General features: G+C 39.1%; 3 protein-coding genes and 2 long non-coding RNA genes across 13 annotated transcripts; 4 read left to right on the forward strand and 1 right to left on the reverse strand.

The window, feature by feature from the left end:
* Nucleotides 1–20,562: 20,562 nt before the first annotated feature.
* Nucleotides 20,563–24,674, forward strand: CUNH15orf61 (chromosome unknown C15orf61 homolog). The gene is made up of 2 exons (XM_020982700.2): nucleotides 20,563–21,037; nucleotides 24,453–24,674. The coding sequence occupies exons 1-2, from the start codon at nucleotides 20,698–20,700 to the stop codon at nucleotides 24,578–24,580; spliced, it is 468 nt and encodes a 155-aa protein (XP_020838359.1). The 5' UTR covers nucleotides 20,563–20,697; the 3' UTR covers nucleotides 24,581–24,674.
* Nucleotides 24,675–38,270: 13,596 nt separating this feature from the next.
* Nucleotides 38,271–321,088, forward strand: MAP2K5 (mitogen-activated protein kinase kinase 5). Of its 8 annotated transcripts, XM_078151216.1 has the most exons (23): nucleotides 38,271–39,251; nucleotides 48,298–48,346; nucleotides 69,777–69,844; nucleotides 84,237–84,306; nucleotides 88,358–88,398; nucleotides 89,325–89,392; nucleotides 91,541–91,589; nucleotides 98,991–99,055; nucleotides 147,107–147,146; nucleotides 155,549–155,617; nucleotides 155,716–155,797; nucleotides 166,202–166,263; nucleotides 172,220–172,268; nucleotides 199,410–199,483; nucleotides 200,448–200,498; nucleotides 210,132–210,203; nucleotides 231,799–231,828; nucleotides 253,346–253,372; nucleotides 253,682–253,714; nucleotides 276,861–276,922; nucleotides 280,043–280,088; nucleotides 306,882–306,921; nucleotides 320,462–321,088. In XM_078151216.1, exons 1-23 carry the CDS (start codon nucleotides 39,117–39,119, stop codon nucleotides 320,500–320,502), a joined length of 1,323 nt encoding a protein of 440 aa, XP_078007342.1. In that variant the 5' UTR covers nucleotides 38,271–39,116; the 3' UTR covers nucleotides 320,503–321,088. The 8 variants fall into 8 exon arrangements, with proteins under 8 accessions (XP_078007342.1, XP_020838339.1, XP_078007344.1 ...); XM_020982668.2 differs by lacking the exon at nucleotides 306,882–306,921 and having other exon boundaries at nucleotides 38,273–39,251; XM_078151218.1 differs by lacking the exons at nucleotides 210,132–210,203; nucleotides 306,882–306,921 and having other exon boundaries at nucleotides 38,272–39,251.
* Nucleotides 321,089–332,364: 11,276 nt separating this feature from the next.
* On the reverse strand, nucleotides 332,365–345,296 carry LOC110205805 (uncharacterized). The gene is made up of 3 exons (XR_002323704.2): nucleotides 344,934–345,296; nucleotides 336,854–337,006; nucleotides 332,365–334,328 (listed from the first exon to the last, which is right to left on the reverse strand). It is a non-coding gene; the product is annotated as an uncharacterized LOC110205805 (long non-coding RNA).
* A 122-nt stretch (nucleotides 345,297–345,418) lies between these two features.
* Nucleotides 345,419–359,274, forward strand: SKOR1 (SKI family transcriptional corepressor 1). Of its 2 annotated transcripts, XM_020982625.2 has the most exons (9): nucleotides 345,419–346,116; nucleotides 348,398–350,699; nucleotides 352,427–352,523; nucleotides 354,098–354,205; nucleotides 355,014–355,085; nucleotides 356,674–356,748; nucleotides 357,302–357,376; nucleotides 357,911–357,976; nucleotides 358,361–359,274. In XM_020982625.2, exons 2-9 carry the CDS (start codon nucleotides 348,408–348,410, stop codon nucleotides 358,453–358,455), a joined length of 2,880 nt encoding a protein of 959 aa, XP_020838284.1. In that variant the 5' UTR covers nucleotides 345,419–346,116; nucleotides 348,398–348,407; the 3' UTR covers nucleotides 358,456–359,274. The 2 variants fall into 2 exon arrangements, with proteins under 2 accessions (XP_020838284.1, XP_020838292.1); XM_020982633.2 differs by lacking the exon at nucleotides 345,419–346,116 and having other exon boundaries at nucleotides 347,603–350,699.
* Nucleotides 359,275–418,737: 59,463 nt separating this feature from the next.
* Nucleotides 418,738–429,864, forward strand: LOC110208683 (uncharacterized). Its single transcript, XR_002324606.2, has 3 exons — nucleotides 418,738–419,120; nucleotides 426,108–427,949; nucleotides 429,274–429,864. It is a non-coding gene; the product is annotated as an uncharacterized LOC110208683 (long non-coding RNA).
* Nucleotides 429,865–562,397: the final 132,533 nt, after the last annotated feature.

Genomic DNA, 562,397 nt, shown 5'->3' on the forward strand with positions numbered 1-562,397 from the left:
ATGTCTTATTGCTAAAATTAAGCTATGGATGATAGCATATTTCTCTCTGTATCTTGTACAGCACTGGCTCTAATTTAAATTGTGAACTAGTTTTTACCCTTGATTGGCCATGGCTTCCCTGACTTAGCTTTCTGGTCATCTAAGGACACAAAAAGGCCCAGCCGTGCAGTATCTAATTTTTTTTATTTAAGTGGATATTTTTAATTTGAGGCAAAAACAAGTATAATGCATGGATTTAAAACAATTATAGTACAGACACACATACTGGTATTTAATTTAAGAAAATTCAACTATGCCTATTAGTGGGAGTGAGATCTCCCCTGGTCAATGACCTACCAGCTCTGTGGCCATTCCCTCCTTTTTCCCTCCTCTGTTGCTAAGCAGAAAGAGCAGATCTCTGGAGTTTGCACCTGGAATCCACCTATCAGTGAAAGTTCCTTGGGTTTTCTATGTTCTGGGTCCTTGGTCTATGTTCTGGCCTTTCTTTTCTTAACTATCAGCCCAGATCTCTGGTGGAGCTCAGAGCCCCGGCCACATCCCTAGGAACGGTCTGTAATTTTGCCTGGTGAACAAAGAGACTGTGAGTGTTCCCTGTTACTGTAACCTTGGCTAGAACCTTTGTGATTAGAGGGATGGGAACTTGGGGAGGTGCAGCCTAACCTGGGCACCGGAAAACCAAGTCCTCCTCTTAAGGAAGGAACCAACCTGCCACTTCCTTCCTTGCTGCTGGTTCATAAAAAAGGTGAGGGGTAGGGAGGCAGCTATAGTTTGTTTTGAACATCAGCCTTGTAAAGAAAATCTTTCCCACAGCTGAAGCTCTTTCTCAGCTCTTCAGTTTCCTCAATTTGACCTTTCGGATGGTAGGGACAGTAATTTCCCCTTTAAGTTAGATTCCATCAGAATAAAAAAGTAACGGCAGTCCTGGCTAATTACAAATAGTCAACACTAAAAGGCATTAAACTTATGGCTGGAAGACTAAATGTGTGCCTATCAGTAGCAACAGGTTACAAGAAATGGCTTTGCAATCAATCCACAAGCATTTATTATATACCTAGCATGTGCCAGAAACCGTGCTAGGAATAAGGGATGCAAAGACAAAAACGGAAGTCTGCTCTCAAAAAGGTTGTATTCTTTTGGGGAAGACAGGATATGCATTTACCAAATACATAACGCCAAAATGCAAAGTAATTTGTGTGAGAGGCACTAACAGCTAGAGGAAGGAATGGATCGGGAAAGGGCAAGCTGCGAGAGCTTTAAACAGCTTGTCAGAAGAGTATTGCATTTGAGCTACTAGAGTTTCCTGAGCAAGGGGATGACACGGTCTGTCCTGTCCTGTATTTTAGCAATATCCCTGTGGCAGCTGTATGGAAGATGAATAATAGGGGGGAGGAACTTGAGGCAGGGAAACCAATTAGGTGGCAATTGTAAATCCAATTGAGAGGTGATACAGACCTGAACTAGGACGAGGACCATGTGTATATAGAGAAAGTAGAATCAACAAAACTTAGAAACTGTTTCAAAATATGAGGTGGGGGAGAATCAGAAGTCAAAGATGACTCCAAGGTTGAAAAACTGTGTGACTAGAAATATGATGGCACCCTCAATAGTAATAGGGAAGCTCAGAAGTGCAGTGGGTTTGATGAGAAAGACTGTGAGTTCTGTTTTGGAAATACTGAGTTCAAGATGCTTGAAAGACATCGAGACAAGATCCTTTTAGCTTCTATTGTTTGTCCTTTGTTTTTGAATGTTCATGAATTGGATTTAAGTGAGGCAGAGTCATGCAGTCTTCCAGAGTCTTCTGGCATGACAAAAGTTAGGATGACTGGCAATGGCCTGGAATACAGGGTGTAACTGTGGCATCTGTGAATTGGTCAAACTTTCCATCTTCTGAACCAGGGAATTTAAAGGATTTTTTTTTTAGGCAATTGGAGTTAAGTGACTTGCCCAGGGTCACACAGCTAGTAAGTGTGAAGTGTTTGGTCTGAGGTCGCATTTGAACTCAGATCCTCCTGACTTCAGGGCCGGTGCTCTATCCACTGCGCTACCTAGCTGCCCCCAATTTAAAGGATTTTTAAGGGAAATTCTGATTAGATTTTTGCCTTAACCATTGACTTTAGAACCTAACCTCTGTGTTAAGATGCATCTCCGTGCTGAACACACAATTGATTTTACGATGCAAAGGTTTCAAACTTCTCTATCCTGCATTCTTTCTTTCAAATAACCCCCCCTTAGGATGAAGGGTATAGAGGAAAAAGTAAATTAATTCTTATTGTACAGTAAATGATAAATCTGCATCTACTGAAACTATAGGTATACTTCCCCTATACAGACACACACACACATACACACACACACTCTCTCTCTCTCTCTCTCTCTCTCTCTCTCTCTCTCTCTCTCTCTCTCTCTCTCTCTCTTTTGGAAAACTTGGTCTTACAAAATAACCATTTGAAGGAGACTATTTTCATTACAAAACGATTCAAGGTCCCTCTAATAGAGAGCTCCTTTAGGGCATTTAAATGTTTGTTTATCAATCATTAATTACCTGACAAAGTGGCTGGAGAAGGGGCAGAGACTTAAAGCTAAAGTATTGGCATTGAAGATCAACAAGAAAGCTAAGGGAACTTGGAAATTCAACAGGACAACATGATTTCTTAAGCAAAAATTTTATTTACACATGCTTTTTTTGCAAACATATTTCTTGGGTAACTTATAATTACTGTACCCCTAAAAATTCTTATATCTCTGGCTGTGAAGCCCCTTGCTGCTTTTAACAGATTCAGCATGTGTGGTTTGGGATATAATTCTGCCCATCACAGCCTGAGTTCCCACCAATGCAATACTCTTTATTTACAGACCACGTCAACCATATATGCAATAGCAAAAGCATTTAATTAACACATAAAACTTTGAAAGTATCAAGAAGTAGAGTCATCGTTTTCCTCCATCCACAAATGAGTGCAAACCTTTCACAGGCTCCAGAGGATAACTAAGATCTAACCCTATCTTAATGCCCATTAATTCCATGGCAAAATTGCTTTAGAACGCATGGCCCAGGAGTAAAAGCTTAGTACTCAGTGCCCCGTGCCCCATGAAGTTCTCTGTAACTCTCTTGGGTCAGCTGGGATCTACTGAAACTTCCCTGCTCAGGTCTGGTGCCTTCAGGATTGCACCAGCACTCCCAAATTCAGGGAATCCATGACAGTTATACTCAACGTGCTCCCCCTGCTGTCTTGCTATTTTGACCACAGCTTACAACTTGCCTCTGCTCACTCCTATGGACCCCTTTGGCAGCCCTGATTTTTTAGTTTTCCATGTGATGCTCACTCTTTATTTTTCCTTTTCTAAGTTTATTTCTCATGAAGCAAACCTTGTATCCAAGCAGAAGGACCCACAGGAATCTGACTTCCTGGAGCTTTCTCCAGTAAACAGAAGATCCTTTGTCTCATCACTATGCATATTTGAAGCTACATCAGAAAGCTTCCCTTAAGGACAAGGTAACCCCTGGTTCTATTATATCTCCCTCAAGTCAAAAACAAATTGGAGTCTCTGCAAATCACAACAGGTGCATAGGAATACCCCAAATCATCTATCATAAATATCCATTAATTTGAAAATGGCATGGTTATGGGGATTTATTCCAAATATATAAGCCATATGCAGGTACATAGATCCTAACATTCACGTTAAGGTTTCATGCCATAGACTGGATTCAATAGTGATATGTAATACACAATGTTCATCTATCCTGGATATCTGAGAACATACTGTTGCCCAGCCATTGCCCCCTACTACTCACCTGAAATAGTAGCATCTTTTGGCCCAGAAACCATGTTATCCTCCCTGGATGAGTTAACCCACTCAGCTTTGGAATTCTTCTCTGGGGCTGAGCTTGATTAATTACTGATTAAGTATCAATTCATTTAACTAACTACATATCTAGTTATCATCAATGTTTCACATTCCCCCATCATAGACATCTTGCCATTCTCTCTGCTATGGGTTAATCCCACTTTTGACCTCCTAGCCTAGGAACAGTAATCAAATCAAATCAATTATCATTGCTTCTGGAAAGTATAGGACAATTGAGTGCCCTATGGCTCAATTCACTATCATTCCTGTGACTCCATTGACAGAACTCCCTTCCCTCAGGGAAGGAGCACACTCCACTAGATGTGGTTCACATGACATTCATATCAGAATGCGAGCTCCTTGACCTAGGAATTGTCTCATATTTGACCCTGGGCAAATCACTAAACTTTTCTCAGTGTCAGTTGTTGCATGTACAAAATGGAGAAAATAACAGCACCTACCTCAGAGGACTGCTGAAAAGATCAAATATGTCACATGTAAAGCAGAGAAGGGAACAGGCTCTACTGCCTGTTATGTACCAGATGCCTCATAATATCTCATTTGATCCTCACTTCAACCCTAGGAGGTAGGTACTGTTATTATTCCCATTTTACACTTGAGAAAACAGAGGCAGAGGTTGAGGGCCTTGTCCAGGGTCGCACATCCAGTAAGTGTATGAGGCTGGATTTGACCTCAGGTTGTCCTGATTCTAGGCTGAATACTCGATCCATTTAGATGCCCCAAAGCACTCTGTCAAACTTAAAGCACTCTATGTTAGCTATTATGATATCTCCTATGCCTAATATGGTACCTGACATATAGTAGGTGATTAACAAATATTGTTCATTCATTGACCTCATGTTAAAGTCATCTATAAAGCATACGTGATATTAATTCTGTCAAAGAGGCCTTTCCCTTCACTGTCCCAGTAGGCCAAGGGGTGGCCCAAGGGTTCCACATCAGCAGCCACCAGCAGAGAGCCCAGGATCTTCCCCTACCCCACCCCAGAGCTCCCCTTGGAACAGCAGGAACAGGCCTCAGGGAATCTTTCATCTACCATTCTGAAATCACACTGCCTACTTCCCATCAGGTGCTGGATGCTCACTCTTATCTGGAAATGTCCATCTCAGAGTATCTTTTTGATTCTCCTCTCTTCTGGAGGTAATCTAGAGCCCTACTCTACTCAGAACCTTAGGCCCACTAGCCCATTTCCAACAGTCATCTGCTCTGCCATTATTCTCCAAGGTCCACAGGGCTTTATATACTATCTATGACTTTGCCTACCAGACCTTAAGTGCCACCTGGCCTTGCAATTTGCCATAAAGTGGAACCCTCCTTTATACATTGTCTCCCCTAATTAGAACTCCTTGAAAGCAGACAGTCTCATTTTTCTATTTATATATCCAGCATTGAGCACAGGACTTATTACAAAATAAGTGCTTAATAAATTCTTTTATTTCATTCCACTCAATGGACATTATTGGGATACATGCACAACCTCCTTCTATATTACCCCTAAAGCATCATATATTGGTCTGATAACTGGTTGGATAGTTTAGGCATTTTTATGGTATCCCACTGACAATTCCATGCCCTCAGTTATCCTCATAGCCATCGGCCTTCAGTTTCAACCTTGAACTCATGAAAGGCCCAGCCCAACAAATGTCACTATCCCCTAATAATCGAGGTTATCTAGGTAGCTTCCTTTCCCATCTGTAATACTTGGTGGGAAATAAAGTAGCCTTTGAATTCAGCATTCCACCATGTTTGGGCAGAGATTTCTCTAAGACTATGGCAGTGCTGCTAAGTTTCCCTTACCCTCAAAAAAGTACCAATATGCAATTTCATCTTCATCTGGATCCTGACCCAGATCATGAACATATCACCACCATCTGGCGACAACCGTCCATCTGTTGGATGAGTCTTTCCCTATTTGTAGTAGGTGACAGTGATGTACCACTTTTGCAAGGCTCCATTCTTTCTCTGGGGCTTTTTTTTACAGACAGGCAGATTGCCTAATTAGGTACAGGATGGCTCTTCACACTATCTTGTGTTTTCCCTGGACACTGAGATTTCGTAGCAGAATTCTAACCCTTACTAGATTTGCTGACAGTGAACTTGGGCATCATAATATTGTTTGGTCCTCATAACTAAGTCATAGGCCTCTTTCAACAGATCTCACAACAGAGATGCACTGGCAGTGACTCTACATGTTCTCTCTATCTTCTGAGGTTCCAGAGCTCAGAGCCACAAGCAAACATAGCTCTCACCCAAATATTAGCTGGTACAGAGGAGAGCCAGTGGGGCCTTTCTTAGTGGTTTTATAAGAGCGTACTACAAAAGCCACCTGCTGGCTCCACTGTATCTTTGGTTCAAGCCTCATCGACCTCAGCATATTCTATAAGGTGTAGTTACTTGTTTTGACTTTGGGGCTCCTTGAGGATGACAACCTATAGTTCTTGACTGCTGCCAAAGCTGGTGCCTCTTTGAGTAGATTACTTCCAAAATCACTCCGTAAAGCAGATGTGCAATAACTGGTCATCATCTTCATTCTCAACCTTATTCCACTCATCCATTCGTTAGTGTATGACATTCCTTTGATGGATTATGCTAGGTGATAGGGATCAATACTTGCTCTCAAGAAGCTTATATTCTATGTGGGGAACAACATGTAAATACAAACAAAAACCCAAAGTAATAGGGAGGAGAGCGCCATGACAACTGGGGAAAATCAGGAAAGGTCTCAGGTAGGACGTGGCAGTTGAGCTGAGCCTTGAAAATTCTAGGAAGCAGAGGCAAAGACAGAGGACATTCCAGGCTCGAGGGACAGATTGCATGAAAGTATGGAGAGAGAAAAGATAGCATACAGGGAGGAGCTAGTAGGCTGGTTTGGCTGCAATGTCATCATCTCTACCACCACCATCACTGTCATCATCACAACATTCAGTACTATGGTGGGGGGGAAGAAGACGGGGAAGAGTAGATGACACTTGAACCTCACTTTCACCTGAACTGGTCAAAGGAGGGTAGACTACACATTCACAAAGTCTGAAAAGAAAATACATTTCATTCAATAGGAAACAGGAAGGAATGAGGAAAAGGAAGAGAGGGGAATAAGAGGAAGGATAGATCTAAGGAAGTATTAGTCATAAGCAAAACAAACTAACCTCAGAGAACGGATAAGGAAGAGTTTAAAGGAAAGAAAGAAAAGGTAAGAACCCATTCCCTGGGGTCAAGAGAAAGACAAGAGGGGCAGGCAAGGGGAGCAGAAGCAAATCACAGCAAGCATAGAGGGCTGGTGGTAAGGACACTCCTCATTCACCACCTTCTTCTTTGTAAAGTGAGGGCTGGACGCAAAGAAAGGACAAAGTATAAGAGAAAATGATAGAGGAAAATACACAAGTAATAATCATAACTGTGAGTATGGAGGGGATGAAATCACTCATAAAATAGAAAAAGATAGCAAATTGATTTAAAAAGCAGGAACATTACATTGCTTACAAAGAAACACTATTAAAGAATAATAGTTAAAGAGCTAGAGCGAAATCTATTGTACTTAAGCTGAAGTTAAAAAGGCAGGAGAAGCTATCATAATCTTAGAGAAGACAATAGAAAAAAAAGAAATTTGATTAAAACAGATAAACAAGAAAACTACATTATGCTGAAATGTACCACAGAAAATAAATTAACATCAGTCTATAACATATTCACCAAGTGGCATAGCATCTAAATATTGAAAGGAAAATCTAAATGACTTATAAAGAGAAACAGTAAAAATAAAACAATGGGGGACAGCTAGGTGGCACAGTGGATACAGCACTGGGCCTGAAGTCAAGAGGACCTGAGTTCCAATCTGACCTCAGACACATAACACTTACTAACTGTGTGACCCTGGGCAAGTCACTTAACCCCAGCTGCCTCACCAAAAAAAATAAAATAAAATAAAACAAAAAATAAAACAATGGGAGATACTGTTGTACCCTTCTCAAGCCTAGACAAATGTAACCAAGAAGTATGCAAGAAAGAAGTCAAGGACTGAAGTAGAATTTTAGAAAAGTTAGATATGATAGACTTCTGGTTATTACTGGATGGGAAAATAAATAAATCTTCATATTTCTCAGCTGTGCATGATACTTTTACAAAAATCAACCATGAATTAGGGCATAAAAACTTTACAAATACAAAAAACAGTGATACGAAACACTTCCTTTATATTATGGTCACATGATGAAATAAAAATTAGATTTAATAAAGGGTCATTGAAGAAAGGATAAAAAAATTAACTAGAGAGTAAATAATTTAATCCTAAAGAACTGGTGGGTCAAACAGCAAATCACAGAAATAATAATTTCATTAAAGATAATGACAACAATGAAAACAATATACCAAAATTTGTGGGATGCAGCCAAAGCAGTACCAGAGGAAAATTTATAGCTCTAAACACTTTCATCAATAAAAGAAAGAATAAGCTAAAAAACTGGGCATACCTCTAAAACAAAAAAACCTAGAAAAACAGCAAGTTTAAAACCCCAATTAAACAACAAAATAGAAATTTTTAAATCAAAAAAGATTAATAAACCATTAGCTAATTTGATTTTTAAAAAGAGGAAAGGCAGATGACCAATATCAATAATGAAAAAGGAGAATTCATAACAAATTGAGAAAAAATAAAGGAAATTATTTTAAAAAACCTATTTTGCCAAATTTTATGTCAATAAAACTAACCTAAACAATATGAATATCTAAGAAAAATTTAAATGCCCCCGTTGCCAGAACAACAAATAGAGAATTAAAATAATCTAATCTCAGAAAAAGAAATTGTACAAGCGATAAATGAAAAACCCAAGATGACTTGGATCTATAAGTGAATTCTATTAGACATTCAGAGAATAATTTACACCAATATTATAGTTTTTTAAAAGAAAAAAAGGGTCCTACCAAATTCTTTCTATGTTCTGATACCTTAACCAGGGAGAATCAAAACAGAGAAATAAAACTATTGGTCAATATCCTTATCAAACATTGATGTAAAATTTTTAAACAAAATATAAGAGACTGACTATAGCAACATATCACAAAGATTATATGCTATGACTAGGTTGGATTAATATAAGGAATGAAGGGCTGCTGATTCAATATTAGGAAAACCATCAACATAATAGACTATATTAATAACAGAAACAAAAATTATATGATTATATCAATAGAGTCAGAAAAAAGCTTTGGACAAATACAAGACTCATTCCTGTTAAAAATACTAGAAGATAAAGGAATATACAGACTTTTCCTTAATATGATAAGTAGGGTCTCTCTAAAACCAAGAGCCAGTAATACATGTAATGGTGATAACCTAGAGACCAAGGGAAAAGCACAGATACCCTTTTTACCAATATTATTTTGATATAGTGCTGGAAAACCTAGCTATAGCAATAAACAAGAAAAAGAAATTAAAGAGAATAGCATAGGCACAGAAGAAACAAAATTATTATTTTTTGCAAATGATTTTTTTGAGAACCAGTAAGTTAAATAAAAAACTAATTGACATAATTTCATCAGAGTTATTAAATATAAATATGCATACATCATCAGCATTTCTATATATTGCCAATAAAACCCAGCAGAAAGATACAGAAAGAGAAATTCCATTTAAAATAACTACAAAATGTGTAATAGCTAGTATTTATATATGTAGTATTTATAGTACGCATATATTTATATAGCAGTTTAAGGTTTGAAAAGTAATTTACATGTGTTGTCTCTTTTGATTATCACAACATCTCCGGTGCTCTTATCATCCCCATTTGACAGATGTGGAAACTGAGACTCAAACAGGTTAAGTGACTTTCCCAGGGTCACACAGCTACTAAATGTCTCAGTCAGGATTTGAATTCAGCTCCTCCTGACTCCAAGTCCAGCACTTTATGCAATTTGCCACCTAGCTACCTCCACAAATATTTATAAAATACTTGGCAGTCTACTTCCCAACACACAGTCAGTAACAAATAAATACATTTATGAAATACGCTTAACAGAAATAAATTCAAACATAAGTAATTGGATAAATATTACTTGCTTATGAGTAGGCTGGGCCAATATAATAAACATTACAATACTGTCTAAATTAATTTACTTATTCAGTTCCATACCAATCAAACTCCTAAAGCTCTACTTTATAGAGCTGGAAAAAATAATAATGAAATTCATCTGGGCGGGGGAAAGGTAGAGAATCTCAAGGTAAATAATGAAAAAAGTGGGAAAGAAGAAAGCCTAGTAACATGAAGCTATATTACAAAATAGTAATCATCAAAGAGATTTGGTACTGGTTAAGAAACACAAAGTTTGACTTCCGCTTCCAGAAGCCGAAATGTCGGAGTAAAAAGGTAGTCGCTCTCATTCTCCCCTATCAAACTCTGAAAACCCAGAAAATATATCCCCCAGAAAAACCCTGGAACAACTGAACTAGAAGAAAGACAGGTAGCAGCAGTACAGCAGCCCAGCAAACGGGTCTCCCAGTGCCTCAGCAAAAATAAGGGAGGCAGAACTACAAGGGGCCCCAGGCAGATAAGTACCCAGTGGCATTCATCTGAAAGGAGCTGAAGAAAGCAACCTAGTCTTCCTAAAGACCTGGCCTTGCTGGTTCCAGCCCAACACCAGGTGAGCTGTCAGTAGCCCTGCAGCCTCCAATTGTCAACCAAGAAGAGATCCTGAAGCCCAGGTGGTAGAGCAGGCAAACACCAACACCTGGACTTCCAAGTGCTTCGGTGAGGGTGGGGGAACCGGGTGGAGGCCAGCTCAGAAAACCATCAGGTGCTTTGGCACTCTACCAAAAAGGAATCTCCCAGTGCATTAGCAGAAACGAGGGAGACAACACTGCAGGGGGCCCCAGGCAGATAAACACCCTGCAGCACCCATCTAAAAGGAGCTGAAGAAAGCTAAAGGAAAGGAAAAGCAGGCAACCTAGAATTGCCTGAAAGTTCCAGCCTTGCTGATTCCAGCCCAACAGGAGGTAAGCTGCCAGAAACCTACAGCCTCCAATTGCCAACATAAGAGGCCCCAGCACACAAAGCCAGTGACCAAGACCTAGGCTCCCAACACAGAAGCTTGGGTCAGTGCCCTCTGTTCCCAGCAGGAGAGCTCAATCTCTTTAAAGGCCAGGGAATAAAGAAACACCATGAGTAAAAAGAAACGTACCATAGATTCATATTATGAGAAGAGTGAAGATCAAGACAGAAATTCTGAAGAGGACAACATTGTCAACAAACCCACATCTGCAACACAAAAGGGAATATGAACTGGTCTGAAGCCCAAAAAGCCTTCTTAGAAGAGCTCAAGAAGGATTTTAAAGTCAAATGAGAGAGGTAGAAGAGTCCTTCAAAAATACAATTGGCCAATTGGAAAAAAATACACTGAAGAAAACAAGTCCCTAAAAAACACAATTGGCCAATTGAAGAAGGAAGTACAAAAACTAACAGAAGAAAACAATCTGTTAAAAACTAGAATTGGACAAATGGAAACTAATGTCTCTATGAGAGAGCAAGAATCAGTCAAACAGAAACAAAAAATGAAAAAATAGATGAAAAGTAAAATACCTCATCAGTAAAACAACCACCTGGAAAATCATTCAGGAGAGACAATTTAAAAATTATTGGACTACCTGAAAATCATGATGAAAAAAGAGCCTGGACAGTATCTTTCAGGAAATCATAAAGGAAAACTGCCCTGAAGTCCTAGAACCAGAAGGGAAAATAACCATAGAAAGAATCCACCACACCTGAAAGAGATCCCAAATTGACAATGCCAAGGAATATAATAGCAAAATTCCAAAATTACCAGATGAAAGAGAAGGTGCTGCAAGCAGCCAGAAAGAAACAATTTAAATATCATGGAACCACAGTCAGGATTACACAGGACCTTGCAGCTTCTACATTAAAAGACCGCAGGGCATGGAACATGATATTCCATAAGGCAAAGGAGCTTGGAATGCAGCCAAGGATCAACCAGCAAAAATGAGCATCATTTTTCAAGGGAGGAGATGGATATTCAATGAAATAGGAGACTTCCAAACTTTCCTGATAAAAAGACCAGAGCTCAACAAAAAATTTGATCTTCAAGTACAGGACTGAAGAAGGACTAAAAAGGTAAATGGGACAGAAAGATACAATATGTTGTTAATAAGGGGGTGTTTAATCCCTACAAGGGAATATGACACTTGCAACTCTTGAGAACTGTATTGTTATTACACCATGTTAAAGGAGTATACATAAAGAGGGTGGATATTAGTTGACTTTGATGTAATGATAAAAAAAATCTAATCAAGTGGGTTAAATGGATCCAAATAAGTGGATTAGTCTGATCTTAGAAAATGTACTGAGAAAGGAGGAGGCAGACAAGGGTAAATTACATTACAGGAAAAGACACAAAATCCTATTACAGCAGAGGGAAAGAAGGGGGGGGAGCATTGTTTGAACCTTACTCTCATCAGATTTGGCTCAAGAAGGGCATAACATAATCAGTTAGGTATAGAAATCTAACTTGCCCTATAGGCAGTAGGAGGGAAAAGGGGGGGGAAAAAGAAAAGGGAGGGGGAAGAAGGGAGGGAAAAGCAGTAAGGTAAAGGGGAAGAAAAAGGGAAAGGGATAATAAAAGGGAGGAGGGACTGAAGGAGGTGGTCAAAAGCAAAACACTAGTGGGGGGAAAGGAAAAGGAGAAAGAAAAGCATAAAGGGGGAAAAAGGATGGAGAAAAAGACACAGATAGTAATCATAACTGTGAATGTGAATGGGATGAACTCTCCATAAAACGGAAATGGATTGCAGAATGGATTAAAAACCATAATCCTACAATATGTTGTTTACAGGAAACACATTTGAAAAAGAGTGACACATACAGGGTAAAGGTAAAAGGCTGGAGCAGAATATATTATGCTTCAGCTGAAGTAAAAAAAGCAGGGTAGCAATCCTGATCTCAGACAAAGTAAAAGCAAAAATAGATCTAATCAAAAGAGATAAGGAAGGAAACTACATCCTGCTAAAAGGCACCATAGACAATGAAGTAATATCATTAGTAAACATATGCATCAAATGGTATAGCATCCAAATTCTTAGAGGAGAAAGAAGTTCAGGGAGTTACAGGAAGAAATAGACAGCAAAACTATACTAGTGGGGGACCTGAACCTCCCCTCTCTGCACTAGATAAATCTAACCACAAAATAAACAAGAAAGAAGTTAAGGAGGTGAATAGAACATTAGAAAAGTTAGGTATGATAGACCTCTGGAGAAAACTGAATGGGGATAGAAAGGAATATACTTTTTTCTCGCAGTACATGGCACATACACAAAAATTGACCATGTACTAGGGCATAAAAACCTCACAATCCAATGCAGAAAGGCAGAAATATTAAATGCATCCTTTTCAGATCATGATGCAATAAAAATTATATGTAATAAAGGGCCATGGAAAGATAGACTAAAAAATAATTGGAAACTAAATAATCTAATCCTAAAAAATGATTGGGTCAAACAACAAATCATAGAAACAATCAATTTCATTCAAAACAATGACAATAATGAGACAACATACCAAAACTTATGGGATGCAGCAAAGCAGTTCTTAGGGAAGTTTTATATCTCTAAATGCTTACATAAATAAAATAGAAAAAGAGGAGATTAATGAATTGGGCATACAACTAAAAAAACTAGAAAAAGAACAAATTAAAAATCCTCAACTAAACACCAAATTAGAAATATTGAAAACCAAAGGAAAAATTAATAAAATTGAAATTAAGAAAACTATTGAACTAATAAATAAAACTAAGAGCTGGTTTTATGAAAAAACCAATAAAAGAAATAAACCTTTGGTTAATTTAATTAAAAAAAGAAAGAAGAAAACCAAATTACTAGTATCAAGAATGAAAAGGGCAAAGCTACCACCAAGGAAGAGAAATTAAAACAATAACTAGGAATTATTTTGCCCAACCATAAGCCAACAAGAAATTTGACAATCTTAGTGAAATGGATACATATTTACAAAAATATAAATTGCCCAGATTAACGAAAGAGGAAGTAAAATACTTAAATAACCCCATCTCAGAAAAAGAAATTGAACAAGCCATTGATGAACTCCCTAGGAAAAAATCTCCAGGGCCAGATGGATTTACATGTGAATTCTATCAAACATTTAAAGAACAATTAATTCCAATACTATATAGACTATTTGGGAAAATAGGTGAAGAAGGAGTCTTACCAAATTCTTTTTATGATACAAATATGGTGTTGATACCTAAACCAGGAAGAGTCAAAATAGAGAAAGAAAATTATAGACCAATTTCTCTAATGAATATAGATGCAAAAATTTTAAACAAAATACTAGCAAATAGATTGCAGCAACTTATCACAAGAATAATACACTATGACCAGGTAGGATTTATACCAGGAATGCAGGGTTGGTTCAATATTAGGAAAACTATCAGCATCATTGAGCATATCAACACCAAAACCAACAGAAACCACATGATCATCTCAATAGATGCAGAAAAAGCTTTTGATAAAATACAACACCCATTCCTATTAAAAACACTAGAAAGCATAGGTATAAATGGAGTCTTCCTTAAAATAATAAATAGCATCTATCTAAAACCTTCAGCAAGCATTATATGTAATGGGGACAGGCTAGAAGCATTTCCAATAAGATCGGGTGAAACAAGGATGTCCATTATCACCACTGTTATTCAATATTGTACTGGAAACTTAGCTTTAGCAATAAGAGAAGAAAAAGAAATTGAAGGCATTAGAATAGGCAAAGAAGAAACAAAGCTATCACTCTTTGCAGATGACATGATGATATACTTAGAGAATCCTAGAGAATCAAGTAAAAAACTACTTGAAATAATAAATAACTTTAGCAAAGTTGCAGGCTATAAAATAAACCCACATAAATCATCGGCATTTCTATATATTACCAACAAAGCCCAACAGCAAGAGATAAGAGAAAATCCATTTAAACTTACTGTAGACATTATAAAATATTTAGGAGTCTACCTCCTGAAACAAACCCAGGAACTCTATGAACACAATTACAAAACACTTTTCACACAAATAAAATCAGATCTAAATAATTGGAAAAACATCAGTTGCTCATGGGTAGGCCGAGCTAATATAATAAAAATGACAATCCTACCTAAGCTAATTTACTTATTCAGTGCCATACCAATCAAACTACCAAAAAATTATTTTATAGAGTTAAAAAAATAATAACAAGATTCATTTGGAAGAACAAAAGGTCCAGAATATCAAAGGAACTAATGAAAAGAAATGCAGGGGAAGGTGGCCTAGCAATTCCAGATCTTAAATTGTATTATAAAGCAGCAATCATCAAAACTGCTTGGTACTGGCTAAGAAATAGAGTGGTGGATCAGTGGAATAGGTTAAATATGCAAGACACAGTAGTCAATGACTATAGTAATCTATTATTTGATAAACCCAAAGACCCCAGCTTCTGGGACAAGACTCTTTGAAAAAAACTACTGGGAAAACTGGAAAAGAGTATGGCAGAAACTAGGCATAGACCCAAATTTCACACCATATACCAAAATAAAGTCAAAATGGGTTCATTTAGATATAAAGGCTGATACTATAAGCAAACTGGGAGAACAAGGAATAGTTTACCTATCAGATCTATGGAGAACAGAAGAATTCATGACCAAACAGGAGATAGAGAACATTATGAAAAGCAAAAGATAATTTTGATTACATTAAATTGAAAAGTTTTTGCACAAACAAAGCCAATGCAACTAAGATTAGAAGGAAGGTAGAAAATTGGGAAAGAATTTTTACAACCAGTCTCTCTGATAAGGGCCTCATTTCTAAAATATATAGAGAATTAAGACAAATTTATAAGACTACAAGCCATTGCCCAATTGATAAATGGTCAAAGGATATGAACAGACAGTTCTCAGATGAAGAAATTAAAGCCATCTATAGTCATATGAAAAAATGCTCTAAATCATTATTGATTAGAGAAATGCAAATCAAAACAACTCTGAGGTACCACATCACACCTATCAGATTGGCCAACATGACAAAACAGGAAAATGATAAATGTTGGAAAAGATGTGAGAAAATTGGAACACTAATGCACTGTTGGTGGAGTTGTGAAATGATCCAACCATTTTGGAGAACAATTTGGAACTATGCCCAAAGGCTATAAAAATGTGCATACCCTTTGACCCACCAATAGCACTTCTAGGGCTATACCCCAAAGAGACCATACAAATGGGAAAAGGACCCACATGTACAAAAATATTCATAGCAGCTCTTTTTGTGGTGGCAAAGAATTGGAAATTGAGAGGATGCCCATCAATTGGGGAATGGCTGAGCAAGTTGTGGTATATGAATGTAATGGAATAATACTATTACGCTATAAGAAATGATGAACAGGCTGACTTCAGAAAAAGCTGGAAACACTTGTATGGTCTGAGGCTGAGTGAAGTGAGCAGAACCAAGAGAACATTGTACACAATAACAGCCACATTGTACAATGTCTAATACTGATAAACTTAACCCTTCTCAGCAATACAAGGACTGAAGACATCTCCAGAGGCCTCGTGATGGAAAATGCTATCCACATCCAAAGAAAGAACTATGGAAGTTGAATCGCTATGATTTTTCTTCTCTTCTGTTGAGTTTTGTTTCCTCTTTCTAATAGTTCCTCCTATTGGTTTGAATTTTTACTTACATATTCACTAATGTGAAAATATGTTTAATAAGAATGTAAATGTATAGCCTATATGAGATTGTGTGCTGTCTTGGGGAGGGTGTTAGGGAGGAAGGGGGACAAAAATTTTAAACGTTTTTTAAAATTTAAAGCATATGGAAGTGATTGTTGATAAATCAAAATAAATTAATAAAATAAAAATTTTTTTAAAAAAGAAACAGAAAGGTTAAGAATATAAAGTAGAACATATTAGGTACACAACATACAGAAGCAAATGAAACACTAGCCTAGTGTTTGATAACCCAAAGACCCTACCTATTGGAATAAGACTATACATTCAACAAAAAAGTATTTGGGAAATTATAAAGCAACCTGGCAAAAACTAGGTAAAGATCAACATCTCATCCTATGTACCAAGATAAACTCCAAATGGGCACTTGACTTAAACATATGACATCATAAACAAATGGAAGGAACAAGGAAGAAATGCCTTTCACATCTATGGATGGGGAAAGAACTCATGACCAATCAAAGGAGATCACTGAAGATAAAATGGACCACTTTATTAACATGAAACTAAAAACATGTTGCACAAATAAAATCGATATAGCTAAAATTAGAAAACAGACAATTGAGAAAAATATTTGCAGCAAGTTTCTCTGACAATCTCATTTCCAAGATGCATTAGGAACTGCTTCAAATTGGTAAGAATAAGGGTAACTCCCCAACTAATAAATGGTCAGAAGACATAAACAGGCAATTTTCTAAGAAGAAACCCAAGCTGTCAATAGCCATATGAATACTAATCACTAAGGATTAGATAAATGCATTTAAAATAACTCTGAGGTTCCACCCCACACCAGTCAGATTGGCAAAACTGACAATATGGGAAAATGACCCATGGAGGAGCAGTGGGGAAACAGGCACGCTGATGGCACTGTTGGTAAAGCTGCAAGTTGGTCTACCCATTCTGGAAAGCAATATGGAGCTATGACTCAAATGTCATTAAACTATGCTTACCTTTAGACCTACTACTAGGCCTATACTACCAAAGAAATCAAAGAAAGAGTAAAGGATCCTGTATGTACATAGATATTTACAGCAGCTCTTTCTGTGGTCACAAAGAACTGGAAACTAAGGAGGTGCTCATCAACTGGGGAATGACCGAACAAAGTATGGAATATGAATGTAATGGAATACTATTGTGCTGTAAGACACAATAAAGAGGATAGTTTTAGAGAAACTTAAGAAGACTTAGATGATCTGATGTGGTATGACATAGACAAAACCAGAATAATTGGTAAGCTCGTTGATGTCAGGCAGACAAAGCTAGAACAATCTGAAAGCTCACTGCTGTCAGGAACTATCTTTTGCCTCTTTTTGTATATATAAAAAGAGATTGCCCTTGTAAATTGTCAAATACTGTATGAATGTAAATTATTAGCAATTTGTTGTTGCTGCTCAGTCATTTCAATTGTGTCTGACGCTTCATGACCTGATTTTGGGATTTTCTTGACATTAAAGTAGCTTGCCATTTTCTTCTCTGGTTCATTTTACTGATGAGGAAACTGAGGTAAAGAGGGGTAAGTCACTAGCCCAGGTTCACACAGCTAGTAAGTGAGATCACATTTGAACTCAATTCTTCTTGACTCCAGGCCTGGTGCTTTATCCATTGTGCCACCTAGGGGCCCATTATTAGCAATAGTAATTAATAAATCCTCAGCCATATTTTCCCCTCCAAGTTAACCTTCTTTTTAATGTTCCTTTTCAACTGTGGAAGACAGAAGTCAGTCTGGTACAGTAGAAGGTACAGCACCCCTGGACTCAGGATGGTTGGTTTCAAATTGTGCCTCTTCCATTTGTTACCTGTGTTACTTGAGCAAGTCCCTTTATTTCTTTGGATCTCAGTTCCCTCAAATATAAAATGAGGGGATTGGCCTAGATGGCCTCTAAGAAACTTTTCTAGCTATCATCCTACTAACCTATTAGAAAGGAGATGACCACTGAGCCAAAGGAAAAGAAAAGTGAATAACAGGAAGCAATGTTATACATTTTCCTCCCTGCCTACTTTTTCTGCATTGATAAAAGGTGAAAAAGGATTTTAGCAGCACAAACAGGGTGAATGTATAGACTTAATACGAAATCTCCAAATGTAAAAACCTATCTCTTCCCCCCCCCCAGCCCCTTGGAGACTTGAACTAGGCAGTTTTAGGGCAAAGCTAGGGAAACATTCCATTACCAAATAGATATGTTATCTCAAAAGGCTCATATAAAGTGTATCTCAGAAGACAGTAACATAAAATATAAACAGAACAAGATAGGGCTGTTGTTTTTCTTAACTAATAGGTAGATCCACAATGGATTTTTAAGTTTCAGGGATAAACTGTCACTTGATATCAATCAGATCCTGAGTGGAATTCATCTTATGAGGATAGATTTGCTATCTTGAAGATGGGGAAGTAGGAAAAGAGTCCCAAAACAGTTATGATCAAAGAAGGCACAACAAATAAAGACACACTTGGCTTTGTATCTTCTTTGGATTTCATCAGAGTAGTATCTCTGAGGACACCTTTTTATTCACCTTATATTTATTACGTGCTTATGGTACCAAGAACTGTTATCTTCTAAGGAAGATATAATGACAATTGACTTTAAAGGTTGCAGAGCTCTTTACAAACATCTCATATGATCAAGTACCAACCAGTAATAGGATCACAGATGCAGAGAGGGATGAGACCCCGAAGGCCATCTAGTCCAATCTCCTTCATTTTACCCATTAAGAAATCTGCGGGCCACCGAGTTTAAATAAACTCTCCTACCACACAGGAAGAATTTAAAACTAGGTCCTCAGACTAGAAATAAATTTTTTTCCCCATTGTGTCACATTGCCTCAATAAAAAACAAAAACTACTACCCTCAAGGAGCTTACATTCTACTAGGGGTGATTATAAAAAAACACACAAAAAAAGTAATGCATATTGGAATATGATATACACATGAGCAGTACACAGAAAATGTTGTGTTTAGATGGAGTGATTGAGGGAGGAGCAGGGTCAAGATACCATTTGGGTTGGATCTAGAAGAATGGATAAGGAGAGCAATAGGCAGATATGGGGGATGATGTCCTCCAGCGGGATTAGGGAATCTGTGGCCTCCAAGCTATAGGTGCCCTTCTAGGTCCTTGTGTGCTGCCTTTTGACCGAATCCAAGTTTTAAAGAACTTACTTTTAGTAAGGGGGATTTGTTCTTTGAAGTTTGGATTCAGTCAAAGGGCTGAGGACCTAGAGGGCCACATGAGGCCTCGAGGCCACAGACTTCTCACTCTTGTTTTACAGTCTGAATCTAGACACTGGGAACTATGCAAACAAAGAGGCAGAGACAGAGGTAGAAACGGTACGGTATCCATGGTGTCCTTATTTTCTAATAAATTTCTACATGGCTTTTGGTCCAACAGAACAACGACAAGGGTTTTCTTTTTGTCTTTGTATCTCTAACCTGGTACAGTATCCCTAGCCTGGCACATAATTGTTACTTAATTACATAATTGTTAACGCTTGTTGGTTGAGGCTGGGAGGAAGGTAGGATGAAGCCAGATTTGGAGGGCCTAGGAGTTTGCTGTCTATGTAACAGGCTGCTGGTAGCCACTTAAAGGCGTCGAGGTGATGGCCGAAGTGTGAACAATGGCAGAGAGATCAGGTAAGAGGCCATTCAAAGGTCGAAGAGGAGGGCCTGCTCCTCCTAACCTCTTAGCAAATCCCCTCCCTCTCTTTCCCCTTCCCTTTGTCGCGGTTGAGAAGAGGTCTTCCCACACAGGCTTTGCTCTTTCCTCTTGGTTGTAAGAGTCCTCTGATTCTCCTGAACTTCCCATCTCTTCCCCCTTAATCCAAGGAGAGTGTGCGTAACTATGCCCATGCCGGCACATGCAAGGGTTAACTTGAGACTGCGGTCAGGTCTCACGTGCACAGAGCACCTAGGCAGTTGCGGACCTTTGCGCATGCGCTAAGCCTTCCCTACAGAGAGACAGGCGGGGACGGGGGCAAGAACGGGAGCACGCTCGCTAGCTGCGCGCACGCGCAATCCTGAGCTTCGCCCCCTCCCCGGAGGCGGGGGAGGGGCGGCTCCCGGGGGAGGGACGCCCATGGAGTTATTGAGGCAGGTTCACGAGGCCGCCCTGCGGCTGGTGCTGCTGCTGAGCCCTCGGGGCGCCGCCTCGGCCAAGCCCCGCGCCTCGGAGGTGCTCACCCAGCACCTGCTGCAGCGGCGCCTGCCTCACTGGACCTCATTCTGCGTCCCCTACAGCGCCGTGCATAACGACCAGTTCGGCCTCTCCCACTTCAACTGGGCGGTGCAGGGGGCCAACTACCACGTTCTGCGCACCGGCTGCTTCCCCTTCATCAAGTATCACTGTTCCAAGGCGCCCTGGCAGGACCTGGACCGGCAGGACCAGTTCTTCACAGCGCTGAAAGTCATCAACCTCGGTGAGGGAGGTGTGGGGAGGAGTAGGAGGAAGAAGAGCAGGGAGAAGGGTCAAGGGTCGGTCTGCTGGCGAAGGGCTTGTGAATCGCCCTGCCCCCTCCGCAACAAGCCCCGCCCTCTGCGCGAGTCGCCCGGCTTCGCCCCTGCTTGTCACGGGCGGGCTCTTACTTCCCCCTCCCTTTTCGTAGAGGCGTGGGTCACTTTGCGGGAATGGAGAGTGGGTAGTGAGGGGGAATGGAGGCCTTCCCCAGGAAAAAGTGGATTTGAAATAAAGGAGTTTTTTCCCTGGCCGGAGGCGTTCATAATCCACCTGTATGGATTATGCCTGTAAAAACTGGCACCCCAGTGTAAGCCGTAAGAAGGCTTAAACCGTGTGCGTCTCTATCAGAGGGATTTGAACATGGGGTCCGTGAACCTGGTTCTTTTGTTGTTGTTGTTCTTTTTACATTTTGATAACCAGCGTGTCAACAAGCAAGTATTAAGTGTCTGCTGTGTTCCAGGCATTATGCTAAACACTGGGGATCCAAATAAGGGCAAAATAGTATCTGCCCTCAAGAATCTTACAGTCAGTATAACTAGATTCCTTTATTTCCTACGAATTTTATTCTGTGCGTTTAAAAACATCTTGAGGGAGGGTCAGTAGACTTCCTCGGATTGTTAAAGGGGATCCATGACACACAAAAAAGGATAAAAACGCTTTAGGTAATAAAGGTTGATATAAAATCCCAGCAGTTTGTTTCTTGAGTCAAAAGCAGGAAACAGATTTTCATTTTTCACTGGATAGTTTTGTTCTAACAAAATCTATTACTTAAAAGGAATCTAGTACGTTGTGCTTTGTATTCTGTTTCGGTGAGGTTTTCATTTATTGGGGCATTCAGAGAGTGGCTTGATACTCATCAGTCAGGTATTTATTAAGAACCTATTTGTGTGTCGGGGCAACTTTGCTAGGGGCTGGAGTTACAATGAAAAAGAATAAAAAAATCCTCATCAGTAAGGAGTTTACATTCTTGGATTAGGTGGAGTGTGGCACTGATTAGTGTCTAGACAGATTTTATCAGTCGGTGACAAGTTTATAAACCTAAATTTGTTTTTGAGCCAGTCAGCAAGGATCATATTCAGGTATAGGTGTCAGCTCATTCACAGTTGAGGCTTTTGGAGCCAGAAAAATGTTATCCAACTAATTGTGATATTTTTAAGGGCAAACTGTAGCACATCTATCTGATTAGCTATACTGTGCTAATATTGCTCTAGCCTGATAGCTAATTAAATTTAAATATTGCATATGTATGTTTATGATAACTGTATAAGTTGACTATAGAATTTATGAAATAATGTTCCACAAACTCTGCCCTAGGTTCTGTCAGGTATTAATGAAGATAATTTGCTAAGTATAGTTTGCAGATGAAGAACTTTTTTTTTTATTACTTATTTGGATGACAGAGTGTTGGGGGGTGGTACAGTCTTCAAGGATTGAATTCAAGGAGAGCTGGCTAAAAGAAATTTGAATATAGGATTAAGTTTACCAAGAAAAAAAATACATTGGAGAGTTTGACTTCAGTACTTCAAAGATCCATGATTTTGTCAATATAGCTATTTTCTCCACTGATGAAGGTTGCAGCCATTCTAGATCCTAATAGTAATCATCAAGGTCTTCTAAAAGTAAAAGTTGCAGTAGCTAAAAAAAGAAAAATCATCACTTGGTGGCCAATGGTCTTTTGTTGGTCCTAGCTACAGATATATTAATCTGTTGGGAGGACATTGTGAAGGGAATTGTGAAGGGTTTCTGGCTTGATAGGCCCTGCTGGAGTTTGTGGGTCATTTGTATGGTTGTTCAGATTCCAAGACTGTCTCTCTGGGTCATCATGGTAACAGGATGAAGCGTGGGCCTAGGACTCTTGTAGAAATAGAGATTTTGCTGATTTGCCCAACATTTAAGTACCTATGTGCTTGACTGTGGTGGACTCTGAGATTCAAAGACAAAAATAAAACATCCTCTGCCTTCTAGGAGTTTACTTTCTGTTGGAGAAAAAAAAATCCTTCCACCCCTATGTAAGTAAGAAAGAATAGTTTAGGACATATGGCCAAAGATTTGGGGTTAGTTTAGACCTCAAGCTGAATATAATTTTTGAAAGGTACTATTATAAATCTGATATCAGTTGGAATGGGAAGAGGCCAAACCTGTTAACAGGAATTTAGCATTCAAGAGACCTCCTTCTATCAAGGCATAAGCCAGGCTGGCTGATTGTGGCTTCTTAGGGTAAGGCTATGGACCTGATCTGTGATTGTGGTAGAGGGAGGTAGCTCCTTATGAGGAACTTCTCCACCAGTGCAGGTATCGAAACAGTTATACAACTTGGAGAGTTGTCTCCTGCTAACTCAGGAGCACACATGGCCAGTGTGCCTTATAGAAAAGGAGGAAAACTGCCTCTGTGAATTTGTTGATTTTACTACTAACTAGATGCAAAAAGTGGTTTTCTAGATTGACAGTTCATGGTTTGTTTATGCTTTATTTCCCTCTCCAGAAGTGCCTATATATGATAATGTGTAAAATCATTTTAATAATATTTAGTATATAAAAGGTTAAATATAAAAATTAAATCTAATTTGAATAAATTTAAATTAGACATTTACGTACCTATATCTTGTGTTTTTCCGTGTTAATTATTTTAGATTGTAAACTCAAGAGAGAGTAATAATTGTGACTTTAACTTAATGAGTTTATTATCATTGCCATTTGCATAGGAATACTTAATAATTGTCTCTGGATAATATGTTTATTTTCCTGTATCCCAAATGGGAAATAATCTCACTAATAATTTTCAAATTTTGACCAAAGATATTTATGTTCGATCTATAGAATTTATTTCTGTTTCAAATCAATTGAAATAGAAGATTGTTTTCTATTTACAATTATAAAATACTTAAGTATTTTTTCTCAAAAATATAGAATTCTCAGAATTGTTTTGACTTAAATTTAAAAGGCACATTCAAAAACTTCCATTGTCTGTGTTAAAGAGCTAAAGAGCCTTGATAATTTAAGTGTCAAGACTAATAAATAATAAGAGATCTCATCTAGCATAATTAAATGTACCACTCTATATAGTAAAATATAATTACTTGCTAGGGGATTGTGAGGAAATGGATTAGTGTTAACTACTTTGAGCTTTTCAGATAGGTAGAAAAAAAGATTTTTAGGCCTGCAAAGTTTTCACCAACATTGCTTATTCAAAGAGATGGTACATGCATTGACATCCTGAACATTACTTTAGATATCTTAGCACATTGGTTGGTTAATAATGTTAAAATTTTCAGTTGAAGTTGCTAGATGGTTAGGACTATCTTACATATTCTACTCTGTACAGAATATTATATACATGTTTAGCAAATGTCAATGATATTTGTTCATTTCTCTTCTAGGCCTTCCAACTTTGTTATATGGACTTGGCTCCTGGTTATTTGCCAGAGTCACAGAGACTGTTCATACCAGTTATGGACCCATAACAGTTTATTTTCTAAATAAAGAAGATGAAGGTGCCATGTACTAAAACTGTGCATTGAAGAGCACAACAGCTAGTGGGTTGTCTCATGTGTTTAAAAGTAATATTTATTTTTGTTCCTTTAAAATAAAACTTTTAAAAACACTTTTTTCTTTTTATTTCTTACTTTAAGATAAAGCATTGCCCTTAAGAGGCTTAGCTTTTGATAGGTTGATATATATGTTGCTTACTTTATTCAGCCAGTGGGAACTTCAAACACCTGGATGTTCACATTGCTATTTTTTCCTAAAGGTAGATAAATTTCAGATAAAAAAATTTATAATGAATACAGATTCCTATTATTAGATGTTATCAATTTAAATAAACTCTTTAAAGGTAAAGGCCTAAACCTAGTAGGAGAACGACTTGAAGACTGGAAGTAACATAGAAAGCTGAAGTATGATTTGGAAACCATTCCTAAGTCATTAGCTACAGGAAAAGTGAGAGTGAATTCTTAGTATAAAATCCAGACCACCCAAGTGTTCGATTCAAGATGGAACATTTTAAAGGCCTTGAACTGTATTATGCAATGATAGTGATGTCTTTTTATTACTTATGGATTCAAGTACTACATTAAGCATATTTAAAATGTAATGATAAAAACTGGCATTTTTACAGCAGTAGGTTTACAAAACACTTTGTTGTATTGCTGGCTGCATGCATTGCCAGTTGATCTTTGAAACAAACCTGTGAAGTAGGTACTATAGTTATTGTCCCCAATAGAAGGGAAAACTAAGTCTTAAAGGGGTCCTGGTCATATAGTTAGTTTCAAAGGTAGTATTCAAATTTAAGTCTTTCCCAAGAATGTCCAGTATTTTTAAAATTATAATTGCTGTAAAATTAATGAAACTATACTCCAATTATAAGGATAAAATAGTCTAATGTTAAAATTGGGGGAGGGGAGATTATTTCTAGAAAAATATATTTTATAACGAAAAATTGTTGAGGGAGGGCTTCATATACCTTTCATGCCGTGTTTATCTTGAGTTTGTTCGGCCAATCTTGTGTTAATGAGCCTCTGTGAACGTAGCCGGGCTGGTCCTTGAATATCAGAAAAAGTCCATCACCAGGCCCCTACTTGAATCTCTTCCAGGTTGATAGAATCTGCTAAAACTAGTGCTTTGTTAAACAGCTTCCAAAACCCCATGGTCATCTTAGTACTGGTGGAGTAACTTAATGATTATAAGCCTTTTAACAGTCATTTTAAAGATGGGGAAATAGTTTCGGTTCTGAGCTTATTAAATAAAATTTCATTGTGGTTTTGAAAGCCCTATAATTTTTAAAAAATCATTCTGCTTAGCAGTTGTGAAATACTCAAGCCGAATGGTAAATTTCAGAAATGGGGAGGCAATTTTGGGAGAACTAAGAACTATTTAATTTCTAAACTAATCTGTATTTAAGATCAATAATCTATAATTAACCACTCATTTGTATGCAAAACAAGATTCCCCCCTCCCCCAACTATTTGCTGCTTGGAAAGAAAGTGAAAGTGACTGAGATTAAATCACAAAGATCACATATACAATTAATAATACAAACAAGTTCTGCTAGAAGTAATCCTATTGCAAATGATCTACATATTGTGAATGGGTCTTCCAACTACATAAGTATTGTGTTCACTTGTCTTAAAGGAGTACTAAACAAAACTTTAATCAAAGAAGTATTTATGCCAATATATTTAGTACTGAAGAATATACTTGACACAAGTTAAGTGAATGGCTTGCACCGTAGAGATAGTGTTACATTAAGCTTCATTAATAATAAAACTCAGTATTAGCATTTTGCTGGAAAGGCTAGAACTGATTTCCTGTGTAACGGGCAAAGTTAAATAACTAGAACTCATAAGTTTAAAGTCCAATATTGCTCATTCACTGCTGCTGGTCTTGTCAATACTTTCCTGTAAAGGTTTGGTCCCAACACAAGGCTGATAAAATGGTTTTTAATTACCAGACTATAATACAGCTTTTCAGTGGGATTGTACCTCCTCTCACACTGGCCTGTTTGATTTCTGATAATTTGTACTGCTGACTTTGCTTACCTGTTTTTCAATAACTATGGCCAAAGTGACTTCTTGTCCATATAGTGATGGGCACGTCTCCTTAGAGAACATCTTTGACAAACTACCCTATTGATCCCAGTGATTCTGTGCTGCTTGCAGCATTAAATAGTGACTTGATTTCTTGTCTAATGTTCTCACTGTGTAACAATTAAGCAAATGTAATATTTTCTTGTATTACATGAAAATCAATAGACCTCTTGCTCTTACAGAGTTGATCATGAAGAGGGATGAACTGGAAGATAGCTAAGGACAGAATTCAAGTATTATAATAAATGGACTTTACAAAATGCTTTTATCTTTTAAAAATTGCTATATATAGTACAGTAGTGGTTTAACTTTCTTTTGGGGATATTAGGTAAGAGGCATTATGACCTAAGGAATAAAGTGTGAGGTCCAATCAAAATATTAGTTCTATTTTTAGCATCAATCCTATAGCTCTTCCAATCTATAATAAGAGAGAAATAATACTGGTAACTTTTATTCTTTCAGGTATATAGTGAATTCAAGTGTATTTATAAATATAGCATCAGTTTTATTTTTGTCTCCTTAAAAAGGTTTTTAATGCCTTCTGCCAGCCCTTATTTTAAAAAATCAGATGTCATAAATGGAGAAAGCCAAGTAAATTTTTTTCCTATTTTGGAAACCAAAGGAAAAAAAATAGACCCAATATGGAAATTTTTTCTTTGATAAGGCAAGTAGGGGTAGACTTCCTGCATTCAAATTTGTTTAGCAGTATTATGTGTTTCTTAAAATATAAACAACTTTTTTGATTGGTTGGCTTTTAAAAGGTTTGGTTTTTGGTCCAGAAATAACCCTGCTTCTTTGCTATAATTATTTCTCTATATGTCAAGTAGCAAATAATCAAGGAAATTTCTGATCAGAATAATTTGTTGCTCATGAGACACATTAAAAAAGATGCAAAACAAGGGGTGATGATACACATGATATAAAAAATGCTTCTTAGTGCCTACTGGTGTCTTCACTTAGCATCATCTGCATAATAGCTATAATTATTTACCTTTTCTATCATAAACACATTTAGTCTCTAATTAGAATCTTGCTATTTGTAATTTTTGGTAAGGCTGTGTCCTTTTTTCATTTTCTAAAATCATCTATACTCACTGGGGGAAAAGTTTGAAATACAAAATGACCTTTTTAGCTGACTTCTAGTCCAATCTCATTGGAATCCATAAATACAGAACATCTTATAGCTTACTTTAATTATCTCTTCACTGTATACAAGAATGATATTTAAATGAATGGGGTGACATAAAAAGGTAAGGATCTTGATTTCACCTCACTTAACAGTTAATGCTAAGAACGGAAACCTTACCCTAAACCTAGTGGATCACGTAGCTACTTTTTTCACCACTCACCTTTTAAGCAATAATGGCTACTGGGGGCATCTTAACCTGAACAAGTGCTTAGTGTTACATCTTACCTGGGTCAACAGTCTAAGGTATCCAAGTTAAACTGTGTTACTATAAATTAATGGAAAATGTAACTGCACTTTGCTGAAAGATCAATGTCCAGTAAAGGCTGCATAATCAAATCTTGCTGCAATGATTGAGGTCTTTAATTGCCTTTCAAAGATAAGGTAGTAATCAACCTAGCTTTAACTGATCCTTTTTACCAGTTCAATTACATGCTAATGACTAGTGCCAAGTCAGAGTGTTTAACTACTTATACTTATTAAATCTTATGTTAGTAATGAAAAATTACTTAAACTACACAATCAATAGAACAGAGACCTTAATTGCTATATTTCACTTTTATACCTTTTTATGTTCCTGACAAATTTATTTCACAGGAGCTTTCTTGACAATAAAAGGTATTATTAACAGTGACCATATTCTACAGAGCATTATTTTCCAATATAAATTTGTGGCAGAAGAACTTTTTCCTTTTAATGAATATATAGCTAAACTGATATCCACCAATATAGACATCAAACTGCTTGTCAGAAATCAGTTTATTTTGCTAATTGAGAATTCTTATATAATTGGGATGAAAGTAAGCCAAGTAATTTGTAGTATGTTTCTAAAAGTTTTCTCAGCTTTCTAGTAGAATGGATCCGAATACACTGTGTAAAATCTCTTTTGTTTCGAGGTAGATGAGGTTAGTAAATGCTTTTTGTTCTAATAAACTGAGTGTGATTGAGTGATGCCTACTGAAATCAGCCAAGTTGAGAAAAATGAGTTATCAAATTAATACAAATATACATTGAGTTAACATTGTTTTATATAAGCTCCTGTATTTGAATGTGATAATTTGAGTTAGGTGCCTGTGTTTATTTTAATGAAGAATTGTTTGAAGGCAAAGCCCATCTGTTGCAAAAGACCAGACAAAGGTGCCTGGGCCCTTATTCTTTGTTTAAATACTCCTTTTTGGTTCTGAGTCGCTATCTAAACAACATTGATTAGTAGTGATATTGAGTGTCTACCATGAATGATACTTATAGCTATTTTAGTTGGATTTGGATGATTTCAAACAGTTTTTAATACTGTGCCACTATTACAATATGTGACTAGCTTATTTTCACCGATAGTAATAGTAGCAATACAAAAAACTATATAAAACTTTATGAACAGTAGCTCAAATATGAGGTTTCTGTTCAGTAACAGATTTTGCTTCTAAAAAGCGAAGCATACAAACAGTACTTTCTAAAGAAGACTTGAAGTTTTTTTGTTGATAGAATTATGAACCTTATAAACTCAGTATTTTTTAGTTAACCTAAATACATAAATCTATTTGAATTCATCTTATGAGAACAAATATGTCATTAGATATATGATCATTATATGCTTTAGTGATTCATGGACCTTGTTACATACATGCTTTGTAATGTATGAATTATTTAGTAAGAAAAATCACAATAATTTTGTTGTTACTCAAAAATTTATGGGTTGGCAGAAACAATTATGCAGCCCCTGAAGCTGGTATGTTAAGGTAACATCATTAACACTCCGTAGTCTGATTTTTTTAGTTGTTCAACATAACCTTTACTGCTTTTGCTAGAATATTTCAATAATTTTATAACAAAAACTATTTGTAAATTGAGCATTGAATTTATTAAGCATAGTGTAATTCATTTTTCTTTACTTTCAAAGAAGTGCATAATTTAGAATCAGATCTAAAAAGTTTTCTTTCCTACCACTTAAGCAAGAATATAAAATTGCCAGTATACATTACAAAAATAGCAATTACAACTATGCCAATAAACAGATAATAGATTTTAAACTTCACTTAATAAAAGCAGTTTCTATTTACATTTCTAGAAAGGTAGGTACTTTAAAAGAATAACTAAAAATGTATTAAAATAAGCCATCAGGGTAAGATACTATCATGCTATCTTTATTCCTTTGTATTTCACATCCAGATCTTTACCCTTAAAAGATTAAACCTCAAATTAAGTGATAACATAATTATTGATTTCTACTTTTCCAAATTTATAAAAATAAAGCTATGATGGAGGAACCAAGAGTTTGGAAATTTTAATCCAAATCTAAATATAGTATCTGAAGTTAGTGTCACAAGTTACTTTTTGATTAAAATATAAATTTTGAAGTTTCCAATAACTTTTAGTTGGGAAGGAAACTTTTTAATAGCTTAAGCCACTTGGCCAACATTAACACAAAACTTATAAATCATTTATAAAGTACATTTATCCTGTTTGGATAATATGGAGATATTAAATGACTCTTCTGGTCTGCCAACATAAACCTCGCATGTTTTGTATCCTCTTCCAACCTTTATGCAATAATAGATTTATTGACAGGATACAGAGGATAAGGAGACATCTACATAACCCTAAACCTAATTTCATGCCTTATAAGGACTCTGGGCCCCATTTTTCTGAAATAGGCTATTCCAACTAAGAGAAACTCCATGTCATTAATTAAATACAAGACAATTCAATGTTTTTCAATTCAAAAAATATTTATAATGTGTCTATGATGTGTCAAGTGGCAGCTAGGTAGTGCAGTGGATAGAGTGGCTAGGCCTGGAGTCAGGAAGACCTGAATTCAAATGTGACCTTTGACATTTACTAGCTATGTAACCCTGGGCAAGTCACTGAACCCTGTTTGCCTCAGTTTCCTCTTCTGTAAAATGAGCTGGAGAATGAAATAGCAATCTGCTGCAGTGTCTTTGCCAAGAAAACCCCAAATGGGGTTACGAAGAGTCAGGCACAACTAAAATGACTGAACAACAACATTATGTGTCAAGCTCTGTTAGATGCTGGGGATACAAATACAAAAGTGAAATCATCATTGCCTTCCAGGAACTTACATGATAATGGGCAGTATAACATATAAGAGAATGGTGGCCAGGGAAGGAAATTTTGGTCTAGGAAGTTAGAGGGATTGTGACTGGAGCCCCAGAGCTTTACAGTGTGATGCCCTTTCCAGTAATAATGATAGTATTGGTTTGATCATTATTCCCAAAGTGAGCACGAGGTGGAAATGGATAGGTTGAGGTGGAGGGAAGGGCAAATGTACAGCAGCTAGATAGATTCCCAAGATGCCCACCTTTGATAGGCCCTGGTGTCCTGGTGGATGGCTGGAGGGGATGAATGACTTGCTGCCTTTCTTTGAGGCTGAAGGGTGTTATACTCAAAGGAGAGCTAGGTGGAAAAGTATCAGGAACTCCCCAACACCTCCCAAATATTACCATTTTAGGTATTACAAAATATTTTTAACACCTTGGTGCATGCCATTCCCTTCTACAATATCCTCTTCTCAACCCACTTCCAAACCCATTTACTAAAATCTTTCAAAGCGAGTTCAAATGCTTCTTTCACTATGATGACCTCCCTTATCCTCTCCAGGTGAACATGATTACTTCCCCTCTATTTACAACACTTTGTTTATATATTTTTTGTACTTGCCACACTCTATTTTTATATTTATATTTCATACTTATTTGTATACATGTCATCTTTCTGATTGGACTTTAATTTCCTTAAGGGCAGGAAGCATTTCTAATTCATCTATAGATCCCTTACAACCCCTAGCATTTTGTCGTACACATAGTAGGTGCTTAATAAATGTTGCTGAATCAATCAATTCCTTGGTTTCCGGTATCAAAAATTTGGATATCTATATGTTTCTATTCATGAGAGTTGACTACATACATATTCCTTTCATCACTGTAATCTTTTCATTCCTTAAAAATTATTTATCACTGTGGTAAATGCCAGAATCAGAAACTAAACAACATGATCTGGGTATGTAGATGCAATGACTAATCCTAGCAGTTTTTCAAGATCCACCCCACTATGTTTCTTTGAAGTTCTCTGAGTCATAGTTTCCAAAAGGTTTAATTCCTCTATTATTAAATATAAAATTATGAAACTTGGAATCATCTTTGACTCTTCCTTTTCACCCTCTATATCCAATCAGTTGTCAATCTCTGGAGGACAACATTAGATTAGAATCCTCTAGACCAGTTTGGTCAGACCCAATTCCTTTACCACCTCCATTATAAGTATATACCACTTTCCTTGTACTCCTTCCTTCATCCCAGAGATAGGGTAGGTATGCACCACTCTTCTGAGCTCCTGTGTCCCCGAGGAAGGTATTCCTCTGAACATATATCTCTATGTAAGACAATGGTAAGGGCAGTTCCAGCAGTACATCTGCTGTCCAAGCACCAACTTAGCTATAGAGAGGTTTATTGGTGAGTGACTGGTCAGGAGGTAATGGATCCTTTGCCCATGATGATTCCTAAAAGCTGTGGAAAAAAGAATTTTTTAAAACATTCTTTTCTTTTTGAATTTTGAGTTCCAAATTTTCTCTCTTCTTCCCATACTGTCCCCCACCCACTGAGAAGGCAAGCAATATGATATCAATTATACTTGTGGAAGCATGCAAAACATATTTCCATATTAGCCGTATTTTTTAAAAATAAAGAAAATGAGATAATTATACTTCAAGTTGCACTCAGAGTTCAGTTTTCTTTCTGGAGAAGATGGATAGCATTTTTTCACCATGAGCTCTCCAGAATTGTCTTGCATCAGTGTATTGATCAGAGTAACCAAGTCTTTTACAGTTGATTATCATTACAACATTGCTCTTGCTGTGCACAATCATCTCCTGGTTCTTCTCATTTCACTTTGCATCAGTTTATATAGGTCTTGTCATGTTTTTCTGCAATCCCCCCCATCATTTCTTATAGCACAATAGTACTCCATCACAAACTTATACCACAACTTGTTCAACCATGCCCCAATTGATGAGCATCCCCTGCTACTATAAATATTTTTGTACATATAGGTCCTTTTCCTTTTTCTCTGATGTCTTTGGGATACAGACCTAGTAGTGCTATTGCTGAGTCAAAAGGTATGCATAGTTTTATAGCTTAATTCCAAATTGTTCTCCAGAATGACTAGACCAGTTCATTACTCCACTAATAATTCATTAGTGTACCTATTTTCCCTCCTCCTTTCCAGCATTTGTCATTTCTGATAGGTATGAGGTGGTACCTCAGAGTTGCATTAATTTGCATTTCTTTAATCAATAGTGATTTAGAGCAATTTTTCATATGACTATAGATAGCTTTGATTTCTTCTTCTGAAAACTACCTGTTTATTATATCTTCTGACCATTTGCCAGTTGGGGAATGGCTCTTATTTTTATGACTCAGTTCTCCATATATTTGAGAAATGAGACCTTTATCAGAGAAACTTGCTGCAAAAAAAAAATTTATATTACTTCACTGATTATGGTACCTTTTAGAAAAATGTAGTTTCCCTGATTATCTCTTTTAATTAGGTCTCTTTTTGCTTTTGGTTTATCTGAGATCATTATTCCTATCCCACCTTTTTTACTTTAGCTGAAACAGATTCTGCTCCAGCCCTTTATTTTAACTCTATGTGTATCTTTCTGTTTCAACTGTGGCTCTTGTATACAACATATTGTTGGATTCTGGTTTCTAATCCATTCTTCTGTTCACTTCTGTTTTACAGGTGAGCTCATCCCCTTCACATTCACAGTCTTGATTACTAACAAAAGCAGCAGAGAATGAAAAAGTATAATCATTTGCTCTACACTAGTGGAAAGGGTGTCTACATAGATGAAATCATAGCCTTAGTAACAGAATCTCTGGCTAAGACAATGAGTGTCTCTACCACATCTGTTCTCTTCTTTTTACTTGCACAGCCACCACCTTAATTCAGGTCCTCTTCACCACTCTTCTGGACCATTGTAATAGCTTCCTAATTGATCTCCCTGATTCTAGTCTCTTCCTTCTTCAATATATTCTTCATAACTGCCAAAATAATTTTCCTAATGCACAATCTAATTATTACTCTCTTGCTTAAAAACCTTTAGAAGCCCTATTTACAATAGGATAAAGCACAAACTCCTTAGCCTAGTAGGAACTAGGTGGTACAGTGGATAGAGTGCTGCACTTGGAGTCAGGAAGACCTGAGTTCAAGTCTAGCCTTAGATACTTATTGGCTGTGTGACCCTGCACAAGTTATTTAATCTCTCTCTGCCTCAGTTTCCTCAACTGTAAAATGGGGATAATAATAACACCTACCTCTCAGGATCAAATGAGATAATATATGTAAGGCATTTAGCCCAGTGCCTGGCACATAGTAGGCATCTAACAAATGCTTGTTTCCTTCTTTTCTTCCTTCCTGGAATTCAAGAGTCTCCACAGTTTGGCTTCCTCCTATTTGTCTAGCCTTATTTTATGCTGTATTTTCTTTAACAAACTCTCTATTTCAGGCAAAATAGATTAGTTATTTCTTAAATTCTACATTCAATTTCTGTTATTTGTATTTACACAAATCATTCTACATGCTTGGAAGTCCTTCTATTCTCACCTGGGCCTCTCTCAGTCAATTATGTGCCTACTATATGCCAGGCACTGTGCTAAGTACTGGGGATAAAAAGAAAAGCAAAAGAAAGTCCTTACGCTTATGGAGTTCACAGTCTAAAGAGGGAGACAACATGCAAATAACCATGTACAAACAAGACATATACAGGAGAAATTGGAGCTAATCAAAAGAGGGAAAGCATTAGCATTAAGGAGATCTAGAAAGGCTTCTTATAGATGGTGGGATTTTAGCTGAGACCTGAAAGAAGCCGGGGAAGATGAGAGGTGATAATGATGAGGGACAATATTTCAGGCATAAGAGACAGCCCAGTGAAAATGCTGCAGTTGAGAGAGAGAGTTTCTTGTTCAAGGAACAACAGAGAGGCCAGTGTCACTGGAACACAGTGTATGTGTGTGTGTGTTTCGGGAGTTGGTGCCCTGGGGCACTCCACTAGTGGTGAGTTGTACCAAATGAAGCACAAAGAGTATCTTTGTGGCTCCAACCCCAAGATCCCCCCAAAAAGAGAATGACTTCAAAATATTTACAAGCAAAACCTTAAAGAAAAACACAGCTTGGACACAAGTTCAATTCGAATTCCTGGTAGAGCTGAAGTAGGAGTCAAAGAAAGAACTAAAGATAATTTTCAAAATGAAATGAGAGTACTAGAGGGAAAAATAAGAAATTAGAAGAAAGAATTAGAGAATGAAAGAACAGCTTTTAAGAAGTTTAAAATCTTACCTAATAATGGAGAATAGCTTGCTACCCTCCCTACTATTCCTTCTTTCCATCCATCTCGTCCCAAACACACATGTGATAGGGGTTATTTCCTAGAAGAGGGATTATACTTTTTTTTTCCTTTTTGGTGAGGCAATTGGGGTTAAGTGACTTGCCCATGGTCACACAGCTAGTAAGGGTCAAGTGTCATCTGAGGTCAGATTTAAACTCAGGTCCTCCTGACTCCAAGGCCGGTATTCTATCCACTGCACCACCTAGCTGCCCCAGGATTATACTTTTTTAGCTTATCCCAAGAAAGCATAAGTAGGAGCAGTAAGTTAAATGAGCAGAGGCAGATTTGGACTTTATGAATGGAAAAACTTTCTAACAATTATAATTCTCCACAAGTAGAAGGTACTGCCTAAGGAGGCTGGCTGTATGTTCAGTGTCATTAGAGGACTTCCATCATAGGCTGAATGGCCACTTGGGTATGTTTTAGAGGTGATTCTTAATTAGGTACAGGCTGTGAGGCTTTGTGGTGTAGCTGAAAAAGAAATGTCTCATAGTGTAAGGAGTTGGGTTCAAATCCCACCTCTATGACCTTGGGCAAGTTTCTTCATCTGTAAAATGAGGGAGTTGGACTAGATGCCTTCAGAGGTCCCTTCGAGCTCTCCCTCTGTTATCTAGAAGCTTCTGAAATCCCAAGTGAAATTTTGCTATTCTGCAAACATGATTGCACAGTTGTTTCTTTGTCTTTGTGCTTGGCTGTTTTTGTATCTCTCCATGAAACCCCTTGCTGTGAACAAACTCAAGCTAAAGCTAAATAACTGAGGCTGGAGACAGGCAGCAGATGCTCAGTGGAGTTTGTCCTTTCCTGCTCCACATGCCTTGCACTCTAATCAGTCGGTGCATATGGAAATAGCTGGAGATAGAGGAAGAGACCTCTGAAATTATACTAAGAAAAAATACTTCATCATAGGATGTTTGTTTCATAGCTAACTTTTCAGAAGCTGTATTTTGTGTAGAATACATCTGTAACAGCAGATCAGATTAGGAGTCTTGCCTCCTCCATTCCCTGGAATCCTTAACCAAGAATAAAGCCCCTCAAATTGAGATTACAAGCAAAATCTCTGCTATAATGAATCTATTTCATCTACCAAACTATCAGTCTATTTCAACCAAACCCAAAGTGACTTCACTATTTTATTATGAATCTTTAAAAAATGCCCTCAGTGCAAACATTTTAAGATTAATTTTAATTAACATTTAAATTAATTAAACATTTAATTTTGAAATAAAAATAACTCATTTTATCTAGCACTGAAAGTTCCTCACAACAATCCTCTGTGGTAGGTAGGTATGGCATTATCATCCCTATTTCACATATTAAGCCATTATCCAGAAAAAATGTATTCTAGCTTGATGAAGCTTTCAGAAGTTATGGCATTCTATCACCTAAGACTAAAACCGAACAGTCTTGCATTGCCTGTGCCCAGCACATTTCTTACGTCTAGTGTTGGAGGTTTCTTGGAAAAGTGCTTAATGCAGCTGTCAATACTAAGATGTTTTATGAGAAGTATGACAAGCTGAAGTTTGATTACAGCTGTGTCTGCAAATATTGGGAAAGAACGTTGAACATGCTATTAGTAAAGAAACTGCTTCAGAATAGTTATGCAAATTTGTCAAATTGAGTTGGTTTTACTCATAGTCCTGTGAATGAAAAACATATTTTAGCAAATCACTAGCTTATAGAAATTCTCTAGTTTTGTAGCCTATTCTTTAAGAGATTAAAAGGTACATGGGGACCTTAAGCAAAAGGTTTATTTTCATAGGATTGAGGTCCACGTGGAGAGTAGTAATTCCTAGAATGTTTGGGGGAATCTAAAACAAATCCTGCAGTAGTTACTAAATTATAGTTATTGAAAAGAGAAAATTTATCCCCAATAATAGCCATTCAAATATTAAGCATAACATAGCACAAGCAATGAAAAATAAGGGCACGTGATAGACTGTTTCAGGAATTACTGAATAAAATGAGCAGCTTTCTAATATTTTTTTTTGCATTAATCAAAAATCTAGCTGCTAAAAAAAGTGCTTTTGAAGTTCTTCCCTTCCATCCCCAGTCTATATGTGACTCAGAAACAGCAAAACTACTGACTGACATGCACTTTTTAATCGGAAAAGAAAGGAAAATTTTAAAGGCTACAGTTTGTAAGCAAGCTTGAGAGGAGGCCGTGGTCATCAATAAGACTTTGAAAGACATGAAAAGCGAAGAAATAAAGAAAATAATAACAGATTGTTATTGCCACACCTGTAACATTACTGATATAAATAAGTACTGCAATAGAATTGTTAATTTACGAACGCTACTGGTTATATTTGCAACAGTTAATAACAGAAAAAGATGGTCCCACCACCACCTAGCCTGTTAATCTGTTCTCTGCTTTAGCTTATGCTATTTCGGGGCATTCCAGAGGGGAAATAAGGTCGCCGAAAAACCCAAATAAGATTGCCTAATGCTGCAGGGAGGTGATGATCTTTTGGGTATATGACGTGGGTAAGGAGGAGGAAAAAAAAAAGCTCAGTCGGAGTCTTAGATCTGAGATCTGGTATTTACTGCTGGTTTGATCGGGGTGGGCTGGGAGAAGAGGGAGGACAAGGAGAATTTTTAGGGTGGAAATAAAGTAGCACAACAAAGAGCGGTGCCCGCAACCAGACACATAAAGCAGGCGCGTCCCTGGCTCAGTAAGAGCAAAGAGCCCGAACCATTCCTCAGCTCGCTTGTCCTCCCCTGTGGCAGCCCCAGAAGACGTCCGCCTTGCTTTGATCGCCGCTCCCAGCAGGGGACCGCGTGATTATCCTGGGCCCCGCAAACCCCTAGCCGGCTTTCTCACGTTCCGGGCCTCCCCAGGGCCCTTTCCACAGCCCCTTCCACTACGTCTCTTTTTCCCCAGGGGACCCCAGCCAGTCGGGGGCGACGGCCTGAGACCTTCGGGCGCATGTGGGCGGGGCCAGGACTGAGGGAAAGGGAAGGGTGTGGGCTAGTGCCCTCTTCCAACATGGCGCCAGGGGAGTCGTTCCTACAGCTCTCTCCCGCCCCCCGGGTTCCGGCTCCGCGAGTTTTGGTTCCGGAGTACAATTCCCTCTTCTCCCTCCACCTCCTCTCCTCCTTCTTCCTCCCTCCTCTTCTCCTCCTCCTCCTCTTTCTCCTCCTCCTCCTCCTCCTCCTCTTACTTCTACTCTCCCTCTTTCTCCTCCTCCTCCTAGTCTTGGGGCAGCCGCCGCCTGGGAACGCTCTGAGCTCGGAGCCGGCCACGGGCTGAGCCCACCAAGGGCCCCGCACAGGGCCGGGAGGGAGCAGCGGCTCGGCTCGCTCGTCCTAGTCTCCCTTTGGCTTCCTCTTCCTCAAGGGGCACGGAAGCCACTTCCCTTGAGTCGTCCCCCTTCTCTCCACACCAGGCTGACTCCCAGACCCCCTCAGCGGGGGCCCAGAGCGGGCTTCACCCCCTCCTTACACGCCCCCCCAACACAGGCAACAGCCAGCACCCCTTCTCTCCTCACCCCACTGCCCCACCTCTCCACACGTCCAGGGTGACTAGGCCCCCATTGCCCTGTTACCCAGACGGGGGCTCGAGGCAGGCTCTGCAGCCTAACCCCTCCCCGTCTAACAACTCGACATCACTCTCCCAACATCCCCCCCCTCGCCAACCCCCTCCTTCATCCTCTCAACGCCTTCCTTCTTTCATCCTCCTAACCAGCCCCACTATCCTCCCTCACTATTTTCTTCCTCCCCCTCCATCCTTCCCCTTCCATCTTCCCTCCCTACCTCCCTACATTCATCATCTTCCCCATTCTCTGGCTTTTCACCCCATGTTCACGCCCCCAAAAGGGGCAGTGAGTGCTTTCTTCCACCCCCTACCCCAAGGATGTGAGCCCAGTGGTCGGTAATGCTGTGGCTGGCCCTTGGCCCCTCTCATACCATGGAGAACCAGGTGCTGGTGATTCGAATCAAGATCCCAGATGGTGGAGCTGTGGACTGGACAGTGCACTCTGGGCCCCAGTTGCTTTTCCGGGATGTGCTGGTGAGTGGTCAGCCCCCAAAACCAAATCTCAGTCTGAAGCCTCTTTGGGGGTAGCATACGCTTCGTCCTTTTTAAAGACTAGATAGGGAACCTGCAGCCTCAAGGCCACATGTGGCCCTCTAGGTCCTCGAGTGCAGCCCCTTTGATTGAATCCAAACTTCACAGAACAAATCCCCTTACTAAAAGGATTTGTTCTGTAAAACTTGGACTAAGTCAAAAGGTCACACCTGAGGACCTAGAAAGCCACATGTGGCCTTGGAGGCCTCAGGTTCCCCAATCCAGGTGCTTGGGGGATTTCCTAACTCTAGCACATATCATTACACTGATTTCTTTTAATTGATGTGCCTTAGGGTAGAAAAGGGGATCTTTTTACTTCTTATATTGTCTGTTAAGATGCTCAGAATACTTTTCACTTTGAATCATAACTTTACAGGTAGAAAGGATCTTAGGAATTGTGTGTTTTAACTTCTGTATTTTACTTTTGAGTAAACTGAGGCCTAGGGAGGTTAAATGTCTTACATAAGGTTGGTCCCTGGAACATTGAAGTAAAGTCCAGGCTCAGAGAGCACTTTTAACTCAACTCAATGAAAAAAGGTAGAGGGTACAGTTTTCTAAGTCTTTTGAGGTTGGGACCAGGTTCATCTTCCTGCGTATTCTTCGTCCATACCTAGTCTGGAGCAATGCACACCTCTGGTTATCTAGAAATATTCACTGGCTGCCATTCCATTGATGAATTAGCTGGATAAATGACTATCATATGTCTTTGATGAGTGATACTTGTAAATTGAGCTAAAGGTGTCAAAGACTGGCAACATGCATAGTCAGATAAACCTTTTATGGTTCAGTCTTTTAACCCAATTTAACCCTGTGTTTGTGGCAGCAGCATTGAACTGGGAGTCTGGAGATCTAAATTCTAGCTAGTTGTGACACTTGGTGTGTGACTTTAGGCAAGTGACTTCACCACCTTGGGCTTCACTTTTCTCATCTGTAAAATAATTAGATTGGATTAGCTCTAACATTCTGTCATTCTGACTCCGTTTGGATAGGCCAGGAAGAGGCCCACCTGAACTTAAGTGGCTATGAAATGTCAAGATATTTGTCTCCATAGTTTTCTTGAACGTTGCCTTCTTAAGTTCATAGCCCCTAATCGTGGGAAATATTTCTGTGGGAGAGCTAGATCATTTAGAGGTTAAGTGAGAATGTGTACTTGGGGGCATGATGGGGAAGACCAGAGGAGTGCATCTTGGTGGGAAATGAAGAGATGCCTGGTCTGGGTGCCTTTCTTTCTTTCTTTCTTTCTTTCTTTCTTTCTTTCTTTCTTTCTTTCTTTCTTTCTTTCTTTCTTTCTTTCTTTCTTTCTCTCTCTCTCTCTTCTCTCTCTCTCTCTCTCTCTCTCTCTCTCTCTCTCTCTCTCTCTCTTTCCCTCTCTCTCTCTCTCTCTGCAGTCAGGGTTAAGTGACTTGCCCAGCTAATAGTGTCAAGTGTCTGAGGCAGCATTTGAACTCAGGTCCTCTTGACTTTAGGTCTGGTGCTCTATCCACTGCACCATCTAGCTGCCCCCTGCGTGCCTTTCATAAGTGGAGACTCTGGGAGGAGATATGATAACCAGTAGGAGAGGAATAATTAAATTATTACTTCAAAATTGCCTGGGAGGTAGTATGGTCTTTGGTGTTAGGGATGATAATCCTTATAACAAATTAATTGTAATATGGGAAGTTCATCCTTTGAAAACATATATAGAAAATGTAATTTCATTTCAGTAGTTCAATAAATATTATCTATTGTATGAAGAATATTGTGTGTAAAATTTAGGTAAGATACAGTCCCTGCCCTCATACTGGTGGGGAGTAAGACATGCCTTAGTACTTAGTGACTCCATGATCTCATCCAAATGGATAGCCTCCAGTGGTGGTCATAATTTAGTACACCTTTTTTCCAATCTTGTATAATTCTCGTCTGTGTCCTCCAGTAAATCCTAAATCCTTTACAGAGGACCGACCAATGTGCTGAAGCCTACTCTTGGATCTTTTTAGATTATGTAGGTATCACTGCAGCCTTCAGACTGTCTGTCAGCTATCCCTTGATCTCACTACATGACCAACAGTCCTTTTCTTATCATACAATTTCGTGATATCTCTTGTCACTTCCTGAATGAGAGGCATCATTGGCAATGTGCTGCAGTCTGTGCCTGCCATGTGTTCCATGGTTCATTAGGTCACCCACAATTTTGATTCATTGGAGATTGGTTCATAGCCACAGAGCATCACTGAAAGAAAGCTTGTGTTAAAAAAAAATGAATTTAGGGGTCAGACAACACCTGGGGCACTTGAAAGCACTATATAGTTATCCAAGTGTGACCTGGCCTGATCTCATCCTGTTCACTTCTGGGCTCAGCTTATTGTCCATCTACAGTGTCTCTCCAATAATGTACTAATGAATTAGCTCAAGGAGTTGTCATAGGTAGGACAATAACAATTCTTCATTTGTTTTTTCTTGTATAGATTGTTAGTGGTGATTAATCTCATTAAAGAAGCTCTGTAGTATTCTAGGACTTGATGCAGTGTGGCAAATAAAATTAATAAAGGTAAAATGGAGGTATGTGGCTCCAAGAAAAATCATCTTATTAACAGTAATCCCTGTGACTGTTAACAAAGCAGGTCAGACTAGAAATCTCAGTAAAGTCAAAGACCCCAGTGAAAAGGAGGGGACCTTCTTTGCTGCATACAACAAAGAAGGGGTCTTGTACAACTAGCTATACTAGGAAAGGTGGGCTGGCATTCAGGTGAGGCAAATCATGCCCCTCTGACAATTAAGGAATGTTAATTCTTTTATGGGACTCATCTGCATCTTTGCTAGGGGATCAAAACTACCAGACTTTCTTTCTCTTGGAAGAGATAAAAACTCCCCTAATTGCACAAGAACAAGCAAGGACTGATCACATATCGTTTGGAGGTGATACCAAGTTAATTTGTGGTGCTTAAAGATAACAGATGTTCTGGAAATATCTCAGGAGCTACCATTCTAAGAGATAACAACTTTTCTTTTAATTATAACTTTAAACTAATTCAGAGGGAAGGCTAAATTCCTGAGCTCAACTCAAGTATGTAGAAAGGTAGCTTTAAGCAGATACAGACTCAATTACAATATGAGATCATTACAATATAAAATCAATTATAAAGTAAAATTAATTTGAGTTTCTCACAGTAAAATTATATCCATAAATAGGAACATCTGTAAGGTTGTCTTCTGTATGCATTCCTATTCTTTCTGGATTCCTCATAGGACATTCTCCATGACAGCAGTAAGAGTGCTTTGGAGAGCTTACATGTATTTGTTTTGCATCTCATGTGAGATTAAGAATAAAAGAACCATTGAACAGTTATCACTATGTTGCATCTATCAAGGAATTTTGTATGATCTTAACTCAAGCCCAGGAAACACCTTGTAGAAGGAGAACCTTTAAGGCTATTTTCTGTTCTACTTAGTCAAGTGGTTTTTTTATAGTAAAAGAACAATTCGCAATAGGATTTTAAAAAATTCTCCACAACTTTTAAAGCAGTTGTGTGACTGTGACAGTCAGAATCACAGGATCCCAAAACTGGAAGGGACAGCAGAAGTTAGCTGGCCCAATTCATACCTGAAAAGGACAATAACATTCTCATCAAGTGGTCATTCGGCCTCTGCTTGAGGAGGGACCCTCTGACTCCTGAGGCAGCCTCTTCCACTTTGGGATAGTTCTAATTGTTAGCAATTTTTTCCTTGTATAAAGGTTGTCTGTCTCTTTTCAACTTCTACCTATTAAAGCTATGATATCTCCCCCAACAAATTTTCTTTTCTCCAGGGTAAATCCCCAGTTCCTTCGGATGATCCTCATATGGCATGATCTCAAGGCCATTCACTATCCTGGTTTCCTTTCTTTTGCCTTTCTTATTAATGTCCCACTTAAAATGTGGTACCCATACTGACCATAGAACTCCAGATGTTATCTGACTAAGCACTATCCCCTCCCTAGTTCTAGGCACTGTATCTTTCTTAATGCAGCCTCAGATTACATTAGCTTTCTTGGTCATTATATTATGCTATTGACTCTTACTGACTTTGCAGTGCATCAGAACTTCCAAATCTTTTACAGACAAACTGCTCTCCTTCATCATGTACTTATGAAGGTGTTTGTTTTGAACTTGAGTTCTTCTGTAGAAAATCATGGAAGAAATTCTTTTCTCATATTTTTGTCAAGGATACCCTCAACATTTGTGTAGCTCATTGTCATAAAGCTTTTATAGTGATGAGAAAATATAGATCAATTATTGCTATCCCCATCAATCAATCAAACGTTTTCCAAGTGCCTACTGTGTACCAAGCACTATGCTAAGTGCTGGGGATACAAAAAGAGGCAAAAGACAATCCCTGCCCCCCAAAGAGCTCATAATCTAATGGCGGAATATGACAAACATGTGCAAACAAGCTATAAATGGAATAAATAGGAAGTAATTTACAGAAGGAAGGCACTAGAATTAATGGAGCTCGGGAAAGGCTTCCTATAGAAGGTGGGGTCTTAGTTGGGATTTAAATAGGAAGCCAGGAGGCAGCCATCAGGAGGGAGATCATTCCAGGCATGGGGGACGGCAAGAGAAATTGCCCAAAGCCAAAAGATGAAGTGTCTTGTTTGAGGAAAAACCAGGAGGCCAGTGTCACTGCCTTGAAGAGTACATGTCAGGGAGTAAGGTAAAGAAGATTGCAAAGGTAGGAGGAGGCTAGGTTATGAAGGGCTTTGAATGCTAAGCAAACGATTTTATATTTGATGCTGAAAGCAATAGGGGGCTATTTATTGCATAGAGGAGGTGACATTATTAGACCTGCACTTTAGGAAAATCACTTTAGTGATTTAGTGGTTGAAATGGAGGACTGATTGCAGTGAAGAGAGACCTGATGAAGGAAGATCCACCAATGATTGTTTCATTTGAGTATGATATTATCTGTGATTTTCCCCAATTGTTTGGTATTTTCCCCCTCTTTTTGGCATTTTGAAAATCAACCATCAATGCTTTTTTTTTTCAGGATAACACTTTAAAAATCTAGTGTAGATTTTTTATATAGACTTGGCCAAGTAGATATCCTTTTTATACTTTTGTTATATTTAGTGCCATTTCCACTTTCTTAAGTAGCAAATTGGGGACCAGGGTTATTGAGAGCACAAATGTGGTTCCACCGACATCGTGATGAAAATAATTTGTTAGTCTTATTCATTCGTTCAGTTTTTCATGTTTGTTGCCCTTTTTTCAGTTTTACCTATAAATATTCTTGGATGATATGCCTTATTTGGGTATCATGCTGATTTTTCTGGAAAAAAAAATGTGTGTGTGTGTAGAGATAATTGTAATTTATGGTGAGTGAATTATAAGAGTTACGTGTAAAACAGAGTGCCCCCTGAGGTTTGGGGAGGAAAGCCTTTACTGACTTAGAAGATTCAGGAAAACTTATATAGGAAGTAATATTTGAATTGAGCTTTAAAGGCAGAGTGGGAATTTGGCAGGCAAATAGTGGAAGAGAGGAAATTCTGAACATAACGGCAGTGTTGAAAGAAATGGTGGTGGAAAGGCACACGACATATGTTTGGGACAGATTATAAGTCTGTGTAGTGTGTGTGGAAGGAGGTGGTATGAGGAAGGCCCTGAATGACAGGTAGAGGAGAACTCTGATTTCTCTGAAAAATCAATAGATCATAGGATTGTAGACCTCATAGGAACCTTAGAGATCATCTAGTCCAATCTTCTTATTTTAGTCCTAGAGAAGTTATATGACTTACCCAGTGTCACATAAGTTGTGTCAGCAGTGAAATTTGAACCTAGGACCACCTCCAACTCTAGAGTCACTGTGTTTCCACAGTACCACCCATCTTCTTAAATTTACCATAGTTTATGGATCATAAACTTTGATTTCTTTTTCAGACCACATTTTGTCACCCTTCAGCCCTGTTTTATGTAGGGATTAAAGACTGGACCTATGATTTCATTGGTATAGGGAACTCTTGAGCAAGGAAACTTTCTGTACCAGTATGGGCCAGCATCTTCTTTTCAGTTTAGAGAGTTTTCTAGAGCATAGATGTCAAACCCTTTCCCCATTGTGGCCTAAACAGATTAAAAAGTAATTGGAAAATATTTAGCAAAATAAAAATTCAGTACAACATAGATAGTATTAATTTGTGGTCTAAGTCAACATGCAGCTTTTAGGGATCCTGTTTCTGTTTGAGTTTGACACCACTGACCTAACACCTAGATGTTAAGAGTTGACCAGGCTCACACAGCCAATGTATATCAGATGCAGTGTCTTCCTAGCTTTGAAGCCAGCTTGTTATCTACCATTCCATGCTGTCTCATCTTATATGCTTTCAAATTATACTTTGGCCAGTTTGTTTCCATTTCATGTTTTTATTTTTCTCAACATCATATATCTGTTTTGTTTGGTGCTTATGCTAATGGACTCGATGTCCTGGAATCCTGTAGTCAAGCTATTTAAAATTTCTCTGTCTTGTCTGTTATTTACAAGTAAAAAGATGCAAAATTTCTTAGATAAGATACCATAGTAGTTATCTTTTACAACTGATGAATGATTGTATAAATAATAAGATTCCATTGCTTATCCCAGGGTCACTTTCATTCTCTATTGATGCACCACTGATTGTAGTTTCTTAGAAGTTAAGATCTCATTACAGAATGACTTTGGGTCAGTTAGACAGCTCCAGAATGTCCCAGTGTCCACTTACAGAACCTACATTGGCCTGACAGTACCTTTTATCCTACATATAAGGTGAAAGGATTTGATTCTTAATACCAGATCTGTTTTTTTTAATAGTATTTTATTTTTTCCAAGTACACATAAAGACAATTTTCCACATTCATTTTTTGAAAGATTTTGAGTTCCAGATTTGTCTCCCTGTCTCCCTTCCTCCTCCCCAAGATGGCAAGCAATCTGATATAGGTTATACATGTGCAATCATGTAAAACATTTCTACCTTAGTCTGGATCTGTTCTTGAGAAGTTAATCTTTTTCCTCTTAAGAGCAGATTGTGGCCTGAGAAGCAATGCTATTCTAGGCCTAAGGTGTCATGACAGATTAAGAAAATTTTCTTTTTTGTGTGTGTGGATTAATTTTTGAGAAAAAATTTAATGTTGTAGATATTGTTATGCAAATTTGACACTGCAGCAGAAGACTCTGTAGTATTAGCTTTAGAAGAAAGTTGCAGTCATTCTGTTAATTGCCCTATTGCTGAGAGATGCTGTAAACAGCCTTCAGTTCACCTGCTGGCTGGTGACAGTTCTGGATTTGCCAGAGAAGACTGTTTTAGCACTGTGAATTGCTTACACTATAACACTTCTCCAGTGAGTAAAGATTTGGGAGAGAGAGGAGGGGCAGAGATGAAAATAAGATGGACAATCTATTGTGTTGGACTTGCACACGATGGAATATCAAATTTTCCAAAGATCCTTCCCTCTGCTAGTTGTCACATAGGCTGTCTGCAAGCCATTCTTGGAGTGCTTACCTTGTTATGGATAAAGTTGAACAGCAGTATCAGATAATATGGACTTTAGAGTTCCTGTACAAAAAAGGTAAACTTGATTCACTGGCCATTAACATTTCTTTATTGTTCAATTAATCGGTTTCATTTTTCAGTTGCTCTATAGTAAAATAAAACAGTATCTTAGACTTCACCTAGTGCAAGCTCCAAGATTATATAGTCTTTTTCATTCTTTGTAGAATTTATTGGGACAGACTTTATATTTTCAGCACCACTGCTTTGTACCAGCTGTGTGACCTCAGACAAGTCACTTAATAGACATTAAGAGACTTAAGCCTGAGTTTCCTCCTTTGTAAAATGAGGATAATGACATATACAACACTTATTACATGACTTAACGTGTTTCTAGGCAGCTAGGTGGTGAAGTGGATAGAGTGCCAAGCCTGAAGTCAGGAAGACTCATCTTCCTGAGTTCAAATCTGGCCTCAGACACTTACCAGCTGTGTGACCCTGGGTAAGTCACTCACCCCTGTTTGCCTCAGTTTCCTCATCTGTAAAATGAGCTGGAGAAGGAAATGATAAACCACTCTATTATCTGTGCCAAGAAGACTTCAAATGGGGTCACGAAGAGTCAGACGTGACAGAAAAACGACTAAACAATGTGCCTACCTTACTGTACTGGAGTTCAAATGAGATGATGTATGTAGAGTACCTTGTAAACCATGAAGCACTACTTTATATAAATCTGTCACCATCACTGTCATCTTGAAAGCCCAATTTTTCAATGTTTATAAGGAATTGGGGAAGCCCTCTTAAAAGAGGGGGCACTTCATCTGATCTTTAAAGGGAATGAAGGCGAGCATGAAGGTAAGCATAAAGGCAGGAGATGGGTTGGGGCAGGGGGCAGAGGATAGAACGAATGGCTTTATGGAGAACAGCAAGTGGGGGAGTTTGACCAGGGCTTAGTAGAATGTCTAGTCAGCCTCAAAAGTTAGGCTTGAGCCAGATCATGAAGGTTTTCAAATATCAAATAGATCTTTGTGGTTTATCCTAGAATTAATGGGGAATCATTGGAGCTTCCTGGGCTGGAAAGTAACATGGTCATACCTGTGTTTTCAGAATGTCAGTGTGGCAGTTCAGAGGGTGATGGATTAGAGGAAGGAAGGAAAGGCTAGATTTGGGGAGACCAGTTAGGAAACTGGGCTATAACTGCCCAAGGAAAAGATGATGAGGAGTGGTTGTAGGGTGAATGGAGAGAAGGAGACAAATGGGAGAAATGAATGAAAAGACATGTTTTTCTTTTAGCATATCGAAGATTTTTTTTTAATAATTTTTTCTTCATGGGATAATTAGTGATTTAAATATTTGGATGTGAATAGATTGTGTTAAGCTGTGATTATGAGTTAACATTTTTACAGTTTAGGCAAACATTGACAATATCTTTCCTGGGCTTTCTTATTCATTGAGATCTTGCCACATGTTGACAGTTAAAAATATGTCTAATTGAATCCTTTCTCTGTCCTTGTTTAGGATGTAATAGGCCAGGTTTTGCCTGATGCAACAACTACAGCATTTGAATGTAAGTATTGCTTGTATACTTTTTTTTTTAATATTTCTGCAGTAATTCTTCAAAGGGTTTATAGCTTGTGTTACTTTTAAAACTGACAAATATAGAGTATTTATGATCATCATATGGTACATTTAAATATTTATAAATTAATGCAAGTTTAATGATGATACTGAACTGAGTAATATTTTCTTATTTAATCACATCTTGAGTGTGCATATTTCTACAATATAGCTTTAATTACCAGCATGACCTTTATCTGCTCTTGCTTCTCACTGGAATAATATTGCTGGAACAAAATGAAAAGTGTAAACTACCTGTAGGCTGATGAATATTGATTAAGAGATTTTAATCCATTGCAGCTTTTAAAAACTGCAACAAAGTGGAGCTTTTAAACAAATATTGAATAGACTAACAGTGCTGCAGCTGGCTTCTTCAGGGCCACTAGGTGGTGGCAGCAAACACATTGGATTTTGGGATTTGAGTCTGTAATTGTCCTGGTCGGGCAGCAAGAGGAAGAGAGTTTGGGCACCAAGCAGGTTACTAACTTAGAGAACCAAATTTAGGTACTAATTGAAATAAAAATCTCCCTAGGAATATATGGGGGCAAATGCAGACTAGAGCACGTCACAGATTCTAGACAGAGCAGGACTTCAATTAAGAAGTTCAGAGAGCCGTTGGTGACTGTCATTGAAAACTGGGATCCCACCTGCAGAGTGATCTTAAGCAAGTAGAAATGAAGGTTGCATTCACTCGGCACTTAATTTTTTCTATTGGCTTTTTGAACTTCCAAACCTAGCAAAGGTACATTTCATAAACATATGTTCAAGGCTTACTTGTTTTTCCAGTTTAAAAAAAAAATTTGGCATCTTTAAAAATATATATATCAACTATTTCTGAATATGACCCTCTTCTTCACTCAGTGAGTGTACCTTATGCCAGAGTAAAAAAAAAAAAGTTCAACAAAACTAAGTTTTTTATTTGTCTTAGCTTCAGATGGGTTACTTATACATAGATTGCATATGAAAAGCTTACATAAAGAGAAATTTGAGTCTTTCTTTTTCTGAGACTGCACTTGTAGTCAAAGAAAGAAAATAGGTGCATCCCTTCTCCCAACACAAGGCAAAGCCCACACTAAATATTGTAGGTACCTCTTAATTAGAAGCCTGGAGATTACATGTTTATAGATTTTCTGTGACAAAATTTTAATCCTTTTCTGATTTTTCTTTGCCATATGCCATACTCTTGAGTCACCTCCATTATGGCTTAGGGAATGAAGACTTTTTAAAAAAAATATAAATCTGCAAAGCAAATTTTCAGGGCAAAAAACAATCAAAGCCAAACATAATTAGCATAATGATGCCAGATCCTAGTCTACCCTCTTCATTTTCAGATGAGGAGACGGGCTCAGAGAAGTTAAAATGCCTTCCTAAATGTCACATATGTAGTGACAAGACTGAGACTATAAAGAGCCCTGACTGATATTCTAGTGATCTTGCAACTACCAGGAATTCTTAACCTAGAGTCTGTGAACTTGAGTTTTGGGTTGTTGTTGTTGGTGTTTTTTTTTTTTTTAACAGTTTGATAATTGGATTTCAGTATAGTTAGTTTGCTTTGTAATCCCATGTATTTTATTTTATGCAATTAAAAATATTACTCTGAGGAGGGATTCATAGATTTCACTAGATTATCTGAAGGGTTTGTGACATAAAAAAAGTATGGAACCTCTGCACTACATCATGTTGGCTCTCTGATTTTATCTGCCATTTTGAATAATACCGGCTCATCTTCATCAGTGATGAAGTCAATTCAAAAGTTGACCAAATGGTTGATTTATTTGTACTCTGCTTTTTGGAAGCAAATATGTAAGCTTTTACTCAGAGGTTTGAAACTAGAGGTATACTAGGGCAGAATTTATAGTTCCTTTTTGACATTTCACCTTTTGGCATTAGTTTTAGTGCTGAACCTGCATCCTAGCAGAATCTTGAAGGAGGTTTTAAGTCCCTGAGACACTTACTAGCCCTGGGCAAGTCACTTAACCTCTGTTTGCCTCAGTTTCCTCATCTGTAAAATGGGGATATAATAGCATCTGCCTCCTAGGGTTGTTGTCCTAGGGATCAAATGAGATAAAAACTGTAGAGTTCTTAAAGTGGTGCCTGGCACATGGTAAATGCTAAATAAATGTTAACTATTATTATTAATTATATTTGTTTGGCAACTAGAAAAGACTGCTTCATATTAATTAAGTGATCATTTATGTGGAACATGGCAACCAGGCAGAGGCACAGAAAGCAATTCGATTTACTCAGCTTTGTTATGTCTAGAGCCCATCTCAAAAGAGGACTCTACTTCCAGTTTAACATCTATGGCCCTTTCTTTTCCTCACTTTTAAAATGAGCAGTTGAACTAAAATCCTTGCAGTTCTAAAATTCAGTGATTATAAGATATTATTTATTGAGTGTTTCTACTCAGAAAGGGCGTTGGTTTGGGCATCAGGAGAACTAGGTTCTAGTCTTAGCTTTAATTATGTAGCAAATAATATAGGATCATAGGATAAAAGAAGTTACTTTCCTTCTCTGAGCCTCAGTTTTTTCATCTATAAAATGAAAAAGTTGAACTAAATTACCTTTGCAACATACCAGTTTTTGAGTCTCTGGCACAGTCCACTTGTAATGTGTTGAATTGGGTTGAATGAAATAGAGAATAATAGTTTAATAGAAAGGAACAGGATAAGAAACTTGAGTAGTTTGAAATTCTCCCAAATAGTCCTTAACAGTGTCCGTAGTGCCTGGCACATAGTAAATGGCTAATAAATGCTTATTGACTAACAGTGTGGCATTATGATTTGGTTTGATATATAGTGAAATTTCCAGAAGTTACACATCTGTATTCCTTTGTAAGCCTCTTCCCCCAAAGAATTTATGATAGCTTTTGAGCTTTTGAATCATCTTCTATTTTCAGAAGCTGTTGCTTCCCACAGTTTGTATTAGAAAATCAACAATTGACTGTAATTGGTAAAGTCTTCTGTCAAAGTCTCAAGTTCTTCAGTTTCTTTAGAGACTGTTCTTTTGGTTCCCATATACTTGGAAGAGTAAAGGGAACGTAACAGTTAACATTTGACCTTTTCCTCTTTGTGATGCTATTTCTAGGAGGAATAAGGTCAGAATGAGCCAGGCCTGTAACTGTCAGGCTTATTCTTTGTGCCTATAGTCCTGTTTCTCTACTCAGCCTCCCTTCTGGTTCTTCCAGGGAGGAATAGTGATCATGTTTCCAACTTGCTTCTAACTATCATAATCACTCAGCATTATGTGTGTAAAGTGTTTGCGTGTTGGCATCTACACTTGTAGTAAAAACTTATTTGCTTATGTAGTCACAGAAACCTTTTGTGATGTTTCCAGTTTCATTAGTAGATTAATGAGTGTTCAAGTGAATGGAGTGATAATCATCAGCAGTCTGCACTAATGAATTTCATGTGAGGATCTATTGCCTGGTGCTGGCCCGCTTTTCTCTAGGTTAAAAGTTTCTGTAAAATGACAGCTGAGTTTAGAATATGGAATTTCCAGACACTTTGAACTCCTGGAGTATTTGGCAGCTCCAGAGATATCTTAAATTTTTAGGAATTGCTGGCTTACTCTCTTCCTTCTTGAACTGTTACCATTCTGCACTCATTTCTTAATGTATTCTGTACTCAAAGCTCTGAAGCATTCTGGTTTTGATGTATATTTTTTAAAACCCAACTCAGATATTCACTTGTGTCCTGGAAATATGTGGTCGTTTTAAGTGTATTAAAAATTTTTCCTTTTTTTTTTTAATTTTTAGGCAGTTGGGGTTAAGTGAGGCAGAGAGAGGTTAGGTGACTTGCTCAGGGTCACACAGCTAGTAAGTGTCAAGTGGTTGGTCTGAGGCTGGCTTTGAAGTCAGGTCCTCCTGACTTCAGGGCCAGTGTTCTATCCACTATGCTACTAGCTGCCCCCCAAATTTTCTAAGTATTGTAAGTTCTTAAAGCTCACTAGAGAAAATCTTTATTAACTCAGAATAATATAATGGAGTAGAAAGACCAATCAGATGCAATAAAAGTCTGCATTTTAAAATAAAATTAAAAGAAATCCAGTAGTATAATTTTAGTTAACAGTATATATTAATGGCAGCTAGCATTTATTATTTAATATTAGAGATAGTTAGGTGACACAGTGGATAGAGTGCTAGACTTGGAGTCAGGAAGATCTGAATTAAATTCTTGCCTCAGCCACTTGCTAGCTGTGACCCTGAGCAAGTCACCTAACCTCTCTCTGCCTCAGTTTCCTCAATTTATAAAATGGATAAAATTAGCACCTTCCTCCCAGGGTTGTTGTGACAATCAAATGACATAATGTTTGTAATTGTTGTTGTTCATTTGTGTCAGTCGTGTCCCCACTTGGAGTTTTCCTGGCAAAAATACTGGAGGGGTTTGCCATTTCCTCCTCCAGCTTATTTTACAGATGAGGAAACTAAGGCAGACAGTTAAGTGACCTGTCCAGGGTCACACAGCTACTGAGTGTCTGAGGCTAGATTTGAACGCGGGTCTTCCTGACCCCAAGCCCGGTGTACTATCCATTGCGCCACTTAGTGCCCAATATACATAAAGCACTTTGTAAATCTTAAGGTGTTATACAGATGAATTTATTACAATTCATTATGATATTATGATTGTTACAAAATGAAATGGATATTAATAATGTAGATTAATGAACAAATTACAGTTAAGAATCTGCCATATTTTATATAATGAGGGGCAGTATGATGTTAGTGGATAGGCCTTGGAGTCAGGAAGACTTGGGTTCAAGTTGCACATCTGATGTGTCTTGGCTGTGTGACCCGAGCAAGTCATTCAGTGTTTCAGTGCCTGGTCAGCTTTCTTTTACACACACACACACACACACACGTACATCTTTTTTATTTTTTCCCCAATTACATGTTAAAATAATTTTTTAACATTTTTTTAAAGTTTCAAGTGCCAGATTCTATAATTTCCTCTCTTTACCCCTCCCTGACATGGTAAGTAGATATAGGTTATACACGTGCAATTGTGTAAAACATTTCCATATTAGTCATTTTATACACGAAGACTTGAATAAAAGAAAAAAGAATAAAAGAAAGTGAAAAATCGCATGCTTAAGTGTGTATTCAAGCAATATTAGTTCTTTCTCTAGAGACAGATAGTCTGCTTCATCATTAGTCCCTTGGGATTGTCTTGGATCATTGTAGTGCTGAGAATAGCCAAGTCAGGCACAGTTCCTCATCCTACAATATTACTATTGTTTGTCTTGGTTCTATTCACTTCAGTTTGCATCCGTTCGTGAAGTCTTTCCAAGTCTTTCTGAAGTCATCCTGCATTTCACTTCTTATAGCACAATAATATTTTAGCACAATCATATACCACCACTTGTTTAGCCATTCCCTAGCTGATGGGTATCTCTTTGATTTCCAATTCTTAGCCATGACAAAAAGAGCTGCTACAAATATTTTTGTGCAAATAGGTTCTTTCCTTTTTTTTTGGTTTGGTTTTTTGGGGGGTTTTTTGGATGTCTTTGGGATATAGACCTAGTAGTGGTATTACTGGATCAGAGGGCATGCGCAGTTTCTATCCCTTTGGGCATCATTTCAAGTTGCTCTCCAGAATGCTTGGATCAGCTTACAACTCCACCAACAGTGCATTAGTATCCAAGTTTTCCCACATTTCTCCAACATCCATCATTTTCCTTTTTTGTCACATTAGCCAATGTGATAAGGTGTGAGGTGGTACTTCATAGTTGTCTGATTTGTATTTCTCTAATCGATAGTGATTTAGAGCATTTCTTCATGACTATAGATAGCTTGGATTTCTTTGCCAGACAACTTTGTAAGACTATAAGCTGTAGAAAGTGGACTCTTCCTTTCATACAGACTTTCTTTCACCAATGAAAATCACAAATGTGCTTTAAATAATTATGTAACAATGTGTTACACCTATATAAGAATTCGTGGTGAGACCCAGAATTTGAAAGATAGAGATGAGGACTGAAATTTGCAATTTCAACTGCCCCTCCTCAGGTGAGGAAACTCCCTCTGCTAGTGAAAGTTAGCACCTTAGAATCTTAGAGAGTAGGCTAGGGCACAGAGAGGCTGAGCATCTTACTCAGGGTTACACAGCCAGTATGTGTCAGAGGTGGGGCTTGAACTAGACTTTGAGGCAGTCTCTCTATGTACTGTGCCACATTGCCTCTCTTAAGGGAGATACCAGATGTTGAAACTAGTCTTATTTCTTGAATCCTTGATTTAAAATAACTGATTATTTTAGACTAGATTCTCCTTATTTGTAAATATGACCTTGAAATTTCTAGAAAAAAATTATTTTGTGTTCAGTAAGATTCACATATAACTTGTGTGAATCGTCACAAATTTGGTTTTACTGAAGTGACTTAAGTGTTACAGTATTAGGGATGCATTTTTGAGGGAAGGTATCCAAAATAATTGTTGCTAAATCCTACAGAAGTAAGTTTAACACTGATTTCTTCTGGATTTGTTATTGGAAATTTCTGGAATTTAGAGATGCCCTGGATCAGGTGTTAACTGTCTGAAATGCAGCATGGTATGATTGGAAAGGGGACTGGACTTGATGTCAGCTTCTTAGATTCAATTCTGCTTCTCTGATTATGGGCTTTCCTGCTAATTTTTCTGAAGCTTGGCTTCACCATTTAAAACTGGGGAGACTAATTCTCATACTACTTTCTTGCAGAGCTGTTTTGCAGAAATCATGTGGGCTCTCTCTCTCTCATTCTCTGTCACTCTCACATGCACACAATACTATATAAATGGTGAGTTGCTATTTTTGGTTATGATAAGGAGAGTTCAAATGGGTTTCAGTGCTAAGGGGGAGAATTTTGTTATATTAGCTATTTTAATTTTTAGATGAATTTATTCTGGATCTTCTTTGTAAGGATCTTGTAGCTCCTCATTCAAACATTTTTGATTATCTAAATGCAAAACCAGGGGTTCAGAAGTTTTGTGGCTTGTCCAATTTGACACTGGAAATTGGAGGCTCCAATCATGACCGAATGATGATAAGCAACACCTGACATAGACTGTCAACTTGGGAACTTTGGCTTCCCTAACTTTTGTAATAGTATTTTCCTTTCTTTTCTCTTTTTGGAAAATGAGTTTTCTCTCATTTTCTTATTGATTCTCAATTGGCATTGAAGGTTTGTGACAAGGATGTTTAATAGATAGCCCTAATTTTCTATTTATTTTTGTATCTAGATTGCTTTTATATGAATCTCATGTGATTCACTGCCACTTTAGTAGGTGTGTGTTTTGCTGTTAGCCCCATAGCCTCTGCTGCTTTTTATATAGTTAGCATTATGTTTGCCATTTTTACCGCCCCTTTACCTGAGGCTGCATTTCTTCTACTATTGGGCCTTTATGTTCTTTTTGTTTCTCTTTTGGATTGCATGTTGCTCCAGATAAAATCACTGACAACATATGGCCTGTTATGATTCTCTTTTCCTAAACTCTGCCATTTTGTATATTTGTGACACACTGCAGATTTTGTGAAGATTGCTTCATAATATTTGTTTACCATCTGCTGCACTCTATTTGGTGTCTTGCTAGGATTTTTTCCTCCATTTTAAGTGACATTAACAAAATCCAGCCAGTACATAGACTCTCTGGTTCTACTTTTGCTTCCCTAATGTGCTGGAAAATCATATTACTGTGCTCCAGGCAACTAGAAAAGCCTGGAATTCTGGTTGTAAACCAGTGTATCAGATTATTCCCCTCCCCTCCATTTTTTTTTGGTCATATTCAGTTATGCTTTTTGGTCAGATGGTAAAGAACTTCTGTATATAAGGCAAAAATAGTTTAAAATAGATGATTTCCCTTTACTTTTCTTCATTTGATGCTATACTAGATCGTGTTGGATAATTGAAAGATTATGGAATGGGAGTTGAGAAACCTGGCTTCTAGTCTTAGTTCTGTCATATGTTAGCTAGGTGACCTTGTGGATGTCACTTCAACTCAGTTTCCCTCATTTATAAAATGAGAAGATTGGATTAGATGATCTCCAAGTCTCCTCTGTTTCTAACATTCTCTGATCATTCTGTTTTTTAGTAATTTAATACCACGCATATTGTACCTTAATATATTTTCGTGATTTTTTTGTGCGGTTGTTGTTGAGTTGTTTCAGTCGTATCCAACTCTGTGACCCCATTTGGAGTTTTCTTGGTAAAGATACTGGAGTGGTTTGGCCATTTCCTTCTCCGGCTCATTTTACAGATGAAGAAACTGAGACAAACAGGGTTAAGTGACTTGCCCAGGGTCACACAGCTAGTAAGTGTCAGAGGCCAGATTTGAACTCATAAAGATGAGTCTTCCTGACTCCAGGGCCAGCACTCTATCCACTGTACCACCTAGCTGCCCTTTTTTTGTAGTCTGGAAGCCTCTTATTTTATTTTTTCCAGAGCTGATCATTCCTGATATGTGAGAGGGTTTTTTTGGTTTGTTTTTACTAAATGTTCAATTTCTTTATTCAACAAAGTCCATTTTATTTTTTGTCACTAAATTGCTAGACATATGCTATTCTTCCTTTACAGTTGGCCTAGGTGTCTGCATTTTCCTCTCAAATCTGACTATTTATTCACCTTTTTGTCATATTTTTACTTCAGCTGAATAAACATAAGAAACCCCTAAAGTGTGTAAAATGTTGTCCAAGATATTGGAAGAGATAGAAAGTTTTGATAAGGCCCAGTCCTTCTACTCTTGTGCTTTAATGGCCTGCAGAGGGATATATCACACATTTGAAAAATTTAATTCAGTAAGCATTATTTAGTGCCTGTAATGTGTACAATACTGTGATAGGAACTGAGGATTTAAAGGCAAAAAAGAAAAAAATTCTTGTTCTTAAGGGAGCTTCCATTCTGAAAAATAATATATGATAACTATGTAAGAGTAGTAGAAGCAAACTGCTGTGTGAGTTCCAAAGTGGAAAGAATCAGTGTAGCATTGTGAAAGGTAGCTTGACTTCTGTAAGCCTCAGTTTTCTTTATCTGTAACAAGGAGCTAATAATACTTGTCTAGCTCTATACAGGGCTTGTGAAGAAAGTACTTTGTAAATCTTAAAAGTACTATATAATGTGAGTTATTATTATCACCAGCTAAGGGGATTAGGTAAGGCTTTACTTAGGAAGTGGTATCTGAATCAGACTTAAAAAGACTGTCTCGATAGGCAGAAACTGGCATTTCAAGCAAAGGGAACCATGTGTGCAAAGAAACTGAGGCAAGAAAGCCCAGGGCATGCGTAGAAATTGCCTGCAGTATGTGGGTGAGAATAGTTTGATAGATGGCTGTGAAGGACCTTGAAGGCCAGGCAGAAGAATTTAATCTTTACTCATTAGGCTGTAGGGAACCACTGAAAAGATTAGGTTAAGTTTTAAGTACCACATAGGAGGGCCTGATTATTTCCTCTTACTTTGCCTTTAATTGGTGCTGCCTTAGTTATAGTCTCATGGTCCAAACAACTGGGGTTTCTTATCAATGTAGGTTAAATGAGGAAGACAGTAGTTTATTTTTGCATTCATTTATGTGTTTTAAAAATTAAACTGCTTTTAAAATCTAGCAGAGCATTTAACATTAAAGACATAGTCTTAGAAAATTGCCTGAAATATTGAGAGGTTAAGTTACTTGCCCATGGCCACACAGCCAGTGTCACAGGTGAGACTAGAGACCAAGTCTTTCTGGCTTCAAGGCCAGGGCTTCATCCATTAAGCCATGCTGTTTCCTTCATCCCTATTGGTCATTAATCATCACAAGCTCTAATTTTGGTTTCATCTCCAAGCTTAAGAAGCATGCTTATTTCTGCTTATCCTAAGTCTTCATCTTGCTGTTAGTGTCCTCTTAGGATGGCTCTGAGACTTTTGAGGTTGACATTAAAAGTCCTTCTGACCATTTGTCTTGAAGTGTCTGCCTCTTCAGTATCAAAGTCTTGCAATATCTCACTTCAGCTCAAAGAACCTTTCTCTCCTTCCTCAAACCTTGCTACCTAAAGTATTCCTCATAGGTTACAACTCCCTTTTCTTTAAGGGCTTCTGTTTCCTCTGCTTTTTTGGTACAGAAGTATAGAAGGTGAGAAAGAAAAGTTACTTAATAGTATGAGCTGTTAATATGAAACTCATGACTTATTTATTCCAGATAGAAAAGGATTTCTCAGCTACTTTATTTATATTGAAAGTGACCTTCCTCCATTGCTTGGGTTTTTTATGAACTGAAGTTTGTATGGTTCCATTACTTAAGTAACTGACATTAGTGAAACTTCTGATATGCTATCATTTGTCATTACCAAAAGCTAAGCATATCATATATCATACACCATTTTGTGAAAAAAACCAAGATATCCTTCAGAACAAATAATTCTAAGTAGAAAACTTCGTGAAGTTTTCTGCCAGAGGCTTAACATAATACTCTTCATGCCGTATTTATTTTATCTTTTAGATCTGCCTGGTATTTTCACCAGGGTTAATGTTTTAGACTACATTTTTAGGGAAGTTCTTTAAGAAAGTTTCTTTTAGAAAATAATCCTCTTTGAAAACTAGCTTAGTTTATAACTTTAAAGAATAAAATAGGTAGTTCTAAAGAGCAAAATTTAAAAAAAAGATAAATCTATACAGTTAAGAACTTTATTCAATTATACTTTTATTTGAACAACACCTGTGATTTCATTGGTGCAAGGAACTCTCAGTGAGGAAGGTCCTTCTACCAAAATAGGGAGGCATCTTCTTTGAAATTTACAGTTGTCTAGAATACCTGGGAGTTGTTGCTTGCCCTGTGTCACACAGCAGAATATATCAAAGGTGGGACTTAAACCCAGGTTTTCCTGGCTTTGAGGCAAGCTGTCTGTTCACAACACCATGCTGCCTCAGCTTTTAAGTTTAATTATGACTAGAAAACAGACAGCTAAAAAGTATCAAAAGAATAGAGTTGGAGGGAACCTCAAGGCCATCTAGTTCAACATATGTAAGAGTCCCATTTGTAATATTCTCAAAACAAGTTGTCATCAGCATTTGCTTAAAAGGCCTCTAGAGCTGGGCATGGTGATTCCTGTTGTGGTCTCTGCTCCCAGAGGAGCTGGGGGTCTGGTTAATTGCTTGAGCCTCAGAGTTCTGAGCTGCTGCTTCTTGCTGAGCAAGAAGGGATGTGCGTCAAGTCTAACACCAACATGGTGACCCTGGAAGCAGGAGATGCTCAAATGGTGTAAGGACATTAGAAAAAGGGAGAGCCGTTGTATTTCCAGCTTGGGTAAGAGAGGCAGACCTACTTTCCCAAAGAGAGAGAGAGAGAGAGAGACAGACAGACACACACACACACACACACACACACACACACACACACACCCCTAGTGAGACCCTTATGCCTTACTTAATGGTGATAGTCAGGTAGTCATTCAATAAAGTTGTCTCTCTAGTTACATTTAGTAAAGAATCTTACATGATTTTAGCTTATACATTGTGCTACTGAAACTGTAATAGTCAGGTAGTCATTCAATAAAGTTGTCACTTTAGTTACATTTATTAAAGAATCTTACATGTGCTACTGAATCAAATGTGTGTTTTGTTAAAATCAACAAAAATAACACAATGAGATTTTGTATTCTGTATTCACTCTTCCCCTTTAGAGAACTCTTATTGCTAGAGAATTTTCCATTGAATCTAAATTTGACTCTACAGTTCTACTCTTTGCTCCTAGTTCTTCTCTTATACAAGCATAACAAATCTATTCCCCTTTATATGTGAGCCCTTTCAATATTTGTCACTCCTGGGTCCCTTTTTTCTCCAAGCTCTTTATCCCTAGTTCAGTCCTCATGTGGCATGGTCTTGAAGCTCTTCACAGTCTTGGTCACTCTCCTGTGTTCCATTTCCCACTTATTTCCTTCCTAAAGAGTAGCACCTAGAATTGGACACCAGTACTCAAAATGTGGTTTGATTAAAGGAAATTATGTTTTTGACCCTGTTTCTTTTAAATATTTGTCTTAAAAATCACAATTTTTTTTGGAGTCCATGTTACAAAATTTCCCACAGCTACTCCAATTAAATTCTATGCCTAACTAATTATTTTATCTGTTGTGCCTGTCCCAGATATATGTGCTAACTTAACAGACTAGCTAACTGAACTAAAAACTGCATGTCATAGTCTGGACAGTAGACATTTTTTTATCCATTTGGTTTTTGTTATATGGCTTATTAGGCCAATTTCTGCTGAGTAATCATGTATATTCAGGAGGTTCTCTAATATTCCAGGGTTTGATGAAGTCAGCACAATATCATCCATAAATAGGTGCATCTTGAAGGCTCTAAAGATTCATCTCCCCTCTTAGACTCTGTGAGAACATCGATGACGACAGTGGCTCTCATCTTATAAAAATTTCATCTCCTCCCTCCCCCCACAATTACATGTAAAAACAGTTTTTAACATTTGTTTTTTATCTCTCCCTTTCTTCCTCTCCCTCCTCCCTGAGGTGGTAAGCCATCTGATAGAGGTTCTACATGTGCAATCATGTTCCATATCAGTAATTTTGTAGAAGAAAACTCAAACCAAAAAAAAAGTGAAAAATAATATGCTTTGTTCTGTATTCAAACTCTTATCAGTTTTTTCTCTGAAGGCAGATATTTTTGATCTAGAGTCCTTTGGGATTATCTTGGATCACGGTATTGCTGAGAATAGCTAAGTCATTCACAGTTGTTCATCATACAATATTGCTGTTATTGTATATAATGTTCTCCTGGTTCTCCTCACTTAACTCTGCATCAGTTCCTGTAAGGCTTTTTAAAAAATAGCACAGTAATACTCCATTACAGTCATACCACAACTTGTGCACATTCCCCAATTGATGGACATTCCTTCAATTTCCACTTCTTAGAGTGGCAATCACTTTTAATGAATATACATTTCATTGCTTCATGCCTTTTTGATAGTAATAATCAGATGGTCATTGAATAAAATTATCTCTCTGGTTACATTTATTAAAGAATCTTGCATGATCTTAATTTACACATTGGGCTACTGAATCAACTGGTTTTTTTTGTTAAAATCAACAAAAATAGCACAATAATGTTTTGTATTCCTTATGCCTTTTAATCACTTTTGAGAGTGTAAAGGTGTGGTCTGCTGTAGAAAAGTATTTGTGAAAGGATCTGCATTTTTTTCCTTCTTTTCATCAATAATAATTTGCATACATCATTCTTGCAATTTTTAAAAATAAAGACTGATGTACTACTGTCCACATTGGTGGTTGCACTGTCATTGATTATTAAAATGGATTATTATAGAAATGTTTACAAACCAGTTCCATTTTCTGTTTTCCTACTGCCAGCCTCATGCTCTTGCGATGATATGGATCAGTTGGATCTCTGATTATTTGCTTTTAGCCTCCATTGCTTTTGAATGTTTTGTTAAATAGTGGAAAGAGCCCAGAGTTTGACTTTTGATTCTGTTGCTCATAGAATTTGCTTTTGTGATTGTGGACAAAATTACTTAACCTCTTAGGACTTTTGTTCCTCATCTGTGAAATGAGAAGGTTGGAAGAGTTGTTCTCCAGTGTGCTTTCTAGCTGTAAAGCTATGATACTATGATTTTTGATCCTGTGTTCCTCAGTAGTGTTTTTACAAATGGTTTATCTTGGGGCAGCTAGGTGGCGCAGTACGTAGAGCACGGTCCTGCATTCAGAAGGACATGAGTTCAAATGTGGCCTCAGACACATAACACTTACTAGCTGTGTGTCCCTGGGCAAGTCACTTAACCCCCATTGCCCAACCAAAAACCCCCCACAAAAACAAAACAAAGCAAAAAAAAACCAAATGGTTTATCTTTGTAACAGAGTTTTTGGGGTCAGTCACCTTCAGGTGTAGCCTACAATGGGGTAACTACGCCTCCACTTGCTGCCAGATTTGTATTTATTTCCATTATTGCCAATTCTAAGGCAGTCTAAGGGTATGTTAGAATATTTCTTTATTGATGACAGAAATTTCAGTCTGTTTAACATTAGTCTATTAGCTCAATCCCACCCCAGTTACTAAATATTATTATTAAATTGGGGAAATCTCTTTTGCTATCAGCGGTTGCTCATATTTCCTTGTATCTTTTTCTTATATCTATTTCCTTAATCTTCTAGGCTTAAATAAACATCAAAATCAGTGATTACATAATGTATTAACAGGGTAACAAATAACAAAACAAAGACATTTCAGTTATGAGAAAGATCACAGAGTCACCTCTAACCATCAATTTTAGCATTGACTTCTCATTTCCTAAACAGAGTCCTACTATCAGCTCTCAGTATTGCAGTCAAAACCTCTCAAGAATGCTTTTTGTTTCTTTCCCATGTAAGAGTTAAACTCGGTTCTCTTAAAAAATAAGTTCTTTCATCATTCTCTTTCTTTCTGTCTTCTCACATTTTCCCCCAAACCATCACTGTTAACAGTCTGCCCTGAATAACTGTTGAATATGGTTTCTTTATAGGTGACAGTTAAGGGGGGGGAGAGGAAGGGAATTTAAGGGAAGGGAAACATTTAAAGGGGGGGAGGAAGAGGAAGAGAAGAAGCTTTCATATAGCACCTACTATGTGCCAAGCCCTGTGCTTACCTTTACAAATACTATCTCATTTGATCCTCACAACCCTTTGAAGTAGGTGCTCTTATTATCCCCAATTTATATTTTAAAAAAATGAGGCAAATAAGAAGTTAAGTGATTTGCCCAGGGTCCCAGAGTTAATGTGTCTAAGGCCACATTGAAATCAGGTCTTACTGACACCAGGCCCTGTGCTCCTCGAATTTAAAATATCGTCTCCTTATAGACCAAAGTTAAAACTTACACTTCTCAAAGAATTACAGTTAAACTCATTGTTTAAGATTCCATAGCGTCTTAAAGATTCATTAACAATATCTGTAGTCTCTGAAGAAAAGGCTATTGAAGCTGCTATTACATTTCTCCCTGTAGCCAAAAATTTTTTTCAGTCTCCTGATGGGGGTACATCAAATCCACATTGATATTATGTGCAACAATTCTATCATATTGAAATGTATCCCTTGATAACTGCTTCAAGCAATGTAAAAATACAACACTACGAGTAACTGTAGTTCAGTAGAATAAAAATAGTACAGCACTTGCGAGTAACAATTATAACATGTAAATAGAATATTAATACATATATAATACTGTATTTATACTCATCAAAAGTAAAGTAACATTGGATATAATTCATGAACAGAAATTGTATCTGGCTGCATGAAGAACTGATCTTCCTGTTTCTCCTGCAAAATCACGTTAACCTCATCAGTGGTCAAATTGTTTTCATTCTTTTGTGACCTACTAATCTTTCTGTATATATACCTGAACTTGTTAATGGTTTGGATTATCCTTATCACTAAGCCACATAGGTCATCTTTTTTCCTCTAGAGGTTTGTAAAATGAGAAAGATATTATTTCTCAGTTCAGCTGCCCTTTCTTGTCTGAACTGGGGTCCCCTTCTAACCTAGGGTTTCTCTGTGAAGGGTCTGCTCACTGGAAGCCTCACTTTCTGGGCCTTTGTCTAACTTAGTTAATATGTAATTGTTGGAAATTTCTTCTCAAAGGCCTTTTTTCTTGTTTCTTAAGGTGTGTGTCCGAAACTAATTCTCTTGTGGACAGTATATTATTTTCATGAATTGTTTTATAGAACACCTACCACTTTCAGGCATTATTCTATATTCTAGCAAATTGCCTCCTCTCAGTAAGAATAAATTTTCATCTGTCCACTAATTTGTGAATTCCTTGAACTTCAAGGTTTTCAGCAAAACTGTGTTACCTGGCTGTAGTGCTTGACTGGACATTGTAACTTTGTTTATTTCTGTCAGAATCCTTCTGAGCTGAGGTCATGGCTAGTTAGTAAGATAACTTCAACCTCTCTCTCAAAAATGAAATATATCTGTTATGAGTAACTAGATCTTTTTCATCCTTCAAGACTCCAGAGCATATATTAATAGGTAGGCAAAATTCATGGTCATACTTAAGTGTGGTGTAAAAATACTTGTGGTTTGTCTTCTGATCTCATAGTTCAATTGAAATCTTTCCCTTCAAAGTTAGTATTGATTTCTTCATTGCCAAATCTAGTGGTCTTTTCTCAGTCCTCAATCTTCTTTACTTTTCTGCAGCTTTTGATACTGTCAGTCATTCTCTTCTCCTTGATACTCTCTTATCTCTAGGTTTTGATGACACTGTTTTCTCTTGGTTCTCCTACATATTTGACCACTCCACAGGATCCTTTGCCTGATCTTCATCCAGTTTATGTCTGCTAATCATAGGTGTTCCTCAAGGTCTGTCCTGGGCCCTCTTGTCTTCTTCCTCTATACTGTTGTGCTCACTGATCCCATTAGCTCCAGTGTATTCAACGATCATTTCTATGCAAATGATTGTTAGATCTATTTGACCATTACTAACCTCTCCTGACCTCCAGTGTCACATGTCCACCTCTCCATTGGACATTTAGAACTGGATGAATCACAGATATCTTAAACTCAGTATGTCCAAAACAAAACTCATTTTATTTCTCCGCAAACCCTCTCATTTTTCTAACTTCTTTCTTATTTTCAAGGGTTTCACCATCTTCCCAGTCATTCAGACTCACAACCTAGATGTCGTCCTTGATTCTTCATTCTCTCCCCCCACCCCACTCCGTATATTCAGTTAGTTGTGGTTCTCCTTGAAAGTGGTAAGATGTAGTTCTAAATTTTTTATTATCTGTCAAAGATAAGTTTGTAAAGTAACTTGTTTTCAAAATCTCTACCTTGATCGAAATAGAAAGTGACAAGAAAGCCAAATACTGAAAAATATTTCTTCCACAATTCTTTTAATAACTGTGGAAGCTTTATGATTTCTGATTGGGTATGTATTTGCGTATCTGGCAAAAAGGTCACTACTAAAATATGACTTAATGTTCTGTCTCGTAGTATAAAAAATTCAATGCAGAGAAATTCCAGATAGTACTTATACTCCTTATGTGTATTGCACAAGTTGATAGTACTTTTCTTCACAAACAGTAAGCATAAAATTTCACAATTCTTAATGACGTTTTGGGTTAATAAAATTTGATATATCTGAAGTCATTATGTAGAGTTTTCCGGGGCATATTGTGTGATTTGCTTTGGGTAGCACTGACTGCTTCTTGATATCATGCATGAAAACAATAATCTGACACACTACTCTTATCTTTTGTCATAGTCTCAGTAGTAGAATACTTTCTGAGAACTGGAATTTAAGGCGTTTAGAATCACTGTCTGTCTTCTCGTCTTGCATTACTTCTTGTAGTCCTTTATCATCCATTTACTATTTCCACCAAGCATCTACAAACTGAAGAAGGCAGAAAGGGTTGGTTTAATGACACCTAGGATAGCTAGATGGCTCAGTGGATACAGTGTTGGGCCTGGAGTCAGGAAGACCCGAGTTCAAATTTGGCTTCAGACACTTACTGGTAGTTTGACCTTGGGAAATCTTTTAACCTCTGTCTGCCTGAATTTCTTCATCTGTAAAATGGGGACAATAATAGCACCTACCTCACAGGGTTGTTGTGAAGATAAAATGAAATGTTTATAAAGTGTTAGCATAGTGCCTGGCATATAGTGGGCACTATATAAATGTTTATTCCCTTCCCTTCTTTCCCAAATGAAAGAGTTTACACATACATGGATGGTATGCTGTTTGGTGGAAATCCTAAACTTTCAGCTACACTTCATTTTGTTTTCGACTCTAGTCAGCGGGTATCACAGTAGTTTTCATTTCTTATTTAGGTATTATAGTTTTGGTGTCACTGCCTTTGAGATAGAACATCAGCATCCACATTAGTTTGTCTTGTCCAGTAGCATAAATACATAAAGTAGCGAATTCATAATTCGCTAATGCTACCTCTAGCAAACAGCATCTAATTTGGTACCAGGCAAATACGTCTACAGAGTATTGTCAGTCCACACTTGAAATTTAGTTCCATATAGGTAATATTTGAATTTCTTGGAGAAAGCCCACTTCAAAGCTGAGAACTCTGGTTTCTGTATGGAATAGCAAGTCTCACTGTCAATCATTTTTTGACAAAAGCAATAATTTCTGATGACCATCGTCCTTTTGATATAAGACTGCTTACTAAGTTTTCTAAGCTAGGATCCATGTGCAGAAAAATAGGACTATCAGGATTTGGCTAATTGTGGTGCATGTACAAAGCATTTGATCAAATTGTTGAAAGCCTGTTCACATTTGTCTGTCCAAAAATCTCCAAATGGCTTCAAAGTGTTCTTAGTATATTGACCTTTCATGCTCTTGTGTTTTTGGTTTTCTTCAATTTTACATCTGTAAGCAAGATCATTTTAGATTTTAACAATAGAAGCATAATTCTTTACAGATTTATGGTAGTAACTTTTCAGTTTTTGAAAAGTTATTCTGTCTCATTGATTTTGGATGTCACCATGTGAGGAGTGGTTCTGTTTTCTCTGGATCTGTCCAACTCTTTGCCGTAAGATAATATATAACAGAGGCTCTGGAAAACTGGCATATGTCAATTAACAGTTTCAGACCAGCCTTCTCTGCTTGAATCTGATGTCGTATTTCCTACCTATTAAAATACGGTGTTTGCTCACTAGGGCAGTTTCTGAACTCTTTTAGTCTTCTTGCAGTAATTAAACTTTTTCTGGGAATGATGATGATAAAGGTTACCAGTTTTTTTGCTTTTGTCCTTTTTCCTCATTTTTCAACATCGACAGCTCATTTGCGTAGATGAGTTTGAAGTTGTTGCAACTCTCTTACCTTTCCTTCTAATTTAATATTGATTTTGACTGTTGCTCTAAATAGGCCATGGTCTGATTTTGACAGCTGATTTTCATTTCACTATTGCATCAGTAACCAGTTATTTACTGTCTATTAAAATAGTTTTGCTTTTTTGTCAGTGCTTTGCAAATGTGGTATCCTCCAAATATATTCTTATCTAAAATATTTATGATATGTATATGTGATATTTCTCTGTAGCCCACAAATTTTTGGTCTTTTTCATTTCTTTTGTTAAAGAAAGTTAATGAACATATTAGAGTTTATACATCCTAATTAATAGTGTTGTGCTCAAAGTAGGCTCTTTGTGGACCTACATGTACAAAAATATTTATAGCAGTTCTTTTTGTGGTGTCAAAGAATTGGAAATTGAGGGGATGCCTTTCCATTGGGGAATGGCTGAACAAGTTGTGGTGTATAAATGTAATGGAATATTTTGTACTATAAGAAATGATAAGCAGGATACTTTCGGAAAAAACCTTGAAAGATTTACATGAACTGAAGCAAACTGAAGTGAGCAGAACTAGGAGAACATTGTACACAGTAACATCAAGATTGTGTAATGATGCATGACTTAACTCTTCTTGGTAATACAGTGATCCAAGACAATTCCAAGGGACTCATGATGGAAAATGCTATCCACATCCAGAGAAATAACTGATGGAGTTTAAATGCAGATTGAAGCATCCTATTTTCGATTTCTTTATTTTTTTTCATGTTTTTTTTTTCTTTTGGTCTGTTTCATCTTGTACAACGTGACTAATATGGAAATATGATTTACATGATTGCACATATATAGACTATATGAAATTGCTTACTGTTTTAGGGAGGGGAGAGGTAAGGGAGCGAGGGAGAAAATTTGGAACTCAAAATTTTAAAAAATGAATGCTAAAATTGTCTTTACATGTAATTGGAAAAAAACTAAATCTCTTTATGAGGCTATACTGTCATTGCACAAAATGTTTTAGAATTTATTTGGAATTGTCTTCAGAGCCTGTAGTAAGTTGTTTTGAATATCTTTGATGATAGGAGATAGTAATTATTTAAGAGTATTTTGAACTGGGAAAATTTTTTTATACCTTTTTCTGATAAAGGACTTATTTCTCAAATGTATGGGGAGCTGAGCCAGATTTATAAAAATAAGAGCTGTTCCCCAGTTGGTAAATGGTCAAAGGTTATGGACAGGCAGTTTTCTGAAGAAGAAATCAAATCTGTCACAATAGTTACATGAAAAAAGCTCAAAATCACTGTTGATTAAAGAAATGCAAATTAAAACAACTCCAAGACACCAGCTTACATCTATCAGAAATTACTGACATGACAGAAAAGGAAAATGACAAATGCTGAAGGGAATGTGGAAAAGTGGGACATCAGTGGACTGTTGGTGGACTTGTGAACTGGTCCAACTGTTCTGGAGAACATTTTGGAACTATGCCCAAAGGGCTATAAACCTGTGCATACTCTTTAAGCCAGCAATACCACTACTTATATCCCAAGCAGATCAAAGAAAAGGGGAAAGGACCTATTTCCATGAAAATATTTATAGTAGCTCTTTTTGTAGTGGCAAAGAATTGGAAATTGAGGGGATGCCTGTCAATTGGAGAATGTCTGCACAAATTGTGATATATGATTGTGGTGGAATAGTATTATGCTGATGATGAGCAGGATGGTTTCAGAAGAACTTAGGAAGTCTTATATTAACTGATGCAAATGGAAGTGAACAGAACCAGGAAAACATTGTACATAGTAATAACAATATTGTAGTGATAATCAAAAGTGAAATTCTTAGCTACTCTGATAGCATTTTTCATCACAGTTCCTTTGGAACTGTTTTGGATCACTGTCTCTATCTAACTCCTTCAAAAGAATGATGAACAACTTTTTTTACGTTTTGTTTTTCTTTTTTTGTATGTGTCTATATGTTTTGCATGACTTCATATGTATAATCGCTGTCATCTTACTTGCCTTCTCAAGAATTAGGGAAGGGTTGGGAAGGAGAGAATTTGGAACTCAAAATTTTAAAAAGTGAATGTTAAATTTTTTAAAAATGTAATTGGAAAATATTTAATGAAATATATTTATATGTATATATCTGCATCTATCTGTCTATCTAGAGTGTGTGTTTTCATTCTGGAAATGGCCAAAAGTCATCTGGAGCCAAATTTGACAAAGAAAGTAGGTGACTAAGATAAACTCTGCCATGTTTGGTACAAGGCCAGGTGAAACTTTAAAAGTTAGAAGGCTGCTTTTTTGTGTGTGGGTTATGAACTGATTCTGGATGGACTTAATTATAAAAGACTGTTGTAGGCAATGCAATATAATATTCCATATATCATTGTACAATCATTTATATGTATGAGTCCACCATATCTGGTATCCCCTTATCTATTGCTTGGATGACCCTATAATAGAACCTTAATTTTCTGTAGAGGTTCTGGTTCCACCTTGAACCAAAAAAACAGTGTTGAGGTTTTATTTGTTATCAGTTTAGAAGAGACTAGTTACAACGAAATATCACATGCTATTAATAGATATACTTGTTTTTCCCTAGCAGAAATGACACTTGAAATTTTATCATTATATTGCTTTTTTTAATCAGATGAAGATGAGGATGGTGATCGAATTACTGTAAGAAGTGATGAAGAAATGAAGGCCATGCTGTCATATGTAGGTATATTTTGCATAAGAAAAATTTTTTTAAATGTTAATATAATTGAGATCATTGTTCTTCTGGCCCACTAAGATATTAAATCTAGATAAAGTATGGCATTTATCACATTTCCCTATGTAATATGTAAGGTTTAAAATTTTTACATGAGAGTTAAGGGCATGCATAACACTTTTCAAAAGAGTTGTACATTTACTGATCATATCATGAACATTAAGAATAATGCATCTTAATGACTTTTGCATTAGGTATAGTGCAGACTAAATGGACTATCAATTTCCTGTGTTTTTTATGCAGTACTTAAAGTAACGGCTCATTAAAAATGAACCCCTGGGCTCTAAAAAATTTTTCAAAATCTACTTTCAACTGGGGATCTCTTTTACCCTTCCAGCAGACTACAGTCATATTGTAGCTGCAGACTTAATATAGATACATGATTTAAAGATGTACTGTCTGTTATTTTTATGCCTCACATGCCAGAGAGAATCTAAGGTTACTTATTGAATAAATGTGACTGATTATATCTAGAAATGACTTATACTTTTTGTTTTGAATGTCACTAAAAATTTGCGTTACCATTTGTATTTGATTGAAATGGATAAATAAGATGGATGGATACATTATTAAAGATCTAGGACTTAAAAACTTGAAAAATTCAGATTTTTTTGGAGCAGTGCCTGAGCCCTGATTTGAGATAACCATCAAAGTTTGCATAATGTGGTCTAGTAGAAAGTGTACAGAAATGAGAATTGTAAGACTTGAGTTGTACTTATGGCTCAGTTTTATCTTAGGCAATCCCTTAACCTTTGTGTCTGTTTCCTCATTTGTCAGTTGAGAATAATGATTTTATATTACCTACCTCATGGGGTTATTTTAAGGATAAGATGAATCATAGAATTTTAGAGCTTAAGGGACCTTAGAAATCATCTTGTCAAACCCCTCATTTTACAGTTAAGGAAACAAATGGCCAAATAATTACAGAGTTTGAACATTTAGTAGAGGAGATGAAACTACAACTCAAGTGTCCCGAGTCCTAGTCTTTGTTCTTTTTATGACACTAGTACATATGGATGCGCTGTGAAAAATTAAAAGCCTTGTACCAGTGTGAGGAGTGGTAATCCTGGTGACAACCAGGTGGTATTATTTTGGTGGAAGGTTAACCAAAACCACCAGATTGCTTTGCTGTAATACAAGTTTTCAGAGGAAAGGTTCCTCTGAAATGTTTGTTTTAGAGCAGGGAAAATGAGAACAAGACATGACATGATTAACAGAGCATTGGAAAAGTCAATTTTCCATTGACTTCCCATTAGCTTCAGTGGGAGTCTTTGTGTATTGAGAATTCAAGACTGAGTTCTTCAGTTTCTTGAAAGGCAGAGAGCAGGACTGACTGCTGAAGGTTCTAGCTCTGATTTTAATACACTGAGTTAACAGTTCCAAAAGTTTAACAGCTTCTAAAAGAATGAAGTACAAAGCAGCACAAAAGAGAAAGTTGTGATTTTCTCATAATCCATTGTTTATGTCACTGTTTATTATCTCTGGTAGAGCCACAGAGACATGTTTTCATAATGCAAAACTGGAAAGATTTGCTTACTTACATAATGGATATTGATTTATATGCTCATACTGATAATTTGTCAACATTAGTATTTACCTATAAACTATCTGTGTTTATCTAATGACCAGGCTGAGACGTCCCTATCATGTCTGTTTTGTTATCCCCATTAATGTTTCATTCTTTAGCTTCTTGACTTCAGGTTATAATTGTTTCCTTGTTCTAGAATAACATTAGACCCATGCAGTTATTTGTATTCCTGATGGTATCTGAACTCTAATGGAACTGGTTCTTACCTTTCCTAAAGAGAATACTCCATTTTAGGACAAGGAAAGAGAAATTTTTTTCCTTTTGTGATTCTTAATGAAAATGGAAAAGCGTAGCTTGACTCTTTTCCCTCTACTCATGTACCCTTCCTTTAATTTGAAGAAATATTTGAATATTTGAACAAAAGTAAGAAAACAAAAAATAATTTCCTTTCCTAGAGAATATAATCAACTTTTCATTTTGTTTAACCCTACGTTTGTTCAGGTGGTTGGATTTCCATTGAAAGATTCTAGCAGTAGTCATTTTGAACTCTAAACAGTGATGGATTAGGGAAAATAGTGGCTTGGCTATACAATAGCTGTACAATAAGTGGCACTGAGATGTGTTTTCTTAATGCTACGTATGTACACTGGTACGCTTTCATGACAAGAATCGGAATCATAAGATAAAGAAGTTCCTCACACTTTTTACAATTCTTTTCAGATTTGGTTTTTCATACAGGATATTTTCTTAATAAATTTATAGCCTTTCTATTTTTAAAAAACCCTCATAAAACTCCCTAGTTATTTTTAAATCCTTTGACCTTCATAGCCACCCTTAAGGAAGATCAATGAAAGAATCATAATAATAATCACTTATGTTTAAATCGTGCAGTAAGGATTACAAAAATTCTTTCCAAACAGAAAACCTGGAAAGTAGGTGGTACAAGTGTTATCATCCCCAGTCTACCATATTGGAAGTTAAAGAAATTGCCAGGCCTGGAGCCAGTCAAGAATTCCAGTCTTCTACTTCTAGGACTAGTGATCTTTCTACTCCATCCCATTACAAATAGTAGATTCCTTTCTTTGGTCAAGCTGTAGTTGAAGCCAGTAGTGAAGTGATATAGTGTATGGTGTATAGGACATGAACATAAAAGGTCTCCCATTCAGGACCCATTTCTCCTATTTATTGTGTGAGGCTATGGGCTATCAACCTCCTCGAGCTTCCATTTCCCCATCTATAAAATGAGGACAGTAATACTGGTATGACACAAATCACAAGTTTGTTGTGAGGAAGGACTTTATAAATTGAAGGTTGCTACATAGATGTGAGTCACTATTACTGACTCAAAAGATTAGGAATTGGTTTAGCCAGGACTTCACAGTGAAGAGGAAAATGTTTTACTTTTCTGGAGACTTTATAGTGAATGAGTTGAAACTTGGAACAGTATCCTACACTTGCTTAAATAAAACCATTTTCTGGCTGCAGGCCAGCGCAAACATACGTTTTTATCAGTAATGTAAACAGATTTTTGTATTGGAACTGAAAATGCTGCCTTTTTAATTGAAAACTTATCAATTATTTAAATTGCTAACAGCCTTCGGCTGTTAATTTTATGCATGCTATAATAATAGTGTACAGTGCTATTTGATCCATGTGACATACAGAATATTATATCGTCTAGGGTTTTGTCGTGAAAATGGGTTGTTGTATAATGTTAAATAATAACTAACATATTAAACCAAAGTCTGTTATCACAGATTAGTATCGTTTTATGTAAGTTATTTAGAATTTGTTTTGTTTTCTTCATTAGATATATTTTTAAGAGATAATGAGAAGAAAACAAAGCTATAATAAATTGTCTTTTAAGAAAATGTAAAGTAATTTTGTCTCCAAGGAGATATTTAATGTCTTGAAAGAATTCAGCAGCCAAGTGTTATTACAGCACTATTGTGATAGCTATGTGCGTTTTGTTATGAGTTTGTGTTAATCAACAATCTGTTTTTATAGCATAGTTTCTTGTAAGTTACTGTTGTTAGAATATTCCACTACTGGGATCATGGCTTTTCCTCTGACACTATTGCATCTTTTTAATTTCTCCATAAAGTATTTTTTAATTAGAATTTGAAATGCTTTATTAGAAAAAAAATTATATAGAACCTAAATATTCTGAAAACTAAATACCTGATCATTGCTAATTATTTAAGTAGCACAGTTAATTATTTCTTTAATGTAGTTTTTAATTTGTTTTTTTTTTCCCTTCTGGAAATCCTTAACAGCTTTTCTGCTTTCATCTTTTTTGTTTTTAACATTTGGACAACAGTGACCTTATTTTCATGGGGCCTACATGATTGTACCTTTGGCTCCTTTATTGGTTTATTATAAACATTGTCCATTATTTTGGTATAGGATTACAGAAGAGAAGATATTTTAGTGTTAACCTCTGCTTTTAGTTAACCTTCCATTATGAGTTGAGACACCTAACTATATATCTTTGTGTTTTGCGTATTGTTTCACATTCTGTTATCTTCAGTGTCATGTCAGATGAAGGATTTATTGTATTTGGTTTTGTTTTTGGGAAGTGTGTGGGAGTGGAGCAACAGAATTAGCAAAAGGAATCCAAGTATTGTCCACATTCTGCTTCCTGTTATGACCAGTGTAGTGTTTGAGAGGAAGGTGAAACTAGTTTCTTTAGTGTTCTTTGACCGGTGGTTTCCTTGGCATTTAAATCTGATTAGTTTTAATATGGTATTAACGTGCTAGGATATGTATGTATACATGAATATTCATATCTTTACATGCATATATGTGTAAAGTATTGTATACATATGAAGTATGTATGTGAAACTGATTTTTTTGGTTGTTTTTCAGTCATTTTTCAGTCCTCTCTTACTCTGTCACTACATTTGGAGTTTTCTTGGCGAAGATAATGGAGTGTTTTGTCATTTCTTTCTCCAGCTTACTTTACAGATGAGGAAACTGGGGCAAACAGGCTTAAGTGACTTGCCAGGGTCATACAGCTAGTAAGTGTCAGAGGTTAGAGTTGAACTAAGGAACATGAGTCTTTCCTAACTCCAGGCCTGTCTGCTCTATCCCCTGTGCCATATAGTTGCCCTGGATTAAAAATAGAAATATAGAATAAAAATGTTGGAGCTTAGAAAAGAACTTATTAAGATATTTCCTTTAATCTGTTTAAAAACCTTCTGTCAGCTTTTCCATTTCTATCATATTCTCTTGGTATGGGGAAAAGTTGAAAAAACAGTTCACAGCTGAGTTCCCCCTTGCCATTCTTTGAGCCTTTACAGTATTACCTGGTGATTCTCTGAGACTAAGTACCTGCAGTAAACTTAGTCTTCAGTGATTGGTTAGTTTTATTATTATTAATAATGATGATGATAACAATAAAGATGTTGCTTTTGTATAGCTCCTTAAGGGTTACATAGAGTTTCCCAAAACACTTCTGTGAGCGTATAATAGTGCATTTTTATTTTACAGATGAGGAAGCTGAGGTCAGGAGATTCAGAATTGTGAGCATGACAGCTAAGATTTAAGCCCAGGAATCCATAAACTGAGCCCCACTACATTTTCCACTGTGTCATTTTGACTTAACCTAAACCCAAATCCATTGATCCTTCCACTGTACTCATTGCCACTAGATAAGATGGTGGACAACATATTCCATTATGGTTTGTTTGTTTTAAAGGTAGAAGATGCCAATTCTATATGGTTTATTCTGGTAACATTAATCTTATAATAAAGACCCTCCTTTTTGCATCTCTGACAATAATAGAGATTTTTACAAGATGTGGAAAAGTGAAAATAGAGGAAATTAATAAACTGACTAGAAATTTGTCTTCCTTTATCAGCAACAATAACAATAGTGGCATTTATAAACAAAACTAGCTAACAACCTCACATACCCTTTTACACTTTACAAAGCACTTTATATGTGGCTCATTTGAGAGAAGAATAATCTGCTGCAAGACCCTGGTCATTATGGGTAGTCTTCATCTCAGGCAAGCAAAATTGTCTTTTTTTGTAAAAAAAAAAAAAGTATCTTTCTCTGTGTTAACTTGGCATCTGTATAAATATAAAGAATTATTATTATTCTGCTAGGAATCACCTCCAAAGGCATTAAACACAAGAGCCTTGCTATAGAGACCTCTTTTATGGAATTGCTTCAGGGGAACTCAAGAAGGTGCTAAGCATTCATTGGCAGCTTGTATGGGCATACCATGCTGCTGTTCAGGGCAAGTTTCACAGCAGATAACTGGGACATTTATGAGACATTACTGAAAAAATGATTGCAAATTATGGGAATTGTAGCAAAAGGGCTAGCACTCAGTAAATTAGTATCATAGGAGAAGTTAATGGATCTAGAAAAAAAGTGTAAATTAAGGGTAAATATACATTGTAATATAAGGCATTTTACTGTCTGATATTTTTTACTCATTTATACATAAATGCACTTGTTTTTAAATAGCTGCTGAGCAGTATCTTCATCAAGGCAATATTTGAACTGGTCAAATAAAGCAATCTGTTTGCAATGGAATGCTTCATTTGGTCAGCTGTCTGCATGGCTAGATATTCCTCTTTTCTCTTCTCTTCTCTTCTCTTCTCTTCTCTTCTCTTCTCTTCTCTTCTCTTCTCTTCTCTTCTCTTCTCTTCTCTTCTCTTCTCTTCTCTTCTCTTCTCTTCTCTTCTCTTCTCTTCTCTTCTCTTCTCTTCTCTTCTCTTCTCTTCTCTTCTCTTCTCTTCTCTTCTCTTCTCTTCTCTTCTCTTCTCTTCTCTTCTCTCTCCCACTTATTTAAGTGGCAGCTTCCCTGAAGCCTATTTTAAATAATGCAGTTTTTTTCCTCTGACTTCAGAAGTAAAGCAAAATTTCTATACTCCAGAAACCAGGTGAAAGGTCAGTGTAGACTTTCCCCCAAGCTAAATATGATGATTCTGTAGGCTGTGGCTGAGTGAATCCTATGAATTTTGAGTTTATCAGCAGATATGACAAGTTTAAAACTCTTCCTCATCAATATTTGAATTCCATTTGTTGTTGTGTTACCTAATCCTCCAACTGGAGTTTGCTAACTATAGTTTTGCCATTTAAAGCAAATAATGTCATCATTAAATTTTGCCAGTTTTTTTTTATTTTTTGCTTCCAAATAATTAATAAATATGTTTATTTGATAAGCTGTAAACAGACCCCATGAGAACACTTTTTGCCCTGGTTTCCTTTCTTATCACTGAATCAACTAATCAGTGATTATATTGTGGACCATTGCTCCATAATCATTTTAGGAAAAAAGGTATGTAAATTTTAGCAGGGGAGAAAGCCCCAGCTTGTTGACCAGCCAGTGAAATTTTAGGGCAGTTTTGTGGACAAGTATGTTAAGCATGAATTTCCATTGAGGCAGATTGGTTTTGTGTGTGTTTTATTGTTGTTGTTGTTGTTGTTGTTGTTGTTGTTGTTGTTGTTTTGATCTGCAGAGAGGCAGTTGTGTGCTTCCTAGCAGTTTAATTCAGCAAAGAAAATCCTGTTACTGAAAGATATAAGGGATAACTGAAGGGAGGTATAACTGATGACGCAATAAAGTAGTATTGTAATTGAGTTTGTCGGCATCTTTCAGTCTTATAATTGTTGGCTTCTTCAAAAGGAAATCTAATAAATTAACTATGGGCTACAAATAGTTGGTTAGTTTATTGATTATTGCTGTAATTACTGACTGAGCTACTTACAATGGAGTAGACTTGCTGTATTAGCAAAGAAGGAATTTTAAAATTTTGTCATTGGTGGAGGGAGAGAGTTAATAAATTTTTTTTTTCTTTATAACTTGGAATATTATACCAATTATGTTGTCCATTAGGTCAGATTAAAGACAGTGACTTATGGTAAAGTTAGGGAAACTAGTAAAATAAGCTTAATTTTTCTCTTGTCAATAAGTTAGAGATGTGGGACTAATAACAATACTTTTTATAATTCTTTATTGGCTCTACAAAGCACCTTTCTTCCAGAAATTAAATAATATTCCTCGTATTATAATTAGCTTGTTACATTTATGTGTATTACTGTGTTAATAAGTTGCCTGAAAAAAGTGCTACTTTCTCTGGACCAATCAAGTAAAACCTCTAACCATGTTAGTATCACCGGCCTTTGTGTAGAACTTATTGCATTGATGGTGGAGTATTTCTATGGCACTTCTAGTTTCTTTTAGTTCTTCTAGTTCTTCCAGTATTTCTAGTTTATCTTAGAAGACCAGAGAGGGAAAAAAAAGAGTTGAAGAATGTTTTTTTGTCCAAATTAGGATGTCCAAGTGGATGGTCAAACCGTAGAGCTTCCTCAATTTGTACATATATTTTAGATAAGCATTACAGTGGATGGCTAGGCCTAAAATGAAACAGTATGAATCTAGCAGGTCCAGTTGCTTTAGGGAAACAATGCTGTTCTTTTGATGATCCTAAAGTTCTTCCTGAAACAAATGCCCAATTTTTAAAACACCGGTATTCTTCTGGAGATGTCAGTATACATACATACATACATACGTACATACATACATATGTATATATAATTGCAGATCATGGAGTCCCACAGTCTCTAAAGAATTAAAGTTGAGAATCATAGATCACAAACTCTCTGAGTTGTGAAGGATCTCAGAAGCTCTGTAAGCCAACCTGAAACCCAACAATAATTCCTTTTTCTAAATCCTCAACAACTTGGTGATTTAGCCTTCATTTAAAAACCTCAAGTACAGGGGATTCCATTACCTCCTGAAGAAGCTTGTTCCATTCTTAGATGGTTCTCATTGTTAGATAGTTTTTTATTTATATGGAGCATATTTTTCTTTTTTAAGATTTAGGTTCAATGTAGGAAAAAGTTGACTAACAGTTGAGCCAATAGCTCTTTGATTTACTTATTCTATGGAGGATTTATGGGAGGAGGTGGATGAAAATTGCACAGAATGGAAAAGCGTGGACAGGTTGTGCTTTGGCGGGGAGGGGGGAACGCCAATAAAATAGCCATATAATGCATATGTAGGAAATGCAGGACCTAGTTATAAAAGATAAGTATTTAATGGAATAAAACCATAAAATGAATTAAAAGCTTAAGTTGTTCTTCATAAGACTTGTGATCATAAATTACATACTTCATCTACCTTTACCCCAGGAGTAGATAGAATTATAAATTTCCCCTGCACCATCCTTTAGCTTTTCTTAATATTTCCTAAAACTTTTCTTCTCTTCTTTCTTTTGCTGAAAATATCTTGGAACCAATACTCTCTTTAGTAGCTTATAAAATATAAAAATAAACTGGGTAGCACTCTAGAGTGTAAATCTTACTAAATCATTCATACCAAGCGTTCTCCCAAACTGTAGTATGTTTACTCTGGTATTGTTGCTATAACTTTTGCCATTAAAATACTGCATATTGTTCTTTAAAAATGACTTCTTATACACTAATATTAGGAAATTGTATGGATTGGAATTGATTATTTAGTGTACAGTCATTTCCAGGCTGGGCTACATCAGGAACTCTCTGAAATAAAACCTTTTCCCTAAAATTAGAATTCTTTTCCAGACCAAAAACTACCAAAAATTCTAAATAAGAAATGTAGTTGTGAAGTCATAGAGCCATGGTCATAGAAATCTAGAGTTAAAAGGAATCTTGGTGATCATATGAACAGGAGTTTTGACCTGGAATCTGTGAACTTAAAAAAAAATTGATAACTGCATATCAATAAAATTGTTTCCTTTTTAGTCTTATATATTTTATTTGATACATTTAAAATCATTGTCTTGAGAAGGGGTCCTTAGGCTTTATCAGACTGCCTACCCAAGGAGTCCAGGACACAAAAGAGCTTAAGAACCTCTGATCTAGAGGTAAATAGTCAATAAGGTGAGTGACCATGCTGAGTGATACTGATTTTGAACTCAAATGAGGCCTGAATGTGAACCATTAATACTTATTTTCTTGTGTAATTCAAACTTATCCTGCATGGAAAAACACATAGTAGGTATGAGTAGGCTACAACACATTACAGATGAGGATTTGCACAGGCATGGTATAAAGGATGTCATCAGACATATGTATGACTAGAAAAAGTTAGTGGGCCTGTCATGGAGAAAGATTGAGTGAGGAATAAGTAGCAGATAACCCACATTCTCTAAGGATCTCCATGAAATATTGGAAGATCTCAAGGAAGATCCACCAGTTTACTTCCCTCCTAAGCATGTTGGGTAGCACCTCAATCCCTTGTGAATTTAAGGAAGGACAGGAAAACACAAATTGTACAAGCACAGATGAGTGGTGGTCTGCATCACTGAAGAATGTCCATATTGATGAGATCACAGATCTCTCCAAGTGTGGTAGTTGTGTTCTGATGTACTGACCTTAGAAGAAATGTCACCTATTTTTACGTGGGAGGTGGGAAATATAGTATCATGAAATTAATATTTGTTCAGTTAGCAGACATATATGCCTTTCAGAAATTTACCCAAGAACACCCATTTAGTGAAACATCTTATAGGATGGGTATTGGTTGAACTGGATTGATCAGCATAGTTCTACTTCTGTTCTTGCAAAACTTTCTTTTTTTTAAATTTTTTTTTTAAATTTTTTTTCCATATGCTTTTGAGTTGAAAATTTTTCTCCCTTTTTCTCCCCCCCACCCTCCCCAAGACGGCGCACAATCTGACATAGGCTTTACATTTACATACCCATTAAACATATTTTCACATTAGTGAAGTTGTAAGTAAAAATTAAAACCAATAGGAGGAACCATCAGAAAGATGAAACAAAACTCAACAGAAGGTAAAAATAAGTGAGAGCGATTCGACTTCCATAGTTCTTTCTTTGGATGTGGACAGCATTTTCCATCCCGAGGCCTCTGGAGATGTCTTAGATCCTCGTAATGCTGAGAAGGGTTCAGTTTAACATTCTTAGTCATTGTATAACGTGGCTGCTATTGTGTACAAAGTCCTCTTGGTTCTGCTCACTTCACTCAGCATCAGACCATGTAAGTCTTCCCAGGTTTTTTTGAAGTCAGCCTGTTCATCATTTCTTATAGCACAGTAGTATTCCATTACATTCATATACCACAACTTCTTGCAAAACTTTCAACAGACTTAGTTAGAAGTCTTTAATATGGACATACCATGATTCAGTAAAAGTACTCCTATGGAATTTTTTCTTCCAGAATACTTACTTTGTGGAAAGTATTTTTTATTTGTTAAATACTTATGCTTTCTTAGTGTACTTGGCTGGTTAGTGTTGTGGTTCTTTTTTAGAATTTGTAACTTAACTTTTATGTTTCTTCATTAGAAAAAATGTACTTTTAGTATTATAGGACCCTTCTGAAATGGCAATTTTCCATGAAGAAAAAGCCATTGTAATTATTGATTGAACTTGCTATTAGAATTTGAATTAGGAAAGCTGTTAGATAACTCTCAAAACAAAACAAAGCCAAAGAAAACATGTGCTTCTTATCCCCTTGCTGAATGTGGCCCTCAGTCTCAAGTTAATTAGATTTTGGATAACTCTGCTAAACTTTGTGTCACATCCTTATTAAAATTATTTAAGAATTTTTTAAGAGCATCTCAGAGGGATGCTAAAATTAATCTGCAGCTGGTTCAGGAGGCTCCATTAACAAATAACAAAACTGATTAATCTTTGCCTGGTTAGCTTATTGATTATTGCCTCAGTTACTACATGAGAAAGAGAGTGCCACAAACAAATTTGATAATCATTAATAGTAACTTTGATCTAATAAAACATTTTTGCACTGGTGATTTTGTATGAGTAAATGCTGGGAAAAAACCTAGCAGGTAGATAAAATAAGTTGTATTTAAAATATAGTTTTATATATGATGCCTATGACTCACATGAGATTATAGATGCTCAAATAAGATTATAGATATAGATAGCAGATCTAGCTAGCCACTTTACTAATATTATTTTGATTGTTCTGGCTAGTATCTTGGCAGGATGAGCCTACCTTGTTTGAAATCCTTTTCAAGCCTAGTAATTTAGTATTTGGAATTATTGATGGATTTAATCCTGTTTAAAAAGAAATAGGGGCTATTCTTCCTCTCCCTTCCCCCCCCCCTTTAGAATGAAAGGTAGGAGAAAATGAAAATTTTGGAAGGAGGAGGGGAACACCAAGCAAGAAGAGGTTGACTTGATGCCAGAAAGAAGTAAGGGTAACCTTTTCAATTTTTTTTGTAGTTTTCAATATAGAAGAGGCAGCAATTGTGACTGAGCTCCTGGGAACTCTGCTTAGTTTTGTGGCAATTCAGAAATTGGCTCAGCCTTCTTCCTAAAGGTCATCCTAGCCTAGGGTTTGAAATGGAATTAAGGATGTATTGCTACAGCACTAAGAATTTAGTTTAGGGAGAACCTAGTTTATGACAGACCTTAATAATTTAGTTTAATTTATTCAGGTGCGTAAAACTTAGCTTTCCTTTGGTCTTAATTGGGAATACCCAGTAATACACAGACGTTGAAAACAAGATTTTAAGTGGGAGAAAATCTACTTCACATTTGAAAGGGCTCAGTTAAAAAAAATTTGCCTTTAGAAAAATTAATAAATTACCCATTTAACTTCATTAATGTTAACTGTGAGTATAGGTGCCTGTATAAAAAGAGATTTAAATTTCAAGAAATTTTCCAATGACGCCAGTGGCCTATATTTTATTAATCATATACCAAAGATCTAAAGTGAAAAGACAGAATTTTTATTTATTTGTGAGGCAAATAAAATAAGAAAACAGGCCAATTTCATGCATGCAAGGTTTTATAGTAGGAAAAAAATGCATTGCACCTGTTCTCACCCTTTACATTTGAGGGTATTTATTTTCAAACTTGACCCCAAGCACCATTTTCAGACACCTCTATAATTAATTTGTTATGTTAAGGCATAAGAAGATTTTGTTTGCTTTGGTTTCTAGGAATGTGTTGAATTGGTAACTGAAATTATTTACCTATTGTACATAGCAGTTAATTAAAGAAAAGCATTAAGTATGGGAGAGCAGCACTGCTGCTGTTGTCTTGTATCAGTATAAAAAGGCAGTAATTTTTTTGACAGCCACTGATTGGAAAGTTGCTTGCAGCCTTCCAGAAGCAAGGGGTACATGCTGTGGATCAATAACTGGCAAATTTTCCATTAAAAAGAATACCTGAGCAATGTTCCAAATAGCCACTGGCATCTTAATTTTCCATGGAAACCTCAAACACTCAAGTGCCGAGGACAAGTCATTTTCGGACAATTTTTCCAGACTACTTGTTAACAGTTATTGCTGTCCCAGAAGGTTGACAGCCTACATGATTGATATTTCATTTACTTGTCATCACTGTTTGAGTAATGGTGAATGCTGTATTTCTGTGGTTTTAAGGAGCATAGTCTCCTGAAAAACGTTTGCCTTAGTGTATATTCCAGAGAGGATGTAGTGCACATTTATACCGTATGTATATAAGTCTTTAATGTCCTGGAATGGGAGAACCGATTTCCTTTACAGTTTGAAGGTCTCTGGAGAGCAGGGCTCATTTTTGTAGCCCCCTAGCTATCAAAAATCTACCTTCACTTTATTTTTTATAAAGGTGAAGAGACTTTTAATGTATTACTTGTGATTTCCCAAGATAATGCAGAATTTTATGATCCTCTGTGTTTCTCTACAAAATTCACTTGATTCAATAATTCCACAGTACATAATAATTATTATTTAAGAATTACACTGTGCAGAAGAGTGCAGCAAAATTATATGTAGTGAGAACCTTTTTGGGAAGTCAGCAAAGGCTCACAAAGGAGATATTCCCCAAATGTTGCAACTAAATGGTAGTCATTTGTCTTTTAACGCCAAAGTATTAGAGTTTGGTTCAAGGAGAGTGCCCTTAGAAGGCACCCTCTCAAATGACTTCATCAGCAGTTTTTGTCTTTATTTTTCTGTCAAGAACATTTTGGGTCATCTGTTAGCAGGAGTGAAGGAACAAAAGCCATCTCTAAGTCTCCAGTCTCCATCTTCAGTTCACTTGGACTTTAATGATTCATGCTAGTACCCATAATTGCTGAGAGAAGAGGAATAAGCTAGTAAAAACTAATATTTATTTAATCACAATTTAATTTAGTTTAGTAAAATGTCATCTCTGTGAAGACTTCTGAAAGTGTTTTCATTTCCTAAGTTTCCTTGTTGTTACAAGTTTAATTGTGCATTGAAAGTCGTCCATAACAAAATGTCAGTAGGGATAAGGCTTCTTTGTTTTGTGCTGGATTGAAGCATGCTTAGAACTTGGCAGTGGTGCTTTTGTATCACTTTAATTCGACGTTCTTTGGAACTCTTCTGGTACTTCTTAGTGTAATAGGCTTTATAAAAGTTTCATTTTGGATTATGTTTTCATTGGATACATATATATGTATATATGTGTGTATATATGTAAGGAATATATGATATATGTCTCATTGGCTGGCATGTGGAACAAAGTCAGATATAAAACATTTACATCTTTATTTACCAGATTGGGGTAGGGGTGATATGGGGAAGAGGCAATAGAGTAACATTTTAAAATACTTTCAGAGATTATATAAAGTTTTAATCAACATTTTTACTTTCAAAAATAAATATCAGTTGTATCTGGGGGATTATATTATACTAAACTTTCAGGCCTAAGCATTCACTACAGGCATTTTGATGTTCAAATAGGAGGAAAGTATTCTCAAGGCTGATATGTATATTAGCAATTTTAAAAAACTACTATGAATTAAACAACCCATGAGTGTCCGTTCCAGTATTCATGCATTACTGAGTAATCTCTTTCTGTAATCTCTTTGCAGTATTATTCCACAGTAATGGAACAGCAAGTAAATGGACAGTTAATAGAACCTCTGCAGATATTTCCAAGAGGTAATGTTTAACAGATTCTAATCAACAATGATTATTTCAGTAAACTGTTTCATCAACAGTTATGTTTTCCAAAGGTTTAAGTGCACATAACATGATGTTTAGCTTTTAATTCGAAAAAACAAAAGAAGTATTCATTATTGTGGGGATTGCAAGCTATATTATAGTCATGGCAGATAAAATATCTAATTTGCTAGAGTAAATTAAACTAACTAGATTGTATTTTGTTTTCAAAGTGCACATTTATATACACTTAGAGAACTCTTTGGGATTTAAACATTTTCCAATCCAAGGGAAATGAATAACTTTAATTCTAGTTATTTGTAAATTGTGACTCATGATGATGGCCAGGGAGTGTTGTTATCGAGTGGAATATTTTCAGTCAAATGGGGGAAATAAAATTAGCTAACAGTTTTTAAGGGAGAAAAATTGGTAGAACACTTAGTGGTTGTTTTGTTATATAGAGGAATGTCTATAAACAATGAGAAGTTCACATGCACAGTCGTTTAATAGTTAACCTTTTAAAAATTATATAGGGGTTTAAGGGTGAACCAGTAGTGCATGGAACCAAGTTGTCTTTTTGCCTTCCATATTAGGCAATGTGGATCTTTTACCAGATGTGAGTATTTGAAATGTGGAAACTTTTCCTCAGAATTTGGATAATGTTGAAAAGGAAGAGTTTGCTTATGAAAATCCATTAATACTTTCCAGTTTATCTATTGCCTGTCTTGGAATCAGTGTTTCCTAATTGATGATACTGATAAATTTCAATTCTTTAAGTACATCTACTAGCATTAAATTGATTAAAATAATGAAAAATTAAACTCATCCTTGTTAATTTGCTTCTGTACAAATAATCACAGAATGAGTTTTCTCATTTCTCAATGTTCTAGACTTTCGTTACTTGTTACTCTGAAGTTTGAACTGGGCAATTAACCAGTAGAAATCTTATTCACAATTAGAAGGTCTTAAAAGAAAGTTTGCTGACTTGGGTCAGTGTTGTTACTCTGTATAGAGGTTTGGGAGCCATAGCAACTTTAGTCTTTTAGACAGGCCAGGTTTTTTTGTTTTTTGTTTTGCCAGCTTGAAATTTTCTATCAGCTCCTTTTCAAGATTATCAATATCCTTGTTATTTTGATGCAACAAACATTATTTGTACAATATTATAAAGAATTTGTTTAACCACTGCTTCTGATACATATTAGCTGTGTGACCCTGGGCAATTCACTTATCCTATCAGTGCCTACTACATTAAAACCACAAATTATTGAACAGTTCCAGATTTACATTGATAGGGAGAGGGAATTTTCTCACCAGGCATTGCTTATACCAATAAAATCATAACTGCAGACAAAAATAAAAGCAAATTTTAAAAACTTCCTCCATTTTGGTGGTCTTATTTTTTGTTTTTATTAAAAACTTTTCAAGTCCAGGTTGATTTCTCTCAGGCTTTGAGTTTTAAGGCATGTTAGTTTATTATGGTAATAATGCCCTAACAACTTTTGGTATCCTTACATATAGTGATAGAAAGTAACTGAAAAGATTATTTGATGTACCCTCTGAGCATTCTCTAACTCTGAAGGATTTTTTATTAGATTATTTAAAAATTACTGATTTGTTAATGGTAATATCAGTATATTATTGACGCTTGATGTTTATTTTGTATTTTAAGGTTTTATACATTATCTTAATTTATTAATCAGTGTTTCTGTCTTTTGAATGATATAAAAGTTAAAGTATAGATAAGGTCAGAAGAGTTTGGAGGATTGAGGAGAATAATTGCTGTAGGTAGGGAGAGGCTGCTCCAAAGTGCTAGAAATTATCAGTGTCAGAGCTAGCGTACATTCATTCACTCTGTTTTGCCCCATATAATCGCAGCATGTCAAAGCTAGAAAGGACCTTAAAGTTCATCTAGTCCGTTTTTCTCATTTTACAAATGGGGAGAGTAAGACTTAGGTTAAGTGACTCTTCCAAAGTGACCCAGCCAGTAAACGTGCAGAGCTGGGTATTGAACTTACTTCTCTGATTCCAAATCTAGGGTCTTCTCCTACATTATGAGCTCTCTGATTCCACTGTGTCATCTTTAAATACTCAGGCTATGGGAGCATGTCTCCCTGTTACTAAAATTCCTTTGGTTTTTGTGTGCATACATTTCTAGCAGTTTGTAATAATTTGTTGTTCTTTAAATATAAGTGAGATAGACGGGTAGGATTTGGAAATTTGCAAAATTGAGGTTCAGACATGTCTTCAAAACCTTTGACCCAAAAGGGAGAAAAAAATGATTCGATTCCAGCACATTCAAATGTACCCTATTTCCCAATATACATAGTTCCTTTACTTGAATAGTGATTTATATTTTATAATGAGGCCCCCTTTACAATTAAAATGTAGCTTTAACTATATAAGCAAGTATAAAAATGCACTAGATTTTCAATAACTTGGGTTTCTTTGATTATAAGAGGGAATGTTTCTAGAGAGCTGTCCTGGAATCAGTGTAAGTCCTGCGTCTGATGTTTCCAGTCTGTATGACCCTGGCCAAGTCATTTAAACTTTCAGTTTCCCTCAGCAGCTTTCTAAGACTAACAGTTGCAGAGCAGGTATTCATCTTCATTACTTGAGGAAATTCCTTGCTGGGAATTCCTTACCTGAGTGAAATTGTAAATCCATTTCAAAAACACAGGATGCTGTGACTTTTGGATTTTAAGGAATTTTTTTTTTTGCATTGTCTTTAAATTCTTGGTCATAGTGGTTTGAGAAGCCATATGAGGAGACATGAAAATCCAGTGATTGGAGATCAAGATTAAAGTCTGTTTATTATTCATGGTGAAGAACTCATTTATTAAAAGTAGCATTTATACAGGAAATATTTCAATGGAAGTACTCTTGAGTGTTCTTTAGCAGCTATTGATGGGCTATCAGGGACCTGGCATTGAGTACATGTGTCTACTCTTTTGTTCAGAAGGTTTCTTTACATGTTAAAAGTATATTTGAAACCCAGATTATAATTTATTCAAGAAAAATACTCATTCTCAAATGGACTTGTGATCACATTGATTTGAATGTTCTCTCTAAGAAAGAAACATTTACAAAAAAATTTTATCAGACTATCAAACTGCTGAGAGAATAACCTGGGACATTCACATGTCCTGGAAATGGGTAAAATGAAGAGAAAACCTGATGTGTTTAGTAATTGTTACTCATGACTTCTGATTAATAAATAGTTCTGTTTCTTACTGTCAGAACAGAAGTAAAATACATGTGCATCTAAGTGAGGAAAAAAATCAGATTCATCCTTCTTAAAACAATCAATCAAAATTGACAGGCCTTTGACATACAATTTGTAGGGCACTATAGTTTCAAATGGAAACAGTCCATAATGTGTAGCCAGGAGCTTTTGTATTTTTAGCATTTGATGGAGAAGCATTTGCTGAGTAGAAAAAGTGCTAACTTGTAAAACAGAATATAAAGAAATTACATTTCTCCCCTGGTACTCCATCTTCAGGCCTAAATATTAGTAGGTGTCAGTATTTATAAGTAACATGATGCAATGTTTGGTATTTTTGTGTTTCAGTATGACCCATCTGCTTATAGTTATACAATCTGGTCCCTAAACTTGAATAGTGCTTCTTGCAATCTGCACTAGTCTTTTTGGTATAAGTTAAAAAAAATGATATTGAAAGAAAGAAAAATTTATTTTTAAGATACTTTAAATGATAGAGGAAATTAAATGTAAGAGTGAAAAGATATTACAGAAATTTGAGTTATGAAAGGAATCTAATCACTTTAGCTCAGTTAACTTGATTTTGGTATGTTTTAAGCAGAAATTGGAATTTATATTAGGTAATGTCAGAAAGCTCTTTGCATTTATAAATGCTCACTCCTGCAAGTTAAAAACCCTGGTTCATAATTCCCACTTTGGGTCTAGGGAGCCACTTTTCAATCATTTCTCTCTGCTAATTTTGGTGTCACCCTCATTTCTTTTTAAACGATTCATTTTGAGCAAATTTGTAAATGGCCCTGATGTGTTCTACAATTTAGTCAATTACTGTTTCAGCCTGCAAGCCTCCTGGGAAACGGAACATACATGGCCTGAAGGTACGAATTTCAATAATTGTTTCGGTAAAGTTAGATGGATTTGTAATGCTGTGTTCCACTTATTGAAATGTCAAATAAAACTGCACTTTCTCAAGCTCTGACAAGCAGTTTTTTTTAAAGGGAGGTGGGGGAAAAATCATCTGTAGTATATGCTTAATATCTACATATGTTTGGACATGAGCTGTTTTTATTGAAATCTTTTTACTCTTTGAATCCTTTTATCTTTGTAAATGTGTTTAATATGATTCTAGGTATTAGTGCAGATAAAATTTGAGATGGAATATAGGATTTAATTAATTGAATAAGTTTGTAACCATATTGTATAAATATCCTCCTTTTGGTGTAGTTATGCCTGAAACCTGTATTCATTTGGTTCCTTTTTTGTTTCTTTTTAAGTTTTGAATTCTGCATCACAGAACAATGCTTCTACCTTTAAAAAGGACAAAAAAAGCTGTTTCTGAGTCTTGATCATTTTCTAACTAATTACTTAGATCCGTAAGGCTCATGTTATCCTATGTTCCTTTCAATGGCAATCTACCCCATATTCCTGATGATTCATGATACTTTATGATGCATATCTAACCTCTGGTTACATCCATTATGTTCCTTTTGTGACCAAATTGTCATGCCTGTGGTAGATCTTAAACAATTGATTGCCACTCTTCTTTTTTTTATTTCCTGTTCTCTCCTTTTTCAGTGCTGTTTAACTAAGCATTTAACATGTAACAAGGATCAGAACATTATGCAATATGCTGGTAATGTAGTTCCTTAACCTACATACTGAATAGACTCCAACCATGGGCATGCCTAGCAACAAGCTAATTAACCTTCATTACAAAATGAGAAATTTATGGCAAATTACAGGTTAATTAGAACCGTGTCCTCAGAACACAAATGACTGATAAAGATTCTTTCTTTGCCTGCAGGTGAATACACGGGCAGGGCCCTCTCATCATAGCAGCCCAGCAGTTTCAGATTCACTTCCAAGCAATAGGTGAGAACAGAATCCCAATTGTGTGTTCAGTTATGGAAAGGAGGGGCTTGTATGAAGACATCTCTTTCCTCTTATCCACCCAAAATCGGCACATGACTGTTAAGAAATTGAATAATTATGTAATATTAGTTATATATTGACTAAGCATAAAGGAGCACATATAGAAAAATAAATGTTAATCATTCATAATTTTGACTCTTCATCTAATATTTAACTGATAAAGTGATTTTCCTAAAAACATGTTATCTCACCCTACTCAAGTAAACTCTGGTGGATCCCTGTAGCTCCAGGATCAAATATGAAGTTCTTGATTTGCCCTTTAAAGCCCTTTGCAACCTGGCCCCTGCCTACCTTTCCAGACTTCTTATACTTTACTTCCTTCTATAATATCTGTTATCTAGTGATAATAGTTTACTTGCTTTACTTTACTTATATGTATATGTGTATTGTATTTGCCTCATTCTTTACATGTTGTGTCTCCTCTATCAAAATGTGTGCTTCTCAAGAGGAGGAAAAGTGTTACTTGCCTTTTGTTGTATTCCTGTGCTTAGTACAGTGCCTGGTACATAATAAGCCTTTAATAAATAACTTCTTTACTGACTGAATGGTATGAATTTAACCCTTCTGGGCAAGCTAATATTACTTTTGACTTATTTTTCCTCCTACAATAATAACACATTTTTTGCACTTTTCTAGAGCAGTTATAGTTCCTTATTATGCAGTGGCTAATGAACAGTTATATAGTTCCTTATTGCTGGTTAATGATAAGGTTTTGTGAGTTGAGTTCTGTATCTTTGTCCATCCCATACTTACCCATTTATGGGAAATTGTAGGGCTCATTAACCATTCTGACAGAGAGAGTGAAAGGGTAGGGATAGGTGGAAAAATCTAAATTTGTCAGTTTTTCTTTTCTTTAGTATTTCTAGACAAATGAGGGAGATGTTGGTTAGGAAGATTTGAGGTTCTCAATATATTTCATAAATCTAACTCACTTGGTTGTTATGATAAGCCAGAGTTGACTATCATTCATAATATCTTAACCAGGCAAACAAGTGTCTAATGTAAGGCAGTACAGTGTAAAAGGAAAGAATACTATATATCAAGTCAGTAGCACTCACATTCTGACTCTGCTACTTACTAGCTAAAAGTCGCTCCCTCTTGTGTGCCTCAGTTGGGTAGTATGGTATAGTGACTAGAGAACTGACCTGGGTTCTGGCCCCACTGCTTAAACATGCTACCTCTAATACCCTAGCCAGGTCACTGTACCCCTCAGTGACTCCGGTACTTCCCTGAGCCCTGAGGACACAGAGAAGATGCTGCTCTGTCTTGGAAGAACTTTCTCACAGGGAGCTCTGGAAGCAGGATTCCCTAAAACTATCTACACACACATATCCAGGAATGGGGATCTAGCTAGGGAAGACAATTCTGCAAAATCTAGCTGTGGCTCAGCGGGAAGCTGACTAGATCTGGAATCAGAGGTGTCCTGGGTGTCCTGTCACTTTCTACCTGTTTGACCTGGAAAAGTATCCTCATCTAGATGATCACTAAGGCTCCTTCTTGCTCTAAATCTTTGCTCTTCTGAGTACATGAGCCTTATAATCATCTTCTCCTTACAAGAAACTTCATTGCCTGCTGTATCTGGAACCTGTTTGCTTTTTGGAGGCATGATAATCCATGCTTGCTTAGAGCATTTTAAGATGTAGACAGTGCTTAATCTTTCTGGTTTGTGAATTGACAGTTCTCTGCATGTAATAAAAAAGTCTTACTGAAAAGTACCACAGTAATGGAGTTAGTTTCCTGATAGATACAGCCTTTGTAGAATTCTAATAGGCATTTGATCCCAGAATAGTCTGTTAAAATATCCTTGTTACATTTTGCATATAGCTCTCTTGCATTGCTTTAGCTTGTTCAAATTGATGAATGCCAAGTAGGTTATAGTAACACATTTTGAGGGTCTTTACAAATAGCTTTTGTTATGTGTACTGTCACAGCTTGGGATTTTAAAGTACATTGAGGGAGTAGAATTATTTTTAAAAGTGTCCTGTTTATCCATATGTGAAAGCAGTGGTACTCTGAGCCTAGTGTTTCTCAATGTGATGCTTAGTGCTGTCAGATCACCTTGTCACTAAACATATGTTGCTTTTTCAGCTTAAAGAAGTCTTCTGCAGAATTGAAAAAAATATTAGCCAATGGCCAGGTAGGTGTCATTACATATTAAGATGTAAACAGTGACTTGTTCAATTTTTCAGCCATTTTGTTTTTATAAACACAGAGTCCAAGAATATCTTCATGTCATAAACGAATTGCGTGGTTTAATTTGATTGGCAGAGCAATTTACAGCTCATTCTTCAAATAGTGCTAATGGATTTTCACTTCCAGTAGATTGAGGCACCATATCTACCCTACTGCCGCCTCCGTTCAAAAAAAAAAGTTAATCATTTCTGAATAACTGTGTTGACCCCTGGGTTGCTCAGATGACCTTTGCATTTCGAAGGTCAGCAGTTACTTTCTTCCTTGGCCTTTAGAAAAGGGAAAGACACCATCTCATTCCTAACTCCTCATTTTACTTTGAAGCTAACATTAGCTTTTTAGGGAAACAGAATTATAGCAGACCTTCTGGCATTTACGATTCCTCTGCTTTAGGTGACCTTGGTCTCCCCAGGAGGCCATCTGAAGTTGAATGACCCCAACTAGAAATTGATGGACAGGTAGAGCTTTAGGCCAGTCATTTCTCCCTATTTTTGATTCAGGTTGATGGAGAGATCTAAAGTAGTATAATGATTTTAAATGTATACTTGTAAATTAAGCCACCTACAGGATACTAGATTCTTCAATAGCAACATAAATAAGTTTTAATGTTTGTTATAGTGGGAGCCCTTTGATAGCCTTGGAGGCAGGCACCTGTCCATTGCGATCAAGCCTGCCTATTAGGCTCTATTGACTGAGACATCTGTGTCACTGCAAATAAAAGACTCTTATTGATTTTCTTAACTGCTGTTCACTTCCCCTCCATGTTTCGAAGGCTGAAATCTTAATTATCTCAGATGCGTATTCAGTGCCTTCCCACACTGACCTCTCCAGGCCTCATTGGCATTTCATGAATTGAGTACTTGTAGTGGAGCATGTCAGGAAGACAAAGCTGCCTCCTCACGCTTGTCCTTTACTATCACCTGTAACGTTGTGGCCTAATAGACATTTGCCCCTTTAGAAGATGACTATGGCAGCAGCAGAGCTGCTGGACACCTTGTTTGTTCAGCACAGAATCCTTTGAATGTAGTTAGAAAGGGTTGGTGAGATTTCTGTTGAGGATGGAAAGAGGGGTGCGGCGAAGATAGAAGTGAATTTGTCAGTGTTCTGGATAGTTATGAAGAATGTATCAATTAGACCTTCCATATTCTAAATGCAAATAAAGAACATTTGTTATATGTATATCGTTTTCATAAACTCATTAATTCTCTAATATATTTCAATTTAATCAACCAGAGGAATTGGCTGTATATAATGCACATGCTTGGCCCTGTCCTGTACACATTTCATTTACAACTGGTTTGAAACAAAATTTGCCTCAAAACAAATGTAAGAATAGGATGCACATTGTCTTCACCATGTTTTTATTCTCATGCTTATTTAATTCACTTATAAGACACACTTATAGCCTTTAAAGAACAAAATGTTTATTTCAAAATTGTCCCAAAGTGGAAACATTGGCATGAATTTGTTTTGCTTGGGTTGTGGCAGTTTAATTGTGATAGATTTCTTTTTAAAAAATGAAATACCATCAGTCTTTATCCACTATGGGGTAAAAAGAGAAGTTTATTGTGAATGTTCAATCATAGATCAGTCATGTTTGTTGCACTATAAATTCTAAGGGGAAATGTTTTGAAGGCATAGAGTATTAAAAATTTTAAGTTCAATTTTTGTTTGTCCCTTAGGGCTATGATATCTACACTAATAAAAAACAAAAGCTCTTAACTCTTTTTTTTAATATAGTCTTTAGCTTTTCAGTTTTTTATTAACTAAAGAAAAGAATATTATAAACTGACCAAATAGCTTCTTCAAGTGTACTTCCTCTAGTGAGTAAGGACATGTTGGAGTGAGTGAATGAGTACTGTTGGATAACCCCAAAGTGAGTGATGTTGCAGAGTCATGTAGCGTTGGGCAGTGAGATAAATTGTAGGTTTCTTCTGGCTTGAGTGCTGGCACTTCTTGGTGTGGGAGGTATGTGTCACACTTGGCGTTACTTTAACACTTGAGCGTAGTTTTTTTTTGTTTGTTTGTTTTTGGTGGTTTATGCTCTCAAGCATTAATAATGATTTGCCTTTCCACTAGTCTCCACTTAGGTTTAATAAGGAATTCATATTAATCATTAAAAGAAGGGGACATGATTCTTCAAGTTAATCAAATATTGACAGGTTAGAAATAGCTTTCTGCCTAGGTTCATTGATATAGGTTATGTGATATAAATATTTATTTCTTTTCTGTCACTCAGAGTAAATGCCACCAATTGATTCAGCATTGATATAGTGTCAGCAGTTCATAAGAAACATTTGACTGGCTTGTGTTTTCCGATTAGTCTCTGCTGTATAAAGTGGGATTTACTAAATCTCTCCAATTGTCTGCTCATAGAGTGTGACTGCTTTCTGAAACTGTTATTGCTTCGATTTGTGAAGCAAAGGTCCAGTGATTGGACTTAGTTTCTGTCAGAGCTTTACATATGAAATAAGGATTAATTGAGCATTTTGGTTTTAATGATTTCTAAGGGATGAGCACTGATTCTTCCAAAGACAGACAAACATAAACAAAGAATGTTTTGTTTGCTGATCCATAATTGAATTCTATTTCATTTTTCCCACTAATTCCATTAATTTTGTATCCAATCAAATTCATCTTTTAAAGTTTAGCATTTAGTCTTTGGTGATGGAATCATTATTTTTATATTATCAGTAAATGTTGGAAGGTTCCATTTTTCTAGTAAAAAAAAAAGGTAAAATGAGTTATTTTTTGCATATTTATTACACATTTTCAGTTATGCTATATCTCTTATGTGCTTTCTGGCATGTATTTATTTCCTTCCAGTCTAATACAGTATCATCTCTTCCATATTGTTCCTTGCTTTACAGCTGTAAATTAAGAATATCTCAGAAAGGTCAGATTGCAGCTTGTAGTTTTACTAAGGAATTCCTTCTTGAATCTTTTCTTCAATGTCTCTTCCATATTGTTCCTTGCTTTACAGCTGTAAATTAAGAATATCTCAGAAAGGTCAGATTGCAGCTTGTAGTTTTACTAAGGAATTCCTTCTTGAATCTTTTCTTCAATGTCTCTTCCCCTCATTACTTAGACTAATAGTTTAAGTTGGTAAGGGCATTGTTATTCCTGGTAAATCGAATATATAATAGTACTGAACATCACAGATGCAGCCTCATCCTATAACTTTGAGTTGTTCTGTGACATTCACCAACTTTATAAAAACTTTGTGCTATTAAATAAGTTAAAGATACATCCACATAAATAATCTGTTATAAGCTAGTTTTGTCACATTGAATGATAATAATTTGAATGGAACTATTCTTATCCAACTTAGAAGCCTAAAGTCATACTGTAATTAGTATTTCTACCTTCTGCTTTCACTGTGAACCCTTCTTTTCAAGCCAACTAGAAAAATCTTTTGTAACATTTTGCCTCATATTTTATTTTCTTACATATATTATTTTCTCTGTTACTCTTTCCATATCTAAATATTACTCCTTCTCTTCATATACATACATAAATATGTTATTCCTACTCTATTGGTCACTTCTTTTTTTCCTTCTCTTTTTTGACTGTCCGGTGAAAATTGTTTCTGCCAACTCTAGGGCTTCTCTATCTGGTTGCTGTCTTACATTTATACTTACCTGTGTGTATCTCTGATCTTACTCCTGTCTCTCTTCCTTTTCTTTCTTTTTTTCCTCTCTCTCCAATCAATATCTGTTATTCTTCATTAACCAGCCATATTGATGTGGAACTGAAATACATTGTTGTTCTTTATTGAGTAATTTTTTTTTCTTAGATGAAAATGTAGATAATTTTAAATATTTCTCAGTCTTTTAAAAACTATTTTTTCTACTTGTGAGGTAGCATTCAATGGATTCCTCTCTGTACCTTTAGTGAAAAAAAAACTTTTTCCACTCTGGCTTCTACTTGAGTTAAACTTTTTAAGAAATTACACGGCATTGGACGATGTGTCTGGGTTCACCTACTATTATGTAGCTTCAGATAAAACATTTAACCTCTCTTGGCCTCATCTATATGATGAGAAAGTTGTATCAGGTAATCTCCAAAGTCTACTCCAACTCCAAAATTCTGTGATTCATTTTTTTTTTAGAAACTAAACTGAGACCTGAATGTCTAGTGCACTTGACTGTAATGTTTTCATCTTTTACTGAATAGGCTTATGATATTTTAACCATAAGGAACATTTCTATGCTTACTTTTGGGAAGAATAATTATGTCCACATCAGTTGAAAATTTAGAGTTAATAATTTCCCTGGGATGTGATTCTTTTTGGTACCATTACCTTAAATGATTTTGTCATGGTTAAGGCATGTGAAAACTTGGCAAATTTTGATCATAAATATGAAATCCTCAGGATGTTTTCCAGTGTCTCTTCCTAAACCTGATTGTGACATTCCTTTATATAGAGAAATTTTTAGTAGATAACCCAAATAGGATAAAGATCATTCAGTTTATAGGCAAGTCAAGTCTGTAATATTTCCAGATAGTATAGAAGTGTATTGACCAATATTTATGCTGATTGCTGGTCAGCTTCCTTTTCTGACCCAACCTGATTTTCTGCCTCATGCCTGTTTCTTAGAGCTTGTTTCATTCTGTTTCTTTTCTGAACCAGATCTTTCAGGTTATCTGTGAAATACTAAATGTCTACTTTGGTTTTTACTCTGTGCGGATGAGATTCATGGTGCTCTCTAACTCCTGGCCATTCCCTCTGTATTGGCTATCTCTTTGAGGATTATAGGATCATAGATTAAAAGCTAGAAAGGTACCTTAGAGGACATCTAATACAGTGTACTTCCCTCTCCATTTGACTGAGCCTCAGAGAGGACTTGGGATTTAAACTCAGATTCTCTGACTTTAGAGCCAGTCTTCCTCTTAGTCTCTTTTTTACTGGATGTTTGCAACTCCAGATTAGTTAGGAATGCTGAGAGTATATCACTTCTTATTTATTCAGGTTGGGTATTAACTGAGAAAGGGCCAGGGCTTGGGACAAGCCAAAGGGTGAAAGAATTCCACTCCTTCCTCCCCTCACTCTCCCATCAGTGTTAAAGCTGTACATCTATTCACTTTTTCCTTGACTTGTCCTGATGATGCACTAGACCAAGGATTCCTGACCTTTTCTTGAGGGGGGATACTTTTGATTTCCTGAGATGTTATGCTATCCATGGTGTGTGTGTTAGAAGTGGGAAGAAATTGGGTTGCTAATCGTGAAGTTGCTAAGTTGGGAATAAAGGGAAGGCTAATGTTGGCTGCTTTTCCCTATTCCCGGAGAATCTCTAAAAACCTTGGGTTGTGGCCCATTTATCCTATTTGAAAACTTTTAATTCAGAATTTGTGGTATTTTAACATGAACTAGGGTGAAATTTACCTTTTCTAAAAGTGTGATTCTATATATGGGTTTGCTAAGCACATGAGTAGCATAAACTACATTGTTGGAGGCATATTTAACCTACTTAAGAAACCTTTTACAAGAATTTTAGGGTTGTTGATTTGCCCATAGATACTGTTAATTATAAATTCTTATCTTTTCATTGAAGAGATCCAGCAGAACCTTTGCTAAGAAGTTAACAATTTACTTCAAATTACTCTACTTTTAAAATATACTGTACTTGAAAGATAAGAATAGAATTTCTTTAAAGTGCTCTACAATTCATATTTGTCTTCTACCCAGTTAATCCTAACAGTAACCCTACCCAGATAACCCAACAGTTAATCCTAATCCTAACAATCCTAACTTCCTTCCCAACACATATGTGACCCAACACATGGGTTGTATAATGCATTTTTTTTTCTATATTCATCAATAATGTGAAGTTGGCAAACCACAGAAATTCCCCCAATAGGAAAAATACTAGCCATTTTCTCAGCTTTGTCTGATTTTTTTCTCCACTGAACTAACTGCAGCAATTAGCTGATTGTAAATAGCATCAATCAGTTTGTACTACAATTAATTTGGGTGTTGAACTGGCCTCTGCACATTAATCTGTCAATATGTTTTTTAGGATTGTTTGTAGAATGGCTTGGGAAGGAAGCTGTTTCTGTAACCTGTACTGTACTTCTAATTATCACAGCTCTCAGAAGCTTCAACCTCTGAAATGTGTAGAAGAAAATATTTCCCTTGATAAATGAAGCTCTGATTTATTCATTTGGTTGAAGTTTAGAACAGAGCAAAATATTTAAAGCATTACTATAGTGGTCTGAAAGCAAACTTTTTTTTTCTAGATGATATTGAATTAAAAACTTCATCCATTTTCTGCCCATGCAAGGTGGTACAATTCCCTGGAAATTGATTTTTTTTTTCAGGGCTTTACATGGCTTTTCCCTGGCTTTAGCTGTATGAGAAACAGGACTTTTATTGAATTTGTGTTAATGAATAGATAAAATTGGCAGTGAATTTTTAAATGACTGGACCAAGTTTGTAGAAAATTACTGACAGCATCAAATAGAATCTGATTGGTCTTAAATACGCGAACAGTAATAGTTTATTAAAACTCTGAATTATTTAGTGAGCACTAAAACGAAGTACTTTCTACTTATGACATAAATCTGGTTAATATTTGTGTTAGAAAAGATTGCTTGGAGTTGAAAAGTCAAATGAATATTTTCATGATGTATTGAATCAACAAAAATGACTTTAACTTGTTGGTGTTACATTTCTATACCATTTTCCCCCTCTATGCACTGTAACATCTGACAACATGTGCATTTTAAAATACATTTCTTGGACGTTTTCCATCAGCATAGTATGACTTCTACTTGGCATTATGCCATCATGGTTCTTGCTGAATACTAATAATGATTCACTATTTGCAAAGTGCAGCTACAGCTTGCATTTGGAAAATCACTGTAGGTTATCCAATTAGTTTGTTGTGTGTTAACTTATTGAGTACCTTGCGTGGGTTGCTTTATAGATCATTTATAAGATACCAGTATTATCTGTGGTATGTATATGTGTTTTCCTTTTCAACTTTGGCTTTGGCTGTGTTCATTGCTGTTTGGCTTTGGTTCTGTGCAGTGCTAGGGATCCTTTCCTATCAGTATCTCTGACCTGACCCTTTTGAGCTATGTTATATCATTCCATTTTGACACCTTTTATCAAACTTTAATGAAATGACCCAGGCAAACAAATTGTCATTAAACTTTCCATCACTTTGTCCCTTGGTATCGTCTTTTATAAATTGGACAGCAAATGTTGTATTGATCTTCTCGTTCTTGCAGCTGAACTTGAAATGACCCAGACTGCTTGTTGTTTATGGCCCAGAGTGGCTTTTCCTTGACATTTCCATCCACAGCATGACACCCCTTTTGTTTTTCTTTCTTTCTTGTGGAGATGAATGAACAAGACATACGGTATCGAGACACCCTCGGTCACGGCAATGGAGGCACAGTCTACAAGTGAGTAGTCCATTTTGTTTAAACTTTCTGGAATCAGTTTAACCAAAAGGTGATTCAGACTGTCTCTAACAAAGATGTTAAAATGACCATCAGCTCTTAGATTTTATTTTTATATTTGACTACTCCAGAATTCTGCAAGGCATCTATTTTTTCAGGAATGGTGGAATGGTGCATTTATATTGCCTTTTTAATATTTCTGAGGCTGAGTCTCTCCTGGGTGAACAGTTAATAGGCCACCTTTAGCAAGTGCGCCTTTAACTGGCCTGAAGTTTAATGCATTTTTCCTTCACTCTTTTTTAATACTATTATTCCTTTTAAACTTGCTAGCACCCTGTGCTAGTCCAGTATTTACATCAATGCCCAATGGAGGCAAAACCTTATAAAAACCATCGCTTTGCCCTATGTCAACACTCTTAAAGTTATTAAAAAGCCTTCTTCCTGTTGTATTTCCTTCTCTCCTCACTCTGCTCCCCTGAGAGATTTTCTACACATTGATAAATATGTTAAGTTATGAAGTTCTTCTAAATTTCGATTGCTATGCTCATACCCTGAAGGAGTGTTCATTTTAATATTTAAAAAATTCTAATAGTAAAGGAGTAGCTTTCTCGACAGGGAAGTCTTTCTTACACAGTAGTGAAAAGTTTAAACTACATAATGTAATATCTGGTACTTAATAGTCTTCAGTGGTGTATGAAAAATATTCCACTAGGAATTAAGAAATCCATACTCTGTAAGAAAGCCCTGAGGGAGTAATAAAGCTTTCCTCCAGAGAGCTGTTTACCATATATACAGTAACCTGGCATCCTATTATGATCTTGTTTATACCTTAGACATTTTAACTTTGATAGTAACATATATTTCCAAAGTTGTAAAATAACCCATTTATTTTCTAATTGGGTTAATAATGTCCTTAGATCCTTAAGTTCTGACTAACAGCATGAATACAGATGAAAATTGCTCTGTAACTACAAAAGGGGCATATCTTCAGATACCAAGAGAGGATGTCTCCACCTTGGTCACATCAAGCCAAGTGTTTCTCTGGAGGATCCAGGTGCTTAGCCTGAGTCCAGTCCTCTGAGCTCTCTTGAGGGTCACAGGTCTGGACTCCAGCTGCTTTTCTGTGTTCAGGATTTGTCAACACCCGTTCTGAAAGCAAAGTATTTCTGTTATGACATTCTAGAGAAGAGGAAAATATTGATCTTTTGTGGAAAACAAAATATTTACAACTAAGTTCCTCTGGACCTTTTTTTAATTAAAAATTTATGTTTTAAAACAGTAGAACAAAAATGCATGCTGTGTTTGAAGAGATTGAAGGCCGTAGTTTGGTTTCTCCATGACTGTCCTCCAGAGGTTCCTCTAGTTTTCCATAAGTGATTTTTCTTCATTTCTTTCTTCTCCTCCTTGTCATTACCTTTGACTTGAATTGTTTCCTTTTGTGCCACTGGTGGTCAAGGACAGAGCTTTGCTAGGAGTCATTTCCTATCATTCACTGTGGTATCACAGCAGCTAGGTGACATGGTAGATAAGAGTTCTAGGCCTGAAGTCAGGCAGACTCATCTTCCTGAGTTCAAATCTGGCCTCAAAAAACAATAAGTGTGGTATCATTGTCCATTTGCCATAAACCTGGGGCATGGTAGAAAACAGTATATGCATTTGAGTCCCCTGTACAAAGCAATAATCAAAGTTTCAATAGTCCTCCTTCCTTGGGCCCTCATTGCTGATAGCCAGAGCCAGAGAGCTTAGGGAGAGGGAATTAAGGATGTGTTGAAGATGTGCTTGAGTACTTACATCTCCTTCCTTTGATTATTCTTTGGAACATAGACCATAATAAGAGTATTTGAAGGTTGGAGAAATAAAATAGCCGAGGCAAGAAAGTTGGTCACTAGTGAAATGGTAGGAAATGTTTCCATCAGATCTTTTGAGTCCTGAATGAATTTAGTGATTCTTTCACCATTTTCAAATATTGTCTAGAATCATTTTTTCTTTATTAAACTTCACACTATGCTTCTCCCAGCTTTAAGTTTTATTTCACCGAAAATGGTAACATATAACTCTCAAAGTATTCTTACATTTTTATCAAAGGCTATATTATGCATTAATATATTCTAGGATGGAGACAAAGGAGCCCGAGTCTTCAAAATTGCATGCATTAAAAGTAACATACATATTCTTTAGTATTTGATCCATCTTAGTTGTGTGGAGTATGTGAGCAAAATCTGTGTGCTGTGAGTTTGGGGAAAATATCTCCCCCAGAGATGGTAGCCTTAGAGGTCAAAGAAATGTAGCCTGCAGGGTTATGTAATTAAAAAGACAGACTCTTAGTCTGACTCCTTCTCCAGTCCTCAATTCTGACCTAGCTATTCTGATGAGATTAACTGGAGACCTCCTACTCCACCTAGATGGTCTGATTAACTTCTGGGAAACACCCAAATAGACCTGATCTTGTGTGGAGAGTCGACCAGATCTTGGGTAACACCATGGTTACTCCAAAGCTCAAGTCTCTCTTCCATCCCCAACCCCCAAATCACCTGACATCCTGTCTCTATTACTCCAAAATAAAATTCCTCTGTTAACCTCCAAAATAAGAAAAGTGGCTGAGTAGCTTCACCTGATAGGTCCCTTTTGCCTCTTGCTCAAAAGCCATGTAAGAGATATGTATAAAGCTCTGTGTGTGTATGTTTATATACACATATGTATGTTGTGTGTATCTTTGTAGTGCAGAGTTGTTAGCCATCTGACAACTGCCCATCAACTGATGCTAATTAAATTTTTTATCTTCTGGCTTTACCTGTTGGTTTATTTGCCTCCAATCAAAAAGGACCTGTTGTTTTTCAATTCGTGTACTAAAATTAATATAATTTAATATAGTTTAATAAATGGCTGCTTAGCCATAGTGAATGATCATCATCGTCATCTTAGTACTTTAAAATTTTATAGTGAACTTCTTCTGAAGAATAAAAAAAGATAATTTCTTTTGCTTTACTGCCTGTATAGTCCTTGGGAAAGAGACAAGAAAATTCTTAGTATTTATTGTCTTTGCTGGCTTATTTTTTCATTATCATTGACCTTTATTCTCACTTGTAGCCCTTCAAATCCTTGGCCAGGTTTGATTGTTTTTAGCCATGAGTGAGTATTTAAGTTTGTGGCTCAGCATTCATGTGGTATGATTTGACAGTGACCAGGGAGCCACTATAGTATAATCTCTGAAAAATAACCATTTGGTGTTTTGTGTTTGACTTTCTTCCATACTGAGTTTATTTTTATGGAATCAACTACAAAAATGCGGCTTTTTAGATAAATTGATTATATTACAGGGTTCACTGAATAAGTGAGGTAAAGAAAAATATTTTAAAAGTCATGCATTAGTAACAAAACTTCTTAATGGCCTTTAATTTTTTTTTCTTGTGATATGGAGTAACTAGTAAATGCAAAGTAAAAGTTTAAAACTTTAGTCAGTACCTTCCCACCTTTTTGGGGAGGAGGTGTTTTGAGCATGTATGTTAGTCATAGGTTATGAGTTTTTGGGATTAAGTATTCTGTGAGGCTGCAAAGCATGTTATTAATGGTTAATAACATTTCCATCCTTTCTAAAGTTGGAGATATTCTTGCCCAGGAAAAGAAAGCATGGAGCAAACAACCCTTGCAATAAAAGAGACAAGAAAAGAAAGTCGCTACTTTTTATGTTTGTTGTCTGATAGTGGACAGATCTTTTAAAGAATTGATTCTCTTTCTTAGAGTTATTAATTTGGTTTGGGTAGATTATAGAGAAAGTATCATAAACTAAGAAATAGTTCAAGCATATTCTCTGTTCCTAAAAAAAAACTTTAGGAAAAGAAAAAATGAAACATAAAATAGAAGTTCTCTTTTTAGGTACTTTATCATTTCTATAACACTATAGTTTATAATGCGAATATGACGCACAAATGTTATTTTTCTAGTCATTTCATGTCTACTGATATCTTTTGGAAGGGATCCAGACCTGTAATTTCATTGGTGTAGGCAACTCCCAGTGTGGGAACCCTTTTTGCTGATTCAGGTCAGCAGCTTGTCTGGAATATAGTTTTAGAGAGTGTGGTGTAGGTAGTACAGACTAGGAACCAAATCCTGCTTCTGCCATTTATTAGCTGTGTGATCGTGGACAAGTTGCCTTGCTTTTCTGGGCCTGTTTCCTCATCTGCAGAATGAAGGAGTTAAACTAGAGGGCCTCTGAGGTCCCTTCCAGCTCAGTCTATAATCCTAAATTACCTGGGGCACTGAAAGACCTAGTGACTTTCTCTTGTTTACCTACTAGGTGTCAGAGGGAGGACTTCAACTCATGACTTTTGACTCCAAGGCAAGTGCTCTATCCATTAAACTGTAATACTTCTCAGTATCTTATGATAAAGACTTAAAGCCCTTCTCAAATCATTTTCACCTTATTGTTTGTGAGGGTGCTACTAGCCTCATGTTCTATGGATAAGGAATCAGAGTCACAGAGGAGTTATTTACCTAAGGGCATTGAGGCTCATAATCAGGACTAGAAACTGTGTTATTTCCTTCCATGCTAGATTGCACATTCCTTGACATCCTTCTTTTCCTTTGAAAGACATAGCATAGTCCAGGGGACAAAATTCTGTGAACAGGTATTTATATGAAAATGAAATTAAGTTTTTCTAGCCAGATCATATGATCATGGAGTTAGAACTAGAAGGTTTTGGTAAGGTTTTATTCTGATGGGTTAGACTGTTCATCTAAGAGAATGGACAGTTCTAATAAAGTATGTAGGGCCATGCAAGGAAATGGTCTCAGCAAAAGCTGTTGTCCGTAGAATTTTACACTATAAAAACTTTCTGTTTGTGAAAGTTTGCTTAACTTTACCCATTCACAACTAATACTGCAGGAGCTTTTAATTTCTTTAGTAATAAAAAAGTCTTAACTAAAAGAAAACATTAGTACAAAGTTTTGCCCTTTAAAAATCTTCTTTAAAAGAAATATAGGTGGTAAAACAAAGGTTCTTTCAAACTTCTTTCATCCAAGAGATTCTATTAAAAATTGCATTGCATTTATCTGTGAAGAAAGACAAGAAATTAGTCCGTTCGTTAAGGTCAGACTATTCAAGAGAAAAATTTTCCCTCACTTGTCCTTATTTGTCTGACTTTGCCAGTGCTCTTGTGTTTATAATACAGACTTGTAAGTGGACATGTAACTTCAGATTTTAAAACGTTGAATGTTAAAGGATCAGTGGTGTCATTATTTTGTTTCTCTCTGTTCTGTGATAGTTTCTGACACTGAAGTGGAAGTAAGTTGGTCCCATTTATTTTGAGAAGATAACAGGATAAACTTAAGGATTGGGTTATTTACTTTCTTGGTCTATGAATTGGCTTTTGTTTGGAAAAACAAGGACATATGGAATTCTAAGGGATGAAATAGCATTGAGGTGCTCATTCAATCAATAAGCATTCCAAATGATAGAATTTTTAAAGTAGGAAGGACTTTTGAGATCAAACACTTGTAACACCTTCATTTTATAGTGTACTGTTTTTGCGTTATTGTAATGCCAGTTATTTTTAGCAAGACTCAGAACGCCAGTTTCTAAGGAATGATGTATGGTAAAATGTAGAAGTTTTAAAAGTATAGGAGAAATATTAACAATGTATTTTCCTCATACTTTTCAAATACTCTATTCTCAGCTCAGTCTCTTAGAATTCTTAGCTTTTAACTCAGATATCTTGCCTAACACCACACTTTTCTGGATCCCTTAGCTATTAACATTATTTGCCTTCTCAAATTATCATATTTCTACTTATTTGTTTACATGCTGTATACTCTAGGAGAGTGTAAGTTCCTTGTGGGCAGAGATTTCTTCCATTTTGTCCTCATATTCCCAAAGTCTAGCATAATGCTATGAACAAATTATGTCCATAATAAGTATTGTTGAATTAAGAAAAAAAAATTCTGAATACCCAGAGATAGACCATCTAATTAATTACTGTGTCAATTTTCCAAGTACTGGCGAGGCTCATCAATGGTTGTCATGCAGGGTGATGAGTTTTTCTACCTAAATAACTTTTGAAGGCCTTCTTTTAAATTATGTAAGGGTTCCTATATGCATCAATGAAGGGAATGTCCACTTGAAGAAAATTTAGAATTCTTCAGCTATCTCAAGTGGATATCAAATTCTTGAAGATTAAAGATAGGTTAATTCATTCAAACTTAGGGCCAGTGATGATAAACAGTCTTAGAGGAGGGGGGCATCATTAAGTTATGATTTTCAGATAATAGAATTCCATCCCTTACACTCCTTATTCTGTTTTATTTTATGTGATGTGTATTGAACATATCATACCAGGAAAGATCTCATTCATATGTCTTATCCCTCAGCATGTTTAAGGATGCTAAATCAAAACAACATACCTAGTCTGAGATCATGCAAGATCTCACCCCTTCACCATACTTTTGAAGGACTTGGGGCATCATCACCCCATCTGCTGTCCTTTTTTTTGCCTAAAATGTGCCTTGCAAATAAGATATGATATTTTAAGTGCAGTTTTAATACTAGCCTAAGATCTAGGATAACTGTTTTATTTTAACTTTAACCTTCTGATCAAACGAGTAGTTTTTTCCTTGTGCTGAAGATCATTATGTTTTAAACTAGAAAACAAGACAACATCTGAATCCATTGGATTCAGATTGTACTAGAGTATATAGCTGGATTGTACTAAAGTACCACATGACAGGCAGATATTTATGTTTTCAGAAAATCAATAAGCATTTGTCAAATAAAATTAATTATGTATGTTTCACTTTCTCTCTTCTCTCAGTGTTCACAATTAGAGGTTTGTTTCAGAAGACAATGTATGTAGTATTGATTAGAATCTAAGGAATGAACCTGAGTTCATGTGATTGGATGTATCTTTTTCTTCTTTACTCCCTTTCCCCCTGCCTCACCACTTTGCTACAACTTTACACTTAGTCATATCCATTATGGCAATGATGTATTATCGGCGTTCAGCAAACATGACAGGATGTCACAGGTCACTGAACAGAAATTTTCAGACTCTGTTTCCACCTGAATTAACTATTATTGAAATAGTTTATTGAGATTGAAGTATTGATCACTTTCATGCTAACCTTGGCTTAAGGGAAGGGGGAGAAAGGGAATAGTGGCGTTCTTGAAAGACACTAAATTTCATTTTTAAAAATCTCATTTATATAGTCTTCCCCCCTCCCTTTGTTTTATAGCCTGTATAGTTTTATTGCTTGGAGAAGGGGTATGTTGGCTTTAGTTTTATGACATTATAATTATACTTCAGAAATTCACTTGATTACTATGGGTAACAAAATTGTTCCAGCATATTGGCTTGGCCAATATTGCTATACAAACAACTTTTCAGTCAATTGAGTCTGGTAAAAAAATCAATACTTTATAGCAATATTTCTAGTGAGAACTTGCTGAACCTTTGTTTTACCACCTACATTTCTTTTAAAGAAGATTTTTAAAGGGCAAAACTTTGTACTAATGTTTTCTTTTAGTTAAGACTTTTTTTATTAATAAAGAAATTAAATTAGTTAATTTATTAAAATTAAAAAGTAAATTAAATTGGCAGAATTAGTTGTGAATAGGTAAAGTTAAGCATACTTACACAAATATAAGCTAAGGGAGCCTTGGTCTAAATATATACTATATACGTGAGGAAAAAAATTTAGATTTCAATTACTCATAGATTTAATATGAGCCAACAAGGTGATACAGCAAAACAAAACCAAAAATAAATAAAAGCTTAACATGATGTAGGTAGGTTAGTAAATATATAATGGCATAGTGTCCTGATCATAGAAATTAAGTTCCATTGTGTTCAGCACTGGATAGACCACATTTATGGTATATTATCCAGTTATGAGTATTAAACTAAGATGAATATTGACAAACTTAAATGCATGTAGAGGAAGACAACCATATTAATGAGGGCTCAGGAAATTGCATCCTTCCTTCTTACTTCTCCTTCTTATATTTACTGTGCACAAGAATTTGTAATGTACAGTGGTATGGGGTAAGAGATATTTAAAATGTACTCCCTACCCTCGAGAGCTTACAGTCTAACAGGGTAGATAACACATGAACCTGAATTAAATGAAGCAATTTGTAGTAAAGTGCTGCAGAGAACAAAGGTCACATTAGAGAATGCAATTGAGCTATGAAAAACAGTTTTGAAAAGCTGAAATAAAGACTAGGGAAGACATGTCAGCTGTCTTAAAATAATTGAAGGGCTGGCGTGTAAAAGGGTGTTAGAATTTTTTGTATTCTAGAAACCTGGACTAGAATCCATTTGTAGAAGTTAAAAAGACAGATATGGCCTAGAAAAACTTTCATTGTACCTTGTACATAGTAGGCATGTAGTAAATAGTGGTCTTGTAGAATAGTGTATACTGGGACATAATGAGCTTCACTTTACTTAGAAATGTTTAAGCAAAATCTAGATAGATGACTGTCTGTAGAAGCAGTTCTTTATTTAATTGGAAGTTAGCTTGGATGACCTCTAAGGTTCCTTTTAAGTCTAAAATTCTGTGATTTTATTTCTTTTAAAATTTTTTTTCTTGTTTTTATGGACTGTTTTATTTTAATATAATCTCTTGGATGAAAGAAGTAAACCCAGCATAGTTTGTTGTTTGGGCTATCCTTTGGGTCTATTTATATCTATAAAAAACTTAAAATTTGGTAATTGAATTCACAGATTAATTACATGGTTACACTAGTGTATATGATGCATTTCTAGATTATAGCAAACTTTCTAATTTTTCTCAGCTCTCTTAGAGTGGTTGATATGTTGGGAAGTTGTAGGCTCTTGGTTGGCACATAGCAGAGGAAAATATTTGTATACTATGGCATCTAGGGTATTTACTTAAATTGCTTTTTTGAAAAATAATTCACTAGAAAGTCCAAAAGGCATTTACTGTATGTACCTTCCTGCCACTTTTTTTTTTTTAAGCTTTATCAGTTGATCACTTTGGTCCTCAAAGAACCACATTTTTTGTGAAATTGCTACCATATGAAATGTTTAAGGTCTGGCTTGTGGGGGAATATATCCATTTGACCTCTTAATCTAAGTTGCAAGTACACTGAAATTGGGAGAGGTATCAGTATGGATCTGAAACATGCGTAACAATCATGAGTATGTTGTTCCATCATTTCAAGTAGTGACCAACTCTTCATGACCCCATTTGGGGTTTTCTCGGCAAAGATACTGGAGTGGTTCGCCATTTCCTTCTCCAGCTCATTTTGTAGTTGAGGAACTGAATGGCTTGCCCAGGGTCACACAGCTAGTAAGTGTCTGAGGTCAGATTTGAACTCAGGTCTTCCTGACTCCAAGCCCAGTGCTCTGTCGACTGCACCATCTAGCTGCTCTATGTGCATGAATGTATTTAACATTAATTTTTAGTGAGATCTTTTCTAAAAACAATTACGTACTAAGCTGTCTTTGCTTAAGCTGTATCATAGCCTTTTTTTATATTTTGAAAAAATTTAAAAGATCATGACTTTATTGCCAAAAGCAGAGTTCATAGTTTTTTGTTTTGTGAAATCAAATAATGAAATGAAAAATGTTCAGACAAAATTAGAACTTGCTTTAGGGCGCAATCAATATAGCATTTTAACAACCTTAGTGCATTTGGAAAATATGGGTTGTGTAAGGTTCTCAAACATACTGATTCTATTATGTCTGCTTATTGTAGCAGCAAAATGTAACAATAAACTTACTCAATAAACATAAAGCCCAGATTAAACCATAATTAAATTTTCAAAAAAGTTAGCTGAAAACTAAGAAGAAAATGTATTTTTCCACTTGTCATATTAATTAAATGATATATAATGGAACTTTATAGTAGTAAAGATGTTATGTGGGATACATTTGAAGACATATGATACTCAGCTATTTTTTAAAAAATTTTATTAATTTTGGTTTATCGACAGTGACTTCCATATGCTTTTGAGTTTAAAATTTTTTTACCCCTTCCTCCCCACCATCCTCCCCAAGACGGTGCACAGTCTGATATAGGCTATACATTTACATTCCTGTTAAGCATATTTTCACATTAGTGAAGTTGTAAGTAAAATTAAAACTAATAGGAGGGGTTTTACCTGCTGTCTTCAAAGCCTGTATAAGCTGTTTCAATACTCTTCCTTCCCCAAGTGAAAAGAGGTACTTAGAATTATAATTATTACAATTCTGTGTCTTTGTAGCTTTATTGTACTTTGAAGATTTCATTGTCCTTTAACTTTTCAAAGTGTTCCATCATCTATTATCTCACTTTGTACTCATAACAACATTGTAAAGTAAGTAGGACAGGTTTTTGATAAATGAGGAGACTGAGGCACAGTACTGCTGAGTGGCTTTATCTAAATACTAACAGCAAACTAGTAAAAAAAAGTTTGGCTACAGTTGAAAAGTAAATTTAAATTGATTAGATTGTATCTGCATTTATAAGAATGTATGCAAACGTGCTATCCACATTTGTTGGTGAATTGTCACAGAAGTTCCTCCCTTACAAAGAATACGCGCGCGCACACACACACACACACACACACACACACACACACACGCACACAAGTGTGCAGGTACATACCTTTTTTTTTAATGTCTTTACCTCATTCTCTTTCTCTGTTGTTGTTAGAAACCTTATCATTAGAATCCCTGCTGCCAGGGGAGCTATTATGAAAAAAACTTGGGTCATTTTGATACCCTGTCAGGAAGAAGAGCAGTTATGAAAATGGAGTAGCATATTAGAACTGAACAAGGGCAAAAATTCTTTTGCAGGGCTGACCTTTCTATATCATGGATTCATTATTCTTCAAAATGTCTTCCTCCACACTTAAGGGATTTTAAAATATTTTTCTTATATAGCCTGAAATTCTACCTCTTCTTGGAAGGTTAAAAGACTATTAGTCACTTATATATTAGTATGATTTAGTTCAATTAGACTGATTTCCTCCTAATAATTAACTGAAATAGACCTGTAATACTTAGGAAATAATAGTTTTGATTGGGAATGTAAATAGTTTTGCCAGAACAGGGCATTTGAGGAAGTACCAGTACCTGGGTGATATGTTGCAGTAATAAACTTGGGGCATCACTTGGACACTTAGTGAGAGGTGCTCTAGTATATTGATAAAAGATTCAGAAAGGAAAATGTGAGGTACGAAAGAAAAACTTGACTGAAATTTTGCCTAAGATTGGTCCTGGGCCTTCTTCAGAAGGGAAACCTTCTTTACTTCTTCCTCCCACACCACATAGCTAGTACTAATATAAACAGTGCTTGGAACCAGCCTTGGGACCATCATGGTTTCATATTGGAAAATGCATTTTAGTTCCAAATAATTTTACCAACTTATGGGATACAACCTTTGTGTAAGTCAGGGACTGCATGCCCTCTGACATTTCAGTAGGACTTGTCTCTCCTATTAAGTATGCATAATTATAACAATGTTGATTGTCATGGTTACTGTCCTTAAATTACATATGAACCTGCTATCCTGTACTTTGTATAGTGACATACTAAATTAGGTTCAGCGAAGAATTGTTTCTGCATTCTTGATATAATTTTTAAAGTGTGTGTGTACATACGTACGTGCACATATGTATCTTCATTATCCAAGTGTCAGAAATGTTATTTCTGGTCACTAAGCCACACAGTTTTGGCTGTTCACTTGAGCATGTAGGTCAGTCTTTGTCTTTTTATTGCCATCATGCTGTGATGCTTTTCTTTTCATAATCTTTGCTGGTCCTGTTAGTGTTTTCTGCTTAACATATCTTTTATAAATGAAGCTAGTCTTTCTTTTTTTTTTCCTTTTTCCATCCCTATTTATCTTGTTTTTAAACATATTACAAACATTTAAAGAAGAATTGACTGGGTTTCCATAGCAGCCTCTCAGTTAACCTCAAAGGACTTTATAAAACCACAGTTAGTTTCTATATCAACTCATTATCAGAATGAAATACCATTATAAAACACCTTGCTAGTCTATAAATTGGCATGTGTATCTTTGTTTTGGTTTGGCTCAGTCCTGTGATTCCGTTGGTATAGAACAGTGGTGTCAAACTCAAATAGAAATGGTGGCTGCTAAATTGCACGTTTGTTTTGATGCCTCTAGTGTTGGGACCTCCTAGTGAAGGAACTGCCTCTCCCATTGCAGAATGGGTACGCTGTAAATCAAATCATATTCTTTGTGTACATGGAGAATACATATAGGTGAGGCAGCATGGCATAGTGGAGAAAGCATTGGAATTTGATTTAAATGCCATGTCTGACACTGCCTGGCTATATACCAGTCATTTAACCTCTCTGAGCCTCAGTCTCCACATCTGTAAAATGACAGTAATAATGAATACCTACAATACCAACCTAACAGGGCTATCATTGAAGTTCAAATGGGCATGTGATGTTTGTAAAAAATACTTCTAGATTTTAAAGTGCTAGATAAATGCAAGTTGTTATTATAATTGTTAATTGTTATTATGTGAATATTTTACCACAACGGGGGAGAATTGCATAGGTTGTTTTCCAATACTGGTGTTATAATAGTGGAATTCTGTGCTGCTAGAGTTCTTGTGTAAAGTCAGCAGATTATGACATGGGCAGTTAAATGAGTAAGTATTATTTGCATCTTCTTTTTCTTTTTTTTTTTTTAGTGTTGTTGACATGGGATGATTGTATTAAATTGAGAGTAAGAAACACCAGCAATGTGTGTATCTGCAGGCTTCCAAACCAAGAACCAGTTTCTTACATATGGCTCTCTACATATTACTTAAGATATGTTAGGAAGGCCTCTACTGCAGTTTGCACCAGTGCTTCATCATGGAGGGAAGATGACCCTCAGTTTCAGAGACCGTGCCAGACCGCTGTAAGCTCTAGTGAGTCTTACCAAGTTGGAAATGCTTCAAGTCCAGACTCAGTGACATTCTGTCATCTGAGGCCCAGCATAGATAGGTTGGAAAAGCTTATCACCAGAAATAAGAGTAGGTAGCATGCAGAGAGTGCCTTAAGGTTTGCAAAGCCTTTTCCGTATGTTGTTTTCTGGTTCTCAAGACAGCCTTGTGAGGCAAGTGCTATTATTTCTGTTTGATATATGAAGAAATAAAATTGGTCAACAGATGATGAATGTTTTTTGGCCATTGCAACTTATGAAGCCATCTACTAAGGTATAGAGTGGTTGTCATCTCTGTTGGTGGAGCAAGGACCCACACCAGGAAAGTCACAGCTCTTTTGAAGTCTCAGGTATCTCTCACAAAGGCAGTAGTCAGGTTGTATTTTGAATCCAAAGTGTCCAGAACTCGACTTTATAAACGCATTACTTTAGAGCATTAATCTCTGAATTCCTGCCATTGCTTACTCCTATCAGTATTTTGAGCATATATCCCCCAATATATGTAGGGTTAATTATTTATAAATTATATGTTTTACTGTACTAATTATATTATGTACATTATAAAATATACACTAAACAGATTTCAAAAGGATGAGATAAAGATAAATATTTTAAAAATTACTTTGATTAGGCCTTTTTGCTCTTATTAAATTTAATTAGTAATATTTTAAATAAAATCTTTTAATAATGATAATTTAACTCAAACAATGTGATTGGATGTGTTTCATTACTTGAAAATCTTGAGTGAACACCTTGTGATACAGTGATCCAAAGGTTTGATTCTTCATTTATATTATTCTGATACTTGATTTTAATGGCTGTCATTGCTGAAAATCATACTTCATACCAACACCTAGCTCCATTTGGAGGAAGTGCATCATTAGCTGTGCTTACTAAATCATGACACTCATTTTTTAGTCTCATCAACCGATAATTCAAAGGTTTTTGGTTGAACTTCAGCTAGTAAATTTCCATCTTACCTGATTCCCACAAACTAAATGCTGTTACTTTTTTTTTTTAACAAATGGGTTCAAACTCAATAAAATTCATTTGGAAGATTTTAAAACAGATTAGAAAGTTCTTTTTCCAGTTCTTTAAATTTTGCAGATATGAAAGTTTTTAATGGGTGACAAGCGTGATTTTTTGGGGGAAGGGAAAACTTAGTTTTGAAATGTCTTGCTAACTGATTGCTTCATATTGTCAATAGCTAATATGTTATAGTAGACTGTCATACTTAGAGTTAGGTTCATCATTAACAGTATTAGATATGAATCTATTTAATTTGACCTTGCTAATTTTGACTTTTTTGTCCTTACTATCAGATTTGATTTGATTTTCATTGTTCTTAACTTCATGATGTAGCTGAAGAATTGAAGTGTCAGTTTTGCCATTTCCTTGCTCGCTTATGTTCCCATTGATCTTATTTTCCGTTTGAGGAATCTTTTAAAGTCACGTGTCAATTTTGTAGGTTTTAGTTTAGTTAAAACTAAATAACGGAATCTGTGAATCCACTTAACTGGGCACACACGAACTTCAGTATGTCTCAGGATGCTGAAAGCCAACAAAGAGGTTGGGGGACCATTGTCAACATTTTTGTATTGTGGGGCTCCCATCCTTCAACACCGTATATGACAACATGACCAAGAGAGGGCACTCCTGCTAATCCATTAATAATTAGGAAAGCCTGATTTCTTTCATTTATGGATAGGAAAATAAATATAAACAGAAATTCTAATACTTTCTTCCTGTTCCCAGTGGATCCCCACGCTTTGGGGACCACTGCTTTAGAGTGTACTGTAGTCACATTGATTGTGCTGTGGAAGCCCCTCAGATTGCTTCATGGGGTCTTGTTTAAGAAAGAAGACTGTTTAGTGATTGTGTGGGGGATTGGTTGTTGCTATTTAAAAGAACAAACCCCTCCTGGTTTGTTTGACCCTGGCCATGACTTGCTTATTTTGTGAAATCTGTTATGCACAAAAGTGCATAAAATGAAGATAAAGTGCCCTCTCTCCAGCCTGACAAAAGCCATTCCTTTGCAGAATGGTAGCTGCAGTGAAAGTAAATAAATGAATGGACAGCAATCACAGCCTAGTTGATGAAACTGTTCAATTAAAGCACAGGCATTTACATGGTGTAATTTCCCTAAATTGCCAATGAGCCCCTTTAGACACAACCAGTGTTCAAATTGATTTCAGCATTGATTTTGGCTGAAGCTGATAAATTTCTGCTTGTTAGTTAAAGTAATTTTGCAGAAGACTTTGTACTGCAGTATTGAAGTGTTCATTTAGCTGATGGTTAAAAGAGGAGTTATTTACAGAGGCCTCTACTGTTGTTCTGAGATGGGACAATTCCCCAATCATCTTTTACTTTTAATTTTTTAGGCTTCAGTATACCAATCAATAGGTGATTGAAACTGATTAAAACTTATCCAACCAGCTGCCTATGGCAGTTTAATTAGAAAGTGGTTGATTCTTAAATTAAAGTTGTCTTGTTTTCATTGTGTAGCCATCTTCCAGAAGAGCAAGGGACTAATAGCACTAAAAACTTAGTTTGGTTTTGCAATGGCGTCTGCTAATTATATAATGTGAATTTCTCAGTGGCTACTCGTAAAACAACCTGAGTGGTTACCTATCTTTACAGAGGTTAAAAGCAACAGTCTCTTTATTAGAGAAGCCATTAGTTTTTTAGGCAAGACTATAAGGTATGCTGCACTGATAATGTAGCATAATTCTTATGGGACAACAGCCTTTTGAGGATTGACGTCTGATTTCGTAACTAAAATAAATACTTGAATTTAAAAAGTGTTAGTTCAAAACAAAGCTATAATTTGCTCACGTACTTTTTTTCCTGACAACTACCAGATTTGAAATTGTGTCTTATTCTAATTTTGAGGTCTTGGTTTCAATAAAAAAGAAACTCTAAGGATGGAAGAATGAGACACCCTCATGGCTATTTGTTGGCATTTCATCAACTTTCAGGGCAGAATCATAAAGGACAGTTAATCTGTTTTACATTTATTTAGGGAAGACAAGCTTACTCATACCCAAATTATTTCATCCAATATGGGACAATTCTTTCTTTTCTCTATGGAAATGTGTTTAATTTTTCAGTCACCAGGGACATATGGCATCTGGTACTGGAGAAAAGGGAACAAATGACTCACTTTGCAGAGGTGCATTTATTCTCTTGGCCCACTGGGGTACTATTGAGTGTGGTAGAAAAGGTAATTTAGTAAATAGTACCCCAGTGGCCTGAAAAAGTTAATGCGCTTTTGAAAAGTGAGTCATTTAATCGCTTTAAGCTATTACTTTCTTAAAAACTAACAACTGACCACATCCAAAGATCCTTAGAAGGAACTAGAATTAGAAGATTTAGAAACAAGCAGTTCACATGCGGATACTGCATAATAATAGCTCTCCTAAAAACAGATATTCTTAGACCTCTGATTTTACAAAGTTAGTTATCATTAGGTTAAACCAAAGAAAATGATTAAATTGTAAACCAACTATTTTGGCAGAGAAATTTGCTAGCTAATTACTATTCCTTTTGTCGTTTTAATTTTTTTTCCAGGCTTATTTGCCCGCCTACTCCATTTCTTTCTCTCATTCTCATGCTTGTGTGCTATTTCGTCCTGTCTTTCTGGTTTGCCCATCACAGTCTTTCAGACTCTTTGATCAAGATCATTCTGGCAGTAATATGGTGACTCTCAAAGGTATTTTGAAGATTACTAGAAGGAATTACTGTAGCTGCTGAGTCTAGTGATTGAGACTTGAGTGGAACTTCATCACATTAAGGAAGAAATATGGAAGTGATAATAACCATATTAACGTATTTGGCACATTTGGAAATGAAAGAGGTTGAGGTGGATCTGTAAACAAGGTAAATAACATAATTCCAAGTCATGGAAGAACTATGGACAGGAAAAAGAATGGAAAATGTGAGATTATAGCCTCTTTGCTTTGACTGAGCCTTTCCCCAATCTGACAGCTTTCCTAAGTCATACATCTAATGTTGATTTGTGAATTGATATGTATCTGGGAAGTATTTTGGAAGAGTCTTTTGATGGCTGTGTTCTAATACTGCAGTTGGTTTCACATTTAAACATTTTTTAGTGTTTTGCTACTTAACACCAAATCATTTTGCAATCAGTAATCAAGCATCTGTAATGAAATTTTAGGCAGAAGGAAGGTTGGCATAGATTGTTATTTGATCTAGTACAGTTTGCATAACAGCTTCTTTTTACAACTGCTTTTTACTTAGTATTTTCTATCTTAACAGTCAGAGTCAAGTTAATGTCTTTATTATAGGAGGCAACAACTGTCAGTGTTGATTTCCTAGAAACAATTTGAGTTTTTTTCTGTGGATGGACATTTTAGTGTGACAGCATGCCCATTAAAATTCTAAAGCCTCACCAATAACACTAAATGTAATGGTAAATCTAAAAACAAACAAACACCACCAACTAAATACTTTTTTAAAACACCCAGGTTATAAAACACATACTTGTTGGCTAAGTCGCAGTAAGGTTACTTTTGGTTACTGAAAACATATCATTGTACAACATGACATTTAGAGAATCTGCTAATCTCTTACAAAATGGCAATGAGGGAGATTTTTGTTTTGGTTAATTTTAATATGGTAAAGGACTCCCTTTATTTATGTATATCCAAATTAACACACATTTCTCTAACTTTAAACGGGAAACCCAAAGAGAACAGGTGGCTACACTTGAAGGGATCTTTTAGATCACATCTTCAGGTTTTCCTTCTTTCGGTTTTGTTTTCATACTCATTTTGGTCAAAGGCAGCGGCATCTTTGAAATGGGAAAACTTCAAAATTGGTGAAAGATTTTCCTTTAATTATGCAAAATTGGGTACAAAATGAGAGTTTCTTTCAACTATTTCTGTCAATAATTGAAATTCCATACAAAGGAGGGAAAAATCAAATGGGTAGATTAAAAAAAATGATAGTCTATATATCACATTTGTTTTGATAGTTACCTATTACATTTGATTTTGATTAGGAAATAGATTTAATAATTGAATCTGACTATAGCCAACTCAACTTTATTTGCTGCTAATGAATAGAGGTTGTATAAACAAGATAATTTTTAGCTAATTAAAAAAATAATTTATAGTTTTATCTCCTCCCTCTAAAACTTTTACCATGTGTGCTCAAAATTCAAAGGTCTCTGAGTTTCACCTTACTTTTGCCCTGTATATTTGATAAATATCCTAGTAATCTTTGGGATCATTAATTCTTAAAATAGTCAGAAAACAGGAAGCTAAGGACCTGAATAATACTCAAACTACAAAATTATTTTCTCTGCCCAGCACATTATCTTGAACATAGTAGGCGTTTAGTAAATGTTTGTTAGAGCCAATAATTGAAAATTGACTTTATGCTATGTTAGTAATCTGCTGCCATGGAAAATAAAAAACAAAAAGGAATATTCTATAGTTTTTAATGATTTAATTTTTTTTTTTTTGGCTAGGCAATGGGATTGACTTGCCCAGGGTCACACAGGTAGTAAGTGTCAAGTGTCTGAGTCTGGATTTGAACTCAGATCCTCTTGACTCCAAGGCCAGAGCTCTATCCACTGTGCCACCTAGCTGGCCCAATGATGTACTTTTTAAAAGAGCTTCTGTCCTATTTGGCCTGTTAAGAAATACCCATGGATGAAAATAAACATTCTTTGCTGCTTTCTTAGAATAGATCATTACCCACTCGTTAGTTGTTATTTCTGACGCTACATGCTAACCGTAACTTGAACTGTTTTAATGACTAGATCTTTTCCTTGGGTTTAGTATAAGCCATTGGCCGTCCACTTGGGAAAATTCCCAAGAATTGGTAGATCTCTATAAAGAATTCACAGAGTAGCTATATCTCTGTTTCACAGTATCCCTGTAGTATATTCTGTGGGAAGCAGAGTATAAATCAACAGCAATAGTTCTACTTGGTTTCTGAAGGGAAGGCTCTTCTGATTCACAGCACTGCCATATCACCATCACCACTTTGATAGCTCAATTCAAATTTTAATCATACATGTGATCATTCACGAGATCCTTGTTCAAGAGATGTGAAGGGAAAAGCTTTTGCCCACTCAAATCAGTGTCAGTTTTCCTAACAGATTGACATTTGTAGACTTATATTGTTTTGTCAGCTTTGCTGAAATCAAGCATGTTTACAGCCAAGTCAGGGACAAGTTGACCTAGCGGGGAAAAAAAGAAAATAAACTTGTATTCTATCTTATAGTCACTTGAAGAGGCACATGATACTCCCTGTTACAAATTGTTTCTGTTCATAATGTAAAAGGGTTTAATTAGAATGTGTTAAAATATTAATATGCAGGATAGTGCTATTGAAATATGATGCCTACATTAATTGTATGGAATTGGTACAACCATTATAAGAAAATGTATGATCAGCTGTAGGTTATTTATTTTGTGAATAGGAGTCAGCTGGGTCCATTTGTGTTTTTTGTTTTGTTTTGTTTTCCCTGAGTTTGCAACTCTAGGCATAACTCATTTTAGTAACAGCATGAAAATTCAGATGCATTTAATTTTATACATGATTCAGATTTGTTCCAGGGTCTAGATGTTTGGATATGATCACAGGTTGTTTCTTTCTTATGTCTATATAGATGTAGGACTTTCAACATTCCTAATTCAAATCTTGCTGCTCCTATTAAAAAAAAATTACTTTTTGTTATTTTGAACTTGCCAGACAAAAACAAACATGAACATTTTCATATATAAAGAACAACAACAACAACAAAAAGGATTGTGTGTAAAAACATGAATCTCTTTTATACAGCTTAGGTTTTGCTACATATATAGTAAATTCAGTGCAGTTTCAGAGCTGTCCTACTTGTCTGTCTCTCCCTCTGTACTTCCTTCTATTTGTTTCTATGCATTTTAAATGCTTCAGTAACATTCTTTTGTGAAATTGTTATTGATTGGGAACTGTATCTAATATTTGTATCTAATCAGAGTCAATATTTAGGAATTACATTTAGACTTAATTATATAGGCCCTATTAGTAAAATTTGTAATAAGCTTAACTTCTCTATTCTCATGGGCTGACGTTCAGCCACAAAAATTCTAATCTGTGAACTTTGCTGATCATGGGGCTTTCCAGAGGATGTTAGCCAACTCTGTGATAATTTTTTTTCCCTTGTTGCTCTGGGTTGTGGAGATCCCCACTATGAGTCAGGCCAAGCATAGCCCAGCTTCCACGTCTGGGTCAGACCAATCACAGTCCAGGATGTAATTTGCATCATTGGACTATTTTTATACCATATATAACCTTTTTTCAGTTGCCTAAAAGTGCTGCTCTGACTGCCAAATGCATCCTTGACTACTACTGAGTGGTCTTGGATCCCATTTATTCACTGTTGTTAGCTTAGTCTGGAGTTATGTGCCTCAAAGCTTTCCTTCTTATTGCATATTTTATTGAGTGATGGGTGAAACCTGAAATAACTGAGGAAACAGGTTGAAACTTCCGAGTATATTGCGTTATTAAGCAGTGCGTGCCAAGTTGGGACCAGGCTTCCTCAGCTTGGCACTGGATCCCAGATACAGGGAAAGACAGATTTTTATGCACTAAAACAATTAACAAGATATAAACCAAGATACAAAATTAAGTAATCTGATTTCTAATGGATTAGAGGCTTTCCAAGCTGGGCGGGGGAGAGTGAATAGGTGCAGTTCTCTGAAATCAGAACAGGAGGTGGCCAACTCCCCCCAGATTGTTTGTATTCAGTCAAAGGAACAGGGAGGCAGTAACTGATTGACCTGTACAGGCCTGGTTTTCAGATAAGACATATGTGTTGCTTGAGATGTATAGTTGTGAGAAAATTCCTTGCATCAATCTTTGGATCTGACTGGGTTTCTGGTCAGCATAACCTAGGTCCTTAGTTAAGGGTCTCTAAGCAACAGGTAGAGGTGGTCTAGCTTCCCAGCCTTACAGGGCTGGGTTCAAACAGTGCAACAAAATTGTCTCACAGTTTCTGTAATTGAATAACAGTTTTGCGCAGGACAGAAATTGGATAGAAAAGTAATAGAATTGAGTAAAAAGGGAACTGAGTGAGCTCCAGAATTGAGTCACAAGATGGAGTCAGTGTAGTTCCCTCAGTTCTCACAGTTCCCTCAGTTCTTCCTTTTGGTTCATGGTGAAGAGGCCAGCCCACTTCCTCCATGGATTACTTATCTACCAGCCAGATCTATAAGGTTCTTCATGTAGTCATAATCAGAATTACTTAAGTCAGGCTACAGATTAGACTACTTAGAGAGTTCACAGTGGACTAATTTTGAGAGGGGAAATTTATATGTCAGCAAGGTAACCAAGAAAACAGCATGAATACCATGAAACAAAAGACCAAACCAGTACAGTGATGATCATTATTATTAAATAGCATCATCTCCTTGTATGCTAGTAACCCACTCCCAATGTACATTTAATTATTTCATTTTGTCTTGAGTCCCAGATGTTCCATGTATTTGTCTGGTCATTGGAAATATCTTCTCTTGAATGTTCTGGAAAAGGTCTCATTCTTAGGGGCAGCTCTGAGGAGGGCTCTGCTTCTCTGGTTCCAAATCATTTGCAGTAATTCCTAGATAATTCTTCTAAAATATGCCAGTAAAAAGACAATACGATTTAGTGCAGTCTCTTAAATTTGGTTCTCCAAACCTGAAACTTCAGAGAATTTCAGTTTTTATATACTGCTTACTGTTTTTATCTTTACCTAAAGCCTATACCTGATATAAGAATCTAAAAAGAAATTCATGAGGTTGTGATTTGTAAAATGAATCCTTATCTTTTAAAATTATCAAACACTTTAAAATGGGGAAATAATTATAGTTTCTTTATAATCATCAACATAGTTTTATATGTCAAATCCTCAGTCCAATTTTGAGAACTTACTACTAAAACAAAACCAAAGCCTGCATTTCCCTACTAAGTATATTTGGAAGTCAGTCATATACGTATGTATAAATGCTAGAGAAAACAGTCTAATTATGTTGCTTTCTCAAATTTTATTAGTCCATTTAATTAGAAAACTTTTACGTTATATCTTTGTCTTATTACTTTGTCTAGTTCCCCATTTAGGAGGTTATCATCTCTATTTTTACAATTTGACTGCAAATACAGATTAAAATTGTAAGATTTTTCATATTTGTATTCTATTATACTAACACAGACATGTTCCAGTATCAGTCTATTAATTAATAGATTTAGTATGGTACTTATAAAACTTCTATTGCTCATCTGTCCTAATAATAGAAATTTGCTGTGAAAGAAAAAGGAGGTACATAGTTATAACCAGGTCAAGACTTATCCCCTCGAGAGCATAGACTGAACAGACATATACTGTAACAGGGGAAAAATTTTGTTATCTCTGTTTGATTCCAGGCATGAGTCATATTTGACAGCCAGTCATGTAGTAAAACTCTACATTCACAGGGTATCATAGCTAGGCTCAGAATTAGCCAGGTAGGGAAATTTCCTGTTCAGAAAGGAAGTAGCACAATAGGAAAACTGAGTCAAAAGGATCCTACCTTAGGTCACACCAAAGTTGTCCTCAGTTTTTCCAAGGACAGACATCCACCTATAGCAGTTCTTATACTGCAGCACATGCCATTTTTTACTATTGGCTTCATGACAATTCATACAGCTATCTGTGTAATCAAAACTCAAAACTGTAGTCCCAAGAGTTTTTGCCTCAGATAAAAATTTCACTAACCATAGCTTAGCCTCAGGGCTTAAATGTTAATTTTCTTATGTTTTCCTAACAATTGCATTTCATTTATTTTTTATTTATAAATTAAAATTAACAACATTCTGCAGTTTCAGATATACAGCAAATACCTGATAGTTAACTCATTTTAATGTGTTAATGTTACATCTTTATCAGTTCCAGGTTCTTAAACTTAAGTACTTTAGATTTGCAACATGTGATCAGTAGAGCTGATAAGATCTTATGACCCTGCCTGAATACAAAATCTCAAGGAACCTTTTAAAAGGTCTATGCAACTTTTTCCTTAAACAGTAAATTATTATTATTATTATTATTATTAATTTTGAAACAAAATATGCCCCATTAAACATTTAACAGTTTTCAAATATCTATTTTTAATCACATTCTTTTTATACCTCAATTCATAATCTAACAGCATCTAGATTAAAAAGGAAGTTATTTACCTAACAGCATTTCTGATACAATGGTTTCTCAGATTTTACAATATTAAAAAAAAATTTTTTAGTAACACAATAATAATATATACAGTATCATGTATTTAAAACACGAAACAAAACTTATCACCAGTCAGATGATCACAATTCAGCCTAATTCATTTCCAAATGATCTTACATGAAAATCACTCATTTTTATCACCTTTGGCACATTGTACTAATTACATATAAAACCTGGTGTGCAGTTACATTCAATTAAAGAAATAATAACAGTAGTCAGCATTTATATAGTGCTTACCATATGCTAGTCACTTTACAATCATGTCATTTAATCCTCACAGCAACCCCAGGAGGTGAGTATAATTATTATTTTCCTCTTTATAGATCAGGAAATGGAGATAAGTAAGATCACACTGCTGATGAGTTTCTGAGACCAGAGTGTAACTTGGCTTTCCCTGACCCATTCATTTTTCCAGCCTTATTATGATTATGATTATTTATTTAAGGCAATTGGGGTTAAATAACTTACCCAGGGTCACACAGCTAGTTAAGTGTCCAGTTGTTGGTCTGAGGCCGGATTTGATCTCAGGTCCTCCTAATGCCAGGGCCGGTGCTCTATCCACCACGCCACCTAGCTGCCCTCAACCTTTTATTATTATTTGCATTATAATTTAGTTGGAGGACAAATCTCAACTAGATCAAATCTGGATGTACAACCACAAAATCAAAATCTTAATCTTTCAGGGCTTTTAGACACCTGACCTTTAAAATTTGAGCCAAGAGTTAACAGCTCATTTTCAAAGGTTTGTAGTACTACTTTCACTTTTACATAAACTATTTTCTTTCAAAAATCATCCAAAGAGCCAAATCAATTCTTTTTATATTCACAACCTAGCCCTTATTCTCTCTTTCCCCGAGACTTTTCAGTTTTGACACTGGGTGAAAGATAGGGAGAGGTTCCGAGTGGCAGCCTCAAGTTCCTATCCCCTTGCTTTGAAGCTCATGAAATTCTAAAGACTGGGGAATATGTTCCTGGAATGGCCTTTCAGGGACAGAGTGCTGTATTTCCTAATCTTATCTGAAACTATCTAAATAACTGATCTTTACTTGTGTTTCTCTTTTGTAATGTAGCACAAAATTTTACACAATCCCAACTAATTACAATACTGTTACTTTTTTGGGTTCTTAAAAACTTACAAATACTTGATTTCTTTCTAATATCCTTTGGTGGCCTTGCTTTTAACTTACCCAAATATTTAAATTTGCTATATATCTGAAGTTCTTTAGCCTTCCCAAAAGACATTCCTAGTTCTTGGTCACACTCATCACTCTGTCATTGCTAATATCTATCCCCATTATCCACAACAATGGGGTCCCTTCGCATGGACTGTTCTTCAGTTTAAATCACCTTTCCATTCCTTGATTAAATTTTACTCATTTTTAAGTTGCTTTCTGACTTAAATAAGCTTTTCTTTTTCCATGGTCAAGGAGGATAAATAAGAGTCAAATTGCAGACCCTATACCTATGGGGGTTTTTTCCCACTCTGGGATTACTTTCAAATTAGCTGCCTTCCTTCGTTACACTAGAACAATAGCTCTGTCAATCTTGGAGGAGAGATGATTAAAAAATTAAATTAAAGAAATAAAAGTGTTATTTACCCCTAAAACTTTTATAGAACTTAATTCTTATTTTTCCTTTAAAAAAAATTCTTTAGAGTCGTATCTCAAAACTCACTATGACATTTCAGCATATGTTTCTAAGTGCCATATCAGATAGGACAAAGAGAGGGGAGTGAGTTCCTGGAATTACCCAAAATCCCAGGAGTTCTCCCCTACAATCTTAAAATGTTTAATCTTCAAACTCCTTAATGATTAATGTCCAATCTCCAAACCTCCAAAATCGAAAAACAAAAGTTTTTTTTTTTCAAGCAGTTACCACAATTTGGAATCTTGAATTCATTTATAATGCTGTAAATTCCTATGAACCAGGAAAAAGTTTTCCTTTCTTTGATTATCTGACCTCTGTAATTCAATGTGGTCATGACTGAAATAACAAAGAAAAAATATCTTGTGGGGTTTTTTTCCCTTTTTAACCTAATCTACCACTGAAAGCCTAAAGTGGCAGTTCATTAATCTTCCCCAGCATTCTAAACTCTTTGACTGCAGCTCTTTACAACAGTCTTTATGGCTGGCTGCATTTTCCTCTTAGAAATCTTTAATGGTAGCAGAATCTACAAACAACACTTAACACCACACAAGATAAAGTTTCTTTCTGAGCATTTTACAAAGACATAAAAACACAGACAAGCAGTAAGACAGTTACATACTTGGTAGCTACCTTATACTGAAAGTCTAATCTCAAAGCCTTGAATTTGCCACCAAATTTGGGAGACAGCTGGATTTTTACATATTTTAGCTAATTTCAGAATTCTGTCTTTTTAGTCACCTATTCTACTACCAGGTTAATAAGAATTTCCCTAAGGGGATTTCAAATTAATAGTGTTCTTCCCCTGCCCCTATTACAGTTTTTCCAAGAGGCAGATCCTTTGACATTTTACTATTACTGGAACACATCATTCCCTTAAAGGGAGCAGTTCTTTCCCAGCCTTTAGAGTGGGGTTAAATTTAACCTCAAAGTTCTCTTAAAGGGAGTAACCTTTCCCCAACATTAAGGGTGGAGTAAACCATCCCCAACATTAAGGGTGGAGTAAACCATCCCCAGCAGTATGGAGGTAAACCTTACCTTAGCTCAGAGGAATTGGAAATTGAGGAGAGTCTGAACTTTGGGGACAGTCTTCCAAAGAAAAAGTCCCTTGGTAAAAGATTGACCGTACTTAAGGGAGTTTTTCTGAGAAACTATCTTCCTGAAGGTTGGAGTCCTGACTCGAAGTAGCTTGGCTCACCAAGGGTGAAATCTGAATTAACTGAGGAAACAGAGCTTCTAAGCATATCAGTTTATTAAGCAGTGTATATCAATTCCATAACAAATCAAGACCAGGCCTCCTCAGCTTGTCGGTGGACCCAAAATATGGGGAAAGAAAGATTCTTATGCATTAAAACAATTAATAAGATATAAACCAGGATACAAAATTAGGTAACCTGATTAGAGGCTTTCCATGTTGGGACGGAGAGAGTAAACAGGTGTTATTTCCAGAAATCAGAAAAAGAGGTGTCCAACTCCCTCTCAAGTGTTTGTATTTGGGTCAAAGGGACAGTAACAGATTGACTAGTACAGGGCTGGTTTTCAGATAAGACATATGGGCTGCTTGAGATATATAATTGTGAGAGAACTTATGTCAATTTTTAGATCTGACTGGGTTTCTGGTCGGCATAAGCTAAGTCCTTAGTTAAGGGGCTCTAAGCAATAGGAAGAGGTGGTCCAGATTCCCAGCCTCACAGGGGTAGGTTCAAACAATGCAATAAAGTTTTTTCACAATTCCCATGATTGAATAAAATTTTCTCAACAAAATAGAAATTGAACTAGACCCATAATTGAAAAGAAACAGATGAACTCCAGAATTGAATTACAAGATGGAGTCAGTGTGGTTCATTCAATTCTCACAATTCCCTCAATCACAACAATGGGTGAGCCAGCCAGGGGACTAAGTGTTGGGACTGCAGCCACTGGGGCCACCTTCTCCAAAGAACCGAGGGACTTCTTCAAGGAGGATCACCTCAGGGATCAGACTCCCTCATGGTCTGAATCCAAATTTTCTTCAAGCCAAGGTTTGCTCCTAAATGGAAGAACCTTATCAATAGAACAAAAGTCTTATATGGAGCAGCTTCTGGTGCAGGAAGGAGAATCTTGTTGCAGATGGAACAATCTCTTACAAGGTGGGAAAAAATGGTTACTTCAATATATGAAGGGTTCTATTTTTCAGATAGAACAACATCTCCTACACCTAGGAAAATCTCTAGGGCACCTAGACAGTTATTATACAAGTAGAATTGAAATTGATTTTTTTAAAAAAGGCCTTGAAATTGCACACACTGCACTTTTAGCTAAACTTCTAAAGAGAAAGTAAAATGTCTTCAAGAAAAGAGTGAGATTTGAAGTAAAATTTGCAACACCGGTAACTTCCTGTTTATGATGGCAGCTGTCCAAAATGTAATAACTTTCCAGCTGTGACTCCCCCTTTCTTTTAAGTGTAAATAAGCCAAAGTGAAACAGTTTTTCAGCTGACAAATTCTTTGGGCTTAAATTTGTTATATTTCAAAATTGGGAATCTGTTTCCACATCCTACTTTGTACTGTTGGACCTTAGGCATAAACTGGCTACCTGACACTACAGTTAATAGCAGGCAGCCTGAGGCTGTCTAGAGCATGACTCTGTGATTGTAGTCTTGAAAGCAAAGGCAACTAAGTGAAATGCTGGGGACTACCAGGAGGGACCCCTGGTAGAGCTCCTGGGCTTCATCAGATCTATAAGCCATGGACCAGGCCTGTGACTAAACTCCCAAGGCAGCTGCAGCACCTTGGCCAGGTAAACTGAGCCATGGTAGAGATCAAGGGCCGCAGGATTCAGCTAGACCATGTAACTCCTTAGATAGGAATTCCCAGAGGAATAAACCCTAGCAGGAGGCTTTGTCCCTCAAACACAATTCTGGAAACAGTGTCTCTTTTTCTTTCATTCTTTTTTTTTGGCTAGGCGATGGGGTTAAGTGACTTGCTCAGGGTCACACAGCTAGTAAGTGTCAGGTGTCTGAGGCTGGATTTGAACTCAGGTCCTCCTGACTCCAGGGCTGGTGCTCTATCCACCGTGCCACCCAGCAGCCCTGAAACTGTGTCTCTCTGTAATTGGCTGTGCCAATCTTTTGATCAGATATTGGATTCGAGCAATCATCAAAAAAGAATCCTCACATTCCTTGTCTTGACTAGGATAAGTGGGGAACACTACACAGAAGTCCATTGACCCTCCTTTGACAAGGGCACCCCACTATAGAGTCAGTGGCAGCTGCAGCTGTTTTTTGGGGTTACTTGTGACTACTGCAGTTGGGTAACCCATTTAATATCCCTTTATGGGTAACAGTGGGAGCAAACCTTAGTGTCCCCATGGGCACCCTATTGGGAAAACTACTTAAATCCTGGAACCAAGGCAAGGTGCCAGTTCAGCCAGGAATGACAAAGGGGTGCATTATTAATTTAAGTGATCTTTTGTTTAAGGCTGTTAGAAATCCAGCTGATAAACTTTTGTTGCAATAAGGAAAAACTGAGGCACAACGTTCTGAGCACAGTTTATTATCACAGCTATCAATTGCCAATAAATGGGATCCAAGGCTCCAGTAGCCAAGAACGAAACTGACAGTCAAAGCAGTCCCTTTATGGCACTGAGGAGAATATGAAAATAAACCAATGTATAGTAGACATTGTGGTTGGCTGGATCAGGACAGGGATTCTGCTGTGATTGGTTGGTGCTGCTTACCTCAGTTCTTTAGCAGGTGGACCAACATCCTATGATTCATACACTGTGGTTGGCATTTTTAGGAGGAATGGGAGGCCTGGGGTTTGTGTGCTACTGATTTGCAATAGATTAGGAATCTTGTGACTGAATAAGTTCCGTAAAAAGGGGAGACTAAAAGAAGTGTCTGGAGTTGTTGTCTGTGTTGCCAGGGAGCTTGCAGGATGTGTGTGGCAAGCTACAGCTACAAGGATAGCATAGTCAACTGAAGGGTCAGCCTTAAGGAGTTTTCAACTCACACAATTTCTCCTGATTTGTTAGTGTTCAAGAACAAGATTGATTAATAATAGCACAGGCCCCTCCGTAGGCAGCAGTCAAAAGATCCAGTACTATGCAGTTCTGTAAAAACCATTTCTGCCATGGAATCTACTTCTATCTGAAGAAAGGAGATGACACTGCATGTTTCAGAGATGGCTTTGGGTGTGTCTTGAGCTAGCCTTTTAATATCAGTATATTCCTTATGGACTGAATCACTCTGTTTATGCCCAAATATAGATTTGCCCAATTTTGTATATTTCGGTTTGTTTCATGTATGTGTCTCTCTCCATCTGTGCCACCATGCCCCCACATTTCTAGTAGTTTCCTTTCAATTAAGCCTATAGAATGATTAAAGATATATACAGGAGGAATCAAATAGACAATCCCACATGTTCCATACCATCCTGGAGTAAAAAGAGGAAAAGGTTACTTTGGCTAGGCCATTTCACTAGGCTCTTTGACTAGGGCCACACTTGAGGACCTAGAAGGCTGCATGAGGCCTTGAGGCTGCAGGTTCCCCACACCTGCAAAAGAGAGCTGACTGAGAGTCACTAATTCCCATAGTAGTTCTGGGACAGTTTTATGACTTTCCCAGAGTATGTTGACCATTATATGTAAGGATTGTAAAAGAGAAGTTTCTAGGTTGACCTTCAGAGTTATTAAAGAGCAAAGTTTTAGCACAGATGAATGAGTTTTCCTTGTGAATAGAGGAATTGGAAGAGTGAGATTATAATTTACATTGTCTCCTACATTTATATAAGTAGCCTTACTTTTGCTCTTTTGAACATAGAGAGGAAACTTTGGCAATGACTTGTGAGTGGGGGAATCCTGGTTTTATAGGTCCCTGAGGTATCATTAACTTCTGATGTTAAATTTAATTTCGCTTGGATTTGCCTAAGGGTTGAATGGATAGCATTGGTCTGTACCAAGTTGATTGATTCCATTTGATCACGTTTGTCTTACAATTAGCAAAAACAGAAGGATCAAATGGCCCTGCCAAAGAGGAATTGCTTTCTTCAGCTGGTAGCTGTGGCATGGTTTTGGATGCCTGAATAGGAATAGGTATCCATGTGTCGGGATTGTTCTGGTAAATATGATGACCTAAGACCCATGAGGTCCAGTAGCTCCAGAGTAATGCAGATTATGTCTTGTGTAACTATGAAGGCCATTTGTTAATGGCATTATTATTTATCAGATCATCATGAGAGTAAACTTATTATGTGATCCTCAAAAGAATAAAAAAGTGGAAAGGATATGAGGCCTTGGGGGTGTGCCAACCAGGCATTTCTGGTGTGGTTATGGTTAGAAAGAGATATGGAAGACTGAGGATTATCAGTTGTGGTAGTAGATTTCTGAGTATCAGACCTTTTACTCTTCTCACTGGAATTACTACAACCTCTGGTAGAAGGGTCCATTCTACAAAGAAGGGAAAGATGGTGAAATTCATAATTATAATTACTACTCAGGGAGCAAGTGAGATGATTTTAGCTGAGTTGGCCCTTTGGATGTTTTCTGTAGAAAGAACAATGGATAATAATGCTAAGATTAAACCAGTATAGCAAGAGTTAAAATGTCAGGTTGTCCTGCTGTACAGGTCCTGCTTTTGCACGTGTCCATCAATTTGTTCTTCAGATGAACAAGGCCTGAGTTCTTTTGAGTCCTCATGAGCTACCACAAATGGTGGATAATACAAGTCAGATGATCTGCAATTCTCCAATTCAGATTCCTCTGTCTTGGAGAAGCCGTCGTCTACAGCTACAAGAATAAAGTTGGCAACTAAAGTGGCAACAGTAAGAGGTCTTAAACTCACAAAACATGGGAGAATAGGAACAATGATTAAACCTTAATAAAATAGAGTGGGATAAGCAATGAGATAATGAATTTGCATTTGCATTTTCACGCTATTTTGGTCTAAATATGGCACCTTTGATTATTGCACCTTGCAGAAACTAAGAATGTTTATTGAAGATTCTTACCCATACCAAATGAAATATTAGTCCTACCAGGCATCCTTGAGTGATGAACTATGCCCACAATACCAAAAAGGGCCTTCTTCTCTCTGTCCTGCTCCATCTTGTATCTCTTCTACTTCTATTCCTCCCCGTCTGCTTCTCCAACTTATTTGTCTGTTACTGGAGACTCAGTCTTCCCTGAAACTAGGGATGGCCTAGTAGCCTTTTTCATCTTTAGGAAAGACTGACTTGTGATCAAACTACAGGGAATCTGTTTCCTGTTAGGCATCATCAGCCTTTCAGTCCCTCTTACCTTTCTATGTAGAGGAGAGACACCCCTAAATTTGGTGAAGATCCAGTTGCCATTATAACGCAATTCCAGACTATTTTCAGAGGTTATAACCCAACTTGGGGAGATGTAATGGATTTAAAGAAGACTTTACTCTCCCCTGGAGAAAAGACTGCTGTAGTAGAAGCAGCAAACAGGCTGTCCCCAGAAGTAGCCCCTGCTGGTCTAGGAAGTTTCCCTGATTGGCCATTACCCACACTAGAATCCAACTACACTAGGCTGACAAGCCAGAGAAGCATTGCTTGGGGGAATGGAGGTATGTGCAGTATGTCCCAATCATTAGGGTAAATTTCAGGAAACCATTTAGGAGAGGGAGGGGGAGGAAAATGAAACCGCCAACCATTTTTTACATTAGGCTTTTGTCAAAGCTCCAAACACGATGCAAGATTAGACCCAATAAACTCAAAATTTTAAAATGAATGTTAAAAGTTGTTTTTACATGTAATTGGGGAAAATAAAATACTAGATAAAAACAAACAAAAAGATTAGACCCAATAAACCTAAGAGATGAAAGAATTCTTAATTCTGCCTTTGTTAACCAATCAGTGCCAAAATTCACAATTACTTCCATAACAATTGTCCTGGGTAGCATGAAAAGAGTGTAGATGAACTTAAAGCCATTGTCCAGTATACTTATGAAGGAAGAGGCAAAGTGGAGAAAAATCCTAAGGAAAAGCCTAAAAAGGAAACTCACACATAAAAGGGGGTGTCTTAAGAGAGAAGACATGGGAAGAAAACACAATTTACAAAATAATAAAGGAGGTTTTACAGGATCTCAGTTTCAAAACAGCAATGGTTTTAGAAGATCTCAAGGAGAGTCTTTGGCGTGAAGGTACAGGGGAGAGACAGGGACTGTGGACTCTGGGGAGAGTTTTTTTTTTTCCCCTGAATTACATGTCCTTGTGCCAAGTCATCCTGTTCTTTGCCTCTCCCCACAATGGTGAATCCCGTGTCACTCTCAAAATTGATGATACCTTTTATATAAGATACTGGTGACATCAACTCAGTTCTGAGAGAAAAACAAAATGAGTCCTAGATGTACCTCTCCTGGGTTTCAGAGGGTTGTTGGAATTGAAGGAGAACCCCAAGAAGTGCCCATTTTGTCTCCACAAGCAGTCACTGTAGACTCTCTTTTAGTACAATATTCTTTTTTGTTAATGCCTGAAGCACGGATTTTATGTAAATCAAGAGCTATCATTTCATTCCTTCCCGTCTTTCCATCTCCCAGATGACTCTTGTTCTTTGGTTCCTGCACTGATAAATCTTACTGATGAGGAGGAGGACATTCTCCCATTGTTCCATGAATTGTCTCATACTGTCCATAAGAAAGAAAACGAGGGTCTCAGTATTCCATTAGACATTCCTGACTCCCTTATGGGCCAGTTCATCTTCTGATGTGGTACTCTTAAAATCTGCTGTCCCTCTTATTATTACTACCAAAAGGAGGTCTCCACCATCCATACCTCAATACCCTTTGTCCTGGGAAGCTATGAAGGAGTTTCACCTGTCAGTGACTCTCTTAGAAAACAAGGTATTATCGTGCCTTGCAAGTCTTCTTGTAATAGTCCCATTTTGCCTGTTAAGAAGCCTGAGCCAGGCCCTGAGGACAAACTAGTTACTGCTTTGTGCAGGACCTGTGTGCTGTTAAATGCTGATTTTGTACCTAGACATCCAGTAGTGTCTAAACCCTGCCACTGTTTTTTCTTCTGTTCTTGTGGAGCTACCTGTTTTACAGTGATAGATTTGTGCTCAGCTTTCTTTAGACTCACAAAACCTGTTCGCCTTCACCTAAAAGAACACTCAGCGTACATGGACTACTCTGCCTCAAGTGTATGTAGAGAGCACTCCTTGTTTTCTCAGATGTTGCAACAGGATTTAGCTTCCATTACCTTGAAGGTTTCCACTTTGGTCCAGTATTTTGTGATCTGTTCGCAGTACTCACTGCTGCCATCTGCCAAGAAGATAGCTGCCATCTTCTTCTTTATCATAGAGGCCTCAAAGTCTTTAAATCAGATGTACGGTGGTGCTTCCCTCAGGTAAAATAGCTTAGTTTCATTTTGTCTGCTGGCATTTGTTCTGTTTCTCTGAGGCATGTACAGGCTCTCCCTGTACAGCTGTCTGTCCCAAAGATGAAGAAGTAGTTATAAGCTATCTTAAGAGCTGCTGAATACTGTAGGCAATGGATGCTGTCATTTGGTGAGATTATCAAACCTCTTACCTCTGTAACTAAAGACTCAGTTCCAGAACCTTTATAACCTGAGTCTGAGCACCTTACTGCCTTTGCTTACTTCAAGAAAGCCCTCCTATCAGCACCAGCACGCGGAGTTTTGGATTACAGTAAGCTTTCATGCTTTTTGTCCATAAATGAAGGAGGGTGGCCTCCAGAGTCCTGATCCAAGCATTTGGACCCACTTTGTATCCAGTACCTTATTACTCAGCTCAACTGGATTCTGTGGCTGCGGGGATCCTACCCCATCTAAGAGCCGTGGTCGCTACTGCCCTTCTGATAGAAAAGACTTGTGGTTTAGTTCTGGGTACCTCCTTAACAGTGCAACACCCCCATAAGGTTGAAGGCCTCTTGTTTTGCCATTGAATTCAGGCTTTTTCAGATCAAAGACTAGCAAGATATGCAGTGACATTACTAGGGCGGGAAAATGTGACTCTTAAGTGCTATACTATTCTTGGTTGTGCAGCTCTCTCTTTCCTGATCTTGCTGTCTCCAGTGACCCCTTGTATAACTGTGCTTCTGTAGTGGACTTGGCCAGTCCTCTCCATTATGACTTACCAGTACGTCCCTCCAGAATTTAAACTATGTTCTCTCTTACTGATGTTTCTTCTTTTATGAGAGATAGTATTCACTATACTGGTGCAGGTGTGGTCTCTGACCATGACACCCTTTGGGCAGCCTCATGAAATCTAATGCTTAAGCTGAATTGGTGGCTTTGACTTAGACATGCTGCCTTGCTGTCAGTAAAAGTGCAGTACTCCCAATACGCCTTTGGATCTGCCGTCCATCAGAATGCTCTGGCTACAACGAGGGTTTTCTCATCTTCTCCAGTAAGAATATTGCTAATACAGAACTCACCAAAGACCTTCTGTCTGCCATTCACCTGCCAGAGCCCCTTGCTATTGTCCACAGCTTTGCACACACTTGTGGCACTAATCCTGTTTCCCAAGACAACAGTAGAGTAGATGAAGCTGCAAAGTTGGCTGCTTTAGAGGGACTAGCTCTTGTGTTTCATTTGAAGGCCTCCTCAACTCCTGATGACCACCCTCCCACTGGGACTGAATAATGGCACTCTCTCCTGTACAGTGACTCCAGGGTCGAGAAATGGAGACAACAGTATCAGGCAAAACAGGTGTCTGGGGTCTGGGTGACTAAGGAAGGTAAGCCACTCCTCCCCTACAGTTTCTATCACCAGGTATGACCTTGTGTCACTTTTTTTTTTTTTGCCACTTTGGCTCACAAGGAATTGTAGATACAATTGAAAGGGGTTGGGTTGCTCCAGACATCACCTCAATTTCAGCATTAACTAATGTACTTTGCAAGCCACTGTTTTTAATGGTTGACCTTTAGTTTATGTATCCTTAATGAAGATTTGCAAATTGATTTCATTTGCATCTCTAATGCTGGTCATTATTGAGTTTGCCTTGTTATTGTTGATCAGCTTATTCACTTGTTTCCTGGCTCCAAAGCCATAGCTGCCTTTGTTGCCAAAATGTTCCTTAAAGAAATAATGCCTCAGAATGGTCCAACTGCCTGTATAAATTTAGATAGAAGTAGTCACTTTACTGATTCTGTGTTCTCTCAAATTTATTCCAACCTAGGAATAACTTCTAAATTCCATACTCCTTTTCACCTCCGAAGTTCAAGTCAGGTAGAATGCATGAATAAGGAATTTAAAACTCTTATTGGTAAAGTGTACTCTGAAACCCACCTGAAATGGCCACATGTTCTGTCCTTTGCTCTTTTTCCATCTGTGCAACAGACCAGGGAGGGAATTACATGTCTCTCCCTATGAAATGCTTTTTGGCTATCCTCCCATAAAAGCAAAACTTTTCACCATAGTATATACTTTATTACTGAGAGGAGACACTTCTGTTGCCTCTTATGTATGGGAACTGCAAAATAGACTGAGAGAGCTTCACAACAAAAGAGCTGCAGTAGAGACTGGGCCTTTCGACCTTCTCTGCATGACTTCCACCCTGGAGATGAAGCTTACATCAAGAATTTCCAGCGGACCAGAGGAACTCAAACCACTTGGGAAGGCCTGTTCCAAGTACTGCTGACTGCTCTGACTCCAATCAAGATTGGCGAAGAAGAGTCATGGATCCACTGCACATATGTGAAAACTGCCCCTTACATGATATACCTCTTACTTTGTCTAATCTTACTAATACTACCTGTTGCTTTCTCAAATCATAATAAGTTAGTCCCTCAGAAAGTGGAAAACCAAAAGAGCATATTGGAGTATGGATTGTCTATATCTTGTTATGTATAATAGGCCTTATGATCCTTGGTTTTATGATATGTAAAATGCACAGAGCAGTACCAGAACCCAGGATACCTCTTCCTCATATCCTTCTCTTAATTCTGAGGATGGTGCCCTTTGCTTGCTGTGGTCCATCCCTCTAATGCTGACCAGTATGGAAGGGTGCTTTGATCTACAATCCCAGCAATTGGTTGTACTGGCCAGGATCTGGACCAAAAGGTGACCTGGCCATGGACCTCCCTCCCTCAGGTCTACATCTCCGCCTTCTATCCTTACTGCAGGATTTCTAGATACCTCTAGTACTGACATCATTTTCTGGGAAAAGTTATACAAACCAATCCTACTTAGGATATGACAATACTAGTTCTTATGACCCCAACTTCTATAACATCAGGTAGGAAGAACTTCCACTGCCCAGTTTGTCCTTCCCAGGGGAAATAAATGAACAGTGTTTTTCCTCTGTGGGTCCCAGCACTATTATTGGCCATCATCATCAGTCTAATACTTTTAAAGATTTATAGTTGCTGTAAGAAGAGAACTAAGCAATGAGTCATCTATTCTGCAATTGGACTCCTACTCTCTGTACCCACTATGAATAGAATTACTTTGAGAAGGAAGCAGATGAGCACTTCTCTAAGGTAGTGGAGATAGATTTTAAGAAGGAGATAGATGACTGCCTCTCTAAAATAAATGAATTAAAGGATCCCAGACCATCTTCTAACCCTAATTATCCAACAATAATTACAACTGATGAGGACTCAGAGGAACTGCAAAGCACCTCCTTGTTTGATGAGCATAGGCTACCTCAAGGCCTATGTAGAACAACCATCTGGCATTTTAATCCTTATTATATTGGTTTGATCTTAGCGCTCTTGCCCTTAGTCCTCTCCTTTTCCTTCAGGAGTAGGCCAAAGAAATGACCAGGTGAAACTTGTCTCTACTACTACAATGGGTACACTTTTGAGAATCCTGCCCTGCTTTGTAGAACTAATCCCAGAGCTAGGAGTTGCCATCCCACAACTCACTGACCTACTGTTACATCAGCTAGTCCTGCCCCCAGATCTACCAGAGCTGGAAGTGTTTGGGGGCTTGACTTTCCTGCTTTTAGTGAGCCAACCACTTCCCCTAAGTTTTCTTTTTCTATACCTTCAGTAACTACTTCTAGCATTCTCTCATCTTCCACTTTTGCATCTCCTGTAATTTTAGCAGGAAGTAGCCTCCCTTGGGGGAATAGGCTTCTTTGGATGAAAATGGTTGCTTTCTGTGTTGATATTTATCTCAGTGATCTTGTTGTTTAGTACAGACTTCCTAGCCTCTATCTGATGATGATTCTAGTGTTATTGCCCATTGCCCTCTCTGCTCACACTAGTGATTAGATTAAATAAGAATTCTATCATTCACCTACCTAGCCAATTAGAACCCATATCCCCCTAGCTTTATTGTATCTCACAGGTGTTGGGTTTGTCATCATCTCCACCAGAGAGATCTTGTCCAAGTCTCTGAAATTATGCCTCAGCTGGCGCCTGAAGAAAGCAATCTCTCTTTTGGGGGACCATTTGCACTTTTCATCTTTGCAAATTGTAAGATTAACCAGACTGATTGGGATTGGTCAGAATGGAATGTTACAGTGCCCATGACATTCAAACCCCTTAAGGAGTCTCAGATTTCAGTTAAACTCAATGCAACATTGAAAACTAGTGAGATATTTGGAATTTATAAAAATAGGATTCCTCCACTCAATCTTATACAGCCATTACTAGTGTTTCCTCTTTGTATTAGGAGAAATGAGAGTGAGAATACCCCTTTTAATTTGGGAAACCAGATAAATTGTACCATCACTCTTCCTTTTCCTGACATTAATAAGGCAAATTCATTTATCTATGCTAAAACTTGTTCCTTTTATGGCGCTGGTGATTCACCCCCAGAATTTACTTTTATGACCCTTGCTTAAAATGGTCAGATCTCTCCAGTCAATCAAAAATATCCAGCAGTTAGCATAGGAACTAGTGAGTCAAGGCCAGTTCATCATTTGTTCTAGAATAGTCTTTGCTTCTGTTCCCCCAGGGTGGTTTGGGACATGCAGAATTGCTTATGTAGTCCTACATGTATCAGTTTTTAATCATTTCATAGGCTTAATAGAAGGGAAAGTTACTAGAAACTTAGGAGCCTGGTGGCATAAATGTGAGAAAAGGTCAGAAGAATACATACCCAAACTTTGTGGCTACCTCCAGTCATATCCAGAGGGTTGGGGTTTTTGTTTTTGGGGGGGTTTTTTGGTCTTTATTTCCCACCACTGGAATGGGGTATTTAATGAAAGGCATTAGAATCATTTCTTCTGAAATTGAAAACTTCTCCAGGACACAGTCCAAGCCATCTCTCAGATATTTAAAGCTATCTCTTTTCTTCAGGGAGAAGTTAATTCAATGACACAGATAGCTTTCCAAAACTGCATGGCATTAGACCTTTTGATTGCTGCCCAGGGAGGGGCCTGTGCTATTATTAACCAGTCCTGTTGCTCTTATATCAGTAAGTCAGGAGAGGTTGTTACAAATATTCATGAACTCCAACACATTATGGCTGACATTCAGTGGATTGCTAAAGAGACATATGTGTGTACAAGTTATAGAGCTTGGCGAGACCCCTCTTCCTGGTTTTCCTGGATCTTTTCTTGATTTCAGGAAAGAATTACATTCTACACCTTAATCAAGTGGGGACTTCTAATCTTATGCCTCATGACTGCAATCCCATTTTATTAATTGCTGCACTGGCTTATGTTCTAACCTGTGCTCGAATTTAGTCCCAAAGAAACTTACAGCAGTTCATCTAAATGAATTTATAAGAATCACATGTTGATCATTGTATTTGTATTTTGCTTTATGGTATTCCGCCATAAAAAATTGTAACCCAATTGTTCTTATGACATGGATTTTCCAATTTTCAAAGTCATACCTCTGTCTGAAAACTCATGCCAGCCTGATGACATCTCTCACCTGAAGAACAAAAGAGCTATTGAAAGACGCTTGTTTTCCAATACCCAGCTCCAGTCCATCCCCTACAAGAGAATGAAGCTATAGGTCATCATTATGGGGTCTTTTCTTGTGATAACTGCTAAGTCTTTAGAAGGGCTGCAAGAAAGAACATATTTCATACAGGAGTGAAAATGATCGTATCATCAATAGGCTCACTAGGAAAAGGTGCTTAGTGTTGCTGATAGACATGTAATGGGTTGGGCATGACTCTTAGAGGTCATAAATGCAAAAGGAGCAAGAGACCTGCCCACCTTTCACCTGTGAGCCATTTAACTGACCTGAAATTCCCTGACCATGAGTTGCAACCAACTGGGTCCTCTGCTAAAATACAAGCAATTGAAAATCTTCTTTTGGAAATTGGGAAACTGACTTTGGTGTAACTTGAGTCTATCAACTCCCTTCAGAATCAGGCCAGTTCTTTGGCACAACTAGTTATACAAACTTTAGAACATTGGAATGAGTTTGACGGATTGATTAGTGACTTATGAAATTACCATTGTCCCATCTGACTTTGTATTTGTAATCCATTTTAATAATACTTCTCTCTTCAAGATCTGTTAGTATATGTTTTCCTTGTGATCACCTTTAGCTATCTGAGTATACAGATGAAGATAACAATACCATCGACACCCCAGGACTGATGTCATCAATTTCCATCAGTATTTCCTCCTCCACCTCATTTGGTCTAAGAGGACTCCCACACCTCACAACTGTGCTGACAAAACCCCCACATCTGAGTGTAGAGCTGCTGCCTCAAAGAGTTTGTGTGATCCATGGGAATGAAGCTTCTTGCTATCATTATAGGGTTCTCACTTATGGGAACTATAGGACTTTCTTCTATAAAGCGAGGAAAAAATGATATTGTTTTTCATGTGCTACAAATAATGACTGTATAGTTACTAAAACTGGTGTGCCCAACTGCCCAGCTTGTCATCTAAAGAAATACCTAACCCTCGTGATTCCCAGCAAAAATAAAAGGATTAGTGATCTCAATAGATTTCAGACTTGGAAGGAACTTGGATCTGTTCCTTCTTGTGCTGAGAGAATCTTTACAAAGAGATAGTGGTACTAACACCTACCCAGCTAACCAAGATCTCTTTCCTCCTACACGCAGTTGATTCTAGCAACATCCTCACTACAAAGTCAGTTCAATTCCTTAATATATCATTAAATATGATACTGCTGAATACCTTCTCACTACTGTTTAGTTATTACTAATGTCTCTTAGTTTTAATAAGATATTATAAATGTACTTGAAATGAAATCATCTATGTTATAAGTTAGTGCCCATTTCTCTCCTTACCTCCCAATGTGGCATTTCCTCTGTGAGATCTCTTTACTGAAGGGGACTGCCCCCACCAGTTTTTGTCAACTCGCCAGTCATAAGAGAGCTCAGAGTTAATGATCCATGAAAGACAGGTCTTTCAAGGATCAAAGGGGGAGATTGTGAAATTGAAATTGTTATTGATTGGGAATTATATCTAATCATTGTATCTAATCGGAATCAATATTTGTGGATTAAATTTAGACTTGATTGTATAGGCCCTATTAATAAAGTTTGTAATAAGTTTAACGTACCTATTCTTATGGGCTGAAATTCAGCTACAAAAATGCTAATCTGTGAACCTTGCTGACTATAAAGTTTTCCAGGGGATGGTAACTTAACTGGTTTATTTTTCCTGTTGCCCTGGGTTATAGAAATCTCCTCTCTAAGTCAGGCTGAGCATAGCCCAACCTCCGTCTCTGGGTTGGACCAATCACAGTCTCAGATGTGATTTGCATCATTGGACTATTTTTGTACTCTATGTAACCTATATTTTCAGCTGCCTAAAAGAGCTGTTCTGAGTGCCAAATGCACCCTTGACTACTGAGCAGTCTTGGATCCCGTTTATTGACTTTTGCTAGCCTAGTTAATAAGTTGGGCACATGTAGATCTTTGTGCCTCAATTCCTTTTTATTGTGGATTTTATTGTGACACTATTTGACATTATTATAACTAACTGTCCTTTCTCCCAGTGCACCCTTCAAAATTATTTTAAGCCTCCCCTGTAACAGATAAGTATAGTCAAACAAAACATATCCACACATTGACCACGTCCAGAAATATCTCATTCTGTACCCCTAGTCCATCACCTCTCTGTCATGATAGTCATCATACTTCTTTATAGAGACATAGTTGATCATTGCATTTATCCAATCATTTTCAGATGAGAGTAGTTGCCTTCACGTCTTATTGATGGGCCTGGATGCTCTAAATAAAGGGTTCTTTTTTTTTCTTTTTTTTGGCTTTTAGGCAGTTGGGGTTAAGTGACTTGCCCAAGGTCACACAACTAGTAACTGTCAAGTGTTGGGTCTGAGGCTGGATTTGAACTCAGGTCCTCCTGACTTTAGGGCCAGTGCTTTATCCATTGCACCACCTAGATGCCCCTAAATAAAGGGTTCTTAACCTTTTTGTGTGTCATGGACTCTTTTGGCAACATTGTGAAACCTATGGGTCCCTTCTCAGAATTGTTTTTTTAAATAATTGAAGGAAATTCGAATTTCAGTTAGAGGTTAATGAAAATAAAGATGTAATATTTTTTCCCATCCAGTTTCATGGACCTAGTAGCCAGCTACCTAGTAATGAGCCATGCTTAAGTAGGCTGGTTGGTCATCGAATGAAAAGCATATAGTCCATCTTGGTAAAATATGCCTTCAAGAACCCAGGGCCCCTCCATGTTCTGATAAAACATTGGGGGAAGTAAAGGGATGTTATATACATTTCTTTCAAATATTTGGCATCATCATCAAGATACTATGATTTCCCTTAAGTTGTCAAATTTATTGATTACATCCAGCATTCTAGGTGGTCCCCTGCGTTTTTCAATACTTGCCATAAGACTTTCTGATTGTGTATTTTTAGTATCTTACTTCAGTAGGACTCCTTTTGCCCTATAAATCTCTATTCTACAACAGGTTGGATCTTGCATTGATAGAATGTTCCCAGAAGGCATGAGTTGTTTTATAGAAGAGTAAAATTAAGGTCATATCTCCTGGGTGATTAATCAGTGATGTTCTTAAAGCACAGATGAATTTTCATTGGCATTCTTGATTTTAGGTTCTGATTTTGGTTGAAAATGAAGAAAGTAGAGAGTCTGTTTTTAGTGTGTTGGAAATTAGCAGTTTATCAGTTTAATCTAGAAACTAATAGGAACTTCAGGAGTTTACTCAACAATCGTCTCATTTCTTTCACGTAGGACATCTGTTGTTGCACACTTTAAGGGAAAGTCTGTGTATACATTTCAGGAAATACCTTTTTTGACCATTGATACAAATAGAAGGAGAAATTAAATTTCTTCTGCTGTGATGATCATGGGATGTTTGTTTCTACTGAATTGAAGGCCTGGACAGTGTAAGTAAAGTAAAGTACAAATAGGGAGAATTTAGATAAAAATGAAAACTTGTAAGTCTACATTATTTTCATCTACATCAGAATGTTTTAAATTCCAATTTAAACTCCTCGTCTTCTAGGTTGACTCATCACAACATAATACTACCTGTTATTGTTTTTATTTATTGTCATTTTAAAAACATTATTTATTTTTAATTTTAATTTTAAAAGAGCGGCTGGTGTAAGGAAAGTGCCAATCTTCTTTGGTAGAGGGAATTTTCTCACTTGGGAGTTCCCCACTAAGCAGCTAGGTGGTATAGTGAGTAGAACCCCAGGCCTGGAGTTGGGAAGACATGATTCCAAATGCAGTCTCAGACACTTATTAGCTGTGTGACCCTGGGCAAGTCATTTAAAGTCTGTCTGCATCAATTTCCTCATTTGTAAAATGAAGATGATAATAATAATAGCACCTACCTTCCTGACTTATTGTGAGGATCAAATGTGCCTGACACATAGTAAATGCTTGTTTCCTTTTTTTCCAGTGAAATTACAGATCCAGTTACTCATCCAATATACCATGCTTGATTTTGAAAACTGGAAATTTTTTAAGATCTATGACATTTCTATCTTGTCAGTTGTCAGATCTTACCAACTCTGCCTCCATAACATTCACGTTTGTCTCTGTCACTACCTTCAGGTCCTCATCTCTTTCAACTCGATTGCAGTAATAGATGGTGTCCTAGTGCTTCCAATATTTCCTCTCTCCCGTCCAACCTCCACACAGCTACCGAAATGATCATCTTAAAACACCTTTCAATTTGTCACTCTCCTGCCTAAGACCACTTGAGTAACTTACAAGCTAACTTGAACCTATCTTTCTAGACTAATTTTATGTTATTTTCCCTTCATTCTAGCCAAACTGTATTATTTCCTATTCTCTATCCATGACATTGAATCTGCCTTTACACCAGGCATTCTTAACCTTTTTTTTGTGTTCTGAACCCCTTCGGCAATCTGATAGAGCTTGTGAACCCCTTCTCAGAATCATGTTTTTAAATGCACAAGATAAAATACATGGAATTACAAAGAAAACCAAAAATTAGTGAAAATCAAGATATAGTTAGTTATTCCTCTTCCCTCTATCCAGGTTCAAGTACTTTGTTAAATCAATCCATAGGCTATGCATCTCTGGATAAAAAACTCTGCTTTACACAGTTTGTCGCCTGTGCCTGAAATGTCCTCTCTCCTCACTTTTACCTTTTAGAATCTCCATCTCTCTTCAAAGCTAAACTCAAGAGCCATTTCCTTCTCTGATCCTCTTAGTTGTTAGTGTTCTCCCTACCAAGTACTTAGTACTTACTATGTGTATATGTGTGTGTGTGTGTGTGTATGTATATGTGAATACACACCCACACTTTAAGTTGAATTCTCTGTATGCGTATTATCAGTATAAGCTCCTCGTTTGCAGGGACTGTTTTGTCTTTATCTTTGGACCTTCTCTGTGAAACACTATGCTTGATATATGTAGTAAATGGTTAAATGTTTGTTCAGTTGAATTAATAAAGGAAATGAACTAGGCACTAAAAAAATCTTATAAAAAATGTTTCCCCCATACACTCATTGGAACAGGTAATTACTGTGGCAGCTACAGACTAATTTGAAGTGTTAGCTGTTAATTAAAACACTGAAGAGGTGTACAGTTGTCTTTTGGTGTAACCAAAGCTTCTATTCAAACTTCATTAATCACTTTACAGTTAATGTGTTGAGGAAGGTCAAGACAATTGAGATGCAGTATCAGTCTAAAGTAAACAAGTTCCTTATCTCCCAAGTAGCATGCCATTTGCAAAGGAGGGATATATTCTGCCCATCTGCCTAGCATCATCTTTGTGATCCAATTCTTCATGATAATTAAATGTTAAATTGGTACTGTCAATGCACTGTAAACCAAACCAGGGATCTCTCCATTGCTCGAAATCTAACCCAAACTTCCACGGATGAATTGGCGTGCGTCATAATTAAATCATCAAGTCTTTCCTTTTAATTCGCTTGGAAACATGAGATCTCTCTTTTGGAAAAGGGATCAGCTTTCTTAACAAGCTAATTAAGTTGCCAAACTGTCCAGTACAGTATATATTAGATTATCTTCTGATCATGTTCTTATCACTGCTGCTTATCTCAAAAGTCCAGATGTTTTGCACTCTTGTTACTCAGAGTAACGACACTGTTTTTAAAATTTTTTATTCTTGAATCTTGGTCTGTGTATTCAACTGTCTTACCTTCACATTACCATTCTCAGTTGGTGATTTTAACATTCAGACTTAGAGTACATTGGCATTAATTAATGGAATACAGAAGGAATGATATCATATTCTAACACGTGTTACCTGCATTTACATACAAGTACAGTAACTGTTCTTTTGAATTGCATTTCAGATGAACTCTTCTGCCAGATAATGAGCTGCTGAGCACAACAGAATCCTCTTATCTGTTTTGTTATTAAATGCAATTATACATACCATGGGTTAAATAATTTCCTTAAGGAAATGAATGTGTACAGTTACTATATTTGCCAAAATATTCATAGAACCATTTTTTGTAGTAGCTAAAAGCTAGAAGCAAAGTAGGAACCCATCATTTGGGTTGAATGAATGAACACATTGTTATATATAAATGGAATGGAATAGTTTTGCACTGTAAGGAATGACAGTATAAGGAATTCAAAAAAGTATGGGAAGACTCCACAGAGTAGAGAAATCAATACCAGAAGAAAACACGCAGTGACTAAATATAAATGAAAGAAAAACAAAACAGAACAGAACACTAAAAGGCAGCAAAATTTGTGTTCATTGCAATCGATATTGGTTCTAGATGACTGATGTTGGAACACATTCCTTTCCTCTCTGTAAAAAGGTATTACACTAAGGATGGATAGTGTTACTTACTCTGTCCTCAGTCATTGTATCTGTCAATTTTGTTTAACTTCTGTTAGGAGAAAAGATCACAACGGGAGATACACAATAGTATAAAGTTTGCAAAACACTTCACATATGTTATAGGTGAAATAAATGCTGCAGATAACTTTTAAATAGTCAGAAACTAAGGTTAAGTCTTTTGCCATGGGTGATACCATTAGTAAATATTAGAAGCAGGATTTGAACCCATATTTTCCAGCCTCCAAGTTCAATGTTCTGTCTACTGTGCTATATTGTTTCTCATAGGGTACCGTGGCAGGGATTATTGGGAAGTAAATATGGTTAAAATGCAGTAATAAAATGTTTTTTTTTTAAATTGTCATACCGTACATAATCTAAAATTCTGACACTGAAACAGCTGCCTGTTTCCATCCTCTTCAGAGAGGCAATGTGGCAGAGTAGATAACGTGCTGAACTTGGAGTTGGGAAATTCTGTGTTCAAATCTTGCCTGTAACGCTAATTTGCTGTGTGATCCTGGGCAAAGTCAGTCACCCTCTCTGAGATCAGTTTCCTCATCTGTAAAATGAAGGGGTTGGATTAAATAGCTGCTAAGGACCTTCTAGCTTTAAGTCGGTGATCATATGATCTGTTGAAATACCTTCTTACCTTGAAGGCTCAAAAGTGAGGATGACTTCCTCCAGGAAGTCTTCACTGACCCATTCTTCCTGCCTGTACCTTCTGGGGAAATGAATCTCTTCTTCCTTCAATTTTATTATAGAAATTTGCCTCCATCACTTTATTGTATTCCTCTTGATCTTCTTTGTACCATGGTTATTTGTAAATAATGGTTTTTCCCCTCTTAAGTGGTTGTCACTTCCTTGAAAACAGGGTCATCATCTTTGTGTAGAGCTCAGCACAGTGGCTTGCACATGATTGACATTCATTATTTGTTGAATTTGAATTTATTACCTAAGCTACAAGCCTGGAGTGTGTTCTGTTCCCCAAAACTAGCATTATAAAGTATGTAATGTAAGTTTCTGAAAAGTTGTATATCATTGAATCTTCGTAAATTGAATCATATTTCACATACCCTTGAGTTCACTATTTAGTAAAATGTTGCAATAAATCCTTTTATAACTCAAAAGAATACTTCAGAAGTGTGAGTAATCACTCCCAAATGCATTTGTTTTATAAGGATACTTTTTTTTTAGCTTATAATGTGAGGATACCTGTAATGAAGTCTAATTCTTAAAGAATCTATACAGTCATTGAATTAGAGGCTTAGTGGCATGTCCAGAGTTTTACAATTATATTGGTTACTTAAATAAGCAAAACCTTACAAGTAAGTCCTGATGTTAGCTGAATTTCAGTGATGTGGATATGTGATACCGTTGATGTAGACACTCTGCTGATACAGAGCACAACAAATTCATACTTGTCCATGTTGTGCCACTGTTATCCACATCCTCTCTTTAAGTCCACTATTAGGGTTCTATTGCATCTAATAGAGGCCTCTTTTATGTTCTTTTCATGTGGTGTGGATACCACTGAAGTTGGCAGGCTGACTTGCTATTGGTTTCCCCTTGCTTTGGCTACCTGACCATTCTATCTTTTTTCCAGTCATATATTTCTCTGTTTACAGCCTTTACGCTGTTTCTCCTGGAAAATTCCTGATTTGTAATTTCTGCAGCCAGTTCATGCCCACCATACTTTTTGCCATTGCTCTTTGGTGGCATATGCTTTCAAAATATTTATCTCTTCCTGATACTTAAAACAATATGGCAAGTTGTTTCCAGTTAAGTTTCATCACTAAAAGTTATGAACCTAACTTTTAAAAACACCTACCCATCAGAGAAATCTGACAAATCTTTCTGCCTGAAGTGGAAACTAACGTTAATGGTTTGTGTGTGCAGGTAATGTACATTGTTTTTAGAAGCAATCAGTAAATATTTATTAAATACTTACTGTGTGCTAGGGTCTATGCTAATTACTGGGATACAAAGAAAAAAAATTATCCTTGCCTTCAAAGAGCTTTAGTCTAATGGAGAAGACAACATATACATACATTAATGCATACTAGACATATGGAAAGAAGATGGAAGCTCCAGTTTGGTTGACGTGACAGTACCAATTGAAATGTTGAGAGTATAATAAAGTGATTTTGCAAATGCTTGTCAGTACAGATAGAGATTTTTTGTCAGTGATGGAATTAGGAATAGATAAACTGTCCTCCCTGGCCTTTGATATGCTCATCTCATACCAGTCATGGAGCCTTGAAGAACAGCCAACTCTGGATATATATAACTCTTATATGTGGCAAGATCTTGGGTCTAAGCAAACAGATTTGCTTCTTTTTCCTTTTAGTGACTTGGGATAACAGGATAACTTGGGATGACTTGCTTGATGAATTCAATGCTGTCTAGGTTCAAAAGGCCACATTATATTAAATGTAGAAGGTTTCAGTGTGATTTCTTAGCATTTAGTTTCTGGAAGCCCTACTTCCTAGCATTTCTTTAAACAATTTTTTTCTTACCTGTTATTTTACCATTCTCCAGCTCATCAGCCCATTATTTTGTTCCTGTGTATATAGCTTCTTTTCCTTTCCTTCTTATTGTTATTTTTTCTAGTACTTCCCCCCCCCCCCCGAATCAACTGATGGTTTTAATCAGGGTATGCCTATCATCAGATGTCATTTTGGCAGAAATTCAGAATTTCTGAGTATGTTACAGAATAAAACATTAAAAATTTGTGTGGATATGTGCAGTGTTTCACCAGAATGCTTCCTACCAGGTAATACCTTTTTTTCTTTTCTTTTTTTTGGCCATATCAACTGATGAGGACATCTACTATGGCATATAATACTTGTGTTCTACATCAGTAAAATCAATCACACTGATGAAGTCACATCTTGAAATCACAGTATTGAAGTTAAGAACATATATTAACAAATTTAGTATTTCTTCCAAATTGTTGAGGGTTCAGCACAGTTTCACACGATGGGTTCTCAATAAATGGTGTTTATCATTGTTAGTGTTACTTGAAAATCTGTCAGTGCACATTATTATAGATATGATGATTGAATTTATAGTGTGTCAGTAAGTTATTTTCAAAAGTTATTTAATTTTTTTCTTTCCCAGAGCATATCATGTCCCGAGTGGAAAAATATTAGCTGTAAAGGTAAGCTCTAATAAAGGTTTTATAATCTTTTTCTCCATTAAAAAAATATTATTCTTAATGCTAACTTTTGTCTTACTCTGCCTTATACTTGTTATTTTTAAATATACCTTTACATTCAAACTTCATTCTTAGTACAATGTCTGGCATCTGGTCAGTACTTAATAAATGTTTTGTGACTGACTGACTTTCTCCAAAAGTCATTGCAGAAATTTAGGGCATTAGGTAGTCATTGAAGAGAGGTTAAGATAGCTATCTACTTCAGGCAGTAGTTAGAAATAGCTGTGGCCCTCTTTTGTAATTCCAAGTACCTACTCATGTTTGTCTAAGGCTTTATCGTGGTAAATTAGGAAATATTTAATAGTCTCTTTCTTTATCATCACCAGCGATTTGTTGTGTTCCAGCAGTGTAATATATTTATATATAACGAAATAGCAACATTTACATTGCTAGAATTGTTCTTATATAAGAATCACCCCAAAATGAGTGAATGAAAAGGTTAGCCACTTTAGTCACTTTATCTATTCCTTTGATCATACAGTTGGTTCTAAAACTACATTCAGTGACGTTTTTCAGTCTAGTAGCTTTGAATAGTTTGTCTTTAGTAAGTTGTCCAAAGGTTCACAAAGCTCACTGTTGGAGATATTTGCCAAAAGATACACCCTATGATTTTGAGGGCTTCAAGAAAAATCAGGAGTCATCTAGCCCCAACCCTATCATTTTTCAGATAAGGAAAATTGAGGTGCAAAGAGGTTAAACGTCTGATTAGTAATAGAACCAGTTCTCTTTCTGAATTCACATTTCCATTCTCTATCTAGTCACTGTCTTGACATTTTTTAGAATATTATGTACAATTCTCTCCAAACACAATCTTTTCATTTCTCTGCATATGCTTCCCAAATCTTTTACCGTAGTCATTGTAACTTCATAAGTGATTTGGCTGTAGAGATTTATCAAGCAGTCACCAAGAGTTTCTTTAGATTTCTTTCCTTTATTTTTCATATTTGTCTCTTGTTTAATTCCTGTTAGAATATGAGCTTCTTGAGAGCAGAGATTTTCATTCTTTCTATTTATGTCTCTAACATGTAGAACAGTGCCTCATACAGAGTAGGCACTAAATAAATGTTTTTTGATTGACTCAAATCTGTGACATCCTGTGGATTCAGAGAAAGCTAGGTTGTTATTTAGGATGTTTTTGTTAAATGTAGTTAACTCTCAATTATTTACAAAAATAGAAGAGAGCAGTGAGACTTGTTAATGTCTGCTTTAGAGTATGTTACATTATATTTTTTAGCAGTAGATTTGCTTTATTGTGTTTTGCTTGGGCTAATAATAAATTTATTTTGTATTTTCTGAATAATGTTTTCAATTACAGCTATTAGAATAAGTAATTCTAAATGCATATATTGTTCTAGAATTGACAAATGTAAATAAATTATAAGGAAAGATTTATCATATTGTCACATACCTGGTTTTGTTTTGTTTTGCTTTGTTTTTTAAAGAAACAGACTGCATTTGTAAAACTCTTCACTAAATTGTATGATTCTGGTTACATGGGACCACTGTACTAATGGATTGGTGATTTGCCAGTGTAATGCTCATCCATAATAAAGGTTATAGAGTGAACTGCAGACCAGTGAAAGGGAAAATGAAGAGTAGGATTGCTGAAAACTTATGAAAGGATAACCTTTTGAGGGAAAGAAAACATGGCTTCTCTAAGGAGAAATCATGCCCTACTAATCTACTAGGCTTCTTTGAGAGATTGAGGGCTTAGAGAGGAGGGTAAGTAAAACATAAGGGCAGGAGCAGGTGGTCAGTGGTCATAATGGAATTAGCCTCCCAGAAGAGACAGGCGCCATACTAAACTGGATATTGGAGGAAAGCTTCTGTCATAAATAGGAACTTAGTTTAGAGAAGGGAATAAAGGCTTGGAATCAAATCATACATACATACATACATACATACATACATACATACATACATACATACACACATATATATCTGTGTGTATATATGTGTGTGTGTGTATGTATGTATGTGTGTATATAGATATAGATATAGATATAGATATATATAGAGAGAGTTGTGTCTGGATTTTTCAAAGGGAAGGGTCTTTTTTAACATTTTTATGAATGTGCTGAAAAGTATATGCTGTGAAATATACATGTTTGTAGATGACAGTAATCTTCTCTGGGGTAGTGAAACAACTATATAAATAGAAGTAAATTATGAAAAAAAAATTTGTGAATGGGCAAAAAAAGTAACACCACCCTCCCACCTTTGGCCATATGCCCATAAGGAACTTCGTTATTAGTAGGTGGACAATAAATTTAGGAAAAAATAATGCAAATAATACTTCTGAATTGATGAATTTTAAGCTGTTATGATCTAGGAAAGAGATTTAGAAATAATCCTTCTCTGTTTTTCTAGTACATCAATCCCACTTTTGATTTGGAATCCCTACCTAATCTGTACCCCAGAGTCAACAATTTTAATGATTCTAGGATCATAGATTTAGAGATGTGAGGGACCTAAACTTATCTATCACTCCCCATCTCCCTATACACAATTTGATGGATAAGGAAACTGAGTCCCAAAGAAAAGTCAAGTGACTCACCTAAGATCACACAAGTAGTAAGTGGCAGAGGTGGGATTTGAACACAGGTCCCCAAATACAGCACTTTTTTTTTTCTCTGCAATTCCTTCTTGACTCCTGTGGCTTCAGTTATCACTTCTGTTCAAATGATTTCTAAATCCTAATCTCTAACCTTGACCACTCCTGAGTGCTAACCTAGCATTTCTGACTTCATGTTATGACTTGGGAATCCTGCTAGCTAGCACCTCCAATTCATTATATCTAAAATCTGAGTCATTGTCTGCTTCAAAGTAACTTCTTCCCCTGACTTCCTTTATTTTAATGGTACCCCTAAACTCCCATTTATTCAGAGCTAAAGCTAGATGGTCATCTTTGACCCTTTCCTTTCCTACCACAACCAGTTACCAAATTCTATTGATTCTTCTCTTTTGGTGACTATTTCATGAATCTGTTCCATTCATACTGTTCTCATCACTGTCACCCAACTTCAGATCCACGTTAATTGTCTCCTGCATTATTCCAGTTGCCTCTTACTAGTTTGCCTGCCTCCTGCCTCTCTTCTTACTCCTGCTTTAAATTCATCCTATACACTGTTACCAGATTAATCTTCCTAAAACATAGCCCAGATCGTACCACTTTCTTGGTTAAAAACCTGAAATGATTCCCTCATTCCTTACCAAATAAAACCCCAGTCTCTCAGCTGGCCGTTTAAGGCCCTCTGAGATTTGACTCTGAAGCTGCTAGGTGGCAAACTGGATAAAGTGCAAGGCCTGAAGTCAGGAAGACTCATTTTCCTGAGTTTAAATCTGATCTCATATACTTCCTAGCTGTGTGGCCCTGGGCAAGTCACTTAACCCTGTTTGCTTCAGTTTCTTCATCTGTCAAATGAGCTGGAGAAGGAAATGGCAAATCACTCTAGTGTCTTTGCCAAAAAAACAACGAAAAGGCACCATGAAGAGTTGGACACAACTGAAAAGATTGAACAACAACAGAAGATTTTATTCCAACCTGCTTTTCCTGCCTTATCTCTTCCTGTTCTATATAACCTATCCTATGCTTTAGCCAAACTGGACTGTTTGCTATTAATTGAACCCAAACTGAATTGTGTTGCCTTTGTGCCTTTAACTCTTGCCCCTTGCTTGGAATCCTGGCCTCTTCCCCACCCCATCTCTGCCTATTCAAATCCCATCTTCACTTTGAGGTCTAGCTTATATACTGCCTCTTCATGAAACCTTTCCTATTCTTCTCAGATCTTTCTGTCCTCTGGGCACCTGTTGTACTTTGTACATCTCTTAGGACTTATCACATGTTGCTATGTGTTATAATTATTAGCGTATGTTTCTTAGCTCCCACAGTCTGCAAACCTTTAAGCATTACTTAAATAAGAGTTATTATTTTTAGGACACAAGCTCCTCAAAAGCATGTCTGTTTTCTATGCTCCACTGTAGTATCATTTTCATATTAGGTGCTCAATACATATTTGTGGAATGAATTTCTGGTCTTTAGAGGTGATATCATGGAAGCAATTCACACCCACTTCCAAAATGTGTCATGGTACTGCCATTGGCAGAGACAAAATATTGACCTTTATGATCCTCTGGTCTTCGCCAGCTGTCATTTCCTTATACTAGTGGGCGAAATGAAGTGAAGAGTTTGAAGTATACTTGTTTTCTCCTGGCTCTGCTTCTAACTTTTTGTATGATTTTAAGAATGGCATTTATACTTCTCAGTGACCTCAACTGTGAAATAAGAGTGTCATATGTCATAATGGTATATTGTGAACAGTAACAAATCAGTCTTTTTCTCAGAAAAATGAACTTATAGAACTTTGGTGACTCTCTAGAATGAGTGAAATTCATTTTCCCAAATCAGATGATAAGTTAGACCCTTGTCTGCCTGTGGGAGCAATTAGAGGAGAGCCCTAGAAAACTTTTTTTTTCTTTACAGTAAAAATACTTAGAAATATTGTACAGCAACTTCTTTAACATGCTCACTAGCTTAATGAAAGCTAAAGCCCTGGTTAGTGCTCTCCTTTCTGAACTAAACTTCTTAATTGGAGTCAGTAACCTGATATCCGATGCAACAGTAACTTTCTGTAGTTTTCGGTGCCTGGATTAAAAAAAAAAATCAGTGATGAAATGCCTAGTTTTCATCGGTGTAAGAAAAGGGATTGACAATGTAAAACGAATTAAATTTTTAGGAAAAAATAATGGTTCCATTTAATTTTAACTTTGCTGCCATAAAATTTAGAAATCTTTTCACCAAAGAAAACATACTGAAAGTAATACTAACTAATCACCAGTGCACTGCAGGGTAATTATTTGACAATGACTATAATTCATGAAATCTGTTAGTAACTACCATTTTTGTTATAGGTAGTCTTGAAAATTGCAAGTAAATAGAGCAAGAAAAACATATAAAATACCGTTATCCAACTTGCAAACTAAACCTTTTTACACCATTAAAGTATTCTATAAAAATCTTTCATCTAGGTAATGCTTGGAGGATTTAATGGATTCCCCAGTATTGCTTTTTTTTTCCTCCTAATTGGGAAAAATCCATCTACAAGAGAAACAAATCATAGCATAGTATGTAGCATGCGCTGATTATCATTCTTCAACTGCTTTGGGTTTCTGCTGCTCTTAAGCTAGCATTTAAATGGACCATTTGATTAATCATTTGTATACTGACTGTAATCCTCCCAAATTTCCTTTCTGAGTTGTACATACTGTAAAAGACAATTATGTCGCCATAGATTAAATAAGTGAATTAAAACAGAGTAGCAGCTTAATTTGACCTGTGATTTTGCTCTCCTTCCCTTCAGTGGAACGTATGCCACTCTAGCAAATAAATGAAGTCATCCATGACAGCTTGTGATGAATTGCCGTATTTATACTGTATATTTTAATAGCCTCACACTAATTTAAATTGAGCACAGAGTAAATTATAATTCAGTCACTTGACTGCTTGTATTTAACTTGACAACTCATCCTTATTTGTCCTGGAGGTGTAGTGGAGAGCAGAAGAAATGTACTCAGGTATTTCAGGCTTAGATTTAACCCTTTCTTCATGAAATACTTAATATTCAAATCCTCTTCTATTTCAACTGTTTAACCCTAGGTGGGGGGTAGGAGGGAAGGGTGAGGTGTAAAAACCACCTCAAGCTAGTCTCAAGCTGTCCATAGTTGTTGGGTTTTTTTTTCAAATACTTTAAACAGAAATTTAATATTTTGCTTATTTTATTGATGGTCCATATCAAATAAGAAATTGACTTTGCTTCTTAGCGTTTTAATGATTACTCATAAGAATACATAGGGGAATGAAAATTAACTTCTTCTATAGTAGTAAATCTCCCAGAAGCAGTATGGTTTAAGGATCAACTTTATTTTCCTGTTCAAGATCATCCAGATGACATTATCCTTACCCACTATGGAGCCAAGAATTTTTTTTTTAAGGCAATTGGAGTTAAGTGACTTGCCCAGGGTCACACAGTTAGTTAGTGTCAAGTGTCTGGTCAGAGGCCAGATTTGAACTCAGGTTCTCCTGACTCCACCATCCACTGTGCCACTTAGCTGCCCCACCCAGAATTCTTAATTCTGGAATACTGCAGATGAAAAATAAATAAATAAACATTTATATTTAGGAGGCTGGTACCATAATGTGAAACCAGCATATCAGAGTTAAATACTTTAAATTTATGGAATCTAAATGAGCAAAGTGGATTTGGTAGAATTAGAATTCTGGTTGATCTTTCCAATTTACCTCTTAGTTTTTGTGGCATTTGAAATATTGCTGGAAAAGTAAAGTACATCCATTTTCCCCATCCAAAAACATCTAACTGTGAAGATTAGAGTTGTAATGTGAATTTTGGTTTAATTCTGAGAAGCTGAACACAGCTGCATGATATTTGGTTGACAACTTGATAATACTATACTAGCTAGCAGTCATAGTAAGAATTAAATTAATGATTATTTTGAAAACCTTAAGGTTTAACCTAGTTTATTAGAGGAAAATATTCCTTGTATTTGAAATAGGGTTGTATAGTCCTAATATTATAATGGTTTAAGATTGATACAGTGCTAGAAGAATTTATTTTGCTGCTAAATTTTCTACAGTAAGAAAAAAATGTAAGTGAATATTGTTGGCAAGTGACTATTGATCGGAGGAAGCGTGTTAAATGTTTCTTGGCAGTCCTGTATTACACTTACAATCTAGTTTGGTGAGAGCTTTTATAAATAACCCTAAAGCAAACTCTTGATAGAAACTAGTTATGCTTTTTTGGTTTTTTTTCTACCTTTAGATGGATGTCAATACTCTATAAGATGTGTGTTTGGAAATTGCCCTTTTTTCCTCACTTAGTTCTATCAGCAGGATGAAGTCCATAATTTATGTTCTATTAATTCTCCAACATGATTACATTTACTCTCCTTTTCTAACATAAAGTGAAGTTTAACTGTTGGGTGGTGTATACCATTATGGCAGGACACTAAGTATATTTAGTGTTATTTGGAAATTCCAAGCTTGAAGTTCTTTTTTCCCCCCACATATTGCCTAAAGTAGAAACCTTGGCCACCTTTCTTAAAAAAAAATGCCTTTCTATAGTTTTCTTCTTATTAGCTGAATCTCTTTTTTATACAGAAGAGTAATCATTGCCCTTAACTGAAGAGCCAAGTAAAATTTAAATAACTGATAATCTTTTTAATATATAATAAATGCTTGAGAAGATATTTGCTTTCATCAGTGTATACTCTCTCTTACACATTTAACATTTAAAAGAAATTAAACATAGGTGTTTGTATAATAAAATATTTTATATTCATTTTATATTCACTTGGAAATACTTTTTAATATGTTCATACTTATAGCACCAGGGTATAGTGGAAAAAGCCCTGGAATGGAAGTCTTGGAGGGCTTGTAACTGACCTCTGTTCTGCCACTTAGTAGCTATGTGAACTGAGCATATCTCTTCACATCTCTGGGCCTCATTTTCTTTATCCATAAAATGAGAGTTGATGTAGCTCAAAGGTTCTTAATCTGAGGTCTGTGAACTTGTTTTTAATGATATTTTGATAACTTTATTTCAATACTGTTTCCTTGGTAATCTTATGTATTTTATATTGCACATTTAAAGACATCGTTCTGAGAAGGGATCCACAGACTTCAGCAGAGTGCTAGAGGGGTTCATTTTAGAAAAAGGTGAAGAACCTCTGGTCTAGATGATCTTTAACGTCTCTTCCAGTTCTAAAACTTATTTGGTACTCTTCTGTATTATAGTGTAAAGCTTTTTGATCAACATAAATATTTTAAAGCTTTATATTATGTTTACTATGCAAAAAAAAATAGATTTTGGTGACTTATTTGTTCTTATAAGCAAAAGACCAACTTTAAATGACATTTATATCTGTCATCCTGTGTGCTTATCTTCCAGTGTGTGAATCACAAGACATTCTCTTTTAATGGTTTGAGGGTTAATAGGTACAAGTCACTCCTATCTTCCTCCTCCGAAAATAACCAATGTGGCCAAAATAGGGTGTATAAATTAAGGGTGTGATGACTTAACTGACTTTTAAAGCCATTAATGCTGACCTTGAAGACCTGGCTTTTTCCCCTGCCCCATCAATCATTTCTGTACCACCTCCCCCAGTCCAAAGTGATAGACAGATGTGTATATGCAGTTTGTTATGAGGATGAGGTGTTGATGGTGGTAGAGAATCCTTTTTTTAATTCTTATATTACATAGCAGTTCTGCACAAGTTTTAATTTGGAACAGAACAAACAGGTAATAATTGGCTTTTTTTTTCTGTGCTAGGTGATATTGCTAGATATTACACTGGAACTTCAAAAACAAATTATGTCTGAATTGGAAATTCTTTATAAGGTAATCATTTTCCCAGTAACTACTTTTTAAACATGTTTTCAGTATTGTCTCCTCCTCTTTTTTTTAACCAAGCTACTTTTTTGTCTTATTTTTTATAGTGTGATTCATCATATATTATAGGATTTTATGGTGCATTTTTTGTAGAAAACAGGATTTCAATATGTACAGAATTCATGGATGGTGAGTTTTACATCTTGCATCATTCCTAAAATAGCTTTATCGACATTGCGATTTAAAATGTTCATTTGCTATAGGCGTTGAGTAGGGTGTTAAAAAATAATTAAAACATATTAATAGTTACCTCTTCTTATGCCCTAAAATCAACCTAGTGGTTTTGATTACTAGTGTTAAAATTTTTAGCAGTGCTATATTTTCCAGAATGTAATTTCCTTTACTTTTATTGAAAATTTAAGTAGAACAGATTAAATGCTAGTCTAATCTGTGGTTTGATATTTGATTCTTCTATACAATCTGTCTTTACTGACAAAACAGCTGTTCTGTTCTTTTAATGTTTCAATAGCCAAAACAGATTTTCTTTTAAAGAAATCTATTAACCCAATGTCCTGTGTCTTTCAGTGAGAAATCGGTTCTTAATTGCAAGATAAGAAATTGTTTTTCAACACAGCTGTTAGCCAAGCTGCATTCAGTTTTCTTTGGACCTTACCCCTATTCCTTTCCATCTGTATTTTTCACTCATAACCACTCTGAAGTGTTTTCTTCATCTGACTATCAAGGCATTATGCAGATTTCCCAGTACCTTACCAGTGAAATAAGGTAATCACTGTTTTCTTCCACCCACTTTAAGTTTGAGCATGTCTTTTAAGTGACACATTTAGTGTCTGACCCATTAAAGCTCACTATTTTTCATACATTATATCAAGTCTCCATTTTCAGATTCTCAGTATATTACTGGAGCAATAATCCATGACTTTCTAGAATTTTTCATGACCCAGCAATTGATGCCATGCCAACGTATACATTTTAGTTACCCACATATGTGATTTTCTAAGGTAAAATTCAGCCAAAATTATCAAAAATTGGATGTCTTAGGATCATATATATAATGTGTCTTGTACAAGTAAGCTACATAGAAGCAAGGCCACAAATCTGAGACATGCTTGGAACCTTGAAAGTCCAAATTCTTCAGTTCCAATTTTCATCTTTTAATGTTTTCTCCCTTCAAATAGTATACTTTTCAGTCAACATTTAACATACTCTTTCATGATTTTCTCCTTGCCTCTTTTTACAAATCTCTCCCACTTCATAAGGAAGCATGGTACAGTTGGTAGACAGTTGGCCTCAGAGGTCAGCAAGACCTGGGTATAGGTCCTGCCTCTGGCAGATCCTGGTTGTGTGAACCTGACTGAGCAAGACACATAAGCTCTCAGTGCCCTAGAGAGCTCTCAGATATTTTGAGTTGCAAAATAGGTGTTGAACTATATTAGTAAAAATAAATTCCTCATCAGAAGTTTCCTATGCCAATGAAATTACAGATTTGGACCAAGAAGAAAAAAAAATATTTTCTTACTCCTTAATATATCCCTTGTACTCCAGGCAAACAGTGTAATTTACCATTCCCTAAGAATATTCTGTTCTTTCATACTTTTGCTTTACACTATTCTCTCTGCCTCAGATATCCTTCTTCTCCCACCTCATTACCTGTTATTTAATATTTAATATTCAGGACCTCACCTGTGTGCCGTTTTGTCCATGAAGTCTTCTCTGAGATCCTCTAGTCAAAAGTGATTTCTTCCTTTTCTGAATTTCCGTAACATTTGTTTGTAACCTTCAAGTATTTATCATGCTCAACTTTGTGTTGTGTTTATTTTGTCTATATGTCGTATCTCCCCTACTATACTGAAAGCTTTTTAAGGGCAAAAGCCCAGTCTTAATCTCTCTTTTTATCACTATAGCCCATAGCATTTTCATTTACACGTAGCAGACATTAGATAAACATGCACATATTTAAATGATAACCATAGTCATAAAATAAACCTGATAAAATAATATGATTAGGGAACAAGTAGGCTTTAACAATTTTCTGTAGCTGACCACATTTATAAATACATAATTTCTTCAGAGAACATAAGATCTACTCTATTATTTATTGATATTTCAAAAGTACTTAACTCAGTAGAATGAAGTACAGCCTTGGAGGACCTCCTCAAAAAAATATCTCATATGCACATGTTAAAATTATACATGACTGATAGATATGATTACTAAGGAAATGTTCAACCATCTGCTGAGTTTTGACATTAAATAAAGTTTAAAAGAAGACATCTGCTTATATAAGGCAATTGCCAGTGTCTTGGTAAGTGTCCTGTTCATTCAAAACAGAAGGATTCCTATTGGTGGTGAGGTTCTCCAAAGTGCTTCTTTTCGCAGTTGATAATCAGTTGCATTGAGCTCTAGAACACTTCTAAGGTCTTTTTAGTGAATTCCAAAGCAATGTAAAGGAGATTGTTTTAACTATCCACACTTGAAAACCAAAATGGATGAAAAATGCATGTTGACTAGACTGTGATATGTAACCTATTAAGTTTAGTAGATAGATAGTTAGAGAGGCTCTGCAATGACAATGAGATTGGTACAGAATTTCATGGGAGAGGGAGACTTAGACTGGATCACATTTAGGAAATTGCCTGGTGCTTTCAGTTGTACCTAATGCTTGCTGTTGTGAAAGTCCATCTTTTTAATACTAATATCCTCCTGTTATTTGACTATAAATCATGGAACACCATGATCTTGAAAGAATCAGAATTGCAAGTAACCGGAAAGACAATCAAAGAGAGACGTGGTGGGTGAAAGGAGATTGCAGTATGTTATCAATGATGACATGCAGAAGTGATTTAGGAGATCTCATCATAGAAGTGTTTGACTGGAAAAGGAAGGTTATTAATCAAATAGAAAGAAGGAAAAGCAGCAGAATGGAAAGCAACCCGAACATTGGTACCTCTGAGTCATTAAAATAGTGAAAGGATAGATATAAAAACCTATTTGAAGGGATGTAAAGCAAAATCAGCTGAACCAGAACTGTCTACCCAGTGAATACAATTCTGTGTTCTAAAAAGAAAAGGCAAGTAAGGAGGGAAGAAAAACAGAACCAAAGGCAAACCTGGAAGGAACAAGAGACAAAAGTGCTTGTCTTCTTGTTTGTTATCATTTGATTCTTCCTTCTTAAATGTTAATGGTTAAGATTTTACCCTTTGTTTTATATGTTTATCATTATTTAATATTAAAAACAAAACCAGGCTGGATCTACTGTAGTGAATGTATGAGAAGAGTTGGAAAAGAATTTTGTATGATGCAGAAAAGCTTGGAGGGGTTGCCACTTGTTGAATTGAAGAGAGCCCCCACACCAAAAACTTCGCATAATAGAAGCCTTCTCTAAAAATTTTTACATGGAAGTACAAAATTTAAACTTGCAGTAAGATTATACCATAACAAATTGCTTTCATGTAAAATTAAATGATTTGTTTCACATAGCAACAAAAACAATAATAATAAAAGCAGTTAAATGGTATGGTAGATGGAGTGCTGGACCTGGAGTCAGGAAGACCTGAGTTCAAATTTGTCTTTAGATACTGTGTGACTCTGGGCAGATCACTTACCCTCTCTCTCTCTGCTTCAGTTTCCACAACTGTAAAATAGAGATTTTAATAGCACTTATCTCCCAGAGTTGTTGTGAGGATAAAATGAGAAGATATTTATTAAGTACTTTGCAAATTTTAAAGCATTGTATGAGTGGTTGATATTAATAATGTAGTCTTTTTATTAATTTAGAATGTTTATTTAGTACCTATCCTGTGTAATTCAATTAAATTCAGCATCTGTTTATTACGCACCTATTGTATGTAAAGTACTATAATAGGCACTAGAGATACAAAGACTTAAAAAGTAGGTTACATTTTATGAAAGTAACATAACATATACACACATCAGTATAAGACAGTTTGAGTAGGGGAGAGAGAGAGCTCTAAGAATTAGAGAAATCAAGAAAGGTTTGATAGAGGTCATAGCATCTCAGGTGAGCTTTAAAAGAAGCTTCTGAGAGCAGAGGGAAGGAGGGAAAGGATGCCAGGCATGGAAAAGCATAAAGTACTGTATATATAGTAGACACCATGGGGCTACAAAATTTAAGGTGATACTCTCATTATAGAAAGATGATGATACTTTAGCCAGTTTTCCAGTAGTGATGATCAGCATTTCAGATCCATCCACCTACTCCAGCTAGGTGCCTCTTGTCACCACTATCATGTGTCTGTAAGGTGACTGACTGGGGATGAACCTTTAAGGTGACTGAGTGAGGAGGAATTATGACCATGGAACAGACTGAAACCCACTGGCCCTTGGGGATCAAACCAGTGACTTTGGTCCTGTCAGCTTTGTGATCAGACAAGATGAGCTAATCATGCATTGGGTTTATAAATGCATTCAATACCCAGATTAAAAATTAGCCTTCTATATATATTTAAAAACAATATTGCATAGTAGTGGAATTTGTTGGGGGGAAAAACAACCTATAAAAATATGTTTTCACAGGGAAACAGGATGTTGTTAAAAGAGCACCAGGCTAAAATTAGAGAAATCTCTAGTCTACATTCTGGTACTGACTCGTTGGACCTTACGCAGGTCATTTCACTTCCTTAGGCCTCAGTTTCTTCATCTGAAAAATGAGAGTTGACCTCTAAGATTTGTTCCAACTTTAAGTTGGAACTTCTCCAGCACATCTTGTGATTCTAAGAATTTCATCCAGGAATAGAATATTCAGCTCTGTACAAAAGGGAGGAAGAAGAACGGGGAGCATGACCAGAGTGAATTGAAATCAGAAGCCCTTAAATAGTCCCAGTGTGAACTGACACTTCTAGTTCAAACTAGCATTCATTGAGATTTTCATTTCATGCTATTTGAAGTCTATAAGACTTTTGTGATTCATGTCCAATCTCCTTTTCCTTCAGGGTAGACTTAACATATTTGGTTGAAACTATTGGTTCATATTTCATTCTATATCCTTGAATAAATATGCTACATCCATTTAAATCATATTATCACTTCTGACCTCCTCGAAAGTCCTCCATTGTCGCATGATGATGACTGATTTCTTTAGGACTATGTCAATAGAGTGTAAGCTTTGGCAGGTCCTACCAAGCTACAAATGGATTATGTTTCTGTTGTCCAAAAACTACCCTAAGTTTAGACAGACTTGTTACCAGCATGCCCAAGATAATTTGGTTTTTTTGGACATACCTAGTCGTGAATTTGATATGCCAAGCAGTGGAAGCAGTACCCACACCAGTGAAATCATATCTCATTGAAGTAAGCATTGCCTCTGACTCTTTGTAATAATATATCAAAGATAGGGCAAATCCCAATATTGCACAGAGCACAGTATTTTATATAGATAACATCTGAAGAGTGGGAAATAATTAAGATTAGAGGAAATTTTATTTATTATTTGTTTATTGGTGAGGCAATTGGGGTTAAGTGACTTGCATAGGGTCACACAGCTAGTGAGTTTCAAGTGTCTGGGGCCAGAGTTGAACTCAGGTCCTCCTGACTCCAAGGCCAGAGTTCTATCTACTGCACCACCTAGCTGCCCCATAGAGGAAAATTTAAACACAACCATTCATCATCCCCCAAACATGATTCTTGTTTTCACAGTTCTTAATATGATGGTATGATCACAAGAGGGATGCAATGATGATGACACATGATATTTGACCAGTCTTACTAATTTGTTGTAGTTGTTAATTTATCTATCTTCCATCAAGTCCCCATTTTGCTTTCTTTTGAAATATTTGATTTCATAGCTTCCTTCCTAATGATTTCCAGAATGATGACATAAAAAGAAATCTCACCATAAATTATGGGTTCTCTGGTATAACTGGTTGGGTCTGCTCTTCTCATCAAGACTGTGATGTGTTAGCAGACGGAAGACCACTTTAGTTAATGAAAGGACTGGCTACCTCATCTATATTTGTTAGCATCTTTGGAAGGTACAGAAGTGGTACAAAAGCTTTTTCTTCTTTAGACATTTTATCTTTGCATCTGCCATTTTATCTAAAAGGTCAGCGAGGGTATAACTTGTTTTTCTGTCTTATTTTCGCTTTCTTATATCTGCAATACAAATAATATTTTAGTAAATAAATGTTGTTCAAGTTATCACAGAGTTGCCTTTTTCTTCTTACTGTCTTCCTTTTAGCATTTTTAGCCAGTGCAGTTTTAACCACAGTATGATTTTCTAGCTCTTTGTCAAAATTTACAGAAAACAAAAGTGAGCAAAAATATTGACATTGATATATTTTCCACCATCTGCTTTACACAGGAAAAATGCCTACCCAAGACTTTGATGTTTAAAGATCAATTTGGGAGAGGAGAGGCTAGAAAAAACTATTTTTGTTTTCACTTTTGTACTGGTTTTGAATTAAATGAAATTATTTCTGATGGATGAACCAAGTAAATATGTTCCTGGCTTTGAGAAAACTCAACATATGAAAATTTATACTTAAAAAGTAGTTACCTTTGTATTTAAGAAGTAATTTTAGTTGTACAGAAAAATTCAACTTAGGTTTTCTTTTGTTTCCAAATGAGGAGCCTCTGAAGATTCTTGAGTAAAGGAGTTAACATGACCATAAAAATGTGTTATGAAGATTACCCAGGCAGGAGTGTGATGAATGTATTGCTCTCATCATCAAAAAACCCTCAAAACCCCCAACTTGATCCATCCAGTCTCACTAGCTACATTGTACATCTCTACTCTGTTTTGTGGCTAAACTCCTTGAGAAGGTCCCTCTCAGTCACTCTCTCCACTTCTCTCCCTCTCTTCTAAATTCTTGGTCATTTGGTTTCTCACCTTATCACTCAACTGAAACTGCTGTCTCCAAAGTTGCCAGTGATCTTTTAGTTGTCAAATCCAATGACCCTTTCTTAGTCCTCATTCCTTTTGACCTCTCTGCAGCCTTTGACACTGCCTACCAACCTCTTCTCTTGGACACTCCTACCTTTATATTTTGTGATTTTAGTCTCTCCCAGTTCTCCTGCCTATCATATTGCTCCCTTCTCAGTCTTCTTTGTTGAATCTGCATCCAGGTCACACCTGCTAATCGTGGGTGGGCCCCAAAACTCTGTTCTGGATTCTTTTCTCTTTGTCCTCTTTTTTACTTGATGATCTCATCTACTCACATGGATTCAATTATCATCTCCCATACGTATGATTCTCAGATCAATTTATTCAGCCCTAACCTCTCCTGGCTTCCAGGCTTACATTTCCAACTGCCTGTTGGACGTCATAAGTTGGCTGTCCCACAGAAAACTTAAACTCAACCAATCCAAAACTCAACGCATTACTCTCTCCCTGACCCCTGTGCCAACCTTCACTTTCCTAACCTCCTGTTTTTATTGAGGGCACAACTCCTCACACACTCATGCCACATATCCAGTTTGTTACCAAGCCTACCTTTGCAATATCTCTTGCATATGTCCCTGTCTTTCCTAGAACACTGCCACAGATCTGGTGTAGGCTCTTGTTGCTTCAGATCTGGACTGTTATAATAGCATTCTGTTTGATCTCCTTTTCTCTTCTTTCCTCAGCCCAGCCCATCTTCCACTTAGCTATCAAATTGATTATCCTGAGGCACAAGTCTGACCATGTCACTTCCATATCAAATAAACTCTAATGGCTCCCCATTACCTCCAGAATCAAATATAAAGTCCTCTGTTTGGTCCTTCATAACTCAACCTCCTCTTTCCATTCCAGTCTATTTATACCTTTCTCCCCTCAACATACTCTGTGATCCATTATCATTGGCTTACTTGCGTTTCCTCACATAAGACACTCCATCTCCCGACTCATACATTTTCTCTGGCTGTTCCCCGTGCCTAAAATGCTGTCCTATCTCTTCTCTGCCACTTGACTTCCCTGGCTTCTTTCAGGTCCCAACTAAAATCCTACTGTCTACAAGAAGCCTTTCCTGGTCCCCCGATGCATCCAGTATATACCTTGTTTTTGCACAAATCTTTACATTTTGTCTCACATTAGATTGAGTTCCTTAAGGGTAGGGGCTTTTTTTGTCTTTGTATCTCCGGCACTTACCACAATACCTCAAAAATATTAAATACTTCATAATTGCTTATTGATTTGAATTGAAAGAGTATGTATTGGAAAGACTGGTTTCCTAGCCAGAATTAAGTATTTATGAGTAAGTCTAGGGCACCCAGCAACTTAACTTTTAAGCTTTGTGTTGCACCATCTACTACAGCAGTGATAGCTTATAATGGCTTAAATTTCTTTTCTGGGTGCTCTTTTTGGAAGGATTTTGATAGCAATAGTTAGGTCGTTTGGTGAAGGGTCTTGAAATCATGCTATATTAGTGTTGACTGAAGGAATTGGGGAGGTTTAGCCTGTAGAAGAGAAGCCCTGAGAACATGGGGGATGTGGGAGAGAGGAGACACATGGGAGAGAATATGAGAGCTATCTTCATTTATTGGAAGGGAATAAATCGTGTAGGAGAGGAACCAGACTTGTTTTGCTTTGCCCTAAGAGGCAGAACTAAGGAGCTTCAAGTGAAAGTTACAAAGAGGTGACTTGTAGTGAAAGATTTACCAAAAATTAGAACTGTCTGAAAGTAAAGTGGGTAGCCTAGGAGGTAATTGGCCTTCCAACAGGCTGGATGGCCTCTTGTCATGTATATTACAGAGAAGATTCTTGTTCAGGTATGGATTGGACTAGATGACTTCTGGTATTGCATCCAAATAAAAGATTCAGTGATTCTTTAAGGCAGTAAGTTACTGCAAGCCTCTAGGAGAAAAGACAACAGCGGGAGCTGTGGTGGTTGCAGTGGGATTAGAGAAGAAGAGCCAGATATGAAAGAGATTTTAGAGGTAGAAATAATAGGATTTGCCAACTTCCCTTTCCCTCATATCATACATCCAAAGATGATTCTAAGGTTAAGAGCCAGGGGACTGAGAAGATGGTTGTATGATTCATAGAAAAAGAGAATTTAGGAGGAGAGGATTCAAATTTTAGACATATTTAGTTTGAGGTTCCAGGTATAGAGAGAGCCAGGAAGAAATTGGAAATAATCTATTTCTTACATATGCAAGGAGCCAACTCTCTTATAGTGCCATATTTGACTACCAACAAATGTACTTGATTTTTTAATTTTTTCTATGTGTTAAAATATACCTGATAGATTATTAACAAGCGGGCACTATATTCCTCTCAAAGTTCTTACATCATAAATTATTCCTAACAGCAATAAAGTCTTGAGACTTTGGGGGGAAAACCCACAAATATACCAGAATGTATATCTCCAAAGTAGTCACCTGAGAAGACTACATATCTTCCAGTAATGTTACCATAATTCTAAACCTTTTTAAGTTTTAACTTTGAAATTGTCCTTAGAGATTGTCACTGTTTTTTTTTTTGAAAAGTTGTATTGATGCATTTTGTTTTTATACCATAGTCACTTGGTGATATATCACCATTTTCAATGACCCTTTATTACTAAAATCAAAACAAAAAAATAGGTGAATGAAATCAGTCAGTACAACATAATTAACACGCAATGTATGGAGTATTCCTTACCTAAAATCTCCACCTTTCCACAGAGTATCACACATTCTTTTGAATATAATCAGTAGTATCAAATATTTGGCCTTCGAGGAGTAGATTTAGACAAAATTTCATTCAGTCAAATAGAGGAGCATCATTTTGGGTCAGATAAATGGAATCCATATACCCAAATTTGTATGATATGAAAACAAGTTCTCAAGGCAGTCCAGAGAATAGTTGAAAACAAATTTTGAGCAGTGGCATTATCTGTGGAATCAGTGCACTGCTTCCAAAAATAACAAAGTCTTTAAGTTTTTAGTTGGGTCATTTGTGGCTTTAAATAAATCCCATTGCTTTATAGTCAGACACTGTGATTATTGTTCTTAGAACATTTTTGTATTTATGGTGCTCCTGGTAAACTTTTTTTTGTCATTATTGCAGACAGAGCACTTATTCTGGAGTCATAGGATCTGGGTTCAAATATAGCCTCTTACACTTCCTGTGTGACCTTAGGCAAGTCACTTAACTTCCTCAGGCCTCAGTTTCCTCATCTCTAAAATAAGAGTATTGGACTAAATGGCTTTTGAGGGCCCTTTCAGTTCTAGATCTGTGATCCTATAGGAATAAAAACTCTTATCATAGTTTGCGTTTGAGGAAACTGATATACAGTACTATATAGCCCTTGTTCTGTCATTTTTTAAATTTCTACAATGGCCATATTTTGAGCCCTGTCTTGACTAGGCTTCTCTTTTTCTTGACACAGTTTTAACAGACATATAATCGTACTCTTGGGAGTAAGGTGAAAGTGACTAATTGTGCTCTCAGATAGCTAAGTGCAAATGTGGGTCACTTAATTGCAGATGTAAAATTTATGCCCATCACAAAGCAAATTGGGCTAAAAACCAATTTGACCCTGGATATTTAGTGTGTAACATGGGGGAAGGGGGATGTACAAAAAAAGCTGCCCTAGTGCAATCTTTGCCATAGTGTTATTTATATTAAATAACCACATTTGTTTATCTCTACAGGAGGATCTTTGGATGTGTATAGGAAAATTCCAGAGCATGTCCTGGGAAGAATTGCAGTAGCAGTGAGTATTTGGCTTTCACCTTGTGATATTTGGGTGATGAACTCTTTGTAGTTAGCCTCCTGCCTTTTCTGCACTCTGGCCCTTAGCCTTCTTTTTCTATAAGTCTTGATAGGAGAGGAGGCCAGTGTGCTGCTTGGGATTTTCTTTATCCCTCCTCTGCTCTTGTACTTCTTGTACAAGATCACTTCTTCCTATGTACTAAAATTCATTGGATTTTCCAGATTTGCTAGAAAGGATAATGTTTCCTGGTTTTTGTTTGATTTATTTTAGAGATGGAAAATGTCTTTACAATTAGACAATTTGTAGCTACCAATTACAAAATGAGCCAGTTTGTGCATAAGTAACTACTTCATTCTGAAGGAATGAGGAAACTTTCATTCTGAAAGAAATAAACCTAGGTTCAAATGTCCACTTTAGTGATGTTGATATAATAACAGGCAAGTCCCTAAACCTCCTTGAGCTTCAGGCAAATCTTGTAGGATTATAAATTATAGATGGGGTTTGGTCTCCACTGATAGCAAGAGAATTCCTGCACTGATGAAATCATATGCTCTTGATATATTGGTATATACATGTATTATTATGATCATTATCATTGTTATGTATTTACCCTCTCTGAGCCTCAGTTTCCTCAGCGGGTTTTTTGGCTTTCTTTACCACAGTACCTGTCACATAATAAGCACTTAATGAATGTTGTTGACCTGACTTGATTAAATGACCCCTAAAGCTCCTTTCATCCCTAAATCTGTAGTCCTATGGTCTGGGGTGTGTGTGTGTGTGTGTGTTAATTTGTAGTAAGTCTTCAAACCATATCTAGAAATTTGGTCTTTGTGATCATAAACAATTTTCCTGTTCTGTTTTTATAAAGCTGTTTTAATTCCTAGCTATTTACTAATGGAATTTAGATGGATAAGCAAATATTGTATGAATTTTGGATTTCAGATTTGGAATAAATTTATTTTTTTGTTTTGTTTTGGGGTTTTTTTTCTAGATTTGGAATAAATTTAGATAAGAGTATCTCACATGGGGTGTGGTAATGTTAAACAATTGCTAGATAGAAGGTGCTCTCATAACTTAGGCAGTTTAAAGCATAACAAAGTGATTATACCATGTACCATTTAATTAAATGGCTGATTTTCGCATTCATTATACATCAAACTGACAACTTAAATCCTTTAATCCAACATGGACAGTTATTTCCTCTTAGTTCATTGTAATTCACAGCTTTACTTTTTTCTCTCTAATTATTGGTGTGAACTACCCAGGGTGAGGGGAACTTTCTTGCCTTAACAACCAGTGCTGTTAAGGAGCTCATAATCAACATATTTTGGTGGAGTATTTTTGCCATGGATTTGGAATTCTTTAAATCAAGATTTCAGGTGAAAATAAAATTGTTTCATTTCCTCTTCTAAGTGTGAGTGATATGATATTGCTTTTAGCAGTCCGTGGCTCAAAAATTTAATAGATCATTTAATAAAAGGCAGAAAAGGGAAAGTAAAGATCCACATTAAAAAAAATACACACAAAAAAAGGTGCACATTCTCCTCTTAAACTTCATATCAATAGGAACACACTTTCGCTAGTCTCCTCTGATTCCATAAGTCTCATTTTGTGCAGTGGGGCCACACAAGGTCCCTGTCTTGTTTACTCTGCTGTCCAGAGAAGGGATGGAGGCACCAGAAAAAATGGGCACACTCTGCAGCATACATCAACTAATTAAAAGCTTGTCAATTTTTAAAAAATCACACTACTCTTCACTTTTGCCCTGATCTTTTTATAGCTTTACCTTCTTTTTAAATGTGTGCTTTTCCCCTTGCCTTTGTGACTAACCTAGTTATAGAGAATAATTATAATAGCTCACACTTTATATAGTACCTTTCAGATTTGCAAATTATCTCATTTGATCCTCATACCAGCACTGTGATGCAAGTTCTATTATTTTCTCCATTTTGTGGATAAGGAAACTGAGGAATAGAGAGGTTATGTGACTTACTTAGGGTCTCAGAGTTGGTGAATGTCCAAGTGGAATTTGAGCCCAAATCTTCCTGACTTCAGGTGCAGAACCCTACATTTAGAATCATAAGACCTGAATTCAGTTCCCAGCCCTGACACTTATTTTTGTGTAACTTTTGGCAAGTCTTTTTATCTGGTCAGGGAAGATGAGAGCCTCAGTTTCCTCATCTGTCAAATTAGAGTATTATAGTTAAATACCCCCAGGTCCCTTCCAGCTCTATACTCTTATGTCAGGATTCTTAATTTGTCACTTTTTCTAATGTCTTCTAGATCCTAATCTTATAAAATGACTCTTCCCTGTCCCCTATTCCCCACCTCAAAGATCTTTCTTTTTAGGAAACATAAGTGGGTTAGCAAAGCCTTGTCTGTCTTCCCAAATTACTGCTGATGAATACCAAGCTGACAAAAAGTTGTGGTCAGCAAAAGAGGAGAAGAAAGAGGAAAGGATTTAGAAAACGCAGAGGACTGGGAAGTGATAGCATTCAAAACAAAATCAGCAAAAGATAGAACCACATTTGTTAAGCACCTGCTTTTTATAAGCAAATAGCCAGGCCCTGGAGATACAATAACAAAAGTGAAAATTCCTTTCCTCAAGAATTCTACTGCTTACTTATCACTTTCAATCTAATTATAAGTTGTAGCCTATAGTTGAATAGTATCTCAAAAAAAAAATCTTTAATGACATTGGTTTGGGTACTCCCTCCACTAATATAAATCACACCTCCTGCAGAGATGGACTTAAGGAATTACTGTGATTGAATAGGTAGGTAGGTAGATAGATAGATAGATAAAGTTTGGATTGACTTTTAGTTAATGAATATAGAGAGATTAGTTCGTATGACCAACCAGAACTTCCATTCCACTAACATAGCCTTCAAGAGCCCAGAGTCACCCACCCCCAGGCCACGATGAGGCATTGGAGTAGGACTTTATTGGAAGTAGTTTGATAAAGAGACAATTCAATAAATGTCCTTCCAGAATGATACCAGTTTCTAGTATCCATGATTACCTCCTTGGAGAGGCAGTCGTCTAGGACAGCATGAGTATTGTCCTAGAAGAGGGGTCAGCAACTGTTCCAACCTCAGGGCCAAGCAGTACCCAGGGTGCCATTGCCAGGGAAGAGGACATGAAAAAGTAGGAGCAGCATCAGGAGAAAAGGAGGGAGAAAGAGGAAAAAGGGAGAGGAAACTTTTAAAAGAAGAGAGAAAAAAGGAAGAGATAAAACTGGACAGTAATAGATCAAAACAAATAATTCTCTCAACGTCTGCCCCTTTTTACATGTAGAACCCTGTAGCCAAAGAATTATTCTTGGATCCAAGCACTGAAATGAAAGGCAGGGATCCAGAGAAAAGGAGGCAATAGTGGCTCTCCTAGTTGTTTCAGTAATATTTTACTCAGATCTTTGAGATAGGGGATGAATGATGGCAGATTGTATAATTGAAACATGATCTGGTTAGCTTCAGCTTTTTCTCTGGTGCAGTGTTTGCTTTCCTCCTCCCAGCTGGAGCCTCTAAGAAATGCTGCTTGCTGATCCTTCTTTGCCTGAACATTGTTTTTTCACTTCTGTTTCTGAACTGATGACATTGTGCCTTGTATTTTGAGTGCTAATGTTGATTGAAGTTGTCCCTGAAAGGATGTGCACTTGAACTGTCAGAGAGTGAGTGATTGACAATAGGCATGAGTACTTTGAGTGTCAAGGCTTTGTCAAGGCATTGTTGTAAAACTTAGTCTACTGAATACCAATAATGCCCCCTAGGTTTTCTATAAGCAGGTTTCTGGTTTTTTTGTAGAATGATACTTCTCCTGGACTCTTAGGAGGAAAATGTAGTGTATGTCAACCAAACTTTAAAATAACATGGGTATAGTTTAAAATTTTAGGAAACACTTGCTAAAACTTTTCCTTTGTCTTTTTTCCCTTTTCACAATTTGTGATAAATTGTATTTCACACAAGGAGTTTTCTGCCTATTTATTGGCTCTCAAAGATTTTCACTAGTGTATTGCCTTTAATGAACAAATTTTGTATAATTACATATATATTCAAGCCTAGAAATTAAACCTAACATCATTACAAGTACCCAAGGGATACTTGACTTCTTATTCCAAAAAGATGGCCCTTTCTATGACTTAGAGAGAAAATTGTTAGCTATTAGCTAGTATTATTGTAATGGAGTTTAAAAAAATTTGTCTCTACCTTCTGAACAGCTAGATGGTGTGGCAAATAAAGTACTGGGTCAGGAATCAGGAAGACCTGAGTTCAAATTTGGCCTCAGATACTAATTAGCTGTGTGACCCTGGCCAAGTCACTTTACTTCTCTTTGCCTCAGTTTCCTCAACTGTAAAGTGGGAGTAATAAGAATACCTGTATCCCTGGGTTGTTGTGAGGATTAAATGAAGTAATGTTTATAAAGTGTCTAGCACGTTGCCTGGCACATAGTAGGAGCTTAATGAATGCTTGTTCCATTCTCTCTTTCCCATCCCTTCTGTGACTAATAAATACATTCTTCTTTATACAGTGTGGTTTCTTATTTCACTTTCTGGGAAGTAGGTTCAACACCACACAAAAATTTCCTCTCCTAAAGCAGGAATTCATTTTATGTGAAATTTTCACTGGTAGATTATCTTTAGAAGCAATTATCTCTTCTTAGACTACTATACAAACACAGAGTGAAATTGATTACACCATGTTAGTGAACCTTTTGGAGTGCAGAACTGTACGTGTACAATTAAAATATGTTAACCTCTGTCCACCATTAATTGATAAATAAGATTTTGTCTTGCCCTAGATCTTTAGTGACATCTTTTGAAATTTTACTGACTTTACTTTCCATGTTTTCTTTCTTTTCTCATATTCTTAGGATTTCTGTTGAGATACTTACCCAATGAGTTTCCAGATCTAATTTCATTGTTTTCAAAATAAGTCAGTTCCATGACCACCTCTTATTTTGGAGGATTGTTTTGTGTATATCCTACTCTGTATCTTGAAGTTCTTATTTTTATATGATGTATATTTTTTATGTCTCACAAAATTCACATGAGGTATTTTAAGTAGATTTTGACAATCAGGGTTAATTAACTTGTGAATAGAAAACCTTGAAATTTGCAAATCCTGCTCTTGAGCAGTTCACTTGAGGAACTCTTTGAAATGCTGGGATAATTACCAAAGTGTGCCCTTATGCACATATGCTGATGGTTTGTGAAGAAAGCAGTCACTTGCACTTTGATAACTTATTAGTACAGATTCAAAACCTGGCTAGTACCAACTCTGGGTTGTCTCATTAGAAGGCATTATGCATTGGTAAACGAGGATAGGTGGACAGTCTCATGATTGTAGTTGACTCATGGTTGTTGACGTGGGTTGCTGAGAGTGGAAAATCGAATCACTCTGATTCCAGTGTTTATATTGTCTTATTGCACAGTCTCAACTTTTTTGATCTTTTCTGCTCCCCTGTGCAGGCTCTCTGCCAGACTAGATGACAGCACTCCTCCTAACACAGCTTTGCTCTTTTCTTTCCTGCTTCTAACTGGTCATTGTTCTCTTTTCTCCCTATTGAAAACCTACCTGTCCTTCGAGGCTTGAATAATCTCACCTCCTTTTTGAAGCTTTCCCTGACCAGGTTAATTGTTCTTCTCTGAACTTCTGTAGACTTACTGTTTGTACTACACATTTTACATTTACATTTGTTTATTACTTTGTACTATTGAAGTCTTATGTACGTATATCTTATCTTCATAATTAGATTGAAGGGGGATGGCAGAGAGACCAGACCATGTCTTATATTTCTTTGTGTGTCTCACAGCTTAGCATTGTGTCTTACACATATCTAATAGATGTTAAATAAATATTGATTGCTTTGAAATCTGATTTAATCATGGAGTTTTTTTATTTTAAAATTTGTAGTTTAAAACATTTTTGCCTTTTCTCTTTTTCTTTTCTAAATTTAGGTTGTTAAAGGCCTAACCTACCTGTGGAGTTTAAAGATATTACATAGAGGTATGTGTTGGACTTAAGTTTTCCCTTATTTGTAAAATTAACATTTGGCCTAGTGTTTAAGAGATAGTGACACATCTTTATGACTTTCAAAATAGGAGTTTTGGAAGGTTTGGGACATAAAAAGTTGTCATGGCATATGGTGTTTTTAAAAAAATTTATTGCCTCCATTCCTGTCATTGGAAATATATAGTTTCTTGTTGTACCATATTTGGAACATATATATGCTTAAGCAAAGCTGCATAAAAACTTTCTTGGAATTTGTAGATGACATTGCCCCATTCTGTTACTTAACTCTAATTAGTTAAAAATTTTCACTTTCAACAAATTTGCCTTCCTTTTATTCACTTAGTGGTTTCAGATGTTGTAATAGTATGCCTTAAGAGTACAGTTATCCCTTCCACATTGCAACTTTCCCCATTGTGGTTTCAGTATATTGGGGGTTGGCAATTAAATGGCAATTTGGGGGGAGTTTTGCAGAAGATGCCGATGACGTGAAGGCCAGCAGATGTCACAGAAAAAGTTTAGAGACTCAGAAATGCATAAAATATATGCATAGTATTGTATGATATCAACATATTTTATCTTTGAATACCTTAATAATTCAGAGTTCTTCTCTGGTAGGAAGGGAGGGCCAAAAAATTTTATGCAAATTTTCTAAATTACAGGGGCAGCATGCCCCTAACCCCACGATATGGAAGGGATAACTGTAGTTTCTTATACTTTTAATTTAAAACTTTAAATAAGAAATCAGTGAAATAGTCAGAAGTCTGCCTGGTCTATTTATAAAACAGATGAGAAGATAATCTGATAACTGTTGAATGTTACATAAGGAACCTCCCTCCTCTTGCTTGTTTTAATGTTCCCAAAATGTCTGGATTCATTTGGAGCAAATTATTAAGTAAGAAACAGACTATTACAAAGCAACTTCAGGGCCTAATGTTAGTAACAGTACTGTTTAATTTTACACATCTGCTCATTCTAGACTTATGCACAGTTGGGAAATGCAGTAGCACACACATTAGATGTGATTAAAGGAAACATTTTTTTAAAAAAGGTATAAACTATGAGAGAAAAAAACAACTCATGTTTTCAATTGTTGTATCACATCTGTTACTAAGGCTTTTGGTTTTTTTTTCTTTTTTAATCCTAGTGATTCCAGATTTCTTCCTAAACCTGTGCTTTGCAGACTGAAATGTCCACTCATTCTGTGTTCTGTAAGAATTGTACTGGTTAGATAAAACTTCAAACTAAATTTCTCCTTAAAACCATTACTACTGTCATGGGGACAGCTAAATGAATGGTGTGGTGGATAGCGTACTGACTGGGTCTGGAGTCAGGAATACCTAAGTTCAAATCTGGCCTCAGATATTTACTGGCTATGACCCTGGACAAGTTAGTTAACCTCTCTTTGCCTCAGCTTCCTCATCTGTAAAATGGGAATAATGATAGCACCTAAATCCCAGAGTTGTTGTGAGGGTCAAATGAGTAAATAATTGTAAAGCACCTTGCACAGGGCCTGGTACATAATAAGTGCTGTATAAATCTTAGCTATTATTATTATCATTATTGTTATTATTATCCCTTTTTTAGTGTGCAGTTGATATAAAAATAAACAATCAGGAACCTTGTCTGTGGTGACTCAAAAATAATTTTGCTCTGTGTGTGTGTGTGTGTGTACACATATCCAGTGACAATAGATGGGGGAAAAAATGAAAAGCTTGTATTAGCTTTATTTATAGATGATATTATGTACCTCCTATGAATTTCTTAAGGGTTATGCAATACTCATAGCCTCCTTCACTCCCCAAATAGATGTTATGGGCTTATTCTAATTAACCTAGTGGTCAATTCCTATTGTCATATTGACTTTAGAGGGAAAAAAATGGGATAAGGCAAAACAGCAATTGTCTGTAGAAAAGTCCTAACCCATAGTTCCATGAAAATTCTCTTTTCTTTAGAATGATCTTTAGCGTTAGTTTATACTTTATGCCAGCAGCATAATCCTTTGGTGGTAGAAGCTGCTTATCAGGTAGACCTTTTTTGCTGTGAAACCTGGGAATCTTCTGAAAATCCTTCTGAGAAATTCAGTAGCTATGAAGTTTTAGTAAACCTGCAATCATATTTAGTTTGTCTTTTTAAAATTAGAAGACCTATAGATAATTCCAGTCTTTTGAAGGTTTCTGAATGAGATCTTGTTAGCAGCAACACTTAGACATGCCATTCTTATTTCTTCTAGGAATGTCATACAAATTATCTGGGTTGTTAATCCAGGTGGGTTATTTGATTCTTTTTTTGTACTATTGATGTTAGGGAAATATCTATTTATTTTTCCCTTCTATTGAAATAGGCTGCTGAAGAAGTAGCTGTTTCAAATGGATTTACACGTTGCTATGTCGTTTTCTAAGTCAATTGATATGTGGTTTTATAAGTCAGTCACAGAGGGTCCCTCTTTATGTTTGAATTTGACACCCCTGGGCTAGACTAACACATTATCAGTCGAGAAGTCCTGCTTCTCCCTGCCTGTATTTGCTGACTAGTGGTCGCCCTAGCATGGAGGGTGACTGATGTATGTAGTCTTCAGGGCTATGGACAAGTATTATTTTGGTGCACCCACGACTCAGCTACCCAAGCTTTCTTTAGTGTGGCAGCAGTAGCATTTCAGTGCAATTGCCATGTATTCATCTGAATACACACACAAATCATAGAACTTATAGCCAAATCTATTTGAGAGACATATTACAGGAGTCTCTGAGAGGCATCATGGCATAATGAATGGTATGTTGGACTTAGGGTCGGGAAGTCCTGGGTTCAAATGCTGCCTTTGACATCTACTAATCATAGCATCACAGACCAGTCACTTAACCTCCTGACCTTCAGCCAGCTTGGAGGATCTGTTGAGTAGTGGAAGAAATTGCATTTTCCATGGTAGAGGGAGTTCTTTCCTTGATATACTGACATTTTGTATCATTGGCATGGATACTTCCACTTCATTGGATGGATTCAGATATTTTTGTGCAAGTAAGTACTCAGGACTCTTTTGCTAAGCCTCTTCCCCAGCCTTAGATGAGCTTCTACGGAGCAAAGTCTTTGCCAATTCACAGTCAATAAGAGGGAGTACCTTAGTGGTTTCTACATGGACCCTTCAAAAGAGAAATCCTTAGTTGACCTTTTTCTTCTCATTCTCTCCTCATTCCCCACTCCCTCCCAGCTTAGATCAGTTTCTTAGTTTACACAAAGTAAAAACTAGGCCATAAAGAATCATATGAGAGGGTAATAGTTAATATCTCATGGTCCAACAATGTTCCCTCAAGGGATTTCAGTTTTAAATAATTGCCATTGTATATATACATATCTGTATCTGTCTAGATAGATAGAATAATGAATTAGAATGCTGTTGCACAGTTATTTCCCACTGTTGAAGAGTGATAAACTATAGAAATAAATATGCCATGGTAATACAACTTATTAAATATGTCTGTGTGTTTAGCTTTGAGTTTCGTGGCTTATGCATTTAAACTTCACCTTCTAGATTTAAAAGCATATGTTTTTATTGAGAAGTAGAAGCTCTCAGACATCCCAGAAGATTTTGTTAAAGAATTTTAGACAGAAATTTACTCTATATTGAGAAGTTACTACCATGCCTATTGATATTTGTAGTTTCTATTGTTCATATTTAATAACTTGGAGTCTACAAAAAAAGATTAAAGATACCATTTTATTTACCAAAAAGCCCCTATTTAATTTTCTCCTTGATTTAAAAAGAAAAAAAATGTAGCTTTTAAGATAGTTCAATCAGGCAATTAAAGATCAGAGCTTTTAAGATCAGCTCAGGCAATTAAATAGGTAATGTAGTTGTTATATACACTTTTACTAGGCAGGCTCATAGCTGCACTTTCTTTAAAATGCAGCAACTCATTTTTATTTTCTTTAAGTGAATTGTGATCAAAATTCCAGCAGTATATTCACCAAATACCAAATTACAAAGGATTCTTCAAGACCAGGGCACTGTGCTTGAAATGGAAAATGCTATGGGGGAGATACTGTGAGGAGACAATGGAACAGAGACCTGGGTAGAATTAACAACAAACAATCATTGGTGTCAGCTTTTCTCAAAATGACTTGGCCATAGAACCCTTTGGGTTCTATAAAAGCATTTTCTTCCTAGGAAAATGAGGAAAAGAAGTATTTTGAGGCTAAATAAGGAAAATTAAAACTATATTCATACCCCTTCCAAGTTATCACATTGATGTGTTATATAATTTTATATTTAACATTTAAGAGGTAAAAATATAGTAGTATCATACTTTATTTTTTTAAATTTTTTTAAATGGTCCTCCTAGTCATTCATACCAGAGTTTCATGGAACATAGGTTGGGAAATGTTCTGAGCTTTTTCACCCAAAGTCTTAATTAAGTTTCCTTTAGTGTGAATTTTGCTTTTCTGTCAAATGCAAGGAATTTGTTGTGTGTTATTTGGAATACAGGAATCAAAGATGAAGAAATGTGTATGTGTTTGGTTACAGAATGAACAAAACTATTTTCCATGTTTAATGGCTTCCTTCTCCACAAAAAGGCCCAATATGATGCATCACTGTGACATGGAGATGACTCTGGGTTCTCAAAAGCTATACCAATGGGCCTCCGACTCTGCTAGGTCTTACCAAACTGGGAAGGCTTTGACTGCAAGCCTGGTGACAGTCTATATCTGTTGTCCAAGGACCAGCCCAGCTAAGTGAAGAGCAGATAGGTGATCAGCTGTTTGACCCTCCTGACCCATCAAAAGAAAATACACAGTGACCCTTTGTGCACTTCTATGGTGACATGACATAGAAGGCATGTTCTCCAAACATCTGCAAACAATAATATAATTGTTGATGTTCTTAATATGCAGTCTGCTATGGGGAACCTGAGCCATCTCTTTATTACCACTCCTGATATCAGTCAAAATCCAGTACATGGTAAGAGTGCTGGCTCTGGAGTCAGAATGCTGCCTCCTCATATTTATCACCTTTGTGACCTTGGGCAAGTCACTTAGTCTCCTTAGGACTCAGCTTCCTCATTTGAAAAGTGAGGGGATTGACTACTTGGCTCCTGAGGCTCCTTCCAGCTCTAGATCTGTGCACCAGCATTAAAACCAGCAGGTTCTTCTTGAAGAGGTGATCAGAGTAACAGAGTAGTTGTACATAGGCCAAAAGTCAACTAGAGACATAGCATAAAACACTAGGTTATCATACTTTGCCATGCTCAGAATGAGTGTAAGCGTACGACACTAAAAATACTTGTAGGTTTGTATCAACATCTGTTACGGAAGACAAGGAAATGGGGAAATTCTATATAGTTTTAATAAGATACTCAAAACTAAGTCAGCATATGTACCTTAATACTTAGTGACCAGGGTAAAGGTGGGCATAGGGAAGGATAGTGAAACTGCTGAAAAATATGATGCAATGTTAAGAAAGACAAGAAAAACCTCTGTATCATGCATGTTATCGTTAAGAAGAGAGTTGAGCACTAAACAGCCTCATTAAAAAAAAGAAATTTACTCTGTCTTAGCAGGAAAAGAAATGACTGGTTACCACTGTGGGGGCTATTTCACAGTCAGCCATGTGATCACATTAATGACTTATTAGAGCATAGGTCGTAGTTGACACCAAATAAGAGAGATAAAAATGACAAGAAGACAGTGCAGTTACAATAGCTTCATACTAACTTATTTAAGCAAGTTGTCTCCTGAAGTGGAGAGAGACAGGAACAGACCAGTTGTCACCAGAGGAGTTTAATGAATACAAAGAATCATTTTAACAGGGTGACCAGAAAAAACAAGAAATTACTTTAGCCAAGTAAAGACATGGCAAACAAGGACAACATGGTATTAGGATACAAGTTCATTTGCAAAATTATATAGAGGAGAATGACATTATAAGCAGTATCTCCTCACAAAATAGTAATAAGCATTTCAGGCAAATATTAGTCTGCAAGCAGGTTGATATGAGACCCGACCAAGCTAGATCATTCTAAAAGCATTTGTAAATAAAACTGGGAGAATAGTAAAGAAATATGAAATAGCACAAATGTGCCAGCATTTCAGTGGTGACCTATTTTCACTGGCAACAATGGTGGAACTACCATTTTTGGATTCTTGTCACCTTGGCATGTGATAAACTGTGAGAAAGTAGCAATGCTGCTTCAGAAGTTAGAAAGAAATGGGTGCCCCAGGTAATTTTAAAGTCTCAGGGATCGGTTTTCAGGTTATGTGAGAGAAGTAAAAATGACCAAAAAAAAGAAAAATATCATAAATGGTATTTCTTTTTTGTCACTTCCTCCCTAGTCCCCCAAAAGATCAAGAAGCCATCAACAGATACTGACCCATATGTTGACTTTCTCATCTCCAGATCATCTTTTTGAGAACAGTCTGTGTATGCATCAGGGGTATCTTTTACCAAGATGTGAAAAGGGAGCAAACAGGCTTTCACAGCTTGTTTTTTGTAGCAGACCACAATTTTAATTACATGATTTACTGGCAAGAATAGAGATGTTTTAATAAGATTCCACTACCTATTGTCTGTTCATTTTTAAAAATATACATTTAACTTAGGCAAAATACAGCCTTAAAGATTCTCTACAAATAAACTGTCACAGCCCCCCCAGTGAAAGTTGGAATACTGGTACTGGTGGACCCAATTTGTTGTTCAGTTATGTCTGACGCTTCATAACCCCATGGACCACAGCACACCAGGTCCTTCTGTTCACTGTCTTTCCAGGTTCATGTTCATTGTTTCCATGATAACACACCTTCTGAAACAGAAACTAGGAGGCAATCAGCAGCCCACAATTCAGATATACCATATTATACAGAATCTGATTTTAAGGACTTTCATCACAGCCTCACACCACATACGTTGCAGTGGGGAGGGTACTAGCAGCCAAGTCACAACCCTCCTTCCTTGTATACTCTCTATACTTATGCTCATTTTCAGGCTGCTCCCTCTGTTCTCATGCCAGCTTCCAAACTCCACACTGATTCCTCTCATGTTGTAATTTCATCTCTAGAACATGCTACTATTGGACTCCCTAATCGTAAGTGTCCACACCTAGAACACACGTGCATTAAATAACTCCCTACCTGCTACTGGACTCACAGCTCAGACTAGTCTCCTAGACTTCTTTCAACATATATTGTATTATCCCTGAGACTACTATCTGATGTTCCTAAATACCCCTGTGAAGAACTGTAGACAGTTGCTTCCTTCTTGCAGCCACCCCTCTCATGACAGGATACAAAGAAGGAATCTTCTACAGCAGGGGGTACCTATCTCTTCCTGTTCCCCCTTTCAGCCTGACAGCATCCCAAATATCTGACAGTAACTTCCTTCCAACTCCTGTTTTTCCCTTCTCTCCTTCCAAGGGTGAGAGTTACCCTGCCATAAAGCAGGGAAAACTGCCTAACTCCTGCTGGGCTCATGAGTCTGTACCGCAGAGCACTACTACTACCTTGTCTTCCTGGAGTTTCCTTGTCCAGAATCTTTGCAACATTCATTTTCTTGGTTCTTCCTTCTGCCTGTCTTTCGAAGAGCTGAGAAATGCTAAGGGCCACGTTGTTCCATGTGTCAGCCATTCTTTTCAGTATCTGAAAGTATCAGACCCAAAGAAAAGGTCTGAATTTAAAGGTCCACCACACTTCCTTACCCCCATATGTAAGGACCCTCCTCAGGGCTGGAAGGGTATTGATATTCCTTTTCTAACCCTTGTTTCTCATCATATGAATCATGGGAAATTTACCTTGGCTGTCCTCTGTGCACTTTCTGTCAAAGTGGCATTAGTCCAGGTATCATGATAAGGCTAGTACCACGTAGACAAAAACAAACAAAAAACTAGACCTGAAGACTCAGTATGGCTCTGTACTTGGGAAATGAGACTTCAGATATGGTTCTTTCCCTCAAGCTCCCTTGCCTCCTCACAGGCTCCCTATCTCCATCCTGAATCTTCAACCAGTAACAGTGGCAATCAGATGATCTGGAATTGTACTGAAAACACAGGCCATGATTTCCCCTGTACTGGCAGTTACAGGAAGCTGCCTGGGCCAAGTAGGTCTTAGCTACATGGCTTTGGTCTTCCTGTTGACCTCCCTATCCTGGCTAGCTTGAGATCCTATACTCACACCCTCTCCTGATGTTTATCTTTTCTCCAGTTGGATAAGAAGGTCCATCAGATATAGTAAGTTATCTCTGGCAAGGTACTTACTAGGCCACCTTAAAATGCATCTTTCAAACCCTTCTTTAAAACCACTTCTTAGGGCCGCTAGGTGGCACAGTAGATAGAGCACTGGCCCTGGAGTCAGGAGGACCTTTGTTCAAATCCAGCCTGAGACACCAGTTCTGTGACCCTGGGCAAATCACTTAACCCCAATTGCCTTGCAAAAAAAAAATTGCTTCTTCCCAGATTCATGTAGCGAAAATTCATGTAAGAGTCTCATCCCCTAAGTGATGCTTGAAGCTAAAGCATAATGTCTTTTGAGGATAACTAAACCTTACCTGAAACTCAGGCTTAAAGCTGGTAGTTCCCCAGTAGTGAGCTGTCTTCTATCAAGTAAAGTGCATTTCTGTCCAGATTCCCAGTTACAAAAGTCCCTTTGGTTGAAAGGGTGCAGAGCTGGCACTGCTCCCCCAAAAAGCTAGGACCCTGTCCAGCTTCCTCAGAGAAATAGGCAGGGGGTTATAGTTGTTTTCTCCTGTGGATTGGTAAAACAGTAAGGCATCATCTGACTGGGGCAATATTCTTGTTCCAGGAGCTTAGCTATAAAAGTCTGGAGCTCTCAAAGGTTTGTACCTCCTCACTAACACATCCAAAGTAACAGGATGAGGGGGCCCTGCTTTTGCCATGTTGCTGATGAATCGATCACATGCTCGTATCTCTTTTCCCCTCAACCATGACTTCTCCCCTATCCCCTCAGGCATGAGCTTCAGAAGTAAACCAGAAGGAGCTCAAAGGCCACACTGGACAAAATCTGTTCTCACAGGGTCTTCCAAGCTTATGTTAAAAATCATATAAGGTACCATGACAGATGCAGCCACAGGAATAACCATGTTCAATATCAAGCGAGGCATAAAACAGGAAAATATTCACCTAAGATATTCAGTGGTGTTGGGGAAGAATAGAACCCAAATAGAAGAGGGATTCCCTATTGATGGTGAGATTCACCAGATGTTCCTCTTTGTGGATGACATTGTGCAGGTTGCCTAGAACACTGTAGGGCCTTCTTTATGAAATCCATGATCATTCCAAAGAGATTAGCTATCCACTTTGGAAAAACAAAGTGATGAAAAATGCATATTGCCAATCATGACATGCAAGTTGAACAGGCAGCCCACTGAGTTCAGCTATCAGTATATAGGTCTTGAACAAACACTGCAGATGGCCAGCAGAATGGGCCCAGAATTGAATAGGAGATAGAAATTGGACTGGATTACATTTGAGAAATTATGTAGTGAACCCATGCTGCTTACTGCTGTAGAAGTTCATCTTTTTTTAATGCCAATATTCTTGCAAAAATATATCATGTCTTCCAACTATCAAGCACCCTGATCTTAGAAGAATCAAAATTGTCAGTTACCCAAAGGGTTATGGAAAGATGCACAGAGGAAGTAGTACTAGGTTTCCCCTCCGTGGAGGTCTTCGAGCAAAGGCTGGGTGACTGTTTGTCTGGAATGATCATGGAGGGATTGTTTCTCTGTGTTGGACCTGAAGACAGTTGAGGTTCCTTCCAACTACGAGATTGTGTGATCCCAAGTAAACAACCTGCAGTATTTTACCAATTATCACATGCACACAAGAAAAGGCATCAAAGTTACCAAGGAAATGTATGAAGAGAAAAAGAGTTGGACTGCTTAGGTATCAAGAGTGAAATTTTACCTGGAAAGACTTGTATGGACTGATGCTGAGTGAAGTGAGCAGAACCAGGAGAACATTGTGCACAGTAACAGCCATGTTGTGCGATGACTAACTTTGATAGACTTAGCTCTTTTCAGCAATGCTAGGATCTAAGACATCTCCAAAAGTCTCATGATGGAAAATGCCACCCACATCCAGAGAAAGAACTATGGCATTTGAATACAGATCTAAGCATCCTATTTGCTCTTTTTTTCTTTTGTTTTGTTTTTTCTTCCTTGTGTTTCCTCCTAGTGGTTCTAATTTTTCTTTTCAATATGACTAATGTGAAAATATGTGTAATAGAAATGTGTATGTAGAGCCTATATCAGATTGCATGCCGTCTTGGGGAGGGAGGCGGAGAAGGAGGGAGAGAAAATTTAAAACTCAAAAGCCTATGGAAGTGCATATTGAAAACTAAAAATAAATTAATTTTTTTAAAAAAGAGAAGGCCTTTTATACTTAGGGCCTTTTCTGGGGTTGCTCCTGAAGTTTACACTCAATCTTGTAAGTTGGGTCTCCATATGGGAGATTGCTAGCCTCATGTTCTAAAGATAACCGTGTAGTAATCTACTTGGCTTTTAGCAAAGGCATTTACTAGGGTGGTATAACAAAAATATTGGGTGTAAGATATTTCTGCTCTATCTCCACTAAACCTGGGGCATACTCTTCACCAATTCCCACAATATCTGTGACAGAGTGAACTAAAACTTAAGGGTACAAGATTCATAAAGCAAACATGTAAGGAAATATAGCAAAGAAAAAATAGCAAAGGGATAATCGACAGCTCTTGGTCATGAAAAACCCTCCTCCCTTTATAGTGTTCTCACACGATCTGTTTGTCACATCTCACTCCTACATCCTACAGCTGCCTAATTTCTCCAGTGACTCTTTCCACATTCCTCTGTTATTGGTATGTCTGATCCCAGTGCTTCCTCTGCCATCAGCCAGTGCTGCTTTAGTGGATGTAATAGCCTCCATTTCATGGGCCTTGCAGGACTTTGCAAGCTGAACTTTGAACTTTGAAAACTCACAAGGTGCCTAGACATTTCCATCTTGGAATATCCATTTGCCTAAGATCAGGAAAGAATAGAGAGAGGTGCCCAGGTCCGTATAGCTATATAGAGGTTGAGTGAAGGACAGGGCAGCTGCCTTCTCCCTTTACCCTCTTGAGACCAACTCAAAATAGTAAATACACTTCACAACCAAAAAGCAAGAGGACCCCCAGACTCCAGTAGCTCGCTTTTTTATAAACTTCGAGTCATCAGATCTTGTGGATCAGAGGCCTGTTAGGGAGTTCTTCATCATAAGCTCTTGTGCATGGCTAGAAGTAGGCTCCCCACAAGTTTTCAAGTGGGCACTTGAAACCAGGTAGGGAGTATCTGTGTATACTTCAAAGAATGACCCCATGGGCTGTTCACCCACAGGACATACTGACATCCACAAACTATTTAAAAAAACAAAAAGCAAAGGAAGGCCTCTGGCACTTTTGGTGCTTGGTGCTCTGTGGAGAATTTATGGAAAAACAGACAAAAGTTACACAGGATAGGTAAGCATGAAAGATTTATGATCTGCAAGAAGGGGGAAACCCACACTGAAGAAGCATGGAATCATCAATGGATTAAGTAAATGGCTTCCTTTTAGTACACTGTTCCTGATTTTTAGCTGCATGGATAATTCTTTATTATTGAGAGGCAGGGTTAAATAGTGGGTACAGTGCTAGACTTGGAATCAGGAAGACCCAGATTCAAGTCCTGTTTCTGATACGTTCTTGCTGTGTAACTGTGGGCAATAATTCAGTTACCTTCTCAGAGCTGCAGGCAATCTTCTCAATTATCAATGAGTTGTGATTGGTGTTTATGGAGAAAATTTCCACACTGGGAGTTCCGTCACTATGTGTGTGCCCACACACAGAATCCTCAAGTATTGTTGTAATTTGCTGTTATAAAATACCATTATTGATATCCTCCACTTAAATCATATTGACATGGCGTGTCAAAGCTATGCCAATAGAGCTCCAGTTCTGGACGCTGTGATATAGTAATGGAATGAATATTGAATTTGGGATAAGAAAACCTGAGTTACTGCTTCTGTGACTTTGGACTTCCCCTCTCTAAATCTCATTTTCTCCATATGTTAAATAAGGTTGTTGGATTAGATGACCTCTAAAGTCTAGGCTCAGAGATAGACTATTTGTAACCCAAGGACCAGTCTACCTAAGAGGCACAACCCTAAAAGTTGGTGTCTGGGTATTAAATATTTTGGGCCAGAGAAATTTAAGAAAACGGTCTTTTAAAATGAAGAGGGGTTGCAAATTTGTGTTGATAGGAGTACCCACACATGAAATCATGGAGTTTTTTTTTAATTATCACTAAGTTATTTATACTTTTACAATTGTACAATTACTAGCATCATATTTTAACTTTTTAAGATATTAAAGCTAAGTGTATTAAAAAAAGAGAGAAAAAGAGACACTGACATCCAGTGTCCAATTACACTGAACCTGCTAGAAAATGTTTCACTATTTAATTTTCTAAAAGGTGCTATACAGCTTCCAAAGAAACTTGAAATAGTGAATCTATGTAGTTGAGTAGTTGTCCAGTGTTAATTTTTAGAGTATTAGGTAATATGAACAATTGGCAGCTGGCAAACCAGCTGTCCAGTTGAAATTTACTGCTATAGTAAAATCTAGTTTATTTGGCATTCTTTCAAGTGGAAATCCCTATTAACCAGTGCTCTAGAATTTCAGTTACAAATAATTGCCATTATATACAGATAATTGACATTCATAATAAAAACCCTGAGGCGGCTGCGTCCTAAATCATCAAAAAATTAAAATGTATTATATATGGTTCTACTGTTAAGTGTATTTTATTGCATCTTAAGTCTTTCAAAATTGGTAATCAATGTGTGTAAATATAGTACATTTATATTAGAACACTCCATTCCTTAACCAGCTAAGAGTGTCTGTTGTATTTTCCATTTCTGTGTTATAATTAGTAAATATTTTCTATAATGTAATACCAAACATGGAATAAAATTACATTAGGAAATAGTTATTAAAAATGGCTCAGGAATTCCACAATGATTAGCTGCTGTGGAAAAACTGTCCTTATTAAAAGGCACGTGTTTGAGTTCTCCAAGCATGGCACCTACTGACTGTGGATAAAAACAAAGGAAATGAACAATGAGGAAGTCTGTTAGGCCAGATCAGACATTATAGCAAACATTGCAGCTTAACTTCAAAACATGCACGCCACTAATGAGGTGATAGCCCTGCATATTAATAAACCTAAAGCTCTAGTCATAACCATCATTACCCACATCAAACATAAATACAAGATTAACACCTATACCATTGCTTTGGAAGATGTGAGAATGCCCTGACAGTAACTGCTCTCTCTTTCCCTGAGGATAAAAAATAGAAATGGAAGGGTAATGAGAATGGAACTTAGATTAAAAAAAATAAAATTGGCAATCAAGCTGGGGTAGCCTTACACAGATGTCAGAAGTTTGTAGAAGATACCAAGATACTTGGTGTTTGAGGAAAATTTTTCTCCATGTGGACCTGATTTGTGTAACTTTTTTTTTTCTGATACAAGGGCTTTCACATTTTTTGAGAAGTGCAGTTGCTAACTAAAGTATAGACCAAACAGATTTCTATTTAGAAAAGTGTAGACTTAAGATTTTAATACATCTTTGTACCAGGAATTCCATGGCCCAGCCTTATCTTTCCTCTTCATAAATCTAGCTTCCAGTTAGAATAGTCATAAATGCCAAAAACCAATGAAACTACTTGAACGTATTGGAAATGCTTCAATACCTCATTGCTTCATAACTGCAAAAAAAAGGTCAAGAGAAATCTAGTCTCCTGTGTAATTTGAAAGAAGTTTTGCTTTACCAAAAAAAAAAATGCAAGCAAAGTTTCACCTCATACCCATGAAACAGGCAAAAATAAAGGCCAGAGCAGACAATGTTAAAGGGGCTGTGAAAAAGCAGGTATATCAATACTGCTGGGGTAGCTGCTCATTGGTCAGTTGTGGGAAATAATTTGTGGTTATTCCAGAAGAGTCACTAAACTGAATATTCCTTGACCTAGAGATCTCAATATTGAGAATATACCCTAAGGTAGTCACAGAATGCCCGAAGATCCCATACATACCAAAATATTCACAGTAGCACATTTTTGTTATAGCAGAAAACAGCAGCAACAATAACTTAAAAAAAAGGAAACTTCCTAGTGAGATCTCTGTATCAAAGAATATTAACAGTTTAGTGATTTTTCTTGAATAATTCCAAATTATTTTCCATGATGGTAAAACAAATGAGCAGGGTATTAACATACCTGCCTTTCAACAGCCCCAAGAAACAAAATGGGTACTTATCAACTGGGGAATGGCTAAATAAATTGTGTTAAATGAATGGAATTAAACTGAATTTTGAGAATCTCAGGAAGACATTATTAACTGATACAGAATGAAGGAAGCAGAACCAGGAAAAGGGCACACACAGTAATTTTAATCATGTAAATAAAACTAACACTAAAAAGCAACTGAACTGTGATTAATTGAAATGATAAGTCCTGGTCCTAGAAAGCCAACGATGAAACACATTTCTCTCCTTTCAGTGGGGATGGGAGAAAAGAGGGAGGAACTACAGGTTCAGAATTTTGCTTTCACTGTCAAATATGGTTCCCCTTGTGTAAAGAAAAACAGTTAAGTCAAAAGGCATTTGGGGATCAGGTCTCAGTTAATGACTGGTGTAAAAAACAAGAGACATCAATTACTTTAAAGAAAATAACACAATACACTATTCTTTCTGAGAGCTTTCATTCACTTTTGAAGGCCTTCAAATACTTGAAGACAGCTACCATGCCTCACGTAAGACTTTCTTTTCTCCAAGGTGAATATGGCATGACCTCAAAACTTTTCACTATCCGGCTTGCCCTCTTTTTGGGTAAGCTGGTAAGTTCCAGCTTACCATTACTCTTCCTAAAATATGGTACACAGATGTGAACAGGTCACTCCAAATATGTTTTGCCCAGGGTAGAGGTCTGTTGGACAATTATTAACTTATTCCTGGACAAGATGGCACATTACACATTTAATTTGCTGAGGTTGCAGTCTACTAAGACCTCCAGATCTTTTTTAAGGGAAGTTGATAACCTAGGCATGCTTTTCCCATCTTGTACTTTGAAGTTGATCTTCTTGAACCCAAAAATAAGACTTAACATTTATCTTTATTAAGGTTTGTCTTATCAGATCCAGTGCATGTTTTAACTTATCAAGATCTTTTGTGTTACTTATCCCTCTCAGCTTTGTGTTATTTACAGATTTTGTAAATATGCCATATATGTCATTATCCAAGTCATTGACAGAAACACTGAACAGCACAAGACCAAGCACAGATGTGTTTGGAAAGATACCCTTCCAGGTTGACATTAAACCATTAATGTCTACTCTTTGGGTATAACCATTCAAATATTTATGAATTCACCTCATTGTAATTTAGCCCATATTTTTCCATTTTTTCGGTGCAAAGAGCAAGTGCACTATTAAAATCTAGGTATAGTAACAATGTAAAAAGAAAAGAAAATTAGGTTATCTAGCATGAACTGTTTCCCCTCAGCATTTAAGTTATTGTATTAGATATTTTTTCTGAAAGGGAGGAAAGGAACAAATTTGTGGTGGGGAGGGTATGTGTTGCTGCCCCATATCAGTAATAAAGCTCCAGATTCATTCCATTGTAGACCTCATAGTCCCACAGGGTAACATAGTCCTTGAAGATTGTGTACCATTTCTTACCCTTAATGTTCACAGCCCTCTCTGTCTCCCTATGCCAACCTAGGCTAGAAAAATGACTCAGTGTGAATTTTTCTTGAATTTCTCAGGACTCCATGTGGTGCATTTTCTAGATCTTCCTAAAAGGAGGAGTTGTGGAGGAGAGCTCAGCTCTACTTCTTCCTGCTATTCTGCCATCTTGATTCCTCCCACACTATTGTCTCCATTTTACAGATGGAGAAACAAGTTGAGAGAGGTTAAGTGGACTTGCTTTGGGTCACACAATTACTAGTATTTGTGACAGGATTTGAACTCAGACTTCCATCCTTCATGGAAGTGAAGTCCTTAGCAGTTCCAGAGTTCTCATTCATTTGGCACTCTGACAGCTAGATCCAGCCTCTCACTAAGCTTTTATCCTGTCTTGCCAATTGCCTTTTCCTTTTCTTTGATTCTCCTTCAACCCTTCTTCTCAGGTCCTTCACTTTCTGCTGTTCCTCCTCTTCCTCATGTCCTTCTTCAGCTGTTGCCCTTCTTCTTTAGCTTGAATCCTCCCCTCCAACTTCTCAAGTTCTCCCATATTTGTTGCTGTTCAGTTGTTTCCATTGTGTTTGACTCTTCGTCACCCCATTTGGGGCATTTTTGGGGCAGAGATACTGGAGTGTTTTGCCATTTCCTTCTCCAGCTCATTTTACAGATTGGAAACTGAGGCAAACATGGTGAAGTGACTTACCCAGGATCACACAACTAGTAAGTGTCTAAGACTAGATTTAAACTCCAGAAGATGAGTCTTCCTGAGTCCAGGTCCAGTACTCTATCCACTGTACCACCTAGCTTCCCTCTCCCACCTTTCCTCATTCCCAAATTCAGTCTCTGGCCTTTGTGACAATTCCAGAGCCCTCCAAATCATCTTCACAATTCCTTCAACCTCTTTTTCTTCAGTGCAAATCCTTTTACCCCTTCTCCCATGTAAGAAATCTAATATATGAAAATTCAGACTTACGGAAAACAATGTTTTGGGAGTGTTTGTTTGCTTTACCAAAAAAACAAAGGTGCAACAAATTAACATTCTTATAAATAGAAAGTTTCTTATATGCATTTTAAACAATTAGCTTTATAGAAATTCCATTTATGCACAACTTTCAAGACCACAGCTGAAAGCTAAGTGCACCTATATAGTTGTTATTTGACCTTTGACTTTCTAAACATTGTAAGTTATTTGAGAGCCTTCTGAAGTATGGGATAATTTTTAAGACTCAGAAACATAATCATTGTATAAATTATTACATCTTAAAGGAACCATCAAAAATTGGCTAATCTAATGACATGGTAACCAGAATTTTTGGTACTTCCCTTTCTTGACCTCTTGACACAAAATCATTGACCAGGATGCTTTTCTACAAACAGCAGAGCTGTTTAAGCAGATATTTCAAGAGAACCTGGTTGTTCCTAGTGCTTCAGAAAGAAAAAACACACACACACATTTATTTAAAGCAAGTGCTAGTGATAGGAGCATAATGACCTTTTTTTGACTCTTGTTTAAAAACCCTTTAAATATTGCCTTCTAAATGCAAATATTAATCACATACCAATGCTATAGTAGATCATAATTCATGAACATTTGTGTTTTTGCAGAAAAAAAAAAGACAGCCCATTAGCTGAGGTAAACAAACTAGTTTAATGACTCTGGGTTGTTGGTTTTTCCCTAGCTCTAACTACACGAATGAATGTCTGGGAATTAGGGTTCCTCCCCTATATTGGTCATTCCTTTTGCCTAAGGAGATCTCTGGGTATTTCTTTTATCATAATGATTTTTAAAAGAAGAGGAGACTAGCATCTTATCACTTTAAAATTGTGATTTTTAAAAGAAAATGTGATTATTCCTGTTGTAGTAAGCTAATTTGCTTTCAGTTAACTGCTTGTCTTCTATTTAAGCAGGCAAAGTTATGTGGGATTTCTTCCCATGCCAGGGATGACATAGTCACTAGAGGAGAGCTGTGGGCCCTAGGACCATCCCAAAGAGAGTGCATGGAAGCCATGCTGTCATTCTCACCGTTCTCTTCTTTATATCAATGAAATTAGGTTAAAATATCAAGAACTGTATTGGGGCAGAAAGAAGTAAACATGCAGCCTGTGGAAAGGGCAATGCTACCTGCTTTGCCTTTGAGAAATTGTCCTCAGGAATAGCTCTGTTCTTAGGGTGGAGCCCAAATAGTTAGCTTGAACTTGGAGTTCAAGTACCCTACGAGGAGAGTGGAGTTCTCTGCCCTCCAGCATTTATGAGGCTGTTTCTTTAAGTAGAGTACTGAAAGGAGGCTCTCAGCAAAATTGTACTTGGGGCTGTTACTTTAGACTTTGATCATTAGTTAGGGAACAAGCCAGTGGTGGGGGAAGGGGGTGAGTTGGGCAGAAGTAACATGTTGTTCAGTGGTTTTAGTCATGACCACCTCTTCATGACCCCATTTGAGGTTTTCTTGTCAAGGATACTGAACTGGTTTGCTATTTCCTTCTCGAGCTCATTTGATAGATGAGGACACTGAGGCAAACAGAGTGAATGAAGTGACTTGTCCAGGGTCACACAGCTAATAAGTGTCTGAGGCCAGATTTGAACTCAGGAAGATGAGTCTTCCTGATTCCAGATGTAGCACTTTATCTACCTGTTCCAACCTAACTGCCCTTAGGATTAACATCGTAGCCTTTGAAATGCACAGTGTAATTTGAAGTCAAATCTCTGCTGTCCCACTTCCTATTTTAAAGCCTCAGAGAGGTGTGATAATGCTGCCTTGAAGTAGAATGGACTAAAGAATTCTGACAGCCTGATGATCTCTCCCCATCCGCCTTTTTTCTCTTTGGGCCTGACTTTGGGAAGCTAATTAAATTGGGAAAGAAGAGTCCTTCTTTGTTGATGCAAGAAGAAAGGCCATATTATCCTGGAAAGAGTACTGAATTTAGAGTATGAAGACCTGGGTTCAAATCCCGGTTCTACTACTTAACCTGCATGACCTCTTTGGTCCTAAATTTCACAGAATAAGTGGGTGGGAGTAAGTGATAAAATCCCTTTCCACTGTGAATGCTATGATCCTATCACTTCCTGCTAGCTAAGGTACAGTCATAGGAGGTACTTGGAACCATGAACTTCAGGAAGTAGTTGATGTGTGCTCAGACAGGGCTGCTTCTCGTGAGTAGCTCTGGAATGGAAAGGGAGAAGGAAGATACTACTTGGACCAATTGTAGGAAATCTAAATATTGCCGTTACCTGCTTTTCTTCTACTTTTCTCAAAAAGATGAGACTCGTCTGTCTGAAAGCTAAGCTTATCAGTTTAGATGAAGCTAATCTCTTTCCAAACAAAGTGGTTCACCAGAATTGATGTTTTCTATTGTGCATTCCTATTAACTAATGTGTGGGATACCTTCTTCAGAGCTATAGGTAGGATTGGACTAATAGCAAGAAATTGTGCAGGTGCCTAATGAGGTAGGCTAACATGAACTTTTCATCAGTTGTAAAATTCCAACTCTATCTGTTAGCTAGTCCTAGCATTCAGTGACAATACACAAAGCATCACCAAGTCCTGTTCCCCAAGAAGCTTCACTAAAAATCATGGCAATCCCATTAAGTGATACTTGTCCCGCCCAAGGCCTAGGTCCCATCTAATTTTTTCCTTTTGAGGCTGGATCCTTGGGAAAAATAGCAGAGCATTACTTGTCACCCAGCCTGTGTGGGGATACTGCACAATCAGAAGTTAAAATAGTCTTGAATGGAAAGAATTCAAGATAGTTTTTAGTATTCCTTATTTTTAGTTTAGATCATAGAATGTGAGGACCTTTGAAATGACCTAATGTAGCCCGTTCATTTTACAGATGAGTAAATCAAGCCCAGAGAGGCAAAGTGATTTCTCTGTAATCACATAACTGAAACTAGAGTGCAGGTCTCCTAATTTCTCATCCAGTGGTCTTTGTCCCTAGTCCATACTTCTGTGAAGGGAACAAGAGAAGTAGGGAAGACTATACTTTCAGGCCTTTTTTACCATTTCTTCCAGCCCTGTAAGCTTTTCGAGTCATTCTCTCACAGGTTCGACAGTAGAGCAGTATTGTCCCTATACTAAACTACATCATAAGATGCTCAAGACAGCAAGTGTCATTTAGAATTTTTAATTACTCTGCTCATTTTTATTTAAGCCACTTAAAAGAATAGTTGGCTGACCTGCTCTTTATTATGTGATAGAATGATTAGAATAACTTTTATATTGCATTGTGGTTTTCCTTTAAGTGCATTCCTGTTGTGCGTGGATAAATTTGTAATGTAAAATGTCAGCATATTCTATACTTAATTGTACCTGCTGTTTTACTTCATTAGAATGCAGTCCCTGAGAAATAACTAGATAGATATATTGGTTGGTGTCTTTTCATAAGACAATTACCCATAATGAAGAGGGCTGATGAAGGGCTCTGGCCGTTGTACTGCTGTTTGTGGTCACTAGGAGGGGAGACCTGCTGGTATTTCCTCCAGCTCTAGTTAAACTGAGAATGGCTTCCTAGCTGCAGAACAGTTAGTGTGCATGTCTTTATTGATTTTTTCAAAGAATAAGGTCAAGGAGAAGAAGCTTCAGTCTTCATCCACTGCCACCTGACATCAGAGCCACAGCATTCTCTGAAACTGAGTTGTTTTTTCGCTTTTTAAGATAATCTATCCTGCCTACTTCTCAGAGAACTGAGGATCTTAAAGGTTAAAACCACAGTATAAAATAAGATGTTGAAGGATAAAACAGGGATCACTTAAGAGAAGCAGAGATCATAGATGGTACCAGACACCTGAATGTTCAGATTAATATACTCAGTAGGGAATTTGGCCCTGAGCTGTATGACAGTTTAGGGAAGAAAAGAAACAAAGTTTCTTCTGTTGTTTTCATTTTCTGAGAAATGAGAGCAAATCGAATCAACTGCAGAGGCAAAATTTTTCTTGGAGTTAAATTCAAACAGGAATTTGTTTCGTGGGTGTCAAGGACGTTCGTTAACAAAGTAGGACAGTGCTTTCCACTAGAGTTTCATAAAAAGCTTTTATTTATCTGTTTTTAAACCCATTGGCAACAAGCCAGAAGATGACTCCCAGGATAGCCACCCACTTTGACCCTTGTTTGTGTGGGCAGCAGGGGCTGGCTAGTGGGTGGTGCTGCCTTTTGTGATGTGTTACAGAAATCAGAGTCTCTTTCAAATGCGAGCTTCAGCTTGGTTCTGTTTATGTGGATTTTTAATGGTTAATTGATGTAATCCAAATAAAAATACAGCTTTCATCATGAGACCTTTAAGTGTGAAAACTTGGGTTGTATCTACATAATGCCAATTCCATCAGTCCAGCCATAGCCTTCATCAAACCAGTTTTTTGGTGTTATTTGGACCAACGATTGAATTGGTTGGCTTTATGAATTTTTCACTTTCAAACCAGTTATTTTGGTGTGGTTTAGATAGATATAGGCTTAGTTGTCTTGGAGAAAGAACCTTAAAATCATTCATTACTATGATCTTTAAAGCACACAGAACTTGAATTAATCAGACTGCCTACTCTGTAGCAGTGTTTTGATATGTCCATTTTCTCTTGGCATAAAGTACGTGATAATGTGATTTCATAGAAAGAGCACTCAATTGGGAGTCATTATTGGTCTAGATTAGAACTCTAAGGGTCTTCAGAGGCTATCTAGTCAGAGGATCTGGGTTCAGACACCAGCCCTGCTACTTACATGTACTACCTGTGGGGTTTGGGGCAAATCATTTTCCATGTCTGGGCCTCAGCTTTCTCATTTGTAAAATGAGTGGTTTAAATTTGATGGGGGTTCTTAATTTGGGGTCTGTGAATTTGTGATTTAAATTTTTTTTGATAATTACTTCAATATAATTGGTTGATTTGTAATCCTGTGTATTTTGTTTTATGCATTTAAAAACATCCTGAGCAGCCCGTGACACACAAAAAAGGTTAAGAACCCTAGGATTAGATTATTTCTGAGGGCCCATCCAGCTATAAAAATCTATGAACCTATTTAAGTTAGGGTCTAAAATTGGGGTCATAATTAAAGAGTCCGTCTTTGAGACAAAAAGAAAAGAAAGTTATCACAATAACCAAAAGAAAGTAGCAGCAAGACAAAAATGAATGAAAAACATAATAAGGTTCCTGGGGCTCCTTTCCAGTCAGTTATTACCGAACTACTTTACAAAGCCACTTGTTATAATCTTCCGAATGACAGAAGACCCTCTTTGTCAAAGCTTCTTTCTCAGTCTCTCCCTTCTCTCCCTCCCAGATGTTTTTCTGATAATTTTGTAAGCATTGCAAATTATTAGCTAGAACTGCCTCCAACCACCTGTTGTCTGCTTGCACTGTCACTGCTGTAACTCAAAGATTCATTATACCATTTATCATTGGAAAGCTCAACTTACTATGAAATTTCACTGAAGGAGTGGGAAAATATTGTGACACAAGGCAAGTGTTGTGATTGGGTAATTGTTGACTCTTCAGTGATCCCAGCTGAGTAGCTCTTGTCATTTAGGAAAAATCTTCAGAAGCCTGTATTCAGGTGGAACAGTTAGGCTGAAGTACAACTTCACTTAACACCAACCCCTGTTAGATTCCTCCTGCCTTCCAAGGACATTGTGAAGGTATGACCCACCCAGGGGAACCTCTTCTGCCTTTTTTAAGAAATCATATCTGCTCAGATTATCATAGGCCTATAAAGAACAAGAAGGTTGATTATTTTTGAATCACAGTGGGTCATTCTTTTCACTCTATCATGAGTTCATTTTTCCCAATCATCCTCTAAGGTCCAGTTCAAATGGTACCTCCTTTGTGTAGCCTTCACTGTTCCTCCAGAGAGGAGTGATCCATTTGTACTTCTCATGTATTTTTCCATCATACCCTGTATTTTGCTGATTTGCACATGTTCTTCCTTATTCTACTTTATTAAGTGGTAAGCCCATTGAGGGCAGGGCTATGCCTTATTCATCTTTGTCTCCCCTTTAGCACTTAGAACATTCTTTCATGTGGTAGGCCCTCATAATAAATGCTTGAGATGAATGGAATGGAGTTTTCCTAGTCAGCCTATCAACTGTTTGGCTATAACAGTTTAACAACAATGAGCAATTTAAGCCAATGTCTAATTTGAAATTATGTGATACTGCAGATAAGGCATTAACAAGTATCTGGTTTAACCTTTATTTTTCATATATGCACTGAGACCCAGAAAAGTTCAGGGGCTTGTACAGGGTTCCATTTAGTGGCAGAAACAGGGCTGAAAGCCAGCACTCATAACTCTCCCACTGTACCACAGTAACAAAGAACATATAACTAAACCTCAGAGCCTCAAAGGAAGAGAACACCAAGCTGTGCTGTTTCACCCTAGCCTTATATCATATTGTTGAATGTAAATGGGTATCTATATTTTGCCATAAAATTTCTCTATTTTTATAGAAAATGTTTGTGTTTAGTGGTATGAAAAAAATACCTGTGCCTGGTTTCTCTGTCTCTTATTTTTATTTTTAAAATAAATCAGGAGTCCTCTCTAGACTGACTCAATAAAATCAATACCCACTATTGGTGTTAGCTCTCTTGCTTTCAGTGCACTAATTATTAAACTCTAATAATTAATGTCCTGATTAAATAAAAATGACTCTGATCTGTCCTGATAATTGCCCTTTGTGATCTGTTACTTTACTGACTCATCTTTGGTGTGCCTTGTTCAGAGGAGAAAAATTTGTTTTTAAAGGAAAAATGTTACTTTCCCATTCCCTTTGTTTTCTATGACTTGAGATTTCATTGAAATAAGAACATGACTAACGGTTTCTTAAAAAGTCCTTTTTGTGCCTCTTTTCTTGATGTTTTCTTTTGTCTGGCTCAGAGTGAAGTCAAAACAAATCAAATTACTCCAGTGCCCCTTTCCTTCAGAGCTATTCTGGGGAGTTAGGGACTTCACATGAAGACTTTGCATTGGGTCTTGAAACAATAGTTCAGCCGCTTTATATGAGGTTAGTTGATATCCCTGACATAAAGGTAAAACATTTTATCTAGGAAGTGAAACTTAAATTGATGCTTCTACCCTCATTTCCACATATTGGAAGATTAAAATTGTACCACATTGTGCTGTGGGAATTTAAACTGAGGGTATGGGAAGGTAAAAAAGAAAAAGAAATATACACATAAATACATAGTCCTCACTTGGGGCTTTGTTATCCTGAAATGTCGTGCACACATTGTATGTTGGCAAATAATGAGTGAAAGATAATCATATTTTTCTCATTCCAAAAAGTATTGGAGAAGAAAAGTATAATTTAAAGAAGATGAAAATTATTCCTCAAGCAAGCTTTAGTCTGGTGTGACTAGTTCTAAGCTTATTCACCAATCTATTGAGTAGGGACCACAAGCTCAATTAACTTCTTGCAGGTATCAAAATTAAACCAAGCCCAAATCTTCTTTAGACATAGATGAAGGAGGATCCACAGTGTCTGCTTATATATGCTGAATTTTCTGGTTCTGCTTAATTGTACTCTTTGGAGGAAGCTCACGTTATAAAACTGGCTGTGACACTAAAGTGGCTGTATTCTCTGTTAATCTTGATTTCTTCATTTGTAAAACAAAGAGTTTGGTCTTGATGGTTCCTTTCAGCTTAAAATGCTAGAATTTTCTGAAAGCCTTTTCATCCCCCTAATATTCTGACTCCCATGCAGTTTAAACTGCTGTGGCCTCAACTGAAACAATGATATTATCTTTCTGTAAATACAATAAAACCTAATTTTAGCATGGTTTCTTTGTCAAAGCAATATTTGTGGACCATCTACTCTGTCCTGTAGGGGATACAGAATATTACATGGTCATAGACTATAGGAGCCTGGATTTATAACTGGAAGTGACCTTTGAAACCATCTCATCCAGCCTTCTCAACTTACAGATGAAAAACTGAGGCTAAGAGAAATGAGGCAAGGTCACTTGCCTAATATCACACATTTAGTGAGTGGCAGAAGTGGAACCTGAACCCAGGTCCTCATCCTAAATCTAGTATTCTTTTTCCACTGAACCACACAGCATTTTCTTGGATTTAGATGGTGTGGTGGTATTGTTCAACCATTTCGGGGCATGTTCAACTCTTCATCACTCCATTTGGGCCGGTTTGTTTTTGACAAAGATACTGAAAATGATTTGCTATTTCTTTTTCCAGTTCATTTGACTAATGAGCAAACAGGGTTAAATGATTTGCTCAGGGTCACACACCTGGTTAAATATCTGGAGCAGGATTTGAACTCAGGTTTTCCTGATTGCAGACGTGCCCTCAAGGCACTGTACCTCCTAGCTGCCCAGGATTTAGATGTACTGAATTTCAAAATCTGCCCTCTCCTAAATTTCCCCAGATGAAACTACTGCAGAAAATATAACCTGATAAAGCATAGCTACTTTGTAATGGTTGCATCTGATTGATAGCATTTTATTCCTTAATCAGAATTAGTTGAGTTACTGACTTAAATTTTTAATACTTAGTGGCCACTTTATGCAGTGGCTTTGTAATAAAGGAATAGGTTATTTAAGTTATGTTCATTGCAAAATGTTGGAATGATACCAGTCTAAATGTTTCAGTGTGCTACTTCTGTCATTGGTAGGCTTATTGTAGATGGTGTAACTGAAACAAAACAAACTGCGAAGAATAGCTCATGCCAGTCATAGAGAAAGGACTAAATTAAAATTGGAGCAGGTGGAGATCACTTTTAGCATCTGGACTAGTGGTAGGAAAGGTTTCATGGAAGTAGTTGCACCTGAGAGGAGCCTCAAAAGGAGAGATTTCAGTAGGTACAACCGGAGGGAGCAAATTCCAGACAGGAGAGAGTGGGATGGGGTGAGGGTCTACATAAATGTAGAGCTAAAAAAGACTGACCCTTAGCTTTGATACTTTAATGCTAGGTTGGGTTTTGTTGTTGTTGTTTTTCTCTTGAAGAAATATTAGGTGAACGAATGAGAGCAGTGAGGAAATTACTATCTTTTTAGAATTCTTTTATATTAAAATTGTGTTTTATAAGATCCGAAGGGGAAATGTTTGGCTACTTAAAGAATTCAGATACAGTTTGTTTCAGGAAAAAAAAGGCCAGATCATAAAGTGTAATCAGTCAACTAATATTTTTGGCAAGCATCGTATGTGCTAGGTAAGGTTCTGTAGAAAATACTGAGAAATACATGACAGTTACTGCTCTCAAGAAGCTTAATCTAGTTAAAGGAAGAAGACATGACCATATAGAAAGAAAATAATCATTCAAGACAGTACACAAGGGCCGAATGCATATTAACTGACAGTACTAGAAAAATTCAGGTGAGAAAAGTTACAAAGGACTGGGACGGACAAGAAAGGTTTCATGAAAGTAATATAACTTGAATTATTTGAATTTTGGGGAATGTGTAGGCCTCATTCTTATAGGCAGAGAACAGTGGTTAGAACATTCCAAGTGGGAAGACTAGCATGAGGCAGGATGGGGTAACCTACAGGAAGGCATGAAAGCTTGTTTTAGGGACAATGAATAGATCATTTTAAGTGTAGTATAAGATAGGCAGAGATGAATAACAAAAATAAGGTTGGCTTTTTTCACATATGGGAACAGTCATGTTTGTTGATGACTTAAGTTCATGATAAAAAAAATTTTTTAAAAAAAGATTAAGAAGGTAAGTAGGGTTAATACTCTAGCTAGGAAATTTGGACTTGATTCTGTAGGCAGTGGAGAGCCATTTAAGACTTTTAAGCTGGGGGAAAACCAAATGAAAGGGTTTTTGGAAATTTAACCTTGTGGGACTATGTAGATTGGATTGGAACGGACAGAGACTGAAGTGAAGGGAGAGCAGTTATGGTGGCTTAAATAATTTTTAGCAATTTGACAAGTACTCAAAAAGAAAAGGGCAGAGTGTGTTAATTGGAAGGAGTATTTAAAGAATCATGGTTGCCACATGGAATAAACCCGTCAAGAAGGACTCTTAGTGCTTATATGATCTGTTTTTCTTCCTCCTTATCCATGAGAGTGAGGACAGAGGGGTTTGGCACAACCAAACCATTATAAGAAAAAAAAGAAAGTAAGAAGTTTCTTCTTCCTTGACACAAGATCACAGAGTCATGGATTTAGGCTGGAAGGCAATAAGATCAAGAAACTTCAGGATATTGCTCTTGTTGTAACAAAGATTTGATTTCACTTATAGTAACAATCAATCCTTGATCCAACAAACCAGAAAAAATTAAGAGAATATCAGAGAACTTTGTTTATCTCTGTTTATAATGTTTATAATCATTTTGTGTTCAGATATAGAAATTAATCAACTGATGACATAATTTGATTTTCATAGATATAAGTGTATCTGGTGCCTGTATTTTTCTTTTTAATAATCAAGAGGTATAGGTATTGAATTATTTACTTTTTGGTTTTCTTTGATCTTGCTCTAGATGTGAAGCCCTCCAATATGTTGGTGAACACAAGAGGACAGGTCAAGCTATGTGATTTTGGAGTTAGCACTCAGGTAGACCTCTTCCTCCTTTCCTTCCTCCCTCTTCTACTACTACAGTTTTTTTTTTGTCTCTCCCCCTTCCTGGAATTAAAATCACCTAGCTGCCAGACAAACAGAACCCCAGAATGCTAGCCTCGCTGGGAACACGTTATTCATTTTAAATCTCTGAGCGAGTTTTCTTCATCAGAATATGATTGTTCATTGTTTAATGACAGTAAAAACTGCTGATATTGTAATTACTACTTACGAATAGCAAACTTCATTGATATGCAGCTTTGATATGAAAGTGTTTTGGCCAGACAAAAGGGAGGGCAGAGTGGGAGCTGTGTCTGGGGAGCCCAACTGGCCCACAATAAAAATTAATATTGGGAGCAACAATGGCGGTGGGCCATTACAATGTGCAGCACAAATTTTAATTAATTTCCATTTTGGGCCTCCCCTGAGAACCTCGGTGATAGTGACCCATGAGCGTGCTGTGATGTTGATTTGAATTGCAGCCACCTTTACTCTCAGCCAAACACGAAGACCAAAGAGGAGGTCAACGCTGTATTATGAGTTGTCAAAGTCTGTTATCCCTCCAGTGTATTTAGTGTTCATTTCATTCTAGTAATGCATGTGGCTTCATTCACATCTTGAGCCATCTGACTCAAAAATGAGTGTGTTCAAATTCTACTTCAAATTGACTTTTTATATCAGGCGGGTTTGGGGTACTAAAGCTATAAGCATCCTGCTTAACAGAATTGTTTAAGGTTATCTGCTGTAAACTGTAATGCTGTGCTTGTTTAAAGTCGAAATAGCATCCAAAAGAAAAGAGAGATTTAATCATTTTTAATGCCTTTGTAGATAAATTTGTTCCCTTTTACATAATTTTTAATTGATTTATAGGAATGATGATTGTAGGTTAAATGAGGAATAATTGCCCATTTTATTTCCACATTATCTTTATATTGTTCTAACAGACTGTTTTGTCTCATAGCTGGTGAATTCTATAGCCAAGACGTATGTTGGAACAAATGCTTATATGGCGGTAAGTAAACTTATGCAAAAATAACATTTAAACCAAAGTCTTTATTTTTGCATAGTTGGTAGTATATAACTGTTGAATTCATTTCACAGCTTTGTTCTTACATATCATAAATTACAAAGTGAATCCACTCAGTCTGATTTTTAAAATCTTTGTAAAAGACATTAAGGATAATACAGGAGCTCCAAACCTATCTGGTATTGTTGACTTAACTGGATTCTGTCACGTGTGAAAAAAATCACTAAACAAATACAGTATTGAAGTATAATCTTATAGGAGAATTGAACTGTGCCATATTGGCCATTTTGCAAGTTTGCTTATCTAATTAATCCACATGTGCTCCTAAACTGCTAGTAAGATTGGTTGTTTTCTCAAGGAATGCAGGCAAAATGACACTAAGTTATTGGTGGTGTCAAATTTTACTTGTGGCTATTCAGATCCATAGCCCATGGGAACAACTCTTTCTAGTACCTGGACTTCTAGCTTCTTTGTGTCAACCATTGGACTCATGTTAATTGGTAAGATACGTTTTCTGGTCTCATTGAAACATTGAGATGTTTGCCAGAAAAGAATTGAAAAGACAAAACTGTTTTACAAACTAACGTGGCCCTTTTTTTTCTTTGACCTCTTTGCTTTTTCTCTTTTCTTTTTTCCCTTTCTTTCTGTCTGTCTACTTTTCTGTCTTCCTATCTTGCCCAGGCTGGAGGTGTATCAGCCCCTCAAAGGCCTGATCCTAATATTGATTGTTCTGGAAGCTTTACTCTCTGTTTTTCCACAGCGAGCTATTTTTGCCCCTTCTTAAGCAGCCAGTGGCCCTCCACTCCCATCATGTTTGTGCCAGACTTAGTGCAGGCACCCATTTGGCTTTTGCCCTACCACAGCTCAGAACTCTTCAACTCAAAACTCTCCCCAGTAGCAAGGATTACAGGCATGCCTCACCATGTTTTCCTCTTCTGAAGAGAATCTTTTTTAGTCTTTGAGCATGGGAATATGTTTGTTTCAATAAACGTCCTTCCCTCTGTGTGCTTCTGAAATGACTTCCAGTGAATGGAAATAGCAACTGCAATTATCAGTCACATCTAGAATTCAGATTTGGTGCAAAAAGATTTTTCATCCCTTAAATCAAAAGATGTTCGTTTTGTTGGACACCTGGATTCTTTTCTCTAAGGAAAAAAACCCAACCTTGTACCTTATGTCAGTTTAGGTACCAGAATACAGGAAAAATAACTTCTTAACTGTTGGACTTTCTTAATTTGAGACAGCTAGAGGGTGCAGTGCATAGACTGCTGGATTTGGAATCGGGAGGACCTGAGTTCAAATCTGGTCTTGGACACTTACCAGTCTTGTGACCCTGAGAAAGTCACTTAATCTCTGTCTGCCTCTGTTTCTTCATCTGTAAAATGGAGATAATAATAGCACTTACCTCCCAGGGTTGCTGTGAAGATACAATGAGATAATATTTCTAAAGTGCTTTGTAAATCCTAAAGCACTTTACAAATGGTAGCTGTAATTGTTTTTTATTTTTTTTTTGGGCGAGACCATCAGGGTTAAGTGACTTGCCCAGGGTCACACAGCTAGTGAGTATCATGTGTGTCTGAGACCAGATTTTAACTCAGGTCCTCCTGACTCCAGGGCCGTGCTTTATCCACTGTGTCGTCTAGCTGTCCCCCTATAATTGTTATTAGAAAACTGATTTATTTGCCTTTTTTCTAGGTGAAAAGGATATCTGTTAACCTCTGAAACCTTTGTGCTTTATTCTTAACAAGGCTTAGTTATCATTCTGGTCCCACCAGGTTAGGCAAGTTTGGGGGATTATAGAGGGAGGGAAGGAAGCAACTTCAGTTGGTGGAAGAGCTCAGAATAAAATGATGAGAAAAAACACCTCAGAATGAATCAACTTTTCAACAGTGCATCATGTTCTTAGTAGCTTTAAATTGCTTTAATAATTAAATTGCATTATTCTCTGTTCAAATTCAGATTACAGTTGTCCTTCCCAGGTGCGCATTAAAGAAATTACTTTTTTCCAAAGTGTTTATGGATGAATACAAGGTGTTTGTCTGTTAATTGAAAAAGCAAGGATTAAAATTATGAAATGTTAGATCCGATTGGCAATACTAAAATTGCTTTTCTTCTTGGATGAGTGGATTCCAGTCATAAAGTTTATAGTCCAAGCTAAGAAAAGCAAGGTAACTAGGAAGTATAACTTGATAGGCAAAGCTTCAGTGACAAAGTACTAGGTTTTTTTTTTAAATCAGGGTTATGGATGTAAGAGGAAAGGAAAATGAACTTTATAATAGGTCTTACTACAAGCTCCATAATAATGGAAGCCTTCTCCAGATTTGGATGTCTTCAGTCAACCAGTGTTTTCTAAGCACCGGGTGCTTGCCTTACTTTGTGTTAGACAAGATGGGGCTAGAACTTATGGTCTAGTTAGGGAGATAAGCACGTGTGAAACAATTAGGGAGCAAGACATTATATACAGATACAGTGAAGTTCTCCATTGCACAATATGAACATGTAGTGTCTGTCCCACAATTCAGAGTTCAGGATGGTAGAATGGAAAGAGTGCTAGACTTGGGATTCAGGACAGTCCTGAGTTTAGCTCCCATTTCTGACACTTCTTAGCTCGGTGACACTGGGTCACTCCCCTGATGTCTCTGAGTTGTCTGAGGCATTGTAGCAATGAATCTTTCTTAGTAAAAGTTGAAGTAGGTGGTTGCTAAGACCTCTTCCAACTTGGACTCTGATTCATTGAAGGGGACAGATAGAAAGCCCATTTGAACAGTGAGGTTAAGGAACTTGTGCAAGGTAGAAGAGCTGTCAGTGGTCGCGCTTGTATACTACTTGCAGCAGGGTTTTAAAATAGGGCTTCTTAACTTAGAGTCCTTGAACTTGTTATTTTTTGAAACATCTATTTGATTACTGTATTTCAATATAATTGGCCTCCCTTCTAATCATGTGTATTTCCTATTTATAATTTCTATATTTATTTATAATTATGAATTATTTTCAATTTATGTATTTATTTATGCACATAATGACATTCTTCTGAGAAGGGTCTGTGGGCTTTGCCAGACTGCCAAAGGAGGCCATGATACAAAACAAGGTTAAGCAATCCTGGTTTAAAGGAAAAAGAAACTTCACAAAAGTAGGGAAACTTGAACTGGATGGGGAACGACAGGTGCAATAAATGGATTGGGGGGAAAACAGCTATTCAGACAGGGCAAAGAAAATGAATGAAGTAGGCAAGAAAGCAGTCCTGAGTGTGGCATAGTTGAAACAACATGACTTAATAAAAGCTTGTTCACTTTTGACATAGTGAAAAACAAAAACAAGAAACTGAAGGCCAAGCATGAGAAAGGCCTTTTTCCTCTTTTCAAAGTCTTTGGTTTATCTAAGCCTCGTTCTTAGTCAAACCTGCTCCAGTAGTTCCAGTGATGAGATATACACTTCTGGAAGGTGCTGAGCATGAAATTGAAGGCAATGAGTATTGGGTAGAGCTGGTTCATTAGACTGGGCTGTCTCATGAAATTCTAACATTTCTTGATAAAGAGAGCAGATTTCTTAATGGAGGACCATGAAAGTTGAATTCTGAAGCAGGTTTTGCCACTGATTGGCTGTGAGAAAAGTATTGACTCCTGGGGGACCTTGTTCATCATAGTAAGAGGCAGCTAGGTGGTGCAGTAGATAGAGTGCTGGGCCTGGAATCAAGAAGACCTGAGTTCAAATTAGGTCTCAGACACTTACTGGACATGGCACCTTGGACAAGTCACTTAACCTCAGATTGCCTCAGTTTCCTCAAGTGTAAAATGTGGGTAATGATAGTACCTATCTCCCAGAATTATTGTAAGGATCAGATGAGACAATAATTGTAAAGTACTTAGCACAGTGCCTAACACATAGTAGGCATTATATGTAAATGCTAGCTGTTATTATTTTTATAGCAATTACTGTGTCCATTACTATGGCTGTAATATAGATATTACAAAATCTCAGTTAACCAAAACCCAAATATGAGCAAGATTCTTTACTCTTTTTATGATCTTAGACCAGTCTCTTAAACTCTGGTCCTCAGTTTTCTCATCTGTAAAATGAGAGTCATGGTCTATACCAAAACATTATAGTAGCACAGAAAGCTGAAAGCAAAGTAGGTGCCCATTTGGTTGTTGACTGGCTGAGCAAGCTGTGGTGTTTATGTGTAATGGAATGCTATCAAGAGGAAAGGACTGATGAATATGGGGGGTACATTCCTGTTCTCGTACTATGGAAAGGAGTTAGAGAAAGTCCTAAAACACTGCTAACCAGGTCCACTACAAATTTACACTATATAATCTGAGCTGGGTCCTAAGGCATTCCTTTTATAGCTTCCTATTCGACTCATTATCCCACTTAACACAGCAGCTTTTTTCCCCAAAACTTTTTCATCTCTCCTTAAGCTTTCCATTGTAGCCTTTACCTCTGCTGCCCTTTTTCAACTGAAAAAAAAAAATGAGCCCATTTGCCAAGATTCCACTCTTCTTCCCTTCTCCTCATCTCATGTGACTCATGTTTTCTTCCACTGTCTCCTTCTTTACCCCTGTCTTCTATGAAAAAGTAGCCCTTCTCCTTGCCAAAGCAAACTCCTTTACTTGCACCATTGATCCCATTCCATCTCATCTTCTTCAACAGATTAAACGGATTGCCCTCTCTACCATCCCCACTCTCACTAATTTTTAATCTCTCCCTGTCTCCTGGTTACTTCCTTGCTACGTACAAATCTATCCATGTCTCCCCTATCGTTAAAAAATTCTTATCTGATCCAACCATCTCTGCTAGCTATTATCTAATACTTCTCCTCCCTTTTGGCTAAACTCTTTAATAAGGCCATCTGCAATGCGGGCCTCCGTTTACTCTCCTCTTACTTTCCAAGGGTGGGGAACTGTTGGCCTCCAGGCCACATGTGGCCTTCTAGGTTCTTGGGTGCAGCCTTTTAACTAAGTCTAAGTTTTATAGAACAAATCCTTTTATTAAGGGAATTTGTTCTGTGACGTTTAGATTCAGTCAAAGGGCTGCAGTTGAGGAACTAGAGGGCCATATGTGGCCTCGAGGCCACAGGTTCCCCACCACAGTGTTAGACCTTTTTTAGTCTGGTCTCCAGTCTTACCATTCAGCTAAAATTGATCTCTTATCACTACTGTCAAATGTAATGGGCTTTTCTCAGTCCTCATCCTTCTCAACTCAACTTCAGAGGAAGTCTTTGATCTTATCAGTCAGCTTCTTCTTGATACTCTCCTCTTTCTAGGTTTTTGTGACACTGCTTTTTCCTGCTTCTCCTCCTCTCTGACTTACTATTTATTCCTGCTCAGTCTTCTTTGCTGAATCTTCTTCCATGTTACATCCGCTAACCATGAGTGGCCCCCAAGGTTCTGTGCTTGACTCTCTTCTTCCCCTAGATGATCTCATCAACTCTCATACATTCAATTAGCATCTCTGTGAAAATGATTCTCAAATCTATTTATACAGCCCCAACCTCTCTCATGACCTTCAGTCTCACGTCACCAGATGTCCTATTGAATATCTCAAACTATGGGCGGCTCAAAACTCAGCATGTCCAAAACAGAACTCATCATCTTTTCTCCCAAACCCTCTTTTCTTACAAATTTTCCTCTTACCATTGAGGACCCCACTATTCTCTCAGTCACCCAAGCCTGCAACCTGATTGTTGCCCTCAACTTCTCACTCACACTTACCCTACATATCCAATCTGTTACCAATCATGGTTGTTTCTACCTTACTAATGTCTTTCATGTATGCCCCCTTTTCTCTTCTGATGCAGCCACCACCCAGGTGCAGGCCCTTATCACTTCATGTCTGGTGAAGTGGTACTGTAGGCTACTGGAGTAGGCTGCTGGTTGGTCTCGCTCCATTCCATGTCTGCCATTCAGTTGACACCGTGGTCTTCCTGAAGTGCAGGTCTTACCATGTCACTTCCCTACTCAGTAAACTTTACTGGCTCCCTGTTCCCTTTAAGATCAAATTAAAAAAATCTTTGGTTGGCTTTTAAAGCCACTGACAACCTTGACCCTTTGTGCCTTTCCAGTATTCTTATATTTTACTTTGAGTATCAGAACTGAAATGTGAACTCCTCAAGTCTTCCAAAACCAGTGTTTTTACTGTTTTACCACACTGCCTCCTCAACAGCCTCATTATCTGGGCATTCTAGTTTGTTGAACTTTTTCCCTCTATTGAAAATTGAATTACTGAATAGATGTCAAGTTTTAAAAATCACGTATGATAATGTAAAATTGTAAGTTCAGTATTTCAAGATATTTTTAAAACTCCATAGGCTTGGGAATAAATAAATTCTATAAAAGAAGCTAGTTACATGGACCATAGTATCCAGAAAGTCACCATAAATGATTATTTTTCACCTCCTTCACCATTTAATCTGATTTCTCTTTGAGAATTTTCAGTCTACGTGATGAAAACCATCGATATTACATGCTCCAAACTAAGTAGTGTTGTTGATTCAGAGATTATGTTGATTTGAAAACAAAACACAAAGGTATGTTTTAGAAAAATGCCAATTTAAAAGACTTGCAAGCACACTACGTATTTTGTAAGAAAAGCTGCTTGACACCCTAGCCAGAATCAATCAATCAATCTCTCTCTCTCTCTCTCTCTCTCTCTCTCTCTCTCTCTCTCTCTCTCTCTCCCTCTCTCCCCCTCCCCCTCCCTGTCTCTCCTCTCCCTCTCTCTCTCTCTTTCTCTGCCTCTCCCCTCCCCTCCTCCTTCCTTGTAGAAGTCAACTAATTCACCTTGGTGACTTGTGTTTTTGGCATGTACATGCTGGAATTTTCTCTCACAAATCCCAGACAATTCTGGAATGCTTTAACTAAATGAGCCTTTTTGACTAGATATATGTGCTAAGCCACAGGGCCCAATTCTTGGGTCCTTTTTGTTGGTAGCTGGAGATGGAGATGTTTTCTTTCTTTATTAAGATACTGAGTTCTAAACCATTACAGTCCTTCATGACCATGCCTCCCACTCCCTCTCCTCACCCACACTTTTTTTTTAAAGTCATGGCTTCTTATTGTTCTTGTTAAGAATGTGCCAGGGTTAGGCAGCTGAGCCAAGATGGCAGAGAGAAGCCAGGAAGTTGCCTGACCTCTCCCCAGTTTCCCTCGGAAACGATGTTAAATCAAAGCCCCTAAATGCTGGGATTTGTGAATTGCTTTTTTTTTTAGTGTACTTAAAACTCAGATTTTTTTTTTTACTTTGATTCATGGTTTTTTTCCTATTAACTTGCTTTCTGCATTGGTGACAGCTGTCCTATCAGAGGAGCCACATACCAGCTTCAGCATTTTAACTGCAAAATGTCCATCACAGCTCATCATGAGTAATGCAGAGTCTGGTGGGGTTTTGGCAGACCATTTTAGTTTCAAGTATGACATCAGCTCAAAACTACTGCTTGAGGCCATATAGGCCTGGCATTATAAATCCAGAATGAATTTAGAACCTCCCTTGTGCTTTGAATCTGTTTCAGTGGCTTTGGGAACATTTGCCAAATTCTGTCTACCATTTGAATTCTTCAGGGTAGCCGTTCAGAGCTTGCTACCTGAGCTTGCCACGAGTTACCGCCCAAACCCTGCATCACAACAGTAATTTTGTTTCATCCGCTTATTGAAAGGATAATTTCTGCAGTGTGAGGTTGTCAGAATCCTGTCCGCAAGGAGTTCTCTGTGTCTGCCACCTGATATCTGTAGTTGAACAGTAGCTTACCCTCTCTTTTTTCCTTTTTAAATTTATTTTTCTATGCTTAATTTTCAGTGCCCAATTCACTTTTCTCTTTGGCTTGTTGTCTAATGAGCATGTTTAATGAATGTACTTAATCTCATTGTCATGCCTAACAAAATCTTATGGACACGGGTTGCCGTATGCTTTTTGCCATTTTCTGTGTGATGTGGCCATATCTTTTTTTTTTTTATCATTTTCTTGATTTTAAAAAGAAAGAAAATATGAAAGGAAAAGAAAAAGAGAGAGAGACTTGTTCCATTAAACTAGTACCCGTTTAGCAATTTCTGAGTAAATTTATGTGAAATTTGCACTTATGGATTGTTTATCTTATTGTTTGGTGATTTTGTTGACTTACTGATTTTAAACCTTATCGTTGTCTCATTTACCCTAAACCACACTTTCCCCCATTGTACCTTTCTAGAACAAAGCCAATAGCTGGAGCAACCTCCTCTGACAGCATATATTGTGTTCTACATCTGTAGTCTCCACCTATCTGCTAAAAGGAAGAAAGTGTGTTTCCCTTTCAGTTCTCCAGGATAGAGATTGTTGAACATCTGTTGTGATAGAAACTGAAAGAATCTTTACTCTGATGAAAATGTGTAATTTTAATAGGTATTGAGCATTCTGAGGAACTTAGACCTGATCATTTGGCATGCCATAAATATTTGTTGAATGAATAAATAAGAAATTGTTTCTTTTTTGTTCCATAGCTGCAGCTTAGCCTTTCAATGATGTAATTGTACCCTAGTATCCCATCTTCAGTCCCTTCAACCCTGGGCTTGTAATGACCAGTTCTACATGGAACAGATCCCCCTATATATTGAATGAGTCTGAGGCAGAAAATGTGTTTGCCTAGGTATGAGCACAGAATTGGAGAGATTACAAGTATAGAAATTCAGAAGTGAAATGCTGAGTTGTAAATGTTTAGATGATCATATTCACTAGCATCACAGAAATTGTCACATAATATGCCTAATTGCCGTTTTTGCCCTGGTAAGTGATTCTGTCTTGATGGTAGACTAGTTGACAAATAAAGAAAGAAAAGCGTGTCTAGTCACCAGCCTCGTGAGAGGATGCTGCTGATTTCACAGGAAATGGGATCCAAACGATGGAGTAGACAGGAGCATAGGGGACGTAGAAACAGGTGTATGCGAGTGGGGAGAAGGGTGAAGAGTGCTTTGAGCTGTGTTTTCTCGCTCGAGGGATAATGCAGCAGGATAAAGAGGGAACTATCCAACCAAAGCAAGTTCTCTCCCTTTTTTTTTTCAAATGTATATCTTTATCTGTTGGCATAGGCCTTTTTATTGACAGTAAACGCTTCTAATCATTCTGCATAAAGTGCATTCAGAATACAGTGTGAATGATGAGGGGCCTTTTGTTGTATTTTTCCAGAACATTAGCCCACCACCATTGCGCCATGGTTCAGCCTCTCTCTTCTCTGCAGTTCCCATCCTACAGAACCTCATCCACAGACTGTTTCTATTGGGAGAGCCAAAGGGTGTTGTAGTCAAAGGCTTAATTTTGCTCCTAGCTGTCTGGGCACATTTTACCACTCATCTTGAATTAAGGAGTGACAGTCCCAAAGGCAGTGCGCAAGCGCCACCGCCATAACCGTCTAAGGAAACCCTCAAGGTCTTGGCCCTTCTAACATAGTGGAATTAAAATTTAAAAAACTGTGATGCTGTGCGAACTGAACTTCCAGTTTCTACATAGCCCAGCGTGTTATAGTCCTGCCTCAGTACCTAATCACCTTCGCTTCTTGTTTATCTGTTTTAGGCTTGTTGTTTGTTGCTTTTTGGCTCTGGTTTTTCATTTAAGCAGCTTGCCTGGGCTTAGGACTTTCTTTGTGTTTCCTTATAGCCTGAAAGAATTTCAGGGGAGCAGTATGGAATCCATTCTGATGTTTGGAGCTTAGGAATCTCTTTCATGGAGGTGAGTTGAAGAAGTGGATGTGTCTGTGCATGTCTGTACTTAGGTGTCTTGCCAATAGGAAGAATAGAGACTTGGAAAAATTAAAACTGAGAGGTTTTGTTGTGTTAAATGTGTGTATTTATGTGTATACACATTTTTATCTACATATGTATGCATGTGTATGCACAAATGAGGTTCGATTGTAAAATATAAAATAATGGACTTTTCATGTATGATTCTTGTGTGTTTTATAAACTCGCTATGAAGGCAGTTACAGAAGGGAAGTTCCAAAAAATGTTTTGACAGTAACTGCATCAGTGGAACAAGTACATAATTTCCTAAGATGATTACTTTATTTATTTTTAATTTTAATTTTTTTGGTTTTTTTGTGAGGCGATTAAGGTTAAGTGACTTGCCCAGGGTCACACAGCTAGTAAGTGTCAGGTGTCTGAGGCCAGATTTGAACCCAGGTCCTCTTGATTCCAAGGCCAGAGCTCTATCCACTCTGCCACCTAGGTGCCCCATCAAGATGATTACTTTAAAGGATTATACTCATTCTGTGTGAGTTTTGGTATGTTTGCTAGAATAAAATCTATCTCGTTACATTATAGTTGTGTATGTACTTGCATATGTCTGTGTTTGATGTGCTGATACATGGCGTAGTAAGGTCTTAGTTGTTTTTAGCAAGGGTTTCAGTGTCTTTAAACTTTTCGTCTGTATTTACAATGGACTTAATCATAGCAGGTCAGATATAACCCCACTGGAGCTTTACATTTAGCTTCCTGTAGAGTGACCTTTAGTCTGTAGGGACATTCCTGCAGATTTATGTTGGAAATACATCTGACCCAGTCTGGTTAACTATAAATAAAGTGTTTCATTCTGAACACTTACAGATGCTTCAAAAATAGTTTTTTAAACACATGTTGATTTAAAAAGCAAAAGTATTTCTTAAGAGACAGAAAGAGACAAATCTTTTTTAATAGAATATATGCGGCTAAGATTACAGTGACCATTTCATCAGCTTCTTTTGATCAAATGCATTGTCTGTAATGCATGCTAAAGAAAGTATAAATAAAGTGTTCTATTTTTATTAAAACATGTTCTCATATCCCATTTGATACAAGGAGAATGAAGAGAAAATGGACTGTGTGTATATCATAACAATGCACAAACATCTAAAGTTGAGTTTTTCTTTCCAGCAGTTTTCCTCCACTAGCTTCCATGATACAACTACTAAGTTCTCTGGCAATGACAAGACATATAGTATGGTGTAATTAACTGCCTATGTACAAGCAAAAAGAAAATTCAGAGGAATTGTAGTGTTACAAGGGTTCATAACTAGTAACTTTATGATTTACAATGAATATGACATTTTGCTTTGGTTATATATTGGGTTTTGTTGATCTGTTCATCTGAAGCTGATGAAGAGTGTCTATAAAAATGCCAACAGACCTGCTCCATTTATTGTCTGTTATATGCCTTCCAGTTTTATCTATAAATGGTCTTGGGAAGATCTGGCTTAACCAAACTTTCTGCGGAATCATTTCCCCCTACACCAGGGGTGGGAAACCTGTGGTGGCCTTCTAGGTCCTTGGTCGCAGCCTTTTGAGTGAGTCCAAGTTTTACAGAACAGATTCTTTTATTAAGGGGATCTGTTCTGTGTGACCTTTGGATTTACTCAGAGGGCCACACTTAAGGACCTAAGGGGCCACATGTGGCCTCAAGGCTGCAGTTCCCCACCCCACTACACCATTCTTTTCTATTTTGTCAGGTGATATTATTTATAATCTTCCGTTGTTCTCCTGTGTAGCACTTTGCAAATGACCTTATATCCAGTGTTGTCCTTTTGGCTACCATATTTTTCTGTTTGACAAGGAAATCTAGTGGTTTCTGAGCTATTTGGCTTTCTTATCAATTTCCCACTTATGTGTGATTGTATATATATGTGTGTGCACGGGGTGCGTGCGCGTGTGTGTGTGTCGAAGACAGAGACAAAGAGAGAGGGTAGCTTGTTGAATAGATCACACTGTAGTACTCTAAATGTGAAATGCTTGTCCAATAACCATTGAGCTGCTATAATTGGATGTGGTATTTTCCTCTCACCTTTATCTTTTCTTCTGATTTGGTATTGATTTTTTTAAATGTCTACTTCGCCAGTAATTTGCTCTTTCCTGTATGTTAAAGATAAAATCATTTTAATATTTTGGTGTTCTCCATGTCTAGTGCCTTTCAACTTTCTTCTTGAAGAAAGTTTTCACAACATATAGGCAGGCATATAAAGCCTTTGAGTCATCTACAAGTCTTTGGCTCTTTCACGTCTAATCCTAAACAATATTTTCCAACAAATTTTTCACCCTAACTCTACCATCTTTGCTTTAAAGTCATTGAGTATTAATCAGTATGTTAACTTGGTTTGAAGTATCTTGCCAAGTTTTTTTATAGAATTTCTCCATCTTTTCAGCCTCTGCAATGTAAGCTGCAGATATCTTCATGGTGATTGATCTTTTTGCTTGTGCTCATCATGATCATTGCAAGGCAAGATATTAAGTGGTAGCTCATGTTTTTCTGTGCCTTTGGATACATGACGAAACAAACTTCACCAGTCATTTTATTTGCTTCTCCAAGCAAAACCCAAAAGCTATCCTTCCATTTAACTCTAACTTTCTTATGTCTTCTAGTTTCAGTTACAGTGAGAATATCAATACTGATACAGATTGGTTCCTTCAGTAGAAGGACAATTCATTGATATTTGGAAAAGATCTCACATTTAAAATATTAATAACAAAATTAATGTTTATATACTATCTTAAAAATTGTTTAAGACTCAGCATTTTCTGCATCCCTTTCCTGTCATTCTTTAGTTATCACAAAGGGGCAAAAAACAATGGCATAAAATCGAAAGTCATTCTATGGTTTTTTTGGCGAGGGTGCTTAATATATTGCCATGGCCTCACAGTTCATCTCCTAGTACCCAACCTATCAGTGATGGGCCTCTCCATAGTTATGGAAAATGGTTCTCGGTCAGCAGATAAAGTCTAATGCCTTACTAACCCAAGATTATATTCCATCTATTCTGTATGTCTTGATTATACCTACTTATTTACATCTTGTTTCCTCATTAGAATGTAAGCTCCTTGAAGGTAGGGACTGTTTTGCCTTTTTTTTGTCCCTACATTTAGTACAATATATGGCATGTGACAAATGCTTAATAATTGCTTGTTGACTTATATAAGATCAGCAAGGGATAACAGATAACCCTAGTGCTACATTGGTGTACATAAAATATTGGTAGACCTATAAGGTCTCCTCATCTTATTAAGTAATTTCTGTGCAGAAGATTAAGGAAGACCAGGAGTAAGAATTACATAGAATGAGATATGATAGATAGATCGGTGATCTACACCATTGAAAAGACTCCCTTGCCTCCCTTCACCCCAACTCTCAAAGAGATCATTGATTCAAGAAAGTATCGAAGAATATCTAAAAGTTCAGTTCTACTTATTCAGTAAAATTTTCATAAAGGGATGAAGGCAGGATATCATATGACCTTTAGAAGAAAAGAGAGAGAACATTTAATTTTTGAGAGCGGCTGAGACTCAGAGCATCAGGAATGACATAAAAGAAGAAGCAAGTCTGAATGTAAAAGATGAGAAAAAACACAGAATGTTTGAGTAGAGAAAACAGCAAAGGAATGAAATGGTGAGGAAAGAGATAACAATGATCAGGGAACCTAATGGAGGGTTTCTAAGCCAAGTGTGAGAGACTTAAGTCTCAATGCATAGAAGAAAAAGTATGACATGGAAGGATAGGAAAGTCATAGATAGATAGATAGATAGATAGATAGATAGATAGATAGATAGATAGATAGATAGATAGATAGATAGATAAAATGTAATATTTAGGGTTGAAAGATACTTTAGAGATTAAATAATCTAGTCTACCCCTCTAATTTCACAAACATGGGAACTAAAACCTAAAGGACAAATGAGGCTCCCAACCACCCAGTTGCCAAATTGGGTTTGAAACTAGGTCCTCTACCTCCAAAAAGCCAGTGCTCTGCTGCCTTTCAGTTTATTATCACTTAAAAATGTTTATTAAAGAAGTATGCATCTTCATGATGTTTTTCTGTGTCTGCATAAATGGAGCCATATCGAGATAATTCCTTCTCTCTAGCTCACTGTCATCAAGGATATACATGTTGATGTAGAACGATAAGTAGGGGCAGCTAGGTGGCAAAGTGGACAGAGCTCCAGCCTTGGAGTCAGAAGGACCTGAGTTCAAATCTGTCCTCAGACACTTGACACTTACTAGCTGTGTTACCTTGGGCAAGTTACTTAACCCCAATTGCCTCACCAAAAAAAAAAAAAAAAAGGAAAAAAAAAAGATAAGTTAAGGAAGTAAGACCAAATAAAGCAGAAAACCAATATGCATTTAAACAATAAATACTGTTTAGGGTAACAACTGTCTAGTTTTGGAGATGGAGAGTGGATAATGTCATTGAGTTCTCAAATGAGAAAGTTTGAATTTTCATAAAGAGGGCATGTAATAAAGAATTCAGAGGCACAGCATGATTCTGAAGGAACAAGATATATAAGAAGATCCTTAAAGTAAGAGTTCTTAACCTGGGATCTAGAAAGTTTTTTTTTTTACATTTTGATAGCTATATTTTAATATAAATACTTTCATTTATAATCCCAAATTTAAAAATATTCACTGAAGAGGGCAATAGCCTTCACCAGTCTCCCAAAAAGGTCCATGCAAGGGTGTGCTAGAGTCAGCTCATACTGGCTTGCAAGAGCCAGTTGTTAAATGTTCAGTGTGAGCATTTACACATTGGAAATTGGCAAATACTGCAAATCATATCTTGGTTTGTTATTTTTTTTTATTGTTTTAACTTAAGAAAATGATAGATAAAATGTAAATAATGCAGATTAAGCTTAAAAGTGAGTCGTGTTTTTGGAGAGCCAGTTGTTAAACATTTACCATTTATCCCAGGATCCATGACACAAAAATGATTAAGGACCCCTGATTTAAAATCATGAGAAAGTTGGGGGCAGCTAGGTGGCACAGTGGGTAGAGCACTGGCCCTGAAGTCAGGAGGACCTGAATTCAAATCTGGCCTCAGACCAGACACTTGATATTTACTAACTGTGTGACCCTGGGCAAGTCACTTAACCCCAATTGCCTAAAAAAAAAAATCATGAGAAAGTTGATCCAAGAAAAAGAGTTGAAGAACAAATCTTTTCATTTCTGTCTTGTCTAGGTTAAGGTTCCCAGAAAATAAAGTGAGCTATGTATGTGTGTGTTATTAGTGTTCTAAAAGCGTGATGTTCAAATTACTTCCTGAAACATTATCACCATGCTTAAAGGAAGAAGTACCAGTCTTCTTATGTATATGATTCCTGTTGATCTGGGGCCTTGTATTGATAGAGATGACTCAGAGCCAAAATGTGACATCTAAACAGTGGAAACAGAAAGCCAAGCAGGGTGATCCTGTGTGTGATCCTGGTTGGTCCCCATAAGAAATCCAGGAGGACGTGAAACACCAGACTGTACAAAAACACCTGAAGTTTAGCAGTCAGAAGTAAATCCTACTTTCTACTTGTGTACTTACTCGTCTCAAAGTATTTCCAGACAAACAGCCTTATTTGTTCTTCCGGAATGGCTATGATATGAGAAAGAAAGAAATAATTATTCTCGTTTTTGAGATTAGGAAACTGAGTCAGAGCAACAACAACAACATAACGATCAGGGCCGCTTGCGGGGGCCAGACATCCCGGCAGAGGACTCTTTCCACGCACACTCTACCCTCTCCATGAAGCTCTTTGGTATAAGAACCAAAGGACAGTCTTCCTCTTTGAGGTTCTTCCTTGATCATTTGTTTACTATTTCTCTTTTTCACCACGTAGCCATCTTCCCCATTGGCAGATAGGATAATAGTATACCTTCTTAAGGTGTGGCATTTAAAAATCAGCAAAGAGACAGATACATCTGGGTCTTAAGTTTACAAAGCCTTAATAACAAACTGTGTATTATACTGGAACAAAAACTTTCCCTTTTTCCCGTCAGACAGCCTTGATAGCCTTATGCAGAGTTTGAAATTGACAAAGATACTAGCCCTAAAATGGAAGCTTTACTTCATAAGGAAAAAATGAGATCATTCCTTTGGAGCACACCAGTTGCTAAGGTTTAGCACATAGAAAAGAGAGTGTCCTACCATATTGCTTATTTTAGATGACTTGATTCTAGCAGTTTTTTGTGTAGGGAGTTTTCCCCTGTATTTATCAAACAGAATAAACCCTATTTTAGTAGGAGTGATGCACTCTTGAACTCCCCTCTTAGTACTGAGAAGATCCCTTCAATTATGGCATGTAATAGTACAATCTCTTAAATCTCTGGACAAAAATCAGTTGTGTTGCGATGGTACAGACTCACAGATACTCAGTGCAAGAGGGTTTAACAAGAGGTTTAAGTAGAATTATAATGCAAAACTCATGAACTAGGACAAAATGGAAGAATTAATCCTGCCCCAGGATATTCGTGTGCATCTCTTGGAAAATCAATGCATATGTGAGTCAGTACAGTTGAGCATTCATATGATAGTCTTGTGGTTCGTATACATGACTTCAAGATTGAACTTTAAAATGTAGATATGTTTAATACATAACTAAAGACTGGTTTTAGCCAAATGATGGTTATTTTGTTTGGTTTAGTTTGTGTTTAACAGTTGCCTATTTAATATTTTTGGCACCTAAAAGACTTTGGCTCATAATTACTCCAATGTCACCTTTAAATTTCTAGGGAAGTGGGTCACTCTTGGTTATCACTCATCAGTCACTGCATATTATTGCTGGTGGGGGGAATAGATGGGTTAAAAATCAAATACACGTATGCTACTACCTGAAAAGTCAAAATTAGAAAAATAAAAAATGACCTTTTAAAATATTTTAATTTGGTTTTTTTAAAAATCTGTTAACTTTGGCCAAACTTCCTATGAATATTAGTTAAAGAAAGGGGTTCTACCAGTGCCTCTTATAAATAAAATACATTTTCTTTTTAATAACAACTAACGTGATCTCTACTTATATGTTTTTAAAAGAATACAGAACATCCACATTATAAGCATTCAGCTAACTCATCTTACATTTACCGTACTCCATATCAATTACATATTTGTCCTTAAAAAAAAGAGAACCATTTCACTCCTTAATATATTCTTGCTCTTGAAGAACATGCCCTTAAAGTTTATTTTTTTAATTTATTTTTATTTAGAATCCTTCATGAAGGGTTATTTTAAACCTTGTTAGGTTGATCGTAGATGATCCTGGCAGGTATTTACACCATAGCTGATATCAGGCAAACATCTTTAGTGTCTGTATTTTGCTCTTTTCACTCAAGTGCACTCTCTCCCTTTGTTTTTCTTCTACGTTATGCTCTCTCCTGAGCCAGGCTCACAGAACAGTTTGGCTCGGTGTGCTTTGTTAATTGGTATGTCATGTGATCCTTTGAGACCTCTTTTCAACATGATCACTGTTTTATTGAAGTGGCTTGAGTGATGTGTTAAATGATGAAAGCAAGGACAGCAGTTTAGAAAAATGTCTCAAGATAGGTGAAGAAGATATTCATGGTGCCATACAAGGTCATGGTCATTAAAGTAACACCATCAATTGATGTGGGGATGGGTGGTATTTCTAGGTTATATTCTACTGGCAAATAGTAGAACTAGAGTTTATTCTAGAGTTTTATACTCCTTGCTGGGTTTAAAAAAAAAATCTAAGAAGCTTAGCCTTGATATTCCTATAGTTGTAGAGTTAGCCATTTGCTCTTAAGTCCTTCCTAAGTACCACCCTTAACACCAAAGCAACACATACCTTTTAGGTATGTTGTAAGTGTCAGATATGTTCTGAGTGCTGTCGTGTATTGACTGGACTTGCCATCTTCTCTGTAGCAATGCAGCAAATTTCTTGGCTTCAGAACTAGTAGGGGAAACTCACAATTAAAAAAATTAAACAGTGACCTTTTAGGAGGTTTTAATTTGGCTTAATTTTTTTTAATTCACTTTGGCCAAACCTCCAAGAAACTGAATGTTAGTAGATGAAGAAAATGTTTCTGAGTTATAAGAAACATAGCCCCTAAACAATTGTGTATTTTAACGCTAAGTATTTTAGCCAACCTCACAGTATTTACAGAACTTTAGTAAACTTTGAAATTTGTAGGTCCTAAATTAATTAGTTCAAAGCTTATTTTGACTTTTTCATAAGATATTCCTATTTTCATTTAGATGCCTTTTGGAGTTTCAGAATAAAATTAGTTTCACATGTTTCTATTGTTGACACTGTAAATTATATGCCAGCCTTCATTCTGAAGCCCAGATTTTCAGAGCCTTATCTCTCTGCTATGATATTTATTTGAGACCAAATCCTGATTTACAGAATGATAGTTATACTGTGTTTCCATTTTTATGTAACAGTAGGAGAAATATACCTATATGTTATGTATCTGGAGATTATTCTTCCCTTTTTCCCCCCTCAGCATTTCTGTATCATGGAACCACTTCATTTTTCTAAGTGACATTTGGCACAGCTTTCAACCAGAATGTGAGTTTTTGTTGGGGAAATGGAAAAGAATAGTTATACATAGACATCAGTAATTTTTTTTTTCCCAAATAGGTTTTAGCATGAGAAGTAAAAGCAGTCCGGTATAGCAACCACATTCTTGGGAAATCTTAAGAGCCAACTCTGTTGGCCTGTTTGCCAATATGCTAAAACAAATTAATGTCAGAACAGACTCATCAAAAAAGTGAAGTAGATGCTTCACACTACTAGCAGATACATAGGACACAGTGAATTAGATGAAATAAAAATGGAAGTATTTAAGAAATACTATATAGCTTAGGTCCTATAGCCCAGTTTTCTATCTGACAAACTTCCAAAGAAAGTCTGGGAGTATGGTAATAGTTTCCGTCCATATTTTGCTCAGAATTTAGGCACATGATCCCAGTATCACTAAACTCCTCCTTAATAATGATGACTCTGTTTTCCATTAGCTACTTGTTCATATGTGCATACTTTACCTACCTTGAAATTCATCAAGGATTTGTGATTTCATCAGTGTAGGTAATGGCTCTACCTATGTAGATGAGGATACTCTTCACCTTTAATAAATGTTTTTTGCGTTGATGTGAGCAGAAACATTCAGCTTCCTATGGTCCTTCTTTTGATGATTTGTCTCTTCATATTAGCTTGGCTGGTCCTTGGGCAGTAAGATATATAGAGTATCCCAAATAGGCTTGGTTCAGTTTTAAGCTATTAAAGCTATTTAAATTATTGAAGTTTTAAATTACACCAAGGCTTTTGGGACATGTAGTCTGTTCCTAGGCCTGTTTTTGAAGCTTTGCCAGTGTAGTCAGAACCGTCAGAGCTTATGATTCACTAGCATAGCCTTCAAGAGACCCAGGGCCATCCTGGGTCCCTGATGAGGTTTTAGAGTAGGACTTTAGTGGAGATCTCTGAAATATTATCATACAATATTTATTGAACTTTTATTGAATACCTAGCACTAAATTAGATATTTTGGGAACTTAATAATATTTAAATATGGTCCTCCAGTTCTGAATGGTTTATATCTAATAAAGTATACAACAGTACTCTACATGCCCTGAACTCAGTCAACATATACAACATATACAGTAGAAATCACAAATATCATATGGCATATCATTATCACTCTGTTAATTATTTTAGTAAATAAGAACATTCAGTTTTGATTATGAAATATGCATTTTTGACCCATTGTGCAAAAAAGGGACAGATTTCAAGTCTAATAAATATAGCTGATAACTAATGATTTTTTGATGCCCTGTGATGATAAGAGTTGGTAATCTTTAGCCCATCGCTGTCAGCTTTTCTGTATCATAAAAGCTTTTCTCAGAGCTGGCACTGATTGACTACTCTCAGTGCAGGCACTAAGCATTTCAATTGGTGTTGGAGAGATTTCCTGTTCTTTACTTGATGAACTCTATTAAGGATTACATATGGAAATTGGGTCTGATTCCTGTATGTGTCTTATGTGCTAGTGCAGCTATTGAAGAAATTTACTTGCTGGTCAGCTTTGTCTGTAGAAAACCAGTAGGCAAAAGGGTCAAAGAGGAGAAGCAGCCAAAAGCATGAGAAATGTTGAGACAAGTTTCATTAGAGTAGAGTCAGAACTATATGATCCTCTGACCCTTTGGCTGAAATATGGTTGTGCAAAAAATTATGAAATAGCATCTGCCACCCATCTTCTCTGTCCCTTATTCCCATATTGGGCTTCCGGCTATGTTTTAGCCAAGTTTCTTCAGTGGCTGTTTGATTGGGGGGGGGAGGGGTTGTTTGTTTCTCCAGAACTATTGAAACTTATTGCATAATGAGGTATTTCTTGTTGTTGAGTTGTTTCGGTTGTGTCCAACTCTTTGTGACCCCATTTGGGGTTTTCTTCACAAAGATACTAGACTGGCTTGCTGTTTCCTTCTCCAGCTCATTTTACAGATGAAGAAACTGGGGCAAACAGGGTTAAGTGACTTGTTCAGGGTAGCACAGCTAGTAAGTGCCTGGGGCCAGATTTGAACTCAGGAAGATGAGTCTTCCTTACTTCAGGCCTGGCTCTTGATCCATTGAGCCACCCTGCTGCCCTCCATCGTAAAACTATCAAAGCAGAATCTAATGCCCAGATGTCAGGAATGCTGTAGAAAGACTTATTCCCTGACCTCTAGTGACTTCTAATGTGTCTTCCAAATCTAGAATTCCATGATTCTGTGATATTTCTGCAGCTAACATTGTGATATCTCTAGGAACTTCATTACCTTTTGGCCAGGACTCCATAAACAGTAGCAGCAGTTAAATTAGTTGGCTCTTTAAAAAAATGTATCAAACACCATGAACAAGCTACCAACCATGTTTATACACAGATTCTGTGTGTGCTAGATCTGTTGTCATATGCTGGCACAACATCATTTTAACAAATGGTATTGCAGTATGCAATATGATACTTTATACTAAAGCACTTATATATCCCTGATCTCTTTTAATTTTTATGACAACCCTCTGAGTTTTTCCACAGCATTCCTGACAGATGGGCACTAATCTCTGCTTTGGTACTTCTTATGATGAAGGGCAGTTAGGTGGCACAGCAGATAGAGCACTGGGCCTGGATTCAGGAAGACTCATTTTCCTAAGTTCAAATCTGGCCTCAGATACTTACTGGCTGTGTGACCCTGAGCAGATCACTTGACCCTGTTTGCCCCAGTTTTCTCATCTATAAAATGAGCTGGAGAAGGAAATGGCAAACCACTCTAGTGTATCTTTGCCAAGAAAACCCCAAATGGGGTCACAAAGAGTTGGACGTGACTGAAACTACTGAACATCAGTGAGCTGGATAGGGCTGGTATTATCATCCCCATCTGACATAGGAGGCAATGAAGGTCCATTATATTGTAACTTGCCCAAGGGATACAAAAGCAAAAAACATCAATAAAACGTATTTAAAAGCAAACTCCTGCCCAAGGTCATCAGACGAGTGAACAATTAGAACCCAGCTCTCCTGACTCCTACTCCAGTACTTCTTCCACTATACCATAGAGAAGGGTAAGTAAATAGAAAAAAAGATGTTAATGCTATCGCAAATGAGATGATGTTCATAAGGTACTTTGCAAATGTTACAGCTCTACATATATTTAATTGAAAATAGACAAATTTTTAAAAGCTAACATTATTTGTAAAATCTGATGCCTATGTTATATGTTTAAAGGGAATGTAGAAGGTAGCTTAGTCTCTGATATGTCTTCAAACTAATTCACAAATAACACAGCAGTATGTTTGTAACAGTTAGATGCACAACAACAAAAGAGACTTGCAGATTTCTGCCATTTGTAGCAATCTGTCAGGAGCCTTCCCCCGACCTATAGCTGAATGACTGTGTTTGTCATGTTCTAACTTACCAAAGGTAAAGATGAATTGCATGAATGCTGGAAAACAGCAGACAGTGCATTGTGTTCCTAGTGCTAGGCAGAACAAGACATTGACCTCATTTGATGCTAGCTCGATTGTCTTTGAAATATCCAGAGATCATCAGAACCATATAGATTAGGGTGCCTTTTGAAGGCTAGTTCTTTATATAAGATAGAGTTAGATGCTCATTGTTGCAAGACTTATTGAATAGAAAAATTTAGAAAAGAAGAGCATTGAATGCCTATCCCAGACATATGCATCCAGAGATTCCTGTTGTGATAATGACTGTGAACTACTGGAAGACACAAGGTGAACATTAAGTAAATATATTAAAAGCATCATTCCTTCACTCTTATTTGGAGACTTCAAGTATTTGTTGAATTAAACCAGTTAGATTTGAGTGCTTTGGGGTACTACCAATTGGAGCTTTTCCCCTTGTCATAGCTTAACGTTACTTAAACTAGGAAAATTCATTGCACTTTTTTAAAAAACAAACTACCCATTTAATCAGTGATGCTTAAATATGAAGAATAGTCATTTTCTTTGTTAATGTATCCTTCCATAACAGTGACATAAGCACGGCTCATCTGTGTTAGACTTGCAAACACTATTACTCAAATTAAGAGGTTCTAACATTCATCAGAGATATGTAAAATGAAAATCAGATGTGTTTGTCACTGTGTTAAATCTCTACCTGTGCGAGGCCTTCATCATAGGATTAGAGCTGGAAGTGATCTTAGAGGTCATCTAGCCCAATCCCCTCATTTTACAAATGAGGAAACTGAGATGCAGGGGGGTTAACTGACTTTCCCAAGGTCATACAGTAAGGGGACAGATCTGAGACTTTAACTCAGGTCATCTGGTTTCAGAGCCAGTATTTCTCCCACTTAACCGTGCTACCTCCCTGGGGAGATGTCAGTGAAGAATCATGTAAATAAAAAGCATGGTATGGAATTGTCATTTTTATCATCAAGTCAAACAACTTTTAATTAATGTGAACCTTGACCAGGTTCAGAGTGAAATACCATAAGGTATACAGAGAAGTATAACATATCCTTACCATCAAGAAGCTTATAATCTAGCTAGACAAGCCATGAATACATTGAATACTACTTCAGCAATAATATCTTCAACCAGTAGACACAGCCCATCACCAAGCCTATACTTAGGACCTTTGCAGTTTGGTGGGACCTTCCAGAATTTGTGGTATGCTGGCATAACCTTTGAGAAAGCAGGGTCCTTTGGTTTCTTATGCACCAGGAGGAGTCAACATGGCAAGACTTTATTCCCTCCAAAAATGCAGATTGGCAATAAGCCATCCATGCCTGCATACCTTGTCCCTATCTCCATCTTGCAGGAAGGACATGACCATCTATCTGTTAATCTTTTTGTCATGTGACCAGCCCATATTTTTCAATTATACATTTCTTTGATGGCTTCCTTTACACTACTTTCCCTTTGTAACTCATGTCCTCCATGCATCTCTTCAGTGTGGGACAGTGGAAATAGTACAGAAATTCAAGTCGTAGGACCTGAATTCAAATTCTGGCTCTGTTGCTTACTTACCCACTCGGTCTTGGGCAAATCACTTAGTCACTTTGGATGTATGTTTCCTCCACTTTAAAATGAGGTGATTGGACTAGATCATTTCTGAGGTCCATTCTAGCCCTACATATGTAATCACCTAATAATCTATGATCCTAACATATGGCAGATTATGAAACACTAGTCTCTGAAGAGAAAACATGTGCCAAGGTTTTCTTTGTGTTTTTTTAAACCAACAAAATTAAATAACAACAAATCCAGGCATGCAAAGGATTTGACAAGATAAAGCATTTCCAGATGAATAGTAGAGACAGTGATTGGTATGAGCACAGAAGAGGAATACAGCTGTATGAAGAGGAGTGATCTGCGTAGGTTTCATAGAGGAAGAGGCTTGAGTGGCTATTAAAGGATAGCTAGGTTGAGATTCCATCTGTTGCTCCCCCTCCTAACAAAAAAGTCAAACGCCCTTGATGGTACATTTTGAGTTGTGCAGATATGTTTGCAGTAATTTCATTTTTGACTTGGAAAAATAAAATGTTTGCTCTCATCCATTATGAGTAAACTATATTGTTCTTTAATTCAGAATCTCTCACTGCAGTCCCCCTCAGTGCACAGAACACGATTAAAAAAGAGACCTTTATAGTCATTTTAAGTGACTTGTAGAGATTTAGCTATATGCTCAGATATTGTAATTACCAGTGCTCTGAATAGAACCACTGATGGAAATCAACATGGAACAATTAAAATGTCTTTAAAGCTACAATTTGGGGAGTCTCAATATGGAGATTTTTTTTAACAACTACTACTAACCATACCATGTTTACTCTAGGTTAGCTGAAAGGTTATATTTAAGTTAAATATTTATATTCTATGAAGGGAGTGTTTAGACAGGTTTTTTTGTTGGATCTATGGGTGAGTTCCTAGGCCTTTTTGGAAAGGAGGAAGGAAATTTTGAAGGAGAAGTAGCAGTGGGGCATATGTGTTCTTGGGGTAGACATGGTGTGACCAAGATTTAAAGAATCAAAGCAGTAGCCTTCAGCATGAAGACCACTTTTTATCATCCTTACCCAGCCATCACAGTGAAGAAAGACAGTGTCCAGCTGTAGCAGTAGTTTGGTAGTGGCAGAATTAGAAGTAAAGGTACTAGTGCCTGAGGGGTGGGTCATGAATTAATAATTGCTATGTGGCGGATGAGCCCCGTCAGAAGAGCTGAAAATGAGGAAGTTGCCTTGCAGAGTGCTATCAATCACTCAGTGACCATAACTTCCAGTAATTAGTGTATTTTATGGGCCTTTGCTTCAGTGGCTCGAAAGCACATATGCTCCAGTCACAGCTAAACTTTGCTGGAGTAATATTCCAGGATGATTTATCCTCCTGCTGCACTGGGATGTAACCCTATATTAGGTGAAGATTGTGAACTAAGCTGCAATAAAGTGTAAGTTTAGGTACAGTTTGCCCAGGTTGAGACCTCTATGTATCATGCTTTCCAGCATTCACAGTTCGGCTGCAGTGGGCAATCATTTTTAACAGTGAAACAAATACAGCAATTAAAGGAACAGCATTAGGATATTGTACTTGTGAATTACTGTTGCCCTCTTCCCATATAAGCACCCACAGTAATAAGCCCATCTCTAATTAAAAAAAAAAACCCACACTATTAGAGGCATTTATTTGTAATGCTTTCTTTTCTGTATTATTATTATTATTATTATTGTTATTAGCAATTTACTGGTAAAACAGAACATTTAGAATAACAGATAAGTATGCTGTTTGTTTTATTTATTTTGGCATCATTGTGTTTGGGTCCCCCAAGTTAAAGGCGTCGCTTAGAATTGTGCTTTATAGAAAGAGCCTAGTAAAGACTGCTGGCTGTTCTTCATAAGCACTGAGGTATGTTAAAGAGCAGGAGTGTTATAGATAGAGCAGGGTCCAGACTGTCAGGATGGGGATCCTCACTCTTCACACAAAGAAAAGTGTGTTATCTGCAAAATCTCCTGAGAGCACAGCATTGTCTCTCCAGGCATAATGGATACCGCATTCTGTTTTCAGGAGTTTTTGCAGAAAATACACTTCACCATTGTCTAAACATCAGTAGAGCCCAGAATTCTTCATCATTTAAGTTCTGCTGCCAGCCCACAGTGTGATGTTGAGCAAATTCTGGTGCCTCCTTAGTGTCCTCCTCTACAAAACAAGGAGAATTCTGTTTTCGATGAAGCTTTTGGAGATCCTTTAGAGGAGTGCATTATGGGAAAATCAAGCATTGACAGTAGGCTAACAAGATCACTGCTCTTCTCCAAACACGACAAGGTCAAGATGTTTCCCTATCATTTTAATAAGTTTCCTTAAATTTCCTTAAACACTAGCAATAAACTTCATTTCTAAAGTCCAGAGGTTGAAAGAAATTCGTAATCTGGCACTACTGTCATATTTATTGCCTTGTCTTTAATTTGCAATGTATTTTAATATCGTACAGGTTAAAAAATAATAGTGAAACAAACTAATTGTCTTTAATTAAAGTGAATTAGGGTTTGAATTTAATATATTTGTTGTAGTAAAACTGATAATGGAGAGTGTCCCAAAGGTTATTAGGGCATATTTCTGTTGGGCCTGATGGTATTAGTAATAACCCTCTTCCTCATAGTTCTAGACATGAACAAATATGTCACTTCATCAGTCTCTGTTACTCGCACTTATGCCCCTCCGCAGGGGTTGCAGATTCCACAAGTTATCAGCTAATGGCGTTATACATTAAAAATTGAAGCTTTCCTCACTCCGAGGCCATTCAAGGCTTTGTTCTTAAGCCCCAGACACTTTGGAGTGCAGCTGCAAACTATAGGCAGAAGATTAAATTAATTTGTAACTCTTTTTTTTTTTGGTCCTGCATTACTAAATCCTCCACATTTAATTGAAACTCTACTTCAAGATGCTTTGTGTTTCTGCTCTTCTTTGTTGTCAGTTGAACCACGGAAGCACTTTAACGCTGGAAAATTGCTGTGATATCCTTTGGATTTTTTTTTATCATGCAGTAAGAGGACAGTGAAATTGATACATGAGAAGGAAAGTAAAATCTTAGGGTAGATTTTGAGGTATTTAATATTTATTAAGGCCCTTCACCAGCATAGTTTCAGATGATTTAAACGATCTATCTAGGAGTGAGTAAATTGGTCTTGGAATGAAATCTCACCTAGGGAATTTTATGTAATCCAGTAGTTAAGTCTGATTTTTGAAAGTTTCCCCATGTCTGAATGTTTCAGACTGGCTGCTGCTTTTCTATAAAATGAGGGTTTAACGGCAGCACGCAATCTAAATGCAAAATCCTTAGATGGAAATTTAATTGTGTAAAATGTGCACGAGGTAATTAAGAACAAATTTTAGAACATTTCAGACTATAAAGTCCTCCTTCAGCTAGATCACTGGCTATATGGTAAGTGCTTATTTTCAATTTGCAGTTATGCCGAGAAACATAGAATGTATCTAAATTAAGAGTAAAAAAAAATCCCATGCTCTTCAGCATAACTGTACATTTTAAAACTACTGGCACAGTGTAGTTGATAAACTAAGACTTCATCACCTAAATATATGCCCCAAACTTCCTTTCCACACATTTTCCAATGACAGGATGTATTTTCTTTTCGTTGTTTGTACCTTAGCAATGTAGATAATTCTTAATAGCAAGGAAGACTATTTCTGTTGCTTGGCTAAATAAGGATTCTCTTTCCTAACTTTTTAGCTTACAATTTTACAGAATTTCTGCCCTGTACTTTCCTCTCAATTATCATTATCCTACACATATTGGAGCTTCAGATTTTCAGAGTCAACCATATTAAAATGCCTCAAACCGATACTCTTAGGAATGGGATGAATCCCCAGTGTGATGAGATCTGTAAGAGAAGAAACTCAGAGAACATTCCTAGTTTTACAATAAAATATTAGCAGCCTGGTGTTATTTAAATGTATTCCCAACTGGTAGATGGTTTTAGAGCATCCTTTTTTGCCTTTTAAAAAATAAACTTGCCCACAATGAGCATAGTGTTGTGCAGTTTACTTAATCTTAAGTATTTGGAATCAAAATGCACTTTAAAAACAAACAACAAATGCTAAATAGTATCCAGGAGGGGAGGGGGATGAAGCTTTTCTGGAGCTTCTATGTTGTGAGCTGCCCCCCTCCTGGGAGTGGAGGGGAAGTGAGTCTTTTGATAGATTGCTATGGCTTGTGAGCCTCCTGTATTTTTAAGTGTACTTTTTTATTGGACCTAAGCTGCCTATATTTAAATGCTTCTTTTGTAAAGATGATAAAGGGAGCAAAATTTTCTATTGGCATAGCCTTAATCTGTTTGCTTTGTTGGGATTCTTTTTTTTTTCTTAAACTGTTAACCTATTTATAAATCTAAATCTACATACAAAGGTCATTGGTTGGCTGAACTTAAACCATTTTACTCAGTAAATTTAATTAAGAAAATACAGTGCAACTCATAAGCAAATGAGTTTTTTCCTAGTTTTAAACCAAACCACCCTCTTGAGTGCTGATTGCCTTGCTCGACCCCTGGTGATACAGAAACAGGCAAAATTAAAAAGGACATTAAAGCTTCATTAAATCTGAAACACATTTAGTACAGTGACATATCTGCAGGCCATTTCAGGGAAGATTACATACTCTCTTTTGTAAGTTTTCTAATTTATAATACCTTGACAATAAAAAAGGGGGGGGCGGGGAAGGATTAGAGAAGAATGCAAATACATCAATAGAGCAGTAGCGGTAAAAGATACAGAACCAGTGTTTGACTATTTCTGAAATTTTCACCCATAGTGTATCCTCTCCCCTATAGTAGATTCATTGATTTAAAAAAAAAACAAAAACTTTTGACAGCCCTATAAAGAACTTGTTGTTCATGCGCTAGTATCTTCTCAGAGTCCTTTCCCTTATTTACTGTCTTGAAAAAAGAGTTTGATAAAGGGCTGGCTTGGTCTACCATTGTGGTACTGCCTATCATTATTTTCCTTCTGCTTTGCCACTAGACAAATATTGTGAAGTGTAAATATTGCAGCTGCATTAGGCCTAGGACCACAGGAAAATGGAGAGTTAAGACCCCCTTTCTCCTTGTGTCTAGGAATCAGTTTTTAATGCCAGCCCAATAGTGCCACTGCCTATTTCCACAAGTTAGGAGCATTACTTCCTGGAAAGATGTCTGATAGTGACAAGTAACGGAGGGGGAAGAATTATGCTCCTTTTACGGCCTATACTGGTCATGGACAAGGAGCTGTTCTCCTGTCCTCCAGTGCCAAGGCAGTGTGCTTGAAAGGGATCCTCCTAGGAGACTAGTTGTCAAAGAGGGATGAGGTTCAGTAGGATGTCAGGGAAATGTACAAGAAAAAGAAAGCATGGCTAGTCACAAAGTGATGAGTTCATAAGTTCAACCTCTACCACCTGTCCCCAAACACCCAGTCTGGACTTGTAATAAGGAAAGACTCCCAAATTGACCAGCCCACCCTGAATTTTCATTAGCCAGTTTTCATGCCTGTAGGAACTGGGTAAGCATAAAGTGATGCCACTTTTGACTGACACTAGCCAAAAAAAGCAAATGCTTATTTCCAAGTCTACTTATAGTTAATTTTTTCAAGAGGAGAAGACACATGATGGTTAGAAATATGGAGGGTTGGGCTTTGGGGTTTTTTGTTTTGTTTTGTTTTTTGACACATGAGAATGGACTTCTTCCGTCTTTTTCTTTTTTAAACATTCCATGTCTCTTTTTTTTTTCTTTTAACTTTCAAAATCCAAGGATCAGTATACTCTGCCTATTCAGGGTCCACTTTCAAGAGGATGTTCTCTGAATTGAGACATTTTTAGCCCAGGCTGTGCTGTGAGCAAAGTTCTAATACCTGCTAGCCAGCCAGATAAAATTCAACATTCTTCTGTTTCTTATCTTTTTAGGTGAAATAAATTTTTTTGGTCATTTCTAACTCTATGAAAAGAGTACATGCAAAATACATAATCTAGAGATCAGTATAATGCTAGGCAGCAGCTTTTAGTGAGCCATCACCGTCTGTCATGTCTATATAGAATGGTAAGCACCTTTAATCAATATGTTATTGACATGACATCCCATAATGATTCCTCCTGAGTCGCCATGCAAGCTCCCATTTACAAAATATTGGGGTGAACATTCAACATAATATGTGGGAACAGAGTAGCATCCTTCACACTTTGATATTTTGTCAACATGCAACAAGCAAGCTAAGAAAAAACATTATTTGCTAATGTACCCATTTATTGTATCTTTTCTATTTATGTTGGGAAGGGGGCAAAGTACTGAACAAAAAAAATGTTAATTAACTTTGTGAACCCATGAAATATTGAGCATTAATAGATCTTGGTAGATAAGGTATGACTATAAAGTAATGACATTGCTTATTCAACAAACACAACAAACACACACCTAAATGAACATTTTCTCTTCAAAGTGGTCAGGTTAGGAATCTGTAGACTTATTCTAACTCTGCTGCCTTTGTTCAAACTACGTGATGTATTTTTTAAACATATCTTCAGCATTGGTAAATCTCAAACCCTTAGGGCTAGATAGAATGTTTGGCAACTACTAAGTAATTTATTGACTCATTCAACAGTAATCATTTATTAATGTGCAATCCAACAAGCATTTATTAAGTACCTTCTATTTGCTAGGCTGATAACAATGACAAAATGAAAGTACTTTCTGCCATCAAAAGGCTTATATTCTATTGTAATTAATGCACAGCGTATTCTAGACACTGGAAAAGATAAAAAGGTAAATAAGAGATAGTTCTTGCCCTCAAAGAAGTTAAAATTCAAAGCTAAATCTGGTGCTAGGTGGCTAAGGTAGGAGGCTGAGATCAAGCTGGGAAATAGTGTTACTGGTCCAGAATGGGGCATGGCCATAAAAGTAATGAGACCAGTTTTTGTGACTGAAAGCAGTTCCACTAGTGGAGTTGCAAAATGTTTTATGCAGTGACATATATTGTATGACTTTTCAAGGTGACTAAGGCATGTGACTTATTTAAATGTGAAAGTTCTGGTATACTTGCTTTCAAAAAAAAAAGCGTGGCTTTGTAGTCACACTTCCTTTTTTTGGGTAAATTACTCCTTTGCTGATGAGCAGGAGACCAAGATTAAACAGTTTACAAATAATAGATTACAGTTAGAGCAATAAATAGTTACTAGACCCCTGATCTCAGCTTCTAGGTCAATCTCTTTTCTTTCTTGTACCAGCTTCACAATCTTGAAATGTGGTATTTTTTCAACATCAACAGCTAAATGACTGAAAAATCACTGAAAAGAGGTCAGATGGCAGTATCATTACAATATTCTTGTAATTCCATGATGTTGTACATTCCAAGGTCATGAAATATTTAATAAGTACTTGACTAGGAATAATTATTCCCATTTTATAGATGGAAACCCAAGACTATAAGAGGTTACCTAATTTGACAGTTATTTCTGTAGTAATATATTCATTATATTAAAGGCACAGTGGTAGGAATGTTGGACTTAAAATCAGGCAGACCTGGGTTCAAATACAGCCTCAGACACTACCAGTGTGATTCTGGGCAAGTCGCATAACTCTTTAGAGCCTTAATTTCCTCATTTATAAAGTAGGAGTGTTAGTAACACCGACCTCACAGGGCCTTCATGAAGATAAAATTGGATAACATATGTAAATCACTATATTAAAGTCAAGTGCCTACTTACTAAGAAACTGTCTGGTAAGTATTCTGTATTGTTATTACTTTTAAATATCAGTATATACATATGTAAGTCTAAATGATGTTTGTGTAATTGATATTATTGCAGAGAGAAAAATTTTGAAGGAAACTTTAAGAGGTTAGAAGGAAGACATTTCAAGGAAACAACACTATCCATTTAATTGTCCATTCTAAACACAGTTTTTAATGGGATTACAGGATTATTTTTAGGTCGAGTGTTTTAACATGGTAGGGGAGGAAGTATGGTTTATTCTGCTGAATACAATTGTGAAATTTAGTACTTGTCTGTCTTAAGGAAATCTACCCTGCATGCAAATCTATAACTAGACAAATATTATTTCCTTTCCCAGCTTGCTCTTGGGAGGTTTCCATATCCTCAGGTAAGATTGTTCATTACTGCCGTTCGCCACTGTGACATTCATTCCTATGTATGAAGGTGCAGGGAGCAATTGTGAACATTTGAGCCACATACAAATAAATCTGTCCTGTTAAATTGAAAAGCGATATCTTAAAGGAGTCATTTAGAAGTCTCTATTGATTTTTGATTTTTTTTTTTGCCACAGATTTTTGATTTTTCTGAGAAGGATGGAAGCAATAATCACACTGCTTCTCTGTGAGACTTTGGCATTGGTTTTTTGGTTTTTTTCCTGAGCCCCAGTTCCTGCACTACATGCTTGTATTGTGCATTGAGGAAGAAGAGCCCCCTTTCCCTGATATTTTCTTTGAAATTTTGATGAAATGGTTTGAATTGAAAAATTAAGAGGGAAAAAATCTGGCTTAGGTCATTGTTTCAGTGTTTTGGTAGTCAGATTCAATGTGATTGGCACCAGATTTTATGAGGGAGTTTGATTTTGCACTTCTTCATGCCCTGTTCCCTGTTCTCTGCTCCCCACGCCTTCATTTCCCCTTTTCAGAACATAGATTTTTCAATACACTAACATTAATAACTAAGTTCTAAACATTGCTTCAAGATATTTATTCCAAAGGTAAGCCAAAACTAAAAATATAAGCCACATCGTAGTTTGAAAACAATTCCCCATTGTAGGAGGAAAAAATTAAGTGAAATACCCAAGGGGTGAAGGGGTGGGTGGGTGGGTATTGAATGAATAATTTGAATGTTTTCTTCTGGTTTACACTCACTGTTTTTCTGGCATCTTGGTCTGTACAGGCCAGAGTGCCTGGAGGCATGTCTGATTTAAAGGTGGTGTTGGTCTCTGCTCTTTAAGCATCTATTAACTTGCTATTATTATGCAAATAACTGTTGTATTACACATACTAATTTATGCATGGTTAGATTATGCAGATGCATCACAACCGTGGTTATTGAATAATAGGATGGAACTCATTCTCTTTACCATCTTTATAAGCTGTTTTAAACAAATTCTCTAGGCACCCATGTGGGAAACCTCTTGTTTCCTGTCCTTTTTGAAGCTCAAACTGTCTGATGGCTGGGAGAAACCATCCAGGTTGTTAGCAGGTTGTATTGCAGTATTGTAGCCATCTTTTTCATGTTGGCCCACTCCTTTGTGTAAACATGACTTCTTCCTTAGAGTAAATATCCAGACGTTACTAGCCTGATATGCATGCTAACACTAGTTTTGAATGAAATTTTAGTGTACCAGTTTTCATACTTTTAACATAAGCATATGTAATGTATAATATGCATAATATAGATTATGAATCTGGATTAAATTTTTAGCCACACCGCTGGATCAGCAAGTAAATTTTAAATCATTTATTTAGGGCATTTTATTCCAGCTCTCAAAACTGAAAAAGAACGCAAGGCTGCCACAAAATCTATGGTCCGTGTTCCGAAGATGACGAAAGATGAAGCCATTACCATATGCTTGGCATGCCCATGTTTATTTTAAAATAGACAATGAGTGATGACTCCAAGAAATCTCAATGGCTGATAGCTTATGAGACATGAAGAGTTAAAAGCTAAGACACAACTTTGAAAAAGGCCCTGTACTCTGACAATGCATACATGATAGCGATTCTGGTCTATTGGGCACCTACTGGGCATTTTTTCTTAATGTCTAAATACACATTTACTTGATCGGTCAAGTGGAAGTTGGAAAATTCGAATACACTGAGCTCCCTAGTTAGCACTGACCTTTATGCCAGAGTAGCGAGAAGCAGTTTTCCTTGACTCCTGATTGAGTGTTGTCACCAAATAGAGATTTTATTAGAAACAACCTTTGACATCATCAGGTCTATTTCCCAGAGCTAAAGTTACAAACAAAACTTTGTCGCCTTGCTCTAAACCAGCAATAAATTTATGCTGTGCTTTGAGTTGACAATTTGAATTTTACTAATTTCACAGCCTTGTAGTATAGTGTGTATAGGCTAGAGGTAGAGGGAAAGTGGCACTTCTTTGCCCTCTTCTACTCAGGCCAAAAAAAAAAAAAGTAGCCAGAGTATAGTATTTATGCTTATTTCTAAGGCTAGACTATGCAATGAAAGCTGCCTAGTACTTGCTTTGAAAATGTAGTAATTAAACATACTTAGCCAACACAACGAATACAACAGGTATTGTAAGACTCATTTTCAGATGAGGAAACTGAGGCCCAAAGAAGTTAAGTGACTTGCGCCTATGGTCACACAGCTAGTAAAGTTAGGCAGTATTCGAATCCAGTTCTCTCCTTACTCCAAACCCCACAATTGTATGATGTCTGATATTGAGGATTAGCAGAATGGCTTTGTGGGCAAAGGGTTATTTGTGTATAAGAACTAAGAGCTTACAGATCCCTGAGCCTGCAAATAATCTAGTCACTGGCAATGATAGAACCGAAGTCCTGACTCCTATTGGGACTGCCTACTCCATGTATCGACTGATTCCTTGACTCCTGACCTTATTCAGTGGCTCTGCCTTATCACATACACTGACTCAATCTTCTGTACCCTTCCTGTATGAAGTTCCCTATATATGATCAGGTGGAAATAGCCTTTAGAAAGACAGCTCTCTTACCTGACCTGTCAAAAGAGTCTACCCAAAATCCTGCTGGTTTAAATTTAGACCCATCTGGGGCTAGTGGGGAGAGGGGGAAATCCTTTCATAATAATAGACCCAGGAATACAGAGAAAATCCCTGATCTTAAAGTGACTATTGAGTGACCCAAGGGAAAAATCTCTTTAGATTCAGAATACTCCCTTCCATCCTTACACCTTTCAAAAATGTCCTGAAGCCTTGGGTTCATTCCAGAACTCAAAGCTTAATTTTAATGCCACTACCGTTTTTTGCTATCCTGATATTTTCAAGGTAGTATTTGAGTTCTTAAATATTTCATCAATACTACATAGAGTTTGGGTATAAAAAATATCCCTTTGAAATGTGGAATCCAAAGAACTATGAATGAATAGATAATAGCAGTGATAGTAATAGTTAATATTTATATATTGTGTTTTAAGTTTTATAGAAGGTTTATACATACATTGTCTCATTTGACCATCACAATAACCCTATGAGAGATACTACAATATTATTATCCACATTTTACAGATGAAGAAACAGGCATAGAAATTTCAAGTCACTTGCCCACGGTCACATAGTTAGTAAGAGTTGGAGGCAGGATTCAGCCCACTCATCACAATGTCTTTCCAGCCTATAGATGAGTAGCTTATAGGCTAGCCCTTACCTCTATTTTAATTAAAGACCTTTGCAGACTTTGAAATAGAATGAGACATCCTTTACAGTAAAAGTATCCAGCACAGTAAAGTAGTGTAAGTGGTCTCATGAACCAAGTCTACTTTATCTTGTCATTTTTTCCCAGATTCCTTTAATCAGTTTAGCAGTGGCAACTTATGGTATCCTTAACTCGTTGCCCTGACTCAACTTTGCATTAAATAAGGCCATTCTTAACTGTGGCATTTTTCCACACCCTAATGAGGAGTCTTTTCATCCAAAGTGGTTAGGCAAAGTTAGGTTTGGTTTATGCATTAGTCCAAGCCTACTCTTTCCCAAGGCAGGGATAGTGGCTCTGTGGCCATGTATAATATGTTGGTAGCCAAGGGGAGTGGTCTGAGAAGAAATAAAAAGTATCTTCATCTTATCAGAGGGTTGGATGTGCTTCAGGTTGGGCAGTTGGGAATGATTACTTACAAGGTCTGTGCCTGTACATTTTTTGTCCAGATGAGAATACAGCTTGGGCTGGACATCAGATCAGATCATAAGATTTCAGCTAATAGTTACATAAGAAGAGTGATCTAATGAAAAGAATGTAGAAGTTAAGAAACCTGCTTTCTACCACTTAATTTCTTATATGATCTTGAGCTTGGCTCAAGATTCTCTAACCTCCCTGGACTTCAGGTTCTTCACCTGTAAAATGAGGATGATAATATATACCTCACCCAACTCATGGAGTTGTGAGGACCAAACAAGATAGTGAGTGTAAGGTGCCACATAGCACCACACTGTTAGTTCCCAGCTTCACATTCTACCTCAATGAAGGTCAGCAAGGGTCCACTGAAGGTTGTGAAGATTTTTGATGCAAAGGTAACTTGCTGGGAGAAAAGTACTCCTCTTCTCCCAGCCTCAGCAGCAGCAACACCTATTCCTTCTACCAACAAGAGTATATGTGAAGATGCTCCAGCTAAGCATTGGTCCCCCACAGGTGGTAGCCACCATCATCTTTGCTTCCTCCCTCCCAGGTCCCTAGATTTCATGGCCGAGTCCAGGTTTAATTTTTAAAATTGTAGTTTCGTGCCTGACAAGGAAGTGATAGACTTAATATACATAATGATTTATGTATTTTTGAATATGGCCAATGTGGGAATTTATTTTGCTTTACTATGCATATTTGTTAGAAAGGTTTTTTTGTTCATCTTTTTCTTTCAAGATGGGGATGGGAGGAGGTGGAAGGGAAAGAAAAATAAATAGTAATTTTTGAAATAAAAATTTAATTTAAAGAATAAATATGTAACATTCAGTCTGTAGCTTTAAAAAAAATTTGCTTCCCCCTCCCTCCCTCCCCACCCCCCCAACTCGATCACACTTCAGCCTTTTACTTAGGCCTTCTTCCCTGCCCTAGGATAAGCCTGTTAGATAGAGGAGACAGGCTGAAGGTAAATGCTGTTGTAGATGGTGTTAAGGTTATCTTCTATAATCATATTTCTTCTGCCTTTTTTCCCATATATGGACAGAGTCACCCAGGAAACTGAGGAAAACCCATAGGATCAGACTTTGTGTGCTTATGAAGCATGCTTTCCAGTGGGCCCGATAGAAAATAATTTTTTTTAAAAAGCTTAGCATTGTATGGTATTGTAGTCTTTTATGCAATTTAGTTCTAAGATTAATCTCCAAAGATGTGCAGGTCTGAAAGAGGACTAAAACTGTACAGCTAATCATGTCGATCCAAATTCAGCAGACTTAAAAAACATGAGAGTGGGCAATGGATTGTTTAATGATAATACAATTTAGTAGAAATGAAAAGAATTGCCTGCTAACAATTGTCGTTGTACATTCAAACCTTATCACAGTGCAGTACATTAGGATGCTAGTAAATCCATTAAGAAGGCATTCCCAAGTGATGGACTTTATTTGACAGTAGGAAATTTGGAAAGTGAGAGGCTAGAGGAAAGTGAAGATAATCTAGACACAAGTGTATTTAAAGTACTTTTGTATGTACAAAAATGTTTTTCTTCTTTTGGCTACAATTCCTGATCTTGGTTAATAAATTACATCAAAATGACCTGAAGTTAAAAAAAAAAAAAAAAAGGAAAAAATCTGAGCAAATAGTGCCCCTGGTATTGTAAAGCTTTGAATGTTTTCACACCCCATTAATTTATTACTTCTCTTTCTTCATCTTTAAATTTCATTTTTTTTTCAAAAATTCAGACTCCCCGCTGCTGCAGCGATTTTCATCTTGTTGTTAATTTTCCCTGCTCCATATGGAGCTCCAGACATTTCACCTGGAGGCTGTACTAGATTTTGCTGTAGTGATCGAACTTCCTGAGGCCAAAACTGTCATTTAGGGTTCCTGGTGCATCTGTCTGCGCCAGGCTTTTCACTGGCATGGGAGAGTGTGAATAACAAATTGGATGCACCTGAGATTCAGATGATTAGTGTGTTTTGTGAATCTCCACGACTTGTAAGCAGATAGCTCTGGGGGGAGGGCTAAACAGCTACTGTGGGTGAATCTGTACTCACACCTTACATTTGGGGCTTTTCAGGGGAAGTGCAAACATCTAGGCAGTCTGAGTGCAGAGAGAGTAACAAATATTTCATCCTGCCTTGTCATTGATTAGAAAAGAGCCTTTAATTTCATTTCACCCCATGTTGTGATTAATTTGCATTCTTTGTCAGAAGTTAATGGAGTTTTTTATGGTTCACTCTGAAATCCTTGAAGACATCAGACTTGATCTGATGTTTATACAACCGCCAGCGGAATTTTTTCGTTTGATTGATGGCAAGCTTGATGTTATTCCAAACGGCTTTTTAAGCTGTTTTTAAGAATTATTTGAATAAAATGCAGGCAAGATATTGTTGTAACGATCAAGATTATCTGTTAAAAATCTGTTTCAAATAAAGAAGATGATAAGTAGGAAAAAGGATCAAAAAGACAAGAGAAAATAGTGAATAGAGATGTTATTTGTTAAAGCACATAAGAATTGCATTCAGATAAATTATTACAAAATACAAGCAAGATCATTTTTATTAAAAATCACCATCTCTGGCCAAATTTAATTGTAGTGAAGGTAAATTATCTAAATCTTTGAGAATAAAAAATCCTTACCACTCAGTGGCTAATTTCCATTTATTCTGCCAGCTTTTGCCAGCAGTGTAAGAATTAGAAATCTACTATTCTTAACTCAAGGAGACAGAGCTGTCAGGCCTGTTAACTGAACAAAATGATGACATATTACTTGTCTCAATAAAGAGGAATTCTTAAATCCCAGTGCAAGGAAAACATTAAGTGGATAATAGAGGATTTTAAAGGAAAGGCATGCATTCATAATAGCATTACTATTGGCATGTTTTACAGACAGTACAGAAATGAAAACATCCCATTGTTAAAAGGCAAAATCTCCCAATTGTTTACTGCTAATGGAAAATGTGTGTTCATCCCCAATACTGCTATATTTCAAAGTATGAGAGGAACTGAACTGTAGGTGGTGGCTGCTTCAGAGCCCCCTGCTACTAACCAACGAAATATGTTTTGCAAATGCCTTTTGATTACTAATACCAGGGCCATTTGTTGGATTTGGGTTTTTTGCCCGGCTTCAGCAGATTCCTGCTTCATTGTAATTCCTGCTGGTGAGATGGACTCATGGGTCAAAAAGCTACTTGTCTAAGCACTTCCATTTAAAACAGATTAATTTATTTTTGTTGTATTTTAAAGTTGGCTAAATAATTGGGTGGTTTTAATTGAAGTTGCTGCTTTCTGATCCTTGTATTAACGTGATCTAAGGTCTTTTTCTGTTATATGTAATCCATATTATTGACCAAATTTGCCCTGTTTTCATTTAAATGTAAGCAGCTTGTCAAGGAGAAAATATTTTGTTTCACTTGGCATGGAAATCAGCTATTTTAATGTGTTGTGAGATAGGGGTGGATTTTTTTTTGTTTTTTGTTTTTTTGTTTTTGTCAATTGACACTGTCTTTTAAACATTCATTTATTTGGTAGTAATAAATTGGACTCTGGATAGAGTGTTTTTTCATAATAGGGGAAAATGTGTATCTTCTTTGAGCCATTTAAAAAACATTAAACATTTTTCAAATGGTAATGCTCAAATACTGATGTTTTGCCCTTAATTATAATATCATAAAGACCTTAGCTAATATGTTAAATTCTTAATGTTAAAAGTTTGGTTTATGGTTTAGTAATATCATTTTACATTCTAAATTTAGTTTTTACTGAAATATTATCACTTTTATCAGTTTGTTTATGGGTAAACCCACTCATATCCAAGCATATCAGGGCCAACCCAAAATGCAAATTTGTGACCAGACATTTTGCCTCTTTTGGGAAGCAGTTATGCTCAGAATAAGTACTTTCATGTGCATATACTTTTAATGTTCTAAACGTGAGGCTTTTCTTTGTGTCATAAGGATCTAATTGTCCAATGTTAGGTCTTTTAGCAAATGGGGAAGAAAAACGGTAATCATTTCTGGCATCATCGTAAGCTAGAAGCAAAAATGGTAATCCATTACTTTTTCTTTATCTCCATGTTTTAATTCATAGCCTCTACTTTTTGCCTTAGTTACCCAATGTATTCTTATTGCCATGCATACCATGACATAAGATAAATATCATGGAGGAATCCAAGGGCCACATGAAACTATTCCATGACCAATTGTTTTTTGTCAGGAGTCTTTATTTGTATATGCCAGCTTCATCTTCCTTTACTTGTATTTCCCACTTGTCAGAATTCTTGGTATTTTAATGTATAGTTTTTTTCAGAGATATGAAATAGATTTCCTTGCAAGTCCTCAAATTAGAGCAGAAAAAATATTCTTGAGTCAGGTGAAGTCCTTCTGAGAGAGTAGAGAGCATAGAAATGTAAAATTTCCCATTTGTCTTCATTTATTCTTTTTAGTGTTTGAGGGTAGCTTGATCAGGGATCTGCAACTCTTCAAGGCTAAGACCAGCCAATGGTTTAATTTTATAGCACCTCTTGAATTGCTGTGTGATAGATACATCTGTATTTTTAAAGTTAAAAGTTAAATCAGGTTTGTTTTGAGAATTTTACATTTCCTTTTGAGAGTCACCTTCCTATGGGGAATCCTCAGGGGATAATGGAACAAGAGCATGGGATTTAAAAATTGTATCCCTCATGTTCAAATTCTGACTCCTCTACTTCTTACCTCTGTGGCCTTGCAAAAATGCCCTACTTTCTCTGAGTCTGTTTCTTCATTTTTAAAATAAGGGGATTGAACTTGATGATCTCTAAGGTCCCTTCCAACTCTGACTCTTAAAATATAAGGCCTTCCCCAGAGTGTAACTGGCATATATCCCTCTATGGGGAAAGTTCCTTTTTTTTTTTTTTTTGAAAATGTCATAGCAGGTAGGTCAGAGCTACCAGGAACCTGCTGTTTCTGAAAAACTGTTTGATAGCACAATAATGGCTTCGTCAGCATATTCCTACCCACTTTGGGATAGAAAAATAAATTTATTTGATCACAGAATTGTCCTGAGAATCAAATGAGATAATTCATGTGAAAGCACTGAAAATCATAGTGATGAACAAATACTAGGTAGGCAGCATTATTATTACTTATATTTCTATAAGGTGATTTCCAAACATAGCGTTGATAGCACTTGACTATTCTTTATACTAGGTAATGCTAAAATGGTTTGTATCTCTAGCCCCACAAAAGCTTTCTTTTATGATCTCTGGTTTAGAAGTATAATCTATCATTGATTAATCACAGTTACATTATGGAGACTTACCTATAGAATTTTTACATTTGAATAGCACAATTTAAATAATTGAATGAGGTCATTTTCCCCCTTAAAGTTTGCATTTGAGAACTTCATTTCTAGTCTGGCATTCACACATGGCCTTAACTCTTATGACCACAGATTTAGAGCAGTTAAGTACTACTTATAAAGTCATTGAGTACAACTGCTTCATCTTACAGATGAGAGAACGGAAGCTCAGAGATGTTAAGTGACCTTGCTCATTGTGACACAGCTAGAAAATGTCAGCAGAATTTGAACCCAGGCCTCTTGAATCCAGATCCCATGCTCTTTGCATGATATGCTTAGCCTAGCTAATCATCAGGACATGAAGTAGGTGAGAAAGAGGACTTAAGATAATTTGAACCCAAATTGTGTCCCTTATAATATTACTGCCCCTCAGTACTGACTAGGTCCTCTTGACTCCAGGGCCTGTGCTCTATCCACGGTGCCACCTAGCTGCCCCTCAGCTAGGAAGGAAGTGAGTAAAGTACTACCCAGGATGCTCTGGGTCTGCGCAAAAAACATGATGCTCACCTCATCCTATCACCAATTCAAGCACTACTTGTCCACAGTAGAGATAGCAACAAATTTTGACAGCAGACCAGGCTCTACTCCTGCTAATCACCATTTGGTATGGAAGACTTAGGAAACTACGGAAACAGATGCTCATTGTCACTCAGCTTACAGGGTTCTAGCCAGTCCGGGGCTAGACTTTGAGTTGATGGCTCTTCAGCCCTTTAGCAATTACAATATGGTGACCTGAGTCATGTGGATACAAATCAGAAGGCAAACAAATCAAACTGATTTAAAAATCTGCATTTTTATACATAAGAAAAGGAGGAAGCACTATGTCTCATTGGAACAGAGAAGAAGGGTAATAGTTCTGAGACTCCTCAGATATTTATATAAAGCAGGTTGCCTCGTTTGGCTGAGGTTGTGACCACTTTGTTCATCAGAGATCTTCTCTCATCGCAACCTCAATCAACTCATGGAAGTGCCATCCCCTGGCAGCTAAGAGGGCTAGGGCATAGCTTGTTTCAGCTGCAGCATCCTTGGAAAGAACAGCAGCTACTGTCGATAAAGAAGTGGAGAAGGATAAAGAAGCTAGGGAAAGAAGAATGGTGTGGGGCTTATGGCATGAGGTGCTGACAGCAGGTGTAAAGCAGCCCTGGGGTAAGCATAGCAAGGAGGAAAAGTACTAAAGTTGCCCTCTTCCTATAGCATGGTATCATGAAAATATCACTGATCAGAAGCCCTAGGTTTGAATCCTGAGTCTAACTTACTTTGTGTGACCCTGGACAAATCATTTCATGTCTCTGTTCCTCAATTTCTTCATCTATAAAATGAGGGTAGCAAGAATATGTACACTGTCTACCTCACAGGGATATTTTGAGTTACATTTTGTAAACCTTAAAGGATATAAAGAAATACAAGAAATTATCATCATCATCATCATTATGGCATAAAGGCAAAAGTAACAATTGATCCTGGTGACTTCAGACATCACCATCCCCAATTTCTTTCTTTCACCATCACAATCCAAATGCTTCTTGTAGGAATTAGGTCAGTCATGACACAACTGAGCAGGCGTGAACAACAGAAGTCAGCAACTTAGACCACCACTTTGCAGATTTCCAGCCTCTTCAGTAGGATGAGTTCCCAGCCATGTGTGGCCAGGAAACTCTGAGTTTCCAAACCAGGTGCAGAATAAAACCTCCACTATCTAACCCAAATCTGTACTTACCTGCTGAATATGACAAATACAACTGCTCAGGGCCACACAGGAAAATCTAATCCGTTGATGCCACTTCTGTTTTCATTAGAGACTAAAACATAAAGGAAGAACAAAGGGAAAGACAGAATTCTCAACATTTTTTTTTTTAGCAAAAAGGAAAGCTGCCCTTCCTCCTTTTCCCCCCAAACCCTACTAGCATTGGATTCTTTACCTCCACAGTCCTGGCCTTGTCACATAATCTTGGTTGACCTACCCAGAGAATCAGAGAAGAGTGGATTTGAGGGAAATCCATATTATGGACAGTGAATCAAAATAAAAGAATGAAAGGAAGGCTTGCAGCAGGAGTTCTTAACCTAGGTCTGTGAACTTTTTTTTTTCAATCTTGTGATAAGTGTATTTCAGTATCATTGGGTTTCTTTGTAATCCTGTATATTTTATCTTATGCATTTAAAAACATTATTCTAGAAGGGATCCATAGGCTTCCCCAGATTGCCCAAGGGTCTGTGACACACACAAAAAACTTGTTAAGAACCCCAGACTTAGAGGAAGAGAGAATTGGGGTGAGGAGTTAAATTTTGTCTTCTTGGTACTCCCTCCATCTGATTTTCTATTACTTATTTACATCATTCCTTTTTGCATAAAAAGAGAAGCAGATAGTACCAGACTATAAAAGGACCTGACTTAAAGGTCTACTCTGTCTTCAGGAGAGGTATATGGAGCAATCCTAGGCAGAACTATTCCCAAGCTTTAGCAAATTTAGTCAGTTTGAGTTGGGCTTTAGAGGATAGGTGAGAAATTTTAAAAGTTTATGAAGAGGAGGAGGAAGTACACTCCAGACATGCTGAAAAGAATAAGCAAATTGGAATTGAAAAAATACAAGGGATAATGGAGGCTGAGGCAAGAAAATAGTCAAGCTTCGTTTGTCATTTCTCTTCAGGGCTGAGGGACCAACTAGAACTATGCAGTGATTCAGGGAAGGGTCGGAAAAGGGAGCAATTTATGTGGCCCCTACAAAGCAGTTTACACTTGATCCTCACAACGACCCTGCAAGGTAGGTGCTATTATTTATCCCCATTTTACACTTTAGGAAACTGAGGCAAACATTTGCTTGCCATAGGAGAAGAAGGGAAGCAGTGGAGGCCAGCATAGTAGAATACATAAAATTATAGTCTTAGCCTGAGGAGGGACCTTAGAGGCTATCTTATCTCAGCCCTGACTGAAGCCTGACTCTTCTCTATGACCTCATTGACGATCGGTTACCCCCCAGCTTCACCCTTAAACCTCTAGTGACAAGGAACTCACTGTTTTCAAATGAAGCCTTTCCAAACTCAACAGCAGAATTATTAGAGGACTTCCCGAATATTGAGCTGAAATGTGCCCGCCTGTAGTTTCCACTGGCCGATCCTAGTTCTTTTCTGTTCCCTTGAGCCAAGCAAGTCATATAACTTTTCTGTGCTTCAGCATCTTCATCTATAAAATGGGGGAAATACCTGTCCGGTATACCATATCTTGTGGTATTTTATGTTATCATTATCTAATTGGGGTTTAAGCTCTCAACTCCCTAAGGGCGGGAACCCTCTCATCTAAATTTTGTATCTCTACCATCATATAGCCCAGTGCTTTAAATATAAGAGATGCTTAATAAATGAATGACCGAGTCCTGAGCTTCCATTCTTCCATCATATGACAAATGTTGGAGCAGCTCTCTCTGTGTACTCCCTAAGTCCACTCTTTCTTCCTTTACCCAGTAGCCCTAGTCAGCCACTCCTCTTGTGAAGATATAGGACCCTTGATAAGAAAGCGCTTCACTAGAGCTAATCTCGCCTAGAGTTTTCTTTTCTCTTTTTCTTATACTTGACTTGTAGTTACCACAACTGCTGAGTTAGAGACCTTGTCTATAGTTCTCTTGTGCTGACACCAGTCCAAGGCTCCCTTCTTTCCCCTAGCCACAGAAGTTCAAAAGTGCAGGATTGGGGGTTAACAGACCCTGGGAATCTTATCTGAAAACAGCCCCTTAATCTACTCACAGAAGTTATTAGCCTATTTAGATAATCATACACTAGTTCTGTGAGGTCTTTTTTTGTTTGTTTAGTTTGCTGAGGCAATTAGAATTAAGTTACTTGCCCAGGATCACACAGCTAGTAAGTGTCAAGTGTCTGAGATCGGATTTGAACTCAGGTCCTCCTGACTCCAAGGCCGGAGTTCTATCCACTTCGACACCTAGCTTTCCCTCTGGTTTATAAAGCGAACAGAGGTAGAAGGGTGCCACAATGTTCTATCTGTATTAGAAAAGATTCTGGGTTGGTGGGTTCATTGTTTTCAGAATTATCTAGATTTTTGAATGAACTATCCAAATAATTGTTACAACCCTTTATTTACTGTGATACCAGAATTACTGTGTAAATTAAAAACATACATGAAGTGGGAAGGGGTTGATGAGGTTCAGGAGTTAGGTTGCCTGGAAAGAATTCAAGAAGCAGATATGCTGCTAGCCAAGAGGGCTTTATTGGCACAAAAAGCAACGGGCTAGTCCTTAGGGGCACCAGCAGCTTGGAGAAGGACAGGAGCTTGCTTTTATACACAAATCTTGAGCGCTCAGCCCAGGAGTAGGGTATGCTTCTGCATGGGAAGTTAACCACAGGAAAGAGAAAGCAGATGTGTTAGGTACTTTTAACCACAGGGAAGGGGAGGCAAGAAAAGGGAAGCAGGTGTGCCTTGTTAACAGCGCCCCCTGTTACCGGGCAGATTTAGACTTAGGCAAGGTTCTCATTGTTGCTGGGCAGAAGTCGGCCTTATTACAGTGAAAGTATTGGAAAGCAGTGGCCTTTTTTCCAATACCTTACATGTAGCAGGCACATAACACATGTCTTTTGGATACGTAATAGGATACATTAAGGAATACATAAAAGAATTTTTGTTGTCTCACTATGAACTAACATTGTAAGTGCACGGGGTGGGGGGGGAAGGGGGGGGCAGGACACAACACAACACCTACTGCAGTTTTGGGCCATATTCATAAAACCCTAGTATCCTCAATGAAGTGATAGGTTCACAGATTAAACAACACCTGAAGTATTCTGTTAATTCCAGGGTTTCATATTTTAGGAGTGTCATTCATTGACAAACAGGAGTATGTCCAGAGGGTGGTGACCAGGAAGGTGATGGGTCTGGAATCTATATTATATGAAGCATTGTTGAAGTAACTTAAGAGATACATAATCTAGAGAAAGGTTGGGAGAAGACAGACGTGATAGCTGCTTTCAAATATTTGAAGAAACGTCATGTAGCAGAGGGATTTGAGGTCTTCTCTGTGGTTTTATAAGGCAGCACTAAGATGGTATATTTCAGCTCATATGAAGAACTTTCCTTTTTAGATTATTTAACAGTGGAAAGTGTTGAGAGTGAGATCCACATCACTGGAGGCGTTCAGGCAGAAGCTGATTGTCTGCCAGAGGGACTGTGTAGAGGGCATTCCTGTGCTGATCTAATTGACTTCTAACCTTTCCAACTCTAAGATTCTGTGATTCCATCTTTCACACATAGAATTTTGATTAATAAGAATGGTAAGTAAATCATAACTGTCTCTTATGTCTGGCCTCCAGAAAAACTCCTCCTGTCCACCTCAGAAATTTTTAAAACTGTTCTTTCTCTGAGATTTATTTAACCCTAAAGAGTGGTCAACAGGCTTCCTTTCCCATAAAAGTCTTTTGATCTGCCTTCCCTCCTCCACCCCCGTAATTGATTTTACTTTAACCAGGTCTTGAAATAAAAATACCTTTTTCATTCAATTGAATTTCATTGAAATTCCTTCTGCAATTCTATAAAATCTTAAATAGGTAGGTGTTCTGCATGCTCCCTGGCCCAGACCTTTTGACATTGGGGAACAGGTTAATTTTGTGATTCACATTGATCTTTTGAATTGTGGCCCAGAAGCCTGTCTCCTCCTACCAAATCCAGCTCTGAAAATAAAGGCTTCCATCTGCTGCCCAAGAGGGTAATTTACTATGGATCCACTACACCTCCCTATCCAGGGTGGACCATGGGCTCTGTCAATTTTAAATACACAAAGGATGAAAGAGTACAGGAAAACAGTAAGGTCTTTTTGCTGTTCACCCACTAGCAATCCCAACAAATGAATAATGTTGCAGAGTACCTCGATGCTCCAGCTGTTGCACTTTGTGTGAAAATGCATTGTCCTTGATAACTGGGGAAACAGTCAGAGCCAAGTGATCTAATTTATTGCTGTGCTGCGTTTCTGAGCCATGCCCTCCTCTAGGCTGTCAGCCTGGCCTTGCAGAGTCTGGGCATTCTGGAGCCTTCACATCCCAGCCCCCAACCCCTCCTGTTTATTTACTTTGGGGATAGCAAGCCTTCAGAAGTCAAATTTCCTTCCTCACAGCCCATTCCCAGCTGGGCAGATTTGAGTGGGTTGATTCCTGTCAAGTAGCTTCCTACTACGTCTTCCTATAGCTTCCAACTCTGTCCTCCTGTGACTTATTTTTGTTTTAGGCATGATTCTAGGTAAGTTAATAGACTCACAGAAGTGTTAACAGCTTGAAAACCGCTACTAGGCTTATTTAATAAAGAAAAATGCTGATTTACAATAGAGAAATGGAGCCACAAGTGAATTACACTGTCATCTTTAAATGACTAGGAATCAAAAAATATTATTCATTTTATCACCATAATGCATTTTGTGCCTATAACTTAATAGAAGTATTTGCTTTTCTTTTAGTCATCCTTCTATTCCTTAAGAGAACTAGTCTGTAATTTAACATTTTCATTTAAGTATCACTTCCTCCCTTTTTTAAAACAGTGTTTTGTGGCTAGAATTAACAAAGCCATTGTTAAGTTGATTGTTCTGGGCAATAAGGGTTCCATGTTTGCATGAATGGATAGGTTTGGGGAAAAGGAGATGAGTGAGTTTAAAAGTTTGAGCACACCCCCCCACCCCCGGTGTTATTACTGCAAGTACTAACTTGAGAAGAAATGACCAAGCACATTAGAAATTGATAACATCTAACCTGTGCACGAAATAGGTGCTTAAGAAATACTTCTTCAGTGAAATATGCATGTTAGTTTTCACTTGAAGGGAAAGAATCTCACAGGTGGTTGTATTCAGTATTATCTTGAAGAAATTGTGCCCTTGGCACAAAAAAGCATGTGACCGGAAATTAGAATGCTATCACTGGAGAGCCCTGAAAGCAGACCTAGTCTAGTCCCCTCTACTTTAAAGATGAGGAAACTGAGACCCAAACAAGTTAAGTGGATAAGTTCAAGGATGCCCAAATTTATGGCAGAGCTAGGGACCAGAACCCAGGTTTCCTCTTCACAACTTTTTATAGAAGTTGAGTTTTCATCTTTGGTTTGGGGTCTTGCAAGGTTAAGAGTTATCTTTTTTTAAAATCATTAAAGCTCTCTGTGTCTGTATTCCAGAAGTACAAATATAAGAATATTTTAAGTCCCCTTTTCCTCCCCCCCAAAAAATACGAATGTTTTATTATATTCTTTCATTCTGTATACTTTCATACTGTATACTTTCATTCTTCTCTTAGCAGTTTGCTTTTTTTTTCATGAGTTTCAGAACCAAGTGAAACTGAATATATTGCAATCTTCCCACCTAGAAAAAGACCTTCACCTAAGAATTTTGCCTTGAGTAAGCTTCTGCACCTGTATACTATAGACAGATAAGGAGAGGCAATAATAATCTGTAAACAAAGAGTTTATTAACAGGTCAAGAGACTTGAGTTCAAGTCTTAGCACAACAAATTAGCTACAAATCTTGCACAAATCTCAACTTGTTCTGCCTTATTTTCCTCATTAGTAAAACAATGCATTTTGTATAGGTCATCTCTGAAGTTTCTTCCTGCTCTAAAATTGCATCATCATTGTAGTATATTAGAAACAAAAACAGACTAAGAGAAAATCTGGGTTCTAGGCTCAGCTTGGCCACTCACTGTGTGGCCTTGAACAGGTCACCTAACTTCCCTAGGTGTCAATTTTCTCATGATAAATGAGGAGTTTACCACTGGATCATTTCTAAGGTATTTTCTAACTGTGCTATCCTATAGAATGAGTCAATGATTCAATATCAGGAATAGGGAAGTTTCCATTTATAATACTATAATTCTAATGGCAGGATTATTACTTGCTGTGTCTGATTTGGAAGCACAATCTTTTAGAATATATCTGCTGTCCTCAAGATTGGTGTAAGGTTTAAAAAAATAAAAACGAGGTTCAGCATTGGAAACTCAAATGGCATGCCAATGGCATGGCGAATGAAAATGACATTCTTTAAAAATTCTAACTATATGACTTGGTTTTATATCTTTTTTCTATTTAAGAGGAAATAACAGAAGCTTGAAAAGCAGTAAATATGTAAAGGGAAAATTTGTCAACTGATATAGGAAGATCTGACCTAGGTCACACATAAATCTCTCAGACAAGAGCTTCAGGGCAAGTCATAATTCCAGAGAGTAAAAGAGAAAATGAAAGCTATAGCTAGTGTCTTCTGTAAGTTACATAGGTGGATTCATTTTAGTTTTCTGATTGTGCCTTTGAGTAGAGTGGGAAAGGACTGGTAGAGGTCTTCTTTGGCACTTTCTGTCAAAAATATCTCCATGGTGACAGAAACATAATGTGATGGTCTGTCAAAAGTTGCTTTTCATCACCAGAGGCATGTATTAAATGGTAGGAGCAACATAAGGAAAACTTTTGCATTGTTAACAATGAAATTTCCCCAAATCAGGTTACAGAAGCCTGTTATCTCACTTCCACCTAATGGTTTTAACAGTTACAACACAAACCTGGCTTTGCAATCTATTATAACAGCAACTGATATTTCTATGGGATCTTGAAGTTTGCAAAAAAAAATTATGTCTTTTGATTTTCATAACATAATTCTCAATTGTGAGACTCTTGCAGTACTCAGTAGGACTCTAGGAGAAAGGTGCAATTGTTATCTCCATTTTGCAAATGAGAGAACAGAAACTGGGGTGGGGGGAGTCATTTTTCCAGGGTTCTATAAACTATTAAATGTCTGAAGCAGAACTCAAACCTGATTCTTCAGACTCTAAGACTAGCATTTTATTTACTATAGCACCCTTGATTGTATTTGTTAGTTAGAAATACACAGTATAAAGCCTTCAGGAAAACAAAATAGAAATTATTTACTAAGCTTCCAAAGTTGGGTTTGAGCATTTTGTTTTGGAGTTTTTCTTGGAAACCTAATTATTAAAAAATACAAACTCTTTAGGCATGTGATCAACCAGCAACTATTTGGCACAGTATAATAGAAAGGACACCAGATTGGAAGTCAGGGACCCAGGATTCACATCTCTGCTCTGCTCCTTGCTTTCTGTGTAATCTTGGTACATTGTGTCACTGCTCACCTCAGCTTGCTCCTCTATAAAACTGAGGGGGCTAATCTGGATGACCTCTAAGGATCCTCTCAGCTTTAAATCTGGAATCCTATTTGCAAGACATTGCACTGTAAGATATACAAAGAAAGAGGAGAGGCAGTCCCCATCAATGACGGAGAAGAGGAAATATGGGTATAGTGCAGCACAAAAACAGTGATTGTGAAGCATGAAATTGTGCCTCTCCATTTAAACACAGGTCTCTTTTTACCTCAAAATGATGCCCTATCCCCATGCTATTATCATTTTAAATCTTGGCCCTAACTGCTGGCAGAAGGATAAAAGTAATGCCTGGAAGAGGGAAAGGATCAGCTAATTAACAGATCAAAACACTACTAGTTCTAGAGACTGATTAGCAAAGTGTGTGATTGTGGCAATTATAGCTCTGCTCATTGTCCCAAAGTAATAGTTACAGTCAGGAAACTCTCAGCAAAGGCAAAATATATACATGGCAGAACAAGAACTCCCACTAGGTAGTTATAAGCACCAGTTCATATGTTGTAAGATGTGGATCATACATCAGCCCCAACAGCATCCCGTTCACTTGAACTTTGGTCTTGAAACAAAACATTGGGAAAGCAGACCAAGGGTAAAAACGGAAGTGAAGGGAGCTAACATTTTTATAATGAGTACTGTTGGACCTACTTTGAATGGGCTATAAAACTAGGAGCTTCACTTTTTCATGAACTGTGTATGAAAGTGGAGGCATTGGCTATGAAGTTGACTTTTGTTTGGGCTTGTTTTATGGGTTCTGAGCCCACACAGTAATGTGATCTTGAAAAAGGTAAACAACAGAGAGTTTAACAGTGAAAAATATGCCTAATATAAATACAGTCAAGTGCATTGCAGTTCAGAACTTGAAAAATATGACTATAGCATTAAATTTTCTAGTGGAATTAACAGAGGAACAGAATGCAGCCTTTAAGGCAATATATTTGAGACAGAGAAAATAGATAATACATCTAACTCTATGGTCTCTGTGGCATTCATATAAAGAAAAGCACAGTAGCTTTATTTAATTGAGAAAATGAATCAATTACAATGATGTTGCGTCATCAAATTCTGGTGAAATAGAAGATATAAGTCACCACGTTGTGTAACAGTGTTAAAAAGTAATTGAGTGTCTTAAGCATTTTGAATCAATTTCAGGTACTGGCAAGGCCACCTTGATGAAAAATTTATGAAGATGATCTCAAATAATATGTTGCCATCAAAATCGTGTAATAAAACTTGGTAACAATGTCTCTTTTTAAAACCTAAAAAAAAAATACGGTATAGTTAGTAGCATCAAAGGCGTTTTTTGTTTACATCTGTTTTTCGATTATTTGTTGTCTACACAGCAAGAGCTAAACTAGTACAATTTTAAGACGCCTTGAAAACTGATTATCTTCGTGGAGAAAGACGTGATGAACTGCTTGCTGTACTCTCTGAAATAGCAATTCATGGAAATATTTTTCTCTCCATTCAAATGACTTGCATACTTTGATGAGTATTTTGCATATGTTGTTAGGATAAAACCCACATCCTTGGCTGAAAATATTAGCTAAATTTTCTTCTGCAAGAGTGCAGCACTACATTCCTTGGATATGCTCCTTCACTGATAGACATTTAAAAAAAAAAAGACATCTTGTGATTGATGTGCAACAACAATATTTTTTTCAAAGTCTTATCCAAACCTTCTGGCCAGATTGAGATATGAGGGTCTACAAACAAATGTCTCTTATTTCAGGAGATGCTATTTATGCCTTTAGTGCTTTTTAAATGTTAGATGGAATTATAGCAAAATTTCTAGTTTGCTGTGTAAAATTCAACCAAGTGGTGAAATGTTTAAGCTTTGCCTTCCTATCAAATTATAAATGTAACTATCCGTAAATCAGTACTGAAAATAATCATTTTGTCAGGAGGAAACTACCGTTGATCCAGAGCTGTGGTTAAGGCTGAAAAGATTGAAGCAGAGTGGCCTAGCAACTGCTTCAGACTTTAAACAGTGCTTTTTGGTGATTCCATCCAGAGCGTTGGTGAGGATGTTTACTGGTGACCTTGATGAGTGCAGGAAAAAATGGAAAGAAGTCTGTTAGTATATACGTATATTATATAGGGATGAGGGGTGGGGAGAGGAAGGAGAGAGAGAGAGAGAGAGAATATGAATGTGTATGTGTGTGTAGTCCCTGGCCTGGAAGAAATCAAACCAATGGAAGAATACTTAGAAATTAGAAAGCAAAGCATAAACACATGCAAATTAGTTTGTTTCAAAATGGTGAGATGGTTGAGGAAGAAGCAACTAGTTTATTTGGTGATTTTATATTTGTCCTATTCTTTTTGCCTCCCATTTACCAACCCAGCTGGAGACCAGTCATCGAAGCACAGCTACAATGGGTTCATATATTCAGGCAAAGCCAAGAAATAGCATATGATACTCTAGAGCAGCCAAGAATAGGATCCTAAAAGTATCTTTCTCAGGATCATATCTTAGTACCTGAAAATACACAGGGTTTGAATTTTCAAAATTACTGCAGGCGTATTTTTCTTGCACTGCAGTGTTTAATACTGTAATTACTAAGTAGATGTTTTATTAATTTGGTGTCAACATTTTTAGTAATTCTTTCTAAGAAATGTAGTTTATCACTGTTATAGATGAGTAAACAGGCCTGCCTTCAGAATTTTGATTAGAAGCAAGTAGGAAGTCCTAGGTGGGCTGGATGAAAAGTCTTTGCTTTTTCTTAAAAACAATGCAAAACTTATGTGAATTTGATTTCCCCAGAGAACATTGCTATCCTGGAAACATGGTGGGAAAACTTTAGGAGAGGTGGATCATCTGCCCCCTCTCCTGAGTTAGAAGTAGATACTTCAACCACATAATTAAAGTTTTCTTCACAAAATAGGGAATTGTGAGCAGACACTGGCAGGAATCCAAAATTCTAATTTCTGACTATGATTTAATTTCAATTTTAAATAAATCGGTTTTTAATTTAAAAAGAGTGAGCTTCATAACATTAGCAATGATTGCAACATTAAGCCCAGTGTTCACAATCTAGCAATATAAAACATTATTTATATCTGAATCGTAAACAGCCTTTTGAAATGGATTATGGTTTTTCTCCCTATTCTAATACAACCTGGAGGGTACTAAAAAGTGTTGTGTGAAATTAACATTCTGCTGACTTTCGCCTATAAATGAGAAGCGAGCTATTAACATTTGTGTATTTTCATTATGTAAATTGTGTTAACACATGCCCACAAATTGCCACCAGCAATGCAATAATTTTCTCTCAGTGATCATAATGTGTCCAAGTGAGTCATTTTGATTATGACATGCTAATTACATATTGCCTTTTTTCAGATTCAGAAAAACCAGGGATCTTTAATGGTAAGCTTTATGAGTTCAGAAAAAAATTCACTTTTCTTTTTCCTGATGGCTGCTTCCTTTGCATGCTTGAATGCCTTGTTTTAAACTTAGCAAATTGCATTTTGAAGAAAATGCAAACCTTTAACTGCCTGTATTAGATTAGGTACCATTAGAAATAATAGAACATCCTGAGCATCAATGTTTTTATAAGAGTTTGCTGCTGTTGATTAATCTTGCTATATTTTATTGCATTAATGATTTTTTCTTTCCACTCCACTGTAAAATATTGCATATAGGCTAATACTTTTTCCTCTCTTCTTCCCATTGCAGCCTCTCCAGCTACTGCAGTGCATTGTTGATGAGGTGAGGCACCGTCTTATGTGCTTTCACTCCTAAAGTCATTCCTAATGGTGTGGAAAGCTTATATTTTGTTTCCTAATGAAGCACAATGCCCAACATCCTCAGAGCAAGTTGTGTTGTATGGCATTGAGCTGTGTTACATGAGCTGCCCCTGTCCCACATTCTCTTCTTTCAGTTCGAACAGAGAATCCCTACAACAACAGACTGCCCCACACACAGATAGATACTTATGGGGACATGAGGCCCTAAAGACAGAATACATAATAATTGATCCTCTCCCCCTCCAGACAGAGGATGGAGCCGGAAATTAAAGGGGTATCATTTATTTCATAACAGATATTTAAAGTCATTTGGCATTTGAGGGTCAGAGGTGAACAGCAACCATAAGTGGGATGAAATTTGTCTTCCTTTCTTTATTTACCCAAAGCATATTGGGGAGCTAATTGTACATAAGCTGTAGGTCACTGGTTCAGCTTTAATTTCCTAATTAGACATTTTCCCAGAATATGTGACCTTAACTTCCTTTACTTTGAACTACCATATTTATATTTTAAATCATTATGTCTTCGATAATAGCTAGCTATGTAGTTCATAATATCACTGTTCTTTGAGGGCACTAACCCATCTCTCAAGTAACTTTTCCCATTTGTTATTCTGATTTTAAATTTCTCATTTTGGTAAATTAGCTGTTTTGCCCTATATAGGGCTCCCAACGAAGAAACACTGATATTAAAAAAAAAATCATAGTTTTTCCAGGCTAGGCTTTCCCACTAGCAATGTTTATTTTTAAAACTTTAATTTTGTAATATTTTAAATACTTCTAATTAGAGAGATGAAGCAATAAATGATTCAAATAGGAAAGTTTGAAAGAAAAAACAAATCGTAATTCATAATTATTCCTCTCAATTAAACATCTGTATAACCAGTTATGAGATTTGGGAGAAAAAATAAAGATCCTCTCAGGAAAAAGACAAACACACACATATCACAATAATAGTAAGAATGGCGATCTAACATCCTTAATGACAGCATCAGTCAGTCCACATATCCCCTGCAACCCATAAAACATGTTGTGCAAAAATGAGCACATCATCCTGAAGCCAGTGGAGGCTCCATTACCCCAAATACCAGACAGACCTCCTGGATCTAGTAGCTCACCAATATCTTCTCCATTTGTGTTACATTCCGGAAGCATCCTATCCCGAGCAGTCCTCTAAATTAAACAGAGCTGCATGAATTCAATCCTCTTTCAGTTTTACTCAGAGATGTTTCCAGAAATCTATAGCCTCCCACGTTCAGTACCATAGCCTCATGTCTTAGGGCCCTATTCTCATGTGCCAGGCTAAGAATATACAATCAGGCACCATCAGCCTGAATCTCTAATACAGATTTCTTGGGAAACTTTTGGGGTTTGATGAGCTAGTTTTTATTGCTGGTGGGGAGGGCATATTTATGTATAATGGTTGCACGCAAAATCCAAATTATCATAAGTGACTAGTTTTCAACAAATTCCTGAGCATATTAAAATCACTATATGAGCTGTTGGAAGTGGAGAGGTTTGTTACATGAATGACAGAACTACATCATCTAAGTGGCTTTTTCTTTAGGTCCTTTCTTCTTTAACTTACTCAGATATGCAACCTGCACTCACCCTAAAAAGAAATGGAAATTTCTTACCACCTTCTCCACTGCCAGTTATTTAGAAATGTCTTTCTGCTTTTGTACCTTCTCCTCTCTAATTCATTTATCATGTAACATTGTACGTCATAATTATCTGTACTTCTCTTGTTCTCTAACTAGAATTATTACCCCCACCTGACCTAATTCAATAGCCAGTATTTTAATAAGCATTTATTGAACACCCAGTATAGGTCAGGTACTGTGCTAAGTTGCTGAGGACACAAATATAGTACAGTATGGAGAAAGATGGTCCCTGCCCTCAAGGAGTTTGCAATCTAACTGGAATTTAAAAACACACACACACACACACACACACACACAAAATGAAGCTTAAAAGACGAGAGAGGAGTGTTTCTCCTTAAACAAAGGTTTGAAGTTCGTGGCTCCACCCCCCAGTCCAAGAAGGAGGATAGTGATGAGGTGGAATACCAAGGCTGATAGAGATCTAACTAATTAAAAACTGTCTCCCTGGTCTGCACTATGGTAGGTGCTTAATACATGTTTGTTGAATGAGAGACTAAGAAATAACTTGTTATTTTGACTGAAAACACAATTAGTTTGCTTTTTTGTGATTTACACCCAAGTGGAAAACTCATATAAGAGCCGGAGGGGAGGATGTTTTGGGGGACCCATTAAAGATGAGCTCTGTATCATAGCTTCTAAAAGAAGGAGGACCAATGACTTATCTGAGCTTCAATATATTTTAATAATTGTGCTCCTCTTGTCATGTGAGTTTATCAGATTTCCCAGCATTTGTAACACTTTATTTAGACTAAGCCTACGGGGCAGTTAGATGGTTCAGTGGATAGAGTGCTGGGCCTACAGATTTCGAATCTGGCTTCAGACACTTACTAGTTGTGTAACACGGGGCAAGTCACTTAACCCCATTTACCTAGTCTCCTCATCTGTAAAATGAGCTGGACAAGGAAATGACAAACCACTCTAGTATCTTTGCCAAAAAAACAAAAGGGGTCACAAAGAGTTGGAAACTACTGAAAAATGACTAAAAACAACAGTAATAAAAGGTGAAACTCAACATGAATGGGATCCAGCAGCCCAGTACCATAGAGTTAAAGCTTGAAAAGGGACTCTAGAGGCCACTAATTATAAACCCCTTTATTTTATAGGTGAAGAAATGGTTTGGTGCCCCTAGTATGAGTTTTAATACTTTTTCTGGGTTCATGGGTGCCTTTCCTTCCTGGGCTATGTGACCAGGAGCACCTCCTGTTTAAGAATAGTTTACTCCTTCAGTGCAGGAAGTACCCCATATTATAAAATGGTTGTCCACTACTCCTGATTGAGTGCTCCTAGGTCATGTAACATTGTGGTAATAATAGCAGGCATGACACCTACGCTGAAGATATTTACAACCTAATTCAGACAAGATAGGTATGCAGAGTCATGTACAAAATAACATAAAGCAAAGCCGATTATAATTTATCTTGTTATTTCATGGGTTTGGGTATTTCTTCTCAAAATAAGAGCCATGAGAATACAGGATCTGTGGTTTCTGTCAGTCTGAGGGGCCTCCTGTTGGGCAAATCCCTCTGCCACCACAGATTCCAAACTCTCTGCGACTTTTGTAAGTTAAGTGCTAGGGAGGTATCTGATGGTTAAGGAGCTTGCTCAGAGTCACACTGCTGACAAATACCAGGTAGTTAGGTTTAAAGCCAGATTTCCCTGACCTTAACCCCTGCATGCTCTCCAGTAGGTAGGCTCTGCCTCTTCCAAAAGTAGGAAAATTATTAAAAATCATAACATCATAGATTTAGACCAAGAAGGGACCTTAAAAGTCCAATCCCTCCATTTTGCAGATGAGGAAATTGAGACCCAGAGAAGTTAAGTGACATGCCCAGATAGCAAGTGTTTATGTATTTTGAGTTTTGGTCAGTATATTTTGTACATCACACATCTGTCCTGACTGAATTAGTTTGTAAACTACGTTAGGGCCCATGCCATACCCAGTGTCACCATTCCCCCTCCCTCAGTGTTCATTCTTTAAAAAAAAAAATGATTGAAACATTTTGTTTTGTTTTGTTTTTATATTGAAAAATAACTTATTTTATATTTTATGGCTTATGCATCCTGTCATTCTTAACATTGCATTTTGTTCTGTTTTGTTTTTAAATTCATTTATTTTTGGTTTTCAACATTCACTTCCACAAGATTTTGAGTTCCAAATTTTCACCCCAACTCGCCCCTCCCCCCACACCAAGATGGGTGAATATCCCTTCCCCTAGTCTGCCCTCTCTTCTCTCTCTCTCCCCTTCTCTTATCCCCTTCCCTTTCTATTTTCCTGTAGGGCAGGACAGACTTCTGTACCCATTTCCTGTATTTCTTATTTCCCAGTTGCATGTGAAAACATTTTTTTTAAACATATGTTTTTAAAACTTTGGGTTCCAAATTTTCTCCCTTCCTCCCTCCCCACCCACCCTCATTGAAGAGGTAAGCAACTCAATATAGGTTATACATGTGCAGTTATGCAAAACACTTCCATGGTAGTCATGTTGTGAAAAACTAACTCTATTCCCCTTAATCCTATCCCACCCCCCATTTGTTCTATTCTTTCTTTTGACCCTGTCCCTCCTTAGAAGTGTTTGCTTCTGATTACCCCCTTTCCCAGTCTGCCCTCCTCTCTATCATTCCCCTGCTCTCTTGTCCCCTTCTCCCCCTATTTTCCTGTAGGATAAGACAGATTTCCATACCCAATTGAGTGTATATGCTATTCCCTCCTTAAGCCAAATCCTATGAGAATAAGATTCACTCATTCCCTCTCACCTTCCCCTGTTTCACCTCCACTGTAAGAGCCTTTTCTTTTCTGTTTTTTTTTGTGAGTTAATTACCTTGTTCTATCTCTTCCTTTCTTCTTCTCCTGGTATAATCCTCTCTCACTCCTTAATTTTATTCTCCAAATATGACCCCTTCATCTTCAACTCATCCTGTGCCCTCTATCTATCTATCTGTATCTATACATATAATTTTTTTCCCTCCAACTACCCCAATACTGACAAAGGTCTCATGAATTATAAATGTCATTTTTCCATGCAGGAATGTAAACAGTTCAACCTTAATAAGTCTCTTATGATTTCTCTTTCCAAAACATTTTATTTTGACCAACAGAAGGGCATCGTGGCATAGTGGGCAGGGCTCTGATCTTGGAGTCAGTAAGACCAGGGTTTGAATTCAACTTCAGATATTTACTTAGATCTGTGATTATAAACAAGTCTCAATTCCTCTGACCTCCAGAATACTCTCTAAGACTCAAAGTCAAGAAAGATTCTGATCTGTCTTAGTAGACAGATTTCCCAATCCAATGCATTCACAGGTCCTTGACACATAAGAGATGCTTCCCAGCATCCTTCCCTTTTATGAAGTACATTCCCTCCCAAAAGCAGGTGATAAATTAATAGCAACTTTGGCATGATAGTATTAACATGGGCACAGTCACTACTACCTCCTGGAAAAGAATACAGTGAAAAATCAGGATTTAACACAATCCACAAGATCAGCATCCCTCCCCCGCACTCCAGTGCTAGCATTGTAAAAGGTTCATTCGTCATAATAGCACTATATGTTTATATGCAGTAAATTTTCAGTTGTTTGATTCAATAGACAGTGTTATGCATCTGCTTTGTGAATAGCATGGCGGTAAGCTCCATGAGAGATCGAGTTTATAAAGATGCTATCAGTCAGTCAACAGGCAGATGCCTGTTGTGCCTGTTGTGTGCCAGGCACTATGTGTTAACATGGAGATACAAAAAAAGACTAATGGCAGTCCCTGCTCTCCAGAAGCTCACAGTCCAATGAGGGGGAGAACGTGTAAACAGTTGTGTCCAGAAAAGATAGAGACAGAATAAACTTGCCACAATCTCAGAGGGAAGGAGGACCAGGAAAGGCTTCTTGTAGAAGGGAGGGTTTTAGCTGAGACTTCAGGGAAGCAAGGAAGTGGAGAGGAGGAAGGAGAGCATTCTAAGCTTGGGAACAGCCAGTGAAAACACAGTCCTTTTCCTTTCAAAACTCACCATGTAGTAGGAAGATAGGACATAAACACTATACGTCCTTTACTATAATACAGTATAATACTTGGTAAATTCATTTGAGGTCCAAGGAGAGAAATTATTACTGTTATATATGAAATGCTGTTATAAATATAATCATCATTTTTTAAAATTATTGTTATCTGTCATCTTTGGGGAATGAAACATTGCGTGTAGGTAAATTTTCCAGATAACTGAAAATGTAGTACACATTTCCCTGCCATAGTAAACAAAGGATACGAAATGTAATTTAACCTTTTATAACTCAGTAATCATTATAAGCATCAATTATTATAACATGCTTTCACATAGTGTCAGAGACTATTCAGATGTCTAAAGCTTAGCTTTTTATTTAATTGAATCTCCCCAGCTGTTCTAGTTGGCAATTTTTCTGTCTCCCCATTTAGTGATGCCCTCAGGAACTATTGAGGTGTGTAGGGCTATTTGCCCCTATACTAAATGGCTCCAGACTGCTGTGTTGGCCTTGTTATTGTTTGCTTAATCTCTTCCCTTGTGTCTGTCTCTTTCCCATCCCCTGTCAATTCTTATCCCTGTAGGTGGGTGTCTAATGCCCCAACTTTCTAATTTTCTGTCCACAGTTTCCTCTCTGCCTGATTGCAGTCTAGAACATAATTGAGGGTTGCCAGGAGAATCCAAATAATGGAGTACAATATGTGAAATTTTGTCGGTAGGGTATATGCCTAAGTAAGGAGTGGATGCCTCCAGCCTTTCCTGTGGAATAAAGGGCATGGTACAATCAATCATTCAACAAATATTTATTTAAGTATCTACTATGGGCTACAGGGCACAGTGGATAGAGCACTAGGCCTAGAGATAAGAAGATCTGAGTTCAAATATGACCTCAGACACTCCATGTCTGACCCTAGGCAAGTCTCTTGACATCTCTCTCCTTTGTTTTCCTCATCTGTAAAATAAGAATAATAATAATAGCACCTACTTCCCAAGGTTGTTGTGAATATAAAATGAGAAAATATTTGTAAGACTTTCTGCAAAATTGAAAATGCTGTATAAATACTGTTCCAGTTGGGTAACTTAGCTCACCATCCCTTCTCTCTCTCCTCTCTGGGGTTTACTGCCTAGATTTCTTTCTCAAAGACTAAGCCTTGGGGCAGCTAGATGGTGCAGTGGATAGAGCACCAGCCCTGGATTCAGGAAGACCTGAGTTCATTTAACCTCGGGCACTTGACACTTACTAGCTGTATGATCCTGAGCAAGTCACTTTACCCCTTTGGCGGAGAGGGGGGAGGGAACCAAGCCTTAAACCCAGTTCACTCTGGAACTCATAGATTGGTCCCTGCCCAAGCATCACTTGATGCTTATTTTTTTGGGCCCTCCTGGCTCAGAGTGGATGTAAATAGGAACTGTTTTCTCTTTTGGCCAGTAACCCTTGAGGGTCTTCCCCTCCCAGTTTGATTTTGTTTTTCATTAAAGGGGCCATCTCTTGACTCACTTCTTAAAGAGGCTTGTTCACTGAATGGGTGTTACCTCACTCAAAGTGACAACCTGAAAAGACCTTAGCCTAAAAGGGCCAGGGTCTCCCATTGCATCCTAGGCCATCTTCAGTAGTCCTGATGAATATCTGTCCACTGGACCTAGATAGCTCTGGAGGAGAAAGTGAAGCTAGTGACCTGGCACAGTCCTCCCTCACTCAAATCCAAGTCAATTGTAAGTCATGTCATCATCTCCCTGGTGCCACGGTCCTCTTTAAGAACAAAGACAAAACATAACAATTATTACAAGGCACTGTATCAGACACTGGGGATAGAAGTACAAGGAATGAAAACAGTTCCTGTTCACAAGAAATTTACATCCCAGTGGGGAAGACAACAAGTACATATAAAAATATAAACTGCATGGGCCTTGGGAGATTTTGCTTATTTCAGGATTCACAGGATTTCGTGACAGTTGATATTGTCAAGATTTTGCCAGCCATGAATGGGATATTTTGTATATGTTTGTGTGTGCCAGACACATTATGGCTTAAGTTGAATGTCCACCTAATGCCCATAGCAAAAAAGAAAAATTAGCAAATTAATTAATTAGTCTCCTGTTTATACTTCCATTCCACAAGCCATTCATCTGTTTATTTGGGTTGTGCTTTGTATCTTGATCAGATATGTTGATAGGAAAATGTTGATTGTGCTTGCTGCATTAAGGTGAATTGCAAGATTGAGGAAATCTGGTGTACTTGTGAAATGCAAGCATAGCTTTATCAGTGATCCCTGATGATTTGTAATCAAGGTAGAACCTATTAGACAATTAGCTAATTTGTTTAAAATTCAAAGAATAATTCCTAAGTTTAACATTTTTTACCTACTTTGGGTATAATTGAAAAATTGATTCACTCATTAGGTATGTGCAAAAAATTATGTAATCATGATTTTTAAAAAAATATATAATCGTATTTTTATTAAATCAGTGGTTTCATTGGTGTGAATAGCGTCTGTTGAGAAAATTGTACCCTCTACCATCACCAGTTGGCATCTTCTTTATAACTCATAGTCCTAGAGAGTTGCCGAGGGCATTGAGAGTGACTTGCCTAGGGTCTTACAACTGGTATATGTTGGGGGGGGGGTAGGACTTGAACCCAGGTCTTCCTGGCTACGAGTCCAGCTTTCTTTGTACTGTGTCAGGCTGCCTATTATAAGTATACGTATGTGTGTGAATGATTCTAGTTGTGAGTTCCTTATCTTTTACCTGCTCTAGGAAGGCCTTTCAGATGAGGTGATCTTAAGATTGGGTTTAGAAAGAAGGCAATAGAATATTCTGGCATATGGAGATTGCCTTTGTGGAAACTATGTGGGCAAACAGAGGTAGGCCAAGGAGAAATAAAAACAGCAGGAGGGAAACAATTGAATTGTTCTTTAAGAGATTGTGTACCTAACTCTGTCTTTTAAGAGAAAGGCTCATTTAAGGTGCATGAGATGGGTCTCAGTAGATGACTTCTTGGGAAGTGTTGACCCTTGATATCACAGACTCTTTGAGACAATAGGCATAGCATACTCAGACTCACAGATAGGTCTTGTTCACAGATTAAAGAGTTATTTCTTTGATTGTGATGTCCGTGGCTGAGCACAGGCCTGTGTTTAACTGGTAGTCCCAGCAGGTCTTATGAGCAAGTCGAGTAGCTGCTTTATTTGGCATGATTTCATGAGTGCTAAGAATGCCTCACCAACTGCCACCACCGCCACAATAAATTCCACCCCTATGAACAAATCGATGCATAGCATTCCACAACCAGAAATTAATCCCCTTTTCTTCAAGGCATTTCCTGCCACTAAAATAGGGTAGTCAGTGCGGGGTCCTGGGGGAGGAGGGAATATACGCAGTCTGCAAGGCCTCAGGGAAGAACCCTCGGTGTTGAAGGGACGTTTTCCTCCAAGTTGATCCTTCAGTTCTCGCAGAGTGAAGGCACAGGTGTCTGTCTCCCTTGGAAAATCCAAAGGAGTGAGGCAGACAAAAGGGAGTTTACAGAAGCTGCTCCCGGATTGAGAACGTCAGTTTGTCAGGCAGTGCACAGGGAAGAAACAGGTATAGATGTGGTGAGTGTTCGTCCTCATCTGCTCTCTTCACCCAAGACGTCTCCCTTTTGTGACTCGGGCTGCTCACACCCTTTCCTCGCTGCCCTTCAGAGATGTGGGAACAAACAGGCAGCATGGTGTAAGATGTTTTCACTGAAGAGTAGATGCTTATCAAGTCTTTTCCTAAAATAAGCTTTTGATAGAGTAAAGAGAGGAAGGGGTATGAAGAGGGAAACTTAGGCCACTACACTGTTGGGGGAAGGGCTGGCCTTGCAACCATTCACTTTTAAGATAAGTAGAGAGGTTCCAGAACCAGTAGTGCAGTTGCTTTCATTGTAAATGCATTTTTGGGGATTTTCCTCCCAATCCCTTTCTCTGTGCACACATATTGCCTTTGTCATGGACAAAAAGAAATCTGGTTCCTTGTAGTGGGCCTAATTATATGTAGCTAGTTCATTAAGTATAATTGATCTTTAAAGTCCCAAGAACTTGCAGAAGGCTTGGGGCACCCCTAAGTGGAATTTCATAATGAGAAATGCTAAAATTGTGTGTGTACCAATGCAGTCAGTCCCTGACTTTGACATACTTAAGTGTCTCCCTTAGATACAGACAATAATACATCGATAATATTTCTGCCACATTTTACTCATAACAACCAACTAAGCTAGTCCACAAAAACTAGACCAGGGCAAGACTCTCATTTTGCAAATGAGGAAACTGAGTTTCATTGAAGTTAAATTGCAGCTAGGCAGTCCTCCATTCACCTCAGTTTTCTCAGCTGTTAAATGGGGATAATGATAACACCTACATCATTAGGGTTTTGTGAGAATCAAATGAGATAATATCTGTAAAGTGCTTAGCAGAGTGCCCGGCACTTAGTAGTTATTTCATAAATGCTTGTTTCCTTCCCCATCTCAAGTGATTTTGCTCATAGTCTCATAGCTAAGTGGTGGAGCTGGAACTTGAGCCTGTGTCTTGTAACTCCGTGCTCAGGGCTGTTTCCATTCTACCATACCATCTTTCACTACACAACTTCAGTGGAACATTTCTTCACTAGTACTACCATAGGAATTCCTCTTCTCTCCTATTTCTGCTTCCCTTTCTTCCTTCCTTTTCCCATAACCACTGTTGCCTTCTTACCCCCACTTTCTTTCCTATTACCATTCCACTAGAGCATCCCTAAAGGTCTCTAGTTACATTCTCCTGCCTTGCGTTTATTCCCATTTTCTTCTCCCTCCCCCTCCAAAAATAACAAAACAACCTTTTATTGCATCAGAACTAGATTCTATGACCACAGCTGCTGCCTGTTTCATCTCCCACTTATCTGCTTGGCTTTTCTGCCTGCCAGACACCTGTTGGATGTTTCCCCCTGAATATCCTATAGGTATCTTATACTTAACCTACTAAAACAGAACTCATCTCACTTCCTCCCCTAGCCCCCCCCCCGCCAAAAAAAAAAACCCTATCCCCTCTTCTAGATATCCCTGTTTCTGTTGAGTGCACCACCCTCACCAAATTGATTACTAAATTTTGGCCCTTTATCTCCATGTCTCTTGCATCCATCCCCTTTTCTCTAGTTCCACAACCACTAGCTTTATTCAGGCCCTCATCGCTTCTCTCTTAGACTATTGCAGTGTACCCTCATAACTCTGCTTATAGACTTCTCAACTCCTAGTAAATCTGTAGCTCAGCTGCTCTCTCCTTTAGGCAGTTCCCAATGAGCACAGTTATAATGTATTCTCTCCTTCTTGAAATTATTTTGTGTTAATTTCTAAAAGTACATATTCTATATCGCCATCACCCAGTAGAATATAAACTCCTTGAGAGTAAAGACTGCTTCATTTTGGTCTTTGTACCCCCCAGTGCCTGCTTGTCACAACACCCTTCACATGGTAGGTACTTATTAAATGTTTATTGGATTGGGTAGCCTCCTATTTGGACTCTCTGCTTCTAGTCTCTCCCCTCTCCAGTCTATCTTCCAGCTGTCAAAAGAATATTCCTCAAAATTAGGAATAACCCTATCACTCCCCAACTCAAGAACCTTCATTGGCTGTGTCACTTTGAGGATTAAATGTACTCTCCTCTGCTTAGCTTTTAAAGCTCTTCCCAGTCTGGCCTCACCTTCTCTTTCCAGTTCTCTCACATTACTCCCCTTTCCACACTCCAGTCTGGCCACAGTACCCTGCCTCTGGATTCCATCTCCAGATCTACCTGCCTTTCTGAAGCTTCAGCTCAGGCTCAGGACCCACCCCCTCCTCTGCCTGGCTTCTTGGGATCCTTACCTTTAGTGCTTTCTTCTCAGATTATCATTTATGTACAAGTCAGTTTATATCTTGTGGTCCCCAGCAGAATGTGAGCTACCTCTACTTTTATCTTTGTATCCACAGCTTCTAACATAGCACTTTGCATATAATTGATATTCAATATAAATGGTTATGGAATGGAATTGAATTAACTGGGGGCCAGTCAGCTTCCTAGCTCCACATCAGTGCCCTACTCTTTCTTCCTTTCCCTTTTTCCTTCTTCTCTACTCCTTTGGGCTGTGGGCCATGTTGACATCTTCCTCTTCTCACCTGCCTCAGCCATTGAATATTGATCTTCCTGTTCCTTCCCCACTCCCACTTTGGTGGGTTAGCCTAGGAACCTAACCAATATTTTAGTGGGAAAAAATGTTTCAATTTCCAAACATCTTATTTACAAAAGAACTTTCAGAGCACAGTTTGTTTGTCGTTTGGAAACTGCCTGTCTCTAACATTGCTTGTTGGTTTATAATATTTTTATTTGTTGACTTGCATTTAAGAATTAATCTAGAGGGATATTGGAAGAAATATTGGGCAGTATAAAAACAAAAATATCAATAAAAATTCAGTTTTTAGGAAGAATTAATATAGGTTTGAGGAAGAGCAGAGAAAAGTCGAAGGGAAGTTTGCTAAAAGTTAACAGATACATATTTGTTATTAATGTATAATTTGAAATTCAGATGTATTTCACTTTGTGTAATCAAATGTCTTGCTTAAATTTATATACAACCACGATTTTCACAAGCAATTTTGTCTGAGCTTTAAACAAACACAAGTTTGTGGGGCTTAAAAGAACTTTGAGATGAATCCTTTTTGCAAATACAAGAACCCTTTCATAATACAAATAATGACCCCACTTTGCCTTTTTAGTTGGTTAAGCTTGTCCTGTCTTATATTTTTTTTAACTGGTCACACCCTTTAAGGGTTGGCATTACCCTAGGTAGTTACAGCACTTGCCTTGGTTTCAGAATTATTCAAAGAAAAGTTCTCTTCACTTTTCATAGATCGGATTCTCTTGTGTTAGGAAAAAAACAAAACCAAACCAAACCCTGTGGTACAATAATCCTTCACTTATTTGGCAATCACCTGACCTCTCCAAATATCCATAATACAATTTAAAATCCCAATGAAAGCCAAAAATAAAAAAGGATTCTGCCAAACTAAAGGTTATAAAATCTATATGCTTTACCATAGAAGAGCTACTCAGGTCTTTACTCAAAGCTTAGTTAGACATAATTCTATCAAACTTAGTTATTTGATTTCCTAGCCTACAGTAGATAAAAAATACTCACTTGGGGAGGAGAGCAATTCCTGTAGGCCAAGAGCTCCCAACCATGCTAAGCATAAATCATCTACTTCTATTTTTCATATAGTATTTAAGGATTTTATAACTTATAGAAGTTGCAGTAGAAACTTATAAGTATTAAATAGCCAAGATTAAAAAGACGTATATTATACTCTGAAGGTTCTGTTAACTCAACCATTATGTCACAGTATTTTGTCTTGTCTTAATTTGGTCCAGACCTATGGTTTTATCAGTATTAGGTGCTTCCCCAGCATAGAAACTTCCTCCCTGATGCTGTTCTGTATTTGACCTGTGATGTTTTTAGATAGTCTCTGGATCACTGAAATGAGCAACTTGTCCATTATCACATGGCCAGAATGTTACAGAGTCCAAACTTCAAGTGAAGTCTTCCCAACACCAAGGTGAGCTCTGTAACCACTTGGCCTTATGGTTGCTCACCTCTCCACCTCATAGTGTTAGGAATATATGATTGGAGAAACCAAAAACCGAGCATCCATTTTTTACATAAGGTGCAGCTTTAGAAATCTAATGCTGTCTTTGAAAAGTCCAGTCTGTTCAAAATCATGTAGTTTAGCTGATTGGAAGATTTAAAATAAGTTACCATGAAGGCCATGATTCCTTTAGTAATTATTTTTTCTTTTGGTAGTAACTATTTCTTTAGAAATAACATTAACATTCTACCAAAACACAGCAGTAATCCAAAAGTTAATGTTCTGTTCATTTATAATTATATTTAATTCATATTTATGAGTTGATAGGAGGGGGAGTAGAAAGAATTCAGCAAAAATTAAAATGTTACCAAAGAAGTGAGCCAAAAGAAGTGATTTTTCCTGATATTTTAAAAAGTATAAAAATAAAGTATATGAGTTAGGAAGAACTGTTGTTGTTGGGTTTTTTGAGTGCATGGTAGTCTTTTAAAAAAAAATTTCTGAAATATGCCGTATTTCTGTTATTTCCCAATTGCGCTGGGTAAATTCAAAGAAAGTGGTTTTGATCCACTAGATTAATTAGAATAGACCTTTACCAACAAAAATTTTAAATGTCTGTGTGGTCATTGAAGAAGTAGTGCACTTTGAATTGTCGGTGAAGCCTGATATATTATTCATGAGTTAATTTCTTGGTGGTAGAGGTTTGTGAATAGCACTCTGTGAATGGGCAGTAGCCTGGTGGGGCCAGTTTTGACTTCTGTCATTTAACATATGTTGCCCTGTTGTGAAGTCTTATCCAGCTGTAGGGTAATACTCATTTAATCCACTCTGATGGGACTTACACACCCTGAAATGACGTCTGATGCCAAGGGCAGTTCCAGAAGCTCAGACTGAGGCACTGACATTGTTTTATCTCTGAGTTTGCTGTTAATTTTCCCTAAACTAGGAGAAATACTGTATGCAATGCAAATGTTTTCAAAAGGAGCTCCAAGCTTGTTGGCTAGGGTGCTGCCTCTATTCCAGAATGGAGGCAGCATTCCAGGGAGTATGTAAGTTCCTTCCTTCCTCTTGGAAAGGGGGGTTGCTGGGCCCAGGAGATCCCTGATGTTCTGAGGTCCAGAATAGCAGATGGCATTATGATTTTCCAAACCCTGATGAACATCCTGACTGAACTTCTTCATTTTGCAGTATGTAGTATTCTCTCTCTCTCTCTCTCTCCCTCCCGCCTTCCCCCCACCTTTTCCTGTCTCTTGCCTTCCTCTTTCTTTATCTCTCTCTTTCCTTCTCTGCCTTTCTCTCTCTCTCTCCCTCTCATGTTTCTGTTTTTCTCTCTTTGTTCCTCACATGCTAACTGTCATTTCAACCAATGCTATGTACCCTTCAGCCAGCTTTTAAAACCCCTCCACAGATCATGTTTTGTTTGCATCCCAGCAGAGCTCATGTTCATATGGAATGTAGGGTCTTTGAACTGGGGCACACAGCCTTTAAATTTGTCTGAAAAGATCAAAACTAATATCACAAGTTCTCATACATTTGGCAGCCTTTTAGAATTATGTTTTTCCATGTACATGCAATTCAGGTGCCAAATGGCAATAATTATTTTAAACAGCAGTTGAGTGTTCAAGAAGATGTATGGTGTGTAGGGATATGGGCTCAGGGCTTCCCGTGAGATCTCACAGCTCTGACCTGAGTTCTGGCTTGTTGGTTTTTCAGGACACAGACATACCAGATTTGTTTCCCTTTGATGGAATTATGTGGTTTATATATCTAAATTTGGACAAACTTTGCATTCACTATAAGAAAAAGAATTTAACTTTTCACTTAGGAACTTGGGAAAGATTATTTTCCTTCCTATTTCTTCCTTTTGGATTTGACCAGTTCTGTTTTTTGCATAGTGTTGTGACCAGTTTTCATTCATATTTCTGCACATAGACACTCATAAAATGCCAGTAAGTACATTTACATCATAATTTAGATCCTGGGTAGACTATGTTTAGTCTCACTTTTACCAAGACTGAAATTGACCTTACCAGTGTATGAAATTCAGACACTATATAGGAACAAGGTAAAACCACAGGTAGGAATTGCTGAATAATTACCTTTAGACCAACCTGAGCAGGAGGTTTCCCATGAGGGTGAGCTCATTTAATGGTTCCTAAAACTCAATCTTGTGGATGTCAGTGGTCATGCTTGATTATTTGCTGCAGTGTTTTATGAAAAAGCAATAAAAATGCATCGGGAGTATATGGAGAAAGAGGAACAATAACTGTTTTATTTTTTCAAATGAAGTCCCTTTGGTGTAAGCCAGGTATGCTTCATGCTATGCCTTAGCTATTTAAAAGGAATGTGTATGTGTTTGTAGTGTTTGTGCAGACACTTCCCCATTGCTGTGCACTGGTAGCTTGTGAAAGACAAGAGGCTAAAAAAAGAAAGGCAAAAAATGTTCTTGTTTGCTTCAGAAAGGAAGCAATTAGAAGTTACAGTTGAAAGATGAATCTGTTTTCCAGTTACTGTACGCTGGCTTTTTATGGAATTTTACAAAACCTACAATCTTTAGGCTTCTCTTTGGTAAATCTTTAAAGACCAATGGAAGTCTTGAAAAATGATGCAGAATACATAGGGTTGATTTGATTTTTTAAAAATCTTCTCCACCCCCCACTTTTGAGGCATCTCGTAATCATGTTTAATGTGAGAAAATGAAGAAAATCACTGAGATCTTGAAATCTAAATTACGTACAGACTGATGCATTTGAACCTGGGGTGTGTGTGTATATGTACACATATATATACATATATTATGTATGTGATTTGTGTATGTACACATACATGCATGTGTGTGTGTGTGTGTGTGTTTTAATGTGCTATCTGGTAGTGATGCTTACTTGGATAATAGCTGTTCTCCCGTGATTTAAGATTTTATGGGTAAGGTGGGTGTTTCAGTGGCTAAAATTTCAGGCCTTTGGCCCTTAGTTCCAGCCCCACCTGAGACAAATTAAATGAGCTGCTACTGTCAGCCTAGACCCAGTGGACAGAACTTCACACCAAAATGCCCACACATGTAATTTGTCACATCTGGCAACTTGGAGCATGGGGTGACCCAGTGTGGAAATTGAATCATCTTTCACTTTCCCTGCTCAGGGCTTGATGTGGACTAGGATGAGTAAAGGATAGTTCTCTGATCTCCAACAGGGGTAGGTCAAAAGCCTCCTTTCTTGATGATGTCCCTTGGTAAACCTTCTTAAACTCAAAGCTCACACCCTCCCCTGCTGATGAAGCTCTGTGAATTAGACCAGTTCATTATGTATCCTGTAGTCAAAAATGCTTTTTAAATTGTTTAATTTAATTTTTTAAATAAATTGTGGCCTCAAAGAGTGGCTGAATTTTTCACTGTACTCGTTTTTGCATGCAACATACTTATGCCTACTAATTGTGGCAATAAATATGTCGTACCATTATTAATTACTCATATCCTAAGCTTTTTGTGCTGATACATCACCTCTTTCTTCGGCCCCTTGCCCCCAGGGCATGTATACTTTTGCCCAGTGTAAACTTTAATAGGGCATGAAATATAATTCTCAGAACTCAGAGCTCGTAATGTAAAGGTTCTCTTAATGTACTGATCATTTTTAAAAATCACCCTAAGGTTTGTAATTCACATTGGCTATATCTGAGGACTGAAGAATAACTTCTGGAACAAGATACAGGGCATGACTGAGACTTTAAAGAGCAATGACTTAGTACAGGGCCTCTTTCTCAGTCAAGGTCACACATGTATTATTTTATCACCAAAATAATAACCCATCTGGGTGACCCATCATGAAAATAACATTTTAGTTCAAAGAATAGTAGGGGCAAATTTTCAGATGTAAGATTAAAAACCAATCTAGGTACAAACAAGGTAGAATGCTTTCCTGTTTGCCTAGAATCACAAATTACTCTATTTATTTGATCTTCTTAGGTGGATGCCTTACTGAATGAAAGACTCCACTTAAACAGTAGTCATCAATGGATCAGCATCAGCTTGGAAGAAGCTCTTTAGTGGAGAGCCCTGGGGATCTATTCCTGGTCCTGTGCACATCCACTTTTTTTTAATAAGTGATTTTCATGAACAAAGAGATGGCATGCTTCTCCAATCTGCAGAAGACATATATCTTTTAGAGATAGCTAATACCTGAGATGACAGAATTTGGATCCAAAAAAGAAACTTGACAGGCCAGGAAGAGAAGTTAAATATTATGAGGTGAAATTTAATAACAATAAATTTGTAAAGTTCTGTACTTGGATTCAAAAAATCAATCATGCAGCTATATGATGGGGAAGGCATGGATAAGTAAAAAATGATTTGGTGGTGTTAATGGACTAGTGAGCTCAATGTGAGTCAACACTTTGACAGAGCTATTTTTTAGAAAGGCTAAAATAATAGTAAGCTGCATTATTAACAGAGGCAGAGCATCCAGAATGAGGTAGGTAATGGTAGTCCTACTGTTCCCTGCTCAGGTCAGATCGCCTCTAGAATATTCAGTCCTAGGTGTCACTTTGTAGGAAGAGCATTGACGCAAAGAGATGGATTAGAGGAAAAGCAACCATGCCATCCAAGCAGCGGGAATATTTAACCTAGAGATGAGGAGACCAGACTGGGAGGAGTAGGGAGAGACATGATAGCTACCTTCAGCTCCTGGAAGGACTGTCAAGTTGAAGAGGGTTTGGATTTCTTCTACTTGGTCCCAGAGGATAGAACCAGGAGTAAGGAGTGGAAGTTGCAAACTGCATAGCATGATACCATGGACAGCCCTGGACTTGGAGTCAGATGACCTAGATGGGAATACTAGCTCTACCTCTTTCTACTTTTGTGACCTTGGGCAAGTAACTTAACCTTGCTAAAGTGAAAGGGTTGGATGAGGTTTCTTCTGGCTGTAGATCTATGATTCTGTGATAAGAGGTGGATTTGGCAACATGCTGCCCATGCCCTAAGGGGAGAGAATCACTATTCTAGAATGGTTAAAAAAAAAAAACCAGAAAAAAAGCCCCTGTTGTCACAGAATCCCTCCATCTCACTTAGAGACTCACCTCTTCCTTAGTATTTCAGATAAAAGAATTTACCTTTAAGCATCATGACTCAAAAAACAACACAAGCAATATAAATGTTACAGCTTAACCCAGTGCCTGGCACATAGTAGGTGCTTAATAAATACTTGTTGAGTTGACAGCTAACTAAAACTAATACCCCTTAACCTTTTTTGATTTCTCATGTGTCTTCCATTTATACAAAACAGTTCCTTTGGGCTCTGATCTTCATTCAAGTGTCAGAAAATAGTCCCTTATGTTTTATACAACACATACTTTTTTCAGTCTGCTTTCACATACATTAGTTCATTTTGGAGGTGGATTTGAAAAAAATTTATAAGGAAACTGAGGCTCAGAGAGGTTAAATGAATTTCTCAAAATTACACACAGCAAGTTAGCGATGAAACCAGAGCTAGCAATCTACCTCCTGATTCTTAAGCATGCCAAAAGTTACACTCTGCTTTGCTTTATTACCGTTACGCAGTGGGGAGAGAGAGGGGAAATGCATGTACACCTACATATATGTGTATATATCTCCAAAGGAGAGAAATAGTTTGGCTTAAGTTAATGATATGGTTTTTAGAATAACCTCCCCTGTAAATAAGTCATTTAAAGAGCACCTCTCTCCTTTACCTCTTCCTCATTTGTTTCTTCCAGCTTACCTGCCTAATCTCAAAGTCCTTAAGTTGTGTGTCAGCCAGCTTACCCTGTAAATTAAATAGTAGCAGCTGTGTTTGGAGTTTCACCACCTCTCAACCAGCCCCCACCTCACATAGTACACACACACACTGCCCCCCCCCTTAGATTTTCTGCAACCATGCCTTTTTCTTTATGCCTGAGCACCTTGCTGACAAGTGCTAATAACAGAATGCCCAGAGAGAGTCCAGTTGGAGTTACCACACATTAAACATTCTGAACTTGTCCTTTGCTCATAGATTGTGCATAATTAATAATTAAACGGTTTCAGTTGTAATGGGTTGACCTTCCTGAACTGTTCATTATTCACAAGGCAAAGACATCACTCAAACTTTTTTTTTCCCTATTGCCCTTCTCTGTACTCTGGAAGCACAAGCCCATTCCAGTTGTGTGTCGAATCAGGCTGACCAAGGACTTACAGAAGCTTCTGAGACTCAAATGCTGTCCTCCTTGATGTCCAGAATTGCTTACTGAAATATTTTATGGCAGCTGTTTTTATATAGCAGTAGCCTGCTCGATAACACGATACAGCTGGATGTTGCCTTTGTGGGGATCTAAAGTTGACTGGGGACCAGCATCTTAGGTTAAAGCTTTTGGTTAAGGTTGTGTCCATTTTTTTCATTCTGTACTTCTGTTTAGAAGTTCAACAAGAGAAAAACATTTTTTAAAAATCTGTAGGATGAAGTATGCCATCCAGGTGTTAAGGAGAATGATTTTTACTAACAGTTTTTGAGGTCTATTCTAGCCATTGTGAGTTATTGAGATATAGATATGTCCCCAATCTGTGTTTGTATTTTTTTAATGTATTTCTTCAAGGACCCCATTAAAAAGGAAGAAAAGAAAATTTTGACGAGCCAACAAAGCCAGTGAATACTTCTCTTATGTCTCTGCACTTCAGTGGCATAATTTTATCATGCCAACTATTTTTATAGTCTTGTGCCCATAGGCTTGGAGTGATTGGAGGCTCCCCCCCCCACCTTCTTTCCCTTGCCCTTAGCTAATTTTAATCTATACTGTATATTTCCTCGGCCCCATTGGAATTGAAATTCGTGAAATATTCTGTAGTTTGTTGTCAGTCTTTCTCATCTTGGCCTAAAAATATTTGTAGTCTGACTCAAGAAAAGGAATGTGGCTACTTTAAAATCTTTCTGCTTGAGATCTGTCAAGCTTGTTGATTTACTTTCCCATCATATCGCTCAACCAATTTTTCACCTAAGGTAAACAGCCCACTTTCTTCTGAGATAGGGGCTTTCTGACTGTTCCCTTATTCCCTGCCTTTGTGTGTCTAAGTCTGATCCCTGATGAGTCATTGAATCTTCAGAAATTGCCCAAGAGGTATGTGTGTTGAAAGCATAGATTTTAAAAAGAAAAGGAATACTTGTGTTTGTTTGAGATTATAATCTGGCCCCCATGCCTTTAGTGAGTGATTTGATTAGTGAGGTTCATTCTAGGCCCAGCTGGGATGAGAATCCACTCACTATGGTTCTGGGAAGTCGACTTGGTTTGGAATTTTCAAAAGCAAAATAAATTATTCATGTGCACCACCCAGTGTTCCTGAGTTTTATATTATGTGCAACTTAACAGGCTACACTATCAGGTCTTAAATAAAATTAACTACCCATGCAAAGATGTCAGATCTGCTTGTTTTGTTTCTCATCCGTGTTAAAAGGACATCTTCATCAAGTTGGCTACTCTATAATTCATTAATTTTGCCTTGGTATCATACTTTGAAATGAGGCCCAAATTAGCATTACATTTTATGCTGGGATCTTTATGGAATGCCACACCAGAATTTTAACAGTCTCTGTAAATATTCAGCGACTTTAAAGAGGTGTTCTCCTATTTGCCTAAACATATCATTTGGGTTTTACTCTTCTCTCTTACTGCCTCCACTCTACCCAAAACCAACATCCAGAAATCAGCAAAGGAATAACTTGAGAGAGAGTCTTTCTGACAAAGCAGAGCCTATAAATTCTTACACCCTGACTTTGAACTGTCTTTTTATTAATGGTTTTTTGAAGCAATGAAATGTCATCTCTTGAACTAGGCCTTGTATAGACTCTCCCAGACTTGGTGATAAATACAGCCTTCCTAAAAGAGGCCCCAGCAGAAATTTGATGCCATGCTTCGTTTTTGCAACTCAAGTCGATATGGCTTCTGTCACCATTTTATAATCCCTTTTTGAAGGTTTGTCATGCTGTTGGGTGCCCTGCTTATTATTGTTGTTGTTTTTGTAGAGTGTTTCAGCAGTCCACAGTGTTTTCTGGGTTTCTAGATTCAAAACTTGCTCAAATTTTATCTAGCTCCCATTTCCCTTTATTTCACCTTTCCCCATGAATGTCTTCCAATGCTGACTTCATATTTAAGTTTAGAAATGATAACCTTGCCCTCCCTGGATGAATTCAAAGAGAATAGAGCCGCAGAGTATGAAAAATGCTTTATGTATACATTTTTTTTCCATTTTTTAAAAAACCTCTTTGAAAATCCCCAAGTGTTTTAGGTTGCTTTGACTCCTCACTTACTTTTGATCTAATTGTATTTTCCAACAGTTTCCAATTGTTTGAATTGGAAACAAAGCCTTAATAAGAGTTCTAGTTAATTTTCTGTCTTGTAATTACCGATCTCATTTTTCTGATAATTGGCCACAGCAATTATATGTATATTTACTAATCACATAGGAGACTCTGCAATTGTATCTATCTGCCACCATTGATAATGACACACATATTGTAGAGGTGCTTTTATCATCTTCTTTTTTCCACTACATCAAAGCTATTTCCTCGCGTTCTCAATAATGAATCCATGCATGCATTTGACACAGTTGTGTGCGAGAGAAATTGTTTGGCTCCCACCAAATGCTACACGCTCTGAGTTTCTTGCCTGCAGCGCTGGAAGGTTGTATGTAATGATATATTGCTCATCCAAATGGCCAAAGCACTCCAAAGCACAGTGAGATTAAAATAAGTCATTCCTTTGTTAATTTAAATAGGTGCATGTATCATACTTTGCAGGGTACTTTGTGTAGGGATGTCAGGGAGGAAAAAAGCCGCCGAAAGGTATTTTTAATAGCAAATGAGAATAGATGAGAATAGAGTCATTTGCAGCTGCCTATTTTATGTGGCTCTCTTGTTCCAACTGTAGGTCTAATGAGATGACTGTTAAAGTACTCTGCAGTGTAATTTCATTACATCCTGAGCTGTTACACTATAAACACAGTGGAGTTCTCTGTCATTCTTGGAAAAACTCCTAAATTCTTAAAGCCCTCTTTTGCAAATGGTAATGGGGTTTGCTCCCTCGGCTGGGGTTTTTTGTTGTGGTGCTTCCTCGTTGCTTGGGTTTGTTTTGTGCTTTGGGGTTTTGTTTTGTGGGGTGTTTTGTTTGGGTTTGGGTTTGTGTGTCTGTTTGTTATTAGCTCTCTTTTGTGGCCCAGCGGTGGGTTTCTCTTTGTGTCTTTAATCCACTTGCTCCCAGAAAAACGGGTTAAGGGAAAGTTGAACTGGGAGTAGCTGCAAATGAATGGAATTTCCTTTGAAGGGAAAGATAGACCCTTGGTGTGGTTGTGGAAGAAAATCTAACCAGAATGATTGAGGATTTGACTAAGTGGATAAGTAGGCGAAAACATAAATAAATGTAAATAAAAAGAAAAGTGTAAATAAATAGCAAATCCAGTAAAAGAAACAAAGGTCAACACAAGAATAATTTCACAGCTCTTTGTTAATTACAAGACCATTTGTGTGTTACTTAAATAATCATTAATTTCTCATTTACACTTTCCCTACCTTCTTTCCTACCCTGTGGCTATCATTGTCCTTTTTTCACCTCCCTCCCCATCTTCCCTCATGTTTCTCACCATTGTATAAAGTGTGATGCCTTAGATTTGGCATCTTTATACAATCATGTTGAGTTAGTATATAGACTGTCTTTTTAATTGGATGGTGACTTTTTTGGGGGGGAGGAGGGAGCTATTTGTCCTTGTGGTATCTTTTTTATTATTTGGGGTAAGGGAGGAAATAAAGGGAGGGAAGAAAAATTGTCCTGACTTTTTGTGACTTGGTGTTTTGTTTTTTGTTTTGTTTTGTTTTCTTCTCCATCCCAGGATTCGCCAGTCCTTCCGGTTGGAGAGTTCTCCGAACCATTTGTACACTTCATCACTCAGTGGTGAGCCAGTTTGCAAACATACCATGCCCTCCATGTAAATGATACATGCCATTAACTCTGCAGCTCCGTGAGACCTTATGGCTCTCCCTGCTTCCTTTCTGAGACAGGAGGGACTTTGGGGCCTTGGGCAGATGGGGCAGCAAAGCTGAAGAAATTGTTTAAATTATGTAAACGTTATTTACACAAAGGGTCCTAAACGTACTTCAGAGGGTTTTCCCCTGTTTTAATAAACTGCTGAGAGTCAGGCTACTTTTATGAACATGGATGCTGTTGGTGGGTGTGTGTGTTGGGGGGGGTGTTTTAAAACCACATACACATAATTTTATGTTACCTATTGAGTGAAAATGTGAAGCTGATCTTTATTATTAACATGCCCTCATGTTCCCCATAAACCTATCTTTCACTTAAGGTAAGCAGCATAGTTTATGAATTCATTGGCTCGTCAGTAAATTATTTGGCTCTATTTTTCATACAATGTTCTGTGAAGGCCATTTTAATGACTTAGTTGTGAAAAGAGTATATGGCTTGGCTGTGTCTCTTTAACCATTTGAAACTCAAAGAGAATCACAGGATTCTGAGAACTGAAAGGAACCTGAGAACGCGTCTAGTCCAACCCCCTCATTTTACAGATAAAGAAACTTGAGCCACTGTTTCTCCAGGGCCCCCCTCCATTCTGTCTCTCCCCTCCCAACAGAACAGGACTCTCTCACTTCCTTAACCTTCCCATCTTCCTTCAGGATTGATTGACTATGACTGGCTCCTCTGATGTATCTTTAAGCCAGATGTTCTCTTGGAGGCCCTTGCTGGACAGTCAGCTTCCCTCCAGCTGTTTCACAAACAAAGAGAGCCAAGGGATGACCACAGCCTCCAGAGGAAAAGAGCATTAAAGAGTGGGTGGTGCAGGAGTCAAAACCCCATAGTAAGGAGACAGTGCAGATTGGAAACGGGTCCAGACAAGAGGTCCACTCCACACCCACATTCTGCTAACTCCTTTACTGGCTTCCCTCCCTCATCACTTCCCACAAGGAACTGCCAGCCCGTAGTTGTGTTTGCCAGGGGAATGTGAACAGAGGTGTCCTGCCAAAAGATATTTCGTGTGCAGTGTGGTGAACTAATGTGAAGAACAGTCCTTATACAAGTTGGGGGGGGGGAATAAAAAAGGAAAAAAATGAAAATGATCCATTTGGTGATTATGCAGGATTGAAAACAAGAAATATTCCTTAATATAAATGTCAGGCTTTATCACCTTTTTGACTAAGTATAATATGTTATCTCTTAATAAAAATGCACCATACAGTTTATATTCCATAGGAAGACCTTTATAGATAAAAGGAAGGTATTTTTCCCATGCTTTTTGAAGTTTATAGACATTGCTTTTATTTATTTAAAACATCTATAAGATATTTTGTGTTATTATTTATTATTTGCTGTTTTTATTACAAAAATATTTTCATTTTCACACATGCCTAACTGAACCACCACATTGGTTCAAGTCATACTATATCTAAGCTATTTTAAAGTTCATTAATAAAAAAGACAAATTCATGCCATTTAATATTCTACATAATGAATATACCTAAGATTTCTTTTTAAAGCCCATTACCACCTCATAATTATCTCCATTTTAACATGTTGAAATTGAAAAAACAAGCTATAAGACAGACTCACATACTAAGATACTGAATACTGGCTTTGGGGAATCACCCGTTTTGAGGGAAGTGTTGACTTTGCAGCACTGCTCTGAGGCTTAACAAGCTATGTGGTATGACTAACTGATGGGGGCAGGTGGGGTGGGAAGGATTGGGGAGTGTTTGGGCTGCTTCTTCATCTCATCCAAAAAATTAATCAGCTGTTGTATAAAACTTTTATGGAGACAGAGGGAGGGATAACCTGTGCTGAAATTTCCACAGATGTCAAGCTGAAACATAAATGATAGTGGGTAATAGCCTTGTTTTCCCAAGAGATACAGCTCCTTTGGAATGTCAGATTAGGACTGTTACCAACTCTACTAGTGAGACAGCTTGAATTACTTGCTAATGGATGCATTATTTGAGAGGTGCATATGGTTATTTATAGGGAAAGCAAATTGTCCTCGATGTCATTAATGGTTCATAACTATGGTTCTTATTTACCATATGATCATTAAATCTCTCTGTAAAAAAAAAATACTGTCAGCAAATGCAGCGGATTATATACTAAGGGCTTTCTTGCTTGTTAAGGATTGCCTAAAATAAAGGAGCATTCAGAATCAATTTAGCCCAGCCACGTGAGGAAAAGCTTGAGACTCTCTTGGTTACGTTATCCTAGAAATGTGTCAGTGTTTGGGGAGGGGAAGAAATGATCATCCAGTCCCACGGAAGGCAGCTGCCGATGGTCACCTCACTACCTTGTGTTAGTAGCTAAGCACAGTCTACAGCTACTAATTATACCTATTGCTTGGAAAGACAAGAAATATTTGGATGAGAAATGTGATCCCTTTAAGCTGCTTAAATAAACTTAGCTTTCCAACATCTGTTTAATGAATTATCAACTTGCATTGGAGCCAAAATAAATGAAACAATGGGAACAATGTATAATAACCCATTTGTAATTTCATAGCATTATCTAGATTTCTGGCCCCTTTTACAGATTATTTGTCAACTTAAGTCATAATGAAGAAATGAGATGTTGTCTCATTTGACTTGATGATCCTGTCCCTTATCTTACTATTGTTCCAATTTTTGAAAAGAAGAGAATTGTTTCTCACTTCTAAAATAGGAACAGATTCATAACTGAGTTAGGAATAGCATCTTGCTTCCTTTTTCATGTTGGCAGAAAACTAGGATGAATTTTACTTCATTCCTTACCTCTACTTCAAGGACGACCCTGGAAAAATCACCTTTGTTCCTCTGACTCATTTAATGTTCAGCAATTTCAAACCAGTCTGTCACAAGAAAGTACGGTGTTGAAGGGCTAGAATTAGTAAGAGGTCACAAGCTGATGTTTTAGCTGATATATTTCTATCTTTGCCCCATAAATTTAAAAACTATATTTAAATTCTGGGGAAAGTGGCCTGAGGATGAAGCATAACACCTTTGCAAGTTACGTAAATTATATGAAAAGTTTTTTTGTCTTCTCCAGCATGAAGAAGCAACCAAAAGAAAGGCCAGCGCCTGAGGATCTGATGGTAAGTGGACTTCCTCGGAGTCATGTTAATTTCATGTGTCCATGCTCTTGCTTTCTCTTGGGATGGACCACAAAAAGATCACTTTCTTTTTGCCTTTTTCTTCATACACAGGCTGAGTCAGGGCAAATTATTCACCTTGTTGAGGTGGGTGTTTTTGAGACTCACACCTCAGTTATTTTCAGGTTTGTTTGTTGTTGTTTTGGTGTTTTTTTTAAGGCACCATTCTGAAACTTAATGCAGAGGTCTTTCTGTCTGCCCAGTCCAAGGATTACAATTTAATGTAGGTCATTCTTTGTCATTATTTGCCATTGCAACCTTTCCAAATCCGAAGATTAAAACCAGAGGTGGTCAATGTATTAAGTTTTTAATGCAATCCTACAGGAAATGCTGAGCGTGGCATGGATTCCTCTTGGATATGTGCAGGATGAAATTAGATTGGCTGCAAAAGATCAAGTTAATGGGAATCTTTGGTCTTTTCCGTAGAAAGAGGCAACTTCTAGTGCTGTGTTCTCAGCTCCAAGGCAGCCTCCTTTGATTGCAAATGACAGTTGTTAGTCAGGCAGTGAGAGGAACAGAGATGCTTCTCCACAATTCCCAAATGGTCATTTATTTAGTACAGATTGTTGATTTGACAATGCACAAGCTGTCTGAATAACATCAGTATCTAACATTAGTAAGTAATAATTGTAGCCTGTGCTTTTCTGATGTTTTGCACACCAGTCCTACCTTAGAAGAACTACCATCACAATAATTTTCCTTAAATTTTCCTGCGTGTCTTTTAAAAAGTTATATCTTGAGGATATCAGCTGGTGGTTTTTCATCCTTTGTATTACATCCTCATAAGCACTTTTTTAAAATCAAATGCAGTAACAGCACAATTAAATGCCCATAACTTCTTTCCCATGCAGATGTCACCATAGGAAAGTGAAAACTCCAATATTGCACTTTTGCAGCATGACTGCTCTCTAGGAAGGCACTTACCTCCTTAACATTATCCTGGGAGCAACATTTCTGAATTCAGGATAGTCTCAAGTTAAAGTTCACCCCAAAGCTTTCCAATTTATATCCATATGGATTTGGTGCCTAAAGTGAGACTTTTTTTTTTTGGTCTTTTGATGGTTGGAAAATTCTTGCAGTTAGTCACATCTGAGAAAACTTGGAACAGGTTCTAGAGATAGAGACCCATTTACCTTGTGCATTATTATGCTATGGCTGGATAGCTTAGCTATTAAAACAAAGGAATAGGGTTTCATAAAACAGATATCTGTTTGTAAATGCACGTTTCAATGCTGCAATGAGTCGGCCACTTATAAATAAAACATCTGCAGATCACACATACACCCATAAATATCTACGTATGTATATCTTCGTAAGGAACACCACTCCAGGGTGTCAAGTCATAAAGACAGGGCTAAAGGGTGAGCACTTTCAGTGCCTCAGAAGCATATGTACTTGGATATATGTGGCTACATAGCTAGATATATCTCTTTACAACTACACACCCTGGTGTGTGCTATCCCACTTTTATTTTTTTATTAATAAATATCAATAAATCAATAAAATATAATGAAAAATTTAGTCACAGAGAGCATTGTCTTGTACTTAATATTTAACATTATTTCTAGTACTGCTTGCTGTTTTATTTTAAATGGATTTATGCCCAGAGGTGTAACAAGAGTGAGCCACCCATTGCTCCATAAGGGATCAGACACAAGGCAGACAGCGATGGGGACTGTGCTTGGAGTGGCATTCTTATGACTCCTGTGCCTAGCTCCTAGAGGGACTCACAGGGGAACTGAACCCTCCCTGCTTGCCCATGACCAAAGGACTAGGCTCACTGGGCATTAAGGAGAAAATCAAGGTGTCTCTAGCTTGAAGGACAGGACCTCTCATCTTGGGGAGCCCCACTTTAAGAAGGCCCAGTCTTTTTCATTCCTTCCCAGCATATTAATGGCTTTAATTTTTCCTTTCCCCTCTCTGCCTGCAACCTATTTGATGGTACTCCCATCTGGAAGCCGAGGGCCTCCTCAGGAATGCATGAACTGCAGAGCCCATTTGTCACTGTGGGCAGGAGGGAATGGCTTCCTTTTGGAAAAGAACAGTTTATCTCCAGAGCTCGGTGACTCCAACCAGCTGAATATTGGCTTGGCCTGCACAGCTTGGGTTAGAGCAACTTTAAGACTTGTAGCATTGTTGAGGTTTCACCTTATGGTCTTTTTTCAGTTTGATTGAAAAAACCTTAGGTGATGGGGGTGGGACTAACAAAGGTTAAAAAGAAGCCATAGAGTAGGCCAGGCCCCAGCCTTGACCCAGACTAAAGTTAGTGATCACCAACATAAAAAAAATGGAAAATGGGTAATGTGGCTGTTGGGATAACTTTCTCCAGGGTTGCAATTCTATCACTGTCGTTATCACCACTGTAACTGTATTTGAGATCTTGAAACCAGTTGATAATGCAGAGGTTTGAGATGAGAATGTCTAGTCACTGGGCTCCTCTCTTTGCTTGCCTGTTGCCTTTTTTCCAGAATAAATGCCAACCTCCAATACCTATTGTTGCAAGATTCCTTTGGAATTTGGCATCATAGAGCCAAACCTGAGCTCAGATGTGGCCTTTAGGAAACCAACATTCTCACTGGCAGCTGCTAAATCTGGAAAGAAATTCTACCATCACCAAAAGAGCCCTAGTGCCTAGTCTTCTGTTTTCTTTCCTGGACCTATTACACATGTGTGCTTATGCACCTTCCATTAGAGTCAAAGGGTCACATCCGTTCATGGGGAAGATGTGGCTTCTGGTTAAGTGCTTTAAAGACTGACCATTATCAATTTGGTTTCTGCTCAAGGCCTGAGAAAAAAGAGCTAGATATGGATATGTTAACGTTTCCAAAGTGGTAGGATCCCAAGCTCTTTATATTCCTTTGGTGATTAATCAGTGATTAATGAGCACATTTTAAGTTCCCATATATAAATCAAGTGATAGGATTTCTGCTGATGCTACTCTCTGCTCCATGAATTGGGCATGCTTACACTCAGGGAAAGATCTCAGTTCCTGAGGAATGGAGAAACAGAAGATTCAGCTAGTTCTGGGGCCCGCAGCCCTTGTTTTGGGTTAACCAGGCAATGATATTGTGTTACACCTGAAAAAAAATGTTTTTCATTGCCAGAGAAAATAGAAATATTGTCATAGAAAAAAAGAGAGAAAGAAAGAGAGGAAAAGAAAGGAATTCAAAGGGTGATGGTGAAATTACATGTTCAGAATCAATTGTTGTCTCACCAAAGTTAGTGAAGTTACAGGAAAAGACATCAACTGTGGGCCCATAGAACTAGGAAAATACAGAACATATGGGTTGAAAATACTGAAATGAACGGTTTGCATCAGGTTTTCTACCAAAATTCTCTTTTTAAAAATACTTTAAAATAAAATAAAATATTCATGTGAACGTTTAGGAATTTGATTCAGAATACTATAGATTCCCTGTTGGTGTTGGGGAGTTAAGGCTATAAAGACTGCTTATGTTGCTTGGGAAGCATTACTCTTGAGAAATAAATCTTTCTAGGGCTATTTTCTTCTTTAATTTTATTTTTATTCTGAATATAACAGACACCAAATAAAATGGATATTTCCATATACATAGTAGAACAGAGAGGCTGAAACTGCAAGTCTCTGTTCTGTACACTTTTAAGCATATAAATTCAACCTGTAGCTTTCAAAGCTATCTTGCTTGTTTGTACTTCTTTCCAGCCTTCTTTCTGTTCTCTACGTTTTTTGAAGATGCCTCAATAAACTTTCATCCTTCTGTGTGTGTGTGTGTGTGTGTGTGCATGTGTGTGTGTGTGTGTGTGTGCACGCACCACCCTATTTCTATCTCCCGTCATCCTTCCACCCTCCTCCCATTGAAAAAAAAAGAAAAGCACCAAGCCTTTGTCACAAATATTCATAGTCAAGCCAAGCAGATTCACTGGGGATCCTTTCCAGCAGTGTTACTGAACTGGAAGACCAGTTTAGGATCATAGATCTGAGAGGAGCTGTCCAGTCCCCTCAGATCTATGTTCTAGTCCTGGCTCCCAACACTGAACCAGATCATAATATTGGACAAGTCATTCTTCTGGTTTTCACTTTCCTCCTTTGTGAAATAAGGAAATTGACCCTGAGAAGCAGGCTTCCTAGAATCTTGGCCTACAAAGGTGGAGATGTAGTTTATGGATCCCAGAACAGGGCAGGGATTGAGAAGTGGAAGCTTCATTAGCACCAATGAATGAATTTACTCACTCTATTAAATTGAAAACTTGTGAAAAGCCCTTGCAGCTGCTGATTCCAAATGCGGGCAAGGCTTGGAAATGAGTTCAGGGTGGTTCTTTATCTTTGAAGCCAATCAGATGTGAAAAGGTTTGGATTGGCCCCTAGAGCAAAGCAGTATTTGTTTGGTGGTCCCTCTGCCTTGGAGTAAGGGAGGGAAGGGGATGCTTTCTGTTGATTGGGGCCATCCCTGTAGGATTCTCCTCAGTGAAAATGAGCTCTCCATCCAGATTTCAGCCAGACCCCTTTCATCTTCCCCACCACTCCTTCCCTGTCTCATCTTGAATATTGACATGGGCAGAACTGAGTGAGTACACAGTCTGGAAAGGATTTGGAGGGGCAGATATTCATGTGAACGTTTAGAAATTTGACTCAGAATACTATAGATTCATCTATGCATTTAGGCTGTTTTTCAGAAAGGCTTTCCATATCTAAGCTCTATTTAATGGAATCTATGCATAGTAAGTAATCAGGTCAAAAAGAAGCGGCATATCCCCTGTTTGAGATCAATCGCTGGCTAATACTTTATCTAGGCCACTTTATTATCTCATGCTGATTCTATTCCCATTCTCCTCCTCCTTTGTAGCATGCACTTCAGCTGTGGTAAAAGTACGTAGCACATACATATTAAAAACATATACCCATTCTATCTGTATGTAAATGCGTGAGGCACAGCTGGATATTGCAGAGGAGTTTGATTTACTAATAGTTATTATCTGTTCTCGCTGTTCAGTGGCAACGAGAATCTCAGAAAACAAGCTAGCGCAGAAATTGTCTTTATGCTATTACGATACTGCTTTAGTAATTGTTTAAAAACACGTTGTTGTGTTGTGTGTGTATGCATGTGTGTTTTTCTTATAATGTAATCATGCCTGGTATTTTGTGCATTTCCCTGAACATTCCTGAGCAGAGCATCATCGTTTAGCATTCCCTCAGGTTCCGTTTCCTATCCAGGCCCTGAAAAGTTGCACTGGACTACATTTTGCTATTTGAATTGAAGTCATTTTACTTGTAAGGAAAAGAGATTATTGTGGGACCTGGCTGAGTCATTTAAAAAAAAAATTTAAGTCTCTGTGGAGCAGAGGAGAAATGTACATGTCTTCAAATCATAATAAATAATAAAAATTGTGCTTTGGATTTTTTTTTCCCCAAGTTAGTCCCATTTCCCAGAACAGGTTTTATGTGTAAAGGGTGGTGATGTTTTGGGGGTAAGATGGCAATGTGTTATAGCAAAATCTGTTCAAACTTTTAATTACTTTTGAAGAGTTAACTTGCCTAACTTCTCTGAATTAAATTGTCGGTGGTAGTTTTTCTGCTTTTTCAGAACTGATCCTGATACTACAGAGTGTAATTACATTTTCAAATAGTTTGACATTTGGCTGTTGTCTCAGCACTTAAATCAAGATTTACATTAAATTGGGCATCTTCATGGTAATTTAAAAAGAGAGAACAGAGAAGAGAAACCATCAAATCGGATTTTTTTTCCTAAAACACTCAAATCCCAGCTTTGTAATTTTGGGATTCTCAAAAAAAATTCCTTCATTGCCAGACCAAGAGTTTCTGCTCATGTTCTTCATCAGACCAAACCTCTCCTGATTAGCCAAATTCAATATTCAGGCTCTGGTCATCTGAGATTTGTCTCAGCCCTGAACTCAAATGTGGAGAAAAGGAACGTTTCTTTAATCCAGCTGGGCTGAGGCAGTGTTGTGCCTGTAGAAGACCAGAATGTAGGATACTACTGATGATGGGTAAGTGGTTAAGAAGTGATTTTAAACTTGGCCACAGTTCATTGGGTTTATCTTGCCCAGGATATATAGCTTACATCTTAAATTGGATCTTTCTGGCCATATTTAGAGACACCTGACCACTCATCCTTGCCGTTGTTATTTTTGTATTTAGTTATTCATCTGGTGGTACAATTCACCTTAGTAGTTTGTAAGTCCAGATTTTGAGGAAGAGCATCTCTAAGATTGGAATTTAAGAAAATTTTCTGAATATTTTCTGTGAAGACAAGAATCATTCCAAGAGCAATGGGGGTATCCATAGATAACCACAATGATGGAATGTGAGGGATTTTTTTTTTATAATTTAATTTTTAAATTCTGAAGAATACCAAAGCTGTTAGAAACATCTATTTGTGTCTGCTTAGGTAGAATTCTACCAGCAAATAAGCTGGTTTGAGCTTTTTGATTGCACATAATTACATCCCGTGGAATTGTTGGCTGAATGCTTGAGATCGCACTAAATCAGACAGCTTTAATTTGAGTTTTTGATGACAAGTTAGCACTTCAGCAAGAACAGAGAGATTATAACCCCAGAAAACAAGCTTTGTTTTCCCATAGAAGTGACAGCTTAGTATTTTGACGAGACTATAACAGATAAATATATATGTGTGTGTATGTATGTATGTATATATATATATATACATATATATATATACATATATATATATGCACATAGTTAGAGAGCTACAGATAGATTAAATCTGTCATTCCTTGATCACGGTGATCTGACAGTTTTCATTTTTCAGCAAGTTAAAGATAACTTTGTTTTCCTCTATCAAATATCTTGCCATCCTCTCAGTTTAGCTGTTTGACACTGCTGGGGTCACTCTTTCCCCAAACTCTTATTCCACCCCAATCAAACAAGGAATGAGATTTAGAATCATGGACTCCTAGAGGTGGAGGGGACCTTAAGAATAGCCTAAGCCATCCCCATTGTTTGACAAATGAGACCAATGAGGTCCAGAGAGATTGAAGTGACTTACCCAGGTTCACACTGAGAGTTCAAAGCAAAGCTAGGTCTGTAACCCTAATTCTGTGCTTCACTATGCCAGGATGCCTCTTTTGTAATTGATTCCACAAGTAGCATAGCCATTTGTCACATATCTTAAAAATCAGACTGTTCTCCATCAACATTATACCAAATCCATCATGAAAACAAAGTATGTCCTTGGAATAGCCTTGTACATTTACTTTTTAAATTTGATTTGCTTATTTAACTTGATTCTCTGGCTTAACTCACTGGAAATTTATATCCCCTTCTATCTCTCCTTTATTCCTTCCCATACCCCCTTCCTATCCAAGTGTGAACCATATTTCAACTTCCATTTTAAGCCCCATTGCTTTCCAACCCACACTTATATATAACCTATGTCTGAATTCCCATAATACTGTCTGTACCACCCAACTTATCACTCAAGTGTGTGTTGTCCACTAACTACATAAGCTTCTTAAGGACAGGGCCTTAATCTTTTGAAGGTGTACTGATTGTGGATTCCCCACAGTATCTGGCATGGTGCTGGAAACATAGTAGATCTGTTCAGTAAATACTTTGTTATTTCTGTTACCTGGTCAGAGTCCTGATCCATTGTTACATGGACACATTCTCAGATCTGTTACAAAGGGAATTCTTCTTTAAGCATTGGACTCTTGGGGACACCATAGGATCATAAGTTGTCAGTCACAACTATTTAGTTTTTTATTCAGAAATGGAACCCACTACAACCACCAAATTCAGAAGTTATTGAAAACCAGGGCTTGGAGATGGCTAGCTTGCCAGCAGTATCATTAGAATGTTAGATTGATTCACTGGTTTCCAAGCTCACCATTTATACAACATATCTTCCCTGCTGCCACACTGCAAGGCCAGGGTGGAATGTATGGTCTTCTGTTTCCAGCAGCACATCAGGTGTACAGTCTCCTCTACACAGTCTTCTGGAATGATAGTTGGGTTGACAGCCACCAAGAGTTATACAGTTACTTGCAGCTAGCTATGAGAGCGAAAACAAAAAGATCCAGGCACCAAGTTCTCTGGGATTTGGGAATTGTTGAAGGTGGCAAAGTTGTTTTAGTGTAAGTACTTATCAATAAAATAGATGCAATTCTTATCAATTATTAATGCTTCTAACCAGGAATTTCAAGAGCTAGAGAAAATTATTACAAGCCTCGTATTTACAGTTGTACCAGCTGGATTTGTATAATGGGTTGTTTGCTTTTTAATTTGTAGCAGTTTTTAGAGAGACCTTTGGGGATAGTGGGCCAAGCAGTTTTAGAGAGACCTTTTGTCGATACCTAATTATTTGTGAGGTCCAAACTGTGTGTACAGACAATTAGAGGTTCAGTTGGCCATTTAGAGGATAGAGAAAGGGACTAAAGACACCTGGGCCTTTGCTTCTCTAATTTTCAAGATAGACTTAAATATTAGGTTCAGAATTAATGTCAGCTATTATTATGAATTAGAGATGTTTGCTGAAACCTATACTAGTTTCTTTCTTGTTTTTTCCTTATCTCTGCTCTTAAAATATAAATGATCACCAACTCCAGCTCAGAAATAGCTGAATAGGTACCATTTGTGTTAAGGTTCCCTTGATGCGAATAAAAATGGAATTTTCAAAGGTAGCCTTGATTAACTCTTAATTGTATACCAACATGCGTATGTAACCTCAGTCCCTCAGAAGGCTCCTGGGTTTGTTGTTGTTGTTTCTTTTTTAAGTTGGAAAAAAAATCAATTAATACTAGTACTTTTCCAGTTGTAGAATTGGTGTAGAGTTGACAAAAATGTGTATAAATAGGGGACATTTTTCCACTTAAGAGGGCCGTGCTGCGACATTTTTAATTGGATTTTCATTGTGATTGACAGCATTTGATTATGACAGTAACTTTATTTGGCTGGACTGCTCTAGCCTCTTGTTCAGATTTTTCCATCAAAGCTCTTTTTTATCCACTGAATCCCCAGTAGAGCAGCAGTCATTGTGAAAGAGCCTTTTAGCACCTTTGTTGTAGCCATCCCTGGTGATGATTGGACCCAGCTGGTAGTAGATAAGAAAATGTTCCTTTCACAAAGAGGCTGTGTCTCCTGTCTCTGTGGTTTCAATAATTTTAAGAGCCCCCCAAACCTGTTGAGGATTAGAAGTAGCTTTAGATGTGAAATGAGTGTTAAGTATTAGTAATCGGGAGATTAGGGCCCCGGGGACAATGGGAGATAAACAACTGCAATTACAGCAAATCTGCCCGAGTAAACAAAATTTAGCAGAAACAGATGCCCCGACCATTTTGGGGGATTGATTTGAGGGCACTAAGGAATCGATTTTTGTCTTGTTTACACTTTCCAGGCCCCCATGATCGACTGGAAGGCTAGATATTTCATACAGCCTGATTTTAGTTAATTTTTTTCAGTGCCTCACAGTAGGTTTCTCTTTTCTAACAGTGACCAGGCCTGAGTTTATTCAGCATTCACAGGGAGCAGCTAATTGTCTATGAAGGGCCCCCGTGTTTAAATGGGCTTGACAGGAATTTAAATTTTGTTTCAATCAACCCCTGTGCTCACAGCCTGCTCCAGTTTCTAATTTTTAAATTAAACATGATTTTTTTTTTAAAGAAGGGGGTGGGGAGCTATGGTCTTGCCTCTGGAATGTTCTTGCTTTAACTCCCAACCAAGTGGGGAGCAGCAGTTCTGGAATGCAGACTTTGGGGACCCCTGAGCACTCCAGAGCAGAACTACTAGGGGAGGATGCTCTATGGTCATTCTTGGGTTCCCAAGAATACAGTGTAGGTAAAGCAGCCCATTCCAGTCCTGCTGAACAGGCTGGCTCACCCCATCATTCAGAAACTGGGTTACTTGAGGGAGAAAGGAGGGATGCCTGTTTGTAGTCTGTGTTAGTGAGAACCAACAGTAGGGTTAATTTTTCTATCCTTTCCACATACCATGAGATATACGATTAAAAAGAGAGAGATTTGGTATTTATAAATATTTTATTAAGCACCTACTGTGTGTACACCATAGTAAGCAATGTTTGCATTGTCCACCTAGGCATAGCTATATATGTATGTGTGTGTATATGTAAGTATATGTTGTTCAGTGGTTCAATCATGTCCGGCTCTTTGTGACCCCATTGTTGGAGTTTTCTTGACAAAGATGCTGGAGTGGTTTGCCATTTACTTACTCAGTGGATTAAGGCCAAAAGAGGTTAAATGACTTGCCCAAGGTCACACAGCTAGTGAGTATCTGAGGTGGTATTTGAACTCAAGCCTTCCTGACTCTGGGCCATCTCTCCATCCACTGAGCCACCTAGCTGCCTCCATGTAAATACACACACATTCAGGCATACATCCTTAAAGAGAAGGTTTACATCGCAAAATAGTGACAGTCTTCCCCTGTTCTATCTCTATACCATAATCACATAACTGAATCATTAGAAAGGAGCTCAGTGGCCTTCTGGTCTAACCCGCACACAAAAGGAATCCCTCCCATATGACATACCCAGAAAGGGATCCACCAGTCTCTACTTGAAGACCTCCAAGGAGGGGAAACTCAGTACCTCTCAGTGCAGCCCGCTTCCCAGTGCTCATCCCATGATTATTAGGAAGCTTTTCCTTACAGTCAGCCTGAAGTGGCCTCTTTTCCTTTTGCCCCCTTGGTTTCTGGTTCTGCCATGGGAACCAAACATAACGATTCTAGTCCTCCCTTTACCTGACAGCTCTTCACATCCCAGCCACAGAGCTACTTCCTGGCCTGCGTACCGGACCCCCTGCCTACTCACCCAAATATAAGGACAGTGCGGTTTAGATCTACAGATAAACTCAGCAAGTGTCCCATTCATTGGTAGCCTAAAAAAATTTTTTTTTTATGAAATGTATGCAAAAATGAATCTGAGCAAGATGAGAAAGACAAGAATCCTAACTTAGTTCATATCCCAGTATATGTTTTATTTATGGTGGTTTGGATGTGCAGGTTTTGTTTGTTTGTTATTGTCTTTTTAAGTTCAACTGGACCACAGATTTTTCTTAACAGTTCAAAAACCAGAACCTGAGAGAAAGCACGGTCCCCATGTCTGAGGAAGCTTACTATAGTCACCCTTTTTCCTCTGTGCTACCCCTCCCCATAACTGTCTCTCTTGGAGCCTCGGTGATGATATTGGAGATGCAGGACAGATCACAGGTAGCCATCCTTTCTCCCTAGTCTGTGCTGCAGTGAAATAATAACTTCTGCAAGGGGAGGGAAGACTCACTTACCAAGAGTTAGCAATTGGTCTATTAGTTAACCACTTGAGGTGGAGCTGGGGGCAGTTGATGCTGTAAGAAATTATTGAAGCAAAATTGTAGGCAAAGAGGGCTCTGATGATGGCTGGGCTTTCAGGACTTTCAAGTTCTATGATGATGTCACTTTCCTGCCGAAGAAACTCTTGTAGTGCATTAGGTTGGCAGTTACAGAAATGAGCAATTTCCTAGCGATGTACCTTCATTCAAGGAATGCTCCAGATCCCAAGAGGCTTTGGGAGAAATGTAAAAGTGTATGTGTTCATGTACAGTCACTAAGACAAGGAACACTGTAAGCAGCAACACGCAACAGAGCTGGCTGTTAGTGTAATTCAGGATCTTGACAGCAGCCGTATCAAAAAGTATGATTGTTATGACGTTGACTTTGTCTCAAATACAAATTCTGAAAATGCATTCATCAGCACAGTTGTGTTTATTCCCAGCCTTCCTCTCCGCTTTCAAAAAAGAATAGCAAAAAATCAAATGAACATTCTTTACTCTTCCCAGGCCTACGTTGTTACCACCCTGGATAAGTAAGACTAGTTTGAGTAAAGTATATTATGTGTTAGATGTTTGCTGTTAGTGTGTTGGCTATATTTCAGTAGTTTCTTATGTTGCAAAGCATGTTGTTTCATTTCTGAGGAAAGAGGAATAGGATAGTGAATGTTTACGGACAATTTCCCAACAATCATAACTTTCTATGGCTGACCTCTAGACTGAAAAATCTATAAAGTGTGGGGAACTCATCTCCTTGGGGCCATTATTATAAAACCAATGACCACTTAATCAGCAGGTGCTGAGGAAGTGCTGTGACATTTGCAAAACAAGTATTAGCCCACAAGGAGCTTATAATCTAGCAGGGGAGATATCTCTGGAACTACTAGAGGACAAGTGTTGAAACTGTATTTCTAACTAGAAGTGCATTATGGTTTGGTGAAAGATCCATATGGTTTAGAACGGTCTCAGCAGGGTTCACAGAGAAATCTGACCTTGGATAGTAGACAGCTAGCTAGATAGGGTTTATGTAGGTGGAAACAGGAGGAAGGGGCAGCAGCCAAAACACAATAGAAAGGTCGAGCCTGAGAATGGACAATAAGAAGATGAGCCCAGCTGGGGCAGATGATGTGGGGGAGAAGAAGGTAATGCTATAAAGTGGGAAAAGTGCTGGATTTGGAAGCCAGAGAGCTTGGTTCAAATCCAAGCTCTTCCATTTACCCCTTTTGTAACTTTGAGCAAATCACTTGATCATTCTGGGCCTTTTTCCTGATCTGTAATGTGAAGGCATTGGACCAGATGACTTGTAACATCCTTTCCAATTCTAAGTGTATGATTTTATGAAACAAGGTTAGCTAGTTTCAGAAAGGGCCCTATTATGCAAGTGAAATAGAAGAGTTTGGCTTTGATATACTCAGAAGCCCTTGTAGCTTCCTTGGCAGGGAAGTGATGTGATGACTATAAATAATTATAGGGTTAATAAAAAAAATTTCATTTAACTTCATCTCTGTCTTGGTATAGATAGAATCAAATTTTCTGGCGTAGGCTGATATTTTTTTTAACAAAGAACTCATAGCCCTGAGGCCTTTCCTGAAATTCCATGTAAGTCTCTGTCCAAAAAATAATAAAAAACTTGGTTCTAAGCTTGTAGCTTCTTTCCAGCACAGTTCATTTGTTTCTTTTTCTGTATCTTATTTCCAGTGTCCTTTCTGTCACTATTGGGGAAAATCATTAGTATGCTAATTTAGCTAGCCGTCATTTTAACACTGACCTTTGCTAACCTGCCTTTGCAATTTCAGGAACTATGTTTGACTTCTCTAAAAGTAACCTTAAATTGTAGTCTTGTAAGAATTCCAGAGCTGTATCCTTCACTCCTCCTAATGAGGTTATGACCAAATGCTCATTATAATTGCTTTAGACTCCTTTTAATTTTCAAGCTTATTAATCATAAGAAGAGTTATTTAAAATTGCATAAATTAATCTTAGATTAAAAGCCCATCAAAGCCTCGAAACAATTAAGAATAAGTAGGATTTCCCTGGGGCAGCAAGTTTTATTTTAATATTGTAGTCAGGTGGATATCAGAACATTGAAGTATGGTAGTGATTAATGTATGCAAAATTTAAATGAGAGTTTTTAAATGGCAAATCTAAATCACATATTGACCTAACTGTAGGCTTTAACTGCATTGTCTGTCATATATTTAAACCGTTTACTAATCAACATTTTAATTACAGTGTATGTTAGCGGACCCTAGGACAAATAAAACCTAACATTTTAAAACAGTGGTGGAAAGTCTTTTATCTGAAAATAACTAGACTTAACTATAAAGAGGACAGGAAGGAAGAAGCAGAGAACAAACTTTGTGTAGCAAATACAAAGATTGGGCCAGACCACAAAACAAAAATTAAAATGTGGCAAATATTCCTGGATGATTTCCAAATATGCCCTTTTTGGGGGAGAAGGGAGGTTGGGCAGTCGGGGCAGGGTACGCATACCTGGACCTATAAGCTGTTCAGTTATGAAGTAGATTCATATAGTTATAAAAATCTTTATTTTCATATGTTTAGACCCCCAGTGACCAAACATAAACAGCATATTGTCCTGAAGTTTCTAGACTTCTTCCCCCCCCCAAAAAAAAATATGGAAGTGTTCTAATGTAATGTCAATCCTTCTAGGTAGTTTGACAATTCAGTACCATGTTTTGAGCATTTAGTAAGTGTCTACTGTGTACCAAACACTGAGAATACAAAGGCTCGGAGGAAACAGTCCTTGCCCTTAAGGAGCTTACATTCTCCTGGGGTGAGGGGAAACATCTACAAAAATCAAAAAATACAAAGTCAATTTTAAAAGTCATTTCAGAAGGGAGGGAAGCACTAACAGCCAGGGGATTAGGAAGTGGCCCTTTCGTTGAGCCTTGAAGGAGGCTAGGAATCCCAAGAGATACAGATGAATAGGGGGAGCGTTCCTAGCATGGGAGAGAGCTTGTGCCAAGGCCCATAAGGAGGAGATGGACTGACACGTTAGGGGAACTTCAGATAGACCACTCTGGCAGGGAATGTAGAGAACACGAAAGGAAGTGATGAATGGACAGGTTGGAACCAAATTATGAAGGCTTTCGGTTGTGAAGGAGTTTGCATTTTATCCCAGAGTCAAATGCCACTGGCCAGTATCTTCTGGCCTTTTTCCTCCAAAATACATATCCTCATAGATAGTCTTTTTAGGCTTCTGACAAAGGAAGATGGAATTAGGTGACATCAGGTTTTGGATGGAAAGAAGCATCTTTGAACTGAAAACAATAATGCAATAATGATGAGGGAGTGTGTGGTTGATGACATTGTGCAGCACTGCCTCGATTCAGTCTAATCCACGCACAAGCCAAGACCTCCACCCGTGACGCCATCGGTCCTCTTTGAAGATGGAGGACAATCAGCAGCAACCAGCAATGCAATGAGAATGATCACTGACACTCAGTAGAACCTTAAGATTGCAAAATGCATTACATTTGTTCTTTGATTTGATACTTAAAACATCCCTGTGGTTATTTTATAATATTGTTAGAATGATAATGATGATGATGATGATAGCATTTATATAGCACTTTAATGTTTACAAAGCACTTTACAAATATTCTCTCATTTTATCCTCACAATAGCCCTGGGAGGTAGGTGCTACTACCCCAGTTTCACAGATGAGGAAACTGAGGCTCATAGGGATTAAATGACTTGCTCAAGGTCATACAGTTAATAAGTGTCTGAGGCAGGATTCAAGGACTTCCAAGTCCAGCTCTGTATCCATTTATTCATTATTCGTTACAATCTAAGACAAAATAGAAGGTCATCACAGAGTACGAAAAGACCACAAGATTTGGAGTTAAAGGATGTGTATTTAATCCCAGCACTGTTAGCACCTCTGTGGCCTTGACCAAGTCACTTAACCTTGCTGGGCCTCAGTTTCTCTCATCTGTAAAATAGGGTTAGTCTAGATGATGTCTGAGGTCCATTCCAGCTCTAAGTCTATGGTCTTGTGATAACTCCTGCGTTCAAGGATCACAAAGATGATAGATTTAGACCCAGACAGGTCCTTGGAGGTCATCTAACCAACCCCTTTAATTTACAGCTGAGGAAACTGTAGCCTGAAGAGGTTAAATGATTTATCCAGAGTCAGATTCCTCATACATAAGTGATAGAACTGGAATTCAAACCAGGCACTTAGTTGAAGAGATAAGACTTGTCCACATGAGATATTAAAGGCTAAGAGATGACGCATCTCATCACGAGTGAGATTGGGAAATGAATTTTTTTAGCTCTAACTGCTGTAGAAACCCAAAGAGAGGGGAAATCAATATGGGTTAGGGTTAGAGAGAGAAGGATTGATGGCAGAGATGGAATTTGAGCCAAGCCTTGAAACATGGGTAGGATTTAGCTTGGTGGAGCAGAAAGGGGAGGTAAGTACAGGTGAAGGAAGTGAAAGAGCAATGAGCACAATGTCCAGGGTCTGGACGGTGCTGGCGAATCAGGCAAGAGAGTCAAGTGAGCCCATTTTCCTGTAGGATAGTCGTCCAAGCCTCAGAGGAATAGGACAAGCACTGACTCTGAAGCCTCTAGGTATACTGGGTACACCCAGGCAGATTATGCCATCTATCTGTGTCTTATTTTGGGGTAAGAATACTTCCATTACTTACCTCACACAGTTAGTTTGAGGAAAGAAAGGCCTGGTAAAGTCCAGGAGTTAAGGACTGGACCCATGATTGCATCATTGTAGGGAACTCCCAAATCAGGAAACTCAAATTGACCTCTGTTCTGTAACTTATACTTGGAGAGAGTTGCCCAAAGCAGGGGTATCACACTCAAATAGAAACAGGAATGGGGCAGGGGGCAAGGGGGAGGGTAGGCACTAATTCTTATATTAGGATTTCTGCAGGCCACAAATTGACCATTTCAAAATATAATGTTAATCTATGTTTCATCTTTTTTATTTATTCTGTTAAATATTTCACATTTACATTTTATTCTAGTTTGGGCCACACTTGTGAGTATTGTGGGCCTCATGCAGCTCTTGGACCAAGTGTTTAAAATTTCTGATCTAGGGCACTAAGAGGCTGGTTAAGCAATTTAACTAGGGTCATGGCCAGTATGTATGAAAGGCGAGACTTGTATCCTGATCTCTCAGGTTCCAAGGATAATTCTCTATCCACTTCACCATGCTGTCTCAGGACAACCTGGGTTCAAACCCAGCATCTGACACTTGTATGACTCTGGGGCAAGTCACTTTTGCCTTTGTCTGCCTTGGTTTCCTCATCTGTAAAATGGGGATAATAACAGCACCTATCTTCCAAGGCTATTATGAGGATCAAGTGAGATAATATTTGTAAAGCACTTTGCAGACCTACTGGCTATTATTATTATTTAATGATGTGGGTAGGAGTTGTTTCTTTGTAAATATATCCACAGCTCCTAGCACAATACCTTGCATGTAGTAGGCAATTAATAAATACTGTTGGATTGATAAAAAGGTATGTTATTTCATTGATGTGAGTAGTCCCTCCACTAATACAGATTATAATCCCTTCATACCTTAATAAATAGTCTTCATAATCCCTTCATACCTTAATAGATAGTCTTCATGGCCAAAAGATAGTCTTGCTATGGCCAAAAAAAAGTTACCACCTAGGGTCAGCCATCTGGTGTTGAGCCTCTCCAAACTTAGCAAGGTTAATGGTTAGACGCCAGGCCTGCCAAGCCTCTCTCTGAAGCTCTTCCAGCTCAGTAGGACCTCCTGAAGCTTTTGTTCCACTAGTATAGCCTTTGAGGATCTAGCATCACCTCCATGTCATGATAAGGTGTCTTCCACTGGTTGGATGGCTCCTCCCAGAACCTCCGTTTAAGGCGGTCATCCACGCCAGCCACCTCCCATTCCCCTCCAACTGTGCCCTGAACTTTATTTATGGCCCATTCCAAGTACCTCCATGTCTTCCCCACTTCCTTTTTGGCTTCCTTTTGTGTTATCTCTAGAATGTAAGCTCCTTGAGAACATGGGCAGTCTAGACTCTTTGCCTACATGGGTATGCCCAGTGCTTAACATAGTACCTGGGGCATAGATCATGAAGGCAATGCTTGTTGATTGTTGAACAAGAGTAATACTTTAGTGGAGGTACTGTCTCTTAGTACTACAGAATTCAAGCAGGAACACTGAGGTTTCCACATCCAAGAATGGACGTAAACTACCAAGTGTTAACTGTGACAGAGGCAATATGGTGGAGTAGGATGACCATCAGACTAGATCTGTGTTCAGCTACCAGCTTTTTTACTAATTATCTGGCTAGCTACATGTCCCTGAGCATAACACTTGATGTCTCTGACCCTCAGTTCTCTCACCTGTCTAATGGTATCACAAAACCTAAGAATTAGAGTTTCAGGAGTCATTTAGTTCAATAGCCACCTGATAGGAATCCCTCCTCCAGCATCCTACAAGAAGTGGTCATTCAACCTCAGCTTGAAGACCTGAATGAGAGGAATCATCATCTCTGGCTTCTGTATCCCACGGGGCCTGTGTAACTTAGAGGCATAATGTATAGGAAGGTGCTGGGTAAGATAGACAGTGCTCTGCAAATGTGAGAGATGTCAGATGAGCCAAGAAACCTAGGGTCAGTCATTAGATACCCGCTCTGTGACACTCAGGAGGAGAGCAGCATCTGCAAACGAGGTGTCGGGCCAGGTTTCCTCAGTCCTTCTTGGCTTCAGCGAGAAGAAGGGGGAACACACATAAGGATGATCATCAATAAACAAAGCAGTGGGAATATGGTATGGCGAGCCTTCATTCCTGGCACACTGAACACATCTAGAAGAAATAGATGGGGATGAAAGGGTAGGCCTGTGCATTCCAATGTCACCTATGATGGGTGCTATATAAGACAGAGAGGTAAGGGAATAAGATTCTAAAAAATCATATTCCTGTGTCCTCACTTTCACCTTCCATATCAACCAGGTCCGAATTGAAACTCATCTTCTTAATATTGTCAGGTGACTTAGGTTCTGGTCCCAGTTCTGCCCGTCAATAGCCACACGACCTTATCTGAGTCACTTAGAGTCACAGAATCACAGAATTTAGTGCTGGAAGAGACCTCAGACTAACCAGCCCCCTCAATTTATAAATGAGGAGCAAATCCAGAGAATTCAAATTACTGGCCCAAGGTCACACAGGTAACAAACCCTAAGGATTTGAAACCATAGTGTCTCATTCCAGGGCTCGGGCTCATACACCACGCCTCCCATCTATGGGCATCATTTTCTTTATGTCTAAAATGAAAAGACTTGACTGATGATCGCTGAGGCCCATGCTAGGCCGAACAAGCCCTAATTCTATAAAAAAACAGAAGACAGACTAGTGATTCCTTCAGAGGCCTTGGCTCTCTCAAAGGTGCTTTCTGCCCATAACCTTAAAGTATTGAAATGCCAGTGGAGACACACCTGACAACCGGAGCCTTGGCTTTCTTTTCTCCCTCTTTGTTTTGTTGGTTTTCTTCTCTTCCTCTTTTCAGAGGACAGATGCAGAAATTGCAACGCAAAGCAGGGATTGAACTTCCTTTAAAGCTGCTTGTAGACATCAGGAATATTTATTTTCTCTATTTGTTTTAAGCCTGGGAAGACTGTGTGGTTTTCTCGATACTGTCCTGATGGAGCCCTGCCCAGCAAGCGTGCAATGCCCCTAGCCCTAATGTGCCATTAATGATAGGTTAATGTACAGTATAATGTTTTTGGGACTATGGGTTCATTACACTTCTGAGTGTGAGGTCTTTCCACAGAGCGCCCAAGGTCCCATTGCATTATATCATGCAATAAAAATACCCTTTTCATATCACACACTAATAAACTGTATTTGAAATGCTGTCTGAGGGCACTGCTATCTTGTCAGTAGTCTGTGAGTGCAACAGTTGGGATTCCTTTTTTTTTTTCTATTTTGTATTTTTAGTTACACTGAATTGTGATTCCAGGTGAGGCTTTCCTCATTCTCATTTCTAAAAGAAAGTAAATTGAGCCTCTGTGGCACAGACCCAGGGGAAAAGCAATTTGACAGCTGATAAGGGTCCTTAAGGAATGGTGGGTAGATTCCTAATTCTGTGCTAGCCAATTCCAGCTTCCTTACTCCCTTTGATATGTCTTTCTTAACAGGGCACATGGCAATGGAAACCCATATAGAATACAAATTCAAAAACAACATCTAAGAATATGCAGATCCAGACATATACGCAGACAGACTGAGTGGCTGCCTGCGTAGTATAGCACTAGACAGGCCCTGCCCACCTTCAGTGTGTATTAATCACATTTCTTCCTTCCTGACACAGAGGCAATTTTGGGAAATGGGATACTGAGAGTAATGTTAGACCTAAGTGAGGTACTTTGGACAGCATGAAGACGACTAGGCACCAGTGGAAAGGCAACACCAACCTCAAACCTCTCCTACTTCATGGTGTCATCTCTTATGAAATATATTTTCCCTATTTGGTGAGGTTATATTTTCAGTTTGTTGCCCTCAATAGTATAATTTTGAATCATGAAATTAATTAAAAAAAAAAAAGAGAGAGAGAGAGAGAAAGAAAAGAAGAAGAAGATAGTGAGGGCCTGGGTAATTTTTGAGAAAAGCTGTCCTGGGCATTAAGTAGCCATTAACCTAGTTAACAGTCTCCTTTATCTCCAAATAAGCACATTGGTGACTTGGGTCACTGTAGGATATCCTTTCAAGAATACTTCCCTGCGCTATTGGAATACCTTCCTAATTGGTCTCCCTGCATCCATTTTTTACCCTGTTCAATATATTTTCCACATGGCTGCCAGATGGATATTCCTAAGTACAAACCTGGCCATGTCATTACTCAAAAATCTTCAATGGCTCCCTATTGCCTCTAGGATAAAATGCAAACTCCTCAATGTTTAAATTTTTTTTTAACCAAGTAACATAATTTACTTTTATGAAACTAGCAAAAACCAGCAGAAAGAGTTGATTATTTCTTCCTTTCCTGAATTGAATATTCTGTCCGTTGTACTTTATCTGCATTTCTATCCTGATGTACGTTTGGCTGGTCGCAGCTAATGATATATTCAACCAGATCTTTTGTACCAACATTGAGAAAGACTGATCTGCAAAATTTGCCCTTCTTTTTTTTCCTTTTATGTTCACTTCCCCTTCTTCAAGTAATGTCTTTTTATTTAAGCCCTCAAGGCAGGCTCCTTTGCTCTAATTCTTGAGGCCCTCGTATCTATGAAAGAGTCGACAAGGCTTACATTTGAGAACTAGAGAGAGCTTTCATCCTGTGCCTTATGTCTCTGCCTCCTTGCACAGGGCACTCCATCTCCCCTCTCTTCATTTACTCTGACTGTCCACCTTGCTTAGAACATTCGTCCTGCTCACCTCAGCTTATTTTTGTTGTCGTTCAGTTGTGTCCAACTCTTCATGACCCCATTTAGGGTTTTCTAGGCAAAGTTACTAGAGTGGTTTGCATTTCCTTCTCCAGCTCATTTGACAGATGAAGAAACTGAGGCAAACAGGGTTAAGTGACTTGCCAGGGTTACACAATTGTAAGTGTCTGAGGCCAGATGAGTCTTCCTGACTCTGGGCCTGCCACTTTATCCACTGTCTTACCTAGGTTAGAATCCTTAATTTCCTTCAAGATTCAGCTCAAATGCCACCTTCTTTAAGAGACTTTGCCTGGTCCCTCTAGCTCCTGGAGCCTTCCTTTCTAAGCTTACTACCTTCCAGCTATTTTGTATGTATCTTGTATGTACCTATTTATCTACTGTGTTTTCTCTCCCAAAGAATGTAGGCTCCTTGAGGACAGGGAGTAGTTTTGTCTTACTTTGCATCCCCTAAGTATTCATCACACTTAGCACTTGGTAAGGACTTAATAAGTGCTTATTGACTGACTGATGGCATAGAGTCTGTCATTTTTCTTCATCCTTATTTCATTTCATAGGGGTCCAGGTATGGCTGATAATTCTTGCAATATGGCTACCACTCATACTTCAAGTCTTAATTTCATGTACTCTGTAACAATCAGATAGGCCTTTTAGCTAGCTCTTCCAAAGATTATGATGTTTCATCTTCTAGCTTCCTGCCTTTCTCTCAGGCTGTCCCTCGTGCCTGGAATTCACTTTCTCCTCATCTCTGCCTCATGAGCTCTTCGTGATCCCCCAGATTGTTCGTATTGTATGGGTACTTGATATTGATTTATATGTGTATATGTTGCCTTCCTCCAGATGAATGTAAGTTCCTGGAGGGCAAGCACTTAATTTTTGTTCTGTATTGCCAGTACTTTGTATAAGGCAGGGGTCTAATAAATGTCTGCTGAGTTGGGTGGAGCTGAGTTGACAAAGATGTTGAGGAACAGCCATTGGCAGCATGGATGCCCAATTGCCAGGCATGCATCCATGGGTGTCATTAATGGGAATCAAAGTGAACCTGTCAAGGCCGAAATGTAATCTCACAGTAGCAAAAGAAGCGTCTATATGCCCCGAATAATTCTGTAGTGAATCCCTAGATACATCGCTTCCTCCTAACAACAGAGCTAGGCAGAGATAAGAAAAGGAGTCTTTGCTTTCATGTGATTGTGAGGCAAGAACCAGATAGCTGAGAGTCCACGCTTGGAGAGGACTGCTCAGGCAAGGAAGGGTTCAGACTCACTTTTTCAGAATAAAGTGAAAGGTTGAGGGAATGGGGGAAATGAGGAAGTTTCAGGGAAACAAGATTTGGGAAGAGATACTGTGACAGTCTTGTAGAATGCCAGGTCCCTTGGTTCTGGGCAGAGCCCACTTAATTGTCAGGAGAAAATTATATTTAAATTTCAAGGATAATTAACTTTCTTTTTAAGGGTTATAGGTTTCAACTAAGTCTTTTATTTTCAAATGGGGTGCCTGAAACATTTATGTAACCTTCTAATGGGCTTTACCCTCTCAAGGGTTAATCTGTCTTTTGGGCCACTGGGACTTGAAAAATGTTACCCTTTATCAAGAAAACCAGAAGTGACAAGTTCATTTAAAAAGCCTGGTTTGTCATTGTTTATCTAATTTTCAGAGTTGACACAGAAAATTAGACTGGCTGACACTCACTCTCTGACCATCTCTCCGGCTCATTTCCCTGGTCCTTTCCTACCTGACCTTTGCAAGTCAAAATGTTCCGTGCCCTAAAATATAAAACTTCCCACCGAGTTTCTGAGTTGCCCTTCAGTCACTCCAGGATTATGTCATAGGATGGCATCTCTAATGTTATTAAAAAACAAGATGAGATTATAAATCTGCTCAGTGAAATAATTCCTTTTTACTCCCTTTTTGGCCATAAATCTTAGAAGTAATCAAACTCTCTTGGAGAGAAAGCCAGGGTAAACTTGGGGCTCAAAAGACCCCATATGTCTTCAGTGAATTCAAGGGATCTGATGGCTTTGTCCGTCTTTGTGACACTGCACAATACTCTGTGGTGACCCCAGTGTGAAAGGAGTCTGGCAAAAAGTATTGATGGTGGGGCTGAGAGCTTATTGAATTTACTATTGACATTTTAAAACTCATTAGAGTAGCACCTCATTTATCCAGCATCAGGGAATGAAGCTTTCCACATAAATGAATTTTCCAGATAAATGAAGCTTAATCCTTTCTGTGCCAATTTTTTTGAATGTTAGCCATTTTTATAGGAACCTTTAGCAAACATATACTTTTTCAACAGCATATATATGCTGAGCAAAATTTAGCCCTTCCAGATGACTTAAGATTATTATGTCAAATTTCAGTCATTGTAGCGTGTTATAATATAGTAATACTTTTGGATATTTTAGTATACAATATAGGATTCTTTGCTTCCACAATAAATGACCCCAGAGTACAGTGCTTTTTTAAGTTCTCATGTCTGCTTTTTATAGTTTTTCTGTCTCCTCTCTCATGATCAAGATGTCATCTTTCATTTCTTCCTACTGTCTATTCCTGCTTCTGTCAGTTTTCCATGCCTTACCCTTCTGATGTGCTGTTCCTAATCTGTGGTGGCCTAGCAAACCAGATGTAACCAGTCATAGTGAAATTGTATATGAAGAGTAAACAGGCCCTGAGGATCTCCTTTATAAGTGAAGCAAGTGAACTACAGAAGTACATTGATTTAGTGACATCTATTTTCACTTCTCAGGGGCCTTTTTTGCTTCCATCCGGATTTGCAGCTATGATTTGGATAGTGAGGGATTACTAATTTAGATCACATAGTCATGTTTTACTAAATAAGCAGTACGCTATTTAGTAAATTTTGTGCTGATTTCAGTTTTTTGGAGAATTTAGTCATCTCCCATCTTGAACCAGGAAATAGATAGATAGATAGATAGATAGATAGATAGATAGATAGATAGATAGATAGATAGATAGATAATGTATGTATATGTGTGTATATATACACATATATGTGTGTGTATATGTGTGTGTATATGTGTATGTTATATGTGTATTTGGGCAACCAGATATCAAAACATGTACTGAAAAAGGTATACAAGTGTTAGATTTAGAGGTGGGCACGTAGTAGTTGTTTAAAAAACACGTCAGTTGAGTTTTTCAAAGATCTGTGATTTCATGGATGTGAGAACTTCCTCTGTCTGCACAAGAGAGTAACTTCTTTACAGCAAGAAGAGGGTCCCCCCTCACTTGAGGTCCTCAGGTAAAGGCTGAATGGTCACTGGTGTATATTTTAGAGTAAGTTCTTGTTCGGTACAGATTGGACTAGATGGCTTCTTAGAGCCCTTCCAACTTTGAGGATCTGAGGTCTTCTAGAGTTTCTAGGACCAAAAATGCATCAACATGCAACCGACCTGCCAGTAGTTCTCTCCAGTTTCTCACTTTATCTCTCAGTTTATCACTCGACCTTTAGGAAAGACCCAAAAGGCAAGACCTTTTTGGTTTGTTCAGACCTACCAAAGCTTGCACTCAGCAGGCATACCTTATAAAAACATAAGATTGCTGCCATGAATGGACTGGATTGGATTGGATTGAATTGAATTGAAATTCTACACATACAGCTGAAGTATGGGCATTCCTGTAAGTTAGCTTATTATTAAATCGTTCTAACCTTCCCAAGAGTTAAAATGATAATATTATTATTTTAGCATCCTCCAATGAAAGTAAACAAGGGTATTTGTACCAGAACAAATTAAATATCCTTCCTTAGCTAGTTTTTATGAGCATGACCAGCAACCCTACCTCAGTTCACAGAGGTCACACCATTCACTGCCACAGAAAACACATTTCAAGCTTCCATACATTTAATTTTCTTCAACATTACCTTGCAAACCACAGTGAATCAATAACAGAATACTTAAGTCCTGCAGGTTGTTTGTGTTTTGTTTTAGAAAATATTGCTCAAGGCTAAAAGGAGGTTCTGTGGTTGATGATTTTTATTGTTGCCAGAATGCAAAATGACCCGAGTCTGTGTGTGTGTGTGTGTGTGTGTGTGTGTGTGTGAGAGAGAGAGACAGAGACAGAGACAGACAGACAGACAGACAGACAGAGAATTTTAAAATGGGTGTAAATGGGAAAACAGGGCTCAGTAATAGTAGAAAACCTCTGGAATCACCAATGACTTTCTGTAAGCAACCTGCATTTCAGGTCGAGTGACTTTGACCTTTATGCTCCTAGCCCACACTCCTTTTCCAGCTCTTTCTCCGTACCCCCTAAAAAACAAAAACAAAAAAACTTTCATTTACATTATTTAAACTTGAATCACCTCTAGGATATTTTTCAGTTTTACTTTGGGCCAAATAGGTCACAGTTAAAAACAGATCAGAAAGAAAGGCATTCACCCAAACTGTGCGCGTGATCTTGTCGTTCTTTTCTCATTGCTCTTCTACCTGGCCAAGTTGGAAGTCTTCAGATGTTCCCACTTTGAAAGATCCTCAGTCTTGGACAGAGTCTTATTTGTAGGTTCTTTCTATTCTGTCAGTCTCCTAAGAATTTCTCCCCATTAAGGTTACCAGTGGGAGGAGAAGAGGGGGAATTGTTTTGCTTCTATCTTGAGAAATATTATGACTATTTTACTGCCTGCTGGTAATAAGGTGGACCTTGGGAAACAGTAGCTTTTGCTTACTGGGTTACTTTCTTTGGTTACGTAAGTTAGTGGATAGAAAGTACTTACTTTGGGAAGTTTAAGGTGCTATAGGCTATGGCCAGCAATCTGTAGAATGCCTGCCAAAGATGAGAGGCTGGCTGATTTTCAGTGTCCATGGGCTGTTGGTCACCAGCACCTCTCTGCCTCTTTCCTTGCTACACTCTTGTGTTGCCAGCTACTTCCAAGAGTCAGGGCATTCACAGTTGGGTTCTATGGAAAAAATAAATAAGTGAGAGACAGTGGCTTAAAATATACTGACAAAATCTCTAAGAGACAATATATCAAAATTCTAGGGTTTTTTATCTTTTGAGGCAGAGGAAGAGGGAGAAAAGGAGGGAGAAAGAGGATGGGAGAGAGCAAGAGAAAGAATTAGAATTAAATTTGAAGGCATCAATGTAGAGGGGTTGGAGAGGTAGATCCTTCTGCAAACTGTGGACCCACAGATGGTCCAGAAATGAGTTTCTGCCATCCGGATAAGTGTAACTTCCAAATTCACAAACCTCCCACACTGTCAGCCACTTGTGTGTTTATCCACCTTAATGTGGCCTTTGTAGTTATCCCATTTCTCCCTCCCAGCACTGGATAACACTGATCCTATGGCCACACGCTGTAGTCGTGAGCTCTAGAATGAATCATGGGGACCTCTGGAAACATTCTCTTTTCTCAATGGGCCATTTTCTGACCAATTATTGTATGTGGAAACACATAGATCTGCTCAGATGAAAGGTTGAGAGCTTCTTGACCTGTTTAGTTTGCTGTGTGCAGTCTAGAATGGCTAGAGGTAAGCAATTTACTGCTAATAATTGAATATTTGGGGGGAAACATCTATTTCTGTAGCAATTGTGAAGAATAAACTCAGGAAGGTTGATTGAAATGGCATGTCACAGCTGCAGACCGTTTCTAAGGCCTTAAAATAAAATGAAGGGCTTGAAGGGTGCCATTCTGGGGGGGGGGGGTGAAGCATGGGAAATCTGAGGCCAGGGAAGCAAGTTCTTAGAATAGATAACATTACATTTGAAATCTCTGTGCCCTTGGGAGTATCCTTGGTAAGTCTAACTAGTTTGAAAGGGCAGTCAACATCAAATTACACCCAATTATAAGGTCTATATAAGAGTTCTTGAGATGAGGCTTATGCTCTTACCTTATTTTTGTAATCAGTGGCTTTTCTTTCTCCCCCCACGTCCTTGATGTTTTATTGCATCTGATGATTCTGCTGCTGTGGCAGATTTTTAAGAATATTTGTTTCATCTGACTTCTCTAAAATGGCACACCACTCTTTGACACCCCCCACCCCAGCCCTCAGTTAACATCCCTACAAAGTCTATTATTACCTCTCCTGCATTAATTTTCAGATCCAGGCACATACTGCCCAGAAGGGGAAACTGGTCCCAGGTATATTTCAAAATTTTATTTTTATGCTTTGTTAGCTTTGCATTCTAAAAGTTTCAGAACATGTGAGTTCTATCCCATCTCTACCATTACCTACCCATATACCTTTAGGCAGATCCTGGCACTTCTCTTAGCCTTGCATACTCATCTATAGAATGGAATGATTGGACTAGAAAACCGCTAAGTCTTCTTCCCATCTATGTCACTCTAAGTGATCTCAAACTATGATTACTGTGTTTGCCTTTGGTCTCTGTATCCCCAGTGCTTAAAGGCACAATGCCTGACACAGAGTAAGTTCTTTATAATCGCTTGTTGATTGAGTGATAAAGGACTAGTACCCTGTGAACCTGTAGGTAGAGCCTGTTTCTGCCGTTCATTCATTAAGTATTTATTAAATCAAAGAAGCAAAATTGAGAAAAGGCATAGTTGTTTCCCTCATGGAGCCAGAGGCAGAGTGGATAAGATACAAATAGATAATTATAATACCTAATATTATATTACAAACCCATCCATCTCTACATAAAGAAAATCCATTCCTTAAAAACTTCCAAAAAGGTGAAAATTCACATAACAAAATCCTACTTCCATAAATTTTGATGAGTAAAACTATAGAAAGCTTCTGGAGCAAAAGTCCTGCCTGCCCTTTACCCCAAATAGGCTCAAATAACAAATTCCTAAATAACTGTTTAATAGCCCTTATCAAAGAAGAAAGATGGTTCGAGAATTGTCATGACTAGAGTGAGTCAGTCAGCTATGGAGGGTAAGAGGCGGATAACCCAAGGACCAGTGGAAACCGGTTGACTTATGAATGAAACCTCCACTACACTGTAAACTTATTTATTCAATTTTTGAGCAATTTACATGAGTTTTGGAGGATCACCTGTAATTCTTTGAGGGGTCAGTGTCAAGTGAAGCAGCTTCCCCTGTGACCTTGAACCTTTCAAACCAGCCATAGCTCTTCTTGAATCCTAATGCCTTAGCAGTGTCAGCTCCTCTCACCTGTTGCCATATGTATTCCTCCAACCAGTTGTATGCCTCATGCCTCCTAGAAGCAAAACGTGTCTTTCCTGATAAGAAGTACTCCCTGTAGTGAAAAATAAGTATAATTTGCAATTGTCCTTTTAGGTGAAAATCTGCAAAGCAAGTATATGTATATCAAGGAGCAGGTGAACAATGGTGTGCTAATTACTTAGGAAAAGTAATCATTTTAATATGGTTTCGTTTTGTGATAGTAATAGTCACACACTGTATGTGCTTCTACCCACGCTCGACTGACCCAGAACTTCTGACACTTCTGACTTTGGCCAGACTAAACTGGATTGACATCAAAATCTTATGAACTTGGTGCCTAAAGGGTGAAACAAGTGATTGCAACAAAAAGAGGATGTATTACATGTTGAAAGTTCTTTAAAGTTATGATTTATTATGTGAGTCAGTAAATTTAGTGATTTTACTTTGTTCCAATTAATTTAGTACTATCATACATTAAAGACATAAAAAAAATGAAGTGCTACTGAAAGCCCCAGGGGAAAGGTCATTGCTTACAGGGATCCAGACATAACAGAGCCATCATCCAGCCTGTCAGGAAAGCACAGCAACTTAAGAACTGCTCAGTCCAAACCGAATGGAGCCAGAATAGTTTCTTGGCTACATATAGCCCAATCAATGAATAAATATTTATTCAAGGATCTCATTTATATAAGGCAGAAAGAAGACTAGCATAAGATGATATCCCTCTCCTCCACGAATTTACAATGTAACCTGGAAGACAAGACATGCACAGGAAAAAATAATTATGTGAGGCATTGTATGTGTCAAAGGAATGGTAGGGAGCATTCAGTAAACATTTATTAAGCTCCTGTTATATGCAATTTATTGTACAACAGCTAATCTCAGACAAGGGAGTGTTAGAATGGCCCGAGATGTCATATGGGACCTGCATTGAAGGATGAATAAGAATTAGGCAGAGAGAAACGCAGAAGTTTGCTTGGCTTGACTTTACATATTTGTTACAAAGGTTTTTTCTCTTTTTGTTTTCTGGGGGGAGGAGGAGAACATCAGTTTTTGTTCATTAAAAAAATAAAATTGAATTTAAAAAAAGAATTTGGCAGAGAGGGTCAGGCAAAGGTGTGGTAACTTTTGTAGATAAACATGCAGGGACAGTCACCTCTGTATGTAGCACACACACATATACAAATCAGGAATCTTAATTTAAGGGTTTTCACCCAAGTAAAGAAAGGGAAAATAACCAGAGGTCAGCTCTTCACTGGTGACAGGCATGGAGTATAGTGCTCTCCATTGGACAGTGACTCTGTCCCCAAAGGTACTTGCAGCATAACAAGAATTTATTAAACGCCTTTTGTAAATAAGGCACTAGACATAAGGAATGTGAAGGCAAAAAACCAAAATGGCCCCTGCTCCCGAACAGCTTACATTCCATGGAGGGATACAACATGTAACACCATGACTGACAATGATATCAAAGTTTGCAAAGTGCTTCACATACATTATGGCTTTTTATCCTAAAACAACCCTGTAGGTAGGTAATGCAAATAATATTGTCCCCCTTTCACAGGTGAAGACACTGAGGCTCAAAGAGCTGCACCTTGAAGGAAGCTAGAGACTGTACTCGAGGGGAACAGGGAGGGATGAGTGCATTGCAGGCATGAGGAACAGCACTGTGCCAAGTCATACAGATAGGCAGTGCGCAGGTGGCCTCTTGAGTTCAGGAGCAGCTCGGAAGCCATTGTGACTGGGATGCCGAATTCACAGAAAGGTACAATGTGAATAAGTCTAGAAAGTTCAGTGGCAGTCATTGCAGAGGATGTTAGTGTCAGCTAAACTATTTTTTTTTTTTGCTTTATCCTCGAGGCATTGGGGCACCACTGAAGCTTTTTCAGTAGGCAAGTGACATGGTCAGATCTCTGTCTTGGAAATTTTGATTTGGCATCAGTGTGGAGGATGGATTGTCAAGGGAAACAGAGACCAAAAAGGAAGAAGGCTGTTGCAGTCGTTTAGGTGAGGAGTGATGAGGGCCTGAATAGGGTAGAAGGGGGTATGTCAGTGAAGAGACAAGAGACAGATGAGAAAGGTGTTGTGGTGAGACAATTAATAAGATTTGACAATTTATTGGATATTGAGGGAGAGGAAGGAGTCAAAGATAACACCAGAGTTGTAAAATTGGATGGTGATACCTCCAGCAGAACAACCCCTTTTTTCTCAGTTTCTGAATTCGGATTTTCTCTGAGTCTAGAGTCTTGACTGAAAATAGCAACAGAAGATCCAACCTTGAAAGGCTTTTTCACAGACATCTTGGGGGACCTGGGGGGCAAAAGGAGAAATGGAGAAAGTGAGTTGACCTCTCTGGCTGACAAGAAGAACATAAACACCACTGAGGACTTGGTAATGGTACTCTCTATTCAATCCATCGGTAATGGTTTTCATCGCAGTTAAATGAGTGAGCAAGAATTGGGACATGACTACACAGGTATGTAAAGCAGGAATCAACAGAAAGCACCTGGACACTAAAGCCCAGGTGAAGAAGGGACTGCATTTCCCCAATGATGATTTCCTTTTCACGAGTTATTAAGTTTCCATCAATTCCCTTCATCTCACTCAGGTAATTTATTTATTTCCAAATCTGGTCCGTGTCAGGCTGCAGGTGACTTTCTTTCTCCCCTCCTCCCCACCACCGTGTCCCACTTTTGGACCTGTCTTACCTTTTGCAATCATGTCCTTTTCCCTTTATTATGCCTCCATCTTCTGTTGAGAAGTTTGTGGACCATAATACTTCAACCCTCACCGGTTTAATTGTTGGAATTAGCCCTGTGAGAATAAAGGAAATGAGAGTGGGCTCCCACTGCCTGTTGATGAGGTTAGCATGATTATTCAGCAGCTTCATCTTGCCACTTGCTTGGCTGCTCCTTTGCATACGTGGCTATTAATGCGCTCTCTGTATGATGAATAAAGGACCTTGGTGTCTGGGCAGTCAGACGGTGCCTTTCACAAAGGCTAAAAATTGCTTTTTACAAGTGTAATATCAATATCCCAGCTTCACGGTTAAGAGCAACATGAATGTTCCCATTGTTGCTCTGAGCTCGCTGGGGTTACTTTAGCTCTTAGAGACCCTGATTCCTCTGCCAAAGAGATAAAGCGTTCATCCAGGCTCGGAATAGGGTCTGAGAACATGGGGAAGTAAGTGCTACCGAGGGGAGCATCTCACCCCGTTTCTCTTTCTGGATAGCTCCAGAAGTGGCCTTGCAGACATCCCTCACAGATTGAAAATGCAGGTGCTTTGCTTCTCTCCATCTGGTTTCTTGCCATAATAGGACTCACCTGACTCAGTGTCCTTGAATCCTGGCATCCCTTAGGGTTGATCTAGGGCATCAGGGGACCAGGTACCTGCAGAATGGTCCAAGGTGGCTTAATGACTTTTTTGTGAATTCTCCATTTTTCTCATTTCCCTTAATTGGGTTCCTGTACCTTCCTGACCCATTCATCCACTCAGCAAATATTTATTGAGTGGCAATTTCATGCAGAGTACTGTGCTAGCCCTCAAAACAGAAATTATACCAACTCTGATTTTTCTCTTGATAGTAGGACCAGGTCCCCAGCACCTTTGTTCAGATCTTCATGGGAACTCAGGTTCTCTATCTAAGCAATTCTGAAAGTAACATCTATTTACCCTGATTCTTTATGTTATAGTGAGGAGAACTGGAAAAAAAAAACAACCACAGTGATTTAAGCTCTTAGAAAGGGGCATGTGTGTGTGTGTGTGTGTGTGTGTGTGTGTGTGTGTGTGTGTGTGTGTGTGTGTGTATCCTTAAACAATAATTCTGTAATGGAGATGATGACGGTGGTGATAATGAGGTCATAGATTCATAGGTTTTGGTTTTGGTTTTTCTATTTGGAAGGGAGCTTAGCAATCATCTAGTCTAACATCCTTTATTTTACAGATGAGGAAACTGAGGTCCAGAGTGATTAAGTGACTTTCCCAAGGCCACAGGTATAGCAGCGGAACTATAATATGTACTTAAAATCTGGCACTCTTTCTACTACACGGTGCTAGCTAATGTTTGTGAATTCTTGTGTCTCTTTTGGAGAGTTCACCAAGTCATATAGTTCCAGTCTCTTCTGTTTTGTTCATTGGGCTCACAGCCACAGAAATGCCCCTGTCTTTGGGTGCTGTGACAAAGGTAACCCAAAAGAGCCTTTAAGGGAGAAAAGTTTGAATAAGAAGTTGGTGTGCTTCTATTAGACATTCTCAGGGCAATCTCTTTTTACCTGGCTATTGATTCACTCTCAGTAAGGGCAGAGCAGGTGTCTTCCCTACTACTTTTACTCAGTATACTTAACCCTTTACTTGTATTAAGTTCAACAGACATTGCTGCTTTAGTTGTTCAATCATTGCAGTCATGTCTGACTCTTCATGACTCCATTTGGCGTCTTCTTGGCAAAGATACTGGAGTGGTTTGCCATTTATTCTCTGGCTCATTTTCCAGATGAGGAAACTGAGGCAAACAGAGTTAAGTGACTTGCCTACGGTCACACAACTGGTATGTGTCTGAGGCCAGATTTGAACCACATACACACAGATAATAAAATACAAGTTCTAGAAGGAGGAGACACCTGAACTGAGCTTGGAAGTGTGGGTGGGGGGAAGGTCAAGATTGGAAAAGGCAAGAGAAAGAGGAAGTACATGCCAGGCACGGGGAACAGCTTATGGGAGTAAACAGTGGCCAGAGATGGAGTGTCCAGTTCAAGGAGCAGCTAGCAGTCCAGGTTGACTGGACTGCAGAGTCGGAGGAGGGGAATAATGTGAAATGGAGGAATAAATAAATGGAGAGGCAAGTTTGAGCTGTGCTGTCTAGAGCGGGGTGGGGAGCCTGCGGCCTCGAGGCCACACTTGGCCTTCCAGGTATTCAGTTACGGCCTTTTGACTGAGTCCAAGTTTTACAGAACAAATCCTTTTTGTTCTGTGAAGTTTGGATTCAGTCACAGGGCCACACTTGAGGACCTAGAGGGCCACATGTGGCCTTGAGGCTGCAAGCTCCCCACCCCGGCTGGGGTTTTAAAAGCCAGACTGAGGAGTTTATGTTTTATTCTAGAAGGCAACTGGGGGCCTCTGAGAGGCTTTGTATTAGCACAAAATCAATACATAACTTAATTCTAATCCAATAAACATTTATTAAGTGCCTACTATGTTCCAGGCACTGTGCTGAGCAATGTCAATACAATTAATAAAAAAGAAAAACAATCCCTGACCTCAGGAAGCTTACAGTCTGGTGGGGGGAAACTACACATAAAAGGAGACCTGAAAGGATAAGGGGGCCCCTCCAGCCCCATACAAATCACTGAAATGACCAGGCATTTCAACTACTGTTAATTAGTTCTCTTCAGAGGATTGCTTAGTCCAAATAGATATGGGAAGCCACTTCATTAAGATAATACTTTGGAAACAGGCAACCCCTGAAGGTGATAAATTAATTCAGTAGGGGAGGGGCTAGCTACCCCTATCTTTTATTGCTTCCTATCCCTAATTCCCTATCCCCAGTTTGCCTGGGAACAAGTCACTATTTTATTATATGTAGTTAATGAGGATTTCTGTAGCCTTACATCTTGCCTTCCATTTTACGTATCTGGAATGAGTCAGAAGACTGATTAAAGATGTGGAACTGGAAAGAAGGGACCTTGCAGGCCATCAGGGCCCATGCCCTTGTTTTACAGATGGAGAAACTGAGGTTTGGGGACCCTGTGACTTGACCAGGGTTCCACAGCTGAGTGAATGGCTGAAGAAGGACTGAAACTCAGATCATCCTGAGTCCGAGTCCACTATGCCCCTCGGCTGCAATGGAAGGGAGACTAGAGAATGAACCTTGGGCAGCATCTAACAAACAGAGGTAAAACACTCGAGACTTCGTGAGGAACGTGACTCACACAGCCAGCAGCCGTGTACAAGACACACAGAAACAGATCACCCCATTCTTGTCCTTTAGCTCTTCCTCAGTCTAGCCGCAGAAATGATACTGAATACATACACTGTAGCAGCGGTAGCAAGGAGAAATGACTTGCCCACAGTCTCTAATTGTCTGAAGAGGGATTTGAGCCCAGGTCTGCTGACTGGAAGTCTAATGCGCTTTCCACCAAGCCCCAAGGACAAAGAGTTGGATTTGGGGGGGGGGTGTCTCAATTCAAATCCCATCCCTGACACTACCTGTGTGACCTTGGGGAAGTCATTTAACCTGAGGCAGCTGTAGTGCACAGAAGACTGGACCTGTAGGTAGGAAGACCTGAGCTCAAATCCAGCCTCAGCCACTTACTTAGTTGTGTGATCCTGGGCAAGATACTTAACTTTTATTTGCCTCAGTTTCCTCATCTGTAAAATGTGTTTGGCAACAGCAACTACTTCAAAGGGTTGTGAGGATCAAATGAGATACATTCATAAAGCACGTGACAGCACAGTGCCTGGCCCATAATAAGTGCTTTATAAATGCTCATTTCCCTTTCCTTCCCCCCGCTTAATCTCTCTGGGCCTCTGCTTCCTCATCTGTCAAATGAGGGGGTTGGAGTAGATGACCTCTAAGGGCCTTCCGGGCTCTAGCTCTAGCTGGACCCCACCTTCCTAATTATTATACTTAGTATTCTTGCTGACTAACACTGGGTAGGTACTAATGAACACTCAAGGAATACTTGCTGCCCAGTTAAGGGATGATGATTTGCGTTCTAAAGGGATCCTTCACTTTATCTAAGAATTTACTGCAGTTTCTTTCATTAACTCTTTCTAAGTTCATTAAAAAAGGGACCCAATTTCTATAAGCACAGCTAAGCAGTGTCTTGGATAGAGACAATCTTGGAGTCAGAAAGAACTGAATCAAACCCAGCTGGGCTACCCCAGGCAAGTCATTTGACCTCTACCTGTCTCAGTTTCCTCAGCTGTAAAATGGAGATCATGACAGTACCTACCTCCCAAGGTTGTTGTGAGGACCAACTGAGATATTTGTCAAACACTTAGCACAGTGCCTGGCACATGGTAGGCACTTAATAAATGCTAATTTTCTCCTTTCCTTCCTACCTATCACTCTTTAGACACAGATTGATTGGGTAAGGTGAGGCCCACTGGCAGTTTTTCTTCTGCATTTGCCCTACCCCACCTGAGACCCACAATTTTGACTTGTTGACTTAAGAGGAGCCCAGGGCTGAAATGCTTAAAGCAACAACAAGGAGGTGCCCAGGCAGAGCTGGGGAAGGAAGGGGGAAGAGGAACAACGTGAAGCAGAGCAGGAGTGCCTTTCCTCCTCGCCTCCTAGTACCTGGACTCAGGTGGCAAAGAGGGCCCCTGCTGTTCCTTTTCAGCAAAGTAAAGGGATGTCTCAGCCCTCCCTCTCCTGCAGTTCTGGTCCAATTGTTCCTGAACAGATGATTACAGAGATGGAGCATATGGAAACCAAAGTCATCCAGTATTTTTGGATAGCGCTATTACCCCAGGCTTTCCATGGGGGAGGAGAAAGCGAAGGCTTGACATACTGGCTCAGGCAAGCAGCTTCCCACTGTTCACTTCAAAAGGCAAGAGGTCACTCCTTTCCTAGCAACTTGAAAAGGAAACTTACCTTCACATATTTCCGGAAGAATTTTCTTGCCCCCAGGAGAAGATTTCAGAAAGTAGAAAGAGGGTGGTCAAAATAAGTAAAAGGAGACAATATCCAGAAGACTGGATAAAACTCACCGAAATTTCACCAACCTTTAGTACTTGACCCATAGAGCTAGAAAGGACCAGAGAGGTTATTTAGGCCAACCTCCTTGTTTTACATATGAAAGAACTAAGGCCCTTGGCCAAGGTCACACGGCTGGTAGGTAGTGGATCGCAGATTTAAGCCCAGGTTTCTTTCTGACTCTTAAGTCTGCTCTTTCTGCTATACCATGTTGTATTTGTGAAGCTCAGGTCATATAGGGAAGAGTCAGATAAATAGAATCAAACACAGTGCTTACAGTCTAGCAAATACCACAACATAAGTTATGTAAGGGTAAAGGACAGGTCCATAGTGCTATGAGTGATAACGTCTGATTGAGATCAGAGAAGACTTCATAGAGGAGGTGGCATTGGAACTGAACCTTCAGAGATGATAGGATTTCAGCAAGCAGAGACTAGGATGGGAGGGATTTGGAAGGAAATTGGGGGAAAGGGCATTCTTCTCATAGGAAACAACCAATGCACTGCCTTGGAAAGAAGGTAGGTGTGGGGGAGTCCAGGAGCAGTGTATACTTCTGTGTGGTAGGATCACAGAGTATGTGAATACAAATGATGCCTTGATTTTGATCCTCCAGTTTTGCAACCACATATTCTAGACCCTCTTCTACATTAGAAAGTGTGCCCTTCTAACCTGTCCTTAGAAACCGGATTGTTGAGCTAGATATGCCCCAAGTATTACTCTAACTCTTCCTTTTCTTAAGATTCAAGAAGAATCTCAGCTGTACTTAAAACCCTTGATAGATATATTTTACATGAGTAAATGGCACCTACTTCCCTACATGGCCCTTTTGTGGCAGCAAAGAATTGGAAACATTCTCGATTCTAAGAATGGCTAGACAAATTGTGGTATGTAGACATAATGTAATATTACTATGTCATAGCAAAAAAGAAAGTGAAGAATTCAGAGGAGGCATGGGAAGACTTATGTGAACTGATGCAGAGTAAAGTCAGCAGGACCAGGAAAACAGTGTCCAGAATGACTGCAACAGTATAAATAGGAATGAATAAAAAAAACAACAGCAACCACTTAAAAAGAATGACCGAGTGTTTAACTGAAAAAGAAAGGAAATGCAGAGGCCAGGCTGCTATCACATTCATTTGAGATGCTGGCTAGTTTTGCTGAAGTTTTTTTTTTCCCCCTGAATTACATGTTATAAGGAATCGCTTCTACATAGGGACCTATTTGGAAATGAAGGTGATATGAACAAAAGATGGCAATGAAAATACAAAATTAAACAGGAAGTCCCGCTAAACATGAATGAATGAAAACTGTAATCAGAACCCTAGGATTATCACTTGACTGTGACCTTGAATAAGTCATTTAAACTCATTAATTCCTCCAACATTTATTAAATAATTGCTGTTTGCAGCAAATTGTGCTTAGCACCAAGTGAGATACAAAATTTAGATAAGACAGTCTTTGCCTTCATGAAGTTCACCATCTTAGTGAGATAGAACGTAAAGTTAACCATACTATGTAACATTACACAGTAAGCATATTAGTTGCAGATCAAAGGGCTCTATATAGATCAGGACTGGAATTCATCACTACCTAGGGGATTAGTGAAAGACTGATGAAATGTTTATTTGAGTTCAGCATTAAAGGATTTCAACAGATGAAGAGGAGGAGGAAGGGCATTCCAGGCATAGGAACCAACATCGTAGCATGCCACATTCCTGGGGAAGAGGGTGAACAGCTTGACATGGAGCCACCTCAGAGTAAAACTGAGGTAAAGGTGGAAAAGGGAGGGTGGTAACAGATCATGAGGGGCTTTGAGCGCTGGGCACAAATCTTCAAGGGAAAAGTCTTGATTTTGCCAGGCAATAGGAAGTACATAGTAAGTACTTAATAAATGCTTGTCCACTAACTGACAAGTGAAGGGTTAGGAGTAAAGAGTAATATGCTCAGATCTATGTATGAGAAAATTACCTGGTAAGAGTAATGAAAGACGATAGAGGACATGGGAAGACCTGTTAGCAGGGTCCTCCAATTGTCCAGGCTAATGATAATGAGGTCTGTTGTCAGTGGAAATACAGAGGAGCGGACATGTGCTGTGCCTTTATAAAAACGCAAGGCATTGTTAATAGGGAATTACTTCCATTTAACACTTATTTTCTTTGAATGAATGAATTTAGATAAGTATAATTCTACTTGAATCTCCACCTAGGGGCCAAACCTTAGTTCATAGCAAACACCCAGAAATTCACACCTTCTTCCAGCCTTGTAGTTAGCACTAACACCCCGGCTCTCCCTTGCCTTAGGCAGGCTTTGACCTTGAAGTCATTGGTAGGATTCCCAGATTGTTGTTTTAAATCTCCATTCACCTGTGTGTCTGCAAGTTGTCTGTAAGCCTATGTCTCCTGGGATTCATTCTTGTCCATTCACTAATCACTATCCAGACTATTCCTTATACCTTGCTTTTCCCCCAAGCCTGGAGCTCTGTTCTCATTTATCAGGCAAATCGCTTGCCTCCCTCTCTCTGATTCCTCCCTCCCACCCATCCCCCACTCTTAGTCATTAGGGTTTTGGACGGCGGGGTGACATGCTGGAAAGATGCCATAGCCTTTCACCTTTGGAACCCTGGGTTCAGATCCATTTTAGGCACAATTGAAAATGGTTGTGATGATCTCATCTCACTGAAGCGCCTTGCAATCTGCTGTAATTGGTCTGACTGTCCCCTGGGGGCCTGCTGGTCAAGGCTGAGGTGTATTGAAAGAGCAGTTTGGGACCCTGGCAAGGCTGACACCTGGTTCAGGCCAGCGTAAACAGACCCATAAGTCTCCCTCATTTCTTTCTTCTGCCAGAAAGGGAGGGGGTAGATATGGGGGAGGAGGCCAAAAAACCGGGGCAGGAAAGAAGTAGAGGGTGCAGGGAAGAGGCTAAGGAAAAGGGGATCAGGGGAGAAGAGAAAGGAGAGTTGGGGCAGGGGTGGAAGAAGGTTGGAAAGGGTTGGGACTGGGAGTGGAGACTGAGGAGGAAGGAGGGAGGGTTGGAGAGGGAGCAGAGGGACAGTTGTTAGTGGAGAGAGGGAAAAAGGAAATTGAAAAACTAACCAGTTATGTCTGCCCTCTACCAGTCTTCTCGGTTGGCCCCAGGAACACAGTCCATTCTCCCCTCCTTTGAGTAAGACATTCTCTGCCTGCCCTCCCCAGTTGACGCTTACCTCACCCAACTCTAGGAAATTTGGTGGAGAAAAATGCCACATATCCTAAGCCCAGTTAACAATGACAGTAGCTGTCCTTAAAGAGATACTAGGCTTGGGGTTGAAGGGAGTGGGGCAGGAAAACCTTTTTCTGCTTTCTCTGTCACTTGATTTTTAAATGAGGCTCTGCTGACTGCTCTCCCTGTTTTCCATAAGACTCCTTAGGAAATCCTGAGGGGCTTGGAGACTGAGAGTGTACATCTTGCCTATGGGTGGGAGGGGGAGATAGCTAAAGATAGCAAGCCTGTGTGTCTGTTTTATGTGCATGTATAAATAGGTTATACATGGAGAGAGACAGAGGATAAAAACAGATGGAAGACTAAGCCTGGAAATGTGCCCATCACTCTTAAATCAGACTGTACAGCTTGAGAGTGAGTTGTACAGTAGCAGGAGGAAACAGCAGAAATTTTCATTCACAAGCTCTGGTAACTACTCAGAAGAAATGGAAACAAACACATCAATATGGTCTTTCCCATAATGTGTTTGCATTTGTTCCAGAAACACTTCCAAAGAAAGTGAGCTAACCAGATTCTGATTTATTTTTAGGAAGATTTTAGTGGAAGACGGGAGGGCTGAAGGAACTGACATGAAGTGTGTGACCAGATGACATTTGGGTCTCTTGGCAGGGCATTGGACTAGAATTCAGGAGACTTGGGTTCTAGTCATTAAATATGCATTGAGTCACCTTGGCCTTGGAGAAGAAACAACCTCTCTCCTTCCTCTGTAGAAGTGGGGGACTGTGGTTGTGATTTTGCATATACTGACCAATTCATTTGATGTCTTGGTTAGTTTTGCTGAACTGCATTTTTTCTTTCTTTTTTTTTTTCTAAAAGATGACTCATTGAGGCAGAGGGAGTATATTAGAAAATAAAGGTGATCTAAAAACAGAATCTCAATAAATATTTTAATGTATTTATTCAGTCCTGCTATATGCCGTTCAGTGGGCATAGGAATCACTGTGGGGGTTAAAGAAGTATTAGATACAATCCCTGCCCTCAGGGAGCTTACAGTCTGCTGGGGGAAACAGAATAGATACACATATCTAAAGATAACTAACAGGACAAGACAGTATTTACCAAGGACCAAATGAAATGAACATTAAGCAAGATGGTTCTGAGAGCCAGTAGACTTGGAATCAGGAGATCTGGGCTCAAATCCCACCTTAGATTTTTGTTAGCTGACTTCATGGCTGTGGGTGCTCCTTCTACCCAGACATTTGTAACCCAGTTCACTGATTATTAGCAGCACTGTTTCATGGATTCATATGGCTACAGAACCCATCACCAGGCAGCCAGCTTCCTGAAGATGAGCCTCTCTGAAAACTAGTCTATTTTTCAGACAACAAAAAACTCAGTTTCTCTAACTATAAAACCAGTTCTCCCCTGTGTTTAAGGTTTGCAAAGCACTTTCTTTACAGTGGCGGTTATAAGGTCATCCATCACAGGACATGCTAGACATCACAGGACTTCTACACCTTGGCTGGACCGGACCAGAGCTTGGGCCCCTACTTACACAGTGTTAAAATGGAACTTTCATGAGGTTTTCTGAGGATGATTATTATTGCTAATAAATCTGCTTCTGTTCCCATCTTTAGGGCCATCCATTTATCATGCAGTACAACGATGGGAATGCTGAAGTGGTCTCCATGTGGGTGTGCAGGATGCTGGAGGAGAGACGGACCCAGCAGGGGCCTCAGTGAACAGGGATATCCTAGAAAGCAGCCGCAGAAGGGAAATCCTGCTGCTGGTTTTTAGAAAAAGAAACCTGCAACCTATCGTATTGTCATTATGTTCACTACATAGCGTTGTTTCCAAGCACCAGAAGAGCCTGGGTGAGCGTGTGCACCTTCCAACTCAGAGGGAATTCATCAGAATTCCCTGTTGCCTTCTTTGCTGTCTCACTGACTAACCTGCAGGGACCTGGATCCCCGGGACACAGCCTACAGCCAGAAGTCAGCCATTTGGGCTGCTGAATGTGTCCGTTTCAGCCCTATGAAATTACTGAACCTGAATCTTTTGCTATCAGAATGACGAAGTGATGGGCCCAGGGAGCCTGGATACTTCCGTTTCCTTTATGGCCTTTTCTGATATTTCTTGGCTTTATTGTATTTTTTTAAATGGGAAAAGAGTTGGGGGAGGAGAAGGGATGGGAACTTCCGGAGAGAGGAAAGCTTCAGTGTGTCATGTAACGACAATAAAAGCATTACAACTATGTAACCACATCATTTAAGTTTTGTTTTCTGTCATCTATCCCAAGCATGGATGAGTCTGGGCATATGAAAAAACTTAGAAAACTTAGAAAAAGAACTTTAGGTCAATCAACCAAGTCCATAGGCATTTATTAAGCACTTAATATGTGCCAAGCATATTAGGTGCTTTGTATATTCACACAAAAGTGAGACCATTCCTGCCATTATAAAGGTTACATTCTACTTGGGATACAACACACCTAGGGATATGGTAGACACAGAAGGGAGCTTTAATCTAAGCATCTAGAGGGACTGTGGGTGGAGCCATAGGGCAATAGATTGCCATTTCCAGTTGCCATTTTTCCATTTGCATTGGTGGTATTGATTTGATGATTCAGAGCATTCAGAAGAGTAAATTGAACTTCGTGAGCTGAACCCTGGAGGGGTAGGGGTGGAGAGGGAGGGGGGAGGAGAGGGAAGGGTGGTGTCCTGGTGGATGACCAGATGGGATGCAAAGCATGGTATGGGTGCAGTTGTCTAGATTGGTTGAGGTATAAATATTACCTAGCTCTACCCCAATATTTAGCAGATGAGGAAAGAGAGCCCGGGAGAAGTTAAGTGATTTGCTCAAAGTCACCAGAGTTAGTTTGCAAAGGTAATCACCAAAGTCCAGCCTAGAACCCAAGCCTTCTGATTTTCATCTGTTGATCTTCCTACTAAGCCATATAGCTGTATTCAGCACACACACACACACACACACACAGATATACGATATAAACTGGAGAAGAAAACAGCAAACCGCCCCAATATCTTTGCCAAGAAAACCCCATGAATAGTATTGGCAGGCTGTGGTCCATGGGGTCATAAAGAGTCTGACATGACTGAACAACTGAACAACAACATGCAACATAAAGATGTATATACAAATATTTAAGAACATTCTGAGAAGGAATCCATAGGCTTCACCAGATCGCCAAAGAAGTCCATGACCCAAGAAAGCTTAATAATCCTTCATCTAAAGGATAGCCACAAAGAAGGAAGAATAGCAACTAAGACACCCCAAAATTTATATGAGATAAGATCCTAGAAAGGAGCCAGGAGGCAAAAAACAGTCAGTGTTCTGAAATGTGTATATACAAATGCCCCAAAGAAAGACTTGAGTTCCTAATGCAAGGAGGCACATTCAGTCTCTAGAATATGGAAATTTGATGGGATTTCATAAAGTTAAGGAGAAACAGGTTTAGTTTCATGCTTCTGGAAGGACAGTCCAAGAAGGATGGGAAATGTTCAAGAATGAAATTCTGAAGACAAAAAATGGAAAGAACTGTAATGGAGAGGGGGGGAAAATTAGGATTTGTTTGAAGAGACAGATGTAGATGCACAAGAAATTCACTAATCATCTTGGAGCTTAAAAAAGAAATGTACTAAAGATGGAAGAAAGACCAGGTTACAGAGGAGGACTGTAAGAGCATAGCACAGCCCTATCAAAATAGTGTTAGGAGTGGGGAAACTCAGACTAAGCCAAGGCAGTGAGAGAAACTAAAGAACGAAAAGATGGGCTTTGTTTGGTTGGTTATATTGGGAGAAAAGGGAGGAAGCAAAAAAAAAAGCCTAGGACTTTTATTTGGGGTGGATGAGACAATAATAGATGACGAAACAGAGAAGGCAAAACTGGTTCCATTCTTACTTTATTTCCATTCTCTCTTTATGTTAGAAATGAAGGGGGGAGGAGGGGAGGGAATAACTGGAAGTTGATACCCAAGATAAGTAAAGAGATAGTAAGGGAGCCCTGGCTGCTCTTGATAAAATCAAGTCAATTGGTCCAGGTGAACTATATCCTCAGGTCCCAAAAAAGTTGACAGATGTGATTGCTGAAAACTAGCAGTGATATCTGGAACATCATGGAAACTAGGAGAGACACCACGAGATTGGAGAATGACAGATGTCTCCCTTTTATTTTTTTTATTTTGAATTTATTTTGAATTATCAACAATCACTTCCATAAGCTTTTGAGTTTTAAATTATTCTCCCCCTCCCCTCCCCACCTCACTCCCCAAGACTGCGCTCAATCTGATATAGACTATACATATATATTCGTATTAAACATATTTTCACATTAGTCATGTTGTAAGGAAGAATTAGAACCAACAGGAGGAACCACCAGAAAGAGGAAACAAAACACAACAAGCAGAAAAAAAAACAGCAAATAGTATGCTTTGGTCTGCATTCAAACTCCGTACTTCTTTCTTTGGATGTGGATAGCATTTTCCATCATGAAGCCTTTGGAGATGTCTTAGATCTTTGTATTGCTGACAAGGGTTAAGTCTATCAATATCAGTCATCACACAACGTTCTCCTGGTTCTGCTCATTTCACTTCAGCATTAGACCATACAAGTCTTTCTAGGTTTTTCTGAAGTCAGCCTGTTCATCATTTCTTATAGCACAATAGTATTCCTTTACATTCGTATATCACAACTTGTTCTGCCATTCCCCAATTGATGGGCATCCTTTCAATTTCCAATTCTTTGCCACCACAAAAAGAGCTGCTATAGCTATTTTTGTACATGTAGGTCCTTTTCTCATTTGTGTGATCTCTCTGGGATATAGCCCTAGAAGTGCTATTGCCGGGTCAAAGGGTAGGCAAAATGTCTCCATTTTCAAAACTGGAAAGAAAATAGTCTACAAACTCTAGATGAGTGAGCTTGACTTAAATTCCTAGGTACATCCTGGAATAAATAAAGAGATGATTAGCAAACATCTAGAAAGTGATTACAAAGAGCTAGCTAGCATGATTTCATTTAGAACAAGTCCTGCCACCAATGATGAAGCATGTTACCCCATCAGCTGACAGAGAGGGGAGGGACTCAAGGGACAGATCGGGATATACATTTTCAGACCTTGCCAATATGTGGACTTGTTGTTTTACTTGATTATGCTTATTTGATATCAAAAAGGGTTGGGGTTTTTTTTTAATTTGGGTGGGGGATCTTGGAAGGTGAAGAAGTTGTAGGGATGTGTGTCCTCCCTAAAAAATAGAAAAAAGAAAGAGGGTCATTATAGCATTTTTTTAAGCACCAAAGAAAACAAAGAAGGTTCAGAAAGAAACAGACAAATAGGACAGCTTTGAAACTAACATGTTCAATTTATTATAGTCTTTATAAAAATATAAGCTGTGTATAATAGAGAATCATGGTTACATGTACAATCCTCATTTTCTTTTTGGTGTCTATGGAAATGCTATATTTGATTGCATCTGTGAAATACAGAATAACAGAAAATGAAAAATTTTTTTTGAAAGAGCAAGTCATGACAGACTAACCTCATTTCCTTTTTTGACAGGATTACTAAATTAGTAGCTAAGGGGAATGTTGTGGATATAGCTTACCTAGATTTTAGCAGAGCTATTGATAATGTATAGCGATAGAGAGACGTGAAATCAATGGATTCAGAACTGGTTAGATGGCTGGCCTCAAGAGTAGTTGTTAATGATTCAATGTCAGTGTGACAGGAGGTGTCCAGCGGAGTACCCTAGGGAGCTCTGTTTAGCCCTGTGCTATTTAACATTTTTATCAATGACAGATGTAGATATAGATAGTATGTTCATCACAGTTGCAGATGACCCAAAGCTGGGAGGGACAGTTAACACAGTGGATGAGAGATTTAGGATCCAAAAGAGTCTTGATAGGGCTGAATCTAATGAGATGAAATTCACTGGGGGAAAATGAAAAGTCTTCTGCTTGGGTACCAAAAAAAACCCCAAACCTCACAAGTATGAGATGGGGAAGGGATAGACGGTCAACCATTGTTTGGTAAATGATCTAGGGGTCTTAGGAGACTGCAAGCTCAAAGTGAGTTATCAGTGTAATGTGGCAGCCAGAAAAGCTAATGGGATCTTGGGGAAATAGCCTTAGAAGTGCCTACTACAGTAACCAGGCAGGACTAATTGAAAGCAGTACCTGAAACAAGTAAAACTCTGAGGGTCTCAACGCAAACAAGGCTGATATTTTTGTCACCAAACCGTGTGAAGCCAGATCCCTGGGCTTCCCCAAATGTTCCTGATCTGGCCTGACCTGACTTGACCTTCCGTGAGTATCTGAACAGATTTCAGCATCTACCCTCCCTCCCTCTCCACTGTTGGGCCTCAGTTTCCCTTCCCTCCTTCTTTTCAGCTTGACAATTGCACTTCACTGTTCAATCCCGCAGTGTCTCTATCTGTTAAATGGAGGTTATCACATACAGAAGTGCTTGGTGATCACTGAGAAATACCTCAACTCATAAAAAGGAGAGGTGAGTAACAAATCTCTACTTGACTCCCTAAGTACTACACACTGGCCCATAGATTCTTTTTTTGGGGGGTTTTGGGGAGGCAATCGGTGTTAAGTGACTTGCCCAAGGTCACACAGCTAGTAAGTGTTTGAGGCCAGATTTGAACTTAGGTCCTCTGACTCTAAGGCCAATACTCTATATGCTGTACTATCTAGCTGCCCCTTGGCCCATAGATTTTTTTTCTTTTTTTAGTGAGGCAATCAGGGTGAAGTGACTTGCCCAGGGTCACACAGCTAGTGTCAAATGTCTGGGGCTGGATTTGAACTCAGGTCCTCCTGACTCCAAGGCCAGAGCTCTATCCACTGAACCACCTAGCTGCCCCAGCCCATAGATTCTCAATGTGGGTTCCATAAACTTTTTTCAAAATTTTGATAATTATTTCAACATAATTGTTTTGCTTTGTAATTTTATGTCTTTTAAAAAATTAAATTCATTTAAAAACATTATTGTGAGAAGTATCTATAGGCTTCACCAGACTGCCAAAGACGTCAGTGACAGAAAAAAAAAAGATTAAGAACTCCTGCCCTAGACCCTTGTCCTTTGAGATCTTGCCTAATCCATTGCTTTGAAAGGTACCAAAGTTATTGTAAAGTGACCTCCTTCTCCTTCAAGGATCCAACTTCCACAATAAAATTATTATTCTATTCAACTCAGCAAGCATTTTTAAACACCTACTATGCAGTGCACTGTTCAAGGCTGGGGATACAAAGACACAGGTGAAATCATACTTGCCCTCAAGGAGCTTACATTCTACTGGTATGTTTATAATAACTCAGAGATCTGTCATGTCTTCGGGGAAGGTTCTCCTACCTTGTAGTACCATAGGAAGGGTGAAATAATTGAAGCTGGGTGACCTGGATTTAAATCCCAGCTTTGAAACCTATAAGCTGTGTCACCTTGGGCAAGTCACTTAACATCTTGGGACCTCAGTTTCCTCACCTATAAAATAAGGGAATGGAATTAGATGACCACTAAGATGTCTTCCAGGTTTAAGCCCATGATCCTCTAGAGTAGGTTAGGATTTACCAAGGTCATTCCTCAAAGCAATGCTATGGGATAGGGCATGGAACCATTGTTATTTCCACTTTACAGATGAGAACACTGAGGCCTGGAGAAATTAGGTGAGTTGCCAATGGCCACACAGCTGGTAAGTGTCAGAACCAGAATCAGAACCAGATTTCCTGTGTTTAAGTCCAATCAACACCCATTCCAGCATGTCATACAGGTCAAGCACTGGACTTCCTTTGGGTGGGTGGAAGTGGATGAGACAGTTCGGGGGAAAGAATAGGCACTGTGTGTATATATTGAATAATAATTCAGAATTGAAGAAATGGGAAGTAGCTCCTAGATCTGGAATCAGGAAGATCTGAATTCAAATCTGCCCTCAGACACTTACTAGCTGTGTGACCCTAGGCAATCACTCAACTTCTGTTAGCAGTTTCATCTGTAAAATGGGGATAATAATAGCAGCTACATCCCAAGGTTGTTGCAATGTTCCAATGAGATAATGTGTGTAAATTGCTGAGCACAATGCCTGACACAGGGCAGGCACTTAATGAATATTTGTATCCTTCCTTCTTTCCCTTGTTCTCCCACCCATCCAACCTCAGGGTTGAGAACTAGATTATACATTCAGCAACATGATCTCTTTCCTTCACCCCTCACCTGGGACGATGTGACCCATAGTCTGACTCAAGTGAGAGTATGTTCCATGGAAGCTAATGACCCTCATAAAGGTATATTCACCCCACTTGTATTCAAGGCTTACCTTACATCTTAGCAAAATAGGTCACCTATGTGATGCTCTTTGATTTCAGAGTCAAGGTCACATGGAAAATGGCAATGTCCCACCACCCAGATATTCCCCCACCCTAGCTTTTGCTTACAGGAAATTCAGCTGTTAGAGTATCATCCCGTGTGTGTGTGTGTGTGTGTGTGTGTGTGTGTGTGTGTGTGTGTGTGTGTGAGTATATGTGTAGAGATAGATAGAAAGGAAGGAAGAAAGAAAAGAAGGGAGGAAGGAAGGAAGGAGGAAAGAAGGAAAAAGAAAGAAAGAGAAATATAGAGATATGTATATTGTCATTACCAATTCAGTATTATAGAAAGACTTCTAGGTTTGGATAAGAGAGAACCAGAGAAAAAAAGAAAGGAAAAAAAGAAATGGTACTGAAAAGAAGCATAAAGCTGGAAGCTCCAAAAAGAAACCTTGCCCGGTTTGAAATTTTTTTGACCAAGTGCCCTTTGTGGATTTCTAACAGCCCCCAGCAATGCTGGCAGAGATGGCAAGTGTAAGCAACTGGTCACCCATCCCCTCTTCCATGAAATCTTCAGAGATCTCCAGGAAAACTGGGAGCGGGGCAGGTGGTGGAGGGAGCACCAAGACCTGAGGAAACCAGAAAGAGCTTTCTGCACTGAAGCAGAGCAAAGTGAGCAGAACCAGGAGGACAGTTCACACATTAACAAAAATATCACAATTAGTGAAAGTTGCTGTTTGAGGTAAAAGTTCCTAGGATTTTATTTTGAGTTGTCTGATGGGTCATAATCCATCGATAATCAATAATCCACCGTCTGCGAGAAAGGCCGCAAGCTACTCAGAGAAGGTGATACTGGTGGGAAGTCAGCATTGGGAAAAGCTGAGAGGACAATTTTAGCCTCTGTCTAACTGAGCCTCCTGGCTCAGTTTCCCCATTATCTTCTTTTGAAAGGGAATGTTACCCACCTGGCTATTCCTGAGTCTGGCTATGAGTAGATTCGATACTGCATGGTTGGAAAACTGAATTATCTGAATCCAAATAGAGCTAAGGATGTTTTATCCTCTCATTTGGGCCCTAAATCTAGTCCCTGTTTTATAGCTGGGCCCTGCAGTCTTTTCTGTCAGATTTGTGTCTTCCAGACTACAGGCCATTCGCCTACAGTTGGTAGCAAACAGCGAGTACCAGCCAATGTCCCCACATCGTTCCCTGGATGCAGCCTGTGCTCAGTTCCAGTCAACCTCCTCTTTGGGACTCCCTCGAGGCAGGGACAGCTCTACGCTCCTTGCCAGAAGGAGGCAGTTTCAGAAGCCAACACCTTTGCCCCTTACTCCAAAAGAATTTGGGTCCCATTTGTTTGAGGGGGGAATGAAGGGGTTGGGATCTAGACCCCAGAAAGGAAAAACCCTGGACTTTCCCACTTGGCCAAATCTCTGGCACTTGCCTGAGTGTAATCCCATTAACTGGCCTTTCATTGTGGCTACACTCAAATCTCCCAATTCTGTTACCTTTAACCTTGCCTGGCCTTCCTTTGTTTTACCTCCCTATGGCCACTTCCCACCCTTAATCCTATCTAGGATCCATTCTCCCTTGTCCAGGAGGTCCAGGTCCCAGGAGTTCTGTTCACCCCAGTTTACTGACCATTCCTAGGTCCCTCCCATGGTCTTTCTGTATATAAAGTCCCCGTGTCTCCATTAAGAGGCTTAGATTCTTATAACCTAGCCACTGCTTAGATTCTTAAAATCTAGCCAACAGCTTACTAATGTTCAGATTCCTTAAGAGTTTGCCCAATATGTTGGATGTTCTAATAAACCTTGTCTTTGGCTGGAAAAAAAAATATCACAGAGAAAAATAACTTTGAAAAACTTTAGTATTATGACTGATGCAATGATAACTTATGAGTCCACAAGATTGCAGATAAAACATGCCTCTTGCCTCCTGACAGGAGCTGATGAACTTAAAATGTAGACAGGGGCATGCACTTTGGGGCACAGTCTATGTGGAAATTTGTTTTGCTGGACTATGCATCTTTATGATGAGAGTTTTATTTTTCAGGCTTCTTCCCTGCCCCCCGCCCCCAATTGGAGGGGTCAATGAGAGGAACACATTATGAATGCATGAAAAATTAATAATCTTATTTTTAAAAAATAGTCCAAGCCCAGTGAACTATCTGGGCAGCTAAATAGTATAATGAATAGAACTCTGGGCCTAAATCAGGAAGACCTGAGTTCAAATTTGGCTTCAAAAACTTACTAGCTGTGTGACCCTGGGCAAGTTTGTAACCTCTGTTTGCCTCAGTTTCCTCATCTGTAAGATGGGGATCGTATTGGCACCTACTTCCCCGGGTTGTTGCGAGGATGAAATGACATAGTTGTAAAGTGCTTAGTACAGTGCCTGGCACATAGCAAGCACCATGTAAAAGTTTTGTTGTTGTCCACTCACTCCCTTGTGTCCAACTCTGTAACCCCATGGATGATACAGTCTGTGGGGTTTTCTTGGCAAAGATCCTGGAGTGGTCTGCCATTTCCTTCTCCAGTGGATTAAAGCAAACTGAGCTTAAGTGACTTGCTTAGGGTCACCCAGCTAGTAAGCATCTGAGGCCAGATTTGGGATTTGAACTCAGGTCTTCCTGATCCCAGGCCCAATGCTCTACCCACTGAGCCAGCTAGGTGCCCCTATAAAATGTTATCTATCATCATCATCATCATCACCACCACCACCACCACCACCACCACCACACCACCACCACCACCACCACCACCGCCTTCACCTCCACCATCGTCTCAGGCTCTGGGCTGCTTCCAGTGAGAGCAGGAATGTCCCTTAACCGACTGAAGTAGATTATAATGTATGGAGGACCCACAGTCCCACAACCACATGAGGAATTTTCTGCTGAGCAACTGCAAATATTAGCTGTGACTTTGGATAGAGTCTGGACAAGACTTGGTTTCGTCCCTTGGAGGTATCATTTGTCTTGTTCGGAAGCCTCGAAATCGCAGGCATGAACTTACAGACTAAAGTTTGTCTTAATTGCTCCTGTGTCACTGCCTCGCTGGCAGATAACAGCACAATGAATGAGTCGATGGGACTGATCCCTCTAGGTCCTTCTTCTAAAGTGAGACAAATTTCTCTCCTTTGAGCCAAACAGTTTACAGGCAGCTCTTTCATTTATTTATCCCCCTAACAGTTTGCATTAGCTTGCAATGGATAAAAAGTCTCACTGTCCTCAGACTTGATTAAAAAAAAAAGTCAGGCAAAGCAGAGGGATTTGCTTACTAGGAAAGAGGAGAGAGAATGGGAGAGGAATGAAGAGAGAAGAGCCTGGGAAGAAATCAGTGGAGAAAGGTGTAGAACCGGGGCAGGCCATGTGCTCTGGAGGCTGCAGGCCCCCCACCTCCGGTGTAGAATGTAAGCTCCCTGAGGTCAGGGACTATGAGATTCTTTTACCTATCTCCAGCACGTTGTTGTTATTGTTGTTATTGAATTGTGTCTGACTATTGAAGACCCTGTGGACCATATTGTCTAGGGGGTTTTCTTGGCAAGGATACTAGAGTGGTTTGCTATTTCCTTCTATAGCAGACTAAGGCAAACAGGTTATGTGACTTGCATACAGGTAATAGGTGTCTGAGGCTGAATTTGAACTCAGTTTTCCTGACTCCAAGCCCAGCCCTCTGTCCACTCTGGCCCCAACCTCCTGCTTCCTTCCTAGCAGGAAACAAAGTGTCCCTTGGAGAAGAATGGAAGGAGAAGAACTAGAGATGTCTATTTATCTCACTTTGAGCCACACAATAACACCCCCACACTACATGTTGGGGACAGTCCTTCCCAACCGTAGCAAACAGAAATGCCAGGATTCAATTCCAGGCCCTCTGATCCCAAACCCAAAGCTCTTTCTACCAACCAACACAAATACATTTAACCAATTCATTCTCAGAGCCAGAAGATGTACATGTGTATGTGTGTTTGTGAGTGTGTATGTGCGTGTGTGTGTGTGTGTGTGTGTGTGTGTTGTTGGTCTTTTCCTTCATCTCTGGGGCAGGAAGGAAAGGTGGAAGAAAAAGCACCAAGTTTGGCAGTCAAAAAAGATCTAGCTTGGAAAACCCCAACTTTTAGAAAGTGTAGTGAATGTAGAAGCTGGCTAACCTCTCTGAGCCTCAATTTCCTGCCTCATAAAATGGGGCTCATAACACTTGTGATACAAGGTTCTCAGAGTTGTAGGGAAAGAGCTTTGTGTTTAGACCCGACTTGTGTCAAAAGTGATCTTTCTAAAGCTTGGGTTGCCTTTCCCTCAACTCAATAAACTCCAGTGGTTTCCTCTCACCCCCAGGATCAAATATAAAATCCTCTGTTCAGTGTTCAAAGCTGTTGGTCAACTGCCTCCCCACCATGGCTTTCTAGTCTTGTTACACCTCAGGATTCCCTATCCAGGGATCCTGGCCTCCTTTGTCTTCCTCAAACATTATTCTCCATTCAGCTCCATTCAGCTCCTAACATTTTCTTTGACTGTCCCCCACTCCCCCTCCTCATCTCTACTTCCTGGCTTCTCTGACTTCCTCCAAGTCCCAGCTACCCCACCTTCTACATAAAGCCTCTCTTGTTCCCTCTTGATTCTAATGCCTTCCCTCTGTTGATTCTCTCCAAATTATTCTGGGCATTGCTTGTTTGTACAAATTTATTTGCATGTTGTCTCTGCCATTAGACTCCGAACTCCTTGAGAACAGGAGCTGTCTTTATTTAGTGCAGTACCTGGCACACAGTAGGTGCTTCATAAAAGTTTATTGACTGATTTTACTGATATAAAGAACTCCCAGAGAAGAGATTTCCTCTGCCAATGCAGATCAACACTTGCCTTGCAGCGTAGAGTTCCTTAGGGGGAACAATTTCTACAATAACAACATTACAGACTTGAGGACTGTGATCAAAGCAGTGCCCAATGACCATGATTCCAGAGGGTAATGCTACACGCCTCCCAGACAAAGAGGTGATGAACATAAGATGCAGAATGAGGCACGCATTTTCAGATATGGCAAATCCAAGAATTTGTTTTGATTAATTATGCATATTTGTTAACAAAGTTTTAGGGGTTTTTTCTTTCCAATTTGAGGGCTAAGGTGGGTAGATGGAAAAGGTTACCCAAAAAGGACAGTAATAAAAGAAAAAAGTGGCATTGAAGCATCTTTTTAAAGGCACAAGTGAGAACAGGAAGAAGGCCAGAAAGAACCACAAACAGCTTGGAAAGTTCGTGTTGAATTTATTATATATTTTAAAAGAAAAGCAGACTATATACATGAGATCCTCAGTTTCACATACAATCTCTTTTTCTTCTATACTATTGATATAAAAACGCCCATTTTCTTTGATGTTTCAATTCAAAACTTAAAAAAAAACTTTAAAAGACAGTTCCCTGAGGGGAATGGGAATGAGGGGTCATGACTCACCCAGGGTCATATAGTCAGTATATAAAAGAGGCAGGGTGTAAACCCAGATCTTTTTGACTCTAAGGACAATGTTATATCCTCAGCACACCACCCACTCTCTTAAAATCATACACTGCTACATAAATATGAGTGACTTACTGCTTAACTTGACTCCTTCTGGAAAAAGATCCCCAAGTCTAGCCTTCCCCAATTCCTCTCCCCACCTGCCTTCCCTTCCCCCACCTCTAGCACACACAGTCATATCTCCTCCCTTTAGCTGATCTCCATTCGGTCCCTTTACGTGACTAATATTCCTTCATCTTAAGAGAGTAAATGCTTGTGCTAAATGAGAACATAGCCTAGAGCAAAGATGTCTTCAAGTTTTCCATTTAACTTCATTTCTTTCAGTATTGGGGAAAGAAGGGAAAAAAAAAAGGCTGGCAATGAATAAGCTCCAGAATTCCACAGATTTCATCCAGTAGGCAGTGAGAGAGTTGCTATTGTAACATTAAAAGAACCATTGCTGGGCCTTAGGGGCTAGGGCACTGCACCCCCTCTTCCACTCCTTATGGGCCCTTTTGCACTAGTCCCAGGTATGCAGCCTGACCTAGCTCAGTTCTGATGGCACCCAGCCTCTAGTGATAGAGGGAGATCATCTCTGAATGCTTACATTCTTTGGCTTATTAACTCCCACCTTAGTGATCTGGCTACAAATTATTCAGAGCTTATATTTAGGTCTCATTTCTAGGTCTTCCCAAAGGAGGGAGTAAAAAGGGACTCAATTTACAGTGTGAAGCAGGTATGGGACAGGCATTTTATTCATCACACAGCAGAAACGCTAAATATAAAAAACTCACAATGTGAATTGTCAAAGTGACTTCAAACAGGCTTTGGTAACAACTTTTAACTGCTTGCAATCTGCTGAGAGACTGATATTTAAGTTCTATCAGAAAAGAAGGTAATTTGTAGGACCACTTACTAGACATTTTGCATTTCATTTCCACACCATCTCCCTCAAAGTCCATATCTGTCAAGCCAGGCCAGGCTTGGTCTCCTCCTCTTGTGGTCATCTTCTATGATGAAGAAAATTTCCTTGCTGCCAATTTTACCTAATGGATTCAGGACCTGCAGGACTTTTCAAGTCGCAAGATTACCTCCAAGCCTGGACACATCTACCTTGACATCCCCAGAATCCCTGGATGACCCTCATGGAACAATTCAACCTCTAGTATACTGTGTTATTTACAGAAACCCTCCCACTCCATTGAATCCATTGCTAGAATCATGTTTAGCCTCTAGCTGAGTTCTCCCATTTACGCCAGGCTTCCAGATCAACCTCAGCCTTACTAGCTTGGGGAAAAGGCCAGGGAAACTACTTTACAGGAATAAATAATCAGGACTCTAAAAACTGGAAAGTAGACTTTTGCACATAACAACCAGGCCACGGAAGAGGCAAATGGAGCTATATCTTTTGGGTATGAAATCTGAATAACTGGGTCTAGGCCAAATCTGGAGTAAAGTGAGAGGATGGGGAAGTGTAGATAGGATGGGATGATCGTACAGATGCCCAATAGAGTCAAGTGAGGCTCTTATCAATTTTTATGCACCTATCTATGTATGGTGTCTCTCCTTGGTAAAGTATAAGCTCCTCATGGTCAGGGACTGTTTCACTTTTGTTTCTTTATCTCCAGGCCCTGATACAGCGCCTGACACATAGTTCAAGGTCTGGAACATAGGAAACACTTCATAAATCCTTGTTGATTGCTTGATCGATCGACCTGAAATGGAGATACAGAAATACAGCTGTTTCATTCCTCACACACACACCATGACTAAGAAGAGGCAGGACTTCTCCCCACTCTCACCTACATGTCCTGCTGCCCAAATCAGAATGCCCCAAGTTTGTAATTTTTCCCTGCAAGGCTCCCCTAAATGTTCACTTTTAGTTTATTTTCTAGTTATTAAAATTTGTGTTCACATCTTTTGTTTTTATACCTCATTTATTTCCAGATTGATCTTTCTCCTTCCCCTTAGCCAGCAAGTTGCTTGATGTTTACTTTAGCCTTATTTTGCTTGTAAACAGAATGTTGGACAAGCTCGTGATGGGAAAAAAAGACCAGTTCCTAATTGTGTGTACATATTATCTATATTAGTATTTCATTTTGAAATTATTTGAGTTACTTCAATAAAATGATCTGTCATCTCCTTTATGTGGCTACTCCCTCCAGCGGTGCTGGTGGTAACTGATGCATGTCCCCACATCCATGTCCTGTAAATCATTGGATAGTCAATTCAGAATTGGACTGGACTTTAGAGACCATCCATCCAGTCTAAGACCCTCATTTTACTGAGAAGGAAGCTGAGGCCCAGCGAGACGAAACAATTTGCCCAAGGTCATAAGTAATAAATTGTAGAACTGGGATTTGAATCCAAGTCTTCTGACTCCAAATCCTACCTGCTTTCCACTGCACCACAAATCCTCCAAAGAAGGTCCACCCAAAATGCTGGGGAACTTCCTCTAGTTCCCTTGATAATTGGGTGGACAGCAATGACTGAGCTATCTGAGATCCTTCACTCTTATCATGCACCCAACCTGCCACCTTCTTTTATGGTCAAAGCTCTTTCTGAGGACTATAAAACTGTAAGGTACTATTCTAGAAAGGTACCTGGCCTTAGACACTTACTAACTGTGTGACCCTGGGCAAGTTGCTTAACTCTGCCTCAGTTTCCTCATCTCTAAAATGAGCTGGAGAAGGAAATGGAAAAGCACTCCAATACCTTTGCCAATAAAACCTGAAACGGGTCATGAAGAATCAGACATAACTGAAATAAATAAACAACCATTCCCTATGTGCATTTGAACCAGGAGTCCTCAATATGAGAATGTGGGGAAGTAGTAGGACTGACAAGTCTGGTCAGTAAAGGTACACTTTGGACCCGTGGAGTAAAAAGTCTCTTGTACCACTATCCCCCTCCTTGTGCCAGGTAGAACTAGAAAAGCAGGAAGTCCATTTGGGGCACGGGCAGGAGGGAGAACAGGAATGAGCCACATGAAGGGATCCAGGCCATTGGCCACATAGGGAAGCCCAACAGCCTAGATGCTAGCTAAAAAGTGAAATGAAGAAGCCCAGCTTCATCTAAGGGTTGGCCAAATGTAAATGCACCAAGGCACTAGCTAGGTCAGTGACGAGACAATAATAACTGGCGTTGCCCTCCCTTTTGTCAAGGGATAGTGCACTATGGAGGAATGGAACATTTTTGTATATTGGCAGAATCCTGAATGTGTTGGTTAATTTTGTTAGTTTCTATATTCTCTCTTCTCTCTCCTCTCTTCTGTTCTCTTCTCTTCTTTTCTGTTCTGTTCTGTTCTCTTCCCTTCTCTCTCTCTCTCTCTCTCTCTCTCTCTCTCTCTCTCTCTCTCTTTCTCTCTTTCTCTCTCTCATCTTTGTTACAAGAGATGGCTCTCTGAGAAGGGAAAGATATATTTGAAAATTAAGGAGGAGGAAAAACAAAAGCTATCAACAGAAATGTAAAAAATAACTGGCATTTTTATAGTTGCTTTATATTACATATATACATAATTTCTACATCTTTATATAGTAGCAAAGAACTAGAAACAAGGTGGATATCCATCAACTAGAGAACGGTTGAACAAATTGTAGACATTCATGTAATGGAATATCACTGTACTGTAAGAAACGATGAGGAAGAATTTAGAGAGGCATGGGAAGATATATCAACTGATGGAAAGTCAAGGAAGAGCCAGGAAAACAATGACTACAACAACGTGAATGGAAAGGACAACAACAGAATAATGGAAACAATTCTGTAAAGTTCCAATGACCACACTTGGCCTCAAGAAAGAGATATGAGAAGGTACCTTCAGCTCCTTCTTTGCAGGGGGATTAAGGAGATGGAACACGGTATACACCATCAGACTTGATTGATAGCCATCTTATTTTTTTTCCTTTTCTTATTTAAATCTGTTATAAGGCATCAGTTTCCAGGTTGGGGAAGGGGAAATGAAGATGATGTAAAAGCAAAATGCATTAATAAATTAATAAAGTGCTTTGCATCTTATGTCATTGGCACCTTGAGGCAACCTGGTGAACTGGGTATAATAGGTATCATTGCCCCCATCTTACAGGTGGAGAAACTGTTGCTGAGAGGCTAAATAACTTGCTCACATAGCTAATTAAGTATGAGAGGAAGGATTCAAAGCCAAAATTTTATTCATCTTGCTATGCTGTTGAGACAAAGTTTGAAAATAGGAGCATGATTGCTGCTTGGAAGTTGTGCCAACCTTCTATAGCTAGCTTGTAGATATCGTCGATTAAGGTTTCCACGATCTGTCTCTTCTCTCTTGTATGAAAACATCTGGGTTTATATCCAGATCTCCCTCCACCAACACAGGCTGAGATTTCTCCACACCTTGATAGTCAGCTTTTAGAAGTAGCTATAGCAGAAAAAAAAAAAGTAACATCTCATGGCCTCTCAGATCTTAGCTAGATTGGCCCTTGGAGGAAAGTCTTTTACTAGCCAATACATTTTTTTTCTTTTTTTAAAGTATTAATTAATTTATTTTTAGTTTTAACATTCACTTCCATAAGATTTTGAGTTCCAAATTTTCTCCCCTTCCCTCCCCACCCTCTACCCCAAATGTGTGCAATCTGATATAAAGCCAATTCACTTTCAACTTGATAGGCCTGTCACTGCCACTTACTATCTGTGTTACTTTGGGCAAGTCATTTAACCTCCAAAAGCCTCTGTTCTCCTCATTTGTAAAATAAAAAAATTGGACTAAAGCATCTCTGAGGGCCCTTCCAACTCTAAATCTATGATTTATAATCCTTTGGCCAATCAGAACTCAGATTCTGCTGTCAAATCCTTCAGGAACCTTCTCAACATCAGAGTAGGACTTTATAATGGCATTTCTGTGTTATGTTGTTTCTTTAATGTTTACTTCCCTCCCCCTCTGAATTGTCAGAGTAGGTCTTTTTGGGAAAACTCAGTCTTTGAACTAAGGAGTAAGGCAGGTTATGAGCTCATGCCTAAACTAGAAGGTTATGGGAGAGATCAAGGATCCTAACTAGAACTAGTAGCAGCAATAAAGGGAGAAAATGGACAATCGTCTCAGCAGTTCTCAGGCCTATTGGAGAGAATGAAAAACTTAAGTCAGTAAGCAAGGCTTTGAGGGGGAAGGTACTGCCCTCTCATTCCAATTCAGTCCAATCCAATAAGCACTTATTCTGTGTGGGGGGGGTTTTAACAAGGATATTCCCTGCCCTCAAGGAGCTTATATTCATGTCTGGATGACAGAGTACCAGGCATTTTAGCCTAGGATGATTCACCTTGGTTATAACTTCCCTTGGGATGCCCTTGAGAGACAGGAGATACCCTAAGTCTTCTTTTGTCCTGCCTGAAAGGGCATAAAACTTGCCAAATTGTCCTTTTTCTGCTATTATTCCTTTTTCCATCTTCTTCTTCCCTTCCCCACCCCAACTCAAACTTCAAAATAAAAATATGGCTAAAATATTAGGCTTCCTAGAAGGCAAAATCCAAACCTCCCTGAAGACAGCCAATTTGTAGCAGGGGTGGTTTCCTTTAGGTTCCTTGATTTTCTATCAGTTGATAGAGCTTCCCATGTCTTCTCCAGTGGCTGTCCATGACCCACCAAGTAAAGTCTTGAATCCTCAAGGCCATGGTACGTAACTTTGCTCTAGCTTTTCCAGCCTTGGAGCCTCACGCCAATCAGGCTGATCTCTTTCCATCCCATGTGCTGGACTTGTGAATTCCCAAGTGTATTCCTGTGCATATCCCTACCATTTCCCTACCACCACCACCACCACCACCACCCTCAGCCTGGATTTTCTTCACTGCCTAGGCAAAATCTACCCTTCCAACAAGGTCCAGTTCAAGGCACACCTCCTCCATCAACTGTTCTCTCACCATCTTAGCCTGATGTGGGATCTCTTCTCTTTGAATCCCTAGAGGTCTGTATCTGTGTCATTTGTGCGGCATTTAACACACTTGGGGTGCTGTTTAATGTTTTGTATTTAAATCTTGACTCTGCTACCTGACTGCAAACTTCAACAGGCCAGAGCCTGCATTCAATCAACCAATCAACAAGCATTTATTAAGCACCTACTATGTTACAGGCACTGGAGATACAAGTACAAACAATGTATCAATTCCTACTCACAAATAGTTTATATGCTAATGAGGGTACAAAGACACATCGGAATATTTACATCATATATATGTATATGTCCATATTACATATACGCATATATACATATGTGTGTGTATATATATCTCAAATGCAAATAAGTACAAGGTAGTTTTGGAGCTACAGCATTAGCAGTTAGAGGATCAGAAAAGGCCTCATGTAAAAGGAGACCCTTGAACTCCATCCTGAAGGAAGAGAAGTATTCTATGAAATAAAAATGGAGAGGTGAATGCAATTCAAGGCATGGGGTACAGCCAGTGCAAAGACATGGAAACAGGAGATGGCATATGAGGAACAGAGAGAAGGTTAGTCTGTCAGATTGAGTATAGGAAGAGGAATGACGTTCATTTTTGCTGAAGGGATAGGTTGGGATCAGGTTGTGAAGAGCTTTAGGAACTAAACAGAGAAGTTTAAATTTTATCCTAGAAACAATAGGAGCTGATGGATTAGGGGAATGAAATGATTAGATCTACACTTACGGAAAATCACTTTGGCAGCAATGTGTAGGTTGGACTAGAGTGGAGAGACATTTGAGGCAAGGAGACCAATTAGAAGGCTATTATAAGAATCTAGGAAGCAAGAAAGGGAGGGAGGGAAGGGAGGAGGGAAAGAAAGAAGGGAGGAAGGAAATAAGGAAGGAAGGAAGGAGGGAGGGAGAAAAGAAAGGAGGAAGGAAAGGAAGAGGGAGAGAGAGAAGGAGGAAAGAATGTTTCACAGGTACACATTTTGCACAGGTGAAGCTGCCTCCTAAAGATTTCTAAAGACCTAGAGAATTAGAACTTCTAAGCCAAGATGTGAGTATAGACGATCTGGGCTACTTTCTGCAGGTCCCCACCCCCTTTCAGCTGTGGTCTGGAGGTTGTCTCCTCAAGGCTATAAATATTCAGAGTCCTTTGGTTCTTCGGCTAATTGGAGTCAGAGAAAGCAGAGATAACTGAAATCCTGTGGGAATTCCCAAACCACCCCTTTACCAACCACAGTTTCACACTTTCTAAACTAAATGTTTTCCCCCAGAGCTGTTTCTTAGGTAGTCAACCAAACACCTTGAATCAACCCTCTTCTCTCAGTTCTGGAACAAATAGTTTTTGATGAGGAACAGAATAACCACAAGGTTAGGGGGAGAGGGTGGAGAAATGCAGGAACGAACCGATGCTGGAATGTCGTTGTACTGTTGGCAGTAAAGGGAGCTGATAAGCAGGCTGAAGCTCCAAGAAGAAATGTATTTTACTATGGGCCCTCAGCCTGGTCAAGGAGATCTCTGCAAAAACTCTCCACTCCTGGCCTCCACCAGCTGCTGCCTTATTCCTCTAGTATGAAGCATGCCTGAACTTTAGTCTCGAAATTAATCTCTGCTCATTTGAATGCTGCTTTGCATCTCATTTGCATGTTTCTCTGAATGTCAAATATAACTGCTACAAAGCCTCATCCTCAAACCTTGTTCCACACCTTATCTCCTGGAGCACTGGTTCCCACAGCAAGTTCGCTCTCTACCTTCCCTGGGCCCTAAGGCTCAAATAAGAAAAAAGGGAATAAAGTGAAGGAGAATAATGAATCCCTTTGTAGGATTGGGGGCCATGAGGGAAATCCAAATTCCAAGGTCCATTGGTCTCTCTTGGACATTTACTTGTACTTTGGGAGTGTGGGTGGTTGAAGTGGGAGAGCCAGGCACAGAAGCTTCTTCTTCTCTCGCCTCAAAATTCAGGTCCCAGTCCAGGATAGGAGTGGGAGCGAGAGTTCCACAACTCAAAACTTTCCTCGCCTAACCCCAGCACCTCTGCATCATTCGCCCTTCCCCGAGACTCTCACACCTCCATCCTCTGTTTCCAGATGAAGGTCCAGTCGTTTTCAGTGCGCTGCGTTCCAGGCAGTCAGCACCATCGGCGTGCAGAGGGGGCAGCTCTGGAGATTTCCGCTCTCCTTCTTCTCCCCAGCCGCGGCGTATCCTCGCCCTTGCCTCAGCCCAGGCTGCCCACGCTCCAGATTTCCGTCTATCCAGGCCGGCGGATTAATATCCAGATATTAAGTAAACAATAAATTAGCAAAACTACAAGAAAATTTTACAGCCCTTTGCATTTGGCAATCATTGAGTGTTAATTAGAAATTCATTACAATTAAAACCCTGCCTAAACAGAGCCTACACGCCTTAATTACATCTGATTTTTAATTCAGAATACGTGTTTACACAGTAAGCGATACGTACCCCATGATTATCCCCAATACTCTTTATACTGTACTAATTATGTAAATTAAACCTAATTAACTGACGAAAACTGCCGTTAATTCAACTGTTAAAAGATATGTGCTTGCGGAAGGAGGCGAGCTCTCCAAACCCGAGCCAAAAGTGGGGGCGCGGGCTGGGGAGACTCCGGGGCGCAGATAACCTGAGCGTAGGGCATGGTGTGGACGTGGCGCCTGAGGGAAGCCGTTCGAACTGGAGAGGTGCGGGGGGCATGGGAAAGAGAAACGGGAGCAACGACAAGGTGCAAAGAGAATGAGTAAGACTCGATGAAAAAGGAGAGCACAAGCCCCGTAAACTGAAAATTGAGGAAAGGAGCCGCGGAAGTGCCGAGCCCGAGGAGAGCTGGGAGCCTCGAGGACTCGAAATATCGGAAGACAGGGACCTCGTCGTGAACTCAGAAAATGCCGAAAGCTGGGACAGAACTAGCACCAGAACTGGGGCTCTATCTCCCACGAGCCCTGGCACTAGACACAGAGACGGGGGAAACCTAAATTCAGTCCTCTCTCTTCTTTGCGGTCCAGGGCCGAGAAAGGAAGAACTAGCAGTCTGGTGAAGTGGGGGGGAAGGGGACTAAGAGAACTGATTTGTCCATCTCCTTCGCTATGGAAAGGATCCTTGGACAGTCCCCAGACTAGAGGGTCGGGTCACTGCTTTCCCCTCTTATTACAAATAAGGCCGCCACATTGGAACGGCTGGCATAGAGCCGTGACCTTGATTTAGGTGTCCCCAGGACCTAAGGTCTTGTTCCCACCTCCAAAACGTTAACTATCTTCTCTCCTCCTTCCTGGCCTATGATTCTTGCTGAAGATTTTCTCTGGATAAAATTCTTATGAGAACAGAAGTCACTACCCTTCCCAAACTTTGAGGGCCCTGGAGTGAAGCTTGCTTTTGGATTTCGGCAAATCTAACCGGAAACTTCAAAGGAGCTGGAACTGTCTGATCACGCTGAGTTCTGAATTTATCTTGCCTCCACCCCGCCCCCACGTTTCCTCTCAGTCCTGGGCGGTGCAATTCTGCTGCCCCCTCTTCTACCCTGAAGCTTGGTCCGAGGGTCATTTGAGCTAGCCCAGGATATTCGCTTCCAGAGCCAAAGTCTGACTCAGAGGGAGATCCCAGGTGTCCGTCAAGCGGATCCTGGACTGCAGAGAGCTCCCTCTACAGAGGGGGCCAGTCACAAGCCTTTCTTTCATCCTGGCTCAACTCTTGTGTAATCTAGTCACCAAACTGGACCAGACAACTTAGGCAATGTTTGTACAGTGATTACTCCACAGCTAGCACAGTGTAATTGCGCATGTGGTTAATGCCCTGCAGGATGGGCTGCGGTGTGGATGGAGGAGACACAAGACGAGGTTCGGCAAGGACTAGCTGACCACCCTCCCCTCTCTCCTGCCTCCCGGGCCTATCCTGGCTCCACAGTCCTTGTCACAATGATGGGGGATTCTGAAGTCTCTTTAAAAAATCATTAAAAGGCGAAGAATAATTACCGACTGGGATTGTAATTATGGGGTGGGGGAGCCCAGGCTGAGCGAGGAGGGAAAAGCAGGGGGGTGGGTAACTGAGCTAGGGGACGGATTCAACAATGATACCGAAAATGGGTTACTATGTCCCAGAGAGGGGCGGGGAGAAAGGGGATAGAATGGAGAGAATGAGACAAAATCAGAGAGCGACTGAGACCAAATTATCTAGAGATATAGAAACTGAGGGAAAAGAACAGGTGAACCCAGAGAGATAAAAAAGAGATTGAGAGAAGGAAAGAAACTCTGGTTTGTAATTACAATAGAAATGTAAGAGATGGAGATACAAGAAACGGGGGGGAGACAACGGGGGGGCACGTGTAGAGAAAAACATAGGTTTATAAGGAAATTGAAAATCAGATACTGAAGGACAAAGAGAGGAACTGAATTGGGTTTGCTGAAAATTACTTTCCTATGGGAAAGTTCCATGTCTTTCAGTGAATGAATTTAAGGGTGGAAAAGTGGGTAAAGCAAACAAACAAACAAAAGGAAACAAACGAACAAATACACCCTAAGGCCATCTTCTGGCCTCCCAGGGAGAGTCGAACATTACTTGTTCTTTCCTCACTCCAAGGCTCCCTTCTCCCCTCCCAAGGAGAATATCTGATCCCAGAGCTCTCTATTTAACGCAGGGAAAGAATAAAGAAAAAGGAGAGACTGGACAAGGGGAAAGGAAGAGATAGAGAAGACAGAAAAGGAAAGAGAGAAGTAAAAGAAAGAAAGGGAGAGAAGAGGAAAGGGCAAAGAAGAGAAGAAATAAGGGGTAAAGGAAAATAGGAAAAAGAAAAAGAAGTGAAAAGAGAAAGGGAATGAAAAGATAGAAGAGGGTAGGGAAAGGGGAAAGAGGGTGAGTAAAAGGAGAATGGAGAGAAGGGGGAAAAGGAAAAAGAACGAGGGAGAGCAAAGAGGCAAAGAGGATGAGGAGCCTAAGAGAAAGAGAGAACAGATAAAGAGGGGGATGACCTGGGAGCTGTTGGTAGGAGAAGATTTATAGCACTAAATCTGTTTCCAAGGACAAACTCCACTTAATAACACATTACGTGGTAGGCTCTACAGCGCGTGTGGAGCAGGAGCAGGCCGCCAGTGCTGAGGGTTCCTGCAGCCCGCGGAGGCAGAGGCTCGGAAGTCAGAGCCCTCGGGCCATCCCCGGCCGTTATTAACTTCTGTTTGATTAGGGTAATTGTTCAAACTTGAGCTGGACAGTATGATTAATTACAGTTTAATTAACGTGTCCATTAAGAGCATTTAATGCCACGAAGCGTTGTGGGGGGAAGGGAAAGAAGGATTGGAGGTGGGGGCAGTGAAGAAGAGAGGAGCCTTTTTTACCTTCTACACACAGGCTCGCTGACTTGTAATTTAAACAGGAGAAAAAAAGATTGGAAGGAACATTGAGTAGAGAGGAAGAGGAAAAACAATTAACTGAGGGCGGAAAAGATATGGAGAGGGAGAAATTGAGTTAAAGAGAATGAAAAAGAGGAGGGAGAAAAAGAGAGAGAGAGAGAGAGAGAGAGAGAGAGAGAGAGAGAGAGAGAGAGAGAGAGAGAGAGAGAGAGAGAGAGAGAGGCGAGGAGCTTGACCTCCAGCTCCCCCTGCCTGGCTCTGCTGGCGTCCTCTGACTTGCCCTAACAGGACTCAGGGCCGGGACCTAAAAGCCCTAGGAAGGCAGCCGTGGCCTTGGTAGGAACCCCGTTCCCTAAGCAGAGAGACCTCACTCAGGCCTATAATCGCCCCCCCCCCCGTGCACACATATTCTACTCTGCAAACGCAGTAAGGGCCTGGTTCCTGGGTGCCTCTCATCGATCTGCCTACGCAGCATTTGAGAAGGGGTGGCTTCTCCCACCATTTTAGGGCCAGAAAGAATGACCCGGCTATGTCTGACCATGGCTGCCAAACGCCCAGCGCCCCACACCGCCCTCAACTCCGCAAGCCCCAAACCTCACGCCTCCAAGTATACTGTCACACCGCACCTTCCCCCCAATTCCAACCCCTCCTGCCCCCCCTCCACTTCCCACCACCCTCGCCCTGGCTTGGCTTTGGTGGCGCCTCGGTTTTCCATCCCGCATCGACCAGTCTTCCTCCCCCGCCGGCCTGGGGCAGTTTGCGGTGCTACATAAATAAGACATTCGGTGATTTCTCCCGCCATCGACCCGCCCGCGGTCTGGGGCCTCAGTGGACAGGGCCAAGGGAGGAGGGGTAACAAGAGACTCGGAGTGAACCAGTGAAGGAGCAGAGGCCAACCTGGGGGGCCGCGGGCACTGCTCACCCCACCTTGCCATCTCCACCGCCTCTTCCAGCCACCTCCCCTCTTTTTCCTTCCTCGCCACCCTTTGCTACCTTCTCCCCTCCCTTCCCCAGCCCACCGGCCCCCCAAACCTGAAGATCTCCGAAACGAAGCTGCTACCTTTGTCGGCCCACTTCTGTACCAGCCCCGAGCGTGGGGCTGAATTCGGTCTTGGGCCCCCTACAGACAAACTTTCCAAGCTGCCTGTAGCAAGTGGCACGGAGCTTTTGGGGGTAGGATCCCTACCGCGCCCTCAGCATCTCATGGGCCCAAGGGGGTTGGCACGACTGGGACTACAATAACCGAGAGGTTAGCTGGGGGCCCTTGGCAACTCCCTCAGCTCATCCCGGTCCGCGGCCCGCCAGCGGCTTCTTGCTCTCCTCCCTTTCCAAGACCTATATTTCTGCCCCTTTCCTACTCCCACCCAAGCACTGCCAGACCTCAGGGTAGCCGAAGCTCCAGGTCCTGCCCGCCCGCCCAGTGCTCTTTCCTTGCACGCCGACCTTAACCCTCAACCCTCCCCCCCCCCCGCGCCATCCCTTCCTCCCCTTCCTCTCTTTACACCTCCCCTTTTCTCCTCCCCGCCCCCAGCCCTCCCCTTCTCCCGGGCGCGGCGCCGCCCGCCCGGCCGCAGGTGCAGAGCTGGGCGCAGGTGTCTCGGGGCCGGCAGCTTACCTTGCACTCTGCCCGGGGCACCCCTTGTCTTGTCCCCCGCCCCCCTTCCCTCGCCCTCCTTGTCCGGGAGCCCTGGGTCAGCCACCCCCAGGCCGAGGCTGCTCGCTGAGTGACTGGCGGGCTGGGGTCTGATTGACGCGCGCCGGGCCCCTAAGAAGTGCGGCCCCTGCCGAGGTGCGCCCGCTAAGTGGGTGTGCCCGCCTATTATTTCAGCTGTCGGCGGATCGATGCGCGGCGCCTACGACTCGGGCGCCGCTGCTGCCGCAGCCCCTGGACCGGCCATGTGGTCACTTCTCTTGTTGCGTCTCGGGCCGGGAGGACAGCGGCGCAGGACACGCACTCGAGCTCTCCCGTGAAGAGGACTCCAAGACAACTAACTCCCCCAGGCTCGCGGCTGGGCCAGCTCCCGGGACTTAGGGCAGCCGCAGGGGGAAGGGGGGAGTGACAGGGGGGAGGGCTGAAGGGTGTGTGCGAGTGTGAATGTGTGTGTGTGTGTGTGTGTGTGTGTGCCCGCGCAAACGTGGGCCCGCACCGTAACCCAGAGAGCTGGGTGCGATTTCTGACTCCCGCCGGTTCAGTCACCCAAAGACAGTGACCCTGCACTCCAGGGTCCAGCTACCGCCTCTCGGTGAGTACCGGCGATGGGTCCAGTCCGGAGCCCCTTGCCCTTTTGGTCGTCTCTTTTTTCGTTTCGTTCTTGTTTTTAATATATTATGCAAAACCAAACCCTAACAGTTCACCCAGCCTCCAAGTTCCCAGGCTAAAGGGTATCTCCACTCCTTCCTCTTTTACCCCCCCTCCCCCCGCTCCCGGCTCCCCGCCCCCTGCCGCTTACCCTCCAGCCAGGAGGCGGAGAAGCAGCTTTACCAAACCCGCCTGGGGCCACTGCACAATCCCACTCAGCCAGCCTTCTTTCCCTTTTCTCACTGCCGGCCTTCAGGGCTTTCCTTTCCTTAACCCGCCTCCCTTCTGGAGTAGACCCCCTGATTCAGGATCCCGTCTCTGAAATCCGATTCGTTTCCTGGGGCTCCCTTTCTCCTTCCGTTCCTGTTCCCGGCCTGACCGGAGCTAGGTCCAAGGCTGAAGACTGGGAATGCGTTCTCCCCTTTGGTCTCTAAGACAATTCAGTGTTTCCAAGACCCTACTCCCCGATTCCCATCTGTCTACCCCTTTGCACGGTACCATGGACCGGCTTTTGGGCAAATTGAGATTCAGGCAGGAAACTGGCCTCCAGGGGCTCCATGACAGACTTTTCACTAGATGCGGGCCAGTTGACCCTCACATTTTCGGAAACCGGTGCGAGATTGTGTAATTACTTTAAAAGCTACTCAGCCTCTCCAATCCCTCCTACATAAGCTCATTTACTAGGTTTAGGAATCCTTCTGCTAGGTCCCTGTGTTTGGAGTTGTTTGCTTCCTTGCTTCTTTCTTAGGCTGACGTGAAGGTTTCACAGGGGCATGCAACTTTTAGGTATGGTCAACTTGTTTCAAGCCAATTTTCAGAGACCAATGGGAGGAAAATGTGCAGAGATAATAACTACACCTCACCCCATGTTTCCTTAAAAAGACAACTTGGGTCGATGGGGTTGCGTTTTTTAAATTAATTTGTCATCTTGGTCATTTGGAAGTTCTGGGGTGGGGAAGGTTGATTTTCCTGGACACAAGACAAATTGGAGCCCTGACCGGGCCAGATCTGCGTTTGCTGTGATTAAGGACAAGTGAAGAGCCGGTGGGCGACCAGGGTTCCTCCAAAGCTAAGGAACCAGAAATTTAAAATAATCTTTCGTGTCAAATGCCGGCTAAATTCTGGCAACCGGAGCAGCCGGGTTTTAAGTTGAAGAGAAAGAGCTATCCTCCAGATCAAAAATACCTTGAGCTTCTCAAAGATTTTAGGAAGCTGCTGAGGCTCTAAATTTGGAACCCTGAACACATTTGGAAAAATAAATAATGAAGGAATAAAGGAGGGGACAGACAACCTGAAATTAAAGGAGGGAAAAGTACAAATCCTGCACTCTGGGCAAGGTGGGGAACCAGTATTTGATGAATGAAAAATCAGGGATTTTTCGGTTGGAACAAAAAGAGAAGCAAGACCTGAGAAACTTCTACGAGAAACCCAGGATGGCCCAGCTCTGAAATTAGTATTTGTCAGGGAAATGGCTAAAATATAACTATTATGGCCATGGCTAAATATTTCCCACCGATACTTAAAAAGAAAACCATTTAATTTTCCTGTCTTTAATCTTTCTGCCAAAAGGAGCTTAGGGCGACTCGGAAAGGAACTGGTTTGTTTACACTAGAGCTCTAGTCCTCTCTTCTCCCCACATCCACCCCCATCCTGAACGAGGCCGAAGGTGAGGAGTTTTGGCGATTCGGGTCGTGCTCTTAAGACTCAAACTACCCTAAATAGCTTTTGGAGAGGGGCTCAGAACCCCGGACAGCAGACCCTGTCCAGTACTGCCCGCCTCCAGTCCAGATAGTCTGATAATGGACATTGACAGCCCTCCAACCACCATGTGTCGGGAGCTCCCCTCTTAAGGATCTCTCTGCTCATGTCCCCACCCACCCACACCCTGTGTGGCCACCGGGTTGGACAGAGGGAGAGGAGAACAGATTGTGAATGTCCTTGATTCAGGACCAGGGAAGCTGGGCAACTTTAGGGTAAATATCTCCTCCTCCTTCTCCTCTTCCTTCTCTTTTTCCTCTTCCTCCTCCTCCAACCCTGATGGCTTTTGTCTTAGCGCCAGCACTTGTATTAATAACAAAAGGAAACTTATTACAGGGGGGTGACTTCTGTTGTGAATAACAAATGCGAAGCCCCCCACGCAGGCAGCAGCTCCCTGCGCCCAGCTGGGCGGGACTGAGCAGCGGCGCTGAAAATGGCTCATCTCCTCTCTGATTTTTCTTTTGCAGAAGTGGCGGCATGGAGGCTCTCGCCAGTCAGATGGGGAATGGGCGCGAAGGAAGCTCCTCCCCAAACTCCAAGCAGGAGCTGCAGCCGTACTCCGGCTCCAATACCCTCAAACCCAACCAGGTCGGCGAGACGTCCCTATACGGGGTCCCCATCGTCTCCCTGGTCATCGACGGCCAGGAGCGCCTGTGCCTGGCGCAGATCTCGAACACGCTGCTGAAGAACTACAGCTACAATGAGATCCACAACCGGCGGGTGGCCCTGGGCATCACGTGCGTGCAGTGCACCCCGGTTCAGCTGGAGATCCTGCGCCGGGCCGGGGCTATGCCCATCTCGTCTCGCCGCTGCGGCATGATCACAAAGCGCGAGGCAGAACGGCTCTGCAAGTCCTTTCTCGGAGAGCATAAGCCCCCCAAGCTGCCCGAAAACTTTGCCTTCGACGTGGTGCACGAGTGCGCCTGGGGCTCCCGAGGCAGCTTCATCCCTGCTCGCTATAACAGCTCTCGCGCCAAGTGCATCAAGTGTGGTTATTGCAGCATGTACTTCTCCCCCAACAAGTTCATCTTCCACTCTCACCGCACCCCAGAGGCCAAGTACACGCAGCCCGACGCGGCCAACTTCAACTCGTGGCGGCGCCACCTCAAGCTTAGCGACAAGACGGCCACGGACGAGCTGAGTCACGCGTGGGAGGACGTCAAGGCCATGTTCAATGGTGGGACCCGTAAGCGGACATTCTCCCTGCACGGCGGAGGAGGAGGAGGCAGTGGGGGCCCCGGGGGCCCCGGAAAAGGAGTGGCCGGTGGTGGAGGGGGCGGCCCAGGATGCGGAGGAGACCTTCCGCCTGGGCCACCGCCCCACAAAAGCCTTCGATGCGCTACCGATGATGATCCCACGGGGCCGCCTGGCCCACCGCCGCCCCCTCACCCGCAGCGGGGGTTGGGCCTGTCTGGAGGAGGTGGTGGAGGCCCTGGAGGCGGCAGTGGGGCCGGAGTCCGCAGCTACCCGGTGATCCCTGTGCCCAGTAAGGGCTTTGGCCTTCTACAGAAGCTGCCACCGCCTCTCTTCCCTCATCCCTACGGCTTCCCCACGGCTTTCGGCCTGTGCCCTAAGAAGGATGACCCAGTACTGGGCGGGGGTGATCCCAAGGGTGCTGGAGGGGCAGGTGCGGGTGGCGGTGCAGGAGGAGCCGGAGGCGGCGGAGGACATTTACCCCCAGGGGCTGGGGCTGGACCAGGCGGAGGTACTATGTTCTGGGGTCATCAGCCAGCTGGGGCAGCCAAAGACGCGGCTGCAGTGGCGGCAGCCGCCGCCGCCGCCACTGTCTATCCGACCTTTCCTATGTTCTGGCCCGCGGCAGGCAGCCTACCTGTGCCACCCTACCCAGCTCAGAGCCAAGCCAAGGCCGTGGCAGCGGCGGTTGCGGCCGCAGCGGCCGCAGCAGCAGCCGCGGCTGGGAACGGTGGAGCCGGAGGCCCAGGAGGTGCGGGAGGAACAGGAGGCCCAGGCGGAGGTCCAGTCCCCCCTGGAGGAGCCGAGCCCCTGGAGGTGGTGGGAGAACCGGTCAAGGAAGGTGGCTTAGGAGGTGAAGAGCGGTGCCCCAGCGCGCTGTCCCGCGGCCCTGGGGACGAGGACGGAGTAGAAGAACCTCTGCCCCCGTCTTTGGGTCCCCTTCCCCTGGCGCCACCCCAGGCCCCACCGCCCCACCAAGCCCGCAAGGGCAGCTACGTGTCGGCCTTTCGCCCCGTGGTGAAAGATGCAGAGAGTATAGCCAAGCTGTACGGCACCACCCGGGAGGCCTATGGGGCTGGGGCTGCGCGTGGCCCAGGGGGCAGCGGCGCTGGAGGCTACTTGAGCCCGGACTTCCTGAGCGAGGGCAGCTCTAGCTATCGCTCAGCCTCGCCCGACGTGGACACTGGTGACGAGCCCGAGGTGGATGTGGAGTCCAATCGCTTCCCCGACGACGAGGAAGCGGAACCTGAGGAAGAAGCCGATCCTGGCCAGTCAGTAGGGGGAGGCGGCCCCGAAGGGGACCTGACGACCCCACTTCCCACCGGCGTCTCTTCCTCCTCCTCGGCCACCTCCTCCTCAGGAGACTGCCCCGCAGATTCATCCGACGGCGGCAGCCCACACCACAGCCGACGCCATGTGCCGCAGCCTACTGGCCGGCCAGGCTTCGGAGACCGGGCTGTTGAGGAAGCAGGGAGACGCTCAGATAGGAGTCCTGAGAACGGAAGCTACGAGATGCGGGAGCCCTGCGGGGCTCTGGGAGGCTCGGGTCCAGGACCCGGTCCTGGTCCGGGCAAGGTGAGCCCCTTCTCCTTATTTTCTCTTGCTAAGGATCCAGTTTTAAAGGAATGAGAGGGAGGGGATCAGGAGGTCCCACAGTATGATGGGCCAGGCACAGCCTCGATTGCCTTGATGTGTTGTGCTGTATGGTCAGGTTGTTTTTCATTAGTACCCCTCACCTCCCGTCAGCGTGTGGTGGAACTGTACACCGTGTGATGGACACAACTAGATTGTCCAGGCATCCTAGACATGCAGAGCGGATTCGCGGTTGGCAGTCCCATAGCCACTGAACCATCGTCCCATTTGAGGCCTCTCAGGTCCCGGGAGGAAGTTGCTCTCTTCCCACTTACTTTTTACATGACTCCCTCCAATTTTTAATGGCGCCCCCGTGGAACAAAATTCCTACATAAATTCCTGTCGCTGTTGTACACACCCGTTTTAACCCGGAATATTACAAGTCATGCTTCCAAGATTTTGCAGGTCTTGAGTCGAATTACATTTTGTGTGGAATATAGTTTTATTTCTGCATTACACTGCATGATGCGTTTGTAGCTAACAGAAAGACAGATAGGCGCACACAAGAGACAGAGATAGAGACTGAGACCGCGTACAGGACTCCCCCTGACCTTTCAGTGGTTCTGTGTACCCGGAATGTTCCTAAACACTTCTGAACAGAGAACACGCATAAAACTACCTCTGAAATGAAACAAGTAGACAAGTTGGAGTGGGTTTCCCCAATTCCTGGTTGGGGGAGGTCTGGGAATGATAGAGCACTTGCATCCAGTTGCCAGATTCATGAAGGTGAAGAAAAACAGAGAGCAAAAATTTGCCTCATAGGATCCCTGTCACTTCCAGACATAGTTTAAGCTGTTGAAGGGTGGCAGGTGTCTATAGAATACGGAGATTCCTCGAACTCCGGAGCTACCACATTCCGAAACGTGTGTCCAATAGATTTTTATTTCTTAGACCAGAAGCAGCTTGAGGGAACGTTAGAAAGAATAGTGACCTAAACTGTGCGTGGAGGCTTGGTAGGGGAGGAAGGGGAGAAGGGCTCCTCTAGTTACTGTGCGGTAACTGGGGGATGCTGTCAGTGATATGTGTGTGTGTGTGTGTGTGTACACTTGTGTATTATGCATTTATGTATGTATGTGTGGTTTTCCGAACCTTGTGTTGGGACCGAGTCAGCTATACTTGAGCATCAAAAGAGGCGTGGCATAATATGATATTTTTAAAGTGATCCCGAACACCTGTATATTTACATCCAAATAATTAACCTATTAGGACATCTTTTATGCTGGGGGTTGGGGAGAGAGAGCGAAGGGAAGAGGAGAAATTATGGAAAATTAGACGGATGTTGAGTTTGCGGGGGCCGTGAGCTTTGAAAAGCTCTTGGCCTCCGCGGCTGAATTTTTAATCCAGGCAATTTTCTCTAGAGCACTAATAATTATATTTAATGAAAACCGATTTGCTAGGCTCGAAGGCCGTTTGGCAGCTTCGTTTGCGTCACTAAGACCGGGCAGGCGGTCATTGTACCCTCGCTGGGTGACTCTGGGTCCCTCCCCCTCCTCTTCTATCTCCCTTCGGTTTACACACAGCCTAGTCCCTCCCCTCACCTGGTCCCCCTCCCCCAATCGAATACTGTTGTAGCGTCCTCTTTCCCTGGCCCAGGAGGGTGTCTGAGAGTCCTCGGGGCTAGAACAAACCGCAGGCCTAATTGCATCTAATTTCTCCCGTCCCCTTTGCAGGTGTATGCGCAGGAAAGAGAAGAGCACTTGCAGACCCTGAAGAGCTCTTCGGTGCTGGGAACCGCGGCCTCTTACCTTTGCAACCCAGAGGCAAATGGTAAAGGTGGCCCTTTCTTCCTTCCTCCCCACCCGACCGACTTCGCTGAAATAGGAGAGAAGAATATGAAATACAAATAATGAAAGGGAGAAAGAACCCCAACAACTTAAACTGTACTATTTTAAAAGACTCTTCCCCCCTTCTCATTAGTATGCATTTAGTTCAGTTCTAAATACTGATTTCCATTTTGACTCCCCCTTTAACTTCATCCATCCATTCACTCAGGAGCTCAGTGGCTATTTATTGGGCACCTACTATATACAAGTCATAAGCAGCTTCTTTGAGTGGATCTATCTGGAGGAAGCATTGTGGCTGGCTGTCTGATATGCGTGTAATCATTCATCTACATTGTACAGTGGTTGATGGAAGTAAAGCTGAACAGGAGACATTTTTGTGATATATGTACATATATACATATATATAGAGACAGTGTGATGAATATGTGTGTATGTATATATATACACACATACACACACACACACACACACACACACACACACACATATATATATATATCGTAAGAGACATCATAACTTAGAGGATATCGAACCAACATCAGAGGCAGGAAGATCTGGATTCACCTAACCTTTCAATGCTGGACTAGTATTTAACATTGTAAATTAGAGAGAAGTTGCCATCTTGTACGAGGGTTATCAGAGGATTTTAGGGCAGGAAAGTACCTTAAAAATCATGTAGTCCAAAGGTTCTTCATCTTTTTCTTTTCTTTTTTATACCAGGGACATCTTTAGTAAAAGCTATGAGTCCCTTCTTAGAATAATGTTTTAAAATCATTTCAGTTAAAGGTTAGGGAAAATGAAAGATGGATTTTTTTTCCTACCTAGAGGCAGGACTCCCCTAGAATCCCTAATCTAGCACAACCCTCCTATTTTACAGAATCTGAGTCCTAAAGAAAGTCTGGGGTGTCTGAGTGTGTATGTCTGTGTCTATGTGTAGAGACAGACAGACAGAGAGAGAGAGAGAGAGAGAGAGAGAGAGAGAGAGAGAGAGAGAGAGAGAGAGAGAAATAGAAAGAAAGGAAGGAAGAGAAAGAAACTCTTTTGAGGCAAACTTTCCTAGGTGAATTCTCTGCCTCAGTAGGCAACCACCCTGCCTGTGCCTTCAGTGGACATTGTTCTTGGGTGGGCCAGCCAATGAAGATACTCATATTCTCTCTCTCTCTCTCTCTCTCTCTCTCTCTCTCTCTCTCTCTCTCTCTCCCCTAATTTGTAATCCCCAGACCATCAGTCACACACACACACACACACACACACACACACACACACACACACACAAGCTAGTGGCCCAGTATTTCCTCTCAATGTAGGTCATTTGTCTCTGATGGGTTTGGTTTCTTCTTTTGAATGGGGGTGGAGGAGGAGGGTTTGCAAGAAAAGATGGAAGATTTACCCAAGGTAATGCTCCCAGGGAGCCCAGCCAGCTTTCCAATAGCAAAGGGTTTAGGTGGCTCCCCTAAGAGGCCTTTAATAAGGACCCCATCCTTAATTATGTAATTAAGGATATAGTCTATCATACTTTCATTGCTTATACTTGAAAATCGGTTTATTCCTTTTAAGAGCCAGATAAAGAAGACAATCACTCGACAGCAGAGGATTTGGAGACTAGGAAATCCTATCAAGACCAAAGGAGTGTCTCTCAGACCAGTCCAATAACCACAGACCGAGGTGAGTGAGCCCTCCACCCCACCCCACTCTCCCCATCTGACTGCTACAGCAGTCAGCCTCTGTCTTCCCTGGCCCTCTACCGCTCCCATCCCCACGTCTCCCAGGAGCTGGGAGGAAGGGGCTGGAGTTGGGTCTGGGGAACTTCACCTGTGTACTGTGCCTGCTGACTGCTTGCTGGGGCTGCTGAAGGTAGACATACATGATGGAGATATGGATACTGGAAAGGAAAGAGTTTTAAATCAACAGTAAGAAGCTGTCCCCTCCAGCTGCACACAGATAAATATTTAAACAACTTTGCCAGCCTTGAGCCAGTTTTTTCATTGTTGTCCCCTGATTTCCCAAATCTCTCTCCACTCCGTCCATTCCCCACCCCCACCCCAAAGCCCATTCCCTTATGGGCTTGAAACTGGCCTGTTTCAGTGAATGGGAGCCAAGAAGGGGAAGGGCAAAGGGAAGAGGAAAGGGAGGGAGAGTTAAGAGGGGGAAAGAAATCTGGGCACTGAGCCTGAAATGCAAGGAGCTTTTCATGCAGAAAGGTAGCCCAGTGTCCATCTCTCCAGGCCTGGATAAGTCAGGGACACACCAGTAAAGGTGATTAGCCTCCTCCAAGAGAAACTACTCAGGACTATGAATCCACTCTTCTCCCTTTCCACCTATTGCCAAAGTACATAGAGAAGGGGTAGCTTAGGGCTGAGCTTCAAGATGGGTTGACCCTAAGGTGTTCCCAAGCAATCCACAGTGCACTCTGGACTCAAGGCATTTCCTGACAGTTGGTGACCATTCTGACTTAGTCTTGTGTCTGTCACAGGAGAAGAAGGACTGACCTTGGATGTCACTGGAACCCCGATAGGTGAGAAAGACATCGAGAACCTCGCCAGAGGTGAGGGCTCTAAAGTTTATTTAAGTCCTCAGAGGCAGAAAGCTTGTGAGTGTGTGTGTGTGTGTGTGTGTGTGTGTGTGTGTGTAGTTGTATGTTGTGCAGGCTGCTTGCTGAAAGCAATTTCTCAAGTAAAAATTCCATTCCTTCCAGAATCTGCTGTGTTAACCTAATGAATAAGGTCTGGGATGAGCTAGAGCAAGAGTGAAGGTGACTCAGGCAATCCTTCTGTTAACATAGGCCTGTAAACAAGCAGACTGAGTTACTGAAGAACAAACAAAAAGGCCCTCCATCCACTTTAGATTTGGCTTTCCCTTAAAAGGACAGGAATTTTTTTTTCTCCTTTGGGTGTCTTTGGACTTTTTGGGTCTCATTCCCACCTTTTGTCTTTGGTCTGAACTATCCTGATGACCATCCCCAACCTCCTTTTCTTTTCCTATAATTGAGAAGGTCTGAAAGGTTTAGAGAAACAGAGAGATAGAGAATGGGGTGTGGGAGGGCTTCCTGTTGATTTTACACAGAGAGAGATTCAGCCTTCTGTAAAACAAGCCGGTGTTAACCCCTCAAGGGGATGTGTGGTAAATAATAGCATCCACCCAATCTGGCAGCTTCAAAAGGAACAAACTTTTAGGAGATCCCAGAAACCTTCTCCAGAAGCTGGGGTTAAGGATTCTTGGCAAAAAACATAGAAGGCTATACTGATGAAGAGGGCCTCTGTTTTCTGCTCCCCTCCCCATTCTTCCCATCCCTTGCCTTCCAGCCAAAGGAAGGTCTCTGGAGATGAAGCTCTAGAGGAAGGAGACATGAGATAATGGATCTTCTCTAGCCTTGGTTCTATCATTGACTCACTGTGACCGTGGGCAAATCGTTTTACCTCCTTGGCCTTCAATTTCTTCATCTGAAAAAATGATTTCCAAGATTCCTTTAAGCTTTTAAAATCCCACAATTCTGTAGGCAGGGCATAAGGCCATATGGATGGATGCAGCACTGATGTGGGGAGGTGGGAAAATGGTCCTGAGGTCCCCTCTCTGGAGTTTTGGGGGCTAGGGCAAGAAGGGACATATACAAATACAATAGCAATCTATTACCCCTAGAGCTTGTCTCCCTTTAACATTTCCATTTTAGTTTTTATAGGTCTGCTAGATGGTCCTCTGAAAAGGACAGTGTGTGGAGATTAGGGTAGGTCTAGTTCCCTTTTCTGAATGTCCACTAAATATCCAGTTTGGAATCGACAAAAGGGAGGCAAAATGACTGGTTTGCTGAGGTGGCTGGAACTGGTTCATGTAGAAGTCTCGTGTCTTGGTTGGAAGATTCCTCCCATCCCTGCTCCTACCAGCACCACCAGCACCAGCACCACCCTTCTGTTGAATACAAATTCGAAAACAACCCCAGTCTGCAGGCACTGGTCCCAACATCAATTAGGAGTGGGTCGGGGGAGATGAGCAGGGTTTTCTAGCAGTAGGGTTTGGGTGTGACTCTGAGTGTGTTGAAAAACTTCAGGAAGCCTGGACTTAGGAGTCTGGGGCTCAGCTGGGACTCAGAGCTGTCCTGACCAGAGAACTGCAAGGTCTTACCTACTTGTTCCTCATAGGCGAACTGCAAAAACTGCTTCTAGAGCAAATGGAGCTCAGGAAGAAACTGGAACGGGAATTCCAGAGCCTCAAAGGTATGTCCCTACTTACCCTACTCTCCCTCTCCTGCCCATTCTCCCCTCTTAACCTTTATTCTACTTTCCTCTTTCTCCTCACTCTCTTCCTCTTCCTCTACCCACTTCCTTCCTCCTAAGGCAAATCCGATTTCCTTGCTTTCCCCTTCTCATCCTTCTCTTTTCTCCTTCCCTCTTGAGCCATTTCCCCTTTACTCCTTTTTTCTTCTCCCCCTCTTTTCTCCTTTTCCACTCCCTCTCTTCCCTCTCCTCTTCTTCTCCTTTTTCTCTTCTTCTTTCCCCCTCTGCCCTCCTGCATCATCTGCCCACTGCTGTCTTGGGGCTGAAGAATGATGTCCAAGCTAGTTAGGCTTCTCCACCAGGCCAATTGAGGGAAAGAACTGTCCAGGTATGTCCTGACCCATCCCTTCTCACCCCAATGCTCACAAACACTTTTGCTGTCAGTTCGCCAAACACAGGCTTTCTGGGGTTCTCTGGAGGGCCACCAACCTGGATAACGCATGCGGGGGTGGGGGACTGTACTTAACAGTTCTCACTTAATCAATTTGCACAGATAATTTTCAGGATCAGATGAAGAGGGAATTGGCCTATAGAGAAGAAATGGTACAACAGCTGCAAATTGTCAGAGGTAAGACTCGAGTCAGGTGAGCACTTGCAAGACGCCATAACTACCTCTTGTCTGGTAGGGGCTGTAATGTTAGTTCAGTCATTTGGATTTAAATTGAAGGTAATTTAACAATTATTTTTTTATTTAATATCCTTTGTATACTCTGATTAGCCTCAGAATGGCAAGCAAGCCCAACAAACGGCTTGAAGGCATCATTACATGGAGTGATTGAACTTCTTATCGCGGCAATTTCCATGGTTTCTAAATTAAAAATCGAGGCGTAAAATTACCTGGGAAGTAATGCCTAAGTTTGCTTTAATTTTGGTTAAATCCATCTGCCTTTAAGCGCAATTCCCAACCATTACTTTCCTATACCATACTGAAGTCATAAGCTAGTGTGCTGCGGCTGTATGTGTGTTTGTTTCCAACCTACAACTCGGAAGAGTTATCCCAACTACACAGAGTCTGATGTGTTGGTGATGATTGGTGTGGAAGAATGGAGAACACCCAATTCTGATTCAGTTTGGCACCAACCTCGACCCCATTCTCTTTCAGACACTTTGTGTAACGAACTAGACCAGGAAAGAAAGGCCCGTTATGCCATCCAGCAGAAATTAAAAGGTGAGGGGAGCATTCTGTCCCCTCCTAACTAGGCCTGAAGTTGGGGAAAGGAGAGGAGGAGGAGGAAGGAAAGGAAGGATGGAAAGGGAGGAAGAAAGAAAAAGGGAGGGAGGGAGGGAGGGAGGGAAAGGCTTGGCAGACTGGTAAATAAGTCTTGAGTCTGGCAAAATAGAGGGGAGGGGTTGGTGGAAGGGATAAATGGGGGATATTTGGGTATAGGGAAATATATTTGGTTTTTAAAAAAATTATACAGCTAGGATAAGTAGACAGGTGGGATTCCTGAACCCCCGACTTGGAAGAACGGAGGGGGGATGGATAATCCTCTGGAGCAGGGTGGGGAGGGGAGTAAGACTGGGCCCCTGGCATGGGTTTCTCCCTTTCCAGAAGCCCATGATGCCCTACACCACTTCTCCTGTAAGATGCTGACTCCACGTCACTGCACAGGCAACTGCTCATTCAAGCCTCCACTCCTGCCCTAGCCCAGCCTAACGCAGGCGAGCCGCGTGGACACACCTACAAAGCCATGCTCCTCCTCTGTAAATACGGGGCAGCGACGGAAAGAGAGAAACAAGCCATTTATGCCAGACCAATGTAAATACTGATCACCGGACGCCCTCCTCCTCCTCCATCTTCCAAGCCTCGGCCCACTCACCCCCTCCTCTCACACCTCCCCTTCTTGAAGTCCCTGGGATTCTGACTCAGAGGTTCTAAGTGTAAATACAGCCTAAAACTAAGTTGAAATTCAGCGCATCGGGCCACAAAAGTTTAACTGGACCAAAGGAAGAGGGGCAGGGAAAAAACAAAACAAAACAAAACAAACCCTCACCAACTAACCCGAAGGAGAATACGCGGTCCAACTGTACAGTATCTGACTGTCGATTGTGAATACGTTATCAACTTCCCGCCAGCGATGTTCCATGCGTGATCACTGTCTGATTGAAGTCCTAGCTACCTGTAATGTCCACTTCTTAAACTCTCGTTCCTAATGACAAAGTGGCTATGTGCAATGGATATAAATGTACTGTGATTCTCTTAGTACAGCATTTGGTTTAACTTAACCTTATTTATTTATGAAGTAATTTATTTTGCTGTTTCCTCCTCCTTGTCCCTCTATCTCCCTCCCCACTGTTTTGATGTTTGGGCTTTATTTAACATATTTATTTTTAGTTGTAAATTATTGATGTAACAGCACTTTAAAAGGGCGACCACCGACTCACGAGATGACAACCTTTCAACTTTGTTTTGGGAGACCTTTCTGTATTGACTTTGGTTCTTTAATAAAAACAGTCTCGATCATGGGGGCGCCGGAGGCTAGCGCTGATGAAAAGGCGCGGGCGGGGAAGAGCTTGACCAGGGTCTGTCTGTCAGTCTGCGGATCTATCCTAGACCGACGGAAACCGCGGTGGAAAGGAGGGGGAGTCAAGACTGGCACAGCTTCGGTGTACCGAATCTGCTGTTGGAACGAAGGGATCTTATCTCGTTAACGTCTTCCTTTTTGCTTAAAACCATTTTGGGCCCTGGAGGGAGTAAACTGGGTTGATCCAGCTAACGAGTCGGGCTGTGGCACAGTTCAGCTGATCCTCACCCATTCACACCCTCCGATTCTCTCTCTCTCTCTCTCTCTCTCTCTCTCTCTCTCTCTCTCTCTCTCTCTCTCTCTCTCTCTCTCTCTCTCTCTCTCTCTCTCTCTCTCTCTCTCTCTTTCTCTCTCTCTCTCTTCCCTCCCCCTCCCACTTCACTTTACTGAGAAGCGAAAACATTGGCAAGATTTCAGTTGTGTTTCAGTCGCTTGTTCTGGGCGGCCAGTGGAGAGACGAGGAGTGAGAGAAGGGGGAATTCTTTTTAACTTCACCGTCAAATGTCTTATGTCCTTGGTTTCTGAAACCCCGGGAAACAAACAGTCTTCCAAGCAGACCGGACCCCTCCTCAACTTTAGAGGTTTTGGATGCCTCAGACCTGGAGTCGGGTTGTCTTCAATCTGAAGGGCGGGGGCAGCTGCTGGGGTGCGTGCAGTCTGGGGACGCAGGGGAGGAAAACAAATCGGGCTCTTCATCCCTCTTCTCTCTGTCCTCCCCCGCTTTTGGGTCTTGGAAGTTAGGCCTTCGGTAGCAGCCTCCCTCTCTGCGCCCGGGCTGACCTGGATTTCCCGCGCACTCCTGGAAAATGGGGGCGGGGGCTCCTTAGATCCCTGGAAGTAGACTCTATCTTCCTCCCCCAGTTCTTCATCCCCTCCCCCTTCTCCGGAGATCCAGGAGTTCATTAGTGGGCCATTTATATGCTTGTTTCACACATGAAAGTAAAACACTAATGAGCTCAGAGAGAGGTTTTTTTGTGTGTTGGGTTTTTTTGTTTTGTTTTGTTTTGTTTTCCCCTCCGAAGGTGGTTTACACAGCTATTAGCCCTAAATACCTGTTTTTCAGCCCAGAATTACCCGAATAAACAAAGCTGAGAGCTCTGATCTCACACCCAACCCTCTCTGGAGTTAAAGAAAGGTTGTCCCCAGACCACAACGGGTCCTTCCCTACCTCCTTCACCAAGTCTTTCCCCCAAGCCAGTCTTACTGGAGAGTGAGGGCACACTCGTGGGTTTCTGGATTAGGGAGACGTGTAAAGCTCACTAGGAAAATTCACCACGTCCTTTTCCTGTGGCGACCACAAGCCAGGAATTTGAAAGAAAACCTTTAGGTATCTCATTTCTGAGCTGTTTTGCACGCAATCGTAGTTCATATTTGTAAAAAGTACAAAGATATTACTTTGTAAGCTTTAAATCCGATATTCCTTTTTTTTCCTCCTCCATCCTTCCTCCTGCTCTCTAAACCCCCAAACTCAACCATGCTGCCTTACACCCCCATCTTACAGAAATGTTTCTGGAAAGGGGAGAATGAGTCGAAATATCCTGCTCAGTTTCGTCTAAAAGGGCATTTGGTGATTCTTAAACGGGAGATTATGGAGCAGGGGTGCAGAAAACAAGAGGAGGGGGACAAAAACAAGGATTCATGCTGGTAAAGTTGATTAAGTTATGATAAATGCCATTATCTGATAAACAGAGGTAGGATAGAGCTCGCTAGAATTGTTCTTCCGAGTGTCTTGCACTGGGCCTGGCCCGGAGAGATTTGAGTTTAAGCCCAAGAAAATGGGGGTCGGAGTCGAGATCAGGCAGGAGTATCAGATCACATGCAGATCTGAGAGGGCAGCTGGCTGTTGCTTGACGTAGGGAAGTGCGAAACCAGGGGCAGTTTAAGGTCGCTGTCAGAAAACTTGGCTGGGCTGTTCTCGACCATGCAAAGACCCCAGGGCCAGGAACTCAGTCTAAGGCCCTGAAGTCTGGCTTCTAGCTAATCGTAAGACTTTGCGCAAATCCGTTTCTCCAGACTAGGGCTGCGGAACCTGCGGCCTGGAGGCCACACGTGGCCCTCTAGGTCCTCAAGTTCCCTTTGACTGAATTCAAACTTCACAGAACAAATTTGTCAAATTCAGTCAAAGGGCCGCATCTGAGGACCTAGAGGGCCACGTGTGGCCTCGAGACCTCAGGTTGCCCACCCCTGCTCTAGACTTCATTTGTTCTCCCAAACTATACATGGCTAGACTAGGGGATCCCTTGCAGCCAGGATTCTTAACCTTCTTTGTGTCATGGTCCCCTTAGAAAGTCTGTTGAAACCTATGGGCTCCTCAGAATGAGGTTCTTAAATGCACGAAACAAAATACGTGGAATGACAAGGGAACCCAGTTATATTCAAATGCAGATGTAATTTTTTTCCCCATGCAAGTTCATGGACGCTTCTGAAATCTGTCCTTCTCTTCCCCCTTCCTTCCCCACCTTTACAGCCCGGACATTGGAGCACAGATTTAGAGCTGAAAGGGACCTTAGCGGTCATCTAGTCCAGTCTCTTCACTTTACAGAGCAGGAAATTGAAGTCTACAGAGGTTAAATGACTTGCCCAAGGTCATATAGGTAGCAAACATCAGAGTCTGTATTTGAACCCAGGGTCTTTTGATTCAAACAAAACACGTTCTCCCCATCCCTTTCCCCCCTCTTTTCCTACACTGAACGCCTGGCCTCGGAGTATTTCTGGGAGTGCTATCCTCCTCAACTTTCACCATCAGCTTCTACATCCTTTCCGGAGTCCCACGCCTTGCTCCCGGACACGCTTCTTATCCTAGCCTGCTCCTCCGCTGTCCAAACATTAGTCCAATCATTCGACACTAGAGAAAAGTTTTGCGGTGGTCAGACCGAGGCTCCCAGAACTGCAAGGACGGTTTGGGCAGCTACTTGGGGACCCACTGGGGCTGGAGAGAATCACGGAACGGTCCAAGGGTGGATCAGGGAGTCTGTTATTTGGTCCAGTTGCTGGAGAAGGAACTGACCTTTCTCTGAGATTGGGATGGTTTATTTGCAGAGAGCGGGACTTAGTTTACTGTAGGGGACCTCCCCCCATTCTTTTTCCTACTTCCTTACGGCCACCACTTGCCTGACTGTGCCAAAGCCAGGGAGAACTGGAGTTCGGACTTTAGGCTCGTATCCCCTTCCAGAGCTGGGGACTGAATTCTTCAGCGGAAGACATCACAGATTTGAGTTCTGTCACTCAGGGAATCTCTGGCAAGACCAGTTTCCCATGGAAGTTACCAATTGTCTGGGATGGAAGGGACTTTCCTAGTCCAACCCTTTCTCCCCTTCGTGGTGGGGAAACTGAGGCTCAGAGAGGTCCAATTGTCCAAGGGCTCGAACCAGTTTGTAACAGTGCTGGGGCCAAGACCCAGCTCTAAGGACCCAGCGTCCAACGGCTCTTCCCACAGACCGAGGGGGGCGCTTTTATGTTCCAGCAGCTTCTTCTCATGGTCCAGATGACTTGTGGACACTGATAGGACCCCCAACCCCAGATCCTCCCGTGCCCTGAATGCCTCTATGTAGTCATGGCCTTTTCCAAACATTAATAACAAAACGATTGGAATTGATGTAATTATCAATAATTATACAAATGATTGTTGATTTCAAGGCTTGTAGCCATTTTAATTAGTTTCCCAGATTCTAATTAAGTTAAATGAAAGAACATTAATAGGGAAATATGCTTTAAAAAAACAAAAACAAAAACAAAAAATAAACTGAGCAAGAGGATGAGAAAGTTTATTTCTCGCCACAATGCTGCCACCTTGCGATTGTTTTTAGGCATTGCAACTGACCGAGACTGGCCTAGTGAGGAAAAGGGACTTGAGGAGTTGGCCTTCCATTCTTGTGCCTTATCCAAGAGAACTTCTCAGTTTTAACTTTTAATTTTCAAGGGGACTAGAGAAGTGAGAGAGAACTCCAGCTTTCCCTATGGTATTTCTAATACCGGGTTTTTGGGGTCTTTTTTAAGGTCCTTGACTTGGCCATGAGAATTCTATTGCCTTTCCAACTACAACACTGGAAGCTTCTCAGCTCTCCGTATTATTTCTCTCTCTCTCTCTCTCTCTCTCTCTCTCTCTCTCTCTCTCTCTCTCTCTCTCTCTCTCTCTCTCTCTCTCTCTCTCTTTCCTTCCTTCTTTCTTTCTTTCTTTCTTTCTTTCTTTCTTTCTTTCTTTCTTTTCTTTCTTTCTTTCTTTCTTTCTTTCTTTCTTTCTTTCTCTTAGTATTATTCTTCTAAGCTCCCAAAGGTCAGAACCTGAGCTTTGTATTTTTATTCCTTGAAGTCTTTGCTGACCATTCTGCTCCACAGAGCTTTCCCTCCTCTGAATTCTAGCTCTGGTTTGCTCAAAGTGCTCAGCAGAAATGTACACACCATGTTCTATTAGTTATAATTTATCTAGGTATGTTATAACCATCAGATTCTAGGGCTATTTCATGCCGTGGACTACCTCCAGCATTGCAGTAGAAGAGAGGGTATATATAATGAGGTGCAACAAGATCTTTCATTTTATAGTGTCTGCGTTTCTATTGGCAAGACAAGGTTCAGGCAAGAAAAAAATTAAAAAATCTAAGTGATCTAGTCTATGCTAAGTGATAAGAATGATATGGACAATAAATACCATAGGATTAAATCAAAGGGAGAGATCATTGCCATTTTTGGTAGCTATGGAGGAGGTAAGAATTCAGCTAGGTCTTCAAAGAGAGATAAAAGAGGTAAATTAAAGGGTCAGCAGGAATACAAGGGGAGTATAGCAACCCAAAACTGTGGAGGGCAAGGGAAGATTTATACTTGAGGAACAACGAGTAGGTCAGTTTGGCTGGAGCAGAGGGAACACAGGGTGATTGTGGGTAATAAGGTCGGAAAGGAGAGGCATAATGGGTAGAGAGCTGATCTGGAAGTCAGAAGATCTGGATTCCAGTTGCCTGTGATACCTGTTGTCTGTATGCCCCTAAACAAGTCACTTAATCAACATCTCTCTGCTCTACTCAGCTCACTAAGACTTACAAGTTGCAAAGAAAGTCTGTCATCCTGGAGTTTCCCTATATCAATGAAATCATAGATCCAGTGTCTATCTCTGCCTATGAGGTTGGGAGGGTAGGTTAGGGTTAGCTTTTGTAAGTCAATTGAATACAACAATACATAGTAAATGTCTACTGTGTGCAAGATATCCACACAATGGATAGAGGGCTGGCCCTGGAATTAGGAAGATTCAAGTCTTGACTTTAATACACTAACTTGGTGACCATGAACAAGTCCCCTCAGCTCTTATACCCTTAGACAACTCTCTAAAACTATAAATTACAAATGAGTTGCTGAATGGCATGAGTGGCATAAGTTTCTGAGTGCAGTATTATTCATGAAGATGAAATCACCCATCCAGACCAAGTTTTTTTAAAAAGTATGAGGTCCAGGGAAAGAAAGACAAAATTGAGAAACAGTCCCTGCCCTCAAGAAGCTTGCTGGAAGGCCTTGAATGCCAGGCTAAAGACTTTGGACTTTACCTTGGAGAGAATGGGGACATGGGCTCAAAGATATTTGATCCAGGAAATGATAAGCACAAAGTGGTACGCAGTTTCCCAATTCGGAAAGAGAGGGACCATGTCCTATCCTTATTCATGCCTTATTCGAGGCACTCAGTGCCTTATGCACAGTTGGAACACAATAAATATTTGTTGATCAACATGGTTTATTTGTATCTCTCAATATCACCTAGCATAGTATGACCCTGAATAGTTGTTCAGGAGTTTCTGACTCTTTGTGACCCCATTTGGGGTAGTTTTAAAATTTCTTTGTTTAGTAGTATTTTTTTTCCAATTACATGTAAAGACAAACATTTTAACATTCATTTTTTAAAAAAAATTTGAGTTTCAAATTTTCTCTTTCCCCCTCTCTCCCCACCTCACCTCTCCCCTCCTTAAGAAAACATATTTCCATATTAGTAATATTGTGAAAGAAAACACAGACCAAAAGAAAAAAATATGAAAAAATAAAGAAGGTGAACATAGTTTGCTTTGATCTACATTCAAACTCCATCAGTTCTTCCTCTGGATGTGAATAGAATTTTTTCCTCATGAGTCCTTTGGAATTGTCTTGGAACATTGTATTGATAAGAATTGCTAAGTCATTCATAGTTGTTCATCCTACAGCATTGCTGTTTACTGTGTACAACGGTCTCCTGGTTCTGTTCACTTCATTTTGCATCGGTTCATGTAAGTCTTTCCAGGTTTTTCTGAAAGCATCCTGCTCATCATTTCTTATAGTACAATAGTATTCCATTCTATTCATATACCACAACTTGTTCAGCCATTCCCCAGCTGATGGACATCCCTTCAATTTCTAATTCTTTGCCACCACAAAAAGAGCTGCTATAAATATTTTTGTACTTGTAGGTCCTTTTCTGTTTTTTTTTTTTTAATCTCTTTGGGAAACAGACCTAGTAGTGGTAGTGCTGAATCAAAGGGAATGCACAGTTTATTATAGCTCTTTGGGCATATTTCCAAATTGCTCTCCAGAATGGTTGGATCAGTTCACAATTCCACCAACAGTGCATTAGGATTCTAATTTTCTCATGTCCCATTTGAGGTCTTCTTGGCAAAGATACTGAAGTGGTTTGCCATTTCCTTCTCCAGCTCATTTAAAAAATGAGGAAACTGAGGCAAACAAGGTTAAGTGACTTGCGCAGGCTAGTAAGTGCCTGAGGCTGGGTTTGAAGTCAGGAAAATTAGTCTTCTTGACTCCAACCCTAGCCACTGCACCACCTAGCTGGCACTCAGTAATGGCTGCTGATGGATTCAAGTCCTTGCTTTTTTTGGGATGTGTGTGGGGGGGCTGAGGCAATTGGGGTTAAGTGACTTGCCAGAGTCATATAGCTAGTAAGTGTCATGTCTCTGAGGCCATATTTGAACTCAGGTCCCCCTGACTCCAGGGCTCGTGCTCTATCCACTGTGCCACCTAGCTGCCCCCTTCAAGTCCTTACTAATAACAAGTTGTGGTATAGGATTGTGATGGAATACTATTGTGCTATAAGAAATGATGAGCAGGATGGTTTCAAAACACCTGGAGAGACTTACATGAATTGCTACAGAGTGAACTGAGCAGAACCAGGAGAACATTGTACACAGTAACAGTAATATAACAATGATCAACTGTGAAAGACTTAGCTATTCCAATCAATACAATGATCTGAGACAATTCCAATGGAACCATGATGAAAAATGACTCACCTCCAGAGAGGATTCTGAGCGCAGATTGAAGTATACATTTTTACTTTATTTTTCTTACTTTTTTCCCTTTTTTGCAACATGGCTAATATGGAAATATTTTTTGTATGACTTCACATGTATAGTTGATGTCATATTGCTTTACCTTCTCAGTGGGTGTGGGAGAGGCAGGAAGGAGGGAGAAACTTTGGAACTCAACACTTAAAAATAAATAAATAATTTTAGAAAAGAACTTTCTGTCTAGACTGAAAAGCAACAATGTAATGTATTGTCCTAGGTGCAAAATGCCCAACCACCCCCTTCCCTCACCCTCTGGGAATGCACACCCTAAGATGGTACCAATGTAGGCTGAGGTTAAAACAGCAAAACTGATATGAGGCGACATTCAAGGCAGGAGCATATACATATTCAGGGTCCTTCACTGCCAAGCAGTTCATTCAGTATCCGTTTTGACCCTTGCCTCTGCATTGCTAATCAGTGTTTCATATGCCAACCAAGTGCCTACTTCTACCCTTTTCAGTTTTGATGGATAAATCCTCAAAAGCATTCCCCAGCATTCTTCTGGAATTCCCCAGTCATTCTAGGGAGTGCCACAGAATGTTCTCATTTATTCTCCTTTGTCTCATCCCAGCTTTAGAGCATGAAGCTACAGAAATGATGATTATTCTTCTCTTGAAGATTTCTTGTTCTTTGGAGGACACTTGGGAAGTTCTTTGAACAGTCTTGAAGATGACCTTCAATTTAATTAACAAACATTTCTTAAGTGCCTTCTAGGTGCTGGACACTGTGCTGGGTGCTAAGGAAAGATGAAAAAAAAGCAAAAGGATAGACATGGATATATTCAATATATGTGTGTGTATGCATATCTGTGTACACAGATATGCATACACACACATATAAAATCTCACTTGATTTTATCTTCACAACAACCCAGTGAGGTAGTGTTATTATTATCCCCTTTTCACAGATGAGGAAACTGAGACCAAGAGAGATAAGTCACTTGCCCAGGGTCACACAGCCAACAAGCATTTGAGACAAGATTTGAATTGTCTTTCTGACTCTCTCCATTTATGCCACTACAGTCCTTGCCTTCAAGGGCCTTATATTTTAGCAGTGGGTTTACAACATGAACAAATCAGTATGGTACAGGGCAGAATGTACAAATATGCAAAAGAGACATATGAAGTTTCTTGGGAAAATCTGAGGTACTCCCATGGAGCATGTGACATCATCAGAGTAGGTAGCGATCCAACAACATAGATCATGACCTACCCGTGCTTTTATATCTTGTTTAGCTCTTATCTACATCTTCCCAGGAGTTCATGTGGTGGGGCCAGGGTTGATGCAGGATTGTTCACCCAACATGGTGGGGACCTTGAATTCTCTTGACATCTCAGGGACACCAGTAGAGCACATAAGCTATCCATCAGCTGTCCCTTGATTTTATTGTATAATAAGGGTCTTAGGATCAAAGAGTTAGACCTAGAAGGGAACTCAGAGGTCATCTAATCCAACCTCTTCCTTTCACAAATGAGGAAACTGAAGTGACTGGACCAAGGTCATACAAGCAACAAGTATCAAAGCGGGATTCAAACTCAGGTCCTCTCACTTCAAAACCAGTATTATTTCACATGCACGACACATTGCCTCCCAGCTCTGAGGAATCTTCTTTGTTATTCATGCATTTATTTATTTTTAACATTAATTTTTACATTTTGAGTTCCAAATTCTCTTCCTCTCTTCAGTCCCTCCCCCACCCATTGAGAAGGCAAACAATGTGATATCAATTACATGTGTGAGTCATACAAAATATATTTCCGTGTTAGCCATGTTGCAAATAAAGGGGAGGGGCAAGAAAAATAAAGGTTTTTTTTTTAAAGTATGCTTTAATCTGCACTCAGAGTTCATCGGTTCTCTCTCTGGAGGTGAATAGCATTTTTCATCATCAAATTTCATCATGAAGAAATTCGGAATTGTCTTGGATCATTGTATTGCTGAGAAAACTAAGTCATTCACAGTTGATCATCACACAGTATTGCTGTTACTGTGTACAAGGCTCTGTTCACTTCACTTTACATCAGTTCATATAAGTCTTCCTGGGTTTTTCTGAAACCATCCTGCTTGTCATTCTTATGACATAATAGTGTTCTGTCACAATCATGTACCATAATTTATTCAGCTATTTCCCAATTGATGGGCATCCTCTCAATTTCCAGTTCTTTGTCTTGTTCATCCACTTTTGAGAACATCTTTTATACTGCTTCTTCTCTGTAATTTCTCAGTTGAAATGTCTTACAGCTATCCCCAACCATTACTCATGCCCAACATACTATTCTCTAGGGATAGTTGAGTGACCCCCAACTTCAATTCTTCAGAGATTGTAGTATTCCATGACTGAGAGCCAGACCAAAAAACTGGAAGAATATTGGTTTTCAAAAATATGGGTCTTTGTTTTTGGGGAGATGCTTGGGATCATTAAAGGAACCTATGAATAGCCATAAACAATCTAGTCCTCCTTTTTCCTTTTATTCACTTGGTCCAGCTCATTGCCTATTTGCTATGTCTGTCCAAGAGATAGATAGATAGATAGATAGATAGATAGATAGATAGATAGATAGATAGATAGATAGGATGGGCTCTATGAGCTACTTATCCATATCCATATATAATCCTATGGATTTTATTTTTTGCATTTAAAAGCATTATTCTGAGATGAGCTTCATAGGATTTGCTGTGGCACCAAAAGGGTTAAGAACCCCTGGTGTGGACTGAAAAGCAACAACATAAGGGCATTGTCTTGTGTACAAAAGTCTGGGCAATAGACATACTTTTCCCTGTGTGCTTGGTCCAAACTCTTTGGAGTGATTATGGATCTCATTTAGGCGGATCTTCAAGGTTCCCTGATTGATGCAGTCAGCACAACGTCACTTGCAAATAGGGACAGCTGGTGAGAGATTGTGGTGGTTTTGTTTTTTTTTCTCACTATGGCTATGATATGGAAAGCTGCACCTTTGTCTGAACACTACCAAGCACCTCATCTGCTTATGAATATTAGTCAGTCCATCTCTCTAGGTTTCTGAGCCATATCTCCCAGCACACAAACTCATAAGGAGGGGGAAAAAAGTGAATTCAGTTTGTCAGTTATTGACTGAACCCACCTGACTTTTTAAAATTAACTCTTGGGGCAGCTAGGTGGCACAGTGGATACAGCACAGGCCCTGAAGTCAGGAGGACCTAAGTTCAAAGCCGACCTCAGATCAAACACTTGACACTTACTAGGTGTGTGACCCTGGGCAAGTCGCTTAACTCCAATTGTCTTAAAAAAAATTAACTCCACAGAAGTTTCTTGATTTTATACAACCGCCACTTTTTTTTTTTCAAATCAGCTCATATTTAGATCTAGCCTTGGGATGTTTTCTAGACAGAAAAGATTATTCCTGTTTTGCAGATGAAAGAAAACTACTGCAAAGTGCAATTTGCTGGTTTTACCCCACCCTCAGGAGCTTGTGACCCAATATTATTTGGGTGAAGTTGACCAAAGCTTCACCTATTGTCTCCTCTTGGCAGGGAGGTCTGTAATAGACTCCTACAATATTCTTTTTATTTGTTTCTTTGTTCACCTTGACCTGGACACCTTCTGCTTCCTATTGATCTCATTCCTAGACTTCCAATAATATCCAATTCAACTGCCACCTAGATGCCAGTGGAGGAATGATGAACAATCTCATCCGTAATGGCCTTAATCAAGATTTCCTGCCTCTTCCTCAGTCCATTGCTGTTTGGGGGATGCAACTGGCAAGTGCTACGTCAAACTCAGTCCAGGTGAGGGGGTTAATCAGTCCTTCCTACTTTGAAATCTCTGTTGTAGTGAGAGGCTTATACTTCTCCTTGGCCAAGAAATATTAAAATGCACATCATCTACACCATGTGCCTTTGGTTCTATTTTTATCCACTGAAACCTGTGATGACATACATTAAACAGCCAGCCAGTCCCAGTGAAGGTGAGACATAATTTTCCTTGGCCCCCTGAAATATTCTATATAATTAATAAATAATAGTAATAATAATGATTGCTAGCATTTGTATAACATCTACTATGTGCCAGGCACTGTGTTAAGCACTTTACAAAATATATTTCATTTGATCCTCACAACAATCCTAGGATATAGGTACTATTATTATCCTCATTTTACAGATAAGGAAACCAAGGTAAAAAGGTGAAATGACGTGACTGAGGACACACACTTGTAAGTGTTCACTGGGGGTACATCTCAAAGGATCAGAAAGTCTCCCATGCCTATATAAGGTATCATGTTTCTGGACAGAGAGAGATCAAATTGACCATCTCACTACTTTCTAAATTTTCATTTGGGGTGTTCTCTTCATTTCCCATTTTTCAGTCTTTGTATTAGGCTTCTTAGCATTTCAATAGGTAGATCTCTGGTCTCTGATTCTGGATCTTTGCCTTGAGATCTTTTTGCCATGGCTTTGCTTGTGGGATGGTCCCTTAGCATATAGCCTAGACCTGCATTTGGTAAAATTTCTTTTCTTACATATGATAGCACCCTTTTAGGAACAAGCTGGGTGTACTACCAAGCAAGTGAAGGCTTTATGGATGAATTATGCCCATTGATGTGCATGCATTTTTCTTCTGGGTAGGGATGGGAGGGATGGGGTGGGTAGAAATATCCCAATTGAGGATTTGGCTTTTGGTTGTATTAGACACAGCAAAATTTCCTAAACTCTAGGGTTTGTAAGAATATTAAGGAAGCTAGCTGTGTGACCCTGGGCAAGTCACTTAACCCCAATTGCCTAAAAAAAAAAAAGAAAAAAAGAATATTAAGGAAGAGAAGAGAGATTTTTAACTGAGGATAGAGATGGACTATTCAAAACCTCCATGACTCAGGACTGATCATCTAACAGTTACTTTTTGGGTCTTAACCAGTTCTCCCAATACAGAGACATGCCTGTGAGCTTGCTGGCTTAGCAAGAGAGAGGGAAGAAGAGTAGGAGGGGATGGCTTCTCCACCAGCCATTCACTATGCTAGCCATCTGTTCACCAAAATTCTTCTTTCCCCAATATAGTAACACACATACTATGTCAACACCAGTATTATGGGCTCCAATCAATCAACATTTATTAAGCACCTACCATATGCCAGGCACTGTGCTAAGTGCTGGCTCCAGAGGTAGAATGCAGAGATGGGACATAGAACTGAGGCCAGGAGATCCAGAAACTGATACAAGTCAGAGTTCCAAGTTGAGGTGTTGGCTCTGCAAGGCAGGCAAGCAAAAGTCAGGTACTTCCATGAAGATCAGGCTAAGCCATGAGTCAGAAAAGGCTAGAACAACCACTTCTAGGATTGTATCCCAAAGAGATCATAAAAATGGGGAAAAGGACCCACATATACAAAACTATTTAAAGCAGCTCTTTTTTTGGTGCCTAAGAATTGGAAATTCAGGGGATGCCCATCAATTGGGGAATAGCTAAAGAAGTTGTGCTATATGAATGTAATGGAATACTATTGTTCCCTAAGAAATGATGAGCAGGTAGACTTTGGAAAAACCTGGAAAGACTTACATGAACTAATGTTGAATGAAATGAGCAGAACCAGGAGCACACTGTACATGGTAACAGCAACACTGTGCAATGACTAACTTTGATAGACTTAGCTCCTCTCAGCAGTGCAAGGATCTAAGACAACTCCAAAATACTCATGATGGAATATGCTATCAAAATCCAGAAAAAGAATTATAGAGTCTAAATGCAGATCGAAACATACTATTTGCTCTTTTCTTGTTGTTCATTTCTTCTTTCTCATGGTTTCCCCCATTGGTTCTAATTCTTCTTTACAACCTAACTAACGTGAAAATATCTTTAATATGAATGTATATGTATAGCCTATATTAGATTGCATGCCATCTTGAGGAGGGGGAAGAGGAGAGAAGGGGAGAGAAAATTTAGGTCTCAAAATCTTATGAAAGTGAATGTTCAAAACTAAAAATAAACACATTTTTAAAAAATTGCTAGAACACTAGAACCAGGATTACTCAAATCCCAAAGGGGGAAGGAAAATAGATAATCAAAGGGCAGGCAGGCACCAGGAAGTCAGGAGAAGAGACGAGATGTACCAGCACCATGGAGAGCTTGATTCAGAGGTAATCTGTCCAAGCCAGGAATTTCTAATATGCCAAGTACACCCAGGAATTAGCATGGAATATTTATAGCCCCTGATCATCAGGGACACTCATGGGAAATGTAGTTTTTCCTAATTGGAGGGGAGAAGCCTGAGAACTTTTGAGTTATTCAGAGGGGAGAGGCGACTAAGGGCAGGCAAAGACCACTGATATCCTGAACTGAACGTAATGATGGGCAGTTGGAGGCTCAATGCCCCACTTAAGGAGTGATCTGCTTGCACAGAATTGACTTTGCCTCCATGTACTGCTCCCTCCACATTAGTAGCATGAAGTTATATGCCCTACACTCCTCTCAGCTTCCCTGTCTCATCATTTGTCCTCAGGAGTTTCCTGAACGCTTTTAATCTTGTTTATTTACTGTCTGTGCTGTTGTGATGGTTTTGTCTCTAGATAAAGAAAAGCTAGTTTTTATTGCATTCAAAAGGAGTAGACCATCAAGGAAGAGTCAAAGGGTCAAGGTCAAGGTAAAAAGGGAACCAGAGACCTGTTGCCTTAGACTTAACCTCACAAAAAGAGGCTTCACATGCAAAATGAGAGCAGATGTGTGGCTACATTTGGTTGGATGAGGAAGTGTAGAGACACCAATAAGGTCACGCTACATACAGGTGCTAACCATCCTCCTTCATCTATCCAATTCAACTGAACAAATGTTCATTAAAAGCATCCGCTGTATTCAAAGCACTGTTATTAACCACCCAGTTTAAAGAAGACACAATCTGTCCTCATGGGGGAGGGAGGCAGGGAACGCAATAAGCATTTATACAGCCTACTGTGTGCCAGGCACTTTACAAATAAAATGTTATCTCATTGGATCCTCACGACGACCCTGCAGGGTAGGTGCTATTATTATTCCCATTTTATAGTTGAGGAAACCGAGGCAGATAGAATTTAAGTGCTGTTCCCAGGGTCACACAGCTATTAAGTGTCTGAGGATGGATTTGAACTCAAGATCTGCCTGACTCCAAGCTCAGTGCCTCTATCCACTATGCCACTTAGTGATCTTCATAAAACACTCAATCTAGTAGGGGGATAAGACACATAGATAGTACCACAATACACAATTGGAGTCCATTAGGGCATTACAGAGATCATCTGTTTGGAGCTGGAAGGGACCTCAAGGTCATCTGGTTCAACTCTCTCATTTTACTGATGAGGAAACTGAGGCCCAGAGAAGTCACATGACTTGTCCACTATCACAAAAGTAGGTAGGAGGAAATGCTGGATTTTGATCCTAGATCTCCTCACTCAAAATCCAGACCCTTCTCCACTTGTAGCTCCATGACTCTTTTGAGATATAAAACAAGGTACTTTGTGAAATCCAGGTGGTTGAAAAAGGTTGTGAATCTTTCTCTGCAGGATTTGAGAAAGCTTCATGGAAGGTAAACTTTTAGGGTAGGGATGGCCTGGCAAATGCTTTTAGTCTCTTTCAGTTCTGTCTCTTTGTGACCCATTTTGGGATTTTCTTGGCAAAGATACTGGAGTGGTTCACCATTTCCTTCTCCAGCTCATTTTACAGATACTGGAATAGTTTGTCATCTCCTTCTCCTTCATTTTCCAGATGAGGAAACTGAGGCAAACAGGGTGAAGTGACTTGCCCATGGTCACACAGCTACTACATGTCTGAGGCAAGATTTGAACTCAGGTCTTCCTGACTCCAGGCCTGGCACTCTAGCCATTTCACTGCCTACCTGCCCCTGGCAAGTAGCAGGCTTGTAGTAAATGATTGTTGAACTGAATTCAATTGGAGAAGATGGCTTAGTTACAACCACCTCTGCATTTCATTCTCTGATCCATTACTGGCAGAGAAAGGAGTGAAGAAATCAAGGATCTCCTGGCATCATACCAAAACATCGGTTAGGAGCTGATAGGGAGGCAGTGGTCTAAATAGCTGGTGAGCCGTGCTTTTGCCCAGTCTCTCCATGCATCGAGGTGGATGGGGCAGAAATCACAGTGAGGGGAGTTTGCCTCCCAGTGTGGTTTTGGCTTCCTTTCCCTCTCTGCCTGTCATGAGTGAAATGGAATTCCTGGCTTGAAATGCCTAACTTCTCATCTGACCTCTCTCTAAGTAACTGGTACAGAAACCTAGAAATGCTAATATGGCCTTTATTAACTGAGAAGAGCTAATTTGGGCAATGATGTTTCTTTCCGATTTACAAAAGGGAATTGCACATAATCAAAAAGCATATTAACATTGATGGGGATGATCCCAATCTTCAATTAGCATCTTCATTTTTTTTATTTATTTAAAATGAGCACATTTGCAGCATGCTCAGATTCGTATTGGTGGTCTGGTAATGGTCACATCTCACAGGTTCATAACTGCCTTATTGCAGAAAACAGCAGGAGACGTACCTGGTTATCGTTCACTATTTCTGGCTGCAAACTCCTTACGTTATTTTAAGCTGGAAGTAGCAGTGGCAAGGGGTGTGTGTGTGTGTGTGTGTGTGTGTGTGTGTGTGTGTGTGTATTATTTAAGAAAATATGTTGCTAAAACTAAGAGAGGCTTAAGAATTACATTGAATTGTAATAATAACCTCTTAATTAGTGCCTTTTCTCAAAATACTTTCAGAGGCATTGTCACACTTCATCCCTCCAATCCCCCATAAACTAGAGGAGGCAGGGATTTTTGTCCCCTTTTGATAGATGAGAAAATTGAAGAACAGAAGAATTAAAGAGACAGCCAAGGTCATAGAAGAATAGGGCCATATGCAAGAATTGTGCATACATTTCAGTCACGTCCAATTCTTCATGACCCCATTTGGGGTTTTCTTGGCAAAGATATTGGAATGGTTTGCTATCTCCTTCTCCAACTCACTTTACAGATGAGGAAACTGAGGCAAACAGGGTTAAGTGACTTGCCCAGGGTTACACAGCTTAGTAAGCGTCTGAGGTTTGGAATGAACTCAGGTTTTCCTCACTTCAGGCCTAGCTGTCTGTCCACTGTGGCATCCTGCTGCCTTAGAAATAATTATGAACACATCTAAATCATGATTGGAGTCAGAAGATGTGTGGTTGAATTCTGGTTTTACAACTAGCAGAGTGACTTACTTATCTTTGAGGATATTAATTATTACTAGGTAAACTAAGGGGACTTGGTCTCTTCTAGCTCAGAAATCATGTGGTCTAAACACAAGTAACTGGCTGTGTGTAGGTAACGGCCCCAGGCATTCCGCGATAAGACATTGTCCTAGGATATCCCAGTATGGTTATAGTCTTGCACAACAGGGCTAGGCTTAAAACCCATGTCTTTTCAATTGCCAGTCTGGTTCTCTTGCCTTTATCTCACATTAATGATGTGGATTAAGAGCCCTGGAAATGGGTACAGACTGGTAGCTTCTAGGCTGTGACAAGCAGTATCTTTGAGTTAGGGAATCTCCTCCCTGCTTTTGAGGTGGCACGGTGGCTAGAATTCCTGGATTCAGGAAGACTGATCTTCCTGAGTTCAAATCTGGCCTCAGACATTTACCAGCCATGGGACCCTGGGCAAGTCACTTCACCCTGTTTGCCTCAGTTTGCCTCATCTGGAAAATAAGCTGGAGAAGAAAATGGCAAACCACTCCAGCATCTTTGCCAAAAACCACAATAACAACAACAACAACAACAAAAGATGTGGTCATGAAAAGTCTGAAATGACCGAACCTGAACGTGGGTTAGAGGTGCTAATGGCTGATGGGAGAGAAAGGGTTTGAGTGACTTGTTCCTTGTCCTAAGGTTTGGGAGTGGGGGTGGGTGAGAGGAATGCCTAGCTTCCTTACTCCACTTTTCCCTTTCTCTATTTTGTTCACTTTCCAAAAGGTTGGCTGATTTTCTAACCAGTGTAGTTGACCACTGCATTTTGGGACAAAGGGGGAATGAGGTCATACAGAGGGTGCAGCAGGCATGAACATCTCAAGTCTGGTACCCAGTTCAGTGTTAGGGTCTTTGGAGGTAGTTGGAGAAAAGTGGAGGAATTCGGTCTTGCCCTGTGTTCTAGAAACCCTTCCCTCCCCCAATCAGGAGCCTCATCATCTTGTAAGAACACATCAGCATTGCTACTCACACCTCATCAGTACCCTCTGCTTTGGAGGGGGGGAGTTTTGAGCTCCCCACCCCAAACTGCCATTTAAGGAGGGGACTCAGGAGAGCCAGCTTTTAATGTCTTACTCGGCTGCCCTTCTTTGGATTTCTCCGTTACGTTCCCCAAACTGGGTAACTTCTCTCCCCAGCTCCTTCCACTCTTTTTTGTATATTGTCTTCCTCCCTTAGATTGTAAGCTCTTTGAGGGCAGGGGCTGTCTTTCTTTTTCATATTTGTATTCATAGCCCTTAGTACAGTGCCAGGCACATAGTAAGCCCTTAATAATTATTGACTGACTAACATAGCTCTGAAGGTGAGGAATAAGGCTGGCTTTACATACAGGACAAATAGGTGGTCACCCATATGCTACATCTAGGTAGATAGAGCACCAGTCTGGAAGACTCAGCTTTCAGAGTTCAAATCCCGCCTCAGACACTTACTAGCTGTGTGACCCAGGGCAAGTCACTTAACCCTGTACCTAATTTTCTCATCTGTCAAATGAGCTGGAGAAGGAAATGGAAAAGCACTCCAGTAAACTTCAAAAGGAATCATGAAGAGTTGGACATGACTAAAAACAAGTGAACAATACTAGAAGGGAATCTCTAACTCTTTAGTAGAAACGAGTGTTTACACTGTTTCAATTCCTTTAATAAAGCCTAGAGTACTAGAAGAACACAATGTTCCCAGAGACAAGTAAGAGGTGTAAAGGGGGAAAGACTGAGAAAGGGGAAACTCTTTAGCATATAAGACTTAAAAAAAAAACACCAAAAAATTTAAATATAAATCTAGTAATAATAAGCACCATTATTATAGCTGACATTTGCTCAGTGATTGATAGTCACAAAGCACTTTACCAATATTATTCTCATTTAATCCCAACAACTCTGAAATAGTGCAGTCATTATTTTGAGAGGTTATATGGCATAAATAGGTGCAGCTAGATGGCACAGTGGATAGAGCAACAGGCCTGGAGACAGGAAGACCTGAGTTCAAATTCAGTCTCTGATACTTGCTAGCCATGTGACTCTGGGCAAGTCACTTCACCCTGCGTGCCTCAGTTTCTTCATCTGTAAAATGAGCTGGAGAAGGAAATAAATGGCAAACCACTCCAGTAATTTTGCCAAGAAAGCCCCAAACAGGGTCACTGAAGAGTCAGACACAACTGAAACACAACTAAACAACAACATGGCATGTGCAGTGAATAGTGTGCTGGAATCAGGAAGACCTGGGTTCAGTTCTCATTTCTGATGTTTATTCCCTAGCCATGGGCTAGTTTTATAGGAGTGTAAATTTTTTTACACTGTGAAGTTTGGATTCAGCCAAAGGGCCACACTTGAGGGCCTAGAGGCCACATGTAGCCTCGAGGTTGCAGGTTCTTCACATCTGGGTCACTTAATCTTTATGAGCAAGTTTTCTCATTTGTAAAATGGAGATAATACCTGGAGTTCTTACCTCTTAGGGTTTTGGGCATGCTCAGATGAGACAGAGGGAGGGTTCAAGCTAGCCTACTTGAACTTCTCTCTGCCCTTCCCCCCAACCTCCACCTCTTTCTCCACCTGTTACAGGGGAATGCTCGACTTAATGCTGGGATCCAAGGGATGGTGTGGCAATCTTCTGCTCCCATCCCTCCAGGGATAGATTTAAAGAGTCCTGGACTGATTTTGCCAATGGAAGACAGAATGAAAGAGAACAGATCTCTCCATTTAAAAATTCCACTGAGTCAGCAGATCTCCCTGGGAGTCATCTCAAAATACATCAACTCTTGGGCACGGAGTCGTACGTGGCCATGCTAAGGGACAGAGGGAGGTTCTGCACAGGCTCCCTATTCCAATTCACCCCCGGCTACACACAAATGAAAAAACTAAGGCCCAGGACAGTCGGGATCTGTGAAAGGTAGTAACACTAGTTAGTGAGACAGCCAGTAACAGAATCTAAGGCTTTTTCAGTAAAAGAAAAGCCAAATAAGACAAAAGCTCCATCTGGGGCCATGCTATCCCTCTAAAATGTCAATTGCATGAGGGCAAAGGACTATATTTCTAGTACATTGTGTGCAATGCCCAAGGATTCTCAAGCATGAATACTAATATTGAAGGAATCAAATCTCCAATCCTTGCCATGCAAGCCTTGTACATATCATAGACTATAAGGATTAAAAAGGACCTTAGCGATAATTGCCAAGGATGGGGAACCTGTGGCCTCGAGGCCACATGTGGCCCTCTAGGTCCTCAAGTGTGGCCCTTTGACTGAATCCAAACTTCACAGAACACATCCATTTACTAAAGGGATGTGTTCTGTAAAACTTGGACTCAGTCAAAAGGCTGCACCCAAGGACCTAGAGGGCCACATGTGGCCTCAAGGCCACAGGTTCCCCACCCCTGCATTAGACTATGATAGGCTAAATGCTTCATTTTACAGATGGGAAAACTAAGGCCAGGAGAAGAATATGGGGTAGTTGGGAAAACATTGGGAAAATCATAGGGTCTGGAGCCGAGTCTTTTTTTTTTGAATGTTTTTTTTTGGGGAGGTGGGGCTAGGCAATGGGGTTAAGTGACTTACCTAGGGTCGCACAGCTAGTAAGTGTTATGTGTCTGAGGCCATATTTGAACTCAGGTCCTCCTGAATCCAGGAGCTGAGTCTTGATTGTACTACTTACTAGTTGTGTGGCCCTGGGCAACTCCCTTGTCTTCTCCGGCCCTCAGTTTCATTTTCTAAACCAGGAGGTCAAAGATTAAAGATTTAGAACTAGAAAGAGCCTTAGAAATTCTCAAGTCCAGCCCCTCATTTTACAAATGAGGAAACTGTGTGCCGGAATCACACAGCTATAGGTCAGTACCTAGGGTGGGATCAGAACCCAGGTCTTCCTGACTCCAAGTTCAGTGTTCTCTCCAACATACCCTGCTGCCTCTCTTGGACTAAATGATATTTGAAGTCCCTTCCAGCTCTACATCCTCACCCCTTTCTCAGTAGGTGGGGAGAGGAGGTAGAGGGAGGGAGAGAATTTGAGACTGAAAAAAAAAAGTTTAAAAAAAACCTCAAATGACTTACCCAAGGTCACACATCCAGTTAGGAGGTACATGAAGAGTTGTGCTATGAACAGTCCAGATCTGCTGACTCCTAATCAAACACTCATGACCCTCAGCCTTATTGCTTCTCTTTTGCCCTAGTTTCCCCTTCCTTAAAATGGAGGTGGCCGCACAAGTTAGTCATTCTGTAGGAAGAGAGACAGAGGCTCAATCTATTTAAAGCCGTGGGCCAGTTTTAAGGGGAACAGTTAGAGTATATGCTGGGGATTGCAACTGAAGAAGCATCTTAGAGGAAGTTCTAAGGCCTGAGGGGAATGAGCTAAAAACCATTAAAAAAATTCATTTAGTATTTTATTTTTCCCCAGTTACACGTAAAAACAATTTTTAACATTCGTTTTTGAAACTCTGAGTTCCAAATTCTCTCCCTTCCTCCCTCCCCGAACCCTTCACTGAGAAGGCAAGCAATTTGATACAGGTTATACATGTGTAGTCATGCAAAACATTTCCATATTAGTCATGTTGTGAAAGAAAACATAGACCAAAAGAAAAAAAACTCAAGAAAAATAAAGCAAAAAAAGTATGCTTCAATCTGCATTCAGATTCCATCAGTTCTTTCTCTGGGGAAGGGCAGCATTTTTTTCATTATAAGTCCTTCAGAGTTGTCTTGGATCATTGTATTACTGAGAACAGCTAAGTCATTCACAGCTGATCATCTTACAATATTGCTGTTATACATTTCACTTTGCATCAGCTCGTGTAAGTCTTTCCAGGTTAAAAACCATTTTTCAAATAGTTCTGAGACAAGAGCTGCTTAGGGCCAAACACACAAAGTTTCTTCTTATTTTTTTTGGGGGGGGTACCGAACATTTATTTCTCCATCAACTTCTTAACCTCCCAGTAAAATAAAGAGGCCTTGGCTTCTCAACTACTCATGAGACCTTGAGTAAATCACTTAACCTTTATGGGCCTCAGTTTCCTCATCTGTAAAATGATAGGGTTGGAGTACATGGCTTCTAAGATCCTTTCCAGATCTAAATTCTATGAGCCTATAAATAGATTCCTACCTTTAAGCCTTTGTTTCTGTTATTTCCTACTAATGATTCTTATGTGGGAGGATAAAATGATATGATATTTGTTAAATGCTTTGAAAGCCTTAAAGCTCTATAGCTATCGTTATTACTCAACTTTTCTCTAGCAATTTCTCCTATCTAATGAAGAATGGCAATGTTAGAATTGCTAGAACGTAAGGTCCTTGTGAGTAAGGTCCTGGCACACAGCAGTGGCTGAATAAATGCTTGCTAATTTATTTTAATGTGTTATGACTTGCTTATGCCCCCCATGTACTCCCCCACCCCCACCCCCACCTCCCAATTGATCCTCAGCTTTAATTCTGCAGAGACTGTGGTATTCCATGATTTGTAGCTAGTGGAATGCTGAAGCCAGCTTGTACTTGTTCCAAGAGCCAATTGTTAAATTTTCAGTGGGAATGTTTATACCTTAAAAATCAGCAAATGTTACAAGTTGCTGCTTGCTTTATTGTTTTGTTGATTGTCTAGACTTAAGAAATTGAAGAAAAAATGTTAATAATGCAAAGAAAAATTAAAAGTCTATTGATGGAACTTTTCTCTCCTGGAAAGATAATTGTTGTAGGTTTTTAAAAAATATGTTATTTTCACCCAATTACATGTAAAAACAATTTTTAACATGTTTTTAAAATTTTGAGTTCTAAATTCTCTCCCTTCCTACCTTCCTTCCCCACTCATTGAAAGGCCAAGCAATTTGCTGTAGGTTATGCATGTGCAGCCATGCAAAACATATTTCCATATTAGTCATGTTGTGAAAGAAAACACAGACCAAAAAAAAAAAACCCAAGAAAAATAAAGTTTTAAAAAGTATGCTTTGATCTGCAATCAGAGTCCATCAGTTCTTTCTCTGGAGATGGATAACATTTTTTCATCATGAATGCTTTGGAATTGGCTTGGATCATTGCATTGCTGAGAATAGCTAAGTCATTCACAGTTGATCATCCTACAGTGTAATAAATGTTTACTGATTATTCCATACAGAGAGTGGTGACTGCATAAGGGGCTAATTAAGTCACATTTCCAGAGTCCATCAATAAGCATTTATTAAGTACCTGCTATATGCCAGGCACTGTGCTAAGCATTGGGGATACAAAGAAAAGCAAAAGACAGTACCTGCTTTCAAGCAGCGTGACAATAACTTTGAACAAACAAGATTATGATATATAGAAGGCTTCATGGTTTACCCAACACTTTCCTTACAAGAGATCTGTTGCTTAGGTAATGTAAATATTATAATACCCACTTTATACATAAGGAACTTGAGTCTCAGAGAGTAAACTAGCATGCTTTTGGTCACAAAACTAATAAATGATGGAGTTGGGAAGTGAACCCAGGTGTCCTTTAATTCAAGTCCAGGGTTCTTTTCATTAAATCTTTCTGCTTTTGAGTTTGAAGGACCCTGATTAGCAGTCTCTTTCCAGAAAGATCTCCAGTGCTGCCTTAAACTATACCACTAACACTGCCTCCTAAGCATTGCCCTCTCCAGGCTATTTAAAATGGTAAAGGAGGGAGAGAAGGGAAGGGATTCCTGGAGAGTTAGGAAAAAGTATAGGATGGCAGGAGATGGGGGAGGGGAAGGCAGCAGACAAAGATGCATTTCATTGACTCTAACCACAGCTCAGCCATTTGTTTATACAGAATCGCAGTGGGAGAGTGAATGCCCCCAGATCCTTACTCCACTCCATTCCCTCCAGTTCCAGGGCACTTTTAATCCTCTCCTGATTTCACCCCCACTTCCAAACCTGGGCAAGTCCAGCACTCACTCCTGTTACCTGCCTCCTATCAGAGGGCATTCATGCCGTCTGTTAGGGCTTACAAAATATGAGCACCCCAAATGAACTATTACATTGCATTAATATTTTCACACCACTTAACTCTCATTAAAATGTACTTTGCTGAATTTAATATGTGATTTCAAATGACACAACATATTAAGTGCTTAATATCCTAGAAATTATGAAACTATTATAGTCGATGTAATATGAAATAATTAGACTGAATTAAACTTTAGCAGCCAAGTGAAGGAAAGATTTCAACTCCATAATGTCTTCAAGTAGCTTAAGCCACCATTGTAATCCCCCAAAATAAACATCCAGAAATTAGAATCTTTAAATAAAAATTGGAACGTCTATGCTGGAATCTGGGGAAAATTCTCAGTCTTGGGTTGGCCTTTTCAAGGATAGAAAAGATAGGTATCTGGGAATAAGAGCTCCAGATGAGGTGGGACCTCAGCTTTTTGGTAATTTTTTTCTGAAAAAATTTTGTTTTTTGTCAACTTGACATCAAAACAACTCATTGACAAGTTAAAAAAAACGACATGATGGGTTTTGTTGTATGGGCACTATTTGTGTGTCTTCTGTTTTAAAAAAGAGTATATTTTAGGGGGAAAAACAGATCGCTGTCAAGTCAAGTCAGCAAACATCTATTAAACGCTTACTATATGCCAGGCCCTTCGAGAGTCCCTGCCCTCAAAGAACTTACATTCTATTGGGGGAAGACAATACATAAAAGGAATGATTTGGTCAAGATTGCTCAGCCAGTGAGTGGAGCTAAGACAAAAACCCGGCTCTAGCTAGTGAAAAGAACCACCAGAAAACACTGATGGGTGATCCAAGCTGTGTAAGTTAGCTATGTTAGGTCCGGGACAAATAAGGTGGAAAACACCCTCTCCACTTGGACCTCCTAATCCAAACAGAAACAGCACAAAGCTTGTAGAGATCTGCTTCAGGAGGTAGAGACAGGCAGCACATCATTTATTCTCTGGGCAGCACTTCTGACTTTCCCTGACTTCTTTTTCTCTAGGCCTTACTTTCCTTTTTAGGGGGATATAGGACTAGGATATTGGGGAAATCAGAGGATCAGACTAGGTGGCCTTGAAGGCCATCTTCAAAATTCAATTATTCTGGGGCAGCTAGGTGGCATAGTGGATAGAGCACCAGCCCTGGAGTCAGGAGGTCCCGAGTCCAAATCTGGCCTCAAACACATAGCACTTACTAGCTGTGTGACTCTGGGCAAGTCACTTAACCCCAATTGCCTCACTAAAAAAAAAAATTCAATAATTCTAATCCAAGTTCCAACATTCTATGATTCTAATATAAGACACTAGTTGTATCTGTTAATAACTTCCTGTGTGCCCTGATAGATTGTAGATATGCATTTGTGCATATCACATAATAGTGGGGGCAGTTAGGTGGCACAGTGGATACAGCACCGGCCCTGGACTCAGGAGGTCCTGAGTTCAGATCCAGCTTCACATATTTGACAGTTACTAGTGGTGTGACTGACCCTGAGCAAGTCACTTAACCTTGATTGCCTTACCAAAAAAAAAAATAGTGAACAAGAGAAGGAATAAACACTTATTAAGTATCTACTGTGTGCCAGGCACTGTGCTAGGTGCTTTACAAATATGATCTCCTCACAACAACCCTGGGAGGTGAGTGCTATTATCACCCCCATTTTACAGTTAAGGAAACTGAGTTGGACAGAAGTGAAGTGATTTGTGTAGGGTCCCACAGCTAGGGAGTATCTGAAGCTGCATTTGAACTCAGGTCTTCCTATCTCCAGGCCCAGCACTGTTATCTTCCATGCCGTCTAGGGACTGATACTGTGGCAGGGAAGAATGCTGAGTGTGTTCAGTAATCAAGGTATAATTCTGCTTTGGAGAATAATCATCTGTTAGCTTAAGTAAAACCCTATGCTCTGATTAATGACCATAGGAATACTTACGGGTATTGTGCTTTATAATTTTCCAAAACAATGTTGCTTACATTAGCTCATTTTACCTTTGCAAAGGTCTGGTGAGATTGGGTAGGGCAGGCATGTTGGCACCCATTTTATGGATGAGGACATTGAGGCCCAGAAAGGTTTAGTGACTTTCTGGAAAGAAGCAGCAGAACCCTAGGTTCAAACCCAGTTTCCTTGTCTCCTAATACAGTGGTTTTCCCATTATGTCATATTGCTAATTATTTTTCCTTTATGATGTGTCAGGATCCAAGACCACTCCTCTCTTTTTTTCTTTTCTTTCTTTCTTTATTTATTTCCACTTAATAGTATTTTATTTTCCCCAATTACACCTAAAGATAGTTTTCAACTTCACTTTTATAAGATGTTGAGTTCCAATTTTTTTCATACCTCCCTTCCCTCCTCCCCAAGATGGCAAGCAATCTGATATAGGCTATACATGTCACCCCTCTCTTTTTACTATTAAGAGACACCCTGTCTTCCAGAGCTAAGGTCCAGTAAGCAAGCTGTGCCCTGAGCTTGGCATAACAGCAATCCTTTGCTCTCACCTTCTGGATGAATTGTGCAGCAACTGAATCACAGAACTGAGGGTCCCTGAGCTCAGGCAAGCACCAACAGTCCCAGACGTGAAGCCCTGCTATGAATGGCCTTTCTGTCACTGGACAACCTGGCCTCACTGTTGCTGCTGTGCCTCACCACTGGGGCTGCACTACATGTCTGATTCTTCATCTAACCACAAATGTATAAATCCAAGTTTAGCCCCACTGCCTCAGGCCTCCTCCTATCCCTGACACATGTGTCTAATTTCTCTCCCCCAGTGGAATAAAGACAGCTTTTTGCTTTTAACCTGTGTGAGCTCTTTGGCATTTTGGGAGTTAACAGTGGTTGCACTGGGGTTGTGACTCTTTGGTCATTTATTACAAGAATTGACAAATGGATGTTAATCTGTTTGAAATATGCACATACAGCATTTAGTCACAGGAAAGAGAATCCTTAGTCATGCAGCCCATTTATGTCTATGTGATATATAGTTTCTGAGTCTCTCCTAACCCTAACTCCCCCTGGCAAATTGAGTCCTAAGAATTTAGCTATTTCTCCCCCACCCCACCTACTTTTCCATCTCCGTCAGGGCTCTAGAGTAAAGATTGGGAGTGTTTTTTCTAGTACTATCACTCGTGAGCACTCATCCAGTATGGTCCTCCAATATTAAATCAAGCAGTTAATATCTCCCCAATATCAACTAGCCAATTAACATAAATATATGTATTTTTAAAAAGGATCTTTACTCAAGAATATATAGCAAGAACATAAGTACAAACCCCCCTCAAACTGGGAGCACGTTCTCCTCAATTTCCTTGGTTCCTGGGGGTAAGGGACTCAAACATAAAGTGGTAATTATAAAACATTTTCCCCTAGCCAAGTTCACCTCTGAGGGGAGGGTTGGGATAGCTAATGGATGAATCCCTCCTGTGCAGGGCACAGTGTCTCATCAACAGGATGATTCACTGCTGGGCTAGGTCAAGAAAGTTGCTCATTAGGGATGGCTCCTCACTCGCTGTTCCAGCTACCAATCCACTTCACTATGGAGTCCAGTTGCTGGAACTCTGCTGTCTCTTTCGACATTTTAAAGCTCACCATGCTGTAACGTCTTTCCGTTCCTTCTCAGATTCTCAATCACCTAAGTTCAGGAAAGAAGAAACAAAGCAGAGAAAGAAGAGATAGCAGCACCAAAGGTTCATGGTTACATGGAAGCTAGGTAGACAGGTAAAGATAAGGCAGCCGCTATGGGCACAATCATAAGCATTCATTAAGCACCTGCTGTGTATTAGGCACTGTGCCAAGTGCTGGGAATACAAAGAAAGGCAAAAGACAGTTCCTGTCTTCAAAGAACTTACAGTCTGAAGGAACAGACAGCAAACAAATACATACAAACAAGCTATGTACAAGATAAATAGGAAATAATTAACAGAGGGAAGACACTCGAAATTAAGATGGGTGGAGAAAGGCATCCTGTAGACAACGAGATTTTGGTTAGGACTTGAAAGAAACCAGGGAAATCAGAAGCTGGAGATGAGGAGGAAGAACTTTCTAGGCATAGAGGACAGGCAGAGAAAAGGCTGAAAGATGGAATGTCATGTCCATGGAACAGTGAGGAGGCCAGTGTTACTAGATCAAAGAGTGTATGAGGAGATATGAGGTGTAAGAAGACTGCAAAGGTATGCACTGATGCTCACGGTGATAGGGAGGCACTGGAGCTTACTCAATAGGGAGGTGACATGGTCAGATTAGTGCTTTAGAAAAATCACTTTGGTGGTTGAATGGAGGATAAATTGAAGTGGCAGACACATTAACCAGCAGGCACTGCTACTACTGCTACTTGTCCCACCCCCATCCACACACACACATCCACACACCCCCTATAGGCTCACAGCATTTCCTCTTGAAAATTGTCAGGAAAAAAATGATCTATTTGAGTCTTTTGTGTGCATGCTCAGTTTGGGCTTAGCATCCAGGAAACAATTGGAGTATATCTGCACATGTTCTGAAACCAGGAGGGAAAAGGTCCTTCCATCACTTAAGCCTGGGAACAGGCTCAGCGAGCTTCTACAAATTGAGAGCAGAGAGAGGACAGTGCATCCTCCAGTGGCCAGTCTCCCAGTTATATCTACTTTAAGCTACTTTCCTTCAAACTTATACCCTGACAGTGCCAGATCTTATCGTTTCTAGCTTCATAACATCTTTTGCTTGGGTTCCCTTTGGCTGTCATAAAACTGCTACCTTCAGGTACTTCAGGCTCTCAAAAACCAGGACTATAGCAATAGCCTTCTAACTGGTCTCTGCTTCTAGGGCCACACTGACTCTTTTAGTGACCATGTCACTCCCTTGTTCAAAGACCTTCAGTAGCTCACTGTGTCCATTAGGATAAAATATAAACTCTTGGGCTTGGCATTTCAGATCTTCTATAATCTGGCTCCTCCCTACCTTTCAGGCTTATTTCATATTATTCCCTCTTCATTCATTACATTCCAACTCAGTTGGAGTGGTTGGAGCTCTCTCTCTCCCCCAATTAACATATTTACCTATCTGTGTACATTTCTGTAGTCCTGAGTAGCATAGAAGCTACTTGAGGGAAGGTACGGTTTCATTTTTGTGTTTGTACCCCCAGCACCGAGCAGAATACCTTGCACACAGCAGGCACTATGTACATATACTATGTACACCTAATACATGTTTGTTGAATTGAATTGAACTGAAGGTGCTGGACAAGCTGACCTCTTGGGGGCTGTATTGCACTGGAATCATTTATATCCAAGTAAATGATTAACATACTAGTCAGTCTAGTCACGCAAGCCTTGAGCATGTCGTAGACTATAAGGATTAAAAAGGACCTTACAGAGCATCACCAGGAGTGGGGAACCTTTGACCTCTGGCCTCATGTGGCCCTCTAGATCCCCAAGTTCAGCCCATTGACTGAATCTTGATTTGTTCTGTGAAGTTTGGATTCAGTCAAAGGGCCACACCTGAGGATCTAGAGGTCCACATGTGGCCTCAAGGATGCAAAGTTCCCCGCCCCCGGTCAGAGATTCCAGAAATTCATTCTTGTATGTCTGTCTTTAATCTCCATTCTATCATTGCGTAAGTAGAGTAGAGAGCCTTGAATGACAGAAGCATTCAAACTACAAGCATATAGTACATGTATGCCGCCATCGTGGTTTTTTGAGCAGAATAGTAATATGATGAAAATAAGTGCTGAAAGCAGATTAATCTGAGGGTGATTTGTGTGCAGCTTAGATTGGGTAGGAGCAAGACTAGAGACAGAAAAATCCCCTAGAAAACCCTTCTAGGATCTTGCTCTATCCAACATCCTCTTTGTCTATCTCATTTTAAACCTTTCCCCACTCTCCTGCTTCCTTCTGCTAGCCATGGACAGGCTTAATTCTCCTCTATCCTAAAGTAAAAAAAAAAAACAAGAAAAGAAAAGAAAAAAGAAAAAAAGGGCAAAACCCATCTCTCCTGTGACCTCTGCATTGCTTCAAGCTATCATTCTATGTCTCTCCCTGCCCTACCCTAGCACCTTCCAAGCTAAATTTCTAGGGAGATTATGTTATACTGGATGTTTCTGATTCCTTTCCAGCCACTCATTCCTCTCCTCCTTGCAATCCAGCTTCTGACACCACCACTTGATTACCAAATCCAGTGACTTTCCCAGTACTCAATCACCTTGAGTTTCCGTCATCATTTAACAGTGTTGACCAACCCTTCATTCTGGAAGAAAAAGCACTGTATTTGAAGTCACAGGTCCCTAGTTTAAATCAGGGGTGTGCTAGAACCAGCTCTAACTACTTGGAAGAGTTGATTCTCAAATTTTCCATGTGATCATGATCGATAAACTTCCAGTGGGAGCATTTAGACCTCAGAAATCAGCAATGGCTTCCAATCAGGGCTTAAGTCATTGTTTTGTTGATTATCTAGACTTAAGAAAGTGTTAATGATTTAGTTAAAGTTTAAAAGTGTATAAGCATACATTCCCCCCCCCCAGAGAGCCCAGTTGTTAAACATTTACCAGCACACCTTTGTATTGCTCTACAAATATTGCTTGAGCTCAGCAGGAGTGCAGAAGAAGGCTCAGGGAATGAAGTCATCACCACATCAGATGCCTGGTGATTATAGGCTAATAATTATAGTAATAACTGGCATTTATATAGCATTTTAAGGCTTGCAAAATGTTTTACATCCATTATCTCACTTGAGCCTTACAACGCCCCTGGTTCAGTTCCTGACTCTAAACCTTACTGGCTATAAGGGCATAGGAAAACCACTTTCCCTTCTCTGGGTCTCATTTTCCCATGCATAAAAATGAAGACATTAGACTTGAATTCTAGGGTCCCTTCTAGCTCTTTATCTAAGAAGTTATGATCCTCTTCCTCCCTTGTCTTCCAGTCCACTACTATATCCTGGTTCTCCACTTACTTGTTTAACAACTGTCTTTTTCGCTGATTCATCATTCTCTCACCCCATAAGCTTGAGTGTCCCCCAAGGCTCTGTTTCATCATCTTCTCTCTAAACTTTCCCCTCCTCCTAACTTCCTTATTTCTATCGATGGTACCACTGTCCTCCCAATGACCCAGGCTTTAAAACTTTTAAGCTGTGTTGACTCTTTTCTCTCTCTCTGCCTCATCCTTCTATCCAGTCATAAGCCGAATACCTCCCAAACCCTTCCAGTATCCACACACTTGCTACTGAACTAATGGAAAACCTCATCAAAGTTTCTGGCTAGAACAGACGTAGAGTAAAGTGAACAGAACAAGGAGAATAATTTCTACAATAACAGCAATGGTGTAAAGAAAAACAGCTTTGAAGTGCTGAAGGATTCTGGTCAATGCAATGACCAACCATGATTCAAAGGATCAGTGATGAAGCCTGCTTGTCAGAGAGGTGATGAACTCAAGAATGAGACATACGTTTTGGGGAGAGATCAATGCAGAAATGTGTTTCGTTTGTCCATGCATATTTGTTACAAAGAATTTTCCCCCTTCTTTTTCAGTTGCAGGTGAATAGGAATTGGGAGTGAAAGGGGAGTGAGGGATTGGGTTTCTCACTTCTTCATCTCCCCCAAATGAGAAGATAACAAAAAGAAGTCCAGAAGTAATCACAGATAAGCAGGATGAGTTTAGAGTTGAATTTATGATATGCTTAAAAAGAAAAGAAAGCTCTATATAATAGAGGCTCACAGATTTACATATGGTTCTCTCCTGTTCCATAATGTATATGAAAATGCTATTTTTATTCGGTGTTTAGGTTTAAAATTTTTTTTTAATATGAAAAAAGGTATGAGGTTTTTTTTCCTTAAGTGCCTCAGGCTTAATCTGTCCTGTTAGTATTATCCTCATGCACAGCCCATCTACGGGACAGGACAAGAGGTCCCAAGCATGCCCACGCAGCTCCAACATACCTCCCTTAATGGTTCCTGAAACCCCAGCATTAATATTTTACACCTTTGGATTAAGTATTGTTATTCCCTATGAGGGTCTCTTTTAAAATGCAAGACCTCCTGGGAAAAGTATGACATTTCTAGAAAAGAGCAAGAAGGATAAAGTCCTAGAAAGAGAAGTATCTGTGACTTGATACTTTAACTGAAGATCTTCTCAACTCTCTTGACATATCTCTAGCAGTTACAATTATTTCACTCACAGTGTGTCTCCTCACTTCTGGAAACGTCATCTGCTTCAATCATGTAACTGTTTTGCTTGTTGGGGGAAATAATAGTAATGATGATGATGATGATAATAATAATAATAATAATAATAATATAATAATAATAATAATAATAATAATAATATAAGATGGTGATGGGAAAAGCTAGCATTTAAATAGAACCTATTATGTGCCAGGCTTTCTTGAAACTCTCTTTGGCCAAAAAATTAAAAAAAAATTTTTTTCCCAAAATAGGGGAAGCTAGGTGGCGCAGTGGACAGAGCACTGGCCTTGTAATCAGGAGGACCTGAGTTCAAATGTGGCCTCAGACCAAACACTTGACACTTATTAGCTGTGTGACCCTGGGCAAGTCACTTAACCCCAATTGCCTAAAAACAAAAAACAAACAAACAAACAAAAACAAAAAACAAAATATTTTTTAAATTGTAAACTTAAATACTAAAACTTAAATATACAATAAGAAAAAGAAACATTATAAACCTAAATATTAAAACTTAAATACAAAATAACAAAAGAAAAAAATATTGCCACGTACATAGCAGAACGTGAGAGGATTCAAAATATACAATAATAAATTTCCATTTCAAGAAAGCCTATATAGTAAATACTACACATCATGTTCAGAGCTGCCCATCTTTTCTTTGCTTCCTTGTAAGTTTTCTTTTGTTCTCTTCTGTGCAGTTTTTACTTTGTTCTTTTTTTCCACATTCCTATCCCCCCTCCTCCAAGAAGACTGCAAATAATTGCAGATACATTTTTATACATACATGCACACACATACATATATATATAAATATGTATACTTATACAAACATACATATCTAAATGCATATACACATACACATATATACACTTACATATACATACATATACTTAGATATCTATAATCATACTCATATATAGACATATACATTCATATGTATCTCTATAAAACTTATTTGTCTAGATCTCTATACTTGTCTTCTGTTTCTCTGAGGGTGGCTGACCTCTTCCTTCATAAATCTGAGTCTTTCATGTCCCAAAAATTTGACAGTTTATTAAGGCTAAGGGAAGGCTATTAGAATCATTACTATGCAGCCAGAACTGTAGTATGCTTATATACAGTTATCCCTTCCACATCTTGACTTTCCCCATTGCAGTTTTGATATATCGAGGGTCAGCATAAGAAGTTAAATGGGAATTTTGGGGGAGTTTTGCAGAAGCTGCAGATGACACATGAAGGCCAGCAGGTGACACAGAAAAGGTTTAGGAACTCAGAAATGCATAAAATATGTGTATAGTATTGTATAACATCAACATATTTTGTCTTTTAATACCATAATAATTGATTTCTTCTCTGGTACAAAGGGAGGGACAAAAAATGTCACGTCGATTTTCCAATTTATGGGGTGTTTCTCCCCTAACCCCCTCCCAGACAAAGAAGGGATAATTGTAAATCATGGCCAATGACCATTGGCAATCAGAAAATAGATTAGATGATCTCTAAGGTCCCCTCCTGTTTGTGGATGTCATGGATCCCTTTGACAATCTGATAAAGCTTATTTTTACATAATTGAAGGGAATGCTAAATTTCAGTTCAGTTAGTGAAAATAAAAAGATGCACTTTTTTTTCCCTATCCAAGATCACATGTCTGTGGGCCCCCTGGATGGGAACCTGTGATCTAGTCCAAACCCCTCATTTTTAAGAGTAGGAAATTGAGGCTTAGCAAGTTTAAGTAACTGGCCTAAGGTCATCCTCAGATGGTACATAACACAGGCAGGTTGTTGTTCAATTGTGTCTGACTCTTCGAGTGACCATTTGGGGTTTTCTTGGCAAAGAGAATAGAGTGGTTTGCCATTTCCTTCTCTAGCTCCTCTGACAGGTGAGGAAACGAGGCAAACAGAATTAAGTGACTTGCCCAGGGTCACATAGCTAGTAAATGTCTGAGGTCACTTTTGAACCCAGGAAGATGAGTCTTTCTGACTCCAGCCCTGGTGCTCTATCCACTGTGCCACCTAGCTGCCCTAGCAGAGTCACAGTTGGAGTTCAAATCCTCTGGTGCCGGATCTGATGTTCTTTCTGCTATGCTCTCTAGCCTCTAGCTGATTTTAATTAATGGCAGTTCCGTTCTCACCCTGACTTTTCATTTCTATACCTGTCTTCTTGGAGGGCTGTCAGCATAGCAAAAAGAGTTGGGGAGAAGAGGTAGAAGGAGGATAGAAAAAAAAACCCTAATAATTAGCTTTGAGAATAAATGGGAGAGCACTGGCCTTGGATTCAGGAGGACCTGAGTTCAAATCTGGCCTCAGACATATAACACTTACTAGCTGTGTGACCCTGGGCAAGTCACTTAGCCCCATTGCCTAGCCAAAAAAAAAAAAAAAGAAAAAAAAAGAGAATAAATGGGTAAAAATAAGCACACTTTATTACTTTTACCAGGTTTACAACAGTGAAATAAAAATAAACTGAGTTGAAAATAGAATTGTTAACACAAGGATGGTGTTCTTACTAACTTGTGAAATGTGAATATTCGCTCACCTGGACATAAAGATGGCATAAGAGACAGCTAGATGGTGCAGGGGATAGACCACGGACCCTGGAGTCAGATGACCTGAGTTCAGATCAAACCTCAGACCCATGATACACACTAGCTGTGTGCCCCTGGGCAAGTCACTTAACCCTGATTGCCTCAACAAAACAAAACAAAAACCCCCATAAAGATAGCATAAGAAAAATTGGATTTGTAGTAGTCAAACTTACCCCCTCCTTGGCTCATTGCAGGCAGTATAGAGCACAGGGTTGAGACCTAGGTTTTACTTCTGCCATCAGAGTTGTTCCAATAGACTTAAAGTAGGGACCCTTTAGGGTAGCTAGGTAACCCTGTGGATAGAGTGCCTGGCCTGGAGTCAGAAAGAACCGAGTTCAAATCTGGCCTCAGATACTTCTTAACTGTGTGATCCTGGACAAGTTACTTAACACTGTTTGCCTCAGTTTTCTCATCTGTCAAATGAGCTGGAGAAGGAAATGGCAAATCACTCCAGTATCTTTGCTAAGAAAATCCCAAATGGGGTCACAGAGAGTCAGACAGGACTGAAACAACTGAACAACAAAAGGGACCCCTTAGCTTCATGGAAATAAGTTAGTTAGCCTGGATACTTCACTCCTAACATTCCTGCTGCTCTAGAGAATTTTTCCTTTTTTGACTTGGAGCCCTTGAGATAAGAGCATAGAAATCAGAATAATCAGTTCCCTCCTTTGGCCTTCTCTGGCACCCAGACTCATTTACCTCAAGCATCAGGGGAGATGAAAGGTCTATGGGATGAGGCCAGCAGAGGCACCTTGGTCCTTTTGCGAGACATGAAAGCATATGACCCATGGCTTTGAGAATGTCACAGTCTCACTGGGTCTCAAGTTCCTCATTTGAAATTGAGCTAGCTTTGGGCTGACTGGCCTAAACCGCTGATCCTTTCGCTCTTTTATTTTATGCTCGCATCTCCAGTCCCGGGCATAATGATAGGTGTTTAATAACTGTTTGTTGAATTGAATTAAATTGAATCGAAGGCAAAGAGGAAAATGGCCAAGAAGCATAGACAGGCAGGCTTCATTTCCATATCCGTGCCCATCCCCCCCAGACACTTCTGATCTCTTTCTGAGAACTAGGGAACCACATCTCCCCTCTCCTGCAATCAAGCTCCAAGCTCAGTCAAGCACGCATTAGATGGAGAGATGTGAGGCAGGCACTAGGGCATGCCTAAGCCCTATTTCATGCCCGAATTGCCAGGTTAGGGGGTCTGGTACAGAGAGTAAAGGAAAACCTTAGGAAAGCATTTCTGTAACTTTTTGATGCAACCACCAGATGGCTTCCCTTTGAAAAAAGGCAAGCCTGGCCTGCACTTCCGCACTTCAGCACTTCCAGGAGACCTGGCTTGTTTCAACAGAATCTTTAAAAGGCAGTCTGTGAAATGGTGCCAAGTGGGATTCTATTCAGCTTTTAAAGGCCTTTCCCCTCCCCTTTGCAATCATTCTGCACTTAAGGTGGTTCTCGAACCAATCCCAGTCTTTCTCTGGGGACCTCTGCAAAGTACTTATTATGGATTAGAGTTTGCTGTCTGAGCCTTCTCTTTGTGCCTTTCTCCCCCTACCCTCTCCCTGCCCAGATTCCACCAGAATCTCCCCTTCTCCCTAACCTCCTTGGCAGTGCTTTCTTTGTCTTTCTCTTTCCAGGTTGAGTGCCGAACCCCCATCCCCATGGAGGGAAGTTTGGTGTGCTCATTCCATTCTGATTCTTGGGCCTACCCTTCCTCTTCCCAACGGTTGTGGGCTAGCTCTTTAGGCCTCTTCCCATCCCTTCCCCATATGGCCAATTACATTGCTTTGATGAATAGAGCATTGCCAACTGTAATCAATCTGATAGGAGGGAGGATCACAAACATTTCCATCTGCTCCTGACATGGAGTCCTTCAAACTGCCAAGCCTTACCATCTTTCCTGCCTCTGCATCCTCCAGACCTCTGGGCATTCCCTTGTGACCTGCCAATATACCCTAAGAACACCTTGGGACTTGCCATTCAGCCGTCAGCTAAACCCTCCTAAATGTGTTGTCTCCCTCCAATTAGAATGAGAGTTCTTTGAGAGTAGGGACAATCTTGCTTTTCTATCTGTAGTCCCAGTAATTAGCACGACCATAAGTGCTTTTTCCTCTCTCCCTCCTTCCTTCCTCCCTACCTTCTTTCCTTCTTCCTTTCCTCCCTTCCTTCTCTTCCTTTCTTTTCCTTCTTTCCTTCCCTTTTTTCCTTCTTCCCCTTGATTTCCTTCCTTCTTCCTTCCCTCCCTTCTCTTCCTTTCTTTTCTTCTTCCCTTCTCTTTCTTCTTTCTCTTCTTTCTTTACTTTCTTTCCTTCTTTCCCTTCTTTCCTCCTTTCCCTTTTTACTTCCTTCCTTTCTTTCCCTTCCTTCCTTCTTTCTTTTTTTCTCTTCTTTCCTTCCTTCCCTCCCTTCTCTTTCTTCCATTTCTTCTTTCCTTCCCTTCCTTCTCTTTTTTCCTCCCTTCCCTTCCTTCCTTCTCTTCTTTCCTTCCTTTCTTTTTTTCCTTCCTCTAGACTGTAGGCTCCATGAAGGCAGGGACTGTGTCTTAGATAAATTTAGCATCTTCCCCAGAGCCTAACACAGTGTTTTTCACACTTAACAATACATATTTTTAATAATAGTATTTGCTAATTTTTCATAAATAATGAAGGCTAAACAAATTTTTGTTGAACACATGAATTAATCTCTCACGGAGCTGCTGTCCCCCATTCCAAATTCTGATGTCTAGGGGGAGATAGCAGAGCCATTTTGGGCTGGTGCCACTGAGGGAGGGCTGGCGTTGAATTGAATCAGAGCAGTCCCATACTACTGAGGCTGCTGCCAGGTTCTGGGCATTTTATTTTTTTAAATTAAATTTTTATTTTTTTAACCAACAAATATTAAGAAAGAAAAAAAGAAAAACTGAAATTTTGTAACAAGTATGTTTAGTCAAGCAACACAAATTCCCTTATTAGCCATGTCAAAAAAAATGTTTGTCTTATTGTTCACCCTGAATATATCACCTTTCTCTCAGCAGCATGCTTAGTCATCAGTCCTCTGGAATCATGGTTAATCATTGCTTTGATCAAAGCTTTTCAAGTCTTATTTATTGTTACTAATTGTTCTCCTTGCTCTGCTCACTTTGCTCTGCATCAGTTCATACAAGTCTTCCTAGGTTTCTCTGAAACTGCCCCTTTCATCATTTTTTGAGGCTCTATGTAGCATTTTAATAACTCACCTTTATATAGCACTATGGTTTGGCAAAGTACACTGTATGAAGTAGAAGATGCAAATTTCCTGATCTGTTTCCTCATCTTAAAATGAAGCTAATAAGAGCAACTCTTAAGGTTGTTGTGACAATCAAATGAATACACTGTAAAACAAAGTACAATACAAATACTAGCTATTAGCAGTTGGGGATGTGGTAAAAATCCTTCCTGTTCATTTCCCCTTCCCCCCCCAAAAATGATACCTGACTGGAGCACATCTTCTTGCTTCAGTTCTGGTCTTAGTAAAGCAGGAATACGTTACTTTAAATTGGACTTTGTTGTTGTTGTTTAGTTGTTTTTCAGTCCTGTCCAACTCTTTGTGGCCCCATTTGGGGTTTTCCTGGCAAAGAGAATAGAGTGGTTTACCATTTCCTTCTCTAGCTCATTTGACAGATGAGGAACAGGGTTAAGTGACTTGCCTAGGGTCACACAGCTAGTAAGTGTCTGAGGTGTCAAGATATTAGGAGACAACCTATTTTCCAGAGCTAAGGCCCAGCAAGCAAGCTGTGCCCTGAGCTTGGCATAACAACAGTCCTTCGCACTCATCCTCTGGCTCATCTCACCCTTTGGCAGAATCACATAATTATTGTATTGCTTTGACCAGCACCAGGTGTTCTCTGAGCTTGGACAAGCACCAGACAAGCTTGGACAAGTTCTGGTCATGAAGCCCTGCTATTAATCAACCTTGTCACATTGTTGCTGTTACCCCTCAATGTCAGGGCTACAGCTCACTGCACAACCATTGGTGTAAGTATTGAGATCTCCCCGCACTGCCTTGGGTCCCCCCACTAGGGGTGGGGCCACAGCACATGTGTCTGTCACATTTCCCTCCTTGCTTGCAAGTTGTTTTCCTCACTTTGAACTTAAGCTTCTGTTTTTCCTGATTCTTCTGTTTTTAGACTGTTCTGTTCAGCTCTGGCCATACAAAGTTAGAGGCTCGTTAGGTCCAGTTGACATTAATTGGTATCGGAAGAAGGATTGGACACAGAACCGTACCATTGGACTCTCCAGTACCAGTGGGAGCTGACTAGACACCACCAGAGATTTATTTCTTGGGAGTCTGACGCTTCTTGTCTGGTGAGCCCTTCACCCTTCTTGCAATTCTAATGCCCTGAGCTCCTGCCTTGGTCAAGCTTGCCATTCTTCCTGAGGAAAACTCCCAAGCCCCTTCAGTGATTCAATTCATCTTAGATCACTTTGGTGAGAATATTTTCTTAAACTGCACACCTCTGTTCATTGGCCCCTCTGCATACCTCTGTTGTTTTTTAAACTGTATGCCTCTATAAAATTGTAACTGCATATCTCTGTTGCTTCTTAAACTGCACACCTCTGTAACTGTGTGCTGGGTTATAGACTGTAACTGCGTGCTTTGTATCTGTTTGTATCTCTCTTGTCATTTTGTCTGTGTCTGTCTTTGTAAAATGTAAAATGTCTGTGTCATGTTTGTGTTGTTTGTAGATTCTGTTACTTTGAAAGAGTTAAAATGCAGCTTGCCAGAAAATCTTCTTAGGCTGTAGCCAAAGAGTTTAGAACACTGGGAAAGATTAATGAACTTTCATACTTGAAGCAATTGGCCCAGTAAGCAGGACTAATTCCCACTTTAGTTTTCCAAGGGAGATTAGGTTATAAGAAAAAAAAATCTGCAAGACACTTTTTTTCTTGTCATTTTAGCTTTGGTTATGTTGGAATTACAGAAATAAAGTCAATAATCAAAGTTGTAGAACTGCTGAAAATATCTTAGTAGATTAAGGAATTTGGAGAGTAATCACCCTAAGATTGCAGAAGAGAACTCCTGAGACTTTGGAGTAATTCCAGGAACTCACTCCCTTCTGATTTATCTTAGTAAGTTTTGGAGTACCATTTTAAGAAAAAGTAAGGATTAGATTTTATAAAAGTTTGAAAAGTAAATGGCAACATTAATAGCTTCATTATTTTAAGGCAATGAAGGAAGACAACTAGTTTGAAAGTAATCCCAGTGTAAAGGGAAAAAAATAGGTAAACAGTTTGCACTTTATAGTAACTTTTTGCTTGAACATGCTTATGACTCCCCCAGGTCAGAGACCCTCTCTCTCAAATTGGATTCCCAAATACACATGTTGAAAAAAATGCTGCAAAACTGCAGGGAAACTTAAATTATGCTTTAGTTGCAGAAATTTATTAGCTGTGTAATTTTAGGCAAGTTATCTTATCTCTGTTTGCCCCAGTTTCCTGATCTGTAAAGAGAAAAATAATAATGGCATCCACATCCCAGGGCTGTTGTGAAGATCAAAATATTATAATGCTTGTAATGTGCTTAACACAGCAACTGGCATATGCTAAGCACTACATCATTATTATTTCTTTAATTGAATGCAGTTATTCCATGCCTGGTAACTCTAAAGTGGTTTTAAAATGCCAAAGGTAATAAGATTAATGATTTTTTAAATATAGGATAATTTGGAAATGCTACTGATGTCATCTGAAGTTACATGGTATTGTTTGTGTTATTATTGTATTTCTAAATTCTCTTATATTATGAAATTTGAGAGACCATTGTAATAAAAATGCTGGTAACAAAACAACTTTTTAATCTGGGTACTGTTACACATGAATTAGGCTTTTAAAGGGATGTAATAAAAGAGGTATTTGAAAACTGTTAAATATTTAAAGAGCTATATTTTGTTATAAAGCAGACAATAATAGTATATAATAGCAAATATTCATTTAAAATTCTTGGCTATTAGGAAAGTACATATGGTGGTTTAAAGATGTAGCTTCAACATATTAATGATGAGTCAGCTATCAGGTATTTGCTGTATGTCTGAAACCCCAGGATATGCATAATTTTAATTTATAAGTAAAGGTTAGTGAAATTTTGCTATTGATGGTAAAAATTCTGGGACTCTAATTTACTATTGTTTTGAGCTTTGGTTACAGGGATAATTGTCTTAATTATCATGAAGTCAATAGTAGAAAATCTTGTGTGCTGCTGTGTGGAACTGTTGAAGGTGGATGTCTGTGCCTGGGAAAAGTTTTGGGGATGACTTTGGCATGACTCAAGGTAGGATCCTCCTGAACATATTTCCCTATTGTGCTATTTCCTTTCTGAAAAGGAAATTTCCCCACCTGGTTAATCCTGAGCCTTGCTTTTGATACCTTGTGACTACATGATTGGCTGTCAGGTATGACTTATGCCTGGAATTAAACAGAACTAAGGGAGTTTTTCCCTTTGTTATGATGTATGGCATTGTTATAACTATATCCCTCTTTTTTCCTTTTATAGCAAATTTCTGTAATCAAGAAGTTTTGTAAGTAAAATACTAAATCTATTAAATAATAGGTGATATAACCTCTGAGTTATATCACCTCTGAGTTATCATTACAGGATGCAAGTATGAACATCTTATAATTTTAACCTATATTTGTGGCCAAATTATAATATAGAGATGATATCCTCCTAGGGGAAAATGATTACACAAAGTAATAAGACAAAGATATAATATAAAAAGTTTTCTAAATAAATGGAATAGTAAATTTTGAGAAAAGCAACAAGATTAGACTGTTTGCTCTAAGAACTGTATACAGAAATCTATGATTGGCTTCTACAATTTATCTGTCATGGAAATTCGGGCTTTGAATATGTTTTAGTAATAAGTTTTCAAAATTGGATTAAGAATTTTACACATAAATTGTGTTGATAATGGTAAAGAAAGTGAAATTGTTTTCCTATTTTTAAGGTATCTGTACAATAATCTTAAAGGGCATAATAGTTCATTTTGCAGTTGGACCCTCATAAATTTTTAAAAGATTCTTATATCAGGAACAGGATTTAGGCAAGGACAGAAACAACAAATGGCATATAAACTGAAATTCTCTGAAGTTTCAAGATTGAAGAACCAATTTCTGTAAATTATATTAAGTCAGAATTATCTAGAAACCTTTGGATTTGGAAACAGGGAAGCAGAATGCCATTTAGAGCTGTCCTGAGAATAAAACCTATTGTCCAAGAAAAGATTTCTGGGGACCAGACAACTACATGAGACATCAGTCCCAACTCAAAATGTGCTGGTTAAGTGGACATTGAGAATGGGTTACTAGGATACAAGGAGACTTGATGTTAATTAATATTGGTGATAACCATTATATTGTTTGGTCTTTTGTTTAAGTTTTCTTAGTTACCTTGGTGACATGTAAATCTCCTTCCTCAAAACTAGTACACTGTGAGCCCTCTGGTTTGATCTGTAATGTGGCATTGATGTAACCTGATTTAATGTAATTATAATTATGAATTTGTAAAAAACTTTATTGGATTGTTTGAACCTGTGTGGCTGGGAAACTGGACCATCTCTATGTGCCTTTAACCAAAGACCTATGTTATGCTAATCAGAAACTCAGATTCAAAGATTGATGCAAGGAGTTTTCTTACAAATGTTAATAAATCATTGTTTCTAAGGGCCCCCATCATGTCCTTCTGACTGTTCCCATAGCTGCCAAACTTGTGGGTGTGTACTCCTGGATCACCTGAAGAAAGCCCCAGCTCCTACGTTGACAGCAGAATCTTCCAGGGACTTCAAGGTTCATCTAGTAAGGATCCCAAAGCAGCTAACGCCCAGACAAGACAGCTGACCCAAGATTCTGGATAAGGGCTGACTATACTGTCCTCTTCCCTTATGTTATGTACCCAAACACAAAGGGCCTGATTTAAGTGTGTATTGGCATTTTCTTCCTCTACATTCTTGCCTCTCCTTTTTCCGCTTGCCAGCAAACAGTGGCTAGCAATGATACCTGGGAAACACTTCTGCAATAGGTCCCCTCAAGGAACTGACCTCTTGGGATAAAAATGCTCATCCTGGCCCAACTGGCCTGTCGTGCCATCTTGGCTTATATCTGCCTCTCCTTGATTGGCCGTAAGGGTAGGGGTTCTTTCAGACCCCCTCCCTTTGGACAAAAGGGGGGAATGTCAAGATGTTAACAAACGCCCTATTTTCCAGATCTAAGGCCCAGCAAGCAAGCTATGCCCTGAGCTTGGTATAACAATGATCCTTTGTACTCACCTTCTGGATCATCTCACCCTTTGGCAAAATCACATAATTATTGTATTACTTTGACCAGCACCAGGTGTTCTCTGAGCTTGGACAAGCACCAGGCAAGCTTGGACAAGTTCTGGTCATGAAGCCCTGCTATTAATCAACCTTGTCACATTGTTGCTGTTACCCCTCAATGTCAGGGCTACAGCTCACTGCACAACCATTGGTGTAAGTATTGAGATCTCCCCTCACTGACTTGGGTCCCCCTACCAGGGGTGCGGCCTCAGCACATGTGTCTGTCCCATTTCCCTCCTCGCTTTGAACTTAAACTTCTGTTTGTCCTGACTCTCTTGTTTCTAGCCTGCTCTGTTCAGCTCTGGCCATCCACAAGTTAGAGGCTGGTTCAGTCCAGTTGACAGAGACCAGATTTAAACTCACAAAAATGAGTTTTCCTTACTCTAGGCCTGGCACTTTATCCACTGCACCTAGATGCCCCAGAACTGGGGCTTTAGCTTTGTACTGCACTAAAATGAATGGAATAGAATTTATATGAGGACTATAGTAGTGGTAATAATAATAAGAGCTGACATTTATGTATTGCCTTAAGATGTGCAAAACAATTTACATACATTACCCCATTTGATTTGATTTCATGACAAAGTAGGTGCTGTTAATATCCCCATTTTTCTTGGGAAAAAAATGAGATTCAAAAGAGTTAAGTGATTTGCCTGGAGCCACTCAACTAGAGGCTGAGGCAGGCTTCAAACCCTTCAGTGTTCAATCCACTTCCTGCTTACTATAGAAATGCAGTGGAAGGGGTGGGAGAAGGTGGAGCTCTTCCAGGTCAGGTATGCAGGCTCTCAATGCCCCTCTGGGTATACCAGGGTGGCAGTATGGAATATGGGAAATAGGACCATATTTGGGTCAGGAGATTTGGGATCGAATCCTGGATCTGGCATTCATTAGTTCTGAGACCATGGGAAAGTTATTTCTCTTTTTTGGGAGTAGAACAAAAAAGGTAGATCTAACCCAAAATATCTATGCCTCCTCCTCAATCCCTTCTTCCACTTGAAATTCCTATCCTTAAGTGCTCTCGCAGAAGGGTCAGGCAATGAAGGCAGCGTTTTTTATTCTAACGACTAGTTTAAAAATTTCATCTGTGAGGAAATCCAGGCTGGGCTCATCCCAAAGAATCAGAGCATTGGACAGGCTAGGGATTATTTAATACAATGTCCTACTTGCCTTGCTCACATCAAATTAGTGGCTTAGCTGGGACAGAAACTCAGATTTCTTTCACTTCCTGTTTGGTGCTCTTTCTACTACTACATAGTGGCTCTTATTGTAGAAGAAAAGTCCCTTTTTTTCACTCCTTGGTGTTGGCGTTGGTGGTAATGAACTGGGTGTCCAAGATACCTGGCATAGGAACAAAAAAAACCAAGCATTTATTAAGCACCTACTATTTGCCAGGCACTGTACTAAGCACTTTACAAATATTATCTCATTTGATATTTACAACCACCCTGGGAGGTAGGCGCTATTATTATTGCCCCCATTTTGCAGTTGAAGAAACTGAAACAGACAGAGGTGAAGTGACTTGCCCAGGGTCATACAGCTAGGGGGTGATTGAGGCTGGATTTGAACTAAGGTCTTCCTGATTCTAGGTCTGGTTCTCTTTCCACTGTGCCCCCTAGCTACCTCCTAGGAGCACTGAGGCAGGGATAAGTAATCCCACTCCTGTTACTTGTTGAGCCTTAAGAGAACAATGCCTGCTGGGGGCATAGAGGTGACCCTGGGTTCTCCAAGGCTATGCCAGCAGATGACAAACACCAATCATGGAAAAACCTCAAGTGCAGTACTGGAGATGCCTGTCACCTGAAGACGCCTATTTGCAGAAGCTTAGTTCCAGGTTGGCCACATTGTGATGGGTTATAACAATTCTTAAAGACCATTCACTAAGTTGTATTTTATGGGGTAAGAAAGGGATAGACATTGGGAAAGTATTAGAAGCTAGCAGAGAAGAAAGCAGAGGAAACTTTGAAAGGGAAGCAGTACACTTTGATATAGGCTAGAAGGCACCTGAAACCTGTCAGGAGAGGGAGAGGAAGCATTTAGTAATTACCTAGTATGTGCAGCTAGGTGGTGCAGTGGATAGAGCATTCAGCCTGGAGTCAGAAAGACTCATCTTTGTGAGTTCAAATCTGACCTCGGATACTTCCTAGCCATGTGACCCTGGGCCAGTCACTTAGACCTGTTTGCCTCAGTATCCCATCTATAAAATGAGGTGGAGAAGGACATGGCAAACCATTTCAAGAAAATCCTAAATGGGGTCATGAAGAGTCTGGAATGACTGAACGACAACACTGTTTGCTAGGCATTGTGCTGAATACTTCACAAATATTATCTAATTTAATTCTCACAACAACCTTGTGAGGTAGATGTTATTAATATTATTATTATTACCATTTTGCAGCTGAAAAAACTGAAAAGACAGAGAGGAAGTGGGTCACACAGCTAGGGAGTTTCTGAGGCTGAATTTGAACTCAGTTCTTTCTGACCCCCAAGTCCAGTCCTCTATCCACTGCACCACCTACCTGCCAGAAAATACACATTAACTGACTCAGAAGAAACCTGATCAAGATGCACTGAGAGGAGTCTAAAGAAGCCTAGTAGTTTTGAGCTGGGGTTTCACTGACCGTAAACCTCCAGACCAGAAAGCCCTAAGTAACCTGAGAGTTGGGAGGAAAGACTGGTATTTAGGAGACCAGAGTTCTAGTCCCCATTCTACTAGTAGCTGTTGTGTCTTCTTGGACATGTCATTTCCATTCTCAGAGCTGCAGTAAATGAATCAATTATCTCTAAGGTCCCATCCAGCTCTAAGAGTCTGTGGTTCTAGGCATGTGCTGGTTGACTTGAGAGTAAACAGCAACATCTTGTTAAGACATTGAGCACTGAAATGAAACTGTGCCAAGTTGGGGAGATACAATATAAATATGTGCACATATAATTCATAACACAAAGTAGCAAGTGCTAAGTGCTGAAGCAGGGTACAAAGAAAAAGGATTAAAGGAAGCTAGGTGGTAAAGTAGAAAGAGTGCTAGACTTGGGCAGGGAGGGTGGCAGTTAGAAAGATCTGTGTTCATGATCTAACCACTCAGGAGAACAATTTGGAACTATACCCAAAGGGCTATAAACCTGTGCATACTCTTTGACCCAGCAATACCACTTCTAGGTCTGTATCCCACAGAGATCATGAAAACAGGAAAAGGATCCACCTGTACAAAAATATTCATAGCAGCTCTTTTTGTGGTGACAAAGAATTGGAAATTGAGAGGATGCCCACCAACTGGAGAAGTTGTGGTATATGAATGTAATGGAATACTATTGTGCTAGAAGAAATGATGAGCAAGCAGACTTCAGAAAAACCTGGAAAGACTTAAATGAACTGATGCTGAGTGAAATGAGCAGAACCAGGAAAATGCTGTACACAGTAACAGCCCCATTGTGCGATGACTGACTTTGATAGACTTGTCCCTTCACAGCAATGCAAGGATCTAAGACAGCTCCAAAAGACTCATGACAGAAAATGCCACCCACATCCAGAGAATGAACTCTGGAGTCTGAATGCAGAGGGAAGCGTACTATTTGTTCTCCTTTTCCTTTGTCGTTTTATTTTATTGCTTCGTTCTTGTGTTTTCTCCCATTAGTTCTCATCATGACTAATGGGAAAATATGCTTACCATGAATGTATAAGTAGAGCCTATCTCAATTGCCCACCGTTTTGGGGTGGGGGGGAGGTAGGAGAGAGAGGGGGAGAAAATTTAAAACTCAAAATCTGATGGAAGTGAATATTGAAAACTAAAAATAAATAAATGATTTTAAAAAAGAAAGATTTGTGTTCATATCCAACCTCAGATACTCACTAGCTGTGTGACCCTAGGCAAGTCACTTCACTTTGGCTGCCTCAGTTTCCTAAACTGTAAAATAGTGATAATACTAGCACCTATCTCTCAGGGTTGCTTTGAGAATCAAATGAGATAATATATTTGTAAAATGCTTAGCACAATGCCTGTGTCCCAAATATGATAGAATTCAGGGGTAGGGAAACTGCACCCTCGAGGCCCTATGATAGGTGTTCCATAAATGCTTGTCGAATTGCTTTGTTGCTTCTTCATATTGCTTGATTTGCATACTTGGAGTTATTTCGTTCATTCTTCTTTCAGTTCTGCTTTCTTTCCTCTGCATCACTTCTTATAAATCTTTCCACATTTCTTAGTATTCCTTGTAATATGCCATTCCTTGTAGGGCAGTAATATTCTATTACATTCATACACCACAATTTATTCAGTTATTGCCCAATTGTTAGATACATAATGTATTTCTAGAGTTGTTTTTGTCTTTGTTTTTATTTTTGCTGCTATTACAAAGTGTTTCTTTGATGTTTTTTATACAGTTAGATCTCTTTCTGTCAAGTGGCACATAATAGGTGCTTAATAAAATACATGTTTCCTTCTTTCTTTAGTATGTATTCCATTCTTATATTTCCTTCCCACCCCCTTTTACTTTATTTCAAAAAGCCTTTCCAGATTTCTTTGCATACCTTATACTTGTTAGTCTCAATTGTCTTATAATATTCTAGTACATTAGATACATGAATGTAGTGCAATTTATTTAAATATTCTTCTCAATGGATAGTTAGATGTTTTTGTGCTTACATGTGCTCTTTTTTTTAAAAAAAATCATTATTTATTATTTTTAACATTCTTTTATTTTGAGTTCCAAATTCTATCCCTCCTCCAGTCCCTTCCCCACCCACTGAGGAAGCAAGCAATATGATATCAATTATACATGGGAAATCATGCAAAACATATTTCCACATTAGCTAGGTTACAAGAAAAAAACTAGAAAAATAAAGAAAGTGAAAAAATAATATTTCAATTTGCACTCAGAGTTGACCAGTTCTCTCTCTGGAGGTGAATAGCATTTTTTTTTTTACGATGAGTCTTTCAGAATCTTACACGTACACTTGCTATGGAAGTCTTTCAACGGATAGCTCCTTTAAAATTTTTTTCAAAAAATAGCATTTTCAGGTTGTATTTCCAACAATGAAATTATTGGGTGAAAGAGTATGATTATTTTAGTAACTTTTGCTGTATACTGTCATTAGTTCTCCAAAAAACTTCTAAAATTTCCAATTCCACCAGCAATGGATGAGTATAGCTGTTCCTTCACAACCTTGACAGCATTATATTTCCTTACTTTTCATCAATTTTGCTCATTTAATGGGTATGTGATGGCATCTAAAAGTTGGGTTTTTGAAATATCTTTTTGTTCATTAGGGTGGTTAAGCACTTTTCCCCAAGGGATTATTAACAATGTATGTTTCTTCCTTTGAAAATTGTCTCTTCCCATCCTTTGACCATTTAGGATGAGTAGGATTTTTTCTTTTTCTTTCTTTATTTTTTTGTTACATTTTAAGCTCCAAACTGTGACCCTCCTCCTCACTAGAAAAGGCCACCATTGGACATACATACATATGTATATACAAATATGTATATACGCAATATACACACATATATACAGATATATCTATCTATCTATCTATCTATCTATATCTATATATCTATATCTATCTATATATATATATATATATATATATATATATATATAAAACCGTACTATGACTACTTCTATTTATCAGTTCTTTCTCTAGAGGTAGATATCATCTTCCTTCATAGGTCCTTTGTAGTTGATTTAAATATTTATAATACTCAGAATTGCTTAGTCATTCATAGTTATTCTTCAAACAATATTGCTGTTACTGTATACAATATTCTCTTGGTTCTTCTCATTTCACTTCATTGTTTCATACAAGTCTTTCCATGTATGGGCAGAATTTAGATAGGGATAAGTTCAAAAAATTATCAGTAAAATGTATTTGGAAAGAGGCATTGACTGAGAAAAGATGAAAAAACAGAGTAAGTTAATAAATTTGGACAGATGAAGAGATGGATGAACATATTTGATCAATAACCAAAAAGCCACAATGCTACCAAGTTCACCTGAGTTATCGGGATAACCAAAAGAACCTCCACTAGCAGCAACTAGCAGAAAGTGGGATAAGGAAACTGCCAGTATGTATAACATGTGCTCACAGGAGGGGATTGGAGGATGAGAGACTGTGGTCATGCCTGGGTTGCCTATATAGAACACACTCATTCTCTGCCCACACTATCACATGCTCAGCCAGCTCAGAGCCAGCCCAGTCCCTTGGCCTCCTGAGCTATCACCTCAAGGGGAGAGAGGAGAAGGATGGGCAGGAGCAAGAGATGGCAAGGGAAGATGGCATGGAGAAGTAGGTTTATTCAGCTGTGGGAATGGCAAAGCCCTTAGGACAAATTAAAGTGATTGAAGTGCCTAGCCCTGTGCCTCAAATATGATAGGTGTTCCATAAATGCTTGTCGAATTGCTTTGTTGCTGCTTCATGTTGCTTGATTTGCATAGTTGGAGTTATTTCGTTCATTCTTCTTTCAGTTCTGCTTTCTTTCCTCTGCATCACTTCTTATAAATCTTCCCATATTTCTTAGTATTCTTTGTAATTTGCCATTCCTTATGGGGCAATAATATTCCATTACATTCATATGCCATGATTTATTTAGTCATTCTCCAATTGTTAGGCATATAATGTGTTTCTAGTTTTTTTGTTTTTTGGGGTTTTTTTGGGTTATTACAAAGTATTTCTGTAATATTTTTGTACTGTCTAGTCTTTCCTTTCTATTAATAACCTCCTTAGGATATAAACCTAATAATGGAATCATTTGATCAAGAGCAGAATTTTTTTACAATTTTGTTACATAATTCCATATGTTTTTCCTAAATGGATCAACTGACCCACAGCTCTGCCAGCCTGGACCACCATGCCTATTTTTATGCAGCCCTAACAACACTAAATTTTTTCATCTTTTATTCTCTTTGTCTACTTGATGGGTATAAGGTAAAATCTATAAGAATTGTTTTAACTTTCATTTTTCTGACTGGTATTGGTTATGAACACTTTTTCAAATGGTTGATAGTTAGTGTGTAGCCTACTCATAACTTTTGACCTCTTATCTATGGAGGGGTGGGGAAGCTGAGGCCCTGAGGCCACATGTGGCCTTCTAGGTCCTTGGGTAAGGTTTTTTGACTTTTGATTTGACATTGATTTTACAGAACAAATCCTTTTATTCAGGGGATTTATTCTGTGAAGTTTGGATTCAAAGGGCCACAGTTGAGGGCCTAGAGGGCCACATGTGGTCTTGAGGCCACAGGTTACCCATCCCTGTCCTAGAGAATGGCTCTTAATCCTATGCATTTAGGTCCTACACATCCATCTATCAATTCATCTGAAAACATTTATTGGGTGCCTATTACATGTAAAACACACCCAATGCAAAAGGGAGGGAGAAAGAATGATAAAAAAAAAGTTAATAAGACAATCTTCCTTTTTCAAAATCTGTTGCTATGACCAGAGGGCAAAGGAGGAGGATGAGACAAAAATTCCTCCTCTCCCCCTTCAGGACATTCACTCCACAACTGCTTCAAGCCTTGTTTGTTTCGAGATTTTAGGGTTTAGCTATTTTAGGTCCCCAGAGGCCAGGAAGATTTGTTTCAAGTCCTCCCTTGGACACACACTGGCTTTGTGACCCTGGGACCCTTACTGCATGCTCTCCATGCCTTAGGCAAGACTGCTTCAAGTGGCAGAGAAGGGGACGACCCAAGTTGGTAAAGGGCTTTTTTGCTCTCTGGATGTAGCTCCCTATAACAAGGAAATTCCAGTCTCTAATGCTATCCCAGAGGCCTGGCTAATTTGTTTTCTCAGGCAATCCAGTTATGCCCTTCTTGACTCAATCAAAGAGGTGTTTGATAAAAGAATTAGAGGGAAGGTAACTCTACTGACCGAGTTTAGCACCTCGTTAACACCCTGGTGTTACAGTTTGGGACTTTTGGGACTATTTCATCTGGCGTGGTTTTTATTCTAGTCACTTATATATTCCAGTCCTTAATGAAGGCTTGTTGAATGAATTGAACCAACACAAATAAAACAGAAACATGTGAAAAGTTGAAAATCAACATATGCAGAAGACAAGAGGTGCAATCAACATTACAAGGTCATGTAACAAGTATGCGTTAGTGCCAAAAGAATAGTTACAGATAAGAAACTCAGAAGAGAAGTCACTAAGCATTGAAATGATTTAGGGAAGATATTCATTAGGTAAGTAGTTATTAACATGGGGTGTTCAAGGAGGAATAGCATCTCTGGTGTGAGGGCTTACTGATCCCTTTTCAGGGATGCTTATCCACCTTTGGCTTCCATCTGTCGCCTAACTCTTACCTGTGGCTCCAAGAATCTGTAGCATGCATAGTGACCACAGCGCAGTAAAACAATCTTGGCAGATGGGCTAACCAACAGGCTTCAAATCCATGGATGAGTTGTAGGGGTGTCTACCCCAAGCATGTGGAGACTTCCCTGGTGGAATGGGCAGATGAGAACAATTTGTTCCAGTGGCCAGGAAGGAGGCTAAGGCAGGCACTGTGTAGTGCCTAGAGCTTGGTCAGGCATCAAAGACACCAAGGTTATCCACTGCATACTGGTCCATCACTAGTCATCTTGACTTTGGTCTTGCCACTGGACTTTGATGACGCTGGAAGAGAGAGTGAGGCTGATGACTTTGTGCAACTCTGCCTCACTTAAATCCAATTCACGAGAAAGTCAAGACCTCACCATGGTGTCATTGGTCCTCTTCAAGAACAAAGGACAAACAACAACATTAATTGAGTACTGTGTGCCTACACAGATATTCACTAAATCATCTTGGAGACAGTAAGTTCGTATAGTGGATCTGAGTTGAAGTCCCAGTTCTGATCACTAGCTATGTGGCCCCAAGAAAGTCCCTTAACCTGAGCTTCAGTTTTTTCATCTGTAAAGTGAGAATAATACTTTTACTATCAACCTCAGACAGTTGTTGTGAGAAAAATTCTTTGTAAATCATGAAGTGATTTTTCAATGGAGCTATTGTCATTGTCATCATCATCATCATCATCATCTGTAAGCTAGAGATCTCCTGGTTTCATGACAAGTAATCCAAAATCCTACTCTCTGAATTGACTTCAGTTAGGTAGTTGTAATCAGTTCCTGGAAACAATTCCTTAGCGAAGGATGTTCAAATGCAGCATTTGGGTGGTTGGCAAAGCCTACCTCCTACCTCCCCTTTTCATCCCCTCGATCCCTCATTTTAGCACCCCACCTATTCACAGAGATCCAGTATCTTTGGCTGATCAAAGACTTCCTTGTTTGTCAAGAAAATAAACTAAAGCTCTTTTTGTAGTGGCAAAGAAGGGGAAACTAAGGAGGTGACCATCAATCAGGGAATGGCTTAACAAGTTGAGGTATGTGAATATAGTAGAACACTATTGTGCCATAAAAAGATGACTAAAGAAGCATTTCAAGGGGCAGCTAGGTGGCACAGTGGATAGAGCACCAGCCCTGGAGGACCTAAGTTCAAATCCAGCCTCAGACATTTGACACTTAACTAGCTGTGTGACCCTGGGCAAGTCACTTAACCCCATTGCCTAGCCAAAAAAAAAAAAAGCATTTCAGAGAAACCTGAGAAGACTTGTATGAACTTATGCAGAGTAAAAAGAGCAGAACCAGAACAGTTTATATAGTAACAACATTATAAAGACAAACAACTACAAAAAACTTGAGAACTCTGATCAATGCAATGACCAGCCACAATTGTAGAGGACTCATGATGAAGCATGCTATCCACCTCCTGACAGAGTGGTGATGGACTCAGGTTGCAATTCATTTTGTGTATATGGCCAATCTGGGAATGTGTTTTGCTTGACTATACATATTTGTTACAAAGGCTTTTGTGTTTTAATTGGGGGAAGGGAGGAGGGAGAGAAAATAGATTATTGTTCACTGAAAAAAAGGAAAATTAAATAAGAAAATAAATTGATAAATTAATCTGCATTGATTATTAAAGACTCTTAGTTGTTTAATGTGTTAATTCAGGAGTATTAACATTTTTAAAAGAAGACATGGCACAGCCTTAGGAAAGATGCAATCTGCAATGGTAAAATTAAAGGCTACGTAGAGGAGGAATTTTAGGGTTTATAAAGGAAGTATTTTGGAGTGTGGGACAATATTTTTTTTTAAATGAATTGATCTCAGCCTGGAGGGATGTCTCTAGGGCTGCAAAATTCTTTACTTAGCATTTTTCTGTTCATTTTTTAATTAATTAATTAATTAATTAGTTTTTGGTTTTCAACATTCCCTTCCACAAGATTTTGAGTTCCAAATTTTCTCCCTATCTCATCCCTCCCCCACCCCAAGATAGCATGCATTCTGAATATCTCTTTCCCTAATCTGCCCTCCCTTCTATCACCACCCCCCCATCCCCTTCCCTTTCTATTTTCCTGTAGAGCAGATAGATTTCTATACCCCATTGTCTGTATTTTATTTCCCAGTTGCATGTGAAAACAATTTTTGACATTTGTTTTTAAAACTTTGGGTTTCAAATTTTCTCCCTTCCTCCCTCCTTTCCCATCCTCATTGAGAAGGCAAGTAACTCGACATAGGTTATACATGTGTAGTCATGCAAAACACTTCCATAATAATCATGTTGTGAAAAACTGACTCTATTTCCCTTCATCCTATCCTCCACCTTATTTATTCTATTCTCTCCTTTGACCCTATCCTTCCTCAAAAGTGTTTGCTTCTGATTACCCCCTCCCTCAATCTGCCCTCCTTTTTATCATCCCCCTGCCCTTGTCCCCTTCCCCTCTATTTTCCTGTAGGGTAAGATATAGAAATCTATTGATTCCCTCCTTGAACCAAATCCAATGAGAGCAAGATGCACTTATTCCCTCTCACCTCCCTCCACTTCCCCTGCACTGTAAAAGCTTTTTCTTGTCTGTTTTATGTAAGGTGATTTACCCCATTCTACCCCTCCCTTTCTTCTTCTCCCAGTATAATCCTCTCTCACCACTTAATTTTCTTTTTTAGATATCATCCCTTCATATTCAACTCACCCTGTGCTCTTTGTCTATATATCTATATCTATCTATCTATCTATCTATCTATCTATCTATCTATCTATCTATCTATCTATATCTCCTTCTTACTACCCTAATACTGACAAAGGTCTCATAAGTTACAAATATCATCTTTCCATGTGGGAATGTAAATAGTCCAACTTTATTAAGTCCCTTATGATTTCTCTTTCCTGTTTACCTTTTCATGCTTCTCTTGAGTCTTGTATTTGAAAATCAGTTTTTCTATTTAGCTCTGGCTTCTCAAGAATGCATTAAATTCTTCTTTGTCATTGAATATAAATTTTCTCCCCATTGATTACACTCTGTTTTACTGGGTAGGTGATTCTTGGTTTTAATCCTTGTTCCTTTGACCTCTGGAATATCATATTCTAAGCCCTCTGGTCTTTTAATGCAGAAGCTGCTAAATATTGTGTTATCCTTATTATGTTTCCACAATGCTTGAATTGTTCCTTTCTGGCTGCTTGCAATATTTTCTCCTTGACCTGGGAATTCTGGAATTTAGCTATAATATTCCTGGGAGCTTTCCTTTTGGGATCTCTTTCGGGAGGTGATTGATGGATTCTTTCAATTTCTGTTTTGCCCTCTGGTTCAAGAATATCAGGGAAGTTTTCCTTCCTTAATAATTTCTTGAAAGATGACATCTAGGTTCTTTTTTTGATCATGGCTTTCAGGTAGTCCAATAATTTTTAAGTTAACTCTTCTGGATTTGTTTTCCAGATCAGTTGTTTTTCCAAAGAGATATTTCACATTGTCTTCTATTTTTTCATTCTTTAGGTTTTGTTTTAATTTCTTGATTTCTCATAGAGTCATTAGCTTCCATTTGCTCCATTCTAATTTTTAAGGAATTATTTTCTTCAGCGAGCTTTTGGACCTCCTTTTCCATTTGGCCAATTCTGCTTTTGAAGGCATTCTTCTCCTCATTGGCTTTTTGGACCTCTTTTGCCATTTGGATTAATCTTTTTTTTTTTAAGTGTTATTTTCTTCAGTATTTTTTTGGGTCTCCTTTAGGAAGCTGTTGACTTGTTTTTCATGGTTTTTTTTGGGGGCGGGGGTTAAGTGACTGGCCCAGGGTCACACAGCCAGTAAGTGTCATGTGTCTGAGACTGGATTTGAATTCACATCCTCCTGACTCCAAGGGTGGAGCTCTACCCACTGTGCAACCTAGCTGCCCCTTCACAATTTTCTTGCATCACTCTCATTTCTCTTACCACTTTTTGTTTTACTTCTCTTACTTGTTTCTCAAAATCCTTTTTGAGCTCTTCCATGATTGGGACCAATTCATTTTTTTTTGGAGGCTTTGGATGTAGGAGCTTTGACTTTGTTGTCTTCTTCTGGTTGTATGTTTTGATCTTCTTTGTCACCAAAGTAAGATTCTATAGTCTGAGTTTTTTGTGCCATTTGCTCATGTTCCCAGCCAATTACTTGAGTTTTAAACTTTTTGTTAAGGTAGGGCTCTGCTTCCAGTGTGGAGGGTGTACTGTCCCAAGCTTCTGGGGTTTTGTGCAGCTGTTTTCAGAGACACTTCTAGAGACCTGTAAATATTCAGTTCTTCCAAGGTGGTATGATCAGTTACTCCTTGCCTGGCCTGTGCTCTGGTCTATGAGTGACCACAAGCACTCTTTTCTGCCTTGGAACGATGAGGAGGATTTTTTCTCTACCACCACTCCAAGCTCTACCATGCTAGTGCTCCTCCTCACCCCCCGACCACATCCCAGAACTGCGACCCGGATCCAAACATGGGCAAAGCAAGAGAATCCTGCCTCAGCACCAGCAAAGAGATCCCTGCCACCCTCCTCTGACCAGTCACTCGATCTTCCCACTGTCTTTGGCCAAGATCTCCGGAAACAGCTACCACCCCAAGGCTGTGCCAGAACTAGGGCTGGACTGCCTTCCTCTCTCACTCAGGTCCAACAGATCTTTCCTGCTGACTTTCTAAGTTGTCTTTGGCGTTTGTGGGTTGAGAAGTCTGGAAACCACAACTGCTAGTCATTCAGTCCCCTGAGGCCTGCTGTGGGTTCGTTGAGGCCTGGTCTTTGCCTAGGTGGCCCATGCTTGAACTGTGCTCCCTCTCAATAGACCTTTCCCATCAACCATCCAGGTTGTCTTGAGCTAGAAATTTGTTTGACTCTGTCTTTTTGTGGGTTCTTCTGCTCTAGAATTTGTTTAGAGCCATATTTTACAGGTATTTGGAGGGGTTTGGGGGACAGCTCAAGCAAGTTGCTGCTTTTACTCTGCCATCTTGGCTCTGCCCTCAGGACAGTATCTTTCTGGTAGAGTCTTTCACAGAGTACTGTAAATCAGGGCAGTTTCCCCATGCTCTGCATTTGGGGGGTTTAAGCATAGTTAAAAACCAGAGGCAAGGAGGGCAACTCAGGAAGACAGTAGTGGGAAGGAGGAGGAGGAGGATTCTTGCCATCTAGTGCTAAAAAACAGACCAACAAACAAAAAAAATCCAGGTATGTACACATATATACTATTATTTATTAAATCCTTCATTCATGCATTTATTTATTCTTTTATTCATCCATCCATATATCCAACCGTTACTTCATTTATTTATCATCCATGCTCTAAAAGGTAACATGATATCGGGTAAAGCTCTGTCTTTGGAGTTGGGAAGAGTTCAAGTCATGCTGCTGACCAGTACTAACTGTGTGATCTAATTTGGGCAATTTTCTAGGACAAAGTTACAAAAGAATTGCTGTGTGTGGGGGTTTCCACATTGGGAACTCTCATAATGGGTCTAGACTCAAAAAGTTCATATTCTATAAATTTCCAAAAAGTATTTGAAGTGGCTTATAAAGCTAAAAAATAATTTTTCAGAGCAATGGACAATTAAAAAATGAAGCAGTAGAGATTAAACCTGAGATTTCACAGCCACAATCACCATGCTGCCTTTCTAAAAATGGTAACACAACATTTAATTTCTAAAAATGAAAACAGAACAAAACTGAGTTAAAAGAGCAGAGAAATAGATGGGGCACCTGGGTGGCACAGTAGGTAGAACACTGGTCCTGGAGTCAAGAAGACCTGACTTTAAGTCCAGCCCCAGAAACGTGCTAGCTATTGACCCTGGACAAGTCACTTAACCTCTGTTTGCTTCAGTTTCCTCATCTGTAAAATGGGAATAAAGATAACACCCACCTCCCAACGTTGTTGTATGGATCAAATGAGGTATTTGTGAAGTGCTGAGCACAGTGCCTGGCATATAGTAAGTGCTATATAAATGTTGTTATTAGTTAGTTAGTTATCTGGCTCCTAGAATAAGCTGGTTATTACAGTTGAACTTTGAAACATACTTGTAGTGGTGGTATATGAAGGTAATGGAATACTATTGTGCTATAAGAAATGATGAGCAGGCTGACTTCAGAAAAACCTGGAAAGACTTGTATGGTCTGATGCTGAGTGAAGTGAGCAGAACCAAGAGGACTTCGTACACAATAACAGCCGCATTGTGCTATGACTAACTTTGATAGACTTAACCCTTCTCAGCAATACAAGGATCTAGGACATCTCCAAAGGCCTCGTGATGGAAAATGCTATCCACATCCAGAGAAAGAACTCTGGAGTTTGAATACAGATCGAAGCATACTATTCGCTATGTTTTTTCTTTGCTGTGTTTTTTTTCCTCTTTCTGGTGGTTCCTCCTATTGGTTCTAATTCTTACTTAAAACATCACTAATGTGAAAATATGTTTAATAGGAATGTGTATGCATAGCCTATATCAGATTGTGCACCATCTTGGGGAGGGAGGGGGAAAGGGAGGGGAAGAAAAATTTAAAACTCAAAAGCTTATGGAAGTGATTGTTGATAATTCAAAATCAATTAATTTTTTTTTGGGGGGTGAGGCAATTGGGGTTAAGTGACTTGCCTAGAGTCACACAGCTAGTGCGTGTTATGTGTCTGAGGCTGGATTTGAATTCAGGTCCTCCTGAATCCAAAGCCAGTGCTCTATTCACTGTGCCACCTAGCTGCCCCCAAATAAATTAATTAAAAAAAAAAAAGAAAAAAAAGAAATATACTTGTAGTCTCCTCCCAAACAGTAATCCTCTTACCCTTCTCAGACTGTTTTCAGTGCAGCTCTAAAAGCCATCACTGAGGAAAGAAATCATTGTGATTAAGGGTCCATCTTTCATACCAGCCTAAGAGCAGCAGGATGCCCTCCTCCCCAGACCAGTGGTCCTGCTTCCAGTCCAGCCCTCACAGCCATCATCTGGGGAAGCAGCCCCTGTGGAGAAGGGGTCAACCATCCCCATTAACTGGCAGCCAACTAATTGCCCCTGCAGAGTAGACAAGCCAGCCTGGCCAAAGCAGAAAGGTACCCTGAGGGAGAAAAAGGAGGTGACAGCGTCCTGTTGTGCCAGTAAATCAGACTGCCCACTGCCTTAACCACCGTCTCTCTTTCCATCCTGAGGGAGACAGCCCAAGAGCCTTGGGAATGTCAATCTTCCCGCCCAGTGCCCACATCCAGCATGTTGGAGAGCAGCCCCTTTGAAGAGGCAGCCTGGTGGTTGGTCCTTCAGGAACCAGATACCAAAGACCCAGAAAAGAAGAGTCCTGGTCCCCAAAGACCTTGGCACTATCAAGTAGCCCAACACCAGAAAACAATAGGATTTTATTAGTGGAGATTCCGTTAAAAAAGCATAACTATTTGCTTGCCTTACGACGGAGACCTTCCATGCATCTGTTGTCTCCTCAATTAGCATGTGAGCTCTTTGAGAGCAGGGACTGTCTTCTTTTCCTTGCAGCATCCCCAGCACTTAGTGCATGTTATTTACACATATAAGCATTTAATACATTTTTATCCTTTCACTCATTCATTTATTCAGTTAGTGAATCATTTGAAGGCTCCCTTGTGTGATTTCTGTCCCTTTTTCAAGCGGCTCCTGATGCTGATTTAAGATTCCCCACCACCGCCACAAAATTTGGGGGTGATTTGCCTTAGAACCAGCAGCAAACTATAGGGGTACCTTACAATTCCCTTTCATCAGCTCACAATGTAATAGAGGGATAAGTGGACTGCCTACACAAATAACTTGGGTTACTGGAAACTGTGATAACTGCAAAGGTGAGGTCCAAAGTCCAAAATCCTTTGAGAAATCTGAGAAGGGAGAGATTGTTTTCATCTGGCAGAGGGAGGAGGGAGGAAGAACTTAGGCAAGACTTCACAGTGGAGGTGATACCTAAATTACACTTTGAAGGAAGGTAGCAACTTCAGTAAAGAGAGCGGGGATTCCATTCCAGGTATGGGTGTTGGCAGCGCATTTCTTTAAGGTATACACCCAAGGAGTCTCCTCTCCCTCTCTTTCCCTCCTCTCCCCCGCCCCCTCCCCTCTCTGCTTCCTTTTTCTCTCTTCTCTCAGTTCTGTTCTGTTCTGTTCTGTTCTGTTCTGTTCTGTTCTGTTCTGTTCTGTTCTGTTCTGTTCTGTTCTGTTCTGTTCTCTTCTCTTCTCCCCCTTCTCTTATCTTCTCTTCTCTCTTCTTCCTTCTCTTCTTTCCTTTTCTCTTCTCTTCTCTCCTTTTCTCTTACATCTCTTCTCTTCTCTCCCCTCTCTTCTCATTCTCTTCTCCTCTTCTTTTCTGTTCTCCTCTCTTTCTTCTTTTCAGGTGAGCATTTATTATATTCAATCATAAAGGACATTGTTTTTGTATATTAAAGCAAATAAATTAAAATTTAACTAAATTTAATTTTTAAATAATTAATACATTTTTAACAGTGCAAAGTCTCCTTTTAATTAAATCTTCCCCTTACCCTAAAATACAAAACAACTTTTACAGCCTTGTTCTCTTAGCTAAATTGGCATCTTTCCAACTAGGCCCTGCTCCTCTAGCACCTCACTTTGCCTTGAAGAGTGGGCAGTAGAGTTTAAGGACTAATGACCAGAGATACAGCTTTTAAAAATTTTAAATGTTAACTTTTTGCTTTCCTGTCCCATACCATCCAAAGCCTCAGGGACTAAGGCTGAGCCATGAAAAACAAGTGACTAGAATAGGCAAAGGGGGAAAAGGTCTAGTTGATTTTTCCCTAATCTGGAGTCCCTAGACAGATACTTAGGCAGAATCTTAACTGTTCCTCTTTCCTACTCTCCAGTACTCTCCAATCCATCCTACACACCACTGCCCTTTGATCGTGTGACTTTTCTACCCAAAAATCTTTCAGTAGCTCCATACTGCCTTTCAAAGAAACTATAAAGTGCTCATCCTGGCATTCAAGGCGCCTCCAAAATCTGGATACAGTCTACTTCCTGTGGATGGAAAGGAGGAAGATACACAGCCTGACAAAACCTGGGCTCTCAACAGGAGAAGGTGAGGCCATGAAAGAGGGTCTGGAAGAGGGTCTAGTGAGGCCCCAGGCTGTGGGACAGCTAAGTCACCAGAAATGCCTCTTTCTTCCTCTTGAGAAGAAGTCTGGAAACAGCAGAGGGGAAGTAAATGTGATATGCAAGCGCAGCAGGGATGTTATTGTTCAGTTCTTTTTCAGTCTTGTCTGATTCTTCGTGACTCTATTTGGGGTTTTCTTGGTAAAGATACTCGAGTGGTTTGCCATTTCATTCTCCAGCTCATGTGACAGATGAGGAAACTAAGGCAAACGGTTATTTGACTTGCCCAGGGCCATACAGCTGGTAAGTGTCTGAAGCCAGATTTGAACGCAGGAAGATGAGTCTTGCTGACTCTAGGCTTGGCACTCTATCCACTGTGCCTCCTAGCTGCTCAGCAGGAATAGTGGTCATCTATAGTAATGGGGGGTGGAGCTGGGAGGGGGAGCAATATCTCCCCAGAGACTGGGAAAGCACTCCTGTTCCTGGAGGTCTCTGGACCCTAGGCAACTCCACTATGGAAACGGGCCACTGGGACATCAGGTTATATCTAAACTTGCCTTTGATTCCAGGCAGTTGTTGTGGACAAAAGCATGAAGCCAGGAGAGAACGGGATGATGGGGGGTGGGGAGTGAATAGTAATCCAATTTAACTGAAACAGGATGTTTGGGAAAGGGGGGAATGAGAGATCAAAACCCATAGAGTATGGGTTGTGGACCTTAGAGATCACCTAAGCTGGAGGTATCAAACATGATGTAGGCAGGCCACAGTGCAGCCCACCAGATTAAAATGTAATTGATAAGTATTTAACAAAATAGATAAGAATACAACATATACTATGTGAATATGCAGTTTTATAAGTCAATGTATGGACAGCTAGATGGTGCAGTGGATAGAGGACTGGGACCTGGAGTCCTGGGTTCAAATCCAGCCTTAGACACTTGCTAGCTGTGTGACCCTGGGCAAGTTACTTAACCTCTATTTGCCACATTGGAGAAGAAAATGGCAAATCACTCTAGTGTCTTTGCCAAGAAAATCCCATGGACAAAGCCCATGGCTCTTGCAGAGTGGGACACAACTGTGATCAACAAAAAGTCAGTATGCTGCCACAGAAACCCTTATGTAGGGTTCAGTGGCCCACAACTCTAATCTAGGCCAACCCCTTCATTTTACAGAGGAGGAGACTGAGGTCTAGAGAGGGGTAGTCATGAGGGGAGATCACCCAGGTGTTAAGTAGCAGATCTTGGATTCTAACCAAAGCCCTCAGGTCTCAAAGTCAATGTTTGTTTGTTTCTAGTGACTCACAAAATTGAAAAGAGAGAGAGGATCCAGATTCTGGAGAGCCTTGAATGCCAGCATGAGGAGTTAAAACTCCTCATTTGTTGGCAATGGGCAGCCACTGAAGGTTTTGGATAAAGGACTGACATGATGAGAGGGCAGTGGCATGTAAGATGGATTAGGGAGTGTTGGCAAGGTAGAAATCAGAAAGACCAGTTAGGCTATTACAATAACCTAGGGGAGATACGAGTTTCTGAACTAGAATGGTTACAATGGAAGTTGAAAGAAGGCAATGAATGAGAATGATTGTCAAAGTGGAAGCTTGGCCAGCAATTAGATGTGATGAGGAGGAAGGGAAGGAGAGAGAAAAGTTAGGGATGACTCCATTGTTATGAGCCTGTGTGATTGGGAACCCTGGGTACCCTGAAGAAAACTAGGTGGGAGGGAAAAATAGTGATGTCAGTCTGGACATGTTGAGTATGAAGTATGGGGGGGCACATATGGGGAGAAAAGTCTAACTTCTTGGAAAATGCGGAGTAATCTATTTGGGTTTTTTTGTTTGTTTTTTTGGTGAGGCAATTGAGGGTAAGCGACTCGCCCAGGAGTCAACACAGCTAGCAAGTATTATGTGTCCAAGGCCAGATTTGAACTCAGGTCCTCCTGACTCAAGGGCCAGTGCTGTATCAACTGCCCCACCTAGCTGCCCCAGAGTCGTCTGGGAATTCAGAACTAGAACTCTGGGGGAGAGATAGGGGCTGGATATAAAGATTTGAGAAACACCTACACTGAGCTAATCACTGAAGACATGGAATTTTATGAAATCTCATTAGATTGCAAGGTCCTTAAGAGCATGGGCTGTCTTTGGCCTTCCTTTTGTATTTCCAGCATTTAGCATGTAGAAGGGTCTTCAGTAGGTGCTTGTTGCTGAGATCACTATGGAAGAGAGTAATACACAGAAGAGGAAAGAGTCAAGGACAAAATCTTGGGGAACATTTATTTTTATTTATTAATTTTCTTACATTTAATTTTCATTTTATTTTTTCTCAATTACATGTAAACAAAAATTTTAAACATTTATTTAAAAATTTTTTTTAGTTCCATATTCTCTCCCTCCCTTACTCCCCCCTCTTCCTTCCTTGAGAAGGCAAGCAATTTGATATAGATTATACATGCACAGTCATGCAAAATGTATTTCTGTGTTAACTACGCTGCAAAAGAAAATACAGACCAAAAATCCCCCCCAAACCCCAAGAATAATAAAATAAAAAATAGTATGCTTCAATCTTCATTCAGATTGCATCAGTTCTTTGTCTGGAGGTAGATAGCATTTTTCATCGTACGTCCTTCAGAATTGTCGTGGATCGTTGTATTGCTGAGAATAGGTTAAGTCGTTCATAGTTGTTGAACATATAGTACTGCTGTTATTGTGTACAATGATCTTCTGGCTCTGCTCACTTCACTCTGCAGCAATTCATATAGATCTTTCCAGGTTCTTCTGAAATCATCCTGCTCATCATTTCTTAAGCATAATAGTATTTCATCACAATCACATACTACTTATTCAGATGGCATCCCCTCAATTTCCAATTCTTTGCCACATACAAAAAGAGCTACTATAAATATTTTTGTACATATAGAATCTTTTCCCTTTTCTTTGATCTCTTTGGGATATAGACCTAGTAGTGGCATTGCTGGGTCAACAGATATGTACAGTTTTATAGCCCTCTGGACATGGTACCAAATTATTCTCCAGAATGGTTGGATCAGTTCACAACTCCACCAATGATGCATTGGTGTCCAAATTTTCACACATCCTGTCCAACATTTTTCATCTTCCTTTTCTGTCATATTAGTCCATCTGACAGGTGTGAAGAACAGGGACAGGAAGGGGCAGGAAAATGAGAAACCAGAAAAAGACACAGTAAAGGGGTGGGCAGAGATCATGTAACTTTTCCAGTTTCAGTTTTCTCACCTGTAAAAATGAGGAAGTTTGTGGGTTTTTTTCTCTATTTCTTTTAACATTTTTTTTTGCAAAGGATTGCTTGAGGCAAAGATTAATGGGTAAAGGATATATTTGGATATGAATGTTATGTAAGAAAGACATCAGCAAGAATAATTTTTTAAAAAAATATATAAATTGTTGTAATTGATCACTTCTAACATCCTTTTTATCTTTAAGCATCCCAACTGGCAAATGAGAATGAAAAACACAGGGTAGGAAGAGAAGCAGGAGATTTCAGCATCAAGGCTCTGGCTGTTTCTCAGCCTAATGTATTTTCCTCTTCTGGTTTGGTCCCTCCCTCTTCTGTTTTCTTCCCTCCCAGGGCAGGAATGTGTCCACACCCTATATTTTCTCTTAGTGTTGTTTATGCCATTCCTGGAGAACCGAGAGCACACATTGCCCTGTGCATTGTTCAGTATTTGTCAGCATTTTTTAAGTGTTTGTTACTGAGAACACAAAGACAAAAATGAAACAGAGCCTGCCCTCAAGTAGCTTATAGTCTCACAGGAGGACCATCTTGCTCCCATAGGAGTATAGGCAATTGTGCATGAAGCATATACAATATAATTTCCAGGGGAAGTGTCAGCAGCTAAGGGCTCAGGAGGTGGTATTTGAGCTGTACTTTGCAGGGAGCTTGGGTATTCTGAGAGGCTGACCTGAGACAGAGTAAAAGAAGGGGTACATTTCAGGAATGGGGTGAGAGCCTATGCAAAGGCATACAGGTGGGAAATGAGGTGTGTGAAGAAGTGGAAGAAGGCCATTTTGTCAAGGGAAACAATAAACCTTGAAAGACTGGAAACAGGTTGTGTCTAGCTGATAGAGCACTGCACTTGGAGTCAGAAAAGAGGCGGTTTTGATCTTTCCTCTGATACTTACTAGTTTTGTCTGACCTTTGACAAGTCACTTCACATTTCTGAGCCTCAGTCTCCTTTTATGTAAAACAAGGATAATAATAACACCTACTTTACAGAGCTGTGGGGATTAAATGAGAGCATTAGAGGGCAGCTAGTTGGCACAGTGGATAGAGTGCTGGGCCTGGAGTCAGGAAGACCTGAGTTCAAATCCAGCATCAGATATTCACTATCTAACCCAGGGCAAATCACTTAATCTCTATCTGCCTCAGTTTTCTCAACTGTAAAATAGGGATAGCAGTAATCCCTGCCAAAGGGGTCTGTGACACAGAAAAGGCTGAGATTCCCTAAACTAGAGGAAGGGCCTGCTTCCAAACGCAGTGGTTTCCCTCTCCCTGGAGGTATTCAGCTAGAAGTACGGCCATTTATCGGGGATGCTGGAGAGATTACTTCTCAGGTAGGCATTGACCTAGATGTCTTCCAAAAGCCATCAGAGATTCGGTGATTCTGGGACATCCTTCTCCTCCTCCCATCCGCAGTTCTTTAGGAATGCAGCGTGAGCCGGGCAAAGGAGATCAGCCAGATGGAATGCTGGAGAGCCTCCAAGTCCCAATGCGTTCCCCAGTCTCCACCGCCACCCCCCTCCGGGGCTCCACCTCCAACTCCCACCCCTCTCGGGGCAGAACAAAGTGCAGTCCTGCCGGCTAGACATTCCAGCGCACTTAAAACATCTTGGTTGCTGCAGCTCTCAGCCTAGGCTGCTCACAGCCCTTCTCTTACCGTTCAGGAAGCTGTGCCAAGTCCCCTAATGCCCCTTCCAGATCCCGCAGATTGCCCAGCAGGGGAGCAGAGACATTTGGGGAGTATGTAGAAGCAGTTGAACTAAAGAATTTTTCTCTCCTGTTTCCTCCTCCTCTAGAAAACAGGCACTGGGGAGCTGGGGAGGCGGGGTGAAGGGGGACCAAAATTGGAACCTAGTTGTGTTTGAGATCAAGGTGTTTTGAGAAAACTCTGCGTTCTCGGTACCATGATTTAGCGGCACTGCGGAGAGGTGAAGCTGAGAACCCAGAGCTGGGTAGTGAATAGAGAACCGACTTGGCTGAGGAAGTCCAAGATTCCAATCCTGCCTCAGACACTTATTAGTTGGGTGACCCTGGGCAAGTCACTTCATCTCCCTAGGGCTCAGCTTCCTCCTCATCTGTAAAATGAGGACTTTGGAGTCTTACTCATTTATACCTCAAGCTGAATTAAGGGTCTCAGAAAAGGTTTGGATAGAGGGGAGTCTTATGGCACTGGGTTCCTGAAAGTCAGTTGGGGGGCCACTAGGAGGCAGGGGTAGGAGGTATGGTTGGAAAAGGGATGCAGAATACACAGGCCAAGTATTTTTTTTTCAGCAGCTTTCTGTATAGTTCATGGTTTTGAAAATTTTTTTAAATATTCTTTTTTTATTCCATTTAAGTTTATTTTTCCCAATTACATGTAAAATACAATTTTAACATTTTTTTTGAGTTCCAAATTCTCTCCCTCCCCTCTTCCTTTCTTGAGAAGGCAAGCAATTTGATACAGGTTATACATGTGCGGTCATGCAAAACATATTTTCATATTAGTCATGTTGTGAAAGAAAACACATACCAAAAAAAAAAAGAACCAAGAAAAATAAAGCAAAAAAAAAAGTATGCTTCAATCTGCATTCAGACTCCATCAGTATTTTTTCTCTGAAGGTGGATAGCATTTTTCATCATGAGTTCTTTGGAATTGTCTTAGGATCATTGTATTGCTGAGAATAGCTAAGTCATTCACAGTTGGTCATTGTACAGTATTGCTGTCACTGTGTACAATGTTCTCCTGGTTCTGTTCATTTCACCTTGCATCAGTTCATGCAAGTCTTTCCAGGTTTTTCTGAAAGCATCTTGCTCATCATTTCTTATGGCACAACAGTATTTCATTACATTCGTATGCCACAACTTGTTCAGCCATTCCTCAATTGATGGGCATCCCCTCAATTTCCAATTCTTTGCTACCATTGAAAGAGCTGCTATTAATATTGTTGTACATATAGGTCCTTTTCCTTTTTGTTTTTTGATCTCTTTGGGATAAAGACCTAGTAATGATATTGCTGGGTCAAAGGGTATGCATGGTTTTATAGCCCTTTGAGCATAGTTCCAAATTGCTCTCCAGAATGGTTGAATCAGTTTACAACTCCACCAACAGCACATCAGTGTCTCAATTTTCCCCACATCCCCTCCAACATTTGTCATTTTCCTTTTCTGTCCTATTAAGCAATTTGACAGGTAAGTGGTGGTACTTCAGAGTTCTTTTAATTTGCATTTCTCTAATCAATAGTGATTTAGAGCATTTTTTTTTCATATGACTATAGATATTTTTGATTACTTCATATGAAAATACCTGTTCATATCCTTTGACCATTTATAAATTGGGGAAATGACTTGTATTCTTATAAATTTGACTCAATTCTCTATATATTTGAGAAATGAGGCCTTTATCAGAGAAACTTGCTGTAATCCTTTTTTTCAAGTTGTATGATTACTGTGTATTTCCCTCTATGCAGGTTAGGTATTCTGAAAGCAGACTTAGCTATCAAATTTGAATTTTTACAAAATCACCAAATCTCAGAGTTGAAAGAACCTCAGAGGTCACTGAGTCCAAGCCAGGGGGAAAAAAATCCCCACTCCAACATATACAGTAAGTGGTCATCCAGCCTTTGCTTGAAGTTTTCTCCAAAGAAGGAAACTCACTGCAGCCTAAGGCAACTCATTCCACTTTGGGGTAGCTCTGTTCTTTAGGAAATTCTCTTGATATCAGGTTTAAATTTGTTCTTTTGCAGGTTCCTGCCTTCGCCTCCTACCTTCTGGAGCTAGACAGAGCAAATCTAGCCTTTCTGCCAGATGATAGCCTTCCAAGGACTGAAAGACAACCACCATGTCGCCTGCATGGAAGAGTCTTCTCCAGGCTGAACATCCCAGTTCTTTCAAGAAATCCTTCTATGGCATGAATTTAGAGTTCTTCATCATCTGGCTTGCCTTAATATTAATTATATGATGATTATATTAATTAATTGTATTATAATCATGCACAATGATTTTATTATAATTTTATGCATGATTAATATCATGAATCTCTTGTTCTTCTCCCTCTCTCTTCCACCATCTCTTCCTCATCCTCCTTAGCTCCTTATCTTCTTTCCTCATGTTCCTCTTAATTTCTCCTTCACTTCCTATTCCCTTGTCCCTGACGATGGTTAGTTCTGCCATCTCTAACCCTAATTATGTTGAGACAATTGGCAGGTGTGTGGTTCAAATGCCATCCACCTCATCTAGTGGTTTTGATTTACTGCTGGTTTTGCCTCTGGATGGTCAAGCATCATCAAATCTCTCCTTGTGTTGCTCAGCATTCTGGCTAATTTTCAGTTTGGTGCTTAAGATTTGCAACTCATACATAAGGCCCTCCAGAAATCCCATGCCCACAGGGTAATGACAGAGTTCACAGTTCTGTCTTGTGTTCAGTTTCTTGCAGAAAACTGGCTTTTTTTTCTTGGTTTTTTGTTTTAAAAGGGCCAGTAAGAGAGTAATTCTGTTACATCATTCAATTCTGGCATTCAACAGTTTGGCCCAAGATATTATTAGCTAGTGGGTTTGGAGGTGTTTTTAAAAAATGCTTTCCTGATCCCCATGTGCAGACTTTTATTGTTCTACAAGTCTAAAATGCAATAAATGGGGGGGGGTAGAGAATTTAAAAGCCACTTTAGCCATAGATGCAAATATAACCAAACCCTTAATAGATGCCGAAGGTCTTTTTATTGAGGAATATTTGTTCAGTAGCCCTGTAGCAATTAAAACAACAACCAACAAAACTATGGGCATTAAATAAATGCAAAAAAACTTTTCATCTGGCTCTGGGGTAGAATAGTGCCTCAGAAGAGGAAACAAGAAGTTAGCATTTTTGCAAATATAGGATAAAACTACCTTGAAAAGGGGGGTGGGGGGAAGCCCAACCTTCTCTAAACAAAAGTTTTGCCAAGATCAGAAATCATTTCTGCAGTTGTTTACAATGCTTGGGCAGCCCTTCCAAAATCAATACTGGCGGCTGCTGGCTCCACGTTTCTGTTGCATATTATTTGCCATCGGCCATCACAAGGGCATCCATAATAGCTCTGTCCTGGAACTATTTCTGGGATTAGGTTCACTCGCTTGAAAAACAAACTCTGGCAATAACTCAGTCATCCCCAATAAAAATCCTAGTTTTCGAGGCCCTAATCAAGTTTTCCAGAACAGCCATCCAAATTAGAAACGGCATGCAGAATATTTGACTCAGGAGGACCAGATTGTACTTTTTCATTTGAGAGGTGCCAGCATGGAAACTTCCATTGCCCTCCAATGATTAGTTCACTGATTGCCAAAACAATCCAGTTCTGTCTAGGGGGCACGGTACCCTGCCTGTGTGAAAATTCTGAAACCCAAGACCCTTCCTTTTAATACTTCTTTCTCTGACCCAAGAGAGTACTTCATTTTTGCCAAGAAATCACAGTGAAAAATTCTCACTGTGCATTATTTTAAGGTGCAAGAGAAATCCTCAAGATAAAGTTGGCCCTTCCAACCAGGTTCAAAGTTACTTTCAGCTACTGGGTGAAATCTTGCGCTTGCAGCTGACCAGATTTCAAATATGAAAGGTAAGCCCCTAGCCATGCTGGATAGGTGAGCTATTCCTTAGCACAAGGGTTCTTCCCCTGTGATCAACTGACCCCAAAAGGGTCCACGGATAGTTTTCAGGAAGTCCATGAACTTGTGCTTTTTATTTTTATTTTTTGGCTTTTTAAAAAATAATATTTTATTTTTCCCCAATTACACAATTTTTAGCATTTGTTTTTAAAAATTTTGAGTTCCAAATTCTCTCCCTCCCCTCCCTCCTCTTTGAGAGGGTAAGCAATTTGATATAGGTTACACATGTGCAATCATGCCAGAATTTCAAAAAATATTTTTATAATTATATTTTAATATAATTGGCTCCTTTGTAAGACTATGTATTTATGCATTTAAAAATATTGTTCTAAGAAAGGATATATGGGTTTACCCAGATTGCTAAGAGGGACTAAAAGGTCAGTAACCCCTGATTTATCAAATTTTGCTGCAAACCTTTTAGGCAAAAATCATCTCACAGAGCCATAGGATGTTAGACTAAATGGATGGAAGAAAGGAAATTAGCATTTTATGGAGCACCTACTACATTCTAGGCACTATGTTGAATGCTTTACAAGTATTATCTTATTTGATACTCATGATGAGATGGGTGCTATTTTATCCCTATTTTACAGTTGAGAAAACTGAGGCAGAGGTTAAGTGACTTGCCCAGGGTCACACAGCTAATAAGTGTCTGAGGATGGATGTGAACTCAGCTCATCCTGACCCCAGGCCCAGCACTCCATCCACTGCACTTTTTAGCTGCCTGAGGAATCTTAGAGGTCATCTAATTCAACCTCCTCATCATATAGTGGGATAGTAGAAAGAGCTTTGGACTTGGAGTCAGAAGGACCTGAGTTTGAGGCCCAGCTTTACCCACTCACTTGCTGTGTGAACATGGGCAAGTCATGTCTCCTTTCTGAAAAATGAGAGAAGGGGGAGGTCTCTTCCAACCAGGGGTGGGTGGGCAAATGTTTAACAATCAGCTCTTTAAGAGAAAACATATGCACAAAATGACACGCTTTTAACCTGCCTTAACAACATTTTCTTCATCACTAGAGTAGCTCCCTCATTCTCTTCCATTCCCTTCTAATTATATCTAATCACTTATGTCATCATGTGTTCAAAAAATTACAAACATTTGCATTTGCCTGGCAGTTTGAAAACACTGATCTCAGTGCGCATTACAAGCCATCTTGAAACCGTCACAAACATTCTACAGAAAGAAGCTTTATTTTGCTTCTCATTCCAGAATTAGAGCTATTTTTCTATTTATATTCATTCTCCATTTATGTTTATTATTCTTCTATTTGGCAGATTCTCAGATGAACTGGTTGGCATCACTGAAGAGTTGTTCAGCAGAGTTTCTATGAGACTGTAACCAACACACCAGTAGTACAAGAGAAGAAACATCTGAGGAGTTTCTCTTCTCACATTAGTTTACATATAAACATTGTTTAAAACAAAGCAATATATGTAATTGATTGTTAAGTACATTTATCAATAACATAACACTTGTTATTAGCCAGAAGAAAAGTAAATATTTTGTGTTGTAAATAGCTATTCATTCAATCAATTGGTTAGGTGGTTAAAAATTTTTAAATGAATTTCTATCCTTCAACAAGAGACCCTGCAGAACTCTCCTACTATTTTCAACCATGTATTTGTGTGAGCAAGCATTTTCACTTTATTCTTGTTTTAAACAAAAACACAAGAATAAACTTGATGCAGAATCAAATTTAAGACTGTATTTATCCTGTGTTGAGCCAAATATTGCAAATCTTTGTTCAAATAAAAAGTCTAACATTGAAATTAAGTTTATATATGATTGTTATATTGTATTAAATATCTTCCAAGTTGTAACTTATTTAATTTAAAATGTTATTTATATTCAACAAAAATTTGTAAAATGCATTTAATATGAAGTCTTTCAGATAATAATAAGTGTAAGAGGTCTTGCTATACTACTTGTAATTCTTACAAAATATTTGTTCTATAAATATAAATATTCTACATAAAATATTTGTAACTATTTTATAGTTGGAATTATTTCATTTTATATTTAAAGTTTTCATAATTATAGGTAGAATAAAATTTTATAGGTTATAACCATAATTATATAATGCAAAATTTTAATTAGAAGGTTTTGAGGGGCAAAATTTATCATTGTAGTTATTATAAGCATTTAATGAATAAATCTAGGACAGCTAGGTGGTGCCGTGAATAGAATGCCAAGCCTGGAGTCAGGAAGACTTCTCTTCCTGAGTTCAAATTTGGCCTCAGACACTTACTAGCTGTGTAATCCTGGACAAGTCACTTAACCCTGTTTGCCTCAGTTTCCTCATCTGTCAAATGAACTGGAGAAGGAAATGGCAAACCACTCTGGTGTCTTTGCCAAGAAACCCCCAAATGGGGTCACGAAGAGGCAGACATATCTGAAATGGCTCAACAACAACAACAAATTTTTGATAGATCTGCTTTGGCCTTATCTTACCTAGATCCAGGCTTACATGTCATTTGTAAACCATCTCCACACCATGCAACCATAGAATACACATGTATTACTGTCTCTCTCGATGTTCCCTTCCGAGCCCCCCTTAGGTGTTCTTTTCCCTCATCAGAATGTAAACTCCTTGAGGTGAGGCAATGTTTTGCTTGCTTGTATTTGTATCCCCTCCCTAGTATTTAGAACAGTTATTGACAAATAGTAAGAGCTTAATAAATGCTTTCTAGAATTATGCAGTAGAGCTTAGTAAGTACTTTCTATAAATATGTAATATGCAGATAATAAGAGCTTAATAAATGCTTTCTATAAATATACAATATGCAAATAGTAAGAGTTTAATAAAAGCTTTCTATAAATATACAATATATAAGTAGAGCTTAATAAATGCTTTCTATAAATATACAGTATGCAAATAGTAAGAGTTTAATACATGCTTTCTATAAATATACAGTACACAAAGAGCTTAATAAATACTTTCTACAAACATATACAGATAGCAAGAACTTAATAAATGCCTTCTATAAATATAAAAAATGCAAATAGTAAGAGTTTAATAAGTACTTTCTATAAATATACAATATACAAATAGAGATTAACAAATGCTTTCTACAAATATATAATACACAAATAGTAAGAACTTAATAAATACTTTCTATAAATATACAATATGCTAATAGTAAGAGCATAATAAATGCTTTCTGTAAATATATAATATACAAATAGAGCTTAAAAAATGCTTTCTATAAATATTTTGGCCTTGTCCTCCTTTTGGTGTATGCCTAACAGAGGAATCTCTGGCTCAGAAGGTATGAACACTCTGTTGCTCTCATCCTCCGGTTCCACACTGCTTTCCAACAAGTGATGGCTCAGCTCTATTACAGCCAGAACCAATCAATTAATCCTCAATTACTAAAGCTCAACCATTCAACCATGATGACATATGAGTATATCAACAAGTCCTCAGTGCTCAGAATATATCCTTAATCCTCTCAAGGAACTGAAATGGAGTAAATCCATATCCTCCATAGGAAGATTATCTCCCTTTAACCTCATTAAGCTGAACTGGAAATTTTCCAGATTAAAAAAACAAACAAACAAAACAAAACACATTTGTTTAAATTCCTCCATTAGATGTTCATTTCTTTGAGAACCAAAAGGTTGCAGAATATTTTTTTTAAATGATAGAGTTCCATATTAAAATCTAAATGCCTCTGGGCCAGGTGATATTAACACTTTTATCAGTAATCACTTTCAAGCTTTTGTTTATCAGATGTGTTAGACCCAGATCTTACAGAGGGAGCTCACCTGGTTCAGCCCCCTGCCTTCAGGCAGGCATGGCAGGGATTATTCTCCTCTTTTGATAGATTAAGCAACTGCAGCCTTGCTAGGACCTTGACCGGGCTGATTAGAGCCCAGGTATGTGGGCTCATGCACTGTATACCACTGTTTAGATACACCTTCGGAGGGTAATAGGGCAACAGGAGCAGAGAGACAGGCACTGATGGGAGAGATAGGAGAATGCCAGGGGCAAATTTTGCCAACTCTGTAGTTTGCCAGAGCCTGGCCCTGCCCAGAGGCCTTGTAGCCAATCCAATTCCCTCATTACTTGGGCTCTCATTCCAATGCTGCTGGCTCTCATTTCAGTGCTGCTGGCTTTCTGCCTGGCTCTGTGTACAGCATTTGCTTGGATACCCATCTGGAAGTGTGGGTCAGGACATTCATTTTAGAAAGGAAGCAATCTGAGGGGGGGGAGGGGAGAAGGAGGGGCAGCACTTGGTACACTTGCCTTGCATAGCATCCAGCCCTTCTCTAGAATGAAGGGGCCAGATTAGATGAACTCTGATGTCCCTTCCAGCTCCAAACCCTACGGACACAAGGAAAGCCTGGGAGATACTTAACTCTACTGACTCTGGTACATCCAGGTGGGGAGTTTAACCAGAAAGCAACCCACTCCCAAGTTATCTCCGACAGCCCAGGCTACATATTGAACATTTCCAGAAAATTTTGAGTTAAAGCATACTGGGCCACAGACAGGAATTTTGTATTAATGGACCTTCAGAAATAGTTATTGAGTATATAAAAATGGATGTAGGGGTGAAGTAGGAGACTCCACACTGGGGTCCAGGAGTTTCTGGAAAAGTGTAAATGCCCTCAAATACCCCTCAGTGGGTCCAGCCTCCTATGGAGCTAAGAGAGAATATTTATTTTTAGTGGTAATGGACATTGTGGTAAGGAAGGAAATTATAACCAATATTTTTTAGAAATTATTTTTAGCATCCTTTACAAATTTAGAATATAACACATGACTCAGTTTGCCTATAAAATTTTTGGTATATTTAGAGATGTTGAGGCCAAAGGAAAAAACATGGAAAAATTAGGGGAAGGGGAATATTTTTTCTTTTCCATTTCCCATTTGGGGAGTAAACCTAAAAAAGAATAAAAAATATGATTTTTTAAAAATTCCTTGTTTTCTTCTTGGCCTTCATGTAGCTCTTGCCAGAAATTTATTTTTGGAAGAGGTTATAGGGACACACACACACACACACACACACACACACACACACACACACACACAACACAGAATACCTACAGTAATGCAAAAGAAAACAACACTAGAAATAGTTAAACTCAGATGAAAAACAAATGTTTTTCTTACCTCCTTAGAGGTAATACAGATGTGGAAAGTCACTTACAAAGTACCCCCTCTATTCACTGGGGTTGTGTTCCCTGGAGGACCATCACCACCAGTTTCATAGTCTCTGTGAGTCTATAGTCCAAAAATTGTAGCTCATGAGCCCCCATCAATGTGTTTACCTTTTACAAGTCAACCAGAGGACCAATTAGTCAAAGCAAAATCATTTACTGAATTAGCATAGCAAGAAACATAATGTCTCCCCCATAAACCTGAGGGCATTCTCTGGAAAATGTATCTAGCATTAGTGGGGAGGATAAACACAAGTAGAGTTCACAAGAAGAGAGGTACACTGGTAGGGAAAACATGTTGATAAAACACATTTGTTCATGGATCATGTATACTTCTAATATTGCAGGGCTCCTGCTCCTTGCTAGGAGAGGCATCTTGGTTAGACAAGGTATTCTGCTGAATACACTGGATCTGCTCCTTTGGGCACATTACTCTATTCAGATGGCCAGAATCTCTGCTGCAAAAGATTCCACCTTCAAGAAATTGAAGTAATCAGAATCTGAGTCTCATCACAAAAGGAAGATTTTGTTGTTGCCATGGAAATGATGGCAATCTTAGGAGAAGATCACTCTCTCTCCTAGAGTTTGTGGTGAGTATTGATAGAAAATCTTAGAATAGTTTCACAGGCATCTTAGGCTTTAGAAGAACAGATTTTTAAAATCTTATTTTTATCTTATTTTTCAGCTAACAAGCATTTATTTTCTCTCCCTCCAACCCTCATATCAAGCTAAAGTCCATCCCTCTATCACTTGCATCCATTGTTCCTAATTTTATCCTGAGGCAGGTTGTGTTGGAGTCAGCTCAGATCAGCTCTGCCAATTACTACATTTTTAGTGTGGGCCCTTACACCTCAGAAATCGGCTGCATATCAAGGCTTGATTTATTGTTTTGTTGATTGCCTAGACTTAAGAAAGTGGTGGAGAAAATGTTTATAAAGCAGATTAAACTTAAAAGTGTGTTATTCCTACGTTTTTTTTTCCTGGTTGAGTCAGTAGTTAAATATTTACCAGCACACCCTTTTTATAAATCTACATAGAGTCTATGTGATAGTCCTTAAAATTTGTGAAGTCAGATATGGTGTCCTCTTATGTCTTCTCTTCTCTGAGCTAACATCTCCAAATCTCTTCCTTTAAATGACATGAGATACTTTGCAAGAGAGCAGTGGGCACATGGGAAGTTTGGGGATTTAATGTGGCCAAGGAGGCAGAGAGGAAGGAGAAACACTGAAAGGAGATGAGAACAGTGTGCAGAGCTGGTAGGAGTTCAAGACAGATCACAGAATAAGCAGAATCTCAGAAACCACCTAGTCCAGCCTATAGCTGAAGAAGAGTTCCCCCTGCAACATACCTGACAAGGGGTCATCCAGTCTTTGCTTGACCATCTTGAGTAAAAGACTACTCACTGCCTCCCCAAGGAGCCCATTCCACTTTTGAATAGGTCTAATTGGTAGGACATTTTCCATTACATCAAAACCCTAATTTTTCCTTTTTTGCATCTTCTGCTTATTGATCTTAATTATGTGGCCTAGGAACAAGTAGAAAAAATGGAATTCCTCTTCTCTAGAATAGGTCTTCAAATGGGCTCTCATATTGGCCCAGAATCTTTTTCTTTTCCAGATTCAATTATGCCAATTCCTTTAACTGATCCTTGTATAATGCGAACTAGGGGCCCTTCACCATCAGGTTGCTCTCCTCTGAACCCTGTCCAGCTGACCCCCCTCCATCCAGCTCATGAATGTTCTTCCTAAATTGTGATGCCCAGAACTGGACAAAATACTCCAATCATGGCTTGGCCCTGGCAGAATATAGCAGGACTATTACCTCCTTTTTCCTGGATGCTATTTTTCTCTTAATGCAACCTAATATTGCATTAGCTTTCTTGGCAGCTATTTCACTGTTGAAACATATTTAACTAGCAGTCCACTTTTTTTCTTTTTTCTTTTTCATTTATTTATTCATTAATGCACTCATTCATTCATTTTTAAATTTATGGAATAAAACAAGTATTTCGATTTCACATGGAATTGCAAATCTATTATGTACAACTTGCTATTCCTTTTAAATATATTATAAAGTTATCATGTAAAATTTTCCACTTTTTTCCTTTCCTCCTCTCCCCCTGCCCTAGAGATGGCTACCATTAGACACAAATAGGTATGTATGTGTATACACATACATAATACATAAGCATATGTATATATATGTAAAATTATTCTATACATACTTCTATTTATCTGTTCTTTCTCTGCATACAGATAGTGTCTTTTTTCATATGTCCTTTATAGTTAATTTGGGTATTAATAATAGTCAAAATTACTTGTTTGCTCAAAGTCATTCTTAATATTGTTATTTCTGCATACAGTGCTCTCTTGATTCTGCTCATTTTGCTCTTCTTTATTTCATGTAAGTCTATCTGAGTTTTTCTAAGATCACTGAGCTCATCATTTGTTATAGCACAGTAGTATTCCATCACAATCATATATTGCAACTTGTTTAGCCATTCTCCAATTGACAGGCATCCCCACAATTTCCAGTTCTTTGCTACCACAAAGAGAGCTGCTATTTTTCTTTTTCAAAGCAACTTCTATCTTCCCATATCCTCACACATCTTGGTACACCTCTTAACATTTAAAGCTATCTAGAAATGGAATGGGTTGACTCATGAGAGGGTGAGCTCTCCAGCACTGGAGATCATTGTTATTGCTTTTCGGTCTTAGAATACAAGCAGAGGCAGTATAATCACTGGACTGGGATGTTGCAGTAGAGATTCATGCCTGAGGTAAGGATTGGGGGTAAGAGACGGTGGGATTTGGAATAGAAGAGATCTTAGAAATATCTAGTCTAACACCATCATTTAACTGATGAGGAAACAAATTCAGAGAGATGAAGTGATTTGCCCACACAGCTCATTAGTAGCTAAGCTTTATCTGGAGTTCTCTGACACAAACCTATTGCTTTTTCTACACCACAATCTGAGCTGGACTCAATGACCACCAAGGTATTTTCTAGCCCAGGAATTAATAGAAGATGAATGAATGTTTTATATGGGGGGTGGGGGAGGAACGGAGAGATATCATGAAAAGACTGAAGGAAGAAGGCAATGCTTAATGCTAATTCAAAGGAATAAATTGCTTTCTGGTGGAATTTCAGGCATTTATTAGGACACTTAAGGAAATTATTTGAAGACTTCCCTCATGTCCATTAAATGTCTTCATATAAGTGGCTATGTATTTATTCTGCTTGTGCCTAAGCTTAGTCCAGGCTCTGACCTAGCTGATTCCTTCCTACTTTGCTATAGCTGAAGAGCTGGGCTTTACTAGGAAGGAAGGAAAGAAGGAGGGTGGGAAGAAAGGAAGGAAGGGAGGGAGGGAGGAAAGGAAGGAAACAAGCAATTATGAAGCCATGTGTCAGTCACTGTTCTAAGCACTTGATCAAGATTATCACATTTGATCCTAGTAGGTGCTATTATTATCCCCATTTTACAGCTGAAGAAACTGAGACAAATAGAGGTTGAGTTGCCCAGGGTCACACAGCTATTGTGTCTGAGGCTGGATTTGAATTTAGGTCTCCCTGACACCAGGCCCAGGGTTCTATCCATTGAAACACCTATCACTGTATAGCAGAGACAAGAGCAACATGGTACCCCTGAATTTTGAGTCCAAGGACCTGTGTTCAAGTACTGCTCTGCCACTTACTAACTGTGTGACCTTGGACAGCTCACTTAACTTTCATGGGCCTCAGTTTCCTCACCTGTTTCTCTCCCATCCTCTTCACCCCCCACCTCCACCCCTCCATCCCCATACCAGAAGGACCGGTTTCTAATGATGATTCCCCAGCAAGTGCTGAGCAGATCCAGTTGCAAAACATTTCCCCAAAGCATCAGGTTTTCTTTCCTTCTTTCCCTGTTTCTCTTTATTTTGTTTTAATATCTGGATTAAAAATACACTTAAAATATTCAAATTCTTTTCCAGGAAAGAAAAACAATCTAGATAAAGGAGTACTTCAATTGCTTGGCATTTCCAAAGACTAAGAGGCTCCACACATGTGGAGCAGAAGCTTAACCCTTTAAGCACCAAAGCCTTAAAATGTTAATCATCCAGGATGGTAATCTTTCTACAATGTATGATTCACTTTCTTATCTTATTAAACAGAAGATACTGAACTTATTTTTAACCTTTCCTTGATGACTAAGCATCATCTTTTTTAGCATTAGTTATTGTACTGGGCTGAACAAAGATACCCTTAGGAACTATTTTGGGTTATGGGATGATTTTTGTCCCAACAGCAATAGCATCAGCAAACAAAAAGAGGCAACAGTGGAATGGAAAGTTGTCGGATTTTGCATTAAAGGACTAGATTTTGAGCCTACCTCTGTCATTAACCAGCTGTGAGACCTTGGTTACTTCCTCTAATGAAGCTTCAATTTCCTCATGCATAAAGTGAGGGGGATTGGACCTCTAAGGTCTCTTTCTATTCTAATGACTCTGTCATTTGCTGAGGAGTGGCCTTGGACAAGTCACTTCTTCTCAATGGGTCTCAGTTTCCCAATTTGTAAAAGGAAGGGGTTGGATTAGATGACTTTTATGGTCTCATCCAGCTTTAAATCTGTGACCCTATAATGTATTAAGCACTTAGTCTGTGAAGTATTGAGTGCTAGGAAATAAGACAGGTCTTCCTTTAAGGGGAAGTCTGTGGAAGTCAGATTATGGAGAACTTCTAAATGTATTTTCCCTCTCAGACATGTAGTCTCTACTGGACCCTACACTTCTAGATATGTTATCTCTGCTGGCTACCTTTAGGAGTGGTTCCACTTGCTATGTGTTTGTGATCCGACTTTCTGTTCCCCACTCCTGGCTCCAGCTAGGGTTCTTGGCTATAGCGCTGCCTCTTCCTTATGAGGAGAAGGAGCTTTACTACGCTTTTTAAAAATTTAAAGCCCCAAGGGCTTTACATAACTCTTTGGGAGCAAGAGCCCTCAGCCACATCCTCCCTGGGGAAAACAAAACAAAACAAAATATCCCTTCAGTGCCAGCCTTGGTCTTGCAGAGTCTGTTAGACATTGTTCCACTAGACAAGTCATGGCTCTATACCACAGGATCCTTACAGATGTTTCTCCACTGGGTCCTTCCAGATGCTGCTCCAAAGGATGCTGCTTCACTGCTTGGTTGTACTTTCTACTTAGGACTAGTTGACACCATGGCTTAGCAAATTGCTGTATACTTTCAGAATGAACCGGAGCCTACATCCTGAGACCAGCCATAGTCTTCCATATTTTGCTCCCTTGGAGTCTCAGCTCTGATTTCTGTTATCTCTTGAGTAGCAGTCTTGGCCCTGGGCAATAGTCTTTTTGTCCTCTTGTTGAATACTACTTGACTCTGCCAACTGCTTCTGTTGCAAGAAGCTATTGCCTAGAGGATATGGGGAAGGCAGAGAAATCTCCCCCTACTCCTCATTTTGCCAGAACATGATTGTCTTGACTCTCTTTATGGCTTGATTACCAAAAAGGTCAGCTTCTTCACTTTTCAATGCTAAGTCACTCCCAGTAGTCCATATCAGTGAATGGGGAGAGGAAAGAGTACTGGGGCAGTTCCATGGCCTGAGACAACCTTCAACCAGGTTTCCTGACCCGTTAGTGTGCAAATGAATCACTCAGGATCCGAAAGGAATACTCACTTAAACCTAAAAATGTAAGAGACCACTCAGAGTTTTAAAGGGGAATGCCCTTATATCTCATTGTCTATCACATGCTTCTTATATCTGCTAATTTCATGTAGTGGATTAGAAGAACTCAATTAATTAGGGGTCCCCAGATCTATCCCCCCCTTCCCCATATTTTCATATAGCCTGAGCCTCAAAGCCCATTGGTATGGGACTCTATCCTCCTCAGTGGAGGTCAATGCCCTGAGCCTGTGTGACAGTGGGGAGAAGTTGGAGAAAGCAGGAGAGAAGAGAGAGGTGATCTCTTAGGTTCTTCTGGCCTCCAACATCAAGAGAGGAGATGAAGATGTGGGGAATTCCAATTTCTCTTTAGGAAGAAAGACTCTGGAAAAAAGCCATCGTGCCCTTATTCTCAGCTTGTTACACTAGAGATTTTGGAGAATTTCCCTTTGTGTGAAATCCGGAATTCTCTTTCTCGATTGAGCTGAATTGCTTTGTTCCCAGTGAAAGAGCTCCTTCACCCTGGATTATCTGGTATAAATTCTACTATACATACTTTCTCAAATTTTTGTTTTGCTATCAGCAAAAAATAACAAAAACAAAAATAAGTTTGTTTGCTATTTGCTACGTGTGTTCATTACGGAACTGGCATCTGGTGGGAAAGAGATCAAACTCTGGATATAAAGCTTGGGACCCCCTTTTCCTCATTAATGAAGAACAATCAGGAGTTAAGCTTTAACCTTAAAGTTACTTCCCCTATATCAGGGTGGGGAACCTGCAGACTTGAGGCCACACATGGCCCTCTAGGTCTTCAAGTACAGTCTTCAATCCAAACTGGATTTAGTGAAAGGACTGCACTTGAGGACCTAGAGGGCCACATGTGGCCTCGAGGCCCCAGGTTCCCTACCCCCCTGCCTAGACCAATACCACTTAATGGATCAGACAGATAAAGTTCTACCCAGTACTCCTCTCTGAAGACAGCTGCATTGCCAGCCTCTGGCACCAACCTCCTGTTTCCTCTTCTGGCAGGAATTTAAGTCTTGCTTGAAGAAGGGTAGTGGGGCATGGAACAGATGCATGAGATGTTTATTCTTGCCTCCTTGTGAGCCATATTGAGACAATCATACTACACATATATGGCCAGCCGAAGCTCAAAGCTTTTTCAGGCTTTTAGCTCCCTTATGGTTGAATTGAGTTAAATTAGTGACCAAGCTGGGACAATAACCCAAATACTCTGATTTTAAGTCCAATACTCTCATGCCATGTTTCCACATGCAAGTAAGATAAAGCAAAAAGAGGAAGGATGGGAGATTGCGGTCAGAGAAGTTCTAGATTAGAGGTTCCCAAACTTACTCGGCCTACCACCACCTTTTAAAAAAAATACTCTTTAACTCTTTAATTTTTTTTAAAATTTGCATCATTCAAAAAAATATAAAATATGTATTTTTAAAATGATACATCTTAAATTTAATAATTTATTGAAAATTTATGGGGTTTTCCTGCATAGAAATTTTGATGATCCAATATTGTGTCATGTAACCATACAATATCATATTGTAAACAAGTCATTCTACACACATATTCCTGCTGATGCATGCTGGATTCCCCAATAATGCATGACATGCTCACTTGCCAACACTTGCTTGTGAAGACCTGTTGGCAAACTTGACCACTGATCGGTTACAACTTGCATTTTGTGTGCTTATTTGGAAAATAATGTAATCATTGTGACTTTAACTCTGTTACACAACAGATGAAACATGTGTGGATGTTTTAATTCTCTTCTCTTCTTTCCTTGTGCTTCCACTGGCCCCTTATTTTTGTTCAATAACCCCCAGTTGCAGTGGAAGCTACTACCAACCCCCTGGGTCATTCCAGCTCCCCCTAGAGGGCAGTATAGTCCACTTTGGGAACCTCTGGATTAGATATTGGAGATAAATGAATCTTTTTTTTTAAATAAATATTTATTTATATCTTTTTTTACATCACCTAAATTTTCCTCCATATCCCTTCTCCCCATCTCCTCTCCCAGACAGCCACCCTATATACTAAAGAATATTAGAGGAGATAAAATTCTGAGTGATGATTTGGCCTAAAGTGTGAATATGTTAATGTATAACTAAAGGGGGGTAGAGAAAGTCTTTGGTGTTGATAATACTAAATTGTCCCACACAGGTGGATAGTTTTGTTCTTGTGTCTACTTTCAATAGTAAGCATTTATTAAGCACCTACCAGGTTTTAGGCCCTTTGGGGGATACAAAGAAAGGCAAAAACTGGTCTTTGCTCTATTCTCTCTTCCTTCTCTGTTAGCTTACACTTCTTTATACTGTCATCATATCTGCCTCCAGAAGTACCTACTACCTGCTTCTAATTTTCTTCTCATATGCTTCCACCAAATTTGTTAGAACCACGCATACATTCAGAGTCAATAAGCTCTGATGGAGAGCCCAATCTTCTCTCCCATGAAGAACCTGCACAACCTATAGTGCATGCCTCTTGTCAGATCTACTTTTGGCAGACCGTTTGCTTGTTTCTTATTTCTTGGTCTGTACTAGAGAGTTGATAGATCTCAGGATACCCTAAGCAATTGATCATTACTGAAATGTGTGCAGAGTTTAGGTGATCGAGGAGTAGCCATAGGAAATATTTGTTTGGGACAACTAATGACCAATAGTGTTAGCTTCATAACTGAGTTTTCAAGATTCTCTCATTCTTCTTCTTCTAGAGAGTCCTAGGATCTGTGTAGTTTGCATGTTCCCCTAGATGACTGCCAGGCCGCACACAATTTATTAAGCTTATTGAGCTTTATTAGTCAGATGAAGGCAAGCCTATACTTCCTAGTGTGCTGAGGGATGACTGTAGACCTGGGGCAAGCCTTCAAACCCACAAATATAGGACCTATGAATAGAGTAGGTTTGCTATCTAGCTCAGAAGTTCATCTGGGGATTGGTCATCACCACAGAGAGAACATTTTCAAAATCTAAGCTCTATTTTCTTACCCCAATACACTTTAAACTTTTCTATACAACATGCTTAATGTTGTCATGTTGGAGGAGAAGGGTATGGAATTCATAAAAACAAAATGTAACCTGTGGCCTAGGGCTCCCTTGATCTGAACTCAAGGAGACCTGGGACAATCTGGTCCCAATATCATTCTGTCTCTTTGGCTCATTTTACCCCCATTCAGAGTTTACTTTGAGAAATCTCTGGTCATAGCTGATATCTAGTTAATAATAGCTGTGATAATAGTTAGCATTTCTATAGCACTTTAATATTTGCAAAGTACTTTACAAATACGATCTCATTTTTTTTTAGATTTCCATTTATGTGGAGAAAAGGTCCTAGAAGTATTCAAGGAGATAATGTACTTACTAGATACAAGTCAATCTTTATTTCACTCCTAAGAAAATGCAGAGGACTCACAGGGATTCATAAGCAATAGAGAAAACAAGGAAAGTCCTCCCAGAAGTCCATAAGGAATTAATATAATTTCTCTCTTCTTGTAGGTGCCACTTTTCCATGGGGTCCTAAAGCCCTCCAACTCCATGCCACCCCATAGTTTGGACTACTCTCAGAAGGAAATTTAACTTAGGGTTTTGAGACATTATATACCCTGAAATTTCAGTTAGTTCCTTGTTAACTATTCAGAGACCCTGGGTGGGCTGGAAGGGAAAAACACTTGGAGCTGCTAGACAGGCAACCAATCTTCCCATCATACCCACACCATCCAAATAATTCACTGTAATAGCAGAGTATAAAGTCCAAGTGCCTTGCTTATTCATGTCATGGCTTTAGTGCTCTGCCTCTGTTTCTCCCAGCACTGGGGCTGTGCCTGTTCTAATTCTCCTCTTTCCAAATGCCCCCAACTCCACCTACGCTCACAGCAGATGATCTCATTTCTTATTTTACTGAGAAATTTGAGGCCATCCCACTTGAGCTCCCTCAGCTCCCCTCCTCCTACACACCTTGTTGTTCTTTTTTTCCCCTTCACATAAATGAACCCCATACTTACAGTTCTGAAGCTAATTATAGGTGATGATTGTTCCAAATAACACAATTGATATGGGTTGAAAACCACATTGAGCCACAGGCTATCAGGAAAGAAAGCTATACTTCTGTTTCTTTTAAAATTGCTCTTATTCTTAGATTATGCTCTTCTGTACTTGATCTCCTGTACAAAACACCATTATTCTTTTCTTTTTCTTTTTTTGCCTTTGTTTTGAAGGTCAGATGAAGGCAAGCCTACATTTCCTAGTGTGCTGAGAGATGAGCACAAATCTATTCAATCTGTAACTATATTTCTCATGAGACCCCAGACCCCAAAAGAGACAGACCTGAGTACAGGTAAGCTACCAAGACTTCAAATTCCCATGAAACATTGTGTTTTGTCAAGTCTATGAAGACTTCTATGAAGTCTATGAAGACAGACTCATGGAGAAGCAATTATGGTGGTGTTCAATTAAGGTGGTGTTCAATTAAGGAAATGTAACTACATTTCTCATGAGGCCCCAGGCCCCAAAAGAGACAGACCTGATTACAAGTAAGTCACCAAGACTTCAAACTCCCATGAAGCCTAATGTTAACTGTGTCAAGACTACGAAGACTTCTAGGAATAAGAAGGGGACAGACTGATGGGAAAGTGATCGTGATGGTCCTCAATTCAGGAAGAAGACAATAGTAGCACAGTCTCCTCATGGAATGCTGAGAAAAAGCTGAAGAGACCTCAGAGGGTAACAGAACTTCCTGGTGTGACTGAGACAAGAGAAATCAGTGGATGCTGCTTCAGACACTGAAGGAGGGAATCTCTTCCCATCTTTCAGTCCATGCTAAGGAATTTACCATATCCTTCCTATATTGAAGCCTGAGGCTTTTTGCAGATTATTTCCCAGACTTTTTTTCTTTTCTTTTCAGTATTTACTTGACGATAAGACTCTAATTCTCAAAAAGTATGTAAGGAAAGTATCTTCCCTGTTTTTTTGTGCTGTAAGAAATGTTAAAGGGAAGGGTTTCAAAGAAATTTGTATGAACTGATGCAGAGTAAAGTGAGTAGAACACAGAGAACAATTTATACAGTAACAGCGTTATTGTAAAGACAACTTTGAAAGATTTAGGAACTCTGATAAACACCATTTTGCCAGAGGACTCGTGATGAAACATGCTGCCACCTCCAGATAGAGAGCTGATGGATTTGAAGCGCCTTTTGAGCTCTATGTGTGTATGTACACATGCATACACATACGCATACACATATACACATGTATAATTTCCTTGCATATTTATATCATTATTCATATATAAATATTTATCTATGTTAATACAGAAATTTATTTTATAGATGTAATATATATATATATATAATTACATAATAATGTAACACACAAATGGATATGGCCAATTGCAGAATTTATTTTTCTTGACTATGTGTGTTTGTAACAGGGACTTTATTTTTCTTACTTTCTCAGCTGTGGTGGGGGAGATAAGGTGGGAAGGAAAAATACGGATCTGAAAAAATAAAATTTAATTTAAAATAAATGATGGGTAGAATAGTGAGGTGGCTAGGGCGTTGGACTTGAAGTCAAAAGAATCTGGTTTCAAATCCTGTCTCAGACACTGACTAGCTGTGTGACTCTGGGCAAGTCACATAACCTCTATTTGCCTCAGTTTCCTCATCTATTGTTGTTCAGTCATGTCTGAACCTTAATGACCCCATTTGGGGTTTTCTTGGCATAAATCCAGGAGTGGTTTGCCATTCCCTTGTCCAGTTCATTTTCCAAATGTGGAAACAGGCAAAGAGAGTTAAGTGACTTGCCCAGGGTAACACAGCTAGTGTCTGAGGTCAGATTTAACCTCAGGTCTTCCTGACTCCTGGTCAGGCACTCTCTCCATTGCATCTAGCTGCCCCTCCTCATCTGTAAAATTAAAATAATAATAGCACCTACCTCCCAGGGTGGTTGTGAGGACCAAATGGGATAATACTTGTAAAGCACTTAGCACAGGGCCTGGCACATAGTAGGCACTATATAAATGCTAGCTATTATTGCTGTCTATACTTCAGTTTCTTTATCTGTAAAATGAAAGGATTAAGCTCAATGGTTACCTTAATCCATTAAATGGATTAGCTCTAAACCTATGATCTTAAATCACTTGACTTAAGAAATGACGCCCTATCTCTGCAAGCATTTTCTCTCTAGACTGGCCACACTTAACAGACTCTCTCTCTCTGAAAAAATGAAAGACTTGGATTCAATAATATTTACTTCGTGGTCAAACTTTCAATGAGTCTCTGATGGTGGGGCATGCAAATGAAATCTTTCTAACTGTTCATCTATCTAAACCAAGAAGACACTAACTATCCATATGACCCTGGGAAAGTAATATCCTCTGGCCCTACCTTAGTTTTCTCATTTATAAATGAATAGATTGAATTTGATCATCCCGAAGGATCCCTTCTGGGTCTAAGTCCCATGATTCTAGTATAAGGTCCTTTGCAAGAGAAGCAAAGGAAAAAAACCAGTCATGGCCTGGTCCCTTCTTTTCCCAGTCTCTCAGAAACATGCATAAAGAGTTTGGGGACAGGGCCAGGAACAGAATGCACTCTCAGCTTCCTAATTGTGAAAATATGTTGAATTATATGACACAAGGTGAGCCTATATAATACCCTCCATAAAAATAAATTCTCACCAGCTGAGCAATACATTAAAATAACAGCTGTAACAATCATGAGATGACTTTATGCAATAATCCTGGACTTCAGTTTGAAATACCACTAGTCTCAGCTAATCAAGAAACTGCATGATGTAGAAGAATTCTGTGGTGGGCCGCCCAAACAGCCTTATAAAGAGCTCTGGGAGCAGCTAGTAAACCTTGAGCAGTAGGCCAAAGGGCAAGATGAGGAATAGAAACTTTAATCAAATCTGGGAAAGGGGCGGGGGATGGGAGGTGGGGCTGTGGAAGGCACGTGTGACCTTGAATCTTGGCAAGCAGCAGTGGTTAAAAGGACTTTGACCAAGTTGTTCTCCTCCTGGGGACAGATGGTTTTTTATAGATGGGGCTTGCCTCACCAATTAATTTTGAGCTTCATCAGTCTCCACCTTGCATCATGATGTCAGAGCAAGAAGGGTCATCACCCTTTGCCAAAGGGGCCTCAAGTCAGGATTCAGGAAAATATTTTTGCAACAGGAAGGTTGACAAAGGATGAAACTATTAGCTATTGGAGGACTGTGAAGCAATAGAAAGGATTTTAAATAAGAATAATGATGACGTTGATAATGATAACAATAGCTGGCATTTATTTACAGCTTTAAGTGTTTGCCGTAAGTTTTCTCATTTGATATAATTATTCCAGTCCAACCCCATCATTTTACAGATGGGAAAATGAAAGCTCGTGGAAATGAAGTGGTTTTTCTCAAGGTCAGAATATCACCTTAAGTAAATGGCAAAACTAGACCTAAATCCTAATTCTTCTGACTCCAAGTCCAATGCTTCTGACAATATACCATTGAAATTTTGAGTTTAGCTGGGATTGATGGTCATAACTGACAAGGACTGGCCTAAGCCTACTTATGTTTGCTCATTTATCAAGCAATATTTGGTAAATAAAACTGAAAGGAGGCATGGTGTGGTGAATAGAGGATTGACTTTGGAGTTAGAAAGACCTGGGTTCAAGTCCTGTCTCTGATAACATTCAAACTGTGTGATCACAGGCATGTCCATTAACCTGTCAGTGACTCACCTATTCCTCCAAGTTTCTAATGAGTTGAACATTCACATGTATTACAATAGAGTTTTCACACCTGTAGTTCATTACACTGATAAAATCAGATCTGAGAAAAAATTATTATAATTATAAAAATAGCTTATATATTATATAATACAATATGCTATTATATCATATAACAATATTATTATAATATATAATGTATTATATTATGTAATAATATACCATGATATCAATATAATACATTATGATATAATTTATATAATGTATAATTATATTAAATATAGTTATAAAATAATAGTAGAAAAAAACATTATCCTTTATATTGAGGGATATTAACTGTGGCACATGGATTAGTCTGAGATTCAAAGTAAAAAAAAAATCCCATTTTGACTGAGGCGCATTGTACCAGTTCTCTATATGTTCCATGACTTCTATGCTCTCGGACTCTCATCATGGTAAAGATCACTTCTATTCTGGTAGTGACCAATGGGTAGCCCATTAGCAACACTGTCTGCTGAAGCAACAGACTGAAGGAAGTTTATTATGTATTAGTTGAGATATATCATAGCTCCTCTAATGGTTTACCTGATCTAAAAATTGATACACACAAGGAATTTGGAAGAAGTCATTTTTAAAAGGTAGACTCATGTGTCACCAGATATGGTAGTCAATAACAAAGCAAATCCTGGTAATTCACCTGCCTTTATCAAGTTTTCAGAAAAATAGCCTTGACTTCTGGGTTTTACGCAAAGTAATAGCCTGACTAAAGTATAATTCTAAAGTCAGATTATTCTCTTGGGGCTGCACTTGTCATATGTTCCTTTCCATCTTCAATTCAATTAAATACACGGTTATTAGCTCCTATTTACAAGGTACTATGCTAGGTGCTGGCAATACGGAAGCAAAAATGAAATAGCTCCTCCTCTCAAGGGGGCTCATATTCTACTGAGGGGGTATAATATGTATATAAATAAGCAAAGAGCATGAAATATTGAGGACAGAGAGAGCATGAATAACTGAGTGATTAGAGAATATATAGTTGGTGAAGGGGAATCAAGCTGTGAAGGTAGGTGGCTCAGTGGACAGAACTCCAGAAGACTTGAGTTCAAATCTGGCCTCACACACTTAACTAGCTATGTGACCCTGGGCAAATCTCTTCTGCCTGCTTTAGTTTCTTCCTTTGTAAAAAGAGGATAATGGTAGTAGCACCTACCTCCCAAGGTTGTTGTGAGAAACAAATGCAAAAATATTTGTAAAGCACTTTGCAAATCTTAATGCACTATATAAATGCTATCATCATCATCATCATCATCATCACCAGGGAGATGTAGCAACAATTTAGCAGAGAGGGCTTGGCTTAGGTTAGATAACGTGAATTTGTACTAGACCTAGTTGGCGTGGTAATGTGACTTCCTCCAGTAATACATTCAACAGTTTGGGAGTGTGGTTGGAGAATTAATAATAAGCAGTATGGTTCTTCCCTCTTTTTTAAAAAACAACAACAGGGCAGCTGGGTGGTGCAGTGGATAGAGCACTGGCTCTGGATTCAGGAAGCCCTGAGTTCGAATGTGATCTCAGACACATAACACTTACTAGCTGTGTGACCCTGGGCAAGTCACTTAACCCCATTGCCTAGCCAAAACAGCAACAACAACAACACACAGTCTCTGTATTTGTCTTTTCCTAATCTTCAAGGATCATTCTTGAGTTTTCAAAAGCATTGGTTTTGTCAAGATTCATCTTTCTTTGAAAAAATAAAGTTTTGATGTATTTTGTTTTCACATTCCTATCATTCCCAAGTTGTGTGCCCCCACTCAACAAATTCAATTCTTCCTTGTAATTAGAAAAATAACAAAGCAAAACTACCTCTGACAGTATATACAACATTCCACATCCATAGTTCCCACTTCTTGATCAAGAAGAGGAAGTATGTTTTATTATTTGTGTTTTTAAAAATTATATATTATATATCATTTGTTGTTGTTGAGTCGTTTTCAGTTTGTGTCTGTTTTTCTGTGACCCCATTTGGGGTTTTCTTGGCAAAGATACTGGGGTGGTTTGCCATTTCCTTCTCCAGCTCATTTTACAGATGAGGAAACTGAGGCAAACAAGGTTAAGTGACTTGCCCAGGATCACACAGCTATTAAGTGTCTGAGCCCAGATTTGAACTCAGATCTTCCTAACCCTAGACCCAGCACTCTATCCACTCTGCCACTTAGCTGCCCCACATATATTATAATAATATCATTAATTCCCCAAAACCTTTTTTGGGGCAGATTCATTTTCTTTCATTTATTTTTAATAAGTGCTTTGGTGATGCTTTCCTTTTAAACATTGTTGTCATTTTCCAATGACTGCTCCTCTTTGGAGGAGAATGATCTGGTAATCAGATAACCTAACAAGAAGGTCAGACACGTCTAATAATGTATGTTATTCCATACCTGAGACTACCATCTCTCTAGCCACTTTTCAGTCTCACTCATCTGAAGTCACCGCCTTGGTCAGTGTTCTGATGTCTTTCATCACCGTTTTCTTTTACCTTACTGTAGTTATTGTATGCATCTTTCTCCTAGTTCTGTTTGCTTAGTGTTGTATCAGTTTACAAAACTTTCTAAGTTTTTTAGTATTCTTCACATGAGTTGTTTTTTTATAGCACAATAACATACCATTCCTTTCATATTCCACCATTTGTTTAGTCTTTCCTTAATTGATGAGCATTGGCAATGCTTCCAGTTTGGGTTTTTTGTTGTTGTCATTGTTGTCGTCACTAATAGAAATGCTATTAAAATTTTATCATATTTTTAAAGAGAAACTAAGACTCCCTATTTCACTCAGGCTGGAAGTGCAGTGGCCTCTCAGGGACCAACCGATCAGTGTGAAAGCTTTGACCTGCTTTGTTTTCCGACCTGGGCAAGTTCATCCCTCCTTAGACAGCCCAGTGGCTTCTTACCTGAGGGTTCGCCATATCGGCTGGATTTGCTATAGTCACCTGACTGGCTTTAGCCCTCCTGCAGCTCTAAACTCCAGAGCTCACATGATCCACCGGCCCAACTTCTCCAGCTATAGACAGGTTTACAACTTTTCCTTCTGCCTTAAGGATCCTTGAGGATATATTCATTATCTGTTCTTCATGACCAAGATTGGTCATTACAATTATAGTTATTCCTTCTGCATCATAGGGGTTAGGGGCATGGTGCCTCCATGATCTGGACAACCAGTAATTTTGGCTCTCCCTTCATACCAGAGAAGAAGTCTGAATTATTATGGCATTAAAAGATAAAATATATTGATATTATACAAGACTATACATATATTTTATGCATTTCTGAGTTTCTAAACTTTTTCTGCATTGTCTGTTAGCCTTTATATGTGGTCTGAAGCTTCCACAAAACTCCACCCCAAAATTCCCATTTAATTTCTTATGCCAATCCGCAATATATCAAAACCATGATGGGGAAAGTCATGATGTGAAAAAGTAGAGCTGTGGAAGAGATAACTGTATTCAGATTTTGGTTTCCTTTTAGTGGCATTTTTGCATAATTATAGTCAGTCAGTCCACAAGCATTAATTAAGTGCCTGCTCTGTGCTAGGCACTATGTTAAGAGCTTTTTGTATATTGTTCTCCTTCACCCTTATTTTCCACACACACATTATCTCCAGTCAGATTTAACCACCATGATGCACCAGAAAAAGAAATGGACTTGGTATAGAATACCTGGGTTTGAGTTCTTACTCTGCCACTAACTAGCTATGAGTCCTTTGACAAGCCACCTGGACCTTCTGGGTCTCAGTTTCTTTATCTGTAAAATGAGGGGAGCTGTATCAGATGATTGATTCTAAAGTACATAAAGAGCTTTGTAGTCACAGAGTGCTATGTAAGTGTCAGCTATTATTATTATTTCCCAGATTCCGCTTGTAGGTCCCAGATTAGATACGCCCTAGCATTGGCCTCTGCTCCTACAGGAAGCCTATTAAGATAACAACTGGCTAGGAAAGGAATGTTTATCAAAATCATGGTCACCTTGGTGTTTCTAATCTATTGTTCCACTTTCTCTAGTCTTTTCTTTTGGTTCCTGTCTCCACAGTCATTTGACTGCCCACCTTGACTCGCTGAAAGGTATCTGTGCCCTCCTAAATAAATCCCTGGCTATCTGCTTGATTTCAGTCTACAGCTTTGCTCTGACTTCATTTTTTTGGTATGTAACTGACCCCATGCTAGTCACTGGGCTCTCAGTTCCTGGCTGCACTTTATCTATAAATTCCAGGTACTTCCCCAACTCCAGGCCACATTTGGGTTTGTCTGTGCTCTTACGTCTGCCCCAGTCCTATGCTGTGATCCAGTCCTATTGCCTTGTATTTATGACCTATACATATGCTCACTCCAAGCACTGACCCGAAATTATTTCTTTTTTAAAAAATTATTTATTTAGCATTTTATTTTCTTCCAATCACATGTAAAAACCATTTTTAACATTTGTTTTTTTTTAAATTCTGAGTTCCAAATTCTCTCTCTCCTTCCCTTCCCTCCCCCCATTGAGAAGGCAAGCAATTTAAAATAGGTTTAATATAGCCATGTAGTCACGCAAAACATATTTCCATATTAGTTATATTATGAAAGAAAACATAGACGAAAAAAAACCCAAGAAAAATAAAGTTTTAAAAAGAGTATGCTTTAGTCTATATTCAGACTCCATCAGTTCTTTCTCTGGAGGTGGGTAGCATTTTTCTTTGTAAGTCCTTCAGAGTTGTCTTGGATCATTGTATTGCTGAGAATAGCTAAGTCTTTCACAGTTGATCACCGTATAATATTGCTGTTACTGTGTACAAAGTTCTCCTGGTTCAGTCCATTTCACTTTGCGTCAGTTCATCTAAGTTTTTCCAGGATTTTCTGAGAGCATTGCTCACATGAAATTGTTTCTGTAATTCCTGCAGTGCTGATAGGTGAGGGATAATGTGATACCCTGAGGGGGAAAGCCCTAAGACCCAAGTGGTTCACTTCGCTGCTTGTCATAATTGAGCACCCAGATGTTATAGGAGAAGTTGTCCAGGTGTGGGTTTATTGAAGGGTCAGGGGAGTCACCTCTGGTTCTATACAATTTCTGATCAAGATAGAATTTTCCTCTGGTGAGATATGAAATTTTGAATCACAGCTGGGTTTAAAAAAGCTACACAGACTATAGCCAATGAGAACTCCTGTCCAAAAGTATCTGTTGATTTCTTAATGTGTGCCCAGCCTTGTGCTTTGTGGTATGGAGGATGCAAAGAAATAGAAGACATGGTCCCTGACTTCAAAGATTTTTTATTCTAGTTGGGGAGACCAGACTTGGATAAATTGATAAAATGACAGAAGCAGGGGAAGACATGATTAAGTATCAAAGGAGTGATATAAACAAGTATTTTCAGTTCAAGTAAAGGAAAGATTACTGGGCTTCAGGGAAGTGAAAATTGTCTTGAGTCCTAAAGGATAGGTGAGATTCAGATAGATGAAGACAATTGAAGGGGAGGTGTGCTTTACTGGGGGAGCAGCATAAGCAAAAATAGGAAAGAGTACAGTGCTTACAAGTGACATTGAGCAAACTTGTCTGGCCAAAGCAGAGGGTCCCTTTGGGGGAGCTGTGAGAGATAAAACTGGATTGGTAAAGTGGGGTCTGATTGTGGAGGATCTTAAAAGCCAGGCATAGGAGTCTAGTCTATTCTGTAGGCAGTAGAAATCACTTGAAGTGTTGTTTTTTAAGACTGGCTCTCTCCATCTTGCCTGGGCTGGAAATGCAAGAGCTATTCATAGGCCTGATCCCACTATTCACTAGCATGGGAGCTTTACCCTGCTCTTGTGTCCGATCTGGGCTGGTTTGCTGCTCCTTAGGCAACCTGGTGGTCCCCTGCTCCCAGAGGCTCACCATACCAATGCCAGATTTAGTGTGGACACCCAGTTGGCATAACCAATAGCATAATAACCATAGCAGTTCAGAACTCCAAGATTCAAGGATCTACCAGGTTAAGCTGGGGTTATACACCTGTGCCACCATACCAGCCACTCAAGGTTTTTGAATTTTCAGTAGGATAGAGATGCAACTGGGAGGACAATGGGTAGATATGATTGATAAGAAAAAGTCAATTCAATTCAATGCAACAAACATGCCTTAAGCACCTGCTTAGGTGAAGTGCACCATGCTGCATATTAACAGGGAGACTAAAGCTTAGATATGACATAGTCTCTGTTCATATTCTTACAGTTTAGTAGGGGGGAATAAAATACAAAGACAGATAACTAGAATATACAATAATATAGCAGGATGGTACAGTGGATAAAGTGCTGGACCTAGAGCTAGGAAGACCCAAGTTCAAATCCAGTCTCAGAATCTTACTAGCTGAGAGACCTTGTGAGAGTCAGCCAACTTCCATCTGCCTCAGTTTCCTCAACTGTAAAATGGGCATAACAATAGCACCTACCTCAGGATTGTTATTAAGATCAAATGAGATAATATTTGCAAAGTACTTTGCAAACCTTAAAGCCTCTATAAATGCTAGCTATGATAATGATGATACACACATAAGGGAGGTACAAAACAAAGAATATTGTGAAGTCTGAAGAATAATGAGGTCAGGTAGTACCTGGAGACTCACCTCAAACTCACAGACTGGTTCCTATGAGATGTGACTCTCAGATGAGATGATCTTAGATTCAAGGTATTCTGTGAGCATACCCCCTCAAAACCACAGCTGACCGGGCCCCCACCTATGTGTCTTCCTGGCTAAAACAGAATTGTTGCTATTCACTCACTTCTGACTCTTCATGACCCTATTTGGGGTTTTCTTGGTAAAGATTCTGGAGTGGTTTGCCATTTCCTTCTCCAGTTCATTTTACAGATGACGAAACTAAGCCCAGCAGGGTTGAGTGACTTTCCTAGGGTCACCCAGCTGGTAAATGTCTGAGATCAGATTTGAACTCGAGAAGATGAGTCTTCCTGACTCTAGGCCTGGCATTCTATCCACTGTACCACCCAGCCGCCTCTAGCTAACCAGAGCACACATTGATTAATCTCTGAAGGCTAGCCTATATCCAGGCATTGTTCATTTATTAGCTATTTGCCCAATAACTGGTAATAATTGAGTTTAAGATATCCCAGTTTGGGGACAGCCAGGTGGTGTAGGAAATAGAGCACCAGCCCTGGATTCAGGAGGACCTGAATTCAAATCCAGCCTCAGACACATGACACTAACTAGCTGTGTGACCCTGGACAAGTCACTTAACCCCATTGCCTAGCCAAAAAAAAAAGACATCCCAGTTTCCCAATTCCAAAACTTCCACTCTCCCATGTAGATTAGTGGGCACATTTGTGGATGTAAAGGCACGGAGACAAAGTGGTACCAAAGGCACTGTCAGTGTTTCTTTTGCTTCCATAGCTATAATCCTGGCTTTTATGTTATATCTGCATCAGCTAAGTCTTTCAGGTTTTGGGTCTAACCTTATAATGAGATCTGAGCGGGTATAGAGACATCAAGGAAGGCTTCATAAAAGAGATGGCATTTTTTTGGTTTGTTTTTTTTGCTAGTCAATGGGGTTAAGTGACTTGCTCAGGGTCACACAGTTAGTAAGTATCAAATGTCTGAGGCTGTATTTGAACTCAGGTCCTCCTGACTCCAGGGCCAGTGCTCTATCCACTGTGCCACCTAGCTGCCCCAAACGATGGCATTTAAGAAGGGCTTTCAAGGATGGTTCCAAATTCAACAAGCAAAAAACAGTAAGGGAAGACATTCTAAATATAGGGAATAGTGTAAACAAAGGCATGAGAAAAGTACAGGGTGTGATTGTGGGACGAAAGCCCAGCTTGTTTGAAGTATACAGTCTATGTGCAGTATGGAAAACCACCAGAAATGTATGGTAGTACCATATTGTGAAGGTTCTTTAATACCAGGCAAAAGAATTTGATGTGTGCTTACAAGATAATAGGGAGTCAGTGAGCAGAGGCATGACATGACCCTGACCTTTTACAGTCTAAAGAGGCCTATAAGGGGCAGCTAGGTGTTGCAGTGGATAGAGCTCCAGCCTTGGAGTCAGGAGGACCTGAGTTCAAATCTGGTTTCAGACACATAATACTTACTACCTGTGCGACCCTGGGCAAGTCACTTAACCCCATTGCCTAGCCAAAAAGAGAAAAAAGCCTATACATTTACCTCAACTGGAGCTTTGGGAAGTAAGAGAGATGGGAGTAGGGAACACTGATGTAGTGACCCATACTCCATACTGACAGAAGTATTTCTGCCTGAAACTGCTGGGGAGATGTGTACTGGTCTTCAAGTTGGTCTGGCCCTTTAAGATGGTCCTAAAATTCATTGATGGAGTTACAACTAGGAAACCATTATTAACCACTGGATATTTAAAGGAAACGAGGCTGGTCTGAGGAAACAGGAAACCAGTCTTCCCCTCCATCATCATTCCTCTGTATCTTTTTTTTTTTCATTCATGTTCTCCTTCCTGGCTTCATTCAAGACTCTACTGAAATTCTGCCTTCTGGGAGGTCTTTCCCCATCTCCTCCCTACCCACCGCCTCCATTGCTACCATCCTTTCAGAGTGTACCTTCTATTTACACTGTATATACAGTATCTTGTCTGTATATAGTTATCTGTGTGTTGTCTCCCCCAACAGAAAGTGAAGGCAGAGACTGTGGTTTGTGTCAGCAGAGCTTAATAGTGCTTGACACATAGTAAACACTCATTAAATGCTTGTTGACTGACTGATTTCTAATGTCCAAGTGGAGATCTTTAGTGGAGATTGTCATACTCCAAACTGCATACATAGTGTGGCCTCCCAATTACTGTATTCTTCGGTGGAAACAACTCTGGATTTGGCATCCGAGGACTTAGCTCCATCACTAAGGGAAGGCCAGTTTACAGTGGTAAAAAGAAGCCGTTGGATGGATGACCTTGAAGATCCCTTCCTATTCTAAAATCATAGTTGTGTGAGCCTCCAAAGTTTGGGCCATCTATGGCGCCTCTACATCTGGTGCCACTAAAGTCTGGGTCGGCCCCAGTCATTGTCTGGCTCATGTCTGAGAGTGGAGGAGCGTGGGGAGTGGAGTGGAGTGTGAGGAAGGGAGGAGGAGTGAACATTGCTGTAAAAAGAAGATTAAAAAGAAGACCTGAAGAGTAGAATGAAGACCTTTAATACCCAAATGAGGCTTCTAGTCCCCCACGCCCACCCCCACCCCAAGACATTCAGAAGAATTGAAAGAAAATTGAAGAAAGGTGGAGAATTGGAGAGAAATCTAGTCAACTGCCTGAAGCCCCTTTGTACAGAGTCTTAGCCGATAGGATTTCTGACGTGCTTTATATTTTTCTAGATAGCTTTCTTCATACCAACTCTGAGGTAGGCAATTGTCGCTGTTGTTGTTGTTGAATCATTTCAGTTGTGTCTGACTCTTTGTGACCCCATTTGGGGTTTTCTTGGCAAAGATACTGGAGGGGTCTGCCATTTCCTTCTCCAGCTCATTTTACAGATGAGGAAACTGAGGCAAACAGGTAAGTGACTTGCCCAGGATCTCACAACTAGTGTCTGAGGCTGAATTTGAACTCAGGTCTTTCTGACCCCAGGCCTGGCACTCTATCCACTGAGACATCTAGCTACCCCTACAACGTAGGCAGTAATCAGTCAATAAACATTTATGCTCCTGCAATGTTGAGGCACTGTGCTAAACTGCTACGTGGTACCTGTATTAGGGACAGGGATAAAGGTAGAACCAGGGATAGGGACTAGACCTATGATTTCATTGGCATAGGGAATTCCTAGGTGAGGAAACTCCCTTCGCCAATATAATCACTGCAACTTACAGAAAACCAAGGCATTTAATAAGAATGGCTGGTATTTATATAGCACTTTAATGTTTGCAACAAGCCCCTGGGGTAAAGCGCTATTATTATTATCCCTATTTTACAGATGAGGAAACTGAGGTGGAGAGCAAGCAAGTGACTTGCCCAGGGTCATGCTGTATCTGAGATAGAATTTGAACTTAGATCTTCCCGTGTCCAACTCTTGCCCTTTTATTCACCACTCCCTCTAGCAGTACAACTAAATGATTAATTCTCAGTCAAATAATTAGTAAGTGATGCAGCTAAGCCTTGAACATTCAGGTCCAAATCCAGTTTTTTTTTCTGGGTCTTTTTTTTTTTCCTTTTAAATCTACCAGAACACCTAGCACAGGACTTTGAGTACAGTTGGCTCTAAATATATCATTCTTACCTTTGTTTAATGAATATTAAGAACAAATATTGGAGAAGGATTTTTCTGTTCCAGGAATCCGTAGGACTTACCCCCTTCAAACCGTGTGAGTGGGTGGGTGGGGAGCGGCCCCATGGCTCAGTGTTCATTTCTAACTTCCTGCTTGTGTGTAAAATGTAGCAGGAGACAAAACAAACTTACAGTCTGACAATTCAGACTTCAGAAAACAGATTTTCTAACCAAAGAGGAGGGGGTTAAAAAAAATCAAAGAGAAAACAAAAACGGCATGCCCAGTGCCAGGTCCCGGCTTGAGAGCCAGAGCTCTCGAGAGACCTGTGGCCAGCCCTACCACCTTCCTGAGGAGAGCAGCTCAAAAGCAGTGGGGTTGGGGCATGGGAGGTGAATTCCCCCTCCTCTGTGCATTCGCAGCGAATGTTTCTGTCTGGAAGGTTGGGGTTTAAAGCCAGGCTGAGCTGCTTTTCCTGAAACTTTGCTCATCTTGCATTTTTTGGCTACTTGGGATGAGGTGCATCTTTTTGGAGGCTTTCCTTACTCTTTCCCTGCCTCATGCCGCCTTACAGCCATCTGTTACCTTTTGGATTCTGCGATTGTATATTGTGGGGACCTCTGAAGATCGCAAATATCTCTATTTGGGAAATGCTGGTACTAAGAGGCTTCCAAAAGAACAGGAAAAAGAGGGGACAAAGGAGGAGAAAAGAAAGGGAAGGGAGAGAGACAGAGAGACAGATACAGAGAGAGTGACAAGAGACAGAGGGAGACAGAGACAGAGAGAGACAGACATGGAGACAGAGAGAGGGAGAAACAGAGAGACAGAGGAAACAGAGACAGACAGACAGATGGGCAGAGGCGGAAACAGAGACAGACAGAGCAACATCTCATCTTTTTTGGGGGGATGATTGGCATAAAAGCATTTTTCCATAGTGTATTCTCCCACTCTAGAATGGATGGCAATAGCCTCACAATGCGAAAGAAACGTCTGCAGGGCTTCCTTTTTTTCACTGGTATCTTCTTCTTGGAGCCTGTTTTCAATTTTCTCTCTTAAAATAACTTTGCAGATGTGTGAGTCCTGCAAAGCTGAGAATTTTAGGGCAGGATTAGTCCTTAGAAAAGTTTTGAATGCAATGAAGTTTGTCTTGGGAGTTTGTGTGTGTGAGGGTGCTACTTCCCCATTTTATTTCCTTTCTTAGAACCCTGTGCACTAGCCTCTTCTCCCAATGTCCTGTGTCTTCCCTTCTCTTCCTTTTGAAGCCGGTTTTCAGGACAGGCAGGCTCTGACTCTGGTAATTTATACCAGAGTGTGAATGTCAGTATTGTGTTGCTTCTCCCAGGGGCATAAAAACCTGATCTGAGGACTGACAGATTCTGTCTTCATTTAATTTTTTTTTATTTCTATCTTTAGTTTTTCTGTCACCTTCATTTCCAAATACATCCCTCTCTCTTCTATCCAGGGAAAGATCCCTTGTAATAAATATATCTGTCCCCTATTAAAGGCATTTCAGACATCACCAGTGAGTATATGTGTGTGGGGAGTCTGGGGTTGGGTGGAGAGGGTCAGAGAAATAGTATTGCATAGTTGGCTTCCCCAAGGTATTGTGAAGAAGTGATTTGATTTGTATATCTACTTGGGGAAAATAGTAAACCTGGTTTTGATCTTTGCTTCCTAAGGCAGCCACTAATGGTCTCCTGTCACTAATAATAATAGTTAACATTTTTATAGCACACAACAATCCCAGGAGGTCCCTGCTATTACTATCTTCATGGAATAGAGGTTACATGATTTGCCCAAGATCACACAGCTAATAAGTTTCTGGGGCTGGGTTTGAAGTCAGGTCTATCCTGACTAACCCAGTGTTCTATTCACTGTGCCACCTAGGAAAACAGGCTTTAGAATTGGAAGAGGGCGTACTAACCAATTAGACTTCTTTGTTGCTATTGTTCACCAAATTAGATTTAAGAGGCGTGGAAAAGATGACTTTGGGATGGTAAAAAGAGGATCATAGATTAAGAGCTGGAAGAGACTCAGTGACCATCTAGTTCAGTGGGGGGTGGGGGAGATTGCATGCATCATTTCATTGGTGAAGACACTAAGGTTCAGAGAGATGACATGTTCAGAGGCAGGTAGAAAGTAGCAAGGCTTAGATTTCAACCTATGCTCTCTGACTCAGAAGCTGTGCTTATCCCACCGAACCACACTGCCCTCCTAATGTCTCCAGTCACATAGGAAGCAATGATCAAACTGTAAAGGAATTGAGTAGCATGATCATAGGTGCACGGGGTCACACCAGTATCAAGAGCAGCTTTCCCAGTCTCTGTAGACCCCTAGGTGCTACAGTACTGCTACTAATACCCATGTTTCCTTTCTTCCCTTCTAGAATTTCTAGTGCCTTGTTTGCGCTGCAGATCTGGCCCTTCTGGAACCTGTGCCTCAACACCCTGTGAGGCTCTGCTTCACCTGGTGTGGCTGGTGGTTCTTCTGCATGGAAGAGTCCAGCTCACTGCCCTCCTCCTTCTCACCCCCAGGGGGCTCCCCTGCTCCTGCCTGGGAGCTTCAAGCAGGTCAGGGAAAAATCAAGTAGACATTTTTTCTGCTTTGAATCTTCTGGCTACATTGTTTTCCCTGGCTCTGCCCTTGGCTCTAAGACTCTGGCTGATTTGGACAAAGAAGAGAAAAAAGTAAAAATTGCACATTTTAAAAGTCTATATCTTGGGTCACCAGGTCTTCAACTCTAAGGTCAAACTTTGGGGAGCAGGGTCTGTTTGGAAGGCTTTTTTTTTAAACCAAGAAGAAAAAGCAGAAAAGTTTGTTTTGTATTTTAGGATAAGGGAAAGGGCTTAATTAAAAGAAGTCCTTTGCCAGATTCATATTTCCTGTTTAGTTGTTCATTGAAAATTAAATTGTTTTCATTTCTTTAGTATGATGAGTAAAAATAATGTCCTTTATGACTGAGAATTCAATAACTGCTTTAAGAAAAATTCTCTAAGAGGACATGCCAATGAAATATGGGGCACACATCTATAAGCATGATTATCTGAACACCTTCCCTCCTCCTGGTCAAGATTCATCCTTCGGTCCCTCTGCCTTGGATCTCTGCCTTTTCTGGGATCTGACTTCTTGGACCAACCCCTCCTTCCCAAGAAGCTTCAATCTCTTCCTTTTCATGTACTCCTTCTCAGCTACCTGGAAACATGTTCAGATCTCCCCAACTCCCTCATAGCTTTCCCTTAATTCTTTTAACCCTATTGAATGTTCTCGAATTTCTCTTCACTTCCTACTTATTTGGAGTCCAGCTTTCATCCTCCAAACTGCAACGAAACTTCTCTCTGAAAGGGGATCCAGGAGAGACAGCTATGGCATAGAGGGAGTATTAAGAGTCAGATGAACCAGGTTCAAAACCAGCCTCCATTACTTTCTACCTGAGAAAGTAATTTCATCTCTTCAGGGTTCATTCTTCCTAATCTGCAAAGTGTTACTTCTTCTGACTGTACCATTTCTATTAAGGACAGCTAGGTGGTGCAGTGGATAGGGTGCTGGCCCTGGAGTCAGAAGGACCTGAGTTCAAATTTGACCTCAAATTTGACTAGCTGTGTGACCCTGAGCAAGTCACTTAACCCTGTTTGCCTCAGTTTCCTCATCTGTAGAATGAGATGGAGAAGGAAATGGCAAACCACTCCCTTATCTCTGCCAAGAAAACCCCAAATGGTTTTCAAAAGTTCAACATGACTGGAATGACTTAACAGTTAGCAGGATCACCATTTACCTAACCTCCCATGTCAAAACCTTGATCCTGTCCAGGCAGTTGTAAAGTCTTGTCCATTTTACCTCTGAGCTCTTTCACATCCATGGCCCCTTCTTTATTCCCACTCACTGCCCTTACCTTAGCAGAAATCCTCATTGCCATCCTCCTCAATCTTCTCTTCCTCTCTTCTCTCTCTTTCTCCCTCTAATGCATCCTTCTTGCCACTGTCACACAAACTTTTCTTGTTACAGACTTGATTACACGCAAAATCTCTGCTTAGAATCCTTCAGTGGCTTCCCATTAACTGCTAAATAAAGCTCAGATTTCTTAGTCTGGAATTCAAGAGCCCTCTACAATGCAATGCTACCTTTGTTTTCAAACCTCATCTCAAAACTATATTCTAGTTAAGCTGGTGTCTCGTATGCAGCCTGGATTCTCCTGCCTCTGTCTGGGTAGCTTGGTAGTACAGTGAATAGAGCCTGGACTCAGGGTCAGGAAATTGTAGCTCTTGCTGAGTTTTTTTGGTCGTGTCTGACTCTTCCTGATCTCATTTGGCGTTTTTCTTGGCAAAGATGCTGGAGTGGCTTACCATTTCCTTATCCAGCTCATTTTACAGATAAGGAAACTAAGGCAAACAGGGTTAAGAGACTTTCCCAGGTTCATACATTTAGTGTCCGATATTGGACTTAAACTCAGAGAGATGAGTCTTCCTGACTTCAGGCTTTGGCACTACATCCAGTATACTACCTAGTTGCCCTGAAGATCTCAGTTCAAATACTATTTCAGACACTTATTGACTAGATGACCCTGGGTAAATCACTTAACCGCCCTCAGCCTCACTATTCTCATCTATAAAATGGGCATAATCATAGCACCTATTTAATAGTATTGTGGTTTGGATCAGTGAGATAATAAACATAAGTGCTTTGCAAACCTTAAAGTACTACAAGCATATTAGCTATGATGATGGTAATGATGATGGTAATGCTGATCTTAACTCATGCTTGCAGTACCCTCCTCCTAATCTCTCTCTGTTAAATTCCTACCCATTCTTTAAGAATGGCTAAAATGCCACCTTCCCTATTACCACCCACTCCTCCTCCTCCCCTCAATCAATAATAATGCTCGTCCTTTCAGACATCAAATAATACATGGTTTGTGTCTCTCTTATGCACCTAGCATGTATTACTGAATTATTTTTGTATTCTGTTTTCCTCTTAGACTGTGAGCATCAGAAGGATAGGAACTGTAGCTTATTTAATGTATATGTCTGCCCCAGCATGTAGCACGGTGTTCTGCGTACAGTTGATATTTAACAAATGTTTGTTAAAGTTTAGCTAAAAGATGTTTAAAAAAGAAATAATGCCTTCCAGTTTGGGCCAATACTAGAAGCTTACATCTAGACACAAATCAGGGTCTTATACATAGGCATGTACAGAGGTTGGGCTGGGTAGAGGGCATGTCTGGCCCAGGTTCTGTGCATATATATGATCTTACACGTGGAAGGTCACCTATGTAATATCACTGGAGGGGAACCAGAAAAGTCCTACCGCCCCAAAGTGTCTCTTCTAGAAATTCTGCCATTAGCAATTAATTTCTTTAGATCAACCACCAATCCCTTGCTGTGGATCCTCTTTTTAAAGTGTCAATACCCTTACATGAACTGATACAGAGAGAAGTGAGCAGAACCAGGAGAGCACTGAACACAGTAACAGCAGTATCGTACGACTTTCAATTGTGAATGACTTATCTATTCTCAGCAATACAATGATCCAAGACAATTCCAAAGGACTCGTGATGAAAAATGCTATCCACCTCCAGAGAAAGAACTGATGGAGTCTGAATGCAGATTAAAGCATACTATTTTTCACTTAATTTTTTTGTGTTTTTTTGTCTGTGTTTTCCTTCACAACATGACTAATATGGAAATATGTCTCGCATGATTGTACATGTACAACCTGTATCAAATTGCTTGTCATCTCAGGGAAGGGGGAGGAGAAGGAAGAAGGAAGAGAATGTGAAACTCAAATTTTAAAAAAAGTTAAAAATTGTTTTTACATGTAATGGGGGAAAATAAAATATTTTTTCTAAAGAAAATAAATAAAGTGTCAATGCCCTTGGAGGGTAATATATGGAATCTCTAATACCTCAATATAAGTCAATTCATCAATTCACTTAACTGATAGGATTGGGGAAGCAGGAGAATTCTGGGAACCTGGAATGGGGCAGAGAAGAGGTTGCAGGGTCAGAGAGGAAAGAAAAGGGTACATCAAAATATTCATAGCAGCAATTTTTGTGGTAGCAAATAACCAGAAGGAAAATAGGTACCCACTGATTAGCGAATGGGCTAGTAAATTGTGGGACACAAATGTAAAGAAAAACTATTACAGCAAAAGAAACACTGAACATAAAGAGTTCGAAGAGACTGGAAAGGCCTACGTGAACCGATATAAAGCAAAGTGATCAGAACCAGGGGGGACCATTTACATCACAATCATGATAACATAGAAAAGAACAACATGGAGAGACTTCAGAATGTGGATCAATTCAATGCCTTCTGATGACTTTGGAGGACTACAGTAAAGCATACTTCTCTCCTTCTAGCAGAGAGGTGGCGGACTATAGGTGCAGATCAGGGCACATGTTGTCAGACTTTTTTTTTTTCTGCTGCTTAACTGTACTTTGTTACAAGGGAGAATACTATTTGAAGTGGGAGCTTATGGTATTGTTGGGGAGTAATAGCAAGGTAAAAATAGAGCACAGATAAACAAAAAAAAAAAATTAAAGAAAAAGGCACAGAAACTGGAAGGCAAGGGCCATCAAGGACAGATAATATAAGCTTCAGTTTCGACCAGGACCAGTGTTTAAAAAGAGTTGGCTTTCAGTGCAACCTCTAAGCTGCTAAATCTTCTTGGTACTTTTCAAAGAGCAAAGGGGTGAAGACTTCGGGCTGTATTGCTGCTGCAGCAAACAGGGAGTGGTGGCTTGGCCTATCCAAGCAATTTTCTCCCTTTGCTGGTCTCTCCTGACTTTATCTCCATGTAATTTAGCCAACGAGCGATGCTGGCGGTTTTCCAGGCTCTCCCAGGATCCTCCTTACATTTTGACCTCTCCTTACTGGTGACTCTGATAGCTATAGAACCTTTCACTTTTAAGTGACTTAGAAGGTACAACGTCCCTCGGTTGTGCTGGGACGTCTCCTAACAAGGAGTAAGAGCTGATAAAGAGCACAGGCTGTAATTAGCCATCAATTGTCTGTTTGTTGTTGTTCAAGTTGTACCAAACATTGTGAACTTGCAGCAAACACAGAGCAATCAGCCACGTTGGAGATGTGGATCATATTTCTGCCAATATAGAGAAGCAAGAGGGCGTGTCTTTCCAGAAAATTTCTTTTTAGACTGAGTATTACGTATTTGTTTGAAGGATGAAATCCCATCATGTGCTATAACCATGACAACCTTACATTGTGCAGAGTCTGACTTTTATTTTCCAGTGTCTAGGCCTTTGGATACAAGATTGTAAAGTACCTTGAGGGCAGCCACTGCGTCTGATGTTTTAGGTGTGTGTGGTGTTTATATGTGTGTTTGTGTATATATGCATGTTTGTATATGTGTGTGTATTTCTGTATATGTGTGTGTGTGTACCCCTCCACCACAGAGCACAATACCATGTGCATCATAAATGCTCCACAGATACTGGCTTAATATCTTTATTGTAGGAAGATGGAAGTGAGGTGATTCTCCTCATGTTCTCCATCCTGCACCCCCTCCCCATTGGCGGGGCATCTGCTGTGAGTTGATTTTCTGCTTGTGAAGATGGGCCTTTGATGCCTCACCCATTCCCACTAGCTGTATTCTCTCTCTTCTCAAATTCTCTTCTATACTCTTATCTACTTACATGTTGTATCCCTGTCTGTAGAGTGTTTTCATGGGATGCATCCCACTCAGGTCAGTTAGTTCCCTGTTGGTTGAGATTCCATATTGGAACTAAATGAGACACACATAGGCTCTTCAGTAGTTAACAATAGGAAGTTTTCTTAGCCACAACATAGAAAGGCTGTTTAGTGAGGATACTGGATCATTTAGCTTGGGTGGACACAGCCTCCACAGGGAAACAGGTCAGATCAGCAGGGTGGAGTATAATGACTCTTCGGGCCTTGGAACATCTACCGAGTCACATCTACCGAGTCTAAAGGGACCTGACTCCATGTGTGTGGGCCTTTACAGGCCATGAGGAGAGACACAATGACTGGGCTTGAGCCTGGGTCTAAGCCTAATTGGGGTGTAAGCATGTCGCAGAAATCCTGGTGGATAGTGATCCTATCCCAAATGGGAAATTTTTGAGTATAGGGACTCTCTTTTTTTTTCATTTTATCTTTATATTCCTAGCACTTAACACCATGCCTTGGGCATAATAGATACTCAACAAATACTTCTTGGATTGGATTGGATGGGATGGGATTTCTGTCCCCATTACCATCAGCCGAATGGGCCGCAGCCCCAGACTCTCAGAAAGATTGTAATGAAGGTGGCTGTTGCACCTGAATCCTGCTTGACCAACATCATCAAACATGGGTGTTTATATATACAGAACAGAAAAAGAGGATGGAGTGTAAAACCATATACGGCCTCCATTTTAAATATATATATATACATTCAACATGCTAATTTCAACAATGTACTCTTCTGTACCGCCTTCTGAATCTCCTTGTATTCTCTTCTTTTCATTTAAAAAAGATAGTACAATGATCATCTTTTGTTTCTTTTCTTTTGTCATACCCATCACAAACCCTTTCCCCTCCGAAATCCCTTTCCCAAATTAAAAAAAATTTTTTTCTCATGTAATAAATAAGCACAGTCAAGTAAAACAGACGCACATGGTGCCTAGCCATGTCTGAAAATGTGTATCTCTGCTTGTGAAGATGGGCCTTTGTGTCCCTGGAGTCCCCCATTTTTTTCTCAGATGGTGGTTAGCAAGCTTCATCATAGGTTCTCTGGAGCAATGGTTGGTCACTGTATCAATACAATCCCTAAGTCTTTCAAAATTATTTTTCCTCACTATGTTGTAATTGTATAAATTGTTCTTTGGTTGTACTCACTTTATTCTGTATCTATCTACATTTTTCCAGGTTGCTCTGAATCCTACCTTTTTATTTCTTACTGTAGAATATTCTATTGCATTCATATACCATAATTTGTTTACCCATTCCCCAATTAATGGAGACCCCTTTAGTTTCTTTGCTGCAACTAAAAATGCTGCTATAAATATTTTTTTTAATATATGAGTCCTTTCCCTCTTTGTTTCATCTCTTTGTGGTATGTGTCTAGTAATGGCATTGTTCATCTAGTAATGGCATCATTGAGTCAAAAGGTATGTAGACATCAGTGACTTTTTGGGTTTGGGCGTATAATTTGCAGATTCACCAGCAATGTATTAGTGTCTGACTTTCTGCAACATTTCCAGTTTGCACTATTTCTACCTTTTGTTAACTTTGCCAGTGTGATGAGTGTGAGATGAAACTTCAGAGTTATTTTTATTTTAATTTATTGAATTATTCATGATTTTAGAGCATTTTTTCATATGACTTTTGATAGCTTCCTTTTTTTGAGAAGAGCCTATTCATAGCCATTGACCATTTATCTGTTGCTAAAACAGCAAGACACCCCAAAGGAAGGACAGAAGGCAGCGATGTGTGCCAGGCATAAATAGCTACTGCCATCCCCATCAGTCCGTGAGAGGGACAACCCAGGACCCTGAATCCAAGAACCCCAGCAATAGTGACATTAGATAATAGCATTAAAGAAGAGACATTAACATCTGCTTAGCTGTTGTACCTGAAGGACCATCTGACTTGAAGCTTAAATCTTCCCTATGTGTTGCTTCCTCCATTAGAACATGAGCTCTTGTAACCCCAGCAGTTACCACAGAGCTTTGCATATACTAAGTGCCTAATAAATAGTTTATTCATTCATTAATTTATTTATTGTGTAAAGGCCCTTATTTTTATGTATTTGAATCAGTATGTCATCTATCTTGGTTACAAGACTTTTATCAGAAATACTTGACGCAAATATTTTATTCCCAGTTAACTGTTTCCCTTCTCATTTTAACTGCAACGATTTTGCTTGTGAAGATGATTTTAAATTTTGTCATCAAAATTGTCCATTTTATCACCTATGATCCTATCTTTTCTTTGACAGACCACCAACAGCTACCATCAACCTTTCCTTCTCTTACTCTGACCAAGTGGATACACCCATCAATCATCTATTAAGGCAGCATCCCCTGTCCCTCTTTAAAAAAAAAATTATTTAAAAAATATTTATTGTAGGGGGCAGCTAGGTGGCGCAGTGCATAGAGCACCGACCCTAGAGTCAGGAGGAACTGAGTTCAAATCAGGCCTCAGACACTTGACACTTACTAGCTGTGTGACCCTGGGCAAGTCACTTAACCCCATCGCCCAGCCAAAAAAAAAAAAAGACAAAAACAAACAATATTTATTATAACATTCTTTTCTTTTTAAATTTTGAGTTCCAAATTCCTTCCCTCCCTCTACCCTCTTCCCCACCCACTGAGAAGGCAAGCAATATGATATTAATTATACATGTGAAATCATGCAGAACATATTTCCATATTAGCCATATTTCAAAAAGAAAGCAAGAAAATTACACTTCAGTTTGCATTCAGAGTTCATCAGTTCTCTCTCTGGAGGTGGATAGCATTTTTTCATCATGAATCCCTTAGAAATGTCTTGGATCATTGTATTTATCAGAATAGCCAAGTCTTTCACAGTTGATCATCATTACAACATTGTGGTTACGGTGCACAATCATCTCCCGGTTCTTCTCATTTCACTTTGCATCAATTCATATAGGTCTTCTTATGTTTTTCTGGAACCACTCCCCCACCCCTTGTCATTTCCCACAGCACAATAGTATTCCATCACAATCATATGCCACAACTTGTTCAACCATTCCCCATTGATGAGCATCCCATTCAATTTTCAATTCTTTGCCACCACAAAAAGAGTTGCTACAAATATTTTTGTACTTATAGGTCCTTTCTCTTTTTCTTTAATTTTTTTAAAGATATGGACCTAGTAGTGGTATTGCTGGGTCAAAAAGGGTATGCACAGTTTTATAGCACTATGGTCATAGTTCCAAATTGTTCTCCAGAATGGTTGGACTAGTTCATTACTTCTTCAAAGTTCATCAGTGTGCCTATTTTTCCCTCATCCTCTCCAGCATTTGTCATTTCTGATAGGTATGAGATAGTACCTCAGAATTATTTTAGTTGGGCTTTCTCTAATTATTAGTGATTTAGAGCATTTTCATATGAATATAGATAGCTTTGATTTCTTCTTCTGAAAACTGCTTATCCACATCCTTTGACCATTTATCAATTGAGGAATGACTCATATTCATATAAATTTGACTCAGGTGTCTATATATTTGAGGAATGAGGCCTTTATCAGAGAAACTTGCTGTAAAATTTTTAAAATATTACTTCATTGTCTATGGTACCTTTTAGCAAAATGTAGTTTCCCTGATTATCTCTTTTAATTAGGTCTATTTTTTGTTTTGTCTGAGATCATGACTGCTAATCCTGCCTTTTTTACTTTAGCTGAAGTATATTAGATTCTGCTTCAGCCCGTTATTTTAGCTCTGTGCATGTCTTTCCATTTCAAGTGTGTCTCTTGTAAACGACATATTGTTGGATTCTGGTTTCTAATCCATTCTGCTATCTGCTTCTGTTTTGTGGGTGAGCTCGTCCTATTCGTATTCACAGTTATAAGTATTGTGTATTTCCCTCTAACCCATTATCTTATGTTTCTTCCTCTCTTTTTTATCCTGTTCTTCCTCAAAAGGCTATTTTGTTTCTAACCACTGCCTCCCTTAATCCATCCTCACCTTTATCATCCCCTTTCCTTTTACTTAGCCCCTTCCTTTCCTATTTCCCTAGTGGGTAAATTAAATTTCTATACACAACTGAATGTACAAAATATAATATAACATAACATAATAAAATGTAATATGTAATACAAATTATTCCCTCTTTGAACCAATTCTGATGAGAATGAGGTTCAAGCATTGCCAACCATCATTTCCCCTTCCATTGTAAAAGCTCTTCCTTGTGAACTTCTTTTATGTGAGAAAAACTTCCCCATTCTACCTCTCTTCCTCCTTTTGCCAGTGAATCCTCCTTTCTCATCTCTTCATTTTTTTCTTTTGGAGATCATTCTAACGATATTGACTCACACCCATGCCCTCTGTCTATCCTTTTCATCTTCGCATATAGGAATAGAAACAGTTTAACTTTATTGAGTCCCTTATGATTACTCTTTCATGGTTACCTTTTTATGCTTCCCTTGAGTCTTGTGTTTGAATGTCAGATTTTCTATTTAGCTCTAGCCTTTTCATCAGGAATTCTTGAAAGTTCTCTATTTCATTAAATATATATTAATATAAATATATAAATCATTTCCCCTGAAGGATTACACTCAGTTTTGCTGGGTAGGTGATTCTTGGTTGTAATCCTAGCTCCTTTGCCTTCTGTAATATATTCCAAGCCACCTGTTCCCTTAACATCGAAGCTGCAAAATCTTGTGTGATCCTGACTGGTTCCATGATACTTGAATCGTTTCTTTCTGTCTGCTTGAAGTATTTTCTCTTTGAGCTGGGAGCTCTGGGATTTGGCTATAATATTCTCAGGAGTTTTAATTTTGTGATCTCTTTTAGAAGGTAATTGAGGGATTCTATGATTTTCTATTTTACCCTCTGGGTCTAAGACATCAGGGTGGTTTTCTCTGATAATTTCTTGAAATATGATGTGTAGGTTCTTTCTTTGATCATGGATTTCAGATAGTCCAATAATTCTTAAATTATCTCTCCCCCAATTTATTTTCCAGGTCAGTTGTATTCCCGATGAGATATTTCACATTTAAATTTTTTTTTCATTTTTTTTTTTGCTTTCTTTTATTGTTTCTTGATTTCTCATGGAATCACTAGCTTCCACTTGCCCAATTCTAATGTTTTAGGAATTATTTTCTTCAGTGAGATTTTGTACCTCTTTTTCCATTTGGCCAATTCTACTTTTTGAGGTGTTCTTTTCTTCTGCTAATTTTTGTGCTTCTTTTACAATTAGGCCAATTCTGTTTTTTAAGGTGTTATTTTCTTTAGAAATTTTTGTGCCTCCTTTACCAAGCTGTTAATTCCCTTTTCACAGTTTTCTTGTATCACTCTCATTTCTTTTCCCAATTTTTTCTCTATCACTCTTATAGCTTTCTTTAATGCTTTCAGAAATCGTTGTTGGGCATGGGTCCAATTAGCATTTTTTTGGAGGTTTTTTGGTATCTGTTTTCACATTGTTGCCTTTTTCTACGTTTATATCTTGGTCTTTCCTACCACTGTGGTAGATTTTTATGGTCAAACTATTTTTTTTTGTTTTTGCCAATTTTTTCGGTCTATTTTTTAACTTTGTACTTTATGCTAAAGTTGGGCTCTGCTCATCTGGGGGTGGGGAGGCACTCTCAGGTTTTTTGTGCTGCTCTTTTCAGAGCTAGTCTAGGGACCTGCAAGTTCTCTGTGCTTCCAAGGTGGCGTGATCCCAGCAGAGGTGTAGTCACTGCTCTCCTTGTCTGTACTCTAAGAAACGGCCCCTGGTCCCCCTGTAGCCCCAAGTGCTAGCACTCCTTTGCTTTGATACTGTGACTAGGACCCCTTCTCCCTTGTGATCAACCACCAGCATTATTTTCTGCCCTGAAACTGTGACCCTGAACTGTGTGTGAGCAATAGAGTTGCCTGGGCCAGCTGTATCTAGTGCCAGCAAAGGGTCCCCTGTAATCTGTTTCTGACCGCTTGCCTGGCCCCCTTACCATTTCTGGACTGAGAACTTCCAAAGCTGCTGCTGCGGTGGCTGCTGTTGCTATTGCCACACGTGGGGGCTCTAGACACTACTCTGATGTTACATACTTCTTCTGCCAACCTTTTAAGCTTTCTTGGGCCAGAAAAATGTCTCATTCTGACTTTTTTTTTTTGGTTCTGCTACTCCAAAAATTTGATTTGAAGCATTATTTTAAAGTTGTTTGGAGGATAATGTTGGGAGAGTTCAATTAGGTGACTGCCCCTAATTGCCATCTTAGCCTCTTCAAAATCCCCTCTCTCTTGCTGTCTCTCTGGGCTTTCTTATCCCATCCAGATCAGCCCTGGCCTATAATTAACCAGTTCAACAATCATTGTCTTCCACACTTGAATTTCTCACTCTCTTGTCTTTCAATTCATATCCTGCTATCCTCAACCCTAGATTTCCATGGGGCTGAATATTGCTGGAAGAAGTCACACAACAGACAGAGAAGTGGTAGACTAGAGGTGCAGAAAGGTACTTACATTTTCAGACTTGGCCAATGAATTGCTTTGTATTACTGGACTTTATTTGTAAATAGAAGGGCTTCTATTTGGTGGGTGGAGAGTGTTAGTGATGATTAAAAAAGAAGAAAAGAAAGAAAAGTTTGTCACTCATTTTTTCCTTAAATATACGTACAGAAAAGAGCAGAAGGAAGCTCAGCAGGGGCCCAGACAAGTTCATAGATGATCCTTTTGAGTTTGTCTTTTATTTTGAAATGTTCATGTTTGTTTATGATTAAGTTCATAATAAAAATAAAATTTAAAAAGTTTAAAGCCATCCTCTTTTAAGTTTAATCTGCATTTGTAACATTTTATCCATTACTTTCTTAAGTCTTGTGCATTCAACAAAGCAATACACTAAGCCCTAATTTGTAGCCTTTGCTAATTTACAAGGTACAAATGTTCACACTGCAAATTTAATAATCAACTCTCATAAGCTGGCATGAACTGCTCTGACACTTTGCTGGCTATGCCACACCCAGAAGTGAACTTGGCAGTAGGAAGAATGTTTGTAGCAACCACTTCAAATTTGAGCCCACTCTCCCCGGGGACCGAAGTATGGAGGACAGAGAATGAATGCGGTGGGGGAAGGGGAGAATAAAATTGTTCTACTATATGAAGGAGAGTGATGATTTCTTTTTCATTTTTTTTATTCCTGGGGTTTACCGTATTGTAGCATGGCAAAGGGTATATTGTAAATGCTTGCTAGATGTTTGTTGAATTGGCTTTGTTGAATCCAGCCCATATTTTCTCATCTAGGCCCCCCTGAACATCAAGGACACACACAAAATAGCCCACATGGGTTCAGTCCCAACCTGTGCACACTTAGAAGCAAGCAAAAAGACTGAGGCCTGAGCCCATGACCTTAATTTCATTTCCAAAGTGCTCCAACCACCTGAACTGATCAGTTACGGCGTTCCTTCTCCCCACTCCCAAATAGTACCCCAAAGTCTGGTGTAATTAGTGCCCCATCTTGTTCATTCATTTGACAAACATTTATTGGACACCTGTTATATGCCAGGTGCTATATTAGGCACTAGAAATATGAAGAAAAAAAGTCTTAGCCCTTCAGCAGTTTATGTCCTACTTGTCATTAGAAAGCCCATAGACCAGAGGGACAGTCCACTTTTAGGTGCATGGCAGTCTTTGGGGTCGCATGGGAGGCCAAGCAAAAATATGTCACAATCCAAACTCACCCTTCTAAAGGGAAAAAAAAGTGGAAAGTGACCTATTGTCATGAGGATTTCCATAGTCTAATTTTTTTTAACTTTTAAAAATAGTAAAACTCTGAAAGAAAGGAGTGCATATTTGTGTGCATATACTGTGAATTTATAACAATAACATTACCAAAGCAATCTAAGATTTGTAAAGCACTTTACATATATTGATTTGGTTGATCTTCACAACTGCTCTGTGAGATGGGGCTATTATCATTCCCACTTTATAGATGAGGAAACTGAGGCTGAAAAAGATTTAAATGACCTGCACAGGGCCACACAGCTAGTAAGTGTCTGAGCTGAGATTTAAATTCAGGTATAGCTGACCCGGGGCAGCTCGGTGGCACAGTAGATAGAGTGCCAGGCCTGGAATCAGGAAAGGTTGATGAGCCTTCCTGAGTTCAAGTCTGACCTTAGATACTTACTAGTTGTGTGATCCTGGGCAGATCACTCAACCTATTTGCCTCAGTTTCATCCTCTGTAAAATGGGCTTGAGAAGGAAAACTACCCCAGTATCTTTGCGAAGGAAAACCTCAAATGGTTTACAATGAGTCAGATACAACCGAAAAATTACTGAACAACAATAAATTCCTGACTCCCAAGTATGCCTATGTTGTAGGGTAGGCCTTATAGAAGTGGGCAGAATATATGGCTGTCTATATGGTATGCTCTGATTTGTGCCAAATAGGGCCTCCTGATCAAAATGATTTCCCAAGACATGTTCTTTGTCATGGTGACTGAAACTTTACCATTATACTTTTATTTATTTGTATATAAATAATTCTCTGCCATTCTGAAATAAACCTGGATTTCCACCTATTTTTAAAACATCTGATTTAAATCAGATTTCTATCTTCCCCTATTTTAAAAACAAATACTGCTGAGACGGGGAAACATCTGAAGTATTATCAGCTAATACCTTAGTGGGGGATAATAGCTGACATTTATATATAGGACTTTTAGATTTACATATATCATCTCTTTTGAACCTGACCACAAGCTAATAAGATAGGTACATGTTATAAGATTCCTGTCTCTTCATTTTGCAGATGAGTAAACAGATAAATAAAGTGACTTGCCCAAGATACTTGCCTCTTAAGTGTCATGGCTAAGGTTCAAACCTAAGTCCTCACTTCTTTACACAAAACCATGCCCCCTCCCTTTAGTTGATAGCCAACTGAGAACAAGGCTCAGTTTGGGGCAGGGGGCAGAGGGTGGGGGGAATAGCACAAAGAGAGGTTGACTAGAACACAGGAGCACCAGAGGGAGGGAGAGGGCCATTGAGAAAGGAGCTTTAGGAAGAGGCAGGAATATGTTAAAGATAAATACTGTGAACTTGAAAATGGTATGAGCGGGTCGTGTGTTGGATCTCTCTCTCTTCCTCTCCCTCCCTCAATCTCTCTTTCTCTCTCTCCATCTCTCTTTCTCTTTCTCCCTCCTTTCACTTCTTTCTTTCTCTCTCTCTCTCTCTCTCTCTCTCTCTCTCTCTCTCTCTCTCTCTCTCTCTCTCTCCCTTTCTCTCCTTCTCTCTCCTCTTTTTACCTCTGTCTCTCTCCATCCCTTCCTCCCTCTCTCTCTGTCTCTCTCTCCCCTTCTCTCCCTCCCTTCCTCTCTCTCCCTCCTTTCTTCTCTCTCTTTCTCTCTCCCCCCCTCTTCTTTTCTCTCTCCCCTCCTTCCAGCCCTTCTCTCTCTGTCTCTGTCTCTTTCTCTCCCTTCTCTCTCTCCCTTCCTCTCTCTCCCTCCCTCCATCTCTCTCTTTCTCTCTCTCTCTCTTTCCTTTTCTCTTTCTTTCTCTCCCTCCCTCCCTATTCTTCTTTCCCTCCCTCCATCTCCCTTCTTCTCTCTCCCTCTCTCTCTTCTTCTTCTTCTTCTTCTTCTCTCTCTCTCTCTCTCTCTCTCTCTCTCTCTCTCTCTCTCTCTCTCCCTTTCTCTCCTTCTCTCTCCTCTTTTTACCTCTGTCTCTCTCCATCCCTTCCTCCCTCTCTCTCTGTCTCTCTCTCCCCTTCTCTCCCTCCCTTCCTCTCTCTCCCTCCTTTCTTCTCTCTCTTTCTCTCCCCCTCCCTCTCTCTTCTTTCTCTCTCCCCCTCCTTCCAGCCCTTCTCTCTCTGTCTCTGTCTCTTTCTCTCCCTTCTCTCTCTCCCTTCCTCTCTCTCCCTCCCTCCATCTCTCTCTTTCTCTCTCTCTCTCTTTCCTTTTCTCTTTCTTTCTCTCCCTCCCTCCCTATTCTTCTTTCCCTCCCTCCATCTCCCTTCTTCTCTCTCCCTCTTCTCTTCTCTTCTTCTTCTTCTTCTCTCTCTCTCTCTCTCTCTCTCTCTCTCTCTCTCTCTCTTTTTTTCTTCCCTTCCTCCCTGCTTCTTCCTCTTTCTTTATTTTCCCCTTTACTCCCCCACTCCCTGAGAAGTCAGAGGAAAGAAGTAAGTACTCTGATCACATTCTCCACAGCATCACCATGGTCACTTTGTAATCACATCCAGCAGTTGGGACCATAACCAAATGCACAGTATTCTTCCATCGTCCAAAAAACTCTTTGTTTGATCTTTTCCCTAGAGATGCAGGTCATGAGGAAGAAAGGGGGGGATGGGAGAAAGGTAGGCGGGGGGTGGCCGACAACACAGGGAGTATGTGGGCACATTTCCTTTGATTTCTTTTTTAAAATGTGGCTGAAAATATGATGCTGGATTTCAAAGTCTCAGTGGGTCTGCTTGCCTTCCAGGAAAATGCATTATAGACAAAGACTTGGGGAGTACTAGAGCTAGGGGGGATCAGAAACAACATCTAATCCAACTCTAAGATTTGGCAGATGAATAAACCAAGCCCTAGAGAATCAGTCAGTCAGTCAACAAGCATTCATTAAACATCCACTTCATGCAAGGCACCAGGTTATATTCTGGGAGTATGAAGAAAGGCACAAACAGCTCCTGCCCTCAAGGGGCTCACTTTCTAATGGGACAGACAACATGTCAGCCAGCATAACTGGCTGCATAGAAGATGGGTGTGAGTGGACAGAAGGCGATCTCAGAGAAGAAGGCTCTGGCAAGGAGAAGTTGGGGAGAGGCCTCTTATAAAATATGGGATATGAAGGAAGCTAGGGAAACTGAGGCAGAGAAAGCATTGCAGGCATAGTGGACAGCCATTGCAAAGGTCTCGAGACTGAGGATTGATGTGGCATAATGGAGATTTGGCCTCAAAATCAGGAACACCTGGGTTCAAGGCCTGCTTCTGACACACACCAGCTGTGTGACTCTGGACAAGTCATTTAACTTCTCAATGCTCAGGCAACTCTCCAAGACAATAACTTGTAGAGAATGGGCTCATCTACATTGGTAGAGGAAGTTTCTTCACTGGGTGTTTCCAATACCAGTAAAATCACAGATATTGTCCCAAAAAGCAGTTGAGAGGCAAAATGGCAAAGTGGATAGAGCACCAAAACATGGAGTCAGGAAGCCCTGGGTTCAAATCCTTCCTCAGACAGTGATTAGCTGTGTGACTCTGGCCAAGTCATTACATGATTCAGTTTCCATATCTGTTAAATGCTAGGGTCAGACTTGATGGCTTCTAGGTTCTATGCTTTATAGAGATGGAGTAGCCTGTGTAATAAAACAGCAAGCAGGGCCAGTAAGGCTTATGAAGACAGGTTAGGAGGAAGGGGAAGGTGGGATATAAGTTTTGTTGGGGACCCGGTGAATTTGAGTGGAACCTCCAGATGTACGTTTAGCAGGCAATTGGAGACTCAGGACTGGCACTCAAAGGAGAAAGAAGGGCTGAATATATAAATCGGATAATCACTGGGATAGAGAGGACTATGGGAATGGGCAGGCAAGGAATAACATGCACAGAAAAAAGAGAAATCAAGGATAAAGCTTCAGAAGAACACTTACAATTGGAGCAAATTTGCTTTTCTGTTCTAGGGTCTGATGCTGATTTAATCTAGTAGGTTAATACTTGAAGTAATTATGAATATGTCGATTTCCACTCTAAGGCCAGTCAATAAGCATTTATGAAGTGCCAACTATGAACCAAGCACAGTGACTAGAGCACCAGGACTGGAATCAGGAAGATTTGAGTTCAAATTTGACCTCAGATACTTTCTAGCTGTGTGACCCTGGGCAAGTCACTTAACTTTGCTTGCCTCTGTTTTCCTCATCTGGCAAATAAGTTGGAGAAGGAAATGGCAAGCCATGAAGGCAAGGTGAGATATAGGACAATAGTTAGCAGAGATGATTGGATTAAGTCAGGGTTTCTTGGGTTTTTTTTTTTAAAGGATGCCAGAGACATGAGCCTATTTGTAGGCAGTAGGGAAGGAGCCAGTAGATTGGGAGAGATTGAAGATGAGAAGGAAAGAGAGAAGAGATGAGAATGAGGATGATCTGCTGAAGAAGGGAGGGGATGGGAACAAGGGGTGTGGAGAAGGGTTACCTCTGCATATGAAGGAGTGAAGGATGAGATAGTGGCAGAAGCAATCTGAGGGACTGGAGAAGAGGAGGAAGGAAGAAGAAGCCTCTTTCATTTGCCAAAAGTCATATAGCAGTTAGTTGTAGACTCAGGATTTAAGCCAAGGTCTCTGAATTCCTATTCAGGTTTTCCACTATGCTGCCATGACCCCTGTGGAGGTAAATTTAAAATAAGATCATCATTATCACTGTACTCCCTAAATATTTAAGAAGCAGGAGGTTCAGACTATCCCAGAGTGATAACAAAAGAATCTTAGAGAGGCTTACCAGTTTGAGAACATCTCTGGGGCCTGGTTCAGGGTTACTTTTACCCACATGTTCCATCAGACCTCAGGAAGGGCCCCCTTCTGATTCAAAAACAAGCCTCACTCTTTCTCTTCTCTGGCTTTCTTGATGCCTAACATGCCTGTCAGAGAGGACAAAACCTCTCATTCCCCAGTGAGGCTGCAGAAATTTGCAAGTTTCCCTGGGTGAACCTCAAATTCATTCATACTAAGGTGTAAATAACTGATACTAGAGTCTTCCCTGAGAGCAGAGCCTTTACAAAAGAAAGTCTCTTTTTGAGCATAATTCTGGAGACCCAGGGCAAATTTGGCCGAGTTGGGGTTTGGGGGGTTGAGGACCACAACTGGGCGTGCTGCATGCTGTTTCCCTAATTCTGCCTACTTCATTTTGCATTGGTTCAAATAAGCAAGGTCATAACTTAAACACATTATTTAAGTAAATTAGCACACAAAGATAAAGTAGAAGATTAATCATGTACAATTGCATATACTCCTCTTCTACTCTTCCTCCTCCTCCTCCTACTAGGAGCCAGAATCTAAATAGTGCTTTAAGTGTTCAGAAAGTGCTTTACAAACATTATGTCATTTGATTGTCGCCGCATCCCTGGGAGGTGGATGCTATTATTAATCCCACTTTAGGATGAGGAAAAAGAGCCCAGAGGGATTAAGTACTTGCCTAAGGTCACACAGCTATTAAATGTTTGGGGCAAGATTTGAACTCAGGTCTTCTGAATTTCTAAACCCTAATAGTCTCTCCAATGGACACATCCATCTCCTCCCAAGGAAGAAACTCCTTTTAGGCTGGAGTCTCTCACCCTTCTCCTTTTCTTCAGTTTCTCTGTCATAGGACAAGAGCAGTAGAAGTTCTGTGTCTTATTATAGGCCTTCTATCTCTCCGTGATAGGAGATCTGAACAAAGACAATTAACTCGTGACTGGATTAGGGAATACTGAGAAACTTTGGACATTCTTATGTTTATAGCTGCATGGGCAGACAGAAACCCAGGATTGCTTCTCCCAGCTGTTACAAATCACATGCTGATATGAGCTTGTGTCCCTGTCTATTCCTAAACCCTAGTACTGAAAAAGCCCCAGAGACTAAGATCCATGCTGTACTTAACTACCTGATAGTCACAAATCTAATGAGAATATTAGCAAGAGGACAGTTGTACCTCAGCTGTCCTTGTGGCTCTCAGTCTTTGTCTTTCCCAGCCTCAAAACTCCATGCCCAGTTACATCGATGTGTACCCTGGCACAGGTCCTTGGGAAGTCACTTTAAGGACCCTTTGCCCCCAAAACCTTCTGGAAGAGATATAGTCTTTGAGGAAAAGCCAGACACAGAGTCATTACATCTACTTTTATCCACTTTGGATGGGAGTTTTTCCAAAGTGTATTAAATGATCCCCTACCTTCTTAAATAGCTTAACCTATTCTGGGTGACATTCCATGGCTGTTGTCATTGTTCAGGCATTCAGTCGTATCTGACTCCATGTGACCTCAAGGACAAATCCATGGGGTTTTCTTGGCAAAGATACTGGAGTGGCTTGTCATTTCCTTTTCCAGGGTTTCCCCATTTTACAGGTTAGGAACTGAGGCAAATAGGGATTAAGTGACTTGTCCAGGGTCACACAGCTAGTAAGTGTCTAAGGCCATATTTGAATTCAGATCTTCCTGCCTCCAGATCTGGTGCTCTATCTACTACACTACCTAGCTGCCACATAATTGTGTAATGCCATAAAACAGATACTACATGATCGTAAGACGCCATAAAATATACACAGCCTTGCAGGCTGTTAAGGCACATAGAGCTTCCCTATGCTACATTATCCCTATGCTAAATAGCCTAAGACTGCTCTGCTATTTGAATTCTTCTGTCTGTTTTACATAAACTTTGGTCACTTCCTTCACTGCCAGGCTGCCCCTTTTCATTTCTTGCTTTGGTCAGCATGCCTGCATCTTAGAAACCTCTTATATGCTACCTTTCTTTCTGATTTTCCATTTCCTTTCTGAGTGCTGAGAAACTTGGCCATCATGTATAAATTATAAGTCAACAAGTATAAAGTTAAAGTATCTAAGCTTTAAGCCATAAATTTAATGTCATTTGTTTTGGAAGCTCAGATACCCTTTTCCTTTCTTCGGTGTTCCATACTGTATCTTACTTAGCTATAGCTGTCACATGAGCAACTACTCCACCAGCTTCTTCCTCTATCCCCAACTTCCCAGTTAGTGAAGTGTTATTGTAACCAGTAGTTAAGTAAGGGCTAGTTAAGTAAGTTCCTGCCCTTAAGGAACTTACATTCTAACATGGGAAGACAGCACATAAAGTAGACCTAGAAAACTGCAGGGTACCTGAGTGGCAGCATGGAGTGGCAGATGACCAGGAAGTGGTGGGCAGGGCCTGGTTTGGGACAAGATAGAGCAGAAATTCAGTTCTCAGAGCCCAGCTTCCCAGGGCCAGAGTACAAGCATCCCAGGAGAAGACAAGGATGATGGCTGGAGTGTTGGCAACATGACGTAAAGATGGGGTCAAGGTAAGAAGAAAGCACACTTCTTAGAGCCCAGCTTCCCAGGGACAGAGTCCATTTGGACATAGAGGGACCACAAAAGTAATGTAATCCAACATTTTCATTTCATATACAAGAATATAGACACAGGGAAGTTGTTAAGAGATTTGCCCAAGGTCAACAGAGAGCAAATGGTAGAGCTGAGATTTGAACACACATCCTTATATTCTCAACTCAGCATATTCTTTCTATTGTGCTAGGCTGGGGAGGAGGGGCCAGAATAGGGTGGGGATGTGGGGGCGGAAACCTTCTCCAGAGTTACTGTTATTGGGTAGTCTATTCAAAATCATTAAGCACTGCACAGAAAGAGTTAATAAACCTGTAACTGTTCCTAAAGGAAACAGATCAGGAAAGAGGCTTCATTGCCCTTGAATTCAGTATGAAAACATTGGTTTATGAAAGCAAACCATAGTGAGTTATGGAAACCTGGACTCATCACAGCTGATGTACCCAGGATGCTCAGGATTTTTTTTTTCAATTTAAGCATTTGACCTACAGAGCCTGGAATGTGCTTTGGAATTAGCCAATGATGAGGTATACTTTTCATCTGAGGCCCTATTTTCCATTTTCTCTTTTTTTTTATTTTGGGGTTGGCTCAGGTTTTTATATTGCCTCACAGGTGTGGGGAGTAGCCAGTTTATAAAGAATGAAATGGATTTAATAAAATAAAATCCCTTCCCAAGCTCCTGCAGACTCCAAAATTCCTGTTCAGAGGCCTGAGTCAGTGCTCTTAGCTGATCAGAAATTGAATCCAAGGTCATATAATTACACAGACACACACACACACACACACACACACACACACACTCACACTCACGCATGCGTGCACGCGCACACACACACACACACACACACCCCTTCTTCTTCATCTATCCTAATCCTAGATTCCTTTGAAATCCTGACTCAAATCCCTCTTCTTCCAAAAAGTCTTCTCAAATTACTAGAGCCGACATTGTGTAACACTCCAAAGTTTTGATTGTTCTCTGAACATTTCCTGTCTCTTGGGCTTGTCTACTGAGTAAACTTATAAATTCACTGAAGGCAGGACCACAGAATCAGAGGAGTAAAAAAATGTTTAGAGCTAGAAAGCCCTTAAGAGATCCTGGTTTGTTGAGGGCTGTCCCTAGAGGGCTACTCAAAGTCATCCCTCTAGTGACTGATCCATATCCCACCTATTTTGATTCAATTCAATTCACTTCAGTATGAGAAATGTTTCTGAAGTGTCTATCGAGTGTAGAAAAACTATGCTTGGAGCTGGGGGAGGTAAGAGAGTTTAGATGAGTTATAGTTCCTACACCAATGTGTCTTACAATCTAGTGGTCAGTAAGGGGGGATGGGATATGATAACACCCCAAAAAACATAATACTGAGGCATTTATTATTTGGTTTTGGTCCAGAAATGTAATTTCATTACCATAAGGAACTCCTAGTATAAAAATGCCCTCCAATGATGCACATCAGCTGCTGATCTGCAATTCATGATCTGATGTAGATTTTTTTTTTGGTGGGGGTAGAAGAGGGAGACTGGAAGGTACTTTAAGGGCTGAGTTCAACCCTTTCATCAAACAGATGAGGAAATTGAAGCCCAGAGAACTTTAAGTGACTTGTCCAGGGTCACAAGACTAGTAAGTATTTGAGGTGGGATTTGATTCCAGGTCTTCTGAATTGGAAAACCAACTCTCTGTCCACTTACCACACTGCCTGTCTGGACCCACTTAGGTGGGGATCACATAGCTAGTATGTGTCAAAGGTAGAATTTGAACCCAGGTCTTCCTGATACCAAGACCAGTCCTCTAGCCACAATAATAAGCTGTCTTTAAATGTTTTAGAGGATCATAAACAGAATACCTTGTGAAGTCTGAGGATAGAAAGAGATCATCACCAGTGGGGGAAATCAGGGAAGACTTCAAAGAGGCTGTGGTATTTGAGATGTGAATTAAAGTATGGGTAGGAATTCAAAAGAGCATAAGAGGAGAATATTACAGGCAGAGAGAACAGTATGGGCTGAAATGGAGAAGCATGGGATGCACATGACAAGGATGGTTAGCATTCTGTTTTTACTGGAACATAAATTACATGGAGGTGAATAGAATAAAATAGGGCTGTAAAACAATGGTGGCCCAAGATTTTGGGAGGCATCGAATGCCAGGCTAAGGAGCTTCAACTTTTATCAATAGGCAGTAGGGAGCCATATAAGGTTTTTGAGCAAGAGAATGACACGAACACATCTGTGCTTAAGAAAGTGTTATCTGGCAATGGCATGAAAGAGGGAGTATCATGAAAGGTATAATGGGATTTGCTCACTAAATCCTGGAATTTTAGAATGAAGATTGCCCTTATAAGCTTAAAAGAGATATTTACCAAGTCACTTAACCCCAATTGCCTAAAAAAAAAATTAAAAAATAGAAATTTAGAGGAAAAAAGATTTAATTTCTATTTTCTTGCACTGAGAACTCTTAAGAATGGTAGCAGAATTGGATTGGAGTATGGACTGTGGTGGGGCTGCTAGGTAGCACAGTGGATAGATCTCTGGGCCTAGAGTCAGGAAGACTCATCTTTATAAGTTCACATCTAGCCTCAGACACTTACTAGCTGAGTGACTTTGAGCAAATCACTTAACCCTGTTTGCCTCAGTTTCCTTATCTGTAAAATGAACTGGAGAAGGAAATGGCAAACCACTCCAGTATCTCTTTGCCAAGAAAACCCCAAATGGGGTCACAGAGACTAAAATGACTTAACAACCGACCATGGGGTACTGAATCTTTGTGCTGGGCACTTTTAGGGATTCTAGGGTCATTTTGATTCAACATGAAAGCCCATCATGCTTTGAGATAATAAAGCAATCTAAACGGATATCTGATCTGGATTGCCCATTGAGTACCCCTGTATTCTCCTCTTTGGGGAGACCCTAGACCCTATGTCTAAAATCTAAGCTTTTTTTGACATAAATGTCCAAAATCTAAGCTTTAAGCAATTTTCTTTGGGGCCCTAGGACAGGGGTGTAAAGACCAAAGAGCCAAAGAGATAAGAGATCCTAATCCACCTTATTAGAGGTCAGGCTCTTCCTGGACAGAACTTGACCACCATGAATGAGGGTTTGGGGAGTGAGGAGCCTCATGGATAGTGAAAGGGTGCAGCGCCTTTGTCCTAGCAGTGAGTTATTATTGTTCCCTCCAAATCACAGAATTTCCAAGTTGGAAGGGACCTAGGAGTCTCAACTGCCCAAATTCCCTTCCCATTGTAGAAATCCCCTCTACATTATTTCAGATAGATGATAAACCAACCTTCAATTGACCCCTTCCAGGGAGGGAGGTCTCAATCATTTTCAAAGGCATTCCATTGTTGAACAGTCCTAAGTGAATGAAAGCTTTTCCATATGTTCAGCTAATAACATCTCTTTGTAACCTCTTCCTCCGCGCTGTTGCTGTTCTTGCTCTCTGGAACAACAGAAAAGGGAAGTCTATTCTAGGCACAGAGCGCTGGACTTGGAACCAGGAAGATCTGAGTTCATATCCTACCTTAAAGTTATACTAGCTGTGTAACTCTGGGCGAGGCATTAACTGCTCTCAGCCTCCGTTTTCTCGTCTATAAAATGGGGAAAATAATAGCGTCTCCCTCACGGGATTGTGAGAACCAAAGGAGATAACACAGATAAAACATTTTGCAAACCTTACAACACTCTAGCTATTATTATTAATCATTACGCCGAAGAAGTGGTGAGACTGAGAAGAGAGAAACTAGGCTCTCACACAAATCACCCTTTGTTACCCACATCGGAGATAGGATTTGAGGGACAATTCTAATCTTTTCATGACCATTTTTTTTTAACCATACTTGACAGTTCAGAGCCATCCAAAAGAAACTTGTCGCAGCTACCAGGTGACTTGGTAAACAGGCGATGGGTCCCCTGGGAGAGTGTAAGAGGGAGAATTTATCCACTGGCACCTTCACAGATGCTGCTGCAGGTGCCCTGGTGAAGGTTAGGTTAAAACTGCCCTGAGGGGCTCATTCTGGGGCCAAAAGGGAGTGTTTGGGAGATTACACAGCCCTCAGGAGGGTACAGAGAGCTGGGAATGCGGCTGCTGGAGGCAAACTCCGTGCTACTTTGTGGAGGGTGGAATGGAATAGATCTTCCCTCTGTCCCTTGGACTGGTTGGCCACACCCTCTGTAGGGTCATCCCACAGCTCTCCAGATGGCCATGACCCCACTTTGGAGATCGCTGGACTAGGAGAAAGAGCAGAGTTTGGAGTTAGACAACCTGGCCTTGATTTCCAAGTCTTCTTGGGCAGGTCATTTAAACTCTGGGCTTCAATTTCTTCATCTGTAAAAAATAAAGGGCTTAGATTAGATGCTATCCAAAGTCCCCCCCAGCTCTTAATCCCCATGATCCTATAATCCATTAGGTCTTTCTGTGTACAACGGGCCCCACTCTCATGGTTTTATTATCAGGGTTTTTTTAGTCATTCTGTGACCTTTGGGAAAGGGAAGAGGTCTCTGCTGTCATTGACTGCTACTACACCACAGAGTGTACAACCCCTTAGAAACAAAGACGGCATATTAGACTTCTGTCTTTCCCCCACTATTATCAAACCTTTTAGAGGACAATTTAAAAAATTCCAAGCTTAGTAACCATTAACGAGAAAACACATGTTTTACCTTTCTCTGTCTTCCCAGCATTTAGCACAGTGCCTGGCACACAGTAGGCTCTAAATAAAAGCTCAGCTTTTACTGAATATACTGAAATACTGACATAAATGAAACAAAATTTAAAGTGACTTCATAGTTAAAGCTAAAAGTCCAAATTATTTATGATTTATTTTTTAATGTACACATTAATTTTAGTAAAACAGTAACAAGGCTAGTTTGGATTTTATGTGTTCTGTGTATTATTTGCCATAATAATTTTTTTTAACATTCGGTGTTTAAATATCATCCCACTTTCTTCAGCTCAATATATGACCCCATCTTTCCATTCACCTTTGTATTTTTCACATTTGTCTTTTCTTATGGTGCAATAACATTTCATTATGTTGATATCCCCTTATGCTATTATAGAAACAGATTGACTTGGGGTCAGGAAGCCCAAATCGCAGCTTCTTTGCAATTGGTGACTGTATGGAATGCTTCCAGTTTTTTGTTCTTACAAATAGAATGGCTACACATATTTTTGGACAAGTGGATTCCATCGCTCCTACTAACCTCTTTAGAAGTGGGATCACTGGGTCAAACAAAGAGCATGCAAGCATTTATCAAGCATCTGCCATGTGGGCTGTGGTAGGTGGTAGAGATCCAAAGACAAAATGAAAAACAACCTTTTCTCCCATGAAGCTTGCGCCCCACTAGGACAGACAACATGTAAACAGATAAATAAACACGAGAAATTTTGAAAAGGGTGAGACCACTAATAGGTAGGGGGGATCAGGAAAGGCTTCCTGTAGTAAGTAGTACCTGAGCTGAGCATGGAAGGAAGCTAAGGATTCTGGGGGTCAGATGCACTCCAGGCATGAGGCCTTTGCCAAGGCAGAGGTGGGAGAGGGCATGAAGAATTAGAGGAACAAGATTAATGCAACAAGGACAGTAGCATAAAAAAAAATTTGGAAAAGTAGGCTGGATGAGGCAGCTAGGTGGCTCAGTGCATAGAGCACCAGCCCTGGAGTCAGGAGGTCCTGAGTTCAAATCTGGCCTCAGACACATGAAACTCACTACCTGTATGACCCTGAGCAAGTCACTTCACTCTGTTTGCCTCAGTTTCCTCATCTGTAAAATGAGCTGGAGAAGGAAATGGCAAACCACTCCAGTATCTTTGCAAGGAAAACCCCAAATTGGGTCATGAAGAGTTAGACATGACCGAAATAACTGAATACCAGGTCTTCAGCCTCCCACTCTAGGGCAGATAGCACTACCTGGCCTCTTAATGCAACCCAATACCATTTTTTTTTCCGAAACTCTCATCAGTCACCCCAATCCTCAGCACTGTCATAAAAAATAGATTATAAGAAGTTCTTTATCAAAAGGTACCTGTTCTCTCCTTTTTTCCCTTCTCAAACACAGTGTAGAAACCCTGTTTTCTAGTCTTTGATGCCAGCCTAATCATTCCCCCCCCCTCCTCTGCCAAAGGCAGTACAGTGGTTATAGTTCGCTAGGTCTGGAGTCGAGAAGACTTCAGTTCAAATGTGACTTCAGAACTTAATGACCCTGGGCAGGTCACTTAACCTCTCTGTTCTTCAGTTTCCCCAACTGTAAAATGGGCTTAATAGCAGCACTTACTTTGAAGCATTGTAGTGAGGCCCAAAGGGGATGCTATTTGTGAAAGGTGCTTAGCACAGTGCCTGGACTTAGTAGATGTTGCAGAAATGCTTGTTTCCTTCTCCAGCCTCAGCCCAGCTGGTTGGCTCTGATAACACAGTCCATGGCAGATTTAAAGCAAAACAAAACAACACAAAAACCCAAAGCCCTAACAAACAAGGAGGCTAGACGCACAAACTCTTCTCCCTACACTTCTGTGGCCAGCCTGGCTCCTCAAATGATTTGTTTAGGGAGAACTTTTGATTACTGTACATGGCAGACATCTGCTCCCAGGCTCCCATAACACTCTGCTCTTCAGGATTTCCGAGGACTGAAGAGTGTGTGTTCCAACAAAGCAAACACACCCACCGTGCAAAGCAGGCAAGCTCACTTCTTGGCACGCTTTCCAGTTTGTGGCCCTTTCCTCCGGCCTAACATTTCATGCAGGTGAAACCTGGTTAGAATGAACAGCAAGGGCAGCCCTGACTAGTGGACTATAGAACAGAAGCAACTAGAACAGAAGGAGGTAGAGGTGCCACTAAGAGAGGAGGCAGCCAAAGAGGAAAGGTGATAAGAGTCACAGTTTCCACCAAGAGTCACCCCATGGTGGCATAGGAAAAGTGCCAGGCTTGGGAGTCAGGAGAGACTGAGAGATCTAGATTCAAATCCTATTTAGCCGACTAGTTTTATGAATCGTTTAACTTCTCCAAGACTGTTTCCTCACCCATAAATTGAGAGGATTGGACTCAGTGACCTCTAAAATCCCTCCCAGCTCTAAATCTATGTTTGTATGTAATTTCTCATGAGGGAGCTAGATGGCACAGTGGATAGGAGTGCCGAGCCTGGAGTCAGGAAGATTTGAGTTCAAATGTGGCCTGAGACACTCACTATGTGACCCTGGTCAAGTCACTTAATCTTGTTTGCTTCAGTTTCTTCATCTATCAAACCACTTTAGTATCTTTGCCAAGAAAACCCTGAATCGGGTCAAGAAGACTCAAACAAGAACAACAACATGTAACTTCTCACTTGGTTACAGTAGTAGGAGAAGCCACCATAAGAAAGAGAGAAGAGGTGGAAGATTTTTTACTAAAAGACAGGGTAAACATAAGAATTTTTCTTCATTTGAGCTCTAATAACTGCTGCTTGAACCTGGCTAGCATAGCTCCTTGTATGTACAAGATGTGTGCTGTTTATACTCATACACACACTCACACCCACACCCACACCCACTACACACACACACTCTCTCTATATATAGATGTATATATTACATATATGCATATGTAATATATGCATTTTTACATTTCCATGTGAAATGTCTATTTTTTCCATTCTTTTGTTCTGTTTGACTGATTCTTGCTCTCTCATGGAATCATCAGCTTCCACTTGCCCCATTCTAATTTTTAACAAATTGTTTTCTTCTATTAGATTTTGTACCTCCTTTTCCATTTGGCCCATTTTACTTTTTAAGTTCTTCTCATCAGTGAGTTTTTGTGCCTCCTTTTCCATTTGGCCAATTCGATTTTTTAAGGACTTGTTTTCTACGGTTAATTTTTGTCCTTCCTCTTCCAGGCTATTGACTCTCTCTTGCATTCCTCTCATTTCTTTTTGCAATTTTTCTTCTACCTCCCTTATTTGACTTTCAAAATTCTTCTTGAGTTCTTCTAAGAAGGTATTTTGGGCTTGAGACTAGTTTATATTCCCCTTTGAGGTTTCAGATGTGGGTATATTGACAATGTGCCTTGATCTTCCCTTTCCCCAAAATAAGAATCTATGGTCATTTTCCATTTCTGCTTTTTGTTCATTGGTGTTTGCCTATTTCCTGACAAAAAAAAAAGTTGAGCTCTCCTGCTGGAGTGAAGGGGGCACTTACCCACAAGCTTTTATTCCTGCCTGCCTGAGCCTTGCACTTGAATGTTTGGCTCGTACTTGCCTGGGGCCGTGCACAGGGATGTTTTGCTGCTGGTGGATGTCTGTCAGCCTGGAGCTTTGCCTTCTGGAATTGTGCTTCCCAGAGTTGTGTTGAGGCACCAGGTGATTTCACTTCTGGAGAGCCACTGTCACTTGTGGTGATTTTCTGGGCTGGTATCTACTGGTTCCCTGCCTGTGTTGAGGCTCTTGGTGTGTATGTGGCAGAGGGTATCCTGGTGTTAGCATTTGCCTTCTCCACCAACCTGGGTCTCAGGATCTCCCCCTGGTATGCTGAGCTGGGGCTTCCTGCTGGCTTGCTGGGACACCTCCAGTCCTGTACTGCTCCCCCTCCTCCAGAGCGAGAGGGGCCTTTTCTGTTAATACCTCAAGCTTCCTGGGCTACAAAATGCTGTGCTCTGTCTTTTTGCTGGCTCAGGGTTTTTCTTTGGTCAATATCTTCTGGGCTTTCAGAGGTCAATGAGAGGAACTTATTTCTTACATCTTGGCTATCTGTCCAGTCCATGTGAGATGTGTAAACATGTAGACAGGTGTCTTGAAGGGAAGTATATTTATATGATCTTAGAAATGGACCACCACCCCACTCCACAACCCCATCTCCTGTGATTCCTGTCTTGAGAGCAGCAGGAGATGGGGTCATGAAACTGTTTTCTTCTCCAGTATCTTAGAGAGGGGTACTAGACTACCTGCCCCTCCCCCAATACTGCTGATCTAGAGGTTCAGAACAAAGCCTCTTTTCTGGCTACTACCTCTTCAAAGAAGGAGAGTTGCTAAAAACTTATAAACACTGGCTTTGTCCCTTTCCACCAAATGCTAGTTGCATAAAACACAATCACATACAGTGAATAGTAAATAAATCTATTTATCCAAACAGCAAACAGAAATCCAAGTTTTACAGATTAACATACAGCAGAAAATACACAAGAATGAACATGCTCTTTAGAAGGGAGCAAGATGACATCACAGCTCCACCAAGAGAGAGGCCCTGATTTCACCCAAGGTTTGGAAAGTCCCTGGTCTTCTAAGGAGGCAAGCTTGAAATTAAGGAGGCGTTAAGAAATCAGCTCATGTTTGCAGTTTCCAAAGTCTGTTTGTTTGTCCCTTTACACATCTGAAGTTGGTCCCCAAGAGACTCTGGTATCCCATGTGTCCTCTCTCTCCAGGAGATGAAGAATCTCTCCTCTCTCAAAGGCCTCACATCAACTCCACCTTCTCTCCCAACCCCAGGCATGCACCACTGTGTCAGCATTCTCTCCACCACTTAGGGAGAGTGCAATGCAAAATGCACCAAGCTTGGCTAGAACCTGGGTTACATCTGCAACCTTTGCTCAGTCGAAGAGTGACCAGCTAGCCTCTTTTATCTGTTACAACAATGTAGAGACCTACCTGACCCTCTAGGACGCTTATCTAAGGACATTCTGAGTAAAGAAATAATGTCCTAATTGGCCAATGGAAGCTTCCACCTGGATTGAGCTAATGATGCCCGAGGTTCCTGTAACCTCTTTGCAGAGTCTTTCCTAGGGCTTCCTCTGCTGTTAGGAACACAGGTTTATCATCTTCAATAAGTTATTTTTATTTCCACATTACAGTTCTCAGTGTCCTGGTGCTCTCATGATTTGAACTCAGTTCCTCCTTGGATCTCTCTGTCTCTCTCTGTCCCTCCTTACCTCCCTCCTCCTCTCCCTCCCTCCCTCCGTCTCCCATACTCTCTCTCTCTCTCTCTCTCTCTCTCTCTCTCTCTCTCTCTCTCTCTCTCTCTCTCACACACACACACACACACACACACAGAGACCGGCTCAAAACTAAGTTAGAGGTAAAAGGAATTATCCTTCTTTAGTTCAAAGCTGATTCTCACAGAATTAAGAAAGAATGTTGAACATTCTTAGGATAAAGGGTGCTTCATGTAACTGATAGGAACTTGTTGAGACACGTCTCCTCCTCACAGTGTCCCAGAAGATATAAATCATCTAGCATCATTTCACCAGATGTTGGTATCAACAAAAGTAGCACTGGTTTGGGTAAATAAGATTACAATCCAATTTTTTCTGTGAGAAAGTTTTTGAAATGTCGAAGAGATTGAGGGTTAAGGTTTCAAGAAAAGGAGCTTGACATAGTAAAAAGCATTGGATTTGGTTTCAGAAGATTTGCCTCTACCACTAACTTGGGTAATTTTGAATGAATCACTTCTTTGAAGATATAAAAGCACCTCGATCCTTGCTGTAGAGAGGTGGGGAACTATGGGCTTATAATGTTGCAAACCCAGTGAAACTGTGGCAGCTGGTTTTGCTGTGTCTATGTTATAAGGATTTATGGTGGGTGGGGGTGTGTGGTGTGTGGGGGTGTAGGTTTCCATATCCAAAAATGACGTGTAAAAACAAAAAGAAATAATAAAATATTTCTTATTAAAGTCATCATCCTTCCCTGGACCTCCATTTTCTCATCTATAAAATAAAGGAATTGGACTAGATGCGCTTTAATGGCTCCTGCTCTAGGATGCCTTTATTACCCCTCTTAACAATAACAGCTGATATTTGTATGGAGCTTTATTTGTATGGGTTTACAAATCACTTTTCCCTCTACATCTTATTTGATCCTCTCCACAAACTTGTAAGCACATTATCCTCATTTTGTAGATAAGAAAACAAAATCTCAGAGGAGTTAACTGATTTGCCCAAGTCAGCCACACAGCTGGTAGGTATTAGAGGCAGGCTTCAAACCCAGATCTCATCTGACATCAAGGTCCAGTACTCTTTTCACCAGCTATCTATATCTATATCTATATCTGGGCAATTAGGTGGCACAGTGGATAGAGTGCTGGGCCTGGAGTCAGGAGGACTCATCTTCTCAAGTTCGAATCTGGCCTCAAACGCTTTCTAATTGTGTGACCCTGGGCAAGTCACTTGATTGCTTTGGTTTCTTCCTCTATAAAATGAGCTGGAGAAGGAAATGGCAAACCAGTTCAGTATCTTTGCCAAGAAAACCCCATGGACAGTACTGGAATGCTATGGTCCACAGAGTCATACATGACCAAACAAAGAGATTATTTCATTTTATTTTCACAACACTGGGAGGTAGAACTATTTTTATTTTTGTTTTTTACAGTTGAGGAAACTGAGGCAGACAGAGGTTAAATGACTTGTCCAGGCTTATGCAGCTGGGAAGTATCTGAGGCTGGATTTGAACTCAGGTCTTCTTAACTTCAGCTATAGGGCTCTATCCACTGCACTACCCAGCTACCTAGAAAGAAAGGTTGGCAGCTTAGAATGTAGAATGTTTGAGTTTTAAGGTACCCTAGAGATCATTCAGTCCAACTTCTCCATTTGACAGATGAGGAAACTGAGTCCCAAGGAGATGAAATGACCTGCCCAGTCACCACCCTAATTATTGATGAGATTAGAATTTAGTTCTATCCACTCTACCATCCATGTTTTCCAAGTTCAGCAACATGAGTCAAAAACTTGTTTATGCAGCCAGAACCAAAAGCAAATAACAAGACTTCTCAGGAGCTCACTTGAGTTCTACTATGCAGGCTGATGTAACTCTTCTTACATTCTTGAACGTCTGTTCTTGTTTTTTTTTAGGCCATAAATAGGATTGTTTGGTCCAAGGACAGCTCAGGTGACTCAAGCAATGGAATGGAGAAGCTGCATTAAACTGTTTGTAAATGTCGGAATCTCTCAATATTATTTTTTTAAGTTCAAGAAGAAAGAAAGAGAATTCTTCTTTGATATTCTTCTTTGGGTTATTTTAAGTGGTTCAGTCCTGGCTCCTGATATTTGTCTCCTGGCAGATATAAAGGCAATTGCTCATCTTCCCTCCTGACCCAGTAACCAGAAAGAGATGAAAATGGCAAAAAAAAAAAGCTATTTCTAGGAAATATTAAACATTCATCACCCCATGGCTACAGAGCAATAAAATCACTTGCTCACACGCCAAATTATTTATAAGAAATCAATTTACAACCTATTTATGGGGACGTGTGCATGTTATAATAAAGAATGTGTGCATATTATAATAAAGAATGAAGAAATTTTTTTCACTTGTATCAGGGGAAACACTAAAAACTCATGAATCACCCCCAATATATAATTTCCTACATTCAGGCGGGTTTCTTGAACTTCAAATGACCAGGTCCTACCACTGGTACTAATTGGCCTTCAAGGTCCCTTAAGACTAGAGCAGTGATTCCCTATGATCTCCCATACCAAGGGGAAGGCAGAAAATTATCCCCTGTGATTTAGAGACGCAAGCATGGAATAGGAAGGTAAGTAAAAGGGTTATTGTATAGGGATAGAAGGTGGATTAGAAGACGATCTCTTAATAGTTCCTTCAAGTCTCAGGTTCTATTATCATATCATTTCAAGTGGCACTCAGAGCATGTGAGAGACTGTGGTACAGTGGAAAGAACTCTGCATATGGAGTCAGAAGCCCTTCCTTCTAGTCTCAACACCTGCCATGCATTAGCTGCATGACTTCAGTCAAACCTCACCCTTCTGAGCCTCAGTTTCCTCATCTATAAAATGTGAATAATAACATTTTTATTTTACTCATCCCCATAGGGATTTTGTGGAAAAGGTGATATCTAAACATAAGCTACTCTCATGTCAATGCGATCAGGTTAGATTGAAATAGTGTGAACTTTTATTCATTGACTCAGTCAATCAGCAAGTATTTATTAAGAGCTTACTATGTGCCGATCACTGTGCTAAAATCTGGGGATGCAAAGCAAGACAAAAAAAACCCAATATAATCTCTTAATAATAGAATATAAGGTCAAAGAACTTATATTCTAATGAAAATGTGAGGATGAACATAACTAGATACATACAAGATCTATACATGGTAGATGCAATATGATCTCAGAGGGGAAGACACTTGCAGCTAGGGAGAGTGACAAAGGCCTGCAGATGGGGGGATTTGAGTTAAGTCCTAAAAGCAAGGAACCTAAGATGTAAAAATGAGAAGAGAGGGCATTCTAGACATGGGACACAGCCATTGCAAAGGCATGGAGGTAGGAGATGAGATATTCTCAGTGAGAAATAGCCAGTAATCCAGTGTGGCTAGATGGTAGAATGCTTGGAGTATAAGAAGGCCAGAGAGGTAAGAAGAAGCCAGGTTGTAAAGAGTTTTAAATGCCAAACAGAGCTCTTTTTACTTCATCCTAGAAGTAATAGAGAACCAATGGATTTTGTTGAGGGGAGGGAGTGACTGCTCAAATTTATACTTTAGCAAAATGACTTTGGTGGTTAAGCAGAAGATGGAATGGAATGAGGAGACCCATGAGACAGGGAGATAAATTTGAAAGTTATTGCAATAGTCTGTGTGAGAGATGATGAGATTCTAGGAACTAGGGTGCTTATGAATAGAAGAAGAAAATATATACAAAAGATATTGTAAAGGTAGAAATGACAAGATCTAGTAAACAGACTGGATCTATAGTGTCAACAATAATTTATCAAGCACCTATTATGTTTAATGTTAATTCTGAAGAGATAACTTATTTCATTTTGCTTTGTTAGAGGCAGCTGTGGGAAAGTAGGCAAGAGAGTGGTGGGTTTAGTCAGGAAGAATTCACACCTGGGTCACTAGGCTTGTGACCGAGGGCAAGTCATTTAACCCTTATATTGTTTTAGGTACCTCCCTAGTCTGGTAGAGGAAGTTTCCAGGATGGGAGCTCCCCATACTACCAGAAATCATAGCTCTATGCAGATTTTGTTGGACACAATAGACATTGCCCAGAAAATTTCCAAACAACCCCCCTCCCTGCAAAGTACATTCCCTGAAAACAGTTGAGCAAAACCACCCAGCAGGATTGTGACTAATAGTACATCATTTTCCATTTGTATAGTTTACCAATTGTTAACAGAAAAGAAGGATGTGTGCTTTAGATGTGATATCGTGGGGACAACATGCACTGTTGTAGCCTCATGGGATTGTCTTTATTTATATACTTTGAGGTCAAAGAAGTACCTGCTGTTTGCTAGGCATTCTGGAAGCTACACAGAAGTAGAAGAGATAGTCTCCGTCTTCCAGAGGATTACAGTCTAGCTGGGGAGGCCAAAACATGCATGTAAGTTAACTAGAATGTAAATCATTAATGGTAAATGCCAACTGAGTGGTAAAGACATTAAGAGGCTCAAAGGACAAATAGGATGCCGTGGGTTGTAAGGATCCCAGACGAATTTATGGATGAGATAACCTTGAAAGGATGGGTAATTTGAAGACGTGATGAAGAGGGGAGAGGAAATTCTAAGTTGTTATTATTGTTGTTCAGTCGTTTCAGTCATGCCCGACTCTTTGTGACCCCATTTGGGGTTTTCTTGGCAAAGATTCTGGGGTGGTTTGCCATTTTCTTCTCCAGTTCATTTCACAGATGAGGAAACTGAAGCAAACAGGGTTAAAGGACTTGCCCAGGGTCACACAGCTAATAAGCATCTGAGGCCAGATTTGAACTCAGGAAGATGAGTCTTCCTGACTTCAGGCCAGGCACTCTATCCACTGTGCCCCCTAGCTGCCAAAATTATAAGTAGAAGGAAATTAAAGGGAAAGTATGTTCCAAGCACAACGAGGAAACCAGTTTGACTGAAGAGGAGTATATGTGTAGGGTAGGGTGGGTGGGAGAGAAAGCTAGATGGCTTGGAATGTGTAGGTTACTATCTGACAACTTCATTATTTCTGTGGTTGCTTAATGAAATCATTTGCTTCCAGACTATTTAACTCAATTTCCATAGGTTCATAGGACTCATAGGTTCTGGAACTAAAAGGAATTCTAGAAATCATCTAGTCCTACCCCATCATTAGAAACTGAGGCCCATGAAGGTACAATGACTTGTTATAAGTAGTTCACATAAAGAGTGAGTAAGAAGGCTGGGATTCAAATCCAGGTCTTCTTATTCTAAACCTGGTTATCAGCTTCTTCCACCTTGGAAAAAACACCAGAGACTATACAATCTTAAATTAGACTCCTCTATGCCAATTTTCAATGTTGGCAGAAATTCAATTTTCCCTTTGGCTTTCAGTCCTAAGTAGCCCAATGGTCCAAGCATCCCCTGCTAGCCTTAGGGATCCAGAAGAGACTAATTATTATTATTGTTGTCAGTTACGTCCTACTTCATGACTGCATTTGGAGTTTTCTTGGCAAAGATACTAGAGTGGTTTGGCCCTTCCTTCTCCAGCTCACTCTATAGGTGAGGAAACTGAGGCAAACAGGGTGAAGTGACTCACCCGAGGTCACAGATTTGAACTCAGGAAGATTAGTCTTCCATTCCAGGGCTGGCACTCTATCCACTGCACCATCTAGCTGTCCCCAAGAAGGGACTAACAGAGAAGCACAATCCTAGCTGGGGCATTAACTACTTCCCTGAAAACGGTGTGAATTTAACACAAGATATTTACAGAATGCTATCAGTAGTGGCGTCTTAGATTCTACAAGGTCCTGGATTTGTCTACAAATGGATTTGTCTGTGGGGTTTTTGCTGGGGGAGGGAGGAAGGGGATATTAGATTGCTGAGTTATTGTTCGTGATGTCTGAAAGACCACAGAAAACAGGAGAAGTACCACAGGAATAGAGAAGGGGAAATATTGTCCCAATTTCTGAAAAAAAAAAGAGAGAAGACAACAGTGTCTACACACTATAGTCCAGTGAGTTTAATTCTGATGCCCAGGGAAATTCTAGAACAGATCATTAAAGGGATGGCTGGCAAATGTCTATAAAAGGAACTAATGATACAAAGAGCCGGTATGGCTTAATCAAGAATAGAGAATGCCAGGCTAACCTCATTTCCTTTTTCCTTTTTTTTTTAACTTTTTTTTTTTCAGAATTACTAAACTAGATGAGAGAAATGCTACAGATATTAGGTTATCAAGAATAGAGAATGCCAGGCTAACCTCATTTCCTTTTTAATTTTTTTTAACTTTTTTTTTTCAGGATTACTAAACTAGATGAGAGAAATGCTACAGATATTAGGTTATCAAGAATAGAGAATGACAGGCTAACCTCATTTCCTTTTTTCTCTTTTTTTTTAACTTTTTTTTTCGGGATTACTAAACTAGATGAGAGAAATGCTACAGATATTAGGTTATCTACGTATTAGAAAAGCTCTTGAAAAAATATCTTGTGCTATTCTTGTGGAGAAGATGGAGAGAGATATGAACTAGACAATAATACATCAGATAGATTTAGCACTGATTGGATGGTTGGACTCAAAGAATCCACCTGGTCTCCAGCTGAGACACCTTCCCCTCTCCAGCATCATTTTGACTCCAGCTCCCCTGTCCACACCTCAGCATTCCTCCTGTCCTGTAAATTCCATCAGCTATTGCCATTAGCTTTCCTGGGTGGGTCTCTGGAGTGGTTTTCCTCACCCCCAAGCCTCCACTTCTGTTCTCTTTCATACATTTGAATAACTTTGGCAGGACATTCACTACCATTGTAAAGAGGTTTGTTGTTTTTTTTTTAAACCAATAAAGTCAGCAGCCTTAAAAAAAATGGTTAATGGTTCAATATCAATTTGGCAGAATGCAGTAGCTCAGGGACCATTGCATGGACCTATGCTCTTTAACATTTTTATCAATGACTTGAATATCAATTTTTTAAAAAAATGATTTAATATTTTATTTTTCCCCCAATTAAGTGAAAAACAATCTTTAAGATTAAAAACTTTTTGAGTTTCAAACTCTCTCCCTCCTTTCCTTCCCCCACTCATTAAGAAGGCAAGCAATTTGATATAGGTTATACATGTGCAGTCACACAAAACATATTTCCACATTAGTCACGTTGTGAAAATAAACACAGACCACCCCCTGCAATAAGAAAAATAAAGAAAGTAAAGAAAAAGCGTTCTTTGATCTGCATTCAGACTCCATCAATTCTTTCTCTGGAAGTGAACAGCATTTTTTAAATTTATTATAAGTCCTTTGGAATTGTCTTGGATCATTGTACTGCTGAGAATAGCTAAGTCATTCACAGTTGATCATCATACAATGTTGCTGTTATTGTGCACAATGTTCTCCTGGTTCTGCTCATTTCATTTTGCATCAATTTGTATAAGTCTTCCCAGGTTTTCCTGAGAGCATCCTGCTTGTTATTTCTTACAGCACAATTAGTATTCTGTCACAATCACACACAATTTGTTCAGCCAATCCCCAATTGATGGACATCGAATATCAATTTTTATCAATGACTTGAATAAAGGCATACTCATCAAATTTGCAGATGACATATAGCTGAAAGGAATAACTAACACATTGAATAATAAAGTAATGATCTGAAAAAGTCTTAGGCTGGAACTTGAACTGAATCTAATAAGATGAAATTACATAGGGATAAATGTAAAGTTTTATACTTGGGTACAAGTAATCAACTTCACAAGTACAAGATGGAGGCATTTCTGCAAATTTAGACAGTAGTTGTTTTGGAAAAGAACAATATGAGTCAGCAGTGTGATATGGCGATCAAAAAAGCAAATGGGATCTTGGGCTGCATTAAGAGAGGCAAATATTTAAGTCATAGGGAAGTGATATATTTTCTTGTCTTCATTTGTAGTTCTGTATTCAGTTCTGGGTACCACAGTTTAAGAATTACATTGATAAGCTGGAGAGTGTGCAGAGGAAGATAACCAGGATGGTGATGGGACTTAAGGCTATGACTGTGAAGACTGGCTGAGAGAACTGAGCATCTTTGGGCTGGAGATGACAAGATTCAGTGGTGAGATGACAGTGATCTTTGAGTATTTGAAGGGCTGTTATATGAAGAAGCAATTAGACTCGTTCTGTTTGGCCCCTTAGAGCAGATCCAGAAACAATGGGTGGGAGTTGCAAAGAAGTCAATTTGGGTTTGGTATCAAGAAAAACTTCCCAACAATCAGGGTTATCCACAATGGGACTGGGCGGCCTTGAGAAATGGTTACTTACTACCTCCTTAGAAGTCTTCAAGAAGAGGATAGCTGACTACCTACTGGGTATGTTCTAGTGCAGATTCTTTTGTGTATGGGTTGGACTAAATGTCCCCTGAGGTCCCTTCGAATTCAAATTCTGCGATTTCATAATACCCTGTGGCAACAATAATAATAATAACACTCCATTTGTCCAAAAAGGGGATTCTAGCTCAGTAGGCAGCACCAAATAGCTAGGAGATTTTAAGTGTTAAATTATATAAATGCAGGGACTTACACATTCTAAAATTGCAAAGGAACGCATAAGGACTTCCCAAGAGCAGACGGTAATTATTTTAACATGCAAATCTGTTTTGTGACTTCCTTTCCTCCAGTTCTCCAAGTTACACTAAATAGGTTGATAATGCTGGCAGGATGAGCTATAGTAAAAGAGGCAAAAGGACTTTTAAAAAATTTGCATCCAATTTGATTTACTTCCTAGATGTGAGATATAGAAGAGAGGAATATGGAGTTAAAGAGTCCAGATGAGCTGACCCAGAGAGTAGGGACTAAAGGCTCATGAAAAGTGCTAGCATAGGAACTGGTCTTAGGATTTCATTGATGTAGGAAACTCCCTCCACTAATGCAGGTCAGCACCCTCTTGGCAATTGTAGTTTCAGAGAACTGCCTCCAGCACTGAGATGTTAAGTGATTTGTCCAAGATCATATGACCAGTATGCGTCAGAGGTGCTGCTTGACCCCTGGTCTTCCTGGCCCCCAAAGCTCATTCTCTATCTATTATAGCTGCCTCTGAAAAAAATACTAAGGAGTACACAAAAGACTTAAAAAAAACTATTGAGGACAAGAAGAAATAGGTTGTTTGCTTGGGGGTAGGTGGGACTATGTTAATGGACAACAGATGGAAAGTGAAACTGCTAAAATATTATTCTCCTGTTTTCTCTATCTTGGAATGATCTTTAGCTTGAAAAGAACAGAACAAAAAGAGAAAGAGTGAATTGAAGCCCAAGATAAGAAAGTAGATAGCAAGAAGCATCTGCTTGCCCTCAATTAGTTGAAAGTACCTGACCCAAATGAATTACATGTAGATTTCTAAGAGCAGTTGTGTACATGATAGCCAAACCACTTTAAGACCGAAGGCAGGCACCTCTTGATGAAGCAATGCGATGTGGTGATTAGAGTACTGATCTTTGAGTTAGGAAGACCTGGTTTCGAATCCTGCCTCTGACACTTAGTAGCTATGTGACCATGAGTTGGTCGCTTAGCCTTTCTAAGACTCAGTTTCCCCCTCTGTAAACCAGGGATGATAATACTTATGGTCTCTATGTCACAGAGTTGTTTTGAGGCCCCACAAGGCAATGTTGGTAAGAGTCTGCAGACTTTAACATGATAGATAAATGTCAGTTACTGGCATTATTGTCTTTCAAAAAAAGAGGGGAAAGTAATTCTTCAGATTGTGGACTAGGTTATATGCCTCATTGGCATAATAAGCACAAGCTCATTTCTGTGAATGGCGTCACATGTGCCATGGCTGCACAAGTCCCTTCTGGCTTTAGATCCCTCATGGTCATTGGACTTAAAGTTAATGGACATTGATGACTTCTTCATGACTGCCTCTGATAGTCTACTGCCTCAGTCTTTGTATTTTCTAGATTGATCACTTTGCTATAGTACTAGCTTTAGGCTAGACCATATGTCCAATTTCCTTCCCCATTGCCATCTGTCCCTCTGGTCACCATGAAAGTTTAACATCAAACCCTGGCAAAATACTTAAATGGGCTATTTTGTTTGCTTGTTTTGTAATTTTTTAAATATTATATTTAAATACAAAATGAAAAAAGAAAAAATACCCATTGCATACAGCAGACCATAAGAGGGGACTCAGTATAAAACAATAACTTTCCATTTCAAGAAAACCTATATAATAACTGCTATGCATTGTTTTCAAAGTTGCCCATCTTTTCTTGCTTCCTTGTTGGTTTTCTTTTGTTTTCTGTTGTGTACTTTTTATTTTATTTTTTCCCCTCCTTCCTCCTCCACCCTAAAGAAGGCTATAATTAAGTATGGACATATATACATATATATGTGTGTGTGTGTGTATGCATGTATATATGTATGTATGTATATGTATATCTACATACATAAATATAGCTATCTATAAATATAGACATTATATGCACACACACACACACACACACATATATATATACACAAACACACTCATATACATATACATGCTTATTTCCTCCTATCATCTGTTTCTCTTGAGGCAGATAGCATCTTCCTTCATAAGTCCAAGTTTTTCCGTGTTTTTCTAAATCAACCCATTCATCATTTCCTATGCTACAGCAATATTCCTTTCTGGATTCAAACAGCATCTTCCATCATAGGATCTTTGAAATTATTTGGGGGTATTTATAATAGTCAGAATGACTTGGTTACTCATAGCTATTCTTTAAATAATTTTATTTATTTATTTATTTTTGTGAGGCAATTGAGGGGTTAAGTCACACAGCTAGTGAGTGTTATGTGTCTGAGGTCAGATTTGAACTCAGGTCCTCCTGACTCCAGGGCCGGTGCTCTATCCACTGCACCACCTAGCTGCCCCCAAAGTTATTCTTAAAATGACACTGCTGTTACTGTATAGAATGTTCTCTTGGTTCTGCTCGTTTTGCTCTTCCTTATTTCATGGAGGTTTCTCCATGCTTTTCTAAAATCATTGCGCTCTGGGGCAGCTAGGTGGCACAGTGAATAGAGCTCTGGCCTTGGAGTCAAGAGGACTTGACTTGAGTTCAAATCCAGCCTCAGACACTTAACACTTACTAACCATGTGACCCTGGGCAAGACACTTAACCCTGATCGCCTGACCAAAAAGCAAACAAATAAAATGAAATCATTTCTTATAGCAGAGTAATATTCCATCATGAACATATACCACAATTTGTTTAGCCATTCCCCAATTGACCGGCATCCCCACAATTTCCGTTTCTTTGCCACTACAAAGAGAGTTGCTATAAATATTTTAGAATATACAGGTTCTTTTCCATTTTCCCTAATCCTCTTGGGAAACAGACTTAACAATGGTATTGCTGGGTCAAAGGGTATAGACAGTTTAATAACTCTTTGGGCATAATTCCAAACTTTCTTGAAAATGGTTGGATCAACTTATAGATCCACCAGCAATGGATTAAGATCCCGATTTTTTCACGTCCCCTCCAGCCTTTGTCACTTTCCTCTTCTATAATTTTAGCCAATCTTCGAGGTGTAAAAATGGTATCTCAAGGTTGTTTTAATTTGCATTTCTCTAATCAATGATTTAGAGCATTTTTCATACAACCACAAATTGTTTTGATTTCTTCATCAGAAAACTGCCTGTTCATGTCCTTTGACCACTTATCAATTGGGGAACGACTTCTTATAGATTTGACAAAGTTCTTTTTTTCTTTTTTGACAAAGTTCATTACATATTTGAGATATGAGATCTTCATCTAAGGAACTGTCTACAAATTTTTTCCCCCAGTTTTCTGCTTTCCTTCTGATGCTGGCTACATTTGTTTTATTTGTACAAAACCTTTTTAATTTAATAAATGAAAATTATTCATTTTATATCTCACCATGCTCTCTATCTCTTGTTTGTTCATAAACTGCTCACCTATCCATAGGTCTGATAGATAATATGTTCCATGTTCCTCAAATTTTCTTGTAATATCTCCCTTTATATCTAGGTCATGTATCCATTTTGACTTTATTTTGGGAAATGGTGTAAGATATTGGTGTACGCTCAATTTCTGCCAGACTGCTTTCTAGCTTTCCCAACAGTTTTTACCATGTAATGAATTCTGACCCCAAAAGATTTCAGTCTTTACATTTGTCAAATGTTGGGTAACTATATTCATTTGCTGCTGTAGATTGTATGTCTGCTTTGTTCCACTGATCTACCTTTCTATTTCTTTGCCAGTACCAGATAGGTTTGATAATTACTGGCTTATAATTTAAATTAGTTATTAAAGGGATTCTAATTTCCTTCAAGACTCAGCTCAAATCCCATCTTTACAAAAGATCTTTCTCTCCCTCACTGCCACTGCCTTCCCTCTGAGATTCCCTTCATTTTACAATGTATATATTTTGTATGAATAATTTTTTGCATGCTGTCTCCACCATTAGACTTTGAGAGCCTTGGGGTAGCAACTGTGTTTTTCCCTTTCTTTGTGTTCTTAGCATTTAGCATTTTTTTGTTTTGTTTTTCAGTCATGTCTGACTCTTCATGAGCCCATCTGGGGTTTTCTTGGCAAAGATACTGGAGTGCTTTGCCATTTCCTTCTCCCGCTCCTTTTCCAGAGGAGGAGGCAAACAAGGTTAAGTGACTTGCCCAGGGTCACACAGCTAGTAAATGTCTGAGGCCAGATTTTAATTCAGGAAGAGTTCTTCCTGATTCCAGGACTGGCATTCTATCCACTTTGCCACCTAGCTGTTCCAACATTTAGCATAGTGCCTGGCATATACTAAGTGCTTAGTAAATGTTTGTTGACCTAGTGACTTAGAAAGATGATTACTACAAGCTAGCAGGAATTCAAAAAGGATATGTGCCAGACTCATCTCATTTCTTCTTCTTCTCCACCTTCTCTTCTTCCTCCTCCTCCTTCCTCTCTTTCTAGACAAAATAACTAGTGTGTTAGATCAAGGCAATGCTGTCAACATATAATTCCTGTATTTCAGAAAGGCATTTGACAGTATCTTTCATAACATCTTATTGGATAAAATGGAGTGATAAGGATTAGATGATAATATTGCTAGGGTAGATTTAGAACTGGTTAAATGACCCAGCACAAAAAAAATGATGCATCCTACAATCTTATGGATCTAGAACTGGAAGGGAACCTAAAGGTCACCTAGTCCAAACCCCTCATTTTCAAGTGAGGAAATTGAGGGCCAGAGAGATTAAGTGATTTTCAAAGGTCATATAGGTATAAATAGGGCAGCAAGAGGATTTGGACTTAGGTTCTATGATTTTAAAAGTTCAGCACTATTTTCCACTACACGTCAAGACATCAGCATAAAGGGAGGTTTCTATTAAAGTATGAAGGCATAGGTCACATGCAAAACAAATTTACAGATGATATGAAGCAGGGAGGACCAGCTAAATGAATTAGATGGGAGAAATGGCATCCAAAAAGATCTTGAAAGGCTGGAATGATTTATTAAAGGTAGAAAGATGGTGGTCAGTAGGGATAAATAGAGTAGATTACAGCATGTAGGCTTATAAAATCAATTGCACAAGTATCAGATAGAGAGGTCATGTAACTAAGAATCAACTGAAGGAACTGGAAACGTTATCTCGAAAAAGAGAGGGTTGAGGGAATGTATTAACTGTCTGCAAATATTTGAATGATTGACATATGGAAGTGACATTTGAATTAATCTTTGTGGCTCCAGAGGATAATAGTAGGACTGATAGGCCAAGATTGAAGAGAGGTGGATTTCAGTGAATTATGAGGAAGATGAGGAAGCCTAACAGTGAAAAACATTAAAAAATGAAGTGAACTATGGCCCACCTCACATTAAATATTGGGAGTGTTCAAGACGAAGGTATATGATTACTTGTTGTCAATATTGTAGAAATAATTCTGGTTTGGTTACTAACAGCATAGGTGATATCTTTAAAGGACCTCTTTAAAAAGTACTAAAAAAAATCAACTGTAAGCTAAAAAATTTAATTCAACAAAATTAGTGGGTCAAAGAATAAATCATAGAAATAATAGTTAATTCCTTAAAGATAATGAAAATAATAAGAGAACAAACCAAAATTTGGGGGATGCAACCAAAGTAATCCTTACAGGAAAATTTATTTTTCTAAATATTTTTATTTAAAAAAATGAAAGAACAGATCAATAAATTGGAAATGCAACTAAAATGTTAAAAAAAATCAACAAGCTAATTAAACACCAAAATAGAAATTCTAAAAATCAAAGAACAGATTAGCAACATTGAAAACAAACAAAAACCCATTTAATAAATAAAACAAGGAGCTGTTTTTTAAATGATAAAATAATTATATTATAGCTAATTTGATTAAAGAGAATAAAGAGGAAAGCCAAATTACCAGTATCAAAAATGAAAAAGTAGAATTCACAACATATAATACCTCACACTCTTGCTCTAGAGATTAAGAAAAATTTTTTTAATTTGATACCTATAAGAAATTGAGGGAATAACCAGAAATAAAGAAGAAACAATATTATCACTTTTTGCAGATGATAGAATGTTATACTTAAATAACCCTAAAGAGTCAACTAAAAATTAATTGAAACAATAACTTCAGCAAATTTACAAGCTGCAAAATAAATCCATACAAAACATCAGCATTTCCATATAGTACCAATAAAAACCCAGCAGGAAGATATGGAAAGAAAAATTCCATTTAAAATAACTAAAGAATGTATAAAATGCTTGAGAGTCTACCTACCAAGATATACCCAAGAAATATATAAATATAACTACAAATCACTGTTTACAAAAATAACCTAAATTAATTGGAACCTAATTAATTGGAAAAAATATTAATTGCTCATGGGTAATGATGAATCAATATGATAAAAATAACAAAACTACCTAAATCATTATGCTTAGTCGATGCCATACCAAACTGCCAACGAAATCATAAAATTGAAAAAAACAATACCTAAATTCATATGAAGGTCAAGAATCTCAGGGGGATCACAAAAGGTCAAGAAGCTCAAGGGAAATAACGAAAAAAGCTAGGAACAAAGGAGGCCTAGTAGTGTCAGATCTCAAATTATACAGCAAATTGGTAATTCTCAAAACAGATTGGTACTGGTTAAAAAGGAGAAATCAATCAGGGGAACAGGTTAGGTACATAACACACAGAAACAAATGTATTAGGTACCCTATTATTAAAAAAAACCAAAACACAGAAATCCCAGTGATTAGGACAAGGACTCACTATTTGATTTTAAAACATAAACTATTGGGAAAATTTAGACAGCAGTATTAAAGAAATTGGATTTCTTTACACCAGGGTGGGGAACCTGTGGCCTTGAAGCCACATGTGGCCTTCTAGGTAGATCTTCAGGTGCAGTCCTTTGACTGAATCTGAACTTCACAGAGCAAATCTCCTTAGTAAAAGTTTACACCTTATACCAAGAAAAGCTCCAAATGGACATGTGATCTAGACATAAAAGAGCCCATCACAAACAAATTAAGAACCGTGGGGAAAAAGTATCTATCAGATCTATGGGGAGAAGACCGTGGTTCATGGTTATGGTTATGGTTCCTGGTCAAACAAAGGATAGTGTATCACAGAAGAAAAAGTGAATAATTTTGGTCACATAAAAGTAAAAAGTTTTTGCACAAACAAATCCAATTAGAGAAAAGATTAACTGGGGGAAAATATTTGCAATAAGTTCCTCTGATTAAGGTCTCATTTCTAAGGTATAATAAAGACCCAATTCAAATTTGTAATAATAAAAGCCATTCTCTAATTGATAGGATATAAGGATATAAACAGGAAATTCTCAAGGGAAGAATTCCAGGACAACTACAGCTATATTAAAAAATGCTTCAAATCACTACAAATTAAAGAAGTTTAAATTAAAATAATTCTAAGATTCTACCTTGGCCATCACATTGGCAAAGATAACCAAAGAAAAAGGAAATTGATCAATGTTGGAGGAGCTGTGGGAAAACAGCACATTGATATCCACTGTTGATGTGAATGGGTCCAATCATTGTAGAAAACAATCTGGGATTCTGCACAAAAAGTTACTAAGCAGTACATGACCTTTGATCTAGCTGTATACCACAGTTAGGCCTCTACCCAAAAGAGACCAAAGAAATAGGAAAAGATCCTATATGTACAAAAATATTTATAGCAGCTCTTTTTGTGGTGTTGAAAAACAAACAAACAAACAAAAACCAAAACCTGGAAGTTAAAGGAGTGACCATCATTTGGGAAATATTGAAAAAATTATGCTATATGAATGTGATGGAGTATTATTGCGCTATAAGAAATAAGGAAATAGTTTCAAGTAGACATGGAAAATCTTATATGAACTAATGTGGAGTGAAATAAGTAAAACCAGAAGAGTAATATATACTGTAATTTAAATATTGTTAAAAATGAACAATTCAAAAGACTTTTATAAGCTGATGAAGGATGAAATGAGCAGAACTAGGAAACCAATTTATACAATAACAACAGCTCTAAAGACAAACACATTTGAAAGCTCTAAGAATATGATCAACTTGGGCAGCTAGGTGGCGCAGTGGATAGAGCTCCGGCCTTGGAGTCAGGAGAATCTGAGTTCAAATGTGGCCTCAGACACATAGCACTTACTAGCTGTGTGACCCTGGGCAAGTCACTTAACCCCATTGCCTAACAAAAAACAAAAAAAACCAAGAATATGATCAACATAGCAACTGTCTGTGATTCCAGAGGACCAAGAATGAAATGCTCCCAACAGAGAGGTGATAGATTTAGGATACAGAATACAGAATGAATGAATGAACATAAATGTATGTGTCTCATTATATATATACACACACACATACACACATATGTCATATTGACTGATATACAATATGTGTGGGTATATATACACAGGTGTATATACAGATGTGCATACATATATTAAATACTTATATATAAAATGTAAATTATACAACATTTTATTTTATATAATATATTTATATATTACCTATTATGTTATAAATATATTTATATTTTCTTTTATATATTTTGTACACTGCCCTGTTATATGTGTATGTTTTATACATATACATATACATACATACATATAAAAGCCAATGAAGGAATTTTTAAATTTACTATGCATGTTTGTTGCAAGGAATTTGTTTTTTCTTTTTTTTCTCAGTGGGGTGAGAGGTAGGAGGAGGTACAGAAAATAAATTTCTGTTCATTTAAAAAATACTAAAAGTAGAGAGATTGAGGGGAGCCTACGTCTATGGAATGTTGCATGCACTTTCAAATGAGGTCATTGTGGTGTTAGTTTTGCTTCATTATTTTATTTTGTTGCAAAAGTCCTCTCACAGAATGGTAGCAACCTGGAAATGTTTGCAATGTGAAAACAAAACATATTACTGAAACTTTTTAAAAAGAATTAACCAGGGACAAGGGTGCTTTGTCTGAAGCTATCATTCAGAGACAGAAAATTTTAGCTACATCATTAATGTCAACATTACTCAGTTTACCCAATTTACTTCCCAAACTTCGGACTTGTGGGATCACTATACTGTTTGGCGCTTCCCAAATTTTCGTGAATTAGATAAATAACTTGGTCTTGTAAGGACAGCAACACAGCAGAGAGAGGAGTGTACCACTGAGAAGGAGTGTGGTACATTGACAAGATCAATTCATTTGGGTTTCATAATCCCCCCTCTGCCCCTTGTTTTTTGTGCAAGTCATAACCTCCCTGCAACTCAGTTTCCTCATCTATAAAATGAACAAAGTGGTTCCCCCCGGCTCTAAATCTGTGATCCTAAGATCTCATCCTCCTGTCCCCCCACCCCCACCCCCGAAGCTTTACCCTGAGGCCTCAGTTTGCTGAGTAACAGCAGTGGGGTAGAAAGGATCTTTCTCAGGGGGCAGCTAGGTGGCGCAGTGGATAGAGCACCGTGCTGGATTCAGGAGGATCTGAGTTCAAATTTGGCCTCAGACACATAATACTTACTAGCTGTGTGACCCTGGGCAAGTCACTTAACCTCATTGCTTAACCCAAAAAAAAAACCAAACCAAAGACCTTTCTCTGCTTCTCAGAATAGGGCCAGGGCCAGTCAGTGGCCTGGAGTGTCTTCACCAAGTGTGCAGGATCTGAGTCATTGATCATCCTGAGACTCTGAGAAGCACCATACTGGGGACCAGTCCTATATCTGCTAGAGATACAAAGGGTAAAAATGGAGGGGCTGACAGTCGTGTGCCAAGCTGAAGAAAATTGTGAATGATTATACCAGTCACAAGGGGTGTGCTTGGAAACATCAAACAACTTACTCTCCCGGGAGAAAAATGTATTCTTAACATACATTTAAGCTTAATTTGCATTATTAATATTTTCTCCAGGGTTTTAAGGCTAGAAAATCAGCAAAACAATAAATCAAGTCCTGAACTGCAGTGTTGGACGATTTCTGAGGCATAAATGTTCACACTGAAAATTTAATAATTGGAGCTCTCTCTTGACCTGGCTCCAGTGCACCAAGGTTAAAAAGAGGCAGCAGAATGATAATTAGCTGGAGTACAGGTGGTGAGCTGCCCCTAAACTTTGAGAAGGATGTGTTATGTGGTCAGTGGTTATCAAACGCAAGTGAAAAAAGGCTTCTCTCAGGCTGTTCCATTGGACAAAATAAGGAGGTGTGGATCAAATGATAGCACAGCTTGGGAGGTTTAGAACTGGCTGAATGTCCAGGCTCAAAGAACAAAGATTCATTGCATCACAGATTTAGAGCTGGAGGAGAGACCTTAGGAAGCACGTGGTCCACCACCCCTTCAATAATAAATGAGGAAACTGAGGCCCAAAGATGCCAAACTGAGAGGGACAGATTAATTCATGCTTCCGTCTTCTGGAGTCACACAGATTGTCTAATATCTCGCGTCAGACAATATATGAGATGTGCTTTGCCAACCTTAGAGAGCTCTATAAATGTCAGCTATTTTACGTGACAGTCCTTCAAATATTTGGAGACAGCTGTTACCGACTCTTAAGTCTCTTTTATTTTCTCTCTCTCTCCCTCTCTCCCCCTCCCTCCTTCCTTCCCTCCCTCCTTCTTTCTCTCTCTCTCTTCCACCCACTTTCCCTCATTCCCTCCCTTTCTCCCTCCTTCTTTCTCTGTCTCTGTCTGTCTTTTTCTTCTCTTCTCCCCCACCTACCTCCCTGTCTGTCTCTCTCTCTCCCCCTCCTTCCATCTCTCTTTGTCTCTGTCTCTCCCTTCTCTCCTGTCTGTCCTCTCTTCTGTCTTTCTCTCCCTCTCCCTCTCTCTCTTTCTTCTTCCTTCTCCCCCTTTTCTCTTTCCCTCCCTCTCTGTCTCCTCCTCCTCCTCCTCTTTCTTCTTCTCCTCCTCCTTCTCCTTCTCCTTCTTCTTCTTCTTCTTCTTCTTCTTCTTCTTCTTCTTCTTCTTCTTCTTCTTCTTCTTCTTCTTCTTCTTCTTCTTCTTCTTCTTCTTCTTCTTCTTCTTCTTCTTCTTCCTCTTCTTCTTCTCCTTCTTCTTCTCCTCTCTCCTCCCCTTCCCAACACTCCCAGGTCCTTTGCTTGTTACTATTAATTTATACTGGTAGGGTCTCTAAGTGTGGACACACCCAGCCCAATACTTGCCACACAGTAAATGCTTAATAATTGTTTGTTGAATTAAATCAAAGCATATTTCCATGTCAAGAAGTGTGAATGAGAAAGGATAGCCCCTTAATCTGGACCCAGGGACCTGATCCTAAGTCAGTATGGATGCTGAGCTACTAGTGTTAAAAGACAATGTAGAACCTAGGAGACCAGATTGTAAGCCCTAGAGTAAGACATTTCATTCGGGGTGGAGCCTTATAGAATTATTGCCATAAAGCTAGAAGGGACCTTAGCAATCATTTAGTACAGAAGTATCAGACATATATATATACCACACATGCAGAAGTCTGCAACATTCCCAAGTGCAGCAGGAATCAAATTAAAATGTAATTAGGAAATGTTTAGCAAAATAAATAAAAATACAACACAAGTTATGTTAATTTGTGGTTTTCTTAGTCAATATGTAGCCTGCAGGGATCCATTTGTATTTGAGTTTGTCACTACTGCATGTAGTCTAATCCTTTCATTTTACAGATGAGGAAACTGAGGCCCCATAAGGTAAAAATGACTGGTCCAAGGTTGCACAGGCAGGAAGTAGGAAAGCCTCACTTTCAGTCCAGCTGGCTTCAAAAGTAGCACCCTTTTTACTATACCACATTTCCTCAGCAGCAGGAGCAGTTCCTGAGTGATGACTGTCTCTGTGTGTGAAGCCTCTTCTTCATTCCACTGAGCGCAGCGTTGTCACGGACTGTCATGCTAACAGCATGTCTTCCTCAATCTACAACACCAGTGTTGCCATGGAGCCGGACAATCTAAGGAGACTATGGAGGGATTGTAAAGATCTTGGCAAAAATGCAAGTTAGATCAGCAATGTATAAGGATGCTGCTCTCTTTGGAGCAAAGATTCTTAATAGATAGCAGGCACTGATTAACACACAGAAGGAAGAATTATAATCCTGAAGAAATCAAATCACTTTTTATAGACCTTCAATTTATTTTAAGGGCACAAAGAAGGAGTGATCTTTTTATCTACTTTCTTCTCTAACCATCTTTATTTTTTTCCTTCTTTGCTTTCTCTCCTTTCTCTCATTCTTTCCCAGTCTATTTTCTCAATCTCTGCATTCTTTCCTTCCCCAGTCCCCAGTTCTCTCAAAACCCAGTCATTTCTTCCTTGTCCTTACTATAGTAGGGGATGGGGTCCATGTGGCTAGGAGCGAAGCACCAGTTTCTCAGAAGACTACGGCAGGTAGTGGGATCTTCAGGGATTCTAAGGCAGAGTAAAAGTCCAAAACAGTATTCCTCCTAAATTAAAAGACTACTGCTACTGAGCCTTTTTCATTGCCAAAGATTTGCCACATGAATCCATTCAACATCCTTTGAGCTCTTAGCCTAACTTCATTGACAGGTAGAGAAATGAATTCAATAGAGGTCCCAAACTTACTTATTCCAGATGATCTCGTAAATTGTTCAGGCAGAAAAAGACTGAAGCCTCAATCACAGAATCAGTATGTTAGAGGTGGTCCAATTCCCTGATTTTACAGGTGAAGAAACTGAGGTCCAGAAAGGGTAAATTGGATTAGATGATCTCTATAGACAAAGGTCTTTGGAGTTTTATTGTTTTTGTTTTTGAGAAGCTAATTTGTCCTATTTCTTTTCCCCCAGAAAGAGACAGTAGGTCAACACATGCCAGAGATTAGCAGCATTTAACATTCCCAGACAGAGAACATACCAGAGGCAGGAAGGGCATGGTCCAAGCCAAAATCCAAGTGGGTAAACAGAAAGCCAGGAAGAGGTCAAGGCCACAAATTCATAGAGGCAACAAATCCAGAGGTCCAAGCAGGAAGTTGTAAACTGAGTTTGAAAGGAAAAGATCTGGCAAAAGGGAGGTGGGGAGGGATAGAAGGGGAAATCCTCACCAAGCAAAATCAGGAAAATAGCATTGGGGGAAAGGAGGGGGTGGGTGGGAAGGAAGCATGTAGCCTTGCTGACTGATACTTTGTCTCATATAAAGAATCAGTCCAATGTAGCATCCCTTATGGAAGTTGCTTCTGGGGGCTATGCTCCCTCTTCTTCCAGCTCTCTGTGTGTGTATATATTGTATATATTAGCAGATACTAAGTAGCTGTGTGACCTTGGGTAAGTTCCTTAACCTCTCTGTGCCTCAGTTTCCTCATCTATAAAATGAAGCATATAGACTCAATTGCCTCTATGGTCTCCTTTTAACTGCTAAATTATGGTTCCATCTTCCTCTAGAATGACACCTAGGAGTTCAAGGGCCATGGTTTGGTGGAATTTCTTTGGTGAATGGCTTTTATCTATTTGGGGCTATGTCTATTCTGGCCAAGTTCCCCTATTCTCTCCTCAGAGTCATAGTCCTCCCATTTGATCAAGTATTAGAGATGGTTACATTTTCTGCATGAGTCCAACTATATATTCTTTTTGTCCATATATAATTAGTAGACATAAGCAAGGATACAATGGGTGTCCAATGTCAAGGTAGGCCCATTGCAACAAGAAGTGGTGGAAAATGGATGGATTCCTAGCAAGCTGAGTAACACCTGTCCAGTAGGCCATAAGGCCCAAGCCACCTGCAGGACTAGGAAGGGGCCCATTGCCCAATCTGCCAATTCTTGGGGAGTCCATTGGTGCACAAGTTTCAAGAGCTGGGCAAACTTTCTGATTTCCCATACCTAAGGGCTCCCTAGAGGTTTGGTGTTGGTCAGCCTATTTGTACATTGTTTTGGCCACACATTGGAAAAGAGACTGAGACATTGGTAGGTTACAACTTTTGTATGCATACTGAGTTCCAATGCAGCCACTCCTCACTCATCTGTTCTTTTGATCCCAATTAGAAGACTTCTCATCATTACTCAGTGTCAGCCCCTTAGCCACACCCTGGAGGGAACAGGCTCCCAAAATTCGATATGCTGGATTGGAACCACAAAGGGAATACTTATCTATGTTCTATATCCGGGGTGGGGAACCTGGGGCCTCCAGGCCACATATGGCCCTCTAGGTCCTCAAGTGTGGCCTTTTGACTGAGTCCATGTGGGTCCCTTTTGGATTTTTATTTTCACTAGTGTGTGGGTCCCTTTGGGTTCTTTATCAGTATTTACATGTGTTCATTACCAGACTTATTTCACCTAACCAACTTCTGCCTGAGAATGAGGCATTATCTAAGAACTACCTTTTCTTGAGTGGGTCACTTTGACCTATAGTAACCTGTACCTGCCCCAGCCTCTCAGGGTTACCTGATAGGACCTAAGACTAGTAGCAGTTTCCCCTCTGGGGACCCAACCTGCTTGTGCCCTAGATGGGGCAATTCACACTCAAAGCGCTTTGCAAACCCAAAAGGTTTTCTCGAAAGGTGACTATTTTGTTGACAAAAGATCTGAAGTGGTTCCTTGGTTTTGTTGAATGATATTTCTTTATCCTTAGGCTTTCTATTCAAGTGGTCTCCTCACTTAGGTCTACACAAGCTTGCTCTCCTGCATCACAGGTGCAGGTTGAAGTAGTCCTCCATTGGTAATCTTGAATACTATTAGAGGGACGAAAAGTTTCCAGGTCACTTGCTCTTGCTGAGTGAGCACATCTGTCAAATTCCCAGGGATTCTAGAGTCCAGCAATCAATCAATTAAGAAGCAATCAATGAGCAGTTATCAAACAACTGCTGTGTCTCAGGCACTGTGCTAAATGTTGGCAATATAAATATAATAAAGCAAAACAGTATCAGTTTACTTTCTAATGAGGGAAAGACACTGTATAAAGGTGAGCTGGAAAGTGGTCGGAAAGAGCGAGATGCCAGGTAATTTTATGAGGGAGTATACTAGCAGTTGGTGAAATCAGGAAAGGCTTCATGTAGAAAGTGGCACAATAATTTAGGGATATGCAGCACCTGACCACTGGGAAGTTCAAGCCTGAGGAGGAATGCAGTCATAGAATCATAGATTTCAAGCTGGAAGGGATCTTTGAGGCTATTTGGTTCAACTCCTTCATTTTACAGATGAGGAAACTGAGGCATGGGGAGAAGTGGCTTGGTGAACAAAGTATTACGTGACAGAGGCAGAATTTGAACCCATATCTTCTGACTCAAATACAGTGTTTTTTCCATTGTACCTTACTGCCACTCAAGTAGTGGTCCCTAGTAGCAAGGTGGATCTATTGAAGGGACAGTGGGGAAGGGAGGGAATAAGCATTAATTAAGTACCTACTATGTGTTAGGCACTGTGCTAAGTGCTTTACAAATATTATCTCACTTGATCCTCATAACAACCCTGTACACTAAGTGCTATTATTATCCCCACAGTGGCAGCAAGGTTTGCCTCAGTTTCCTCATCTGTGAAATGAGCTGGAGAAGGAAATGGCAAACCACTCCAGTATCTGTGCCAAAAAAACCCCAAATGGGGTCATGAAGAATTGAACACGGCTGAAATATAAAAAAACTGAGCAATAGAGGTTAAGTGAATTGCTCAGGACCACACAACTAATGAGTGTCTGCAGATGGGTATGAACTCAGTTCTTGTTGACTCCAGGCCCAGTGTTCTATCCACTGCACCACCTAACTGCCTCAGTTGAGACTCCCTGGTCACAGATCCTGAGGTTGGATCTCCCTGTTTCTTGATCATATCTAGCAGGGGTAATCAGACACCAAATCCCACCCTCCAAACTAAGTAGGCTTCCCCATGTTGCCCACTAAGTTACAGGTTGGAAATAAGGAAGAATGCTAGAAGCCTTCAAAGGGAGGCTACCCAAGCAAGGTAGAGAATGAATGCAGGTAGGTTGGTGGCCACCTAAATCATGGATCCGTCATTCCCAACAAGTCCAATCAAGCCTTCTAAAATCACTTGACAAGGATAATTGTATTCCAAGACAAATCCTGGTTTAGGGTCCTGAAACAGCTGGCATATTCTACCACTAACTCTTTTCCTCCTGCCATGAGTTAATAAGTCAAGTGGTGGTTGTTGAGTCATTTCAGTTAAATCTGACTCTTCATGACCCCATTTGGGATTTTCTTGGCAAAGATACTGGAGTGGTTTGCCATTTCCTTCTCCAGCTCATTTTACAGATGAAGAAACTGAGGCAAACAGGGTGAAGTGACTTGCCCAGGGTCACACAGCTAGTAAGTGCCAGAGGCCAGATTTGAACTCATGAAGATTCCAAGCCCAGTGCTCTATCTACTACACCACCTAGTTGCCCCTATTCATCCCAATAAGAAAAATCAAAAGTTTCCATGAGCTCCTGAAGGTAAACTCCACATGGTCATAAAATAAAGAGGTATTCTCTATGAGGTCAGGTAGCCCCTTCTGGCAATCAGTCCTGAGAAGTAAAATACCCCAAATGCTACCTTGGCTTGGTATGTGAGAAGTCCACTGGGTGTGTATAAAGGGGGGGGGAGTGGCTGTTATGGAATCATATATTTAGAACTATAAAGGATCTGAGAGGCCATTGAGTCTACACATATACCACCCACCACACACACACACACACACACACACACACACACACACACACACACACGTTGTACAACTAAACGAACTAATTAAGTGATTTACCCAGGTCATACAGCTAATAAATGTCTAAAGCAGGATCTGAACCCAGATATTTCTGATTCTAAATCCAGTGCCCTAATTACTACACCATCTTGCCTCTCAAGGTGAAAGGGCATGAATAGTCATCAGTCAATCAACAAGTGTTTATTTGTGTTTACTACGTGCCAGGCACTGTGCTAAGTGCTGGGGACACAAAGAAAGGCAAAAGTATGGTCCCTGCATGCAAGAAGCTCACATTTTATTGGGGGGGGGGAGGCTGGAGAGGAAAACATGCAAATAATTGTATATGCAAGATACACACACATATACTATCTCTATATGTATGTATTATGTATATGTAATACATATATTTATTGCATGTATTTAATATACTAATAATATGTGATGCTCCCCCTTTCTCAGCCTCACTTGTCCAGTACTCTCTTTCTCGCCCCACCAATGCCTCTATAAAAACCTTTTCTACATCCTTCATTTACCCTAAGCTGGCAAATGACTGATAGCTTATCATGACACCCCACAAAGGAATTTAATTTTAAGCATGATGAGAAAAGCTCAAGTACTAACCTACTAAAAGAGCTGATCAGTTTTGACCTTTTCACAATGAATACATATCATATACCATTATAACTGAATAACATTAAATATAATCTATAGTAATGTGTTACTATATACATCACTATTGTATATATTATATAGTCTTTATGTGTGTGTATAGTAAATGGAAGGCAGTACCAGTGGGGAAGAGGAATCTGGAAAAGAACTCCTTGCAGAAAGGTTAGATCTGAGCAGAATCCTGAAGAAAGCCAGGGAAGCCAGCACATCCTGCTTCATGCCAGAAATCTTGGGAGGTCTTTCATCCTCTCAGTGAACTGATCTAAGGGACTCCCTGTGCCACTGGTGGCTGGGGCATCTGACTTTAGCTGCCTCCAGAGTCATTCATCTCCTTCTGTCAAGGCCCAGAGCATAGCCAGTTCTTTTGTGGTCTGGGCCAACAACTGTTGTTGGATCTCCGTGTTCTAACCCTGCAGGTCCAAAGCCTCCTCCACTGTGGGACCTGGAGAGCCTCATGTGGCTTGGTCATTGTCTGAGCCAAAAATGAGGGCTTATTTTTTAAGACTAGAATGTTGGGTCCTTATTCTTTATGGAGGGCAGTAAAGGAGTGGGAGCTGACACATGCTGAAACATTAGAGGCATCAAATAGTCTGGGAAGGAGAATACAACACATCTGGGGGCCAGGGGAGAAGGGTATGGCCTAAACTGAGATCCAAAGGGGGCCAAAGCCAAATGATCCACAGTACCTAAACAAGAAACTATAAAATGAGTTTGAGAGCAAAAAGTCCAATGGGGAGAAATCTGTATAGAGCAAAGTCAGGAAAACCACTTGGAATGAGAGAAGTATGAAGCATCTGCAACTGACAATTTGTCTCATGAAAGGAATCAGCTCCCAACAAGTATTCTTTTATGTCAGCTGGGTACTCACCATGTCTCTTCTTGGCTACTGAATAATAAAAATAATCCTGAATTATTTAAATGGCTCTTACACAAGCTTGGGCCTGGACACAGGCTACTCAAATTTATGCAGCTAGTTAGGACTAGGCCTGGGACTAGAACCCAGGCCTCCTGCCTCCCAAGTCAGTGATCTTTCCACTACATTTTCCACACTGTCTCCCTGATAATACTTATGTTTCACCATTAGGCAATGTGCATTTCCCTTCTTATGTTATTTCCTCCTTTTCTCTACCATTCTCCTTCCTCAGGGTAAATACCTTGTGAATCTGGTCTGAAGTACAGCAGTGACTTTCATTCATAGTGGGATCAAAGTTCAGTCAAAGTGGTCAATTTCAGCTCTGAGTAAAATTAAAAGTAGGTGAAATTCATTTTTACTGGTCCCAATCCCTTCTTCTGGATGCATGACCTCCCTTAAAGGCATTCCCCCTTTCCTCAGCCTCAGTTGCCCAGTGCTCTCATTTTCTCTCCTCAACACTTCTGTCAAAACCTTTTCCACATCCTTCATTTGCCCCAAGCTGGAAACTGACTGATAGCTTATCATGACACCTCCACAAAGGGACTTCATTTTAATCATGATGAGAAAGCCTCAAGTAGTAAGCCTGCTAGAGGAGAGGAATCATATTAATTTTGACATTTTCACCACAAATGAAACCTAGAAAAAAAGAAGGAAGTTGGGGAAGCAAAGAAAGGCATTGATGGAGTGTTTTTAAAATGTACTCAAAGGCAACAAGGAACATGATTTTATGGGACACTTGGATATTTTTTGCTGTAGCGTCATAATGAGTATTTGCAAAAATACTGGGATGAAAATAACTGCAGCTTATGGACCAACATGGTTTGCAGATGATGAAGAAGTAAAGAGATTCTACAAAGGTCTCAAGAAGATCCTCTAAATTAAATTGGCATATGCTTTGATACTCAGTGGCTTCAATGCAAAGCTGGTAAGAGGTAACAAAGGCGATAATCCTCTAATAATAGATGAGTTTAGTGAGAAATAGATCAGAAAGTATGAGTCAGAAAGAAGGAATGAGAAGCCAAAAATATGTAGACTATCTAGGAGTTTTGTGCATTTGATCATGAGTGCTTTCCTTAAGAAAAAAAAATCTGTAGGTACTAAATATGGCAGATGCTAATAACAGAAAGAAAGAAAGGAAGGAAGGAAAGAAGGAAGGAAGGAAGGAAGGAAGGAAGGAAGGAAGGAAGGAAGGAAGGAAGGAAGGAAGGAAGGAAGGAAGGAAGGAAGGAAAGAAGGAAGGAAAGGAAGGAAGGAAGGAAGGAAAGAAAGAAGAAAGAAAGAAAGAAAGAAAGAAAGAAAGAAAGAAAGAAAAAGAAAGAAAGAAAGAAAGAAAGAAAGAAAGAAAAAAGTGATTATGTTTTAACAGCCATGACACAGCTTATTACTAATGTGAAAGTCCTCCCTAAATCAGGATTAGGTAAAAGCTAGAAGAATAATAAGAGAAGCATATGACATAAAATTGAAATTACTTAATCCTGAATTATTTAAGCAAGTAATTGATAATGAAAAAAATGAATAATGAATAACAGAAATTACATAGACACTGATTATGTTCACTCTACTCTGTGTCTGCTGCTCCCAGATCTGAACTCCACAGAACAAAATATCCTTTCCAGGTTAAACTCATCACTCTAATCTCACCAACACGCTAATTCAAGCCTTAACTGACACCACCTCCCTCAGCCTTCTCTCCCCTCTGAATGGAGGGCCAAACTCCTTCCAATGCTTTTCTTTATGGAGGGCAGAAACTAGACTTTTGGGCTCACTCCACTCTGCATCTGTTCCTCTGCTTGGTTTCAACTCCACAGAACAAGATGTCCCCACACTAGGTTACTCCTGGTCTTCCCTCCCCCCTTCCCTGACTTCTTCTGTGTGTTGTATCTTCCCATTAGATTGTAAGCTCCTTAAGGGCATGGGCTATCTTTCTTTTTTATTAATTGTAACCCCAGTGCTTATGTCAGCTTATGGACCAACATAATTTGCAGAGGATGAAGAAGTAAAGAGATTCTAATAAGGTGTCATTGGTTCTCTTCAAGAACGACAGACAAACTGTGATGGGTAGTAGCTGTCCCACTGGGGACCCAACTGGCCAGTTGCAATTGAGCAATGATCCTTCCTTCCTTCCTTCCTTCCTTCCTTCCTTCCTTCCTTCCTTCCTTCCTTCTTTCCTTCCTTCCTTCCTTCCTTCTTCTCCATCCTCTCCCTCTGTACAGATAGGGAATAATACCCTTACCTGGGAGTGCTCTGCCCAAAGGAATATAAATTTTGATCACTGAAAGCTCACAAGATATCTTGGGGTTTATAGAATAGATTTCTTTTTTTCTCTTCTTTTACTTATTTGTTCCATCATTTAAAAAATTGAGACAATTAACTCTTTTGTTCCATGTAGTTTCATTTATGATTTCTTAAAATACAGCATTGGAAAACCAGGCTCTGATAAAACTCATTGGGATTCAAACAGAGCTACTTGATCGTGCCTTAAACCCAAATCACTCTGGCTCTCACTGACTGGCCAATAGGTCTCAAGCCTCATTTGGTCATGTTTGGGTTTTGATGGCTCAGAGTAAGTGTAAATAGCAATTGTTTCTGTTTTGGCCAGAAACCCTGAGGATCTTCCCCTGTCAGATTGATTTTTTTTTCTTACTAGGGAAAAGAGCCCATCTTTTCCCCTTCTTTCATACCTATCCTTAATCACTGAATGGACATTGCCTCAGACAAACTGAGCTTAAAAAGGCCACAGTCTCCCACTGCATCTGGGGCTATCTCCACTCATCCTGATCTATATCTTGCCACTGGACCCAGATGGCTCCTGAGGAGAAAGTGAGGCTGGCGGCCTTGCACAGTCCTGCTGCATTTACTTGCAAGTTAAGACATCACCATCCTGATGTCATTGGTCCTCTTTGAGAAGGACAAATAACAACAAACAACCCCAGCCCTTAGCAAAGTACTTGGCACATACTAGATGATTAACAAATGTTTATTGTAAGTTCTTTTATATAGTATAACTATTTTATATAGTTTAACCACTGTAAGCCAAGTGCCATAGCAGGGAGAGCAAAGTAGCCTGAACTGACTCAGCAAACACTTGACTCAGTTGCCATACCAAGAGAAATAGCTCCCAATGCACCAGGTTTAGAATATCAACTGGATTGTAATATGTGACCATGAGTAGTATCTTCCAATGAAGCAGAGAGAACCAGCAGTTTCTTCAAATCTTATTTAAAGAAAGCTAAGCAAGAGATCTAAATAAAATCATCCCAGAGCCTTTTAAGGATGGAAATGGAAGGAAGACAGCAAACAGAAGAAAAATAGAAATATATGTCAAAGTTTTATAACAAAACTTTTTACCATCAAAAATAATGGAACCACCACACCTGGAGTCTGAACATCATAGTCCACAATGTGGATTTTTAAAGGAAGTAGACACAGAAGAAAACAAAGACAGAAAAAGCAGTCAAAATAAATGAAGTACACATAGAAGAGATCTGTGTCAGAAGCAACACATTTATGAAGACATTGAAAGATTGATTCACAAGGTATATCAAAGAAAGGGAAGATACCAAAGGCATAGGGAAAAAAAAGTGGCACCTTATTAATACAGAAAAAAGTAATGGAGCCAGTATAAATAACTATGAACCTATGTATCTGTTTCCCGTCTTTACAAAATATTTATGTAATACCTATACATGCACTGAGGTCATCTTTGATGAGAATATTACTAGAGAATAGTTATATAAGTGATATTTTACAATGAACCTCATCTTTATTACCATGTCATTGTCTGAAAAATGTATAGAATACAAAATCTATACTCTGCTTTTTGTAGATTATAAAAAAAAGCATTTGATATGGTAGAGCAAAATGTCATCTCAATGGTTCTCTTCTGTTGAGGTGTCTCCCATCCATACATAAAAATTATTCAAGGCTTATTGATAGTCAAAGAATGTGAATGAACAGTTCTCAAAGGAAAAATTGGAAACTATTAGCAACCATATGAAAGAATGTTCTGAAACATTAATAAGAGAAATTCAAATCAAAACAACCCTGCAAATTGTCAAAGATGACAAAATGCAGGAATAATCTATATTGAAGGAGTTGTGGGAGGTCAGGGACAACCATTTTTGGAAAGAAATTCCTCATATACCACAAAGTCCCCATATACTACAAAATATTTATAGCAGCCCTTTTAGTGGTAGCAAAGAACAGAAAACAAAGTTTTTAGGAGGAAAAAAGATGCCTTTTGATCAAAGAATGACTAAACAAATTGTGGCACCTGAATATAATGGAATATTACTATGCTATAAGAAATGATTAATGTGATGAATACAGAGAAACATGAAGACTTAGATAAACTAACACAAAGTAAAGTAAGTAGAGCCAAGAAAACAATATACCTAATAAGTACAGTAACAAAAACGAACAGAACAACCACCTTAAAACAATCAAAAGTAAATGTTGTATAAATCACAAAGATCAAGCATGACCCCAAAGAGATATGAGAGGTTACCCCCAAGCCACTCCTTTGCAGAGGTAGGAGGTTCACAGATGTGGAACACAGAATATATTTTCAGACTTTTTCAATGCATTGATTGGTTTTGCTGATTTTTTCCCCTCTTCTTTGATTTTTTCTTTAAAAAATATTATTTGTTATATAGAATGCTACCTAAGAGGAGGAAGGGGAGGAATACTGGCAGAAATTTTGGCAGTGTAAAAACAAAAGAAATCAATAAAAATTGTTTCATAAAAAAGACATTACAAAGTGAAATAAGTAGAAATATACACAATGACTACAACAACATAAATGGAAAGATACATAATTATAATGACCAGCTTGGCTCCAAGGAAGAGAGGAGTAAATTCACCTCTCTCCCTTCCTTACCAACGTGGGTAAGTATGAGTGAAAAACATTGCGTAAACTATCAGACCCGTTTAACGAAAGGCAATGAAATGAAAATGACATAAAAAAATAAGAAAATACAACAATAAAACTAAAAAGGAAAAAAAAGATTCATTGAAAGATATAACAACAGAAATAACATCCAACAACTCTTTGTTCATGAACATCAAACGAGACATAAAATAGGGAGACATTTGTATATTTACCAAAAGTGTTCAGCATTATGATGGAAGAGAATTGGTGCACAATACATATTGAAAAGGGCTTTCCTATGAAATGGTGAGGGCCTTCAGTTTTCATGTTTGTGGATGACATTGTTCTGGTTGTATCAAGCCCTGGCATTACATTCCAAATGGGATAGTTCTACAGCCTCTCAAAAGATCCACATGGAAAAGACCAAGTGGATGAAGAATGCCTATTGTCCAGATTATGACATACAGTTGGAGGGACAACCTAAAGAGCTTTCCAGCTATATTCTGAGACAGACAATACAAATAGACAAGGATTTGATCTTAGAATTAAACAAGTAGAGGAGAGAGAGATAGCTTGTTTTTAGGAAATTTCAAAGCTTTTTTATAATAGCCCTTGGTTCCTCTTGGAAATAAAGTCCAATCTTTTAAAAAAAATTTTTTTCAATTAATAAGCATTTATTTTCTTTCACTTTCACCTTTCCCCCTACAAGAAAAAAAAGGAAAGAAAAGGAAAGAAAAACTCATAATAAATATTCATATTTTTAAATGTTTTTTTAATACCAATATTCTACTGCTGTTATATATGGCTGCAAGACATGGAGCAGATCAGTCTTCAAAGAATTGAAAACAAATATCACACAACAGGCAATGTAGAGACACAGAATAGGTATGAAACAGGTTGCAACATATAATCAATGAGGAACTCCAAAGAAGAAGTAGAGTTAAAGATGTCATCAGGGAAATATGTGATATGAGGGGGAAATGAACTGATCATGTGGAAAGAGTGAAAGATGATAGTCCAAATGCTTCTTTAGTATCCTCAACATATCAGAAACAATTGAGGAAGGCCTCCATCAATAGGATGTCCCCCCTTATGTTGGCAAACTTATAACAGAGCATGGACAAGATTCTGTATCATTGGAGTTTGGAATATGCCAGAACCAACTTGAACTTGGCTCTCAACAGTTAATTCTGAAATTTTCAGTGTGAGAATGTACATCTTGGAAACTGGCTAATGCTGCAAATCAGAGCTTGATTTATTGTTCAGTTGATTGTCTAGACTTAAGAAAGGATGGAGAAAATGTTAATCTTTCAGATTAAATTTAAAGGTGTGTCATGCTTATAGTTTTTTCTCCAAAGAGCTGATTGTTAATCATTTACCAGCACACTCCTCACTGAGATTGGAGGGGAATCACCAAACTGATGAGATCGCAGATCCATTTAAGTATTTGAGGAGAAAGTCTTCAAGTAAAGAGATGAAACTTTTATGGTCGAATGGCAGGCATAAGACAGAAGATGGAAGAACATTTGTTGGGGGCAAGTACTTGGATGGATTCACCTGTACCTCCCCAGTCCTCTGAAACCATGGTACTTGAGTGGTTGTTTACTTGGCTTTATGGGCATTACTTTACTCTATGTCAATTCATATACCTTTTCCCAAGTTCCTTTGAATTCTTCATATTCTTCATATTAGTCATCTCTTACTATGCAATAATATTTCATAATATTAATATACCACAATTTGTTCAGCCATTCCCCAATTGATGAGCAGCCACTTTCCTTTCATTTCTTCGCTAATACAAAAACTACTATAGATATTTACTTAGTAGAGTAGTAAGGAAAAAGGAATAATAGAAAGCCAATCCTGCTTCTTGCTATGGTCAGCTAACCTACTATCTTTAACCTTAGCTCATTAAGATCATTTTTAAAAGCTCATAGAAATATTTTCTCACTGTAATTAGAGACAAAGATTTCTCTGTTGTAAGAAGAGCTTGTAGGAAAGGGACAATTAACTGAGGCACATAATTGAAGGGTATATAAATATATCCGGTAGTAAGCTAAGGTCCTTTACCATTGGGTGCTATTCTGAGTATCTGGGAGTAAAGATAGAATTACATACAGCTTATACTGAAAATTTTTGAATACCTTATTTTTAAAGATTCTGACCAAGATCTGGAGTACAAGAGAAAGTGGGCACTAGAGACCTTTGCAGCCTTTCCCAAGATCCCATTTATCATCTGCTTTCCTCCCCCTCCCCTACCAAATCACCATGCAGCCAGTAATATGCCCCTATTTTTAAAAGTATGTTAATCACGAGATTGGAGGGAACATTCAGAGACAGCATGACTCCAGCCATTGAGGAGAACAATGAAAAGTTCAAAAATAGTAGTATCTTCTTGTAGAAAAACAATAAACATATAATTTTCAGGTAATTACTATAGTATAATTAGGTCTGCCATTTTTTATGTGCTCAAAAGAAATGGGGGCAGAGATACAACTGTAACTCAGCTTAATACTTAGTCTTTACATGTTCCAAAGTAAAAAAAAAATTGACTACCAGAAATATTGAGGGGAGATGGTGTGAGGCACCAAAGGAGAGTTCTGTGTGTGATTTATAGCAATGAGATGGCAGCAGGAATTCTCTGAGCATCTACTATATACACGATATTACTTTTAGGAGCTATAAGAGGGAGAAGATACAGAGGAATATAAAGCATGGTCCCTGGCTTCATGGAGCTTGGTCAGTTAGGGAAACAAGATATGAAAAGTTAAATGACAAAATAATGCAACAGATGTCAAAGGCAGTTCATGATTAATTACCAAATGAGTGGTACAGACAGCAAGTTCAGAGGAAGGAGAGATCACTACAGGGTGGGATGAGTTAGGAAGTCTTTAAAGAGAGGGTGGGAATTGAATGTGGCCTTAAAAGACAGCAAGGATTTGAATGAACAGAGCAAATGGAGAAACTTATTCTGGTAGAACAGAGAGCAAGACTAATATGAACGTGAACTTAAAATCAGAGTAGTTCATGATGCTTTGGTAAGGTTATAACCCTGCTTTATTAGGTAGAGGTAGGGACAGGATAATAGATATAGAGCTGGAAACAACCTCAGAGGCCCAACACCTTCATTTTCTAGATGAAGAAATGAAGACAGAGAAGGGGAGAGATTATGTTGATACTGCTATAGGCCCATGAAGTTTTGTAGGTCTTCCAAATTTACCCTTAGTGGGGAAGGGCCCAAGCCTAGGTCAATATCCTAAAGTAAAGAGAAGGGTTGATTCAAATGTCCAACACCCATTGGTCCTAGTGTCTGTGAGCTCAGCCCAGTCCATCCAATGAGTGAGGAACTAGAATAGGGCCACAAGGTTGGGTCAAGTTCAGAAGGAGAACTTGTTAGTTCATCTGGAAATAGTGTCAGTGAATGTGACTTGTAGGCCAAGGTCACAGAGCCGAAGGCCTGCATAAAATCAGAGCCAGAGATTTTGAGCTAGAAGAACACTTAGATATTAACTAGTCCAAATATCCCCTACCTGCCTGCCCCCCCCAGTTTAGATGGTGTAGGTAGAGGAGACAATTTCAACATAGGGGACTGAGCCAGACAAGAAAGGGAGACAGAGACACAGAGATAGAAAAGGGGGAGGAAAGAGACAGAGAGAGAGAAAGGGGGAGGGAAGATAGAAGGAGGGGAAGGGGAGATAAGTGAGAGGGAGGGAAGGGGGAAGGGGAGAGAGAGAGAGAGAGAGAGAGAGAGAGAGAGAGAGAGAGAGAGACAGAGAGAGAGACAGGGAGGGAGCTGCTTCAGGTACGGTAGTTGTTGTTGTTGTTTGTCCTTCATTCTTGAAGAGGCCCATGACATGGGGAGGTTATGCTGTGACTTGTGAGTGAATTAGATTTAAGTGAGAGAGGGCTGTGCAAAAGTCACCAGCCTCACTTTCTCCTCCAGAGCCATCTGGTACAGTAATACTTGGTATGGCAGGAAGTACCATCCCAATTCTGGGATATAGATCTCCAGATAGGGAGTGAGTAACAAAACAGCATATAAAACCTTGGGGGGTAGGGGGATGGGAGGGAAGAGGAAGCAGGAGATGGAGAAATAGAAGGTACTTTCCCAGGCCAAAGCCAACTATGAAATTCTGCGATCAGACCAATTCCTTTCAACTAGAGATTTCACTGAAGAGGGTTTATAAAGTTCTGGAATTATTCATTACTGTTCTTATAGTGTCATTTGTCAATAAGAGGATTCGATAAAACTCATTACAATATTGACCTGCTCTTAATAGAATATAAACTTCCCCAAGGATAGGGCCTGTTTTTATAGCCCTGGGATATAGCACAAGACCTATAGAGAATAGCTGTTGAATAAATGCTTGTTGATGTTGTGTTGTGTGTGCTATGTTGCATTGCCATTGGGTCAGTGTCCTGACCGTGATCAAGCTGGGCTAAGAGTGGGGGTGCATAAAAGGACAGCTCTTGTCTATTCCCATCATCCAGGGCTGGAGAGGTAAATAAATTCACCTAGAGCAATGACATGAAATAGCATGGCCAGCCAAATCTATATAAGGAAACAAGGAGAGAGAGGAGGGGTGGGAGAGAAGAGGGAGAGAGGTGGGGAGGAAAGGGAGAAGGAGAGAGGGGGGAGGGGAAAAGAGAAAGAGAGAAGCAGGGAGGAAAGGATGGAGAAAGAGAGAGAGAATTTTATGTCGAGGTGAAGGCCATGGAGGAAGCTGGGCAGTAGATAGGCCAGAAGTGTATGTTAAACACTGTTTTTGTAGCTGTCTTTGAGGACCAGGATTAAACTCTAAGAATCTCTGCAACCTGTAAAAGGTAGACCATTTTTAATATATTACTATAGCTTCTCCCCTTCCCCACCCCCAATAACATGTTACTCCTTTATTGCTTTGTATTAAATTACAGTTTCAATCATAAAGATTAATGTGTTGGTTGAGTGACCAAAGAAAGGGAGAAGCAGAAAGGAATAAACCCTCTGGCTCACTCCTAACAGGAGTACTGTTTTTATGGTACCCAACAACACTAGGGGAAATGATGGCAACAAAACCCATTGGATAGCACCAACTGACCAGGCCAAATCAACCAGAACAAAAGTTTAGCAACCCAGTGAAGTGAAAGGAGTGAATGATGACTCAGCTGTTCACAGGCACTGGGATCATTTGGCATTAGATCTTTGTGCATAGTAGGTGCTGAATAAACATTTGCTAAAGAAAAAGGAGGGGAGGAGGGGTAGAACCAAGATGACAGAGTAAAAGCAGTGACTTGCTTGAGCTCTCCCCCAAACCCCTTTAAATACTTGTAAAAAATGGCTCTAAACAAAGCCTAGAGCAGCAGAACCCACAAAAAGACAGAGTGAAACAAATTTCCAGCCCAAGACAACCTGGATGGTTGATTGGAAAGGTCTTTTGTGCCCGGCTGGGAGAGAACTCAGTTCAGCATGGGTATGCAGGCAAAACAGGCCTCAGCGAACCTGGAGCAAGCTTCAGAGGACTGAATCACAGGCAGCTGTGGCATTTTACAGACTTCTCAACCCACAAACACCAAAGACAATTTAGAAGGTCAGTAGTAAAAGCATGTGACCACAGTGAGAGAGAAGCTCAGTCCCAGCCCCAGTCCTGGTACACCCCTGGGACAGCAGCTGCTTCTGGAGCTTCCAGCCCACATAGTGAGGGGGAATAGAGTGGCTGATCAGAGGGGGATTGCAGGGATCTCTTTGCTGATGCTGAGGCCGGATTTTCTTGCTTTGCCTGTGCTTGGATCTGGGTCACAGTTCTGAGTGGCAGTCCTGGGGCAAGGAGAAGCGCTGGCATGGTGGAGCTTGTGGTGGCAGTAGAGAGAGAATCCTCCTCACAGTTCCAAGGCAGAAAAGAGTGCTTGTGGTCAGTCATAGATTAGAGCACAGGCCAGGAAAGGAATAAACACCTCACCCTTGATCATACCACCTTGGAAGAACTAAAAACTCACAGGTCCCTAGAAATATCTCTGAAAACAGCTGCACAAAACCCCAGAAGCTTGGGACAGTACATTCTCCACACTGGAAGTAGACGCCTACCTTAACAAAGAGTTTAAAACTCAAGTAATTGGCTGGGATCGTAAGCAAACTGAACAAAAAAATTAGACCATAGAATCTTTCTTTGGTGACAAACAAGATCATACAACTAGAAAAAGACAACAAAGTCAAAGCTATCTACATCCAAAGCCTCCAAGAAAAATATGAATTGCTCCCAGGCCATGGAAGTGTTCAAAAAAGATTTTGAGAAGCAAGTAAGAGAAGTAAAGGAAAAATTGGGAAGAGAAATGAGAGTGATGCAAGAAAATCATGAAAAAGAAGTCAACAGCTTGCTAAAGGAGATCCAAAAAATACTGAAGAAAGTAACACCTTAAAAAATAGCCTAACCCACATGGCAAAAGAGGTAAGCCAATGAGGAAAAGAATGCCTTCAAAAGCAGAATTGGCCAAATGGAAAAGAAAGTCCAAAAGCTCATTGAAGAAAATACTTCCTAGGGGCAGCTAGGTGGTGCAGTGGATAGAGTACTGGCCCTGGAATCAGGAGGACCTGAATTCAAATTCCAGATGCATACCACTCACTAGCTGTGTGACCCTTGGCAAGTCACTTAACCCCAATTGCCTCACACACAAAAAAAAAAAAAGAAAAAGAAAATACTTCCTTAAAAATTAGAATGGAGCAATTGGAAGCTAGTGACTTTATGAGAAATCAAGACATTATAAAACAAAACCAAAAGAATGAAAAAATAGAAGACAATGTGAAATATCTCATTGGAAAAACAACTGACCTGGAAAATAGATCCAGGAGAGATAATTTAAAAATTATTGGACTATCTGAAAGTCATGATCAAAAAAAGAGCCTAAACATCATCTTTAAAGAAAGTATCAAGGAAAACTGCCCTGCTATTCTAGAACCAGAGAGTAAAATAGAAGTTGAAAGAAGCCACCTATCACTTCCTGAAAGAGATCACCAAAGGAAAACTGCCAGGAATATTTTAGCCAAATTCCAGAGTTCCCACGTCAAGGAGAAAATATTGCAAGCAGCCAGAAAGAAACAATTGAAGTACTGTGGAAACACAATCAGGATAACACAGGATTTAGCAGCTTCTACATTAAGGGACCGCAGGGCTTGGAATATGATATTTTGGAGAGCAAAGAAGATAGGATTACAGCCAAGAATCACCTACCCAGCAAAACTGAGTATGATCCTTCAGGGGTAAAAATGGAAATTCAGTGAAATAGAGGACTTTCAAGCATTCTTGATGAAAAGACCAGAGCTGAAACAGAAAATTTGACTTTCAAATACAAGACTCAAGAGAAGTATGAAGAGGTAGACAGGAAAAAGAAATCATAAGGGACTTATTAAGGTTGAACTGTTTACATTCCTACATGGAAAGATGATATTTGTAACTCATGAGACCTTTGTCAGTATTAGGGTAGTTGGAGGGAAGAAACATTATACGTATAGATAGATTGATAGAGGGCGCAGGGTGAGTTGAAGATGAATGAGTGATATCTGGAGAATAAAATTAAGAGGTGAGGATTATACTGTGAGAAGGAGAGAGGGAGAGGTAAAATAGGGTAAATTATCTCACATAAAACAGATAAGAAAAGGCTTTTACAGTGGAGGGGAATACTAGCATGAGAAAAAGGAGCAATTCCAAGAAGTAGCAGGGTGGGTGCTCACAAAGACGGGAACGCTAAGTTCTGAGACCTGTAATGGTCAGGTCTTCTAGACTGCTCCAGAAGATTATATAGGCAGCGGTTTGAAGAATAATTGTATTACTAACATTTCATTTAAACAAATTTTTATTTAAAGTTTGGAGTTCCAAATTCTATCCCTCCCTCCCTCTTTGCCTTCCCCCCTTCCTGAGACAGTAAGCAATCATACATAGGTTATATAAAAAACATATTATTATAGCTGACATTTATATGGCCCTTTAAGGTTTGCAAAGTGCTTTACAAACATCTTGTTTGATCTTCAGAAAAACTTTTTAATTTTACTTTTTTGAATTCTGAACTTATTACACACCAAATAGAATGAGTGTTTCTATATACATTTTAGAACAGGAGACAATTGTACATGAAATTGCAAATCTCTATCATGTAGAGTGGGCATCTAGGTGGTACAGTGGAAAGAGTGCCAAACCTGAAGTCAGAAGGACCAGAATTCAAATCCAACCTCAGACATTTACTAGCTGTGTGAACCTGGGCAAATCGCTTCACCCTGCTTGCCTCAGTTTCCTCACCTGCAAAATGAGCTAGAAAAGGAAATGGCAAACTGCTAGCATCTTTGCCATTTCCCAAAATGGGGTCACAGAGAGACTGAAATGATTGGACAACAAGAAAGTTATAAAGAAACTGTTTTTCTTTTTAAGTCTAAAATAAATTCACAATCTAACTGTCTAAGGTGTCCTGTGGTCCCTTTTGGCCTTCTTTCTGTTCTCATTATTATTATTTTATTTTATTTTTGGTGAGAGGAAACTTATCACTAGCTTTCATTTTTTCTCTCATCATCCCCCATTGGAAAAGAAAAAAGAAAAAAAACCTTTGTAACAAATTACATAGTCAAGCCAAATAAATTTCTGCATTGGCCATGTCCAAAAAAATGTATGTCTCATGCTCAAACTCTTCTTGTAGTAGGTGCTGTTATTATTCAGATTTTACAGATGAAGCAACTAACACTTGGAGAGGTTAAGTGATTTGTCTGGTGTCACATAGTCAATATCTGAGGTGAGATAAAAGGCTGGATTGGAAAGGAAAGAGACTGGTGGAAAGGAGACCTATTAGGAGGCTATTGCAATAATGTGGGCAGAAGGTCATGAGGGCTTGAAATGGGCAGATGGTTGTAGGAGGGAAAGGGGCAGATTCCAGTCATATTTTTGAAGTATAATTGGCAGGATTTGACAAATAATCAGAAGGTAAGTATAAAAGGGAGGTCTTGAAGAATGTTATGATGTGAGGATGGGATAAAGGAGGAAGAAGATAATTCTGAGCTCTCAAGCCTAGTTGATTAAGAGGATAGTGATGTTATCAACAATAATAGAGAAATTGGGAGGACCAGGAGAGGCTGGAGATATTCATTTGGGAGTCATATGAATAGAGGTGTTCTCTAAAGCCCTAGGAGTAGATGAAATCGCCAAGGGACAGTGCTTTAGGTGGACTCTTCCGGTATGCCCACCTTAAAGTACTAAGAGGAGAAAGAGGAAACAGAGAACAAGGGAAAGGAACAGTCAGGGGAGATGCAAGTGGCTGAAGCCAAGAGAGCACACAGGAGAGTGTGGTCAAGGATGTTGAATGTGGGGGCAGCTAAGTAGTGCAGTGGATAGAGCACCAGCCCTGGAGTGAGGAGGACCTGAGTTCAAATATGACCTCAGACACTTGGCACTTACTAGCTGTGTGACCCTGGGCAAGTCACTTAACCCCATTGCCTAGCAAAAAAAAAAAAAGGATGTTGAATGCTCCAGAAGTTATGATGTTGGGAGCTTTAAAAACATTCTGCTCGTGTTAAGCATTTCAAGCAAACAGTGCTATAAACATACTGACTACTGTTACCAGACAGTGTGGTATTAGCAAAGAAATCTTATTCTGACCTTTTGTGAGCCTCTCAGGTTCATGTCCACATACTTCTCAGTGAACTTTCCATTCCAACCAAACTAGTCTTCTTACTGTCCCTCCACAGTTGCACAGTCCCTTCTCTCTACCTTGACTCATGCTGTCCCACTTCCCTAGAATAGGTGCCTCATTTTTTTTTTGCACTCCAGACTCTATTCATCCTTCAAAGCCCAGCTCAAATCTATCAAACATTGTCTAGCTACTCCAATTCACAGTGATCTCTACCTCCTTTGAATTCTCACACCAGTAACCATCTGTACCTTCATCCCATGACTAGCATGTGCTGCCTTACTTTGTTACCGACATGCTTGGTTTTTATGTGGCTTTTCCCCTTTATGAGACTCCTTCATGGCAGGGACTACATATGCCTTAGAGGGCCTAACATAGGATGGACACATAGCACGAGGTTGGGGGAAACAATACATTATGGGCTTCCCATTAACACTAAGGGAACATTTGAGTACCATTGAGCAAGCACCAGAAGCCCTCATTCTAAATTTCAAGTGCCTCCTCCCTGCTGCTGCCACTAACCAGGGACTGAATTCATTTAGTGGAGTATTACAAAGAGTGTTTAGATTTGGAGTCAGAGGAAAGAGGTTAAAATCCTGGCTTGACCACTTACTACCAGTGACCTTGGGCAAATAACTTAACATCTTTGGACCTAGGTTTTCTAAACTGTAGAATCAGTGAGTTAGAGTAGTCAAACTCAAAACTACCTTCTATTTCTAAAAGTTCTATGACCCTAGCAAGCCCTTTGGAAGTCCTTCATTCATTTCTGGTTAGAGAACAAAGGTGCTCCCAATCCTTTTTCCTTACCTCTCTGTTGGGACTCAATCAGTAGTGCCGGAACTTCCCAAGAGAGTCTCCTTAACCACCTGTCTAGCTCCCACTTCAGCCAGGTGTGAGCTATGTCCCTTTTACTTAGGAAAAGGAGCAGAAAGGAAAGGGGAGCCGGCAGAGCTCACACTTAGCCAAGAAGGGTTCCTGCCAGATGTACTCAGCTCCTTCCTTGAACTTAAAAAAAAACAAAACCCAATTCCATTAGCTTTCTTTTTTAAAAACCCAAAACATTACTAATGTGGAAAGTTGTTTAAAATGATTGCATATGTATAATCTATGTTGTATGGCTTGACAAATTGGGGAGGGGGGAGAGGAGGGAGGAAAGTTTGGAACTCAAAATCTTATAAAAAATGAATGTTGAAAACTATCTTTACATGTAATTGGAAAAAATAAAATTCTATTTTTAAAAAAAGTGTATGTGTAGGGGAGGGGCATTATTGATACTCTCTTTTTTACATTGCTATTACTTCCAAATGACTGTCCCTCCAATAAAACCCTCCCTTATGATAAAGAACTAGAGTTAACCAAAATAATTAGTATATTGGCCATGTCTGACAACATACATCCTGTTCTGAAATTAAAGTCTACCATCTCTGTTGAGAAGAGGGAGACACGATTCCCCATCAGCCATTGTATTGATCTAGGATTCTTTGGTGATTCAATGTTGTTTTCCTTTACAATATTGTGGTTATTGTGTAAATTGTTCTTTGGACTTTCCTTACTTTGTTCTGCATCAGTTTATAAAAGTCTTTCCATGTTAGCGGTTTCTTATGACCCCATAATGCTCCATTATATTAGCCACTCCCTTATCATTGGGCACCCACCCACTTTGCTTACAATTCTCGGTTATCCTGGAAAGTGCTGGTATAAATATTTTCATATATTCTGGACCTTTGACCTCCTTGTTGTATATACCTACTAATGGCACCATTGGGTTAAAGGAAGAAGTGGTCTGGAGCCAGCCTGAACTTATCTCTCAAAAGCATCAGTTGCCAAAATTTCAGTGTCGGAATTTATACTTTAGAAATCAGCAAAGGCTACAAATCAGACTTGGTTTATTGTTTCATTTATTGTCTAGACTTTGCAGAGTAATGTAGAAAATGTTAATAATGCACATTAAACTTAAAAGTGTGTTATGAGTACAATTTTTTTGAGAACTAGTTATTAAACATTTACCAACACACCCCTACTTAAAGAGTATATGCAATTCAGTAAGTTTTCTGATAGAATTCCAAATTGTTTTCCAGAACATAGCCCCAAAGCTATACTAATTTAAATTTGGACCTGAGATTGGGAGTCAACCCCTTCATTTTGCCAGAAAACTGAAGCCCAGAGAGATGAACTGATTCGATGAATTGATTTCTTCAAGATCATACAGCTAGTGAGTGAGTGAAAAGAACTAAAACTGACCTTTAGTGTCCCGACTCCCAGTCCATTGCTCTACCCATTATGCTACCCAGAGAATTATATTTTTCTATTAAAATTGAGAAATTTAACTATCCCTTCCCCTTAAAATTGTCTCTGACCTAAAACTGAAATGCTAATTACTCTTGATGATTCAAATAACCCAGCCATGCTGAAAAAGAACAATGCCAAGATGGAATATATTTGCCATACGTCAAGAGGTTGGGCACCCAGATCAGGAACTCCCTGTTCCTGGTTCCTGTTTCTGTTCAATGATAGGGTTTACAGTAGGACTCAGTTCAGTTTACCTAACCTCTTTTGAGGCTGCTTCCTTGATAGGGAAGGTGGGTGATAAATACAGTACTCCAGCTCCCTCACAGGAGTGGATTAATTAACTGGAAACTGTAAAATGCTTGGGAAAAGAGAGAGCCCCATAAATGCAAAATATTGTTTTAACAGGCCCCTCCCTCCCACTTCTTTCCCCCTTTTCACCTTCATGAGGTGTTAACTTTAAATCCAAGTTGGAATAATTTAAATTAGAAGATTATTAAACTCAGTCAACCTAAGAAATGGATAGTTGGCTTAGGTCCATGTACTTTGAAAGAATGGTCTTTAAATTCACCTTGTCTCTCTGTTTCCTATAGTGAGTTGGAGCTCTTTCATGTTCCAGGGAAGGATTACCTGATACTTTTAGAGACAAGTCACCTTTAGAATTTTTTTTTCTTAATCTCTTTCTATCTCTCATTTCTCCTCTCCATTGCTGTCTTTAGAAAAAAATAGGGCTTCAGGGTGGTGGCAATTATTGTCACTTTTTTATTTCTGCAATTCTTGGTCTTCTCATAGTTGATGGAGTTTTGATAGAAATGGTCCTGGGACAAGTTGCTATCCTGCTATTGTTGGCTTTTGTTTAATGTTTGGGGGATTATTGTACAGGATAGGAACACTGATTTTTTTTTAATTGAATAAAAGTATTGGTATGTAAACTCATCTTCCATAGGTTTGTAAAAAAAAAAACTCCTATTAGAAGACAGCAAAGTGGGGAGGATCTTCATCTCATCCAATGCTCACCTGGTTTTGATTTCTTCCACTAGGTTTCAATATTTTGAAAGCTTTTCATTTTACATAGTTTGGAGGTTATGACTATTTGGTATGGCAATGTCTATGAGAAATGTTGTTCTTACATTTCTATGGGTCTGAGTTATGCATGGGTGATGGCAGACAACAATTTTATCTGTGACACTTTGGTTCCAGTACAGTTTATCTGTTGAATTTTTAATGATATATGAAAGATTGTATTTTTAGGGTGGAGATTTGTCATCTGTTAGTTCATGAAAGATAGACAGTATCAGGGAATTCTCTTGACCTCTTGGGAGAGGCATGCATACCCACCAGTGGGGGGTCTGATGACTGTGAGTCAAATATAGGCGAAACTACTGGCTAAGGAAGATTACTCTCCCTGAATAGCAGCTTCAGCTTTCTAGGGTACAGATTTGGTTTTTATAACCTTTCAGACCCACTTAGAGCACACAGCTAATCATCATTCTGAAGCAACACAGGATAGAGAAGTAAAGCATTTCAAAGGGGAAGGAGAGGTAAAGAAAGAGGAGAGATTAGCCAAGGCACAAAAGGGATTCAGAGAAGCAGGATTTATTATCAGAATAAGAAAACATTCCCTGTTCAAGGACAGGAGACAAGAGGAAGAGACCAAATACTTTTTACATTTGTGAAAGAAGTCCTTTTAGACAAAACTGCAGGGTCTCTTATCCAAGGACAGCACGTAGTTGTTACAACAGTGAATGAGACCATCTGCTTTAGCATGTGCTCATAGAGGCTGAGGACTTTCTACTATTAAACCATCAGGTAGTTAGGGGATTTCTTCAGTGTCTCCTTTGAGATCTTGCAGAATGACTGTGGTTCCTATTTTCCCCCCACGAGAGCTTCTGATATAAAATTCTAGCCACTTGATCACGTCTTCCTAACCATTCAGTTGGTAGGACTACATTTTTATACCTACAGTGATATGTTACACAGTAATATATTATACAATTACATGTTACACATTTTCTTACAAAATCTACAAAGATCTATAAATCTAGGATTCTTAAGGACAATCTTTCTGTTGTTGCTGTTGTTGTTTTGCACTTGACCTATGATTTCAACTGGTATAGGAAACTCCTGGGAAAGAAATTCTCTCTACTAAAGCAGGTTGAAATGATTATCCTTAGTCACACCTCCATATAATAGGAACATAGATTCAGAGCTGAAGGGGACCTTCCAGACCAACTAATCTAACCCTTTCATTTTGCAGCTAAGAAATCCAGAGGTTAAGGGACTTATCCAGGGTCACACAGCTAGTAAGTATCTGAAGCAGGATTTGAAAAAAGGTCTTCCTGACTTTCTACTATGCCACATTCGCCTCTTTATCATTATTATCTCATTTTTCAAATAATTTTCAGTGGAGTTCAGATAGAAATAACCCCTATGACCTGTTGTTATTGTAGTATTTTATATTTAATGTGATATTGACTTATTGCCCACGTGGATAAGATAACTGCTTTTTGTAACTGAATGAAAGTTTGGGGATATAAATTCATTTTCTGTAGGCTTATCAAAAACATTCTTGGAATTAGTAGTAGTAGTTATAGTAGTAGTAGTAATAGTAATAGTAGTAGTAGTAGTAGTAGTAATAGTAGTAGTAATAGTTTTCCCATATTTCCAATCTTGCTGAAGTCATATTTTCACCTTTAGATCAAGGGATGGGTAGGAACAGTAGTAATCACCCTTAGAGTAACTGGGTAACTGCATAGTAAAACTGAAAGAGGGGAAGAGAATAAGTATTAACTGAGCACCTACTACATGCCAGACATGTGCTAAGCACTTTACTGATATTGTCTCATTTGATCCTCGGAACAACTCTGAGAGGCAGGCACTATCCCCATTTTGCAGTTGAAGAAACAGTCTTTCTAAGTCATCCTGTCCACTCTCTTCATTTAAAAAAAGAGAAGTTTAATTGTCACCTTTTGTTTTTAAATCACAATTACTTCTGGATTACCTCATCTATACATTTTGCCCTCTTCTGTAACCTAGAAAACAAAAATCAAAAACCAGTTAAACAAAACCGACCGACTTAGTGACCATACCTGATCATGTATGCAACATTCCACACCCACAAACCCCATTTTCTCTTCTGAAAAGAGGGAAATGTACCTTCTCATTCTCTTCCTAGAGTCAAAATTGGTCATTAACACTACTCATTATGTTGTTTGATTGTTCAGTTATGTCTGACTCTTGGTGACCCTGTATGAGGTGTTCTTGGCAAAGATACTAAAGTGGTTCACCATTTCCTTCTCTAGTGGATTGGCTAAACAAGGGTTAAATGACTTGCCCAGGGTCACACAGCTAGTGAGTGTTTGAGGTTGGATTTGAACTCAGGTCTTCCTGACTCCAGGCCCAGTGCTCTATCCACTGAGCCATCTAGACGCCTTCAAACCTTTCATTCTACAGATGAGGAAACTAAGACTTCTATGATTAGGTGACACCCCTGAGAATAGTGTAATATTGTGAAGACCTGAACATTTGTCTTTGGGTTTTTTACACTCCTCTTTCTTTTTTTGCTTTTTCTACCTTCCCAAGCCCTCTGCTTTAGGCACCCCAGTGCCTTTGTACCCTTTTCTCCTATTCTCAAGGTCTTGAAGTCAGCTACTCTCACCTGCCTGTGACTGGAATTTTTCCATTGCATAGCAGAAAGAATACTGGATTTCAAATAAGACCTATGTCAGTGTCATGGGCAAAAGCGTAATAATGAATGGCTTAATAATTTTAAGAGTAGACTAAAATCAATGCTGCACTAATTAACCACTATGTATGCTTTATAGTTGTCATATAACTGTAATACTCTTCCCCTAATAACAGAATGAACAAGTGAATGTCTGAATTAAGCAACAACTGTATGAATGTTAGTTTGGAATATATTATCTTTGAAAAAAATCATCTTTTAGACTGACATCAGGACTGTTACCCAGATTGAAAATGAGAATCTTCCCTCCTTCTGCCCCTTTAAAGACCAGAATATCATCTGGAGAGTCAGTCAGCCTGGTAAAGTTCTGAATATAGAGTTCTGAATTTAGAGGCAGAAAGACCTGGGATCAGATTTTGCTTCAACATATCCTGTGTGAGCATGTTTAATGGGAAATCATTTAAATGCTCTGTGCCTCAGTTTCTTCATTTGAAAAAAGGAAATAATAATAAAGGCACTCTTGGTGCCTTACTTCACTGTTATCACTAGGCTCAGATGATAAATATATGTAAAACCCTTTATTGCAAAGTACTTTATAAGTAGAAATCATACAAGGCAAGGGCATACATGGAAATCAGAAGAAGAGATACAAGGATACCCTTAGGATCTCTGTGAAGAACTCTGGAATTGATTATGAGACATGGGAGACACTGGTACAGGAACACCCAGCACGGCGTGCCTGTGTCAAAGGAGGTGCTTGCTCTATCAGAGAAGCAGAATTACAGTAACTCAAAAGAAATATGAGCTGTGCAAATTTAGAGACATCTCCACTCCCAATATTCATATGGACTATTTGTGCCTGACCTGTGATAGAGCCTTTAGAGCCCACATTGATCTTGATCAGCCACAGTTGGACACACTGTACCTTGACTCCAGCATAATGATGCCATTTTGGCTTTCTTTGAGAACAAAGGACAATTAACTTTATAAGTATTAGTTATTATTATCACATTCACCCCCATCCCCCCAAAAAAGCCACCATACAGGTTGAAAAGATTTCCCATCCCAAGACTTAATACATATATGATACTAAGGCAAAAAGCCTTTGATCTCCCCCTTATTCCTTCCTCTCTTCCTACTTAAGGAAATCATAGACCAAAAGGTGATAAAAGTATCATAGAAAATGCAAGAAATATCTAGAGCAAGGGTTCATAGTCTGGAGTCTGGGAACTTTTAAAAACTTTTAATATACTGACAACTATTTCTTTTTTAAATAAGTTTTCATTAATGTTATTTATATTTTTGCATTGCAATAATTTCCTCTAGTATCCCGGAGCTATTCCATATAACAATTATTTTTAAAGACAAAAAGGGAAAAATCAGCATAACTAATCAATACACTGAAAAAATATGAAAATATGTGCAACATGCCACACTCATGGATCTCCCTCTTCTGCAAAGGGGCTGTCTTCTTATATCTCTTCTTTTGGGCCATGCTTGTTCTTTGTGATTTTACAACATTCACTTTTGATCATTTTATGGTTATATTTCTTTACATTTAAATTGTAGTCATCACTGTGCATAATATTGTTTTCTTGGGTCTGCTTACTTCACACTGCGTCAGTTCAAGCAGATCTCTGTATTCATCATATTCTCCATTTTGATAACTGTATTTCAATGTTTCTTTTGCAATCCTACGTATTTTATTTTGTTCATTTAAAACATTATTCTAAGAAGGGGCCATAGGCTTCACCAGATTCACAAAAAGGGTCCATGGCACAAAAAAAGAACCCCTAATTTAAGCTGGGTACAGTTGAAATCTCTACTGCTGGGGAAGCTAAGTCTGTGGATCAGCTGAGCTCAGGAGTTCTGGCCTGCAGTGTGCTAAAGCCAATCTGGTGTGTGCACTGTCCAACACCAATATAGTGAGTGCCCAGAAGTTGGATAGGAGGAGATTTGGGAAAACACACCACCAGGGTTCCTAAGGACAAGGCAAACCAGCTCTGGTAGGAAACAGAGCAGTTCAAATCTCCTCTGCCAATCAGTAGTAAGATGGCTTGTGAGTGGCTGCTACCTTTCCTGCATGGGCCCAACAGGGAGACCTAATCTCAAAAATAAAGTTTTTAGTCTAGAAGATAGCCATAAAAATAGCAAAGGGGTTGGAGCCCATGTCATATGAAAACTGGTTGAAGGATCATGGCCTATTTAACCTAGAGAATAGAAGATGTGGGGAATCCATAATAATTATAGTTAAGCATTAAAAAAACTGTCATATAGAAAAGGAACTTGAGGTTTTTTGCTTTGTCCCAAAAAACAGACCTAGAAGCAGTGGGCATAAATTACAGAGAGGAGGATTTAAGCTCAATACAAGAAAAGACTTCCTGTCAATCAGAGCCATCCAGAAGTGAAGTGGGCTGCTTCAGGAGGTAGTGGGTTTTCTATCAGCAAAGGTCTTTAGGAGGATGCTGGATGACAACATGTTGTAAGAGAGAGTCTACTTTGGAGACAGATTGGACTAGAATTGACCTCTGAAGTCTCCTCCAACTCTTGTGATTCAATGAATAGAATTCTCCAGAAGCTGCTGGGCTTCCAACAATTCTGCTTGCTCATAATGCCCTCAGGTTCTCCTCCCTTTGTAAGATTGGTAAGCATGGATTGTGTATGTAATACACGAATGGATGAATAAATATCCTGGTTTGGACTGAGTCTGTGTTCATACATATGCTAGGCTGAGGAAATTTCTAGACAAAGGGACTCCTGTAAGCTAATTGAGTTTTAAAACTCAGTATTGGGTTCTTAATTTTGTCCTATTTGATTAGCTCAGCCAGTATTTTATGAAGGATGCTGCCAGTTGTCAATAAGGATCTCAGCCTGGATTGAAGTGAAATAATTATGCCATTATCCAGAGCTATAATTAGGAGGGATTAGTCAATTCCAGCTGCCAAGGTGTGTGTCTGGTGGGGTGGGGGGAAGTGGGGGTGGGGTGTTAATTTCCTTCATCCCCTTGTGGTTCAGAATGCATGCCTCAAGGTCCTCTGAATGGCCCACACCCCCTCAGAGGTTAGAATGGAAGACGGTGGCCCTGGGAAAAGACAAGAGAGCATGGCTGCTGGCAACAAAGATTGGGGGAGCAGGAATGCAGTAAAGTAGCCTATAGTACCTCACAATTATGACAACAGGAGGACCATCTCTCTCAGGGACAACTGCCTTTCCTCCTCCCACTCTATCTGTTCAGACACAGGCTAGACTTGCTAGGGCTTGATCCCTCCCATCCATTTTCATTTGTCCCAGATGCCAAGATTCTACTTTTGTCTACATTAGTCCTGTCAAATTCAAATAGGAATAGGATCCCTAAACCACATATAAGGATGCCTATGGGTACGTTGACTTAGAAAACCACATATTAATGTTACCTATGTTTTATTGTATTTTTATTTATTTTGTTCAATACACCACAATTATATTTTAATGTGGTTCAAACTTCACCAGCAGGTGTTGTGGGCCACATGCTTACAGCTGACTGTGTATTTGACACCTCTGATCTACATAATGTTCTTGCTTGATTGGGGAAGGGGAAGAGGAGTTCTGTGATGATATTTGACTGGAAGGTGATTTTACTGATGTGCTGTGTTCTGGCCTGGCTTTTGTTTTTGAGCTTTGTATGAAGTTTTCTCAAAACAGGATCCAGCTGTAATGTGAACTTCTCTTCTTTGGTGACGTGCACCCTGTGTCAACTCCAAACAAGTGCCCAAGTTCTTGAAAATTTCATCATCCTTATTTGTGAAGTTTTTATTGCCTTTTCATTCCATTTCCCTTTGCTTACATTACCTGCCGGGCAGGTTTACTTTGTACAAGTCATTTGACTTCCTCATTTGTCAATTGGGAATGATAATAACTAGAGATCAAGTGAGATAACATAAATAATTGACTTTGGAAGCCTAGTGTAAGAGGAGGGATTTGGTTTCCTCACAGTTCCATTGATGTAATAGAAGATGATGATGTGTTAATGTATTAACAAGGTGTTAACACCCAGTGATCCTTTCACTAAGTATGAATATCCTTAAAAGATAGTTCAAGAATAAGATTGAAGGGACTTTTAACAAGAGTGTGCAGTAGAAGAAGAATATGGCTCTCAAGAAGAGATTTTTCTTGGGAAGAAAGAGGGGATTTCCCTCCCCTTTCCTCCACCCCTGAGCAGTCATTATGTCTAGCAGTAGAGTTACTTCCTGAGAAAACCAGAATGAAGACTTACCAAGCAGCTGCAGAGTGAGTTCTAGAGAATTAGGAAAATACTTGAAGAAGAGACACACACTGCACTGGATAGAGAGGCAATCATTCAAGTCTGGAAGTAACTTTGAGGAGTGAGAACATTGTGGCAGCAAAGAAGGATGTTGACTATGAATTTCAGAAAGAACTGGACTGATAATCAAGAACTGAGCTAAGAAGATGAGCAGACCCTGAGAGCCCAGCTGAGAAGTCCACTCAGCAGAGACACAAGGCCTAGTAGAGAGCTTTATGACAACCTCACGAGGAGGGAAAGAAGGTAGAAGCCAAGCAGTCTGGAAGTAGTGAGTGGTCTTGGTTATATGTGTTCTCTCCATATGTGTCTCACTACCATTGTACTCTAAACATGTGCCCACTCTTCTCATGGATGCTATGTGTATTTTGGGGAGAGTACACCTCAGGTTTATGGGAGCAATGTTTTGAAGCTACTGTTTATACTATGCCATCTTAGTAAATGCTTTTGTTAAAAGCTAATTGTTTCTATTGACTGACTGTTAATGGGAAGCATGAACCATAGTTTTAGAAACAGGCAACCCCAAGGCACCTTAGAACCTCTGAGAGTAGCAGATCCTTTGGGATCCAACTTGTTAATGTGAGTACAAGTTGACGGAGTATCCCGGAAGAGGTGCTACACTTAAGATACTACGTATAAAATCAGTAATTATTACCAGTTTACCATCTATAAAATAGATACTGTCACTATGAACTTAACACAGTTGCTAAGAACATGAAATGACTGTGTCTAGAGACTAAGGTTTTTCACTGGACAAAATATAGCACCAAAACAGTCAGCTTTGCTGCCAACAAATACACACAATAAAGGCAAGAATAATAGCTAAGTGGGGCAGGTAGGTGGCGCAGTGGATACAACACCGGCCCTGGAGTCAGGAGGTCCTGAGTTCAAATCCAGCCTCAGACACTTGACACTTACTAGCTGTGTGACCCTGGGTAAGTCACTTCACCCCATTGCCTAGGCAAAAAAAGAAGAAGAATGGCTAAGTGGGTGCAGAATACTGACTTTGCCTCCTTAGGTTACCTCTTGTTTTGGCTCAAATTCATTTGAGGATAAACCTGGGAGGAACTTAGTACATATAACAAAGGCTTTGCCTATCTGTCGAGACATAGGTATAGAAAAAGAAAGTCTTAATCTTAGCCCAAGGCCATTCTTCTTGACTTTTATTTGCTGGGAATGGAGCTATGAATTAAGAACTATCAGCTTATCCTTATCATGGAGAAGTTCTAACCACTATACCCTAGAAGACTAACACTGAGAATGGCTTAGCTGGTTCAAAAGAGATGATCCCATCAATGGAATAGGTTAAATATGCAGGACATAGTAGTCAATGACTATAGCAATCTATTATTTGATAAACCCAAAGACCCCAGCTTCTGCAATAAGAACCCACTCTTTGAAAAAAACTGCTGGGAAAACTGGAAGAGAGTATGGCAGAAACTAGGCATAGACCCAAATCTCACGCCATATACCAAAATAAAGTCAAAATGGATTCATGACTTAGATATAAAGGCTGATACCATAAGTAAACTGGGAGAACAAGGAATAGTTTACCTATCAGATCTATGGAGAACAGAAGAATTCATGACCAAACAGGAGATAGAGAACATTATGAAAAGCAAAATGGATGATTTTGATTACATTAAATTGAAAAGTTTTTGCACAAACAAAGCCAATGCAACTAAGATTAGAAGGAAGGTAGAAAATTGGGAAAGAATTTTTAAAGCCAGTCTCTTTGATAAAGGCCTCATTTCTAAAATATATAGAGAATTAAGACAAATTTATAAGAACACAAGCCATTCCCCAATTGATAAATGGTCAAAGGATATGAACAGACAGTTCTCAGATGAAGAAATTAAAGCCATCTATAGTCATATGAAAAAATGCTCTAAATCGTTATTGATTAGAGAAATGCAAATCAAAACAACTCTGAGGTACCACATCACACCTATCAGATTGGCCAACATGACAAAACAGGAAAATGATAAACATTGGAGAAGATGTGGGAAAATTGGAACACTAATACATTGTTGGTGGAGTTGTAAAATGATCCAACCATTTTGGAGAACAATTTGGAACTATGCCCAAAGAGCTACAAAAATGTGTATACCCTTTGATCCAGCAATAGCACTTCTAGGGCTATATACCAAAGAGATCAAACAAATGGGAAAAGGACCACATGTACAAAAATATTCATAGCAGCTTTTTTGTGGTGGCAAAGAATTGGAAATTGAGAGGATGCTCATCAATTGGGGAATGGCTGAGCAAGTTGTGGTATATGAATGTAATGGAATACTATTGTGCTATAAGAAATGATGAACAGGCTGACTTCAGAAAAACCTGGAAAGACTTGTATGGTCTGATGCTGAGTGAAATGAGCAGAACCAAGAGAACGTTGTACACAATAACAGCCACGTTGTACAATGACTAACATTGTTAAACTGAACCCTTCTCAGCATTGCAAGGATTTAAGACATCTCCAGAGGCCTCAGGATGGAAAATGCTGTCCACATCCAAAGAAAGAACTATGGAAGTCAAATCACTATCACTTATTTTTACCTTCTGTTGAGTTTTGTTTCATCTTTCTGATGGTTCCTCCTATTGGTTTTAATTTTTACTTACAACTTCACTAACATGAAAATATGTTTAACAGGAATGTAAATGTAAAGACTATATCAGATTGTGCACCGTCTTGGGTGGGGGGAAGGGGGAGAAAAATTTTCAACTCAAAAGCACATGGAAATGATTGTTGATAAATCAAAATAAATTAATAAACATTTTTAAAAAAGAATTACATGGTCTTAGGAAGAGAAAATAGCAAAAAAAGAAAGAGAGAGAGAGAGAGAGAGAGAGAGAGAGAGAGAGAGAGATGATCCCAAAAGATAGTAGCTAGTATTGCCCATGGCTACAAGAATTCAGCAAAGACCGGCAAAGATACACACCTAAAAAAAGACATTGAGAAAGTAGAGCAATGCACCAGTTGAGACTACATCTGCAGTAGTCATCATAATATCACTTTAAACTAACCACCAGTGGAAGTGAGACCAATAAAACAATATGCTCAATAGATATGCCAACCCTACAGGGACAATATCTACCTAGAGCAGTGTGATGACGTGACTAGAAGATAATTAGGATCCTGCAACATAGTTGTGGGTTGCCCCTCTACTTATATTGCCCAAGTGTGGGCTCCTCATGAGTAAGCCACATGTATGCTTCTCCAATGATATTGTGTATATTTGTGGGATAGTATGCCTCAGTTTAAAGGGGGAATGATCTTATTGAATATCTCACTGTAAGAAATGAGGAAATAGATTATTTCAAAAAGACTTGTAAAGACATGCAGATTTTTATAAACAAATTAAAAATGAAATGAGCAGAACCAGAACAACTTATATAATAACAACACTGTAAAAACAGACAATTTTGAAAGCTGTAAGAGAGAGGTGGAGTCAAGGTGGTGGAGTGAGGTGAGCATTTTTTCTGATCTCTCTCAACACACCCCTTTCAACAACTTTAAAAAAGCATGCCAAACCAAATTCTGAATGGGATAACCAACAAAAAGTTACAGTGAGTTGTTTTTCAAGCCCAAGGAAGCTTAGGAAGAGTGGTCTGTGGCCACTGGGGTAGAGGCTGGCTAGCACCTTGAAACAATGGAAGTGGCATGGGCTATCAGCCTTAAGTGGCAATAGAGGCAGCAGTGGGGACAGTGGCACCCAATATACAGGGATGACAAAGGTATAGAACAATTGATCAGGAAGAGATTCAAAGGGGACACCCACGCTAACCCTAAGCATTAGACTGGTCACCAACTGGCAGCTCTGTCACCCATTATCTAGTTCCAAGTTGTAGTTCCAGGGAGGAAAGGAATGGTTATGATCACAAGGGAATAGAAATCCTACCCAGGTAAGTACCAGAGCACAGGCCAGGAGGGCAGTGACCAGAACTCTCCCAATCACACCACCTTGGAAGCATCAAAAACCTATGGTCCCCTAGACCTAGTTGTGAAAGCAGTGGGACATAAAAGACTCAAGTTCAACTCAGGTCAGTCATCCCCTCACACAACTTAACAGAGCCCAACTCTAACATAAAGTCCAAAGTCAAGAAATAGGCTAGAAAATGAGCAAACAACAACAAAAAAAACCTTGACCATAAAAATCTCTCTCTATATATAGACTATAGTATATATATAGAGAGAGACTATAGTGACACTATAGACTATAGTGACAAGGAAGCCTAAGACACAAACTCAGAAGAAAATGACCTGAAAACATGTACAAGCAAAGCCTCAAAGAAAAAATACAGATTGAACACAAGCCCAACAAGAATTCCTAGAAGATCTAAAGACAGATTTTTTTTTAGCCAAAGATAAGGTTTATTAGAACATCTACCATATTGGGCAGACTCTTAAGGAGTCTGAACATTAGTGTGCTTTTGGCTAGATTGTAAGAATCTGAGGACTGGCTAGATTTTAAGAATCTGAGCACTAATGGAGACAAGATGGACCTTAAATAGAAAGACTATGGGAGGGATCTGGGAGTGGGCAAATAATCTATGAGGTATTAGAACTCTAAGGACCTGGACCTAGATAGAATGCAGCCTAGATAGGATTAAAGGTGGAAAGTGGCCTGGGGCCATAGGGAGGCAAAACAATGGAGGGCTAGGCTAGGTTAAAGGTAACAGAATAGAGATTAGGTGTAGCCAGGAAGAAAGGCCAGTTGATGGGATTACAGCCTCATGCAAATGCCAGAGATTTGGCCAAGTGGGAAAGTCCAGGGTTTTTCCTTTTTGGGGTCTACATCATGGGATCATCATTCCTCCCTCAAACAAATGGGACCCAAATTCTTTTGGGGTAAGGGGCAAAGGTCTTGGCTTCTGAAACTATACAGATTTTTTAAAAAAAGTTTAAAAATTAATTTTAAAAATCAAATAAGTACAGTAAAAGAGAAATGGAGGGAGAGGGAGAGAAATGAGAGCAATGCAAGAAAATTATGAAAAGAGAATTGGTAGGAGAAGTACAAAAAATACCAAAGAAAATAACTCCTTAAAAAATCAGAATTGGTCAAATGGCAAAAGAGGTACAAAATTTCATTAAAGAAAATAACTCCTTAAAAATTGATTCCATGACGCATCAACAAACAATAAGACAAAGTCAAAAGAATGAAAAAAGAAAAGAAAATGTGAAATGTCTCATTGAAAAAAAAAACAATTGGTGGAAAATAAATTGAGGAGAGATAATTTAAAAACTGTTGAACTACCTGAAAACTATGAGCCTACACATCATATTTCAAGAAATCATAAAGGAAAACTGCCCAGATACCTTAGAACCAGAGGGCAAAGTAGAAACTGAAACAATCCACCAATCACCTCCTGAAAGAGATCCCAAAATGAAAACTCCCAGGAATAGTAGAGCCAAATTCCAGAGCTCTGAGCTCAAGGAGAAAATTCTGAGAGCAGTCAGAAAGAAATAATTCAAATACCTTGAAAACACAGTCAGGATCATACAAGATTTAGCAGCTACCATGATAATGGAGCAGAGGATTTGAAATACGATATTCTGGAAAGCAAAGGAACTAGGTTTACAACCAAGAATAATTTACCTAACAAAACTGAATATAATCCCACAGAAGGAAAATAGAATATTTAATGAAATAAAAGACTTTCAACATTCTTGATAAAGAGGCCAGAGATGAATAGAAAATTTGACATTCAAACATAAGATTCAAGGGAAGCATAAAAAGCTAAACGTGAAAAAGTAATTATAAGGGACTTAATAAGTTTAAACTATTTATATTCCTCTTGGGAAGGTGATATGTATAACCCCTAAGAACTTTATCATCATTAAGGCAGTTAGGGGTCTATCTAGATGTGAGTCTATTATATCAGGATGATTGCCAAAGAAAAAATTGAAGGGTGAGAATGAGGGGTGAAATGGGAGAAGTGTAAAAGGAGAGGGAAAATGGGCAGAAATTATCACACATAAAAAAGCAAGGAAGAGTTTTTACATTGGAAAGAGAAATGAGGAAGAGTGAGCAATATTTGAAGCTCTCATCTGAACTGGTTTAAAGAGGGAAGAATATGTATATATATATATATATATATATATATATGTATGTATATATGTATGTATATATATATATACACACACACACACACACACACACACACACATACACACACACACACATAGTTGGGTATAGAAATTCATCTTACTCAAAGGGGAGAGAGAAAGGGTCTGAAAAAAAAGAGGAGGATTTACAAGGGAGGGTAGATTAAGGAAGGCAGTGGTCAAAAGCAAAACAGACTTTTGAGTAGGGGGCAGGGTAAAAAAAAAGGACAAATAGAAGAGAATAGGATAGAAGGAAAGATATAGTTAGCAATTATAACTGTGAATGTGAATGGAATGAATGCATCCATAAAATGGAAGAGGATAGTAAAATGGATTAGAAAGTAGAATCCTACAATATATTGTTTACAAGAGACACACTTGAAACAGATAGACACACACAGAGTTAAAATAAGAGGCTAGAAGAGAATTTGTTATGCTTCAGCTAAAGTAAAAAAAAAGGCAAGGGTAGCAATAATGATCTCAGACAAAACAAAAGTAAAAAGACCTAATTAAAAAAGATAATGGGGAAAAGACATTTTGTTAAAAGGTACTATAGAAAATTAATTAATATTAATCCTGAACATATCTGCACCAAAAGGCATCCAAATTCTTGAAGGAAAAGTTAAAGGAGTTATAGGAGGAAATAGATGGTAAGATTATACTAATGGAAGAACCTCAATTTACCCTCTCTCAAATCTAGATAAATCTAACCATAACATAAAACAGAAAAAAAGTTAAGGAGATACATAGAATTTTAGAAAAGTTATATGTGGTAAACATCTGGAGAATATTGAATGGGAACAAACATAAGTAATATATACATTTTTTTCCTCAGCTGTATATGACATCTTCACAAAAACTGACTATGTATTAGGGCATAAAAACCTTACAAACAAATGCAGGAAAGAAGAAATGTATCCTTTTCAGAACATAATGCAATAAAAATACATTCAATATAGAGCCTTTGAAGCAAAGATTAAAAATTGGGAATTAAATAATCTAATCCTAAAGAATGAATGGGTCAAAGAACAAGTCATAGACATAATCGATAATTTCATTAAAGATAATGCGATGAAAAGGAACCACCTGTACAAAAATATTTATAGCAGCTATTTTTGTGGTGGCAAATAACTGGAAATTGAAGGGATGCCCATCAATTGGGGAATGGCTGAACAAGTTGTAGTATATTAATGTAATGGAATACTATTGTGCTATAAGAAATGACGAGCAAGCGGACTTCAGAAAAACCTGGAAAGACTTGTATGAACTCATGCTGAGCAAAGTGGGCAGAATCAGGAGAACGTTGTACATAGTAACAGCCAAACTGTGAGATGACTAATTTTGATAGACTTAGCTCTTCTCAGCAATGCAAGGATCTAAAACATCTCCAAAAGTTCACGATGAAAAACATTATCCACATTCAGAGAAAGAACTATGGAGTTTGAATGCATATCAAAGCATACTATTTGCCCTTCTTTTTTCTTCTGTTTTGTTTTGTTTCTTCTTTCTTGAGGTTCCTCCTATTGGTTCTAATTCTTCTTTACAACATGAATAATGTGAAAATATGTTTAATAGGAATGTATATGTAGAGCCTATATCAGATTACATGCCATCTTGGGGAGGGAGGTGGGAAGGGAGGGGGAGAAAATTTAAACTCAAAAGTTTATGGAAGTGAATGTTGAAAACTAAAAATAAATTTTAAAAATATTTTTGTATGTAATTAAAAAAATTAAAAAGTTTTAAAAAAAGATGAGAATGAGACAACATACCAAAATTTGTGGGATGTAGCCAAAGCAATATAGGGGGGGAATTTATATCTCTAAATGCTTACATCAATAAAAGAGAGAAAGAACAGTTCAACAAATTGGGCATGCAACTAAAAAAACCTAGAAAAACTACAAATTAAAAATCTTCAATTAAACATCAAAATAGAAATGCAGACTATCAAAGGAGAAATTAATAAAATTGAAAGGTTTCTTTATTGTGAATTCCAATTCCTTCTGAGTGGCTGAGGATCTCCTTTGAGCAAAACCAGGAAAACAATCTACACAGTAAAAGCAGTATTATAAAGATAATCAACTGTGAAAGATTTAGTAACTCTGATCAGTATAATGATCCACTGGAACTCCAAAGACTCATGATGTAAAATGCTATCCACCTCCAGATGGAGAACTGATTAATGGTCTCAGAGTGCAAATATGAAGCATATTTTTTTCTTCTTTCTTTATTTTCCTTGCTTTTAGGGGTGGGTGGGAACATGACTAATGTAGAAATATGTTTTGCATGACTTCATATGTATAATGGGTATCATATTTCTTCCTTCTCAATGGTTAGGGGATAGGGACTAGAGGGAGAGAATTTAGAACTGAAAAGAAAAAGAAAGCTGTAAAAATTATGATCAATACTGTAACAGTTTATGATTCCAGAGAAGTGATGACAAATCATGCTATCAATTACAGTATGTGTATATATGTGTATACATATATACACACATATACATATATAGCTATATACATACATATAGACATCTATATAGACATATATATATTCCTATACGACCTTGAGGGAATTTGTTTTGCTTGATTATGCCTATTTATTACAAGAAATTTGTTGGTCTTTTCTTTTTTTCTTTTTCATTGGAGTTGGGGTGGGAATAAGGGGAAATAGATTTCTGTTAATTTAAACAAATAGGGAGGGGAATTGCTACAGATGTGGAATGTCACATTATTTTTAGATGAAGTCACTCTTATTAGTTTTACTTAACTGTTTTACTTTGTTATAAGAGACCTCTCACAAAGTGGGACTGATCTGTAAATATTTGTAATGGAAAAACAAAACATCAATAAAACTTTTTAAAAAGGAGTATCTTAAATGTGCTCTTTTATTAAAAGCCTTTGCTTTGAACTAATAGTATTCTCTGACTACTAACTAGAGAAAAATTAAATATATGGGAGAGCTATTGTTTTGCATGGATGTGGCTCCACTGAGGATTTTGAATTTCTGATAGCTATTCAAGGGACCCCATGTGTGAGAGGGGGCATTTTATGTGTCACAGAAATAATATGTGTAAAGCACCATACAAATACATGAACGTTTTTTATTCTTATACAGTATAAATTGATTGTATAATCCCTTTTGGCAAGCAGAGGGATGTGGCAGCCAAGGGCAACAATGGTTCGAAGTACAAAGTCACTTGCATAACTTTTAGGAGGAGTGTGAGTGGAGGCCTCACAGCATCACTTCAGAAAATACAAAAAAGTAGTTGAGGAGAAAACAAGCCTGTGGAGAACTTAACCAGATCATTTGTAGATGAAACTGGAAGATAACAGAAAATAGAACAGAAATTCTGGCCTTTTTTATGATATATTTTCATTAATAATGGAACCTCCATTGGAACCTACTACTTTAGTACCCAATGTATTATGTGAGATAGAAGTAAGAAGATGAAATTAGGATGGGCAGTTGGATCTAATCAGATACGTACAGAAGAAATTCATATTGAAGATGATAATTTTAAAGGCATTCTGGATTTGGTGTTTAAGCTACAATTGGGGGACAAGGAGGGAAGGAAGAGGAAACATATTTTTAAGTGAGTGGAAAAGATCATGGATGGTGATTTTACCAAAATTAAATGGTATTGACTCTTTTTTAAAAAAAAAATTTAATATGAACTTGACAGTCATCAAAAAACATGAATATTTCTATATACAAAGGACAGGAAAAGAAGATTGCATATGAAACCATGAATCTATCACATACATTATTTTTAAAAGTAAACACCAAATTTAGCATAGTAGTACTAACACACTTGTTTTCGTGTATGTCCCTTTCTGAACTCTCTTCTACTCTTTTCTGTATATTTTTAGATATTCATTAATGCTTTTCTCTTTTCTTATCATTATCACTACTCGCCATTTCCCCTCCCAACATTCCCCGCCTCTTTAAATAAAAGCTTTCCTTTGTAACAAATAAGTACAGTCAAGCAAAAACTAAAATAAAACAAAAAACCAAACTGCATTATATGTAAGTCTTGAAATGTATGACTTGTTTATACTAAGAAATGCTTCATCATTAGTTTTCTGGAGTTGTAACTGGTCTGATCAAAGTTCTTAAATCTTTCAAAGTTGTTTTCCTTTATATTGGTATAGTTACTATATAAATTGTTCTCCTTCTTCTACCTTCCTTCTGTTATCAGTTCATACAAGTCTTCCCAGGTTTCTCTGACTGTCCTTTCCCCCCATTTCTTATAATGCAATAATATTCCAATATATTCATATCCCATGATTTGTTCAGCCACCCTCCAATTGATGAGAACCACTTCTGTTTTCATTTCAATAGAAGGACAAATAGTGTTGCTATAAATATTTTTGTATATATGGGTCTTTTACATATGGCTTTAATATCTTTGGGGTATTAAGCCAAATAGTGGTAGTGCTAAGCTAAATGGCACACAAAGTTTAGTAACTTTCTGGGCATAATTCTGAATTGCTTTCCAAAACGATTGGACTATTTCACAGTGCATTAGTAAGCATTCCCACAGCTCCGCCATTAAGTGTCATTTTTATTTCTGGTCATCTTTCATCAATTCCATACATATCTTGGATCAGAACTTTATCAGAAATTTGCTGCAAAGATTTTTCCCCATTAACTGTTCCCCATTAACTTCATTGATTTCATCTATACAAAACCTTTTTATTTTATGTAATCAAAAATGTCCATTTTATCTCCTGCAATCTTTTCTATCTTTTGGCAAATCAAAAACACTTCGCCTATCCATAGTTGTGAAAGGTATCTCATTCACTGATTTTTCGATTTGTTTACAAAATGACCTTTAATATCTATGTTGTATATCCATTTGGAATTTATTGTGGTATATGTTATGAGTTGTCAGTTAATATACATTTATTAAGCATTTACTACATACCAGGCACTGGCTTAGCAATGAGGATATGAAGAGCAGTCTAAACATAATCACTCCTATTCTGTTTTCCAGTTTCCTCAGTAGGTTTGGGTTTTGTTTGGGGGTCTTTTTTTTTTTAATAGTTCATCCTTATCCCAGTAGTTGGCTTCCTAGGGTTTATCTGACACTGTGCTATTATGTTCAGCTGCTATTGAGCCTTTTTTTTTAACATAACCTACTTCATTGATCAACTTTTCTATTTTTTAACCATTCCCAAATACTTTTGATGATTACTTCTTTATAGTATAGTTTGAAATAGTTTGCTAGGCTCGATTCCTTCCCATCTCCCTACCCTCCCCCCACCCCACCATTATTTCCATTGAAATTCTTGACATTTTGTTCTTTCAGATAAATTTTATCATTATTTTGCCTAGCTCTACAAAGAAATCCTTTGGTAGTTGTTTGATATGGAATAGAATAAGTAAATTGATCTAAGTACTATTGTCATTTTTATTACATCGGCATGGCCCAACTACAAATAATTAATACATTGCAAATTACTTGTCCTTCTTTATTTTAGCCACGAGTGTTTTGTGTTGTAGTCATAAAATTCTTGTTTATATTTGTCTTGGTGGGTGGATATCTAGATATTTTAAACATTTTTATAGTTATTTTGAATAGATTTTCTTTTTCTTTGTTCTTTTGAGTTTTGTTGGTAACATATAGAAAAGCTAATTAAAACCCTGCTTGGTTTTGTCCTCTCTTTAATCTGGATATACAGTCATAAGTATCCATGGCTTCTTGCTCAGTTTAGTTTCCTGGTTGTTCAACTAAGGTTGAACATCCCTGTCTTCTCTTTGTATAGTCTCCAAACTGCAGTTGACTTTATTCATTGCTGTAACCCTGATAAACTCCAACTGAATATTCTTAATTTTGATGGTAGCAGACCTCCTGCAAGACCTTCAATGCTTTTGCTGCCTAGGTGTCATTCTGGTTCTTTCTTTTGCTGTGGTTCTGGAGTGGGCTGTGTGAATACTGTTCTCAGCTTCCCTCCTACTGCTCTGATGTGGGCTGCCTGTGCATTGTACTGTTCTTGTCTCTTGCTGTGGCTCTAGGGAGGGATTGTCGGTCCCCTCAATGTATTAAAAGGATGAGAGAAAATATTTCCAGGATATTTTGTGAAGAATTGCCCAGAATAAGGTGAAGAGAGGCCCTACTTTGCACTGATGTAAAAGTATCCAGAATGGTGAGATTGCTGATCCATCAAAGGACAGAATTTGCATGATAATCACAACATAATGGATCAGATTCTGCTCATCCTAAATGTACTCTTATTGTCTAGCCCACATCTCTCTGTCTGATCCACATTGGTAGCATGAAGCCCATCTATGGTGTGGCTTCTTAGAATAGAGGTCTCCAAGCTTTCACTGTGGTTTCCCCAAAGCTTGAGATCCTTGGAATCAGGAATGTGAGCTGAATTGGCCTCTGCTCCAACTAGGCAGAGGTGTTGGGATTTCCTCAGGAGGTGGGGCCTGGAATCCAATTCAGCAAATGATAGAAGTTATTCAAACTTGTAAGCAGGGTATCTGGGACCATGCAGAAAGTAATAGCTATTTAGTCAAGTCATGCCAAATGAAAGGGAGAAGGGGATCAATTCAAAAAGCATCAGATGATCCAAAAGCCTCGTGATGGAAAATGTTATCCACATCCAAAGAAAGAACTATGGAGCTTGAATGAGGATGGAAGCATACTATTTGCTATTTTTTTCTTCTGTTGAGTTTTGCTTTCCTCTTTCTAGTGATTCCTCCAATTGGTTTTAATGTTTACTTACAACATCACTAATGTGAAAATATGTTTAATAGGAATGTAAATGTAGAGCCTATATCAGATTGTGCACCATCTTGAGGAGGGTGGTGGGGAGGGAGGGGGAGAAAAATTTTAAACTCAAACGCCTATGGCAGTGATTAGTGATAAATCAAAATAAATTAATTTTTAAAAAAAGAAGCAGCCGATGAGAATCTGGGACAGAGTGAAGGAAGGCTAAGCTTTTCACAGAAGTGGGTGAGCTAAGTCGGTGACAAAACAAAAAGATAGAAATGAGGTCTTCAAATTGGTCGGGTGAAAAGTTAAGGACTGAGGTAAAGAGCAGCAGAAAGGAGTGTGACATTCATTCTGGGTCTTGATCTGCGTTGGGGCTAGAAATGAGCATACCCTAGATTGGAGGTGGGGTCTCCCCGATGGCGACTGGGGATTTCCTACCTTAAGAATCAGGGAGTGCTGTGATCGGAAGGGACCTGCTCAGGGAGGGAACAGGAACACCAGCTGAATTGTATAGAACTTGGACTCAATTACCTGAGACATGGGATGCTAAGCCAGTGGCCAAAAGTAGAAGGCAGGGCCCAGCTTAAAAGCCTGAGTCACTGTACAAGTCAGTATGATCTGAGGTGAGCTTCTAGTCCAGCTAGGAAACTAAAAATAATAAGGAAGATGATAAGTGTATTAAAGATGAGAGAAACAAAATAATGACAAGAATGATGATGATGATGATGATGATGATGATGATGATGATGATGATGATCGTGATAATTATAATAAGCCCTCAAAATCTGATGCATTGTCCATGTCACAGTTGGGGTGGGGGAGGCACAAAGGGGTGGGGCAGAGAAAAAGGAAATGGCAAAGTAAGGGGATGCCATCCATGGTATCGTAAAGTCTTGCTACTGTGTGGAAGACGTGTCAAGAGCCCTGAAACAGAGGCCAAATGGGCTCTCACAGTATCTGCCCAGGGAAACATGATATAAGTGATCCTACAAATCTAAGAGACAGTCAGGGTGGCACAGGGGTTTCAGGCCAGCCCTATCCAGAAACATTGTGATGATTGGCTTGACTACCATTAGAACACATCAGAAGTACCAATACCTTACCTGCTATCAGTGGTTTAGTAGATGGCACTGACCACCCATGCAGACAAACCACAAATGTTCCTAGAATGAAGCGATGATATAAAAATGTATTATGTGTCAGCACTACACCATAACAAAGTTGGTTCAAGGGTAGGGGTTTGAAGGAGATGAGCAATAAATCAATCACCCAACTCCACTTAAAGTAACTAATAAAATACTCTAGCCCTGATACCTTTATCAGGTAAGTATACCTCTGCTAAATCAATCAACCAATCTAAAGTGTCCATCTGTCTAATGTATCTAATGTATCTTGTGGACTTTGTATATAATAATAGCAAGCTAGTTCAGAACCAGGCATTCAAGTATTTGAGCTGAGAGGAGAGAGAGCAATTCTTGCCTCACTCAGCACCAGGGAAGAGAGTTCTATTTTGTCTGTTTGTGCTTTTTGTAAGAAAGCTCATTTCTGGTTCAGTGATCAATTAAAAGGTTTCTCATCACCCCTCTGTAAGCCTAAAGAGTTTAACACTTATAGTATACCTGCATGGGCTTGTTCTGAATTGGGGAGGATCCTTCAATACATCACTCAAACAGTTTCACCAAACCCTCATGGGGTTGATACCAGCGGCAGGCCACATTACCCACGGTGTAAGGGCTGTGCAATCATTAAACAGTCTTCCTGTAATACTGGAAACAGATCTAACCAGTTAGAAGCAAGGATTTTATACTGTTTTTTTGTGACATCTTCAGTGCCAAGTTATACAAGTAATATATTACAGACCAGCAACACAGGTCAAGCATAAGAAATAATTTCATTCCTAAACCTGTATTAGATAAATAAAACATAGGTCTTATTGCCTCCAATATAGCTTTAGGAAAATTAACACTTACTTCTTCATCAAAAAGATGTTCTAGTAGATGTTTTCAGAGCACAAGATAAACAGATTTTAAAATTTACACAAGCACTTTTGAAACAAACACACCTCACATCACAAAGCAATAGTGAAGACTGTCAATAGACATTTTTGCTAGATTGGTTGAATGTAACAGAAAGCAACTGATCTCCAGATAGAATCTGTGAAACAGCTAAAATCCAAGAGCAGTAAAAAAAAGTCATGCCAAAGGCAATATCCACATGAACATAGTCAACAACATGGCCACAAAGAAGAGTCAAACTGATGGTTGAGTCTTACAGATTGGTTTATAGAAACAGAGGTTTTGATAGGACCAGGGCTTCCCTTTTCCATACAACAAGGATTTGTTTTCCCTAAGAGGCAATAAAGCTGTCCCTGGGACTTAATTGGCCCCTGCCTCTCTAGATGTAAGCCTACTGTTCACTTTAGGGCATAAAAAATTCCAAGTGTTTGGGGTCCCTCCTATTTGGTGAATTTCTAAAGACCACATAAGTCACTATACTTTGTTCTGCTACCAGATATATTTTCACATGGAGGTGAAGGGAGCTGCTTCCAAAGAAGCTAATGGATACTCTATCCTTATTACATATTCTTGCTGTTTTAGAGCAAAGCAAACCTTTTTTTTTAATTAGCTCAACATTGTTTTTCTTTATAGCAGTGTTACTTTAGAAATTGCTCTAGTTCTGCTCACTTCACTCTGCATCAGTTCACAAAGGTTCATAAAGATTTTCTCTGAAACCGCCTATCTTTTTATTTCTTATGGTATAATAATATTCTATTACGTTCATATACTATAATTTGCTTAGTCATTCCTTAATAGGTAGATACATCTTAGTTTCCAATTGTTAGCTACTACAAAAAGATTTGCTCTAAATATTTTTGGTGCATTTGGGTCCTTTTTCCCCCTCTTTCTTTGATCTCTTTGACTTCCAAATATCCTTGAGAATTCAGCAAATAAACTGTATAATAACCATAGCATCATTAAGGAAAGAACTGTTACCTACAACTGCTCAGATATAACAATGATCCATAATAATTTGAGAACTCATTAAATTTTAATAGCTGTCAACATGCTGAAATCTCATAACCTATAAACTACATGAACTGAAAAGCTTTCAAAGTATAGAGAGACCTAGCATAAGAAATTAAAACCATGGGGGAACAAGATGAGGTACATATTATTGAAGGTCTCCTGTCTGCTACTAGTTGTTCAAAAGATGCTTTCAGAGAGAAAACTTATACCCCAATACTCTTATATAAGAAGCAGTTGTTTTATTAACTAGTGCAACAATTTGCAGAACATTACATAGATAAGGATATAGCTGGATAATTACTTGTCCTCAGACTATTTCTACCTGAACCCCATCCAAAAAATCAGAGAAACTAGGAATAATAATAAAAAAATATAATCATAACAAAGTAATAATAAAATAGCTTACAAAGGTATGGCTCTTTAAAGTATACAAAGTGCTTTGCATGTATTATCTCATTTAATCCTCAACAGCAACCTTGTTAGGCAACTACAACTTAATATTCACAGATAAAGAAGTTAAGTGACCTATGGCCATTCACAGCAGTAAGTTAAAGAGGGAAGTTTTAAATTCAAGTCTTCCCAACTCCAAGTCCAGCACTGATAGTAAAGTCCCTAAAAAGAGGGATGGTAGTTTGAAACCCTGCAGCCTTCAAGAAAGAAAGGCAGCAAATAACTTGGGGTTCTCTCAGATAAGGTTTGTGCCTCTGCTAGTAAAACTCAATCTTCTGATTGTTTGCAAGGGATGTTCTCCCTTTTAAAGAAATGGAAGGTGAGCTAAAATCTATAGTTAACTTTACAAATTAGAATTTAGCCCCCTGAATCACATCTAAAATCAATTTAGTATTTTAAGTTGTTCTCACGAAGTCTCCCAAGATGGGTGAAGCATCCTTGACAAGCTCTCTCCATAGTAGCAGGGTTTTTCTTGTCCTTTCCCAGTACTCCTGGTCCTCTGGGATGCTCTGGGCTCTTAAATACCTTTGGCTTTATTTTGCTTTGTGGCTGTAGCTTCGCTCTACATCTAGAACTTCATTTTAAACTGGTCATGGTTCATTGCTATTGCTTCACATCTCCTCCTTCATGTTTCTTCCTGTATTGCTTCTCTAAGTTGTGAGATAGGATAATAAAGTCAAGATAAAATCACAATCAGCCATTTGCAGCTCTGAGAAGCTGGTATGCTGTTGTCAAAAACTGGCTTGAAGCCATACAGAGTAGGAAATGTTCTTCTATGTAACCAGCCTTATCGAAAATCCTAACAACTTCTTGCCAAAGAGGCATTGTTTTTTTCAAATTTAGGAAAATTAAGATGCATTTCCCTCAGGCAGTCCTGAATGTCTCTATAGGTAAAATCCTTACAAGGATTATTGAGCTCATAAATACCTCACATTCTTCCTTATGGGATAAAGTAGGTAACATTAACACTCTATTGTGAAATACCTACATTTTAATTATGGAGCATAGTTTATGTATCCTTGTCATCAGCATCATCAATTAACATTAATTGAAGGTCCACACTGTGCTAACCATTGAGTTCTAGCAGAGGGTCTGGACCTCTGATTTCATTGGTAATAGAGAACTTCTTAGGGGAGGAATCTCTCTCTACCAGAACAGATTGGCACCTTCTCTGCAACTTTTAGCTTAGTGTGTCTAGACTTCGCAGGGGTGCAGAACCTGCAACCTTGAGGCCACACGTGGCCTTCTAGGTCTTCAAGTGCAGCCCTTTGACTGAATCCAAATTTCACAGAACAAATCCCCTTAACGAAAGGATTTGTTCTATAAAACTTGGACTAGGTCAAAAGGCCACACTCGAAGGCCAAGAAGGCCATATATGGCCTTGAGGCCACAGGTTCCCCACTCTTGGCTTCAGAGCCCCACAAGGCTAAATGAACTTGCTCAGAAGTCACATAGCCAGTGTGAGTCAGAGACCATCCTTGAACCCATGTCTTCCAGTCATCTCTCTATCCACTACTCCACAGTGCCTCTCATATAGGGCACACTCACAGAATTAATTACTTGAGACTTTTAACTATGAAAATGTTCTTTAAAAAATTTTTTTTTTAATTCACAGAATAAAACGAGCATTTTCATAACAGTAAAATTTTAAAAAAGATGATTGCACATGAAATTGCAAATCTACTCTGTACAACTTGCCATTCCTTCCAAATATACAACAAAGTTATCATATAAATTTCCTTTTCCTTTTTTTTCTTCCCTTCCCGCCTCCCCTAACCTAGAGTTGGCTTCCATTTGACATAAATAGGTATATAAATATATATATATGTAAAATTATTCTATTCATACTTCTATTTATCATTTCTTTCTCTAGGTGCAGATAGGGTCTTCCATTATTCTTGAGACTGGGATCAGTCTCTGAAACACTGATCAGTAATTGCCCAGTGTCTCTCAGATGTCTATGTATCTCTTACGCCAAAATAACCACTCAACTCAATTCAGAACCCCCCAGAAATTCAGTTAAAGTGATCATTGGGCCTTGTATAGGCCGAAAAGATGACGGGTAGAATTTCTCCATTTTCAGCCTTTCATTGGTGGAGGGTTGGGCCATGAGGACATAAAGTCACAATTCATCTTTCAAACAATCAGCAGATATTTATGGAGTACTTCCTCTGTGCCTCACTCTGGGTGCATATTATTACAAAGATAGCTAACATTTGCTCCTTACCCTGCCAGAGTTTAGAATCCAATTGGAGAGGCAATTTGATTCAGTTTATTGTATAAACTTTCGTTGAGTATCAACTGTGTGAAAGGCACAAGACACATGTATATAAAAATGATACTTTTGTGAATTATTCTAATGCTTTTTCTCTCCCTTCACCAGTCCTTATTGAAATTCTTAGCTCTCCTCAAAGCTCTGTTCAGGGGCCTATATGGACTCTTGTTTCCTGATGTCCTTAGCTGTTCGTGCTTCCTCAACCCCATTGCTTTGCATTTACTTTGGGCATTCTTTACATATTCACATACATATTCTATTTCCTGTAGAACAGGGGCTTTTAACTTGGAGTCCATGAAATTGTTTGTTTTGTTTTTAAATTTCAATATAACTGGCTTCCTTTTTAATCCTATGTGTTTTATTTTATTCATTTAAAAACTATTTTGAGAAGGTGGCCCATAAGCTTTACCAAACTGCCAAAGGGGTCCCTGACACAAAAAAAGGTCAAGAACTCTTGCTATATAGAATAGAAGACCCTTGAGGGCAGGAACTAGTTTTTGCCTTCCTTTTCCTTAAGAAGAGTGGTTTGTACAAAGAAGGTGCTTAATTAAAGCTTGTTGAATTGAATTGACTTTTAAAAGTTAACTAAAGTAGTATAGTGGAATGAATGTTCGAAATGTCAGCTGTGCTGTTCACTACCTGTGTGATTTTAGGCAAGTTTGCCCCACTACTTGAGACCTCAGTTTTCTCGTTTGTTAAATTAGGGGGTTAGATTAGGTGATCTCTAAGGTCACTTCCAGCTCTTATTCTATTCTCCTATTCAGATTAAAATAACATCAAAGACAAGATAGCATGATGATAAAGGTTAGGGAAATGGTACAATATTGCAGCACTGTGAACAAGCAGTTTTGTACCCAAGGCAGACTACAAACTTATGCCGTTCTCCCCATCCCCTATCATAATGGCATGGTGTGCTTGGGATAGTTGATGAATATTTTATATATTTTTTGGGGCCCCTAAGCTTTGCATGCCTGAGCCAAGTATCTTCCTTGTCACCCTTGTTACAGTTCTGTAAGAAAATGCCATAGGAATTCAGAAGAGAGAAAAATCACTTTAGGGTGGAGTGGTTTGATGGACTTAATTTGTAGAATGAGACGTATATTTGGGGACATAAACAATGTGGAAATTTATTTTGATTGACTATGTATATTTGTTACAAGAGTTTTCTTTTTTTTCTTATGACAGGGTATGATAGAGGGAGGGAGATAGAAAAAAGAAAATAAATTCTTGTTAATTAAAAAAGTACTTAAAAATAAAATGAGGAGTAAGGTTTGGGAGGGGGGAGTTAAGGGAGTGGGAGGAATAGATATTCAAGATGAGGGCAACAGTATGAACAAAGCACAGAGTTGTGCATGTGCCGGGCAGGGTTTAGGGAATGTGAGGATATCCCTCTGACTCAAATGGAGGATTCTCATAGGGGAATTGTAAAGAATAGGATTTTTATCCTGACTTGTTTTACTAGTTAACTTTCTATGTCAATAAATGAATCAAATCAAAATGTGTATTGAATATTCACTATAAGCCCAATACTATGCTAGAAGCTAGGTGATGGGGCACTTGGTATGGAGGAAGGGAAGAAAAGGTACAAATAAGTTTAACACATAATCCTTATCTTTAACTAGCTTGCCTCTCCTTCAGTCTAGTTGAGGAGACAAGGCTCATATTGTAAAGATAATTAACAACGTAAAGCAGCTTAGCATAATTGTCAGATGAGTGGTAGAAACAATAAGTGGCACCTAGACCAGACAGGTGGGTGTTGTTGACCTAGATCAGTAGAAATTACAGTGAGATTAGGGTAGTTAGAGAAGAAGGGTAAGACTTAGGCTGATCAGTGAAAAATGGGAAATGTTCAGATAGTCAACAAAAAAGCATTTATTAATCACTTATTATGTACCAGGCCCTGTGCTAAGAGCTGGAGATACAAAAAAAAAAGGCAAACAAAGGAACAAAAACCAAAAAGCAATCCTTGCCTTCAAGTAACTGCATCCTGGGCCATTGCCAATCTTGACTTTTGTCTTTCCACTGGACTGATGACTCTGAAAAGAGAGTGAGGCTGACAACATTGTACAACTCTGCCTCACTTAAATCCAATTTACTCACAAGTCAAGACATTACCCTCACTCTTTGAAAATGAAGGACAAACAACAATTCTAATGGGGGAGAAAACATGTAAATATCTAAGGACATACAAGACATATACAGAGTACATGGGAGGTAATTTGAAAGGGAAAGGCATTTGCAGCTAGAAAATTCAGAAAAAATCCTCCTGCAGAATTTAGGGCTTTAAATGGAGTTCTTGAAAGGAGCTAGGGAAATTAAGCAGCAGAGGTGGAGTGGGTGGGAAGGCATAGTATTCCAGGAGACCAACAAAGTGGAATGAATAGAACATTTCAGGCAAGAGGAATGGAATGTAGAAAGGTAAGTCAGAAAAAAGCATATTCCTAGGAGAGTGAGGATGCCAGTTCTATCTGACTAGAGTGTGTTTGCATATAGGAGCAATACTGTTCAACATACTGTGCCACGCTGTGGAAAGCCTTGAATGCCAGGCTCGGGAGTTTTGAATTTAATAAAAATTACTTGCTGAGTAATTAAGAAGCAAAACTTTATCCAATAGTTACAAGAAATACTAAAAATATATTCTTTGTTTCATATTATAGCCCATTAAAGGAGAAAGCCAGACAGTTAAGTATGAGGGGGGAAAAGAGAGAGATTCAATAAGTTCTAATATTTGTTAGTGTTTGTTAGAAATAAATTGCTCTGTTTTCACATTGCCATTTACCTAGGTGATGTGTTGTAGCTCTCAAAACTTGTATAATTTGTAGTGTTGCACTCCCACACTTTAGGCTTTGCTTTCATAAATGGAGTTCAGTCTTAGAGGGGCATGGTTCCTACAAATCACTCTTAGGTTGATATCTAAGTCTTTACAAAGGTGGGTAAAAAGACTCTCAGTTCCTATGCCTGTTATGCATATGTACACATGTCTATCTATCTATCAATCTATATACAGATCTAAATATTAATGTAATATATAATTACCATTGTTAATAATAACAATAACCAAAGCTATTGATAGCTTAAATTGCACAAATATCTTTAGAACATTCAGTTTATTGGGGGTGTCTAG

Source organism: Phascolarctos cinereus, unplaced genomic scaffold (genome assembly GCF_003287225.1).
Source record: "Phascolarctos cinereus isolate Bilbo 61053 unplaced genomic scaffold, phaCin_HiC Scaffold_3;HRSCAF=262, whole genome shotgun sequence".
NCBI lineage: Eukaryota > Metazoa > Chordata > Mammalia > Diprotodontia > Phascolarctidae > Phascolarctos > Phascolarctos cinereus.

Coding starts and splice junctions, on each gene's coding strand:
- CUNH15orf61 (XM_020982700.2), top strand. CDS start 20,698: ATGGAGTTATTGAGGCAGGTTCACGAGGCCGCCCTGCGGCTGGTGCTG. Junction 21,038..24,452: donor GCTGAAAGTCATCAACCTCG/GTGAGGGAGGTG, acceptor TTTCTCTTCTAG/GCCTTCCAACTTTGTTATAT.
- MAP2K5 (XM_020982668.2), top strand. CDS start 39,117: ATGCTGTGGCTGGCCCTTGGCCCCTCTCATACCATGGAGAACCAGGTG. Junction 48,347..69,776: donor AACAACTACAGCATTTGAAT/GTAAGTATTGCT, acceptor TTTTTTAATCAG/ATGAAGATGAGGATGGTGAT. Junction 199,484..200,447: donor ATTTTGGAGTTAGCACTCAG/GTAGACCTCTTC, acceptor TTTGTCTCATAG/CTGGTGAATTCTATAGCCAA.
- SKOR1 (XM_020982625.2), top strand. CDS start 348,408: ATGGAGGCTCTCGCCAGTCAGATGGGGAATGGGCGCGAAGGAAGCTCC. Junction 350,700..352,426: donor CCGGTCCTGGTCCGGGCAAG/GTGAGCCCCTTC, acceptor TCCCCTTTGCAG/GTGTATGCGCAGGAAAGAGA. Junction 357,977..358,360: donor CATCCAGCAGAAATTAAAAG/GTGAGGGGAGCA, acceptor CTCCCTTTCCAG/AAGCCCATGATGCCCTACAC.